Source organism: Acipenser ruthenus, chromosome 3 (assembly GCF_902713425.1).
Source record: "Acipenser ruthenus chromosome 3, fAciRut3.2 maternal haplotype, whole genome shotgun sequence".
NCBI classification, from domain to species: Eukaryota; Metazoa; Chordata; class Actinopteri; order Acipenseriformes; family Acipenseridae; genus Acipenser; species Acipenser ruthenus.
The window spans coordinates 16414829-16920837 of NC_081191.1; the positions used below are offsets into that span (position 1 = coordinate 16414829).

General features: G+C 37.8%; 7 protein-coding genes across 21 annotated transcripts in view; 4 read left to right on the plus strand and 3 right to left on the minus strand.

The window, feature by feature from the left end:
* The first annotated feature begins 6621 nt into the window (after positions 1-6621).
* Positions 6622-12938, plus strand: LOC117435232 (protein odd-skipped-related 2-like). Of its 3 annotated transcripts, none has more exons than XM_034058238.3 (4): positions 6622-6902; positions 10355-11067; positions 11920-12019; positions 12383-12938. In XM_034058238.3, exons 2-4 carry the CDS (start codon positions 10415-10417, stop codon positions 12563-12565), a joined length of 936 nt encoding a protein of 311 aa, XP_033914129.1. In that variant the 5' UTR covers positions 6622-6902; positions 10355-10414; the 3' UTR covers positions 12566-12938. The 3 variants fall into 3 exon arrangements, with proteins under 3 accessions (XP_033914129.1, XP_033914130.1, XP_058868598.1); XM_034058239.3 differs by having other exon boundaries at positions 12465-12938; XM_059012615.1 differs by lacking the exon at positions 6622-6902 and adding an exon at positions 6947-9775.
* A 12286-nt stretch (positions 12939-25224) lies between these two features.
* On the plus strand, positions 25225-395881 carry LOC117394303 (intermembrane lipid transfer protein VPS13B-like). Of its 5 annotated transcripts, none has more exons than XM_033992431.3 (62): positions 25236-25390; positions 26043-26206; positions 28576-28719; positions 58927-59047; positions 67323-67490; positions 67746-67927; positions 68695-68869; positions 72151-72428; positions 73949-74044; positions 74439-74561; positions 74976-75113; positions 76994-77081; positions 84546-84740; positions 85893-86062; positions 86496-86690; positions 94632-94756; positions 103530-103714; positions 127490-127624; positions 128714-128893; positions 181200-181306; positions 183522-183666; positions 196993-197120; positions 208327-208561; positions 209582-209802; positions 215563-215766; positions 222664-222835; positions 224632-224746; positions 227688-227754; positions 234766-235177; positions 236066-236177; positions 272183-272386; positions 275733-275859; positions 276698-276841; positions 291024-291726; positions 293915-294052; positions 309787-310185; positions 322720-322922; positions 323613-323820; positions 326057-326241; positions 335201-335397; positions 336106-336287; positions 336925-337274; positions 341066-341227; positions 361486-361641; positions 366625-366888; positions 367653-367736; positions 368667-368842; positions 369853-370023; positions 371858-372065; positions 379328-379516; positions 380402-380548; positions 381773-382065; positions 383091-383218; positions 384900-385099; positions 386208-386326; positions 387857-388662; positions 390401-390577; positions 391393-391563; positions 392598-392774; positions 393615-393717; positions 394651-394900; positions 395113-395881. In XM_033992431.3, exons 2-62 carry the CDS (start codon positions 26060-26062, stop codon positions 395359-395361), a joined length of 12033 nt encoding a protein of 4010 aa, XP_033848322.2. In that variant the 5' UTR covers positions 25236-25390; positions 26043-26059; the 3' UTR covers positions 395362-395881. The 5 variants fall into 5 exon arrangements, with proteins under 5 accessions (XP_058868600.1, XP_058868601.1, XP_058868602.1 ...); XM_033992429.3 differs by lacking the exon at positions 227688-227754 and adding an exon at positions 233408-233549; XM_059012617.1 differs by lacking the exons at positions 227688-227754; positions 275733-275859; positions 276698-276841; ... (27 more) ...; positions 394651-394900; positions 395113-395881 and adding an exon at positions 233408-233549 and having other exon boundaries at positions 25225-25390; positions 236066-236181; positions 272183-272305.
* Positions 395882-396754: 873 nt separating this feature from the next.
* LOC117435596 (regulator of G-protein signaling 22) lies at positions 396755-446852 on the minus strand. Of its 2 annotated transcripts, none has more exons than XM_034058911.3 (27): positions 446640-446852; positions 446326-446354; positions 445666-445728; positions 443855-444076; positions 436070-436155; positions 434789-434954; positions 434142-434304; positions 433058-433868; positions 432537-432698; positions 431740-431923; positions 429567-429733; positions 423051-423156; positions 422618-422743; positions 421980-422081; positions 416247-416441; positions 415802-415894; positions 415302-415477; positions 414483-414645; positions 413823-413981; positions 413321-413389; positions 410587-410748; positions 409185-409364; positions 408681-408839; positions 406829-406963; positions 406374-406485; positions 402855-402927; positions 396755-397124 (listed from the first exon to the last, which is right to left on the minus strand). In XM_034058911.3, the coding sequence occupies exons 1-27, from the start codon at positions 446701-446703 to the stop codon at positions 397118-397120; spliced, it is 4134 nt and encodes a 1377-aa protein (XP_033914802.3). In that variant the 5' UTR covers positions 446704-446852; the 3' UTR covers positions 396755-397117. The 2 variants fall into 2 exon arrangements, with proteins under 2 accessions (XP_033914802.3, XP_033914801.3); XM_034058910.3 differs by having other exon boundaries at positions 396755-397127.
* Positions 446853-449417: 2565 nt separating this feature from the next.
* On the minus strand, positions 449418-454937 carry fbxo43 (F-box protein 43). 3 transcript variants are annotated; one of them, XM_059012622.1, is made up of 6 exons: positions 454765-454937; positions 453641-453740; positions 451319-452847; positions 450835-450937; positions 450369-450560; positions 449418-449883 (listed from the first exon to the last, which is right to left on the minus strand). In XM_059012622.1, exons 3-6 carry the CDS (start codon positions 452779-452781, stop codon positions 449635-449637), a joined length of 2007 nt encoding a protein of 668 aa, XP_058868605.1. In that variant the 5' UTR covers positions 452782-452847; positions 453641-453740; positions 454765-454937; the 3' UTR covers positions 449418-449634. The 3 variants fall into 3 exon arrangements, with proteins under 3 accessions (XP_058868605.1, XP_058868604.1, XP_033848220.2); XM_059012621.1 differs by having other exon boundaries at positions 453641-453743; XM_033992329.2 differs by lacking the exon at positions 453641-453740.
* On the plus strand, positions 453774-458362 carry LOC117395034 (DNA-directed RNA polymerases I, II, and III subunit RPABC4). 2 transcript variants are annotated; one of them, XM_059012623.1, is made up of 4 exons: positions 453774-454055; positions 455931-456007; positions 456743-456835; positions 458178-458362. In XM_059012623.1, exons 1-4 carry the CDS (start codon positions 454033-454035, stop codon positions 458198-458200), a joined length of 216 nt encoding a protein of 71 aa, XP_058868606.1. In that variant the 5' UTR covers positions 453774-454032; the 3' UTR covers positions 458201-458362. The 2 variants fall into 2 exon arrangements, with proteins under 2 accessions (XP_058868606.1, XP_033849766.2); XM_033993875.2 differs by lacking the exon at positions 453774-454055 and adding an exon at positions 455588-455732.
* A 5754-nt stretch (positions 458363-464116) lies between these two features.
* On the plus strand, positions 464117-487087 carry spag1b (sperm associated antigen 1b). Of its 2 annotated transcripts, none has more exons than XM_059012624.1 (19): positions 464117-464249; positions 465989-466130; positions 466502-466661; positions 466944-467060; positions 467404-467471; positions 467957-468069; positions 468295-468400; positions 468923-469053; positions 469517-469623; positions 470342-470453; positions 472086-472499; positions 473708-473807; positions 476742-476894; positions 477768-477943; positions 479827-479968; positions 480409-480535; positions 481060-481221; positions 485364-485738; positions 486013-487087. In XM_059012624.1, exons 1-19 carry the CDS (start codon positions 464132-464134, stop codon positions 486142-486144), a joined length of 2955 nt encoding a protein of 984 aa, XP_058868607.1. In that variant the 5' UTR covers positions 464117-464131; the 3' UTR covers positions 486145-487087. The 2 variants fall into 2 exon arrangements, with proteins under 2 accessions (XP_058868607.1, XP_033849238.3); XM_033993347.3 differs by lacking the exon at positions 464117-464249 and adding an exon at positions 464946-465130.
* Positions 487088-488852: 1765 nt separating this feature from the next.
* Positions 488853-506009, minus strand: part of LOC117394728 (E3 ubiquitin-protein ligase RNF19A-like) — a 46985-nt gene continuing 29828 nt past the window's right edge. For 2 of the 4 annotated variants that reach the window (XM_059012625.1, XM_059012626.1), the window contains 10 exons: positions 502609-502682; positions 501840-502532; positions 495453-495661; positions 494472-494616; positions 493835-493997; positions 493352-493466; positions 492794-492955; positions 492241-492454; positions 491905-492048; positions 488853-491613 (listed from right to left, as the gene is read on the minus strand). In XM_059012625.1, the coding sequence (XP_058868608.1) occupies positions 490932-491613; positions 491905-492048; positions 492241-492454; positions 492794-492955; positions 493352-493466; positions 493835-493997; positions 494472-494616; positions 495453-495661; positions 501840-502532; positions 502609-502613 (2532 nt within the window). In that variant the 5' untranslated portion in view covers positions 502614-502682 and the 3' untranslated portion in view covers positions 488853-490931. The remainder of the gene's footprint in view (positions 491614-491904; positions 492049-492240; positions 492455-492793; positions 492956-493351; positions 493467-493834; positions 493998-494471; positions 494617-495452; positions 495662-501839; positions 502533-502608; positions 502683-506009) is intronic. The other 2 variants (XM_033993223.3, XM_033993224.3) reach the window with 1 other exon arrangement.

Below are 506009 nucleotides of genomic sequence, written 5' to 3' on the forward strand. Positions count from 1 at the left end.
TTTTTGATTGGTTGAAAAATTTCCAATGTGATACATTTTAAATGTTTAAACGCGTTTTAATTGTAAAGTTTAACTGTTTAGGAAATAAAACCTAATCTAACATCCCTAGTAGACATAATTCTAACAAACTGACAGACTGACACATCACATGGCTAATATGCATCCAAATACATTTGATTTATGTCTTCATGTTTGGGGCATGCTAACTTGTCTTCAATTTTAATGTTACTAAGAAAAATACTGCTTCCATTCAATATCCTCACATCTTCCTTGCCCTGCCATTAATTGTGCTTGGACGGTCTCAATTTAGCTGTTGATCTTCTGTATTTATATAAAAACTTTGTTCCAGTCTCAATGCACAGAGCTCTGTTCGGGTTATTGGTCACATTGACTGTTCACTGACTATTGATTATTCCGCTGAATATTCTCCTAGCCATATTACAGTGATTTTATTTTTATGCCAGTATGTTTCATCATATTGTTTGAAAACATGATGGATATAGTTTGGTTTGAATTTTGAGTCCTTAGATTTTTGGCTGCAACCGATTTCCATCCACTGTCCCTGGTTCTACAGCTTTCATTGCACCTCTACTCTTGGGCTAGGTACACTGATCTTCTGGAACATAAGGTTGTAACCCTTCCAAAACGACCCTCCTTGCTGTGGAATATGACATCCAAGAACTGGAGACAAACAAGCCTTTTCTAGACTTCTGCAATCTTAACACTAAATGAAGATCAATGTCATCCAGTCATTGCATGGACAGAAATTGTTCTGAGCCACATGGTAAAGTGTTCTTTGCAGACCCATCCCTGTTTGTACTCATCATTCATAATTCATTAGCATGTAATTTGCCTGAATTTCTGACTTTTAAGTTGAATTCAAAGCTGTCTTGATGGGCCCCCATCACATTTTTCTTTCCAAACAAATCTTTTGTGTTTTAAATTCAGGTACATGGGTTGAACAGGAGAAGTTGGAATATCGTCTTTCTTAAACCCACTATCCAACATTCAGTTTTCTCAGATTGTTCGATCAGTCAGTGTAAATACACCACACCACAATCAGAGTGTAAATTGAGTGCATTTTCACTAAACCCTTAAGCATGATCCATTTTCAAAATTCTACTAGTCACCATAATTGGGGACAGCAACTCATTATTTGTTACCCATAATAACATACTAATTTAGAGTCAGTCTCTAATAAATTATAAGTCTTTGCACAGAAGGATAGATAACCTGTGGAAGCAATAATAATGCCTAGGAATCACATTGCTGTACACTGAAGTATAGTTTAAATTCCTCAATACAATGTCACTGCAAAATAGAAAATGTACATTAAACTGTCACAGAATTATATTGGTAGAAAGAGAACTTGCATTGTGTTTTTATGTTCCAAAAAGATAGATATATGAGAAAATCAAGTGTGCAACAATAACTGTTTCATTCCTATGAAATCTGTGCAACTCCAGCACTCATACATGCCCTGAACCCCAAATCACCTTGTGCTGCTAAACCTGCCCACAACTTCACCATCCCCTGCACTTCAGCAGGAGTTCTCTATTTCAATTTGTGTTTATGCTCTCTCTCTCTCTCCCTCTCTCCCCCCTCTCTCTCTCTGGTCTTTGTATGTCAGCCAGCATTGAACGTGGTTTCTAATTCAATTCATCGTTGTTGCCTTGCTTCACTTGGTCCTTTCCTGTTCAAGTAGTCCATGGCAGGTTGGTCGGCCCCTTGCGTCCTCATCACATGTGGTTCATGTATCACCAGCCACAAACGAGAGTCCATTGAGTTGGAATGACCCACCTCTTCACTGGTAATGATAAGAGTTCCATCTCTGTTTCTTTCCATTGGTGCAGAGGCTGCGGTTCCAAGACACGGTCAAATCTGTACCAGTCCCTGTGTAACAAAATAGTTAGGTCAAAAAAGCTAAGTTCAGAATCTAAAGTTGCTGTATCTGTAGCTTTAAATAAACGGAAACTATCTGGCTGTAAAAAAAAGTGTTTGAATACATAATACAAGGTTGTAGAAATATACAAACTGAAATGTAATAATTGTATTACTATCAACTATTTTCCAGACTTTTTTTCAGGAAGTAAAACCCCCAAAATGCAACAAATTGGAAGTAATTATTGGTGGTCCAGGGTATGCTTAGATTATCAGAAGCACTAAATAGTTATTAAAACAGATTTTAAATATTTTTACATTAACTTGTTTTTGTTTAAGAGTGAAACCAAATAATTTTAAATAAGACTTTTTGCACAATAAATAGTGGTTCTCTTAATCATTGGCACACAAAAAAAAAATGTATTGATGATTTTTCAATTCTGCATCAGGCTTTTTAGACCATGTTCTGTATCTTAACAGTGAAATAAGTCTTGGGTCCACGTTCACCAACTACTTCCAGGCATCAGTTACAATGCTACAGTAAATTCACTTCAATTATATTATACTGAAAGAAAATACAACGTTTGGCTCATTTTAATTTCTGTCAACCCGTTCTGTCCTGAAATACACATATTATTATTATTATTATTATTATTTATCATACGTTTCGGTGTAAAAGAAATCATGATGAACACGCTGTAAGTTAAAGAATCCATTGGCTGCTGTAAAGTTGTAAAAATGTGTTTATCAAATAATTTTGAAAAAAATACACATTATTTTGGTTCGACCATAAATAAATAAATAAATAAACATACCCCGATTAAGGTCAAATCGTCTTGTAATAAAAAAGACTGTTAAATGCAAAAGACAGCAGCATTTTAGTATTTGTACGTTCTGCTTTTTGTCATTGTGTTCAAGATGTTAGTACACTTGAATATGATTTATTTTTCTTCTTTTAAATACATTTGTACATCGCTGGAATCGTGTGTGTGATCTTATTGTGTGGGGATAATGACTGTGCAGCTATTGCTATCATAGTGTAATATGCTACTAAATGAAAGGCAATAATGGAATGTTATTTATTTTTACAAGCGATTCTGCAACACCGCACAAACATAAAAAATGGACATTGTGCAAAGCAACCGGTACCGATATGTTTGTTATGTTTGATATAGTCTATAATACAAAAAGAAAGTCCATGTTTCTATTTTGACATCAAAATTAAAAAATAAAAACATTTTTACGAAAATACATAATCATATTTAATATAACGCCATATTTATAAGAACAATTACAAACATTATTGTTGCTATAGAACATATTAAAATAAATACAATCTAACCATTATTCCTGAAGGATTGGAAATACGTCTTCTGGTATATTTGTGTGTGTGTGTGTGTGTGTGTGTGTGTGTGTGTGTGTGTGTGTGTGTACAGTTGAGGTTTACATATCCTAATGTAAATTTGTAATTTCTCGAAAACAAATAATTATAGGAAAAATCTTTTGCAGCAAAAGTTTTGCTTTTGTAGATGAGGAAAAAAAGTTAAAAATAATAAATGTCTACAATTATTTATTTAGTAGGTATGGTGTTTTCTTTGCACGCCTCACCAGACTTTCTCCAAACGTAACGACCATCAGCGTGATCAAATAGCTCGATTTTTGTTTAATCACTCTACAAAACCTTTGGACATAACTCCTATCCATCATTCAAATGCCGTTTTGCAAAGTTTAAGTGATTGTCCTTGTGACGTTTTCCTTGGCCTGCGGCCATTGAGACCTTCACCATGCAATCCTCGAGCGGTTGGAATGGAAACCCCAGTCCCATTGGGGTATGTAAACTTTTGACTTCAATTGTGTGTGTGTGTAAAATAAAATTTAATTCAAGAGTGGGTTATATTTACAATTTGATTCGTACAACAATAACTGTTTTTTTCACTATAAAAGTGAAAGCCCATACTGTTTATAGCATCTCGCAGTATAATACCATTATTAATATTAAATACGGAAATTTCTTTAAACTGAAGTCTTAAAAAAAAAAAAACGTGCTCAACTACCACTTGTAAACGCCAAATGTGTATTTACCAAACATCATATTCTACTGAATTCTGAATGAACATATATTAAAACCAGTTGAGAAACATAATTACAGTACCAGTGGCAGCTCAGAGTACTGTGATGTTCTAAATAAACCACAAGGCGGCGCTGCAGACTTGATTTAACAGAATATCATTGAACTTGTACATAAAGTATGCCAATACAGCCAGCCTTTTGAGCTGTCTCGGTCCATTCCTTTCGGTTTTCAAATACATTCGATTAGTCGGTTTTTAGTGACAAATTACAATACGTAAGATATTTTCATTCGATTTAATTATTGTTTAAAACTGTACAAGGCGTTTTAAACGAAGACAACTAAAACAGTTCATTTAGCATTCGAATTTATTGCAACTATTAAGCTGTTAAATCGAATTTGTTTTTCCTTGGATTGATTTTTAGTCTTTTTTTATTTATTTATGCAATGCGGATAATCATGAGTTTGCTAGCCGGGCTGATTTTAATTTTATGATCTGTTTATTTAGCACGAATCTCTTTTTTATTATTATTATTTCACTTATTTTCACTCCTATGCAAGACCCATACAAACCACAAAACATACATTTTATTGTATTTTTAAAAAAAGCTTTTATTGAGTAATAACTTTCTCAAGTGCATAGTTTTATATGACAACCATACTAATAGTGTGATTACATATATTTAAAAGAAACAAAGTAGACGAATCTGGCGTAAATTAAGATTTAATAACTATGGTTTGGAAAAATAAATATATTTTAAAAAAATAGCAAATGTTGCACTAGAACAGACCATTTTAAACCCTTGATAACATCTCTCCAGTGCGTGGTAAAGTCGATAAAATGTTGTTTAATAAAACGGTAGAAATCACTCGCCGCCGCCTCAGCGAGGAATAGGGTAGTTCTTTATTTTCCAAGAAACGTTGGTTTTTAAATTGATGCTGTTAATATAACAAGTTATGTAGCCGTTTTTTTCTTTTTTCTGTATCCTATTTAATTGAACAATTTTTTTTTTTAAAGAACAATAATGATTAAACGCTATTTTACAAAAGTCGGTTTGCTACTAAATTATCAATAAAACGTGTTTAGTTAGCTTTTACAAAGTGTAGTGCGCCGTATTTGTTTAACAGGTCTATACTGAAAATGTTGATAAATAAATAGGCAAGCTAATAATAATACATAATATATGAATGAATATGAAGTTCTTGTCTAAGATTAGTCTGGAATATGTACACTTTACCCTGTTTTCCTTTAAGGAAGACGTCAAGTAATTTAGTTGTGAGTCGTTTATTCAGCACCTGTTGCATATTAACTTTTCCCAGTCAGTTTTAAACATGCAATGGAAAGTTTGTATTAATGTACGGTATTTCTCTGTGTTTTTTTTCCTGGAGCTAAATTATATATATATATATATATATATATATATATATATATATATATATATATATATATATATATATATATATATATTCTGACATATTGTCAAATATATTTTAGATTTCTAAGGTTATAGATAGGCAGTTCAAAGTAGGCTAATAGATTAAAAAAAAAAAAAAAAAACATAAAAAATGATGAAATATAACAACCATATTAACATTGTTTTAATTGTGTGTGGATTTTAGCCTATACTTTAAAATGTGTCGATAGACGACCGGTTCTTTATTAGCATATTAGCAGTCATTTCTTGTAACAAAACACTTAATTCTAAACAGTATCATCATCATCATCGTCGTCATCATCATTATTATTATTAATAATAATAATAATAATAATAATAATAATAATAATAATAATAATAATAATAATAATAATAATAATAACTTAACCACACTATTCACAAATAAACAAATAAATTCCTATGCGTCAAATAGTGCAGAAAATGTAATGATGTGTACTTGCATCTGACGTTATCTTGCAGACCACACTTTGTCGAAGCAGGCCAATTTTTCCAAATACTGTGAATTATTGTTACAAGTTAAATATTTACATAAAAAAGTTCGTAAAAATGTCCCATGTGATATGTAAAATCTAAATCTATAAACGCACAAAGTGAAGCCTATAGCCCATATGTAAAATAAAGCGTTTAAAACAGTGGTGCTGGAAGCGCTAAATCCCAGCTCCATCACTGAAAGCACTTTTCACTCCACTTTCCTTTAAAGGCTCTTTTTTTCCTCTCCTCGTGCAAATGGGCTTATATATATATTGGTATGACTGGATGTCATACAGTACGCTAAACCTTATTGTTTATTTTATTATTGCATTTTGTGGTGGTTTAAAAACGATGCCTTATAAAAAAAAATAATAATAATAACACACCCCAATACGTAACATAATTAAGCGTTAACATAATAGAAAATGACACACAATACATGCTATTGTTTTTCAGTTTGTTCATAGATGAGTCCGTCCTGTCTAAGTACATCGGAGTAGAAATGTATATCATTTTTATTGGAAGTGTAACTTTTAGAATAATATCACTTCCTTGACAAAACTTATAATTTGGGCTGCATGTAATGAAGGAGGGTGGGGGCGGGAATGCCTTTTAAAACCGTAGCTGTTATTCAAACACAAATAAACACATTAGAACATTGGAGTTAATAATACACAGAAGGCGTGTCTAAGGGCGGGGTCTGTTCCACTGCCCAAAGCACTGAAAAGTAGAGGACCTGACACACACAACTCAGACTCAAGTCTAACTTCAGCTCAGAGAGCACGGGACAAACTTCAGCGTTCGCATTCAGACACGAGCGAACTTAGGACTTCTTAAACTTCAACCAACCTAACTGTTTCATCTGCAAGAAATACTTTTTTTTTTAACGCAAAATCATGAATTATAAAAGAAAAACTTGGAAAAGTTTTGCTGACGTTTGACTGGAGTTCCCTGCTAACAGACACTGGATTAATGAAGTTCTGTAGAAATCACTGCTAGTGACCTTTGGCAGCCTGTATCTTGGGGTAAGGTTTTGTAGTCTGTGCAATAGTGCAGTGCTCTGAACAGAAATGTTTTCCGATACGTTAAAACATAGAACCTCGGGCGTTTTGAAAGCAGTAACATGTATGTAAATACAGCATATAACTCGTGTTTTTGAAATCATGGAGTGTATGTGTTAAGAGTTGAAATGTCTGCAAACGTGCAAAATCACTTTATGGCATATAGCCAACATGATATAACATGCTGCTATTATGGGACATTCGCATAGGCTATCGAAGTTATTTTCAAACTGCATTATGTAGCGGCATAACTTTCATGTAATGCATTGTCAATATTATTCTTATTTTTTTAAAAAGAACATAATACCTATTGACTCAATGTGAGAACAGCACTCCTGCCATGTTTGGATTCAGACGCGTCAATTGTTTATGAGTTGCTACCGTGCCCCGCATCCAAAGCTGTCAATCCAGCACTTTACTAAGAACGAAAGGGAGGATGTTAATTCCACTCAAGGGACCGTAACAATATCACTTTACTTAACTAACTGTTAAGTAATAGGAAAGACAAACTAACAACTAAACACGGGGAGAATGGGCCAAGGTTGTATTTTAAAGAAGGAAAAGGCTTTCCTGCAATTCAAACCACTTGTTTTAAAGAACACGTGCAAAACATTGATGCACATAGTCAGGACGTGTTCTTCAGCTTGAGGTCTTTGAGACATTTAGAAGTTTATAATTTACTGCAAGACGTATTTATTATAATAATACAAAAAAATAGTAATAATAACAATAATATAAAAACAAAAGCGTACCACAGGGAGTTTGCAAAAACAGAAAATTGTAGCCTATGTCTAAAAGAAAATGCAGCTGGTTAAAAAATAAAGAAAAAAAGAGCAGACATTTAGGAATTGTTGTTTATACGATTAATTAGGCCCACAACAGCAAAGACTGCAAAAATAAAATATGATATATAGAGATTTGAATTTAAGAACAGCATTTCTACCAAAGGTACTGCGGCTACTGGCCTTAAGCATTGTTTGAGAAAGAGTTGCAAATAGAGAATCTAATTCGCCTGAAACATCTGTCAGAACTTGTGCTTTTTAATGAATAGTTTTTAGTTTTTAAGTTTAGCTAGAATATTAAGTCACTAAAATGCGTTATATACCTGCATACCCCGTTTATAATCGCCATGTACGCCCGTTTCATGATATTTTTGTTATTTGTATTAGTTGGATATTTATATAAAAATGTTATGTGCAGTGAAATAGTTATTGAAATGTCATATTTACAGCACACGTGAATCAAATTATTATGTTTTATTGACATACATGAGATGGGAGCTGTCAACTAGCCTTCAACTTGAAAATACCAAAAATAAAAATACATTTTAAAAAGCTTTAGCCTAATATATGATTTAAAAAAGTTAATAAGCAAATTTAGGTATTTTTCGTATATTAAAACCAACTATTCTAAAAACGAATTCCATTCTGTTAGGGACATGTCGAATACAACATTACAAAGTTGTCACTGGAGTTAACCAGGCACTGAGCGTAATGGTGAGGACACATGAAGCGAGTTGGTGGGAAAGTTCCCTCCAGTTTTACGTTGTATTTTCGCTCCAGTTAACTTGAGCACAGTCCGCTGACAGTCACACAGTCCTCATTATCTCACTTCAGTGGAACTCGGGTAAATCCCAGTTTCACCATTGAGACAACACGAGAGAAATCCTGCAATTCCTTTCCGCTTTATGTGTTTCTTTACTATTCGTATATACAATCCTAACAATCTGCATTCACAAAATACAGAGTGGTAATGAACAAGCACAGATATACGGTAGATGTAATATAACATAACCTTATCACAATACAATTCAGCAGCAGTGTGCTCTTGTTAATATACTATAGAGAAATACTCGTTAAACTTAAATAACGTCCATAAATGTACTAAGCGATATTTTGAAATATTTTGTATTCGGCTTTTTATACGTAGGTCTGTTGTTGAAATGTTATATTGTAGAATTATATTATCAATATTTACTTCGGAATTCAACTCTGAGATATAGTCTAAAAGCACTTTCTTTTTTAGTTGAGTTATAATCCCTGACATTGAAATAAAAAAATGACCTGTTTCAAGTAGGCTATATTGTTTATAGGACTAAACAAATAAAATATAACAAATACACTACTTTTCAGTAGGCCCAATACAACTGTATTTGATTCATCAATTAGCTGTTTCTCTTATTAATTTATTTTCAGAAGCCCGAATATTCTCCTTTTATTATTTTTGGGATATGTAAGCGCATTGTCAATAAAACGTTATTCCAGTCAACAGTAATGTAATTTAAATAGTATAACTTTATAGGGATGTCATATGTATTTTACTACAATTTAAAGTTATAACATCGTAAATAAAATGCAAAAAAAAAAAAAAAAAAAAAAAAAGAGACGGATGCGAAGCGCAGAACAAAAATACATTTCCTCCTGGGAATCTATCGAGGCTTCACTGCGCTATTGTTTTTAGTTGAGCTATCTTTTTCGGGGGAAAGGTTATGCGTATCTTTAATTAACCCACCTGGAATGGGTCCGAAGGTGGGTGAATTTATTCAGAGCCTGTCGTGCTGGAAAGGTGTCGCGCTTAAATTATCTTGACGAATTAGATCATGTTGAAGAAAGAAAAATAAGCACCAAAGCGTCAGAATAAACTTCCCTGCTTAGACAACCCCTCCACCCTGTCTCCAAACACAATCTCCCTAATTAATTATACCTGCAGATCTTAACAACACCCCCTCCCGTTCTAAAAGAAATAATCAACAAACTCGTGTCATAAGGTGAAGATTCTCTCTCCATCAGCGGTCACTTCTGAAGTCCCCAAACAGACATAAAGAAATACGCATATAGGTGAGCACTGCAAATTAAAAAAGATAAAGATGGTCGATCTGCGGGTATATCAGAAAATAATTTAAACATCATTGTGCTCCGTTGTTTGCGTTCCTTGATTTAAAATGAAATTAGGGGCAGACATTATTTGTTTATGCGGTTTAACATTGGCTATTAGAGACACCTTGCTAAATTAGATTTGTGAGGCATTCATTTTGATTCAGAGTAGGGTTAGCTTGGTCATTTTAAGTTACCATTTATATTTGCTGCTTTATTTTGATCAGGCTGGCATTGATTTTGTCTCATGATCTAATCCTAGTTGGATTAATCTGAAGGATGAATGTGTCTATTCATTTCTTGGGGTTAGGTGGACATAATATTGTAAAATAGCATAGCTCAGGCTTTTACTTACGACAGATTCTTTTTTAGCCAATTAATTATTGGTATTTGTTATTGGTTTAATTTGTGTTTTCATTCTAAAGCCCACAAAAAAAAAAAAAACATAAGCGGTAAGGCATTCCAGAATTGTCACAGAAGACTTATTGCAAGTATTTAAATGTTGAAATAAATGAAAACTATTTTATGTCTCTCTTTTTTTAGGAACTAGTTGAGGAATCTATCGAGTTCTATTGAGGCCTTCCGTTAGCGTCCAAAGTGAAGATGGGAAGTAAAGCACTGCCCGCTCCAATCCCTCTGCATCCGTCCATTCAGCTGACCAACTACTCTTTCCTCCAAGCAGTCAACACCTTTCCGGCTGCAGTGGATCACCTGCAGGGCTTGTATGGACTGAGCGCAGTGCAGACCATGCACATGAACCACTGGACACTGGGCTACCCCAATGTGCAAGGCCTCAGGTCTACAATCACCGAAATGGCTGCTGCTCAGGGCTTGGCAGACACCAGGTTTTCTTTCCCCGCTTTACCCTTCGCAGCACACCTTTTCCATCCAAAGCAAGGCACCATATCTCATGTACTCCCAGCCCTACACAAAGACAGGCCAAGGTTTGACTTTGCCAACCTTGCAATTGCTGCCACACAGGAGGACCCGCCAAAGCCTAGAGACCTTTCAAAACTGAGCCCGGGGCTGGGGAGCCCCAGCTCGGAGATAAACAAACTTTCCCTGGATCGGAAACCCACTAGAGGGAGGCTGCCTTCCAAGACTAAGAAAGAATTTATCTGCAAGTTTTGTGGCAGACATTTTACCAAGTCATATAACCTGCTCATCCACGAAAGAACCCACACTGATGAACGGCCATACACCTGTGATATTTGCCACAAGGCCTTCAGAAGACAAGACCATCTTAGGGACCACAGGTAGGAACCCTAGGAATGCCTACATTTCTTTCCACGATATATTGTGAACAGTAGAGGGAAATGTATGTAGTTTTAGTTGAGGGAACATATAATCTGACAGAATAAACAACTAATATACTCTTTGCTTATTATTGAAACCCACATCAGGCCTCACTTAAAAAATGCACTGAATTTAATGTAGCAACATTAATAAAACTTCTACATCGTGTTATATGTACACAGATGTTTTGCATTTATTTTGTAATATAGTTACCATCAACCCATGATACAAATTAATTATATCCTTAGTGGCTAATGTTAGGGAACCATTTTTTTTAATTCACACCATTCCCATTTAGGGGTTCAGTATAATGTAGCATATCTTTGTATTTTTATTGTAATTTTTAATGATGCACCTGTTAAAATTCTTAGTTATTTATTTATGTGGTGTTGATTAAAGGAGAATTATCTCACTCTCGCCCTGTTTGCCAGTTTTAATGTGTAATTACTAGATATGACAGAAGAACATCTTGTACATCTTGTGAAGCACATCAAACAACATAAACTTGATGAGATGAAATGTATTAAACGCTTGAGAAATTTAAGCTCTCCTGTAGACAATGCATTTTTTTCTATTTGCAGTGCATTGAAATGTGTGTGCAGTATTGTGTCTTTTCCAAGAGGGCGCTGAAGGTTTTGTTAATGCCTATTGCAACACATAAGTTATTATAACAAAATAACAGTTATGTTCAACATTGTAAATGACTGTTTATTGTAAGTCATTAAAAGATTAGAGGATAAACTATAGTAAACATGGGCTTACAGTACGGTTAATGCACTTCCACTAAACCAAATCCATGTATTGATTTTCAGATATATCCATTCCAAAGAAAAACCATTCAAATGCCAGGAATGTGGGAAAGGATTTTGTCAATCGAGGACTTTAGCTGTGCACAAAACATTACACATGCAGGTAAGTTCTTAACAGGTTTAAAATTATCATAAGCAAACGATTGATTACAATTGATTATTGTACCGTAATTACATTTTTTTGACGTCCGTTTAATATAATGAGCATGATCGACTGTGTAATGCTGTGCAAAAGTACTATAGCCTGTAGTATTTTTTTAGTTCTGGCTGTAGTTAGTGTTGTTTATATGGAGAATGCAGAATTGTTTTGGCGTTTAAATAAACGGACATAGCCTGTGCAGTAATTGCAATATAATGAGAAACATTTATATTAAATGAAAAATAAATAAATACATTTAAATTAAAAACAAAAAATAGAATACGTTTTGTAAAGGATTAATCCTTTGCTTGCTTCAAATCTAAACAGGAATCACCTCACAAATGCCCAACATGCGGAAGAACCTTTAATCAAAGAAGTAACCTGAAAACTCACCTTCTTACCCATACAGACATCAAGCCCTTCAACTGTGAGCAGTGCGGGAAGGTGTTCCGGCGCAACTGTGACCTGCGGCGGCACAGCCTGACACATACGCCCCAACAGGGCTACTAGCCGCTAGCTACTTGGGCCTAAACTTTCCTAAAAACTTTATCTAACAACAGACTCTCGGAATTTATAGCAATAACGGACTTTCTGACTTGTAAAACACAAACTGCGGGAAAAAAAAACAAAAAAAAAAAAACGCCTTCTCATTAATTGTGTATATAGTGGCTCGTATGCTGAGCTTTTGTAAATACTGTTTTTGTACTGTCCTTTTTTGGATACAAATTGTAAAAGTTTTGTAATTTGAAAATATGTTTAAACAAATTGTATTTTAGAAATAAAATATGTTTACTATTCACATTTTATTACGTTGTTTTTCATTTTCTGTTTATGTTTTGAAAAGGAAGCTGGTAGTCAATAAAGAAGGCACGCTTAAAGTGGATATGGCTTGCATCGATACGTTGTTCTTGGAAAACAGAAACGGGGCACACACTACCCAGTCACACATACGGGTTTTGTACAAGAATACTGTCACAGTCGGAATTGTATGCAAATTACTTACTATAACCATTGAGCATACATATGGCCTATTAAAGAGAAATATATGCTTGGACATTGCGAAGAAAAGACAAATGACACATTTTCTGCATTTCTTAAAATCTTAGAAGAGTTATGTTTTACAATGCAAATTCATCAGTCGCATAGGGAATTACATCGCTTTGCTATACTATTTCTACTAGTTTAACCTCTAATTTAGTTATTTCACATATCTATGAAACACCCTGGACTGGTATGCAAAAATAAATAAATAAAAAAGGGGTGTTATAGGTACGTGTATTTCCAAAAACAAAACATTATGCATAAAAAAAGTATTTCAGTACAGATGTATGCTGTATTTACTTTAAAAACCTATGTGTTAATCATTATATGTTTTGTGAACAACAATAATTATTTAAAGCTGGGCAACACTGCCACACACAACCCTCCTGTAGGCCTACTGTAAGAAGTATAGCATAAAGTTGAAGAAAGTGAATCGTTTTGTTTTTATTTATAATAATTTGTCTTGTACCTTACACTGTACAGCACTGGGCAACTTAGAAGTTTGCGACAGCATTTCTTATTGAGTCAGAACTGCTCTGACAGGGATACATTTACGTGTGTTTGCAAGTTAATTTTTTAAAACAAATGAAATTTTAGGCATACCACGGTTTGGAGGCTTACAGTATATATGTATGTATTTTACAGTTTCCAAAACAACATCATTCAAGGGGCAGGTGATCGTATAGGCAAACGAAATCAAAGAAATTTGAGTAAAGAACGTTTACTAACATTGAAAGGTATCGTGCTGTTCCTTTCTGGGCTGGTTGAATTTGAACCTGCAAAGTATAAAAGGAATACTTCAATTGCAGTTGCTCTAACTACATTTACAAAAGACAAGGCACGTTAATAAACTCTTTACAAATATGCAAACATAGGTATTGGTGCTCTTAATAAAAACATATTTTCACATCAAATAACAAACAGTTGTCCCTTATTATATATGAAGGGTTTCGAGCTCCAGAGAATCATAGCACACAATGACATACAACTGGACATCTGGTAGAAGAGAGAAAAGCCAACGAAATCTGAAACACTCTGCTTTGATGGAAGGCCAAGCAGGCTTTGCACTGCAACTAAACGTCTAAGTGTCAGAACACAAGCCTATTTGTTTTTTGCACTGAAGACTAAAGACATTTGAAAACATTTTTCAGTGGTTATCAAATAAAGGAAACGCCCCTGCTGTTCCTGTGGCAAAGTCGACACACTTCATAAACGATCGTGATTGTTTACTGGATTTATATTATATACAATGATCGAGAACCCCTTCGTAATTACTAACGAGACAGATGTCAAATATGTGACTATGGAATACTGGCAGAATACCTTACACATTGGAAACACATTGGAAACACTGCCAACAATGATCGATCGATCGATCTATCTGTCTATCTATCTATCTGTCTGTCTATCTATTTATATAACTTGTTTTTTACTTTGGATTTTTTTGGGCGGAAGTAGAAATAAATTACGAATTTCGGTCTTACCTTTAATCCAAATTTGACTAAATTAAATGCATTATTATATGATATAATTTTAACACTGTCTGTCTATGCTAATGAAATGTCTACATGTATCGTCTATTATAATGACATTTTATATGTTATAATTACAATTTTAAATGAATCAATTTAGTAACATAATATTAAACCATTCGAATTAAATCCATTTTAATAGTAACACAGCATTTTAAATGGGTTGTAGAATGAAAATGTCACATATATTATTATTATTAGTACCAATCTAGTTTATCCATATTTGGGAAGCATATTTAGAACCAATTAAAGCCTCCATTTGTCAGAATATTTAAGTGAGTTCTTGCATGTTATCGCGTACTTGCCCCTGATACAAACATGTCTGTTTGTGACTGCTGCTGTCTATTGTGTTGTATTGTCATGTTTATAATGTCTAGCAAATTTGTGTTGCATTTGCAGATGGATGTGTACACCCTCTCCCCCTTTATGATACATTTGTATCTGTAAAGACAATGTATAAAAATACACGTTAAGCATAACAAACAATTTGAGCATTAATTATTTAATTAGAAATATTGAAACCAACCTAAATTATTATTATTATTATTATTATTATTATTATTATTATTATTATTATTATTATTTATGTTCCATAAATATTAATCTTCCTATGTGACCAAGCGCATCAAAAAGAAACGATACACTCCAAAAACATGTCTGATTATTCTAAGTGTTTCTTTTGCTACATTGTATGATTGACAGTTTTGACACATGTTGTTAATAATTATTAAATATCGTTTTTATATAAATATTGTTTTCATCAGCTTCTAAAATGATGACCAATGAGTTGTCTATTATTAAAATTAATAAATACACCAAGTTTAATACACATTAGCGCACTTATCTAACTCTTAATGCATATTCAACAGCGTTTCTTCCATACAGCAAACTCCACAACCAGCGCAAATTACGCAGTCATGTGCCAGGTCAATTCCGAACCAAACTTGGGTGAAATGACTCATCAGAAAGCTAAATCATCTGAGCCAGTGAAAGCGGCCAGATCTGAACAGGCATTGATGGAAGATGTGGATGATTAGCAATTGGAAAATAAGTCGATCACGATAGACTCCATATTAAATACAGTAATAACCATAACAGATAAAAGAAGAAATGTAATTGAAAACAATATTTTCGGCTAATTTGACATAGGGGTTTAACTTTACTTTTAGAACATATACATATACTTTTGAATTACTTAGTTGAATATAACACAAATAGTCAAACGAATTTAAGTAGTTTATTAGTATTATTATTATTATTATTATTATTATTATTATTATTATTATTATTATTATTATTATTAATAATAATAATAATAATAATAATAATAATAATAATAAACAGAATCATGAACAAATGTAATAAATGTACAGAAAGCACTTTAAAAAATATGAATAGCATATACATATATATATTATTTTTTTATAAAAAAACATCTTTTATATGCTAAATGAACAATGCAAAAAAAAGTTATGATATGAACAAAACATAAGACGTACATTATAACCCAATTCCCAGCATGTGACACGTGTTTACTTAACTGTATTAAAACTCAGAATCAGGATTTCTTTGTTCACATTCCCATTGACATTTCAAATAGAATTCCTGCCAGTCAGTCCGTTCATTTTCGCACAAACGATTCCTCATAACGAATGACATATTAAGTAGGTAAGCTACTCGTTGTTGTATTTTCTTCATATTATTTGATAGAAACATTCCAAATGAACCCGTTCTAATGAAGGACAATATCGTTCCTTGAAGATGCAAACTAAAAACAGTGATGTCACTATAAGACTTCGTTATGATCTGCCATATGTATTCATTTTTATTTATCTTTTTTTTCTTCTTTTTCTTTACCAGTCCCCAAGGCATATCTGATTGGCTAGCTGAGATTTATAAAAGTTCTGGCACCCGTCCATTAAGCAAACTGATGTAATTGTTACGCCACTAATGACTGGTGTATTCATTTAAAACATGACACAAGACCCTTTCATCCGTCTGATGTTTGTTCCCGGTGCCAAATTTCTTGCATTTCTAAACAACAAAACAATAATAAATAACTTGTTTAGGTGCTTGTCTAAACATCAAGGCCTACAAACACCGGATTCACACGATTTCAGCTACTGAATACCTTAAACTTAAATCCCGCCAGTTTAAGTAGATTTTGGAGACTTCTGGCACAACCAAGAGCCTCTGGAAACTTGTTTTCTTTTTTTTTTTTTTTTTGTACGGTAATTTGAGCCTAATACCACTGTTGGCTTTGGATAATGTTGCATTGATCATTGCAAACGGATTTCTCAACTGATTTTGTTTTAAAGTATTCAAAAATAAGCCAACTGTTCAAATGATTCTAGAATTGGCAAAATGCAGTGCGATTTTCGTTATTGTAAAAACAACTACAAAAAAAAAATGTTGACATATACAAAAATATGTACGTTTTATGCAAAATAACTCATTATGGAGAGAGCATGGTGCTGGTAAATTCAAGCATAATTAATAAATAGTTTTTCAGGGGCAGTTTAACATTTTTGAAGTCCAAATGTTACAGAGCCAATTACTATTATGTATAGATATAGCCTATCTTATTTGGAAACATAAATGTAACCACTGTAACAAACATACCACCGTATTATACGAATATGCCCCAAAGCAAACATAATCTGTTACAGTGCTTAGACCCCCCAGAACAACATTAAACCGAAATCAAGTTCCCATGTAAAGGAAGCAAGCATTTTTTCGTTCCTATATACAGTAACACTAAGCACGTGTGTGGCGAAAAATCCAATTGAGATGAACATCAATGTACCTTGATCCCGCTTTCCGTTTGATATATAATCTGTCTGCAAACTGAAGCCTTCTTTTTTACCCCACCCCCACTCCCAAAGGGTTTCACACATAAAAAAGTGAACACTACTTTTCCTTTGAGTTTGCACTATAGATTGAAGTTGAACTAGAGTACACCAGACAGTCCAGACCTGGAGTTTTGGGGAAATCAAAGAAAGTGAATTTAAAAAAAAAAAATTGCCAAGATGTCAATGTATTCCTTTACTGCTAATGGACCAGTTTCCCAAGCCTAAAATGTTTTGTGCCATGCAATCAAATTGAACGTTATACTAAAGAACCTTGCCTTTAATATGCACCCTTATGTTTTCTTCGGCTGCAAGGACACTATGTGGTATTATGAGATGTTCTTCAATAGAGATGGTACTGGAGTGAGTTCTGGTTCAGGTTCCTAATATTTGTCACTTTGCAAATGCAAAAATGCAAAAACACCCCGACCATCAGGGTAAAAGAAAAGCATGCACCGGATTGGCTGTAATGCTCAGATATGCATGAGCAATAAATCCAGAAGAATAACCTGTGCCAGGTAATGCAAACAAAAACATGAGCATACCATTGCTGGGCACCAGGAGCTTGGACAGGTGGCAAAGGGGTTCCTGTGGAACAAAACCAAAACAACTGAGGCACAGGTTCTTGAAGAGAACATTGCGTTTTTTTTTAACCACGTTAAAGATCTGTGGGATCAGCATTTAGAATTTGGTAATTGGGTTACCTGCCCTTTGTAAACTACACTGTACTGAGTCTAATAAAGGTCAGGAGAATTTGCTTAAAATTGCAGTTACATGGGGATTATTGAAGATTAGAAATTAATGAAAGCAGGGGCAAGAATGGAATTCTAATGCATGGGATTCTTTAAGTGCTTGTGATGGGTCCTGTAATAAATGTAATAACCAATAGAGCTGCAGCTTTATTTCACCTGGTGTCATCTTACCTTTGGAGGCATGGCTGAAATACTGTCTGAGAAAGAATGCTACAGCATTGGAGAGTGATACATAGAGAATATGAATATATATATATATATATATATATATATATATATATATATATATATATATATATATATATATATATATATATATATTAGCTCAAAGAGCCAGCTGCCCAATGTTTCGATATGTTGTACATATCTTTCTCAAGGGAGCCATATATATACTGTATGTAGATTTCCACATATTTCTTGGTCTCAAGAGGGAAAAAACAAACAACAATAAAAGACTGGACAGTCATGGACAGAAAATAAAATAGTTACCAAGGAATCCACTAGAAGAAGAAATCCAAATTATATTGGATATGTTGGATTGAATCTATTTCAAGATCAGCCCATTGACACTTGCAAATATGATTGTAAATACAATGTTTGTAAATCAATTAATAAAATATGTTCGGATATTAATGAATTCAGTGTAAACGATCAGGAGGGGCAAAGGTCAAAAGGGCATAACTCACTCAAAACAGCACTTTAAGGGAGGTATTTGAAACAGTAGGCCTAAAAATAAGTATTCATGGTTGTGGAGTACAGAGTATAAAATATAAAGAAAATAATCCAAAATACCAGTAATTATATATTGTTATTTTATAATGTTAAAGTTGTTATGGATACACAGTCCGGCAAGCTAGATTTGCTTTTTTGCTGGATTTGCCAAAGCACTTAGCAACAACAAGTGGTTGAATATTGTAATTGCAGTTTCAAGATTGTCTATATTTTCCTCATTTTGAATTTCTTCATTGTTTCATATGTTGTTATGTGTTGTTTTGTATGATCCTGTATTGTCGTTTCTCCTTTGCCACTCTTACTAACTATTCCAGCAAAGATTTTTTCTAAAAACCCTTGCTTCTGAAAGCTGCTTGTTGTGAAGTGGACCAGGGAAGCATGTGAGTGTTGTAATGTACACTATATACATACATACTAATGTAAGCATTGCATGTACAGACAGACAGGCACCTTTCCTACCCCCATCAACAGGGATAATACACAGCAGACCCCAATGCATGTCCCAGTCCTTGCTGAAGGGTAGTGTATGTGATGTTGCATTCAGTCAAACGATTTGCCATACTAGTCAAACAATAATTGATTGTTGCACACAATCAATTATTGTTTGACTAGTATGTCAAATCACATGCCATGGTTAAAATACATAATCCAACCAACCCTTTCTAAAAAATCCTGGCAGACACTGAATAAAGTGAACAAGCCACATAACGATAGGTTACGGATGTAACCCCGGTTACCTGAAAGAGAAGATGACCACCAAAACAATACTTTTGGGAAAGTATACCAAAGCCGAGAACGAGTGGGCAGCACATGAGAGACGTCTCGCTACCACCATCTAGTGTTGGTGGTGTGAGCGTGCAACCTCAAGGACCCACATTAAGTCGGTAGAATCTGATGAATGTATGCGGAGTAGCCCAGCTAGCCGCAGTACAAATATCAGTCAACGAGGCACCTCTAACACTTTGCGGTCCTATGTCGGACCAGGTCTTTCCCTTTCCGGTCCATCAAAAAGACATAAAGCACAGGTCTCTAGTCGTTTTTTTCTCCGGAAAAAGCAGAGAAAACCATTCAATGGCTGAGTGAGTCCGATAGGAGCCGAGAAAAGCAGAAAAAAAGGGGCAGATCTGAGCAATACACATAGCCCCGGCACCACAGAGATAACACGGACATAAACAAACAAGATAGCTGCTTCCGCATCTAGGGAGCAAAGAATATCACAGATATTTGCAGAGCTTTTTGAGATATAGTAATAAAATAATGACTTGGATCGCATTATTGAGGAGTTTGGTGATAAAACGAGTGATCAGGAGATGATTAATCAGTATGCACGACTAGGAAGAGGTATGTGAAAAATACAACGAACAAGGGGTGGGGCGGGGCTGGAGATGCAGTACTGAGTGTCCTGTTGATGTGCAGTGCCTTTGAAACCTGTTTTACTGTGAAAAATACTTTTAAACAGTGTGTGTAAAATAAACTGCGCGTGTGAAAATAAATTGGACCTGACGCGTCAGAGACGCGCTGAACAAATGGACCACAAAGGGCTAAAGAGGGCCCATGACGTAGCCACACCTAAGGCTGTCTTCATAGAGAGCTATTTCAGCTCTATGGAATGTACAGGCTCAAACGGGGCCTTAGTGAGAGCCTCCAATGCCACGTCTAGACTCCATTAGGGGAGGGCGTCCTTCCTAGAAGGACGGAATTGCTGAGCACCCTTTAGAAAATGGGTCACTAGTATATGAGCACCCAGGGATATTGAGTCAATGGGGACATGACATGCCGATATGGCTGCTAGGTACACTGTCAACGGGGGATTTACCTGCCTCTAACAGATCTTGCAGAACCTGTAAAATAATTGCTATAGGGCAATAGATGGGATCATGACCTCTGGTCATGCACCAATTTTGAAAATACTTCCACTTGTAGGCGTACAACGCTCTTGTGGAAGAAGCCCTAGCGTTCTGCAGTGTACTGACGACTACATCTGAGAACCCCAAGGCAGACAGACGGTCCCGTTCAGGGGCCAGACCCACAGCTGGAGTCTTGCCGGCTCTGGGTGCCAGAGGGTGCCTTTCGCCTGACTGAGATCCATGCTTAGTGGGATCTCCCAGGGCTGGCCCTGCAGCAGCTGGCAGAGGTTCAAGGACCAGATTCTCCTGGGCCATCTGGGGGCCACCGGGAGAACTGTCGACTTGTCTCTCCTGACCTTCTTGAGGAAGGCAGGGAGCAGAGGTATAGGCCGGAGAGCATACAAAAGCCATTCGTGCGCTAGGGTGTCTACGCCTAGTGGACCTCCGCAGCTGCGGAAGGAGAACCACAGGGGGCAATAGGTCATTTCTGCCATGGCAAACAGATAGACCTGGACTTCCCCGAAGCGTTCCCAAATGCGTTGCACCACGTGAGGGTGCAGTCGCCATTCTGACGGGTGAGGACCCTCCCTTGAGAGGACGTCCGCTGCCCAGTTCACCACTCCTGGGAGATGGACAGCCTGGAGGGACAGGAAGTGGCAAAGAGGCTATGTGGTGTAACCCCAGAGACCGAAGCCTTCCCTGGTGGTTCACGTATGCTACTGAAATGTTGTCCGTGCGGACAAGGACATGTTTGCCCTGGAGCACAAGGAGGAAATGTTGCAACGCGAGGTGAATCTCTTTCAGCTCTAGCGCATTTATGTGCAGGGATGTCCAGCGACCCGACCAGGGTCCGCGGACTACTCTGCCTTCCCAAACCGCCGTCACCACTTGACGGTTGTGTATCACTCCCATCATTATGCCTTTGATCAGGTGAGAGGCTTGCCTCCACCAGGGTAGTGCTTCCCAGCATAGACGAGACATGGTCAGCCAACGGTGTCTGTCGCGTTTGGGGAGTAGCCGAAAGGCACTGAGCCACGCTTGGAGCGGGCGCATGTGAAGTGACCATGTGTGTGACCATCCGGAACCTCCTCTACCTCAAGAACCCGTTGAGGTGTCAGGTCTAGGATGGGGCGAAGGCCGCTGTCCTTTTTTGACACCAAGAAGTATCTCGAGTATCTGAGAGGTGTGTTCTATGAGACGGATGGCTTGTTTGACAAGCAGTGTTTCTACTTCTTGTCTGAGAGCCAAGACCTGGAAAGGGTCACTGTGACCATGATCCCTTGAAAGGGAGGAGGTCCCGCGTGGAACTGCAGTGCATAACCGGTGTGTACGGTGGTGAGCACCCAGGAGCCTGAGGTGCAATTGAGCCAGTATTGCAGCTGGTGTTGTGCGAATGGGTGGGTCTGAGGCTGCAAGCCTTCAGGGCCCTTGCCGGGGCTGCTGAGGCTGGGGCGTAGACTGTCTTGGAGGCTGCCTGGGGCGGATCTTTTGGAACTGTCTCCCTGATTGCTGGTGCTCTGGGGCCCCACATCCAGTGTTTCCGTGTCCTTGCTGATGGTCCCATGTATTAGTTGCCGCAGAGGCCTGGAGGTGGTGCATCAGGTCGCCCTGTGGCACTGTGTGGATTGGAACAATCCAGGTTATCGTAGTGACTGCCGGGCACCATCACCTCCCCCTTCCCCGTGCTGGGGCTGGGAGGGGAGCATTACAGCCACCTGTTGAGACCCCTCTCGCTCTCTGTGAGAGCTTTGCAGCATCTTCTCTACCGCTGGTTCAAAAGTAGGGCCAGGGGAGATAGGTGCATCCAGTAAGGCGGACTTGTCCGCATCCAGGACCCTCGCCTGAGACAGCCACAGCTGTCTGCTTGCCACCACCAAGCCTGCCAGGCTTCTGCCCAGGGCTTGCCCTTGGAAGCCAGAGATCTGTAATAAAGTGCCCGAGACCGTGCGTAGCTCTGAAGCTAGCGGCTTGGGAAAGGTTGCAACATGCCATCCAGGTAGGCCGTCAAGAGGTCTCCTGTGTTGGCAAGGCGCGTTACCTGCGCTTCAGCTGCATAAGCCTTTTTTAGTTGGGCTTTCCTTGATCCGGCATTGGCCGTTAGGGCATACAGGATCCTTGGAAAGGCCTCCTACTGGGGGGGCTGCTATGGTGGAGTCCACCGGAGGGAACTATACTAGCCCTACAGCCTCTGCACCTTCCATGGAGGCAAGTGCAGCTGCGCTCTTGGACACACTGGGCGCCGAGGCCGGGCAGGCAGATTTGACCTCCTCCAGAAAGTCCAGGAACGCTGGAAAAGGCTGGGGGGTCAAATTCTGCGCCAGTCTGAATACAGACCTGCGCTGTTCAGACACTGCCTTCCAGAGAACCTGCGTCGGGTCCTCGAGGCACCGAGGGTGTCGAAGCACTGAGGTACCGAGGCTATGGGGCGGCGGAGCACCAAGGTCACCGATACGCAGGGTTTGAAAGCCTTGGGCGTTGAAGAGCTGAGGCGTATAGTCCTCGAGGCACTGAGGATGCCGAAGCACCGATACACCAAGGCTATGGAGCACTGGAGCACGAAGCCACTGATGTCGGGGATCACTTGAACACCGAGACCACCGAGGATCTAGTGCACCAAGGACACAGAGGCACCGAGGACCCAAGGGTACTGCGGGCGTCGAGGCCTAGACACTGGGGCGCCGGAGCACCAAGCATTGAGAGCCGAAGCACCAAGGCACTGAGCTGTGTGTCTTTGTCTGGGCTGCTTGCAGTCACACAACCAGGAACAGTGGGTAGCTTGCAACGGTGTGGAGCATATCCTTCAGACAGTTGCAGTCTTTTCTGCGTGCAGTCACACAACCGGTGCAGCGTGATGCTAACAGCGGAGTGGAGCAATCCTCAGATGGTCCCGTCTGGGTCGCGTGCGGTACACAACTGGTGCAGCGCGTAGCTTGCAGCGGGGTGGCACAGCCTACAGACGTGGAGAAAAAAGACAGAAGAGAGAGAGAGAGAGCCCAGAGTTCTTGAGTCAACAGCGGCTCGCAGCAGAGCTGGGTCTCGCTGGAGGATCACGTTCTCCCTTCTCTTAATTTTTACTTTCACAACAGCTGCTAATATATGTATATATATTTATATTTTAATTTTTAACATGAAACGCAGTTGAGTAATGTTAAGCTCAGTCTTCAGCTGCCGAGTTTCTGATTCCAGGGAAGTGGTGAGCCGACTTCCAGCAATGAAATTGCAAGGGAACTGCAGAAAAACTCGAGAGAGAGAGCTCTTAAGAGTCAATCACACAACTGGAAAGAGGTTAGCTTATCTACCTGTTCGAGAAAGGCAAAAGAGACTGAAGTCTCCATGCAGTGACTATTTATTACCTCAGGAGGCGGAACCGAGGAAATCACTCCACGGAGGGGCCTATTGGCAGCTTTGATATAAAATGCTCAGTAAATACCTAACAAGGAGGCATATCCCGAAAGTATTGTTTTGGTGGTCATCTTCAAATTGAAAGGGAACCAAGATTAACTAATCTTACCAGTGTTCTACATGAAAATGATCACCCCTTGCTCCTAAATTGTGTAAAACCGGTAATTATACAGATTACTGTGCTCTTGTCGTGATAGTTATATGTCCAAGCTCTTGGGAGTGGAACTGCCTTGTGGTAGTACCTTTGTAGAATTGTGAGTAGAACCAATATGCATGCTGAATAATGACACTACAATTACTCTGCAGTGGTATGATGTCTGAACAGTTTCCAGTAAAACCATGTAACTATTAAATAATAATAAAACATTTGGATAAAAAGGTCATTGGTTATTTATTTTTCCCCCCCCGATTCCAGTATTCTGACCTAGTATAACATAGCAAGAAGTGGTGTAGTGGCTGGAGCAAGCCTATGGACTAGGTGCTTGGATAATTACAGCTAAACCAGAAGTTATTATATATATATATATATATATATATATATATATATATATATATATATATATTTTTTTTTTTTTTAAAGAGTAGAATGCACTTAGTTATTGTAAAATTAACATTACTGTGGTGCACTATTTAACATGGTGCACCAATACTGCCGTAGAAAAGTACTAGCATTGCAGTGCTGCACAGTGCAGTATTCTGTCCCGCACCTAAACCACCCCTGTCTGCTTCCTGAAAATCAACTTAGAAATACAGAAAGCAGGCTGCTAGCCTGTTGTCTTCAACCGGTTTGACAAAACACTATTGCAAGAACGGCATCGTTTTATAAAAAGTTAGTCCACAGACATGTGCAGAATTCTCACACGCCACATCACAAGCAAGGCACCATTGCGCAGCTTTTACTCATAGACATTAGTCTTCCTAAAACAGCTTTGTCCATCAACGAGACACATGTTTTTGTCTCATTTTGCCAGACACTCATCCAAAAGCGAAACTGTCAGCATAACAGTCACGCAGCCAACTCGCTTACGTTCGGTAAGCTGCATCACGATAGGAAATGACCTATTAGTGGCGGAAGTGGTGCACTACGGAAGAGAGCGGTAGTGCTGTTGTTATTTTCCTGGTGCGGAATGAGTAACATCGTGGACAGGTGAATCTTCTAGAAACTGTCGCTCTAAATAAAGTAAGCATAAAAAACATTGTGTGAATAACTAGATTGTAGAGTTTTGGGTGTTTCGCTTGCTGCCGTTTGTTCCTGCTGTTCATACATTGTGGTATTGCAAATAAGTAAACAGTGACGTGTAATTGTTGGGAGGGGGTAAACAGCACGATGTAATTCTGCTGAGTATTTGTGGTGTACAACTGCTTGAAATATCTTTTTTTTATGTTTATGCCTTTAACCTTAGATTCTTCTCGGCAAATGAAAAGGCTAGTGTCTGTGTATATGCAACGTTTTATTTGAATAAAATACATGGAAAGACCACTCCCCTCCTGCCTCCACTACAAGTAATTTGAATCCGACTTATACTGACAAAAGAGTGAAAACTAAGAAACTGGATAAGATGTTTTGGTAAAACTTGGATCCACAGACTTGAACTTTATAAAAGCGATCCAGCTGCTCTGTGATAACAAGTTATTGAAGGTTTTTAGTTCGCACATACGTAGAATATCAAAACGGTACCCTCAAATGACCAGGGCATTTAATTAGAATTAGTTTAATTTATTATCGTACTGCTGTGATTGCTCGTTAATCAATTCAAAGTTAGTTATCACATGAAAGCAAATAGGTGTGAGCAGCTGTATGAATCTGATATTTTCTTTCTTTACATCACTAGCACCAAGGCTCTCCACAATGTTGGAGTCTTACGTTACTCCACTTTTGATGAGCTATGTCGATCGCTACATTAAAAACCTGAAGCCATCAGACCTGCAGTTGTCACTGTGGGGAGGAGATGTGGTTCTCAGCAAACTGGATCTAAAGCTGGATGTCCTAGAGCAGGTATGTCATACTGCCTTGAACTCAAGCAGCACAGTGCTGTGACTTCATCTGCAGGGGAGAATGACAGGGGTATATCAGTGTGTGTGTAGTTGTCCAGCAAGGCCTAGGTGTTTTTCCACTCAAACAATAGAGGAGTCTTTTTCTGCAGGACTAAGAACACATTGCACTCAGATTAAGTAGTGCCCCCACATATATTTCACAGCTTGGTTTTAGGATTACTTTATGACTAATACAGTGTTTATACCATAGCCAGCTTGGTTGCCAGACAAATCACCTTTCAAACACATTTGGACTCAACTTGAGCCGAAACTCCCCTCGTCCCCTAAACTAAAGTCTTCCACATTGTTACTTTCTGACACTAACACATCAGGCGATGTAGATTTTTTTTATTTTTTTAAATTATTATTTATTATTATTATTATTATTATTATTATTATTATTATTATTATTATTATTATATATTTTTTATAGTAAATGTTTTATCGTGACATAGAACAAATATGGACACTGAGGTGTTCAAGGAAGTTTTCTGGGACCAAATGGTTTAAAAAAAAAACCTGACTGCTCTGTGTTTTAAGAAGATTGAAAACATTTTATTCAGTTAGAAAAATCTTTGTTCAGTTTTTCCAGGATAATGTTACTATGAGGTAAAGCTCTCAACACACGATTTAGCTGTCGCTGACAATATTAACATTACACTTAGCCATGTGTTCAACACTTAGATATGGGTGCAAAGTTACAGATGCATGTAAATGTAAACCTGTTAGTAAGAATTAATACTTTGAAAAGCCTAGTTTTACACCTGTTAACATAATTTAAATACCCCAAATTAGTTCTTAGTAGTTTATTGTAGTTTAAGATGGAGCATTCCGTTTTTCACAAGAGTTTCCTGTGTAGCCATGGACTGAAAAGTCTTCAATATTGATTCTGACTTCTTTAAGGGAACATGTTTTTCTTCTTTTTGGTCTTTGAGTCAACAAGAAAAACAGGATACACAAAGGTGCCAGTGTACAATGTATGTATTGTGTTGTATAGTGCAGGGTTAGAAACGCCTGCTCACCTGAGGTGAATTAAATCTGATGAGGACTAGTTGATATCTGTGTCTTAGTAGTCCTCTGGGTGAGTACTTTTTTTTTTCTTTTTTAATTTAGTCATCGCCAATGTTTTTTTACTCCAAGTTTCTCCTCAATTTGGAATGCCCATTTATTATTTTTTTATCCTGGTTCACCGCTGCAACCCCCCGGCGACTCGGGAAATGGAAGCTGAAACACACGTCCTCCGAAATGTGTTCCCGCCAATCCATCAATCCACAGCGAAGCCACCAAACCTATAGTGCTGGAGGACAACACAGAACTGAATGGCTCCACTGCAGACCCACAGGCGCCCTATCAGCCACAGTGTAGTCGCTGGTGCACGGTCAACCGTGGATTGCCCTGCCGACCTGATTCCTGATTCCCCCCCCCCCCCCGGCAAATTGTGCGCCATCTGGACGGGTACTTAAAACAGTTATACAGTCACGTTCACTGTCTTGCGTTAAAAAAAAAAATGCAGGAAAAATGCAATTTTCTAACGGGGTGGTGAATAAGCATTCATTATGCTTACAAAATAGTCACTCGGAACTGGAACCTCCTTTCATCTCCCCTGCAATGCCAGTCCCACTTAATGACGTTACATTTGTGTTCTCCCTCTGCGTAGGATGGAAAGTTTTAAGCCGCCCCTCCCACCTGGCGGTGCTCGGCCAATTGTGCGCCGCCCCCTGGGAACACCCGTCCACAGTGGAATAGCCTGGACTCGAACCAGCGACTACCAGGCTATAGGGCGCATCCTACACTCCACACGGAGCGCCTTTACTGGATGCGCCACTCGGGAGCCCCCTGGATTCTTACAACTTGAAAGTTGCTTTAAAGCTTAACACTTACACTTGACCCACATGAATGATCTTTTATAGTTTCCTTTTCAAAAACACAATACAGATGAGACTCCGTTAAATGCTATAAAGTAGTGCACAAGTTTTTATGTTTTTTTTTTAAAATATTCAGCAGGGTAAAAAAAAATCACCATTCTGATGGATTTTAACACTATTTTGTCTGATAAGGCTGCTTTGGAATTTAAATTACTAGGGTTATTGAAATCTATTGCCTCCTTGGTATTTGGTAGGTCTTCAATTGAAAGTCAATTTTTCTTCAGAAGTAATAGTGATTTTAAACAATGCAATGTGTTGTACTGCTTGTTTTTAAGATTTTATTGAGCCCTGAATTTCATGGATGTTTTATTTTGCTGAATTTCAGAAGAAACCGTAAGAAATGCAACAAAAAACAAATCACAATTTTCAAGTTTTTTAAAAATGCTTTTTTGTTTTTGTTTTTTAGGAACTTAAACTGCCTTTTACGTTCCTGAGTGGACACATTCATGAGCTGCGGATCCATGTGCCATGGACAAAACTAGGTTCCGAACCAGTGGTCATTACCATCAACACCATGGAGTGCATTTTAAAACTTAAGGAAGGGGCCCAGGTTAGTAATGCTATTGATCATCCTTTTTTAATACACTCTCAATTAGGGATGCACCGAATCCAGGATTCGGTTTCAGATTCGGCCCGAATACCTACTTTTTGAGCAGGGTTCAAATTTGGCCGAATACTTAGGATTCGGTGAACCAAATCCGAATCCTGTATCCGCCCAGACGCACATCCATTTTAATACATCCCTCCAATGTGTTCAGTTCTTCTTTAAATAAGACACGATTCCGGTATTGAACGTAACTGTTGTATTAAATAACAAGATCACGTTTGATGAACTCTGTCGCAGCTCTCGACTCCATAAATTACTGGTGGCACACACACTACATGCAGCTGCTGAATGCAAACATACCCCTGTATGCAACAGCACATTCACATCACACTTTTCATGGAATAAAGTTATGCAGTAAACCTGTAATGTATAGTAACGGCAAACTTTTGTAAACTTTTGTGCTTTGTTGCTTTGTCCGAGACGTGTTCTAGAGATCATACTGAGAGAAAAAAAAATTAAAAAATCAGTGCACAGAAATATATATTTTTTGTAACTTTACAAGTGTCAGATGTGCAAGACGTTGTTGAACAATATGCTTTAGGAAATTACATTTTACGTTACTGTAATGTGCCAATACAAGTTAAACCATTTGGGATCTGCTGTGTTTTATTCAAATAATTTAAAAACTATTTCGTAGCATATTTGATATGTGTTACACACACGGTGCATTTAAATCAACGTGAGTTTTATTTCACAGGGAGATTCAGTTCACTTATCACTGATAGGGCCCTGCGTTTTACGCGACCTGCTTTCTTAGGCTGCACTGCTCCGCAAGGTGGTCATGTAGTCTGCTTAATTAAACCACTTAATGATTAATAATCTCCTGATTCCTTTAATCATCTCGATTAGTCATTCTATTAACGTGCATTGTTATAATATTAAAAAAAAATCACTGATTCCCAGAACAATTTATATAAAATACTGAAATCATAACATCAATGCTGTAACATATATATTACAAATATAACATAATAATAATAATAATAGTAATAATAATAATAATAATAATAATAATAATAATAATAATAATAGTAATAATGCTAGGTTGTTCGCAAGCAGCACATTAAGTGTCACTTACAGTTTCATGAAAGAAAATGTATCATGCATTAAATGGTGCTATTAAACTCAAGCATCGTCAGTTGGTTGACCCTGCCTTCTTTCATAGACTGATGTTCTGTAAAAACTTGGTCATAAGAAGAAACACTTCTTTCAGCATCTACATAATTGGTAACAACTGACAAATATATTTTAGCCTTTCATGTTAAATTAGGAAATAATTCTTCATCTTTAATCCAAACTTCATTCAAATTCATTCTACTGCCGTTTTCTTTTGAATATGGTAGGTATTTGTCCATTTGTGATTTACAGTCAACATCAAATCCTGGAATAGAATATAATGGGAGGGCTTCCAGATCCAAACTACATACTTGTTGTGGGTCAAATATCCTTACTGCCATCAAAAAGTTATGAGCTGGTTGAAAAAAATGTGGTTTCTTTTTGCATTGATCCGAGTTTTAGTAATTAGTCAGTTTTTCAGAAATGTCATGGAAGGTTTTTACACATAGTTTGTGTATTGTGGCGTCTGTGCTGTGTACCTCTTGTTCCATTGCTCGGTATGTATTTATTAATTCTGCAACTTTATTATATGTTTGATGGACTGTCACTTTACGGCTTTCAAAGCACTGAATCAGATCCAACAGTCCCTTGGCATGCGTTGCAATTAGGGAGAGTTGAGATTTTAAACTTTGCACATCTTTAAGCAATTTCTGGAGACCCTTTAACACTACGGTGTTTGGTGAAATGTGCATTTCCTTTTCCATGAAGCCTGCGTAAAAAGGGATGTATTTGGAATGATATTCAGCAGCAGAATACCAAGTGCCCCATCGTGTTATGCATGGCTCAGGTGGCAACGTTATGGGTAAAGTACAGCCTTCTTGTTGGATTGCTTCTGTCAGGTGGTCTTTAAAATGTAGTTTTCTGCGTGGGCAATGTTTAAACCAGATATTGCTGGCAAGGGCTATTATGTGGGCATTACAAATCAAATGTACTGTAACCTCGAAGAATGTTATTGTATGCCTTGATCATGTAACTGGCATTATCGGAGACAAATCCAGTCACATTATTCAAATTAACTGCAGATTAACTGTATCGGCTAATATTACTTTCAGTTCGAAGGTATTCGATAGTCCTTGGAGAACAAACAAAATGTGCAAAACATACTGATCTTTTGCATTTGTAGACTCGTCAGTAACTACAGATACACTGTCAGACATCTTTACCAGTTGTACAGTTTTCATCTTTCATACGTTTTTTACTGGAGGACGTCATCTCATAGCTGTGAATCTCAGCCTTTCCTTTTCTGTGTTTTTCTGATGATAAATGTCGGTCTGTTGTTGACTTTCGAGTGTGGTCCAAAGATAAATGGCAAGTTGTGCAAAATAAAATGATACCCATCGGTGTACAGAACACCAGGTGGATATTGTTGCGTGCGTTCACTCAATGAAATGCTTTTTGATTGCAGTGTCTTTGACTCCATGTTTAGGTCTCTCGATTTTTCTTTTAACGCATCAATTTATTCAATTACCATTTATACTCATCATAATTAGCTTTTATTTTTCTAATTAGTCAAAGCGTAATGTGTTGATTTCTTAATTGTGAATTCAATTACTATAACTGGAGTGGCTGCAGGGACTTCTAGGGGATAGCAGTTGAATTACATTTGGAAAAAAACAGGTTGCGTAAAACGCAGGACCCTACCACGGTAATTTTTTCCTCATAGCTCTCAGATAGGGTTGTCAACAGGCTCCAGAATCTCGGGACACTTAAGGCAGGTCAGGTTTTTTAACTCACCTCTCTAAACTGCAGTGTATTCGACATGTAAAGTGAGTGTGAATTGCTTCATCAGTTTAGTAAATGTACTTAGTTGTTTAATTGTGATGGTGATTTTATCCGGAGAGCCTCGTAACAACGATTAATCGTATTGCTTGATTTTTTTTATACAGTAAAACCAGTGCAACACCATTATTCTAGATAACTTTGCACTCACCTGCACTCTTTCATTTAACCTTGTGACAGCAGGTAAAGTTTCCATTTGTTTAATATTTCTTGCTTCACACAGTCCCGCCCAGTCAGAGACTCAGAAAGCCAATCAGCTGCTGGTTAGATTGATGGAAACAATCCTTGCAGGCAGGTGTGTGCTTTTGGTAACAATTAAGTAAAACAATTCAATTAACCTAGCGACAGTTCGCACAATTCACACCCTCTTTATTGAATACACAGAGTTGTAGTCAAAAGTTTACATGCCCCAACGGAAATTTATAATTTCTAGAATTTCTTAAAAACAAATATATAGTTTAGCTTTTGTGGATGAGGAAAAAAAAAAGTTACAAGAAATAACTCAAAAAATGCTAATTCAAAAGTATTCATACCCTAACAAAAAAAAAATGAAATTAATAGCTAATAGAGGCACCTTTAGCAATAATAACCTCTGTTTTAAGTGATTAGGCTATTTGCCAATGAGCTTTTGGCATGATTTTTGACCATTCTTCAACTCAAAATTGTTCCAGTTTATTCAAATTCCAAGGCTTCTCTTGTCCACAGCCTTTTTCATCTCATACCAAAGATCAGGAATTTGACTAGGCCATTCCAGAACCTTGATTTTATTCTTCTTTAACCATTCTGAATTAGATTTTGATATGTGCTTTGGATCGTTGTTGTGTTGGAACGTCCAGGTTTTGTAGCGGAGGGTTTTAGATGATTGGCCAATATCTTTTGATATGCTATGTAATCCATTTTACCATGTATTGGAACTACATTTCCTGTGCCATTACAGGAAAAAACAGCCCCACAGAAGGATATTACCACCTCCATAATTGACAGTAGCTGTAGTGTTCTTTCCTTTGTACACCTCACCAGACTTTCTCCAAACGTAATGACTATCAGCGTGACCAAGTAGCTTGATTTTTGTTTCTTCACACCACAAAACCTTTGACCAGAACTCATATCTATCATTCAAATGCTGTTTTGCAAACTTTAAGCGATTGTCCTTGTGATGTTTTCCTAAGAGACCTTTGCCATGCAATACTCCACCTATGGTTGAAATGGAAACCCCAGTCCCACTTGCAGTATCTATCACTTTGAATATCTTTGGCAGTCAATCTTAGATTGTTATTAACCTTCCTCACAATTCTTCTATTTGTTCATGTTTCTTCCAGACCGAGGGAGCGTTGTGCCAGTACCATGAGTCTTGTACTTCTTGATAATAGAAAATAGTTGAAATTGGGATACTCAAATGCTTGTAAATCTTCTTGTATCCTTCTCCAGCTTTATGACAATAAATAATTTTCTGCCTAAGGTCTTCAGATAGCTCTTTACTTATTCCCATATTGACTTATTGGTAATGACAGCAATCATCCTATGCCTATCCCTTTTATACTCTAAGAATGTTCACCTACAATCCATCATTTTCTAGACTTTTATAGAATTAGGTTCTGCATTATCATATTGAAATTTCTAGCACCTTGTACCCTCATAGCATCAAAGGGTATGAATACTTTTGAATTAGGATTTTTGGAGTTTTGCAAAAAAATTGCTGAAATAAATAATTGTAGACATCTATTTCCTGTAACTTTTTTTCCTCATCCACAAAAGCAAAACTTGTGCTCCAAAAGATTTTCCCTAAAATTATTTGTTTTTGAGAAATTTCTAGAAATTATACATCAAGGAGGCAGTGTGGTCCAGTGGTTTGTAACCAGAAGGTCACCTGTTCAAATCCCACCTCTGCCACTGACTGTCTCACTGTGTGATCCTGAACAAGCCACTTAACCTCCTTGTGCTCCGTCCTGCAGATGAGATGTTAAATCAATGTCCTATTGTAAGTAACTCTGCATATAATGCACAGTTCACAGCCTACCTCTGTAAAGCACTTTGGGATGGTGTTCCACTATGAAAGGTGCTATATAAAAATAAATATATCATATTATTATTATTTCCATTGGTGTATGTAAACTTTTGACTACAACTATATATATATATATAATTTGTAGCAAGGGGGGGGGGGTTAAAAATCTTCCCTGCCAAAAACATGCGAGTGTGTGGCTGTTCCCAAATGAGATAATTGGTGTCAATTGGGAACAGCCACAGACTATAAAAAGAGAGGAAAACGTAGCCTGTGAATGTGAACGTGTGGGTTGTAGTGCGTAGTGAATGGGTGATGCAGGTGCTCCAGACAAGGACAAACACAAAGTTCACGGTTCAAGTTCCTTTTTATTTCTTGAACAGGAATTAAATAATAAAGCTGGCTCTACCCAGCAATGGGTATTGCCAGCGCCAAAGACAAGGGTTTGCAGTCCCGAAATAATAATCCCAAAAGCATAACACAAACACAAACACATCTCCGGACAGTGCGTGCTCGAGTGCAGGTGCGGTGCTGGATACAATGATGCTGGTTAAGTGCAGGTGTGGTGAAGTCCGGGTGAGTCGCTGGCCTCAGGCTGCAGCTCCTAGATCCATGCTTAATCAGTCTGACAAAGACAAAACACATACGGTTGCAAAAACAAACAAAACACTTAACTATCCTTCCAAACAGTCCTTGTTTCCTTCCATCAACCACAACAAAGGAGCTGATTTATGGCGTCACGTCCCCCTAAAGTACCCTCAGCCCCGCCCCCTCCGATAGCTAGTTCAATCACGTCTCCGCCAATTCATGAATGAAACTTTGCTTACCGTACTAGGGCGGGGACTCCTGGTACCTTGACGCCATCCCTTTCCTGAATGGCCGGCTTCCGACTGCCCCCGGAATGAACTGCCGAAACATTCAGTACGGGGCACGCAATTCCTGCTGTACAGTGCTCTCACAGGTCGAGAGGGAGATTGTTGATTCAGATTCATTCGCTCTTTGTCACAGTGAATCATAGTGTTTTTGTTAAAATTGTGTGAAAGTTAGTCAGGGACCTGTTTATGTTTAGTAAGTGCGCCGAAGGAGAGAGGTGTTTATTTTTGTATTATTAAAAGTTTAAGGGGCAAACAAACCAAAGTGAGTGTAATTCTGTTAATTTATATATATATATATATATATATATATATATATATATATATATATATATATATTGTAACAAGACTTGCACCCACTCGGGTTCTTTGCCCCTTTAAAAACAGACCCAGGACACAGAAAATAGATTTTATTTAAGCGCAGACGTGCTATTTTCTTTAATAAAATAAACATTTTCTAAACAAAATAAACAAAACAAATACCTAGCTCTTTCTTGAGCACTAACTAAACACAACACTGGAACCTACATATAAAACAGGACAGCTAAGCTGTTTACCTGTGACACAAAACAAAACATTCAATCAAAAACAAAACAGGTTTACATTACCTTTTCTTTTGCTACGCTTGTGCACACAAACAAGCAGGCTCTCCACACAGCAGCCCTAAACAGACTGACTGCTTTCTTTAAATACCCTGCACCTGGCCCTAATTTACAGTGATAGCCAGGTGCAGGGGATCATTACTAATCAAACAATTAAACATAATTACGGCTTTTCAGCCTGTGTTCTTCTGGGAAGTGGTCTAGGCATTTTATATATATATATATATATATATATATATATATATATATATATATATATATATATATATATATACATAATGCAGGTCTCTAAAGGTAGGGATATGCATCCGCAGGGGGGGATAATAAAGCAAAGTGGATAGTGTATGCCATGGAAAATAGCTGACACTATACATCATCCAGAAATCCCTTTGTCCGCTAACACTACTGTAGACTGCTTTGAAATTGTTTCTGACATTCTCTGAATCCAATATCCAAATGTCTAATTAAAGCTAAATGAGGAATCTGCTTTGTTTAGTTTAGTGTAGCAACTCATTCGTTGCAGTGAGTCATTGTTCACTCATGAAGGACGCAGGCTATGCACTTAAGTCCCAGATGGATCTGCGTGTTTTGCTTTTGCCAAGATTCCTGGTTGTTGTTTCTCTCTCATCATTCCAGACATTTATTACACATACATGTATCCATCATATCTACTGCTTTTAAACAGATGTCAATTAATATTTTAAAAAATTGAAGAATGATGTAATGCATAAGTACAATGCCTTATATTTTGATCTTCATTTTCAGAGCAAATAACCATTGGAATTCAACATCAGTTTTCAATGACAAGCATATTTGGAATCTTAGTTATAAAAATGTCTGGCCATTCCTCTCCCCAGGGTTAGCAAATGCCCCTAATTTTGACAAGTAGTATTCTGTACAGGCTGTTTGCTCTGCGCCATTTTGTGCTAATGTGGTTAGAACAGCTCCAGAATCGCTTCCAAGCAATAGTTGACCATTTTCAGCTGACCAGTGCCTGTTTTCTTTCTTTCTCACACACAAGAATGAGACAAACAGTATTATCAGAAATGTCAGCAGGGGTAATTTTAATATTATATGTTGTTTTAGGTTTCAGAATACACCAGCTTATTATTATTATTTTTTTTTATCAGGGTCTGGTCAACTTAAAGATGCTTCCTTAAAAAGGAAATGTCTTATTTGCAGTGAAGGTTCCTAAAGTAACACTTTAGAGTATTACATATATCTATTGAAACACTTGTTTTCATATGACCCTTGCTTAGGACATACTTTAGTTATTGAGAGTATCTGAATCTGGAGCTATAAAGAGGCCACAGTCTGTCTGTCTACACCTAGGCATGTAATCCACACTTAAACTGTTATGTACATGTACTAAATAATCTGTATTTGGTAATGTAGATAATAGCCATTCTCTGTCTGTCCACTAATACACGTCACACTTGCATGTTTACATGTACGTAGAGGTTGATTATGTTCATATTTTCATGTTATTGACAGCTTTATATTTATACTGTATTTATAGTTGTGGCAGGGGATAATTGTCACTAGCATGTTTTTATTGACCAAATGAGTAGCCAGTTTATCTTAAGTGTGCTTATCTATTCCCGTGAAACTTTTTTTATAATGTATGTTCTGAAAGGGAGCACCGCTTACCCTTTTGGCAGTTCATAGTCAAAGCTAGCCATACAGTACACAGTAAAACAAATCAAACAATGTTTTTCCATATGTCTCAGCAGCCACTGTGGACTTTAGCACGCATCATAAACGAAGAGCAATGAATATATCATTGCCCAGAGAAGACGATTGAGTACATTTGGATTTCACAATACAAAGCTGAAGTTTTTTTCTGTGTGATACTAGAAAGTCATTTATTATTATTATTATTATTATTATTATTATTATTATTATTATTATTTATTTATTTCTTAGCAGACGCCCTTATCCAGGGCGACTTACAATTGTTACAAGATATCACATTATACATTATTTCACATTATACAGATATCACATTATTTTTTACATACAATTACCCATTTATACAGTTGGGTTTTTACTGGAGCAATCTAGGTAAAGTACCTTGCTCAAGGGTACAACAGCAGTGTCCCCCACTGGGGATTGAACCCACAACCCTCTGGTCAAGAGTCCAGAGCCCTAACCACTACTCCACACTGCTGCCCTACATCCCCTAAAGCGAGTTCTTTTAAGAGAAATGCTTCTGGCTTCCAACTTGTGGTTATTTTATAGAACCTCATTTCTCACAGGGGTTTGTTTCTCAAGCAACTGAGGCAACTTATCTAAAAGTTTAACTTCAGGAATTAAGTTTAGTTCCCTGTACACCAAACAGGACTAAACAAGAATGGTCCTACTCTGTAAACAGTTATGTTTTAATTATTCTTTGTGTTTTGCTTGAAAACCAGACCAGACCAGACCAGTTTAAACCTGGCCTGTTGTAGGATCAGAACATATTTGTTTGGAATGTGCACTAATTTGCAGATAATTTGATGGTAAAACCCACAAACATCCCATTCTGTTACTTTCACCCTTTTTGTGATCGACAGCAATGGCACATTCATGCTGTGAATGAGCGTTACTGCAAAGCTGGACCATTTGTTATGCAGACCCCCTTCCAAAGAAAAATCACTAATCAATTTGGATGGTTTATGTCTCAATGTCCTATGACCAAGTCTGTTACTAGAGCAATCAGTTACAGCTGACATTTGGATTAAACCTGTTTAATGTAATTATGTTAACTGCTCTCTAGATGCAGATAATTGCTTGTATATTTGGGGAAGTTTCTCTGGTCCTGACTTTAGAAACTTAAAAAGACTGAATGTTAAGAAGTGTAAATAATGATTAAGAAGAGGTGTGCGTTAGTCTGATAAAAATAAGTGTGCAACTTTACTTACATTGTTTTAGTACTAGGTGCTTGTAGATTAGTGAGATATGCAAAGGGTAGCTACAGTTATCTCATGCATGTCAACAAAGAGGAGTTAACCTGAGGTAGGTTACATTTTCAATCACAGACAGAGGGGAAGGTTGGTATACATCCTGCTAAAAGAGGTACTGGATAGATCAGCAGGAAAGTGAAAGAAAATAACATTTTGGATATGGAGATTTACACTATACTGTTACAGTAACTCATGTATTATTTAACCGACTAAATGCTTAGACAATGTTTGCTTAGCCCAGGATAAAATTAAGGCAAATCAACATCAAAGTCTTTGCAAATATATCTAGATGTCATCATAAAAGTTTTATTTTTATTTCTATGCAGTATACAATAGACTTTTATTTTCTAAAGGTGTTTTCATGTGGTGAACATTTTAAAATCTATTCAAGCTGTAAAAACATTGCAATATAACATTTAAAAATACAGTTCTGACCTTGTAAAAGTTTACCACAAGAAAATGCACCTTATTTTCCAGGCTTCATCATGTTACCTTGGGTTTTACAATGCCCTGTCATGCGTATCAGTGCTTTATTAAGAAGTGCTTCGTTGTGTTACTTTATTACTTTTACTACTGCTTTTCCATCCTTTTGTAAGGGTAGATTGAACAACTCTATTTACACAAAGTTCTTTTACTATAATACATGCGAGGACAAAGTATTTTAGTCTGTCCTTTTCAGGGCATCTGCAAGCGACTCAGTTTAGAGGTAGTTACTGCACTATCAACACAAAAATCTGAAAACAATTACGAAAAGAGAAATATTTATATTATTTTATTTATGTTAGATTTTAAATATTTTTATAATGGGAAATGAACAATGAATGATATTTTTTTGGATTTATTTTTGCAGAACAGTCTGGTTCTACCTATGCCACCCATGCAGTTCTTCAAATAGAAAGCAGAGTTAAGTGCAGTTCACCATGCGAAGGTGGATGTTTCAAGGCCAGATGTCCCATAAGAAACACATTTCTGGAGAAGTCAATTACAGCTAATTATACAGGCTGCAGCAGTAGATTTGTAACACATGAGCTTGAACGGTCCATAACTAATGGTAAATATCATACTATGCAGATGGCTACTGCTGGAACGATCATATTTCTGACTTTATGGAAATTTTTACTTGATTTTTGAGCTGCGTGCAGCTAGAGGTCAAAAACCACCAATGTAATGTACTCTCAAAACAAGTATTTGTTACAGATGTTTTATAAAATTCTTGGTCAAGAGAGGATTTTGGAAAATTGCAAATGACATTTGGACAAATTATTCAGTGGTATGTACACCACAAGGGACACAATTTGGAGCTACGCCAGGCTTGCAACAGAAGTTATAGCAGTAGGAATTCAAATGAGCTATACACATTTTCTGTTTGTTGTGTGTTACATTCATTGTCCTTTTAGGATCTCTTCAATTTATGAGCCAACATATGTGGCTTTTTGTCTAGTTATTTTAAACTTTCTTTATTTCCTTGCATTTTGTCACTGTATATCATGAACAGTCCTTTTAATAAGAAGCTGGGCTGAATTTTAGTTCAGAATCTTAAACAGTTCTATTTTGCTCTCTCTCTTTTTTTATTATTTCTTAATGTTGAAAAATTACATAAATGTATTTAATTGTTTTGTTACGAATTACACGAACCACTGGAATGGCAGGTGGGGTTAGGATTTAGAGTAAGATAACTAACAGTACTAAATGTGCAGTAGTTTAATGTTGGTGAATTTAAAACTGATATAATGATGTGATTTTTTGCTTTAGCTGCTATTTGTGTAATAGAATATACCTTGGAGAGGAAATTAGGCAGTGCAGTTGCATTTAGGAGGGGAAATGGAGTGATGTAACCTCTTATAATTCTGTAATTAGAGAGACTTAACCGTTTACCCTGTGGGTCTAGAGGTTGCTAATAGTTGTACATATTGAATTACACTTATTAGAATGATTTTTACATACAAATTGTGAAGTTCAAAATATCCTTTTTTTTTTTTTTTTACTGAGATGTGCTGGAGTGCAGCCAGCCTCTTGAAGAGCACATTACACATTTTGTGAGTGGCTTTATGTAATCATGATTTCTTCACTAATGGGGTCACGCCTCTTGACATGGTTTTAACTCTTGCCCATGCCTGTTCTCTAAATCAGCAAAGACAAAGGGGAGGAGCTCCTGCTGAATTCATATTTGGATTATTCCATATTACTCTAAAACAATACCTGACCTAAGATCTTTAATGAAATGACTGTCGTATTAGTTCTGGAGTTGATATACAGTGGTATATTATCATAGTACCAAAACTTTAGGCTACATTTGTTGGTCTGAACATGAATATGTCGGTTTTCTGGTAACAGCTATTATGTTCTTATTACTTCATTATGTGACATTGTTTCAGTGTAGATTATTCAACTAAATATTTGACCACATTTCCCAGAACATGGAGAAAATTATTCTGATAAATGTTGCATCTAAGACAAACACTTCTAGTGAATATTGTTCTGGGTGCAGTCCGTTTGTCCTGTATTTCAATATGAAAATACATTGCCCAAATCAGGAAGGAGAAAGAGATTCCTCTGTGTCTCACAGAACACTGTAAACCTGTAGTCGGGTCCTCACTCCCAACACAGATTAAAGAGTTAATCATTAACACTGATATAAGCTAGCAGGCTGAAGACACTTTTATTAACCATTTAAGCTGCACCAGATGTTAGACAGAGGTGTGATTAATTTACTCAATGTATACCGATACAAAATAATTGCATTCAAATGCAATATTTTGGGGCAGCAGTGTGGAGTAGTGGTTAGGGCTCTGGACTCTTGACCGGAGGGTTGTGGGTTCAATCCCAGCTGGGGGACACTGCTGCTGTACCCTTGAGCAAGGTACTTTACCTAGATTGCTCCAGTAAAAAACCCAACTGTATAAATGGGTAATTGTATGTAAAAATAATGTGATATCTTGTAACAATTGTAAGTTGCCCTGGATAAGGGCGTCTGCTAAGAAATAAATAAAAAAAAAAAATAGCACTTAACCACGGGACAGGTCATTTAAATGCATTTGTTCCACTGTCCATACCAGGCAAATCAGTATTTTAAACAAATACATTTGGAGTATCTGGAACCCGCTGTAAATTATTGTGTGTTGATTTACAAATGGCTTCTACTATGTGGTGAGTAAGACTGGGAATCTTTACACTTCGAAGTCTAGTTTGAGATTACAGATCCCGTCGACAATATAATAACCTAAAATGGAAGGTGATGAGTAGTTTTGCAGTGTAGAAATGGGATTTCTAGCTTAAGGCTATTGTTTTCAATAAATGTTGTCAGATGTTTTGAATTTATTTTGCTTACCAATAAACAGAGCTATACAGCTCTGCATTATGCTGTGTTTGCCATATGCAATATTACAGACAACAACATTTTTAAGTTGCATTAAACTAAATTAATATGCTATTTTTGAAAACGCTGTTTTAACCAGCACTGCTAGAAATATGTTTTATAAAACATTACAAGGACTATCCATTGTAAATTGTTTGTAATTTTTTTTGTGTGGAGTTCCGAATTCACCTGACCTCTGTTCCACGATTGGTCAGATTTCCGCCATGGTGTAACAAAGTTTATGCGGATTGGCTTCCTCAGCAAGGTTACATATAATACCGGCTTGCTGAATACATAACTTGCCCTAAGATTCATCAACACGTGGGTCAAATTATGCTTGCCCACACACACTGATGGCAGTATTACATGTTCCTTAATGTTTAGTCCTTACCCTTCATAAAATAGCTTTAAACGTTTAAAGATTAAAAGACAACAGTAAATCCTTGTATGTTTTATTAACTGTCATGAAAATATGTCTGAGCTTCTTTGATGTCCAAATTATTAACAGCCTTAATCAGACATCACTGATCTTTTAAATTTAAATAACTCCGATTTTTTGTTGGGCGGGAACGTGTGTTTTTTTTTATAGTTGGTCTAAAATAAATAACAAAAATCATGTGCCCACTGTTAACCCCTTTCTTTTCAAAATAATTATTACAAACTGTTGAATAGAGATTGTTTATAAAAGAAAGCCACAAATAAACCATGACTACATTTTTTTTTTTGGTCAAATTCTGCAGAGAAGAAAAAAAACCTGTAACAATACAAATGCAATTCCACACCCATGCTTACATGACCTTTTTTTATTCTCAAACAATTACACAGGGTTTAAGAAGTGGTAATGGCTGAAAAAGACTGTTTTTTAGCATTGCCTTGGATATTGCACAAGCAGTTGTTTAATATATCACTTCTTGAGCTCTATACAACTTAAGAACTGTCTAGTCCACAGCAGTGTACTGTCATCAAGTCAAACAGCTCCTGTAGTTAAAAAACAGAAATATTAGGCCTGAAAAATAGTTCTCGTCATCTGTTCTCTAGACTTGTGGTGTCTATGAAACTCCTCAGCTATGTTTAGGCAACTGTAGGATTGAAATACAACCAAAACCTTTTTGTCTGTTTAATTAAAGAGTTAATCATTAACACTGATATAAGCTAGCAGGCTGAAGATACTTTTAATAACCATTTAAGCTGCACCAGATGTTAGACAGAGGTGTGATTAATTTACTCAATGTATACCGATACAAAATAATTGCATTCAAATGCAATATTTTAATGAGACAAAGACAAGATTTACTGTTGAGGCATTTCAGTTTTTGGCAAACAGCAAAAAGTGATTTAGGGTTTTACTGCACTGCATGTATTTTGTCCTGGTGTTTTGTATCTGATTGATGCATTGCCATGGGATGCTTGTGGGAGGTTTCTTTTAATACTTGCTGGTTTGGCTTGAATTCATGGGCCCTTCTTTTATAGATTTCTTCCAAAATATTTTGGTGCACTTTTTGTACAACCCCCCCCCCCCTGCCCCCAAGAAATAAAACATTCTCTTGGTGAAATAGAATGCCCTTTAACTTTGAGACTGTTAAACATGCACATTTATAAATTCTGCTGACAGCAAACTTTTTATTTTTATTTTTTATGTTTGGCTTTAGTATCACTTGACTTTCCAAGTCCAGACACTTCTGACATGTGAATCCCTCTAATGCAGTGGTTCTCAAACTGGGTGGCGTTAGAAGGTTCAGGATTTTTTATTATTTTTTTTTAAATTACAGCACACATCTTAACCTAGGCTATACCGTATAACAGGTGGACAAAGTTTTGATTGGATCGCCAATAATACTTTGGCCAATCAGAGGATTGCATTCAGTACTCATAGCGATCCCGCCCTCTGACAGACTGGTCTACAGAACAGGCTAAAGAAGTGCTGGACAAGGGAAATAGTGTGTCAGATATCAAAGTGGATATGAGAATGGCAATGATGAAGCCAATTTGCTTGAAAACATTAAAAGTAGACCGGACATTTCCATCATTTAAAAAATCTGGAATTGATGATTTGATCAGAAACCCAGAGGAAGTGTAAACTGCGCCTGCTACTGTAGTAGGACTGTTTTTATGTTCTGCATTTTTGTGTTTTATTTATTTATTTATTTTTTTTGCAAGGGTTTATTTAAGTAACAACCAAATTGTTTGTTTCAGACTTGTTAAGCTACGACTATTAGTGCAGGCATCGTGCAGGTATTGCAAAACAAAATGTTAAAATGTCTTGAACCGTATAAAACATAGCTGAGTTTGTCAGTGCTTTCTAGTCTATTAACCAGTTTGAAATGATTTTGAAGCAAATAAAAGCATTTTCGTTCGGCTTTATTGTTAAAGTTTTCACATGTGGCAATACTGCCCTACAGTTACTGCATGGTAGTACTGTGATTGTTACAGTGTGTTATGTTGTGAACCATAGTTTTGAAACTGAGATAGCAAATGCTTATCGTAAAAATGTACCGTACCTTAAAATTAAGAGCCATATAAGAACGATAAATACTGTAACTGATTAGAAGGCCTTCTTTGTTGTTGTCCAAGTTGCTGCAGTAGATGCTATAACTAGTTACTGTAAATAAGATACTGTTTTAGCAGACATATTTAATTAAGTAAACATTTATCTAAATGTTTTTTAAATTAAAAGTATAAATGCAAAACTGTGACTTTTCTTGTGAACGTGCTGTGAAAAAATCCCCCAAGGTAGCAAATCCGCCAAATTTAATAGCAGCCAAAATGAAATCCTTTGTAATACAATTAAAGTAATACAATAAAATAAAAAAATATATATCATGAGTTTAGTAAGTCGTAATGTGTTCGGCAATCTGAAACAAAAACACATTGGAAATGTGAAAAAACTTCGAGTTATCAAAAGTGTTCAGCCATTTAAAGTGGAGATATCAAAAACACAAGCCAAGTTTCAAAAAACCATTGGGGCAACCTTGCCCAGCACAAACTAAATACACACAACTGTAAAAGCGGTGGGGGTCAAGGTTGCCCCAGTTGTTTCTATTAACTTGGCTTGTGTTTTTGATGCAAGTTCGATCCGCTATTATTGATTTTATTCTTAATATAAGGGCTGTAAAACACGACTGACGTGTATCTGGGTAACGGATATCCGAGTTTATTTGAAACTACACAGAATTCCTGTCAGGGGTCGGAATTCACGGCACCAAAATAATATCCCTACGTTTTAGTCTTGGCACTTTCACTGCATATTCTCTCCAGTCACAGCTCACACGCACGCTCAGTCGCACCCACAGTTTCTCATTTAAGTTCAGCGCAGGACTGTCTCCAGTCCCCAGGCTCATGCAGCCACTTATATAACCTCCCGTCGTTTCCCGTCGCTGTCCGGCTCATCAACCAGTCACATCCATGCTCTGCAACCCCTGAAAACAGCAACGCACATTCTCCCCACTCATTCACTCACTCCCCCTTCCCATGCTCAGTAAAGGCGTGACCCGTTCCCCTTACAATACAAGTTACATAAAAGACAGACGAGACAAACTGAACAGACAACAAATCCTGCAACAAAGCAATTGTCCGGGTCATTACAATATATATTTTTAATTTGAAAGTAAAAATATATGAAAGTATGATGACCTTTATGTACAAAAATCTTCACTAATATACAATTGAGCAAGAACAGTTGAGTTTTTATCGTTTCATACAGTATTAAATGGCAGTGTTTATAGCATCCTTGTAGCCTATCAGAAGCATTTGCTGCAGTCCCTCTCTTGAGAACCACTGACCCTCACCACAACAGCTGGATGAGCTGCACCTAGTTAACAAAAACCTGCTCCGTGTGTCCAAGCTCAACAGACAGCCTGTAGGTAGAAACCTGGCTGTGCTGGTAGCAGCAGGCATGCAGTTTTGGGTTTCCCAGGCATGTGTGGATGCCCCGATCACTCCAGGGCATATGTTTGGTCCCGCGGTTGACGAGATGCTGCAGCGCTGTCACTGTGCACGGGAATCCACTAAGGAGCTGCTTCACCTGCTTCCCAAGTGACCACCTTTAATAGGTTCCGCCATCCTGCCTTGAGACAGAAGCTGCAAGCCAAGCCACAAGCTAAGCAGCAGCCCTAGGAATTTGCTGCTACAGGCCCAAGGCCCCTTCGCAGGGAGCCATCTGGACTATTGGCATAAGTGCACCGCAGAAATCTGGGTGCTTACTACCGTTCAGACCGGCTACTCGCTGCAGTTCAAGCACGCCCCCCTCCCCATTACGGGACATGACTACAACGTCAGTCACGGACCCACAGGACACCGCTGTGGTGTCTCAGGAAGTAGCAGCTCTGCTGCAAAAATAGGCTATTCACATGATAAGACCCCCTTCAGTTGGAGGAAGGGCTCTACACCAGGTACTTCCTAGTGCCAAAGCGGGGTGGTGGCCTCAGACCGATCCTCGACCTCAGATAGGTCAACCTGTATCTGAGTCGAAGGAGGTTTAATATGTTGACAATGGAACAGCTGTTGCAGTCAATCAAGACAGGCGACTGGTTCACCACGCTGGACCTCAAAGATGCCTATTTCCACATCCCCATGAAACCAGCGCACAGGAAGTACCTGCAGTTTTCCTTTCAGGGAACAGCGTACAAGTTCTGTGTCTTGCAATTTGGCCAGTCCCTAGCTCCACATGCCTTCTAGAAGTGCATGGAAGTTATCTTGGTACCATTGAGACTCAAAGGCATCAGAGTACTATTATCTGGACGACTTGCTAATTTGTGCCCAGTCTCCAGCACAGGCAGAGGCCCACACGGAACCTGTCACTGGCCACCTTCAAAGGTTGGGCCGTACAATGAGTCATGCGAAGAGCCAGCTCTTACCTTTCCAGACTGCCTCCTATCTCAGAGTGTGCTTGGACTGCAGGTCCATGCAGGCCACTCTGTTGGACAGCAGAGTGCACAGAATAGCCACCTGTTTGGCGCACTTTCAGCTCAACAGACCGCTCAAGGTAGTAATGTTCCAGAAACTATTTCAGCTTGCCATGTCAAAATTGATTCGGTCTACCCAGGAACTCACTTCCTGGGGGGCAATTTTTGAAAGGTCTGTGGAATTGGAGGCTTTCCATCCACCTCCTTTCCAGTCTGACAGAGAGCAACAGCGCCATGTGCTCTGCCCAGTTCGGGCCCTGGCATACTATGTTGATAGGACAAAAAGTTGGCAGTCCGAACTATTTTTTGTCTGCTAAGTCCCATGGCCAAGCCCTGTCTAAGCAGTGGTTGTCCAAGTGGATAGCAGATACGGTCAGGACTGCCTATGAGGTGGCCAACTTTCTCCCTCCAGAAAAGCTCACTGCCCATTCCACCAGGGACATGTCAACTTCGTGGGCTTTATTCCAGGGTGCATCTGTCAAAGACATTTGCAGTGCAACGGTGTGGACTACTCCCTATACCTTCACTAGGTTCTAACGACTTATTGCCGTGGATCTGCAAAACCCTGGTTTTGGAACTAGAGTGTTATGGTCGGCTTCTCAGTCGACCCTTACAACACAGGCATAGAGGAGAAAATTTCTCTAAATTGTTTCACTCTAGCGAGCTCTAGAACTGGGGTTCTTAATGGTAATGCACAGGACAGTCTTCGGCTTAGCCTTGTAGTATTCCAGTCATCTGCAATCTGGCCCTTGCAATGGATTTGGTGTACTCACCCATTTGGTAATGGTTACGTTTCGTACTTGAAGGGGAACGTTGGGTTATTATCATAACCCTGGTTCCCTGAAATAGAAATGTAACCATTAACCTTCAAGGTCCATAATTGCAGCAGGCTTACATGATGCTGAGATCTGTGAGCTCAGTCTTTTTCATCCGTCAGGGGCGGGGTCACGACTGTGTCACAGGCTCAAAAAGCAGCTTTGGTATACAATATTCAGAATTCGGGTCTTTAGGAGGTAAATGCCCATTCGGTAATGGTTACATTTCTATTTCAGGGAATCAGGGCTATGATAATAACCTAACTATTTTAGGGAATGAAATAAAATGTATTACTAGACACAAGGTGAAGATAAAGGCTGCTACCTACAGTACTGAGAGATTTACAGTAAAGTGTTTCATCCTGGATTCTCTTGGCAATACTAAATGAACATACTGTCTTCAGAAGTAAAAGAAGAGAACTCGCTGGTTCAGCTACTCTGAGAGATAAAAAGCAGCCCTTTTAAATTTGTAACCTGATATATTTGTAAGCTGGATTATCCCTGTCCAGTAACCACCAGAAATATTCTCTTTCAGTCACAAGTTGAAAACAGAGTTTTGTCTGCAGTTTCTTGTATCTTTTTTTAATTTTTTTATTTAGTATCTCAAATTATTATTTTCCCCAAGTTTTTCTCCCAATTTGGAATGCCCAATCACTTTTCCCCTCACCACATCAATTCCCCACATGGCTCAGTGGGTGTCCTCTGATCCAACAACCAAGAAACTCGAGAGCAGATGTCAGCGAGCTACCGACCTTTGGAGGACAAAGGCTAGCCCTGCAGGTGTCCACTTTTGAGCTGACTGGGTGTCTGGCCAGCAGGGTTTGCTGTAGCGAGATTAGGAGAAATAGTCCTTGCCGGTTTTTCTCGCTAACCAACGGGAGCACCAGAGCCAATACAGCACTCCCTTCGGAGTCCCCAGCAAACCCTTCACACAGCAATGACGCGAACTTGTGCTGTATGACATCCTGCACACCACGTGGCTGCGCTTCTACAAGGTGAGCCACTCGGGGACCCCGTTTCTTGTTGTATGTTATTATTTTTAAGTAACCTTTCTTCAAAGCATTTGAAGTCAGCTATTGGGTTGCCTTTTCATATTGATTTTATTTTCAGTGCAAGGAATTTCCTAGGACTAAGATATTTAATACAAGGCTTCCCTTTTTCTGTGATACAGGAAGGCTAAGATGTTATTTCCTTCACCCTTCATCAGGCCTGCCCAAACAGATTACTTAAGCAATAGTTGGCATTCCTAACTGGTAGCTGACTATGTCTACTAAAGGTGAGGGCACTTACTGGAGGGACAAGGTCAACTACCAAGGTAATGACGGTAGTGTTTATTTTTAATTAGAATATGTTCAACCATTTTAACTATTTCCCTTTTCAAAAAGTGGCAGCAAGGTTACAGTTGTGCTTGGAAGTACAGGAGGAACAGAAGTATGTATGAGAGTTAGATTTGCAACAGGAAATACATTTAGGGTGGATTGCGCATATCGAGGTTCAGCCAGGACTGGACTGAATTTCGGATTGAATCCTGGATTGACATATTTTTTTCAGTTGCGCACATCGAGATTCATGTCCAATCCTGGTGTTAGGATGGATTGAGTCTGCATTGTTGTGAAGTTATGGCTGCCGGTTATTTGGAACTAGTTCGACAAATTCGGGACGTAAGATTGGTTAGATATCGTATTGTTCGCGATCGTAGCAGTCCGTTTGTTGAATGATGAAAGTTTTCTACAGAGATTCCATATGAGAAAAGAAAGCATAATCGGGCTGGCGGAGATGTTAAAACCATAAATCGTCAGATATAGAGACAAAAAAGACTCTCGTCCGCCTCTCATTCAAGTGCTACTAACACTTGAGATTTTGAAGCAGATGTACCTCCTGATGAAACCATCCCACTGTCTCCTGTACACAAAAGACATCAAGGTGGACAGGCGATGAGACAGAAGTTGGTTACGCATTTTTTCACAAATTAAAACAGGGTAAAATAACTATTTCACCAGTATGTAGTAGATTATTTTTTGGGGAAAAACAGATGACATACAGAAAATAGAATACGGTAGGTGTATTATTACAGTAGTCTCTGGTTAAGAGAACACCCATGGGAAAGCAAGTAAAGTGTTCTTATAGCCAAAGTGTTCTCCAAGACGGAGTTAGCCACCAGACATATGAATCAATCAATAAATAAATAAATATTATGCATGTGCATCAACATATGGAATTAACTGAATAAGTAAAAGAAAAGCAATAGGCAAATGTATGTTAACAAACTATAATAATAAAGTAACAGACAAACTAATGTTAATAAACTGTCAAACCAAATTAACACAGCACCTGTACACACAACCTGGACTCAGATGGTAAAGCACCCCTGTGGCCTTAATATAGCTCTAAATATATGTACATCTGGTACACCAAAGTGTAACCCTAAACCCACCTCCTGCAGCCCACTGACCCAAGTGAATGCAAGAAATACAACATTTGTTCTATGTGGTATTTGTTACCGATATATTTTTTACATCCACTGGAGGTAGAGTGTTGATCTTTAATGCTACCAGCTAAACATCAATGATGAACAGGAAGAGCAGACATAGCCAAGAGGATGGTGTTAGTACAGGGGGCGTTCAGAGAGGTCTCCTTTTGAACCATCTTGCGCTATGGTATAAAACCCTCACAATTAAAAACATGGCGAGAACAACACACTCTATTACTCTGTATAAAAAATAAGGGCTCATTTTTTTTTTTTTAAGCAATAATGGCATGTGTTTTTATTATATACAAACTAAGATCAAACAGTACTGAGGAATTATATTGGTCCAGGACCATATTCTGAATTAATGTTTATCATAATTATTATGCACAACTGACTTCTGGCTAACTTTCAGTGCATGACCCTCGGAAAATAGTTTATTTATATAAGTCAGTACTGTAGGTGTACTCACCACCCCTTGGGCTTTTTTTGTCAGTTCACATCTGTTAGTCTTTTCAGTGTAAATGTTGTAAACTGATTGATCTGTCATTCATTTTTATATTTAGGCAAAATCCACATGGTATCGTATCATTCATTAGCATCCATACTGAGTTATTGTGTATGTTCAGCTCTTGGTTCACTTTGTGTTGAATATGCATGCCAGTTTGTTGTACAACACCACACACATGTAAAATCTCTCATCTTGCAGATACTTTGTTATATATTTATCAGCCAGAGAAGGCCATGGTCTTCATTACTGTCCTTCCCTCTTCTATTCTGAGCACAACATAAAAAGATAAAGAACGTAATTAGAAAAAACAAAGTGTTATGCTTAATTTGCAATGCAGTTTCTCTTGAAACAGATGTGGTGGTTCTCTATATAGTACATGGAGCATGATGTAAATGTATAAGTATTTTGGACAATAATACCGAATTTTAAATAAACAAGACTATACAGATTTATCAGTTTAGGACCTGTGTGGTCAGTGTCTAATAGGGGCAGCAGTGTGGAGTAGTGGTTAGGGCTCTGGACTCTTGACCGGAGGGTCGTGGGTGGGAGACACTGCTGCTGTACCCTTGAGCAAGATACTTTACCTAGATTGCTCCAGTAAAAACCCAACTGTATAAATGGGTAATTGTATGTAAAAATAATGTGATATCTTGTAAGTCGCCCTGGATAAGGGCGTCTGCTAAGAAATACATAATAATAATAATAATAATAATAATTATAATAATAATAATAATGATTTACACATTGTGTGTGTGTGTATTTGTGGCTGACACAGCTAAAGATTTTTTGACACAAGTTATCTGTCAAAAGTATTTGTGTTTCAAAGGTATATTTCACTTTGCACAACAGATATTTCAGTCCATGTGCTGCAATAATGCGTTTACAAAAGGTTGTCTGCTTTTTATCTGAAGATACCATGGAAAACAAAGTGTAAAATTATAATTATAGATTTCAGTTAACCACTAATGACACCTTAAAACATTTTGAATATATTTTGAAAATCTGCTAATATTTAAGGCATCTGGGTTGAGATAAATATGATCTAAGTGTCCCATGTGATTTTGAACAAATCTTGCAAGAATGATCCATGGCAAGTGTTTTAAGAAATTATCTTCCATAAGTTTTCTGTTTGGTCTCTAAGGGGCAAAATCATGTTCTTAGCTCAAATTGTTATGAGCCATAAAGCAATATTGTACTGTACATACCAGATCTGTTTTTTTGGAGGAGGAACTGTGACATATATATATATTTTAAATGAAAATATGCATTCTTTCATTGTTACACATTAAATAATTCCCAAGTTTCTCAGTTTGGCATTCTAAATAAAAGCTGCAAAACACTTCATATTTTGCACATTTTCCCACACTAATATCAGGTCCCGAGTTGCTGTTAAATTGATTTTCTCCCACCCCACTGACTCATTTTAAACTTTATCCTCAAATAAATAAACTAACACGTCAAAAGCTGTACACTTGAACATAAGAAAGGGCTCCACCCTTTTTGTTTTTGACTGAAAAATGTGATCTGTGGGTAACTATGAAAAAATGCAGGTTTTAATAATTGCTTCACTCGTTACACTTCATGCAGAAAAAAGTATTTTTTAAAGCATATGGTTAGCTGAAAAGATAATAAACATTATATGCCTTAAACAATATATCATCCTATTGAAAAATACCACATTGCTTCTTAAAATGACCAACATAAGAATTTACATGTGTTATAATTATATTATAATCGCTTAAATCTTTTGCAAAACGTTGTGACAGTTATAGTTTCCAGCTGACTTGAGATGTGTGGAGTAGTGGTTAGGGCTCTGGACTCTTGACCGGAGGGTCGTGGGTTCAATCCCAGGTGGGGGACGCTACTGTTGTACCCTTGAGCAAGGTACTTTACCTAGATTGCTCCAGTAAAAACCCAACTGTATAAATGGGTAATTGTATGTATTTGTAATAAATAATGTGATATCTTGTAACAATTGTAAGTCTGCTAAGAAATAAATAATAATAATAATAATAATAATAATAATGTCCATTGTATTGAGCTTCATTTCAAGGACTACAGGGCAGCCTATTTTGGAGGGCAGAGAAATCTTGTCTTGGACTCAAATGTTGTGGCCTAGCTAAAACTATTTGTAAGGTATTATTGTTTAGCTTTGATTTCAGTAGGATGTCTACTCACCTAGTGGCCACATAGTGCAAATGCACTGCTAATTTAAAGATTATTTTGGTGTTTCTATTTCAAGGTAAATATAAATTGTCCGTAATGATATCTGTTTCAGGATCTAACCCCTCTTTATAACTGTGAGTAGCCTTGAAGGCAGTATCAGAATTAACCATTTTAGTTGCACATGAAAAGTATTTAGTCTTATTTTATACCATATTTGTCAGCAGCGACATATTCGATTGGTAAAAAAATGGTTGTGTGCTTTTATGTCATGGAACTTGTTTCAAAAACATATGTTTGCTTAAAAGGTTATTTTAAATCCCATCTTCGGAGACTTGAAAAGTACATCATGTCACCAACCAATTCAATAAAGTATTTAAATGTATCTTTAGGGAAACATTAACTGAGAAAGAAATGCAAGCTGGCATACCTATATAATTTTATTTTCTGAATTCTTACTGACGAAATATTAAAATTTAATGACCTAAAGCTAATAAAAGCTGTGGTTTGGATGGTGGGTTTTGATTTATTTTGGATCTCACGTAACCTAACAGAGCTGGTACTGTGCTGAGTGTTTTGGTACACACATTGCAGTTATTAGCATGGGACGTGTGAGTTTTTGCCAGGGCTTGTGGTTAGTTGATGGAGACATCTAAGGGACCATATTTCTTTAGATCTAAAACAGTAAGGTTTTTTTCAAAAAGAAACAGAAAGGATTTTTTTTTTTAAAAGAAAAATTAACCAGCTATCATTATTTTCTTTTTAAATGATTGCCAAACTAATACCTTTGTGCCAAGTGATGTGTTTATAAGGTATTTTAGTTCCCCCTTGTTATTGACATAAAAACAGCTCATATCTGTATTAAATTGCAACATTGCTTAAAGAAAACAATTTTTTTTTCTCTTCTGTGTTGTAATTTCATGAAAGAAAGTGACCTGTTTATCAGAAAGAAAGAATTTAGTTGCAGTAGTTAATCGTAGTGTCCACAGCCAGTGTGATGGTTTATTTTTCTATATGTCCTGTTAACACCACGTATCTCCACACAGTTTGGTCCCCAGGGATACAGGATCTGATCCTAAGTTACCTACCCTTCTAATGCAGGATCTCTAAGTATATTACTATGTTTACACCTATTACTATATACTATGTTTACAGCTTTGGGACTGCATGCTGTAATGATTCTTATCAGTTCAGCAGCTCTGCTTAGACTCGTCTCCATTTGGGCACATACCCCCGCAGCTAAGGGGTGTGCATAGTCGCTGTTTGAGGATTCTGTAAGGAAACTGAAGTTCAAACTGTCATTAAAATTATTTCCAAAAGACATTTAGAAACTCCCATGCAATTACTATTCAGATCTTCTTCTGCCAACTCAGCCTAAGCTACCATACCTTACTCACTGAAATTAGTGTTCTATTCTGCTTTATTCTATTAGTTTTTCTTTTTTAAAGCAATGAATGCAGTCTTTGTTATGAGAACTGTTGCATCTATAATAATAATCTTGTTTTTTTATCAGGATGTATGCGTATTCACCTCACCCTTTTTTGATGAGCATATTATCAGCGTGTGTAAATGCAATTATTAAATGTACAGTAACTAATTTCCAATTTCTCGTGTCAGTTAATTTTTTATATTTATTTGTTTTCTCTTAATTGTAGGACAAATCCTCCTGCTGAGATGCATATCTAGAGAAAAGCTTGACCTTTTTTAGCACTTAAGTTATTGTTTGTCCATTCATCCATATTTCACATTTTAACAGAGATCTAGAGAAGAGTTTCCCAGTATTCAGTTGTGAAGAAACATGTTTTGGATATTCTTTATCACAAGGCTGTCTGTCTGTATGTTAAAACATATATTTCTACATCTTTACACAATGTATGTAGGTAATGGTGGTCTACTTTTTCATGTTACTGATAGAAAGCAAACACTTATTACTTATATAAACACTTAAAACTGTCCATTTGAATTCTCTGCTTCTTCTGTGAATCCGGGTGTTTTTCAGTGTGGAGGTCAGGATTACAGTGAAATATTTGAAATACAGTGCTGCGGAATAAATCTGCAGATAATCTGACACTTGAGTTTTCCTGAAAGGAAATAAAATACTTCTTGTTTTATGTAACTCAGTTAGTACTTAATTTAAGGATTATGTCATCAGGTACCATGCCATGTTTTTTTTGTGGCAGTGGAAAAGCAAGAAATTGAGCAATGCATTTTATGTTTACTGCAGCTGTTTTTCTGTCCCCTCCAAATTATAAACCAAGTTTTCTTTCAGCATTGAACTTCATTGAACTTCATTGCAGCTAACTAGATGTTAAAATATAATTTTATAAGAACGGTATCAAATTATTGGTCTATAACATACACATCATAATTTAAACGTTTTGTGTAAAAGAGGTAGGCTGTGCATGTTTGCAGATCACTATGGGTAAGCAATCCATGTGACCTGAATAACAACTTGGTGTCTGTTTTGAGAACTGTGCCAGGATTTGTTGTACTGATAGCGGAATATACTCTATAATGAGAACACTGAACTGTTACCATACTTAAATTGTCTCCTGATACATACAGTATCCCCTCCACAGTAATGCAATTAATATATAGCCAAACCTCTCTTTTGGAATCCACTGTGACCATCTACTAATGTGTTTTCATCTGAAACTATTTAGATTTATTGAAACAGTGCTGAGCCATTAAGACACATCTGCAAGTGATTGCCACTCTTCCAGGTAGATTCTCAGTGCTCTATTGATTCTTATAAATGACAACAAACAACAAAAGAGTGATCCAGATCTCTGTGGTAACAGATGGAGCTGTGGTTAGGGTTATGTCAAAAACATCTGCAAAGCAACTGTGGACAGTTATACTTTTTCAGGTTAGTCAGAAAGAGCTTTTGCCCAAAAGCAAGTTTGAAAAAAAAAAAAAAAAAGTAAAGCTAGCGTGAAGTACAATCAGTCAATGGATTTGCTTTGCTTTTGTTTTGATTGTTTTCCAGGGCTAGTGAACGCCAGATATTATGCCTGTACTATACATTTGACTTCAACGGTACCCGTGAATACTTGGCAGCACCAGGTTATGACATCACTGTAATCTTTGTGATTCCAGTTGGTTCCAGTGCAAAATATTTTCATAATTATGCGGCCCTTTGGCAGTTTACTTGGAACTTTTTCACATCCCTTTAATGAACATGTTTTATTTCTGGGCTTCTGAAAGAGCCACATGTTTGGAAAATGAATGGTGTGCTTTCATTGTAAGGTTCTGCAGAGCAGAAAGCTTCGGAACACTTTTGGTATCACAGTAATTGTAAACAAGTAAAAGTAAAATCTTTAAATGGGTTTTCTTTATAGTGTTTAATTTAGCTTTTCTTCCTGTTTAATGCTTAGTTCTTACCTTTTGGAAATGACAAAAAAAAAACAGAGTGATTTAATTATCATAGTAAATTACCATCTTGGAAACTGGTAAAATTCTGAATTGCCCTAGCATTAATTCAGTGTAGTGTGTCCAGCAAACAGATGTAACCAAGTTTACATTTCCATCTCAATTAGCTTGAAAGGTTTCCACTCTAATCCGAGTGATTATTTATCGAATTAAAATGATGGCCATTTAATTGATCAAGTAAGTTAAGCGTTTACTAACTAAAGTGGTTCTGGCTTGCATAACCCCCCCCCCCCCCCCAAAAAAAATAAATAAATAAATAAATAAAACAAATAGAAAAAAAAAGCCCATTCCAGACTCTCTGGCTGCCTGACACACTCACAATAAAATCAATCAGATTAACCCTGTGTTTTCTTATTATGTTAGGGTGGTTTTGTGGCCTGTTCACACATTTGTTCTATGTGCTTAATGACTGGAGAGAGTATTTTCCAGGCCATTTACCTTGTTCCCTTGTCAATTGAGCTCCTTTGTGTCTTTTTTTAAACATTTTTATTGAGTTGGGTCTGGCACCCATCTCCTGCCCTCTGAGAGTGTGGCCTCTGGTGCGTTGGGCTATCCAGAGGATGAGCAGTCGCTCAGTCCGTGTTTATTTGTTTTGAGTTCTGTTTGCTGTTCCAGTGCTCCAAAAGAACGTTTCGCTTGGGGGACCAGCTTCAATTAGATAGAGAGGACAAGACTTTGACATGTTGGAGCTGTTGTGGATTGCTTTGTGTCAACGAGATAAGCGGGGATAGACATGCTTGTATTTATTTTCCTTGACTGAAGTCTTTACCCCCCAACCATTTCTTTTATTTACGTATTTATTTCTTTAAAAAAGAAATTATGAAAAAAAAAAGTCAGCATCTTTGCCTGTTTTTATTTAATATAATTAGTCTGTGAATGGGAGGACTGAGGTTAACAGTGGAAAAAGACAATTCAGAAACAACACACTTTTGTTAGTGTTCACTTATAGTAAGTGTGATAAGTTAATTGATGATTGTACTGAGAAAATACACTTAAGTTAACGTACATTTAAGTGTCTCTGAATATGGCCCAGAAGTTATCTCTTTTACCTGTAGGCCTATACTTTTAGTTACTGTCTCCTTATCTTTTTATGGTGTTTGCATTTATTCAGAGTGGTTCTTACTACAATTACTTACAGGCTTTACATTTTCTTGTATTAATTCTGTGCTATGGTGTTTTTAGGTTCAGTTGCCTGCCATAGAGATGCAATCTGTAGCATTAGCTAAATCATCCAAAGTGTCTCTGTAGGAGTACTGACCATCTATTGATCGTTTCCTTTTGTTGTGCTGGTAATACACCACTGTGCAACAAGATATTTTCACTGTTTTAGCCTATATTACATTGGTCTATGGCAGACGCCTAGAACTGAGTAGTGTCTCCTGCACTCCTAGTCAAACCACCTGAGCACAGACTTACCAAACATTTGAGTAATTTGATTAAGTAGAAAGAAATAAGAGAGTGCAATTTGCAGCTACTTTTTACTTAAGGTCACTTGCCTCCTGTGTATGTAGTGATTCATGCAGTGGCCAGGATTCAAACAGCCCCATTTATTTAAAATTAAAGATGCATGTTAGCTAAATACAAACTATCTTACAAATAGGGTCTTTTGTTACGAGGATACTATTTTCAACTTTTTGGATGCTTTCCAATGTGGCTTCATCCACCCCTTTCTGTATTATATTGCGGGAGGAAGGTGAGACTGTATTAAGCCGCAGGGTCTCTACCTCCCCTGTCAGTTGACTGTTAGAGGTGTGTTTTCAGCGGAAGGGATCACGTATCCTGGCCCTCAAAGGGTAACCATTTAGCCTCAGAGCAGGGGGTCTGTTTCCCTCTTTGCAAACAGTCTGGAGCATAATCTAAAACCTTTTTTTTGTTTTTAATAATATATGAACTCAGGCCCAGATATTGATTCTTAGAGACATCTTTTTAAAACAGCTCTGCCATCATAGCTTGTGCACTTCTAGAACGACTACGTTGGTGGAGCAACCAGTAGCGGATTATCTTAAATTTCAGTGGGTGGAAGGTTCTCTCCTTGTAAAGACTTTTAATGAAGTATTGGTGTTGAGCAGCTGTTTGCTTCTTTGTTACACAAGGGAATGTTAGGGTCCCCCTTCATTGAAGAGGTGAAACTTGTAAATAGTCATAGCCCTATTATACCTAGTGAAAAACAACTACACTTCTATGATTTGAGTATTATATAATACAGAAAATTTAAACATATATTAAACATTCTTCATCATTTCAGAAGTGTTAACTTGAAAAACTTGAATGAATTTGTTTATACACAGGTTTATAGTATTAAGAGCCTACATATGTATATTATTTGTTTCCCTTGATATGCTTTTCCTTGCAAGGCTTGGAAAAATATGAGTAGGTTTCATTGACATTTCACCAAATAATTATCTTGAATAAGTTACGAGAGAACTATCATCTGTAATCTCATGTTTCCACTATTAAAACCTTTATTTTTGTATGTATTTTTTTCATTCAGCTATTTGCTATATTGACATTTATAAAACAGTGTGTCTATTTCCATTTTAGAAATGAGGTATTGCATCTAATCTTTATTACAAAATTCACCAGTGATTACATAACATCAAATCGGGGCAACCAGATGTGATCCATTTTGACGCCTTCACTGTTTACATTACTCAGGATAACTGTGACTTTTGAAACCTGTGATTTTACCCAATGTTAAATGTTAAACAGATGTGATCTGTGTTTTGACTGCCTGCACATGTCGTCTTTCACATTGAAAAGGTTATGCTGTACTATAATCCATAATGAAAGCCATATAAAAGGTTAACTTCACTGTGTCATATGGTTCCTTTATTATAATTTTTTCTGTGCATCATTTCTTTAAAATTTTCCTTTTCTGTCACATGCAAAGGACAACTGTCTTCTTGGAAATCCAGCAAATCTCTCTGTTCTTTAAGCTGAATGCTTGTGTGGCCTTCCTTTTTAAACTCGTCACTATGTAAATGCTGATAATGGTAATAAATAGCTCCTCGGAGGAACATTTGCACTATGCAGTTTGTAATCAAAGTTTATTTATAAAGCTTCAGTAATAGCTGTAAACCACTAGTGTTCAACAATGCATGCTCTCTCTCTCTCTCTCTCGCGCTCTCTCTCTCTCTCTCTCACAATGCCTGAGTGACCCAGATGATTATTTGTTGATGTTGTTTCACAGGACGACCATGAAAGTTGTGGCTCCAGCTCAACCAACCGCAGCACCACAGAGAGTGTTAAATCATTAGCCAAACCACGGAGGATCCAACAGGCAGCCCCCACTGACCCAGACTTGCCACCGGGTGAGTGATGAGTGCAGAAGGGGCAGTAAAGCTAGACACTACTTTTCCTAAACTTTATTGTATGCTGGGTTTATGAAAAAGGTAAGGAGAGGAGAAGGAAGGGGTTAAGAAGGCAAGGTGATTAATCAATTACAGTTCATGATTCTTATCCTGACTGATTTCCCTTTAGCTGAAGGATAGGTAGGTGGATCATTTAAACCAGAGAATGTGAGCAGAGCGGAGGGGTGACAAAATTCTGCTCACCACTCATAATATCCTCTGCTTCGCTCTGCTCTATCTTCCATTCGTCTCCAATGCTTACGATTCCCGCTCCACTCTCCAGTGCCAGACAAAATAGGCATGCTCCTATATGTCATTTAAAAAAAATTGAAAATAAAAATAAACAAACTAGCTGTTTTTTTCCCCACTGTGTTGCTGATTGCAGATGAAAAGATGTAATGTACATTCAGAAAGGAATACTATTTAATCGTCCTTATTATAATCGCATAGCTTGACCCAAATCAAAATCCCCAGCTATAATCAACATAGAAAAAAGCCTACATAAAGTGCTCAAAGAAGTTATCTAATTCAATTCGAAGACGCTTGATTGGTACTGAAAAAATATGTAAATTGAAAACAAAGTCAAAGTTAGAAAATATCATCTTCCAATTAACAGGTTTTTAACAGGTTCCTACGATGTCATGTACGGTGTACTCACCTATTTCAAACTTTGCATATGATTCGTATCAAATTAGCTTTATACTGGGCTTGTTTGTATCTGAATATCTCATAGGGAGCTCAAAGCAAACCACAAACACATATGAGTGAGTCTCAACGGGGCTGACGGACCACCCTGTAGTGTATGAACTATCCTTAAGAGTGAAGAAAATATAAACCGTGTTCACAGCGCTGTATTGGGGCATAACTGTAGAAGAGCAATATAGGCTATGTAATAACCACAGACAGATGGACACACCAATGACGTTTTTATGTGGCACATGCAGCTCCACAATTGGGAGAATATATATTTTTCCCTCCATAACGAATTATAAAGTGCAACGCCAATCATATTGAATATAAAAGAAAAAAAAAACAGGTTTTTAAAAAAATGCAAAACATAAAAGTAAAATTTTGGTTTGAAAGTGGACAATGAGTGGCTACCATGCACAGACGTGATGGAAAATACTGTAAAGTGACTGCATCTGTATTTGTCACCTTTTTTTTAAATATAATTTTTGTGCACACTCCATGGCCGAACATGTATTTAAGAAAAACTTGCTTGTGTGTTTCGGATCATTGTCTTGCTGCATGACCCAGCTGCGCTTCAGCTTCAGCTCACGGACGGATGGCCTGACATTCTCCTGTAGAATTCTCTGATACAGAGCAGAATTCATGGTTCCTTCAATGATGGCAAGGAGTCCAGGTCCTGATGCAGCAAAGCAACCCCAAACCATGACACTACCACCACCATGCTTGACTGTTAGTATGAGGTTCTTACTGTGGAATGCAGCGTTTGGTTTTTGCCAGACATAACGGGGCCCAAGTCGGCCAAAAAGTTTAACTTTTGACTCATCTGTCCATAGAACATTGTTCCAGAACTCTTGAGGATCATCCAGGTGCTTTTTGGCAAACTTGAGACGAGCATTCATGTTTTTCATAGTGAGCAATGGTTTCCGCCTTGTATATATAAAGTTTGAGAAAAAGGAAAACTGCTGTGTACCAAAATGATCAATAAGAAAAAGGAAAAAAAGAGAAGGATATTTCAGGACCTTAAAAAGGTAGAATAATTGATTACAAATCTATTATAAGGACGTTTCGGACTACAAGTGCTTCATTGGCTGAATACAAAAGAACAGTGCTTTGTAATCAATTATTCTACCTTTTTAAGTACCTGAAATATCCTTTTCTCTTTTTTCTTTATATATCATCCATCAGAAATGAGACAGTTACTTCGTAAAGTAGACAACTTTGAGAATAAAACACTAGAACATTTGAACAACAAAAAGATAATGAAATTACGCATATTAAGAGGTCAACCGGGATTACAAAATAGAATAGGTCTAGAAACAATTAAAATTTCAAATCATAACAAATCAGAGAATAAGGAAAACACTTTTATGGATCAAGACGGTCAAGACAATTATTAAGAAGTGGAAGGTGAATGGCACCACCAAGACCCTGCCTAGATCAGGCCGTCCCTCCAAACTGGGTGATCGAGCAAGGAGACTGATCAGAGAGGCTACCAAGAGGCCAATGGCAACTTTGCAAGAGCTACAGGCTTTTATGGCCAAGACTGGTCAAAGTGTGCATGTGACAACAATATCCCAAGCACTCCACAAATCTGGCCTGTATGGTAGGGTGGCAAGAAGGAAGCCATTACTCAAGAAAGCCCACCTTGAATCCCGTTTTGAAGTATGCAAAAAAACACTCAGGAGATTCTGTAGCCATGTGACAAAAAGTTTTGTGGTCTGACGAAACTAAAACTTTTTGGCCTTAATGCAAAGCGTTATGTTTGGCTCAAACCCAACACAGCGCATCACCCAAAGAACACCATCCCTACTGTGAAGCATGGTGGTGGCAGCATCATGTTATGGGGATGTTTCTCATCGGCAGGGACTGGGGCACTTGTCAGGATAGAAAGGAAAATGAATGGAGCAATGTACAGAGAAGTCCTTGAGGAAAACCTGCTGCCCTCTGCAAGAAAGCTGAAACTGGGACGGAAGTTCACCTTTTAGCATGACAACGACCCAAAGCACACAGCCAAAGCTACAATGGAGTGGCTAAGGAACAAAAAGGTAAATGTCCTGGAACAGTTATGTGAAAAAGAATGTTCAAATATTGCCAAATCTAGGTGTGCAAAGTTGGTAGAGACCTATGCCAACAGACTCACAGCTGTAATTGCTGCCAAAGGTGCTTCCACCAAGTATTAACTCAGGGGGGTGGAGACTTATCCAATTATGATCTTTCAGTTTTGTATTTTTAATATATAGTTTTTTTCTCAATAAAAACTTGTTTTCCCCTTAACAGTGTGGAGTATGGTGTGTAGATAAGTGGGAAAAACCCTCATTTAAATGCACGAAAATCTGAGGCACTGACACAACAAAATGTGAAAAAAGTTCAAGGGGGTGTAGACTTTCTATAAGCACTGGCATATAATATATATATATATATATATATATATATATATATATATATATATATATATATATATATATATTATACATATATACATACACACTTTAAATCAATGGATGTGCCCTGATCCTTCCTTACTTCTGGATTCATACTGTGTAAGCCATAGGGGAATAATCTACAGCGCTGTGTTTTTTTTTTTTAGTGCATACTGCTTTTGTATTCTTTGTTCATGATCTTTAGAGATTGTAGATAGAACAATCTACATGTTCAGCATTTCCTCATAATTTGTTTTGACATATATGGATTGTTTTGATAAATTGCATCAATGTTATTGTACTGTAGTCCCAAATGACCTAAAGATTTTGGGAATCATTTATTAATTAAAAAAAATAATAATAATACAAAAATAAATAAAAAGTACAAGGAGAGGTCAGGTGATCAGCTGACAAAAATCAAAGAGAAAATAATGTATCTCTTGCCAGAGAGAAGAAAATGATAGCGGACTGACGGGGGAACAAAAACTCAGTGTTATGCAAAAGAGCGTAAACACATGACATATCACAAGTTAGTTACTGCATTTGTGTAGAAGCAAGTAGTGTTTTTCAACTAAAGTATTTTGTTTTAAGACATGCCATTGTATTTATTTATTTCCTCTTTCTTGATTGTAAACATCAATAAAAGGAAAGAGAAACATTATAGTGAAATGGAATTGCCCAAAATTTGACCTTTTCATAAAGATTTGATTTAGACTCACTGACTTCTTTAACAACAATTTAGAACAGTGTCATGCATATAGTGGTAAAGATAACAGACAACATTATTTTCCTGTTATATTCTAATTGTTCTGTAAGTTTCTTTTTGCATTCTGTGCTATGACAAAAATATTGAATCTGATCTGAGTTACTTGTGTAAGATTTCTAAATAAATTGAATAATTTCTCCTTCGGTGATCCAAAAACTGATTAAGTTGCCAATTGGCTGTGGTAAGAATGTTGGCCACCAGATTCTGTTAACAGTTGTGGTTTTTAAAGATGTGGACCGTTGTTGGATACGTATATAAAATGAAATGGATATACTTTTTTTTTTCCTGCTCTCTGTTGCAACAATTACCCTGCTTCAGCGAGCTGCCACATCTGTTTCCAATGGGCTCCTGTTTCTGCCCAGTTTGAGGCACCAGAAGGTCACATGTCAATCTTGTCACTAAGCTAGGATATTGACCACTCTTATGGCTCCTATCACTCTTGACCACCAAGTTTCAGTGCCTCCTTTCTAATATTGATATTTTGTTTTATTTTGTTTGTTTTTTTGCATATGGTGTGCATGTTTAAAAATACATTTTTGTTCCTTCTTTGATATAGTTTCTCTGAAAAATGACATATATTTTTTGCCACATCTTTTTGTCCGTTAAAGGAAATTATTGAAACTAAATTGCCTAAACTCATTGAATTTTCAAAACAATATATACAAGGTGCAATAGAAATGAGCAACACATAGCTGTGTTCCAAAATTTCTTCCCTGTGTGTCATTTAAATAGTAATCATTACACTAACATTAAAGTATTAAAAAAATGGAGCTCCACATATCAGATTGGAAGAGCTCCCAACTTCCTGTTCGGCTCATGTAGCACAACAGGGCGTTTAGTATACAGTGTCTGTGCTACACAGAGGCTGTTCCATAACCCAGTCAGTTACTGTTGAATAAACAAGGTTCTACCTGGTAGGTTGCGGCAGAGACTTCCATGAAGTTGAAAGCCTTTTACATGAGCAGCAATGAGTTAAGTACACACGTTCCTGATTCACCAAAAACAAAAAAAGTCATATGCAATTAAATACATTAGCACATTAAACCAGCATTTGGTCTGAATTTGTTTTGGTGCACTTAAAAACTTTGTTCGGCCATCTGGAAAGCCCCCATCTTGTTTTGTATTTTTTAAATTAATACCAGCTTTTGGATAACAAGTGAAAATGTCACCTGAAATGTAGTGGGTTTTTAAAGTACTGTGAATTATATTGCTTGTTCAACAGATGATGTCCCATTTAAACCAGGAGTGATTTTTTTCTTTTAAAGGTTATTTCTGAAACAACACAAACAACACTGAAAAAAAAAGCTTCTTGTATAAATATATATTTTCCTATATTACTGAAGGTTGATTGCTTCTGATTTGACTGTCTTTTCCAAACAGCGTAATAATTGGCACTGCTAATTCTTTCCGTATACAGGAAAACGTGGACATGGACAGTATAGTATTTCTTTCCTGTATTGCACTGATGAGAGTACTTGCCGTGTACTGGGAACACATAAAGGAGTTCGTTTTTCCAGTCGTTTTATGGTTGAACAGTTTTAAGTAGGTTTCTTCCCAGTGGGCTGCCATGCAGGTGCTGACTGTGTCAATTGTTGACAGAAGTTAAGACTGTTGTGCTTGCTAGAGAGCCGGGTTTCGAGCACTACATTGGCCTTGGCAAGTTAGATCCAGAAATCAAAATAGCAGGAGGTTAAACGCTGGTTTACTGTTCGTCTGCAGGTGTTGTACAAAAGGTTTTAGCTTGGGGTCTATTTCTTCATCAAAGTCTAAACCACTTATTTTGAATAGGTTCAGAAGTACAGTATCTGATTTTATTATTATTTATTATTATTATTATTATTATTATTATTATGGAACATAGACAGACATCTCCATACATTTACGTACACATTTTGGGGGAGAAAAATAAGGACAAATCATTAAACTTTTATAAGTTTAAAGCTCAGTGATTGAGTTTAACAGTACATGGGAGAAATGAATAATCGCGTTCTTGTGGTTTAGAGGATTTATTGCAGTATATTTTCCTATTTTATGGTTTAAACTCCCTTGCCTGTAATATTTTTAGTTATTTCTTACTAGTATTGACCTTACCATGTATGTTGTTTCTTGTAAGCTTCTGTTTCTCAGGAATGGTATACAGTTAGTAGTGGTGTCTAACCACTGGAAAGCTTCCCCTAGTCTGCTCCTAGATCGATGAATCAAATCTCAACAGCTGAAATTGTGTTGGTTGTTAGCCTTCTGCTAAATATAGACACAAAATACTAAAATAAAGATTTAATTGCTGCGATATAGTGGATAGGCCTACATACATTCCTATATAAATGATATAACTGTACAATAATAACCACTGGCTCTGTGCCGATCTGTTGGTAAGGTAGACTTGGAATACAAGTATTACAAAGAAAGTGTACTGTATTCCTCAAAAACAGAAACAATGACATGCAACATAATACTGTTATATGTTTAGTCTTAATGTCCTTGAAGCAGAGAAGAAAATGTTGCCTTTTTGTATTTGTTAAAGTAAAACCAATTGTAACCCCAGAGTTTGCAGAGATGCTACTTGACCCATATTTTAAGAAATATTAACACGTGGTCCTTCCTTAATGATACATTGTGAATTATCTGCAGAGAAACATGGAAAGGTAATTCTTCAGTTTACTCCTTTCTTTCAAATTGAACATATTAAAAAATAGGCATTTTTACCGTGCTTGTTTTTGCACTTGCTTGAAAATAGGGCCCAGTTTCTTCATAACAACACTAACACATCAATATGTGTTGGTTTCTGAAAGCTGTAATGCAGCATTTAAACTGAAGCAGTATTTAAAATTCTGATATTCAGGAAGACGTTGACTTTTATATAAGATTTAGATGTTGGATGTAGGGAACATACTGGAAACAGATTTAAGAGCAACTTGATGTGAGCATCATACATTACTGTAAAGGGGCATATGGAGATGATCTTGAAAGCTAAGCTTAATGTCTTGTGACATGGCACATGACTACTGGGCAAGTGTCTTACGTATAAGCCGTGGGCTCTCTTCTGCTTCAAGTTTGGCATGCCAACTGCAATTCTGTCCAGTTCAGTGTTCAGTACTTGCAAACGTTGTTTTGGAAGTCTTGCCATTTACCATTGCAGATTTTCACTCTATCCAAAGTATTTTAAATAGCTGATAAACAAAAAGATAGTTCTAAAAATGCAAATGCCGTATTGTGGTGATATAATATTAAATATAAATTAAGATTTTTTAATCACAATTTTCACATAAATCAGCTTGAGAATAAAACTTTGATAATTCACCAACTTTTACTTGGGAGAAAACAACGAGTGTTGTAAATACACCATGCATGTTCATGGAGTACCGTAGCTATTTCACGAATGAGGCGGGTTGTTTACAGCTATCCCCACTGTACGAGTGAAATAACCACAGCACCTCATGAATGTTCCTGGAGTATTATTTTAATATTAAATACAATATATGGAAAAGAAAATATGTTTGAAACTAAATTAAACAACTGAAGTTGTGGAATTACTTTGCTTAGATCAAGCTCTGCATCTGCTTAGCAATGCTGCTTAATTAGAAGCAGTGCCTGTTCATTCTGTCTTTTAGATTTGAATGAATGCAGATTAAAAGAAATATTCACTCAGCAGCATCAAACACGAAAAAGTGATTTGATGCTAGATCTCAAAGCTTGCATAAACAAGTGTCCTCTTGAAGGGAAATAATAAATGATCATAAGGGGTTAGGCTTCTGGCATCCACAGCGAAATGTTACTTGAAAAATGTGTTGCTTGAAGAGTGTCAAAAAGCATTAGAATCAAGAAAGTATTCTTTGGAAAACCGTAATCAACTCTGCAGAGCACCAGCCAAAGAAGGGTCTTCAAAATCAAAACACGTGTATAAACAAATAAACAACTTTTTTTTTGGTTTGGCTTACACAAGGCAGCGGTTATGTGTAAAAAGATGTGAAAAAAAGATAATTTTCTGAGAATCAAATATCATTTACTTTCGGGAAAAGGGGAAAAAATAACATATCAAAAGTTTGCAGTGACAGTGTTGTAGGAAGTAGATGCACATTTGAATTACAATGCCAAATGTTACCATGTGTTGCCTTTACATGATGAGAAGCATAATTTCTCAGATAAAAAAAAATAAATAAACTGAACAAATGTTTTGTAAATGACAATCCTTTCCCTACAGCATTGAGCTTAAATACTTGAAAAACCATTGTTGAAATAAAAGGAATACTGCTTATTCATTAAAAGGGTTTACAGTAACTGAAATACAATATAGATCCAAAGCACAATTGATTTACCATATCCATTCACTGATATTTCTTTTTTTCTTTTCTTTTTGTTTTAGGTTATGTGCAAAGCCTCATAAGACGAGTTGTGAACAATGTTAATATTGTAGTAAACAACCTGATCTTGAAGTATGTGGAAGACGACATAGTTCTGTCTGTAAACATCACCTCCGCTGAATGCTACACAGTTGACGAGTTCTGGGATCGGGCGTTCATGGATATCTCACGTGAGTAATCTGTAGAGGTACAGCCAAAAGCTAGGTCTAACAGTGGAAAAAAAGAAATCCTACAGTAAATTACTTTTAAAATAAGAGCTGGTGTGGCCAAAAAAATGTTTCCAAATTGGATGATGTTAAAGCTGGGGTCTGTAATGTTCAATTCTTTCCAGCTACATGATTAACAGAACTAAGATACTGGAGGAATTTGCAACAAATACCTGGCATTTCATTTTTCTATTGAGTAACTTTTTGTACTTTTTCCAGCCTCTGATCTGGTCCTAAGGAAGGTCATTAATTTTTCTGACTGCACCATTTGCCTTGATAAGAGGAATGCAAGTGGGAAAATTGAATTCTACCAGGATCCTCTGCTGTACAAGTGCTCCTTTCGAACACGCCTGCACTTTACTTACGATAACATCAACTCCAAGATACCCTCTGTCATAAAAGTATGCACTGAAAAGTGTTTCTTTTCTAATAAGTTAACAGCAGTACGATTGTTTAAGACAGTTGATTATTGTTTATTTGAAACGCATTAAACAGGAATGTGACTTTTTTTTAATTATGGCTTGTGCTATCTTAATATTTTGCACATGGTATTTTATATTTTTATATAAGGATTTTGATTTGTCTGATCTTTTTGTGAGTCAGTTAGCCTCAGGACGTGTATATATGGTTTTGGGGTCAAATGTGGATTATGGAAACATTTAAAATTGTATCTGACTAAGTGCTAACAGTAACAACTCAAATTAACACAGTTTCTGATTGAAATTTGGATTCATGTTTTATTGTTTAGTAATATCAAATATCAACAGATTGCTTGCCAAACTTTATAGGAACTGTTTTGTTTTTCATCTTCACTGTGCATTTGAGTTGGGGGGAAAAAAAGACAATGCAAACTATTGGTGCATTTTCAGTGACTTTTTGGGAGGCTTTTCAACTTTTTTTGGATAATGAATCTGTTTTTCCCTTCACATAAAAACTGATAACGCACACTAAATATATTCAGAATTCAACTAAGGCAAAAAAAATAAATAAATACAAAAATAAAAAATAAAAACTTTAATGGAAACCAAGTTCCAATTGCATTCTGATTACTTATGCACTAAAATTTTAACATTCTGAAAAACACCTTACAAAGTTTGAAGCTTTGTAACTTGTGTCTGACAAAATGTTGCCAGCATTTAAATTTGCTTTATTTTTTATTTTATTACAGATTCAAGCACTTGTAGAAACCTTGAAGCTATCTATTACAGACCAGCAGCTACCAATGTTTATTCACATTATGGAGCTCGGCATGGCTCTGTACTACGGTGAAATAGGCAATCAGAGAGGGGCAGAAATGGAAGAGCATGGTACACATGCCAAAGAAACAGTTGTTAACATGACAGGTGAGTACGTTTGCAGTCTCGTGAAATCAGGGTTAATTCGATTAAGACTAACTTAGGTGAAAAACATGCATGAGCTTATGTCCTGAAGAGTTTTTCTTTTTACTCCGTTGATTTCGGTTGAGTTTGCATTTTGAAGTAGATCATAAGCATCAAAGGATTATGCACTTTTGCTGTACCATTAACTTTGCCTGTCATAATACAGTTGTCTGGTACATCATTTCTCTCAGTTTAACAGTTGTGGAAGTTGTAACCCCCACCCCACTTTAAGGAACTAAAACTTTCTTATCTACAGTTTATAGCCTATGCTGATGACCTCAATAAATTAGATTAAGATGCAATGGCACTGTCTGCGCAGTCAGGTCTGTTGATGCAGAAGTTTAATTTATGGAGGGGAATGTGGGTAGTGAGAACTGATCTGCCAGAAATGTTGTGCGAGTTGGCACTGACAGCATTCCCAGTTTAATGCCAGATGTAGGATTCAGTGTCATGCTACTGCTATGTGGCTCAGAAAGTGAATTAGTATCCTATCACAAAAATATACAAGAGGGGATTAACTGTTGGAACAAAACTGTTCAAGATCTTATGTTACTTAAAAAAAAAAAAAAAAAAAGGGTCCACTTGTAAAACGGACATGAAATCAAGAAATCATTTCTGCTTGGAACTTGCTTTATAATTAAAAACCCCAAGACAGGTTACATAATTATGAACGATCAAACAGCAATGATACATTTTTTAAATGTATATTTTTATATTTGCTTTGGGGATTTGTAAGGGAGACATAATTATCAGCAGTTTTGTTGTGTTATTTTACATTTTAGAAAAGTTTAAGCTACAATAGCCCCTCACTTTGGGGATTCAATCAAAAAAGCACCTACATTATTTTTCTTTCCATGGTGACATTCATTAGCATTTTTCAGCTATGAGGTATATGTGTGCTTTAAATTAAGGGCTTATTGAATCATAACACAAGGTGTCATATTATTCCACATGTGTGTATTTTGGCCCTGTCCTCACATGTCTGAAAGTTTAATTAAGTAGCATCAAAGAACTGGGAAATAAAATAAAGCATTGCTGTATTTTCTGATTGAATCCACTCCTTCAGGCTTTTTTGCAGTCAATTACAGTAGTATTCTACATCTGGAGATGTAGAGTGTAACACTTCATTTACTATATGTACAGTATGTTAATTCTACAGTTTATAGATATTATTGTAGCATCCTTGGTTTTTATGCTTAGTTTAATTGCTCCCTAATTAATAAACTTGAAACAGTTCAGACAAAATCCCTAAAACTATTATTGTTTATTTAAAACACAGTAGATGCATGTGTGTCATTTATTAAAGCATTCAGTCAGAAATGTTTCGCCAAAGAAATGTATTGAAGTTTGTTTTAAAAATGCAGCGGTTGGAAATTTGGATGACTAATACTCATATATAAACTAACAATAAGAAAGCTTTCCATGCCCAGTCATGTACAGAATATAGTGTTTATTAAAAGAAGAAAGACGTTTAAAAAAGAAGACAGGTTGTGTATTAAAATAACGTCCAGCAGTGTGCCTGATATGCATTGTCAAAGCGTCTGCTTTGTGAGGGAGATCTTTCATAAAATTACAGTAACCTTCTTGAAATCTATTTTTTGACTTTATGCACATGCACCCAATGTGTAAAAATCTTAGCAACTATCCAGGAACTACATAGGGATTTGTTTACATTTTAAATATGGAAAGACATCTCCAGGGATTTAAAGGCTCTGTTTAATGCTGGGACAAAACAGGTAGGTGATATCCTTTAAGAAAATAAAGACATGCAGCACAGCATTCTCAGTACATTGTAAATGTCTGTGCATAGTTCCTTACTCCAGGATACAGTATTGTAACAGCAACTTGGGAAATAAGGTATCAGTCAAAATAAAGAGCGTTTACTTGAATATACTTTTTTTTTATAAAAAAAATGCTTTTTAAAACGATTAATTGTATAAATTCTTATCCTTAAAAAAATAAGTGTTATACATGTTTTAAATAAGAATTATATTAGTGGACTTTATTTTGTTTCAAACACATTTCGGAAAGTTCAAAGCATTTCAATCATGTACACTGTGTTGTAGACTTACAACTGCCAGAACCCAATGTGAAAATGTAATTAAAATATTTCACAATATTGCCGTTTTAAGCCTTTCAAATAGTTCTGAAATGACCTCACCGATGATATTGTTTTCTTGTGGAGATGTTAGCCTTTGTGGAATGGGATTACACATTCTTGCATATTGACATCAACTTCCCCTCACAGCATGCATGGAAATATACACTATGTGAATGGTTCAAAGGTCAAGGAGTACATTAAAAACAGTCATTGACCTTCAATACTTTATCACAAATTGTATCCCACTCCTCCTATTTCAGTAAGCAAGGCCTTTGACTGCATCCTGCTGCTTCAATTCTGCAGTATATTTTGGCAGCTGTGCAGCTGCAGCCATTCCTGTCAAGCTCTAAAGCAGCTAAAAGCTATGGCCTGTCAAAAGTGAGCTCAATTAGATCAGATTCTCAGACCTGTAGGAGATAATTACTACTTTATCCGTAAGGCTTTAGCCCCTCTTCCATTTTCAGAAGTTGTGTCAGTCAGGTTTACATAACTCACAGCACCTCCTCCCTCCTGCATGTGTTACTGGCTTACAATATGCTTGAAAACGATAAAACAACTGCAGTGTCCTTTTGTTAGACCACATCGCTGTGAAGTAATACAGTATAATAATTTACTTGGACAAATTGTATATTATTAAATGGTCTTGAGTTGTTATGTTTGAAACTTGTATCATCTTTTGTTTTCTGACTTTACCTACTAATTTGTATATATTGATATTAACTTGGTAAATGTATTTATGCTGGTTGTTTTATGGGACAGATGTTGCTTTGGGGCAATCTTTAATTAAGGCTAAATAATCAAGTATTTTCACAGAATACAGTCCTAATCAACTGATGCTGTTATTAAATTCCTAGAAATATATCAGACTAAAAACCTTACTATCATACTCTTGTAATTATGATTACTTAAAAGTACACCCTATCACTTAAAAACCACAGCACTGAAATAATTAGACTCTTGGGGAAGTTATGTGGTATTGCAATAAATAAGCTGAGTAGCACTTGTGGCAAAAAAGAACGGAGCTGTGGTTTGTAACTGGGATTAAACATTAATGATAGTGATGTTGCATAATGTGCAATGGTATAGGAAAAATGACCACATAAGTAACATGCACAGCAGCTGAACATCTGTGTTGTGATGACAGGTGCTGAAGATGAAACCGGACTTCAAGTGCAGCACACATCCCAGTACCCACACCCAGACATGTACCTGCAGCAAGGGAACGATGATGAGCAGGGCTGGGTTTCATGGGCCTGGTCGTATGTTCCAGCCATCGTGAGCACTGGTGATGAGTACGATGGAGAGGAATACTATGAAGAGACTGAGGATGGTGTACAGCAACGCAGACAGAAATCGCAGACACCCAAGGATCCCATCATTTCAATAGGGTTCTACTGCACCAAAGCATCTGTCACGTTTAAGGTAATTGTTTCCTTTTTGCTTGGGCTACATTGGATAGGATTGACAGTAATAAAGTTGAGTATAATGAATGCAAAAAAGGTGAAACAAAGGATTGTGTAAAATCATATCAAATTGAATATGTTATCCCTGAAGAGTAATTCAGTTTGGATACAAGAAAGAAATCCTAAGCATGTCAAACCAAACAAATTAATTCTGTCCAAAATATTATCCGATTTGAACAGTGACATGAGGTTGTAGCTTGTGATAAATTGGTGCTGTTTTACTGATGTGTGTCAGTGTATGTGTGTGCAATTGATTGTAATCCACAACACAAGCACTTTTACCTTTGTATTTATACATGAAAATCTCTTTAAAAAGATTTTATAAATCATGTTGTACAGTAAATGGTTTGCTAATCTGTAAGAATTAAATATGATTCTTCTTGTCTGCTTATGGAATTAATTTGTGGTTCACTTCTGGTTAAAACCCAAGGTCAAATTTCAACATTAGCATTTGGAAGGGTTGGTACTGTTCCAGCTTAAAATCATGCCAAATTAAACCTTGCATTTTTTTTTAATAATGTTTAATAATGTTCTTGTTGTGTTTTAGTTCTTTTAATCAATTAATTGGTTTTCCTCCAAAATAATTGCAGACAGCTGAAGGGTGATCAGTTTTTTTTTTTTAAGAAGGTTTTTCTCAAGAATTTAGTTTGCGGAATTTGTCTTTGAACAGTTACCATGTGTACTTAGCAGTGGGAATGGCTATGTAATAAGAGCTACAGGTATTTGAAAACCCTGATGCACAACTCCCTGATACATAAATACCAGTAAATTGAAATAATTGGAAAATTAGTTAATGGTAAATGCAAGAACATAGAAAGCATCTTAAAGTCCTGTGTATTAAGATTATATTTTTTAATCATGTAGATTATAGTCATAATTAAAGGCATACAAATTTGTATTGCCTAATAAAACATGCAGCTATTCACACTGTACAATCTAATTGTTCCTGGATTTAATGTTGCATGTTGGGTTCATGTAGAAGGAGCTTTGCTGGAATTAGTTTAGTTAAAATCTAGCCTTTTTGTGCATATGCAATTGTATATAAAAAAAAAACTATAAAAATAAGACTAAGTTGCATGTGAATATTTTAACTTAGCAAAGGTAACTTAAATGTACCCGAAGAAAAAAGTTCTGTCTCTGGATAATGCATTAGCAGCACATTGTTTCTGAATAGGCATTCTTCAAAGGCATCGTGTGATTGTGAAATGGATCATTCTGGTAGAACAAGGGGGGGTTCATCATGAACTTCAAACTGCTGGGAAATTTGTGGTGTTATCCACACGTGATTAAATCAACATACTCTGCAAGAAGGGATAATAAGTTACAGCTGTTTTGCTGCACCTGTTTCCTGCCAAAAGTAAAATTGGCTGATAACACATATTCATTTGTCTTCATCAATTCTTTACAGTACTGTCATATATCTGCTATTTAAATACAATATGTATCATATTTTAAGGTATTTATCTTATTGTTTCACAGCTCACTGAAATGCAAACTGAAAGTAGTTATTACAGCCCTCAGAAGGTAAAGTCCAAAGAAATTCTCTGTTTGGAACAAGAAGGAATGACAGTAGAGGTAATAGTTCACTTTCTACTCTTGCACTCTATATGAATCATGTCATATATATATACAGTACATATAATGTTGTATTATTAGTAAAAACACTTCTTAGATTTATTTATTTTTGGTAGATATGCATCAGTTCAGTTACTATACATTTTTTCTTTTTTTTTTTTTTAACAGGATTTATGTTTATTGCACACAATTGCATTACAGTAATTCACAAAGCTTTAGCTAAGTGCAAATGTGTGGCTCTTTATGAGGCTCTAATTTGAATTTTCCACCTGTTTACATATTAGCAAAAATGATTTGCTTCTATTTATCCCTTACACACTCCTTTCATTACATTAACCCAGACCCTATTTTCTTTTACACTAAATGTATTTTAATCCCAAATGGTTTATTGTAGGTCCTTATGATGGGAGAACCATTCTTTGACTGTCAGATTGGTATTGTGGGTTGTCGGGCTCTGTGCCTTAAGGGAATCATGGGTGTTAAAGACTTTGAAGAAAACACGAATAGATGTGAAGCAGTAAGTATTTTATGGTAAACTACCCACCGTACTTTTCTTGCTAAGCAGTTTAGCCAGTCTGCAACAGCACTTTCCATGCTGCAAGTTTACAGAGCTATTTTGTAACATATGTAACCCAATATCCAGTTGGCTTGCAGTGTCAATTGCTTTCTTCACAGCTGAGCAGATTTTTTTGCACATGTTTTCTACACGTTTTACTTTTTTTTTTTTCTTGTCAAAAACCACACAAGCACAGTTGGAAACCAAGTCCTTGCTCACAAAGACAATGGAAATTTGTATTAGTACTTATTTGGCTTGAAGTTGTTACAGATGTGTCTTGTTTGTGTTCCCGCAAATTATTGACGTTAAATCTTATGTAAAGAAGTTAACACAGACTTCATGATAATACAAATATATCTTTGTCTTCCTTTAAAGGATGCTGTTTTCTTCCAGTGTGGTGAGAGTCTGAGCAGTAAAGGAATGACCTACCTCACCAACTCCCTGTTCGATTACAGGAGCCCAGAAAACAACGGTGTCCAGGCAGAATTCATTCTGGAAGCTGCACTTCACAAGGTCTTTTTTAGTGTTTAATATTGAGTTAAAATGAGCCCCTCTGTTAGTATAGTAATACCTTCCCACTTTTATCAGTATTGTATCCTGTAGGAGATTGTTGCAGGCCATCCAGAAGGAAATAATCGGCTATTACTGTAGATGTCTACATTGGTTGGCTCTTAACTTCTGTTATTAAATATCCTTTAGACATCCGTTTTAGACACTGTCGGTATGTGCGGAATGCTGCTGTGGTTTAATAGAAAGGAAAGTGCGAAACAAGTGAATGGTTGCAAATATTGCTTAATATAGTCACTATAAAATGGTGACATTTGTTATAATCTCTTATCAGGTTAAGTGGATCATACATCAGGGCTGTTATAATCTCTTATCAGGTTAAGTGGCTCATACATCAGGGCATACACTGTGCCAGATAAGACAGGGTGACGCTCTCCATCTTGCAAAGCCAAATGTCACTTCCATTGAAATTCTGTCTAAAGTGGTTGATTTATATGTTTAGTGTGTAATGTCACTGTCATGTTATTAAAGTTTTAATTGAAATGATGCTGTCCGTACAAACCCCATTATATTATAGTATGATAGTGTGCCAGCAATGGCCATTTTAAAATTTTGGGTGGTATAGTCAATTGATCTAAGTGACGCTGTGTCTAAATACTGACACTGGGCCCAAGGATATTAATACCAAACATCCAGCAGCATGTGTGTCTATTTTAGTTTATTTCTGTCGTTAAAAATATGAAAAAACCCAGGAAGGTTAAACTTAATTACTCAAAAAGCCTTATCTTAAAGCATGTATGGAGTTTGCGGAAAAGCATGTAGATGATACTGCAGACACGTGGAAAAAGGTTTTGTGGTCGGACTAGACAAAAATTGAACTTTTCGGTCTAAATTCCAAGCGTTACGTCTGGCGCAAGCCCAACACTGCACATCACCCAGTCAACACCATCCCAACTGTCAAGCATGGTGATGGCAGCATCATGTTATGGGGATGCTTCTCTTCAGCAGGGACTGGGAAGCTTGTCAGGATAGAAGGGACAATGGATGGTTCAAAGTACAGGCGAGTCCTTGAGCTAAGACTAAGTCAGCTAAGACTCTGAAACTGGGGAGGAAATTCACATTTCAGCAGGACAATGACACAAACCACAAAGCCAAAGCCACACTGGAGTGGTTGAACAAGAAGAGAATTAATGTTCTTGAGTGGCCCAGTCAAAGTCCTGACGTGAATCCAACTGAAAATTTATGGCGAGACTTGAAGATTGCAGTCCATCGACGATCCCCAACAAACTTATCAGAACTGGAGCAATTTTCCCATGAAGAATGGGCAAAAATGTCACCATCCTACTGTGCAAAGCTAGTAGAGACCTATCCAAAAAGACTCATAGCAGTAATTGCTGCAAAAGGTGCTTCTACCAAGTACTGACTTAAGGGGCTGAATACTTATGCAACCAGTAAATTTAATTTTGTACATTTTCTTTGCAAGTTTTGCTGACATTTAACCTCCTCCTCATATAACAGTGTTCAGTTTAACCACTACAGCTTTGAATAAAAAAGTTTGTTTGAAAAACTGTGCATACATTATTTGTAATTCAACAAAATGTATATATAATGCCAGCAAAACAGTTCTCCTCTTCAAAAGAAAACTTATAATGGTAAGACCTGCTTTAGACTCATTCTAATGAACATTACTCATTGACTAACTAGTTGCCATTGATAAAACAATAGGGAGGTTAAGTAGTCTTCTGGATGTCCTTTTGTTTAATTTGCAATACAAGTGTCATTTTCTATCTTGCGAAGGATTGCTGATGTTCTTTTTAATGATAAGCCTTTCTGAGAGTGGGTATGCATTTACAAATAAGCACGTCTCCCTCTTTCTTTGTTGGTAGGAGACTTACACAGAGATAGCCGGTATACAGCGCTTTGGTGCTTTCTACATGGATTACCTGTACACAATGGAAAACACCAGTGGCAAAGGTATTTTCTCTTGCATTTACCCTCCTTTGAACAACAGAAAGAAAGACTTCTCCACAGCCACCCAGTCCTTGACCTGCTGTCCTCAGTTTTACCTCAAATGTACCTCCTGGGAGAGCTGTCAGGCTTTTTAAATCTACACTGACACATTTTTCTTTCTTTTTTTTTTTTATAAACACATTGTTACGCTTGTAAGAAGGTAGATGGTAAGAAACTAATAGGCAATTGTAAGTTATGTGTCATTATTTAGGATATCCCTACAACTTCTGATTTTAGCTTCAGTTCAAGAATGTTTGTTCATCCATATTTGATTAAGACTGAGATGGTGTTTTTTTTTTTGGATATATGATATCTACAGTGTGTAATTTTTTTGGGCGCTATCTTTTCCAAATTAGTTAACACTACGCCATATTTTGGGTAAAGCCTTCCAACATCAAAAATGCAACATGTCTAAGACTTTCGCACAGCAGTGTGTGTGTGTGTGTATATATTATATATATATATATATATATATATATATATATATATATATATATACATACATATACAGACGTGCTCAAATTTGTTGGTACCCCTCCACAAAAAACGAAGAATGCACATTTTTCTCTGAAATAACTTGAAACTGACAAAAGTAATTGGCATCCACCATTGTTTATTCCATATTTAATAGAAATCAGACTTTGCTTTTGATTTTTTATTCAACATAATATTGTAAATAAGAAAACAAATGAAAATGGCATGGACAAAAATGATGGGACCACTAACCTAATATTTTGTTGCACAACCTTTAGAGGCAATCACTGCAATCAAATGTTTTCTGGAGCTCTCAATGAGACTTCTGCACCTGTTAACAGGTAGTTTGGCCCACTCTTCCTGAGCAAACTGCTCCAGCTGTCTCAGGTTTGATGGGTGCCTTCTCCAGACTGCAAGTTTCAGCTCTTTCCATAGATGTTCGATAGGATTCAGATCAGGACTTATAGAAGGCCACTTCAGAATAGTCCAATGTTTTGTTCTTATCCATTCTTGGGTGCTTTTAGCTGTGTGTTTTGGGTCATTATCCTGTTGGAGGACCCATGACCTGCGACTGAGACGGAGCTTTCTGACACTGGGCAGTACGTTTCGCTCCAGAATGCCCTGCTAGTCTTGAGATTTCATTGTGCCCTGCACAGATTCAAGGCACCCTGTGCCAGGCGCAGCAAAGCAGCCCCAAAACATAACCGAGCCTCCTCCATGTTTCACTGTAGGTATGGTGTTCTTTTCTTTGAAAGCTTCATTTTTTCGTCTGTGAACATAGAGCTGATGTGACTTGCCAAAAAGCTCCAGTTTTGACTCATCTGTCCAAAGGACATTCTCCCAGAAGGATTGTGGCTTGTCAATATGCATTTTAGCAAATTCCAGTCTGGCTTTTTTATGTTTTTCTGTCAAAAGTGGAGTCCTCCTGGGTCTTCTTCCATGGAGCCCACTTTCGCTCAAAAAGCGACGGATGGTGCGATCAGAAACTGACGTACCTTCACCTTGGAGTTCAGCTTGTATCTCTTTGGCAGTTATCCTTGGTTGTTTTTCTACCATTCGCACTATCCTTCTGTTCACTCTGGGGTCGATTTTCCTCTTGCGGCTGCGCCCAGGGAGGTTGGCTACAGTTCCATGGACCTTAAACTTCCACTATGTAACACAATTTTTGTTCCTGGGTAGTAAGTGTTATTTCCTAATTGCTTATGCCTCAAAAGTATAGAAAATGGCTATTATTCCCCACAAACTTTGCTTTTGTGACCAGGACAGTGATATTTTGAAATTTACCTATTTCCAATGAGAAAACGGGCGAATTTGTGTCTTTTCGTTCACATAAAGTCAGAAAAAAACAACATATGAATCCAAATTAACATGTATTTATACTAACCCTTTGCGGTCCATTGTCGGACTGGGTCCGACATTGCAATTATTCCTCACAGGTCCTTTGTCGGACTGGGTCCGACATCATTATAGCAACGCAATAAACGGGTGTTTAGTCGTTTTTTCTCCGGAAAAAGCCGAGAAAACCATTCAATTGCCGAGTGGTAGCGACAGGAGCCGAGACAAGTCGGAAAAAAAAAAAAAAAAAAAAAAAAAGGCGTATTTCATGAATAGTCATACATGGTATCAGGTATCAGATAATGGGCGTCCATAATAAACAAGCTGGCTAAGTGCGTCAGCGCACTGAGACTATCATGGACATTTGCAGAGCTTTTTTCAGATGTTATAGTAATAAAATAATGACTTTGATCGCATTATTGAGGAGTTTGGTGATAAAACGAGTGATCTGGAGATGATCGATCGGTATGTACGACTATTATTATTATTATTATTTATTTCTTACACAGCTGAACGCTATAGCAAACAAAAGGCTGGGGAGGGGCTGGAGATGCCTAGTGTGTGCTTTGTTGATATGCAGGGCCATTTAAACCCGTTTGACTGTGAAAAAAAATACTTTTAAACAGCGCGTATAAAATTAACTGCGCGTGTGAAAATTAATTATTCCTGGCGTGCCTGACGCGCGATTAATAAATGGACCGCAAAGGGCTAAAGTAATACAAAAATGACTGCAAAAGATTTAGAAGTGAGTAGTTTTTCGAGATTTACGATTATACTGTAAATCACTTTCACGAATCAGCCCCCAAATGTAGTCTCCCATCACGTTCTCGTTATACTGTCCTTGGTAGCGGCGTTCAAAGTCCAGTATATCCTGGTGGAAGCGCTCGCCTTGCTCCTCAGAGTACGCTCCCATGTTCTCCTTGAATTTATCAAGATGAGCATCAAGGATATGGACTTTGAGGGACATCCTACAGCCCATTGTGCCGTAGTTCTTCACCAGAGTCTCAACCAGCTCCACATAGTTTTCGGCCTTGTGATTGCCCAGGAAGCCCCGAACCACTGCGACAAAGCTGTTCCAAGCCGCTTTCTCCTTACTAGTGAGCTTCTTGGGGAATTCATTGCACTCCAGGATCTTCTTTATCTGTGGTCCGACGAAGACACCGGCTTTGACCTTTGCCTCAGACAGCTTAGGGAAGAAGTCTTGAAGGTACTTGAAGGCTGTCGACTCCTTATCTAGAGCTCTGACAAATTGTTTCATAAGGCCCAATTTGATGTGCCGTGGTGGCATCAGCACCTTCCGGGGGTCCACCAGTGGCTCCCACTTGACGTTGTTCCTCCCCACAGAGAACTCGGTCCGCTGTGGCTAGTCCCGCCTGTGGTAGTGCGCCTTGGTGTCCCTGCTGTCCCAAAGGCAAAGATAGCAGGGAAACTTGGTAAAACCGCCTTGGAGACCCATCAGGAATGCCACCATTTTGAAGTCTCCTATGACCTTGATGCCATCTCAGAAAAATGCAGATATATATCCACTTAGGCAGCTGGAACTAAACTGAACTGGTGGGCTTAAGGCCCCTGTATTTATACTACTATTTATATTACTGGACAGTTCTAGAAAGTTCTAGAAGTTACTCCAAGTTTACTCAGCACTGAATCTATCTGGAATGTTCTGGAAAATAGGTACATTTCAAAATATCACTGTCCTGGTCACAAAAGCAAAGTTTGTGGGGAATAATAGCCATTTTCTATACTTTTGAGCAGAAATAACACTTACTACCCAGGAACCAAAAAAAAAAAAAAAATTGTTACACGATGTAATATTTGCAACTGTTGTCACAGGAACATCAAGCTGCTTGGAGATGGTCTTGTAGCCTTTACCTTTACCATGCTTGTCTATTACTTTCTTTCTGATCTCCTCAGGCAACTCTCTCCTTTGCTTTCTCTGGTCCATGTTCAGTGTGGTGCACACAATGATACCAAACAGCGCAGTGACTACTTTTCTCCATTTAAATAGGCCGAATGACTGATTACAAGATTGGAGACATGTGTGATACTAATTAAAGAAACTAATTAGTTTGAAATATCACTATAATCCAATTATTTATTATCTTTTCTAAGGGGTACCAACAAATGTGTCCAGGCCATTTTGGAATATCTTTGTAGAATAAGCAATAATTCATCTCTCTTCACAGCTTCTTTGCTTTATTCTATGACATACCAAAGGCATGCAAGTATACATGATAAAATAGCTTTTAATTTCATCACTTTTCAGGAGGAATGAAGCATTATTTCAATGAGCTGTAAGGGTACCAACAAATTTGAGCTTGGAAATTCTGGCCTGTAATTTGGTTAAAATCGCATCATAGGAGAAATAGAATGAACTATTGCCCTAACATCCTTACACCACCGAGCAATAGTCTCTCTCTGACATGTGATTGGTTCACATCACTGTCAGTCCTGCCCTTTTCAAAGAAAAGCCCTTGACCTCCACTCCAACAACAAGAGAAAATGGCTGAATGAAAAAACAGGAATTCTGTGACATAACAGAAAATGAAAAACAAAAATACTATAAAAGAAAGAAAAAAACATTGATAACTATGCGGTATGAACTTCAAAAACATTTTCTTATTTATGTTATTTAGTGATTTACATATGCTGTATCAGCTATATTTAAACAAAATACTGTAAAGCCATGAATATTTTGTTCCAGAAATGTTGGCGCTCTGTTGCACTGGTAGTAGTATATTACTTCAGTATATGTACAGCACTAAGATATTCATGCCAAGAATGTTTACGTCTTTTTTTCATACGTGAAAAATGCATAATAAAAGGCTTGCAAATATTTATGGTTTTACAGTATATAAAGTAATATTTACTATCCAACCTTGCCTCTCATATTATTTTGACTGATTCATATATTAAATATGTATTGCAGACTCAACCATAGTGGAAAATTAAATGCCCCACGGGAAAACTGTTGTTACATCCCTGTCAGTAACAATAGTCTTCCCTTGGGGCAATAATTTTCCACTATGGCCCTCCTCTCCAATCCATATATATATATATATATATATATATATATATATATATATATATATATATATATATATATATATATATATAGTGTGTGTGTGTGTTGTGACTGGCAGTGAATGTATATTATGTACACTTGTCAAAAATCGTCATGTCAGTATGAGGATGATACGAGTTTCCTGTGGAAGGGTTTGGTTTTTCACAATCATCTTTTGCTAATTATTTAGTTATCGTCTGCTAACATTGCTGGTACCTAAGGTCAGTTTTTTTTTTAAGAGCTAATATGTTTTAAGGTGATAAAATTGGAATTGCCAGTTCCCAACAGCTGCTGATTTGAGGTATAATGCTACCTTATAAAGCTCAACAGAAGTTCATTCTTTTTACCTGGTAGCGCTTACGAAAAAAAATGATACAGATTCAAATGGCCTGAAAAGTGAAATACTGTAGCTGATCTGCAATCTACAGTACTTCCTTTTCACATTCCTTCTACTCACTGCTTGTTCTGACAGGGAGATCACTTTTGCTATCACAGTGTGATAAGAATCTAAATTTAAAAAAATTCTCAAACAGATACTGTCAATCTCAGCTGTCAGGCTAATTTAGATTTTGAGATAGTGTACCAAGCACATCTCACCTCTTCAACAGCACTAATTTAAAGTTGTGATAGGAATGCCTTGCAGTCAGTACTATCCTTTATTGGTGAGACTATCGTATAACATCAAAACAAATTGGTTGACTTTGCCACTGGACTAACTTAAACTTTAGGTACTGTGTACGTAATTTGAACTTTTGAAGCTTTCTTTATTACTTATGGGTGTTGAGTTAGAATAATGGCCTTTTGTGTTGTGGGTGAATTCTAGATATGCATAATTCTTTAAATACTAGCTTATGTTGATTCTTGAAGTCTTTATTTCCCATTACCACTACCATATGTTTAATATTACCATTAATCTGTCCCAGTGAAATGCAGTAAAACTTGGAAAAGGAAGTGAAATTGACCAAAGGACTTTTAATTTTAAAAATCAAATAGTAATTTGAACCCCAAAAAGAAAGAAAAAGGAAAATACAAAATTTGGCACATAGAAAACCAGGCAAATGTTATGATATACCATAGAAGAGTAGAGGACAGTACTGTAGCTGGTTGGTGTTTTTTTTAATTTTATTAAATGATCGGTTATTTAAACAAATGAGAGAATTGTTTTTAAAGATATTCATCTGTTCTGTAATTTGGACACATTTAACAAGGTCTTAATACATAAATACAATTAGCACCATTTCTTTGTGAAAGAGACTGTTACTATTGAGCACTAAACATTTTAAAGTAATTCATACCATCATCGCAGGGGATGATCAAGTGTAGCTACTTTTAAGAACTTTAAATTGATTTAATAAAAACTCTCATGTTTCGTTTTTTAATTATCACACTAGAATAGGTTTTTATTCATTAACCTTTTTCTTGTATTCCTGCATAATACAAAAGTTGTGTTTGCGCTTGTCTTTTGTCTGAGGCTTGCTGTGGTTTTTATTTGTCTATTGACCCAGGGTAACAAAAAGAAAGTATTATCATTCACTGAATTTAACTTGATTTGTTTGGTAACTGCGAAGCAATTTCTGCTTTTTTGTATGACCACTTGAAAATTCAAATGGTTAATGTTTCACTTTTTTTGTGGACTCAGGTTTTGTCCAGTTTCAGACTCATTCAGTGCCTGCTGATGTCATGCATGTCCACAGGTTGTAACCCACAGACAATAAAGTGATGGAAAATGCTGAAGGTTTAAAAGATAACACAAGTCACCAGGGTGAATGTGAGAAGCCTTGAGAAGACATTTATGACTGAGACAGTGCAGGCAGAGCTGAGATAAATCCTCTTTTCGCTCCACAGCCATTTGCCACAGTTTGGACCACAGGGTGAAATGATTTGTCTTGCCCTGCATACAGATGTAAAACTATGCTTAAAGTGATAAACAAATATATTATCATTCCTGTGGAAAGGATGGCTGAAGGGCGATGTCAGACCAGGAAATACAGACACAGTACTGTGAGCTTAAACAAAACACGGAACGTTGGCCAAAATAAATAGACAAACAAAACAGTGGACAAACCCCAAACAAGTATCGTGCTGGTCCTTCCAGCACGAGTAGCAATTGTTGTTATTTTTCTTTCTTTCTCCCGTCTCTCTCCCGTTCTCCACTACGAACACACAAATCCCGAGTGAGAAATTTGTGCTCCTTTTATCAACAGCTGTGCCGGGACTCGATTTGCTTATTAATCATTGAATTGAGTCCAGGCACGGTCTGCATGTGAACTAATTTTTGCATTCCCCATGCCCAAATACCAATATACACTTTAACTCACCCCATGCTACATAACCCAAACTATACAAAATAAACCAAATACACCCAGGGGCGGGGGTACCCTGTCACAATTCCACATCATAAAACTGATTTGAAGCTCTGCTATTTTTTTTTCTTTTTAATAATCATTTGTTTTTACTAACATAAATAACACCAGGCTGTCTCTTTTTTGAGTGAGTTTGAATATTTCAGAATGTCATACTTATTCTGGAATCACAGCATGTATTATTATTATTAGTTTCAGGAAGTCAGCAAGAATACTCCTCCATAAGCAAAGAAGAAGAGCCGCCCATTGTCCAGGAGATGTCTGTGAAGCGTCTTGTTGTTGGTCCCCTGGATATTTGTTTTAATAGTAGTGCTGTCCACAGAATACTGAAAATTGTAGCATGTTCATTGGAACATGAATATGAATCTTACAGCAAACCAAATCCAGGTTTGTACCTTATGTTTGTTATTATACTGATTCAAAACACCTGAGCCTGCATCTGCAGCACCAGTCATCTTAACACATTTTAACCACGGGGCTGCATAGGTCGGGGGAATGAATACAACCCCAATTTTTGTTCAAGAGAAGAACCTTTGGTGCAAGTTTTCCAATGTGATGGAAGCATATAACCAAAAGCACATGAAAAGTTCTAAATGAACTGTCTCTCACCTGCCATGTGAATAGAATGTGCTCAACACATTTATATAAACAGGTGCATTTCATTGAAGTTCTCTAAAGATTTCAATCAATTGAAATGTGTTATTTTTTCACAACCCTTGGTGTGAGATGTCTGTTAAAATGCTTTAACAAAACTTGAAAAAAGTAGAACTATTTGATGTCTTTGAATGAATTATGAAGTGTAACAGAATATACTGTGCATGAGTTTTGGCTAGGCAGCTGAAGCTGCAAAGTCTGCTTTAATGGTATTATGCATAAAAACTTCTAATATTTACTTGAATGTGGTATTAGGGTTAAACAGTCGTATGAATAAAGTCATATAAATTTTGATTAAACCCAAACTTCCGCTGGCCACAATTATTTAAAACATCTGTAATGAATCCACATGAATACAAGTTTTAGAAGTTCTACAAAGCCCATCTATTGTTTCTTATATTCCCACAAGCACTTTTAATACCAATTTCTTTTGGATCAGAGGTACACACAGCAAACACTCTTACACAAACCGACTACTTAAAAATAACAATCTGGGAGACAGCTGGAATAATGTTCCAGGCAGTTGCTTAAAAAAGTAATTCTTCTGTAGCAGGAGTAAAGTATGGGTAATATTAACACACTTCTGCTGCTGTAAAGAGCTCTTAAGGACAGTTTACAAATAAAGTACAGTGTGGAGATGCATTCTGAGCGTTCCAAAATACAGCTTACTTTTACTTTTGTAAAAATGTGTTCCAGGAATGCACGTGACAGATCCTTTACTCTCTCATTGCAGGTGAACATCATTGAGTTTTGATTGTTTTTACTTTATTTGACCTTGTAAAAACTCCTTGAGGTTTGGTTTGAACTAACCACTATCTACATTTAACTGAACTATCGTTGGGTATATCTGTTGTTAAGCTTTTGTTTCAATTTGTATTTGTACAGATACCGTGGATGATAAAAGGATGTTACCAAGTCCGGAGGAGGTGGCTGCTTTAGAAGAGTTCATCCCAACTCGGCTCACTTGTGTTACTGTATTGAACATCACTATCACGATCCCCATGGCTGAATTCAACCTCCTGGACTGCCTGCTGCCAGTCATCTTAGGCCAAAAGGTCCACATTTAAGTAACAATAACTGCATGCTGCATTGAGGTGCATGCAAATACATGTTAACACAAGTAGAAGACATTAAGACATACTGTTGGGCATCCTTGGGAGTTAAGGAAGACCTAAATAATCTGAGCACACTTAATAACACTGAAAATGATAATTTAATATTTTGCTAGGTGTAAAATATGTTATAGTGCAATACAATGTATTTGATAAAAACATAAGGCCATGTGTTGTTAAACTGTTAAATGTTGCCAGAATATTACAACTATACCATGCTGGGAAGTTTTTTAGTGTCATGGTGCAACACCTTCCTTTCTTTCTTTGTCTTAGTAAATCTGATCCGCTAACATGTAGCACAGTCAATATGGTCATTCTGGCTTTCTATGATATAATAAAAATAACTAAGCATAACAACCTTTTTTCCATCTTCTAGAATTTCTCGTCCCCTGTGAACGCTCCTGCTTTTCAACCACTGCGACCCCTGCCTGCCCTCCGAATACAAGTTGACAAGGTCAACCTGGAGCACTCTGTGCCAATGTATGCTGATCAGCTCGTCAATACTGTCAGCAGCCTCAGCCAGCCATCTGATAACCTCCTTCATCACTGCTACGCACACTGCTACCTTAAGGTAAACAGTCCTAGTTTCTGAATGGCAACATCTTATCTGATGCATTTTCTGGTAACCCATTGTAACTGGCAGTGTTCTTTTAAAGGCAAATTGTACAAAAAGATTTTTTTTTTTAACTAACTTAATGTGTTTGTTTTAAACATTTGCATAAATTATTAGCCACACTTCTTACTAAGTAGCAGTAATTACGGTGTAAGTTGATTCAATTATAGTTAATGTTCTGATACTTTTTTAGTTAGTTAAAAAATAAATAATCTTTTTATCCCCTTTTCCATATTATGTTATGAGCCAATCTGGGTAGAAAGATATGGCATAAATAATAAATATGTCAAACCATCCACAATGTCAATTGCATGGACTGCAAATTTGAGTCCATCTTAACACTTTCAACACTGCAGACCTACGTTATTTTTATAACCGGATTCTGCCTAGTCAACAACCAACTTTTAGCTGAAAGTCAAATTTTCACCATTAATTTCCGGTTTTTAATAAACATGCGCAAATAATGCCTGAGGGGAACATTGTGACTCACGTGAATAAAATAAACTGCTAGAAGTAGTTGCTCTGTGTATGGAGTGATTCAGGGTTAGTGTTAGGGTTATCTTTGGTTCTGATAACAAAGAGGTGGAGTGCGGCTGTTCGAATCAGATGATACAAACTCTGCAGTCTGATTGATTACGCTTTCCTGTTACGCTACAGTCCATATTTTAGATTTTTTTTTTTTTAAAACACTGCAAGAGCTTGTAACTCAGGCACCATTTTTGTATTGAACATTTTAATACTATAGTGCTACTTTGGATGTTAATTTATTATTTTGTGTTGTGTTTTTCACACTGGACACTGCAATTTCTTACTTGCAGAGATTATATAAAGCCTTTTATTTTAGTGGACCGAAAAATTCACGTTTATATATTTTAGTGTTTTTCATGATGTGGTTTTGCACTGGACACTGGAGCTTTAAAGTTTAATGTTTGTTTTGAAAAAAGATTTGAAATGACAAACAGTGGACATATTGCAGCAGCTTTGAATTGTATTCCACCAGTCATTAAATATGTTAACTGCACTTCTTGACTTTTCATCATGACTGTGTGCTGTACTCTACTTTTGAATTTTAAGCATGCCTAATTGTAAACATAATCTACCTATGTAATGTTAAAAATGCTCCCTCGGCAATAATGCCTGTAATTTCGCCCCTGCCTGAATCAACGCCACCCCCCCACCCACACTTTTGCCTTAATGACAACTTTAAGCCTCCTGGGCTTTTACTCGGCAGAATCTGTAAACTCAAATAGTGAGCGAGTTATCCTTGGGTTCTTAATATGAAGTTATTTGGTCCTGAAAGAGTTATGTAGTGTTTGTTAAATATGTTGTACTAACATGCAAGTACAATGTAAGTACCTTTGTACATAAACCACACTTTGTAATGGAACTTATTATTATTATTATTTGTTTATTTAGCAGACGCCTTTATCCAAGGGGACTTACACTAGGGTGTGTGAACTATGCATCAGCTGCAGTGTCACTTACAATTACGTCTCGCCCGAAAGACGGAGCACAAGGAGGTTAAGTGACTTGCTCAGAGTCACACAATGAGTCAGTGGCTGAGGTGGGATATGAACCGGGGACCTCCTGGTTACAAGCCCTTTTCTTTAACCACTGGACCACACAGCCTCCTTAGTATTGACAAGAAGATTGTATGAATTATACATCACAAAACATTGAAATATAGCATCTAGCATTCTTCTACTGAAACACAAGGATGCTGTGGCTGTCTGTTTGAGCAAGTGTTGTTGTTTTTTTGTTGTTTGCCAAGCCTTTTGACTGTCTGTATCAGAAGGTCAATATGAGGCTAACTCTCGGCTCTTGCCTGTCAGACAGATCCATATCCAAGCTAACATGTGCCTGATTCACTGTAGGGGGGTCGCTTTCCTCTTTGAGGGTGATAGTGGCGGTTGGGGGGAAATAACAGATAATTGCTAGTGATCCCACAATCAGTAGCAAGACAACTACTTGTCACAGGAGGTGGCTGAGGTGGCTGGCACTACTATGGATGCCTATGCTAATTGTAATCTCTACGTTCTCAGCAGGGGCCACTGGCTGATCTGAAGCAGGGCACTGGAAATTTATAAACCTACATACCATCTTGATAACTAAAACAAATATTGGTATTTTCCCTTAAACATGTATATTAATACATACAGAAACAACATTTTTGTCATGTTAATAAACTAGGCGGCCTGCACAACCTTTGTTTAAACCAAGAAAAAAAAAACTGAAGAAGCCTTATGGTATAATAATGTGATACTCTATACGGTTAATCTGAGTAATTTCATTTAAGACCGATGTCTGCAGAATAAGCAATGATTTTGGTTTTAGTATGTATTCAGTAGTATTTTAAAATCCTTAGCATCCTGTGGATAAAGTGTAAGTAAATTAAATATTACACAAGAGCCATTTAATCCTCAGCAACATCTACCGCTGGCGTTTTTTTTTTAAAATTATTAAAATGAAGAGCAAACATGTTCACACTGTCTAAATATCCGACTTCATAGTCAGAATTATTGGAATCAATCTGCTTGCAATTCCGTCAAATAGCAGCTGTGGATACAGAGGTTGTTTTCACAGCTGGAGCGAGTCCTTGTTTAATAACACATATTAAAGCTTGCTTGTGCATACATGCAATTTATAAGTATAACAACATATATGTTTTAGAGGTCGGCACGGGTAGAAAATCCGGAATTGGGTACCCGCTGTGAAAAAATACCCAGGTACCCAGATTTTTTCCGGGTAATGATTTAAAAAAAAAAAAAAAAAAAAAAAATCACATATATTAAAGTTTTAAGTGCATGATACGTATTTAAATACTATATAGTACACATACATTTAGTCCCTTTAGATCTGTAGACTTTTTCAGTACTGGAAACATCTAAATAATAATAATAAGATTGTTATATCTGAATTTTGTTCAGTGCGGTTTTCTTTTGAAACTACAATCACATGAAAATAATTTGTTATTTTCCTTATCTTGGTTTGACAAGTTTTTAAACTGACTGTAAATGGGTATCCATCGCACTGATAAATCAGTGAAATTAGCGGGTATGGGATTTGTAGGTGTTTTTATTTATTTTAATGTAGTCGTCGCCAATTATTTTTTATTATTTTCTCCCAATTTAGAATGTCCAATTATTTTTAGGCTCAGCTCGCTACCACCCCTGTGCTGACTCACACGAACACACACACATATATATATATATATATATATATATATATATATATATATATATATATATATATATATATATGTATGAACATTTATTTTACAAATCAAAACAAGAAAATGTAAATAAATAAACATCTGAACAGACATCAGTTTATAACATACATATGTATAAAACTGAAATGATAGCAATACATTTATAACTTTTCAACAGCAATCGGTTTATTATCAGATGCACAAAAGCAACCGAACAACACAGATAAATAAACTTGGAAGAAAACTTTTTACAGAAGCGCAGCATCACAACAAGTTATAAAGAAAAGTCTGATTTTATTTTTTTTATTTATTTATTTTTTTCTACAAAATGGTATTCCTTTACCTTGAGTCTAAGGCTGTTCACAATCAACACAGATAATGCGCTTCTCCACGCCACCTTTCTGCACAGCTGTCTGAAGTTTTATTTTTATTGCACTTGCCAACCTGGCATTGGCGTCTCTTGCGGCTCTCAGCGGGGTTACCAGCTTCAGCTGTGGGTAAAAAAAAAAAAAAAACCCAAAACTAATTGAAACTGCCTGAAAATCATATATCTTTAGTAAACCATGACATGCCTGATATAAATGGGACTCCATAAGATTGACTGTAACGTTACCTTTTCATTTTGTGAGTGGGAAATGTGTTTGTTTTATTTTCTCGTCTGACAGAATAGGAATTGTTCTCACGAAAAAAGCAGCTGTTCTGCTTAAATAAAACATTATGTTCATCTAGGCTTTATTTATTTATTATTTTATTTATTTATTTATTTATTTTAAATTGTCTCAATCCAAAATAAAAAAAAAAGAAATTCTGCAAAAATTGTGGCCGTAGCTGTACCATCTCTCTCACAAAATTTCATCAACTTTCAATATTACTAACAGATGGTCAAAATTCAGTATTTAAAAAAAAAAATAAAAAATACATGCTTTTGGTATATTAATTTGTTAGATTGATGTTTTCGCTTATGAGTTGTAACGAATGCATTTGTACTGTGGGCTAGATTTTGACATGCACATGTGTTTTTGTTTTATAGAAACGTTTTCGTACTAACTTTTGTACTTGAAAACATTAATTTAAAAATCCAATTGATGCCTATGATAAATATGTTTTAATACATTTTGTGACTAATTTGAACCTATTAATATGTTTCAATATTAACTAAATCCAGTTATTAATCAAATTGATTCATCTTGCTACACGACTGATTTATTAAAATGTTTGGATATACTGTTACTTGATTGATTACTGTCTTGTTTACAGTCATCTTAAAATAACGTTAGAATATGTTTTGATGAAAAATAATAAGTTTTTGACCGATTTCAAATTTTGCTGCTGATGTATTCATTTTCAAAAGGTTTAGGTTGTGCTGCAGGTGCGTGCGTGTGTGCGTGCGTGCGTGTGTGTCTCTCTTTACAGTCTTGCACCAGGGCCCAGTAAATTGTAGCACTATCACGGGTGGAGGTGGGGCTAAGATCATGTGTATTATATATAAACTTGTGACAGTGTTTAAAATATGTACATCTGCAACATGTTTAATCAAGTTTACAAATATAGCCACTTTAACTTTTTGTGCTTATAATAGAATATACAGGCTTTCTAGCTATAAATATTTTCTTAAAAAGGAAGGAAATTCTTTGCAAAAAACTTTGTTAATACATCAGTTAGTGTTGATATTAAAACGACAAAAGTAGGGAAATGCGATGTTAGGGTATTTAACCCTAACTCTGCATTCCCTCCCACCCCCTTACAAGCAGTGGAAGAGGCAAGGCAACACAAGCAACCACAGACAGCCATCATCAGTTAAGACGAACAACATACAACTCTGCAGATAACACGAGACATCCATCATCATGGTCCACTAGGGGTATGAGGTCTACTGCCATGCCAATGTTTTGGGGGGTCATGTGTACCTGGGCACTGCATATGCAGGTCTAATAGGAGACAGATGCATAATAGTGGCACCAACATCACACTGTACCTTTATGAATTCCACTGCCATGATCAATGTCTAGTGTGGCATCCACATTTTTGATGTGCGTCTTTGTTGGTTGGGGGGGAGGGGGGTATATGTATGGTAAATCGTGAGACACCGAAGGACAACCAATAGTGCTGTAATATGAATCTATGTCCTACCATAGCTTTCTGTTGTATGGAATTGCAGATGTTCAATGGCATAATACAGTCTTTTGCAAGAGAGGAAGGGTGATGGGCTGGTATTAGCATTCATAGTAACATGGATAGGGGGAATGGGAGCACTTTAAGAGCAGGACACTCATGCAACAGATGTATGACAGTGATTTTGTCACCTGCAAAAATGTGAGTGTATGAGTGTGGCAAAGTGGCTGAGTGGGAACAGGAGCAGGAGTGATGCCATGCAGCAATTAAACAGACAGCGCCTTGTAATCCAGTTTAGAAAAGTGCGCTTTATTTTTATCCAGGTCTGGTGATCAATAATAACAATCCCCCGGCAATACACAACAATGCGTACTGCGCGGGGTAGACAATAATGGGCATTTTAAACCCTAAACAATAAACAATACGTATGCCCCACAGTAATACCGACACGGTCACCAGTCCTGGGTGAGTGCAGTAGTGCTCGTGGTGGGTGATACAGTTTATTTTGTGACAGTAGTGCAGTGTCGTTCCGGCTAGTGCTGGCCCTCGGCGACAGCTCCGGAATCGTGTTAGCCGTCTAGTGGTTCATAAACAAGACGAATTACACAAAGACAAACTAACAAAACACTCACAATACTGAAACAGTGGTTACGGGGTCTCTCACAGTCCTCGGTTCATACACACAAAACCAATGCGAAGGAGCAGATTACGATTCTCCGTCCCCTTTTATGCTGTCACCCATGACCCCTTGGTAAACGAGTGCAACCGCCTTTCCAATCTGCGGCTGCCACGTCGTTTTCCTTCCAGGTCAATGCGTTATTGCAACGAGTCTCGCCCCCTTCCTGGCTGGCCGACTTCCCTTGAACCCTGGGAAAGAACTATCAGGCCAGCCCGTCCAAGGAACTCTCTTCTCACGCTCACAGGTCGGGAGGGAGATTTACAACCAAGAATCATTGTATTTCTGTCACAATGAAGTACACTGTTATGAAACTGTGTTTACATGGGTGAGTGGAATGTGCTGTGTCATGTCAGTTTGAGAGGGCAGCACCAATAACATGGATCAACCAAGAGTTTTTCAGTGTCATACTGGATGAACAACAGAATACAGTTTAATGGGAGGGATGGCCTCACCATCACAGTTGGCCTGTATGCGTTTATGCTGTAATACCAGTATGTTCTGTATTCTCCAGTGCTTTAGGACTATGTTGGCAGATTGCACACACATGCATTCTGAAAATATATGTCCTTATGCAGTGCAGATGGATGTCTCTTGTGTTATCTGCAAAGAGTTGTATGTTGTTCGTCTTAACGGCTGTCTGTGGTTGCTTGTGTTGCCTTGCCTCTTCCACTGCTTGTAAGGGGGTGGGAGGGAATGCAGAGTTACGGTTAAAAACCCTAACATCGCATTTCCCTACTTTTTGTCATTTCAATATCAACCCTAACTGATGCATTAACAAAGTTTTTTGCAAACATACATATACACTGACAGTAATTGGATTGCAACAGAGGTATATGGTGTTAGCTGAAAAAGCTATTTTGATTATGTTTTGACCTGAAAAACCAAGATTAGTCTAAAAAAAACACCTGCATGCAATGTTATTTCACAGGTAATGCCAAAGTTTCTTGATTCAAGTATAATAGTAGTATACTCCTCTACATCTGACATTAGCAGGAATTATGGACTGGTTTTATTTTTAATCTAGACCCTCATTTTCTTCTTGGGGCCCATGAAGTAAGAAATCAGTCTGTATTAGTAAACTTTGCTAATACTGTCTAATATCCTAAATATCCTAAACGTTGCTAATATCCTAAATGTTTGGCCTCAGTTAACCCATACCTATTCAGGATATGTTTGCAATGGTTTGCTTGTGGGCTAAATAAAAACCCCATCTAGTGTTATCTTGTCAAAGCAATATAATTGTACGCAGTCCCCCATTATCGAACTGTAAATCATTCTGTCTCATATCTCTTCCTGTCACATGCTGCAATTATGTATTATTTAAGCTGTTTACCAATAATTATTGTTTAGCAAGGAACTAAAAACTTTTAAAAAACGTGTTTTTCAAATAAGGTAGAAGAATTTTATTCAAAGCTCTAGTGAACTTAAAAAATAAAATCACCCCAAAAATAAGATAAGTTATGTATATCAGAATATACTATAAAATAGAAATGACACTTTGTGAATTTACATTTATTAAGAATGTTTGAGTGATATGAATGCATTTTCTGAAAATGCAAATCAGTTACAGATAAAAAGACAACATTGATGTACCTAGTTTAATAGAGGCTAGATTGAAGGGCTACATATTGTTCATTGTATTGGTTTTAACAGCAGTTCTGCTGCCAAGCCTTTTGATAATCACAGTGGCAGTTTTGTAGATAAGCTGTGAGTGTGATGGGCTGTGGGAAGTGTCTGGCAGTATTGACAGACATTTGACAGTCTGGGTGGTGGGTTGAGGTACTGGCAACTGTTTAGTGTGCAGCCACTGTAAAGAAAATTGGAGCTGACATGTTTCATCCTGTGTTTATTAAAGCTGCCTTCCCACACACATTGTGATCGCCTTTTTTTGTTGCAGATATTTGGTTTCCAGGCAGGACTGACCTCCTTGGATAGTGAAGGATCATTCCTCCCCTTAACTCCACTAGTTCCTTCTTTCAGCACTGCCCTCTATGGAAAACTGCTCAGGCTACCTATATACTGGTAAGAAAAGTGCTCTGCTTCAGTACTGAATGTAAACAGATGTTAATATTGCATAATGCTTCTTGATTTGGCCCTTTATTTGAACCAATTAAGACACCATTAACTACGATGATGTTGTTGTAGATGGCTATATTATTTTGTCACCAAGAAATGTGGTAATAGTATGTCTGAATAAATCGATTGCTCCCTTATTCTGTTTGAAAAATGTTACACCCTCACATTTTTGTATTTATAACTGATTCTTACAGAAACTCCTGTATTTATTAGATAAAAAAAAAAAAAAAACAGGATAAATGTTTGAGGTGAAAGGTTCTTGTGTTCAAACTGAGTGTCCTAGAATCAACATCTGGTATGCCATTATATTCATTTATGCACATATACACCTCTTGAACATACAGTTCAAACCAGTACCTTATATCACTTAGAAAGCATATATGTAAAAGATTGAATGGACACATTAAAGATGCTCAATTAGTTTATATGTAACCCTTATCAAGCTATATAGTAAGGTTCTGTCTTTCAACATGCATGTTCCCTTGACTTGTACATAAGGTACATGATGACAAGCAGTTATCAGTGCTGATTTCCTCTACTACTAATCAGTATCTTCCTTTAAAACCTTGGTCTTAGAAACAAACAAGGTCACAGCAGCTGGTGTACTCCATTTGTAACAATACATCTTTATGCAATTCCATTTTTGACAGAAATCAGATTCTTTTGATTCTTTCTTTTTGTAAAGGCTGTGTCTCAAGCCTTACTGTTTCAAAATCATTTTCACTCTTGTTTTACACTCAGTTTGAAATGACAAATTTGAAGATTGGCTCACTGCTTAAACCAATCAGGACTAGAGATCAGGGGGGCAACCTCTGTTTCCATTGGCAAACCAATTGGATCTTTTCACTCGCTGAAGCTAAGAGAAATGTTACCAAGCTGCTGAACCCTGGAGACAAGGGCCTAGTCCGGAAAGTTTCTGCCTGGACTCACGGTGCTTGACCAGTGGAGGTTTCTGAAGTGCGATGAGGCAGGATAGACCCTCCATAATTCCACGGTAGCACTCCACGCTGTGGGTAGCCAATGCACTACACGCTGTGGGTACCCAGACAAGATCGCAAACTATTTGCAAACAGGATTTTAATTTTGGTTCCATTTTTATACATGTGTTGATCTTAGGGAAGAGCATTGTTAATATTTTCCAAATTCAATCCACTCGTGGAATGTTATTTCTGAAAAAGTCAGTACGTGGTACCAGACAGTGTGGTATTTGAAGAATGGTGAACTGGTTTGATGGAAATTTTTGTACAATTTTTTTCCTGAACCTAAAAGCATGTTTTGCTTGAAATGACAACTGCATATGGAATGAAATAGATACACCACCAGGTGGTAGCATTTAAATTTGTGTTGCTTTAGTAAACGTTTATAAATACTTTGTAAATATCAGTTCTAAAAATGTAGCAGCTGGAATGTGCTGTTTGTATGTTATATTACAGTCTACATAGAGAAGAATACACAGAATTGTAGGAAAGTGGAAAGAGTGTGTAAAGTAAAAAAAAAGGAATACAACACAGCTACTCACATAGAAATCACTCCCTCTGCCTTCAGTTTGCTCATATACAGTCGTTTTAGAATAAATACAATTAAAATGCTATGATTTAAAAATATACACAAAATATCGAAAACAACAGTGTGAACTTTAATGTGTGAACTGCAATTTCTTAACTTCATAGTTAAAGAGGAAATAACTTCACATGCAATTTTCTTCTTACTGTTCCCTTACTTTTTGTATTCTGTTTTTCAGTGATTATGAGTGGTTCTTATTGTAATTACTCAGATACTGTGTTCTTTTTCTTACTATTTTTTGGTAAGTCTGTGTTAAGGTGCTTTCACTTGAGTGCAGGAGCAGCTCTTCAGGTCTAGTTGCCCTCCACAGATATACATTATGTAATGTAGGCTAGAGTCAGCCAAAGTGTCTTCATAAAAGTAAGTCAGCGCCATGTAGTGATCTGTATCAGATTTCCTTATGTGTTTCTGGCAATACACTGCTGTGTACTAGAGGGCGCTGGCACACATACTGTATTGAACTGTAATGATGCAAAAACACACCGACTCATCTAGCCACCATTATATATGTCTATGGCAGGCAACTCATAGTCAAAGCACTATAACACAGAAAAAATACGAAAAATACAAAAAAAGAATATATATAATGTATTTGAGCAATTGCAATATAAACTTTGCAAACAACAAAAAAAAAAGAAGGCAATGTATTTTGAAGCTGCTTGCTCTTTAAGCTGTCCCAAGTTAAATATCCTGCAACCATGCCAATGCCCTGTCTTTTGCATCTGTACTTTACACTGCATCTACAGCTCACAGTATATATCTGTATAGCAGCATCGACTTATGTCAGGGGCTTTTTTTACTAATATATATTTTTTTTCTTTTTTTTAAATGGTCTCTGTCCTAAAATTCTTGTTAATGCAAAAATGTTGTCCATACATGCACAATGAGACTTACAAAATAACGCCAATCAGTCCTAATTTAATAGACTCTTATAAATGCACTACCTTAAATCCATTTGCTAGCATTAAGCTTGCCCTATTTTTACTAAATACTTATGTCAACAGAATAAAGTTTCTTCAGTTTCCAGATGTTGGATGCTTCAAAAACTTTAAACTTTAAACATGTTCTTATGCCACTCCATTCGAAAGCTAGACGACCATTTGCCATAAGCATTATCAGCTCTAAAAAATGCTTAACTTCAGCATGAAAACTTCAGCAAGTAAATTATCTAAGCTAACTAGAAACAACCCCCTCAATAACTAAGTGCTCAGCACATGAGAGGAGAAATCCTATTAAATGAACTTGGGGTTGAAGTGAATAAAACTACAGCTGAAATGCATCAAACACTACTTACATTTAATCAAAGTCAGCATATGAACCATGAACTTCATAGAAATCATGCAGCGAGTCTGTTCAAACCTGCTATTGCAGTTAAAATTAGCATCTTTAAAAATTAGCCACCTGCATTGTTCAGAGCCTTACATATTTAGTCAATGGTTCCCATGTGAAGCACCTGACAGTAACATATGCTATTATATTAACCCTACTAAAGAACGTTGTGTATAGCAGGCCATAATTTAACATAGTGGTCTTTTATGAATGTTTTTATGAACTTTAGCTAGCCAGTTAGTCTCTTGGGGCTTTTTGTTGGGTTAATATTTTTGTGTGAAGAAAAGTATAAGCCATCATGTATCCAGCTGGGAATGTTTTTTTCTGAAGTAGAGTTCCAGTTTTCTTCTGTGAAACATCAGTGACACTGTCTCTAAAACATCTATACTGTAGTTTGCAGAACGTTTTAACACAAAAAGGCTTATTGACGACTCTTACCTTTTATTAACTCTTAGCTGCCATGGGGTTATTATGTGAGTAAAGTTACATGTAGATTGTACTGAATTGGTTACATTTCTTGTACTTTAAAATATGATAATCTGGTGTGACAAAAAGAACAGCATTTGTTGTCTGTAGTAGATGATATAAATAGTTAATTAAGCCATTAATAATGTGTAGATAGACAAAAAACAAACGGTTATTTTATAGTATTCTTAAATGCCAACCAAGACATTTTTGTGAGATGCATCCTACTTAAAAATACTTTGGAATTAGCTTGAAATATGTTAGATATTAAAATTGGTGGTTTGAAGATTTTTTTCAAGCACGATTTCCATCTGCGTCTTTCTGCTATTATTCACTGTTTACACAGATGTGTGTGTTTCGTCTGAAACTTTCTTTATACCTGTTGGCACATATTATTGTCTAACTTAATGAGAGGTTCAAGATCCGTAGACAAACCTCAGAGGTTTTTGTTCTAGCATCAGAGAGCTAGGCCTGTGTTTTCTTTGGCAAGTCAGATTTGTTGTAAATATGTTGCTGGCACGCATATGGAACCAAACAGTCTTTAAAGTTTGGTTTTGCAGCTCAAAGAGTTAAACTGGGACTAAGGACTGGCAGTTTTATAAAGGACTAATCATGTAAAAGAGATGTAAATCATTTGAAATATTCTGGTGTGTCAGTTGAAACCTGTCCCAAATGTCCACTGCTGAAGCTGTTAAACTTCCATAATTCAATAGATTGTACTCATGTATTATTTTTCATTCTTGACAAAAAAATCTTTTTATCACGTAATTTTACAGTTTTCCTGTGGTTATACTATGCATTTACAATAGTTTACCATGCTTTGCCATGGTCTTTTAATGTCCTTTCTCATACCTCTCTGGCACTTATAATGCTTACCTATGCTTTACCATGCTTTCACTAGGCTTTATTTCACTTTGCTATGCTTTTACTACGAGAAACTTGCTTACATAGTGTAAATTACCCTTACATAGTGTAAATTACTGTTTCTGCTGTGTTGATTCTCCAACTCAAGATGTTTCTGTTGTATCCTTAAGCTCCTATAGACTTTTAAACTGCTGATGAGGGACACTGGGTTCTAAAGAGCAACAGATTTAAATATCGGCACTATAATAATTAAAATGTGTGTATTAAGGGTATAAAAACAAACATCTAACAGTCCAAGCAAATCCCGTTTGTAAATTTATATCTATAAAAAATCACCAGGGAAGGGTCTATTTTAGTAATTTTAAATGATGCCATCGTCTAGATCAATTGAATAGATCTCACTGGCTTTCAGCTAACGTGGTACATCAGCACTTGAGAAATGATAAACTTTCTAGAACTTCACCAGCCGTCACTCTCCTCCTGAGCTGTTTTGCTCGTTGCATCTTCTAAAGTGTTTTTTAAAATTAAAACCCATCTTTTTTTTTTAATGGATTGATGAAACAATTCCTGGCATGTAAGCAGGTGGAAGGGAATAAAGTGCTACTTTTAACCAGAGATTTCAAGTGTTAAGCAGATGTTTGGCGATTGTCTGTCACTCAGCCTTGAAATGACTGTCTGCCTTTGTTTTTGTCTTTCGCAACATGAAATATGAACACAATTCTTTAAGTACGATTTCACAGTTTTTAAGAAAGCCTGTCTTGTGCCAACATCTCCTGCAGCAGCTATGTTTTCATAAGGGTTTCCTGTAGCTCTAGTTCTGTGTTGAAATATAAGGAACAGTCTGTCTTTGGCAAATTAGTGTTAAGTGCTGAGGCAAATAAAAGTTGCTGTTAATAATATAGTGCATCAAAGCCGGGTTTGTCTAAAACATTTGTTAAGGTCAATGTTTTACTTGCTTCATTTATTCTATCGTTAAATATGTTGTTCTATTGTGACAGATGCAGCATTTTGGGAGATACACTGACATACAGTTTTCAACTGTTTCTGCAACTTTAAAAATTAATTGACATAAAAAAAAATTACAGTAAGTATTTGAAATGGTGTCAGAGAACATGGCCATGTTGAAGCCAAGAATCAGTGACATACTTCATAGTTTGAGGCTTCGGGATTATTTAGAGGGTTTTATGTTTTGTAATACCAAAACTGTAACAATTTAGTTTTTTAAATGAAACAGTACACAAGTAACAATTAGCTTTTGAAGGCTGAAAACTGTAAAGGGGTGAGAATTTACCTTAGCAGTTTGGATAAACCAAGATTGATTTTTGAATTTATTTGAAAGGGGTCATTTGCACCTGCAACCTTAATGTCAAGACAGACCTTAATAGATGCTATTGTGATTTAATTAGTACATACCAGTGTTATGTTTTATAAATGTAAAATGTATCCATGCTTGAAACTCTAATTGCTGCATAAATAGAAGTAGAAATTCTACTTTTTAAATGTACCATATTTTTGTTTTTGCTAAATACTGTTCCAGATTAGTTGATGAAATTAAACACAGGTTTTTTGGTAATAAACTGCAAATGTATCAAATTCTTTTTGTTGTTGTTATTAACGGTACTCAGCACTAAGTAACTTTGAAAACGGATAACCCTACTAATACTACATACTGCATAAATAATAATAGTTCCAGTGTCTTACTTTAGATGGAAAAAAATATTTAGGGACAAGACTGTAGTTAACAGGTCTGCTGTATTTTTCTTTGATCAATTTAGTGGTCTGTGGCGTTGAAAATAAATTCAAAGTTATTTTTCGTGGTTATAAACTAAATTAAATTTGATTTGATGTCAGGAGTTTTGTTGTTGTTTGTTTTTTTTTGCATGAACCTGGCATGAACCTGAAATTAGAGCCACTTTATGTTATTATATAATTATAATTTAACCTTGTAATGTCCAAATGTTTTTGTATTAATAACACTAACTTTAGACTAGACCTTGTTCCATTTACAAAAAAACAAACTGAATGATCAGTCTGGCAACACATATTGGACCAGATTTTATTGGCCTTACACTAAAATGCAATTTGCAAAAAAAAATTGTGGTAGAAAAATAACTGTTCAAATTACATAACGGCTAACAAACACCTTTTAGGACAACTTGTTTACTTTACTTAAACAAAAAATGGAGGGAATTGCATATTGGTGTAAAGACCATTGTAAATAGTCTTTTATAAAGGCCCAATGTATTCCATATAAAAATTGTGTTTTTTGAGGCTGAATTGTAAACATATTAATATATTGTGTGTATGTGTGTGTGTATATATATATATATATATATATATATATATATATATATATATATATATATATATATATATTATTATTATTATTATTATTATTATTATTATTATTATTATTATTATATAAGGGTAGTACATATACCGTAAGTATTTCATAAAATAATTAACTTGTAGGGACTGAGCTTATTCACAAAACTAGGAAAAGGAACTTGCCTTTGTGAAGTGTGTGAAACATGCATTAGTAATTGGCTTTAGTGTTTTATTGATGTTAAAAGAACACCTGTGATTTTCAACAGTCTGTAAAACAAACAGCAATCAAACACCTCAGCAGTGGGCCTAATGTGCTGTTGTAGCTGGTTATGACTTGGGATATTTTGGAAAAAATGAACAAATCATTTTGTACTGTACAGGGTATGAGTAATAATGAAAATGAACATTTTGGAAACAGTCTTTAGGTTCCAGCCTTGCATTCTGGGACACTGTGTAAACCATTACAGCCAGCTGCTCCCTGCTATATTCTTTCAATCATAGCAAGGTGTTGATTTTAAAAGAATGAGTGGCTGTTCATGAAGTCTGAACATGGCAAATCCTGAACACAGTTAACTGGATTTTGCATGCACTGTCAGCTTGTGTGTGTGTGTGTGTGTGTGTGTGTGTGTATTTGGTTTTAGGCATCATTTGAGCAAGACAAATTGATCTTTTTTTTTATTTGATTTGAAGAAATAGCTAGTCTCAGCCAACCCTAATGCCATTTATTTTATTTTTTTTATACCAGTTTTACACTTCAACCGGAGCGTAATATGTTTAAGCACCATTTAATTAAGACACATTTATTTTTGTCCACAGAAGTACAAAGCAGCAACCTGCCAGTTCTCCCTTTCCTGAATTTGCACTGGAACGTTTCCAAGTTTAGTTTTAATAAGCTGCTTGTTCTGCTAGTTATATTAGGAATTATTTTTCCCAGGAGAATAATGTATGACCTGCTAGTTTTCAGCCTTTTTTTGTGTGTCTTGCAGATGTTTAGCATGCTGGTTTTAGTAGCAGTAACTACTTCTTTCCTAATGGTTCTTAAGTTACAGGTGTTTAAAAAGTAGACAAAATTGCCATTCCTTGCGGCCATGACTGCCGCTTAAAGAAGCTAAGCTTGATTAGCTAGAAACAGTTACGTAAATTGTTTTCAATCTTTTTACTTTTGTAGTGCACCTGTGCAGGATTCCTAAATGAATAATAAAAAACCAGTACCTGTCTGTGCCAGATCCTTGGTCCCCAGACAGGCATTGAGACCATTACCAGGGGGACCTTTCACAATTAAGGTCTTAACTCCCACCATTTCACAGTTCCAAACTTCTACAACAGTTGTGGTGCCTACTCATGCCTATCCAACACAGGGTGGTCTGCATACCACAATTTGTTAAGTCAAAGCCTTGGCACAAACCAAAGCAATGCTTAGTTATATTATATTAAACTGGGGAATGTCAACACAATTAAAATACATGGCAGAGTTTAACCCACAGGAAAAATATTCTATTCTTTTTTGCAGTGACTGTTATTTTCCTTTTTTGGCCTAAATTTGGCAGCACATATATCCATAGGTATCTTATTTTTATATCTACCTTGGCATTTAGCATGACATTTTTTTTATTTTCTGGTTGGAATTAACTTGTTTGGACTTAAATGATTTAGAGTTAAATGAGGTACCTAGAAAATGCCATAAAGAAGAATATATTGCTTTGTGTTTAAAGATGAGCTGATTGAAAAACAAAGTCTAACTCTGACTAATGGCTGAGCTATTTACTTACCAGAAGATGTTTATATCCCAAAACACATAGGAAAGATTAAATCTACATTAAACAATGTCTGTTTCAGAACTGCAGTTCTCTTTGTTCCCAGAGGAATAAAATGGTAATGGATTGGATAGCTTTACAGACTGAAACCCATAGAACAAACTGCAGTGTGGATTTTACAAAGTGCATACTGTAGTTTCATAGCAGGTGTATTATGCAGTAGTAGCGATATACTCCTCTGGTTTCCATATAATCAGAAAAACATTAATCTTGAGTTTTGGTAGATTATAAGCAGTATTATTATTAATGACTTTAAATTTTAATATCAATGTTAATCTACATAGTACATGAATGTCAGACTGTTCTTGGTAACTTTAACTAAAGTCAACAATTCTCTCTCTCCTCTTTTATTTTAGGACCAAAAGGACTTTTGTTCCCATAACAGAATGTATTTTTGAACTTCCAAACTTCACAATACAGGCCACTCGGGCTCAGACACTTCTGCTGCAAGCGATTTGCCAGAGCTGGACTCATAACATGGGAAATGGAGCCTCTCCAGGGGTGAATGAAGCTTTACTAAATGAGGTCTACAAAGCATCAGGTAACGCTTGCTTTTGCTCCCTTCTTTTTTCCCCTAAATGTCTTTATTCATTTTATTTTTTAAATGATTTCCTGAACCTTTCCCACAGCCCGCAAGCACCAAAGAGTAATGATTGTCGTTAATGGGTGAGGCTGGGAAGATTTTTTTTTTTTTTACCAGCACAGCTAGTTGTGACTGCTTCCTAATTGGCACATCGCTTCATATAGCACACACAAATTAGGTCCTAGATAGCCCTTTTTGAAGATTAAAGTAAAATTAATATTAATAAAATTAATACCTATTTTTGATATGCTGCTGAAACACAAGCTTAAATTAAAAGAAAACAAATCGAAATGTCTGTCTGCAGTTTTAAGCCTACATACCCCCCACCCACTCCCCCCACCCCACAGGAAATCACAAACAATGTCATATACCTCCCCAGGAGTCTGCACCATTAGGCACCCTGCCTGCGGCAAAATTGCCATTCTGAGGCTTTCTGTTCTTGATACAGAGACCAAGCTGCCAGTCATGTGTCACAGAAATTGGTTGTGTTGTGGAAAATATTTCTCAGAATACTGCATACTACCCCCCCCCCCCTTTATATATGACCTCCTCTGTGTGTGTGTGTGTGTGTGTGTATAAATGTTTATATAGATATATAAATGATTATATAGATGCCTGCTCTACTGGCTTATTTTTATGTAAGGTTATTTATGGCTTGCTTCCTCTGCACTATATCTCATGCAAAGTGGTTTATGAAAACTATTTAGCTGTGAGGGTTGTGATCTTTCCTGACTTTTTTGCTGTTGAAACTCTCTGTACAACTGTCTTGCTGGCTATCAGTCAGCATTATTTTGAATTGTCAGTCCAATACTTGGTGGGGCTGCATTCCTTTGCCACTTGCATCACTGGCTATTTGACACTTTCTGTGTGTGGTAAAATATATCTACAGATGAGTATAGTCAGCTTTGGAAAATTGGTGTTTGCTACAGCTTTATTGTTTTCACTTGGCAGGTTGTGTATGGCTCCTGTAGTCATTTAACAATGTGTTAGGGGGAGAAAATTGGTTGCAGACTTAAATTAAAACTTAGCAGTCCAAAGAAGGCTCTCTAAATCTAGGTGCACAACTTGACTTCTTAAAGTTAGATCTGAGCACATTTCATGTTCCAGAAAGTGACTATAAAACTATTTAATGCAAGATTTCTTATGGGGTAAATTTTACCTCATAAAAATGAAATTCAATAAAACAGTAGCTTTCTCATGACGGTAGCATCTGGTGGATTCTGTCGCAAGCCAATATTTTCCAACTCATTAGGATCATGTTGTTATGTATGTCGTCAACGTTGAGTTAGCCAAGCTACCTTTACTTACACAACCGCCAAATTATTAAATAGGTCTCTTGTGGAATGAAGTCAAATATTTCTCTCATTTTGCCTTTTGCTTTGGAACAGACAAGAAAAGCAACCTACAGTAACATTTGCACATCTGGTCCTAACCACACTAGGTCAAAAAAGAAAAAAAACTGCATAATCTGAATCTGTATCTCTACCAGGTGTGCTTTTAAAAACAAAACAAAACAAAAACAACAACACTATTACCGTAGTACAGTATGTATTGTTCAGTGACCTAATTCATACTGCAGGAGTTTTACTTTTGCTTCTTAACACTAGAACGACCGGCGCTATACTCATACCTAGAAACCGCAGCAGTCTTTCTGACGGCTGTATTAAAAACACTGTAAATAGTATAACGAAAGGAGAAACAGTCAGATGTAATTAGTAATTTTTTTTATTGAGTACGTTACATAAACATCTGAACAACCGAAGCATATTATATATATATTATATATATATATATATATATATATATATATATATATATATATATTATTTATTATTATTTGTTCATTTAGCAGACGCCTTTATCCAAGGCGACTTACAGAGACTAGGGTGTGTGAACTATGCATCAGCTGCAGAGTCACTTACAATTACGTCTCACCCAAAAGACGGAGCACAAGGAGGATAAGTGACTTGCTCAGGGTCACACAATGAGTCAGTGGCTGAGGTGGGATTTGAACTGGGGACCTCCTGGTTACAAGCCCTTTTCTATAACCACTGGACCACACAGCCTCCTTGACAGACAGACAGACAGACAGACAGACAGACAGACAGACAGACAGACAGACAGACAGACAGACAGACAGACAGACAGACAGACAGACAGACAGACAGACAGACCGACCGACCGACCGACGCAAAAGTATACAGACCCGTGACCAATTCTCTCATATTACTGAATTACAAATGGTACATTGAAATTTCATTCTGTTTGATATTTTATTTTAAAACACTGAAACTCAAAATCAATTATTGTAAGGTGACATTGGTTTTATGTTGGGAAATATTTTTAAGAAAAATAAAAAACTGAAATGATAGCAATACATTTTTTAATTTTCAACAGCAATCGGTTTATTATCAGATGCGCAAAAGCAACTGAACAACACAGATAAATAAACTTAGCAGAAAACATTTTACAAAAGCGCACAGCACAAGAAGTTATAAAAAAAGTCTAATTTATTTATTTATTTATTTTTTTCCGACAAAATGGTATTCCTTTACCTTGAGTCTCAGGCTGTTCACAGTCAATACAGATAATGCGCCTCTCCACGCTTCTCCAGGGCACTGCTGCCCAAAGTTTTATTTTTATTGCACTTGCCAACCTGGCATTGGCGGCTCTTGCAGCTCTCAGCGGGGTTGCCAGCTTCAGCTGTGGGTACACACTTGGCAGTCTCCTCCTGTTCCAAATGCTTCTTGCGAAGTTCCTGTGCTAACTGTAAAATATATTCTCTCCTTGGTAAATTCTTCTCTGTGCATTCTTTGTGAAGTACCCAGGAGTTGGTGGCTGCTAGGTCCAATACATTGTAAAACACCTGAACAGGCCACCATCGGGAGCCAGCTTTCACAGACTAGTAAATAAAAGTAATAAAGTAGAATGCCGTTCTGTATAATCACAATACAATTATTTTCTGTGTGGTCATCAATGTGACTGCTCCCAGGGCTTTTAGGTATAATGTAATATATCCCCTTTATTTCTGCATTCCCGCATTTCATGCTTTGTGAGAATATTTAATACATACGGACAGAAAGGTACACGAACGCACAGCCCCATATGTGTTACATGACTGGAGAAAATTACATTTTAAAACCAAAAACCGCCAAAATGACAGCCACTGGGCTTCTAGTGTTAAGTCCTCTGTTATGACAAGCTATTGTTTCTCTAGTCTCAGCAGATTGCACTAAAAGCATTTAACATTTTAAATCTGCAGACATTTCTTGGTAACTGTGGTGCCATAGTCATGAGCACACATTCAAGTCATTCAAGACAGTACCTGGCACATTAATCTGGTTATAATCCAGTACTTATTACTGTAGACCGGGAGAAAACTCTAGTATGCATAAATCAAATGTGATGAACAAGTATGCATTAAGTATATTATGTGTACAGTATGTGTAGTACATCAGTCACATTAGACCCATATAGAATGCTTTATCCCTCAATGAAATACCTTGTTTGGACATCATGCAAGTCCAAGCAAGTGTCGTTAAACTACTGCAGTGTTAAACAGTAGTAACTTTAAATGACTTTGAATTACACTTTTATTTCTGCATGCATATCATTTTCAATGTATCATCAATTTCTAGATTTTAACTTCTGTATGAATGTGATTTTTAACATTGTGATAGTAACATACAGATTCCCAGCCCAGGGCCAACTTGAAATGACATACTTATGTCAAAGACTTGTATCTTAGTCATATAATTAAAAAAAAATTGAAGCTTGCATGTGTGCAGTGCTTCTTACTCTTGTAGGACATTATTACCCACCATCGAAATTTTCTAGATGTTACTTTTAGACTAGGTGTTTTTTTTTGTTTTTTTTTTACTTGCTCCCATGTCTTATCAATTCCGAAAGGCTTTAGGGATTGACTTTGGGGTCAGCTTTGAACCTTAGTCTATCTTCAGTTCTCAGTGTATTACCCATCCATCCATGGATAGTTGGTCATGGTTTGGTGTAGTTGTGTTGTTTTTATGCCATAGTAAGTGCATAGAAATTAGACTGACTCGGGTAAAGGGGATATTCCCAGACATTTTTTTTTCTTAAATCTTATTTGCTTGCTTTACACTGGTCGTAAATGCTGCATTATTTTATTTGATACCTTTCTGTATTGTGTTAGTATGTACATACATTTTTATAAAGAGGAAAGTAAGTTGCATAATGTTTACCATATGTTTTCATTTGTGGAAGAATGAGTTTATAGATCCAGTACAACTTACTCTAAACCTTATGTATTTCAAGCATTTTAAGTGATCATTGCATAGCCCTGTTCAAGCTTATAATAATACAACATTGTTAATGTTTATTCTGATGAAATAAACCATTTCCATATGTACAAATCCTTTGGAAGAAAATACAGCATAACATTTAGTCACAAACTAGTTTACTCAGTAGTTTATTACATTTCCCAGAATTATACCAACAAAAAAAAGTGCACTATTTGTAATTTATTCTATGATACAGCAAATTGCTGTGTGTTTTTGTTTTAATAGTAGATTGGTTACAAAAGGAGTAAGATTTCTGGTAGCTACCGCTCTCTATATTCATTTGTTCCATTTTATACTCGCATACTATGGCCTACCAAAAAATACAAACCTCAGCTGATTTATGTTGCTCGGTAGTGGGGCATGATATCCCCGAACAGATAATGGGCTACTCTTCAAAAATATCCAAATAATTTTAACAAGCATTTATATTGGCATCCCTGAATAATCCAAATGACCGTGCCGTTTTCAAAGATACCCAAAAGGTTTTAATAACGGACTGAAGCACACTAGGTTTGAAACAAACAGCTCAAATGAATGGATCCTCAGTTTATCTGTAGCTGACATTCCCACAACCCTTACTCTTGCACCCGAATGGCAGCCAGCAGTGGGGTTGGCAGCAAATAATCTGCACACCGCTGCCCACCACTGCTCCAAGCAACCACTAACCTCATCACAGAAAACAGTGACCCCCCCAGTGCACAATGGAGATCTAGGAACTTGACAGCCTAACAAGAAATTAGAATCCGTCGGCATGGAAAGCACAACTCTAAATACTGGACAAGACACACCTAGATCCACTTGAACAATGCACCGGTACCTATGCATTGTGGGCTTTGGTAGAAAGTCACTCTAAATATTAGGCCAGTCAGAATAGAACTGTGCTTTATTATTTATTTATTTAAAAAAAAATAAAAAAAAATGGTGCAGCTTTTTATTGCAGTGTTTGATTTCTTTTAGCTATGGTGTTGACTGCTAGAAAACTCATTCTTGTGTGACTTTTTGCATTGTGAGCATATTTTCTAAAATAACACATCCCGTTTAAGTGCCTTTGTTATTCTCTTGTAAATATGTTTTAATAGTTTGTTTTGAAGCCCATAGAGCACTTGAATCAGAGGCCTCATATTATGGTTTTGATTGGAAGTAACTGGTAAGGATTCTTTCTTTTATCTCTGTTAATATAATGTTAATGTTTAGAGTGTACAAAGATTGCCTAATACAAAGCTTTGCTGGCTGTGGCTCATTATAAAAGATATATGGGTTGGCTATTGTTCCATATAAATGCTTCCAGAGTGGAAATGCTTCACTGATTACATTTTGAATGCAGCTGCTGAGTGGCTTTGAAGGAGACACATGACAGTAGAGCACCTTTATCAGGAATGGGGTGTTTTGCACTTCATATTTCAACATTAATAGTAATCGTCTATAATTCACCTTCAATCGTAGTTTCTAAGGAAAAACAAAGTCAAGTAGACAAATGTCAATGTCAGGAATTTCAAAAAGTCACCAGGATGTGGTGACTGAAACATAATCTAAACAACGAGAAAAGTTCAGATGACACTTGGTTTATTAATTTCCATACCATCTTGCTATTTCACTTTAAAAGAGAAAATATAGAGGAAAGTTTACATTGCATGTAATCATCATGTTTATGTGAAATAGTAAACATTAAGCAAGGGGTATTGTTTTTGTAGTGATACAGAACTGTGTATGATTTTTGTTTGATCTACAATCTGTGACGTAGCTTCTTCATGATTAAGATGAAGACCGTAAGCAATTTAGGGTCCAGATGGAATCCCCTGGGATACTGCCAGCATGGGAATGCATTTGGTTTATGTTGTAAGAAATACTTCAATTTTTTTTTTTTTATGCATCTTCTATACCTACTGTAGTTGGATATCATTGGAAGTTAAGGCTGTGTGGACATAAAAGGTTTATGCTGTCCACCTTAATAACCATAAAGTAGTATTATCAAATTTGGTAAATATCGTTAATAAACAATTTGGAAATGCAATTTACCAGTGCGACATAAATCAGTGCCAATGAGCCAAATATCAAAAGGTTTAGAGAGATTTGTAAAGAAATGATTAAAAAAAAGTATGAACAACAAAACAAAAAAAAGTCCAGAGGAAAGCAAAGTGTTATTGGACGAATTAAACAGAAAGAGAAACGTCATGAATGTGTGTCTACTTCAGCTACAGGATATTTGTACATGGTTTCTTTGCCACTTTTGTATGAATATTTCTATAATGGAGCAGCAGTCTGGCTTTGGGGGTTTTTGTTTGTGTGTGGTGGGGAACCATATTAAAATAATGGTAATTGTTTGTTTACTGTATTGTGTGAGAGAAAATATTTTTTCTCTGTGTATTTTCTGTTTTTCCCACAGAAACACTAACGCGGCTACTGGGCTCCGCTGTCCTGCTTTAGATCTGGACGCGCTGGGTCAGGCTGCTTGCAGTTTTTCTCAGTGTCTCGTTGCCACATTAAGATCTGCTCGCAGAATTAGTGTGAAACTGTTAGCTAACAGTAGCCTTTCCTTATTTTCCAAACTATTGGTCAGCCAATAGGTCCCTATCTCGCTCCAGAGGTAACTAGGTCTCAGACCTGCTCCGTTCCCGCTGGTACTTTGTAAAACGAACAAGGTTACCTTTGCCGATTCACTAGCAGTCGCTGGGCTCAGCTCTGCTTCGGGTCTGACTGCCTGCAGTTTTTCCTGTAGTGTCTCGTTGCTGCTCTGGTTTCTACTTGCAGCACCATTGCGAAGGCTGTCACTGTCAGCAGACTTCCTCCTGTCTTAGGGCTATGTTTGCGTTAAGCCAAAACCTATACAGGTGTGCATTCCTGTATTTTGCTGCTTTGGTAACTGTAGGTCACTGATCTACCACCGTTCTTGGTGAATGAGGTTACCGTAACGGTAGTGTACCGTGCTCTGCACCGCACTGTGCACCGTCCCGTCCCATTTGCACCATACCGTTTGCACCGTACCTTGCACTGCACTGTGTGTGTGTGTGTGTGTGTGTGTGTGTGTGTGTAGTTCTGTACTAGTGCTTAGACAGGTACTTAAGAACAGCGAATCTGGGGGCTTGCCTGTAAGCTGCCTGAGAAGCTGTCGGCTGATGGACAGCATGTGTTCGTCTTCGCCCTCCAGAGACAGTGCAGGGGTGGTAGCGGTGAGCTGAGCCTAAAAATAATTGGCCATTCCAAATTGGGAGAACATAATAAAAATAATTGGCAAAGACTACATTAAAAAAAGGGCCACTGTTCTTGCAGGTGCCATGGTCTACAGAGGGTCTGCTCTGTTGCATTACTGTACAGTGGCGTTACTGCTTGGGCAGGCGCCCACTTGTGGTCAGCCACAGTACTGTACACTACTGTACCAACACGGTACTACAGGCACAAAACCGGTACCAAACCGACCCCATACCATTCCGGTACAGTCACGGTTCTGACCTGCTACCGACTGGGGTTTTATAATTCCCAATCTGGTACCAAGCAGACCTCTTTGACGGTCCAGTTGCTGTTTTTGGCAAGCTGAGTCTCTAACTGTACATTCTTATGGTACATTGCTTGCTATTTGCATAATGACTGGGTTTATCCCTGTGACATATGCAAGGCCAGCCTGCCTGTGGACAAGCAGATGCTCTTCCTGCCTGAGGCAGCAGCACGCAAAGGAGGCACTGGTAAACCACATTTCTGTGAGTTTTGTGTGCATTCTCCAAGTGTACGTTGGAGAAACGTTTCTCCTGCAGCTCTGCAGAACTCTCTGCATCCCTCACCTGTACAGTGCTCTTCCCCATCGCCCTCTCATAGAGGTGGCTGCGTCCTCACCCCATGGGTCTGTGCCAAGGGAGAGCCACGCTCCCGGTAATAGAGAAGCTCTGGGCAGCAGTTTCCCAGTGTCCTTGTTGACAGTCCTGTTACTATCTCTTAGCAGCTGAGGCAGCAACTATACATTCTAACTGTACATTGCTTGCTATTGCATTGCCAAGGTTTTGATCCCTGTATCGACAGCTTCAGGTACCAGCCAGCTGTGCCTGTGACCAGACCGCCTCCCGGCGCAGAGGCAAGAGCCTCTGGCCAAACCACAAGGTGAGTAGCGGCCCTAGGGGTTTGCTGCCACAGGTCCAGGGCCCCTTCTCAGGGAGCCATCTGGAGTTTTGCCGTCAGTGCACCACAGACATCTGGGTGTTTACTACTGTTCAGACTGGCTACTTGCTGCAGTTCAAGCACTGTCCCCCTCCCTTTCAGGGGTGACTGCAGCATCAGTCACAGGCCCACAGGACACTGCTGTGGTATCTCAGGAGGTAGCAAATCTGCTGCAAAAACGGGCTATTCATATGGTACACCCCCTCCAATTGGAGGACGGGTTCTACTCCATGCCCAAGCGGGATGGTGGCCTCAGACCAATATATGACCTCAGGCAGGTCAACAATGTTCTGAGCGAAGGAGGTTCAAATGTGACGATGCAACAGCTAGTTACAGTCATTCAGGCCAGGCAATTGGTTCACCAAGGTGGACCCCAAATATGCCTATTTTCATATCCCCATAAAAACCAGCACACTTAAGAACATAAGAAAGTTTACAAACGAGAGGAGGCCATTCGGCCCATCTTGCTTGTTCGGTTGTTAGTAGCTTATTGATCCCAGAATCTCATCAAGCAGCTTCTTGAAGGATCCCAGGGTGTCAGCTTCAACAACATTACTGGGGAGTTGGTACTTGAGTTCAAGTTTTGCTGTTTGGCCTCTCACTAGCTGTTTTTCAAGGCGCAGGGAAGCTATGCTGGCCCCAATTGAGACTCAAAGGTATCTGAGTACTGCCCAGTATGTTTTGCCCAGTATCTAGCTCAGACACTTTCAATGGATAGGGCTTACGATGAATCTGCATCCTTCTCGGACAGTTAGGAGTGTGCCTGGACTTTGGGCCCATGCTGTACACTCTTGTTGGACGGCAGAGTGTAGAGAATTGCTGCCTATTAGAGCTATTCAGCTTAATAGAGCGCTCATGGTAATGATGTTCCAGAACCTTTGGGCTTGAGGGCATCAGCTTCTCAGACCCTACCTCGCATGCGCCCTATGCAAGCCTGGTTCAATAGCAGGGTTTTTCAGTCTGCATTGAACCGCGGTAGCCTGGTGATGGTGTTCTTCACTGTCTAAGGGCACTCTCTTGGTGCAAACAGCCTGCCCATCTTCACCTTGGCTAGCGTTGGGCAGTGTCACCAAAAAGGGAGGCCATCTAGATTTTTTTTTGAAAGGCATTCGGCAGCGTCGGCGACCTATGAAGGACGTGAGATGCAAGCATATTCGATTGCGAAAGCCTGGTTAATTTTTGCAGAAGCCAGGACAAAGGTTACACTTCGTACCAATCCTGCTTTTTTTCCCGAACACTATCTCGGCATTCTATGTCAACCAGTCTGGATTTGGAGGCTTCTTCCACTTCCTTCCTGTCAGACAGGGAGCTGCAGCTCCATACGCTTTGCCCAGTGAGGGCCTTGGTGTGCTATGTTGACAGGATAAAAAGTTGGAGGCTACTACCCATACCTTACTAGATTCTATCGACTGAATGTCGTGGATCCACAAAACCCTGGTTTTGGAACAAGAGTATTAAGGGTGGCCTTGAGCTCGACCCTTACAGTGTAAACAAAGAGGTGAGTTTCTCCCTCCATTTTTTTGCCCTAGCAACTTGTACTGTGGTTCCTCATGGTAACGTGCAAGGTGGCCGTTGGCTTAGCTTTGTAGCATTCCAGTTGGTCTGCAATATTGCCTTGTGACAGCTTTGGTATTCATACCCATGAGGTTATGGTTGCATTTCGTACTTGATAGGGAACTGTGAACGAGTGGCTTGCAGTGCGCAGATGTAGTGATGATGCAGTGCTCCGGAACAGACAAACACAAGACAGTTCACAATTTAGTTCCTGCTGGGTTGCGTGTCAACAACACTTTAAATAATAAGCACGAGCTATACACAACAATGTGTACTGCGCCATGCACAAGGAGGGTTACAGTCCCGAGAGAATAAGACACTTAAATTACACACAACACAAACATATACACGTCTCCTGACAGTGGGTGCTGTAGTGGAGGTGCGCTGTGAAAAGACAAACACAGATGTAACAGTGGTGCAGTGTAGTCCGGGGTTTGGTGCTGGCATGTAGCGACAGCTCCCGGTTCGTGTTCGCCGTCTAGCGAAACAAACAGTGTCAATTAGCTGACAAACAAACAAAGCACAAAACACTCACTGTACTTTTAAATTCTCTCTCTCTCTGGTCCTTGTAGTTTAACCGTAAACCAAGGAACAGATCACTGGGGCCACTTTCCCTAAATACCCTCTGTCATGCCCTCTTTCGGTGGCGCAGCCAATCACGTCTCCTCCAATCCGTGACTGACACATCGCCTACCGCATTAAGGCGCTGACTTCTGGTATCGTGGCCCCGCCCCCTTCCTGAATGTCCAGCTTCCTACTGACCCTGGAATGAACTGCCAAACTATCCATTCCAGGGCACACTGTTCCTGTTATACAGTGCCCTCACAGGTCGGGAGGGAGATTGTTGACGAGGATTCATTCGTTCGCTGTCACAGGAACGTTAGGTTATTATCATAACCCTGGTTCTCTGTCCGACATCATCAGAAAGACGTAAAACACAGGTCTCTAGTCGTTTTTACTCTGGAAAAAGCCGAGAAAACCATTCAGTGGCCGAGTGAGACCGATAGGAGCCGAGAGAAGCCGGAAAAAAAAAAAAAAAAATGGGCGGATCTGAGCAATACACATAGCCCCGGCACCACAGAGATAACACGGCCATAAACAAACAAGATAGCTGCTTCTGCATCCAGCGCTCAAAGAATATCACAGACATTTGCAGAGCTTTTTGAGATGTTGTAGTAATAAAATAATGACTTGTGTCGCATTATTGAGGAGTTTGGTGATAAAAAGAGTGATCAGGAGATGATTCATCAGTATGCATGACTATGAAGAGGTATGTGAAAAATACAGTGAACAAGCGGTGGGGCAGGGCTGGCGATGCAATACTGAGTGTCCTGTTGATACGCAGTGCCTTTTAAACCTGTTTTACTGTGGGGAAAAAAAAAATACTTTTAAACAGTGCGTCTAAAATAAACTGCGCGTGTGAAAATAAATTGGACCTGATGCGCCTGAGACGTGCTGAATAAATGGACCGCAAAGGGTTAATGTCAGTATTACCACCACCACCACCATGTATTAACAATATTTTGCAGACCTCTTCCCTCTGTTCTGTATTTTAATGTGTTCAGTGATGTTAATAAGGTGGTCAGTTACCTGAGGGTGGGGACCATCAGAAAACATAGAGCAGTGTATTTACATACACTAGATAATTAAAATAGGCCCCGAGATGTCACTTAATACAGTGACGTAGGTATGATGTAGGTGTGCCAAACAGCAATCTGTGAAATAATCCACGTTTTGAAGAACAGTAGAATATAAGAACATAAGAAAGTTTACAAACGAGAGGAAACTATTCGGCCCATCTTGCTCGTTTGGTTGTTAGTAGCTTATTGATCCCAGAATCTCATCAAGCAGCTTCTTGAAGGATCCCAGGGTGTCCGCTTCAACAACATTACTGGGGAGTTGGTTCCAGACTCCCACAATGCTCTGTAAAAAAGTGCCTCCTATTTTCTGTTCTGAATGCCCCTTTATCTAATCTCAATTTGTGACCCCTGGTCCTTGTTTGTTTTTTCAGGTCGAAAAAGTCCCCTGGGTCGACAATGTCAATACCTTTTAGAATTTTGAATGCTTGAATCAAATCGCTGTGTAGTCTTCTTTGTTCAAGACTGAACAGATTCAATTCTTTTAAACTGTCTGCATATGACATGCCTTTTAAACCCGGAATAATTCCGGTTGCTCTTCTTTGCACTCTTTCTACAGCAGCAATATTCTGTTTGTAGTGAGGTGACCAGAACTGAACACAATATTCTAGATGGGGTCTTACTAATGCATTGTAAAGTTTTGACATTACTTCCCTTGATTTGAATTCAACACTTTTCACTATATATCCGAGCATTTTGTTGGCCTTTTTTATAGCTTATCCACATTGCCTAGATGAAGACATTTATTTCTGAGTCAACATAAACTCCTAGATATTTTTCATAGATTCCTTCTTCAATTTCAGTATCTCCCATATGGTATTTATAATGAACATTTTTATTGCCTGCGTGTAGTACCTTACACTTTTCTCTATTAAATGTCATTCGCCATGTGTCTGCCGAGTTCTGAATGCTGTCTAGATCATTTTGAATGACCTTTGCTGATGCAACGGTGTTTCCACACCTATTTTTGTGTCATCTGGAGGCTGTGTGGTCCAGTGGTTAAAGAAAAGGGCGGGTAACCAAATAATATACCAGAATCTAAGTCATTAATGTAGATGAAGGGCATAATACTGATCCCTGTGGTACTCCACTAGTTACCTCGCTCCATTTTGAGGTTTCTTCTCTAATCAGTACTTCCTGTTTTCTACATGTTAACCACTCCCTAATCCATATGCATCAATTTCCTTGAATCCCTACTGCGTTCAGTTTGAGAAATAATCATTTATGCGGGACTTTGTCAAAAGCTTTCTGGAAATCTAAATAAACCATGTTATATACTTTGCAATTATCCATTGTTGATGTTGCATCGTCACAAAAATCAAGCAAGTTAGTTAGACACGATCTCCCTTTCCTAAAACCATGCTGACTATCTCCCAGGATACTGTTCCCATATAGGTAATTTTCCATTTTGGATCTTATTATAGTTTCCATAAGTTTACATATAATAGAAGTCAGGCTTATTGGTCTGTAGTTACGTGGTTCAGTTTTGTCTCGCTTTTTGTGAATCAGTATTACGTTTGCAATTCTCCAGTCTGTCGGTACAACCCCTGTGTCAAGAGACTGTTGCATGATCTTGGTTAGCGGTTTGTAAATAATTTGTTTCATTTCTTTGACTAATATCGGCCCAGGGGATTTCTTTATTTTAAGAGCTCCTAGTCCCTTTAACACTTCTGCCTCTGTTATGCTAAAGTTATTTAAAACTGAATAGGAACAGGTCGGCATGTGGGGCATGTTGTCCATATATCCTCCTTTGTGGAAACTTGTGAAAAGTAATCATTTAATATATTTGCCATTTGTATCTCTGAGACATTTTACTTCCTCCTTGAATGTTCTTTTGCTGTTACATTATTGGAAAAACTTTTTGGAATTGGTTTTAACCCCCTTGGCAATGTTATTGTCTATCTCTCTCTTGACCGTTCTAACTTTATTCTTGGTCCCTTTTAAACAATCTTGCTCCTTTTTTTAGCATTGATTCCACACTCAGTTATTTAAGATGCTTAAAACATTTCTTAGCAAACTTTATAGGATAATTTATCCATTTACTGAAAATACAAAAAGTACCACAACCTTCTCTTTAGGTGGAGCTGGCTACTGTGGGTTTGCCTGCTGTGGTTTCTTTGATATTTCCACATCCAATTATTTGATTCCACAGTCTTCTAAAGGTCTTATAAAAAGAGCATCTCATTACAGTGGATATCCTAAAGGTCGATGCTGTCGATGCTTTTCTTTAATTCTAAACTTTTAGCCATAGCTGTATACACTCAGAATGTTGACTCATGTATGCTAACCTGTTTTCCATTCAGATGTTAAGTGTGAAATAAACCACCTTCCTTTTGCACACTGACACAACATCCTACAATAGGATAATATGGATTAAGTGTTTGGTATTACCCTAATATGCACTGTTTTGCATGCATTCAGTAACATACATGCCCTTGTCTGCTTTTGATTTAAAATTAGAGTAGAGTGCACAGTAGGTCTGAAATTAAGGTAGCAAATAAATACATTGGTAAAATCTGTGTTTTATGTGTTTTGTAGGCATTTTTCCCAGCTGCTACAACGGGCAAGGGTAACTTTAGAATTAAAATGCATTATGTATGTTTCATTGAAGTTGTTTCTTTTAAAAGCAGTTGGAATATATTACAAACAGATATGGTTGGGCAATGGATTCATTATTTAACATTGCATTCTATTAATATTAATACAAAAATAAGAAAAAACGCTATTTCACCATTTGTGTCGCTTCCAAATAAGTAATACAGGACACATTTCACAAACATAAGAACTGGTTTAATTTCATTAACTGTGGTCTGATGTGTTGTGCATCTCTTTCTTGGTAAACCACAGTGGCATTTACTGGTGATTTGCTTCAAAGCACTACTGTTTTTCATCTACTCTTGTTAGCCAAATGTGTCACATGAGCATTAACGAAAGCCTGGAAAACAGTTCCCATGGAGTGTGCTTTAATGCTGTATCATACCAGTGGCGGATCACATCTTTAGAAGTGGAGTCTTAGGAATTTCCAACATTCTGTAATCAAACCTTTTTAAAACCAGTAGTGTTGTTCAAATTTGTTTTGTTTTTCAAGCAACACTCACTAATAGAGCTGTAGTCAGTACTACACATGATATAATTTTACCCCCTCCCAAAACAAAAATGTACTAGGGGTGGAATTTCTTATAATAAGATATTCGAATATACCAAGAATAAAAGTTTCAACTACCCGAATATTCAACCTCTAATTACTCATAACAGTGACAGGTCTTTAGAACGTATTAGCAGCAACCACATATAGGGCTGCATAGATAAATACATCAACAGTAACAGCGAAGGAACAGATAAGGCATCTAATGTATTCAAAGTAAAAAATGATTTAAACTGTAAGAAAGAAATAAGAATAAACAGTATAGGGGTTTTAACTATAGAACGCAGAACTTTATAAAAAGGACCTTCATAACGTTCAACTGCATTTTTAACACCCTTTGACATATCAAAAATACAAAATGACTGCTTACTAACAAAGCACAGCAAAATGTTTGCTCAATAGCATCTATGCTATAATATGTAACATAAGAACGAGATGTACTGTACCCGTACTTGCTGATTTTATAATATAATAATCATTAAAAAAAAAAAAAAAACGTCTGATTCCAGAATTAAGTCGGTATCAGTAGGAGACTGTCAGGATGTAGTGGGTGGGGCAGTAGAAATGATGTCACAACAGCAGCTTTCCAATCAAGGGTGCTTTTATTGCACACAACAACAACAAAAAAAAAAACTGGACTAGCTAGTAATGATTAGATCTAGGTTAAAATATTTTGCAATGAATAAAAACACAAAGAAAACTCCTGAACAAAACCAGCAATGGTTAAGTTAAGGGAAAAATAAAAAATCAAGTAAACAAGTCCTGTACACTTTTACTCTACACAATATTCCTCCGTGCAGCTGGTGCCAGTGCCATGCAGCGTGGCGCAGGGGTCTGTGGCCAGTCAGTTTTTATGCAGAGAGGGTAGCTCTACACTGGTCATCCCTTTCAGTCTTCGCAGTCTGCAGAAAGGTAAGGCACAAAACAGGTAGTGCAACAACTAAGGCAATATGATGCGGCTCCAAAAACTCAAGAGCGAGCTTCCCAAACCTGCTCTCCTAAATACTGCCAGGCCCTACAATCAGCATTGCACCAAAATCTGCCCAATTGAAGCACACTGCAGCGCTGACCATGAGGAACACGCCCAGCAGTACAGCAGCTTTGGGACCTACCAAGATAGCACCCCTATATTTGAGCGCAGTGCCCTCACAGGTTGGGAGGATTTACAGCTCTGATCCATTCTCTCCTTGTCACAGAGACCAATAACAGCAGAACTCAAACAACAAAGGCTTAACATGGCCTGAGTAGTTTGCAGTCAAAATCCAAATGAAAGTTAATGTTCAACCAAAAAAAACAAACAAAAAAAAAACAAACACATCACGTCGCAAACCACTGTACACAGTAAAAGATGCAATGCTTATTTTTTTTTTGCCACATTCTGTGTTTTCTTTCTAAGTAGCAGATGGGTGCTTGCATTTTAGATGATTGAGCAATTAACTCGTTGATTTACAATACGACATACTTGTGTTGCAGAGATTACATTGCACGTGGTCTTGTTTAACTTTTTTCAAAATACTTCCACGCGTTACTTTTTTTTTTTTTTTTAAAGATGCTTAGCCAATAGCAGAGCTAGGTAATGAATGGCCCCTACCTCCCTGTCAGTTATCAGTGAGGTGACAATTGTAGTGGCTGATCATTTCTAACTTCCTCCGCTCTCAAAAATACTGTGCCAAGTTTTCTAGATGTAGTTAACGCATTTTTTCATTTGTTTTAGAAATGAACTTGATCAAAGTATTTGAGTAGTAATTTCATTTAGAATACTCAATTTACTTAAATATTCAGACTCACCCTTACTATCTACCCTTGTACATGTGTCACTATGGGTTGGAGAAGCAGTGTTGTCTTTCTCAAAAACTGTCACTGTTACATGATTTTGTTACAAATATAAATTGTGTGGCGTGCTGCCTCATGTACGAAACATGCATACAAGGGCATGCATACAGTATGTGTTTGAAGACATTGTGTTGATTTATATCATACTGCAAATATCAGTTTGTACTAAAGGTACAAATCAGCATTTAATAGCACATACTGGTGCTGTATCTGTATGTATTTTTTGTTTTAGCGCAGCAGATGTTCCATAAAAATGACACAATTCAGGAGTTATTTACTAAGCACATTTTAGAAATTAATTTAGCATTCACCCTTTCCACCCACAAAAATGCAAACCTGCATTGTTCTCCACGGACCTGTTGCTTGGATGACATGTCCAGCTGCTGAAGTCTCCCTTTGTGTGTGTGATGAAACACTTGGCCTGATACCCCACAGCTGTGTGTTTATGTATTTGTGTGCACCTGCAGGCCCCTGACAAATAGCAGGACTGTGCAGAGTATATAGAATGCCCTGGTATTGCTAAAAATAAGGAAGTTTGTGTTTTATGTCCATATGGATTTTGGATTGGAGAAGCAGCTGGCACAGAAATCTCGCTGTTTGCAGGTGTGATACAGCTGCCAACTTATGTTAAGAGAAAAAGAGATTTTTTAAAGATGTTGTTCTTTTTTTTTTTTTTTGGCAGCTTCTGTTGTTAAAATGAGTGTTTCTCAATTATTTAATAGCAGTGGGATAACCCTTTTGAACCTGAGCATTTCCAGAATGTATTGCAGTTTGTCTGTTCCAGGTAACACTTGAGGTTAGGTTTAAACGATTCAAGAAAAGAATGAAGGTGGTTAAAGGTGACGGGTAAATTTACTGGGACAGATGAAAACTTAATTTGAGCAATAAAAATGCCAAGTCACTTCTGTTCCATTTTCTGTTAAATTTTCATGGGAAAATGTGCCACCCAATTGAATCAATTCTATAAACTTGCTGCTTTCTTATTCAACAAATCAATACCAACCTCCTTGGCAAACGGATCTCATTCAAATATATAATTGGTCGGTAAACATTTTATGAATGCCTATAAAGGTATATCAAGTAGTCAAGATTTAGAAATGTTATATACCGGTAGTACTTCTATTTGTATTGTATTATTATTTTTAACAAATGTTTAAAGATTTCCTTTACAGGGCTGAAATAGCTAGGCTACTTCGTTTCTGCGCCATAATATGGTATTACAAAGCAAAGGTCCTTCTTTTGTAAGCAAATTATATCTTAGTGATGCTGCCCGTCAGTGAAGGCTCTACCGTGTGGTGGTAGTTGACCGCGAGGGAGCTAACAAAAGTTAAGGTCAGCTACCACAAGGTAGAGCCTTCATTGAGGGGGCACTATTTCTGTTAGAAAACAATTTTTGTCATTATTTCTTTTAAAAAAACACTTTCAAAACAGTATTTACCTGAACTTGTAATGATTTGTTGGGCAATTATTAAACAATCAACTTTTTACTTGTCAGAATTGCTTTAGTTTATCTGGGCAGTGCCAGATATCTGAGTGGAGCAATATTACTGAACTGTCCATGTCTCTGTTTGTTGTTGTTTGAGATGCTGAGCTCCAGTCTAGCTGACAGCTTGTGCTTGATGGACTCGGCAGTTGCGGGTACAGGACTAGTTGCTTCTATCGGTGCAAAGTATTGATTGGCTGGTTTTAGTGGATAATAATGATTTACATTACATGAGTGTAGATGTTAAAACTTCATGCTGATTTGAACTCGGCTCTCACCAAGATAAGCACCAACTAAAATATAGCTTTAAAGTAAACTAATGTGATCCATCTGCATCTCCATCCATTTGCGTTTCTGATGTTGTAGATATCCTTCTGCCTGGTGTTGATGGCTGAAGTGTAATGCTAGATCCAGGGATCAGCTTATTTTGTCTTCCCAACGCATCAGCACACACAACGGCTGCGATGCTGGCTCCGGGGATCAATCACAGTGTGGTCTCCCCAGCGCATCAGCATGATAACCGTCTGGATTGAGCTAAGTAGGGTACATCTCTGGGGTCTTCAAGTGGGCACCTTCCGTCCTCGGTGTTTTGTCGACTAGCCCACGACAGCTCAAGAGGGCTCGACGGTGATTCTGGCGTCCCAGCATCACCCCCCTCAGTCCCCTACTCAACTCAACCCAGCTTGCTTACCCGTACATCAGCATTTCTTTCTTTTTATTGTGCTTGAGATCCCCAACCAGAATCTTTCCGTCTCAACCACAGCCAGTTGCTGCTCCTCTCTGCTGCTTCAGATAAGTTCTTCACTGTGCGACGCAACTCTTGACGACTGAATCCAACGTTTCTGAGAAACCAGGTTGTGGAGTGTGCCACAAATCCTCGACAACCCACCTCCACTGGGTAAACATGGACTCTCCATCCTCACTGTTCCGCTTCAGCGGCTAATTGAGCATACCACAGTTTCTTCCTCACATACGTCTCATCTACAGCATCCTCCCATGGCACTGTTAACTCTACCAGATGAACAAGGCGTGCTGATCCAGACTACAAGACAATATCTGGTCAAAGGTTAGTGGTGGCAATCTCAGGTGGAAAAATAAGCCGTTGACCAACATCTGCCATCATTTTCCAGTAGCAGCTTCCAATTGTCCTGGGCGAGACTTGGTTTTAACACTTTTTCTTGGCGGTTGCTCTCCTGGGTGGAGGAATGTTGTCTTTTGTACGTAATGTTTTGATGGAACTGGTGACAACTTATTGGTCATGTTACGCTTGTCTTCCAATGCTAAGGCCAAACATCCATAAAATACATTTGGACCAGTTATGTCTTTGTTTAGTATTTACTGTCCAATAGATGTGAACTGAGCTTTCATTACAGCAAGTCAAAAGGAAAAAGCCGTTACTTGCACAGATTGATTTTAAATTTGATCCACAGTTGATGCTGTGATGTAGCAGCGGGCATCTACCATCTAATAGAGACCTGCTAGAGATGGAAGCTGATTGGCTGATGGTACTGAATCGTTTTCTAATTTAGGAGAGTAACACCCACTTTATTGTGTAATCTCATAATGTATAGGGGAATTTTTCTTAAATCCCAACTAATTTTAAAGCATCGGCTTTCTGATGAAAAGAGAGGGAAAGGACATCTAGCTGCGTCTGCCTGTTGAACATTTCCAGACTCCAAAGGCCTAGCTGGGTGAAGGGTATATCTTTCTGATGTGTGGGAAACAGGAAACCCTAGTGGGGTTGTGGTGGCCTGCTTTCTACCAAGTTATTTTAGAAGGATGGCCTAAACCTTGAATTTAAAGTCCTGCTCTTTAATATTGCAGATTTCTGGCACAGCATCTTTTATTACACAAACGGGATATTATGTTGCAAGGAAGGCTTTGCTACATGTAGTGCCAAAGTTGATCTTCCTACAGTCGGATATCACTTCAAACGCTTCTGCCGCTCCTGCAGGTTGCAAACATATGATTGAGGGGCTTCTAGTGCTCAGCTCACACACAGATGTCTTTCAGTAACTCTAGCCAGTAATTTCTTCAAACTGTTCTGTTTATCAGCAGCACATGTCATCAATCCTGAGTGGGCACTGCAGTCAAGCTCCAGAATCCGTCTTGGCTTACAGGCGTAGCTACAAACAGGTGAACAGGCGTAAAGCAATTTGTGAAGCTTTGGGGATGTCAGACAAAAGACAGGCAGAGTATGTGCATTATACAAATCACATACTTTGCCTGTTCCAGGCACAAACGATTTCTCCAACTGCGAAGACTTCCCGAAATTAACATTTCTCCACAGTGCCATTAGGCTATTTGTTCAAATTAAGAACAACAAACATGAGCATAAATTCCTGCAGGGACAAGATGAAAGCAGTGTGTAGGCCTCTTAACTGAGGTCAGTTTTTATGATAAAAGCAGCAATTATCTGGAAAACCTGCTTAAGAGTTTAGGCCACATTAACAGATTGTCTTTACTGAAAACCAAAATAACCATCAGTACAAAGGGAAGAATTTGGAAACAACCTGTAAAAATTGGTTCTTTCCTGTAACTGTTTAAAAATGATAATCAATTAACTGGAGCTGCTCCAAAGAAAGTGGTGTTTAAGCTGCTTTGGGAAAACTTGTGGCTACTTTATTAATTCTGTATTGATAGTTGTTATTATTTGTTTTACTGTAAATACTTTCCATGGGTTGCTCGGTACAATTACTTAGTGCTACTGAAGTTAAAAACTTGAAGTATAAAAATTATTTCAATATGGGCAGAGATTTTATTAAACTGTGCTTGGACAGTTAAGATGACAGAAAAGTTGTATTTTTTTCTTTTTAGTTATCCATTTTCTGTGCATGCCCGTAGCATTTTAAATCTATCATGATCATTTCTGTGAAATGCCTGTGAATGTAGTTTTCTGTGCTCATCAGACAAACATAAAACCCATAATAAAATTTTACTGGAAAAGTGAGATCACCTTTCGTACATGTGTTTTCTTAAGTAACCATGGTGCATCAGGAGGACAGTACACTTTGAAAAAGCATGTTATGCTGGGTCTTGTCCACCTTACAAACTGCTGATCTGAGACTTTTTATTCACATCAGCTCCCATGTGCTGTGCAATATAATCTGAAATATATTTCACTAGGGAGGAAAATGGAATAGGTTACACACGTTCTTTCTAAGTGAAGTGAATATAAAACTTCATTACTCAGCATGCACAGGTGCATTTTATAGAGGATCTTAAAGGAATGAAGGAATACTGTGATGGGGTGCTAGTGCACAGTGCCTTTAACCAGCTTTCTTTTGAGATGTCATACTAATAATGTCCTTTTCAATTGTTAAGATTAAAGGGTTATAATTTCCAATGCCTTTTGATCTTAACAGAAAACTGTTGCTGCTTCACTCTATTAAGTTGATATGTCTGTTAATAGGCAGAGAATTATGTTGAAATGCTAAATGAGTACAGAGTGGGAGCTGTACCGTTTCCTTTTGAGCACAAAGTACCAATCCTGTGATCCTCACAGCAAGAGACTGATCCCTTAGCCTTCAGTATTTATTTAGTTCATTCTTGATCACACCATTACTGTGCTCTTAGGTGACTGGTGCTTTCCTCTTGACAAGCACTCCTAAAATACACCTTCATCCATACCTTCATTCACTCAATGATACATCCTTCGGTAAAACTTAAGACGCTCATGATATTCAAAAAAAGGTGCAAAATGAAAACTAAAACCGTTTTTTATGACAACATTTTTTCTTGGTTACTACTTTTGACCCCTTTTTAAATATACCACACACAAAATCCTGTCAAAGCTTTTTTACTACAAATGGTTATTCATTATTTTTCTTTCAGCAATGAAAAACACACCCAATAAAGGTAACAAGCCAGAAACAGATAAGTCATACATTTAACTTAAGGTGCTGGAATGAATACACGGTTGGTGAGCTGGGGGTATGTAATCATGTTATTCTTTAGGTTTAACCACAAAGCCATTCTCTCCAAAAAGAACAACTTTATCTAAAACATTTAGAAACCTTCACATTCTGCTTTTAAATACACCCGGATGTGACTGCAGAACTTCTTTAATTAATACTGACGAGATACTGCTACTTCATGGAAAAATATTTCTGGTGTATTGAAGATTCTTAAAACCAATGGAAATATTGGTTTCATCTGCCAGCATCTTATGTTGTTGTAACTTACGCTCTAGTGTGTCTTATGTGGAAGTAAGACACTGTAAACCGATTTACTGCCTTTTTTTAACTTTAACAAAAGGGGTCATTTGCTTGCCTTCGTGGCGTACATTTATATTATTGTGAATAATGCAAATTTGTTTCTTTGTTTTTTGTCATTAAACACAATCTATGGTTTTTGTCATTAAACACAATCTCCAGCAATATTTTGCTGCAGTGACTGAGCACTTTAAGAGTTTTGGTAGTGTTCTGTACATCTTGGGAACTGAAAAAACTGTTAAATTAATTCAGTTAATTAATAAACAACACTTATTTACTTAAGTAGTATACTTTTTAGACTTTAAATAAAGAATAGTGTAAGCATTTCGAGATAGATTGAATTTGATTGTGTATTTTTCTGATGTGGTCACAAACACATTAACAGCTTGTAATTTAGAGCAAGGTTAAATACAGTCTTGAAACTTCTATAAATGTTGGACTGTATTTGTGATTCAAGTGAAACTTGCCACAAACAACTTTTTATGTTCTCATTCCAATATCTGGTAATTAAGTTGCTAGTTAAATCTGCTACATTCTTTGAAAACTTAAGATAATGTTTAAGAATGAAGTCATTTTAATGTCAAAATTAGCTTAACCAGTTATTTGGTTACATGGTGATGATTAAGACCCATACTGTATACATATTACTGTGGTATAACTTTCCTCTTTCAGCTAGAAGTTGACACACTTTTTTCCCCCTTTTAAAACCAAGTGTGAATAAAATGACTTTCTTTTTAATAAAGAAGGTACTGAATTGTGGCACTATTATTTTAATTTAATTCAGACAAGTCTGTATTTAAAAAATACAATTCTAACTTAGCATTATGATAGATTTGCTCTTGACTTACAACAACACTATTATAATTAGCACTACTCTTTGACTACCTTTCCTAGGGTAACATTAGGCAGTTCAGGGTAAGTGCTATTTGAGGTCTGTGAAACCAGCCATATATCTGATATCACTTCAATCGTTTATGTATTGTGTGTGTGTGTTACAATGCTTTATTTTCTGTTTGTTGACCTTCACATTAAGCTTTACTGAATTTGCCTCTATTTCATAACCTAATCACCATAACAAGAGTAAAAAAGGAAAGACAAGGGGGCAAACATTTATGTTGTGCATAGGGAATTGCACCAGTGGCTACTAGTTTGTAATTGGCTCTAAACAATCTGAGTACAATCTTTTAACATTTCCACACTTAACATTACAGCAGGTTCATTACCCAAATTTAGATTTTGTCAGTAGTCACTGGGGATACATTGACTTTCACGTCTAATGTAAATACACACAAAACGTCCATAAGAACACCTGGTGTGATAAGCAATTAAACTTCAACGATATTTAAAGGTGCATTAAATATTTACATACAGCAGACCAGTTAATTTTCAGTTTTTCATTTATTAGGTGTGAAATCTCAGAATCCACCGCCAACTCTCGAGGGCTCTATCCAGAATGTGGAATTGAAGTACTGCAGCAAATCATTGGTCAAATGTGCCTCTGGGACTGTGGGATCAATAAAAGTGTGTGCCAAAGCCCCAGGTATGTGCAGCTGGACCATGTAAAACTTTATTGCCTGTGTAGGAGAATTGGCCTAGCTTTTTACAAGGGTAGTTACTAAAAATGATTGTATTTTCTGTTGCTGTGAATCAGACTTTCTTGTTGTTGTTCTTGTTCTTGTTCTTGTTCTTGTTCTTCTTGTTCTTCTTGTTGTTGTTCTTCTTGTTCTTGTTCTTGTTGTTCTTGTTCTTGTTCTTGTTCTTCTTGTTCTTCTTCTTGTTGTTCTTGTTCTTGTTCTTGTTCTTGTTCTTGTTCTTGTTCTTGTTCTTGTTGTTCTTGTTGTTCTTGTTGTTCTTGTTGTTCTTGTTCTTGTTCTTGTTCTTGTTGTTCTTGTTCTTGTTCTTGTTGTTCTTGTTGTTGTTGTTCTTCTTCTTCTTCTTCTTCTTCTTCTTCTTCTTCTATCAAATGTGTTGACCTGATGCCAATTTGATTGCCTTTTCCCATAAACTGCACTGGACTTTTCCGATAGTTTTCTTATTAATAAAAAGTTTTTGAAAGGAAATATAAACCCACCCTGGGTGTCAGTCCTACCATGATAATTTCGAATGCTATGGTCATAATATCTTTTTTTTTTTGTAGTCCAGGGCAGTTTCTTTAAAGGTGCTTTATATCAGACCCAGGGTTGACTAAATTATATGAAACACGTTATCTGTTTCACTATCTACTACAGTTATTGGTATTTGAACTGTAGGAGAATTACTTTAAATTGATTGTCCTCTGTATTAACAGTTATCTAATAAGCAAGGCTTTTTTGCTTCAGGTTATTTACAGCACAATGGCTGCTCTAGATATTACCATGTATAACAGGGACTCTCTATGCTCTATATAAAACGATCACACTGAGGACTTTAATCCGACAAAAAAGTGCAGTGTTTTCTTAGACTATACATTGCAGGAGACGAAGAGTTCTGGCATATTTTGATGTACTTGTCTGAAATATGCAGTCTTTTAGTAAATTTCTTTATGATCTTGGAGGCAAGCGAGTTGTGATGTTAAGAGTGTAAGGGGTGTTAATTATTAAAGTCCACAACATCAAAGTCACCCTGGAGCTGTAACTGTTCCAATTCTTAGGATCAAGTGAAGCTGTGAAAGAGAAATTGGTTCCCCTGATCCAAGGTCCCTCAGACACTAAAGAACTCCACATGAGCAAGTGGCTGAATGAAAGCAGAAAGCCAGAGTCACTCCTCGCTCCAGACCTCCTTGCCTTCACTGTGCAGGTCCCTCAGCCAATGGAACACTGTAATAATTCTGGTAAGTACAGTACATACTGCCTGGCTTTACATCTATGTGCCTGAGAGTCGAGCCGGGAGAAGCGAGATATGGAGATAAGTATGATGTCCCAAGTGTGACTCTTTGGGATTTACAGTTTTTACCTTTTTGTTGTCTGTGTTTGTTTGCAGTTGCAGAACTAACTTCTGTACGTTCCAGGTTGTCACTGAGTTTAACTGATTTTAGAATTGTCAATTAACACTAGAAGGACCAGAGATATACTCATACCTACAATCCCCGCACAGTCTTTCTGGTGGCATGTATTCAAAACACTGTAAATAGTATAACAAACGGAGAAACAGTCGGATGTTTATATATATATATATATATATATATATATATATATATATATATATATATATATATATATATATATATATATATATAAACACACACACATATGAACATTTATTTTACAAATCAAAACAAGAAATATATAAGCATCTGAACAGACATCGGTTTACAACATACACATTTATAAAACTGAAACGATAGCAATACGTTTTTAACTTTTCAACAGCAATCGGTTTATTATCAGATGAGCAAAAACAACTGAACAACATAAATAAACAAACTTAGAAGAAAACTTTTTACAGAAGCGCAGCATCACAAGTTATAAAAAAAAGTCTAATTTTTTCTTTTTTTCTTTTTTTCTTTTTTTAGACAAAATAGTATTCTTTTACCTTGAGTCTAAGGCTGTTCACAATCAACACAGATAATGCGCATCTCCACGCCACCTTTCTGCACAGGGAACAGCTGTCCGAAGTTTTATTTTTATTGCACTTGCCAGCCTGGCATTAGCGGCTCTCAGTGGGGCTGCCAGCTTCAGCTGTGGGTACACACTTGGCAGTTTCTCTCTGTTCCAAATGCTTCTTGCAAATTTCCTGTGCTAACTGTAAAATATATTCTCTCCTTGGTAAATTCTCCATGCATTCTTTGTAAAGTACCCAGGAGTTGATGGCTGCTAGGTCCAATACATTGTAAAACACCTGAACAGGCCACTGTCGGGAGCCCACTTTCACAGAATATTTCCGTGCCATCTGATCCAAACATCAATTTCATATTTTGTTGTGTTATAAAACTCCACGGTCTCTGGTATTTATTTTCACTAGTCCTGATGCTAATTGACTGACCAAAGCAGCACAGCTGGCAAGCAGGCGCCAGCCTTTCAAAAGGCTGATTGAAAAACAATAGACTGTCAGTCATTCACTCAGGCAGAGAGTCGAGACTAATCTAATTACAGCTAAACACAGTGCGGACTGGTAAATAAATAATAAAGTAGAATACCGTTCTGTATAATGAAAATACAGTTGTTTTCTGTGTGGCCGTCAATGTGATTGCTCCCGGGGCTTTTATGTATAATGTAATATATCTGCTTTATTTCTGCACGCCTGTGTTTCATGCTTTGTGAGAATATTTAATACATACGGACAGAAAGGTACACGAACGCACAGCCCCATATGTGTTACACGACTGGAGAAAATTACATTTTAAAACCAAAAACCGCCAAAATGACCGCAGCGGGGCTTCTAGTGTTAATGAATCACAAACTTCTGCATGTAGCTGTTACTCTACAGATCATTATGAACCTCTTTGGAAACTGAGCTGGAAGCACTGGAAGTCAAAGAGGCGAGTCATATATTTTGCCTTTTTTGATAGATGCTTTTAGATCCAGAATTCCTTATGGCACAGGCATATATTTGATCCTTCTCTATTGACTCTGCTTGGAGAGTTAGGTCATGTTGACAGTAAATAGCACATGTAATATACTTTACTGTGTGAGGGCCCTTTCATTAATTGCTTGCCCTTAATATGTTCACTTTATGTGTACGTCAGATATAGAAACAACAAAGAAAGCACTGCATATTAACTGATGCACATGGTCTTATTGCCGAAAATTATTTTAGGACTCTCTGAAAGCTAAGTAAAAATCTTGTTCTGGGAAAATCCAAAGGAAAAGCAATTCCCGCGCTGGGTTATCTACAGAGTGCCGTTAATTTCAGGTTGCATTTTAGTGGTCTCTTTGAGCCTAGGAAGATGCCTTTCACATCTGCAGTGGGGCAAATACAAGACCTTAAAGGGAATTGTTGCTTTTCTAGGCATTATTTAAACTCAGCTTCACTTATTGCCAAATTGTAATATGTTTTATTTCAAACAGTAAAATGAAAAATGCTTTCTTTAGGAACCTTTGGATCCTATTCATAAAACTTTAAGGACTGTTTTAACAAATGTTATTTTTTTTTTGGTGAGTGTTTAGAAATATTATCTTAGACTAAAAAAGGCAATGGAGATTAGACTTGATTTCATTAATCAAATGGACTTTAACAAAGCATTCCTTAAAACAATCCATACAGTTTAGTAAAACGTGTGTGTATTCCAATATCTAGTCTTATTATGGAAAACTCAAAACAGGTACTGTAGTGCAGTTGCAGTTTTATTGAACAGTGAATTTACTGCATATAAAATACACCTCAGCCATGCCCTGAACAGGCCTATAGTTCTGTAACAGCCTTCTTAAACCTCCTCTATTATTTTTAAAACTGTATGTGATACTACATCTATAACTTCAGTCAGTTTAAAGCATTATTTAGCCACTGAAGTCCTGCAAGACTATATAGTTCAAATTCATGTAAATGATTTGAATAAATATCTTCACATTTTTTATCACCTGATGGTAAAAGCTATAACAACTTTATGTTGAGAAGATGTTATTCAGTAAACACGCTTCTGTTCTCCCCATTATTGATCTCCATGCCTGATATATGATGTATGCATGATTCTGCATAATGGCAGTGGAAACTTTGTCAAGATATCTGACTTTACCATTTGTTCTATGTCCAGGCTCCTGATGAAGTCACAAATAGTGTGCACCCATTGCTACTGCACCATTTAGTAAACTCCAGTGAATTCAGCTGCAAAGCTGTGGCTTGCACAGGTCTTCTTGGGTTTATTTTACATATTTGTGAATTCCCTCGAGAGTTGTAGAGTTTAGAATAAGATTGATGCAATTGGAATACTCCACAGATGTACTTCACGCCCACGTGGTAATATCACTCACTCAAATCTCTTTCCAAATATGAAGATGCATGGTATTGAATGCACTCTGGGACTGCTCTGAAACTGATCTTTCTGCTGGCAGTGATACTTTTCAGAGCTAGCGGAATTATTAACCCCAGACATAAACTGCATCCCAGAATGATTTTTTTGGAACTAACCTACATAACCGTTTTTTTTCTTTGCTGCTTGTTGCCAGAAGTATTTTTAAAAAGCAAGATATTTCTCCTAAAACATCACTGGAATATCTCTGCTCCAAATATCAAATCCAAGTAATGAAATATGAGTACTAAGCCCCTTAGTTTTTAGTTGGCATGAGAAAACGGTTACCATTCATGCTTAGTCTGATGCAAAGAGGCTGGAAAAGTAACAATGTCATACATGTCAGTACATGGAACTCTGAATCAAATACACTAAACTCAGGGTTTTTTTTCCCCCAGAAGTAGTTAGGATTTCCCCCCAACTTTTCAGTAAATAAATAAATCCCTGCCATTTCATGACTAAGATCCTGTGCATTGATTCAATCAGGTCCTACTGAGTTTGGATCTGAGGATAATGTCGGAGAACTTAAATCCCTGCTGCAATGTTGAAAACTGTTACAAAGATAGCCTTGCTGTTTGTTTGTAAATTATGAGAGGGTTAACTAATGCTGCCTCTTTGAAAGTTTAAGATCTGGCTGCTTAACTAGGTAATTGGGATATGTAAAAATGACAAACCAAGTTCAGCCTCTTGAGTCATTGTGCAGTGATACCCATTGCTGTGTGGCGATGCACTGTAGGGGAGTTGTTGGATGTTTCATATGTGTATGTCTTGTATTTGAGATCTGGTGCTGTCTGTGCTAAGGATTGTTGTTGAGGATTGTTAAGCTTATACTCAACAACTTCGACAGTGTTGAGAATCACCCCCAAAATACCCCAGGTAAATCTACTGCATATTGTTTCCAATGGGGCACTGCAGCTAGCCTATGTTACAGTTGATATGCTTGAAGTGCAAGGCCAGATGATCTGCCCCTTAAGGTCACACAGTGAGGCCGTGGCAGAGCTGGGATCAGAATCCAGGATCCTCTGACTTAGACCTTTATTTCACCCAATACACTAAAGTGCTTCCTATTAATCTTGTTTGTAGTAATGGTTTTATGTCTATGGTGAAGTTTTAGTACAGATATTATCAATGGCAGCTAATTCAAGCAATACAAATTCAGGCTACAAATTTAAACCCAGTGACCTGAAAATTATATGAAAAACATATACATATCATCCTTTTATATTCTTCAATATGCTGCACTCCCTGGGACTAAGTCATAGTTTAACATTTCAGATCATGACATAAAATTGTTGACGTTTTTGGCATGGAGATCAAACACTTTCTATTTTGAGCTCAGTTTTAACTTATGAGGCTAAGTTGACTTTTGTGTACCACATTTTACATTGCCTTTTATGTTTGATCTCAATAAACATTATCCCTTCATGTAGGATTTTTTTTTTTTTTTTTTTAATATATACATGTTCTCCAGCTTCATTGTTTTCTCATTTCTAAACTGGGTGTATGTGTTGCTGATCAAATTCTTAGTATGATTCTTTCAAGTCCCCTCGCGGCCGGGTCCTGGTGTGTGTGATTGCTGATTAAATAGCTGGTATAATTATTTCAAATCCAGTTTTGCAGCAGTTTTGATCAACATTAAGATATATAGCAGCCTGAAAAGTAAAACCACCCCATTTATTATATACAGATGCAAAAATTGGATTTCGTAAATCTGCACATAAACTGCAGCGTTCCACAATCCTGTTCAATTTTACGTTAAAATGCTAACTCATATATGTCTGTTTTCTGCATTTTTCCATAGTTTAGTGGTGAATACAGTATCATAAAGCAGACCTTGTTGACATTCTAGTTGTTTGTTTTACATTCCCAAATGTAGTTTTAGCAGAAGCAACGCATGTTTTCTCACTTCCAGACTTGCTAGAGGGTTGAGATTTTTATATTGGTTTTATTTTAGGCAAACAAGTGAAGTGTGGGATTAGAATTTTGAGTAAATGAATTAAATAGCATATAAGCTGTTTAATTAAACATTAGTAAGATATTTAAATAAAATGCAATAAATACATATACACAAATTGCTCCTTTCCAGCTGCCTCATCATTTTTGGATAAAAAAAAAAAAAAAAAGCTATCAGACATCTTTTAATTTTGGTTACAGAACGAATCCCTGAAAGTAACTTTAATGCTTTATAAATATGATTTTAATAGCACTACAATTGCCATTAATAATTTATCATGTGATCTTGTTTAAAATAACATTCGCACGTGCCCTCATTTTGGATCTTAGAAGTGAGTTATCTACATCTGTTTCGTGTATAATTGTTTACCAGTGGATTAAAAGAAATTCCAATTTACTTAGCAAATGGAAATATAGACTTTTAAATTCCTGTAGATCCTAACCAATCTGTTTCTGTTTAATGAAACTGAGGTTGGAACACACCAATACATTAAATGTAATTACATTCATACATTTATGGTAGTAAGTACTGAGTAACATAAAGTAGCAAGGACATTTAAGGACAGTGATTTGTAAACATTGAAGTGCCAGAATGTAAGTGCTTGAACAGTAGGGTAACAGATGTCAATGTATTGATTCTTACATACAGTAATACAGGTATATTATAGTACAAACAGGACAAAGGCCATCCATGTGATTTGATTTGTTTGCTGGGAATTAGCTTTTGGTTAAAAACTGAATAGTGACTATCGCCAGCTAACAAATATCAATTTCAACGTCAAAATCCTTACCAACCCAAATTAGAACAAAAGCTGATAAACTATTACAAAGCCATTACAAAGGTAGCAGTCTTATTCTATCAATGAGCCCTTCTTACAACCTCTGATATACAAAGTTGCTTTTTATAAATGTGTTTCCAGTATATCCATTCCTGAAAATTCTCAGTAAAATTAGCAAAACATGTTTGTGCTTTAAGTTCTTATAATAATAATTATTATTTATTTCTTAGCAGACTTACAAGATATCACATTATTTTTACATACAATTACCCATTTATACAGTTGGGTTTTTCCTAGTGCAATCTAGGTAAAGTACCTTGCTCAAGGGTACAGCAGCAGTGTCCCCCACCTGGGATTGAACCCACGACCCTACACTGCTGCCCATATATAATATATAACATACTGTCCGCAATGGAACTGGTAATACAGTCACCCTCTCTTTTCAGTGCAACAAAGGAAATGTACTGTAAATACTGTTGGATGATCACTGCCAGACAGCTGTCAATAGAAGAACCCCTTCCCTCAAACTAGGGAGAACAGTATATATTTTATAAAACATAACAAATGACAGGATATGTTTATCTCTCTGAAATCTGATCGCCCCTTTCACATTTTTTTCAAAGCTTTATACCACCTTTCATCTCTTATTCTTTCCTTGTCTGTATATAGACAGTATAATCTTATAATAACCTAAAAGGGTCCCTTTCCTTGAACTATGCAACTTTATTTGATTTATTCCTTTTCCATATCATGCACATACAAATTATAATGAAATGATGTTCAAAGAAAGAAAACAGTTCTGTTTTGTTTTCTACAGGCTTTATTTAATTGTAAGATTCCAGTTATCCATAATGATTAAACACTTAATAGACTTCTAGTCGAAATGTTTGTCGTTTTTTCTTTTACTATTTCTAAACTCAGTACTATTTAGTGTTTCATTGTTATGGATAACTAAAATTTTACAATTGAATGAAGCATATCCCATAGGAAAAAAAAAAAAAAGTTTGCCGTTGGGAAGAAAATGTATTTAAATTAGGGCTGTCAATTAACTTCTGCAATTAACGCATTCATTTATTTTTTTTTAGATGCATTTTTTTTAACATGTGTTAGTCACCCTCTGTCTTGACCTTCTCAACATACTGTAATGTATTCCCTGTGGCACGATTTTAATATACTCGAGTGCAGGGTTAGAATCCTAATGAAAATAGTGAGTGGACTCTATAAGGTTACGCAGTGGGGTTTTGGGGCCCATCAGGCCTCCAGTGGGGGAATTCTTTTTCACATTTACAGTGCCAGTGCAGTTAATTTTACACTTAAAAAGATGAAGTTGATCTGTAGATATTATTTGGGGAGGCTGGGTCCATGAAAAATTATACAGTTTGTTGGGAAAATGTTTATTTGCATTCAAATCCTTATTATGTGAAAATTGGAACAAAGTTTTAGGCTACCAATAATAAGTATACTAATTAGAATGAGCTGGAAAATGCTGCCAATGTTACTGCTAGTGAAGGTTCTCAGCCCAGAATAAAGAAAAGGACTCTCACTCTCTAAACTAGGAGGGCTATCCTTGCCTGTTCTTGATAGATATAATTTGATATGCAGACCATACAGACATCACATAAATAAGCAACAAGCAAATAGAATGCATACAGTTAAAAAAAAAAAAAAAGGATTAAAACAGCAGGTCACAAATAAAAAAATAAACACGACAAAATGTATTCAATAAAATGAATAAACGGAAGGCTTTATGTAATTTATAGCCTAGTAAAAATAGGTGTGTGAAGTTTTTGTAAACACTGATGTGATATTAAATAACTTTTGCTTTGTATTATATAAGCTTTCACAATTATTTTCAGCAAATCGAGAGATCTTGCTCGGAACGCAGGATCGATGAGGGAGGCCGTGCCTGTTTTTCATCAAGTCTGTCGGATCATGTTAAGTTTGTCAGTTTTGGAAGGAAAAAAAAAACAAGGTCAACTATTATACTCATGTTCACTTAGTTTATTTTAGAAATGTCTTTAACTGAATCAACACATGTTATTATGTGACAACATTCTTTTAAAAAACAAAAATGCAATCAGCCTCTAAAAAACAGTTGTCACGTCAATTTCAGTTCCCCCGATGCCACTTGTCAATTTCAGTACAAGACTCGAGTTGCTGTTTAGCCATAGAGCACACACAGATGCACCAAAACGGATGAAGTATTGGGGAGAAATAAAATAGGCTAATATTCAAGATAATTAACAATGAAGATGGAGTTTGAAAAATAGTGTTTCACCAAAAATAGTGGGTGGACAGGGTCCACCCTTCCAAAAAAGTGAGTGGACTGCGTCCACCCGCATCCACACCCCAGTCTAACACTGCTTGAGTGCATGCAACGCAATAAGTGCAGTCGTCTTTTGAATAGAAAGTTAGTCACGGAACTGCATTATGGAGCAAAGCACTAAAAGTGAAGGACTTATGAATGGGAAGTTTATTTAAAAAAAACAAACAAAAAAAACACCTTTCTGACAGTTAACTGGATAGAAAGACGTTACTTGTATCAGTTAGTTCCAGTACCATAGAATGCATCTAGTCTGCTGTACCACCTCTGCTGTAAACATGGCTCCACTTCTCAAAATACACTTTCTAATAGTTGTTCTGCTACAGGCAGCAACAGAACAACAAATGAAACCCGTCAGTTTCGACAGAGTACTTTAAGTATTTCAGTTTGATGTAGGCATTCAGTCCGTGCTCACGTTGAGAGTGACATTTATAAACCTAGTTTGTAATAACAAGGATTCCTTTACCTGTCTGTGCCTGCTCCATTATTTATTTATTTATTTATTTATTTATTTATTTATTTATATGTTGTAATGCTTTGTGGGACAGCAGGTGCTCTGCCTTTAAATAAGTGTAGTCCTGGGAGCTGCCCAGGATCAAAAATTACATTTCACAGCAGGCTGCATTCCGCTTAGCTGGCTAGCAATTAGCTGGTATTTAGTTCACCTGATGCTAATCAGGCCAGGTATTTAAGGGCACTGCAAAGGTGTCTCTTTGTCTGTGCTCAGGCTAAGGCCTGTATGTGTGTGGAGACCCGACTACTATTGTTGAAGAAGGTATGATATTGTGTTTTGTGGTACCGGTAAGCAGCTCATCTGCCAGGTTATATTTAGGAACCTTTTTTTTATTAAGTTTAGTTAGTGTTCTTTGACAGAGCTAGTCTTATGTTTTGTGTTTTGTTTTGTTACTTTGTTAATAAAAGTGTGCATTAGCGCTTAAACCTGCCATCTCTACCTCTGAGTCTCTGCATTGCTGCCTAAAAGCCTCTGCACTTGCACTATCCTGTCACATGCTTGTACTACTTACGGGGGCTACTTTCAGTGGAACACCCTGTATAAACAATGCTGTTGCAAAGTGGATAGCAACCGACTTTTAATTTTATTTCAATTACCACATTTATTTTAAAGGATATTGTTTACAATTAAGGAACATATAACTGTTACTGAGTGACGGCTGTGTTTTATTTATATATTTTCAAGTTATAAAAAAAACAAATGAATTCCTTTTTAAAGGAAACTGATATACAGTTTAATTTGACATGCAGTAAGGTGAATAATAAACTGTGATTTGAGCAGTTGGTTCAAACAATTTAACAACAAATGCATTCCTTTTTTTCTGTGCAATTCTGTGTAAATAAATATAAAACCATTAAGAGGGGCCAACAAAATGAATCCGGAAATAAGAAAACAGATTTTTTTGGGGTGGGTGGGGTGAAGAAAGCAAATGCTGCTGAATGACCGGGTCTTGCAAACTGGAGCTTGCATCAGAAATTCAGACTGGATGCAGATTTGCAGGTGTTGTCTATGTCCCTTGGGATGTTATGATGGTAGATCTTAAAAAGAAAAGTGCATGTGTTTTGCCAGTCAAACAGCAGCTGCAAGACCATGATTTATGCTTTTCTCAGAACTTGGGGATTTCAAAATGTTACATTTAATCAAACACACAGAAAGCAGAGCAAATGTTAAAGATGTTACATATAAAAGTGAAGTCTGATCTCTGCCATACTAGCGAGTTGTGGGAATACAGGAACAAAGTGATCTTTAATCTTAATTTAAACATTGAAAAGGATTATGAAAGCAGCAAGGAATCAATCCTTTGAGAACATTGAGTACTGTAATACTGAACATATTTAGCCCCCTAATTACTTTAAAACCTGTTTTTCTCATATTATTGGCCTTTTATGAGGCAGATGGGAACTAAATATCCCACAGACTATACTATGTTTATTAACAAATATAAAAAATATGAATCTGTGCACGTTCACTGAATGGCATACATTTTGATTTTAAAAGGTTTATGGAAGTACTTTTTTTTATTACATTTAAAAAGGTATATTACAATGTTTTGCTCAGAGCCAACTTCCCAACATTTTGGTATGTTTAACATACATTTGTCAAGGGAAAGTGTGTTTGAAAACAAACATGGGAGGTATTTATAGGCTTTTGATGCCATGGTAACCACACATTTATTTCTTCATTCGGCCGGTAACTTACAAAACCCTATTTAACTTAATAAGAATAAACATGACATCTAATCTTTAATGTGACATAATTTCCATCTAATACAAGCCAATTAGATAGTTTAAAAGAAAATTGTAATTTAACTTTTAATAGTAAGTGCACAGATCCCTGTTTTGGATATGTAACTGTAATTTCAAAAAGTCTAGTGAACTTGTAAAATAGTTGTGCATGTTGCTTTAAATACAGTACAAGATTAATTGTTATTTGAAATGAAGATACTTGCATAGTGGCAGTGGTGAAATGTTATTGACAAAATGGTGGATGACCTGTACAGATTATTCTACAATTATTATTAATTTTGTATTATTTATTTATTTGGCAGACACCTTTATTCATATATGCTAATAAGTACACACTGTAAATGCAGAGGGTAAAGCATTTATTTTTACAAGCTTCATTCTGTCAAGTCACAAATGGCAAAATGGAAGATTCGTGAAAGTATAAAAATATAAAAATAAAGTTTACAATCCTGCTGTCACACTTTTGATTAAATGCTTCTATAAAACATTTTCAGTTAAATTAAAAGCCAGTGGTTTCCTGGTGAGATATCCATTTATATTACTAAAACAGCAACCTACATGTGGCTTTGGAAACCATGGGAAAATGAAGTTCTTTCATAGTAGCTTCACAATGTATCCTTGGCTTCTGAACAGCTGGATAATGTTGGTCTTCATTGTCAGCTACTGGGTGTAATTGAAGTCTCGGGAGACTGGTATTCATTTTCCACAGAGGTACAATTCATGTGTTATTTTTGTCAGATGCATATGACTGTGTTACAACAGTCCACTAAAAAGTTGATATTGGCACCTCATGGACTTAGCTGCTACATTTGATGGTCTTTTTCAGTATACTGTGCATTAATGTGTTTTGAATTGAATTTTGAATAACATTTATGCATCTCTTTTCCATCTTCATTTAGAGAGAATCATCATAAAGTATCTTATGGGACCTTGAATGAATGTATGCATGCTTGCTGGTTATTCAAGTGTATATAGGTAATCCTTAGCCTGCTATGTGGCTTAAGTCTGTTTACACTTTATCTAAGGAAGACTGAGTAGCAGAAGAAGGTCGATTTTGTTAACCTTATCCAATTGAATGTTGTCATTGGATCAAAGTTCACCACATTCCAGACAGGCAGATCAAACATTGTGCTGCACAATCAAAACAATTGGTTCCTCAGGATGACTTCCTCTTAATGTTTTCTTTTGTTTTGTTTGTTTCTCTCTCTCTCTCTCTCTCTCTCTCTCTCTCTCTCTCTCTCTCTCTCTCTCTCTCTCTCTCTCTCTCTCTCTCTCTCTCTCTCTCTCTCTCTCTCTCTCTCTCTCTCTCTCTCTCTCTCTCTCTCTATATATATATATATATATATATATATATATATATATATATATATATATAATTATCATTCAAGTAAATAGAATACGGTCAGGTTTTTTTTCTTTCTTTACTTTGATCCTTTCTTGAAATGTGCATGTTAATAATTGTTTTTGTTGTTTAGTAGTAGTCCTAGTCGCAGTAGTAGTGGTTACTTCAATGCATTGTTTCCTCACCAAGTGGCATTTTCTATATAATGTTACTGATTTGCAACCATTGTTGTTCCACTTATGATCAAAAGATGCATTGTTTAAGTTTCATATTACAAGTTAATAATCTAGTTAATATTTTTAAGATAGCAAAAACTAAAATTAGGACCTGACCAAAGTTCAGATTTATTCAGTGAATAAATCAGCAGTTTTCTGTGCCGTTAGCGGAACAAATTGGAGTGTCCCTGGTTGAGTGCAGATACCTCAACAGTACAAAGTGTGGGAGGATTATTATCTCATTAGTGTGTTTGCAACCAAGCAGCATTTTCCCAGGCAGGGGCACTTCTCTGAAAACGCTGGCGGTGCTGCAGTGACATTCATGAAGTGACGTAGTTGTAAATTATTAAGAAACCATCAAAAAGGTTATTTACTGTCAATTTCTTGACTTATCCTAAAAACAAAAGAAAAGTTTATATGGATTTTTCTTTGAAGGTAGTGTGGTGGTCATTATTTAAAATGACCTCCACACTATTAAGCTGTAATTAATTAACCTGATAAAACAAATATTAAAAAAGGGGGTAACATGAGAATTAGATCCCACAGTCCTGAAGAGCTAAAAAGCATGTCATTAAGATAACCGGCCAATAGGAAGCGACTGTCTGTGGCTGGTTTAGATGGAATGTGGCATTGTAGCACAATGGAATTTTTTGGCTCTTAATAGAGAAAATTCTACATAAAATGAATAACAAATTCTCAATCTGGAAAGTACAAAAAACAAGCTCTCAAGAGCCTTAAAAAAAGTTACATTAATATAGAGGCTTCTGTTGGCATAGCATGTTTTGGCAAGAAGCAAGAAAGACCGCATCATTCCCTGAAGTGCAGGTCATAAATGGTTGAATGGTTATATTTACTGTATATATGATCTTATTACATGATTGCAGTATATTTGTTTGTGTTTACCAGTGTATCCAACACAAGTATTTGTGAATGGCATAAGATGGTTTATTGTCTTCGGATAACATGTATTACAATTTCAAAAGCAGAATCTTTGAGGTTTGGGAAAATGTGAACCCACTGTGGAGAACTCTGTAAGTTAAAACCGCCGTTTTAATGTTTTTTGTTCTCTAGCAAACACTCAGATGCCAAAGGACAAATGAGAAAAGGGTTCCCGAATCTGAGGGTGACTTTTCAGGATCTAAAAGTGCTGGTTTCTGTGCAAAGTTTAAAACTGATAAGTTAGCCATTTTGCAAAGTATTTTGAAAGTGCAGTAGAGTGGGTACTCTTCAGTAGGAATACATTGTTACTTAGAGAACACTACCCATTTATCAGGCAAATTCAAATGTATTGTTAACCAGATGCCACTGCTTTAAACTTATTTGAAGAAAATTAAGCACAAATTTTTTTTTTTTTTATTATGCAAAACAAATAATGTACCTACCGAAAATTAGTTTGTTACTTTTTTTGACATATTGTAAATGTGCATTTGATAATTTTCTACATTATGTAGATTTTTAAACAGTAATATATATATATATATATATATATATATATATATATATATAAAGTAATAGACAGCAACATAATACACTGATTTGAATAGCAAATGTTATTTGCATTTTTATTACTAGTTTATTACTTTGTCAGAAAGCAGATTTATATATTTTATTTGTGTGTGCATGCGTGTGTTTGCGTGTGTGTGTGTGTGGCGCATGTTGTCAAATGATTGGAAGAAGGAAGTGTAACCTTCTCCAAGACCAAGATGTAATATTTAATAGGTGTCTAATCTTTAGTATGCATCTTATTTTATGCAGTGTCCATTCGTTTTCCTGTCTCAAATTCTCGGTTTATATTGAAGCCAGATCCTCTCAACATACATTCTTATCTTAAATGTTCTCCTTGAGGTCACAAAGTGCTGCTTCTTTCTTTCATTGCCTGTTCTTGACCTTTCAGAAACCCCAACTGGCAGTCTGCCTTTGAGCCAGCCAAGCACGACAACGGTTCAAGATAAAACAAACTCCTAATGCACTTTTAGAGACATTCAAGGATCATAATTTGTAAGATGCCGGTATCTGCATGTCCTTGTCCTGAATGTTAAAACAGTACAAAACAAACATAACTTTTGTGGTGGCCATCTTTTTATATGAAGGAAGTACAAAAAGAAAGAAAGATGTATAGTTTATTTCTAGCTGTGTTTTTTTTTTGTCAAAAGGACAATGTGTAGCATATTAACCCACAGCAGTTGTATAGTTTGAATTAATGCAGTACATCATCCTTTTTATGTTCCCCCGTCATTCACGATATTATACACCAAAAAGGAAAACCGTATCGAGAACTTAAAATATGAGTGCAACAGTGATTCATGGTTCTTAATTTTGAGAAAACCCATCGTAATTTTCACGTTTAATTTAAAAGTAAGCCAGAAAATGCAGAATCACTTGTTACTGGACAGTCATTAATATTATAGACAGATGTAGATTTCTCTTTGGACATGCTGTGAATGGATTTTAAAACTTTGTTACATCTGTGAGGGTAGTCTTGCAGCTACGGTGGCTAATTTATTGTTTTGTGAAAGATTTTCCGTACACTTCTGTTTGATTTGTTCTTCCTTTTTATTTAGAAATAGTTTTTAACGTGTAAGTTAACATTATTATTCCCAGGACAATTTAGAAAATAACAATTGCGTTCAACATAAATTTGCCTACTCTGCTTTTAAGTTACTCAGCATACAGTAGCCCTTAAAGGTGATCAGTTTTTGCACTTTCTCTTGCTTTTAAACATCAGATACAAGAAAACTATTTCTGCAGTCTCAATTTAACTTTGCTCGACTTGGTTTTTATTGTAATTGGGAGTTAAATGACCAGAATACCAATGTTGTCAGTGGGGTTCTGTAGAGGATTCATAATTAAATGTGGGCAGCTTCACATTTCAAATTTGAAATGCGTATTGAGAGCCCTGCTTGTTTAAACTGGTGGTTAAAGTGAAAACTAGCATTGTCAGTCCTGGTACGATTATCTTTGCCAATCTAATCAATCAATCGACTCATCCATCCGTCACTCAATCAGGAAGTCAGTCAAATCTTTATTTAACTAGTTTTAATACCATTGAGGAAAGTTTCTATTTACAGTAGTGACCTGGTGCTCTTTGTGCAACAGCTCTTGCTCCTTACCATTTACATGGTTTATAAAAGCAGTTAAAAAATATAATAAAATAAAAAATGTTCCAATGTAAACGTCTGCAAAAAGCACACAAAGATAAATATCTGAATGTCTGTTATTTTTTTTATTTTTGAATGAAAAGTCAGAGACCCAATTGTACTTTGCTTTATAGAGTTAAGGAACTTACTGTATTTTGTGACATTGCTTCTGAAAAGAGCGATCTGGGGAAGCATATTAGCATTGCAAAGTGCATGGAAGCCCACAGATAAACCTTTGTACTTCCCTACAGTCATATATACATACACAGTATATCATTTTTTTCTGGAATAGTTAGTTAGCATGACTGATAATGATCTAGGCAGAAAGAAAGTAATTGTGGCACAGACCTACACCTTTGCACTGATTTTGTAATTGCCAACTAGTGGTGCTAAAACACCACTATACGTAGAAATAAAATTAATTGGGACTTAAGAAAATTATCTTAAATAATAACGCTGCATGCATACAGTACATGCATATTTTGTTAAATGCACCAACAGTTTATCAGAATTTTCTTTTTTTAATGTTATGTCATTATTATTATTATTATTATTTATTTTTTAGCAGACGCCCTTATCCAGGGCGACTTGCAATCGTAAGCAAATACATTTCAAGTATCACAGTACAAGTAATAATACAATTAAGAGCAAGATACATACATGTCATCTTTCTGAATGTCCATACTTAAATAATAGTAAGAGCTGCTTATGTTTGAGTTTTATTTATTTTTTACACTGGGTTATGGCATTTAAATAATACATAAAAAAATGAACATTTCTTTAGCTTTTTCCACATTTTTTATGATTAATTCTATACTGTCACTGTGTAGCTAAAGTAAGCTGAAATTAATTTCTGTGTGCCACCTTACTTTTTATGGTTCAGTGTAACTGTAGATCATACATTTGAATAAAATATAATTTTACTCTTTTATTATTTTTTAAATTAATTGTAAAAATAGGGTTGAGCGTTATCTTTCTTTTTTGTTTTAAAAAAGTATGAGTCTACCTTCTTATAAGGTAAAACTTAGAAGTAAACAGCATTCATCAGTGTTGTGTCTAAGTTTGACCTTGCCTTCTTATTTGCATACAATGTATTGTCTTGGATACTGGTTTGATGGGAAACATAAGGTGAATCTGAAGAAAACCAGAGCACAGTACAGTTTTAAAATGTTTCATGTACTGCCCTACATTAAAAAAATGCAAAGTCACAGTCCTTTGTTCTTTCAAATCCTGCTGAGAATCAGTAGCAATAATATCAGTGGTTCCTAAATGAAATACACCTGGCTATCTGTCGGCACACTATCTGAAGCTGTTGACAACAGAAACACGTCATATTGTATTTATAGGAATGACAGAGTGCAGCTGTAAGGTTTAATATTGAAATGATACAATACATAGTTTTAATTCATTGCATATGCTTGTTTTTTGTGAAAAAAATATTCTTTGTTTTTGTACATAACTACATATACTTAATAAATAATGCGATAAGATGTACGCTAATTATAAGAAACCAATGGGAGGAAATAATTGTGTTTTTGTAATTGAAGTGTAGACCATATAGTTAAATATGTTAAACCTGAACAGAAAGTAATTGAAAATACCTGTACTGTATATAGTACTGTAGTCTGGGCATTTTAGGTTTCTTTAATGTTGGGAATTAAAACAATTCCAGTCAACTAAAAATTCAAAGTTGATATTACATTTTAAAACTATTGAATGAATGAATGAATGAATGAAGAGGTTTGATTTTTTTTGTTTTGTTCTTATACTTTACATTTTACAAAAAGCATGCCTCACGATCATTAAGTCTGAAGAAGTACTTATTTTTCACACAGTAATTCAAGTAAAGCAGTTTAGTCTAATGGTTTGGTCAAAAGACTGTGTGATCCAGACTTTGAAATACCAGCTGAGGCATGGACTGACTTTGTGACCTGTGACCAAGTCACTTGACCTGCTTGACCGTTACTCCTGCCATATGTACTGTATAAAAGCAGAACCCCACTCAGTTGGTTTATACTAAATCAGTAATTTCGTAAAGAAAATAAAGTAATACCAGCGTAGACTACTACAAGAAGTATGTAATGAATATGTAGCCTGCTTATAAGGTAAAGATAATGGAAATGCAAGTTTTCTTTCTTTTTTAATATAAACTGAAGCTATATCTCTACAGAACAAGCTGGCAGTGTTTTGGACCTCCTGTAGTACTTGATTTAGTGTGCCCAGTCTTTTACTGCAGGTCTCTGTAAACAGATAACTGTGCAGGCAGACCATTAAGGCAGATAAATTGTGGGTCCGATGTACTGGTGACCTGGTAGTCTGTTATTTCTCCTCATAAAATTGGCAAATCCCTCTCGGGCTGGAATGTTAACGGAGTGGAGTAATGGATACAGACTGTAGATGTGACAAACCAGACTGAAGTGTGCAGCCAGAGCTTGAGGATTCATGGAGGTAGGTCCTTATGGACAGTAGCATTGCTGATAGATAAAAGCAGCAGGGAGTCTGTCAAACCCTGTGGTTGAGCTTGTTCTTTTACTACACTGGGGGAAATCGGACCCCACTTGTATCATAACACATGTTTTGCTAGGAATTCAGTTTCCAAACATTGCTGTTTTGTTTCGGTTTCATTTGCAATTTATGGAGAGGCTACATCAAGGGTCCTCACAGAAAGTGGCAAACAGTTTATACGTCTGGGTTTTTTGTCAGGTACTTTGCTATGTAAACAAATATCTTCTATCTTTCCGTGAAAGAATTGTGTTTGCAGTGTGTCTGCATATTACCTGACATGGAAAGCCCGGGTTCTGTAAATAATACAAATGTGTAACAATTTGTTAAAATAAAATGTATGGTTTTAAATGATGGGCAACATTTTTTTTGGCTATCAGGCCATGAGATCTTGCAAAATTTCTGGTTAACATCATTCATCAGATAAGATCTGGTAAATGGTATAATATACAACATAAGAATGAATGTGTGTATTAGAAACAAATAACCAATTAACAAAAACAAATGGATAGATAACCAATACTTTAGTCTTGATGAAAAAGAGTAATATTATAAAAGAAAAATGTTGTGTTTCATGTTTTAATTTTTAAACAAATTGATTGTTTAAAGTGGGAAGCTTGGCAAATGCAATCAGGACATAAATTATTGATTTGTATCAACATGCAGTTTAAAATGCATGCTGTATGACAGGCAATATAGAATGGAAAACAACATTGATAGCATGCAGTTAACATGTTTTTATTCACATGGAATATCATTTTTAACAAACAAATAAACATTAAGTTTATCTTTGCCTGCGAATCTTGGATAAAGTCAGCCTAGAGGTGTCAAGATAGATGTTGGAAGGGGGAAAGGGCAGATGTGTTAATGACATGCTGCCCACCTAAGGTGAGAAAAAACACAGGTTTATCAAAGGTCTTTCTTGCCGTGCACATGGTTGACAGCTAAGCTGAGCAGGGCAAGCAATTTTATGTTTTAGTTGGTTTGCAGCAAGCAGACTGCTTCTCCACATGACGGTGCTGTGGAGCTGGTCATTTGTTTGTTTGTTAGTTTATTTATGTAGTTTAAATATTTTACCAGGATACACGTTGAGATGTAACATTTGTTTACGTGGACATCCTAGGACGCAATCGTACATTACAAATCAACATTCACACTATTAGTTTCTTGTTATTTTTCAATAAAACCTTAAAATAGAGAGAATACTTTACTTTTCTAACAAGGCCAGGAGAAAGCTGTACAATCAGTAAAAGTGAATCTGACAAAATTTACCACAAGATGCAGTGGTCCTTGATTTCCTGATTGCATTCGGGGATACAGACTATCATGCCACTTTCAAGGTCAAATACAGTGGAACTCTGTTTGTCCGCGCGCTAGAGGGGACATAAATGAGATATCATTGTGTGTGACTAGAATATGTATGAATAAAATACAGACACTAGTAATGTAAGCCAAATTAGCGTTTACTGGAGATGTATGCAATACCATATATTACAAAGACAGAAAATTAGTTTACTTTCACAGTGATACTCCTAACAAAATCTTTATAAAATGTGATACACCTCCAAACCTGTTTCCCTAGCTTTTTCTGTTACCAAAAAAAACCCAAAATAGTAATAAAAAATAAATATATTACAAAGCTACAAGGTCATAAGACATTTTATGACAGGAATAATCTATTCAGCCAATCAGAGCTCACAATTTTCCTGTAAACTAAATCGTGTGATATATATATATATTTTTTTTAACTTTAAAACTATATAAACAAGCCTGCTATGTAATTTAAACTTGTCTTACATTTCAACACAATACGTACCGACAGAAGTGTTTTTCGTAACAGCTTTTTTAAACAATTCCCTGCTGCAAGTCGTTCTTTTGAACCTTGACAGAGTCCATCATAGTCTTTTGTTTTAGTGAGGAAAAATATGTTTGCTGGGCTTCACTAAGTAACTGCCTCAGGAGAACTAATTTTACAGGATCCTTCTGCTGTTCATACCAAGACATGAATCCTTGCATCTGTAGCGCTGCTGTCTTGGCGTCGACTCCACAGGTTAGACTGATGCATACATCTTTATGTGTGTTTTTGTGTGCACCGCGGGGCAATAAGTCTACATTGGCAATAATGTTGCAGAGATAAAACTCGTTGGGGAGCGGCAGATAATTGAAGTCACAGATGACCAGGTTCCGGATAAATGAGGTTCTACTGTACATCTTTGCTTCTAAAACTTTTACGGCAAACTAACTAACTACTCTAGGCCTTATATTCTGCACAGTCGATCACCTGGTTCTCTCGGTTAATCTCCTTTGTGTAACATTGTCTTATGATGTACTTTACTTAAACAGGTTATAAAGGGACCATACACTATACCCCATATATTAACATTTTAAATGCAAAGTTAAACTTAGAGTCTCAGTTCCCTTGTGTTGGACAGCTATTCCCATGATTGCCAATCCCTTGATTATCAACCCCCAGTTTTACAAATTCAGCTGACCACTGCACTGTGCAGGATATCCTATCACCTGTCCTTCAGGGGTTATTGCTAATCTGCCTATAAATGGATAAACTAAGGTGGCGAATTGGATACATGAATTTTGGAGGGTACAATGAGAAAAGGAATAAAGGCAGTTTTTTTTTTTTTTTTTTTTTTTTTTTTTTAAACTGAATAAAATGCTTTTGACTATGACACTTGGTGAAATAGAGACACCCTGTCCAAATGCTTTTTGAGGGCCTCTTGGCAGATATTTATGTTCACCTATGCCTAGTTACACCCCTGCATGACAGCACAATTAAATACGGTTTGGGGTGTTGTGAGAGATAGGCAGACTTAAAAAGGTTTGAGAGGGTTGAACACATAATTCCCTTGAATGCTCTGCAAACATTTAAACCCTTGGAGTGTAAATAATCTGAAAGAGCTGTAGGGCCATGGGGTGGCCATGGGGTCTGGTGTCAAGATGGGTTGATAAGGCCAGCAAATTCTTGAGGGAGCAAAAGCCAGAAATTAAAAGTTGTTTTTTAAGAGACTAGCTGCCAGCTAATTCACCTTTTATCTGATTGAACCCAAGATGAAAGTGAGGATATTTAGCACTACAAGCATTTTAAATAGGTCTTAAGAGATTTGAAGGAAGTTCGAGCAGATGGGAACCACTAGGCAGGCACAGTTGGCCAGTAGCATGAAATACACATGGGTGAACAGGCATTATTAATACATGCCCAGGCTGCGAATGATAAATTGCCCTCGGAGAAGACGTTAGCCGTGCACACGTTCTGGAAGCTGCAGTACAAAGATTACGCAGATGACAAGATCTTTCCATGGTCGGCCCTTATGGCTAGGGAAGTTGTTATTGATCATTAATTTAAGACACTAATCTATCACAAATTCTTTCAAACATTACCATCGTGCTTAGTCTGTGCTTACAGAGGCAGATGTCACATGTATGGCGGCTGGAGCAAGTTCGTTTCAAGCCAGGTGCAAGCTCTAAATCCAGCACTAGCCTTCAAAAGAAATCAATTACCTTAGAAAAAAAGGAAAGAAAGAATCTGCAGAGCCAGGTTGACCATTCTTTATTTGTTGGTATAACTGCTTCTCACTTAGGCTGGTTCTCATTATTATTGTTTGGATATCAATACATCACTATTGTCATGATTAATTTCTACTGAAGTGTGTGGCTAGGCTGGAGTACTTGATAATTTCCACGTTTCAGTTTACATCTTCCTAATTCCTGGAGCTTCCTATGATGAACTTTCAGTAACCCACTTGAGAATGAGACATCCTGATCTTGATGCTGTGTTTACCAAATGGCCCCAAGATAGGCAAGGCCTTGGGGAAGTTTTAAAAACCTTCCTTGACATTCTGCTACCTTGAAATATGAATGGACAAGACCGTATTAGAGTTACAATAAAAACATTGCAATGAACATTACTTTAAATAAAAAAATAAAAATAATAATCTAGCATAAAAGAAACAAACAAAAGTAAAAAAAAGAACTTTGAAGACTTCAAAACAACAACAAAAAAATCACTAGATAAATGTGCAGATCTAGTTAAAGAAACAGTTAGCATAATGCTTAACCATGTACATCTTGTATTGTATACAGAATTTTACATTAATTGTATTTATTATATTAAAGTACATAGAGCAAACAAAATAATTCCAGTAAATCATTACTAATGTGTTTTCTTTTTTTTTTTTTTTTATAAGTTTAGTCGTCGCCAATTATTTTACCCCGGTTTTCACCCCAGTTTAGCATGCCCAATTAGTATCTGTATCCCCGGCTCACCGCTCGCAACCCCCCCGCCGACTCGGGAAACGGAGGCTGGAACACACGTCCTCCGAAACGTGCTCCTTCCAAGCCGTCATTTTTCGCACTGCAGATCCACAGCAATGCTACCAGACCTATAGTGCCGGAGGACAACACAGATCTGGCGGCTCCGCTGCAGAGCCACAGGCGCCCTATCGGCCACAGGGGTCGCAGATGCGCGGTGAGCCGTGGATTCCCCTGCCGACCTAAGCCCTCCCTACCCGGGCAGCGCTCAGCCAATTGTGCGCCGCCCCCTAGGAACTCTCGGTCACGGTCAGCTGTGACATAGCCTGGACTCGAACCTGCGATCTCCAGGCTATAGGGCACATCCTGCGAGGAGCACCTTTTACTGGATGCGCCACTCGGGAGCCCCCATTACTAATGTATTAATATCACTTTGTACAGCTTGCATTTTACTATACGAAAAAAAGCTTGAATTTGATTTTTAATGTAATTTATTTTAATTGCTATTGATTAACAAAAAAAATGTGTGAACACCTTTCTACATATTTCAGTGCTGCACTTACAAACAATAACAACTTCAGTGTTAAAAAAATGACCCTTATGCACTGATCCAACTACATGTCTGTCACATTCTACATGGTGATCACGACAACAACCTTGATGTTGCACTAATTTTCACAAAAGTTTTATCACACACTCCAAGCCTCCTGTCGACTTTTCTGATTGTTATATTTGCACCTACATTCAAACCGCTGTTGTGCTGTTTCAATCCTACACAAAGTCTGCCTTACTTTGGGGTTAGATACTCCCTTTTAGGCACTGTGTGAGTATTAGGACACTCTGTGTTAGACTGCAAGCTAGTTGTTAGACTTTTCAGACCTGCTGGGCTGTAATTTAACAGAATTATTGTGATTTTGCACTAAACACAATTATTGTGACTTTGCAGTTAACATAAATGTGAAAATAGGAATGCAATAAAACTAAGGATTTTTAATATTATAAAAAAAAAAGAGTATTGTTTTTTATCTTGACTATTCTATTGGATGTTACTGAATTCAAATGCTAGGGTTTATTATTTGCATGTACAGTAGAAGCAAGATCATATCCATACAAAACTGGCTAGATAATTAGAAACACTTATTTAAGCAATACAACATATTGTTGTTGAAGTCACAGACTTATGCAGGTTTTAGCTTTACATTTCTTTGTTCTTGCTGTTAGATGATCCTGATTTTACACGATAGAATTATATCTTTGCAAAAACGTGACACGTGTGCCGTTATTTGGCTCTTGGGGGAAGAGACAAACAAGTATTCTATTTTGTGTTTCCAGTCACAGCTGAAACAAACGAACTGAGCACAGCCTCATCTGTATCTGTCTAAAAACTTTGGCTTGATAAAGTGAACCAGCTTTAATTCCAGTTCATTATAGTGTCAAAGGTCTGAACCTGTCACCTGCTTGATAAAGAACAGACTTGAAGGGGCTCAGAGCTGTCACTAGCCAAATGATTGCATTATTCTGCTGATTTATTGAGCTGACTGGTGATGAACTCAATAGTGACAAGCAGCTCCACTGTTAACACCTCTCTTATCGCATTTTGTTTCTTATTTCATCTCTTACTTATTTCTCATGTTTCCTTCCCGACGAGGCCTGGTATGGAAGGGGAAAAAAGGGCCTGGGGCTACAGAACCCCAGCAGTAAGCCACCCACCCAGTTAGTGCCTGTGATAGCAGGGTGTGAATATTTGGAAGAGGTATGAAAGTCGTGGCAGATAGTAAAGCCCGGGTCCGGTGTTATCATGCTGGGTAAGATGGGAGGATTGACACGCTGCTCGGCCTGGAATGGAAAGTGATCTCAGTACCCCCTGTAGCCTCGGAGTCTATCAGCTTGGCTGCTTTCCCCAAGAGTCTAGCGGACACTACTCAGCATTTGTTATCGTTAATTTATTTATGTTTGTTCTCGGGGAATTTAAGGTGGGAGGACAAGCCATGTTTGTGTTAATGAATGTTACAGTTAAACAATGTGTCAGAGTAAGATTTAATCTTTTTAAAGGAACACACACAAAAAAATATGCAACTTTCTTTTGTAATCAACTCGGCTATTGCAGTGGAAACTGCTGCAATTTCTGTGTATCTACCAGTTTTCCTAAGTACTACGATTATTTTACACCATTAGGCTTTGTTCACACCAACATCTTAACTGAATCTTAACATTAATCATCAAACATTATCAAAATAAATACTGGTATTAAAATTTGTTAAGTGTGAAAGATGATCTGTAAACATATTATTCTACCCAAATATGCTTGAATATTAAAACATATTGAAATGGCTTTTAGTGTGGCTACATAATCAGACAGTATGTTTCTGTATCTCTGTACAAACATATACAGCACAATATCTCAAGAAACAGAATCATATATTCTTTAGTTTGTTAGTTTCAAATAGGTTCTTTAACAGTCTTCAAACTAAAATGCTTTTCAGATCACAAAAAACTTTTAGCTACTTTTAGTATTTTCTGAATTGAAACTAAGAGATTAATTTAAATTGTCCCATAACACAAATAGTGACAGAAACCTAATTGTAAAAACTCAATAGCAATTAATTTAGCACACAGCAAGAGGTTTGCTACAACCAACGTGCTAAGAAATGGAGGTCATCAGCTGGCTGTCATCAGCACCTAACTGGTAACTTGCTTTTATCTGATGTTGTTGTCTCCGGCTAAGAGATCACCCCTGGGAAGCAAGCGAAGTGTCCTCTCAGCTGAAGTGTTCTTTAAGACAGAGTTGACCACCAGACACAATATTAATTACTTGTCATAATGCACGTGCATCAACATATGAAATGAACAGAATAAGTAAGTGAAAAGTAATAGGCAAGTGTATGTTAATAAACTAGAATAATAAAGTAACTGTCAAATTAACAGAGCACCCCTACACACATTAAAAAATGCTGCAGCAGCTCTAGATTAATTATGAATACCTGTACAGGAGCAATATTCAACAGAATGGTGAGGTAACTCGGAGTGCTCAGCGACTTGTGTTCGATTCATGTTTTTTTCAGGAGCTCAAACAATTTCCAACTTTTTGTAACAAGAGAAACAGCGGCACATTTCACAGTTTGTTTACATGCCATTTTGTAGTGATGAGGTGCACTCGTGGAAATCAGAATACAAAACGAGGTAATGTTTTGACGGCGGTTCTGGAAAGATTTAATAAACCAATCGGTGTGACTCAAGACACTCTCACGATGACAAGTCACATTTGAAAAGATTGAATAAACTATTTGTATTTAAATGTGATGATGATTAGTTATCAGGTTACAAAACGGTACTGTATCAGTTGTGAACAAATCGCTAGCGGTGCCAAAAAGGTGTTTTTTTTATTTATTTATTTTTTTTAAGAGAAGTTCCTGTTCTTTAGGCGCAGCATTTACAATGGGAAAAATCAGTTTCACCGCAAGGGTGTTCTCTTAGGCGAAATGTTCTCTTAGGTGTTCCTATATGCGGAGACTGCTGTAATAGCTTATTTGAAAGTCTTGCTCTAGTAGATCGCTTTCTGGCAAAATCAGGTTTTGGACTGTTGTCTTAATTTTTTTTTTTTTTTCAAATTGATTTTAGACAGACAAAGATATATTAATGTTTGTTTCCAATTTTAATTACATACCCTGCTACTTTATCTTATTAAAATAAATCCCATCAGCTGCTTCCTTGATATACTGTATGTATTTATTTTTTTACAGTATAATGTGGTTGAATTGTGGAAGCTGAACTGTTGAAACCTCCATTTGAGAAAGAGAAGACCCCGGCATGGGGGTGGGCCAGAGAAAGAGGAACATTAAACCTCCCGCATCTGCTGCTGGCTTCAAATGTGCTTTTAAAGAGCTTCAGACTCTTAAGCTGTAGGCGCTTAACACAGAAATAAATGTATTTTACACACTGATGCATATTAATAATAATAAACATGACAATTATTTGATAAAACAATTGAATTAGTAGCAGGGTAGTACCTGGAGAAAGAATGAACCTGTTTAAATACAATAGTGCCATCCAGTAAAAACAATTGCTTAAAAAAATGAAAGCAATTTAAAAATGACAGTAAATGATGAAATTGCATTATTCTTATTTTAACTTTTCTTTTTGTATTTAGTTAATATTATTGTTATTATTTTGAGCTATTTTAACTACAATTAAGTTTAGAGTAGATCAGAGAATTTGCTTTTAACTCATTGTAAATAGTCTTTTAAAACAAATAAAACAACAGCTTTATTTTTTACTTTTTTTATGTATTGTGCAGATGTTTATCTATAGATATTTGAAAAATGTATAGTGGATTTTTGTTTTTTTGTTAACCATACACCCAAGAATTTGCTTGCAATGTATAATATTCTTGATGACAAACATTTAGATGACATCTCCTATTCAGTTCAGTTCATAGTTTTTCACTCTTTTCTGAGATGGCAGCAGAGCATTTATTTAGCTGAGCTGTTGAAACTAGCATCCTTTAGCCCAACATTCCCTTCAATAGCGGCAGAAGAGCAGCAGTTAACACCTTGTGGTTTTTGCTCTTAAAAGGCTGTCCGTGTTGTTTGTGAAGAACGTGTTGTTCAGAGTACTGCCGTGTAGATCTTGTCATTAACAGTGTTTTTTTTTAACTTTTGATAGTTTATGTACAATCAGTCCTAATGCACTTTTCAATCATTATGTTATTTTCCTTAATTTTTTCTATAGAAACAATTGAGTTGGCAAAAAAGGAAAACGTTTTTTAAATTACATTTATTAATTAGAGGTTATTTATAAATACATTAATGCATGCTTTTAGAAAATGGTTGTAATACCTGGACATTTAAAAAACTACAATTCTACTTCCAACAACATAATATGGTTGGTTTTATTAAAATAATTTTAAATATATATATATATATATATATATATATATATATATATATATATATATATATATATATATATATATATATATATAATTAATAATTTCTTTTTAAGTAATAATTTGACGTTTTTAGTGCAGTCTAATATTTTTTTCATACAAATGTGTAACTGTTTGAAAGCAATATTTTTGATGTTACTAGCATTGATGAAATGAGTTAAAACAAACAAGCATATTTCTTTTTAGCATTTCTTTTGAAAGCAGGGTTGTTGTAATTTGGTGTGCATTTAATTTGGGTTGCATCAATTCAGTTAAAAGGTGAATGACGTTATATTAAGTGTACTTTCAGTGTATTTGTTCTTCTGGTTTTTTCCTAATAGGTGTATGGTTTACACAACTGCTGTTTTATTTGCATTTTAATAAATAGAGAATATAGACATAAATAATGTGCACTAATTGAATGCTGTTTAAAATACAAGAAGCTTCATTGAAATACATATCTTGAACTTTGAGGGCAGAGGTTAGCGTTGGGTGGTCTAGGTGGTTCTCTTGTGGCAATTATTTTAAACCAGTTTGTTTGACAGGCTGCAGCCTTAATCTTTTGTGTTATTTCCTGCGCTACTTACAGTTGTATATGTTTGAATTGCTATCAAGGATTGTGTTCAAAGAACTTGCTTTTAAAACAAGGTAATCAAGATGCAGGCTGACCCTGGCTAATTTCTTTTGACATTACTGCCCCCGTGTGGACTAAATTAACACAGCTGTTAGCGCTTTCATCATCAATTATTTTGCCGGTCGTTTGAAAAACAGGGAAACAGGATGCATTTTGAAAATATATACATAAATGTGTTACAATATGTATAGGTTAAACTTTTTCAGTAGTAAAAAGAGATATCATCCGTCTATTCTCTCTGCTGTAGAACTAAAAATAGAATATTAAACGATGATTGTGTTTGTTGGAAGATAAATGATTTGTATTCACTGTTTTTTGTTGTTTTGTTTTGTGTTTAAAATTCATACAGTTATCTTGCCAATAACCTATTCAAAATAAGGAGGCATGCTCAGCCTTTTCAAGCCATTAAACCGCGCAGTCAAGTGTTCTTTATTTATTCAGAGAAGCTCATTCAGTAAATTCCATAAACATCCCTTAGGACAGTGTGGAAAGGGTGTTTACAAGTACAAAGTCAGTGTTGTACTAAAATGCGTATGGCTGCTTAACTCCAGTTTGTTTGGTTTATGTGCATCAGTAGTTATCATTATTTCCAGCAGGAGATGAGTCATGTGGCACATAGGAATGAGGATAATACAAACAGTGAAGTTACTTTTATCCCATGGTTTATCAGCGGAAGAAATAATATAGATGTGATTGTTTTGTTATTTGAGCTATCTAAATCTTTTAGTATTGCATTGTCAAATTAGTTAAGAAGCTGTGGTTCTAGACTATAAAATATTGCCATTTATTGTTAGAGGTAGAAAATGGGAACTATGTAATTTATTGCACATCAAAGTTAGGGCATGCATTTTTTTAGGTTTTATTTTTTTCTCAAATTCAGTTTTAATCAGGGAGTCTATAGTTTCTTATCATTTTACATTTAAATAAATAAATAAATAAATAAAATCCACAAATTCCAAACCCTAAAATGTAAAGCTTCAGTATTCAACCCTATCATTGGGTGTGTTCACTGGATGCTAGATAGGAAAAAGCTCAGTGAAAAAAACTTTTGACTTTTGATGACAGGGATATTCAGATTAACCCTAAAAAAATCATAATTGTTTTTCTTAATAGCAACAATGCATATATTATCCAATCTAAATACATATACAGTATGTGCAGTGATTTAGGGTACTAATTCCAGTAAGCATGACACTCCAAGAAGGGGTAGTATGTGTTCATTTTGACCTGTATTTTCTGTCTCCATGTTTGGTTCTGCTGGAGAAATCCTATTCTTGATGTGGTGACTAGTAACACATATGAACAGCGAGTGATCGATTTACAGTAAGCAGCTCATGCTCTAAACCACATAAACAAAGCGGTGAATGTGTGTGAGATGTGAAGAACAGTAAAGGGGATTAACAGAAAGTATTGCATTTTAATATTCCACAGAGGACAGAGAGCAACGAGAGCTGCTTGCAGAAACATTTTGGGGTTTGTGGAGTAGAATTACTTTTGTCTGGCCCTAATTCTTCATGTTTAATGACTCTGTAACACATTTGTAATCGTTTAAGTACTCTGGTGGGGGAAGAGCAATGCTAGTGAATTACCGGTCTTGCTCTTCTAGAGAGCCGTACTGTGAGTTGGTTTTTTAAAATGCGTGCACAGAAACTGAATATGTAGACAGCTTTTCCTGGTTTTAAATGGAAAGAATCCTGGTTAGATTTTCCTGCCTAAACTGAATACTGTAGATAGTATTAAGTCTTCTGGATATTCCCAAGAATATAGTACCCCCCCCCCCCAAAAAAAGAAAATATTTTAAAGAGAACAATTCCTTAAGAGAAATACAGGTTTTCAGTTAATTTGGTAGAAAGGACAGACTACAGAAAGAATGTTGGTCATTTATAAGTCATCTGTTCTCAAAATAAATATTTGGCGATGACAATGTTGGAGAAATGTTAAACACACTGAGCGTAATTTGCAACTCAAATAAACCTTTCTTTAATCCTGCTGCAGATGTTCCTCCACAATTCATTTTTCCTTACAGTGTGCATAGAGCTGCTTTTAAAGTTTAAACCATGTCAGAATCTTTAGACAGTGCTAAAGTATTTTAATGTCATGCAGTTAGTTATGCTGTTGCTATGCTTCAAGGCTGTGTAAAATGCAGACTTGCAAAGTTGGAAGTTACACAAAATTAAATGGACTTATGCTGAATATTATCATTGGGTTTTACATACCCAAATTTGAACTAATCTCGGATTGCCTTAAACAAGGTTACAATGGCCCCTGTTTAATTGAACAAAGGCAAATCTAAATACTGCTACTGTTTAAATTAAACAAATGGGCCGATCTGTAATATATGCAATAGGTTTACTGAAAAAATTCCAATAAAAGACTTGAATGCACTCAGATGTTGTTTTTTTATACGCTTGTTTAAAAAAAAAAAAAAAAAAAAACCCCTACGTTAATATTTTAAATGCTATTTGAGAAACGCTTGATTCTTAAAGTATTTGAGCAGCAAAAGTGTCTTGGTAGTTTTTGTAAGTAAACACACATTCATCAAACACATTTATGTTTTTAAGCAAAGCTTTAATTTCAAGCAGTGAATTCAATTCGGCCCAAGCTCTCCTTCAGAAGACATGCTTTCTAGACTACATTAACCCTTAAATCTACACAAGTGTTATTTATATAACAGAGCAGAGAGAATTTCCTGCCCTAACGCTTGCAACACCATTAACTCATTTGGTTGATTCCAGGGTCAGTGCACTGACCTTATTCAGTGGTGGTCTCAAAGGACTTTAGAAACTAAATGTTTACTTGAGTTTTGAAGAAACCAAATGATCTTTCATTAAAGTAATACGCCTAAATATAATCTCCTGCTACTGTTAAGAGTTTAAAAAAGAACTTTTGCTGAACCAGAAAATTCTGCTTAATCTAAAACAAAACCTACCCTTTCCTGTCTAAAAACAAAAATAACTTTTACATAAAAAAGCACATTCATTTATAATTGTTTCACATAAACATGCATTGCAACTCCAATATAACAAGATTTGTAGTAAGTTTAAACTGGAATATTTGTATAATTGTTTTTCCCTTTTATTGTGCTGATGTAATACCACTAACGGTGCATATAAGATTGTTAGATTGAATCAACTTCATCACTATTAATCAGTTTACACATGCCTGTTTTGAGACGCTATATTTAACTAGTATTAACGTAACTGTCCAACTCTGTCTACTTAAAGTTGGCCTGCCCTAGGAGAGTGCTCAGAGGCAGCTCCGAGCTCTACTGTAAACTTAAACTCAGCCCGAAGTCTGCTCCAGTAGAAGCACGCATTGGGAACTACCCTACAGTATTGATTTCAGAATCACAATTAATTGTAAACCAATACCAGTACTGACATTGCAGTAAAACATTTTGAGTAAAGTTCTAAGAAATGGTATGTTATTAGTACAGTAGTAAGTTTGTGATAGTCTGCGACAAGGTGGCCATTAATAAAAAATGCTTTAAGTAATACTTAATAAAACAATACTTTACTTATAATATTTTAAAATAATGTATTAGCTTAATCTTTTGAGCAATCTCGTTCAAGTAATTTTCAAAATAGAAGTCTGTTAGCAGGCCATTAATCGCCAAAACAATTTCTTGAGTGAGTGATTACATCTCCAAACCCTCACTGTGCTAACAATTACTTTATGTGTTAAAATTGTTAGCCATTTGCTGAAAGAAGGACAAAGATCTACCAGTACACCTAAAACATGACCTGAACCAGCATCTTTGTCACAAAGTCCTTGGGCAGGATTTTCAAAAGGTCATAAATGATAGCTCCAGTGTTAATCAAGAAATCAGCATGTAGCATTGATTTTGGCATTTTCAAGCAGTCGTTATGCCTATTTCGTTATTAAATAGTCCTAATGGGATTTCCAAAATGATGTTGATTTCTGAATTAATGTTAATATCTTAACAAGCAGTGCTTCTTGCGATTATTTTGCTTGCGTGGGAATTTAAAAGCAAATCCATGTTAATTGTCATTTTTATTATTATTATTATTTGTTTATTTAGCAGACGCCTTTATCCAAGGCGACTTACAGAGACTAGGGTGTGTTAACTATGCATCAGCTGCAGAGTCACTTACAACTACGTCTCACTCGAAAGACGGAGCAATTGTCATAATTTATCAGGAGTTAATATGCACTTGAAAAAGGAGGGTTTTAGTTAATGAAACAGTATCTATCTCGCCTTGAAACAGAAATTTAACAGACCGCAGCTGACGATACAGAGAGAGAGAGAGAGTGTACAGGACCAGAGCTAATTTCTTTCTTTTATTTTTTTAAATTGATTTTTACTTTCTGTTTTCTACTTGTTAACCACTCCCTAATCCATGTGCATGCATTTCCTTGAATCCCTACTGCGCTCAGTTTGAGAATTAATCTTTTATTCGGGACTTTGTCAAAAGCTTTCTGGAAATTTAAATAAACCATGTTATATACTTTGCAATTATCCATTGTCGATGTTGCATCCTCTGAATATTTTTTTTAATTGATCTATTAAACCATTTTGGCCATTTTGTTTTAGATTTTGATGTGTCTAGTTTTGGGATGTAATTGTTTTGCGCCTCTAGTACTACATTTTTTAAAAATTGATATTTTCTCTATTTTACTCCAATCTATTTCTGTTAGTCCCTGTTTCATTCCTTCATAGTTCTTTTTTTAATTTTTATAAGTGTAAACCTTAGCTTTAGTTGTTACTTTTGTGGTTTTAACTATCACTTCAAATAAGACCATGTTGTGATCTGAGTTTGCCAATGGTTCTCTAACCTCTGTTTTAGTTATTCTGTCTTTGTTATTTGAAAAGACTAAATCAAGGCATGCCTCCCCTCTAGTCGGTGCAATGAGAAATGCGTTCCTTAATGACCTCATCGACTCAATTTCAAAGCAGTAACGGATTCATTTAATTAACGCATTTCATTTGAAAATCACTTGCTACTAAAGCTCTCGTTACTATACCACAAGTTCGATACAATAACACTGTTTTTTGAAAATCCTGCCCCTGGTGTCTTGTGGAATATACAAACTGAATGTCATACTGTAAGCAACTTTATATAAAATAATCATGCAGCAGTGTCATTGTTAAAATTATGCTTTGGCCTGTAGAAGTGAAATTCCACACATTCACATCTTTGCAGCGTGAAAATCGGCAGACTCACCAGAGAAGCGTCAGGCATGTGAAGTGAAATGATAGCTTTGTTATACATACATGACCTCTAATTTTATATGCATAGCATTTCAGAAGCAGTGTATTTAGGCATTCCTACACGAGGAGCTTGGATGAAGCTACTACTAACCCCTAACCATTTCAACTAGTAACTTCATTTTTTCAACATTATGGAAACTCCATGGCTGCTATGTTGAGGTCATGTGATATTTGGATGGTAAAGACGTAACGCTAAAAGATATTGGCTTTAAACTATAGCTGTACTGTTGCTTGAAAACATTGGTTTGTAAAGGTGTCTGGTTATAGTCCTAACTCGGACTGGTTTGGTCTTCACTACATGCTTAGTTTGGGGAATAAAAACCTCATGACATCTGTGACACGGATGGCTGTGTGGTGACGTCAGACCAGATGCAGGAACATAAACAGACAAGACAGTACTGCGGTGCAAAGGCGTGGCAGTGCTGCTGTGTTTATTTAAACACAAAAATAAAAGGTTTGAACAAAAACAATGCTCACAGAGCAAAATAAAATAATAAACAAAAACAAGTCACCAACTCAAAATAACACAGAAAGCTTCAGGCTTTTATACAGGTGACCATCTCCCAATTAGCAAAAATTAATCGGTTAATCAAACGAGGTTTGTGTGTGGATGGGGCTTACTAAAATGGAGTGCTGTCATTTGTTAAAGGCAAGCATGCTGATGTCATGGGGCTATGCTGCTGACATTCTCTGTCTCTGGTGTGAAGACTTGCCCATACATTGAGACTGCACGTTCTGCATCCACTGGATTGATTGGAAGTGTACGGCAACACTTTGCCAAGTTATACAGGTGGAAATCGATTAGAAATAGTCCCAAAACTCAGTACCCTCAAGGGCATCTGGAATTGTTTAATAAAGACCATATATGCTGCACATTTGTTGTTTGTCCCATCCAGGAATTTATTTTATTAGTACTGAGTCAAAAGAAAGAAAACATGCCTATTCTGGTCTAAAATTCTAACTGTGTTTAAAAAGTAAGCAGCAGGTTGTTTGAAGCGAGGTGGCTGCGCTAGATCGTACCTGTAGTACTCATTTAACTTGGCTACAAACTGACAGGAATATTATTTGTCTGCGCTGACTTTCAAATTTTTTTTCTGAAAGCTGTTATTTGTTTTACATTCTGTTTAGCAGCCTCTGTAGTAGCCTTTCGTTTAATGTGTGATTCTGAAGCTAAATAGCGATCTATCGTATTTTCTCCAAAGTCACCAATACAAGATGTGCAAAACAATTGACCTCCATCTGCATGTAAAGTTTCTTTGGGAAATTTATTGGCACGATCCTCAGCCGAAATATACTTTGCTTTTTTTGCTTTGTCGTCCATTTTTGGTATTTTACCTCCAATGCTGAAAACTATGAAAAATAACAATGCAACACTGACTTTGTCCCAGCTCCTACTGTACAGTACAGGTCACAGAAAAGCCAGTACAGACGCACTGATAGGCTGATTAAAACATAGTTGTCATGTGAACAGTAAACAAGAAAGTTAACCGCTTTGGAGTATTTTTTTAAAATGGTATTTGTCTAAGGGTGTTTTTTTTTAGTTTTTTGTTTGTTTGTTGCCTAAGTGCAATGCACACAGGATGGCGCAGGAATAATAATAAAAAAAACTATCTACAGAATTAAGATACGTAGTAATCTTAAAAAAAAATAATAATAATTAAGGCATATGTTTGATTTCAAAATCTTATCTATGAGAAGTCATACAAGTAATTAATATATTCTCTGAAGTTGTTTCAGAATGGTTGGGCTGACTGGAAGCATATCCTGTTGCCAGTTACTAGAATAATCCTGACTCTTCCTCTGCTATGTATCTTTGGATGAGGGGGCAGTGTGCAAAAATGTTGACGGTCTAAGAAAGACAAGCCTCACTAGACAGGCTCAAGCCACAGCAAAGGAGTTAATGCAATGTTAAATTCACAGCCAGAGATTTAATCAGAAATATAAAAGCATTATACATAGTTCATAGCTGGGTGAGCCAGAAGCTTCACTTTATCTTCATTATTGCTTTGTTCTGTTTTCTCTGCAATTTTGTACTTCGGATACCTCTTTTTTTGTCAAGTCTTTTACAGTTAGTGCTTATTTTAGAGTACCGTTGACGTTATGAACCATTTTTTATACTTGCCTGTAGTCAATTTTGTATCTCTGTTTTAAATATAACAATATTTTTAAGGTATTTAAAATGGCAGTAGAATCACTATATATAGACGTTGCTTGTTCTTTGACTTTTAAGTTATTACCAGTAGCAAATCTGGACAAAGTATATTCAGATCAAATTCCTTGTGCTAATTCTCAAAATTAGATTAGTATTAAACACTTAAAGAAGGAAAATTCTCTTCAGTGCATAAACGTAATCTACTTCATGTGACATTTACGTACTACTCTGGAGCAAGTTTACAACAGACATCCAACAGTTTCAGCCAAGAGTATTGTTTAACATTAAATTGCGTGACTTGATTCTGTGTATTCCCATAACATTTGCTCAAAAAAGCAGAGGTTTATTTTTACAGCAATACTTGCTGACTTTTATTTAAAGTGTTAACAGCATTTAGCTATTAGTTTTAAGTCAAATTTGAATTTCATGACTGTCTCCTAACTTCCAAAGAAAATAAATCAGCACCTGAACAAGGTTTATAGATTATTTTACGTAAGATCTGTTATCCAACATGCTGCAGACTTTTTTCCATTCCTCAAGCATTCCGCATAGGAAGAGATTTTCAACAATTATGTCTTTAGAGCTGACAGTCAGCTGCAGTGTTTTTTTTTATTGCAAACAACATGAATGATATCAAAAATTGGCTATGTGTACAACAAAAATATATAGTAGCATGATATGATTGTAGCGCTGCTATTCCTGAAATAAATCCACTTGACCCTGTCCTGTTTTATTATGGGTTTGCTACAAACTTCTAAGTGGCGCATCAGTGGGTGTCATTTTGTGGTTTAAAAAGGGGTTATGCTAATATTTCTGATGTCACTCATCATAAGAACCATACCATTAATGTGAGGTGCAAATCTATGTTGTGCCAACAGGCTATTGCTACGAATTCCATTAAAGTTTTTTTTTTTAAACTACGTTCTATTAATTTGTGATTAATGTTAATACCCTTACTAAGCAATCATAAAAATCAATAGCTTGACTGGAATATGAATTTCAAGTTAAACAAAGTATGTCTGATAAAAGATGTGTGTTTCTGTGACAGGGGAGACCTGTGCTGGCTATTGGGCACTTGCGTGATCCTGCAGGGGGGGATCGGTAGCCCTGTTTGATCCGCCTGCCAATCATGGCGATGACACACAGAGGTAACTCAGAGAGGATCTGGGCAAACTCATTGTCCGTGGTGAGGAATAGGGGAGCGTCATTCACAAATTGCAGCGGTAACGAGATCCTGCGTAAAAAAGTATTTGTTTTGTAGTTTGGTTTACAGTGTTTTGTTTTCCTTTTTACTTTCATCATTGGGTTTTCTCACTGCTGTTTATTGAACTGGCACTTGCATGTGCTGAAAGTACTATGAGAAAAGCACAAGAAAAAGCAGAAATAAAATACCATTGTTGGTAACCATAATAAAAGCGTGCGTCTGTGGGACATCTCAAATATACATCTCTGGCTCCGTGTGCATCAGTGACTCACCCACACTGTTACAGTTTCTTAACTCCAAATCAATTACATTTATAACAATTATTATGTATTGAATTTGTAATTTATATTAATAAAAACACTGGGATTCACTGGCTCTGCCAAACCACAGCATTGCAAAGCAAGTGGACTTAAATAGACTCCACACAGTTTGCTGTGATGATGGACTTCCTTCACCAAACACTGATGCCAGCGGTGCAGAGGGGACAGGAAGGTGCGGGGGTCGATGCCCCTGATCGGAGAATGCAGAGGCCAACTAAGATGACGGCAGAGGACTGTCCAGAAGCCCACCTGGACATGTTCGAGGGCCAGTGGCCCCAGGCAAGATGGGCTAGCTACCTCCTGCCGCAGTTAACAGGAGAGGCACAGGTGACAGCAAGAACCCTGTCCCCTGCAAGGCGGCCATCCTAAATCGAGTGGGGGCTATACTGGAGGGCTACAGGAAGAAATTCCGGGAGGATGTCATCGCCGTTGATGAACATCCCTGGGTGATTTCCCATTGACTCGGGGATTATGCGGTGGTCTGGCTGAACCCGGATGCAACTACCAAGGATAGGATGGTGGAGGTCATCGTGGTGGAGCATTTTCTGGAATGCCTGGCTCCGGGACCTTGTCTGTGGGTTCCGCGCCAGGAATCCGAAACCCGAAACTCTGGACGGAGCAGGTCCAATTGGCAGAATACAGAGCAGAGCACAATACAGAGCAACATAATCAACGCCCACCAAGCCGCCTGGAAACCCTGGTACTCCAGCCTCATGCCCGCAAGTTGCCCAAAGGAGGGCGAAGGGACAGGGGGGGTGTGGCAATGTGCCCCGCCCCTGTGTGCATATTATGTGTTGTATGTTGCGTGCGTGTGTTAATGTTGGTGTATAGATTGGTACACGGGATATAAACGGGTCTGTGTTTCACGTGTGATTTAAAAAGGTAGATTTATATTTAGGCACGAGGAGGGCACAAGTCACTTCACGTGCTGGTTAAATGTAATATGTGAGCACGGGGTTGCACAGAATTAATTCACGTGCTGGGATTCAAGTGAATAATTAATTAGTAATTGAATCCCAGCACAACAGTATATATAGATGCACATTTCATTCAGTCGGGGTTGGGTGTTCGGTGAGTGGAGAACGAGTGTGGAGAAGGAGATAAAAAGAATAATAATAAGAAGAAGAATGAGAAGTGTCTCACTCACCGTGTTTCGTTTGTCTGTCCGCCTGTTTACTGTTTAGTACGTTTTGTTTGTCTATTTTATTTTGGCGTAGAGTGCCGTGTCCTGTTTTTGTGTGTCTGTTCTGTTTGTTAAATGCTGAGTGAAAGCATTCGCTCAGCTTCACCAAACCACACCTCTCTGTCTGTTTATTTCCTGCATCTGGTCTGACGCCACCCACTCCGGCCGTCTTTGTGACAGGGGGACACAGGTATTTGCATGGTGTGGCGCTGGGAACTCCCGGCCCAAGAACTTGGGGCTGGTTGGGCCTACCCACTGGCTTCGGCGGTGTCGGACCGGGGTCTCGCGCGGCCACCCTACCGTCGAGCTCCATTGATGGCCTCGATGTTCAGACCTCCACTGGAAGCTTCATGGCTAGAAACAGGTCCACTGATGTGTTGGACATGCCAAGGGTCCCTGGCCCACATTGATCGGTATTGCCCCGCCATGGAATATGACCTCATCCATCCAGGTAAGAATGTTCAATTACCTCAGTCACTCCAGCAGACGGGTTTTGGATGGTACACAAACCCAGGCTGTCTTGGATTCAGGGTGTGGTCAGTCTCTAATATAAGAAGGGTTAATCTCACTGGGGCATAAACAAGTAATGGGACAGGTTAATATTAAATATGTTTGTTTATGGGGATGCATACCTATCCTAAGGTCTCAGTGAATTTTAAAATTGGGCCGACGGTGACGTGAGTACAAGTGGTGTTTTAATAAAACCTTAAAAAGCATATCGCGCAAATTCATTGGCGGTCTGATGACGTCACAGATTTGGGACCTGATCTTTTTGTTTTGGAGACAATCTGACACCAAAACAGAAACATCGGGCTCAAGATCTGGTGGCAGCTTTTCTGGATGTGTTCTCTCCAGTCCCAGGGCAGACTCGAGTAGCCCACCATCACATTGACATTGAGCCGGGTGATTGAGTTCACCAGAGGGCATACTGTATACCCGAATGTAAAAGATAGGTAGTGAAAGTGGAGAGTGACAAAATGCTTGAGCTGGGAGCAATAGGAGAGTCCCAGAGTGACTGGAATAGTCCAATTGTTTTAGTGGATAAACCAGATGGATCGACTCGGTTTTGTATTGACTTTAGGCGAGGTAATGAAAAATCGAAGTTCAATGCTTATCCCATACCCCAGGTAGGTGAATTGCTGGAGCGTTTAGGCACAGCTCACTTTATGACAACGCTGGACTTAACGAAGGGGTACTGGCAGATACCCCGGAGTTACTGGAGAGAACAGTGTTTTTGACTCCCTTCGGGTTATACCAATTTGTTACCATGCCCAGCAGTATAGTACAGCAGTACTGAGTAATGGATATCCGAGTGCTGACTGTATTATTGTAAGTTCATCCCAAACTTTTCCATGCTTGCTGCTCCCTTGACGGACCTCATCCGGAAGGCTGCCCCAAATACACTCTGGTGGATGGAGCCGTGTCTGAGGGTCTTTCTTACTCTGAAGAGGAGACTGTGTAGCAAGCCAGTGCTGTGCAGTCCGGATTCCAGTAGGAGGTTCACCCACCATCAGAGACAGGTCTTGGGGCAATGCTGTCTTAGGAGGTGCAGGGAAGCGAGCACCTGGTCCTGTATATCACCAGGAAGCTCCTTCCCTATGAGAAAAAGTATAGTACCATCAAGAAAGAGTGCCTGGCATTAAAGTGGGCAGTTGTGGCACTTATAACACTTCGGTACTACCTCCTGGGGCGACACTTCACCCTCGTCATAGATCGTGCCCCCTTAGCATGGCTTCACTGCATGAAAGACAACAACGCCAGGCTCACACGGTGGTACTTGGCACTGCAGCCCTATGTCTTCAGGGTAGTCCACCGAGCAGGAAAATTGTATCAAAATGCAGATTTTTTATCCTGGGAAGGCATGGGATTGTAGGATTTGCGAATGGACTGGTCATGCCATTCTGCGGGGGAGGGTATGTGACATGAGACCTGTGCTGGCTATCAGGCGCATGCGTGATTCTTCAGGGTGGGATCGGTATCTCTGTTTGCCCCGCATGCCAATCATGGCGATGACACAAAGAGGTTGAACAGGGGTGTGTTGCTTGGACCTCTTTGATTGGTTGGGGGCGGGTCTTGTGGGGGAGGGTCGATCCCATAATAGTGACGCTCTTATATTCCTGTGGTAGCCCTGACAGGATACAATCCGGCAGAAGCTTTGGCCAGAGAATCGGAATAGAACAGTGAATGAGAATATACAGAAGGAGTACAAATAAAGAGTGCCTGTGCTCGGGACAGCAACAGGCGGAATTTGAAGGCAGCAGAGGCGGCTGTAGAAGACAGCTGCTGAAGTTCCTTTGGTTACATACCCATACTGGGAAGTTGTGTAAGTTAGCTCAGAGGGGTTCTGGGCAAACCCATAGTCCGTAGTGAGGAGTAACCTCGCAGAGTAGCGGAGGTAGCGAGACCCTGGTAAAGCAGTATTTGTTTTGTAGTTTGGTTTACAGTGTTTTGTTTTCCTTTTTACTTTCATCATTTGGTTTTCTCAATTTTATGTTTATTTAACTGACACTTGCATGTGCTGAAAGGACTGTGGCAAAAGCACAACAAACACAGAAATAAAATACCATTGTTGGTAACCAAAATAAAACTGTACGCCTGTGGGGCATCTCAAATAAACTCCTCTGGGTCCGTGTGCATCGGGGTGACTCACCCACGCTCCCCCTGTTACAGTTTCCTAACTCCAAATCAATTACATTTTCAAAGATAGGTTAAACAATTATTATGTATTGAATTTGTAATTTTATATTTATAAAAACATTTAAAGTACAAACAGATTAATCTGTTTGAGATTATTCAGAGAAGTCTGTTGTGAAATTCCTAAATGTGCTTTTGACAATTTTGGGGAAGCACTGATGTAGCTCTTTTTTTGATTCCGAATTTCATTGGCCCTTGCATTATCCCATAAATTATGGGATAAGCATTTCTTATCACAAGAATTGCAATGGGATTACAGGAGATAAGGAAGTGTATAATCTCACCAAATTGACACTTGCCTACCTCCTCCAGGTGTTAGACATGTGGAACGTGAATTTCCAAAATCTAGAAAACTATAGTACTTTCAGTTCTGGGCGCCAAATGTCGTTGTAAACTTAGCCATTGACACATCCTGTTTTCCCATGGCCTGGTAGACAGTTAATTACCATTCCGCATGTGTAGGTTTATATGAAAAGCACATGCAATTCTGTAGTAATTAAACAGTATTTAAGTTTTTATCCCCCTTGATATTCCCTCCGTTTCGACCTAGCATATACAAATCAAATACAGTAGATTGCTTAGTATTTTGGTTTGCTTGTTCTGCTATTTTCCATCAGGGGACCCATATACATAATACATATTGATGTACTGGAGGCACTAATACATTATGTATTGTACCTCCCTACATTGTGTACACTTGCAGCTGAGAACCACTCATCAGATTGATACTTGTTATGGATATTCTTTAGCAAAAGTCATTGAGAGTTCTGCATCTGACATCGCCACTGATTAGCTGGGCTAATGAGCTGTTTTCCTGCTTCCTCGAAATAGATGATACTTGAATGGACGTTTTGTTACAAAAATATGTTATACTAAACAGAATTATCCTTTATGTTATATCTGCTATGTATGTCTGTGACGGGGTATATATTTTAACTAAAGTAATTTCACAAAACAAAGAATGAGATTTATGTTATAGCTTGGAAAAACATACTGGTCTTGTATTAAAAAAAAAAAGAGAGAGAAAAAACAAGTAACATTTAGTAATAATTGTAGTTATTTTCTTTCTTTCATAGTTTGAGAATATCTGATAATATTGTTAACCAACCTATGCCGTTCAACCAATATAATCTGATAATCTATGTATCTTTTTTAATTATTATTGAAACAAGATCTTTTCTAGCATACAACCCCCCTGGTCTCAGTTTCAGTACATTTATCTAGATTACTAGTAGAGTTTTGCATGATGAAGCAGCTGTACACTAGGACGCCTTCCGCTGAAGTGTGTCCAAATGTTAATAAATTAGGTGTTGCAGAAGGCAGGTCTGGAAGGTTCACCCCTGATGTTTTGCACCCGCAGCTATCAGAGTATTAGGTGAGGTGTTAATCTCTTCATGCTCCTAGTTGTAAATGCTTTCTTTAATTATTAGAGCAGTGTTGTCATTGTTGAAAGTAATGAATATGTTTTAGAATAGAGTGATGTATGATGTACACAGGATAAATGGCCATTTTTGCCCTGCTGCCTTTTAAGTCTGCAATGCTTTATAGTAAAGTAAAACATCTTTCAGCACTGAGCCTAATAGTTAAAGTTTCAGGCTCTGCATCTGGTTTGTAGTAGATAGGGTTTAGAGTTTAAAGTTAGATAACGTAACATCAATAAAACAGGTAGTGCTTTCAGCCACAGTCAGACACTTATTACACTGTCTGATAAATTGCAGTAGGATTAAGCATGCAGTGGACAAGTGAACTGTATAACAGAAATAAGGCAACCATAGCCTGTAGTGTATATGTTGCAGTAAAAGTAAGAATATTGGCAAATCTTAAGATTTCTTGGTAAATGTCCAAAATAAACATGATAACGCTTTACTTCGGAAATTTACTGGTAAATCTCAAGAATAGCCTAACCATGTGCCTTTGGCTAATGACTGAATGTCTTTATAATCGCTTTCGTGCATTGTAAGGCTTCAGGAGTCCTGTGTAACTCCAAGTGCAACAAGAGTCTACCATGCTGCAATAAGTAAATATATCAATTCACCACCTGTCTTTGTGACATTTGGTGTCACAACCAAAGTGTGATTTTCTGTTTCTGTTGAAAAAACAAAGTTAAATGCAGTTTAATTTGCATTTAACAGAATGTTATTTTTCATCAAACTACTACGTATTTGGAGTACAATATTCTTCATCACCATTGTGAATTGTTTTATACGCACATTTACCAGAATGTTGGTGGTTCTACATAAGTGGATCACAATATTGTTCAGTACCAGGTTGAACTAGTTTAAATTGCTTAATTGTGCATTACTGTAAGCTCATTAATGATGATTTTGTTAATGAAAAATGTGTATGCAGAAATACATATATTCTTCAACATTGATGTTTTTCATTAATGGAAAATATGTATGCAGAAATAAATAAATTATTTTTACATGAATGATTGTTTTGTTAAATGACCATTTATATGCAGGATTAAATAGATTATTCAATGATATACCTGCATTTACCAGTAAGCTTCGGTAAACCGGTAGCCTGAATGTCTCAAAAGCAATCTATTTCTTCATAATTTCAGACATTTACCCCCTTATTTGGTAAATGTTGACATTTACCGGTAAAACTTAAGATTGACCAGATTCTGACTTTTACCGTAACATCTTAGTCCTTTAAACTGCCTGAGGGCTCCCAAAGGAAATGTTGCCAGTCTTGATAACTGCAGTGGCTAGGGGCATGCCCTGTCATAGGCTGATTTTTTGTTTATTTATTGAGACCCTTTGCATGCTACAAGCTGGAGCGCCATATTTGTTGAGTGAAGAGAAAAATAAAAATAAACATACTCGTCTGTTGCACTAAAGACATTATGGCTGGGTATTGTATTCGTTTGCTACTTTTAGATCCTTCTAACCTTTCCATATGTTCTTTGTGTGAAAGACAGAAGGCTGTATGCAGGTCTGCCTGTAACAAGGTGTACCCTCTCTCCTCCCTGCTAAGAGCTTATAAAAGAAACTGTGCCACATATTGATAGCTACATTATCTAAACTAGTTGTAAAAGGAGGACAGGATCACGTTGCTTTGAACTACTCCACAAATCAGCCACAGGCCAGTTTATTTCAACACAGTAGTAACCCTCATTACTCTTATGGTACATTTGTGTAACCCAGGGGATTGATGTCTTGGAACGTTAGTCAAACTGTGTGTGTGGCATGACCTGGGACTTACCTACTGGGTTTAATTCTTCAGCTCAGAAATAGACATCAACTCGTACTTGTTAATATTAATAGCTCCTAAATATACATATATAGCCATATGTATATGGACACAATCAACACTATTCCTATATAGATACACGTACAAGGATGAGTTAGAAGTCCAAATAATCATTGTAAATTACCCTTTTAAATAGCAAGGACATATTTTAGGTTGGCTAGCCAGGTGTGTTTGTTTGGATTTTCTTCTGATGATCGGTATGTTCAGTGCATTGTATTGATCGACATCTAAGGTTGTGATAGTAATTTAAACACAATTTCAGGAAATAAAGCTCTCTGTGAGGGAATATCAACATGATTGGAAATGACCGAATGAGGCATCACTGTGCGGCATGTGCCTGTTATATAAGGCTTTAGGTAAAATGGAAGTTGAGTTAGTGGGAATGCTTATAATATATTTTAGGCTATTGGTATACAACTCTATGATTAAAAGTGTAAGTTATATTCTATATATATATATATATATATATATATATATATATATATATATATATATATATATATATATATATATATATATATATATATATATATATTGTTACAATAAGCAGTTATATTATGCAGACTAGTTATCCCCCTTCAGTCATTCAGTTTTGTTTTGTTTAAAGAAAGTTGTGTTTGTTAGTTTAGGCAAAAGTGAGTAAAACTGTTTCTTTCTGTAGGTGTGTTTTAATTGCCCACTTGTCTGTTTTTTTGTCATGTCTTGTACCCAATATCTAGTTTGGTTTGCAAATTGTTCTGCATGTTCAGTGTTTGTTTTGAAGAAAATTCTATTAAAGTGAATTCTTTGACATGGCTGGAATAGAAGGTGCATCATCATTTGTTAACCAGACAAATCTTGAAAATAATGTAAAATGAATGTGATTAGTAGTATGTGTGTGTGTGTGTCTATATATATATAATATATATTATGTATATATATATATATATATATATATATATAAAAAATAAGCTTTTAATGATTCAAGTACCAAGCACCCCATCGATTCTGGTCCCATAAAGTTTGGAACTTGTCAAGAATTGATGATTACATGCAATTGAATTCAATAGGAAATACTTTATTATAGAACATTTTAATTACCATCACTTGTTGTAAAGTTTAAGCAAATATACTTGTATTGAACTTTTAGGACTTATGTGGCCTTGTTAAAAGCTCATTCTGTGTAATATGAACTTCTTTCAATTGTAGGCAAGGCTAATCTTTCCCCACATTAGAAAAAAAGTTACATTCCAGGTCCTTTTGGATGCAAATACTCCACACAGGTTACATATGTTAAGAGGAACAGTGCAGCCAGTGTTGTATCATTTACAAAGAAGATGGAATTAAACATTTAACCAGCAAAACATTTGAGACCAAAAAAAAAACATTCCTGTATATACAGTAGGCCATGAAAGCGCAAGATTCCAGTATTAAATATACAGAAACAGAACGTGAAACTCAACAAAAGCACAGGGGACATTATCAAAAGTGAAATACCAAATCTCTCATGAGTCTAAACCTCTCATACATGCGCACCCCAGTAGAAAAATAATATTATATTTTGAGTGCATTTGAATTTCCCTTACACAGTGTCTTGATGGAAAACGTTGTTTTATGGAACTGGGATGTTTGCACCCCTTGGTATATGGTACCAGTATTTACCAGAGGTGCTTGCATAAATCAAGTACCATTTCTTGACCTTGATTCTCCTTATTCCCTCTAGGCTGAAAATTAGTTTGAAACAGAAACGTGAACGCCAATGTAATAGCTTCCTGAATGAAGAGTGGCCTGTGTAATTGGGTCTGTTTAAAATGTTTGATATTATTGAAATTGCTTTAGACTGTGACTAGGGCTGAGTATGGTTAAACATTCTGATGCTTAATTTGTTTTCCCACAGCCGAACAATAGGCCTTCCCATGGAGTCATGCTTTGTTTAAATTTGAAAAACAACTTAATAAATGTAATGACAAATGTTTCAACTGGAAGCCTTTGATTAATTGTAAGACATTGTTAAAGACTTCCAGTTGAAACATTTATCATTTAATTTATTACATTTCATTTAGTATTTTGAAACATCTCCCAAAGGCTCTTCTTTATGTAAAACCGTCATAACAAATTGACAACATAGTCCTTCAGTGGATTGGAAGCGTTACCATCTTGAGGAGAGTTAAGAGGTTTGGAGACCTTTTAATTCATTTCATTTATTTTATCTTATGGACAGAACTCTACTGCACGCCAGACCCATATTATCACACTAAAATGGCTTCAACCTTCCATTTGTGTTGTATTGAAATTCTCTGTGGATTGTGCAAGTCTAGACAGAAAACACTTTACCAGAAGTCAAATTTGAAGGGAGCAGTGCATTTACTATTTGGATCACTCCCATGGCCAACTATGTGTCTCTTTAGCTCTCAATTATTAGTAACACCTATCTCAGAACAAGTGTTTTTTAAATGATTTATTGTCATATCTGCATCGAGAGTGTTCTTTTCCTCCAGTTTTTTTTTTTTTTTAAAGAAACTTGTCATTGTTTTTTTCAGCCCTGATATGCAACAAGTACTCTTATTGTGTCTTGCTGACATATTCTGCTGTTTACTTTTCAAGAGTTGGTCTTTGTACATGTAGGGGGTTCCATAAATTATTTTTCTGTATAGAAGGCCTGTAATTATATCCCCTAAACTAAGCCTCTTCCAGAAAAATGCATTAGGTCTTTCTTTCTGGTTATTAAAGATCAAAGTCAACAAAGGAAAAAAAATATACTTTAATTGTATTCTGAAGTTACGGGTACAGTTTAAATGTCTAAGAAGAATTTTTTTTCTAAAAAGTTTTGAAGTTCTATATATATATACTGAGCTGAATCATCATTCTGGGTTCGTGCCATGACCCATTAATACGTGTCAGCTCACATCATCATTTAGATTATTATGTTCCAAGGAGGTCAAAGAACTTTTAATAGGAAGCAAAAGAGGAAGAAATTATGATTTTCTGCGGTACTGAGGTTTATCATTATCTAGTCAACCCCAAACATCCCCTCTCGAGTGGAAATGTGGGCTGCCATTACTTTTGAACAGAAAGGTTTAATTAATTAATTGAAAATACTTTAAATATGTGGCTTGTATTCCTGCAAACCTAAAAACTATTAGTTTAATATACTGTACATTGAGACATTTCTGAGGTAATTTCAGACCACTGCTTGCCTTGCCCTTGCTATAAAACTGTTTCCTAACAGCTAATATACACTATGACCTTGTCGTGAAAGGATTTTGTTTGTTTTTTTTCTGGCCAGATGTGAAGGCTGATTAATGCAGTGCAATGCAATGCAACTGTAATGTATTTTTCTAAAAGATTTGTGTTTTTCTAAATTAATTGATTGTGGAAAGCAGTAGTTGGATAATGAAAATATGACATCAGTGATGCATATGAAGCAAAATAATAAAGGAAAGCTCCTTCAGTCTGAAATTAGTTTTAGTTGTGATTTTTAATTGTTTTAATAAGTTGAGGTTTACTGTACTGGTAATGCTATGTTAATAATATTACACACCCTTCCTATTGGTATTAAATATGATTGCAAATATAATAATTTGATCACATTTTGGTCTTTTTTTCCATTGAGTTTGCCAGTTGGAAAAATGTATGTGCTTCGATTAAAGCTCTACTAAGTGGATCTGTACTAAATCCCATCAGCCTGGACCCATTAAGTCCAAATTGCTAAATGGTTAAAATGTGTAATCGCTTAAAGGTAGTTATTCATCTTCACTCTATTACAATATTGTGTTCCCATGTACATCATGCTCTTATATTCCCCACCCCCATTTATTTTGCCTTTGCAAATTTTATTATGCATATTCAGGAATTTCGATTTTTTTCATGTACTAGTTCTTTTTAATGATGACACATTTTAATAGTGTTTCTTATTTTATTTTTTTTTGCGAAATTGCTTTTTACATTTACATATTTTGTTGCTACATGATATTTTCAACTTAAATGTCTGCAAGTTCTCATTAAAGGGGATCAACAGCAACACTGGCTACAGCCAGATAACATACCAATAAAATCTGCTTTTTAAAGCTTTTCAATGCTACTCAGTCCTTTGCTGAACAGTCTTTGCCATTCAGTCCTGGGTGTCTCCCATGTAAATACTGAAAATTGTGCTGTATTTTATGGTGGGTTTGTGATGTGGAATAATGTCTGCAAAAGGTGAAAGGCATCAAAAGCTACGAAATTAACCTGTTGGATCTATTTTTTAAATACAAAATTAAGACTGTTATGCAATTTAAACATATTTTCCAATTGTTTAAATTAACACAGTACTGTAGATATCTCTACAAAAGAAACATCACCTCATTTTTTTATTTAAGTAACTGGTAGCTGCTCTAATTCTACCCAATTGCATTGTTCTGCTGTATATCTTCTTCTGCATACACAGGTTGTAATAGTCAGATACATTTTCTAATGTATTAAAGTACAGCATTTAAAAAATGCTAACCCTGTAAGTTCTTAGCTTCTTTTAAGTCACTGAAAAATGCCAACCAAAATGTTAATATCCAATTAAGTCTTCAAGGGTCTTGGTCCTGCAAGGCAAAGGTAAGTATCATCATTTGAATGTAGACCCTTTTACTTTTTACTTTCAGTGTTTCTACCTAAAATGTGATGCACTGTTTTAGCACGTAAGTTCATCAGTGATGGAGAGTTTAGAACACATACCAGGTATTGAAAGGATAGGGTTGACACAACAGGACCTCTCCAACCTAGACATTTACCTTTAACTCTGCTTTGAGCCAAGATTGATTAAGAACCAATTGCTGACAACTGTGGTTGGGAATTTAATGCTTTAAACCCCTCACATTGCATCACAAGAACTAATTTTACTCAGGCCTTTAATGGACAACGAGTGGCTTTCAATTGCTCTGACCTCGACCTTCTTTGAACCTGGGTTTCCAGATGTGAATATGGAGTGCTCCATTAGGGAAAGAACATTGTGCCACCCACTTCCCGTAATGTTACATTTACAGTAATCAGCTGGTATAGAGTCCATAATGTACTGGTACATAAGAAGCTTGAAATAATTCATTTAACAAAAACACATCCCAAACGTCACGTTGACTTGATGTATGGAGTGAAAATTGCAAATTAAATCACAGGCAAAGTGCGTCCTGTTTTATAATTGTGTTTACACAGGGCTGTTAAAGTATCATGGCCACTTTGAACTGATTCTGTGGAATGTACTGTATATTTATTGTTGTTAGCATCTAACAATACCCAATGATACCCAGCAGCAGATACTGTATTATTATAATCAAATCCTAGTCTTCTTTCCCTGTGTAATAATACAACATCCAGTCTTGTGCTGTACCTGTGATGTCCACGGTATATTTTGTTAAAAATACATATTTGTACATTATTGTGAAAATGCCACTCAAGGATTATAAATGTAGTTATCTAATAGCACCTCAGCAATGTGGATATGAAGATTTTTATTAATCATGGAATAGATATGAGGTTCTGTATATTCATAGGATTTAGAGAATGTAAGTGATGAATAGTTTGGAACTACTATTAAGGGTTAATAATGGTTAAGGCAGTTATTCTTAAAATAATAAAAGTATGATTTATGTCATGCACTGAAAACCTATCAATAAATATGAAAGATGCACATTTTTTGGAATTAGTTGCTAGCTTTAAAGGGTTTGTGAGCAACCGTACAGAAATCCTTACCGAAAAAGGAAGGAGTAGCTATACTACCAGTATCTCTATTACAACATTTTAATCATTTGTTTTAGTTAAATTTTGATATAGATATATATGTCTGCTTCCCTTGTCTGGTTCACTGGTTCAAGTGAAAATTACGTTCACTCCAACCCCATAATAAACAGATTCTTTACAAGGCAATCTGATTGGCTTGTCAGAATCGATAAAAAACTGACAAGTATAGCCGGCATGTTTAATTTGTTACCCTGCAAACTTCAGCCTGTAACCTCTGCTTCAGATTCCTTTCTTCAGCTAGGGATATAACTGAAAATGATTGGAGTGCCCTAGGATAGCTAATTGGTAAAGCCTGTTAGGAATGTGGATATGTGAACTCTTTTGGCAAAGAGTAAAAGTAACACAAGCACACTTTTTTTTACCGTTTTGATTGTTTCCTAACCTAAATTTAAGCAGAATGTAATATATTTCCACATTCTGTGATTTACACTGGATCTGTTTTAAGTCAAACAAACCAGAATCCAGGGCTGATTGCCGGCATCCTTTATGCTCTGTGGCCAAGTGTATTTATGTGCTTCTCACACAGTGACATGCCTCAGATCTCAAGTTCCATAACACAGTAAATCAGCTTTTATTAAATTACGATTGAGATATTACACTTGTGTCAACAGGTTGCTAATGCAAAATACATTTTTGACCGTTCTTTGAAACTGACCAAACACCTGTTGAACATATATGGACTTTGAGACACCTTTCAGTCATGAGGTCATTGCGACTATAATTAACTGCATAGCACATGTTGGTGTAATGTTTTGTTTAGCTACTTGGCTTAAATATTAACCAAACCTGTCAAAATTCATTTCCATGGCAAACCCTTTTTAAGCACACAGTCACAGCTATTACATTTATTTTTCCTGGTCTATTTAGTTCAGTTGTATTTTATTTTTTTTTAGCAGTGTTTTATTATTTTAAGAGGTGCGAGTCGGGCAGCATTTCCCTCTATGGAGCACATGCAGAACAATCTGGTGTTTTGTAAGACTTCCCTTAGTGCTCCAGCCCTGTGATTTAGTCATGCCGTGCAGGGACCGACAATTCAGTGTCAATGCTTGTTTAAATTGTTAGTTGGGCCAAATGATATGAATGTTTTTCGTATGATCTCAGCTGAGCATGACTTGACCCGTTCACTTTTTTTTTTTTTGGGAGGGGGGTAGGTTGGTAGGTGAGGGGTGTCTGGGCTCTGGCTAGAAATCTGACACACTTGGAATCACTCTGTATAGGCAAACAAACAAGTTCGATGAAGAGGCACACACTCGCTCCATCTGCTTATCATAGTGCAAACTCAATAACCACCTGCTACACCACATCTAAGTGGCAGACTCTCTGTTTCAACAAGTTCACTTTTTAAGGCATACATCTTGAATTTTCCTGGCGTAATTATGCATGGCCTCTGTATTTTTATAAATGTTGTCTGGCTGTATCAAAATGTATTACATGTGTCTGTACTGTTTGAAAATGGGTTACAAAATACAAGTTGTGTATAGATCCAATGCATTTAGCACTTAATAATAACAAGTTATCTTTCAGTTTAGGCCTTATCTGAGAAAAAAAAAAATAATAATTCAGTGGTGAGCTAAATATACGATAGCAACATTTTCCACCAGAGTAGAAAAAGTTTCTCTGCATGGGTTGGCTTAGCACCAGCATCTTGCTGGATTTGTTTAAACTCCATGGTGTGGAGCAATTTAGAAACTGACCCCTAACTATTACAATAGTGCTCTATTAGTTTACAATAAAAGTTTGGGATATAACTGTGAAGTTCTTTAAACTTTATAGTTTGTCAAAGAAATGAAATGTTCTCTTATCACAGGATTGAAACATTCCATAGTGCACTAGAGAGTTTCATGTAATCCCCAAGGCATGATACTAATTATTGAGAGAATCCTATTGCATTACCTCAGGCTGATATTGTTGGTAAAGATTAATTTTTAAGAATAAACTAAATCCAGGGAAAGTCTCAAGTTTCGTACAGATTTATCAAAAGAAAATGTTATTTTTGGCTTTACATTTAAACACTTTGAACACAATTGAAACAAACTACTTTGCTGCTTAAATTGAATAAGTTTATTATGTGCTGCCAAATCATTAAATATGGTGTAAATGTTTTGTAATTCGATGCACTGCACTAAAGTCAAATAACTGGGCTCAATAAATTATATTGCTTAGATTTAAGCATTCTGAAATTTAAAATATAACCACTTGTTTGGTCTAAGCATAAAAGAACCACATTTGAATTACAGTATCTGTTTTTACAGTACATAAAAGCATATTATAACATGAAATATTCATTGGAATATTTTCTTTAAATGTCAGTAAATTATCTCATCTGTATTCGTAGCCAAATTAGTAAAACATGGTATCCGCATTTTCAAAACATGTAAGCTTAGTGACAGCAGCTATATGCTTTTTGCTTTGATTTCTATTTATTATTAAGTAATGAAAACAGTTGAGGTAATACTTTTTGACTAATGAATCCTTAAATGCACAACATTTTATTAAAACAAAGGATCAGTGTATTGTTTTAGCTGTCTTTTCCTGTCTGTTTCCACTGATACTGCTGTTTATGAATTTGTATACAGTGCATACATTTTAAAGTATCTTCAAATTTGAAAGGTTTGCTGGTTTTACTCTTGGAAGGTGAGCCACTGACATACTCGCTAATACTAATATGGATTTAATAATTTGAAATATAGGATTTTTTCTCTGTTTTTAACTTTTATATGTCTGTTTCTATAATATTGCTTGGGGGTCTTTTTTTTAAGTTCTGGAGGATTGAAACAGACACCATCCCACGTCTTAATAAATGCATTGTTTATATATTAAAATTTAAGACAAAAGAAAATGTAAAAACTTACTGTATTTTCATACGTGTACTGTACTTAAAAAGTTGGACAGTGTCTACTTTGGAGGCTTTCCATCCCCTGAAGTGAATTTTGGAAATAATAAACAAAAATAAATAAATGAATACAATGGTCTGCTTCATACTAATTTGAAGTACAAAATAACGAGAAACCATACACATTTTTAGCTAAAAGTCAAATAGAGATGTAAACTCCTTGTATCTTTTCCATACTATAGGTGCTGTGTTGCTGGCCAGTGTTCAGGGAATTTCAGTCAATGTGGACCCCATCTTCTACACTTGGCTCCTCCACCAACCTCAAAAGGGAAGCAGCCGGCATTCACAGGTATTGAGATCAGAACTAACTAACTATCATTCATCAGCTTTGCAGCAATGGGGATCTTGTTCTCTCGTTTTAAACTACTGTATATTTCTGACAGCTGCCATAGTTGTGATTATTGTATTGCAATTGTATTGGACAACCAAAAAGGGATTTATGGAACTGTTACATTTTACTTTAATGCAACAGACATGCTGTCATCTGCAAAATAAATATATAACAACAATCCATGTAGTTTTGGCTTTTTTTCTAATTTGCTTTGATATGAAAAGGCACACCTACTGCTTTAACCCAATTCAAACAAATATTTAAAAATATAACTTACAGAAATAAAAATGCTTTTAATGAAATGTTCTCATGTTTTTAAGTTTGTTTATGGAAAAAAAAAAAACACTTTGTTGACTGAACATTATAAATAAATATTATTTTTTGTGGTTCAAGAAAGTTATTTGTATTTTGGATTCATGCATTCTATTCTATTTTTAAATTCTATAATATATATCTTAATGTATAATATTAAAAAGTAATGCAACGATAACATATACTCCGTGAAATGATTCTGTTTAGAAAGAAATTACAGGGCAAAGCAGGACGGAAATGAAAATATAATATGCTGAAATTCCTATCATTTTAACACTTTTTTGGTATGCATACCATAACAGAATCCCAATCTGGTTCAATAGATGAACAAAAGAAAAAAAAAATCCTAATTTAAAATAACTATACAGCTTGACCAAAAAAAGCCACATTCAGTAAGTTTTTTTTAAAACTTCAAAGTGCATGTGTGTATTAATTTACTTTTGCTTTCATAACCTTTACCCTGTATTGCTTGAGTCTATTTCTGTAGGCTTATGCTTGCTATTATATTCTTAAATGACATACCGTTACACCACATACATGAAACACATTTATTATTATACTTAAGTTTACTACTTTGTTTTGCAGATGACAATTAAAGCCTTCTTAATCTAAGATATGTTTCATTTTAAAAGTAAAGGATAGCATTTGCTTAATCCAGTATCCATATTTATACCACTTTCAAGGATCCAAAGGCTTAGATAAGATAATGTTGTTTGAGCCAAGGATTTGTCCTAGACTCTGTTATTGTTGCACTAATAGATCATTTTAGTTTTCATATTAGGTCTGGGCAGTGTAAATGCGCCAGAAATACTGGATCATCCATAATTTACCATTTATAACTTTATATATTTTCTTACAAATCAGTTATTGTGTCTTTTATGTTTACATTTTATTTAATATTTTACTAATATTCAAGATAAAAAAAAAATGTTTTATTGGAATTCAGTGTTTGTTTTCAGTCTTCAAGTAGTGTGCTTTGTGATTAAAATAAAATGTATGTTCATTTTTTGAATAACCATTATTTTGTTCTTTACAGTTGTCTGTGCTGTTGCAGTTTACTGCCTTTTAGATTTGTCTACAGTATATTTTTTAGTAACTTTTTTTTTTTTTTTACCAAAGATATGATTTATGAAAGTCTTTACACTAAAGTGCAGTTTTCTTCAAAACATGCTTTGGTGTTTGTTACTAGTTTTGTATCACTAACAGTTTTATTGTCATGTCATAAATGTTGTAAAACAGTACACTGATAAATCTCTCAAAAGTAGCTACCTCAAAACAATGCAATATGTGGTACTCTGGAAATTGTGTCTTTCAGGTATTCTGGCTTAAATAATAAATAAATAGCCAATGATCTATTACTAAAGAAACATTTAAAACAATTGCACTATTCCATGAGTTTAAAGTGGTTGTAGCTAAGAAAAGAAGTCTGCAAATCTGTCAGTGCAAAGGTCTCAAATGTGTAGTTTGGTGCGACTCTCAGTTTCCATGCCTTAGACCCAGCAATGAGTTACTGTTTTACTTAGTCATGTCACCTCAGCAGAGCATGTCAGGTAATTGGGGAAGCAGCTGGTTGGTTAATGACAGGAAAGAAGGCTTTCAAGGGATGAAATGACCAAACAAGTGCAACACTACCTGAGTACATGACTTGCAAACATATATTTCTTAACCAGATATTGTTTTTTAAAATTAAACAAAACTGGACATTTCAGACCAATATAGCAAATGGAAGTGGATGCCATTATGATGTTATTGTAGCTACCAACCCTAAGGTTGTGTGTGTTTTATTACATTTAAGAGCTCAGTTAATTGGTTTGTAATTAAAATAGTTAATATACTGATTTATTGTGTTCTATTGCTGCAGACTGCAGGAGTCATTCCTGTAACCTTGCCTGTGACCAAAAAGAAGGAGGAAGAGTTGTCAGTTGGCAGTGCGCCTTTGGCAAAACAGCTGTCAAACCAGGCCTCTGAGTATGCTAGCAGCCCTGTCAAAACCAAAACGGTAACAGGTAGGCAACTTTTCCCTTAATTGAACTTGTAAATCACAGTTCAGTAAAATCAGCTGTAAAAACATTATGACATATAGTATCTGTCAACCTAAAACATATATATATATATATATATATATATATATATATATATATATATATATATATATATATATATACACTTAATTCTGGTTATATATATATATATATATATATATATATATATATATATATATATATATATATATATATATATATAACCAGAATTAAGTCAATTAATTAATGTATTTATTTTAAACATTTTAGTGGTTTTAAAAAAATATAACTTTTTTGTTTTTTCTCAACGATTGCCCCATTCTCTGGACATGACATAAACATTACTATAGGCCCTGTAATGGAAACCATTTGCCAGTTTTCTAACTACTGTACAGGAACAATAACCTGTTTTATAACTGAGCAGGTGTTCCTCAGCAGTTTCATCGTCACTAGCTCAATAACTGAAAAAATTGGTAGCATTTTTAATTTGCTGTTACCCCAAAAAAGACTGCTGTAAATGCCCAGGCTTACAAAGTCATTAAATTTAGTATGGCCCCATGCTTCACAGTGGATGAAACTCGAGTGGTGAAGTTGCTCAATGCATTCCTTTCAACAAGGATAGGTTTAACACCCTTAGGCCATGTCCCTTGTTTCATTTGTGCAGTTGATAACCTGAGCTACCATAATTTTTTTAGTATAATGTGCATTCATTTACACGTTTCAGTAACATTTCTATGTGTTATATAACACCATTTCTGAACTCCCCGTTTTTTTTTTTTTTTTTTAAACCAGGACCTAAGTCTTTTTTTAAGTACTAACAATAAGTCCTGTATTCACAGACTGTTTTCCCAAGGAACTGGAGGTGAGAACAAGCGTAATATTAGAGTTGGGCGATAATGACCTGTTCCAGTTGGCTATTGTCAACTACAAATTGGCACAATAATCAAGATTATTGTAATTTATTTTGTGACTTTCTCCCTAGTTAAGCCCGAGACAGACAGATAGGCGTGGCGTGACACCACTGGCCATTTTCACAGTGCGATACCGCTGTTATGCACCCGGACACACATGAGCGGTATGCACTATGCGTATGCACTAACAGTAGTTGTCAGTACCACAACGTAGGCTATGTACTCAAATATAAATTTACATATATGGCCAAAAGTTTTGCATCATCTAGTAGAAATAATAGGTTGCAGACATAATTAAAAAAAAAAAAAAAAAAAAAAAAAAATTCGATATTTGATTTACCGTCATGCTATCTAAGAAACTACAAAATGGTTTCTCAAAGGTCGTCCGGAAACAACAATAATAGTACAGTATTTCATGTTAGATTTCAAAATGTCACATTTTTTACTTTTTGGAAAACTCCATAAGTGATATGTAATTTCAATATGTCAACGTAACATTATTAATTCTATAGGGTGCGATGCAAAACTTTTGGCCATAGCTGTAATGCCCCCCATATAATCTACTAAATAAAAACACTGGTTTGTTTTTCAACGCTGTATTTCTGTCATCTGTATGCAGATGTATGAAATGAGCAATCTAAGCTTAACAAAGAAACATATCATACGTTGCTGACAGCGACTACTAAGGTGTTAGAAGATATATCCTTTTTTAGCCAGTTATTTAGTAAAAATAGTAGTGAACTACAGAAATAATAAAAAAAAAGTCAGGAAGGATGCTTATCAGGGGCGATGTATAAAATACTGACTTGCCTGTCCTTGTATGAAATATGGGAGGGATCAAACACTTCAGGGTGTTTGGACACCTCCATAGACAACAGTTTCATTCTTGATTTTTCCTGGCAAGCACGTGTTGTCAGCACTTGGCTGTGATTGGTTAATCCACCGACAGTACCATGTGGCAGGCAGAAAAAAATCACTCTGGATTTGATTTGAACGGTACCGCTCAGCGGCACCGTGGACTAGCGGTATCATCCCGCGCTGATCTGTCCAACACCATATGAAAACAATGGCAGCGATACAGGCGGCAAAATGCCTTGCGTGCCACACCGCGCCTGTCTGTCCCGGGCTTTAGTAGTTTTGCACACTTTAAGTAAGCCATATCACTGGATCATCACTCAGTAGAGGGGAAGATTGAATTAAAATCATTTCTTGCCCAGTTAAATTACATGGAACTTATTTAATATTCTTCATAATCTTGGCATGAACACGTATGTGGAAGGAGGAAGAAAACACCTTGGTAGCACTGGTGCTTATCTTTAGAAGCAATAATATAAAACTATAAATAATTGAGATACAAATTATTAACTAAAATATTGTGATAAACCATGTTAGTTTAATGTTATTCTATATGGGATATTATAGTGCTTTGACTGGGTAGCATAGTAGAGACGCACACTATACAAGTAATGTAAACTAATGCGCGTTGTACAAACCTTAATTCCACATTATATCCTGAACATTTTGGATGCTGCTTGTGCTGTTGTGTCTCCAACGACCTAAATGTGCTTCTCGTCTATTTTTTTTTTTTATTTAAATAAATGCACTGTTATTTTATGTGCTGATGTTTAAATTAAAGCATAAACATTTGAAATAATTCCACTTCATTTTCTTTCTGCACCACTCATCTAAGAACAAGAGAACCATTAGCAACTTCATGATTTACTTTAGCTTTTAAAAGCCAAGTTGAAATAGGCTCCTGTGAAAGGTCTTGTTGTATTGCTTGGTATCCATCCTTGCCTAATCAGTTCTCTAAAATGAAGGCATGTTGGCTTACTTATATTTATACAGTCTTTAATACAAAACTATACTTGTTGCTATTGTATACACATGGAGCCAAACAAGCTGCAATACGTCAGCCTCACTTTAAGTGGAGAGTGCTTTTGTTTTGCCAGTTGACCATCTGCAGCCAACCGAAAATAAACCGTGATCCAAATATAACTGATCCACCCCTAATCCCTGACAGTCAAGTGTGATTTTTGAAATGTTTCACAATCCAAAGTCCAAATACCATATTTATGAAATATGTGTAATAAATTATCTACCAAGAGAAACAAGCAAGTGAAAAGTCCTGTCCTCATTCTGTTGAAGGAATTGCTGCATTGTGCAATGTAAAGCACTCTGTTCTGTAAGTTATTACTTATTTCTCTTAACAAAACAAAATTAAATAAAATGAAATACAGAAAAGGAGTTTAGGCCATGTAAATAGGTATATAGAAAATGTATATTCCACTTTTACAGTGTTGTCAGTTACAGCAATTGTTCACTGGATGTATGGTATGCAACAACAAAAAAATGAAGGAAAAAATGATTAAACGGCAAGTCATTTAATTTACTGTATAGTGGGGGATTGTTAGTGCTGTCATCTTTTAATTATTTATATATTTGTTAAACTATGTATAAATTAACATATAAGGTACTCAACTAAGCATTTCAATGCCTGATATATTTTAATTTATAGCTTTGGGTATTATTAATGCATATTAATATTGCACCACCACCCCAAAAAAAACTTGATTACAAGAAATAAGTAGCAGAAAGGTCACTTTGTGCTTAGTATTTTATAAATTAATAAAAACAAAAACAAAAGAAAACATAATATGCTTAGAATGCATACTATATGTAAAGAGGGTCCACGTTAATTGACTGCCAACATGAAGACTAGTAGTAGAAAAAGATGAATATTTTTGCAGACTAAACTGTCCACTAAAATCTTCAGTTTTTCTAGCAATTATAAAAATGGTTACTGAGCTATGAGAATGTTTAGCCCATACAGTCCAGTATATCGGGAGGATTTTCTGATTTTACAGCTTTCTACAGTTTTCTATTTAGATCATTGCAACATGTGGATTCCTAATGAAGTTGCTCATGCATTAGGTGTTGGTATGTCAACCTCTCTGGAGGTCTAATAACAAATTAAGAAAAATAATTAAACTCGTAATTGGAAATAACTGTGGAATTGCAAAGCAGATGTAAAATTACAAATTGTTTCCTAGTCTAATCAAATTGTGAAGAGGGTAAAGTGCTTATAACGCGTGGTTTTAATTATCTGAAACAATAAGCTGCTCATATTCAGACAATCAGGGAAATGGCAACTGCTTTAAGTTATTTAGGGGGGAACGACAACTCGGTTTCATCATTTAACTAACTTCCTTCTCTGTCATAAAATCCCATTCCCTTTGTGATTAATTAGGTATTTAATTTCTGTGTGAAATTACTTTATGGCTCTAAGTTCAATAGTAATGAACAAAATGTGTAAGCTTTAACTCTCCTAGGATCTTGTGTTTTTTCTTACCAAATATTATTTTCTGTGTTGTAAGTAAGGGGTGTGTGAGGATTGTACAGAAAATCTGCTTATGTTGAACTACTTAGAACAAGCCCTAGAGTTATATTTAAGAGAACTGTTGACATTTTACATGTAATGATTGGAATTGGTTTTAATTAATAATAGGTTTATTTATTGCTTTTCCACATGTGCCAGTGATGGTAAGAACACGGGTAGAACACTTCTTCAGTGCTTTATTGTGAAATCTACAAACATGGCATACTAAAGAGAAAGCAAGCAAGATTATCTTTTGTTAGGAGAAATTCTGTGCTTTAAACTTTTTTTAAGCCAAACTTTGTAGTCGTTCGTGTAGTCAGTCCTTGTGTAGATCTTATATATGGCATGTCAAAGATCTCATTATTTGATGATTAACGTTTTTTATTTTGATATTAATATATTACAGTTTAAATACTACATTGTGATGGACCAATGTGGTTTTCTTTTATTATTAAGTTAGATAACACCTAATTTGTTAATAATCTACATAAATGTATTTTGTTAATTTTTATTTAATTTCTAATTACCTTTTAAATAAATTACCTGTGGATATTTATGTTAGATATTCCTCAGTATTTAGTCTTAGACTTGGATGAAGCAAAAGTTACATCTTTCCCCATTATATAAATTGCATACATTTCTTAAACATGGAAATTTTGTACAGTATATACAGTGTCTACTTTAATCATCATCATCATGTTGTCCTCTACTCAAATCATCTGAATTTGTGTTTTCAGTTTGTTTCATAACAAAATATTGATAGGATCCAAAAGCGACTGAAGTCACAAAGTTGGATTTCTTTTATTCCATCAAAAAGAAATATATGACTTAACAGATCATAATCAAGACCTTTTGAGTCACCATTCAAGTTTTGAAAGCAAACATTATGTCAGATTTTAGATATTTACTGAAATGTAATTATACAGTGAAGGGCATTATGTAAGTAAAAATAGTACAATGTTGTGGTTAGAGCTGTCCTGAACATTCCTGTGGCTGATCCTGCAGTAATAAAGTTAGATGTAATGTTTTGCAAAGATTTACAAATACATGCACATATGCATTTGCAGTGTGCTTTATATATGAAACATATGGGACATGTACAAAATGTTCCTTTCCCAAAACATTTTTCTGTTTAAATATTTTGTTGGTATTGCTGAAAGCATTTTTAGGGGTTAGTCATTGAAACTTACACAGCTATTCCTTGCTCTCTTAACTTTAGCAATCAAGGGTCTGAGCTGGTTCTTTCTTTGAACTGAACCAGTGAAAATTTCAAATTTTTGGGGGGCGCTATTTAGCATGCCAGCAGAGTAGCTCCTCTACATCCATTTATTTAAATTGATTAAACTGCAATTATTTATTTTTTGTTCATAGAAATTTTTCTTTATAACAGTACCCAATAGTATTCCTGTGTCTAAACCAAAAAACAAACGGACACAACCGACAGACTCTTCCCAACTCGAATCAACCTTCTCTGGAGAAGACAGTGCAGCGGCTGCAGGTAATGGCCTCCCTTGTAACAGCAGTCAGCAAGATACATTCCACGATCATCATTCAGGTCATTCAGAACTGAAACTTGGTCATCAATATGGACACTGCAATCTACTCTTGAGACATATAACAACCGGTTGCAGGAGGTGGAAACGTCTGTAAATGATATACATTCCAGGGTCATGACGCTGGAATCTTTTTGCAAAAATGTATCTACCGAAAATAATGCACTGAAACACAAAGTTGACAATTTAGAATGCATAAGTCAGAGACAAAACCTCTGTGTAATTGGAATTACAGAAGGGGCTGAGGCTCAAAAACCCACAGCCTTTTTGTCAGATTTCTTTATGGAGGTTCTTGGAGAAGAAAAGTTCGCTTCTCCCCCTGTTATTGACAGAGCACCCCCTGTTATTGACAGAGCGCATCGCTCTCTAGCTCCCAGACCTCAAGCCAGAGAAAGGCCACGGCCCATGATCATCAGGCTGCATCACTACCAAGCAGTGTTTCCAGAGAGAAATGGCCTCTTATATTTCGGGAGAAGCGAGTATATATTTTCCCCGACTTCAGCATAGGGCTATCGAGACGTTGATAGTTCTATAGCTTTGGACCACTGTGGTGTTATCTGCACCGAAGATTAACAAAGTGTATGTCTCTTAGCCTCTGTAGATGGCAATATATTTGTCCAGTTGGGTGCTTTTCCTGGGTGGAGCAAATTCTTTGAATTTTTGTCAGCATATGAATTGTGTTTTTCATAAACATGATTAATTAAGACCCCTGTAAGCCAACCAGATATCATCTAACGTGTTTTTATGGTTACAAACATACTTGTTTCTGCAGCTGAGAGACAAGCGAGTGATTAATGTGAATAAATCCCTTGGCTGAGGAAAAATAAAAAACAGGCTGTTCTGAAAACAAACAAACCCATCAAAAAGAACACTTTTCTATAAAAAAAAAAAAAAAGTACAAAAATGACAGAAGCTAATTTTAAGAAAAAAAATTCTGTTTGAAATGTACTCTTGCAAGTGTTGGCTACTCAGGCTGTGCAAAATGACATCTGGAACTTCTTATACATGATTCTTCATACACCAACAGTGCAAAATGCAACCAATGTCTGTTTTAAAGACTGTTTTTAAAGTACCATTTTTTGAAGAGGGTTAAACATCCTCTTAGGTTAAACAATTATCTCTAAAACTGTTGGAAATGTTTTCCTGAACTGCAAACTTGGTTTCATTTCTCAAAATTAACCTAAAGTTTTGCGATATGGATGACCATTTTTATACTATATAGACATGTTTTAACAACAGTGTTTTTAAACATTTTGTAGTTATGGCTTGAAAACAAATTGGTGTTTCCTATCCAAGAGGTTCTTGTATGCGATAGTGGAAACACTGTCAAATCTTCCAGCAGGGTTTCTCTCTTGTTGCTTCTGCCATCTATATAGCCAAACCTAACAGATTTTTTGTTGTTGTTCTTGTGAAACCTTACAGTTGGTCATGTTGATATCGTGAGCCTCTGGAGCTTCTAGTAAAACAAGAGTCTATTTTAATAATAATCTCACTCACATCATCAGAGCCTAATATTAGCTATTGGCACTGGGGAAAGATTATAACATTTTTAGTAAACATACCCTAATCTCCCTCCAGCGAGAAGTTCAGAATGAAATATTAGCAATAGCCATTTTAAAAATTAATGGATTGTTTTCGCTGAAAATGTGTCCTGGGTTGTGATGTCATCATTCAGTACTTTGAGTTATTTTGAAAATCTCATATTTCAGAGGAGACGTCCTAACATATATTGTATTAATGGTTTAACATTGAACCCTATACCCCCTCTAATATATTTTTAAATAGAGCAGTATAATTTTGACAGAAGTAGCTTGATGAAATGTGTGTGATTTTCATTGGCTAACAAACAAACAATAAAAAATGAGCAATCCGAAGGGTAATAAAACATTTTTGTAACACACACAAAAAAAACTCAGAATGTAAACTAATACACCAGTGCTGTACGTGTTTCCCAATTGCGTTCAGCCAATACAAATACATTAAAGAGTTAGGTAATAATAGTGATCAATCATGCCTGGTACAGCACTGCAAAGTGTTTTTTGTTTGCTCTCCCTTTTTCCAGTTTTGTGTACAGTCAAAGTTAATTTCACTTGGGTTTATTTTTGTGATAAAGCCTGCAGGAGTGCAATAATAAGGGTTTTGAGAATTCCACTGAATCTTGACAAATGCGTATGATTTCTCTGTGGTGTGCAACTTTTCCTCTGGTTTCTTGGAGAGATAGTTGTGGGGGTGTTGGCACACACTTCCATTTCCATAGGTCAACACTTTGGTTCCAGGCTTTTAGTTAAGGCTTCTGCCTGGTCCCTGTTTCAAACCCACAGATTGGAGGTTTGTAGTCACAGTTCTGAAAGAAAAAAAAAAATACTGTTGTCATACATAATAACATTTTATGCAATCCTGGTTTCCCTGGAGGTTTTAAATATTAACAAATGATGTTGAATAAATATTTAAATAAACAGAGCCCTCGTCCAAAACTAATAGTACATTTGTCTGATGTAGCCTTTTCTGCAGCTGTAATACAATATACAATGCTTCACATGATTATAAACTTGAAATAATAAAGAACATACCAGGAAAGAAAGAAACAAAAAAAAAAGTTTTAAAGCTCACAACCGCTGAAACTTATTAAAATAATTTCTTTTATTCTATATTTTCTGCTTTAAAGTAAATATTTGTTGGTGTGGAAGTTTAATAAAACTGAGCTTACCTTTGTTTTGTTTAACTTCCTATTACTTTTGAATAATGTATTTAGGCTAATATATATGCAATTTTAGCATGAAAATAAATACAAATTGTAAACAAAATATCCCCATCGGACATGACTGTGCAATGTTTCTTATTCTAATGTAATGTGTTCTTGACCCCAAGCAGAGCTACAGTGGTCACTTGTAAATTGACCCCTTAGCGATAAGGTGGGCGTGTCCACAACTCAGGTCCCATAGAGTTTATTGACAGACAGATAAGCTGAACATCCCTTCAGCCATGTAAAAACCTTTTACAGCGCCTGTGTCTAAAATAGCAGTTTTTTAAATACTAAACCTGCATATTATTGTGAAAGGGTAGTGTCGTGGCAAGGCTGGTTACCACCAGGAAGGAGACTCTGAAAAAAAAAGAAAAGAAAAAAAAAAGAAAACGGGAACAAGTAAAAGGTTTCAACAAAATAATTTATACAAAACACTCCTTATTAAGCAGGCTGGGCATCCACCTCCAATGTACCCTCTCTCCAAACCAAATACTTAGTTCCCTTTTTATACCACGTGGCTAGAACTTGATTGACGATCTATTATTTAATCAAGACCCATCCACATTCCACATGTGTATCTGGCAGGGATGGGGTTAATTAACCCCATCCCTATTAAAACTGAAATTCAAAATAATCATAATCTGCCCTGCCACAATTATATCGATGTGTTTTAACTTTTAATGTTTTAAGATTTGGCAAGCAATATATTTTAATAAATGTTAACATTAAGCAACTTGCCTGTATAGTGCGCCCACCTGATCTCTAAGGGGTCAATTTGGCACGTGACCACTGTGGCTTTGCTTGGGGTCAGGAAAATATTACGGCAGAATAAGAAACATGGCACAGCTATGTCTGATGGGGATATTTTGTTTACAATTTCTGAAAATAATTTTCATGTAAAAATTGCTAATACAGTGGTTTGCAGAAGTATTCACCCCCCTGCAAAGTTTTCACCTTTTGTTGGCACCTGAGCATACTCCACGACGCTTTCAAATTACACTTTACATGTAGAATCTACACAAACTACTCCACATTGATACAGTTAAAAAATGCATATAGAATATAAATAAGTAGGATTTACATAGAAAAACAGATTAATCTCAGTTGCATAGGTATTCAACCCCTTTGCTACTGCAGCCCTAAATCAGCTCAGGTGCAAATGTTTGAAAGGTCACAAAATTAGTGAAATGGTTTCAGCCTGTGTGTACTCAAAGTGGTTTAACGTGTAGATAATTTCCCTCAGGTAGACTTTCAAGCTGCAACTCACATAGTGAGCCAACAAAGCAACCATGAAGACCAAGGAGCTTTGTGGAAAAAGGTTTTGTGTTCAGACGAGACAAAAATTGAACTTTTCGGTCTAAATTCGAAGCGTTACATCTGGCGCAAGCCCAACACTGCACATCACCCAGTCAACACCATCCCAACTGTCAAGCATGGTGGTGGCAGCATCATGTTATGGGGATGCTTCTCTTCAGCAGAGACTGGGAAGCTTGTCAGGATAGAGGGGAGAATGGATGGTGCAAAGTACAGGCGAATCCTTGAGGAAAACTTGTTTGAGTCAGCCAAGACTGAAACTGGGGAGGAAATTCACATTTCAGCAGGACAATGACCCGAAGCACAAAACCAAAGCCACACTGGAGCGGTTGAACAAGAAGAGAATTAATGTTCTTGAGTGGCCCAGTCAAAGTCCTGACTTGAATCCAATTGAAAATTTATGGCGGGACTTAAAGATTGCAGTCCATCGACGATCCCCAACAAACTTATCAGAACTGGAGCAATTTTCCCATGAAGAATGGTAAAAAATGTCACCATCCTACTGTGCAAAGCTAGTAGAGACCTACCCAAAAAGACTCATAGCAGTAATTGCTGCAAAAGGTGCTTTTACCAAGTACTGACTTAAGGGGCTGAATACTTCTGCAACCAGTAAATTTCATTTTGTACATTTTCTTTGCAAGTTTTGTTGACATTTAACCTCCTCCTAATATAACAGTGTTCAGTTTAACCACTACAGCTTTGAATAAAAAAAGTTTGTTTGAAAAACCGTGCATACATTATTTGTAATTCAACAAAATATGAAAACTTTGCAGGGGGGTGAATACTTCTGCAAACCACTGTATAAGCCTAAAGAAATTATTCAAAGTAATGGGAAAATATTAAACATAATGAAGGTACTCTGTTTTTATTAAACTTACACATAAAGAAATATTAACTTTAAGTTGAAGTGTCAACCAAAATAATGGTATTTAATTAATTGTATTTTGTAGTTCAATGACCTACAATGATCTTTTGTTGTTATGGTATGTGGTGAAGTGTCCCGCCCCTTTGTTTGTTATTTGTTTATATTATGATTTATGTTTATATTACGGCGAAGAGCAGATTATTTGTTATTGTTTTATTATTTTAAAAACATCGTGAGGATGCGTGACTGATCAGCTACTGATTATTTAACTAGCTGACAGTCACGCATCCTTACTAAACTTGTGCAGACTTTGGCTGAGGGGTAATAAGATAATTAACAACTAGTTAACTCCTCGACCAGAATATAAAAGCCTCCAGCTGTCCGCGCTAAGGCGGAGTCAGGGGCGAGACGGGTTTTGTGGAGCGATAGAGAAAAAGGAAGAACAACAACTGCTAAGCGTGCTGGGTTTTACACCAACACAATACTTATTTGTTTATTTGTTTGGCCAACGCGCCTTTTGGTTTTGTTGTTTGTTTAAATCTTTTGTTTGTTTTATTATTTAATAAAATAGCTGAGCGCCGTAGCACTCAGTTTCACCACTGTCATTCCTTGCGTGTTTTGGTTTCTGTTTCCCGTCCGTGACGTCACCATTCACATGCCACTCAACAACAGCTCGGCCACATGGTGTTATTTTTGGAATGCATTACTTTAAAACTGGACACTGTTCTAGTAAAACATTTTGTAAAATAAATCCCTTCGGTGATTTAGGTTCTTATGCACAGTGTTTTTGACAGTAAGGTCAAGAGCATGGTTTTTCCAATATAATGCCTTTTGTGGATAGCATGTGGAGAAGGGGAAATGATTGATCTCCGTTTCTAAAAACACAAAAGGAGTGTTTTTGGTGTTTGTATTAATAGGGAAGATTTGCCCTCTGTTGGGATTAGTACAATTCCTCATCAATGACAATCAGTCAATGTAATGAAATGGTACACCTAACCCACCACAGGGGGAAGCATTTGTTTTCCATTGTGAAGTACCATCAGTCTAGACACAAGGGTCGCATAAGATACTTCCAAAGCCACAAAATACAGTAATGTCTCTATGTGCTGCACATAAAAATTTACCATCTGGATATATTTCACATTTCTCCCTACATTTCATCTGCTTGGGAAGATTACCCACTTTTAATGATGACCTCTATCATTTGTGACAGGCTGTATATCCAGCTGCAATCCCCAAGTCCTTATGAACCAGCCTTAATATAAACAGAAGGCAAAGCTGCACACCTGCAGCTCGCCTACTTACAGGAGCAGTGGTCCCTGATTACAGAGTTTTATAAACTTTCCCATTTTAAATACGTCTGTGATTTCGCACGTCCGTGATTATATGCTGGTATCTAAGGCAACATCTTCAGCTGTTATTTTGGATCAGAGGTCTGAAAACGTTTTTAAGATCGGTGACATCACCCTTTGGGATGGCTAGAGAGCAGTCAGCCTTAAAATTACGGAAGATGCTTCCTTTATTCTTTGCACAAAAAAGAGCCCGTAATTTTATGACACGTAAATTCAAACATTTATAGTGGAGTAAATCTCCACTTAACATCTATAGGGTGATTCTTTGCTGAAATCAGTTACACTACATTTTTACTGGTTGAGTAAAAAAACAGTTCAAATGAGTGGTAAAACAGCTTCAGTCGCCATCCTGAACTGAGAGGGGTTTAAGTGCTAGCATACTACAGTACTAGCAACATTATGGATTCCAAATGTGAGGATGGAAGAAGGATGTTTTGAGGACTAAATGTTAAGCTTTTATGCTTTATTTGCGTGGTCCAAACTGGCTAAGCCATTAACTTGTAAACTAAAATGATTGCTATAAGAAAAGAAAATACCAGTGACAATATCGTTTGTCACAAAATTGCTGTTGTGTGTTCTTGAAATATAGTACACTTGCCAGCAGAGCCAGAATGAATCTCCATCCCCAGAATCTGTAATTCCTGCCTTATGAGTCAGGATGCAGTCTAAGTCTTTGCATCTCTGTATTTTTTATTTATCAGTGGTTCTTAATAATTTAATGGTAAATATATTTATTTTTGTGGTAAGTTATGTTGAAAATGTCCCTTCATTTAAGTTAAATATCCCAGGAAATGCAATAAGAAAATACAGTAAATTTCAGAGTAAACGGAAAATATGAACTTGATATAATTACAGTGTAATTATAACATCATCTCTTGCCTTTTTTCGATTTCTAGCCATTTCCAATTTATGCAGCATCATTCTATACCAAATAGAAGACGGGTTAATTAAAGTTTGCCATTTTACAATTGCTTTTTTGACACATTTTTACAAGGACCACAAAACACTTTATAAAATTGTACCGCAATGTAAAATAACTAAAATCATGACTAAATGAGTATTTTACTGTAATTTAGGGATTTATTTTGTTTTGTTATTATTTACTTAGATTTTAAATATGAATATATTTGGAACAAATAATAAAGCTGTAAGGCAACAAACATTAGGTGATCGGTGTTCATTTGTGTGTTGCAGAATCCCGTCCATTGTCATTACCAATGAAAGTCATGAACAGTGCATCGGAAAGCTGTGTCAGCCCAGAGGAGAAAATGAAAGAATTCATTGCACTTGTGTGGAATGCTGTCAAACGTCTCACATTGCAGGTAAGATCATGAATTTAATGGAACAACCAGTGTTTTTGAATGAAGTGGTCTTTTCTAATAAGATTGAAACATATTTTAACTATGAGAAGTCATTTTAAAGAAATGCATATATAAAAGCTTAAACTTTTGATGTTATATATTGATCTTTTAGGCATTGTTTTTTTTCATACATATGCAGTGCTCCCTACTGTACAAATGACCACAACACAAGTCACTGAATTCTGTGGATTTTTGTGCTGTTGATAAAAATAGAAAGTTCCTATAGGTTGATTTAAAGGAAAGCATGGTTCTAAGGCACCATCTTAGACACTCAGTATATCGTATATAGAGAATGTAATGTAAAATCTGGTGAAATAAGTCTATCTCAGGATTCAGTAGTTCTTCACTAAAAGTAAGTTACTGTATGGTCATAGGTGAAGTTGACTCCAGTAACTTCTTAACCAGTTGGCCATGCGAAAAATTCTCCAGAGCGACCATTCATCGGGCAACAGATGTCGCACCCCCACTCACCACAACAAAGCAGGGATGGTTGAATCAATTTTTGCGTCACTGTAGTGCAGTGCTCCCTGTAGTGTATCATATCCTTCCTGATTGGGATAGGTTCCACCAATAACACACAGGTCCTGTCCATTGATGAGTATCCAACGATTAGTTTGAAGAGCACAGACTAAACTACACACATCTTCTTTGACCTTCCCAATGCTCTAATGAAACCCGCGACAGCTGCATTTTAGAAAAGGTTCTGATTTAGAGGAATAACAGAATATATAAATGCCTGTTGGTAACATGAATTATTCCACTTATGAAAAGAACCATACTTGATAGATCATCGTCTGCTATAATGTGTGAGGTGTGCTTCATAAGTAGGATGAATCTGGAACCTGCTTAAAAATCTCTTTTTTTACACCAGACCAGGGATGCAGAATATTCCAGTAGTTGGGAGAAACCATCCTGATGACATTTCAGTGGATTAAAAACAAAAGAGCAGCTGTTATAAAATGATTGGAGATTTCAAACAAAGTTAGACTGTTTAGTTTTGTGTGGGGTAAACACAATTTGATGTATGACTTATTTTGCCGTTTGGAAATTAGCTGGACAGGTTTTTACACATGTTGAATTAACGCAGACAGAGGGGGACAGCAGGAAGTTTAAGCTGTCTGGGCGAATGGTACTGTATGAGATCTAGCTACTAAGGACATCTTTTATATTATTGTATGTATTCGATTGTATTTAAATGTAATGCAGTAACTTTTGAATTAAAAAGGAGTTTGTTCTAGTTCAGTCTTCAAGATATTTTTAGTTTATTGTTTTCTGACACAGAAGACATTAAAAAAAAAAAAAGTATTGTTTTAATAATCATAAACCCAATTTATTTGAGGCACACAGAAAGAAAATGCAATTTCTTAATTAAAAACGTAATCGTCAACATGTACTTTGTTAAACTCACCATGCGTGTGAACCTATTAATCAATCCTGTTTGTACTTTCTTATATTGAAAGTACAGTAGTACTGATAGTTCAAAGTCTGCATGTCAAACATTCTGCTATGAAAACAGCATGAAAACCTTTGCAGAATTATTATTATTATTATTTGTTTATTTAGCAGACGCCTTTATCCAAGGCAACTTACAGAGACTAGGGTGTGTGAACTATGCATCAGCTGCAGAGTTACTTACAATTACTTCTCACCCAAAAGATAGAGCACAAGGAGGTGAAGTGACTTGCTCAGGGTCACACAATGAGTCAGTGGCTGAGGTGGGATTTGAACCGGGGTCCTCCTGGTTACAAGCCCTTTTCTTTAACCACTCGACCACACAGCCTCCTATAATGTGTTTTTAGCAAACCAATTTCTAGTTTGCAAGCTGAAATAAATATATGTTTATATTTAACAGCAATGTTCAATGTCTGCCCTCAGTTTTAACATGGTCTTGCTTACGTACAGCAACATGCTAAGAAACAAAATTACAAGAACTGCTCCAAAGCAATACATTATATTTAAAAATTGAGATTAGAATCAGGTGTATATTTAGATTAAACATTACTGCCTACTGGTTATTATTATACCAATATGCTTGCTCCCTTGCTAGAGGGATGTGTCATCTTAAGTTGCAGCTAGTTTTGTTTCAGTACCTAACCTTTCAAAATATTTCTAGCATGTAAGATTTCTATCCAGTTTCATAATCACAGATGGCTATTGTTTTGGCTTATGTCGTGCTACAGGACTGTACTTAAAAATATACGAATATGCAATAAAGTAACATGGACATACGGTCAACAATGATGTTATTCTGCACAAATTCCCATGACTTTTAAGTAACAAAAAATAGTTTGTTTTTCATATTGTAACATTAAAGTAATTTTCTCAACCCCATAAGCCAGTTACTGCAGAGACGTATGGACTTCAGTTGATAAGTGCAGTTTACCAGATAAAAAAACGTGAGTTCTATTTGTTGCTAAGACTAACAATAAACGTGAAAGTAATTGCCGCCTACCAGTGTATTTTATGTATTGTTATTGTTGTCACTGCTAGTTTTCCCTGGCATTAAGATAAATGACACAGCCACCAAAACAAAAGACAGTAGCTTTCACCTCATCAGCTCACTGTTTGAACACGATACTTTGCATATGCAAGCCTTGACATAATAAGAATTAAATAGGAGGTGATTCTGTTTCAGGAATTTGCAATAATTCCTTTTATTTAACACATGAATGTGTTCAGCACTGGCGGAGGGACACGTTGCTACCAAAACTGAAATCAGATCCTTGAAACAGAAAGGATGTTGCCATGGAAAAATGAAGTAACACTTGGTGCAGCTGTCATGCATTAATGAAGAGGATATTTTTTTAAAAGATCATTTGTGTTTGGTGTGGCTCGGAGGGACCCAACCAGATGGTTTCCATGAACAGAATCTGACCCCCAGCTTGAGGAGTTCTTACAGTCAGATTACTTCATTTTCTTTCCCTGCAATTGTCAGATCTCTGAATTGTCACAAGATTTACAATTACAATTTTTATTTTAGCCACATAAATCACAGCCTTTTTAAAACAATTGTTAAGACATAAATGATTGTTCTTATTTTTAAATGAATATTGGAATGCATGTTGGGTTTTACTGTATGTCGTTGTGGGTGGGTATAGTGCAAACAATAGCTGCCTTATAAGCATGTATCCCTTATAAGTAAGTAACACACAATGGATTTTCCTCTGTTATATGTATTGCATTTAAATTGCTTTGTTTAGCTCTTACTGCATATATCCTGCTTTGTTGTCTAACATTTGGTTGGCAGCTCACCTTGTTTGGAATAAATCCAACATTCTGAGGTACAGCTGCCAAAGAAAAGAACAAATGTAATCAGAAGGTTGTGACATTCTGAATAGCTTAGTCAGCTTTTTAGCACCACAATAACATAAACATGACTGTAAAAGTGATGAGGCCGAAGATAAGCATCTCTGAAAAGGGGACATTTCTGATCTTGTGTTATATTCTGTAACATAACCAGATGAGTTTTTGAAATACGTCCCAATAGACCACACAAAAGGGTTAACTTTGTGAACGCTGTTAATTAATTTAATGCAGCTTCTTAAAAGGATTTTCTTTTTTTTTTTTTTATCCAAGATTTGTTGGAAAGCATTCCCTCATGATTACGACTCATGCTTTCTGGCTACATTTGATGTTAATCAGTACATAGAAATTTAACGGCTGATTTGTTATAAACTGTTTACTTAATGAGCACATTGTGTAGGTGAGAGTTATGCAGATCAGAGCTACTCCACCCTTAACCACAATGTACGGCTGACTTCTAAAAGCATGACATTTGACCTGTTGGCAATGAGCTGGAAAAAGCTTATATGCGATTCTCTTATAAGTATAACAAATTAATACAGTGTCTAACCGCACTGAACTCCCAGAATTGCAAAACCTCTAACATCTGTAACAGTACAAGGTCGCTTTCAAGACCATCAGAAATAAAATATCTCGCTTGACCTTGGATCAATAAACTACTGATCAAAGGCATAATTAACCCACCGTTGTAACACAAATAGCACCGCAAACAGAAACAAACAGAAATTTCACATAGCAAAGTATTTATTTTCTCAAATTCAGCTTTTGCTTTTCCACAATGAATTATTGTCAGTTTGTATAATCCTGCAGGCGCAGGAATGTTGAATTAAAGATGGATATAGATGTTCTGTTTGCCAGGCTTTTTAAGTTATGTGTGGTATGAATGTATTCCAGCTTTATTACACTTTGACATCACACTAAAACATGGAACATTTGATAGTTAAAGGGGATACAGTGACTATTTACCTGTCGATAAACACATTCAGCTGTTTTAATTGACAGGACATTAAGATTTTTGGACTTGGGAATCTTTTTTAACACATAAATAGCATGTTTTGCTGCAAGAGTTCTTAATTGAAGCATAATATTTGTCACTTTGACACAATTTCCTAAAGTTTAAGGATGCCTCTTCTCAGTGAATTGTCCAGGTCCTTGTAAGCCTCACCTCCCACATGTCTGTCAGCAGAGCTATTTAAACATGTTTGTAGGTAAGCTGTAGAGTACAAAGTCATAAAGTAAGAGAAGACAGATAAATTGCACAGCCAAAATACCTCTGCATTGAAGTGAGACGAGTCAAATAGTACTCAAACCAGCCCACATTTGCAGTGGTTATATTGTTTTTGCTAGTGCATAATGATTGTAATACTGTAGTTATATTCCTCTGTAACTTTAGAACATTAAATAATGTATATAGGGACCTTATGATGATGGTGGTGGGGAGTCGAAGTTCAGTCAGTTAACAAAATCATGAAGTCTTTATTTGTGAGGTAGTTCATTTATCCCTGTCCAGAAAATGAGCTTTCGACCTTTAATCCAGTACCCTGTTAGAGGACACTGTGCTGTTGCAGGTGCCATCCTTACATTTATAAAGAGCTTCTATTCTGATTTATGCTGGGAAGAAAGTTGTAACTGTTTTTTTAACTGGTTTCAGACTATTTTTCTGGTTTTAACTGGTTTCAGACTTTTTCCTGCCCTAGCATACAGTACTTCAGCTATGGTACAAAACACAAGAGTATACATTGTTCATTCAGATTCAGTAGTGTTGGGAACCTGTGTACCTCAGACTCTCGACATCTCTTAAAATATACAGGTCTTATTGAGGTTTTACTTTAGTAAGAGTATAATTTACAGCCAGGTGTTCCCTTTCAAGTACGAAATGTAACCATTACCGAATGGGTATTTACCTCCTAAAGATCCCAAATCCTGAATGCTTTATACCAAACCTGCTCTTTGAGCCTGTGATGCAGTCGTGACCCCGCCCCCGAGGTATCACAAGCACTGCAATCACAGATCTCAGACCCATTTTTCCTTTCAAGACCGACCTGCACGGAGAGCCTTGTTCAGATAATTACATTGTTGCTATATCTGTATATATTTAGCATTTTATGTGTTTTTACACATTTTGTATGTGATATTTAAGCGAATTGCTGAAATAGTTTTTCTATTTACAAGTATTTCAGTAACTGCTGGCTTCAGCAGCATTGCGCAGGACCGAGATACTCGCTTCGGCACTGTTGTTGGTTTGCATCACAACCACAGTATCTCAATGCCGTTTTGGTGACAGCTTTTTTAGCATCACTATTGCAAAGGCTGTTAGTCCATTCTAACAAGCAGGCTTCCCTCAGTCTCGTGTTGATACTGACTGAGTGGTTTTGCCAGTGGCTTTTACAGGTGGGCATCCCTGTACATTGCCACCCGCGGTGACTGCGAACCCGGGGGACTTGTATCGAACCAGTACCGAGGTCACTGACCCGAACCGGTACTGAACTGGGGACAAGGCTACCGTACCGACCCGGTGCCAAAGCCACTGAACTGGTACCAAACCCGTACCGAAGAGGTACCGAAGTCACTGAACCGGTGCCGAACCGACCCAGTTCCAAATCGACCCGGTGCCGAGGTCACCGTACCAGTCCCGAACCGGTCCCACTCGGTCTTGACCCACCCGGTGGATATATAAGCAGATTGAGGCAACAGCTGCACAACCCTATACTGTACATTGCATTGCTTGCTCCTTGCATCATGCCCGGGTTCTCTCCCAGTGAGACATAGAAGGTCAGTCTGCCTATGGAGGACAAGCACGGCAGGTGTTATTCCTGCCTGGGGCCATCTATTCTACGCTCTCCTGCCACAAACCCTGACCACCTTGATTCTCCTCCGGTTGCCACTCCTGCCCTCTCCTCTTTCTCCATTGCTGATGTCTCCTGCTTACTGTTGAAATCAATTACTGCCACATGCCCCCTGGACCCCTGGCCGACTAACCTTGTCCGTCTCTGTGCTTCTGATCTTGCTCCTTCCATTAGGCACACTCTCAACCTGCCCCTGGACTCTTGCTCGGTTCCTGCTGCCCTTAAGCTTGCCCGAGTTACACCGGTACTCAAAAAACCCTCCCTCAACCCGGCTGACTTATCCAATTTCCGTCCCATCTCCAGTCTCCCTTTTCTCTCCAAAACTCTCGAAAGGGCTGTAGCCAGTCAGCTGATGAAACATCTCCAGATAACAATCTGCTTGAATCTCTACAGTCTGGCTTCCGGTCGCATCACAGTACTGAAACTGCTCTGCTCCAGATTGTGAATGATCTCCTGCTTAATGCTGATGCTGGTGCTCCCTCTGTGCTTGACCTAACAGCCGCTTTTGACACCATAGATCATGGCATTCTTCTTGACTGCCTTCAGAAGTATGCTGGGATCTCTGGAACCTGTCTCTCCTGGATGTCCTCTTACCTATCCAGATGCATGCAGTCTGTTTTCTATGCTGGATACAGTCACTTGCGGTGTCCCACAAAGATCTGTTCTTGGGCCTCTTCTCTTCAATATCTACATGCTTCCATTGGGTCACCTAATCCACCAACACAGCCTCATGTTTCACTCCTATGCTGTCGACACCCAGCTCTACTTAAAACTCGACCCTGGAAGTCCCACTGCCATGGTCCGGCTATCGGCTTGCATTCAAGACATAGAGGCCTGGATGTCTACCAATTTTCTTCAGCTGAACACTAGCAAATCTGAACTCCTCCTAGTAGGATCCAAAACTCAAGTTAAGAATCTCAATATAGCTGCCCTGAACCTCGGAAACTGTCTGCTGCTGCCTTCCCCCACAGTATGAAGCCTTGGTGTACTTCTTGACAGCAACCTTTCCTTTGATGCCCACATCTCCTCCATGGTCAAATCTTCCTTCTACCATCTTCGAAACATATCCAAAGCCCGTCCCTACCTTTCCCTCCCTTTCCTTCGACTTGACTACTGTAACTCTCTATGATGGTCTCCCGGCATGCACTGTTAACCAACTGCAGCTAGTTCAGAATGCGCTGCCAGGATCCTTACCAGATGTCTACCTGTAGAGTTCAGGATTACTTTCAAAACTCTCCTGCTCACCTACTATGCCCTTCATCACACAGGTCCTGAATACCTCCTCAACCTGCTGACCCGCTATGTCCCTGCCTGCAAGCTGAGGTCCTCTGACTCTGGCCGGCTTGTTAGCCCCAAGCAAAAGTGCACCACACTTGGAGAACGCTCATTTAGCTTGATGGCTCCGACTCTTTGGAACTCTCTCCAAGCTTTGGTGTGTGATGCTCCCACCGTTGCTCGCTTTAAATCAACTCTCAAGACCCACCTGTTCTCTCTTGCTTTCCATGTTCTTTAAGCCTGATATCTGCTATTAGCTGCTGTGTTGATGCTACTATTTAATGTATTATGGTACTATATCATGTATTATGCATTTTCACTGTATTTAATGTATTATGCATTGTTTTTTTACTGCATTTCTCTGTATTTGAAGTAGTATGGATTTTCTTGTTGTTACTGCATCTTGTAAAGCGCTTTGTGATGGTGGTCCACTATGAAAGGCGCTAAATAAAATAAATATTGATTGATTGATTGATTGATTGTTTGATTGATAGCATGCCAAGGAGGCACTGATTAATTGCAGCTTCTGCGAATTTTGTGCCCCTTTCTCCAAACACATGCTTGAGAAGAGGTTATCCCGCAGCTCTAAGGAACGTTCTGAGTACCTTACTCCTGCTCTCACCCATCACCCTTAGAGAGGTTGCTGCATCCTCACCCCATGGCTATGCGCCTAGGAAGAGTGGACGATGCACCTGGGAAAGTAGCAAAGGCAGGAAACCATGTTCACGGTCTTCCTCATCTTCCTCGAGCTCTGCCTCTCATTCTCCTCCCACTCCCCTGTGGAAGAGGAAGAAGAATCGTCGTTCCAGGCGATCGGCAGACTCTGAGCAGATGGAGAAAATCTGGGCAGCTGTTTTCCACTAGGGAACTATTCTCGCTGAATTGCTGGGGGAACACTCGCCCCCACCTGCCCCCTTGGGGCCCCACAAAGGTGCGAACAGGAGGACAAGTGCCCTGTCCTACAGCAGGGGAAACAAGGCAATCCATTTTTGATAACGAGCCTACCCTCTCTCCCATATCACTCCTAGTTCACCCAGATTTTTTTAGATGAAATCCAGTCTCCCTGGGACCATCTAGCAACAGCCCCTGCTGTTTCCCTTACGTTGGACGCTCTATATAGGGTGCATGATGCGGAAAAGCTGGGCCTAGCCCATTTTCCTCCGGTTGAGGCTTCCATTGCTGCCTTGGTCCAGGCACCTAATTTGGAGTTGCTATCCAAGGACGCTGCCTGCCTTAACAAGCAGTGCCGGGTTTCTGAGGTTATCCTCAAAAGAGCCTATTCAGCCGGGGCCTTCGCCACACGGGTAGGGAACTACAATAGCATCCTGGTAGCCTACTAGTCTCATTTGTTGCGGTCCATCTCCACAAACCACAGGCCCTCACCACAACAGCTGGATGAGCTGCACCAGGTGAACAAAACCCTGCTCTGTGTGTCCAAACTCAACGGACAGGCTGTAGGGAGAAACCTGGCTGTGCCGGTAGCTGCCCGTGGACAGCTTTGGCTCTCCCAGGCACGGGTGCCTGACGGGGACAAAGCATTGCTGTTGGATGCCCCCCCCCCAGGTCACTCCAGGGCATACGTTTGGTCCCGCAGTGGACGAGATGCTACAACGCTCTCACCGTGTGCGGGAATCCACTAAGGAACTGATTCGCCTGTTCCCAAGCGACCACCTCTGGCACGTAAACCAGCGACAAACTGGCGTCCCAGGGGCCAGCAGCCCCAAAAAACGGCACAGCCAGCTGCCAGAGGCAATACTCGGCACCGGCACCGGCCCACGGCTTCCCATTACTGTATGTGTGTGCAAATGGGTTTTGAGGTTTAACTTGCTTTAAATGATTAATTAATGAATCAATTATTGGATACTACACATCATTTTGTGTTTTGATAATTGCAGAGTAGTAAAAATGTAAATAAAAAACATTACGTTAAATCTTTCTTGAGGTGTTTGTTATTTTGATAGTTAGTTATTCTTATAAAGTTTTGAGGTTTGATATTTCAGTCCAGGTTTGATAGCACGAAATCCTAAAACACTCTTCATTACTAATATTTAAATCCAGAATAAATTGAATTCCAATTTTTTTAAAAAAAATCTAAGATTAAGTGTTGAAGTATTTTTATTTTGGTTATTTTTTTATTTCTGATGCTATGTGTTTACAATTACTTCTTTACAGTTATAGATTGAACAGCAGAAAATGAGGTCATTGGCTTGCCAGAGCCTAAGAACCTTTTAATTTTTAGCAGCTAGCAGCTACTGGCCTAAAAAATATCCCTGCTACTATATGCTACTGTATTTCCGCTACTATGCCACTATTTTCTACTTTCATAAGTTGGCATCTCTGGGAATGGCCGGGGTGTGCAAGGTGTGTGGGGAACGCCCTCATGGAAGAGTCTCCACGTGAATGGTTTAGAGCTGCAGGCAGTTTATACGCACAGACAAGACAACAGTGGTGGCCTACATCAACCACCAGGATAGCCTGTGGTCGGCCAGTCTCGATCGTGTGGCCCGTGAGCTATTGCTGTGGGTGAACGAGAACCTCCTCTCACAGCGGGCAGTACATCTGCCCGGCGTGACAAACTGGGCAGCGGACCTCCTCTCAAGGAGAGTCCCCAGCGCCTCAGAGTGGAGGCTTCACCCCGAGGTGGTGAGCCTCATTTGGGAGAGCATAGATAGACCTCTTTGCCTCCACGTTATCTATCTGGCAGCTATTTCAGCTTGTCATGTCAAGATTGACTCACTTCCTGGTGGGGCAATTTTTGAAAGGGCTCGGCGGCTTTCGCCACCTATGAAGGACAGTGTCCCTCAGTGGAGGCTAAATGTGGTGCGTAATGCGCAGTTGAACCCCAGCATTCAGATGAGCTGAAATTGCAATCGTTTAAAGTGGCTTTCTTGCTTGCTATCACCTCCGCAAAGCTGGTGAGTGAGATGCAGACATTCTCTATTGCGAAAGTCTGTTTATTTTTTACAGAGGCCAGGACAAAGGCCCCACTCCGCACCAATCCTGCCTTGCCGAAGACTATCTCGGCTTTCCATATCAACCAGTCTGTGGAATGGGAGGCTTTCCATCCACCTACTATCCAGTCTGACAGGGAGTGACAGCTCCATACACTCTACCCAGTTCGGGCCCTGGCATATTATGTTGACAGGATAAAAAGTTGGCGGCAGTCTGAACAATCTTCTGTCTTCTATGGGGCAAAGTTCCGTGGTCAAGCCCTGTCTAAGCAGCGGCTGTCCAAGTGGATTACTTGGGTGCCGAATGGTAATGCACAGGGTAGCCTCTTGGCTTAGCCTTGTAGCATTCCGGTCATTCTGCGGTTATGTTCTTGTGATGGCTTGTATATACTCACCCATTCGGTAATGCTTATATGTTGTACTTGAAAGGGATCGTTCCCTGAAATAGAACTGTAACCATTGACCTTCCAGGTTGCTGCGTCCATTATTCACAGCATGCTTGAAGGAAAAATGACGCTGAGATCTGTGACTGCAGTGCTTTTTATCCCTCAGGGGCGGGGTCACGACTGCATTACAGGTTCAAAAAGCAGCTTTGGTATGAAGTGTTCAGGATTCAGGTCTTTAGGAGGTAAATACCCATTCATTAATGGTTACATTTCTATTTCAGGGAGCCAGGGCTATGATAATAACCTAACGTTTTCATTTATTTTGTAAACCAGTGGCATTTCAATTAATACCAATTGCATCCCATGTGCTGAAATTAAAATGTTTTACTGTTTATTTTTTTTCTAGTTGGAGCTGCAGTCCTGCTGTATATTTTTTCCAAATGACAGCCTGCCGTCACCAAGCACTATTGTATCGGGTGACATTCCTGGTACTGTGAGGAGCTGCTATCATAATCAGACCCGAATGCCCGGCACTCTAGTTGTATGCCTGCCCCAAATAAAGGTTATGAGTGCTGGGCATAAGTACATGGAACCCCTACAAGAGATTCCATTTACAATATCGAAGCCTGTTCTTGATGAAGGTATTGCTCTAGTTTTAATTTTCTTGTCGCAAACAAGGTAGACATTTTATTAGATATAATCTAGACTGTGATACATCTGCAGTGAGATTTTTTGGTATGAAGTCAGCAAGTTTGAAAGGGGCAAAGGTTGTAGAAGAGTATTTTACTGACCTATTTAAGCACATGAATGCAGTCCCTTTCCTTATTGTTTCAGATCATGCTTCTGTTTAATTGCCAGTGGTCTTAGAAAAGTTATTGTCTTAAGAGTTAACATGTTTTACTTCTATCTTTAAGACCCACCGTCCATACCAATATAATTGAAATGAATTCAAATGTATTTTGTTTTGTAGAGTGAAGATAAAGGCTGGAATACTAACCGTTACTGTTATTATTTTTGGAATACAGTATTTAAGCCACTGTAGGATATTAAGTATTATTTTCATGTTCTAGGTTTCAGCAAAAGTACATTAATTTAACTTAATCAGACCAAAACCTTCAGGGATATTTATTATTTTTGCATTTACACTTATCTTATAATTGATTGTCCTTGTATTTCTTGGCTGAATAAAAGGCCAAGAGAAAAACTTAAAACAGCTCCTGCCAATCCCATCTTTTTGCTTTATTTTGAAAATTCTGAACTCATGTCCATCCATTTGCTATAAGCCAAATTGCTGTATCATATATTGTTTTATTTTGTAAATGCATTTCCATCATATTGCATTACAGAAAGCAAGGTGGGTAATTCAGTGTCATTCAATAGGTAACCAGTGCTTGGTATGTTAGAGTTATGAAACAATACCTGTTACCGCTACATTCACATTCGTGTGCTGGTCATAGCAAATGTTGACAAATAAATGTTAGTTTGCATGATTTAGGTGGTCCTGGAAATATCACATAAATATTAACTTGTTGTTTAGAAACAACTCTTATTTCACACCCATACTAAGCTGTTTAAAATGACATCTAATTGTAGTCAGCTTTACATTGTTAAGGTAAGTCATACTTTTTTCATCATGTGGTAATTATTACACCCCCCTCTAGGTGATGCTTTTCCTTGGACAATCAGTCTGAGCCAGTTCAGCGTGTACACACTACTTGGGCAGCAGAAGTCCTTCAGCCTGGTGGAGCCCATGAGCTGCACTTCAACTCTGGCCGTCACCTCACATAAGCTGCAGGCCTTGGGGCATGAATCCAGACACTCATTTGTTGTCTGTCTCCATGTGGACCTGGAATCACTCGAGATAAAATGCTCTAACCCTCAGGTTGGTACATTACGTGATTTATAAACTGAAATAAGAAAAATAATACAAAATAACTTATAAAACAAATTACCGTTAAGCATATGATTTTTTTATTTCTTTTTTTTTGGTATTCCCCCCACATCGTGGTCTTTAAGGCTATGGAATGGGTCTTGGCTTTGCTTTGATGTGCTCTCAAATGTTCTCTTCTTAAGTATAGTAACTCTAGCTTAAAATGCATATTTGGCTAATGTGACTAAATGAGTTGCAGGTGTGCAGTTTGTTTAAGCATTTAGGTTGTAATGGATTGCATTTCCTCCAGGGGGAAAGCTGCTTGTTGAATAGGTCATTGTTCACTGACCCTGTTTACAGGAGCACCACGTACAGTACAAGAGCAGTCTAATGAGGGGGGGCATTTTTTCCTAACCCCTATTTTCCCATTAACCTTGTACTCGATTATTCTTTGCCATTTTTGCTGTTATTTGATGTTACAAAGATACAAACCGACACAGAAATTGTGGACAGCCTGCCAATCAAGCAAAAATGAAGACATATATAGATATAGATAGATATATCTGGCAAGCAAGATCGCATGTCTTGTCTAAGGGGAGAAGCTGGGGTCAGTCTCACAGAAGCTGTAATACTGCACACATAGTGTTGGTGCATATGAATAAGGGATGTCATAGATTGAAATTTATGAAGAAGTGATTTAAAAAAAAAAAACTGAAATGTGTATTTCTTTTGAACATATTGTTCTGATAAAATTCACTGCAGGTTCAGAGTGAAAGACAGTGGGAGAGGGGCTGGGGGCTGTGTGTGGAGTCAGAAGAAAATGGAAAATATAAATTATGGACTGCTTTGGATAATTACATTCAGAGCTGTTTAAAATACATTCATATACTCTATTGTCAGAATTATGCTTTTTGTAGTTTATTTTAATGGATTCTTTGAAAAACTATTTATGTTTCCAATTTTCCAACTTCCTTTTTTATCCCTTAAATATAAGAGTGTTCTTAGTTTTCTTTCTTGTTATGTTTTACTGTTTGGAAAATACTGGCAGTTTGGAGTGTTCACAATGCTCATTCTTTTATTGTTTTTCCACAATTGTTAAAAAAAACATGTTTTTCTTTCTAGGAGAGCCTTTAGTTTTACGATACAAAATGGTTACATTTGGTTATCTTCCTACCAAAGATTTTAGTAATTTTTCGCTTTGGACAAAACCATGAATTAAATAGTTGCCCAATGATTCAGAGTCTCTAAGAGACAAAAAGCCATTAAAGAACGTTGATTCCTGATTCAGTTGGGTGTCATTAGACAGCTACACATTAAGTTCACAAAATAGCAAAATATTGTGAAACTGTAACAAACAGAAGAAAGAGCTGAAAGGAAGCATACACAGGTGTATAATGACAACTCGGTTGACCATGCGGTCATTATATACAGTCATATAACATGGTAATACCTGTATTCAGGGTGCTTTTTATAGACATACAGAATGCAATCAGTTTGATCTATTGTAAATTAAGTGAAGAACAACATTGATTTTAATGTACAGTATTAAATAACACCTTGCTGGTTTAGTTAGTGCTGATATTTTCACTGCTAACTATTGCTGCCTGTTGTGTAGTATGTATTGTATTGTTTCAAAATATTGGTTACAGAATTAACCAAGGTGTTGCTAAGGTTAGGAGTTCTGTTATTGGCATTTTGTTATCATTTTTCGCAATCAAACTGTCTGCCATTCTGCTGCAAACATACATTGTTTTGACAGGTGTGATATTGTGACCTGTTATCTATTCTGCTTTTATAATACCATATACACCATTAAGCATGTGAAGCCAACATAGGTTAAAAAATGGAAAGAGAGGGGTAAGATACATTTTAATAATAAAAGACATGTGTAGCTAAATGGGTCGTTTCATCTGAAGTAGACCAAGGGGGTTGGTCATCCCTTATGTCAATGACTTACAACAAAGCTTTTGAAACAAGCTAAAATAAATTAAAAAAAAACATTATTTGTGAAGGTTATTCCTGACATTGAGAAACATTGGGTAGAATTAGCATTGTTCTACCTTCAGATAGATTGTGACGATGTGGGGTTGCATAGCTCTTGTTTTGCATGGACACAACACCTCCCCTTAAACCCTTTTCTTCATTACATGTGATTCATGTATCATCAACCACAAACAGAGGGAACACCTCACCAGAATGTGGTCCAGCGAGCTGGAATAACCCTAAGGCTTTTAAGCTGTTTTAAGTTGTTTAGGTTGTGGGAAATTGAGGAAAAAAACAAGAGGGCTGTCTCCATTAATCTTATTTACATTGGTGGAAAAGCAGGAAACGCAGGGACTCATCTGCTCAGCTCTGACGGGCAGTGTGTCTATTGTTAATAAAGGGCACTCAGTTACTGTACATAAAGTTTATGAGTTCTGTTTGACCTTCTATCTTTAATTATTGTAAAAAACATCAAATGGAGAGCAGAAGAAAACCAATTATTATTATTGAAAACATTAAGCATTTTAAAAGTTCTCTTTCATTATTCTAAGCTTTAAAACAATGCTGTCATGTACTGAGGAATTCAATTTTGTAAACGAAAAAATATTGGAACAACAACTGTGAGCAAAACCATACTTTTAATCATAGATTTGCAGCTAATTTTGAACAGAAGTTGGTTAAACTAATAACAATTAAGACTGCACCACAGAGTTTAAGAAGTGTTGCCAGGGCCCTGAACAAAAGAGACCTCACACTATTCCTAGCCCTTATTTTAATTATCAAACTATTTGTGGCAATGTATGTGGGAATGTAAGAGAAGTACAATTGCAAAAAGTGCCACCAGCACTGCAAAAAGGGGACTTTATGATCATTGTCAGTGGAGCATCATCACTTAGTGCACTCCAAAGTTCAGAAGGTCTGTGTCTTTTGATCACATACAGAGTAGAGTTGGGACCACCAGTCCTTTAATCTGTTCCTGGCAACTCAGAACACCCAAGTAGGTGAACTGCCAAAGTGTATAAGACACTGACTAAAGTGCCAAAATATATATATATATATATCCAGTGGCAGTCAGTACAGTCAAGTGTTTCCAATGTTCAAATGTGTACAGCCTATAAAGAAATATTGAGATTATGAGTTCTTGCTGCCTTGCTATACAAATTAAAATCAACTCTGAGTTAAAGACCTCCCATTACTGACTGCAAACAGCGGTTGCTATTACGAATTTAATAAAGGCTGTCTTGACCCGGATTGATTTTTAGTGTTGAATTAAAAATAAAAATAAATAGGTACTGCAGCTTGCCTTTACAGAACCAGAATCACCTTGTTAATAACAGTTAAAATAAAAAAGTTATCTTTTATGAAAATCAGCTCTGAATCAATGTGTAGTAATATGTGTTGTGAATATGTAATGCTTTGAGATTAGGGATAGCTGGCCTGGTGTTCAAAGAGATGCATGCAAACAAGTCCTTTTGAGATATTTTTTTTTTATTATTTCTATTATAATATTTGGATATACCACCTTGGAGGACTGTAACCATACCAACTTGAACTTGGACTGGTCTTTTCAGATCAAAGTGCCGGTACTAAGTACTTCAATGGGATACATCCAAGCAGGATTCTGCAGTAATCTGCATTGTTGGGCCGGTAGGAGTACTCTCCTCAGTGCCACAGTATATCAAAGGGTGCTGTTTTGTTGGAGTTTTGTTTTTTTGTTTTGTTGTTGATTTAAAGCTAGTAAGGCAACATTTTAAAGAAAATCAAACATGTTATCCAAGGTTTTAAATTGCAATTAATCCTACCCTGTGTAATAATGTGATAACATATAATAATGTGATAACTTGTAACAATTGTAAGTCGCCCTAGATAAGGGCGTCTGCTAAGAAATCAATAATAATAATAATAGGTCGATTTTCCCATAAGCGGGTCATCCCTATCAATTAGGCATTTCAGAACTTTTATACTACACTAAATATCTTCAGATATTGTATAGAATAATATGTAGCGAGCTTTAAATGGTGACTTTCAAGTTTACATTTTAATAAATATATTATTCTATGGGTCAATGTTTATATTGTTTTCCTTCTTCCAACCACAGTTTAATTCATAAAAAAGTTGCTCTTTTTAATCGTGTGACATTTCCTTTCCTATAATGGGCAGGCAGTCCCTTTGTAAACCAAGGTGCTGATTCCAGCTGAACCCCCAATGCTTTGAACGTGTAGCCTGTTACTGCTGTGTACTGCAGTACACACTGTTTAGGACAAACAGTAAGCACACCTGCTACCAGCAATTATAAAACAGTCACAGCCTTTACAGGGTTTATAATCCAGACAGCAGAGTGATTTCCTCATCCGTGCTGCCCACGTAAAAAACAAACTTCATATGCCCGACGTATCCCGATGCTTAAACATTTCTAAATATCAGTTTTTTATTTGTTGTAATGGCAGGTATGGTATGGCATCCAGCTGTGTGTCTGCTCTGGTGTATGTGTGCTAGCATTTATTCTTGGACATGTATAAAACAGTATACGGTAATGTATTGTCATACATTTGCTTTGATTTATGCTTATTTATGCAACATTTGTATATATTCTGAACAAATGAATCCAGTATTGTAAGCGATACAACATTACCTCTGAAATGGGCTGTCCCAAGAGACAAAACAGTTGGCTTGAGCGCACACTTTTAAATCCAGCACTTGGATCATTTCAAAGAAAAGATTAGCATAAACATTGAGAGAACCTGATTTACAACTGAGGTCATTGTATTTATTGGTTTAATATTTGTATTTTTTAAGGTTCTGCACACTTTAATTAAAAAGTCCTAATATACCGTACAGTAAGTTGTCACAACTACTAGTAGCTATTTTCTTTCGCACTTTTTTTTTACTTTTTTACTTTAAAATAGTGTTACAATGACAATTATTTTGAAGTCATTTGTTTTGCATTGCCATTGCATCATTATGTAAGCAGTTTTTTTTCTGTTTCTTTTGTAAAACGGTGAGAAATTAATCTGTTATCCAAAGTTACTGTGGCAATGTGCCCCGGCCCTGTGTGTATTTTTGTGTTTTATGTTGTATGTTGCGTGTGTTAATGTTGGTGTATAGATGTGACTGCACGGGATATAAATGGGTGTGTGCAGCACAAGTTATTTAAAATGTATAATTGTATTTAGGCACGATTTTATTGCATTTCACTTCACGTGCATTTAAGGTATTTAATATGTGAGCACGGGGTTGCACATAATTAATTCACGTGCTGGGATTCAAGTGAATAATTAATTAGTAATTGAATCCCGGCACAACAATATATATAGATGCACGTTTCACTCGCTCGGGGTTGGATGTTCGGTGAGTAGAGAACGGGAGAGAGAGGAGGAAAGTAAAGTGAAATATTAACAATTGCTATTGCGTGCAAGAGGCACAATACTTGTTTGTTTATTCCTACTCACCGTGTTTGTGTGTCTGTCCGTGCACCGTTTGTTAAGTGTTAGTCCGTTTTGTTTGTCAATTTATTTTGGCCTCAAGTGCCATGTCCTGTTTTCTGTTTAAAACCTTTTGTTTGTTTATTAAAATACTGAGCGCTGCCATTTGCGTTTTCAGTTTTCAACTCCACTACTGTCTCTGTGTATTCCTTTCTGGTCCGAAGTCATCCACTACAGCCTGCTTGTCACATTACATACAAATTCTGAATAGTTTTTGCAGGTTTTGTATTAGCTTAAGAAAGCAGGCAATAATGGGGGGAAAGGGATACATTTTTCTGAGAGCAGCATTTTGCTTGTCATCTTGCAGGTCCAGTTGCTGTATGAGCTGTCTCACAGCATCAATACAACATGGAGTAAGATCCAGAAGAGAGGTATTTTGCGGCAGCCTTCCAGCTACCCTGAGCCCACAATGGGAGCTGTTCCTACTTCGCCAGTTAGAAGCAGCGTTGACACAGCACCGCCAGGCACCAGCACATGCAGCCCGTCGGCTGATTTCGGCACCCCCACTGAGGTACCAGTAATTGTTTGGAAATGTTGTTCCCAGAATATATCATTCTTATATTATGGTCGCAATAAAACAAAAAGCAACAATTTATTTGGAAAGAGCCCCTGAGACTAAGACAACAATAGTTTTAAAACTTTAACTATGACCAAAAAAAAGACAAAATCTGTCCGCTATTTGTATGACAGTTCCTTTAAGTGTGAATGTAGAAGTGAAAAACTACCCTGTTTTTGCCTAAAATTTAAGTGTTATTCTCATTTTCTTGCTTCATACATTCTGTTTAGTTAGAATGTCCTTTTAATGTTAATGATTTGGTATGCACCCCCAGTGCAGTAAAACATTTGGCTCAATGCCATATACCTGTACTGTAGATATACAGTAGTCTACTTCTCATTGAGTGCTGTCAGTCACTGTAACAAGCCTCAATTCATGTATTTATCTAACTGATTTCACGTTTGTGATTTTTTTTTTTAGAGCCCAATTAAAAATGTTTTATGTATGTTTATTTCAGTTTGATTCTGCCATTTTAAATGATTTATCCATAGGCCATTCTACAGCACTGCAGACAAATCCAGCACTATCACTGGATCATTGCCTCCTATATGTTGATTAAATTAGACCCTCACAAACACTGTATTTAACACACAAAGAGCACATGCACTAATGTATAGTACTTTTATAATAACTTCCACCTTTTTTTGAGACAATCATAGTTTTGAGATATTCAGAATGCTCTATCATTTGTAAAACTCCATGTTGCTTTCTGAGGTTAATTTAAGATATACTACCACTGTTACCTGCTACCAAGTGTGAAGGTGTATATAACAACATTACAGCTCTAATGCTTAGAAGGATGAAACATACTAATTAAAAGTAAAAAATTATACGGTTTATCAGTAAATGAGTGAAATATGTAAATGTTGAACTACGTATGTACTGTATTTGGTTAAAATATATATGTTATCCTCTATTTCTTTCTATGTATATATGTATGTTTGTATGTTCTGTTTTGTATGTTTATGCAAGTAGACAAGTTTAAAGGTAGCAGCAATTACTTTGTATGTGGAGGTAAAATTATCTGACCCCAGACAAACAGCAAGTGTCACGGGCCCATGACACCAACAAGCAAGAAAACGTAATAATTGTTGCCACCCTTGAGTTCTAGTAGTTAGAGTTGTTGGTAGAATAGACTATGACAGCCCACTTGTCAGTGTTTACTTAAGTGCAAACAGTGGTAGAAGTGTTTAGTCCACAGGGAAGCTCGGTGATTGAACAAGAATGCAGGAGTTGTTTTGATAAGGCTTTGCAGCAGTATGGCCAAAACACGATCATCTTGGGGCTCTCTCTGTGTTTGGTCCTCTTTGATGAGAGAAGACAAATTCTGCAAGGAAAATAAACCTAGCTTTTCGGTCAGTTTGCAGTGATTGGTGAATGAATTAAACTGTAGACTTTCAGATCTGGCATGAAGAGATGTGGCTGTTGGCGTAACATTTCATACGCTTTAGGACATGGTAAAGCACACTGATCACATCCCCATGTTTGCAAATACATCAGGATAAGGAGATACAACATTATGATCCAAACCATAAATTAAGTTTGTATGTCGTTAATATTTCTGCTTGTCCTATTTACTACATGCAAGGCTCTACTATTCAAACATTTTCAGTATTTTTAGTGAAAATGTCAAATATGTGAATTAGATTTCTATAAACAGAATATAGTTTTACACACAGATTTTGGATGCCTGTTGCACATTACCATTATAGGAGTTTAATGATTTGGCTTGTCATGATCTCTGGACATCATACACTGTAATATCTTCCCTATATCATTATGTACAATGTGTACGTTTGTATGCAATGCAGGTTTGTTATAGAAGTGCATTTATCAGTAGTGTTTCATAAATTCGGTAAGTACACAGTATTATATTATCAACCTGATACTGTACCGTACTGACCCGATGCTAAAGTCACCGCTGGTACCAAACCGACCAGGTGCTGTCCTGGTTTCAACCCGGTACTGTAACCCGAGTCTTACTCGGCCTGCTACCAACTGGTGCTCACAGTCTGGTACCAAACCTGTCTGTTTGGGTCTTGACCCGCCTGGTTGCTGTCTATAAACAGATTGAGGCAGCACCTGTACTTCTGTATACTGTACACTGCATTGCTTGCTTCTTGCATCATGCCTGGGTTTTATCCCTGCGACATATGCAAGGCCAGTCTGCCTGTTGAGGGCAAGCACAGCAGATGCTCTTCCTGCCTAGGACCAGAGCACTGCGCCCCTTATTATTGCACAGGGCTCTTCCCCATCACCATCTGTTAGAGAGTTGGTTGCATCCTCACTCCGTGGCTCTGTGTCAAGGGAGACTGGATGATGTGCCCGAGAAAGTAGCCTACACAGGGAACCATCTTCACGGTCTTCCTCTGCTTCTCCTTCTTCTCTCCCGAGGCTTGCCATGTTTTGCAAATGCCCTGGCATACAGAAGGAGAAACAAGGCAGTCATTATTTGATGATGTGCCTACCATCTCTCCCGTGTTCCCCCGTGCCCCCAGAATTTCTTTTTGAAATCCAGTCTTCCTGGGATCACTCGTCAACAGCTGCTGCTGTTTTCCAGTCGATGTACGCCCTATATAGGGTACATGATGTAGAGAAGCTGGGCCAGGCACAATTTCTGCTGGTGGAAGCTTCTATTGCCTCCTTGGTCCAGGTGACTAATTTAGCGCTCCTGTCCCCAACAAGCAGTGCCGGTTATCTGAGGTGATCCTCAAGCGTGCCTATTCAGCCAGTGCGTTAGCGGCAAGGCTGGGCAATTATAATAGCATCCTAGTAGCCTACCCAGTACCATTTGCTGAGGTCCCTTTCTGAGAACCACAGGCCCTCACCACAGTTGGATGAGCTACGCCTGGTTAACAACACGCTTTTTCAGGCATGCGTGCATAACGGGGACAAGGCACCGCTGTTAGATGCCCCAATTACACCAGGACATATGTTTGGTCCCGTGGTGGACGAAATGCTGCAGCGCTCTCACCACGTGCGGGAATCCACGAAGGAGCTGACTCCCAAGCAACCATCTCCAGTTTTTAACCAGCGGCAAACTGGCGCCTTAGGTCCCAGCACCCTCAAAGACCAGCACAGCCAGCTACTCCCAATGCCAGAGGTGATGTTTAGAACTGGGCCGCAACTCCTCGCCGCAGGCTTTAATGGTTTCTGCCACCCTGTTCTCAGGGAGCCATCTGGACTTTTGGCGTCAGTGCACCACAGACATCAGGGTGCTTACTACCATTCAGACCGGTTACTTGCTGCAGTTCAAGCACGGTCCCCCTCCCTTTCAGGATGTGACTACAACATCATTCACAGACCCACAGGACACTGCTGTGGTGTCTCAGGAGGCAGCAGCTCTGCTGCAAAAATGGGCTAATCGCATTATAGACCCCCTCCAGTTGGAAGAAGAGTTCTACTCCAGGTACTTAGTCTCTAGTCCTTTTTTCTCCGGAAAAAGCCAAGAAAACCTTTCAATTGCGGAGTGAGACCAATAGAAGCCAAGAGAAACCGAAAAAAAAGCGGCAGATCTGAGCAATACATATAGCCCCTGCACCACAGAGATAACATGGACATAAACAAACAAGATAGCTGCTTCCGCATCCAGCGCTCAAAGAATATCACATACATTTGCAGAGCTTTTTGAGTTATAGTAATAAAATAATGACTTGGATTGAGGAGTTTGGTGATAAAACGAGTTATCAGGATGTGATTACAGTGAAAAATACAGCAAACAAGGGGTGGGGCGGGGCTGGAGATGCAGTACTGAGTGTCCTGTTGATATGCAGTGCCTTTTAAATCTGTTTTACTGTGAAAAAAATACTTTTAAACAGCGCGTGCAAAATAAACAGCACGTGTGAAAATAAATTTGACTGAATAAATGGACCGCAAAGGGTTAATCCCATCCATGCTGCCAAACAACAATAAAGCATTACTTTAAACCCCAAAACAGTCCATTTAAATCATAATAATACACACATAATACATAGGGGCAGACGTACCTCGTCACAGACGCCTATTTCCACATCCCTATAAAACCAGCACACAGGAAGCGCCTGTGTCTCGCTTTTCAGGGAACAGTGTACGAGTTACGCATCTTGCCATTTGGCCTCTCCCTAGCTCTTCTTGCCTTCTCGCGCTCCTTTGAGAGTCAAAGGCATCAGAGTGCTCAATTTTCTAGACGACTGCATTTTCAACCCTGATGCAGCTCTTGAGCAGTCAGCCGTGGAGACTCCCCAAGCGCCACAACCTGCTCAGTCAGGCACGGGGGACTTTATGGCATTCCGACCCAATCGAGCCTGCAGTTGCATTTGAGCCGTCTGGGGCTTTGTAATAGGGTCATTGACACCCTGCAGCATGCCAGAGCACCATCCACACATTCCCAGTATGGGTACAAGTGGGGTGTTTTTCAGACGTGGTGTCTGCCTCATGGGTTTGACCCCACAGCCTCGTTAAAGGTCTATCTGGTAGCCATTTCGGCTTGCCATATCAAAATTGAATCGGCCTCCCCAGGAGCTCACTTCCTGGCGAGGCAATTTTTGAAAGGGGCTTGGCGCACTCATGAAGCCTCCATTTGAGCCCGTGCATTCAGCTGAGCTGAAATATTTATTGCTCAAAGTGGCTAAGTGCAAAGTGAGTGAGATGTAGGCATTCTCCATTGCAAAATCCTGCTTAATTTTTACCAAGACAGGACAAATGCCAGGACATGTTATGCTCCATGCCAATTCTGCCATGTCAACCAGTATGTGGTATTGGAGGCTTTCCATCCGCCTCCTTTCCAGTCTGACACAGAGTGTCAGCTCCATACGTTCTGCCCAGTTCGGGCCCTGACGTACTATGTTGACAGCACGAAAAGTTGGAGGCAGTCCAAACAACTTTTTGTCTGCTATGGAGCGAAGCCCCATGGTCAAGCCCTGTCTAAGCAGAGGCTGTCCAAATGGATAGCAGACACGGTCATGGCTGCCTATGAGCTGGCCAACTTGCCCCCTCCAGAAAAGCTTACTGCCCATTCCACCAGGGGTATGGCAACTTTGTGGGCTTTATTCCAGGGTGCATTTGTCAAGGACATATGCAATGCAATGGTGTGGGCTACTCCCTAGATCTTTACTAGGTTCTACAGACTTAATGACCCTGATTTTGGAACTAGAGTGTCAAGGGCAGCTTCTCAGTCGACCCTTAAAACACAGGCATAGAGGTGAATTTCTCCCTCAATTTTCTAGCCCTAGCTACTTGCTACTAGGGTTCCGTATGGTAACTTACAATGCAGCCTCTTGGGTTAGCCTTGTAGCATTTGCGACAGCTTTGGTACACTTACCCATACGGTAATGGTTACATTTCGTATTTGAAAGGGAATGTTAGGTTATTATCGTAACCCTGGTTTTGTGAAATAGAAATGTAGCCATTAACCTTCAAGTTCGCTGCATCCATGATTGCAGCAGGCTTGAAGGAAAAATGGCGTTGAGATCTGTGACCGCAGTGCTTTTGTGCCCTCTGAGGTGGGCCATGACTGCGTCACAGGCTCCTCGAGCAGCTTGGATATGTCTTATTCAGGTTTCGGGTCTTTAGGAGGTAAATACCCATACAGTAATGGTTATATTTCAATTTCAGGGAACCAGGGTTATGATAATAACCTAACGTTGATAACCGTGTTAACACTTTCATGCACATGAACTAATGAGGTTTCCTTGGTTAGGGCTGCAACACACTGTACGATTACCAGTGTGGTTTCTAACAGCCTATGGAAAAATACCATAAGCTGTTATATATGAATTTGTTTGTTTGTAAGTTTTGTACTTTATTGGGCAATTTGATTTATGTTTGGAAAACAGATCCTTAAAAAAATGCTCACAAATGCTGTCATAAGAGAACTTCTGCCAAACCCATTAATGAGCTAACGGTTTTCTAAGCAGGATCCTTCACTTAACTTTCCTAGGAAAAATCTGTGGGAAAATGTTTTGTTCAGATTTATACACTCAAGGCTGTCATTTATGCAGTCAAAACCTCTAAATAAAAACAGCTTATTTGGAGAAGATACTGAACTTTTAAGGTTAAAGCTATTAACATCCATCTGTTTTTCTGTATCGTTTTACAAATACAGACCCTTGTATTCAAGTGTGAGGAAACTGTGTTAGTAAATTCTTTATCTTGAGTTATATAGAGTGGGGATATAATACACTACATATATCACAACTGCATTGTACTTGTATCTCTAGAATGGCTTATACAATTGTGATAAAACTTGGTCACAGTCTTGGTTACAGCATTATTTTGTTGTTGACAATATCAGAATCCAGGAATACATGGAGGAATATGTCTTGTCTATTCATCCGTCCATCTGTAATTACATATGGTGAATTATATATATATATATATATATATATTATATATTATAACGTGCCTCGTTATAGTGTGGAATCAGTTATAACACGGTAGGGTCGTGGCCCCCATTTGCTCCACAATGTCATTACAGTAGCCCTTTTATACTCGTTATAAGGTGAACACAAATAGCATGGTCTTGTAACTATAGCTACCCACTATAACGTTATAAAGAAAAAATAAGATTCAAATGAAAAAAAATAACAATTTACAGTGTTACAGGTTTCAAAAATAATTAATTTGTCATTTTTCTTAAGTGCTAATAGTGGGCCGCAGCTCCCAGTACAGGTGAACAGGTGGGCCTCAGGTAAAAAAAAAAAAAAAAAGTTTGGCAACCCCTGATATACGCCATGACCATCCATTTTTTCATGATCCTGTAACAGTACTGTGGTTTGTTCTCTACAGCCATGGCAGGGCATACAGTGTGTTACCTGCATGCCAGTGTATGTGAATGGGTTAAAAAACAAATCTTAATTTCTTTTCATTTTCCAGGGCGATTCATTGCAAACTGGGGATGACTCTCCATTCTCAGATTCTGCAACCTTAGAGCAAAAAACCACCAATATTGGTGGAGCAAGCGGTCGTGTCAGTCTGTGGATGCAGTGGATGTTGCCAAAAGTCACAATAAAGCTATTTTCACCAGAACAAGGAACAAAGGGAACAGGTGATGTCACTTGCAAATAACCCATGGCTTCTGTATAATGTTATAATTAACTTTCTTTTGCAAAAGGATTATGTCTGCCTTCTTTGGATAATAATAATAATAATAATAATAATAATAATAATAATAATAATAATAATAATAATAATAATAATAATAATAATGTGAGAATTAATCCATATAATGCTAAATGATTTATGTCAGTTTTTATTGTCTAGCTTTTGTGAAACAGGAAATTCAGCTTTTATTTAACTTGCAGACATGTTGCAATTTAGGAGCATCTTAGAAGGGAATTATTTGGGATTTATCTATTTGTCATGTGAGTTACTAGGTAGAGGAATTATAAGACATTTATGGATATATAAATAATTTTAATTGATGTCTAAACTGGAACAAGGTTTACAAGAAGTATGTAACAGACAATGTAGTAGATTTATGACCATTAATGTCTATGATTTGTGAATGTGTGGTGGGAATAGGGGAATCTCGAAAAGCTACCAGTTTACAAAGATTCTCTTTTGAGAATAAGGTTTAATGCTTATTGAAAAGAAGTAAACTCTGTGCATCCACACTATTTCACTGTTCAATTATTCATGATTTTGGTTGATTCACATTTAAGTCCCGTTGACAATAAATTCTATACTTTACTGTGTAACAGCCCATCACTACCCTCAGTATTTTACGATTTCTAAGTCAGATAGCAAAATAACGAGGAAGCACTAGATTAGGATCCCAGAAGGAATCTGTTCTGCGTACATTTGTGTTTTTTTAATTAAGTTTGATATTGTACAGACGGATATGCTAACAAACTGAATGAAAACAACTGTTTTAAACACAGATGTTCATTTAGTCAGGGCTAGTGCTGAAACAGCAGATTCAAGTTGCAGCTCAGTGTTGTGACCAAAAGTAAAAACAAGTAGAAAAGATCTGCTTTAAGAAAATCAGTTGAATAATTGTAAAGCATGTTCACTAAACCTTAAATATTGTGTTATTTGCAAATGTCAAAAAAGTACTTGGAGGTGAAATGTCCTTCTTGTTTCAATAAAAATGTCCTTCAGGCATGTTGAATTAAGCTTGTGAAAATTACCATAATTGGAGCTAATTAACTTACACACTTGGTGACATTGTTGTACTGTATATGGTTGTAGCAACATTTACTTTTATATATTTTTTGGTTTGTAAAGTGTTTTGTGGTTCGTTTAGCTTTATTGAGTGCTAAGGTCAGTAGTTATCCAATACTGTTATCACTAAGAAGTAGGGGCTAGTTACATAATTTACTAAACAGAAAAAAGTTTATTCTCTGACAGGACATCTGCAGGCTGCCCATGGCACTTAGCAACAAGGCTTTTGTAATAATATTTTATATGACGTCACTATTGTTTTAAACCAATTTTATTTTAGCTTGGAAGCTGATATTCATTATGACTAAAGATCTGAACCTACAGTACCATGTGGGATATTACAAAAAAAAAAAAAACAACTAACATTGGTGCAATATTATTATGAACATGTGTTGTTACTAGGTGACTTGAGCAGTGCAGAGTGGGAACGAAGTTCAACATCTGAATCTTCAAAGGAGTGTAGAAGAAAAGCATACACATCACATCACTCTGGCCGTGACCTTTGCAGAATTAGTGTTAAGCACAGTATTTATCTGCCTGATTTTTTCAAGCACTGCCTGCTTTATGTAACCGGCTTTGATTTAATAAAGTTGGGTTAATTGAATGTTTGCAGCTCTCCTGGCACAGGATAGGTCACATGGAATGTAACTGATGGTAACACTTTATCTTTGGTTACAGAGATCTGCGTAGTCAGTGAGCTGGAAGACCTGAGTGCATCTGTGGATGTCCAGGACGTTTACACAAAGGTCAAATGTAAAGTAGGCAGCTTCAACGTTGATCACTACAAGAGAAGGTACATTTGGGCAAAGTCTTTTCTTTTCTAGTGAAATTGCCAGGTTTATATTTTTACATTATTTATCTTTGTTATGAAGCACGTTTTTATAAAATCTTATTTCACAGATTCATTAATTGTCCTGGAAAAAACTTGATAACCCACAATTCGGTTTTCTTTGGATAACTTATTCTTGCTGCAGTACCATTTGAATTCAATTATAAAATGGGTATTTTAAATACTCTATCCTGATTGGTCAGAAAGGTCACATGGGGGTGTTGATTTTACAGCACATCACCATTGGTCAGCACTTCTTTTCAAAAGGGGGCAAATCACTGGTAGATATCCATACACCACTAGAATTTTGGGAAAGAAAACGGCAGACATATGGGAATTTATCACAATAAACATGACTGATGAGATTTATGTAGATGTTGACCTTTTGGGAAACCGAAGTGTACATGAGATATTGAATGAGTCTGAATCGGACACCAATGATTAATTAAAGTAGTGAAAAAAGGCAAAAGTATTCAAATCAATTAAAAACTCACCGTTCTGGTCGCTCTGCTGCTTCTCCCTGAACTTCGGGGCAGCAGTGTGGAGTAGTGGTTAGGGCTATGGACTCTTGACCGGAGGGTCATGGGTTCAATCCCCGGTGAGGACACTGCTGCTGTACCCTTGAGCAAGGTACTTTACCTAGATTACTCCAGTAAAAACCCAGCTGTATAAATGGGTAATTGTATGTAAAATAATGTGATATCTTGTAACAATTGTAAGTCGCCCTGGATAAGGGCGTCAGCTAAGAAATAAATAATAATAATAATAACTTCAGCGTTTCCCTATCCCATTCTGAAAATAAGTAGTTTAAAAAATATATCTTAAACTTTCAGCTTTTAAAAAAATATTTGGATCGCTCTTAAAAGAGACTTTGGTGGTTAAATGGACGTTTTGCCGCTGCCCCTGTCTCTGTGCGTTGTTCTCTGGTCGGCCACAGGTCACACCCCCTGCGCAACTGTGTGGTCTTATGCAGAGTATTTATAAATTCATCTCGACAATTCCGGCAGTACTTTTCTCTCCACATAAACGTGTCCAAGTTCGATGGTATCATCTCTTCTGCTGTGCCCTGCATTGTTTTAAATTGTTTCTTAACACAGACCCAGTAATTCTCCACGTTGTCCAGCTGTAAACTGCAGTCAGTTTGATAAGTAACCGGGTATTCCATAATAAAAACAACGTGTTTCTCGCCACAGATCTGGTATGGATACCCCCTGTTACTACCCTGGATAACAAAGGACTATTTAAAAAAATAAAAAAAAAACACAGCACTCTCATCTGATACTGTTGAAGGTCTTGTGAGGAAGTGCGTGATTTAAACTCGTTTGTGCTGTGTCATGATGAATATGGGCAGTAATATTTTACTTTAAAATGTAATGAACAAAACAAGAATTACAAGAAGTATACGAATCAAGTACAGAAAAACTGGACTTTCAATAGCGAATGATCAGTTCATCTATAAATCGCTTTTTTTTTTATAAATGCATGTATGTTTGTTTTTTTTAAATAAAAATAAATTTTTTGTTACTTTTTCAATTTAGTTTGTTAACCCATTTTATAAGCGCAATAAGGCACACCCTGTCGTGCCTTATTACTTACTAATTTTTCCACAACATTTTTTAAATTTTCCAGAAAATAGTTTTGGATTGTAAATATCAATAAACTAGGTGAATCTGAAATTGTGGGATATTAAGTTTTTCTAGGACTTCCCAAAACCTACAAATAGAGTAATGCACTTTACAGGTATGGAATCTGATTCTACCCCTAGCTGTTAAAGAGAATCTTAACAAGTGTACTGTACTCTTGTTGTTAAGATTACTTTTGTCTAACCTCCAAGCACACCTGGTATACCCGTGTAACCTGTCCCCTTGCACCAGTAGATATCAATGCCACATAGAAAAAATCAGACTGAAATAGAAACATATAAAGTGAATCTAAACAAGAGGAATACAGTAGTTAAGATAACTGTGATATTTCATACCCATACCAAGTTTCTCTTTAACACTAATTAATTGGACTCATACCATGTTAGGCAGGGATGGAAATAAGACTCTCATTGTAGAGCAGTTTGATCTATTCCTTGTTTTACGATGCGTTTAACAAGACACACTTGAGCTATATGCTGTAGCTTGTCAACCTTGTAGTAAAACCTGGAATGGATGAAACTGTTATGAAAATGTTATTTCCATCCATGTTTGTTAGAATCTTTAGTTGACAGAGCTCCACTAGCGCTGAGAAGTTATTGCAAAGTATCCTTTAATGAACTGATTGGATTTAGATCAGGAGTCCAGGAAAGGTGCTATCGAGATCACGTTCATCCCCTAAGGAGCTATTACTATCTTACAAATGCCATAATCAATGAGCTATTTTTGTCTCCAATGCAAAGTGTCACTCTTTCCACGTGTGTGGTTGATACGGAAATGTAGACTTATTTGGTAAAGATGTCTCCTATTATACCACAAAAAAATGTTGAAACCTCTTGAAAGTTGAATTCATAATCTGATATATTCCAAAATTGCATAGTTTCTTGAGTGGACAATACATCCTTCTGATGTGTATGTGTGATATGCCAGGCATAGACTAAGTTATATGCAACTCATAGACCAAGTGGTAATAAACTGTGATTTTGTTTGATGTTTTTATACATATTATAGAAGGTTAGCACTTTCGACTGAACCCAACCACCTGGTTTATATTGCTACGGTTCAGTTTTATTGGTATTACCCTTTTTTGAGTAAGTAATCAAAGCAACCTAACATATTTCAATCATTTGATCATTTCTGCCCAACAGTAATTATTCATACTCTTTTGTGTTAATGATTTCAAACCCTATTGCTGTGTAGAATTGCAGGTTTAGAATATACATTTATCATTAGACAATAGACAAGGCAGGCATTGTGTTTTCCAGGCCAGGTGAAGGCTGGCAGACAGGACAGTTTGAAGGAGTGATTCTACAGTGCAAGGAAAAATCTGTGGTGAGACTTTATCTAGTAACACGTGTTGTTTCAAAACCTTCTATTCCAAACCTGGGGCATATGTTAATCTTCTTGTTCAGTAGGACATGGGAAATATGCTTGCAGGTGCTAATGCAGAAAGCTTTACAAATCCCCCTTTTCGGTTCTTAAATCATGTTTGAAACATACAATCATTAGTCAAATAAATTGTGTCCTGATTCTGCAAGCAATGCTTAGTCCCTGTAACCAATTTCCTAAGCTCTGACAGTGCTAATTGCTGGGTTCATCAAATTCATTTATGTTAAGCTTTCTTTACCAGTTGGAGAAACTTTCAGAATTGCAGAGCCTCTGGACCTCTTCTAGCTCTGTACCATGGCCTTATTCTATCTTCTTCTGTTCAGTATGAAAAGCCTAGATCTTTAAAAATAGAGAATAGGGTCATTCCATACCAACTCAGCCAGAGCCGTTGCCTGACAGTCTCTGATTTTTCTAGAAAAGTTCACCTGGGGGTTTTTGGACCCGCTTAGTTGAGAAATGCTAATCATTTTTATTTTTATTTTTTTGTAATATTTCCCCTTCGAGCTGTGACCTGGCAAAGGTCAACCTAAAGTGAAAAAGTGACCCTGACCAGAAAAATCACCCTGGGCTCAAATTAGACGCTACCATCATGTGTAACACCTCGTTCGACTCGTAATGAAAAGGTTTTTTGAGAAAAAAATACCAGGAGCACCTAACTCACTTTTGGCAAGTTGCCAGACGAGGGGTAAGTGACGAGTTTTATTCGAACTTCAGCCCAACCCTTTACCCTGTAGGGGATGCTGGTCCTAAAATGTTAGTATTGCTGTAAGCACCTTAGGGACCACCTTAGGGACAAATTTTGTGAAACACTTTTGGTTTCAAGTTCCTCCACTGGTCATTAACCCCCTCTGTAATTTGAATTTTTGGTATTTCTACCAAGTTTAGGCTGAAATAACTCGGATAGATGATGAGAGCTACAAGAAGCAAGCAAAACATTTTGGTATCTGCGGATTTTGGATTTTTGGCAGATTTTTGAAGTTGCATTTGTCATGCATTCGAGCATTGCTTATGGCCACTTTGGTGAGGCTAAAGTACAACATAGTGCTAATTGAACTGGTGTTATTCTTCAATTTTGCATTGTCTGGGGTTAGATCTAGAGTAAAAAGTGACAGGGTGTGCTTCCAGTGGCACTAGCTTGGAGCTGAGGGGTTATGAACTTGCATGTGGAACTTAGATTTCTTTGTTACAGTGACACATTTGAAACTACCAAAACCTCACTTAGGTGCGTTTTAAAAACTATTTGATAGAAAACAAAAAATAGATTACCGTGGTAAACTTAAGGAACTTGAGGGGTTAACATTGTCACCACATGGAATTCCGTACTTTGACTGGTAAATTAGACCTTTATCTTGCCTGGGGTATCGGGTACAAAGTGGTGTGCTTCCCTGGAGCCAGTGATGGCTAAGGTGTCGTCATACCTGGCATTAAGGTGAGTGTGGTTCTCTACAACCTGTTCTTGAGGACGAACATGACCTGCACACCGGTTACGTGTCCTTTCGCCCATTCATACAGCTGGTAAGCGTTAAAAATGATGTTGCCTGGAAGACTAGCTCATGCTGTTCTTGCCTTAATAGTACCTCCCACACCATCACACAGACATTTTACGTGTGATGTGACAAAGTAATGCCATTCTGCGGTGGTACCAAAGTCTTGCTGATGAAAGCTAAGGTTGGCGAAGTTTTTGCGATTCTTGTACTGCCTAGCAGCTCCGTCACTGAAGCAATGTATGTGTTTCAAGTCAGGGACCTCCCTCTTGATCAAAGGAATTACCTCCTGAAATGCATACACTGCCGACGTGGAGTGTTGCATTTCATTACTCATCACTGCAACACTCATGTGCTTAAGTTCACCATCCCGATGGAAATAGAACACAAACGGATGGAGAATTGTCTCAGTGAAATCCTTGGGCAGTGTCTTGGATCACAAAACTATAATTTTCTGCAAAATCGAGCAGACAGATGGCATGGTCCTCTTTTAGATCTTCTTTCAGGCACCTCAGGAAGTTGCTTTGACTCATGGCAATGAAGCGATGCTTCCGCAGGCTGAGAAGTTTCTGAACCAGGATTATTTTGAAATCCTCGACCTTCTCTGTCAAAGTCAGCAGGTTGGAGTGATCAATGTACACCCACTGATGGAATACAACATTGTCAACTGTATCCAGACTTTCCGGACCATCAATGTATTCCTCTAGGTGCTGACGACCAGGACATGCTTCATAAGCACCTGTCATACAAGCTTCCTCAAGGGAGCACACGGTCTTACCAAGCAAGCTTTTGTAGTCCTCCTGAGCACCACACACCTTTATCATCAACTTTACGTTCTGATGGTACATACAGACGCACACAGAGTCCCAGAAGCGCCAGGCAATATGCAACACTTAGGTCGCTGAGCTGCAAATGACGAGAAACCTTGTCGGTGTATCACTTTTGGAAGGTACAGTGTGCCTTGCGAAGGACAACAAGCATTAAGTGCTTCTGCTTCTTCACTTTCTCTATTGGCACGCATGGTTACCACACGTTTTGTCCCTGGACATATGCAACTCACTTCTTGCTCTTTGTAGAAGATTCGTATGCAGTCTTTCAAGTCTTTCGTCAAAGTCCAACCACGTTTAGGGTTAGGCTTCGCCATCAAAACCTTTTTCTTTTTTAGCTTACATGCTAGCTTGACTTCATGAACTGACGTAGAAAAAAAAGACTCAAAGAATTTTTTTTTTTTCTGGGACCATGACTTGGGAGCCAGAGTCAAAGTCTGGACCTGTAGTTCCTTCAAAGTAGTCGAAGAAAAGGTGTCTTTGAGGTTCTGAAGCACATAATCACTGTCTGGGACACTTGGAACATACGCTGGGTTGGATATACTAGGTGAGGGGATTTCTCCAACACCCAAAACTTTTGAAACCTTCGCTGCTATTGTAGAAGAAATCTTCTTTAATTTACGTTGACCGTAAGCCTCAAGGCGTTCAACAGGAACTTTCCACTTCATTGGAGACTGTCCGATGCTGTCAAGAGACTCATTCAGAACTGGTTTTGTACTTTTGGATCGTTTATCCAGATGACATATCGAGGACAGAGCTTGAGTCCCGGAACTTTGGGATGTCTTCTGCCTGTTTCAGAGTAATAACTTGTGGCTTTTAGTGGGATCATCACACCACTTTGGAACTATGAGATGCTTGTACTTATCAAGAAAAAGTTGAGGATGGTACAGGCATATATTCACTGGATCACCTTCTCATGGCAACCATGCTGCATTGTCAAGATGGCAGAAGGCATGCGTATGTAAACGGGGATGGTTGTTTTTTTTTGTGTGAACAACACTGAATTTTCCAAAACCTCACAGCCAAAGGAAATTTTGAGATTGGAAACCGCATACAGTATAGTAAGCATGTCGTAAAGATTATGAAATGGTTATTATTATTTATTTCTTTGAAGACGCCCTTACCCAGGGCAACTTATAGTTGTATACAAAAAATACATATCAAGAATTACACTACAATTAAGAGCAAGATACAAAATACAATGACTTCAGTCCTAATAAGAGCGAATACAAAACATAGTACGATTTGATATCGGGGCAGTTCAAGAGCAGATAACAGTGTTGATAGTTACATCAGGGTAAGCTACGAGTGCAAGTGAAATACTACAGATTGAGTTAAGTGCCGGATTAAATACAGTAAAATAGTGAGCAGATAAGTGCAAGTTAAAGTGCAAGGGTGCTGGCCAGGAGGGAGTTGCAGAAGAAACGGCAGGTGTGTGCGAGAGTGGAGATGTGCTGGGAGTAGAAGAGGCAAGGGTCCAGGGTTACTCCGAGGTTCTTGGCTGAGGAGGAGGGAGAGAGTGTGGTAGATTCCAGAGGAATGGAGATAGAGAGATCAGGGGGAGGGGAAGAAAAGGAGGTCAGATTTAGAGAGGTTGAGTTTGAGGTGATGCGAGTGCATCCAGGAGGAGATAGCAGACAGACAGGTAGAAATACGGGAGGGGATGGTGGGGTCAGAGAGGGGGAAGGAGAGGATCCAAGCATCATCAGCATAGAAATGGTGTGAGAAACCATAGGATGCAATGAGGGGGCCTAGGGAGCTGGTGTAGAGAGAGAACAGGAGAGGACCCAAGACTGATCCTTGGGGATCAAGGATCCTGATCCTGTTGAGAGAGGGCGTGGTGTGGAGGTTGCTGCACGCCAGGTTACCTGGTAGGTGCGTCAGAGAAGTAGGAGGAGAACCAGGCCAGAGCAGTGCCGGAGATTCCCAGGTCAGCAAGACAGGATAGTAGAATAGAGTGATCGACAGTGTCAAAGGCGGCGAGGTAGAGAGGTCGAGGAGAATTAGGACAGAGGAGAGAGAGGCAATACGGGCAGAATTTAGCGAGTTAGTGACAGACAGGAGAGCAGTTTCAGTGGAGTGAGCAGAGCGGAAACCAGATTGGAGAAGGTTGAGCAGAGAGTGGTTAGAGTTTAGGGTCGAGCAGACAGTGGTTAGACAGAGAGGGGTTACCCCCTCAAGCACCTAAAGTTTGCCAAGATTATCTATTTTTTGTGTTTTCTATCAGTTTGTAGTTTCTAAAACACACCTAAGTGAGGTTTTGGTAGTTTCAAATGTGCCACTGTAACAAAGAAATCTTAAGTTCCGCATACAAGTTCATAACCCCTCAGCTCCAAGCTAGTGTCACTGGAAGCACACTCTGTCACTTCTTACTCTAGATCTAACCCCATACAATGCAATATCAAAGAATAACACCAGTTTGACTACGTTGTACTTTAGCCTCACCAAAGTGGCCATAAGCAATGCTCGAATGCATGACAAATGCAACTTCAAAAATTTGTCAAAAATCCAAAATCCACGATTACCAAAATGCTTTGCTTGATTCTTGTAGATCTCATTAATATATATCCAAAAATATGGGTGATTTTTTGGAGCGCCCCCACATGAGCTATTTTGGCTTAAACTTGGTAGAAATACCAAGAATTCAAATTACAGAGAGGGTTAATGACCAGTGCGGGACTTGAAACCAAAAGTGTTTCACAAAATTTGGAAGAGTGGTCCCTAAGGTTCTTACAGCAATACTAACATTTTAGGACCCACATCCCCTACAGGGTAAAGGGTTGGCCTGAAGTTTGAATAAAACTTGTCACTTACCCCTCGTCTGGCAACTTGCCAAAAGTGAGTTAGGTGCGCCTGGTTTTTTTTTCTCGAAAGTTGAGCCCAGGGTGGTTTTTCTGGTCAGGGTCACTTTTTTCACTTTAGGTTGACCTTTGCCAGGTCACAGCTCGAAGGGGAAAAAAAAAAAAAAAAGATTAGCATTTCTGAATAGCAGGCCCGAAACCCCCAAAGTGAATTTTTCTAGCAAATCCAAGACGGCCTGCCCTTTTCTGGTTGAGTTGGCATGGAATGACCCAATAATGCTATACGTCATCTAATTATGGTCCAAACAAATAATCGCTGTATTGATTGCTGCTAAAGAAAATCACAGGATAAGGCCATGTATAGGTTGTTTATTGCAGCTGTTCCAGCCTTTTGCAAAAATCATCAGATCTCTATCAATTTTCAGCTTATGGCTTTTTATTGCTTTTTTTTCCTAAATCTCCCTGCCCCTATTCATCACCTCAGCCTTGAGGAAGGCCATCGGTCTCCGGGGCATTTTGGAGGTGTCCTTCTTTCTTGTACTGACAAGCTGAACAGACGCACCTTGTTGGTTCGACCCATCAGCAAGCAAGATCCTTTCAGTCATTTCTCTGGCTTTTTTCCTCCTGTAAGAATCCAGCTTTTATTAATTTTACAACAGAGCTTCCATTACCGTTGCATATTAAAAGCATGCTCACAACTATTAATTAGGGGTGTGCAAAAAAAAACAAAAAAAAAAACACCTGTAAGATCCCAGGTCCTCTTGTTCAAGATGCCTTAGGGAAACATGCTTGAAGGTGCTATTACAACTTTACAAACACCCATTGTGATTCATTAGGAACTACAAGATTTGATCCCCTGATGGCACTCTGCCATTAAAAAAGCCCCATAAGGGTGATTGTAAATGTAAACTATGAATACATATCAGTATAATGTTTTTTTGCACCCCCCCTTTACCTGCATTGTGTGATGGCCATTTCTATTCATTTAGTTTTTCTTTTTGGTCTAATGCTAAAAAGCTGCTCTAAAACATCAACAACACAGAAGCAGACTGTTTATCCACCCTTTTGCAAAGCTAATGAAAGCTCTTACTGATGTGATCTATTTGCATTTGTCATCCAAGAAAATGAAATGCATGTATCTCTGAAAGTCTTTTTAAGTTTTCTGTCCAAATCCTGATTTCCAGGAAGGGGATACAGTATAATACTATAGTATAGTATAGACGATGCACAAGAGCAGCATATATTTTCTGTCTTTCTTTCAATTTGTACTAAAGCTATGCAGAAAATAATTACTGTAGTAGTAATTTTATCAAACAAACAGTTCACTCTCACAGTTTACACTTTTTATGTTTTTGGTAACTTAGCTAATTGAAAGCAGCAAAATATAGCAATGAGCAATTTTAAAATGATTTTACTTGCATTATGTTTGAGATATTAGTTGGAAATGAGGACTTAAAGTAGTTACTGGAAGACTAAAAATATGCAATGTCACAAAACTATTTTAAATTAAATAAAAAATGTTTCACGTCCAGATTTCTGAATTTTTTACAGCAAATTGCAATTTTTACTATTTTTGTGAGAAGAAAATCAAGTCATTTAAGTCCTATATAAGAGTATAACCCAACCTTCTGAGTTGGTGTAAATTGCACAGATACATCTGGGCATGCCTATAGAAATGTATTATTAACTGTTGTCTGACTTTTAAATATGTGACAGAAAAAAAACGTTTTGTTAGATAATATAAAAGAGTGTAGCGGCTGCTAATCTAATTGAGTTAAAGACTGCCATTCAAAAGCTACTCATTCTCCCGTTCAACAGTATTTTTTTCATTCTTGTAAGCAGACTGCCGCAAAAGTTTTAGAAGTCTCACACCAGCAGCATGGATTCCTTTCAGTGACATATACGAAAGCAGTAACAAAGAATGTCAGGCACAAATTGACATCCAAGCACGAGAGGGGTTCACAGAGTCTGCAGAAGCTTTCTGAAGGTTTAGTGGATAGCTCTCCTCAGTTCCTGCATGAGATCTTGTTGACGGCCCAGCCCTTTGACGTGGTGCTGTCCTGCCCGCTGCTGGCCACAGTGGGGAATATATTCCAAGCCAAGCTACCCAAGAGGCACAAGGATAAAGGGAAATCAGTCGGGCAGCCAATGAGGACACACAGCCTGACATCACGCAGCCTCCCTCTAATCTACATCAACACCAACGTCATACGGGTCTTCTTCCCCAATGTGGAGGAGAGACAGCACCACACAGGTAGAATTTTTTTTTTTTGGCCTATAAAATATGTATATACAAGATAGGCCAACGAAGAAGTATGTTATTAGGGAGACTTAAGCAATCCTATAACATGCACTGCCCTGTGATTTTATTAGAATACTCCCCAGTTGCCAGCATGATGGTTTACACTCACTTCTCCCCATTGAGATGGATTGGTCTGACACATTTGTACAGTAGAACCGTTAAGGATGTGGAATGCATGTCATTTGAGGAAAAACACCCAATTCTAAGTGTGCAAGCTGATGCCAGCACTGTCTATATAATAATGCTTACTTAGCATCGCTTAGTATTGGGTATTTATAGCTTACTTAAAGAAATATAAAGGGAATCTGGGACATATGTTCTATCAAAAATGTAAACACAGTTTACCTTTTAGCACTAGGATTATAACCACTGTCCCTCTTTTGTTGTTTTGCTTATACAGTATATTCTACAGTACTTCAATTTGAAATGTATAGGCATTTTAAAGACAATGCTATAGAAGTAAAAGTTGCAATCACTTTCTGTGCTGTATTTAATTTTCACTCCAATGGCCATGTGACTTACCACACAGGAAGTGATTTCATTTCATCTATTGCATTGTATTTCAGAAACCTGTATATCCCAAACTATCTTTCAACAAAAGAAAAGTGGGACAAGGGATCATGCTGCTAATATTAATACGTCTTAATAATAGTATTCCTCATTTAAAGGATTTTGCAGATTAAACATAAGTATGTCTTTGATAACATGGAAGTTTCAGTTGAAAAGTGAAATCTTTGGAGGTTCAAGACATATTACATGTATATCTACATTCTACAGTACAAATGAGGATTTTTGTAGATATCTAAAAAATGCCTCAAACATGTTTTATATTTCAAACAGAAAGCCCCCTGAAAAAGGAAGATACTTTGGTCCTTAAACTTGGCTCTGTCAGCATGGCTCCACAAGCTGATAACCCCTTAAGCAGAACTGCCCTTCGAAAAGACATATATCAGTAAGTGAGTCATTATTTTATCATTTTATTGCTTTGACTTTACTTGCTGCATATCTTGACATTCTTGACCTGCATGTATGTGATTTTATTATTGTACTAAAAGTAAGTCACACTTCATAAAAATAGACATGAAGTTATTGCTTCTTGCATAGTTCCGTTTTTCAGAGCTTCTTTTGTTCACAGAAAATTTAAATCAGATGATGGAAGGTCCTTTTTTAAGCCTACAGAATCCAGTGGTAGGTCTTCAATGTGGTTTGACTCCCCAGGAGTGACAGATTTTTTATAAATGAAATGTAAGCAGGCATCTGAAACGCAAGACTGTTGATACAAGTCTTAGTGCCATGTGGATCAAAGCTGTGAAGAAAAGCAAACTTCTGAGGAAATACTCAGTATAAGCACATTTTCTGTGTATGTTCATGATCTGGATTGTGTCATGGGTATTTGCAAACCACACCAATCGTTTATGGGCAGCAGACTGGCAAACATATGTAATGAGCAAGATAAAAGTAATGCATGATACTTTGTACAGCTGGCACTGCTGCCAAACATAAGAGGCAGATTGACAGTTAATATTAGATAGAAAAGGTGCATAAAAGAGATCTATTCAATTATCTATTTTTTTTTTTAAGTGGCTTGTCTTACAATATAGACACGTTTTCTATTAGGAGTGGTGGTAATATCTGGTGTAAGTCTGCTTGACAGTTGTAAGTTAAGGCCTCTACACATCAGACGCGATGCGACAAGCGAGTGTGTAGTACAACACACTGCACCACGACAAAATTAATAAAACATGTATTTTTGATACGAGCCATTCACACTGCCTGCGATGTGACGGGGCAACAGTGAAGCGATGTAAAAAACAGGATTGGTCTGTATTTTTGTCGTGCGGCAGCTATGGAACTGATTTAATGAGGAACAGCTTCCTGTGTGTGCCTTTTTCAGTAAACAATGAAGAAAGGATCATTCTTGCAGTATGAAAATACCCAGCACTGTACAATAAAGGACTCAAAAATTATAAAGACACAGCAATGAGGGCTAACGTTTGTCAGTCCATTTCCAGGGAACTGGATATAGTTGTTGTGTATAATTAGTTTACCTTTACTGAATATTCTGAAAAGCTATTCTGTATTTTACATTTTTATTAGCTGTATAACAGGACTATCATACATGTGATGCGTGCCTGTTGCCACTGGTGTGAAAGGTAGTGGCGCAACAAAAGTACCATTTTATCATAGGACAAATCGCATCGTGTCTGGTGTGTAGAGACCTTTAGAGTTAAAACAGTAGTGCGTCAGAAACAAGACAGTGAATCATGTTTCATTGTCTCATAGTATAGAATAGCACAGGAATGGTCGCCCAATACATGAATGCACTACATATTATGATACATCATCTGTTAAGCCATAAATTCCTTTAAAAAAAAACAAACAAAGAAAACGAAGAAAGAAACCCTGTCTTCGCGGCATTCCATAATTTGATTGTGTTTGTTTTTTTTCTTTTCTGGTGTCCGCCTGTTGGCTTGTGTTTTGCAGTTTTATTGAACTGTTTATCACCCATGTGCTACAGATATAAACATTCCACAAAACAAACTAGTAATTATTGTGCCATTTAATGTGTTTTCCATTACAAAGCTGCAGAGCACTACAAAGGTGTTAGCTGAGTTGGCAGAAGAGAAAGTTGCACTTTTAAGCCAGCATTGACTTAATGACAGGTTGTGGTTGAACCCACAGTTGCACAGGTCTTGTCTCCACCAGCAGAGGTCACTGTCATAGATGTGTTTGAGGAGTCTTTGGGGGGGGGGGGGGGGGAGTGAATGAAGAGGGAGACTGAGACTATCTTTTGACTTGATTAACCTTTCATTTTCTTCAACGGTCAGGGTCATTATTATGCCTGTCGACGTGGGTGTAATAATAATAATAATCTTTATATTTAATATAGTGCCTTTCACAATACAAATTGCAGCAAAGTGCTTCACATAAATAAAAAACATTTAATAAGAGAAAGCCATAAAAACACATAGAACAGTAAAACAAGGCAAAGAATAATAGGAACATTATTTTAGCATAAAAACGCCACACTATAAAAGTGTGTTTTTAGTCTTGTTTTAAAAACAACAGTGTGTGGCAAAGTGGTTTGCAGTGTGCAGGTGTAGTGGTGATGTGATTACGAAACAGAAGACAGACAACAAAGTTCACAGTCCAAACAACACGTTTATTTATAACGTGCACTCGTGCACAGTTGTGAAGTGTTGTCTGGGTTTAGTGCTGGCCTTAGCGACAGCTTCGGATCATGTTAGCCGTTATCCTGTTTCATAAATATAGCTGTGTATGATCAGCTTAACAATGAAAATTAACCTCATTGCTACGAATAATATTGCCCATAGGCAGCATATACAAAGAAAACAGAGTTGGGCCAAGAATTGAGCCCTGTGGGACACCACATGTAACCTTCGACAAAAAAGAGGTCTCCTCCTCTATTTTAACAAATTACGACCTGTTCGAGAGATAGGATCGAAACCAATACAGAACACAACCTGACAATCGTAATAGATTTTCAAGGCGATCAATTAAAACAGAATGATCAATAGTGTCAAAGAACCAAAGGTGTGCCTGTGTCAGAGGATATCAACACCATTCACCATTCAACCAACTTTGTTTCAATGTGATTTGAATAATATGCTGATCTTATCTTTCCAAATAAAATAATGGACCATGAAGTCTAGTAGCTCTCCATCTTATGTTCTAATTTGCAACACATGCCTTTGTTCATACGTGTTGTGTCATTAAACCATGGGGAGAATCTTTTTATACCCACTGACTCGGGAAATGGAGGCTGAAACACGTGTCCTCCAAAATGTCTTGTCAGCCACAGGGGTCGCTGGTGTGCGGTGAATCGTGCCCTGCTGACCTAAGCCCTCCCTACCTGGGCGGCACTCAGCCAATTGTGCGCCGCCTCCCTGGGAACCGCCGTCACGGTCGGCAATGACATAGACTGGATTCGAACCTGCAATCTCCAGTATACCCACTTTCTTAATTTTATAAGGTGCAATAGTATCTAAGGTGTTTGTTAGACTATTGATATAATTTTCCACTAGCTCTTCAACCGATCCTGACTGAGTAAAAGATGAAGCGGACAATGATTCCAAGAACTTGTCAGTAGTTTGATGAATTGATAGATCGAGTTTTAATGCATCGAGCAGGGAGTTTTATAGAACCAGGTATTAAAACTTCAAAAATAATAGCCGAGTGATCTGAAACCATAAGATCAATGATGGACAAGTTCTGAATGTTTGGCCACAGGAGAAAACTAAATCTAGAGTATGGCCACTCAAGCAATATCATAAAATCTCTTTCAAGGGGATCTCGTTCTACATCAACATGTACATTAAAATCACCTAGTGAATGTTTATATAGGCAGCCCTGGTGCACTATTAGACAGGTTGGAAAGCCTATTTTAAAAAAGAATGTAGCCAGAAATTCATCTATTAAAAGTAAGAAGAAAAAGGCGATATGTATAGACAGTGTAGTGCGGGGTACTCAAGAAAATTTTTTGTGAGGGCCGAATTTTCCAAAAAGAATCCCCAAATGAAAATTCTCAAGGGCCGGACATACCCAAACATATTTCTCCAATTTGACAATGGCCCTTTACAAATGCCAAATACATTCAAATAACTATGTACAAATGCTTCCCTGTTTAATGGGATAGCTGAGTTTTCTTTTTCTCCTTCACAACATTTGTGGACTGCGGCAATGTATCACGTTCTGCAAGTCTTAATAACGGACGTAGGTGTGAACCAGTCAAAGTACTGCGATGCACGGATTTCACTTGCTTCACAGCAATATGTGGATCGAAATAATGAAAAGACCTTCAAAGCAGCATCCTTTATTGTTGGGTATTTCTGGTCAGGAAACCAGTAAGGTAGTTTTGGTAGTTTCAAATGTGTCATCAAATTAAGTCCCAAGTCCTATATGCAAGTTCATAACCCCTCAGCTCCAAGCTAGTGCCATTGGAAGCCCACAGTGTTACCTTTTCCTGTAGGTCAATCCTCAGACAATGCACAACTGAAGAAATAGCCAGTTTGGATAGAACTATGTGGTACTTTAACCTCACCAAACTGGCCATAAGCAGTGCTCGAATACATGACAAATGCAACTTAAAAAATCCAAAATCCCCGGATACCAATATATTTTGCTTGATGCTTGTAGATCTCATTAACATCTATCCAAACACATCTTTGGGTGATTTTTTTTTTGGGTGAGTCCCCCCCCATGCAAGGTATTACAGCCTAAACTTGGTACAAATAGCAAAAATTCAAATTTCAAGGGGGTTTATGACCAGTGGTGGGACTTGAAACCAAAAGTTTTTCACAGAATTTGGAAGACTGGTACCTGAGGATCTTACAGCAATACTTAGATTTTAGGACCCACATCCCCTACAGGGTAACGGGTTAGGCTGAAGTTTGAATAAAACTCATCAGTTACCCCTCGTCTGGCAAGTTGCCAGAAGTGAGTAGGGTGCTCCTAGTATTTTTTTCTGAAAAGCCCTCTTCAGTACGAGTAGAACAAGGTGCTACACATGATGATAGCATCTAAATTGCACCCAGGGTGATTTTTCTGGTCAAGGTCCCTTTCTCACTTTAGGCTATCATTTCTGAACTCGTGTCTGAAAACCCCCAGGTGAATTTTTCTAGGAAAATCTGAGACAGACGGGCAACGGCACTGGTTGAGTTGGCATGGAATGACCCTGCATCTATTTATAACCATGTAGTTTCCCATGTTTACCAATTTCTGCCGACAAGAACAGTGCTACTTCAAGTATGTCTAAATTTAATATAGCTAAATCTGGGTGCAGTACATCTTATGTCATAAATGTTAAAAACTGTACTTTGTCCCCGTTAAAGAAATAAATACATTTCCGACGGTACAAGTTATTTGATTAAGACCCTTCATAAAGTTCTCATACAAAGCACAACTACATTTAAATGACTCAAACATTTCAATATTTCTATATGAATAAGGACAGATCTGCCATTCCTGTTTAGCTGACTGTCCAGCTGTAACCGGTACACAATGATTTCACTGGGTAATTACGAAAAGTTACTATTAAAATTATTTTTATGTCACAGCACTTTTTGTTTTAGATTTTTCTTTTTGTGACAGCACTTTTTGTAATAACGAAAAAAACAGTTTTTACTTAGGTGACAGCAGTACACTTCCGTAGCTACGCTGTTCTTGCATCAGTACTGAGAAAAATACCAGCTTGTTCTAAGAGTACTTGAGAAAAGCATAACCCACAACTTGAATATTTTGTTCTGACATAAAATAACTTGGCTCTCATCCCTTTAGACATACTTCCAACCTCGGGCCACTGTAAATCATCAAAAGGTCCTTATGTTGAATACCGTGGGTGTAGTGTGTTTAGTTGTGTTTTTAAAAAACAAAACAAAAAACATAACACTTAAAGGGAGAAAACAAACAATTTGCAAAATGTGGAGCTTATAAAGACTAATTTGAAATCAATAAATACTTTTGCATTTGATCATAATAAAACAATATCACTCCATAACATACTGTGTACCATGAGTTTAGAATATAAATGATGACACAGTGCTCCGTATTCTCTATCATTCAGCTCTTACAAGGCCACTATCAGTTTACACAGCTAAAATCATTTTTCTAACTTTAAAAAGGTGGATTTTTCCAAATATGTGAATTTCCTGCATGTCTTCAATACTAACTTTCTTGTGGTTATGTTTTCTGTAAAATGGGACAGTTAATTGACAGCTTCTTGTAAGTAAAATATTCATTTCTTTGTCTTCCCCCGAATGAATCGAAACATGCAGGGTACAACATGAATATGCAGTAAGGGGGACAAAAATAAAATTAAATATTAATTAAATATTTTAAATAAAATAAAACATTATTTATGTACTGTAAACAGTTTATAGTCTTATTCCTGAAGTCTGAAGAACTTTAACCTTGTTCCAATGCTCTGGTTAAAATAAAAATAAAAAGAAGACTTGACTATTAAAATGATCTATAGATAAATAGACAGATACAGGCTGCATGGTATTTTTTGAGATGAATAAACAACTTTTAGATTATCAATCTTTCAGGAGTCCCATTGGTGAAATACTGAACTCAGCGCAGACCACTTTGGCCAAAATTCACGGTTCTCTATGTTTGGAAGGCTTCATGTGGGATGGGTTCAGAAAGTAGAAGCCTCACATGCAGCCCTCTCTAAAGCAGATAAATATACTTTGGAAACCACCCTCACTTGTCTCAGATTTGAGCTTGAACTAAAGCCCATTTACTGTGTACTGTAAGTGTGGGAAAAGCAGTACTTTGGCCCGTGGAGTTTCCATTGCTGTCAGTTGCATGATTTTAACCTGCACTAAATTATCCCCCACCCAGCCCTAAAAGTACAGTAATTAACACCAGCCTAGTGGGAAGCAGTCAGCAGTCTCTTGAACCCTAAGTTAGGACTTCAAACACATTAAAAGAACCGCTTTAAAACATCTCTGCTGAAGGTTTTGATTAAGTTTATAATACTCTTTTAAAGGCGAAAAGGAATTGCTCACTGTGCAGTCCTTCATAATCTGCTTTTTATTTTATGTATAGAGTATACGTATTTATGTGTATGTGTGTGTGTGTGTAGATATATATATATATATATATATATATATATATATATATATATATATATATATATATATATATATATATCTACACAAAATAAGAAATTCACTTAACTGTAAATTTAACCAATTATTTAACAAGGTGGAGGAGATAAGAATTATATTCCTATAAACCCTTATGGTGTAAATCTGTTTACAGATTATTTAAGATGTTGTACATATGAACTATTGCAACCACATGTTGTGGCTACAGCCACCTTCTTGTGCATTTCGGAGAGTTTTGTGGTTGAATGAGGCGATTGCTTTATTTGTGTGAAATGCGCAATTGTCCTTGGTTATACAGCTTCATATGCTCCATTGCTAAGTTGTGCCAGGTTTTATAATGTTGTCATGCTAGTATTATCTTCTTTACACCTGAAATACAGACAACACTTACCTGTGCTTTGATCATATAATAACGCATAGTCAAAGCATAGGTAAGCATTGTTAAGAATAGCGAGGTGTGGTGCTGCCTGCCCAAGAGCCAGAGGAAGAGGGCAGCTGGGACACCTACCTCCGCGCTCTCAAGGCCTCAAGCTAGAGCCTCATCTGCAGGGAGTGGGGGCACTTAGTGCTCAACTGCCCCCTCCCAGAGGAGGAGGAGGAACAGCTGCCGGCCCGAGTGCTGAAGAAAGGGAGGGGTAGTCGTTCCCAAAGGCTAAGAAGGATGAGCCGTCTCCACCACCCAAGAAGGGGGAGCTGTCTCCAGTTGCACGTCCTGAGGGGCCAGCGTTGAGGCCACTGATGGAGTGCCCCGCACCACTGGCAGTGTGGCCATGGCTAGAGTGCTCCGCACTGCTGTCAGCATTGCTGCTGCCAGCATTGCCATCGAGGGAATGCTCCGTACCACTGCCAGCATTTCCGCTGTCAGCACTGCTACTGCCAGCAATGCCACTGCCAGCGTTGCTGGAGTGCCCCGCACCACTGTCAGCATTGCCGCTGCCAGCATTGCCAGTGGTAGTCCTGACAGTAAAATACTGTACTGTAATGTCATTTTAATTCAAAGGCCATTACACGTAGCACCGCACGGCAGTTAAACTAGGCACCCTCACGAGACGATCGCTTCTCAAGTATACTGTAGTTAAATAGGATTCTGCAGCCTTGAGTAAACATAATAGTGATCATATAACAAGTTACTTACCCACAAGGACTTGTTTTGATTTTTTTGATGTATTGTCCGCAATGATTGAGCACCATTGAGACTTATATACTTAATTTAAACTGCTGATGTGCAGAGGCACACTTTTGCTAATTATAATCATATTGGTCCACTTTTAAGAATCAACCGCTTATAAGAATTAGATCATCCGGGGCGGATGTGATTCTTATAAACGGAGTGCACTGTATATGAATTCAATATTTTAAGCTTGAAGAAGTTTGTTTTACAGCTGAAGGTCACATGTTTAAATTGGTCTGAAGAGCCATCACAAAATAATTGGCTTTATGTTTCTTTTTTTATTCCAAAAGCATCCTCATGAATATCGTGTAACCTACTGGTTTTACACACTGTGTTTTTGTACATTTTCTCTGAGCATTTTTTTTTTTTTAATAGATTACCATGTAGTTCAAATTGAGATGATTTTACATATGTTTTGTTTTGTTTTAAATGTTCAACAACCAAGTATGATTAGAATGATAGGACACCATATGCTATTAGAACAATAACACTTTTAAATCCACAATATCTAATCTTTTACACATCTTTAAATTTACCACAGTGCTATCACTTAAATGCACTTACACTTGTACCAGTACAAACCCTTTCCAGATTCCAATTCATGTTTCTACTGACCCATTTTATTTTAAATTAGTTTACACCAGGCTTAACAGATGTAAATGTTTTTCCTATAGTATAAAATCTTGGTTTTAATTAACAGCATTATTCTTAACATAATTTTATTTGTAACACATAATGTTAGTTGGCATGCCAGTTCTATTTACTGTACACTATTGGGAAGTGTTTTATTATCACGTGAGAGTAAAGGGTGGAGGAGCACTTTTGAGACTCTGTATACGAATCCCACTTATTTGTGACAAAGTGAGGAAATATTTTCATTGTTGCAGGTTGCAGTCTCCACTAGAGGAGTGGGTTTAAGCATTGCTTTTTTATTTAACATTTTAAAACATACAAAACAACATAAGTTTTTCTAACATAGCTCTTTTGGTCAGATTTAAAACAACCAAAAAAATTAAAATTGTTTTTTAAATGTAAAAAAAAAAAAAAAAGATTAAAAAAAATGCTGGCAGTGGAAAATATTTGTTAATTTTCCACTTCATAGATATGTTGTACACCTGTGGTGAATTTATACTTGTACATGTGGTACAGTTGACCGGAGGTAGGATTTTGGAAACCATCAGTGTACATTTCCAAGCCGCATGCCAGTTCTAAGTGATGGTTTTAACATCTACCAGTGAGTGCAGCAGTTTAACATCTATCAGCGAGTGCTGCAGTTAGGGTTTGTGTTTTGTAGTAAGCGTGAAACTGTCTTTCAGACAAGTTTCTGTAAGCATTTATCACTGATACAACTGTAGAAGCCAAGAATACTGTAGAGTTTAGGTGCTGTCAGCATACACTCTAAAATACTTTTTTAAACCAATGTAGGTAGGATTAAATTAAATATGCACAAAATATTTTTTTATGTTTTGGTTTTTAATTGCAAAAGAGTGAAGTAATTAAGTTGTGTAATGTAATAATGGGTATAATGTTCATCTAGAGAAATTAGCGCATTGCAATACTACTGTTACTTTTACAAGTTAGTATGGCAATTTGAAGCAACAACATTTTGCAGTCTTGTAAAAATATAACTCATCACAAGACTATAGTCCACTGCAACTGACTCAATCAATGAAACAGAAAAGGTGTTTAGAAAGAGCACAATGTCTTCCAGTCTCATTGTGCACTGGCACTTAATTACATTAGGATAATACTGTAACTTTGTGCGTCTATTACAGTATCAGTGATACTACACAGAAATATAATGTTCCAGAAATATCATGTATGTACTTGAGTATGATGATTTGTTTGAGGAATAATAATAATAAACAATTGAGAAGCCATTAAGACTTTGGAAGATTGATCATTTTATTCATTATTGATTATTTTGTTAATATCCAGTTATTTTAAAAGATTATTTCTAAAGTTATTTATTGCTTTATACTTGCTGTGTATACAGCAGTTTCCAGAACCAGACAGCTAATTTATTGACATTCTTTAGTTTATAAAGCCATCTGACTAGTATTTCATTTCTAATTAAATTATAAAGACTCTTGTTTTTCATAAAGCTCCTAGCTGAGAAGCATATGTTATCTGTAATGCACCGTGAATCAAAGCTCTAGTTTATCAGACACGGGGGGCCTCCACTCATTCATTCCTGTGACTGCATCTCCCTCTCCAATGCCTCATGCCAAACCAGGGCTGCTTTCAAATCCAAGCATTTTTGATAAACAGTTATTTAATCTGACATGTGTGGTCCAAACTGGCATGATTTTAATCAAATAGCATTTCAAAGATAGATAAGGGAAGAAACAATAGTTTTTATTATTTTAAAAAAATAGATGCTTAGAGTTAAAATGTAATAAACTTTGACTGATGGCCCGAGAAAAGATCAGTTTAGCACTAGTAAACAGACACGTCAAAATAAATTAAATAAGTTAGGCAAGACACTGCCCACCCTCTACCCCTACCAATCTCTCTCCCTCTCACACACACCCACACGCACGCACACACACACACTCTCCTCTCTCCTCTAAGCATAGATGCATTGACAGACTTTGATCACAACTCATAGTAAATAAAGAGGCAATATTGGTAATCAACAAACTATGAAATAAAGATACATTCATCTTTAAGAAAGACTTTGAAGTGTAACAAATCCTAAACCTTCCCATCACTTTACTTTTTTTTTTTTTAAAGGGAAAGTGTTTTTGCCATTATGAAACATAAACAAAAGCATGATGTACTATAGAACTCACACTTGGAATTTCTAGTGGGTTACTGCAAACAGCATGGTTCCATACATATATGAGACGTATTGTATATCATCCTTAACTCAAGCATAAGTTTGAACAGACACAGCCAGAGTTCCAGATAAGGTTTTGGGTCTGGGAGTAACTTCCCCTCTAATTTTAACACAGAGAGTAAAATGTATTTTCATGAGGTAAAATGCAACATTACCTTGAAGTCATGAGTAATCTCGATAAAGATCTGTGAATTAAATACGTTACTTATATTTTAACATTAAATTATTAAACTCAGTGAACATGTTAAAAAGCCACACAAATGATAGCATAAGGAAATGCATTGATAAGTTATAAAACATCACCTCTGACGACGGTTCCAGTTGGATTTGTAGCTAACCTGTGTAGCTTCGAATGTTTTTCTTATTCTTACTGTGATTGGCTGCAAAGACAACAGAGCTAGCCAGAGATTGGATAATGTTTGCTGGGTTGGTTTTGTTTTTCTTGTGGACAGTTTCCTAGTAACTGAAGACATTGTATTGTGGAAGATGTAGTTGTTAGTGGAAGTTTTAGGGGATGAGGGAGGGGAGGCAGACAAGCTGTGCAGCAAAATTGCTATGTAGATTTTTACGCATTATATTTAAATTAAGTGCGCATTTTGGATTTTTTAATGCATAAAAACGGCAGGTGCTCAGCTTATCTGGACCCCTGGACACAACAGTGAGAAAAGCACCTGACTCGTTTTAGCTTATCAAGCACACTGTGAACATAAACCATGGCTGACCCCTGCTCAGTGTTGCCAGGCCCAACTCAGCTCTGTACAAAAGGCATGCAGCTAATGTTAAGTAGACTTAAACCTCAGTGTTGCCAGGCGATTGTATTTGAACACCTGATAAGACTGAGGTATAACTCCACTGAAACATGCTTGATCTATCACAGCACATATCACTGAAAGCTTTGTGTTAAACAGTCTGTTGTAAAAGAACAAGCTGAAAAGAAAGAAGTTAGATTATATCAAGCAAAGAGAATTTGCTATATGCGTATCACCTTCTGTATTTTCTTACAGACAACGAATGTTCCTCACTGCTGAGTTAGGACTACTTGCATGTTGGTTAAGATTTAAAGCTTACAGTATTAATTATAAAAACAAACCAAGCTTTGAATTGTATCTCATGCTTGGTTTTACAGTTTAATATGCTGATCGGTAATGAAAAATTAGATTGTAGAAATTTTAGAATATTATATTTTGGTATCATAAAAGTAACACTGGCATAATTGCATTCAATAAAATCTAAATATTTTCATTGAATTATATCCTTGGATTAAAACTTTAGTGAAGAGGAATATTGTAGGAGGCAGTGTGGTCCAGTGGTTGCAGTCCAGGGCTTGTAACCAGAAGGTCACCGGTTCAAATCCCACCTCTGCCACTGACTGACTCACGCTGTGACCCTGAGCAAGTCACTGAACCTCCTTCTGCTCCATCCTGTGGATGAGATGTTAAATCAATGTCCTGTTGTAAGTGACTCTGCATATAATGCACAGTTCACAGCCTACCTCTGTAAAAGCTCTTTGTTATGGTAGTCCACTATGAAAGGCGCTATATAAAAAATAAATATTATTATTATTATTACCTGAATGTGACGACAATGTGACTGCTCCACTGCCTCTCTTGTGCTTCTTCACTGCTGCAGTGTGGCTCTGCTGTTCAACAACTTCACACAAGCTTTTTATGGCTTCACTTGAGGAAGTACAGCTTATTAAGGCTTCCAGAAAGAAAGTACTTTTTTAAATGTATGGTCACCTCACAGGATATGTATATCATTTCCTGCAAGTAGGATTGGAGGAAGGAAGCATAATGTTGGTATTTGATGTGTGATCTTAATTGTCGTGTGTGGCTTTTGAATGAGTCAACACTACTGATTTCTGACCTTGTCATGTCGTCTTCAGCTCCTTTCATTTTAAGAGAGATGGCTCCTGGTTTGACTGACCTGTTCTGTTTTGATTTTCTGAAAATGGTTTCAGTTGGTGAATCCTCTGAAATAGCATTGTTTGCCTATGTTTTGACCAAGGTGGTTTAGCTATTAAGTTGCTCACACACAACTCTAAATTGCAGTTGAATTTTTATAGGTTCAGGATTTTAGAACTGGTTCAGTTTTTTGTTTTTTTGTTAATACGTTTTGTGGCCTTTTGTATATTCTTCTTCTGCAAGACCTAAGACTGTCCAGATTGTACTAATTATTTCACTCTATTTCATTGTTAGCAGAGAAATACAGTACTGTTAGGATGTGGTTTATTTTACTGAGGGCTCAGAAGGGACCTTCCTCTTCAACTAGAGGCTACTGTGTCTTGTTGTGTTTAGAATATAATGTATTCATTATAATAATTATAACCTACTAGTATTATAGTCAGTTGAAGCTAGCATGCTTTGGTCCTTTTCAAACCCTTTGTTACATAAACCAATCCCATATGTGTTTAAAAGAAACTCTGCCTGGTTTCAGGTGAATGTAAAAAAATAACTGAAACATACCTGAAAATCTTAATTGTAGGTCACAGCTGTAATTAATTGGATGCTTGGATTCTTGTAACAAAAACAGTGCTATTCATCAAATAAAACAAGAACAAATAGTTTAAGTAGTCCCTATTCTTCAAATAACATAAGAAGAGTTCCCTTTCAAGTATGAAATGTAACCATTACCGTATGAGTATTTACCTCCTAAAGACCCTGAAACCTTACTAAGATATATCAAAGCTGCTCGCAGAGCCTGTGAAGCAGTCATGGCCCGCCCCCAAGGGTATAAAAGTACTGCGGTCACAGTCGTTCTGGGGTCATCCAGCTACAGCTCCTGTTGTTTCCCGGTTGATGAACACCCTAGACAGGGTACATGATGCGGAGAAGCATTTTCCACCGGTGGAAGGTTTATTTGCCGGCTTGGTACAGACACCTAATTTAGTGCCCCTGTCCATGAACGTAATATCAGTCATGAATGTAATATCAGTCACGGACCCACAGGACGCCGCAGTGGTTCTATTCCAGGTACTTCCTAGTGCTTAAGCAGGATGGTGGCCTGTGACAGAGAAAGAATGAATCTTGGTTATAAGTGCCCTGGACTGGATGGTCAGACAATTCATTCCAAGGGTTAGGTGGAAGTCGGCCATCTAGAAATGGGGCGGAGCTACGGTACACAAAGTCATCACTCAAGAGGGAAAGCGATGTGGCAACTGCGGATTGGAGGATAAGCGGTTGCACTCGCTAACCGAGGGGGGTGACTGGTGGTACAAAAGGGGGCGTGGCTAGGTGATCTGTTCTTTTGTTTATGGTTAAGAGAAACAGTGAATGAACACATATAAAATAACCGTGAGTGTTTAGTGTTTGTTTGTTTTGTCAAGTCTAATTGTACCGTGTGTTATTTATTAGATGGCTAACACGATCCAGGGCTGTACATTGCTGTATATTGCCTGGGATTATTATTTGTGGTCACAAACAACCAGGATTACAAACCCTCCCCCAAATAAAACATTGTTTGGATAGTGAAATCACATGTTTGTCTTGTTTGTCTTTACTTCTCCACCGCATCACTTCAACACCTGCTCACTGCAACCCGCTTGGTCACATGGCCTCACACCAATCCTTGACCTCAGACAGGTCAACCTGTATCCGAGTCAAAGGAGGTTCAAAATGTTGATGATGCAACAGCTGATGCAGTCAATCAGGCCAGGTGACTGGTTCACCACGCTGGACCTCAAAGATGCCTATTTCTACATCCCCATAAAACCAGCGCACAGCAAGTACCTGTGGTTTGCTTTTCTGGGAACATCATACAAGTTCTGTGTCATGCTATTTGGCCTCTCCCTAGCTCCCCATGCCTTCTCGAAGTGCATGGAAGCTATCTTGGCTCCTTTGAGAGTCAAAGGCATCAGAGTGCTCAATTATCTGGACGACTGGCTCATTTGCGCCCAGTCTCCAGCACAGGCAGAGGCCCACACAGAACTTGTCACTGGCCACCTTCAACAGTTGGGCCTTAGAGGGAATCATGCGACGAGCCAGCTCACGCCTTCTCAGACAGCCTCCTTTCTAGGAGTGTGCTTGGACTCCAGGTCCATGCTGTTCACTCTTTCGGACGACAGTGCAGAGAATAGCTGCATGTTTAGAGCTCTTTCAGCTCAACAGAGCGCTCACAGTAATAGTTCCAAAGACTTCTGGGCTTGATGGCAGCAGCTTCCCAGATCCTTCCATTGGGTCTCCTGCACATGCGCCCTATGCAGGCTTAGTTCAATAGCAGGGTTTTTCAGCCCACATTGAAACGCCACTGCCTATTGACAGTGTCTCGTCACTGTCTAAAGGTTCTCTCTTTGTGTAAACAGCCTGTCCATCTATGCCTCAGCGTAGCACTGGGCAGTGTCACCAGAAGGGAGGTCATCACCATGGATGCGTCCAGCCTGGGTTGGGACGCTGTGTGGAATGGCAGGGGGGCATAAGGTGTGTGGAACCCCCTTGGCAGCGTCGCCACAAAAAATATTTTGAAGCTCCAGGCAGTTTACCTGGCCTTGCAGAATTTTTTGCAGGAGGATCGAGGGAGACAAATGCTTGTCCGTACAGACAACACCACAGTGGAGGCTTACATCGATCACCAGTCTCCATCATGTGGCCCGCAAGCTTTTGCTCTGGGCACACGAGAACCTCCTCTAAAATAAAAAAAATGAGCATATTACCCCTGTCTTAGCTTTTTTTCACTAGCTCCCTGTGCATTTTAGAATTGATTATAAGATTTTGCTTTTAACTTATAAAGCCCTAAATAGATTTGCACCAAGTTATTTACAGGAATTGTTGACCCCTTACAATCCAAGTCGTACTCTAAGATCACATCATGTGGGGCTGTTGGTTATTCCGAGAGTGAATAAAGATGGTGCGGGAGGGAGGGCCTTCTCTTGTAAAGCCCCAATGTTGTGGAATGCTCTACAATCTTCAGTCAAAAAAGCAGGGAATCTTTCTCCTTTTAAAACAGCATTGAAAACCCATTTTTATAAAAATGGCTTTTTTACCATGACTGTATCGTTTTTAGTTGTTTTATTGGAATTATCTTTGCCTTTTAAATTTTGTATAATACTGTACAATGTTGTAAAGCACCTTGAGGTCCTTGTGATGAAAGGTACTATATAAATAAAATAAATAAATAAATAAATGTAATGTCTACCTGGCAGCCATTTTGTCTTGTCTCCCCAGGAGCGCACTTCCTGGCGGGGCAATTTTTGAAAGGGGCTTGGTGACTTCGGCTGCCTATGTAGGAAATTGTTCTTCACTGGAGGTTAAACGTGGTGCTTAATGCACTCACGTCTCCATTTGAGCCCATGCATTCAGTTGAGCTGAAATATTTATCACTTAAATTGGCTTTCTTGCTTGCCATCACCTCCACAAAGTGGGTGAGTTAAATGCAAGCATTCTCCATTGCAAAAGCCTGCTTAATTTTTACAGAGGCCAGGACAAAGGCATTCTATGTCAACCATTCTATGGAATTGGAGACTTTCCTTCCACCTCCTTTCCAGTCTGACGGAGTGATAGCTCCACACGCTTTGGTGTATTACATTGACAGGACGAAAAGTTGGAGGGAGTCTGAACAATTTTTGGTCTATTATGGGGCTAAGCCCAGACATGGTCAGGACTGCCTATGAGCTGGCCAACTTGCCCCCTCCAGAAAAGCTCACTATCCATTCCACCAGTGGCATGGCAACTTTGTGGGCTTTATTCCAAGGTGCATCTGTCAAATACATTTGCAATGCAGCGGTGTGGGCTAATCCCCATACCTTTACTAGGTTCTACAGACTTTGTCATGTATCCTTAAAACCCTGGTTTTGGAACTAGAGTGTTAAGGGCGGCTTCCCAGTTGACCGTTACAACACAGGTCTAGAGTTTCTCCCTCAATATTCTAGCCCTAGCTACTTGTTACTGGGGTTCTGTGTGGTAACGCACAATGTAGCCTCTCGGCTTAGCCTTGTAGCATTCCAGTCGTTCTGCAATATTGCCCTTGCGATGGCTTTGGTACACTCAACCATACGGTAATGGTTACATTTCGTACTTCAAAGAGAGCATTAGGTTATTATCATAACCCTGGTTCCCTGAAATAGAAGTGTAACCATTAACCATCAAGATCGCTGCGTCCATGATTGCAGCTGTGAGCAGCTTTGATATGTCTTGGTCAGGTTTCGGGTCTTTAGGAGGTCAGTACCCATACAGCAATGGTTACATTTCTATTTCAGGGAACCAGGGTTATGATAGTAACCTAACATTTCTGTTTGTATACCTGACAGTGATAGAATGCCATTGAAATAGTTTCAGTTTAGACCTAAAGAACTACATTATTGAGGTAATCGTTTACTAGAGTAGAGGCTCTGCTTTATAAAATTGAAGTTTAACGCATAGACTTGAGCGTGCCCTGGCTAAGTTTACTGTATTCTAACTTTGTTTCTATACTTACTGTATACAGAAATAAAAGCATAACTTAAAAAATGTTGGCTCTTTGTTTCTTTTTAAAATTTAGAAGAATATTGTATCTTAAAAAAACGCAGCTATAATATTACTTTTATTTTAGTTTTTTAAAGTGATTTTTAAAAAAAACCTCAATTAAATAGCATCAGTTTTAGCTTTGAAAGACAATAGAACTACTATAATGTAAAGTACTATAAGCATAACTTTAAACTCTCAACCATAAGATATGCAGCAAATTAAATACTTTTATAAAACAAGACATATGTTTCGATGATAAGTCTTTGTCAGTGTCTTTTGTTATGTTATATAAGCATTTCATAACTTTGAGGCTTTTTGGATTGGCAATGGATCTGTTATTAATAATAGATCTATTGCCAGTCTTCTTATGCATATTCTTGCAGTAAAATCATAACTTCCTGTGGGCATTGTGATTTGGCAGCACTATTGTGAGAAAAAAACAAAACATGTCCAGTTTAAACTCTTTTTCAATAACAGTAGTGCGACGTGTCCAACAAGTTTTAATGAGCTTGTTCAAGTTTCACTCTCCATTATAGCAGCTTGATTTCAGCTTCGTTTCCATGTTAAACTCCGATTTTCAACCATTAATATCTCAGAAATGGTTGGTGGTAGAGTGATGTTCTTTGGAACATAAATACCTTGTTACATTGTCTCTTTAAATCGTTAAACAATCTTTCAATAGGATCAGTATTTTAAAAAGATAAAAAAAGAGGTGGTCAAAACGTTACAATCTCCCCTGTGTACAGTACTAATTAGAATGTAATTTTTCAGCAGACTTAATTTCCTACGGCGGTTAGAATTGAATTTGATTTGTAGTTTTAAAGTTATTTTTTTTTACGTGTAAATTCGAGTGTTTGAGAGGTGGCGGTTTTCACACATACAGTAACACAATGCTCTGTGTGAGAATGCTGTCCGCTTGGCGAGTGATATCGGCTCTCTGTGGATGGCCTCATGGAACAAATTTCAGGCCGCAGGCTTCCCTATGTGGACTTCCGTCACTATTCAGTGAAGCAGCTTGGTGCCTGTCTCTCTCTCTCTGCATGCCATGCCCAGCAGCCTGTTATTTTTACACAGACACTCACTGCAGCTTGCACCTCAGAAATCTTTGAAGAAAGCCACAGAAACACAGACGGGCCATAAATACAAAATGAATTAACAACATTTAAAGATGATCTTCATTTAATTTAAACTGAATTAACAACATTGTAAACACTATCTCCACTTGTTTCTTTTAAACTATTAGTTAAAACTTAACAGTGATTTAAAATGAAATATTTAGGCCCTAATGGATGTGTGACACAGATAGCTTTGTGGTGACGTCAGACCTGGAAGAAACACACAGTCTGGTGAGTCAAGGCACTGCTGCACAGATTTATTGTAAAATAAATGATTTGAACAGACAAAACACTTTCCAAAAGAAAACTGCATGGTGGCCAAAACAGACACAGAACACACAAGTATCGTGCTGGTGTAAAACCAGCACAAATAGCAGTTGTAATTATTAGTTATATTTTCTCTCTACCTCCTGACTCTCGTTCCGCCTCTGAACACACCAACCCTGAGTGAGTGATTTGTGCCTCTATGTATACAGCTGCGCCAGGACTCAATTGCTAATTAATCATTCACGTGAATCCCGGCACGTGAACTAATTTGTGAAACAGAACAGATACAGATACAGATGTGAAATACAAATACACACTTTACTCTGCATGTGAAGTGATTGTGCAATCCCCGTGCCTAAATACAAATAAAGATTTTAAATCACCTGTGCTGCATACCCCAATTTATACCCTGTGCACCAATACATACACACCACATAAAACATAAAACACAAAATACGCACAGGAGCGGGGCACCCATGTATCTTTCCCCTTGTGTGCAGCACTCATAGCCTTAAAGGCCACCTCCCACCTTAAAATCCCAAGTCTTGAGCATCTTCCTGGGCCGAGAACAGAGGTATTAGGGACTCACGGGAGGCAATGTTGTCAGTGTCAAGGCTGACAGCGGCAATGTTGACCTTGGTGAGACTGACTCCTCCAGCCAGGTCCTTCTCTAGTGGCACCGCTGGCAGTGGAAAGGCTGACAGTGGGGTGGCACACTCTGGCAGCGGAAATGCTACTTGGGGCAATGCTGGCAGCGGCAATTCTGACAGCACCATGACTGGCTCGCTGTACAGGCCTCCCCAGGCCGTGCGGGCTCGGCACGCCCCAGGCGTTTCAAACCCAGGCGATGCAGACTTGGCAGGCCTAGGCGATGCAGGCTTTGCAGGCCCAGGCAGGAATTGATCCTTTGGAGGTGATGACGGGAGCTGATCCTTCAGCTCCTTTGGTGGTGGTGGTGGGAGCTGATCCTTCAGCTCCTTTGGTGGTGGTGGTGATGAGAACAACTGATAGTCTCCCTCTGGTGGTGGAGGTGGGAGCAGCAGGTAGTCTCCCCCTGGCAGCGGAGCTGGGAGCAGCGTGTAGTCTCCCCCTGGCGGCGAAGGCAGGAGCAGTGGGTAGTCTACCTCTGGCGATGGAGGCAGGAGCAGCGGGTAGTCTCCCCCTGGCGGCGAAGGCAAGAGCAGCGGGTAGTCTCCCCCTGGCGGCGAAGGCAGGAGCAGTGGGTAGTCTACCCCTGGCGATAGAGGCAGGAACAGTGGGTAGTCTCCCCCTGGCGGCGAAGGCAGGAGCAGCGGGTAGTTTACCCCATGGCGATGGAGGCAGGAGCAGTGGGTAGTCTCCCCCTGGCGGCGAAGGCAGGAGCAGTGGGTAGTCTCCCCCTGGCGGCGAAGGCAGGAGCAGTGAGTAGTCTCCCCCTGGCAGCGAAGGCAGGAGCAGTGAGTAGTCTCCCCCTGGCAGCGAAGGCAGGAGCAGTGGGTAGTCTACCCCTGGCGATGGAGGCAGGAGCTTTAGGTAGTCTCCCCCTGACGGCGAAGGTAGGAGCAGTGGTTAGTCTACCCCTGGCGATGGAGGCAGGAGCAGGGTGTAGTCTACCCCTGGCGGCGAAGGCAGGAGCAGCGGATAGCCTCCCTGTAGCATGCGGTTCCCTTCTTTTGGGCTCTGGCCCCAGAATTTCTGGCAGCGCAACTGCTGCGGGTGGAGGTGGTCTCCTCACCTCCCTGGGTGATGGCGAGCAGGCCTCCCTTGGCGATTTTATGGTTTTAACTTTGTTTTTATGTTAAACTCTCATTTTCAACCATTAATATCTCGGTCAAAACCCATTTAAGAAAAAGGTTTTGATTAAGTTGATACTTGTCACAAGTGCAGTCTTTCAGTGCATTGAGAATAATGAAACTGACATCTCTTGTACAGTAAGAGACGCCCAATGCACTACAACTCAACTTACTATAAATCACACAAATGAAAGTATTACTCAGGAATAGCGTTAAATGGCCACAGACTGTAATATTTGTTGAGGCCTACAGGTGATGTGGCGTTGAGTTTTTAAAAGTTTATGGCAATTTCGGTAACTTAGTTTAGTGGAACTTTACCTTGTTAAAGCTGTTGTTGCTAAGGTTTTAAAATGAATTTCCTTACCTCTGCCATTTTATACTGCTCCCCTTGTCATTGAATGCTACCCATCACATCTCAGTATTTATGCTAAAGGCCTAACCTGGATGCAGTTATGGGTGGTGTGGCATATCTTCACCTTTTGTGGCTTCAAGTTGCACCATTGAAGTTAATTTAATTGTCATTTTTTTAAAGGAATTTCCTGACTCAACCATAACTATTTTTGTAATGAATTGATCAAATGGCCAACTGCAGGTCCATAACTGGTGGATAAGAACCTCAAATTACGTGAAAGTGCAGTTCTTTTATGAACTTATTTTTTGTAAGGTCCATTATGACACACAGGTTGAATCACTGCAAACACCTTGATTCTCTCAAGAAAGTAAAGGAAATATGAAAATAAGCAATACATACACATCTTGTATTGTATACTAATCTCCAACAAGTAATGGTAAACTTTCTTTTTTTGTTTTTAACTAGGAATGAGAATGTTCTGTTTTGGATTTGGTAATTTAATAGGTCTTCTAAATAACCAAATCACACTCACAGGATTAACACGGCACACAGCATTTGCAAATTGGATAGGTATGTGGCTGAATTATAAATACAGTTCCAAAACATAGTTTGGGAGGAAGAATTAACTTATGTCGGAAGCATCTGTGCTGCAGATTATTTTAATTATTTAATTCTGTTTTTGTTACTAACATAAATTTATTTGGACATTATCTCGTGAGAAAGTGGCAGCTTCAAGGCTTAAAAACTCATATTCTTGGATTTTAAATAAAAATCTCTTGATTGAAACAGAAGTTTTTGATTGTGTTATGATTTACTTCCAGTACCAATTCATTGTACTTGCAAAGTAGAATGTTTATTGTATGGAAATTTGTATTAGAATAAGGAACTGTTGAGGTTCAAGGATTACTGCTAATTATCGAATTACATTTCTGTGCAGCACGTGCCCCTTAACACTACAACCTCCAGGTTTATGCTGCTACCTAGAACCGCCAGCAGTAGTCATTTTGATGGGTACACTTTAAACAGCTTCGATATGAAAATGAAACACAAACTATCAGATACAACTCAAAAGTTTGATTTATGAACATCATATCTAACATTGCATAGCAAAATGAAAAGCTATAATAAAATAAACATTTCAAAAAAAGATATTGTGTAAACAGGTGTAAACTGCTGTATGTACATACGAAATTGTAAAAACAAAGTAATTATTTACAAAAATAACATAAGGCTTTATTTTAGAAATTAGCGCATATAATGCATGACGTAAAAAAATGAAAAACTATATTAAAATAAACATTTCAAAAGAAGATATTGTGTAAACTGCTATATGTACATACAAAATTATGAAAACAAAGTAATTATTGACAAAAATAACATAAAAGGCTTTTTTTCACATTAGCCTACTGCATAGCACGACTTCAAAAAATGAAAAACTATAATAAAATTAACATTTCAAAAGAAAATAGTGTAACCAGCTGTAAGCTGGGTATGTGTAGGCCTACGTACACAATTGTAAAATCAAAATAATTATTTATAAAAAATAACATAAAGAAAATAACTCAGTAACGGGAATGCGCATTCAGGGAAACATACTTCAAAGTAGCCCCCTGTCACACGGCTGGCTGAGTGGTGCCGTCAGATCCAGGAAATGAGTAACACACAGGACAGATGAAATGAAATGATGAAGACGCTTGCTTCCGCCAGTTTATTATAAATAAAAAGGTTTTAACAAAACACAGGACACGGCACTTTAGCCAAAATAAACAGACAAACAAAACGAACAGACACTGACGCACAACCCCAAGTGAATGAAATGTGCATCTATATATACTGTTGTGCCGGGATTCAATTACTAATTAATTTTTCACTTGAATCCCAGCACGTGAATTAATTATGTGCAACCTCGTGCTCACATATTATATACTTTAAATGCACGTGCCTAAATACAATTATACATTTTAAATACTCGTGCTGCACACACCCATTTATATCCCGTGCAGCCACATCTATACACCAACATTAACACACCACACGCAACATATAACACAGAAATGCACACAGGGGCGGGGCACAATCCACACAGATGTAACGCTTATCAACTTGTGTGCATTTACCACATACTGCTCTTTCACACTGGGCACAGATATCAGAAGTTTTATTTTTACTGCATGTAGTTACCTGGCAGTGTTTTCTGATGCGTGTGTCACTTGATTGCGGCACACTGTATCCAGGTTGAGCTGCGTTTCCCTGAGGCTTTGCAGTTTTCTCATCTAAATAAGAGATATTTTCTTCGGTGCATTCATTGTACAAAATGAAGGAATTGATGGCTGCCATGTCCAGTACATTGTAAAATACAACGACTGGACACCGGTGATTGCTTTCAGGCAACGCTGTTTTCAATGAAGTCGTTCCAAATTTCTGATGCCAAGGCAAATGTAGTTGCTCTCAAATTAAAATGCAAAAATATCAAGATTTCTCAAAAAATTCTTGCAATAGTAATATTATAATACAGCAGACTATATATGCTCACATAGACAGCCAGACGGCAAGGAATTGATAGGATTACAATAGATATTTGGATAACACATATCTAGACGTCAAGAGCAATATTCTATTCAAATACATACTGCTGTAAACTCAGCGGAGGTACAGATAACAAACTGGCTTGTATACATATTAAAAATACCATATTGTAGGTTATACTAACAATAAAGCATGTATTGTAACAAGCCGTCAAAATGACAGCCTTTGGCGGTTGTAGGTAGAAGTGCTCATAACTTTTTTTTTATTTTTGCGATTCTGACTTTCAAACGTCATCAGTATATTTAATACATGTATTTAGGAAAAGTCAAGAACAGACAACCGCCAGTCTTTAACACACGCAGAGTAATTTAAATTTTAAAAGTGAAAACCGTCAAAATGACGACCGTGTTAAACTTGTAACACTATTGAATGTGAATTATGATGGGGATTGTATGCATTGGCTAGCAAAAGTGGCATTGCAAGCTGCTAACTGACAGAGTAAAAGTAGTGAAATAAAAGTTGCTGCTACTTCCTGATACAAAATCACTTTCCGTCTTGTAGCTCAGTTTCACGCAAGTGTTTGAGCTGCAGTCAGGCTCTGTGACCTACAGCAAAGGAAGATACACGAGGATCTAACAGTTTCCTTATCTTTAAGCACTAAAACTGTACTGATTTAAAGGATAAAGAGCTATTGAAAACCAAAACACATTCCACACAAAGAAAGGGGTACCAGTGATAATTTTGCTAGTACTAATTATATATGTAGATTAGTACAGCCTGTAACATTGGTATATTGGTACTGTAGATGTCAGGTTAACTAAGGTTGATAATAATAAGTTGTAATTTTGCAATTGTAGTTTGTTATTGCTTTAACAAACTCATTCCAAACAGCATCAATCAAAATGTGTGTATTAGTGTTGGAAATGGAAGATCATTTGACTTTAATTAGTGCGGAAGTAGCACTGAGGTATGTGTCTTTTCCATTTTAAGTTGATCTAAATGAATGTTCTGAGTACATTCCAGCCTGGTTCTATGCCATGTTTCCTATTAAATGCAGTTATGAATAATCTATCCCATGCTTCAGTGTAGTGTTTAATTAAAGATACACCCTTTTTAATTCAAATTGTGGTGAGGTTACATAATTTAAGAATCCTCTGTGTAACAGAATCTGTTTTAGATTTTAGTAGTAAGTAAGGTATTGCTTTCACACAGCAGTAAAATATGCATTTCAGGTAGAAATACTGTATGGCAAGACATGGTTTCTGAAAGCAGGAGAGTCATGCCTTAGATGTTCCTGGTTTTCAAACATATCTCTTTAAGAAGTACAAAAAAAAACTAACGTCATTGACACATTTTTTATGAAGAGAGAACTTACAGGTTCTACATGGGCAATGTAAGGTTACAGTGCACTGAGAGGATTGGTGGTTTTCCGCTTTTACTAAGTTCCCCGGGGCTATTGATGTGATCAATGCAGATCTGGGGGGGGGTTTGGTCGCAGACATTGTTGACCAAACCTGTAGACATCCACTCGCCTGGAATAATCCATAAACTAGACATGCACAGCTCACCTTCAAACCATGAGCACCGTCTCTGCCTTTATTATAAATGCTTTCCTGTTAAAAATATACTGACGGTACGCTTGCGTCTTATACAGCAGTAACTATGTCTGCATTTTTTTATTGGTCCGCATGCGTACCTGCGCACCTGTTATGTGAACCCCTGATTATGGATCAAGAGGGTACAAGGCGTTGGAAAGCCATATTCTCTGCAGAAAACATGTAGATATAATAAATACTTGTCATAGTAACTACAGCCTGTCATCTGCATTTTCTTTGTGACCTGATGTTTATGGAGACAAACATGGTGATCCAGGGAATTATAAAATACACTGCATGTTTAAACAAGCATCTTTTGAAACTTTTTTATTAACAGAACGTTACGATTTTTTAAGTTTAAACTTTTTTTTTTTATTAAACTTACATGACATAAGCAATTAGCATTATATTTTCTTACATTTTTTCCATGGTAACGTAAAATGAAGCAGAAAATGTCAACTTTGTGCTTAAAATAAAGATTTACAATATGAAATGCTTAGTACTGCAAATAAGCCCAAACGAGTGGATGATTAGCTCAAATTCAAGAGCTCTTGCCTTGTGTGTGCCTGCACTGAACGTATTTTGGGTGGCTTCTTTTGTGGGTTCAATGTTTAGGCTTATTATTATTATTATTATTATTATTATTATTATTATTATTATTATTAGGCTTGGGAAGCCTGTTGTTATTGTAAAGATTTATTTATTTATTTATTTTTATTATTGTCATTTTTCCTCCCAAAACTTTAAACTGCTCCTGTTCTCACGCAGTGTAATCAATCAACATGAAACTTGGCAGGTATCATCCCGTGCAGATTACAGTTCAGATGCAAAAATAATTGTGCTTCTGCATCAACCAAGATGGCGGCCTGACGCATTTTTTGGAAAAACAAAATCTTCTTGCTGGGCACCGATTGATCTGAAACTCTGCATATCTCATCAGCAAATTTTACTATCAAAATGGCTGCCACCAAATTCGCCAAAATGCGACCAAACATCAAACTGCTTTTGTTTGCAAACCATTTAACCAACCAACCCCTAAGTTGGTAGGCGTCATCCTGGGGACAATGGAATTCAAATATGGCAAAATGGTGTTCTTTCATAAAACAAGATGGGTGGCCAGACCTATGTTTCATTCATAAATTTCTTAAAAAAGTTCTTAAAAAACCGCTTCAGTTGAAAACGGTTTAGTTGATTAACTCCAAAGTTGACAAGCACCATCCCTGTATCAATACCATTGCCTTTTTCAGATTTGGTATTTATGCGTAAAGCAAGATGGCCGCCTGACACATTTCTTTAAAAGTCTTCAAAATCTTCTTCTTGGGGAGCGGTGAACCGATTGATCTGAAACTTCGCATACGTCATCAGCAACCAAACCCTCTTCAAGTTTGCGAAGAAGTTGCTGTGATAAATTTTACTATCAAAATGGCTGCCACCAAATTTGCCAAAACATGCCCCAAACATCAAACTGCTTCTGTTTGCAAACCGTTTAACCAACTAACTCTTACCTTGGTAGGCATCATCCTTGGGACAGTGGAATTCAAATATGGCAAAATGGTGTTCTTTTGTCAAACAAAATGGCGGCCAGACCTATGTTTCATTCTTAAATTTAAAACCGCTTCATTTGAAAAAGTGTTTATTTGATTAACTCCAAAGTTGACAAGCATCATCCCTGTGTCAATACAATTGACTTTTTCAAAAATGCTGTTTGTTTGTAAACCAATATGGTCAAATGTGAAACTAGCTTATAACTCCTTACAAAGTGCAGATAGGTTACTGGTTACTATGGAACACATATAGCAAACCATATGTGCTCTATCCAAAAGTAATCTTACCAGTGACCTTTGACATCTAAGATCAAATGTAAAACTAGCTTATAACTCCTTACAGTGCACATAGGGTTATGGTTAGGCTTGCTACTTTGATATGAATCGGTAAAGCGTGTTAAACGTTGAATTCCCCAAAAATATGAGTTTGACTGAAATAAATTTATATAGGATAAACATTGGTAAAACCACTCGTTATTCTTACCAAAAATAATCATTTAGAAATAATCTCTAGTTTGTGTAGTTTTTATACTTGCTGTCTGTCCCGTCTCCATTCCGCTCTGAATGGCTAGGGATCGCTGTTAATTATCTCAGTGGTCCGTTACTACTGTAGTTTCACTGTCTCTGTACTTTCACCCTGTTCTGACAGATCTCATTGACTGAAGCAGTGCTACAATGCTCTCATTCGCTTAAATGACTGTCAGTCATCATGACCTGCACCGACTGTGCACTTTCATTTGCCAGCTACAGACCTTGTCATTCAAAGCGCCTACTTTGAAATTAGCAGGTTAAGGTGTAGGTAAGCTTTTGCTATAGGTATACGGTGACAGTTACTAGTTTGATTTGAAAATGGGGCGCAAGAGGAAAACACTTAATGAATATTATGCACAATACTCTGGTGTCTGAAGTCTCCATGGCAGGACGAAGCGGGCCTGTCTGCCTTACCTTCCAGTGACTCTGAGTCCAGCTGTGCTGAGCCTGAAGCAGGAGAGAGGGAGCTCAGACTCCAAATAATAAGTGCAAGTTAGTTCTGTTCAACTATCTAATGTTTTGTTCTGTGCATATTATTTTTACTTGTAAATTATGCTATAAAAGTCTGTGTAATACACTATATGTTGCATTTTTTACGGTTTATTTTTTCATTTGTGTAGGATCTATATCTATACAAAGGTATAGCTCTGCTGTGACCAAACGTTATTTCAATTAGAATGTTGGTAACCATGGTTTTGTTGCATGTTGAATATGATAAAGGGGTTTCGCTAAATAAGACGTTTCTCAATGGCATTAAAAGTCTGTGTTATTTTTAAAGCGTAACGGTTGATTTCACTCATTCTCGGCTTGAATGGAAAAATAAAGATTGAAAAAAACGGTAAATTCTTTCTAAAATGAATGTCGATATTAATTGTCGATTTGGCAAAAAAATAAAAATCGAATAGTAGCAAGCCTAGTTATGGGTACTTAACAACACATTTAGGAACCCATATATGCTCTATTAAAAAATTACCTTGATAGTGACCTTTGACCTCTTCTTAAGGTTAAATGAGCTTATAACGCCTTACAGTGTGTAGATAAGGTCATGGTTACTATGGTGTTTAAAGTTATAAAGCATTGTGAGATAATGAACTAATGCAGTAGTTTGACTTGAAACTCAGGGCTCTCCCCAGGCCTTTTCAGCCAGGCGGGCTGCCCAGTGAAGTGCCTGTCGCCGCCCGGCTGAAAAAACCCAATCCGCCCGTCTTGCAGATGCTGCTGTGCCTTTAGCAATAAGGATTGATTGCGCCTCTAGCTAACCACTTGCACATTTGCTGGGTGAAAAAAAAACCACATGACAGCTGTGTTATGCCTTGACACAACATTTAACTGATTATTTTCAAAGCAAAAATAGTGACATTGAATGCAGGGTTTTCAAAATAAGCTGATGATCGGCGCAATCCACCACCTAATACTATATTTGCGCCGGCTACTTTATTAAAAATATTACGATTATTTTCGGGTATTATCATTCAGTCCATTTTTTGTTGTATTATTGTACTGTAAGGTGATGTAGTACATAATAGCTATACATATGCACAAAAAAAAAGCTTATTCCTTTTGTTGTGATATTGTAAAAATATGTACCCAGCTGCTTGTGAGAGATATTGGGGGTTCATGTATAGAGGTTGTATGCCTTTAAGAAGAAAGGCGTGATGGGATATCAGCTGAACACTTAAGTGCAGAGGTGCTGGATTATTACACTCCAGTTTCATGCAACAGTTATGATGGTGACCAAACGTGTGTGAGTAGTGTTGTGTAAAACAAACAAAAAAAGGTTAAAATGAACAGTTGCAAACAAAAAATGTAGAACAGTGAAAAACAAAAAATACACAGCAGTGGATCCCTGATTCCTACCACTTTACAGCTTTTTTTGTACTTCTCGCTTTGAGTGCAAAAACAATATTTATATACAGTGTAGTTTACAGTAAATTCAAATACTACTAGAACACAGTGAGATAAGAAGTAACGAGTTAGGATTAAGATCATTTGTATCTACAATTAAATAATATGGTGCATCATAATAATAATAATAATAATAATAATAACAATAATTTGAGCAGATTTTAAAGTCTGGGGGGTATATTCTGTTGATCTAAACTGTGGAATGTCAAAATACCATCATAGCTGAAATATGTTTACCATATTTTTTACAGGCAGAAGTTACAGTACAGTACATCTAATAGTCTTTTTACACTAGTGTCTTTCTAGAATTTAAGTCTGCATTTACATTTGAACTATTTTGAAAATAGTGCTGAATTAAATTGGTTTCCATCGAGTTTGGATTGAGCTGTATGCAGCGTTAAACTTTGATATTAAAACTGTTTAAGAATGTGTTAGAGCGCCTGTAAATGATATTAAGATTCTGATATTTTACAGTTGGGAAATACCACATGTTCGCATCTTTAGAACTATACAGTCAATATGCCATGTTTATAACGAACTTATTCTGACATGTAAACTAAGCTGGAGATAAATGGCTCTTGCAATTAAGATGTTGAAATCATAGTGCAAACAGTAATTTTTTAGTATACACCATTTAAGTATAAACAAAATCCATCCCGATTGTTCTGTGCTGCCTTGTTTGACCACTGTCAGGAACTGAGGATTTTACTTTTAATCGGGAACTGTTGAATTAAGTACTTTGTGTGTGTGTGTATGTGTGTGTGTGTGTGTGTGTATATATATATATATATATATATATATATATATATATATATATATAGTTCTTGATTTAAATATCTTGTATAAATATGATTTAATTGATGACCCGGAATGTCTTTAAACTCTAATCAATCTAATTAATAACAGGCTTCTGTACATAATCGGTGAAGGAGGTATGTGGACCCTTTTTATACCAATAAATGTAGCCTAAATAATTAAAATTGTGTATAGTTTAACATAAAAAGAATATCCGATATATAATTATTTTAACATATGCTGTAAAGTTTAATGTATTATGTTTTCCTACTGTTGTTCTTAAAATATGATTCTGAGTGCACTAAGCTGACTTGTTGAGTGAAGTGCATTGTAATCATATGCCGGTGAAATTAAAACTATGTGGTCCAGTGGTTAAAGACAAGGGCTTGTAACCAGGAGGTACCCAGTTCAAATCCTGGCTCAGCCACTGACTCATTGTGTGACCCTGGGCAAATCACTTATCCTCATTGTGCTCCGTCTTTTGGTGAGACATTGTTGTAAGTGACTCTGCATCTGATGCATAGTTCACACACCCTAGTCTCTGTAAGTTGCTTTGGATAAAGGCGTTTACTAAATAAACAAATAATAACTTAAGTATTGTGCAATAAGAAGGAGGCTTGAATAGTCTAAAGGAGCCAATTGGGGATAATCGATTAATTTAAATGGTGGAAGATCCACCCTGGTGTTTTAAATATTGTTAAAGAATTGCACTAAAGATACTCACATGCACTGTTAGATGTTGCATTTTCATACCCTTCATACATGAAGATGCTTGTTTGTGGTACTGTATATAGATTCTTCACTGTTAGTACAATTTAATACAGTAAATGCTAATGTATTTTAAAAAGGGGAGGGAGTATCCTCAATGTTAGTATTCTGAGTGCTGGGACAAAATGCAATTTCTAAGCATTCACATTGCATTTAATGCATTGCAGTCCTATGCATCAGATAGTGTTATTTTGCTTTAAGAATACTGCCATTGATATCTTAATCTATTCTGATATTATTGTGTATTTCTTTGTCAAAAGCGATCATGGCTTTATCCTATGTAACCGAGTAAAATAGAATAATAAAAAAAAATAATGAAAATCCATGATATCCATTATTATTTTGACTAATTATTTGCCTGTTAATTTTGAAGGACTAGAGTTCTAATTAAAAGCCCTGATTGCAGTGTTTTATATGCAAATTAGGGGCAGTTGGAGTTGACTTCGAAGCCACAAAATACCCAGTCAGTTAAAAATGGACCACCTACAGTCCGGGTTTCTTTGCTAGCTAAGTAATTGCAAGACCCTTGAATAATATTTTAATGAGTTGCCCCTTGAATGGATGTGTGCAAGCATGATCTAACCCCAACTATTCTCTGGAGGAATAATGTGCCATGAGAGATGAAAGCCTTGGTCCTACAGAGCAGGAGAGTGAGTCTTGGTTTATGAGGTTTGCATGTTAATAGTGCAGTCCCTTGTATAAGCAGACTTGATTTTTCAAGCAACAGCATATTGACTGATGTTCCTCTGAAGTGTTTCTGCCAGCTGCGTTATTTCTCACAAATTCAATAACCTTGAGGCTTCTAGTTTGGTTTTTACTCTTATTTGTATTATTTTCTTGCAAAGTAATGACTAATTTTATGATACAAACCAGATATTTTTTTAGTGACAGTAAATTCAAAAAATGTTTTTAAAAATAAATAAATGCTGTTGCCTCTGTTTCAAATTCTCCTAATTACAGTCACAAAAAATATTGTGCCAATGCCATATGGTACAAAACATGCAGAAGTGCTTGGCACTAATGTTGCCCGAATATTTAAAGTCACCACCTTGAGGGCCTCTTTCTTGCTGTTGTGGATTGCAATTCCTTACACTGAGAAACAGACAGCATTGAAAAAACCTTCTGCAGGTTTTGAGTGCTTAAACGCAGATTTTACACTGCTTTATTTTATTACCTTGAACTGCATTTAACCTTTTCACCCTTAGAAACTGCTATAACAAAAAGAGGGGCCCCCACTTAGAAACAGCAGCTGTTCACAGTCGGATCAGGGTAAAGAGAAGTCAGGACACATCTTTTTGGGTTTGCTATACAGTGCTGTCGGAAGTACTGGCTTTTTACTTTATTCATAGTTTGTCAGCCTGAATCATTATGGGTTGCTAACAGGTAAAGTCAAAGGGGTTAAAACATTTTAACTCCTGTAATCTCCTCCGAGAATCACTAAACAGGCTGAAAGAAATACAACTTACATCAGTACATCACCACATCAGAATGCACCTTCAGCAGTCAGTGGGTTTCTGTTACTCGCTAACTAACCCTCAGTGGCCAGTTTGCGACCACCACTCATAAACTGTACCTCTGTTTGTTTAATGGATATAGTTTGACCAACACTGGATTTAATAGCATTCAGCTTTATTAAGCCATAAACCTTTTTTTTATTTGCTAGCCTTTACTCTAACCCCACCCACTTTAAAATAATATAGTAATCAGCAGAAAGCATGTATAGTTGGCAAGGATCTTTGTCAGTACAGGTGTTAAAAAACAGCAGAAAATGGCATCTGTCTAAAGGCAGAAAGGTTGGCACAGACCCTATTCATTTTAAGGGAGCTGTAGTGCCATGTTTCCTGTCATTATACAACCCCCTGTGGTGTGTCATGAATCCACTGTTATTTACCAACTGTTATGGGTTTTCCTCCTACAGGACTTGGAGCTTGGAGGTTGCTAACCTACTAAATTATTTTTGCAGAGCTTTTTTTTCCAAAGATTTCTTAACTCTACAAATGTATGTCTAGCGCTCTTAATTTACTGTGATGTACATGAGATTATTTTGTTTGTTTTGGAAGCCACCATGCTACTTGCAGCTAAACAAGAAGCTCCTCATTTTAAAAAAAATGTTTATCCAATAAATTCCAAAGTTATTATCCATTAATAATTCATTCCACTGTTGTGTTTCATGTAATCAAAATCAGCATCCTGCTTAGGAGTATACTGTTGAAATGAATAAAGGATGTCAATAGTATGGACACCACTGCATGTATACATGAATGGATAGAGTAGAGAGACATACAGTACAGGAATGATTACCAGTAACAGGCTTCCACATTTTCTGAACTCTAAAACACATAAGGTGTTATCTGTTACACTGTACACTGTTACATATATGCCCTGCCATACTAAAATAAGCAGCCCCAAACATAGTGGTATCATCTGAAATGCCCACAATACCTCCACATCCATGGTATAAATATCAGCTGTCTGCAATGTGGAGCTCAGGAGTAGACAATATGATGCAGAGAATAGATGTACTTGATATTTCACCTTTTACACAAGGTTGCATAATTGGGCATTCTGACATTTGACAAAGTGACAGGCAGATTGCCAGAGATCATGGTCTTTCGAATGGGTGCATAACATTATTGTGACATATTGTCAGGAGAGTCTGACCGCCGCACAACGTTGGCCTGGCCACCCATCGACAGTCACAAACCAAGTCCATTCCAACCCACGACAAAGCCTTGTAGGCCTCACCAGCTCCATGAACACGAGCCAGTGTACAGAAAAACAGGTTCTGCACAGGCTGGGCTACAATGGTCAAGTGTCCTGATGGAACCCCCTGCTTATCCATGCAAATGTACCCAGCAGATGTTAGACAGACCTCTACAGTTCTGGAGGTCCATTCTGATCTCTGGTGAGTCCCCCTTCCAACAACTCAATTCGAATAGGTGCATTTAGTATGGAGGAGGGCTAAAGATGAATTGAAGAACAATTGCTTAAAGGCTGCAGCATCATGATCTGGGGTGTGATTTGGTTCAGTGGAAAGAGCGAGTTGGTGTTCATCGCGGGACCTCTCAATTTGGCACATTACATTGCTATCCTTCAGAACCATCTCTACCATTGTTCAGCCTAGGGGTTTTACAGTTTACATCGCACCATCTGCAGGAGGAAAGCACCACATGCCTTACGTCCAGAATCACCACTACCTGGAAGAGACAAGAGGGACTGGAGCTTCTTTCCTGAATTCCTCAGAGTCCTGACATGAACCCAATCAAACATTTCTGGGAACACCTTGATAAACAATTGCGGAAAACTCAACCACTACTTGCCAATGTGAATGAACTGCAGACAAAAATCATCAGACTATGGCACTATCTCACTAGTTCCATGCCTGCACGGGATCAGGCCCTGTATGATGCAAAAGGCCTAGCTACCAGATACTGATGTGTTTGTTTCTGATCAGTTTTGTCCTTAGGTTGTGTCGCAGTATATTAAATGTCACCTCTGTTTCAAGACTGTTCATTTTAATGTGGCAGGGCACTGTATAACATAACAATACAAATATAAAAGAAACTTGTCGATCTGGCCACTTATGAAGTTAAAATTGGTTTAGAATGTGTGTAAAAAAAATGGAATGTTTAAGAAAATAGTAGCAGTACCATGAAAGAGAACTTTTGTCTTGTAGCACTTTTGATCTAGTTTTAAAAATAGCAGAGTTGTCATAAAACAATGTTTTTGTGGTATTTCCTCCAATTAAAAAAAAAAAAAAAAGTCTGCCTTGGCTCGGAAACCCACCAGAACTACATGTTGAAACACCAGTTGCCTCAGTCATCTGTGTACATATTTAATGTATTGTTTGTAGATAGAAGTTATTTTTCCAATTAGATTTCTAACAAGTACATACATTACCAGTGGCCACACAAAAGCACTGGAGTGGTAACTGTATCCCTTTGTTTAACCTGTTATTCTTATATTTCATGCTTAAAAACCACAATAGTGAAATGTTGCTACTAGATACGTTTGCCCAATTGGCCAAAAAAGCATTAAGTATTTTTTTTTTCCACAACCCATGTCATATAGATGAAGCATTTATAATGGAGAGCATTAAAAAACACGTACTAGAACCTTTTTTTCCCCTATTTTGCAAGGAATAATGTAAATCAACAGCGTTTTAGAAATCCTGTAATGCACCCCTAATCTTCTCATGTTCTTTGTTTTAATATTTATAGAATTTGTCATAACATTTCTGTGTGATTGGTAATGTGTTACTTTGTGTTAGAAAAATGAAGAAATATTATATGAAAATTGCCATCGATAATTGCTGAAACAAATATAACTACTAATGCTGTCATAACATCTGTTGCAGTTTTCAGCCCATATTTACAATATTTAAACTCATATTTAAATTCACCAGGATAAATAAACAGTTCCTAGCTGTGAGCCCTGATGTCATCTGCAGATGTAAATTCTGTTTCTTATGTTAGTAAATTCTGCAAAATCGTGTCTTTCAAAGCAAAATAAATGACATCATTGTTAAATGGATTTAATCTCCTGGGGAGGAAGGTTGCGAAGAGCGCACTTAGCTTTCAGAGAAAAGACGAATTCTGATACATTACAGACTTTCATGGATGTGGAGTTTGTATACAAAATGCTTTCATTTAAGTACTTTAAGAAGGTTTGGGACTACTGCAAAGTCCAGAAAAGTTAAACAGATTTTGAAACACATCACCCCTAATTGTAAACAGGGCATAAATCAGAGCCTTTAAAGGACAAATCCTTTTAGTGGAGGGGCATTGTATTTATCTACATCTTTTTCTGGTACCATTTTAACTAAGAGATGATACAGGCTTGAGACATGTTTGGAGCATAACACACAATGTTAAGTTATTGAAGTTGACTTACCACAGAAGAGTTTTTTGTGATAGCAGTGATGTGCTGTAGCAACCCTAATGTATTTATCTTGTGTTGAACTAAAATATAATAAAATGAGACGGTCAGATCCCCACATGCATTTTGAAAAGGCTCTAACCCCTGCAATGAGATTTTTTTTCACAGTTTGAGAGCTTGTCATTACTGTTATTTTTCCTACACAAGTAGTGAATGTTGGACCACAGTTATTAGAAATGTACTGCTCTTTAGCCTATGATAGCAGCAGTAGCTACCCATTATGATATGATCTAAAAACTACAAAAATGCAACCTCTGAGCTAAGTGGAGGTTCTGTTATTCAATGACAAACTTGACTTTCTTCAACACCATGGCTAAGATGGGGATCTCAATAAACAACAGTCATTTGACAATGTCCTTAGTTAACAAGGCTAAATAAGCCACCGGAGGGTTGATTGCACATGGGTGGCATGCAACCAAAATGACACCTATGGTGTCAGAACACTAGGCATATAGTGTTGCATGGGGAGATTTTGAGTATTACAGCATGTTCAACAAGGAAGTTGCACCACTGGAATTCTGTAGCAGTGCAAAATGTTGTTTTCTTAAAATTGTTTTGATTAAATGTTATGAAAACAACATTAAACGCTGTCCACCTACAGCCCTTTCCGCAAACTGCCTTCCACAAAAAAAGTCATAAATCAGTAGATGACCGACAGCTTCTAACAGCAGGTTCTTTTTCTATCTATTGTATTTTAGGGAGAATGTGTTCACTCAGAATGTTAAACCCCAGACTTTTTACTTTGCATTTATTTTTTATATACAGGAGGGCTTTGAATCTGGGAATACTGAGCGACCCAGGGTCAGAGGTAGAAGACAGACAGTACCAAATAGACCTCCAGTCCATCAATATCGGCACAGCGCAGTGGGATCAGCTGAAGCCAGAGAAGGAAGGACTCAAGGGAGGCGTGCTTGTTGAAAGTGAGCGGAATTCACAGAATCCCGCCCTGGAGTGGAACATGGCCAGCAGGTAAGCTGCTTCGATTTTTACAAACATTTTACAAAAATTTCGACTAGAGGTCTTAATCAGTTTTAGAGGTTAGTGTTGGCTCCACACCCAGGTGATGAAGTGAAATAACTTTTAATTCTGTAGTCCTGTTAAGAGAAAATGAACATACAGGTACTGTAGTGCAGGTGGGCATGTAGAGTTAATTGACCCGTACAGAGGTGAATAGGTAATTTAAAACTTTCCTTCACCCACATACACTCCTCCTATATAATTCAATTTTGCACTTAATTCCACTTGCAGTTATCTTCTCTGTTTACCTGAACTTGACTAAATTCCCATCATTCCCTCCCCGCTGCCTATGTGCCTGGAGGGGCAGTAAGACCTGAATGGTTCAATTGTCACAACGGTACGTTCACACCATCACTATTTACACATGCTTTTTCTGTTAAGGAAAACAGCTCTACCTAGATATAAATAAATGCCATGTTTAGTGAATCATCACACCATGAGCCAACACACAGACCTCTTTCCTCCAAAACCACTTGTGTCTTTGTTTTGTTCATACAACTTTTAATACAACTATGTTTTACTTACCTCCAAGCTGCATAGCAGCCACACTTTAACCCTTAAACCCTAATTGTGTTTGCTTTATAAATGGTAGTTGACGGGGTGTACATAAAATGTTACATTTAATGATGTTAGATCGCAACTGAACTGCAAAGGTCAGAGCGAAATTACTGAAATCCTGGGTTTAAATCCCAGCTGAGCTACAGACATTAAGTCCCAGTAATGCTGGCGCAAGACCATTATGTGGTGTTGGTGTTGATTGGCATTACTAGGATTAAAGTAGAGCCTTGTAAGTCTTTCAGTAAGTTACTTGACCTCCTGAAGTTACAACCACTTCAGCTACAACACTGATTAGTTGCAGGATCCCACTAAAAATGACTTGCATAAGAGTTATTTTTATACTGTAACTCTGTCTCTCACTACTTAATGTGTGTAATCTGTATTTTTGCTCATTTCATTTTTAATTCAGTAGCATCCTTTAACACACTATTAAACTTAAGGGGGTGACCTTTACTGTTAATGGAATTACTTCAAAACACACAAGGTACTGCCAGGTACTGTAGTGGATGGATGTTGTAATGTGATCTTGCTGTTCTTTAATTACTAAACATAACTACATTTATTTTGTAATAACTGGTAATAAAATTACCTTTTGTTAAAAGTTTAAAAAATACCTGTACATTTGGTCATTAAAACAAGCAGATAACAAACTGTTCTCATTTTATTCATTTACTTTTGTTTTGAAAGAGAAGAGACCGAAAAATAAAAAAAGAAAGGAATTTGTGGTTTGTTCACTGTTGACAGGGCTTCGCTCAAGTAACACAAGCATAATTTAGACAAAGTGTTGTAAAGACAAATGAGTTTTCATTAAATCAGAGGGAACATCATATATCATTCAACTGTTAATCCTGAGTTTTCTCCTACCTGTTCTGAGAAGGAGTGGGTAAATAAAACCTTCCAGACTGCAATCAAATACACTTTGAGTGCAGTGTGAAAATGTCTTGAGTTTTCAACTCTGTGTCATCACTGGAAATCAGACTTCCTGGACTCAACTGTTTTCTTAGTAGACTTGGCTAGCCATCTTATACTTGTTTATGGCCACCACATTCATTTTTTCTGTCATGTCATATCTGTTAGTACTAGACAATCTGGAAAAATGTAGGACTTATTTTCTACAAGCAAACATCTCAGTGTACTGTAATATACAGTATGGACTAAGGACTTGGTATGCATGACTGACTGATGCATTTAGTCATTTAGGTGATTGTCTAGTTTAGATGTGACTTTTCTGACATATAACAATTTCTATGGTATGCAAGACTGATGTCATGCACTTTAGGTGTTTCCAGAGTCTTTAAAATCCAACCGTTACATGGTCTATATGCTCAAACCAGAGCTTATTTTGTTTTTTAAATGAATAGAAGTTTGCAAATTACCCCAAACAACCTAATTGTGTTCTAGAAACAGTTATCTGCAGTTTATTCTAATATATTGTGTACACCAATTTCCTACTGTAGGTACAATTGCAGTGTTGGAACGGTACTTCAGTTCCAAAGTTCACGCCTTTTTCTCTATGCTCTACCAAAACACTGCTTTACATTCCACTAATTTAAATTCCAGGAGTTACACCAAACTCAACTTGATTTTTGTAAGAAATTCCATCCGCAACAATATGCTGACAGGACCTGTCTGTACGATAGTGTACAGTTCCACAAAAGATGTTGAGTTTTTACTCATGAACTTTCCACCTTCCTACATTGAGTCATTTGGTGTCATGTAATTCCTCAGTTGTATTCACACCAGTTATCTCAGTATGATTCATAATTCCTTGAGTAGCTTTGTTAGTGCTATTCTTCCTCTACTGGAAATTGGAGAGCAGACCTTTTAAAAAACGAGAGCAACTGTAAAGCATTACAGCTACCATTTTCAGCTCCTGGCAAAACGTTTAGAAATACTGTGCTATATTGTATTGAAGTAATTTGCCATTTTTGATAAATAATACAATTATGTTGCATGGCTTGACCTAAATGCACCTTGCACATAACTTTCCACCATAACAGGCATCCTGCATGATTTTTTTTTTTTTTCAGGGGAAAAAAAATGTGGTTGGCATGCATCCCTTGAGGATGGTGTTTAGTATACAGTTCGGCATAGGAATATGATATAATATTGGCAGTGGTTAAAAAAAAAAAAATCCCTAGCCCACCTACAAACCCAGCTTTTTCTAATACTGTGCTGACTATAAATATTGGAAGCTATACTGTTTGATTGTTTTAATAGTAGCAGATGTGGCAATTAACACCACCTTATAAAGCCGAGTTGTATATTTGTTTTACTGCTAACAAATGTTCCCACAAATATAATTTGATTGTGGGAATGAACATTAACCAAAGGGGAAAGTTTATATTTAAGGCTTTAGTTAGGGTTTGTGTATACAACTAGGGTGTGTTTGCAATAGAGAATTGTCAAATAATGGATCACGTTAGTTTGTAAATTATTGATGATTAAAAGTTAAAGTGTCATGCTGAGAAGCTGAAATGCCCAGTATATAGGTCAACTTCCAAGAATAAATGTGTTTTGAAGGTTTTATTTTGAAGTTATTCTACTGTTTGAAAACTGAACAACATGGCCTGTATAGTCAAGTCTAAAATGTGTGATAGCCAAACAAACAAACAGCAAAACCATCACAGCACTGAGTTTTATGTTTAGATGCCCTATACCACAGATATGCGTCCGTATAACATTCCATAAGCAAATCATGAATTGCTGCAAACTGAATATACTTTGTTTTCCTTTACAGTATTAGGCGCCACCAGGAAAGAAGAGCGATTCTAACTCCAATTCTGACTGATTTCTCTGTGCGTCTAACTGCAGCTCCTGCAATTATCTTTACAAAGCAGGTGTCCCCGGAAAATGCACAGATTGAGGTTGGTAGCACACTGTTATTCTGGTACAGCTTAAAGCTGTAGTACATGTACTTTGACAAACTTGTTTTAAAAGTGACAGTAATGAAAGGAAAGTTTTATTCATTTGCAAAAATGAACATGTGATTCTGTTTGGTGCAAGCTGTACTTCAACAACTAAATGTTGTAGTGTAGTAAATTCAACACAGAAAGTTTTATTACCGTGTATGTTATCATACCATGGGTATGACAGACATGACTATTGTCTATGCAGTAGAGAATACACATTAGAAGAAAACTGAGACAGTGCTTACTGTAACTTCTGTTCCTATACAGGCACTATAAGTACTGCTCTGTGTTTTTACTCAAACTCAGTCAATGGGTGTGATGATCAGAGATTTGCTCCACAGTGTTAGACATATCTTTTGGGATTGTGCTATTTAGGACTAATTGCTTCTCTCAGGAATTGTCAAATTGTTCTGCTTAGAGAAGAACAAAAATCATCTTTGCTTGATTATTATTTAAATAACAACAAAGTACTCTTATTGAGAACACTGCACAGTAACGTTTTTTAAAATGCCAGAAGAGCTCAATGCTAAATGAATAGTCCCTATTCAATACATTGAAAGTTGATTTATGTTCAGTGGTCTGTAGTCCTTTAAGAAGCACTCATTGGTGCATGTCTTGTGCTCCCAATGGACACAATAAAAAATGTCATTCAATATAAATTGTGTGCAATTTCAAACTCAGAAATAATTTCCTCCCCCACGCTCAACACACAGATCTTGCTGTATTGTAAGCCATTCTCTGGTGGAGGAAGAGAAAACGCTGATAATGTTTAATACTGTTTAATTCTCTGCAGGAGATTGTAGTGTGTGGCCATTCCTTGGAAGTGAACATGACCACAAGCCTGGACTTCTTCCTCAGTGTGGCTCAAGTACAACTCCTCCAACAGCTCGTCAAGGCTAATCTGCTGAGTCTGGAACCCCCTGACAGGGCCACCGAGGTAAACGCTTTGGGATCTCTGATTTACAGCCTCTTTCCACCACTTTGTTTTCAATAAAACTCAGTAAAAGCCATGCCAGTGCACCACTAATCTTCCTCCGTTAAGTACATTTCAGATAACCGAGCAAGTTCACTTACTACAAATGCTTTCAAAAAAAAATATTATTTTGTCATTGTCCTTTACTTTGAGTTACAAAAAGAATTGAATTGTTGTTGATTAAACTAAGCTGGATTCAGCTTTTGTTTATGAAATAAGAAACTGGCAGTAATTTGCTATCTGTCTGTTTGTATATCTATTTACGGTAATAATAAGACATAATATTTACCAGCTGTTTTGCGCGTCTTTAAAAATGTAAACAGAACAACAAAGCCAGTTGAACTGCTGTACAAGGCCTCAATTGGTGCAGGGTATGGATGGGTATCAATCAAGGGTGTTCAGTTCAGATATCATTGGGTTGGACACACAAAAAATACAATATAACTACAGAGCACCTCTGAAGAGGGAGGTTTACTAAACAACACTGAAAAGAAGGGGAGTGGGAGATTGTCTAGCTTCAAAGAGGGGACTTTGAAGCTAGACAATTTTACTTTGCTGGAGAAGAGGAATGTCAGTCAAGAATAATGTTTTGTAGCTTCTGAACTGAAGCTCTCTTTAAATAACCCTAGGATTCAATTTTATAAAACGTACTCAATAAATTGTTTACTGCCAGCACTACGTATAAATCTAGAAACCTATTAGTTATTTTCATCACGGCTGATATTTGTTTTGTTATTTGGTACTTTTTAAAAGTCTCTAAGGACCATAATTAAAATGTAATCCTAGGATAAGTATAAAATAATTTTGTATGAAAAAAGTCCAAAATGTACATGATAACAAAAGCTGATTGCAGCAAGTAACAGACATCTGTTTCTTATTTGACTTTCTTGCAATGATTCAGAGTTTGCATTTATTGTTGGATTCAGTTTAGGTTACTAGCCTTCAGTACATGATATTTAGCTGTTCTTCTATAGTGTTGCTATCATTAATCTGGTATACAGCAAGGCTGATAAGGCAAAGGCGCTAGGTCTGTGTTTCTTTTACACTCCGGATCTTGTTGCTTCCAGTTAGGCATGCTGTAGTGCACTCTAGTGGCAAATTAGTAAAATTAAGATACTGTTTGTGGGGTTACAGTTAGATCCTGATACAACAAAATGCAAAATACACAACATTTAAAAAAAATTCAGACCAATATGAAATAAAAAATAATTTATTTTATAAAAAAATGTGAGGTGTAAAAATTGTTTAAAGATATGGCACTTTGTAAGATCAGTTTGCTGGTTATTGATGCAGATTGGCTTTCGTTCTCGGAAAACATTGTACATAACAAAAGGAACCTAACAGCTGTATTGTTTTATACTCATTAATTTGTTTTGCAAGGGGTAGAGCTTGGTAGTGACAAAATGAATGCTGCATTAATCCCTAAATGTGAACTAAAAATACGAAAGCAGTGAGCCATATCCATGTATCTTCAGAATGGCAGGTGGCACCGCACGCGCACACACACACACACACACAACATAATTGATGTTTCTAAGTTGTTTCAACTCTGCACCTTTTAAGATGTATTTAACTTAGAAATGTGCTAGAACCTCAAAACTGACATGGCATGATATTGCAATTGCAATTCTGTGTGCATTTGTAAAAGATGAAAATGCAGGCAAATTAATTGTATTCCATGGCACATATAGCCTTCCCAAGTATTGTGTTTACTATGTCCCTACCATCCGCTTTGCAGTAACTTTGTAGTGGAAAGTATGGCTTGGCTCAGGCAGGAGGCTGTCCGCCAGTAGTCACCACAAGTTTCTTTCCAAAATATTTAAAAAATGGCAAACAGAAAAAACAATTAGCTGAACTTCTAGCATCCTCAGCTGTTAAAGAAAATTGTAAATACGAAACTATATCTTCTGTTTATTGTCTCCAGCAAATGATTACATTAAAAATTGTGTGAAGAAAAAAAAAAAATCAAATAAAACTTGGCCAAACCCCACCATACTAATATCCTGAGAAAAAAGCTAACCCTTCCTCTTTTGGATGTGGGTTAGGGTTAGTACCAAGCTTCACTGGGAATTGAATCACTGGCATTGCCTATTTGGCAGGCTTGTGTCTGAATGGAACAGTAATGGGAGTAAACAAATGGATTAAAGGTGCATTGACAGCATGTACAGTAGAGATGTGTTTCATATTTCAGTATCCATGTACTGTATTTTTTGGTATGGTGATTCCTGTGAAAGAATGCAGTCATCCCACCCCCTTGTTCTATTACATATCTATTTCAGTTGTTTCTAAAAAAAAAAAAATATATATATATATATATATATATATATATATATATATATATATATATAATATATATATTATTTATTTCTTAGCAGATGCCCTTATCCAGGGCGACCTTACAATTGTTACAAGTTATCACATTATTTCACATTATACAGATATCACATTATTTTTTACATACAATTACCCATTTATACAGTTGGGTTTTTACTGGAGCTATCTAGGTAAAGTACCTCGCTCAAGGGTACAGCAGCAGTGTCCCCCATCTGGGATTGAACCCACAACCCTCCGGTCAAGAGTCCAGAGCCCTAACTGCTGCCCTTATATATTTATTTCAAATGTTTACAGTATGCCACCGATGCAAATCTTTCAAATTGTGGCTCTAAAATTGCAGAGAAAGTTTACCAACATGAAGAGGAGCTGTTTATTAAGTGGTGCTGTATGTTGGTATGAATGGGTAGGGTAAAGGTGTAGAGCTAGTGCAGTTTGCCAGTAAGAAGGGTATTATTGGTATAATGACATTTGGAGTTCTTTTAAATGGTACCAACTGCAATGTCCCTGTTATATGTTCTATAGTTCTACCACAGATTATTGTGTTTGGTTCTGGTTACCTAGTTTCAAAAAGGATATTGCTGCTCTAGAAAGAGTGCAAAGAAGAGCTACCAGAATTATTCCTGGATTTAAAAGGCATGTCCTATGCAGACAGACTAAATAATTTAATCTATTCATTCTTGAACAAAGAAGACTACGCTGTGAACTGATTCAAGCATTCGAAATTCTAAAAGGTATTGACATTGTCGACTCAGGGGACTTTTTTGACCTGAAAAAAGAAACAAGGACCAGGGGTCACAAATGGAGATTAGATAAAGGGGCATTCAGAACAGAAAATAGGAGGCACTTCTTTACACAGGAAATTGTGAGGGTCTGGAACCAACTCCCCAGTAATGTTGTTGAAGCTGACACCCTGGGATCCTTCAAGAAGCTGCTTGATGAGATTCTAGGATCAATAAGCTACTAACAACCAAACGAGCAAGATGGGCCGAATGGCCTCCTCTCATTTGTAAACTTTCTTATGTTCTTATTAAAATCTTCTCAGTAATTGGTCTGAAGAATGTTCTCTGTCCATGTCATGTCTTGATACATAGAGACTTTACATAAAAAAGAGAATAACCAGCACTGCACATTTAGCAAGTGCAGTATTATAATCCAGCTGTGCTTGAGTCACTTTAAAGAAATGTAGTTGTGCTTGCACTAGCCAGAGGAAAGCAGAGTTGCATGATGCATTGTCCATTGCTTAGATATAAGATTGGGTTGAGCCTCATAAAAAGCAAGGTACTTCAGCTCTTCCAAGAGGATTCAGTGAATGCGAGTCAAGTACTGTACCAGCAGTGAGAATACTGCAAATGCTATTTGTTAGAAACAAATGCAAAACTTAGCGCTAGATAGTGAAATTGAGCTGTCACTTTTTTATCACTTGTTAACCCTGTTTAACCCTCTTTAAGAGGCATATCGGTTTCAGAAACTGAAAAAAAGAAAGAAATATAGCTTGAGACTGCTTTAGTGTGCAATAATAAATATCTAGCCCTCCCTGTGGTGCTGTCTTTACATTTTCTTGTTAAACATCTGTTAAGTAAGCAGATTGGTTTAAGTTATCTTGAATACACATGTTTTTATAGTGACAGTTCGTCTTGCTCTCTTCAATGTTATGAAACTATATCTTTTCTTAGGAGTTTTAGGGATCCTTAATATGTGAAAAAGCTGTTAATTGACAACCAGTCAAAACATTTCACTGACTTCCATTTATACAGTAAAACTATAATTTGTTTTTTAGATCTCTTTTCTTAAACAAACAATTGATTAAATAATATATTTTAATGAAAATCAAATTATGACTAGTAGCCACAGAACTACCTTTCTTTTCATATTGGCTCATTAAAATAGGCGTAAAGGTAGATACAAGCAGACAAAAAAAATAATAAAGACAACTACAGTATTTTAGAGTGACATTAGTCGCCTGGTGATGACCCTGGTTTCGTTTTTTAAATCACTGAGACTTGCATTGTGGGCAAGCCCACCCAGAGGAAGTCCTGGTCCAGCGCAGTTTCAACAAAAAACAGTCATTTCTTTCAATTGTATTGGACATTGGCCATGTGGTGGATCCCTGTAGGGACTTGGATAAGCCTTGCAACTCTGATACATGATAACCTCCTCATTAATAAACACTGCTCATTTCTGCGGTGTCTTATCTTCGAAGTCACTGCCTTTTATTGATATCTTTGCTCTGTATCATTGAACCAATCACACTTGTTTGACAACTTGTATCTGACACTATATAATTCTTAATTTTCATAATAAACAACAATTTGATGTGGAGAATCTAAAAAAGTTGCTGATAGAGGCCCAGTATAATTAAAAAGGATCTTATTCTTAAAGGGAGAATTCTATCAGTTCTGTCTTCAACATTTTGCACTTGAGTTTCTTACTATTGTAGCACAACGTATATGGGAATGATTCTATTTTTTTCACATTTGACAGTTATTTTATCACTCATTTAAAAAAGCACAAGAGTTGTAAGAACACAGAGTTCCTGAATCAACCTGTTGTTTTTATCAGAAGACGGGGCACACCCAGGCTAAATAATCAGTTGGTTGACTCAATAACTTTGCCTCCACTGTGTTATTTCTCATTTTCCTCGCAGCATCTTTTAACTTTAGTCATGTTGGCTTTTCTACATTCTTGACTGTTTTGTACATTTGTATTTTATAATCGTGCTATTACTTTTATTGATTTCAGTGCACCAGAAATGTGTGTGTGTGTGTGTGTGTGTGTGTGACTAAAGCATAGCAGGAATACTGTTTTCATAACCCTTTAGGCCTGATACCACTTCAGAGCTTGAATGTTCCATCATTACTGGGATGATTTATTCTTTCATTCCTGACCACAATAATATGTCTGCCAGTGCTCTTCCTCACATAGCCCCAGTGTCTAGCCAGTATATTGAGAAACATTGCTGCATCACTAAACTACTAACAAGCAGTGCCCTCTCAACAGTTATTCTGTCAACTTAATTATCCCATTCAAATGTACTCTTTTGTTTATTTGCTGTTACTACAGCAAACCCATCAAAGTAACCCAAAGGATGCTTATTTACAAATATTTATATTTTGCGAACATTCAGCTTATTTGCAGTGCTAACTTTGGAAATTGATAATACCTAAAATTGCAGAACAATCTGTCATTTATTTAAGTGTTATTCTTAAGTTAAGAACCACCAACAGAGCAGCAGCTTTGAACATGCCCAAGACAAAATCTTTCTGCCACTGAAATAAATGTGACCACCACAGTACAAAACAGGCAGCCTTGACACTGAATTGACCATGTTGCTTTTATACCTCCCTTACCATTTATAATGTTATTCTTTTTGTCAGTCTCACTGTTTGTATTTTCAGTATTTCAGCCCAAATGAATCCACATAGTCCCTGAAGCTTATGCTTAACCATTTAAAAAATCCAGTACTTAATCAGAAAGATACAGGACGACTTTGTCACAAGTCCTTGACCTCTGAGCTAGATTACCAGCTAAGCCCACCTAACACTTGGGACTTAGGCATTCATACATACTATATTTGAAATAGTAGATTAGAAAATGATTGCAACATGAAATCAAACCTAAATATAAATTACCCAAGATAATGAGACACAGTTGTTCTCTCTGTTATGATAAGAATCTGCGTTGACGCCCACAGCACTGTGCAAGTTTTACAGGCTCCTTGACACTTACAAACATTTAAGCAACATCTGGGTCTCTTGTCTACAAAGGGTGGATCAGTAAAACTGTATTTATGAACGTCTGTTATAGCCAATAATTTAAATACACAATAAGGTTGCTCATTTTCCTCTGACCTTTGTTTCACTAAGGGTCTGAATCAAGATGCCTGTAATCTTAATAATTCCAGATCTTATTACATCCTGTGAGTGTGGGATTCAGATGCTCATGACTGAAAGACTAGAATGTCAAAATGTTCAAATTATATTGTCACCAATATTCAGTATTTTAGATCCAAAATGTGACATCATTGGACGAATAGCTGTTTTACATGTCAGGAAAATATTAGAAAGTCTTTATTAGTACCATTCCAGCTCTTTATTGTGGTTGCATTGTAATAAAGTAAACTTTTCCTTCGTCATTTAAACAAAGTGTATCTGATTTTAAAGTATTTTTATTTAATGACTGTTTAGTTTGAAATATTTGTATATATTTCTTACCACTCTCTAATAATATATATATATATATATATATATATATATATATATATATATATATATATATATATATATACAGCTCTGGAAAAAATTAAGAGACCACTGCAAAATTATCAGTTTCTCTGGTTTTACTATTTATAGGTATGTGTTTGGGTAAAATGAACATTTTTGTTTTTGTTATTCTATAAACTACTGACAACATTTCTCCCAAATTCCAAATAAAAATATTGTCATTTAGAGCATTTATTTGCAGAAAATGACAACTGGTCAAAATAACAAAAAAGATGCAGTGTTGGCAGACCTCGAATAATGCAAAGAAAATAAGTTCATATTCATTTTTAAACAACACAATACTAATGTTTTAACTTAGGAAGAGTTCAGAAATCAATATTTGGTGGAATAACCCTGATTTTCAAGCACAGCTTTCATGCGTCTTGGCATGCTCTCCACCAGTCTTTCACATTGATGTTGGGTGACTTTATGCCACTCCTGGCGCAAAAATTCAAGCAGCTCGGCTTTGTTTGATGGCTTGTGACCATCCATCTTCCTCTTGATCACATTCCAGAGGTTTTCAACAGTCGTGTATGGAACACCTCCACAGAAGTGGTCTCCTCAAAAAGCAAGGAAATTAATTGCAAAAAACTACGTTAATGCAGCAGTTAGGGTTGAACTCATCGCCACAAAAGCAAGAAAACATGGTGTTAGGGTTTTTAACGCTAACTCACTATTCCGACCCCCACACAAGCAGCCAAAGGAACCAAACAACACAAGCAACCGGAGACTGCTGTCATCAGGTAAGACATAGAACATGCAACTCTTTCCAGATGACAGGAGACGTCCATTATCATGGTCCACTGGTGCTGTAGCAGTGGATATACGCACCCACTGCAGGCTGCAGAACCGTATAAACATGTTTTGCATGCACTTTTGATCTCAATGCAAGTATAAAAATAATTGACATGTCTCAATGCACTATTACCGTTTTCTAGCATTTCAAAACATTCAAATAACTATATAGGCTGGCTGGTAGGGAGCCTGGTACGGGGCTCATTTCACCAGATATACTGTTTCCTCAATGGATGCTTCCAGGGACATTCCTGTCCAGAAATCTGCAGGGCTGCTCCCTGGAAGTCAGCACACATCTGTACCTCCCATTACCATATCAACCTTGAGTTATGCTGGGATGCTTGTCTTGCAGCATTGGTTCTGCAGTTTCTTTTTCCTAAACAGGGGGTGTGTGCCTTTACCCCTCCTCCCAGAGAACTGCTAGGTGTCTGCCATAAGTGTGGATAGTGTACCTTATCCACATCCCTAGAAATGAGGGTTACTCGCATGTAACCGTAGTTCTAGGAGTGGTATATGATGCACATCAAACAACCCACCGACCTCCCCTGGCATATGGCACACACCGAATCTTGCTTCCAGTGTGTAAGATATGATGTCACAGGCCTGTGCCGAGGAGGATACCACCCGGGTAGGTAGAAAGAGAAAGCTTAAAGACCTTCCGGTTAGAATAAAGGGGAAAAAGAATATTATCTGCATGTCGTTCAGGCCTCTCCGAAGCAGTCGACCCACCAGTGCTACGCCTTCAAATTGAAGAGATTTTTCATTTGGTGTCAGGGCATGGAGCTAGACCCCCGGTCCTGTCCAGTGGCGAGCATCCTGGATTACCTCTGGTCCCTCCCAGTCGGGTCTACTGTTGACAACACATTTTTTCAATGAATATAGATAATCTATATGAATATAGATAGATAGATAGATAGATAATTTAAGCAGTTTCTGGTTTGGTTTGATGAACATTAGCGAGTGGTCAGAAATGAGGGGATACTAGTACTCCACTGGGACATTATCACAGTATCTGGATCATGGTGCTATTCACTGAGCAGTCAGGAGAATATGTCACATTCAGTAGTAAAAGTCTATAAAATATTTACCCAAATATAATTTAAAAGTTTGAATGGGGTCGATTTTGGAAATTGTCAATACGTTAATTTAACAGCAGTGCTGCTGCTTTTAGTTAGTTCTAAAAAGTAGTGTCATACAGATGCACCAAATGTGATTGGCACTATGACTCTGTGGTTTCACACTTCTGAGATGTTCCACAATTTATGTCGTGAAGGATGAGCTCATGATTGGCTGAAGGAGGTTTGATCACTGTTAGGGAATGATTGTGTTTGGAGCTGGAAATAATGCTTCACCATTGCCGTTATATAATAGCAGTAATGACTGGAAAATAGGATTTAAACTGGAAATGTATACACATGTATTTTTTTCTTCGTTTATGGATAAATTGGTGGATGTTGAGAGTGCATATACCTGGTAACCTCCTGGCTTAAATATTGTATAAATACCATGTTGGCTGTCCCCTCTTGATTGAAAAGCATGGGAGAAGAGCAAGCCAGCATTTGCAGGAGTTTTATTTTAGGTGTATCAAAGGGTGATGTTATCGTTCATTAGCTCTAAAAATGCTGAATGTCAGGAATATTGCATTTCTGAAGACTCGCTAAAGACTTTGCAATGTGCTGCGCCTGTTGATGTGAACAAAAAAGAGATGTATTCAAGTTGGAAGCTAACAAAGCAATTCCATACATTCCCATGCCTTGCACATCCATTCACTTTATTGGTATGAAATGGGTGGTTTTGAAAGAAATCTATGTTTTAGCATGCATTTTTGTTTTAAAAAGAAATCTCTGTTGCAGGCCTTGCTTTCATAAAGTATTGCACTCTTATGGTCATTTCACCTGGAGAGTGATTGTCTCCACCCCTTTAGAGCCTTTTTCCTGTCATTTAGCCTTATTTATTTATTTATTTATTTCCAAAACTGCAGATCTACAGCTATGACCAAAGGTTTTGCATCGCACTATAGAATGAACTATTTTTGCTTCATAAAGTCGAATTAAATCTGCTAAATAATGTTACATTAACATATAGAATTACATACCGCTTTCTAGTTTTCCATAAACTTAAAGAAAATCTAACAAACATTAAAAAATGTGACATTTCAAAATCCAAAATGAAATACTGTACTACTATTATGGCTTCTTTGATTAAACAAAAGATCTAAATTATGTTCATATCGTTTATTTTTATTATGTTTCAATCCTAAAATTCTAGGTGATGCAAAACTTTTGGCCCGAGCTCTATATAGTGAATAGGAGTGCAAAACAGGTACGATTTATGAAATTATTTTGTTTGTTTTAACCAACTTAATGATTTATTTATTTTTTTAAAAACCAAATGTAAAAAAAACACAATTGCAGTGAATCATAAACAAAATAATGAAAACTTACACAGGTAACCTTTGCATATCGTTCACAAAGCCATCTTTGCAGTACAAAACAAAACTGAAAACAAGAACTTCCATTCTCCTGTTCAGCTTGCACGTTTTGAGTATGACAAGTGCCTACACTGTTACGGTAGGGGATTATTTTATGGCTTCTGTGTGGTAAAAGGCCCCATATTTGTCACAAGAGAATATACCACGTAATGTAAATGTAGTTCACAATTTTACTGGGGGGAAAAATGACAGGCTTGGGAGGAGGAGGTATTGAGAGGAAGGTATACAATGTCGGTTGCAAGGCTGTGTTTTGTTCAAATTCACTCTTTTTTTCTTGCTATTGATACCCTTATAAAAGTTTACCATGGTCATGGTTTTCACATGCTTTTCCATGCTTATACTATCATGTGTTTTTACCTTGGTTTGCCAAACTGTAGTTTGTTCCATACTTCACTATGCATCTCTCTGCTTTACCAAGGGCAAGGAAGCTTGCTGGTTGAATATCAAATTGTACGGTAAAAAAATGTCAGACTGCTGAGGTGCTCTTAGTCAATTAGTGTTCCAGTTTGGTCCAGTAACGAGGAGGGCTTGTAACCAGGAGGTTCCCGGTTCAAATCCCACCTCAGCCACTGACTCATTATGTGACCCTGAGCAAGTCACATAACCTCCTTGTGCTCCGTCTTTCGGGTGAGACGTAGTTGTAAGTGACTCTGCAGCTGATGCATAGTTCACACACCCTAGTCTCTGTAAGTCGCCTTGGATAAAGGCGTCTGCTAAATAAACAAATAATAATAATAATAATAATAATAATAATAATAATAATAATAATAATAATAATAATAATAATAATAATAATTCAGTTTTACTGTATTGAATTCCAACTGTACATTATTCTCAATATTGATAGAGCTGACAACACCTGCTTAATTTTTTTTTTTTTTTTTTAAATCATACTTAATTCTTTTTAACAACAAAGACAATTCAAAACAGTGATAGATACATTGGTCCAGTACACCAGTCACTAGATTTGACCTCATACATATTGCTGCCCTATAACCCTGTATTTTAACATGTGACAGGAGAAGCAGTGATAAAATATCATACTGTATGACAGCAAGAGTAGAGAAAGAGAGCATTCATTTGCAGTTTCCCATATAACTATTACAGGGTAAATGTATGCGGCCTTGTTGTATATGCTACAAGTCCTAAAGAGAACTTGTTAAATGTTATAAATATTTACGCAAATGTGTATTTTTTTTTTTTTTTATTTGCAGTTGCTTTGCTAAATCCTTTTTGCTGCATCCATTACATAGATTTGAAATTGAGGTACTGGTAGTTAATTTGCCAGATACCTTTAAGCTATTTCTTTACCAATACAATTTAATTTAATACAAACCATATGTAACAAATATCCTTGTTTCCTAATGTAAATGCTCGGAAAATCTTACATTCGAATATAAAGAGTACACATCCTTTTCTCATTAGTTGGAAAGGACAGGGATTTTGGCACAACTCTTTGTGGAAGCTCTGCATTGCTTTTTATATGGATTTCAGTTTTAGCCTTTGATGACACTGTTTAAAATAGGAAATATCTAATAAGTCAAGCATTTTGTTTAATGTGCTGCCAGTGCATTTAATATATGCCTGAAGTTCTGCAATACTATGTAACATACAGTGTGTATATATATATATATATATGTGTGTGTATATACACACACACATTTGATTCTCTCTAAGAGAAGGTTGGATCTTGAAAAGTAGCAGAGAGAGCACACTCAGAGCTGCTGTAATGCAACACATATGGGCAGAGGACACTGAAATGCAATGTACAGTAGATTTTTATTGCTTAATCATAATCATGTTAATGCACACCAGTAGCTAATTAAAGAAAACTTTTATCATTCACATCAAATGGATTGTGTAAAGAGCCAGGGGGCTTTCTTCAACAGCACTAGCCTTTAATGGATGTCACTGTTGAATTTACACAGTATGGATTTCGGTGCATGGCAGCCCAGTGCGGCCTTTTGTGCCAAAAAGACAGCAGAATTTCTTTCCTAATGTCACTCGTCTTCCATTCCTGTCAGAAATCTGTTCCCAATTATAATATTTTTTGTGTTTGCTAAACATTTAACTTCCCAGGTTTTCTTAAAGGTGAAACCTTTGTATATTAAACTTTGGATTCCTAAGGTATAGGTAAAACATTTATCAGCATTTTATGACTTAATAAACAGTTTTCTTTTTTTTTTGTATACTATCATTTTATTTTAGTTTTATTACGGGGCTTTATATATGTCATGTGGTTTGGTGTCCTGGAGACTTACTTCTGCCTAACATTTCTGTAATTGATTTACAGTCACAACAGTGCCATATGTGTCAGTCATTTTGTTAAAAAAGATAGTGTCAATGCATTCCTTGTAAAATCAGTCATAACAGTAAGCATGTGTGAAATATTAAAGGGTACATAAGGGCCTTTTTTATTTTATTGTTACATGTTCCCATGTGTTGCTACAACTGTTTACGTAAGGTGTGTGTATTGTTTAATTTTATTTATTTTTTTAACATTTTGACCACTTTTTTAAACTTTTAAATTGCATTCCCTGCCTCAAGGTGGCTTCCCATGTAGCCGCGTGGATCTCTCAGTACGTACATTTCCCATCATCCTCCTGCTCACTGGTAAATCCATCTCAGTTACATATGTCAGCAGGAGGATGATGGGAAATGTACTTCTGAGAGGTCCATGCAGGTACATGGGAAGCCATCTTGAGGCAGAGAATGCAATTTAAAAATTTAAAAAAGTGGTAAAAATTAAAAAAAAGAAATTAAAACAATACACACACCTTACGTAAACAGTTGTAGCAACACATGGGAACACGTAACACAATAAAATAAAAAGGTCCATATGTACCCTTTAAATTGAAGTGTTTTTTTTTTTTTTTAAATGAATCCCTTTTACTTAATTATTGTGTCTAGCACAAATTTTCCCTAAAAGAGAAACATAACACTGCATTTTAACTTAATGAAGCGGATGAGATTACAAAAGTTCCATTGTATTACAATGATAGGAGAACTAGGATTACACAAGAAATAAAAGATAACGTTTTTTAAATTGATTTAAAAGTATCACATTTAGCTGTTATAACAAGGAAACAAGAACGATCCAGACAGATGGTAAGAATTATGTTGATATTTATTAGTGTTTCTGATTAAACTCATGCGATTCTAAAGTGCTAGCTCAGTATGTATGTATGTATGTATGTATATATGTATGTATGTATGTATATATGTATGTATGTATGTATGACAGCCAAGCATGAAACAAGTTAATTTATGAGACCATCAGAAAAGTGATGTAATATGTTAGGGTCACTTCTCTGAAGCATTGCAAGAGATCTGCCAAGGACATTTTAAACAGATGAAGCACTCCTTGTGTAATGTTAAACATAAAATATGAAGTAAGAGATGAAGAAAACACTGTTCAGGACCCAGATAGCTACTTGCCAGCAGGTTGACTGGTTGCCATGTATTGTAGATAACAGTGGAGATTTCCAAAAGCAATTATAGAGGCGATTCTGATTTTTAGCACTTCAACAAGTGGGAGTTGCACAAACATTCTCTATGATAAAAAAAAAAAAAGAAAAGCATTATTTGTTGAAATATGACTGATGTCTGCTGAAAGGGACTGTTCTTTGTTAAACAGTGTTGACTGAATTCTTCTTCATAGTACTAGTAGTTTTAGTAGCTATCCTGGATACCCTAAGACAATAATTTTGATAATAGATTATAATAGATTTGATAATAAATTTGTACAAACTTCCTGTTTATAGCAGAACTGTTACATGTCTGATGTAAATATAAATGTTTAATAGTATTTCTATTAGAGCTGTATTGCTTTCTTGCTTTAGCTGTGTCAAGATAATAATATGAGCTGTGTCATACAGTTCTCTGTCTCGCAGGGTATTCCATTTAGACATAGCATAATTGAAGGGAGTGTTATGTGTAATTTTTCCTTGTGCAATGCAGTGACCAGAAATACTACTTTAGTCATGTTCTCTGAATGGTGTCATTGTGAGTTTTAAAACAAACAAAAAATGTATGGTAAATCTGAAGCCAGGAAACCGCAGCTTTATTCAAACGTTACAGCAATTGTAGTTTGTACTTTGATTTTAATTTGAATGCCATAATAAAATAGCTACAGATCCAGTCTTTTTATTAAAAATGCTTTGATTAAATACCAGAGCACTGTGAGGGAAACAATGAAATGTCTCTAGAAATCACATTTTCCTCATTATTCTTTTGGTAGTTTACTACTGTTTCTGTTTATCCACAGGTCTCTAAACACGAGCAGAAAAAAAACGCCTCAAACAGGGGAGGAGGTGTGGACACTTCCTCCCGGCACAGCAGGGCCCAGGACAGCGGCTTCGGCAGCGATAGTGCTCGGATTCGAATTGTTCAGATCGAGCAGCTGAGCGGGGCCAGCCACCATCGCATCGCACGGCCCTTGCGCAAATCTTCCATTGTGAAAAACCTCAACTTCATTCCTTTTGACATATTTGTCACAGCCAGTCGTGTCTCCCTCATGACCTACTGTTGCACGACCGCATCCAAACCTAGCGCTGCTTCACAAGAACAGAAAGAGTGCGAGAAAGTAGGCAAGAGTGCATTGAATATGTCAGATAATGAGTCAGATGTAACCCTAGAAAACCCATCCAGCCAGCTGGGAATTTCTGTACTGACTGCTGATGATCTCCTAAACAGTAACACATCTTCGCTCAGCGGCAAGGCAGCTGGTAACCTGTCCCTGGAAAGCCTGCACACACCTATCAGGTCTTCAGCCAGGCATGCCCTAGGAGTGACCATTGTGAGGCAACCAGGGCGCAGAGGCACCAGTGACCTGATGCTGGAGCCACTCCTCTACCTGGTGGTTTCCCAGCCTTCCCTGCTGTTGAGCTGTCACCACAGAAAACAGAAACTGGCTCTCTCAGTGTTTGACACTGTGTTAAAAGGTGTAGCCATGGACTACAAATGTTCAGGTGAGATATTGGGCTAAATTCTCAAAGCGATTTGAAATGAACTCTGTTGTATTAAATGCTTTTGAGATATAATGGACTAGATTCTGAAAGTTATTTACTCTAAATCGCCATTAGCACATTTTTTTTTCAGACAGGAGAAACACAATAAACATAAAGATACCAAACCAGATGTAAAGAACTAAGATTTTTAACTTAGGTACTCGTAAGTATTCTTCAGTTGTTTCTTTTATTCTTTTTAGAATTTTATTTGGTGTTTTTTTTCTTTCAGATAGAAATTGCGCTAATGACGATTTTGTGTAATTAACTTTGAGAATGTAGTCCATTGTATCTAAAAAGCATTTAACACAACAGAGTTAATTTCACTATTGCATTATTTCAGAGAGATACACTCAAGTTACAGTACATATTCGGGCTCCTGAGTGGCGCATCCATTAAAAGCACTCGCGTAGAGTGCAGGATGTGCCCTATAGTCTGGACGTCGCCGGTTTGAGTCCAGGCTATTCCTTTGCCGACCGAGGACGGGCGCTCCCAGGGGGTGGCGCACAATTGGCCAAGCGCCGCCCGGGGGGAGGGAGGGTTAGGTCGGCCAGGGTGTTCTCAGCTCACCTCGCACCAGCGACCCCTGTAGTCAGGCCGGGCGCCTGAGGGCTTGTCTGTAAGCTGCCCAGATCTTCGTTTTCCTCTGGCGCTGTAGCTCTGGGTGTCTGCATGGTGAGTCTGCAGTGTGAAACAAAAGCTGTCGGCTGACGGCACACGCTTCGGAGGTCTTCACCGCTCCCGCTCGTCGCGCTGGGGTGGTAGCGGTGAGCTGAGCTAAACAAAAATAATTGGACACATTGGGGAGAAAACTACAAAAAAAAACCCTAATTGCCGACTACTAAATAAAAAAAAAGAAAAAGGTACAGTTTGACTCAAACCCAAAGACAGGTCTATTATGTCAGTATTTATATTTCAAATAGTATTGACAGTCTTGGGTTAGTAGACTTAAATATTCATGACCTAAAAATTACTTGGCAGAATTTCTTCCTTGGGTTGCATGGTATGGTTGAGTTTGTTAACTTTTTTCAATCTTTGTAAGATAAAATGTTAAAATATGTAAACTGGTTTGCCTAATACAAGCTGTTCAAGGTTAAGCCAGGATTGCACAGAGGTGTCATTTCCTAACAGGACCTTCACAACAGCTTCCTCGGTTAAGAAACTCATCTTGGAATAATTTGTCATATTATCAATTGTGCTCATTCCATTATGATATGTTGTTATAAATTTCAGCTAGCGTCATTCAGTATGTATTTTTATCATGTCTCACAACCCTTTTAGGCAAGAATTTGAGTGAAAAATACCAAACACCAAAAAACATATGCTTAATCATCTGTACTCTGGACACAAATCACCATCTTTTCTTATTCATAACATGTTACCCGCATCGGTGAATACAGATAAAGTACTGTAATTGAAATTAAACTTTTAATATCAGCTTACATTTCACACAGAGACCAGGATAGCCGCTGTTTGTGTTACAAACAATCAGAAAATATAACAAACTCTGTGTATAACCTGCTTGCTTGAGCAAGCTGGGGTTACATTTGTTTGAATAATGTGCACTTCTTTCATAGTACTCAAAACACCATCGTATATTATATAAAATACCATAATCCAATCTCTATCAGGAGCGCTGGAACTAGGGGTGCTGGGGGTGCAGCAGCCCTGGCTTTGCATGGCTTCCATCATAAACAGGGATCACAGTTTTGTTCAATGGCTTTCAGCACCCCCACTTTAAAAATTGTTCCAGTGCCACTGAGCTCTATATAATAAGTAGAAAACGTTAAAACTTTTAAGTATTCTAGAATGCATTGCAAATGTATGCAAGCATAATGTTAGTAAACTATTGTTAGAACAAACAGTATTTCAGTCCACTAGATTAAATAGTGTTTTCAGCACAAATATTTTAATTATTATTTAAATATTTGTGCTGAAAACACTATGTAATCAAAGTTTCAGAATATTTTATGCATTACAATAATGGCAGAACAGCCTTAGATATACTGTACCTACACATGGTGCTAAAATAAAAGCCTTCATTTATTGGTACTCCTTACCTGATTGCATATCTCCTGACTGCTCTTGATAGAGACCCCCTTCATGTCATGACAGCTCTGGTACTTATTTGTTTGTTACTTTTTTGCTGCAGATCCAGGGAAGATGCTGCCGGAAGCTTTGGATTACAACGTGTTTTGGTTGCAGACAGTAGCAGGCGAGGCTGATGCAAAAACTGGCATCCCACCTCCTCTCCTCTCCCTTCAGATCAAAGACTTCCTGAACGGGCCAGGTGAGAACAGCGCTTTGTTGATATCTTCATCACTCACTGCGTGTAAATAAAGGGACATGTTACCACAAGATTCACATGGAGGTATCACCTGTATGACAAAAAATGAAACTTCAGGGAAAAGAAACTAGATTCCCTAAGGTATAGGTCACCAAAAAGGTGAAAAAATTTGCAAAAGTACAACGACTTCTGAAACAAGTGACAGTGTTAATAATGATCTCGTACAACACGTACAGTACACATTTTTATTTATATTTATACACAGTGAGGCTACTGCCTGTGTTATAATCAGTTGTGTGCCATTTTTAAGTACATGTTGTAAACTCATACTATGAGAGTCCCAGTTCAAATCTTCTAGAGGAAGGCCGCTACCACCTAACCTACAACTGATAACATCTCATAAACTATTTGATCTAATTACAGTCATTTATATTTTCAAGGATATGGAAACTCTTTGGGCAAAACCTAACAGCACCCTTCACTTTGACCTGTGACCTAAAAGCCATCTGTTATGAAATGAATTGTTTAACACTAAGACAAACAGTATTATGCAGGACCCTACCTGGATAGTTTTTTGTTGCGCAGGATTTTTACAGCCTTCAGTGATGTGCATCGAAACAGTAATTAAAGAGTAAAACAATATGTTCTTGTAAAAGGCAGATTTTAAGATAGCGTTTGTTTTCATGGAATCAAACCACATCACCTCTTAAACATGTTACAAATGATGCTTGCCATACCACTTGTGTGCATGGACACTCTATGAAGTCTTTTTTTGCAACTTGGCACTAGGAGGGTTGCATGAGTATTAATCCACTTTCCATCATTTTAAATTCATTAAACAATTCCAGCTCTGTTATGGAACTGTACAGGCGTATAGGCAAAGGTCTTCATGCCCTATTATTTCAAAGGGTTCTTCACCAGTGAATATAATGGCAGGTTATAATGACTGGAATAACTAGAATTGTAGTAAGTCTATTGCCTAGTGGTTCCCATAAGCATGATTGATTTCAAAGCTCTACTTTTGTGTTATATTGTGGGGGGTGTCACAGAATACTTAACAATATTGTCCTAAAGCTGTTTGATGCAGAAATAGCTGTGATGCAGTGGATCTACTGCACTGTAACAGAAGCAGACTGCTATGTATTCCAACATGTCCTCTCACCATGTTAATTTAGTTTGTTTCTTCATGAAGAATGCCATTAAAAAGGACTTTTGTGATTGTTCTGCATTCCGCTTTGATGCTGGCTTTCAGAAATTAGAAACAGGGATCTTGAGTATTGCAAGGCACAGACAGTATTAGGGAATGCCACCACCATCTTTAAAACATTCATATGTCAACTTCTAAGGCCTTAAACTTCTGATTCTAACTGAAAGAGACTATAACAATTTAAAATAATGAGGGAAAAAAACCTATTGATATTTGAATGATTACAGAAAGATTACAGCAAGTTGGTGGATCTGTTTCACTTTATTCATTCCACTAGTGTTTACCCCCAGAGGTGATTTATTTAACTTCATAAATAGAATAAAATACAATGAAAAGATGTTTTAAGTCACCTTTTCAAGTGCATAACAGAGACCAGTTGGATATTGACTTGGAACAGAGGGTAGGAGACGTACTATAGGAAGCGTACACACATTGATGGGACAAATGGCCTCCTCTGGTTCACAACGTTGCATATGTACTAATATCTGCACTTGAACACACGAACAATAGAAAAGTTACAAGCAAGAGTAGGCAATTCGACCCACCAATGCTTGCCCAGTGCCTAGTAGCTGACTGATGCCAGAACTTGATGTTTTCAGTGCCTAAAGGAACCCGATGATTCATCAGCGACAACGTGGCTGATAACCCATTCCTACACTTACAACTCTCCATGTGAAAAACTTTCCTACCCTCTACCCTAAGTCTGTCTCCACACAATTTCCAACGGTGTCCTCTGATCCTGGTGTCTGAGCAGAATTTTGCAAGACTTGAACTGCAATCAAGTCTTCCCTCACCCAGAACTAATAACTCAACTCCCCCAGCCCTTCCACCCATCTGAATACATGGCCCCAACTAGAACTACTCTCAACTTTCTCTGTTTTAACTAGCTATATATCCAAGTGCATGTACTGTTGTATCTTGGATCCCCACCGGTTTATAAGGATTAGTCTTTCCTACAATTGGCTGGAGATAATTTTGCTTGTTTCTTTACTCTTGGTAGGTGCTATCCAGTCCATGGGATTTGTTGGTCTTGAGAGCCCCCAGTAGTCTTAGTACTATTGTTTGATTTGTACTAAATGCATGTAGTGTAGCATGTGTACTGTCTGTAGCCAGAGGCATGTTCTTGACATCCTCACTAGTGAAAAAGCTGTATAAATTATTCATTCAATACATTTGTCATTGCTTTATCATCCTGTACTATGGTTACCCTGTTCTCCCATAGACTCTTGACTTCTTCCTTTACTGTTCTGTTGCAGCTGTGATATTGGAAGAACTCTTGACAATTTGATTTAATGTCCGTAGCAATGTGGAATTCATATCTCTTTTTCCTTTTGTAATTCATTTTTGTACATATCATTTTTTTTGTGTAAGCACTTCCCTACATATTTAAGTTTTTTTTTTAAGTTGCGTTTATTTGTATGCACCATAAAGCTCCCTCTTTTGACACTAGTGCAGGTTTCAAGCCGGCATTATTTAAATTAATTATAATAGACCCCATAATCTTAGTGATAGGTTCTGATGTTTCTCAAATAGGAATATGCTTCCCAGATAAAAGATCTGCACAGATTTGGACTCCTCTTTCTTTACTCAGTGCAAATGTGTGGAGACCTACCCATCTATTGGAGGCCTACATTTCCTCCCTGCTTTATTCTGTCCTTCCTCTATATAACCTCTGTCATGATCATCATCGTCTCGTTAAATAGAAAGACTACCAAACCTGACCAGTTGAAATGACAGGAACAACAGTTTGATAAAATATATTTAAAAAGTAATTATTTTGAAATATATTCTTCTTTTTTATGTCTCATTATCTGTTTTTAAACCATAAAATATTTCTGTAACCAACAATTCTCCTAGCTGAAGCTACTTTGTAGACTTCCACCTACATGTGCTGCCTTCAGCTGCTCTGCTCAGAAGTAATTTCATGTACTTCTAATACAGAATATTTTGTAGCGTACAAAAGCTGATTTATTGCTGACAAAAATGAGTACTACGTTGTTTTTAAGACCCCTCAAATACTTTTCTGGCATTTCTGCAGTATTCCTAGCAATTGCCAGCTAGAATCACTTTGTTTTCAACTCTGGAGCAGTGTTTCTCACAATGCAGATTCCTTGCTTTCATTTTTTTTTTTTTTTTATTTGCCACCCCCTAAATTTGCAGCTCTCTGGTTTGCCTAGAACTTCCTCCGGCCTGCACACTTGGGTACAATGGAAATTGTGTTTTTAATGGAAAACTGTTAGACGGAGGCATCTATGTAAGATACCAAAATGAATATTATAATCAAGCAATAATTAGATTTTAAGTGAATTGTACGAGAAGGTAAACATTCTGAATTCTTTACATTAGCAAAAAATACCTCAGGTGTGTTCTCTTTCTTTTGATTTTTATTCTCGGATACTTGAATACATCAAGGCATTTTTGCTTTTTACTATTGTCTCATCTAGTCCACTATAGTGATGGAATGTATTTCTGCTTAAACTAGTTCTATTTCAGACACTACAGAAATTAAAAGCTGCAGTGTATCGAGACATATCCTACGGTAATGAAGCGATCTGATTGTAAAGGTTGTGGTGGAGTAAAAACTTGCATAAAGTACACTTTGTCTGAAACAACTTTTGCATACCATCATTACCATCTGATACAATGTCCAGTGTTCTGGAGGCAGTGTTGCGTAGGGTTAAGACATTGTAACAGAGTACACATTCATGATACATTTTAGTCTGCAGGATCCTGCCTCCCTGTCTCCTGTCCCCAGCCAAAAGGCTGATTTGGGTTTCTTCTTTTTTTATCCTGCTCTGTACCTTTTTTCTTTCTTTCTTTCTGAAGTAATTTGCAAATCTAAAAATAAAAACATATGTTTGGCCTAACTGTATAAAGCGAACATTGTACACATTGTGGGGAGGGGGATTGTCAGTTTAGAGATAAGCTGATGTTCTTCCACTGGAAAACACAATAATTGATTCCACCTCACAGGAAGCCAAATTGTCACTTTATATTAACTTCCCTAAGATCAAAAAAAAAAACCTTCCCATCTTCTGTTGCAAAGTTAAGTAGCTAGACCTGGAAACCACTAATTAAATGAAAATAACAGGATACGTTAATGCACTTCTTGCCACATGAATGAACTATTTTCGGTGTAGAGTATGTGGCAGACTTAGAAAAACGTATATATCTTCCAGATTTAGGTAATAGGACACTAGTGAAAATAGGCATCCGTTACTGGACCTGTGAGAATAGGGTTTAGAAAAGATGAGGAAGTACAGGCTTCTCAAGTAAATATTTGTTGTTTAAATGTTAGTTTTGATGTTTCCATTGTAAAAAATTATAACTAAAGTATCACTCGTTTGGCTAATATTTGAAACCATCTTGCAATTCCTGTACATGCCCTCTCAAGTTACCAAAGTATTGTACTGTAAGTGACTTAAAATATGTGCTTAGAACTGAAGTTTCATGTGTCAATGAGACTTTTCTTTGCAGTACAGTAGACTTCTGCTAATTCAAACCTATATTTCTAGTTCCTAGAGCAAGAAACTGTAAACTTTTATTAAAACGGCATCCTTTCAGAAACTTTAAATGTATTTTTCTCGGTTTTAAAAAGTGGGACTTAGCGTTAAACACAAATACAAAATACAAGAAGCATCTCTTCTGTTAGTATGATAAGATAACACATCTGCATTTGGGCCAAAAGGTTGCTGGTTTGATTCCTGTGTTGGGAAAACCTGGATATACTCCATCCACCAACACTCCAGTGTGGTGTGTGTGTGTGCAGCTGGAGACACCGTCCATGGGGTGAGGTGTGAAACTGAGGTTCTTTCTCCTTTGCAGATGTTGGAGATCCCCTGACACTCTAAAGATGAGCTGTGGGTGTTGATGACCCCAGCATTCAGGCTAAATGTAACTCTAGTTAGCTTTACTTCCATATGTCAGCACAACTCAGGAAGAGCCAAAGCATGCATGCTGTTAGGGCTGTACTAGACATACATCTTGTCAATCACTACATTACACACAGATGCTATGATTTCTGTTCTGAATTGAAATTCTGTAACTTCTTTTGCTGTGTTCTGGGTACCAGAATTCTGAATAAAATATGTAGAATACCATTACTACTGGAAATATATGAATTATAAAATAGCATAAATAGGATGGTGCACATTTGTATATTCTTCTTCAGTGTCATATTTAGCCATTATTGTGAACAGAAAGGTTAAAAGAATGGCAATTTTAGTTGGAATATTAAATATTTATAATACTTAGGTACATGAAACAACAATGAATATGGATATTTATTAAACTATTCTTATAATAAAACATTTTGGCAGATAAAAAAGTTAAATTTATCATTGATTATGTCAGACCCCCAGATCCAGACAGCTCCTCCACACATAACATTTAAGTAAAATATCTGCATCTCTGTATGTGAGAACAGCATTTATTTATTTATTTATTTATTTAGCGCCAAGATTTTCAGCAATATTGGATTGATTATTTATTTATTTATTTATTTATTTAAGAGTTTATACTTTAGGTCCCAGGCAGTCTTGACCTTAGAATGTATATCTGGAGTTCTCTCAAAACCACTATGTTCTACATGTACCCTGTATATCATAGCTAAAGAGAAATAAGCTGGGAATTGAAGTAGCAATGTCTCTATCCAGAGGGATATCAAGGTCCTGTTCACCTGCTTTCTCTCTATTGCCTCACCTTTCAGTGTGAGGTTTTGATTGGTATACTTCTGCAAAAATAGCAAACCACCTGAGATCTGAAACGACAGAACTCTGCCCCATTTGCAAGGGGTCAGCTATCTTAAAAAACCCAGAAAAAGACCAGCTACCAACAAAAAAAAAAAAAAATACACCAGAGCAATAACTCCAACAGGTGATAGATTAGTTGGAACAAATTGAAACCATTATGCTTCTGCAAGTTGTTTAAAAATGTCGTAATTTCAGTACACAAGCCGTTGGCCCACAGAACCGTTTATAACAGGCTACCTACCAAGAGGAGTCAAGCATGAGAACAGATACATATTATTAGTATAATAAAAATTATAAACCCAAATAAATGAAATAGCATTTCTTTTAGGTTCAGCAGCGGGCCGCTATGTATGACATCATATCGAAACGTAGGGAATGTGCCCACTTGATCCAAGCTTTTACAGTTTTGTTAACCATAGTGTCAGACATTGATCTCTGAATATTTAGATTTAATGAGGGCTGACACATGAGAAGGGGAACTGAGCAGAGTGCAGACTTTTTAAATTAACTATGGATTATTTGCTTAAACCATTTTAAATCTATTCTACCTCTTTTTTTAAGGGGGAGGGGCATGACAGTGCGTGTGCTATACTGTATTTATGCATTAGCAGAAAAATAATTATTGGAAAAACAGTATTCTTATGAAAATATATATGTGTGGGTGTAGTGTAGTTAGAACAGAAACAGTATATAAAACATGAAGTTTTTTTTTTTTTTTTTTTTTTTACAAAAGTGTATTTTGTAATTGTTTTAAATTCGGTGAAGCAGTTCATAGTATATGAAATATGTTTTTGTAACAAATATTATCCATAACTACACAGTTTAATTAAATTAATTGTTCAGAAAGGCTAACTGAAGGGATGAGACAGGAACTGAGAGAAATAGACTGGGCAGGGAAATTGGAGGGTATGACCGTTGAATTTCAATGGAACAGATTTAAAGTTCTAATGTAAGACATGCAGGACAAGTATATGCCTACAATGAAAAATACCAGGTTTAACAAGCAGTTACCAAAAAACAGATGTATATGACTTGCATGAACATAATCCTAAAAAAATCTTCCAATATTTTAAAAGTAAAAATATAGCATTTCACGTCCCCATGTTTTAAGAATATAAGAAATTCTAGAACGAGAAAAGGCCATTCGGTCCACCTGTGCTCGCTTGATTTGATGCCAGCGTGGTCTGTTAGCACTCAAGAGACGAAAAACAAAAAAACCCTAACCAGGTTAGTAGGGGAAATTAAACCCCTGGGAATCCGTGGCTAAATGGACCACCCTTCCTCCAAGTGACTAGCTAAAGATCCTATTATGGTCACAGAGAGGATTATACAGTATTGTTCATGACAGCATCCAGTCTATTCTTGAAGGATCCGGTAGTCTCTCAACAACTCTGTCCGGCAGCCTGTTCCAATGGTTCACCACCATTTCCGTGAAAAAGCTCCTTGTCCCCTCAGTTCTGAATGTGACCCCTGGTTCTGTTCTCTGTGACCTGTGAAAAATAATTCTCAGCAGTTACTTTGTTAAACCCCTTGACAATTATATAGCTCTATTATTATGTCTCTGTTAAGTTGCCTCTGACTCCTTCTTTCTAGGCTGCACAGATTCAGCTCTTTTAGTCTATCTTCATATGACATACCCTTCAATCCTGGAATTATTCGTGTTGCTCTCTTCTGTACTCTCTCCAATGCCTCAATGTATTTCTTATGATATGGGGACCAGAACTGGACACAGTATTTTTGGTGTGGTCGTACCAGTGCATTGTATAATTTTAATATTACTTTTCTAAATCTCAATTCAGCTGTCTCGGCTATATAACCTAACATTCTATTTGCCTTTTTATAGCTTCTCTGCACTGTCTAGTTGGCTTAAGAGATTCATCCACTTTTCGTACATAGCTTCCTCTATTTCATTACTATTCATTTTGTACTTGCCTCAAAAGCCATGTTGGCTGGCTCCTATAATGTTGTTACTATATTGTTTAAATAATGTACCTGTAATTTTTCTTTTTTGTCAGTAGGTTTACATGACAGTGTTTTCCGAAAACTAATGTTTTCTTTAACACTGTACACGCTTTAATAGTCAAGTCAACCCGCTTGTCGGGTTGCTGCAAGGTCTGTTGCTAGGAGACGGTTGTTGTTAGTATTAGTAAGTTTATACTTACTGCAGTGAAATTGGGAAAAGAAGGTTTCAGTTAGCGATAGTAACACTGATACATGTGTGACAACAGTAGGTGGAAAGGGTATCAGAGAGTCGAACACACCTGCTGCTTCAAAAAGTGGATAGGGCAGTGGATTAAATAAGCGAAAAATTTGTAACAGACTGACTGATAGAAATCTCTCGGCTGAGCCCCGATGTGCCTGGATCAGCCTTGCTTACGCCTGGCTTCAAAAACCTGGTGTAAACTATGGTCTTCCAAAGGTCACAACTGAACAAATATTACAATTCATTATTTTTGTTATTCATTTGAAATGGTAACATTGCTTATATTTTAGTCAGTGAATGTATCTAGTGACCCTCAAGGCTGTTTAGGGCCACACATGCGGCCCTTCCATTCATTTCAGTTGTCCACTACTATATTAAGGGATGAATATGATAACGCGGTTTATGAGGACTGCAAAATATCTGATGTATTAAACAAATATTTTTGTAATGTTTTATCCAGAGATGGTACAAATGATATGCCGCAAATGCGCACATACAGGTCATGAGCAGTATTAAATAAGCTAAAGGAGTTACAAAGTAACAAATCACCGGGCCCAGATAAGATTTATCAAGGGTGCTTCAGGAAACAAGGGTAGAAATAAGTAGACCACTGGCTTCTATCATGAATAGTTTTATAGAAACAGGTGAAGTCCCTAAAGACTGGAAGCTTGCAAATGTTGTGCTATTATTTAAAAAGAGGACAGACACAGGTAATTATAGACCTATTGGTTTAACTTCCGTAACAAGCAAAATGATGGAAGCAAGATTAAGAAGTAACCTTGAAGACTATTTATACAGCATTATAGGGGATAAGCCAGCATTGGTTCAGAAGACGGGGGGGTCTTGCTTAACTAACCTACTTGACCTTTTTGAGGATGTTACAGCTAATGTAGATGATGGCAACGCTTATGATATAATTTATCTTGATTTTCAAAAAGCCTTTCACAAAGTCCCACATCAAAGACTTGTAAGTAAAATAAAAAACAGCAGGAATACAGGGGAGGACATGTAATTGGATACAGAACTGGTTAAAAAACAGAAAGCACAGAGAGGTGTAACATCAGATTGGGGGGATGTATTTGGACCCTTACTGTTCCTCATTATGTGAATGACTCTGAATCCACAGCCCAGCTAATTCAAAGGGATTTGGATCTTCTCTGTAACTGGGCAAACTTGTGTCATTTTAATGTTAAGAAATGTGAAGTATTACATATGGGGCATAACAATCCACATTATAAGTGTAAAATGAACGGGATGGATATAGGAGACGAGGACTTTGAGTCATCATTAAAAGTATCTCCCCAATGTGGTGAGGCAATTTAAAAGAAAAATACAGTGAGTTTACATGAGCATAAGAATTCCCATATCAAAAGTTATGTAAACATAGTTTTTGGAAAATGTATCGGAATATTCCAAAAGTCAGTTTTCCGAAACCAGGCTATTCCACAGCCGACCGTGGACGGGAGCTCCCAGGGGGCGGCGCTCAATTGTCCGAGCGTCGTCCGGGGGGAGGGAGGGTTAGGTCGGCCAGGGTGTCCTCGGCTCACCGCGCACCAGCGACCCCTGTAGTCTGGCCGTATGTATTTGTTAATAGCCCATACTGAAGCAGCAGATGTTTTCCAGCTTTAAAATGACGTGGTAATTTAAAATAATGTCTGCAAAAGAAACTGGTAATATAGAACAGGGTGAGTTGTTGCAAAGGCTGATTGCACATTGTGGGGAATCTGAATAGAGGTATAGGATAGAAATCTTTGAATTTAAGACCTGACACTTCGATAAAGCACTATATGGGATTGGTCTCCGTTCTATCGCAGAAATGTCCGGTCTTCAAATCGTACTTAGGCTACAACAGTACTTTGCATGCGAAAATATCCTGTGTTTTCCAAAAAATTCAATCCATGTATACAGTTGAATTCTAATTAGATTTTCTATCGTTAATCATAGAAAACACAGAAAAGTGACGTTTTTAAGAAAATCAGTTTTCTGATTCAGTTTTTAGAAAACGCTTTGTCATGTAAACGTACCGATAGAATGTTAGACTATATTTAGGGCTTCTGATTTGCAGTTTTAACCAATAAAAACCCCCGATAAAAAATAAATTAAATCAGTGTATTGCCAATAAACACCGGAAAAACACTGGATATGGTACTCGATTCACATTGACTTCACCCCTTGCCCATTTAAAAAAATTAAAAATACTACAAACCTCCATGATACGAGACATTTGCACAGTTTGCATTCAATAGCAGACAGCAGAGGGGTTTCGAGACATTTCTTTCAATACAGCTTACGCTATACAACGCTTTGCTGTTGAGATGGCGAATTAAGAAATTAAAGGTTTGCTTCTGGATAACCCGAGCTGGAGGGCGGGAGGGATGGACGATGCTCAGTTTTCTCATTAGTGTTAGCGTATATTTTGTATGTTGCAAACATATTCTACCATAGCACGTCTCTTACACTGTCTTGTACACCAGGTATTCAGTACATATTTTACTGAAGCACTATAAACGCTATAGGTACCGCCCCAGTTCTTTGGATACTATACCCTGCTCCATACACGGCAGCGGCATCATGTAGAGTTGCTACGTATAAAGATTTTGTAGTGGATTTTAATACAACTTTTGTTTACGTAATATACATTATACAAATCAGAAGATCACATTTTGCATGTGAGTGACATTTAATGTGTGATTTATAGTATTCACACAGTGTCAAACAGTTTTTGTTAACAGGGAAAACAAAACAAAAAAAAACACAGTGAATCCCTGTCTAGCGAACAAACCTTCTAACCTTTGAATACAGCCCTACAAAAAAGACAACATTGCACTCGAAGGTACAGAGAAGGGCAACTAGACTGATCCCAGGATTTAGACATGCGCTATGAGAACAGGTTAAAATAATTAAATATCTTCAGCCTAGAAAAAAGAAGGGAGGAATTTTTTAAAGAAGTCTTTAAAATCGTAAATGGTATAGATAAAGTTAACCCAAGAGACACTACTTCAAATTTAGCAGAGAGAGAAAAAACAAGAGGTCACAAGTGGAAGCTGAGTAAAAGTAAGTTTAGAACAGAAGGTAGGAAGCACTTTTTTACACAGAGAATAGCCTACCAGGTGAAGTAGTAGGATCTAAAACACTGGGAACGTTTAAAAAAAGACTAGATTCTGTGCTTTTTAAATTAGTTCCCCCCAGTATGGAAAAGTGGTGTGCTAACAAGGGATGAGCTTTGATGGGCTGAATGGCCTTTTCTCGTTCTCAAACTTTTCTTATGTTCTTATGTTTCTTTTAGTATTGCTAAATTTGTACCATATACCCACAGAAAGTGGCAATACATTTGTAGGGGCAGATAGTAAGATTGAATTGGTCATCCAGTTGGGTGTACCCTCTTGTGGTTTTTTCAACCAATTCCAGTCCATGTTTTTCAATTAAGTAATTAGGTACAGTACATATATGAAGAAGGAAATGCTGTACCTGAGTCCCCCCTCCATATATTTCTTTTTAATAATTTATCATACACTCTGAATATTAAAAACACCTAACACAACTTTAAATTCCCAATATAATAGGGTTAGACAGCCATTGCAGCTGCATCAGTTCAAAGCTAAGTAAAAGACACCGAGGAAATTATATCAGGTGATATCAAAGGACGGAGAGGTCTGCACCCTATGATATCACCTCCTTTAAGTATTTATTCAACCATTTGAGAATGAGCTTTTAAATGAAGCAGGATTTGTAACTGAGACAGGAGACTTTTTTTTGTACAAGTCACACCTTGTTAATAAAGCCTCATAAAAGCTGCCTTCTGTAGCTCCAGTTACACGGATGCTTTCCTGTTCTGATTTATATATACTGGTCAATCCTATATATAAATAAAAACAGGAAAGGGTGTTTTATAGCAAGATAACTGTTTGCTTGTTACAATGCAAAATTGAACATTTAATGAAAATTTGAATAAACATGGCGGAATGCTGCCTGTGGCAATAAAAGAAGGCTTACCTATTTGGAAGTGATTCTGACCTTTTGAAACACATGCTAATTTTGCACTTATTATGTATTCTAATAAGGGCTTTAAAAAAAGATTAGTTTACAATTTTGATTTATTGATTAATAGAAGATTTGTGAGTTAAATGTCATTAAGTAAACACAGATCACAAAAGACAAATGCGTTTACTGAAACAGCGGTCTTTGTTCTGGTATTTAAGTAAAATGTATTTACTTTACTAAAGTGTTTATTTTACTGAGTGCTAGGGCAATTACTTCAATACCTTATCACAGAGGTTTTCAACTAGGCGTACACATACCACTAAGGATACTTCGAAGAGTCATAGGTGGTACGCAGGACGCTTCAGAAATCCTAAAATAGAAATGAAAGTTAAAAAATATAATTGTGGATTTCCCTTTAAGATGTATTTTATTAGTTTTAGAGTAGTAATTGCTTTGATAATGTTGCCCATCTTCTCTTCCAAATGGTGGCCTGTAGCACAGATTTTACACATACATCCATGGCATGGGTTATAGCACTTTGTGAAACTTACTGCTTTTTTTTTTTTTTTTGACAGTGTGAAATATCCAGCCATTTAATGGAAAATACTAAAAAAAAAATAATACCAGTACTAGTAAAACCAGGATTACTGCACTAAAGCACAGCATATGGTTCTGGCTACATATGTCTATTAGTATTGGCTCCTAGAATGTGTGACTGCAATCAATTTCTGTTTAATGACAGAAGTGTTAGTGGAACTTTATGTGACCAGGCCATTACTATATAATGCCATAAATGTTCAGGGTCCATTCTTTGGTCCAAACTAGCAGATTGCCGCCTTCTCCTCTTTATTGTAATGCCCAACTGCAGCTGCAGCAAAACTTGATACCTTTTAAATCAGCCATTTAATCCTAAAATGTGTCATGTTCATAAATATTATATATGTTGTACTTGAGCTTTGTTTGTTTAATCGTTGTCAAATGTGTCCTTTTATACCTAGAAGTATCACTGATGAAGGGGGCTCTGTGTAAGCTATCTGAATTGCCTGTTGCATTCCTAATGGAAAGAGGCTGTTGTAAATCCAACTCTGTATTCTGATTCTATGTTGTTTCTGATTGTGATTGAGACTGATCAAAACCTGTTTTGCAGCTTTGACAAGGAATTTCACTCATATGCAAAGTGGTAACAAGCCTCAAACAGCATGGTCAGCTGTGCTATATACAGGAGTACAACAATCAAACAGATAACAAAGATAACATCACAACGTGCTGTTACATCTCATGGTAGCCTGGTAAATGTACAACACATAGGACTTCTGCAACAACCGTAACCCGCAGTAGATGTTTCAAGTCATTCTTATTAGGGATCAAACTTAAAACATTCAGATCACTGCAGAAAGAAAAAAAAAAAACAACCACGCTAAAATGTATATGGGCTGTTCATTTTGATGTTGGAGCTCTTTCTTGTGGTTTAACTGAACTGAAAATGATATGCCACCCGCATTTTCTTTGTATCTAAAATAGTTTGAACCTAGAAGCCTTTTGACAAAATACATTCGTAGCTGCCTTTCAGTTGGCGAACCAAAAAAATAAATGAAAAAATAGGTTAAAAGTTTTATAATCATTACACTTGAGAGGAAGGTCTATGTGGCCCTAATGCACATCAGTTTATAGTAATTGCCTCTTTTGGCAGCTGGAGTACATAAAATGTACAAAGCTATAAATGCACAGGGAGAACCCTTGCACAACCTTCTGTCTTGAAACTTTACCACTAGCCCATACTCTTATTGGTACTCTTATGTATTCTTAGACAGCCAGATTAGACTGTCAGGAGCAATAATCAATCACAAAAGGTTATTTTTAACAGAGGCTATATTAAACGGACTGGCAAGAATTATTTAAAAAAATATTTTGTTCTTTGTAATCTATAGCATAGGAAGTCAGACGTTAAACATGAGTAAACGGTCTTCAGATGTAGTCATGTCACTCTGCATGGGTTTAATTTGTATTCTTCTGTTTATTTTTTTCAAGTATTGGAGGGATATATTTTAACAAGCTAATCAGTGGATCTTAATTGATTTACTCATTTCACTGTATGTTTTATTGTAGGTAGCAATGTTAATAAGCGGGTCAATGATCACCCTGGCTGAATTAACATTAAGAGCAGTAGTATTTAGACACTGTGTAGATCATTGGAGTCTATTTTAATAATCTAAACCATGGCAGATCATAGTATTGGCCCCCTAAAATGTACAAACCTGACTTTTCACAAAACTCATTTCACTTTAGTTTTATTCTATTTAGTAATGTTAATATGTAGGTTTGTGAACCACACACATAATTTGGTATCTTCCCCTGACATACTTGTATCGCTGTGTTTTTTGTTCCACCCAGCATTGTAAACTGTGCAGCTTACTTGACTATAAAGTTGTATAGGTGAAAATATGTAGTATGTTCTGCCGCCATAAGACAGTAAACAGTATGATGTGATATTAGAGGAAAATCAATGCTGTATATTCATTGAGGGTTTTATAGCATTTAAAATCACAAGTAGTTTTTATTGATCTGTAGAATGCTTTCTAGATAAGCACAGCCAGTTGCCTCCAATGTCCATATTGACCAAGAAGAGGGGGTTACAAGGTCAGAAAACAGTGGGCTTCCAATTACAAATAGTATGTGAGGCTGTAGCAGTTGGAGCCAGAGCAGCGGCTACTATTGTGGTAATCTGGAGAGTGAATCTGCTAAAATCTTGGCGATAAGAGGCCACAGAACAAATTAACCAAATTAACCAAAAAATAAAAAAATAAATAAAAAGAAAAGAAAAAAGGTTAAAGCAGGAATTACTGAATTGAAAAGATGGCAGTGCTACCAAAATAGGGAATCTTGGATCGGTACTGAATTTTACACTGAAAACATTGTTACTGTATTTTAATGATACTGTAAGTTGTGTTTGCAACTGGACTCTCTTCACTTAATAACACTAGCTAACACTGGCTAGCTAGTGTTAGAACTAGAAAATGTTCAAAAGATTAATCTTTTGGCCATTAATCTGTAGTGTACTATGAAGCAGGCAACTTAAAATGTAAACAATTGACTTAAACTATATATATATATATATATATGGGATATGAAGTTTTCATGTAACTACAGTATAATAAACTATATTGTTATTACTGACTGTAACTAGCAGAATTCATTATATTCTAACAAGCAGCCAGCATCATTATTAGTAAGAACTTGTTTTGTGTCTTCATCTCTTCTTCTATAGTATTTCAGGTTTCACATCATAAATATAAGTTATATCATGTACAAATGAAAGTTTCTCATTACAGCACTGTTGGAAACGTTTTCCAGAAAACAATTTCAGTTGAGATTGATTCCCCACAAGGTGTGCATTAGCATACCCACTAAAAGACTCCTGTGAGTTAAATTCACAATATGATTTAATTATAGCCAAGCCTTTTAAAGTGTCTGCTCCTAGTCACCATCTTGCATGTCTGCATAAAATAAATGATGAACAGAATTGGGAAAGGTTTCCAAACAATAACAGATTGTGGCTAAATACATTTTTTTTTTCTTTTCCTTTTTATTTATACAGCTGAATTAAATGTAGAACTAGCAAGACCACTAAAAATGAACCCAACCCTGGTCAAACTGGAACAGATGAAAGACTTCCTGAAGAAGATTATACCCGACTGTGACTCTGGTCTTAGCAAACATTCACCCACCGACTCTATTCCCTGTCAGGAGACAAGTACAACAGAGTTATCTTCTGAAGTACAAGGCAGTAACCAGGATCAGGCTATTGTCGTCCAGGAGATTCCAGGCCAAGACGATGTTTGGAGAGCAATGTCTTTTTTCCAGAACATTTTTGTCCACACATCCCAGATCATGGTTGTCATGGAAACCAAGCCCCATCCTTCAAGGCCTTGCCTAGTGATGTCTGTTTCAAGTCTAACAAGCAGCCTGAATATAAACACGGGACCGAAAGGGACAGGTAAGCAGCATTAAAAACAGTCATGTTTGAAATTTGGAACGCAGTGCTTCCTTTTAAGAACATGTGTGACTATACAGTCAAACGCATGCCTTTCAAGTGATAATACGTGCTTGCTTTTTAGAAGCAAATACTTGTCAGCAGTGACCTTTCATAAGCAGTAACCTGTAAACATGTTTGTTTTATGCATCAAAATGTAGGCAATCCAAAATGTTCTCATTTCGTCTTTGCTTTGAAGAGTGTTCCTTTGTGGTAAACCACCAGAAAGTATCCAGGATAAAATTCAGGAAATGGCGCAAAACATTTTGCGTCATTGTCAAATGTTTGGCCTATGACCACTGCATAACTACTGAAAATGAATGATGAGCATTGGACATAAGTGTGAGATCTAGTTTATGGGTCTATAAAATAGAAACAAAAATTATACTAAGAAAAGCACTTCCATCTGTAACAATCCATAAAATAGAACATGGATCTATGTTTCTCCTGATGTTTTCTACCCAGTAGTGATTGATAACTCTTCATAGTATGTGTTGTTCTCCAGTGGAGATACATGTGATGGCCACAGTTATTGTCCTCTGCCCAGTTAAGTTTGCTGTAAAACGCTTTATCTTTAGAAGCTTGCTAACTTAGGGCAGTGGTGAGCAACCTGAACTAACCCAAGGGCCACATCTGCCACATAGCCAGCTTACAACACAGCTTGGTTTATGGTAGATTATGTTGTTTTTCTGTTTATTTTGAATCTTTCAAGCCCAAAATATGATTAATCATCTTAATGTTGTTTATTACAGGTTGTTATTTGTCTACTAAAAAAAAAAAAACAATTAGTAAACTTTACTTCCTTGTATTACCTAATTAAGCATCCCTGTTGGCTGGATTTATATGTAGGGATTTATATGTTGAGTACCCATCATCCTAGAAAGAAATACAACTAAACCTGGTGCTCCCACAGTCATTGTCAAACAATCCTTTTTCCTGCAGGCACAGTTAGTGGCAGTCACATTACAAGAAGCTATTGGCTTCTACAATCCAGTCGTGTAAAATGTAGGAAAGTAACCTCTTCTTGAAAACCAATAATAGCATCTGTTATACAGATGGTATTATATTGAGTTACTTCAGATAAAATGATTGTAGACATTTTTTCATTAAAACCTCAACAATTTGCACTTGTTTACTTGAATCTGCATAACTCCCCAATGAGACAATACAACACTCTTTGGGCTGCGTTGACTCTCACCAGTTGTTCCCTTTGATCCTTTTTGATGTGTTGACTTTCATATATACAGTTGAAAGCACTGGCCGAAAAACAATGGAAAAACTGCACAGAGAGACAATTGTAGCTGTCTGAAAATGAATCCCTTACTTTAGTTGACTATTTTTAGCTGTACACTTTTCACATTAACAGTGTCATATTGAGATTTATCACTAGGTTCTGTCCCATTGTTTACTATAAACAGAAGGTTAAATTAATTCCATTTTAAAATCACATTGCAAGATTTCTTTAGTGTAAGCAAGCCATCATTCTTTTCTTATTGGAAAATACTTCTATTAAAAGTGAGTTATGCTTTGTAAATTACAGAGGTTTTGGCACTGCATAACTTGTCATGTGGCTCCACAATTCATTTCTGATTTTGCAGCTTTTCAATGTCACAGAGCTGCACTCTTGTGATTCAAATCCTGACCCAGATTGATCCAAAGCTGAAAAAATAAATGTAATTACATTGAATGCTCAGTGTTCTTGTTTCAAACAATTGGTTTTGACGAAATGTGCATTTCATTGGAAATTAAAAAAAAAAAAATCATGTAATATTTGGTTTAGCAATTTATAGTACCAAACATGTTTAAAAAATTAATTGCTGGAATAATTAGGAATTCATGTAATCCCTTGCTTATTAATTACAAAACCTCTGTATCCCAACAGTTTGGTATTTCCTTCCATTTACTGTGTCTCCAACGAGTCACATGATTACATGACTGCATTGCATTCAATGTGCAGTTTACTAAATTAATGTACTGTTATCTTTTCATCTATTACAACAACAGTGGATTTTTAAGGTCATATCAGATATCTCACAAAATCCCACCATTGTGATAAGCTATAACACCTTAAGTACCAGAATTCATTGATAAAACTTATTTTTTAATCTTAATTTGACAACATTTTAGTTAGGGAATTAAACTAGTTAAACAAAATTAAAAATAACATCCATATGAGCAGAACATGTGTATTCTCCTGAATATTGATAGTGACAGTATTAATTAGTTTTAAACCAGAGCAGCTACAATTACAGTATGGATTACAATAATTACAGTATTTTCTCAGCTCCTTTGTGTTTATTTATTTTTGCTCAGGTTGTTTTGATTGATTTCTTTGTGATTTATGGCGATGAGGCTCTGGGTGGTTTATTGATTAAATAAATGCACTGGTTACTGTAGGGGTCTGGGACTCCCTGGTAAGATATATTGTAGCTATGGTAAGGTTATTCTGTAGAGTGTCTGATTCTAATATTTTCAGCTATACTGTGTGATCAGTAGTTTACAGCTATGGCCAAAAGTTTGGCATCACCCTATAGAATTAACACATTTTGCTTCATAAAGTTGAGTGAAACCTACTGAATAATGTTACGTTAACATATTGAATTACATACCGCTTTGTAGTTTTCCATATACTTAACAAACAACTGACAACAAATGTAAAATGTGACATTTCGAAATCTAACATGAAATATTGTCCTACTAGTGTGGCTTCCGGTAGACTTTTGCGATATCATCTTGTAGTTTCTTTGATTACATGATGATCAATAAAATATATACATTATGCTCATCACCAAGTGATACACCCCCAATTCAGTGCAAAATTTCAGTTTTAAATTGTTTTTGTGATGCTTTTTAATTTTTATCTCCAAACCAAGAGGACACACTGCCTCCTACTGTTCCATCAGCAGACAGCCTACAGTAATGCTTGTGAGTCAGAGTATCCCACTGGAAACTTCAGTTCAATTTGTATCAAATGGGAATCCACTTATAAGGTTTTCACAACTTTAAAGGGCATATGTTAGGTTACCGCAACGGGTTGACATTACACTACACCATCTATTTATGGGTAATCCCACCCTGCTAAAACATGCTTCTGACTCTTGAAAAACAGAGGTGAGGCAGAGACTTGCTGATCATAAAACATTTTAACTCCATACATGTACCTATAATAAAATTCTTTCATAACAAGTCAGTGAGAATAATACTCAAGGGCTGGGTTGTTAGCTTTAGCACGGAGATAAAAATCCTTCCCACTGCTTTACAATGGAGGAAATGCATTCTTTATCAGAGTAAGCCAGTGGACATATGAAACGTTTAAGATGCCATGGGGGATTGAGAGGGAAGCGCAGTGCATGGATAGTGCTACAAATCAGTAATAAACTATCCTGCATGGTGAGTGTAGGCTTCTTGGTTCTGTCAGCTTTGACACCCTGTCACAAGTAGCTTAAGCCCAGCATTGAGGGAAAGGTGAAGACCCCATCAGCTCTCTAACATGTGGGATTTTATATGTAGTTACGACATACCACTGTGAGTGAAAATAAAGAGTAAAGGGGGATTATGTTGACAATGAACTGTGTTACTGGATCTTGTGATAATGAAAAGCAGTAGAACCTAAATTCCTCTCGATAGTCCCCAAGGTGAAGGAGCGTTTATAGTTCAATGAAAGTAAAACGTAGGAGGAAAGAGCAGATGGCCTAGAATCCCTGAAACAAGAAACCCCCTAATCCCAGAACTTGGGATCACTATTAATTGCAGGCTGCCTCTCTGCTGTTCCTTTATTGAAGAAGCACACTCTGCTGCTAGTGATTTACTAATATGTACTCGTAAAAACCTGACTGTTATAGAACAAATACATGCAACCATTATTTGTTGTTTTGGTTATTGAAAGCACCATGGGTTTAATTACTGGTGTGTTTAGCATTACTGTCAGTCAGTTTACCCCACATTAAATAAATAGGCTTTTTATTAATCAAATAAACTTTTCAAGTGCCTAGGCAAACAAATTGAACGTACTCCAAAAAATAAAACAAAATACCATGACATGGTCATTCCAACCTAAACCACTTTTCTTTTTTTTAAATTGAATTTGTTTACCAGGACATGTCTATGAAGGCATTGTCCCATTTTTTAAGAACATCCCAAGGCAAGTATCTTGGGTTACATAGTAAACATTGATATCTCACATCCATTAGTGCATACTAAAGGCCACAAACATGCTGATACTATATATATATATATATATATATATATATATATATATATATATATATATATATATATATATATATATATATACAGTATGGATTTATATATCTCAAATATGTCATCTGCCTGAGGATATCAGGCAATTTCATTCTCATAAACTAGCTACCAACTTATAAGATTTGCAGAAATAAGAACAGCTGGCACTTCAGAAAATATTGTTATAGAAAAATTTCAGTTTGAATATTATGCTGGAATGTTTAAATTGGAGCTACATCCAGCTCTGCAGAAGGAAAGTGGCATTGGAAGCAAGGGCTAGTCTTAGATTTCAGCTCCTCTGAGTGATTTAACAACATGTCTACAGACTATGGAGAAAAAGCCAAATTGAAAGAAGTACACAATAACTATACACTTTGGATGTTATTGTAGTTGATTTAAAGGGAGAATATGGTAATTGTTGAAGCCCTGACCACATGCTTATGAATTGTACTGCCCCCACTGTAAACAAATGGCCTAAACACAAATAAGGGTACTGGATTCTTCAGAGAGAGGCTATTCTCGTTATACTGGTTGCGACTTTGAATCAAGGAGTAATGTTCCAAAATATGTCGAAAGCCACCTGAATCAGAGCAAAAGATGTGGTCAGCTTTCAAATATAATACCTGCGTAGGATGAAAGAAATCATAAAGCAAATTAGGAGATGAGGAAGAGCTGAACAGCCAGTACTGGCGCATTGTGATGTCTCTAGTGCATTGTCCCCAGATCAGAATAAAGTATATTAAAGGGATGGCCCCTTTTTGTTGGGCAGTCGTCAAGGAATAATAAAGAATAGACTAAACAAGAAAGGAAGTTCCCTGTCAAGTACGAAATGTAACCATTACCATATGGGTGTTTACCTGCTAAAGTCCCTGAACCCGATATAACTAAGCTGCATGCAGTGCCTGTGACGCAGTCATGCCCGCCCCCGAGGGCATATAAGGACTGCTCACACAGATCACAGCATCATTTTTCCTTTCAGTGGACTGAAACCAGATGAGTACTTGTTACTTTTATCTGCATATTACTCGCTACTTGTGTATTACACTAATTAATGAGATCATTATTAATATTGTATTAGTTTACTAATTGCACACAGCTTGTTGTTTGTTACGTCCCACAGCGGCATTGTGCCCCAGTCGTGAAACCGGTGGCTCGTGTCGCCCCTTCACAGGGACCAAGCAACTTCAGTAGACTGACCTCCTCACAGGCTGCTTAGCTCCGGCTGTGTAAAAATTTAAATTTTGTTTTTATAAACTGTAATTGTTTTATTACTGTTTTCTGTGAGAGAACATTTTTCTCATGTGTTTTTCTGTCTTTTTTTTTTTTTTTTTTTTTTTTTTACAGAAACACAAGCACAGCTGCTGGGCTGCATTGACTGAGATACACGCTTCTGGTCAGACTGCTTGCAGTCTCTCCCACAGTGTCTCGTTGATGTCTTGGTGAATGCTTACGAAGTTTATATACTGCTTCCTGCAGTAATGCGAACTGATTAGACCTGTAGGTCACCGACCCGCTCCGTACCCGACCCGGTACCCGTACCGAACAGAGAACGAGGTTACCACACCGGTACCATACCGTACCGAGGGTACAGTACCAACCCGGTGTAGGCACCGTACTGGTACTGAGCCAACCGGTACTCACCCGGCGCTAAGGCACTGAACCGGTACTGAACCTACCCGGTATCAACCGGTACCGTACCGTACCAACTCGGTGCAAGAGTCACCAAGCCGGTTCACAACGTGGTACCATCCCTGGTTCAGGCAGCAGTTATACAGTACTGTACACTGCATTGCTGCTTGCATCATGGCTGGCTTTTATCCCTGCGATTTATGCAAGGCCAGTCTGCCAGTTGTGGATAAACACGGCAGGTGTTTTTTCTGCCTGGGGCCGGAGCACGCCAAAGAGGCACTCACTGACTGCAGTTAATGTGAATTTTGTGCCAGTTTCTCTAAGCGCACGCTGGAGAAATGTGTGTCTCGCAGCTCTACAGAGCGTTTGGTCCATTACACCAGGGCAGCTTCCCCATCACCCTCTGTTAAAGAGGTGGCAGCGGCTTCTCCACAGCTCTGAGCCAAGGGAGAGTAGGCTCGGGGAAGAAGCCCACGTAGGAAGCCATCTTCACGGTGTTCCTCATCCTCCTTTGTCTCTCCTTCTCCTTCTCCAAGGAAAAGGAAGAGAAAGAGTCAACAATCCAAGAGATCAGCAGACACTGAACAGCTGGAGAAACTCTGGGCAGCTGTTTTTCATCAGGGAACGGTTCATGCAGAGCTGCTGCGTGAGCGCACGGCTCCGCCTGCCCCCTCTGTCCATTTGGGGAAAAAAGGGGCTACAAGCACAGACTGGCAGCAGGATGATGTGCTGGAAATCACCACCTCTGAGGAGGTGGGGGAACAAGAGCTGGTGTTCCCCTCTGAGGTGGTCAGACAGCACATCCACTGCAGTTAAGCTCTCCCTGTCAGCAGAGCTTCTGCCACTGATAAAAAGGACCACTGCGGTTTTGCAACTGCCCTGGCCTGTAGATGTGTCGAGACAGCCTATCTTTGATGATGAGATTGCTGTCTCTTCCATGCCCCCCCCAGTGCACCTGTACAGCCTGCATGACGCGGAGAAGCTGGGTTTGGCCAAATTTCCACCGGTAGAGGCTTCAATCACCGCTCTGGTACAAGCGCTAAACTACCGCTCCTGACCAAGGACACTAGCTGCTCTAACAAACAGTGTCGGGTCTCCAAAATAATTCTAAAGCAAGCTTACTCAGCAGGGGCATTCGCCGCGCGGCTGGGAATCTACAACAGCATACTGGTAGCCTACCAGGCCTGGTTGTTAAAGTTGCTTTTGGAGAATCATAGACCCGCACCACAGGTGCTTTAGGAGCTGCGTTTGGTGAAGAAAAACCTGCTCCATGTCCTCAAATTGAACGGGCTGGCTGCTTTAATAGCCTCAAGAAGGCAGCTCTGGCTTTCCCAGGCACACATGCTTGATGTGTATAATGCATTGCTGTTAGATGCCCCCATTAAACAGGAACATACCTTTGGTCCTGCAGTGAATGAGATGCCACGACGCTCTCACCGAGCACGGGCGTCCACACAGGAGTTGGTGCGTCTGCTTCCCAAGTGACCACCACGAGTGCGCAAACCAGCGGCAGACTGGCGCCCAAGGCCCCAGCAGCCTCATAGACCAGCACAGCACAGCCAGATAGTTTTCATAACAGCTTAAACAACTTCCACCACCAGGCACAGGCAAAAATCTGAGGCCAAGCCACTAGGCCAGCAGCAGCCCTAGGAGCTTGCTGCCACAAGCCCAGCGGCCCTTTTCAGGGAGCCACCTGGAGTATTGGCATCAGTGTACCATGGACATGTGGGTGCTTACTACTGTTCAAACTGTACAATGTTAATCCCGTGAAACGCTGCGGTATTGTCTCAGGAGGTGACAGCTCTGCTGCAAAAACTGACTATTTGCACAGTACACCCTCTCCACTTAAGAGAAGGGTTCTACTCCAGGTACGTCGATTTAGATACAGGTCAACCTCGACGGAGGTTCAAAATGTTGACAATGCAACAGCTGTTGCAGTCAATCAGGCCAGGTGACTGGTTCACCACGGTGGACCTCAAGGGCGCGGATTTCACATCCCCATAAGACCAGGGCACAGGAGGTACCTGCGGTTCACTTTGCAAGGAACAGCGTATGAGTTCCATGTACTGCCATTTGGCCTCTTTCAAACTCCCTGTGTCTTTTCAAAGTGCATGGAAGCTATCCTGGCCCCATTGAGACTCAGAGGCATCAGAGTGCTCAATTACCTGGACGATTTAGCTCATTTGTACCCAGTCTCCAGCACAGGCAAAGTCACACAGAGCTCTTCACCGGCCACCTTCATCAGTTGGGCCTTACTCGGTCTCCCCAGTAGCTCACTTCCTGGCGGGGCAATTTTTAAAAGGAGCTCGGCGACTTCGGCCACCTAATGAAGGATATTGTTCCTCACCGGAGGCTTGACGTGGTGCTTGATGTACTTCTGAAGCCTCCATTTGAGCCCTTGCATTCAGCTGAGCTGAAATTTTGTATCGCTCAAAGCAGCTTTCTTGCTTGCAATCACCTCCCCAAAGCGGGTGAGTGAGATGCAGGCATTTTCAATTGCGAAAGCCTGCTTAATTTTTACAGAAGTCAGGACAAGGGTTACGCTTCGTACCAATCCGGCTGTTTTGCCAAAAACTATCTCTGCATTTCATGTCAACCAGTCTGTGGAATTGGAGGCTTTCCAACCACATCCTTTCCAGTCTGGGAAACAGCAGGAAACAGCAGCTCCATATGCTCTGCCCTGTGTGGGCACTAGCTTATTATGTTGACAGGATGAAAAGTTGGAGGCAGTCTGAACAGTTTTTTGTCTCTTATGGGGTGAAATCCCATGGTCAAGCCCTGTCTAAACAGGCTTTCCAAATGGATAGCAGATACAGTCAGGACTGCCTATGAGCGAGCCAACTTGACCCCTACAGAAAAGCTCACTGCCAATTCCACCAGGGGCATGGCAACTTCGTGGGCTTTATTCCAGGGTGCATCTGTCACAGACGTTTGTAATGCAGCGGTGTGGGCTACTCCTCACACCTTTATGAGGTTCTACAGACTGAATGTCTTGGATCCGCAAAACCCTGGCTTTGGAACTAGAGTATTAAGGGCAGCTTCAGGGTCAACCCATACAACATAAACATAGAGGTGAGTTTCTCACTCAGTTATTTAGCCCTAGCTACTGGTTGCTGGGCTTCTGTATGGTAAAGCACAGGGCAGCCTCTCGGCTTAGCCTTGTAGCATTCCAGTCGTTCTGTAATATTGCCCTTGCGACGGCTCTGGTACACTCACCCATACGGTAATTGTTACATTTCGTACTTGAAAGGGAGCATAACCAAACGTAACCATTAACCTTCGAGGTCTCTGCGTCCATGATTGCAGCAGGTTTGAAGGAAAAATTATGCTGTGATCTGTGCGGGCAGTCCTCATATATCGGGGGCGGGCATGCATGCAGCTTTGTTCTTTCTATTCAGGTTCAGGGTCTTTAGGAGGTAAACATATATATGATAATGGTTACATTTCTATTTCAGGGAACCAGTGTTATGATAAAAAAAACTAACATTCTGAGGTTAAAATATTGTTACATTTTCTCCATTATTGGAAGTTTTAATTTGCACCATTTATCCAAATGGTGCTTCTTTGTTGTTGAATGCATTTGTATGGTATCATCTGTTATTAGGTAGTGTGGGATGTTTTAGAAATTAGCATTTTCAAGAAATGTACTTCATTATTGTGAATTGTGGCCTGTTCACCTGGAATTTAACTTGCGCTTTTCAAGAACACATGTTTTTTTTTTTATAAATGACAATCCGATAAGAAACACAACCAACAATGGTAAGCCTGTGAATATGGATTGCACTAAAGGCCCTATTCACAAAGCTTTAGTGTTTTATATTCATAAAAACAGTTTTAACTGTTGTTTGGATTCTTTGATAACATCCCAGAATAGGTTGTGCATATGAAACGTTAAAATATCCATCAAAACAGACAAAAAAAAAAAAAAAAAACACCAAAAATCCCCAAAAAACATAATGACTTGTGAGTAAAAGCTTTATGAATACGGCCTTGAGTCTATCAGTAATGGCTGGTTTCCTAGATACAATTCAACCACTGTGATTTAAACATATCAGCCCACAAAGTTGTTTTTACTGACCGTGTTCTGTTATACACCTGGTCAGTTCTTATGCTTGCCTAATGGTGCCCTGGGCGTATTTAATCAGCCAGCTTCCTGCCAATGAAATGATTGAGTTGATCAGCCTTCCAATTTTGCGTTGCCCTTGAGATGTTCAAACTGAAACCAATACTGCAGCTGTGATTGACTGCCCTACCCAGGGGTACCTTTGGAAAGTCTGGAGTTGAAGCATTGTTATTATTATTATTATTATTATTATTATTATTATTATTATTATTATTATTATTATTTATTTCTTAGCAGACGCCCTTATCCAGGGCGACTTACAATTGTTACAAGATATCACATTATACATTATTTCACATATCACATTATTTTTACATACAATTATCCATTTAAACAGTTGGATTTTTACTGGAGCAATCTAGGTAAAGTACCTTGCTCAAGGGTACAACAGCAGTGTCCCCCACTGGGGATTGAACCCACAACCCTCTGGTCAAGAGTCCAGAGCCCTAACCACTACTCCACACTGCTGCCCCATTGTTAACCCATGTGTACCTGTAGTCCACGGTAATAGTGTTTTGAGAGAATTTTAACAATATTTTTCTTAAAAACATAACATTGCGCTTATGAACTTGCCTCCGTCTCTGTCTTGTTAGCCTCCTTTAGAAATAAACCAATCAGTGTGTCATCCCCTAAGTAGTTAATATGACAGTAGACAAATCCATTTAATCCTTTACAATTCTACCCATGATCACTATACAGTATGTCAGTTGGAGTGTTTTCTCAACTTATTGGTTATTGAAAACAACTGTATTTGGAGCTTGAGTTTTGCCAAAGTCCATACACTTCCACTGTTCAAAAAGCAGAGCAGTTACAGCTCGGCAAGCATGATTATATTAGCTGGTGAAGGATTTTAAATGAGCACAGCTGCTGGCTGTATGTATACAGCACCCCAGTACTGAACATGGTAATCTGTGTACCTGTCAGCCCAACCCTCTCCTATAGGGAGATGAGATCATAACAAAGTGATTGCTGCGTTTTCATCTGATTCATCACTGACCTGAACTCCACTTGAACCTGCTTGGATGAAAACAACCAGGATTCCTGGACGTAGCCATAAAATTTGATTAAGTCCTCCAGAAATGATGTGTAAAAGTACACATCAGTGCACTACCCCCAATAAAGTGAAAATAAGTAGTGTCTGTAGCAAATTAAAATAATAAATGTGTTTTATGTTTGAAGTGCTCCCAGCAGCCAGGATAGTGGGATGCAGTAAGGAAGGTTATTAGTGACATGTTCAAGGATTCAGCCTGTTCAAGATTAAGCGTCCATATTTACTAAATGGTATTCAGGCTCAGGGTCTGTTTCCAGCATCATAAATGCACAAATACAGAATGGTCTTTGCCAGAGGATTTTAATTTAAACTCTATGGACAAGATATGCTCTGTGGGGTTGAAAGATGGTTTAGAATATGAAATTCAGGAAATATGTCTTCCTGTCTGTTTGGCAGACAACTAGAAAATAACCCTAGCACTCCAACCAGCGAGTCAGACTATAATTGCTGACCTTTCATCTTTAGGAAACTGCTAAAAATTTATTGTCAGAACCAACATGAAAACACCATTAATTCCAAACCTCAATCCATCGTTGTTATTCCCAAATTACATTATCTTCTCTGTCCTAAATCACTAGATACAGACATTATGTTATTTTGTGGAAGGCTCTAAGAGAATGTACTTTGAGCAGGTGGACTTTTCTTGGTGTAGTCATTTCTTAGAAATGTAATTTTCAGCACAAATGGCTCCCTGTCCAAAAGTGCTAACGCCCGTGTGTATCTGTACTTTGAATCCAAGCAATTGAATGCAAGATTAAAATGCAGCAAGTTTGTGATTAGTGTCAGCCTCTTTTCTTCCTTTGAATGTGCTGAACTACAATCCACATCATGTGTGGTTCTGGCTTTTATTCACCCTTTATTGAAACTTAGGGTTGTCTTACTTCAAAAAGAGTAAGCACTCTTCTTGATAACCTTTGCTTGAATAATATTTGTGAGTGAGAGTCAATTTTAAAATGGCAACTTCTCTATACAGTAACCTAAAGAAGGGATGTTCAATAGTTACTGCAAAAGTGTGAAATGCTTTTTATTCATCTTTGTTTCTCAATGACTCTTTAAACCCCATTAAACTGTTCAGAAAACATATTACTCATGCAGGAAATATCCAAATAAACTGCTGACCAAAAAAAGAACATCCTTCTTCAGTGTGAACAAGTCCTGAGAATCATTTATGAAGATTTATAGGACCTTATAATGATGCAGAGTGTAAACCAATTTGATTCTAGCTCTACTTCTTTTGCTGCCATAGAGTCAAGAGTTACACGAAACAGATAACATGATAAAGTCTTTGACTTGTTTCCCAGTATGTTGTTCAGGCTGATTTTAATTTACACTTTTGCTTGTAATCAACTTTTACAAGTATCAAATGTGATTTCCTGCATAACAGCTTTGTGATATGTTGGATACTATTATATGTGTTTGCATTGAAATACTAAATGTTTTGCCTCTCGTTCTGCAGAAACGATTCAAGCAGCTTCATTTACCCTCGAAATGAACGACCTGCTTGTTAAGACGAGCCTGAAAGACCGAAGCAGAGCCCTGATCGGCCCGTTTTGCTGCGTGGTGGACCTGGAAGCGAAGTGGAGCAGACACAGTGGGAGCCCTGGCCCAGAGAAGTGCCTTCCCAAGCTTCTGATCAACCTGAAAGGCGGACTGATCCAGGTCTGTCTGTCTGTTTGCCTGCATCTGCCAGGGTGCGGGCCACAGTCTAGAGAAGGGCTAATACCTCAAATACTCTACTACTACTAGTAGTAGTAGTAGTAGTAGTAGTAGTAGTCGTAGTAGTAGTCTTTTACAACCCAAATGCCTTTTTTCATTTAAGCACTTTAAATCATGATCTCAGTGCTACATGATCCCTGCAATCTGGTTATCCTCAAGAATGATACATAGATGCCATATTTTAAAGCTGTTGTAGGGAATTTGGCAACCCGTTTAAATGGTCATACATTTGAGGTGACAAATATTTCGATTCAAACAATGTAAATCTATTAACGTAAATGATGATTAAACAATGCCAATTTCATTTTGGAAGTTGTAGAATTTTAAATGAGATCGGATTGATTAAATACCGTATGTGTGAGCTTCCAATCTCTAATTAATCTTATTTAATATATTTAATCTTATGTCCACTATCAAAATAATAAAATGTGATTAGACTTTACAACCCCTCGAAAAAATATGAACAGCTAGTTCCTGTATCTTCACCCTAATGCAAACATTCCATTCGTGCTATAGAAATCCGTTATTTGCCTACTTATTTTAAAAATGACTGTCTTTGTGCAAGTTGTATGGTGCAAGTCTGGTGTTCCGATTGCTATTGTTGAATCACTTTTTTTTTTCTTTTTTTGTCAGGTCTTTTGGGGACAAGAACATTTGAACTGCTTGATGCTTCTGAAAGGTCTTGTTCAAGATTATTTCCAGGAAAAAAGCGGGTTCCCCCCCGAGTCTGCAGGCCAGTGCCCACAACCACAATCTCCCACTGCAAGGTACCAGGCACCGAAAACAGAGCACACTTCGGATGATCTGAGGACGGGCTTGTTCCAATACATTCAGGATTCAGGTATTAAATAGTGAAGTGCTTTATATGTGTATCAGCAAATTTATGCACCTCTTTTTGATAAGGTTTTTGTTCAGAGAAGCCTTGGTCAGGTCCAGAATGTCTCATTGTCCGCTCTCTCAAAGTCCTTAGGACCAGACCAGTTTGTACATTGTACATTATCCTAATCTGTGTATCATATTGTAACTGTGATTCAGAAAAATAAATACAGTAGGTGGCACATACTTGTAAACCTAAGTTGTGTATTTATTTATGAATGCAAAATACTGTTGCAGATGCTATTGGGAATCGTGGATTATTTCTGCATCTATTCAACACTTTTTGAGTTGTTTCTCCCTCTTAAAACAGTTCACTTGTATTGCATTGAAACTTATTGGGTGTGCATACCCTTCCTGAAAAAAAGTTACAGCTTTCCTATTGAAAAACTCTATGTAACACAATTTTTGTTCCTGGGTAGTAAGTGTTATTTCCTAATTGCTTATGCCTCAAAAGTATAGAAAATGGCTATTATTCCCCACAAACTTTGCTTTTGTGACCAGGACAGTGATATTTTGAAATGTACCTATTTCCAATGAGAAAACGGGCAAATTTGTGTCTTTTCGTTCACATAAAGTCAGAAAAAAACAACATATGAATCCAAATTAACATGTATTTATACTAAAGTAATACAAAAATGACTACAAAAGATTTAGAAGTGAGTGATTTACGATTATACTGTAAATCACTTTCACGAATCAGCCCCCAAATGTAGTCTCCCATCATGTTCTCGTTATACTGTCCTTGGTAGCTGCGTTCAAAGTCCAGTATATCCTGGTGGAAGCGCTCGCCTTGCTCCTCCGAGTACGCTCCCATGTTCTTCTTGAATTTATCAAGATGAGCATCAAGGATATGGACTTTGAGGGACATCCTACAGCCCATTGTGCCGTAATTCTTCACCAGAGTCTCAACCAGCTCCACATAGTTTTCGGCCTTGTGATTGCCCAGGAAGCCCTGAACCACTGCGACAAAGCTGTTCCAAGCCGCTTTCTCCTTACTAGTGAGCTTCTTGGGGAATTCATTGCACTCCAGGATCTTCTTTATCTGTGGTCCGACGAAGACACCGGCTTTCACCTTTGCCTCAGACAGCTTAGGGAAGAAGTCTTGGAGGTACTTGAAGGCTGCCAACTCCTTATCTAGAGCTCTGACAAATTGTTTCATAAGGCCCAATTTGATGTGCAGTGGTGGCATCAGCACCTTCCAGGGGTCCACCAGTGGCTCCCACTTGACGTTGTTCCTCCCCACAGAGAACTCGGTCCGCTTGGAAGGGTCCACCATGCAGAAGTAGCAGTTGCTTGAGTGGTCAGTGGGTTCCCGCCAAATTCTTGGGATAGCGAACTTCATGGCTCTCTTTTCCCCTCTGTACCATCCTACAAAAATACATTTATTTCACCCATGACTAATGTGTAAGAGATTCTCGCAACATTTTTCATATATGATATATTTTTTCAATAACATTGAAAATTGTAAAACATTTTAAAATTAAAAACTTTTACAATTTACAAAATTTTAACAAATTTTATAACATAAAATTCCAAGCAACAATTGTACATCTTACCTTCCAGAGTTTTTTTGCAGTGCTCGCAGGTGAAATGAGGTGCCCAGGGTTTGTCTTGATCCCCGACAGGCATGCCGAAATATGCCTTGTAGGCCTCGCACATCTTAGCAGATGCTTCCAGGGAGTACTTCTTCGCTCTTGTCTTGATAAATTGGCCGCAGACATAGCAAAATGCGTCTGCCGGATGCTTGCAGCCTCTTGATGCCATCTCAGAAAAATGCAGATATGTATCCACTTAGGCAGCTGGAACTAAACTGAACTGGTGGGCTTAAGGCCCCTGTATTTATACTACTATTTATATTACTGGAAAGTTCTAGAAAGTTCTAGAAGTTACTCCAAGTTTACTCAGCACTGAATCTATCTGGAATGTTCTGGAAAATAGGTAAATTTCAAAATATCACTGCCCTGGTCACAAAAGCAAAGTTTGTGGGGAATAATAGCCATTTTCTATACTTTTGAGGCATAAGCAATTAGGAAATAACACTTACTACCCAGGAACCAAAAAAAAAACAAAAATTTGTTACACAGTTTCATGACTACAAATGAATCAGCTCCCAGTTAAAGTTTTGTCTGACATCTTTTTTTTCACAACTAGATGAATAAAAGTGCTTCATCACATTGCTTTGTGTTTTTTTTTCCCTACAGAATCCCAAAAACTGCCTGGTACATATGAAGTGGTGTTTTACAATGAAACTGAGGACAGCCCAGGGGTGATGCTGTGGAGATACCCTGAACCCAGAGTTCTGACCTTTGTTCGGATCACTCCTGTGCCTTTCAACACCACAGAGGATCCTGACATCAGTACAGCTGACCTTGGAGATGTCATTCAGGTTTGTGCCTCTCAAGCTGTTTCAAACATACAGTACCATTGGTATTATCAGTGCACAACACATTTAGCAGCTTTTTAAATGCAGCAGTACCCTTTTTTTGCAAATACGTATCATCACCAATAGCAGCAATACCCTCTTGCTTTCCATAGACAAACATTTTCCAAAAGGAAAAGTGTTTATAAAGGAGATCACCTTCCTGACTGAACTTTTTCTTTTTAAATATCCAATATCAAAATAACAAGACTGATATAAATTAGAGTTCAACAGTAAAATACAATACTGTACTGTTGCACACAATAATGAACAAAATAGGTCATGATGCATTACCTTATATGTGCCATAATCTCTTATATGTGCAAACTGTGTATCTCACTTCTGGAGACCAGACAAATAACCTTTACAAAAAAATACTCCAAAGCGGTCAACATTCTTGTTTACTGTTCAAATGACAACAATGTTATAATCAGCCTATCAGTGTGTCTGTACTGGCTGTGGAATATCTGTTCCATTAGGGTCAAGTTACTCTTACTCTTAAACAGCTTTCAGCTCCGCACCTTCATGAATATTACACCGGCAACAACAGCAATGCACTACTGGAGTATTTCACTCATTTGAAAGATTTTCTTAACTTACCGGGGACTCTGACACTCATGAGTTATAGGGTGTTGCAGATGTTTGAACTCTCCCTGGTAGCAGCTGCTGATAACCAGTATTTCTTATGAAGCTATACGTTTTCTGAAGTATAGTTTTAGTCTGCTGTAATGGATGATGTTTGCAAGCATGTAAGGTGATATACTAAGTCGTTTTTTACAAGCAGGGTTTTAGTTCTTTAAGAAACAGAACTTTGTCTCAGGACTACCGCTGGACACTTGATATATGAAGCTGTAACACATACTATTGGATAACTGTGTAGTTGCATTGTTCACCTGTACAATATCAATGTATTTGACATTTGCTAGTTTGTACGATTAAAAAACAATATGTATACGTACAAGTTCATTTTACATGATCCTTTTGGCAGCTTTTCCACTTTTGATCATCATTTGCTTATTTGTGTGTTTCAGACATTAAATGTTGTACGGTTTGGAACAATAAGGCATGGAGAACTATTTCTACATTTTAAAAAAAATGAAGGCACACTTAAAACGTACAACAGAAATCCAGAATAAACCATTGCTATGTTCTGTCACATTTTTGATGTACTGTAACAGATTTTTCTCGACAGTGCTGCATAGTCCCACACCATGGGCCAGATTTGTCAAGTAATTTGAGTTCCTTTAAAGTTTCAATGCTCAGTTCTGCTCATTTGCAATTGAACAACACCTGTCAATTGTGTTTCAGGTGCAGTTTAATGAATAATATAATTGTTACCACATGTTGCATTAATAATGACATGGGATACAAATGTATCAGTCATGTTTGAAGATACTGAACATTAAACCCAGTCTGGCAGTTAGACAGGAGATAGACAGTAGCACATGGTTATTAACAAGAAGCAGCCATTTGGTTTTTTTTTTAACCTAATGGAACATTCAAAACCTGTTGGTTTATTGACAAATTACACTTGAGTGCAACACTACTGCAGACCCAAGCAGTTGTTTTTTTAGCATAAATTCAGACCTCTTTAATCCGTGATTGATTGAACCGTGCACTTTTAAATCAAACATATTTTTCTTATCTCAAAAATGTAAATTTTGCATCTGACAAGAGACCAAGCCTATAAAGATATCACAGCACAGTCCATGTGCAGTGACATCTGGAGCGACCGCGAGAAGTAAATTTATGGTATTTCACCAAAAATATGAATTTATTGTGTTGTCTATTCTTCTGTGCAGTACACATTGTAAATTGGCTATATGTCTGATTCTGCAACACATTGAACGTCTGATTTCATAATCATTCATTTAAAACTGGTTGTTATGAGTTCTTCAGTGCATCTGCAAACCGTATGTGTGCTTTTAAGTGTGATATTTGAAAGAAAAAATATTTATGAATTATACTGTAAATACAAGGATTGTGAATTGCCTTTATGAAGCCAAAGGCATAATTTTTTTTCTTTTTTTTTTAAATTTGCGGTTAGATGATTATTTATACATAAAATGTAACCTCTTGTGGTTCTTAAACTTGTGAAAAATGTCTACAGAACTGTTGTATTTAAATCACACTTATGTACAATTTATTAATTGCATTATATAGCGCTTTTTATACAAAAGCAGCTCAAAGCACTGTACAGCTTCCCTGAGAAACGAAGGCAGAGCATTCCATAATTTTGGAGCTCTACAAGAAAAAGCCCCACTTCCCGTGGTGCTTTTGTTGACCCTAGGAATAACCAGCAGCCCCACATCCTGTGATCTCAAAGAGTGCGGTTTGGAAGGTACGGGGTCAGTAAAAAATCAATTCTATACTGCATAGGGAGCCAGTGTAAATAGGCCAAAACAGGGGTAATATGTTCACTTTTTCTTGATTCCTAGTTCCAATGTGTCTGAAAATAATACATCTTACTGTACCAGCACTATATGATGAAAAAAGCAAATAGTCCTGCTTTATTTTTCCAAAACTAAAGGCAAAATAAGAGCTAAAAGGTTAGGCATATTACAGTATTTTTTTAAAACAATGTGCACCCTTTGTATAACACACATTTGCTGCAAACTACCCTATGAAAATAGTGTTTAGACTACTGTACTATTACTTGACAATGTTGTGTACCTAGAATGTAGCATGTAGAAAATCACCCAATATTTGTAAAAGCATGTGCATTATATTCCTAAAATGGCAGTAATGAAATTGCATTCTTAGGGCTCTATGTATCATTGATTTTTCTTTTGTATCTTGACTTTTTGTAGGTTTTTGTGACCTACCTACCTGCGATGTATTAAAGTCATTTTCACTCCCGTATCTTAGTTTCATCCCTGCTACGGTAGTTTAGTTACGACTGTTCGTTTCAAACTACTTTTCTATGCAAATGTACGAATCTCATTATAATATTGAAGTTTCGCGCTTACCCTTGATGTATTATCATTTTTTCCTGATTTACGACTTCGGTTTATGCCTGTTATTTTATGCATGTCTCTCACTGGGGTAGATTCAACTATCTGTTCGTATGTGAAACTTCCTGTTTAAACATTTCCAGGCTTTTAGTTACTTTAAAATAAAGAACCTTAAAATATAAAATTTAAAAAACAAAACAAAAACAAAACTATATATATATATATATATATATATATATATATATATATATATATATATATATATATATATATATTGTAACATAGCAGGGAGGGGGGTTAAAATCCTCCCTGCGTAAGACATGTGTGCAGGCACATTATTGTTAGTTTTGTTAATTGTTAATTTGTTGATTAATTATACCCTGCACCTGGTCCTAATTTACAATTACTACCCAGGTGCAGGGGATAATTAAACAATAAAACAATTACCAAATTAAACCAAACAATACAGCAAAACAATTAACAAAACTAACAATAATGTGCCTGCACACATGTCTTACGCAGGGAGGATTTTAACCCCCCTCCCTGCTATGTTACTATATATATATATATATATATATATATATATATATATATATATATATATATATATATATGTTAAGGTGCTTTATTAATGAAGGGAAGCACAGAAACAAATCATTGCAGAATTCTTTAATTAAACACAAACTGAAATACGCTGAAAAGTATTTACTTGTGTAGCCTACTGTATGTACTGAACTTTTTTCCTTTACACAGCTAAGATATATTCTTAAGATATTCTTAAGAATGCTTTTGGGATATTCATTTGTTAAGTGTGTTCTGGAATTATGTTTTCGCTTATGAGTTACTAACTTACTAACTTTTGTACTTGATAACATTAATTTATCGGCGTTGCAAATCTATTTATAATAATATGCAAATTCCGGGGTCTCCTGTATAATGAGTAGTAATTTATGCTGTTCGTAAACTTGCGGTGATATTATGGTAGTTGTTCACGAAAAACAGCTGTTTAGTACATTGCACTCAAAAATTCTACGAAGGATGGAGGCTACGAATTTGCAGTATTTACAAACACGTAAGTAATATTAGTACATAGAGCCCATACTGTTTCGACTGATATTTGATAAATACACTGAAGAGACATGTGCAATCCTGAATGTAAATTAGCTTAAGCAGACAGCAAGAACCTTTAAGTCTTGAGAGATCAGGCCCTATGTACTGTTTATGTCAGTGGAAGCGGATTTCTATTTTAAATCCCTGTGTATCAGATTAAATAGAAACGCATGTGTCATTAATAGCTCTATTGTATTCTCTGCATAATTGTTTTCAGACTCTGGAATCTTAGTATTTTTTTTCTCCTAGTTGCTTCCCAAGTACAACATGTGACTTGATAATAAAACAAAGGTTGAAATGTCAGTATAACACTAAAGAAATAGAAATAGCAAAACCTATTAGAAAATAATTTCATTTATTTCCTATAAAAAGAGTAATAATTTCCCAGGGCTCTACAATTACTCTATACCAATACCAGGGGAGCATGAAAAGCATGGTTGAGAGCAGTGTTTGTTCTTCCTCATGCTTTCCGGACAGGAAAAGTCTTGATTCAGTACAGTAAGCCACAATACCTGAGGGAGATTACAGGTGAAAAGCCTGCAGCTGAGTTCTTGTCACCACAATGCAGTACAAATGGGGAAAGATTTCCTGTAGTGAACTAGGCTTTTGGTTAGATTAGTTTCCCCAAGAGCAGATCGCATTTAACATTTTATAAAATCAAAATGTCCTGCATTTAAATACTTGTGGTTTCTCAACTAGTTCTAGTATCACAAGTGGGAGTTTTAATTGCTTTCTTTAATGGAAGCTGAGCTTTGCAATATTGTTTCAGGTACAGTATGGAACACGAGGGGAAAGTGCTCCATGCATTGTTCAAGTGTAGCCTCCTGTAGTGTAATTCTGAATCTATCATTAACATCCTGGCTCTGCAGTGCGGTCTTGTGGTTGGAACAAGAATTAAGAATATCCTGGGTTTGAATCCCACTACTCAGCCACTTATTGTTCACTGTGTTCATAGTCTATTTGATCCCTTGTGCTTTAGTCACTCTATAACATTAGAAATATGCATCTCAGATAGGATAATAGCTTATTGAAATCTCTAGAGTTGTGTATACTTCTTGACTGCTTTTTTCATAAGAAAAAAGAAGGGAGCCACGGTAATCGTGGTTGTGTTGACAAAAAGGTAATCTACAGGTATTTGCTTGTATTGTACGTTTTTTACTTTGCACTCAGCGACATCCGGTCCCCAATAGTGTAATTGTACTATTGGTATAATTGATAATATTAATGTGAAAGTGAAATCTTGATTTCTTAAACACCATTAATAAGTGCTCCCCCTTTATTATTATTTCTTTATTTAGCAGACACCTTTATTCAAAGCGACTTACAGAGACTAGGGTGTGTGAACTATGCATCAGCTGCAGAGTCACTTACAACTACGTCTCACCTGAAAGACGGAGCACAAGGAGGTTAAGTGACTTGCTCAGGGTCACACAATGAGTCAGTGGCTGAGCTGGGATTTGAACCAGGGACCTCCTGGTTACAAGCCCTTTTCTTTAACCACTGGACCACACAGCCTCTTTATAAGGCATCGCTTTTATAACCAGTTGTAAGGTGGCTCCCATTTGCTCCATAGCCATTCCACTAGAACATTTATTCTCGTTATAAGGCAGAACACAAATAGCACAGTCTCTTAAGTATGACTCCCAACTATAGCATTCTAAAATGGGGAACACTGTAATAACATCTAAAAAATGGTAGCTACATAGCTGTGGTGCAATTTAGTTATTTGCTTCAAAGCTCTTTGCAATTTAGTTATCTGCTTCAAAGCTCTTTATAAATTGACCAGTGGTCAATTACTTTTTGTCACATGAACATAATTAGCAAGAAGCCTATCACTGACAGTCATCCCCAGCCCCTGAAAATACAATATTAGAGATATCAGTAAAATGAAAAAGTAGATTACCATGACCTACTATACATCCACTGTATGCATATGTCAAACTGTAAGCTTGACATGCAGACAGACGGACAGATGCCTTCGTATGCCCCAGTCAGGCAGACATGCATATGCATCCCCAGCAGAATATAGAAATGACTTGCTACATGCTGGACTAGTGTTTGCATCACTTCCCTGGGTCAGACAGTGTGGTAAAAAACATCCAACTTCTCAAACCACTGTGCTCAACAGTGTATGGAATGAATCGGGACTTTTCCAAAAAAATAAAATACCTAAATTAAATACATTTATTAATAACAAAAACAAACAACTGATGCAAGTGTGAAGGATGGCCTTGAGATGTGGTCTGTTAATAAATCATACTTGAAATGCAAAAGTACAAATGTGGACACATGTTAGAAGATGGTGCCAACAACTAAAATATGATTGTTTAGTTTAGTTCTAATGATATTATTATCCCTCATCGGGAATGCATATTGGAGGCGGACGTGCATGCTGCGCCTCTCATCCACATTGCTCCAACGTCATTTTGCCATCTTCCTGGAGGTATTCTTCTTGGTCGCTTTGGGATCCAGTCTAGTATCTCCTTGGTCCAGCGATGGTCTGTTCTTCTTGCTACATGTGAACAGACATTGCCACTTGCCACTTCCATTTCAGTTTTTTCGTTCTTATAAGAACATAAGAAAGTTTACAAACGAGAGGAGGCCATTCGGCCCATCTTTTAGCCTGTCTGCATACGACATGCCTTTAAAACCTGGGATAATTCTGCGTGCTCTTCTTTGCACTCTTTCTAGAGCAGCAATATCCTTTTTGTAACGAGGTGACCAGAACTGAACACAGTATTCTAGGTGAGGTCTTACTAATGCATTATAAAGTTTTAACATTACTTCCCTTGATTTAAATTCAACACTTCTCACAATATATCCGAGCATCTTGTTGGCCTTTAGTATAGCTTCCCCACATTCTCTAGATGAAGACATAAACTCCTAGGTCTTTTTCATAGATTCCTTCTTCAATTTCAGTATCTCCCATATGATATTTATAATGCACATTTTTATTGCCTGCATGCAGTACGTTACACTTTTCTCTATTAAATGTCATTTGCCATGTGTCTGCCCAGTTATGAATGCTGTCTAGATCATTTTGAATGACCTTTGCTGCTGCAACAGTGTTTGCCACTCCTCCTATTTTTTGTCTTGTCTGCAAATTTAACAAGTTTGCTTACTATACCAGAATCCAAATCATTAATGTAGATTAGGAATAGCAGAGGACCTAATACTGATCCCTGTGGTACACCACTGGTTAACTCACTCCATTTTGAGGTTTGTCCTCTAATCAGTACTTTCTGTTTTCTACATGTTAATCACTCCCTAATCCATGTGCATGCATTTCCTTGAATCCCTACTGCATTCAGTTTGAGAATTAATCTTTTATGCGGGACTTTGTCAAAAGCTTTCTGGAAATCTAAATAAACCATGTCGTATACTTTGCAATTATCCATCGTCGATGTTGCATCCTCAAGAAAATCAAGCAGGTTAGTTAGACATGATCTCCCTTTCCTAAAACCATGCTGACTCCCAGGATATTGTTACCATATAGGTAATTTTCCATTTTGGATCTTATTGTAGTTTCCATAAGTTTATATATAATAGAAGTCAGGCTTATTGGTCTGTAGTTACCTGGTTCGGTTTTGTCTCCCTTTTTGTGGATTGGTATTACGTTTGCAATTTTCCAGTCTGTTCGTACAACCCCGGTTTGTAAGTAACTTGTTTCATTTCTTTGACTACTATCGGGAGGATCTCATCCGGCCCAGGGGATTTGTTTATTTTAAGAACTCCTAGTCCCTTTAACACTTCTGCCTCTGTTATGCTAAATTTATTTAAAACTGGACAGGAACAGGTCAACATGTGGGGCATGTTGTCCGTGTCCTCCTTTGTAAAAACCTGTAAAAAGTAATCATTTAATATATTTGCTATTTTTTTCTTCATCTATGATTTTGCCATTTGTGTCTCTTAGACATTTAACCTCCTCTTTGAATGTTCTCTTGCTGTTATAATATTGGAAAAACATTTTGGAATTGGTTTTAGCCCCCTTAGCAATGTTGATTTCTGTCTCTCTCTTGGCATTTCTAACTACCTTTTTGACTTGTGTTTGCAGTTCCAAGTACTCTTTCTGTGTACTATGTTTTTGTTCCCTTTTAAACGCCTGTAAAGTGCCTTTTTTCGCTGAATATTTTTTTAATTGATCTATTAAACCATTTTAGCCATTTTGTTTTAGATTTAGATTTGTCTACTTTTGGGATGTAATTGTTGTGCCTCTAGTTGTTTTGCGCCTGTATCACAGCTGATAGTTAAGAAAGGGGAACAAGACTAAAAAGCTAAAATATGCACAAGAACACAGAAATTGGGCTATGAAACAATGGTCAATGGTGCTTTGGACTGTTGATGGATGTTTTTTGCCTTTCTTGCATTTATTTTCCTGGGAAAACCTGGACATTCACAATTGGGTTTGATTTGGATAAATGTATCCTTGGAAAGGTTTTATGACCAAACCTCTTTGGGATAGAGTTTTTCCTGTTGCCCTGGTATATTTGCAATATGGGTAGCAATGCATTGCTGGCTATAAAAATGTTGTCCTTCAAAACAGAAGATACAATACATGTGTCCTGACTTAAAAATAACCATTGACATGCTGTACTTACAATTGGCCTATTCTACCTTTTGAATGCCTGTAATGACCATTGCTTTCATTGTGACTAAATGGTCACCTTCCATAACCACCACCTTGACATAATGGACACTTGTTGCACAATACAGAGTGTCTTATTTAATTAAATCTAGTTAATATAGTTATATACGATTTACAAGGCTTTCATTCAAACGATTAACTACCAGCTGTTAGATATACAGTTTAATCAATTGCAAAAGAGTGAATAATGAAAGCAAAATCTACTTGTTTCTTACAGGTGCCTTGCAGCTTGGAGTACTGGGATGAGCTCCAGCGGTCCTTTGTCCCTTACCGGGAGTTCAGCCTGTCTGAGAGCAAATCCTGCGAGCTGCAGCTACCAAGCATCAGCCTGGCCGGTGAGCAGAAGGAGCTTGTGGCCTCTGACCTGTGGAGGATAGTCTTGAACAATAGCCAGGACACAGCTGATGAACAAAGGTGAGGTGGTCACAATAGTACACCAGTTCTGTCCAGTTATTTGTGGGGTGCGCAATCAGATTTGTTATCTCTCATGCAACAGCAGAGCAAAATTGTGCTGTGTCTGGATTGCAGCAGTTCTACGTTATTTTAAAAATGGTCCAAATCAGTGTAATAAGACTTCCCAGCAGACCGCATGCTACTTGTTGTTCATCAGAATTACCTTTGGGTGTATTGGGATGGGAAGTTCGAGTCAGCTTGTTGGTAGGTCATTTGTTCCTGCTTTCAATTATCTCGCCAAACACCCCTCTGCAACACTCCCACACTCATTTTTTGGTTTGTATATCTTGCCAAGCCCAGTTTCTGTGTGGGTGTAAGGACTCAAGAGGGACAAAAAGGGAGGAATTGGAAAACATTAAAAATCCACTGAAATTTCAAATATGCATCTGCATTTCATTAATGTAAAAATACTGAACGCAGTGTATTTCAGTAATATTTAAACATGTGAGTATGAAATTAACCAATTTGTATCATAACTTCAGCAAAATAATAATAATTACAATGGGATGCTTATACACACCAATAAAGAATCATGTTGAATGTGTTTGCATTCAATGGAGATATCCAATATATACATACTGTATATACAACTCTGAATAGAGAGGTTGTGAGAGATTTTACCTTTGCTTCATTTCCTCTGTCTCTTTTCCTTTTGCTGCATGGTCTCAGCTCTGACAGCGAGTCTGGTTCTCAGATCCCATGTGACCAGCTGGTGTCTCCAACAGCTTTAGCAGCCTGTACCAGGGTGGACTCTTGTTTTGCTCCCTGGTTCGTGCCTTCGGCTGGTGTGTCTCTACAGCTGGCCCGTGTAGAACTCCACCTTTGTCATCACCTAGATCAACTAGGTGCAGGTAACAAAGCAACTTGACCATTCACTGCAGTAATCATCCACTAAATGGACATTGCAAGATTAGCTTAAAGTAATAACATGCAAATAAAAGGGAGTTATATGATACAATGTTACAGAAAGGCCCGTACTGTACTTGCCATGTTTGGTTGCCGGTTTAAAATAAATATATATTACTTTTGAATATTTTGAAAGCATGTTTATCTGGCATAGTTGCTGCCTGTTCTAGTGGTTCTTAACCCATCAAATCCAGGCTCTTGTACTCTTTACATACTATGCTTGTGTGACAATACTTTGTATGGGACAGAGGGCCTTAAGCTTTACATTGAAGCAAAATTATTTTTAAAAGTCTTTTGACTGTTTTGATTGTGTTTTTCATTCATATTTCTTTGTTGTTTCCATTTATATGAGCTTTTTTTTAGCTTTATTTCTAAACAAACTTTATATAAGCAAACGTACTGTAGCTTAGTGGCCTTAACAGTTAAGTTATTCAACAGCAATGGGTGGGGAACCCGAATCTCTGAAGGAGACAACAAATAATAGGAAACAACAAATAATAATGGCTGTCGAATCTAGCAATTACCTGTGCCATTACCCCAGAGTTACTGTAAGTTAACCATTTTAATTCTTCTTATCTGCAGTTCCTTCCAAGCGTCTCCGGCCATTTATTTCAGACAAGAAGCTGCCAACAGAACAGGAGTACTTGGTCCTGTCTCTGAAAGAGCCCAGAGTTTATCTCCGACAATGGAGCCCCGGCTCTGTGTGCAGAGAGCTTCAGTTCTCTGCTGAGCTGGACTGCAAGCTGCTTGAGTATCGCAACCTGACCATGCAGAGTTTAGTCAAGCCATTCATTCTCCAGGGACAGGTGGCTGCTTCCAGCAGCACATCAGAGCAGCTGATTGACGGCAATGTGTTTGTGGATCCCATGTTTGTGAATGTTGGGCAGTACACCGTTCATTCCCTGGACACTGCATTGCAGGCTTGGCAACAGGTGAGAGAAAAGCAACAGTAGTTCTGTATTTTCTTTATGATTAACATTTATTTTGCTTATGGAGGTGGATTAAAGCAAGGGTATAATGCTGCCACGTAACTTTATAAATACAATATTTTATAAATCCCAAGGCTTTTCTTTTCCTGAGTTCAAATATGTGTTCAACATTACATCGTTCCAGCTATCTTTCTGAGTTTCAGAAGGGCTGTGATTTACAGGAACAACTGCATCCTTTTCTTACTAAGAAGTGTCAAACTGTTGAAATGAAGCTGTTATTAATACAGATGTATATCTATTCTCCTATCAGGTTTTACTCCCTTTAATTTATTCTATTTTCATTAGGCTTGTGATGAGTTTCTCCAAACTTGTGTAAACTGGGCAACTTTCAAGAATGTGTTTTAGCTCAACTCTCATGCAGTCCAGCCTGTTGTGGAACAGGTAGCAGTTAGAATTGGTACAGCCATACATGTTCACCCGTGAACATGGCCCCTGTGTTAAGGTTGTTGCAGCACTCTTTTTCATTGATGCATTTGGATTTTGCAACAATATAGTGTACAGAGGATACTTCCACAAAGACAGATGTAGTGTGCATGCAATGGGGGCTGGCGTAGCCTGCCGTACATGTCTGGCTATTGTCTAATATCAGCTGTTAACAGAATTGTTTGATAGGAGGTGGCAGCTCCATATAATAGTTGTACGCTGATGTATAGTATCTGTGGTTTTTAGGGATCTCATGAAAAGCAATTATCTAGCTCAGAGGTTTTCCTCTCAAGTATGAAATTCTTTTCAGCAGCACATGTGTCAATAAGGCGGCTAACTTTTTATTTGTTTATTTATTATTATTATTTTGTTGTGAGTGCTAGTGATTAGTAGAGGACAGTGTTGCATAATAGTACTGAATTAGTTATTAATAACATTAGTTGTTAATTACCAATTACATGTTTCTGTTATCTGTCAGATTGCATACTTTTTTATTATTATGAAAATTTCTGAAGATGGAAGTCATTTCCAAGCAGCTTTCATTGTTCTTATGAAAGACTACACTATAGAAGAGCATGTGCCCTACTTTCTCACAATGGCCCTGTTTAGAAAGGCTGAAAAACCACTAGCGGCAGTATAAATAGAGTTATAGATATTGAAATGTTTACACCACCTCAGAGTGGGGCCGACTTGCTAATAATCTGCCTTGAAGAAAAATTCTGTGTTTTAGTTTTTTTAAGTTGTTGTATATTTGATTTAGCAGAGCCATATGCATTTCAAAATATAGCTGACAGGTACATTCTGTGAATAGTTGGTTCTTATTTAAACAGGGATTTGGCAGTGTTAACATGAACCACAGAAGGATATACTTTTGTAGTTGTTACTGTAATTTTCTAGTTTCCTCTCATGTCAAGGCTGTTGTGATGTGGTGGGGTACTCCGCTTATATCCTCGACATTAAGGAGCTAAAGAATCTTAAAGTTGGAGGCGGCCTTACCACAGAAGCTGATTTCTAACTGCTTATAAAAGTCAGGAGTACTAGAAGAATTTTTCTTTCTATCAGAGTGGAAATGAGAATTACCACACTAAAGAACAGTAGTATTCATTGTGATTTCACTCATACCAGAAATATGGAATTAATGTTTAGGAAGGGATACATGATATCAAACCACATTCCAGGGAGGATTTTCAGTACAGGATCTGATTCCTCATCAACGTTTCCAGCATTTATTTATTTATTTATTTATTTATTTATTTTTAAAGAAATGAGTCCATATTAAGAACATAAGAAAGTTTACAAACGAGAGGAGGCCATTCAGCCCATCTTGCTCGTTTGGTTGTTAGTAGCTTGTTGATCCCAGCATCTCATCCAGCAGCTTCTTGAAGGATCCCAGGGTGTCAGCTTCAACAACATTACTGGGGAGTTGGTTCCAGACTCCCACGATTCTCTGTGTAAAAAAGTGCCTCTTTTCTGTTCTGAATGCTCCTTTATCTAATCTCCATTTGTGACCCTTGGTCCTTGATTCTTTTTTCAGGTCGAAAAAGTCCCTCGGGTCGACATTGTCAATGCCTTTTAGAATTTTGAATGCTTGAATCAGATTGCGTAGTCCTCTTTGTTCAAGACTGAATAGATTACATTATTTTAGCCTGTCTGCATATGGTATGCCTTTTAAACCCAGAATAATTCTGGTCGCTCTTCTTTGCACTCTTTCTAGAGCAGCAATATCCTTTTTATAGTGAGGTGACCAGAACTGAACACAATATTCTAGTTATGGTTATTGTACTGTTAAAACATAGGTGCTTTTCAATACACCTGCAGTCTTTTACTGATAAACCTTTGAAATCACTTCATTTTTTTAAACATATTTTTGTAATGTTCAACAACTGTAGGGATATCCAAGAAACAAATGACTTCTGAATCAGCAATTCTGTTATTGTAAGTTAAGTTTGCGCTTTCTAAAAAGCAATATACAACATTGCATATTTAGAGACTGTAAAGTGGTTTTATGATATAAAATCTGATTTTATAACATGTATTTGATGCAGGAAATAGTTCAAATAAGGGACATCACTTTTGATATCTTAATTTTTTTTTTTTTTTTTAAACAAATACTCTGATACCTAAAGAAGGGTTTCATAATGTTCTATACAGTTCTAAGCCAATTTGCCTGTACACATCACAGCTTTAGCAAACACACCCCTTCGCACACCACAGGGGACATGGGCGTGTGGCTATTCCATCCTTCATGGAAATGTGCTCAAATTCCACCAGGGCCTACAAATATTGAAAGAAATACAACCCTGGTGCTGAAATTAAAAAGATTGTCAGGATTTTGTTTGAAATTCAACAGCTGAGAATTTTTGCATTAGCAATATTTGGAGGCTTCAGTGTCTGTTGTAGTGTTTTCTGAAGCTGAACTGACCTTTGTTTCCGCGCCTCACCTGAAGAGATCTTTGAGGTCTTGAAAGCTGGTGTATTCTATATACAGAACATATTCCATTGATCTTGTGAAAAAAATTAATGAAAATCAGTGCAATTTTTGCATTACATAAAATACATAATAGATTCTAAATCCAGCAATAAACCCAGCAGCAGGTCTGGCATCTACTTCAAGTATTTAGAGTGGTCACTGTGGTTGCAGAGCTTGTAACCCGGTGATGCTAGACCAAGGCGTTCTCCATTATTGCTTTGAAAACAGGCTAAACCAAATTATTTTTCATTGTTGTTGTTTCTTTTTTTGTACATGTTTGATGATTTGGAACAGGTGGATTTCATTGACTGATGCATACTATAAACCCCTGATAAAACTGTTGTATTGCATACCGGTAGTATACAGTACATTGCGCAGTTGGCAGTCATTGAGATTCGAGATCAACAAAATCCAAATTAGTTCAAATTAATGGCATGCAGATAAAAGGCTTACAATATATTGAACTTATTATGTATTGTTCAAATTAGTAACAGTTCAAAGTCACAGTGTCCGCTTTCAAGTAGATCCAGTTTAAATCTGGGATCCATCCTGAATCTAAAGCTTTTATGTTTTGAAAGCATAAACAAGGGTTTAGAGGTACTGTAAGGGTATCTGTCCTAATAGCAGATTTATAATTAGTTGGGTATATTAAAGGCTTTGACATATTTAAAAAAAATGTCAAAAAGGGCCAAATATTCTAATTCCCATGGATGATGTCAGCTGGACTGTACACAAGCATTTTGTTGTGATAACTGCCATTGGGCACACACAGCTGCTTAATATCTTGTTTTTGTTTACAGTGATCTTATCCACATTGGCTCACTTTCTTTTTTCCTTCCAGAACCATCATCCAGAGGCAGAGGAGTTGGTCTTCAGCCACTTTGTGATCTGTAACGACACACATGAGACCCTGCGGTTTGGCCAGGTGGATACTGATGAAAATGTGCTCTTGGCAAGTCTTCACAGTCACCAGTACAGCTGGCGCTCACACAAGTCCCCACAGGTATTACAAAACACAATCTGATGAAAAAGGGGGCTCGCTGGAGTTCAGCTTATAGAGAAGATTTACATTCGTTTTTAATTACTGTGTTTTACATTTCCTTAAACCATCAAACATGATTCTTCCAGGATAGGAATGCAGACAAGTTGTTTGATGGGTTGCAGTTATTAAGACATATTAACTAACTGATTACCCTTTTTCCAACAAAGAACATACTTTGAAAGATCCATGATTTGTTTATACAGTATAAAGTAATTTCTCTTTCTATGTTTGCACAAAAAAAAAAAAAAAAATCTCATGAAAATGTGATGGACTGGATGAGTCAAAATCAAGCATATTGCTGGTCAAAGAAGCTCACTTCTGACTGAGATATTTTGAAATATAAATATATAAAAAAAGGTACAAGGGTCATTCGTGTTCAAGTGGACCAAATTTCTGGGAAGGAGTTTCCTCCAGTTGTGGTTGATGAATCATAAACCATGTGTGATCTCCTGTCCCACATGGTATGACAGTGTTGATGACCTTGATTTTTCTCCATGTATAGGATATCATAGTCATGTCACGATTGTGTAATTTTAAACCCTGTTTCAAAAGCCTTCAAACAACAACAAAATAAGTAAATGGCAGAACTCTTTGGTATAAGGGGCCTCTTGGTCCAATTGAGTTGGATTAATCCATGGGCAAAACCAAGTGCTTATTTGTGACTGCTCGTCAGTGCAGTATCAATGCAAATAGAAAATATGCAGCAGAGCCAATACTTGCACTATATTTTTACACTTGCAGTATATTAGTGAAGGTTCATTTCAGGCTACTAAGTAGATGTACAAATTGACAAAACAATAAATTGTTGTTCAAGGTGGGTTAACAAAGAAGTTCTTTTAGCAGGTCACGTCACCTTTTTTTTTTTTTAAGTAAACTAGAGATTATAGCATAGGGACCACGTTTGTAATATAAATTATTGCAATTTTGTTGAGTCTTCACATCATTTTATTTCTTAAGAAGTATGCATTTGGAATACAAGTTGCTTTAAAATAAATAAGTGGGTGGATAAGTAGGTAGATTGAAAGATGGATTCAATTTGGAGGCTGTTAAAGTTTTCCTATTACTGTTTTTTCTTTCCTCTCCTACATTACTCTGTATCAAGTGATTTTTAATCATAAGCCCCTGTGTGCCTGCATACGTTTAAAACAACAAATGTATTAATTAAGAAGGGGTCCTATTGACATAGAGCTGGGGCATTTTCTTAATTGTTTCCAGGCTGAATCAACCATTGAAATGCATATTGTCGAAAGGTCAGAATAATGCCACAAGTATGGGCTAGCCCTCAAAGTTGTCAGATCAAGAAAACGCCGGATGACTTCATAGTTGTGAAATTATTTCATTTCTCTTGATCATTCTTTGCTTGCCAAGTCAGTGAATTTTAAGAACTCTGAGAGCAGATTGAAAGATAAATGTGAAATAATCCATACCTTTTTCAGTCATAGAATACCTCCTGGGCATGATTTCATACTTAATCCACTCTTGGGAATGAAATGAACCGGGACAAGGTTTCTCGAAGCACACACACGTACCAGGAAAGAAAAACGAACTTGCACAACAGCAGCTGTCTTATGTTACTTTAAGAAACTGAGAGGCAGTTGCCTGCCCAGGGTATTCTTTTCCAGTATCATACTGGTGTCTGTAGACCTGTTTAAAAAGACAAAAATCAAGATCTATTGGAAATAAACTATGCAAAGCTGTTGAACAAAAAAAAAAAAACATTATAAATTAACTGATGGTCTGCCTAAATATATTTAAGCAATAGTGTCCGTCTATGAAGGCTCTACACTGTGTCCCAAGTCGAAAACGCGGAGCCTATCGCTATTAGAAATGTTTTTATTTTATTTGTCAGAGTTACTTTAGTTTTTCTGGCCAGTGCCAGATATCTGAATGGGTCAATATTACTGAAGTGTCTGTGTCTCTTTTTGTTGTTGTTGAAAGATGCTGAGCTCCAGTCGAGCTAGGCTGTGATTGGCTGACTCGGCTGATTGGCAGTTGCGGGTAGAGAACTGGTTGTTTCCGTCGGTGCAAAGTATTGATTGGCTGGTTTTGGTGAATAATGAAATAAATTTGGACCAATTGTGTCTTTGTTTAGTATTTGCTGTCCAATGGATGTGAACTGCGCTTTTAAATACAGCAAGTCATATTGAAAAAGCCGGTACTTGCGCAAATTGATTTTCAATTTTAAATATAACGAGTGGGTGGTCTCGTACTTGAGCCTTGCTCTCCTGGCTCTTAGTTCTCTGCACTGCCTCATATCACTCCCTGGCATCATCTGTTCACAATACGGAAAGAGATGGGGGAAGTTAATTTTGTAGCCATATGGCCTCCAGTATTGATTTTATGGGACAGGCTGTACTCAAAAGCATGTTTGGCTTCACTTTTCAGGATATACATGTGGCGTCCCTCTACCTTGCACAGCACAGAATAGGACAAATGTGGATAAACAGCTGTTTACCTTCTATATCACAAGATGAGCCCTGAGTTCTTGATCCAAAGGGATGAATATAACTTCAGGCCTCGTCTTCTAAACTACCAGGGGTTAAATAACCATTTAAATTGTGCAATGCCTCCACCTAGCTGATGTGGGGTAGCTGAATACTGAATCTCAACAGCTAGGAAAAAGTAAATATGTACCAATCTATCCTGTCTTCAGCAACTAGTTCACTTAAGCACTGTATTGAATCAAATACATTTACAGAGCTTTACAATAGAAAAATTATTATTGCAGGATGAATAAGTAAAATCAGACCTTTAAAAGGAAACTTATAAATAAAACAACCCCTCCTTTACATTCTTTTTGTTGTTTTTAAACAAACAATATATAATATAGGCAACTAAATGCCCAAATTAATGTGGTATAATTACACAAACAAAATACTAAACCAGATCAACACTCTTTCATACTTCACAGATCAATTACAGTGTGCCATCAAAATATGTGCTATTTGCTAAGCAAGACGCTACTGTACTGGCGAGTAGGCCTAATATACATAAACAAAAAAAATTAAAAACGTCGCGGGCCCGAGCAAAGCTGGGGTGCGGAGTGGCTACAAAAGCTCCTTCAGGCATGTATCAGTGGAATTCCCACACCCTGAGTCAGCGAATTAATTATGTATAGTTGTGTGTCCTATTTAGAACTCCAAGAGTTGTGTACTTACAGCACTGCAGTCCTGTCACGTCTTTTTTAGAGTTCAGGTCCACGAGCAGCGAAATGCTGGGGAATAAAGGGCTCTCAGCAGCCTGTATGCTTCCTTTCAGAGGAACTTGGAACTTGCCGGTCACTCTAAGTGCTGTCCAAAGCTGGCAGAAGACACACTTGTGGCGCAGTTTTTTTTTTTTTTTTTTTCTATTCGGACACACAGCATACAAACTTGCTGGCTACAGAGAGGAGTCCCCTGCGTCTTTTTTCTCGTTTAGAGAAACACACATCTACAGATGAGTTAGGATTGTTTTGTCTATTAACCGTGGAGGTTATATTTATATTTTAGGTTGTATCACCTGCATACCATCTGCCATTAGCTTCTCTCTCTCCTTTTCCCTGCCTCCCCCAGCTTATATCACTCTCCTCATTTGCTGGCTAATTAACTGTTTGACCTCTGCACCTCTTTCCTAACAGGCTGTCTAAAGTGGCAGTTTAACTTTACTGTAAATATTGTGTAGAAAGCCCCTTTTAAAATCCACGGGGCTACAACCTCCCCCTCTTAAACGCCTAGATGCCCTCATCAGGCGATAACTATATACACAATTCGGCTATTGAAGATTTACTGGTAGCCCAACCCTAAAGCTACCTATTACAATTTTGGCATGTGGCTAAGGGGTTGCACCACACTGTGTTACAAGCAACACTGCTATCTTATGAAAATGCCATGCTAGTGCCAATCGGTACTATTACTCCTTTATGAGAAATGGTAATAGGCAGATCAGCAGAGACTCCAGGCTCATCGTACGTAAACCTAATTACGGGCTTGACCTCACGTAAGGACCTTCTTGGAGCAATGAGATCCTCCTCAGATGCTGCTTCTGGGACGTCGCCCTCCACAGGCTCTGCGTTCAGCACAGGGTGTTCAATAGGAGTCTCTGAATCCACCGGTGCTAGGGGTTCCACGTTGGGTTCACTTGGCTCAGCTACTTCACTGCCCACAACTGGTGAAATAGACAAGTTGTCTCCGGTCTCCATCTAACCATCGGTGACTGATGGAGCAGGACTAAGGCACCTAGGGGCATCTATCATCTTGTGCCTTGAGTCTGGTCTCTCCACCTCTAAGGTATTTGGTCTGCTAAAGCGCAGAGGTACTGGACAGCAGTCCTCCTCTGATTTGTCTTCAGACTCATGAGATTCCAACGCAGGGGTCAGTACTCCTCTCTCATGATCTTCAAAGGGTTTCGGTCGAACATCCCCAGCTCTTTTTCGAGAACAGATGCTAGCTCGAGTGACTGGGGTTCTCTGCCGAGTCAAAGTGGCTTGGTTTTCAGGCATACGGACCAAGTGACCAATAGGCAGAAGATGTTTTCTGTGCATTGTCTTCACAGGACCTGTCCCTCTCTCAGGTCTCAGTCTATATACTGGTAATTGTGTAACCTTGCCACAACAGTGTATGGTTCATGGTTCGATCGGTCAAGCAGTTTGTGCTTAACAGGCTCTCCTAGATTTCGTAGCAGCACCCAATCACCGGGGGCCAAGTTCTGTTCCCGCACATGCTTGTCATATCTCCTCTTGTTCCCCTAGTAATTTTTTCAGGCAGATTTGGTGGCTAGCTGGTAGACGTGCTGTAACTCTTCTCGCAATCAAGCAACATACTTGCATTGATTTTTCTCATGAATTCCATCTGGCGTCATGCCAAAAGACAAATCAACGGGCAACCTGGCCTCTTTCCCGAACATAAGGAAATACAGGGAGAATCCAATGGCATCGTTCTGTTGTACAGTTGTAAGCGTGCTCTAGTTGAGTTACATGCTGACTCCAATTAGCTTTCTGGGCAATGTCCAGCGTTCCTAAGATATCCAGAAGCGTACAGTTAAATTGTTCAGGCTGGGGATCTCATTGTGGGTGGTAGGGAGTAGTGTGAGACTTATGAATCCCCAACAGCCGCAAGAGCTCTTTGATGAGATGACTCTCAAAATCACGCCCCTGGTCAGAATGAATCCTGGCCGGGAGACCATAATAGACAAAATATTTATCCAATAGCACTTTCACGACCGTCTGCACTCTTTGATCCTTCATGGGAAAAGCCTGGCCATAGAGAGTGTAATGGTCAGTAACCACCAAGATGTTGGCAGCACCCTTTCTGGTTCTAAAGACAGATAATCAATGCACACTAGGTCCATTGGTCCTTTACTCGTGATCTGCATCATCTGCGAGGACCTTTTAGGAAGTGTCTTCCGTTGAATACATTGTCCACAGAGAATACTATGGAGATTAAAATGGCCAAGTACATCATTAGTAGTAGTAGTAGTGCCTGTTCTATAAAAAAAAAAAAATTGAGGGGTATTTTAGCCCCTATTGTGCGTTGTTTGACGTAGACCTTTTTGTATCATTTTTTTTTATACCATTTTTTATAACATCTTCCCTTTTTAGGATATCTTGAAGCAAAACCCTCTCTACAACAGTTACTGCATAGTGTAATATTTCTTAATGCTTGTCATTTAAGGTTTAACTTAAGTGTTATATTACAGTACATGACTGAGTGACATGACTGAGTGATATACAAAACTTTAAGTATTTTCAGCTTCCTTGTTTATGGTGCATTGGTTATAACTGATCAGTTATTTAAGGCTTATTTTGTGTTTATAGATGTATTGTGTACCGATATGTATACATTTTAAAAGTATTTATTCATTGGCACTCAAACTGTCTCAAATTTTTAATGTTTACACCCAGCTCTGAATATGAGTACCTGCACTTTTTTGTTGAGAATTTCACCCATCTTTTCGGAACCTGCTATTTACTCTTTAAGATGAATCATTTGGCTAATTTTGACCATTTTGCTCATGCCAGGCAACATACTTTAGGGTAGATCTGAATTTCACATCAAACTGGAACTGTGCCTCTTGAGAAGACATTTTGACAAACCTGTAGTACATTTAACATTTTGATTATGGCTTTATGATAGTGTTCCGTATAGGAAATCATGACTGGAATGTAACAAATAATGTGTTTCTTGATTCCTTTCCCAGTGCTTTTATATTTGATTTATGCCAAACCATTTTATCTATATTAAAATATTACATTTGGTTACAGTATATATGTCATGAATTGGTTATGTCCCAATATACCTTTGATTTATCACACAGAGAATAATTATTTTCATGAAGTGTAAAGTGATATATTTTTCTCCCTGGGTCCCGCGTTGTAAAAAGTAACGAACACCAGCAGTTATAAATTGGAAAATGTCCTGCTCAAACGTTGAGGGATTGAATAAAGCAATGCTTGCTATCACACACACCCTGGATGGTTGCTTAGCATTATAGGTCCCTTCAGTTTATTATTTCAAGTCAATCAGGTGTGTGCTTTCATTTCAGCTATTCCTCACATTCCAAAAAGTGTTTTAATTATTCTCCATTTGGTTTGGTTTCAAAATAGTATTCCTGATATGTAACCACAGATAAAGAACACATCTGCTTTCTTCATCCAACAGGAGGGTATGTTTTTCATGTCACTTTTTAAAGTTTATTTTATTTGCTAATTAAACAAGGGTTGAATTGGGTTTTACATGAGGCATTTTGTTCTTCATGAGACTATAAACATATCAGTACCATAAGCATTTGAGCCTGTGTCTCTTGTCTGACGCTGATAATGTTTTGGTTTTGTTTTCCGAAACTTAGACTAGCCGTTCTGCAAATTGCTTGAAAATGATTCCACTTTTTAAGTGACTTGATATACCGTATGATGTGTGTGTGTGTGTGTGTGTGTGTGAGAGAGAGAGAGAGATATTTTAAAAATAGGAAATTATAATATCCACCAGGTTGTCAGCCAATCTAGCGCATACTTTTCCTCATACATATACAGCCTTCTGAAGCCAAACCTTTCACAGTTAGCATTTTGCGTAAGTGCTGGCAAGGGGCAACACAAGGATTTTTTTTTTTGTTACCTTGTAAATATAAGAAATGATGAAGCATGCTTCTATTTTTAAAAACTATTTCCCCACTATATTTCTGTTAACAGCTTTCATTTTATTGGCTCTTCGTAATAAATGCTTCAACACCAGGTGCAATATTCAACTCAATTCACTACCTTCGTAAGAAGTGAATAATGACTGAAATACAAGGTAGTAACTGAATCAAAGAGGTTATGCTGAACAGAACCTGTTGTGTGAACTGCTTACTTGACTTGCACCACCATCACTTGTGATGATTTCTAGTCTTTCTTGTTGGGTGACACAGGGGCATAATTTTTTTTTTACTCAACTGTAAGGAAAAAAAACTGTTAGTGTTACAGAACTGAAAAATAACAACTTAATCCCATGTTCAATCTGCCCTTCACTTAAGGTGACCAGATTTTTAAGTCCTTAAACTGGGACAGTATGGTAATATTGTGAATAACTTCCAACATCAAAGCTACGGGGAAGATCTCTGGTTTTTATTTTCACTTTGGCAATGTTTGATCTACTATCATATTGAAAGTGAATGCAGAGACTCATGGTGATATCCAGAGTGAAACTTGTTTTGTGAATAAATTATCTTATTGTCTTTGTAATGTAATTTCTACACAACAGGTAGTCATTACATTACACAGTAGCAATTCAATAATATCAAATTCTCAGATTCTATTTTATTGCAGATTACTGCTGCAAATCAAGTCCCTTTTCTGCCTAAGAAACTGCATCTTCTCTCTTTGATTTCCACTTTCCATCTCGCTCTATCGCTAGCTGTATGCTATCCTCGGTCCAGTGGTTAAAGAAAAGGGCTTGTAACCAGGAGGTCCCCGGTTCAAATCCCAGCTCAGCCACTGACTCACTGTGTGACCCTGAGCAAGTCACTTAACCTCCGTGTGCTCTGTTTTTCAGGTGATATGTAGTTGTAAGTGACTCTGCAGCTGATGCATAGTTCACACACCCTAGACTCTGTAAGTCACCTTGGATAAAGGCGTCTGCTAAATAAACAATCCTCCAGTGTCCAATCTGCAAACCAGTGCCTTCCTGCATGAAAACATTACATATCTCAATATTTCTATTTATTAAATGGTTACTTCATAGAATCTATTTTTTTCAAGATATTGAATTTCTTACCTTTTAATATGACATGGTATCTGTTTGGTATATTTTTTCTATTGTAGTTTCTGATTGGATCATTGTTTTTCTTCTATTAAACTAAAAGCTGTGATAAAGTAAAATACTTTATAGAGCTATCACACCTATGCAACAGATAGCATTAATCTTAAATATGAGTACTCCATTGTCTCCATTTTCTTTGCAGGATAAAATATACATTTAACACAGAAATAAAAATAAGGGGTCACCAAATTAAAAAGATGCCTCTAGGCAGCTTATTTACATATTTTTTTTAAAGAAAGGTAAAATGAAACGAGGCTGTGGTTCTTTTTTTATAATTGTTTTAAACTATTTGTATCATATACAGTACTCAACTATCAATGTAAATATTGTTTTAAAGAAATTAAATTGGCAACAGGAGACTTGAAACTATTGTATTTCAGTCTTGCTAAAAACAACATAACATGCATACTTAAAGAAATAAAAAAAAATGTTCTGAAACATGTCAAATATTTTTACAATATGAATTTCACAAATGTGAAAATAGTTCATAAATTATTTTGTATTATTCACAAACATATGTTTCTTAGAGGGCACCTGTGGTGAACTGACAGTGAATATAGACTTATTTCAATAGAAAATATGTTTACAAATACTTTTGCCACATTGTACAGCCCGTCCTATTGTTGTGATGGGCTATTTTGAAGCACAAAGTGTTCAAACCACGACAAGCTTCAGTGCAGTGCGTTGTAAACATGGAACTGTGATGTGACATGACAGCACTTATTTCCGCATTTGTCGCCTATAGTTACACACGAAGCAAAGTCGTCTGCATGCAGATATACAAATATCATGGATGAGAATGATTCCAGCACAATACAATAGTACCTGTATGAGCCGTTATTGTTAGAATACAGTAGTCTAACCTCTTCAGGCAGTGAGAGTGATGATTCAGACGAGGATAGCCACCAGTTTGTTTTGGCAGCAGTCAGTGGATAAACCCGCCCGCAATTCTTTGTGATTGGTTGCAAATATGAACGTTGACTGTTCCGTAATTCTCCAGATTTGCACATGCTGTACAGCCGCTTTTTAATGCTACTGGTCATTGAACCTTCTTTATTCACATCAAGTGTTGTACTATAATAAGTTAGATATGGTAGAAACACAGCAGCCTGCATGAAAATACAATATTCTGTAATTTCTGTTACCAGCGTGACGATGCTCTTGGGGGGGGAAAAAAGTGGACAAAATGAGCATCCCAAGAAAGGTTCTGGGGACACAGACCAGTGTTCCAAAAGTGGGACTGTCCCGTTCAAAACGGGACATCTGGTCACCTTTACTGTTCTACTTACAAAACACAGTTTTTATATTAAGACTTCAGAAAACATAATCACTAGCCAATTTTGTGAATTGTTATTCGTTGCATCAGGATTGACTTAAATACACTGGAAAAAACCACCATAGCACTAATGTATGTTTATAAAGTTTTATTGTGTTGCAGTAAATACATTTTACAGTGCACTTGCAGCGCCATCCAATAGAATTGTACTTGCCACAAACAGCATCGAGATTTTAATAATAATTGAGGGTTGTTCGAGCCTGAATAACTATTGTTTCCTTGCCGTAGCTTAGCTGGTAACACAACAGCAGGAAACAACAAGCTACTTGTACAAACCACCAAACTGCCATCATAGTGGTGCTGTTGAGTGCAGTATTTATTAATATTGATGTTTTTTTTTGTTGTATATTTTAGTTGATTCATGTGAGCATTTGAACCTTTAATCCACTCATTCATTTTTTAAATCTCAAATTGTAGGGATTATAGTAATAATCTACCCAAAAGTAAAATAAAAAGAAAGCTTTTATTTAACACCAGTCCAAAGGGATCTGAAATACACTGTTTAAAGAAAAACAGCAGCAAGGTAAATCTAGATCCAGTAGGATGTAAACCATTCACAGAAAAACGCTATGCACTAAATATTTCAAAATAGTTTTGTAACGTGCTGTTTTTTTTCTGTTTTATTACTTACTTTTAATTTTAAATACACCTTTAGAAGAAATAAACTTTACAGTAAAGCATTTTAAATGTGATGTAAATAAACCAATAGGTTAAAGTGAAAGTCAGACACTTCTCAACATCTTTACATTCATTACAAAACGCATTTTTTGCAAGTATAGATGGATTCAGTTGTGTTTCAGTTTACTATATGTTGCTAATATTTCATTTCTGGCAAAAGTCATCTTATAAGAGCATAAAAACATAAGAAAGTTTACAAACGAGAGGAGGCCATTCGGCCCATCTTGCTCGTTTGGTTTTCAGTAGCTTATTGATCCCAGAATCTCATCAAGCAGCTTCTTGAAGGATCCCAGGGTGTCAGCTTCAGCAACATTACTGGGGAGTTGGTTCCAGACCCTCACAATTCTCTGTGTAAAAAAAGTGCCTCCTATTTTCTGTTCTGAATGCCCCTTTATCTAATCTCCATTTGTGAGCCCTGGTCCTTGTTTCTTTTTTCAGGTCGAAAAAGTCCCCTGGGCCGGAATTGTCAATACCTTTTAGAATGTTGAATGCTTGAATCAGATCACCACGTAGTCTTCTTTGTTCAAGACTAAATAGATTCAATTATTTTAGCCTGTCTGCATACGACATGCCTTTTAAATCTGGGATAATTCTGGTCGCTCTTCTTTGCACTCTTTCTAGAGCTTATCACTGATAGACTATACTCATTGGCTCAAGCACTTGCCTTTGGCATTTTTGTAAAAGCTTTTTGTTTTCTGGTGTGCAAGTGTCTTTGTTTTAAAATTAATTTAAAATGTTATTGATGCCTTCATTATAAGAATTTAAAGGAACATCGCTGTATAATTTATGTTTATTTAAATGTGTTCTTGGTATAAATGTTTTGTCTAGCGGTCCACCGTTGTAAATGTTAAATCCATTGTTCTTTTTTGGCTCTAAAGCAATATGTATTGTTGTCTGTCATAAAAGATGGTTTCTATTAAAATCCAGTCTGCACCAAAGCCCCTTCTTCTGAGGTGAGTGCTGGAGTACAATACTCAAAGCACTGCATTGTCGGGCACTTTTAATTTAGCAATAAAATCCAATACCAAGGCGCTACAATTTTGGTACAGATCACACTGGGTACGAAGGTGGTAGTTGCTATAAAAACATGTGTAACATTATACAACAGAATAAAGTTATTAGAAAATAAAATGAAATCCCAGTACATATAGGGACACATTCAGTAAACAACAGTAACATGTTTTGCACACAGTAAGCCCCTTTGCTGCGTGCTGTGTACACCTGCTGTATTCACTAACCAGTGGCAGGCAACCTAACGCGTGTGGGGAAAAAGTGCCGTGTTTGAGTCATTTAAATATAATGAATAATGTTAATGGGAGGAAATGTATGCAAATTACATCACCAAATACCGTGAGGGAGGTATTTGATATGCAAATATTCACTTAAGGATGCTAACTTTACTAGGTGCCTCGGCGTGTGTTAAAAGTACTGCTTATTGAAACCAGGCGGTGTCACAGAACCAGGAGAAGAGCTACACAGGTGAGCGAGAAGAAGGGTCGGACAGAGTATTTTGGACCAGGCAGACGTTACTAGGGCTGTGTGAGGAGGTAATAACTAGATACAGATTGAGCACAGAGATCATACTAGCCTTACATGAGGAGATCAAATCTGATCTAGAGAAACTTACAGGTAGGAGTCATGCAGCGCCTGGTCTAGTGAAATTGCTGGGCAGACTACATTATTAAGCATCTGGGTCGTTTCAGACACTGTCAGCAATTGGTAGGATACCCCAACCCACGTTTTCCCGGTGTTCACAGCAGGTACTGAATGCCCTGTTGAAACGCACCAGGAATTATATCTATTATCCCAGAGAGACCGATGCTCTCCATGGATATAAAAGCGGCCTTTTACAAAGTGTCTGGCTTTCCAAATGTATTGGGGGCTATTGATTGGACTGATGTAGCACTGTCACTGATTCTTGATTTGGTCGCCAGCTATCATGGCTCAGCACACGACTCATACATCCTCAGACAGTTACCGGGATATATGAAGATTACGAGGCGGTTGTATATGGAGCTGGTTGGCTTCTTGTCATATGCAACAATTTCGGCTATGTTAATATATTTATATAGTCACCATGTACGTGTGATAGACTATGCTTAAAATAACTTTAAAATATACAAAAGAAAATTATGGAAACTGTAAAGGTCCAATAAATAAATGTTCACGGAGTGAGAGTTGAGGTGCAGTCATAAATACAAGCAATCAAACGACATCACATTTTTAATATTTAAAAAGTGTTTGACGTTTCATCAAACACTTTGAAATGTAAATAGTGAACTTTTAATTGACTCAGTGAGTGCTTCGCTGTCTTTTGATTAATATTACAAAATAAATCGGAGGGAGATCAATTTGAACAAACTCAAGGGAGAAACTGAAGAATCATCATCATCTTACTGAGACAGAAATACACTTCCTTAGCTCCTGTAATCCCGTTGAAAATCTCATGTTAAGAAATTTGGCCCAGGCTTTTACCGGCAGGAATTAGAGACTCAGAGTAAAGAAGCTGCCGTTTAGCGCTGTTGTGCACATTTATTAACAAAGCAAACACAGAAACAAAGAAAAAGGCACAAGAACATAGAACATAAGCACATAAGAAAGTTTGCAAACGAGAGGAGGCCATTCGGCCCATCTTGCTCGTTTGGTTGTTAGTAGCTTATTGATCCCAGAACCTCATCATTACTTACTTTTAATTTTAAATACACCTTTAGAAGAAATAAACTTTACAGTAAAGCATTTTAAATGTGATGTAAATAAACCAATAGGTTAAAGTGAAAGTCAGACACTTCTCAACATCTTTACATTCATTACAAAACGCATTTTTTGCAAGTATAGATGGATTCAGTTGTGTTTCAGTTTACTATATGTTGCTAATATTTCATTTCTGGCAAAAGTCATCTTATAAGAGCATAAAAACATAAGAAAGTTTACAAACGAGAGGAGGCCATTCGGCCCATCTTGCTCGTTTGGTTTTCAGTAGCTTATTGATCCCAGAATCTCATCAAGCAGCTTCTTGAAGGATCCCAGGGTGTCAGCTTCAACAACATTACTGGGGAGTTGGTTCCAGACCCTCACAATTCTCTGTGTAAAAAAGTGCCTCCTATTTTCTGTTCTGAATACCCCTTTATTTAATCTCCATTTGTGACCCCTGGTACTTGTTTCTTTTTTCAGGTCGAAAAAGTCCCCTGGGTCGACATTGTCAATACCTTTTAGAAATTTGAATGCTTGAATCAGATCACCGCGTAGTCTTTTTTGTTCACGACTGAATAGATTCAATTCTTTTAGCCTGTCTACATACGACATGCCTTTTAAACCTGGGATAATTCTGGTTGCTCTTCTTTGCACTCTTTCTAGAGCAGCAATATCCTTTTGTAACGAGGTGACCAGAACTGAACACAATATTATAGATGAGGTCTTACTAATGCATTGTAAAGTTTTAACATTACTTCCCTTGATTTAAGTTCAACATCTTGTTGGCCTTTTTTATAGCTTCCCCACATTGTCTAGATGAAGACATTTCTGAGTCAACATAAACTCCTAGGTCTTTATCATAGATTCCTTCTTCAATTTCAGTATCTCCCGTATGATATTTATAATGCACATTATAAGTACAACCCCTGTGTCAAGAGACTGTTGCGTGATCTTGGTTAGCGGTTTGTAAATAACTTATTTCATTTCTTTGAGTGCTATTGGGAGGATCTCATCCGGTCCAGGGGATTTGTTTATTTTAAGAGCTCCTAGTCCCTTTAACACTTCTGCCTCTGTTATTTAAAACTGGATAGGAACAAGTCGAAATGTTGTGAAAAGTAATCTTTTAATATATTTGCTATTTTTTTTCTTCGTCTATGATTTTGCTATTTGTGTCTCTTAGACATTTAACCTCCTCTTTGAATGTTCTCTTGCTGTTATAATATTGGGAAAACATTTTGGAATTGGTTTTAGCCCCCTTAGCAATGTTGATTTCTATCTCTCTCTTGGCCTTTCTAACTTCCTTTTTGACTTGTGTTTGCAGTTCCAAGTACTCTCTTTGTGTACTTTGTTTTTGGTCCCTTTTTAAACGCTCTGTAAAGTGCCTTTTTTCGCTGAATATTTTTTTTAATTGATCTATTAAACCATTTTGGCCATTTTGTTTTAGATTTAGAGTTTTGGGATGTAATTGTTTTGTGCCTCTAGTACTACATTTTTAAAAAACAGCCATCCTTTTTCTGTGGATGTTTTCTCTATTTTACTCCAGTCTACTTCTGTTAGTCTCTGTTTAATACCTTCATAGTTTGCTTTTCTAAAATTGTAAACCTTAGCTTTAGTCATTACTTTTTGGGTTTTAAAAATCACTTAAAATGAGACCATGTTGTGGTCTGAGTTTGCCAATGGTTCTCTGACCTCTGTTTTAGTTATTCTGTCTTTTGTTATTTGAAAAGACTAAGTCAAGGCATGCCTCCACTCTAGTCTGTGCCTTGACAGATTGCATTAGGAAGCAGTCATTTGTCACTTCCACCATTTCAATTTAATCCGTCATGCTCCCCATCGGGTTTTCCCATTTTATATGGGGGAAGTTGAAATTCCCCATTAGTATGGCTTCTCCTTTGCTACACGCATTTCTAATGTCATTGTATAACAGATTATTTTGCTCATGCCAAAACAAAAGGTTTAAATAAAATACACAAAAGTGCATAAAAACTGCTGTCATGTTGGCCATTCGCCTTTGCTGAACAGATATAAACACACATACATATGAACATTTATTTTACAAATCAAAACAAGAAAATGTAAGTAAATAAACATCTAAACAGACATCGGTTTGCAACATACATATTTATAAAACTGAAACGATAACAATACATTTTTAACTTTTCAACAGCAATCAGTTTATTATCAGATGAGCAAAAGCAACCGAACAACGTAGATAAACTTAGAAGAAAACGTTTTACAGAAGCGCACAGCGCAAGAAGTTATAAAATAAAGTCAAATTTTTTTTCTTTTTTTCTTGTTTTTTGACAAAATGGTATTCCTTTACCTTGAGTAAGATAATGCGCTTCTCCACGCCGCCTTTCGGCACAAGGCACAGCTGTCTGAAGTTTTATTTTTATTGCACTTACCAACCTGCATTGGCGGCTTTCGGCAGGGTTGCCAGCTTCAGCTGTGGGTACACACTGTTTCTCTCTGTTTCTCTCTGTTTCAAATGCTTCTTGCGAAGTTCCTGTGCTAACTGTAAAATATATTCTCTCCTTGGTAAATTCTGCTCTGTGCATTCCTTGTAAAGTACCCAATACACTGTAAAACACCTGAACAGGCTACCGTCGGGAGCCAGCTTTCACGGAAGACTTCCGTGCCATCTGATCCAAACATCAGTTTCATATTTTGTTGCGTTGTAAAACGCCACAATCTCTAGTATTTATTTTTACTAGTCCCGATGCTAATTGACTGACCAAAGCAGCGCAGCTGGCAAGCAGGCGCCAGCCTTTCAAAAGGCTGATTGAAAAACAATAGACTGTCAGTCATTCACTCAGGCAGAGAGTAGAGACTAATCTAATTACAGCTAAACACATTGCGGACTGGTAAATAAAAATAATAAAGTAGAATACCATTGTGTATAATCACAATACAACTGTTTTCTATGTGGCCGTCAATGTGACTGCTCCCGGGGCTTTTAGGTATAATGAAATATATCGCCTTTATTTCTGCACTCCCACATTTCATGCTTTGTGAGAATATTTAATACATACGGACAGAAAGGTGCATGAACGCACAGCCCCATATGTGTTACACGACTGGAGAAAATTACATTTTAAAACCAAAAACCGCCAAAATGACCTCAGCGGGGCTTCTAGTGTTAATTTAATTATTGGTACGTTTTTATGGTGCGTGTTATATGAAATATTAGCGTAGCCCTTTCTTAATTAACATAAAATGACACCCAGTGGCACGGCACTTAGAAGTTTGTTGTAAACCCAGGAAAAATAGCAAAACAATAATAGCGCAACACTCATAGCTTTACATTTGGTTACAGTATATATGTCATGAATGTTGTAAACATAGCCAATGTAGAGAAAACTATTAATGTAACTTAAATGTATTTATTATTTATTTAAATTTAATAAAATTGTCAATTGTATGATAAAAAGGTTATCCTTTTTTTGTTAAATAGTTAAATGTACTTTGTAATGTGTAAATTAACAATATAGCATGTCACTGCAATATACAGCATATCCGATACAACACACACATGTGCTTCACAGATTTACAGTACAGCGTCTGTATTGTACCCTTCAGAATTACACATTTCAATTTGTAGATTGTGAAAATTGCGTGCAAGCATAAATAGATCAAATAAAGTGATCTATGATCTATCTTTACTCGCCTATTTGTGGCATTAAAATTATGACACACATGTCCCCCGCTGTTTATTTTGAAAAGTTGCTGCTAGGTTAGCTTATTGAATACTGCAGTACTTTATTAAATAGAAAAAAGATACCCTCTCTGTTTAGATCATGTTTGTAGTTTTTACATACATTTAACCAGCATTGACCATATTGTAACTGGCATCAGATTACAGTAGGCTTGTGTTTATAGCATTTAATTATCATGTTTGATGTGCTGTCACCCTTTACTGTACATAAGTTCTCCAGTCTCTAATTTGTATGTTATACTTTACAAAAGAAAATGTGCTGGCCATAAGTCAGGAGAGTTGAAAATTGTTAAAATACTGTAAATAAAAATTTTAAAAAAAAAACACTTCTGCAGGCTTCTATGTACATACAAGGCTCTCTGTGTGACAACCTAGCTTGAAAACTTAGTGCTGCTCTGCAAATTAGAGCTTTCAACCAAACCAAAACAATGATGATACAAAGCTCATACATCATGCGCAGTAAGACGTAGTCCACGTTAAAGGGGAAGTCTGCTTCTCTTTTCTGGCTCCCACTTTCCATGGATTGGCCGGCGCTAACCAAATCAGCGTCAACATGTTCTAAAAGTACACAGACCTTTTAATCCACCTATTGAATTAATCTAACTTTTCACCTTTTGGAGATAGACATAAGGATAACTTTAATATAATAGTCATTTTAAACAAAAAGCAATAGAGAAAGAACAAGGATGGGAAATTCAGTTGCTTAATGGACTGGATAATTAGTAGCATCAGTGTTGGAGGGAGATGACTGCTGCAATAAATGTGTTTGCATTCACTGGCCCTGCTGTTGCTATGAGACAATGAAACTGGGGTTTCAGGATTATAAAAACAGGAACTAGTGGCTCTGAACTCTAATAACTATTTGGTTTATTTTTTAGATTATTATTTTTTTTTTATTATTAAGTTTTTATTGCATGAAATGTACATTTGTCTCAGCTTGAATTTGTACTTTGTTATATAAACACTATCAGTTTCTTAAAGTAATTATGACAATTTTATCAGTTACGAATGGAAGAGCACATTTTGGATTTCCCTGTCTGTGTGAGACTTTGGTTTAATGTTTTTAAAACGCCAGTCATTTTACATTTTGCTGGTTATTGAAGAAAAAACTCAGGCAAAGAACTTGAAAGAGGATATGAGGTTTATGTTTAATGTTTTTACTATCTCTGTAATTCATCACATTGCCCGTTATTAAACCAAAAAAAAGCAATAAACTAACATGAAAATGGGAACAGTTTATTTTTCCTCTTGTTCTTTCTGAGTTTCTGTTACAGTTTCAACAATTTTCACAGCCCTTGAAACTTAATTGAGTTGTCTTGACTGCCTTCAAACGTAGGGAAGCCATAGAGGGTGACCCTGAACGAGACACATCACACCTCAGGGGGCTTGTTCTGTCTAAATATTTTAGCAAAATATAAGGGATTTGTTCATTTAAAATGTGGTTGGGGCTTTCACTGGAGATTTTAATATGGTTGCCAATTTCCTATTGATGGTATGGGTCAGAAAAATAACTGTTATCATAACTTATGTATTCCTATGTATTCCTGTTTAGGTGCACTTTGTACTCCATTAAGCATTAACCTGACCCCCTGCAACATTCTGCCCCTAGTGGAAGTAAGCAGTACATCAGTAAAAAATATCACATACAGAAGAAGAGATTTAAAAAGTTTCCAGGATGCATTGACTGAAACAGAAAATTATATGCAAAGTGAATCTAAACCAGGGAGAATAGTTATATAATTATAATATGTATATATTATGTTTCATAATCTTACAAAACTGCTCTTTAAGCTAGTTTTAATACAGACCAGTTCCCAACTGACATGCAGGCACCCCCTTTTTACGTTTTCTTTGTGAAAATCTCCATGACAAATGTGAATTTTGATTTTTAACAGGGCAGTGTAATAATAATTCTTTCAGAGCACAGCACCAAATGTTCAGTCTCTGTGGCCAGATATAGAATGACTGGAAGATAAACCACAGTTGGGTTAAGGAATCTCCATTGGCACTCACCTCGGTGCTGGGTAATTAATGCAGGCCTCACAATTTTCTAAAAAGATGTTCCTTATATTATGAAAATTACGTGAATCTGGTTTGCATTACATATTATAATAACCACAGCCAATGAGTGTTTTAAATCTTATAGAAATGGGCAGATTATACTCCCCTGTGACAAGAGAGAATAATGCATTCTGTTTTCAGGCTGTCTTATTTGCTCATAATCCATTAAAAAATAATTGCTGGTAAGCTGTCCAATATTGTGCTCTGAAACATCGTTACAGTTTAGGATTTGAAACATAAGTTTGAAAATAAATCTATGAATATGCAAATCGTAAATAGCCACGTCCTTAGTTTTTGTGTTCTTTTGCTGTGGCTTCAAAGAACTGAGAGGGTGCCAAGTTAAGTCTTACCATTACTATTTTTCTTTCTTTCTTTTACACATTGGACATATTAATGGCTTTACAGATGGTATGTGTAGGAACATGTTTATTTTTAGCAAACACATTTGATTTCGCAGAATTATTTGCTTACATTATGGTGGCAGTGTTTTTCTTTTTTGTTTACTTATTTTTTCTGTGGTCAGTACAATCTCCGTTTTGCTGCTCGGATCTGTACTAAAAAGAAGGAGGGAAAAAAAAACAGACCACAGCAGCTTTTTGAAGTATTAAGGAAGTCTTTATTATGGCATATTCATAAAGGTCAATTTTAGCCTCAACTTGGTAAACTGGAAAAAGAGGATAGTTAGAAAAACAGAACTTACTCAACACATGAAACAGAGGTGTATAACCTTTGCCTTTGGTGTCATGTACACCACCCTCATGCTTCCTGGTGAGTAATTTAGAGTAATGAACCGAAAACTGATGTAATTTCCAGTAAAATCTCCAATCATTGATTACATGTGTTAAAGTAATAAAATAAGTCTTCAGGGTCTAGTAGAAAAGTTAAAACAGTGAACGACAAAACCTTGACAACCAGACCACCACATGTTGTATGAGCTGTGTGACCTGACCATGGCTTCTTTAACACAAACATCTCAACTTCTGTTTATAATGGAAGTGGTTCTTTCTAGCTTGCTTTCAAATTTTACTTCCGTCTCTTCATCTCACATATTTTGCCAAACAAAAAAAATATTGAGGTCTATTCAGGTACCCACAACATTGTTTGCATGAGGGGTTACAATGGAACATTATATTTTGGACAATTAGAAATAAAAAATAAAAAAAAAATAAAAAAAAATGCATATAAACATGGTGTCTTACAAATTGTTTGTTTTTCATTAACTTTAATCCACATGGAGTGATATTCATGGTAGCTTTTAAATTGTGGCGAACTTTATGGTAATGTGCTTAGAAATAAACAATATTCTTAAAGTATTTTAGACTGTGACCAATTCACTGAGATCTTGTAAACAGGAAGATTATTATTAAAAAAAAACTGTGAACAAAAGGTCTTTAAACAAAACCCTTTCTGTTTACTTGCCATTTGAATAAGCAGAAATGTAAAAAAGGTTGTCTTTGCTTCCGTACAGCTGCTTCACATCTGCATCGAAGGCTGGGGAAATTGGCGATGGTCCGAGCCTTTCAATGTGGACAATGTGGGGACATTCATCAGAACTATCCAGTACAAGGGCAGGACAGCATCACTCATCATCAAGGTCCAGCCGCTTAATGGAGTGCAGAAGCAAGTACGTTTCATGAACTCTGTGACTGTAAACTAAAAGGTTTTCAAAAACTGCTAATTATTCACCGTTGACTAGATTGAAGCACAGATCAAAGTAAGAAGCCAAGTGATGATCAGGAATTTTATTTATTTATTTATTTATTTATTTATTTATTTATTTATTTTTTAATCTAAAGCTACCTTTTACTGAAAACTGATAGAATACCAGGGATGGAAATAAGACTCCTATTGCATAGCAGTTTCACCCAGATTTTACTACAAGCTTGATTAGCCACAATGTATAGGAACAAGCTCAGCTGTGTCTTACTAAACTCATAGTTAAAATAGGAGTCTTATATCCATCCGTAAATAGTACCCACCCAATTCTGCACTTTCATAAAACAGCGATATTACATGCTCTACGAAACAGGATGGCCCTTTCTCAAGATAAACAATAAGAAATCAGTGTGAATCCTGCATTCAAGATACATTTTTAGATAGTGACACTTTGTTATGTAAGTATTGTCAAGTGGGCTATATGTCTTACTTGCGCCTAGACAAAATAACACATATTGCATTCCAAACTGTTTCTTATAAAGTGTGCATCTTGTCCTCATTCAGTCAACTGACAAGGCATGGGCGATGAGTCTTGTTCGATTAATAAACATACCATTTTTTTTTCATTCTTATATATTATTATTTATTTATTTATTTGTTTATTTATTTCTTAGCACACGCCCTTATCCAGGGAGACTTACAATTGTTACAAGATATCACATTATTTTTACATACAATTACATTATTTGTAATTATTATATACAGTGCCTTGCAAAAGTATTCAGACCCCTGACCAATTCTCTCATATTACTGAATTACAAATGGTACATTGAAATTTCGTTCTGTTTGATATTTTATTTTAAAACACTGAAACTCAAAATCAATTATTGTAAGGTGACATTGGTTTTATGTTGGGAAATATTTTTAAGAAAAATAAAAAACTGAAATATCTTGCTTGCATAAGTATTCAACCCCCACACATTAATATTTGGTAGAGCCACCTTTCGCTGCAATAACAGCTTTTAGTCTTTTGGGGTAAGTATGTACCAGCTTTGCACACAGTGTCGGAGTGATTTTGGCCCATTCTTCTTGGCAGATTTGCTCCAGGTTGTTCAGGTTGGTTGGACGACGCTTGTGGACCACAATTTTCAAATAGTGCCACAGATTCTCAATGGGATTGAGATCAGGACTTTGACTGGGCCACTGTAGGACATTCACCTTTTTGTTCTTGAGCCACTCCAATGTTGCTTTGGCCTTGTGCTTGGAATCATTGTCCTGCTGAAAGGTGAATTTCCTCCCAAGCTTCAGTTTTTTAGCGGACTGAAGCAGGTTCTCTTGCAGTATTTCCCTGGTTTTTGCTCCATCCATTCTTCCTTCAATTTTAACAAAATGCCCAGTCCCTGCTGATGAGAAGCATCCCCACAGCATGATGCTGCCACCACCATACTTCACTGTAGGGATGGTGTTTCTTGAGGCATGGGCAGTGTTAGGTTTGCGCCACACATAGTGCTTTGAGTTTTGGCCAAAAAGCTCTATCTTGGTCTCATCTGACCACAAAACCTTTTCCCACATCGCAGCTGGGTCACTCTCATGCTTTCTGGCAAACTCCAGATGTGCTTTCAGATGGTCCTTTTTGAGTAACGGCTTCTTTCTTGCCACCCTCCCATACAGGCCAGTGTTATGCAGAGCTCTTGATATGGTTGACTGGTGCACCATTACTCCACTCCCAGCCACTGAACTCTGTAGCTCCTTCAAAGTGATTGTTGGCCTCTCTGTGGCTTCTCTCACAAGTCTCCTTCTTGTTTGAGCGTTGAGTTTTGAGGGATGGCCTTTTCTTGGCAGTGCCTGGGTGGTGTGATGCAGCTTCCACTTCCTGATTATTGATCCAACTGTGCTCACTGGGATATCCAAACACTTGGATATTATTTTGTACCCTTTCCCTAATCTATGCATTTGTATTACTTTATCTCTAACTTCTGTAGAATGCTCTTGGTCTTCATTTTCCTTCAGATTCACAGCCTGACCAATGATCCTTCAACAGTGGGGTTTTTATCCAGAAAATGTGACAGCAACTTTAATGTTTCACAGGTGGAGGCCAATGGTAAGGTAATTGTGTCCTCATTAGGGCAATTTCTTTCATCGGTGTAAACTGGGAGCTTCCACAGCACAGGGGTTGAAGCGAAAGGTGGCTCTACCAAATATTAATGTGTGGGGGTTGAATACTTATGCAAGCAAGATATTTCAGTTTTTTTATTTTTCTTAAAAATATTTCCTAACATAAAACCAATGTCACCTTACAATAATTGATTTTGAGTTTCAGTGTTTTAAAATAAAATATCAAACAGAATGAAATTTCAATGTACCATTTGTAATTCAGTAATATGAGAGAATTGGTCAGGGGTCTGAATACTTTTGCAAGGCACTGTATGTTTGGTTTATCATATAAACAGCAGTATAGAGAATATAAAGTTAAAGCAAATAATTTTCAGTGTGACATAAAGCTACATGCGTACTAAAAATGCATCTGACGGGCTCCCGAGTGACGCATCCAGTAAAGGCGCTCCGCATGGAGTGCAGGATGCACTCTATAGCCTGAAGATCGCAGGTTCGAATCCAGGCTATGTCACTGCCGACCGTGACTGGGGGTTCCTAGGGGGTAGGGAGGGCTTAGGTCGGCAGGGCAATCCATGGTTCACCACGCACCAGCGACCCCTGTGGTTGATAGGGCGCCTGTGGGTCTGCAGTGGAGCCATTCAGATCTGTGTTGTCCTCCGGCACTATAGGTCTGGTGGCTTCGCTGTGGATCCGCAGTGCGAAAAATTACGGATTGGCAGGAACGTGTTTCAGAGGACGCGTGTTTCAGCCTCCGTTCCCCGAGTCGCCCGGGGAATTGCAGCGGTGAACCGGGATAAAAATAATATAATTGGGCATTCCAAATTGGGGAGAAAACCAGTGTAAAAACCATTGGTGACGACTAAATTAAAAAAAAAAAAAAATGCAACTGACAATGCCAAAATCTGTAGGGAAATTGCTGGCAAGTAGAAAGACTGTCCATCAAGATTTCAGGATTGAAGCCAACAGCAGCACCCCTGCCCCAAAACCTGTATCTCGGAAAACAAAAGAAGAGCTATATTGCAGTTAACTAGACTAGTCATCTTACAGTATGACTGCAGCTAATATGACAGAGCTGGAAAATATGAGGGGGGGTTCTCAAATTTGATTTTATTAACTGATCTAAGAACCCTTTCTCCATGTCAATCTACATTCATTGGAGAGTTTGGGCTGTCTGTGCCAAAATGTTCCAGGAGACAGAAATTCTGACTTCATTTCATTGTGTGGCAGAAAACGAGAGAAGAGATACATAAGTCTAGTGAAGATGGTGTCAAGTTCAATAAAGAGATGATTTTGCAATACCAAGATACAGCTATTATGTACAAGTATACATCTTGAAACATGGGAAAGGAGTCGATTGTTCTTAAACCTATCCCAGCAGTGTACATTACATAGCCTCGCCAATTATTAGTTTAGTCGGCTAATGATTAATAGTCTTGGCTGAGCCTTATACAAATAGGATTACCCAGTCCCAATCCCTCTTGTCAGTACTCATTGATGAGTCTTCAGCTTGAGTACCAGTAAGTATGTATTTTGGGAAGCTTGGAACTATCACTGCCAGCTCTGTACCTGGGCTGTAAGTTCAGAGTCCATTCCCTGGCCTGTCGATCCATCTGCTTTGCTAATTACATTGTTGCATAGAGTTTGTTTGTTTCTTTTGATTGCATTTGGTTTTAATTAAAAAGTTGGCAAATTAAGGCATTAACCAGTTATCTCTAAACTCTAACACTGCTGTGTTAAGATGCTCTATTTCTAGCACCTGTTTTTCATAAATACTTTGGATTTAGAGCCAGAAAAATAATTATTGGGGATGCAGTTTCACCTTTTACATTCCAGCTGTTCACGTTAAAAACAAAACAGGAAAGCGAGGGATTCATATAATTGCTGTACTGTTAAAAAGCTGAAACAATATACATCACTGACCATCAAAAGCAGTTTGTGTTTTTGTTGTAATTATTTTTATTTTATCTGTCTCGCGTTAACACGCACTTTCGGTTGAAAAAAAAAAAAAACTGTCAGATTACTTTGGCATGGACTGCTGTTTTGTTAATTGCCCAATACTGTATTACACTGCTTTGTTTTGCAACCATTTTCACGGTTTTTCTTTCTATAGTATATGTATAGTTGCATACAATGATGTACCTGAATTTGTTAATTTGTAATGCCCTGACATCAATAAAGTAACTACAATGTAGTATAACTACACCCTCTGAGATACCATATTTTTACATATCTGATGGACCCCTGGAATCAATTACATCAGATATGTCAGGTTCTAGTGTACTACAAAAATGTAATTGCTATGGGGTCCCCAGGTGGCTACCGCTGGGAGCACAGGATGAGTGATACAGCTTGAACGGCGCCAGTTCGTGTCCAGGCTGTGCAGAGAGGCTGAATTTTGCTGGGGACCCCCGAGGGAGCGTCACATTGGCTCTGACACTCCCGGGGTGGGGGATGGGAAACCGGAAGGGATTGCTTCTCCTCATTGCGCAACAGCGAACCCTACTGGCCAGACACCGAGCACATTCAGTGGATAAGAGGCAGGACTGATTTCTGTTCTCCAGGATCGGTAGACCGCCCACCTCTGCTCTGGATTGCTCGGCGTAAAAGCTATTCTCGCTTTAGGCTTGTGAGATTGGAGGACGCTCACACGCCCTCAGAACATCTGTGCTGTGTGGGGACTCGCTGCGGTGAGGAGAAAAATTAGGGAAAAATAAATAAAAATAATAATTGGTCACTCTAAATTAAAAAAAAAAAAAATGTAATTACTATATGCAATACTGATTGAGCGGATGATTTTCAAAATGTTATCTACCATTTTTTTTTTTTTTTTTTGTAGATCATTATTTGTGGCCGGCAAATCATGTGTAGCTACCTGAGCCGGGACATTGAGTTAAGAGTCGTGCAGCACTACGTTGGGCCGGATGGGCAGACTGTGGTGAAGGAGCATGTCGACTGCCTGGCTGTCAGATTGAAGACGCCCTCCTATGTTTTGGAAAACACAGAATTGACAGAGCTTTGTGTTAGAGCGAGAGGGGATGATGAGTGGTCAAGGGATGTACATCTGGAGTCCTGTGAACATGACAGCAGCACCATAGTCCAGGTGAGAGATGCTGTCCTCTAGCTGATGATTTTAGCATTCCAGAGTAGCCAGGTGCACTGTACAGTCACAGACAGATTGTCATTAAAGTATAAGACAAAAGTAAATACAGTGCAGCCTTATAAAATACTCAGCCTTTTTAAGACCACTTAGTCCTGGAGCAGCTGATGTTTTTGTTTTAATCCAAGGTCAAGCTAACCCAGACAGAAACTACAGGGATGTTCTGTTGGCTGATTCAGTAAACTAGTAGTCTAATTGAATTTGTTATTTGAATAAAGTCAGGAGCCAGATGTTCATTTACAACTTGAAATGTAAAGTTTGAAGCCAACACAAAGTTCATAGCATGTCAGTCACTAATAGACAAAGTAAATTGTCACATTTAAGAGGAGGCATGCATGACAATGGCGTCTTGATTTTTCTACATATGCAGAGAAGTGCAAAATATCATGCAGTTCCTTGAGGTTTCTCATAGTACTATGCTTCAGCAAGAGATCTCAAGCCATTCATGAGTCATGCTGCTGTACATGCCCTGGTGGCTCTGCCTCATTCAAATATAACTTTAAACTTTACTTCCCATAAGCCTTATAAATGCACAGATAAAGAAGTGTAAGCTGTTTGGTGTATTATGCACCTGCTTCGGACTAAACAGCTTTTGTTAATGTAATGAAGAATGTGTGCTAATCTGTGGATGCTGTTCAGAATCTTCATGTATTACCCTCTCTTCATTTATAGCCTTGTCTTACATTTTGTTATGTTTCTTTTCACAGGTGCCATGTTCCAATGGCATGCTTCTTTATGTGTGGTGTACAGTCATGACCCTAGAGCCAGATTCTCAAGTACAACAAAGAATGGTGGGCGGTTTTCTTTTTTTGTTAAATCACAGAACCAAAAATAGCATGTGGTTTAATGATTAAACCTCCAGCATTTATTAAACATCTAGGACAACCCCCACAGTTAATAACATGAACTGGTATGACATCTGACTTAACATTCTCCTCTCTACTGTACTTATGTGTAGAGCTCTTCGTTTTCGTTTTTTATTTTTGGTGACGTAATGTCCCTTTAAGTTTGTTTTGAGCCAACATTGTTTCTTAATTAAACTCTTGTAGAAGTGTTGATTGTAAAACAAGATCGCTTTTGTTGTGGGCTTCTTTTTTCTTCCTAATATTTGAATGACACGCTCTGTTTGATTCACTGATAATCAGAGATTCACAATTAAGAGAATACATAACAGGTGAAATCAATTTTGCAACGAGTCACTAGGATTTCAAAATGGGGATTAAAGCAATTTAACTTTGCTCGCGTTTTTGGTTTCAGTTTGATTTAAAAAAATTATTTTAAAAAAAGCATTGTTAGCAGTGAAACGAATGAGAGTCAAACAGGGTGGGAGAAACACAACAAAAGCGATCTTGTCTTACAATAATCACTTCTACAACATTTTAATTAAGAAATGAGGTTGGCTCAAAACAAACTTAAAGGGACATTATGTCATCAAAAACTAAAACCGAAAACAAAGAGCCCTACTTATGTGTTAATGTGGAAATAATAAAGTTCAATGACAAACATGTACACTTGATGTCTTTCTCAATGTCTTCAATATCACAACATACTCTATCTGTGATTTCAAAGCAACGATTCGATTGAACATGCTGAGACTTGTCGAATTGCTTGTCATGGAGTTTATTTTGTTGCTATCTTTTAGTATTTGTAAATGTATCACTATTATGTGTTTAATAACTGTAGATGTTGGCATAACTGTGTTGGCTGTTTTCATGTTGTAGGTTGTTTTTAGTCCGCTCTTCATCATGAGGAGTCATCTCCCTGACCCTGTTATTATTCACATTGAGAAGAGGAGTCTGGGGCAGAAAGAGTCACAGCTAATCCCTGGCCAAGGACAAGAGGAGACACTTCTCAATGTAGAATCAGATCTGATGCACCACTTGACTTTCCAAGCAAGGTACAGTATAGTGGACGGCATGCAACGGGTGTCTCAATTAAAAGCAAATATAGAAAAGAAAAAGCACTAAAACTTGTTATACAGCTGCTTCTAATTGTTTCCTTTCCGACTTGGAGGCTGTAAAATCTCTTCTTCACTCTTAGTGGTTAGCTGGCCACAAGGTCAGGATATTCATTGGCCAAAGCCAGTGGGACGGTGTTTTTTATATGTAACGGGTAGAGATTAGCCACGTAGTTGTTATCAAGTGGTGGCATAACCGATTTTCTGAGACAGAGGAACTTATGACTTAGAAGGATGGACAATGTATTTTCTACTGAAGCATGCAAATGATATGTAACATCGTGTAACGAATGCACAGAGATGCATCAGTCCATGCCATATTTGTCTTCCCACTTATTCTTTTCTGTGTTTTCAAAGAACCAACCCAACCCCCCCCCCCCCCCCGTATGTTTCAAATGTTCACTGGTCACCTTTTTTTTCCCTTCCTACAGTTATAAATAGTTGTGGCCTTCTTGGGGTTAAACATTTAAAATGTGGTTACCAATGCGAGACAGAATGAAAAGTTTCCTTACCAAAGCTGTTGTGTCCTCCGTTTGTATCTTTGCACTCTGTAAAAACCACAGACAAGGCTCAGGCGAGAATCAGACTTCTACAAAGCCCTTTTACAATTTCAGAAAAAAAACTACTTTTATGTCATTCAACTGAACTCCACATGCCCATTTGGAAGACATTTTTTGACCTTAATATCAATAAGGAAGAAAATAATGTAATATCAGTTATTTACATATCTGAGGTTGTGGCTTATTATTTTCTATGGCAAAAGGCCATATATATATATATAAAGGAAGAATTTTTTTTTTTTGCATAATACTTTTGCTCTATAACAATCCTTTTTTACATTTATAAGATATGACATCAATAAAAATATATACTCATATGATCTTGCTCAGGCAGTATTCTGTCACTGGAACAGCTCTGTCAATTTTTCTCATCCCTGTTTCTGATAACAGGGAGGAAGACGATGCCTCTCAGTGTGCTGTCCCCATCTCCACTGCTCTTATAAAGCAAATTGTTACCAAGACGCAAGGCACTGGGACTCAGGCTCAGATTCTCTCAGACTTCTACACAGCAGACTCCTCTTCCCACCTTCCATGGCCTTACATCAAGAAGGACTCATACAGGTAACACATCGATTCTGAGATCTTAGATCAGTGTCTGCCGACAGCTACTGATATCTGCCCTGTCTCTTTAATGCCATCGATACCAACACTTCTTAACTTTGATACATTGTAGGATGAGGTGCCAACAAAACGTATAGCTAGATATAATTTGAACTCCCTATTTTTATTCCTGTTTAGATTTAACATTTTCAATGGAAGTTCACTGCTTACTGCTGATATTGATACTTTTAAAAAGAGGGGCGGTGGGATAGGGGGATATTGTTCGGTACCCCTTTCCCTGAAACCTGACATTGTAGATTATTTTTTTATTTTTATTTCCCTCAAGGCTTTTTTCACAGTGTACTGCAGAAATTACTAAATAGAAAAGGTGAACATCACTTTGCAAACAATTGTTCATCTTTTCAGGTTGCAGTAGCAGGATTCTGAAAAATATAGCGTTATACATCCCCCTGTGTGTTAAACAGTTGTAGCAACACGTGGAGAGTATAACGCTATATTTTACGGTGGTACCAATTTCATATTAAAAGATTATTCTGTACTGCTTTAGTTAACACCAAACAAGTCACATTGTAAACATCAAATACCTCTCTATAAATAGAGCATATGAGACAATGGTTTATGTTTTTTCCCTCTGGTGTTTTTGGTTTTCATATCTGTGATCCTCCTTTGTATTGCTTTGAGACCCAAAGATAAACAAATACATAGTTATTACTAAGATTAGCATCTGCTGATCAGCTGTTTATTTCTTTAATAAAGCAGCACAGCACGTGGCTTATGTCATTGATTAATAATTTGTATAATTAATTTTATAAACGTATTCAACTTAAACAAAGCAAAAAATCACAGGAATTGGTTTGCAAGATGTTTCTACATTATGTTTGTATTAAAATGTAAAGATGCTGTGATAATACAGAGAATCAAAAAAGAGTTGCCATTGGGTACATGCCAAGTACGCTGTACCAACAGCTTATGTTTAGGCATTTATTATTTATTTTAAACCAAGTTTATACTTATAACTGTCAGTGCTCCTCAAACCCGTAGATGTTTATCATTTAATCAAAGACAGAGGGGCCTCATACTGTATGTATGAAGCAAGCTGCTTGTTGTAACTGATATAAGCCCTAATGTGCCTTGGTCCCCAGATGCTGGAAACTGTCCTCGTTAGAAAAAGCACATCTTGATAAAATGCACAAACACAAAACGAAAAAAGTTGGCTTGCACTCGCACTGTTAAAGTGCAGAGTGTAGGCATGTTAACCATATGCATTTTTGTGGTTCTGTAACTGTACTATATGGTACAGTGTACTTCTGGAGTTAGTATCTCGTGGTTTGGTGTTGAATTACTCTCGTCAGTCATTACTTTCCCTCTTGTGATCCGTAGTTTATAACAAAGTGCAAGGCCAAGTCAATTTTCCCATATATGTGGGCAAGCCATATGAAACCAAAAAAACTGCTGGCGGGCTCCAAAATATGCAAGATCCAGTGATTATTAACACTCATTTGTATCTTCAAAGGCGGGGTGGTATCCTTAAGAGCTGCTGAGTGATTCAGCTTTTGAATGCTGTTTATTTGTTCTTGCATATAAGATGTGTGCAGTTTATGTCATTTTGAAAAAAAAGTTATATATCTTTATCATACACACTTACTTGGCTGTCAGAATTAAAATATTGTGTCTACCGAACATAGGAATACATTTTATTTGTTCTGTGTCTGAAAGGCCTGTAATAAGAGTGAACCATTTCAGTTATCATTAAACAAACACCTTCACCAGTACTGTTATACTTGGTGGGTACACTGAAGGCCTGACCCTGAAAGCTGTTTTTCTATACCGTTAGGAGCACTGTGGAGCAGCTGGCTCAGTGGGACAGCCCAATGCAGGTGAAACTCTCAGCCTGGAAGCCCTGTCTGAACACACTCCTCATTGAGCTGCTGCCCTGGGCTCTCCTTGTCAACCAGTCCAAGTGGGACCTGTGGCTCTTCGAAGGAGAGAAGATAGTCTTGCAGATCCCAGCTGGCAAAGTTATCATACCTCCCAATTTCAAGGTCAGCAAACCCCATGCTTGTACTATTACAAAGTACCTTTTGATTACATCATGTATCATTACCTAAATATCAAAACCTGCTTTCTCAATTCCAAATATCAACATAGCAGGTTCCCTTTTAAAGATAAATGTTCACTTGCCCAATGTGGATGTGACACCTGTTTCTTTTAAAGAACCAACAATATGGTAAGTATTCCTCCAATTTGTAGGTATTAAAAAAAAAAAAAAAGAAAATTACAGTGATATTTATTATATGACCATAACTCCAGTGGGCCATACTTGTAAAATTATGTGTTATCATATTGATAAGTGCATAGCAATCTTATTAATCTACCAATGGGTTCTGTTGCTCAAATATTGAGGTATGATCCTTTTTCTTCAGATCCTTTTTCTTCATACTCTTGAAAGATAACATTGTCACATGATTTGAATGGACTGAGGAAGTCAGTTCTGTCACAGTACTTATGATTCTCATGCAAGCACAAAAACAGGTAAAGAAAGAGAGAGAACAACAGTTAATGTTTGAGCAACAGAATTACATGAACCATAAACAACAACAACATGCAATCGGCAGAAGGTGCTTTAACATGAGAGCAGAGCTTTGCTGTGGTTACTTTTCATGACACATCAACCAGTATATCCAGACATGTTAACAATACTTGTCTAATATCAGCGTGGTTCTGTAAAATCTCTATAAAGCCCTCCACCAGACTGGAGTTCTAAATACACAGTGGAACATTGGGGTGACACACTTCACCTTGAGAGTTCTATATAGCTGGAAGAAAAGTGGCTGCAGTTCACAGAACAATCTGTTTGTTGTAAAAGATTATATTGATTAAAACATTCTAAAACTCCTGTCTGTTTCTGATTTGCAGCATAGAAAAATATAAACCCACAGTCCAAGCACATAAACACAATACAGAGAGAGAAGCAACCTTCTGTACAAAGCAGTGTTTTGACAGAGGCTGCTAGGCACTTGTGTAAGCCACAAGTGTGAAATTATTGCCTCCAGTATGTGCATGTACACGATTAAAACAAATGGTCAGTGAAACATAAACAAAAAACAAAGTATTGTTACCATAGTAGTTGTAATTATTAGGTAACGTCAGGGAACAGACTTTTCTTTAAAAAGCACTTTGTTTTAGCAACTATATTTTATTTTTTAAAACACAATTCCCAAGGATTTTCTCAACACTTTGAAATTGAGATCCCGGTTAAGTCCCACATGGCTCTTGATCAGTACACAAATCGGAATCATGCCACTTTTATAAGGCTTCCCTTGGCAGAATTTGAGCTTGTTTGGTGTTAACTACCAATTTTCTTGCGTGACTGAAAAAGGATAGAAATATTTTGGTCAATATAAACTATTTGTATCACATGTATTAGCTTTTTAAGTAAAAACCCACAGACAACTTATCATCCATTTGTATAAATTGTACAGAATTTATTAACAGGGTTGTAACAATACACTAAGGTCTTTATATGATATTACGATATGCAGGTCATATTACATGTGATGGGCTACTTTGGGAGAGCATACAGTAGATTCAAAATACATTTTCTTAATTATTGCAGTCCCCTCTTAAAATAATAATATTTGAGTAATTGCAATAAGGACCACTTCTAATAAATGCAAGCATTAGAAAAAAGGTAAGGGGATAGTTTAGGGTACACTGTATCTTACAAAAAGGTAAGGGGATTGTGACAAGGATGACCAAGGTTTGAGACTCAGAGACAGTTTGAAAGTTCAAAATAAAGTTTTTAATAAACAAAAATACCAAACAAAAGGGGGCCAAACAAAAAGGTTTCAAACACAAAATAAACACAAAACAAAACTTACAAATAAAGTTTCCAGGCTGGGCGCTGCCTTCACTGGTCAAAAAACACAGCACACACAAAAACACTACTTCTCTTCTAGAACTCTCTCTCTAACTGGGAGGCTGAGGCCTCCTTTTATGCCAGGTGGCTAAGTCCATAATTTAATAATTAATTGACTGATTGCTCCCACCTGAAGCAATCAATCTGGGCAGGGAGGAGAATTTAACTCCTTCCCTGCCAGTATTTCTAAAGGGCAGAGCCCTGCTCTGCCACACACCTCCCTCCACGCAATCGGCCAAACTCCCCCTCCCCCCTTTGAACCCAAGCTCTCCCCCCAAGAGTCCCCTTATGTCCCTTGGGTGGGCTATTTCAACGGGCGGTGGTGGGCGGGGTTGATGCCGGATCCCCCAAGCTTCCTTCAATAGTGGGGGCCCCGGACCTTCAAAGCCCATGAACGCTGGTAGGGAACCTAGAACGACTCCCTCTGGTGGCGGAGGCGGGAACGGCGGCCCGACTCCCTCTGGTGGCGGAGGCGGGAACGGCGGCCCGACTCCCTCTGGTGGCGGAGGCGGGAACGGCGGCCCGACTCCCTCTGGTGGCGGAGGCGGGAACGGCGGCCGGACTCCCTCTGCTGGCGGAGGCGGGAACAACAGCTCGTCTCCCTCGGGTGGCGGAGGCGGGAACGGCAACCCGTCTCCCTCGGGTGGCGGAGGCGGGAACGGCGGCCCAGCTCCCTCTCGTGGCGGAGGCGAGAACGGCGACGCTGGTCCTTCTGGCGATGTGGGACCCCGTGGCGACGCTGGACCCTCTGGCGGCGCGGACAGGCAGGCAACCGCAGGCGATGCGGACAGGCAGGCAACCGCAGGCGATGCGGACAGGCAGGCAACCGCAGGCGATGCGGACAGGCAGGCAACCGCAGGCGATGCGGACAGGCAGGCAACCGCAGGTGATGCGGACAGGCAGGCAACCGCAGGCGATGCGGACAGGCAGGCAACCCCAGGCGATGCGGACAGGCAGGCAACCCCAGGCGATGGAGGGAGAGACAGCTCCGGCTGTTCCCCCTCTTGGCGGTGGAGGGAGAGACAGCTCCGGCTGTTCCCCCTCTGCTGGCGGTGGAGGGAGAGACGGCTCCGGCTGTTCCCCCTCTGCTGGCGGTGGAGGGAGAGACAGCTCCGGCTGTTCCCCCTCTGCTGGCGGTGGAGGTGGGAACAGCCTGTATTTTTTCCCTGCGGATCCCTTCAGCCCTGGGCCTGTGGGCTTCCCCTTCTCGGGCCGTGGATGCACCGACTCCTCCCGCTCGGGCCGTGGACGCACCGACTCCTCCCGCTCGGGCTCCTCCCCCTCGGGCTGTGGACGTTCGGGCTCCTCCCCCTCGGGCTGTGGACGTTCGGGCTCCTCCCTCTCTGGGCGACGGCAGCGGCTCCCCCTCTCTGGGCGACGGCAGCGGCTCCCCCTCTCTGGGCGACGGCAGCGGCTCCCCCTCTCTGGGCGACGGCAGCGGCTCCCCCTCTCTGGGCGACGGCAGCGGCTCCCCCTCTCTGGGCGACGGCAGCGGCTCCCCCTCTCTGGGCGACGGCAGCGGCGGCTCCTCCCCTTCTGGCTCTCGGGACGGCGGCTCCTCCCCTTCTGGCTCTCGGGACGGCGGCTCCTCCCCTTCTGGCTCTCGGGACGGCGGCTCCTCCCCATTCTGGCTCTCGGGACGGCGGCTCCTCCCCATTCTGGCTCTCGGGACGGCGGCTCCTCCCCTTCTGGCTCTCGGGACGGCGGCTCCTCCCCTTCTGGCTCTCGGGACGGCGGCTCCTCCCCATTCTGGCTCTCGGGACGGCGGCTCCTCCCCATTCTGGCTCTCGGGACGGCGGCTCCTCCCCTTCTGGCTCTCGGGACGGCGGCTCCTCCCCTTCTGGCTCTCGGGACGGCGGCTCCACCTTCTTTGTTTGAATGACTGGGGCCTCGCCCATATCTACCGCCAGGTAGTTAATGACCATCAGGGCAAGCTCTGCGAAGGACGCCAGGTGATGCTGTTCCTCCCACTTTTCCCACCTCCCCCCATCTCGACACCACAGCGTGTTGATAACTATGGGGAGGTCGTGGAAGAGGTCCGCCTCAGGGTGCATCAACCAGTCCCATATTTCCTGGGATGGTGGTGAAGGCGGTGATGTTGGAAGTGGTGGGGTGGCTGCCGAGGACGGGGTTTGCAGCTGCTCCTGGTCCAGATTGTGGGGGCATCCTGCCCAGCTGTGGCCATCCGCCTCACAGCGCCCACACCAGTCAGCTGGTGGCCCATCTGGACAGGACCTCCACCGATGATCCACCTTCCCGCACTAAGAGCACCAGGGAAAAAGGCTGGCTGGGTCCTCCAGCTGGGGTGGCTGTTGTTGCAGCAGCTTACATTTCTTCGGCTGCTGCATCTCTTGCCTTTGCCGCTGTCTGCTCTTCCCCATTTTTTTTTTTTTTTCAAAAAAAAAACCTCCTCAAAATTAAAAAAAAAACAAAAACAAACAAAAAAAACATACTGCCCTGAGCCTCCAGGTGGTGTTATCCCACTCTGACACCAAATGTGACAAGGATGACCAAGGTTTGAGACTCAGAGACAGTTTGAAAGTTCAAAATAAAGTTTTTAATAAACAAAAATACAAAATAAACAGGCACGAGGGCCAAACAAAAAGGTTTCAAAAACAAAATAAACACAAAACAAAACTTACAAATAAAGTTTCCAGGCTGGGCGTTGCCTTCACTGGTCAAAAAACACAGCACACACAAAAACACTTCTTCTCTTCTAGAACTCTCTCTCTAATTGGGAGGCTGAGGCCTCCTTTTATGCCAGGTGGCTAAGTCCATAATTGAATAATTAATTGACTGATTGCTCCCACCTGAAGCAATCAATCTGGGCAGGGAGGAGAATTTAACTCCTTCCCTGCCAGTATTTCTAAGGGCAGAGCCCTGCTCTGCCACAGGGATAGTTTAGGGTATACTGTATCTTACAAAAAGGTAAGGGGATAGTTTAAGGTACACTGTATCTTATAAAAAGGTAAGGGGATAGTTTAGGGCAGTAGTTTTCAACCAGTGGTCCGCGTATCAGTACTGGTACGTGACATGCTTGCCACTGGTATGGAGAGGATTATTCATTGTTTTATTAACAATAATATGATAGCCAATCAGAGTGCAGTGTCCTGACAGGAGAATTTCGTGTTACCTTTGTAAGGGCAGCCTCAGTCGCACCATCGTAATGTATCAATCTCTTTGTACCACTGAATCACAGAGAAATGAGAAATTATGATGCAGGGCTCCCAACTGCCACTAAAATGGTTACAAATGCTACAACGAAAAAAACATTTTGACAACTGTTTTTTAGGGGCTAGGCACAAAAATGCTGTATCGCCCTTTAAAAGCAAGTGTCAATATTTACGAATGCGACATGACATCGGTCTGTATGAAAAAAAACGCGTATCACATGTTTAATAAACTGATGTGTGCGAGAAGGACAGTAACAATTTGATCAAATGAAAATGCTTGTAAAAGTGTGTTAACACAAGCAGATTTTTTTTGTCTGTTTCATCTTGCATCCCAGATATAATAGATTATGTTACATTTTTTACTGTCAGGAGTTTAAGTATGATTTAATTGCACAAGATTCCATAGTTAGATTTTGAGCTGATAATACCTCTTCAGCCAAAGAAGCAGGCACAGTTACCATTATGTAAAACAGTATGTAGCGTGACTTTTGTACTAAAGCAGACTCAGCTGTTGCAGAACACACAGAAATACTTGGGACTGTGTACTATGTACTGCAGCTTACTTGATTGCAGTAAACAAAACAAACAAACAAAAAAACGCCATTTACTAAATTTAGCTCTCAGATTGTGCTAATGAAAATATATGACAATGTGCTTGCTGTGGTGTATTTAATATTGTAAATATAGCAGAACAAACTCACTGCAATTTTTGAACTTGTTTTTACTGAAGAATAAACGGTATGTAAATCACATAAGAGCTGTCTGTGCTAGATGCTGTCAGATCAGGACTTCACTAGCGCTGAGCATGGGAGCGCCAGCATGCTGTCTCCATATTACAACTGGACACAATTAAAGGTGCGGTCACCAATTCCATACACAACACTTGCAAAATATTAAAAATATAAACATGCTGAGTTCATTGCAGTCATCAGCTGCATAGATTAACCATTCAGCAGAATTAGGCAACAAACAAGTTGAGTACAGATGCAAAAAACCTGGTTGTAATGGGGTGGGTCTTGGCTTTACAACAGCCTTATCTTCTAAAAAGGTAAGGGGATTGTTTATGGTATACCGTATCTTCGAATTTAAGACCCAGACCAAATTTCTCACCCTCAATTTGAGAAAAAAAAAAGTCATCAAATAAAGCTGCATTTACAAAGATACAACCTCAATTACTCGTATAAGAAAGCGACGTATGGAGGCAGTTTGCGGCCGTCTGCTGTCACACAGAGCATTACAGTTATGTGCTGCTTCTCATTTCCAGCCATGATTACTCACACCTGTTTTTCTCCCTTTTTGTTGACTGTGGTATTGCTTGGCATGTCGAAGAATACGGGAGTCTGGTCAGCATATCCGATCTGTCCAAGCTGGTACTGTTTGATAGAACTAAGCCTAATAACAAAATGCTGAAATTGTAAAAAATGATCTTCGAATACCTCAGGAAACTATTGCTGCTTCTTTGAAAATGGCTGCCTGTATGATATATTGCTACAAATAGTGTATAAAGGCATATTCACACCAGATGCGGTGTGACAAGCGAACGTGGAGAACGACACACCGTGCCACGACAAAAAAAAAGATTTTGGTGCACAGCAGCTAGGGAACTGACCATCGACCAGTCAGAGGAGTAAATAGGCCTTAATGGCTAAAACACATCCCAGTGAGCTGTTTACCACCTATGTCCCTGCTCTCACACTCTGGTCATCTAATGCTAATATCTTGGATGTCACACCTTTCAGATTGTGATCATTGGATGCAAGAACCTGTCTATGAGTGTGGACTCTTTTCTAAATTTTATGGGGTTTTTTGCCAGCATCTTGAAATGCTCGTCTCTATTAAATTATTGCTGAATAGCAATCCACAAAATGTACATCATGTAACAATTGAAACAAAACAGGACATTCAAGCATTTGTTTTAGGTCATTTCATCATTTTTTTTCCCCCTATGTTTAACAAAATCTATCAAGTTGTTTCCATTATTATTAATTTTTGTAAGTGTATTATGTTCAAAACATTTATTTTATTTTCAGATGGATTTGATTAAAATGTGATTCATTCAACACCCCCTAAAGTGTTTTATAAGAAATTAGACTAGAAAAGAGGGGGTCTGGAACTCTTTTGAGGAATGCATTTTCAACACAACCACCAGTGTAGAATTCCAAATCATGAGTAGAACATTTCAGAAATCAGAATTCCTTTTTTCTTCTTCCAGGAGCCCTTTCAAATTGGAATCTATTGGGCAAACACCAACACAGTGCATAAGTCCACTGCAATTAAACTGGCGCATGACTTCACCTCCCCAAAGTGGAAGGATGACACTGGAGCGGAGTTGCTCTCGCTGGATGAGGAGGGATTTGTTGATGCTGAAATCAAACTGGGGGCCTTCCCAGGACATCAGAAAGTAGGGTTTGAAATCCAGCTTGCCATTAAAATCTGAAGGGAGGGAGCAAGGAATGTTTGTGTTACTATGCCTTTTGGTGTCTTGCACATAGGCCTTGCAGCTTCTGTTGTTCCTATGGAAAACAGTTAGAGGGAAGGTAGTACTCTTCTTCAGAACTGCTATTATACTCTGCTTAGCATAGCAAAGGATGATGGATTAGTATATATAGCTGCAGCTATGGCCAAAATGTTTGCATCACCTAGAATTTTAGGATTGAGACGTAATAAAAAATGTTTTAAAAACTATAGGAAATTAATTGTGATCTTTTATTCAACATCATGTAATCAAAGAAACTACAAAATAATATTGCAAAAGTCTACCGGAAGCCATAATAGTACAGTAGTACAATATTTGATATTAGATTTCGAAATGTAATTTAATATGTTAATGTAACATTATTCATCAGGTTTCATTCGACTTTATGACGCTAAATTAGTTAAGTCTATAGGGTGATGCAAAACCTTTGGCCATAGCTGTATATGCCCATAAACTGATGAGTATCCCTTTTTATATTACAGAGGTTTTTTTAAAAACATTTAGTTTTATATATTGCATTATTACAGACTTAATGATATATAATGGAACTTTAGGCACACAATCAGCCGCGTAATGGGTTATAGTAACACTCACATCACGTAAACAATTCTTGCCATGTTCATTTCTACTCATGCCAGCATTCCCCCATGCACTGACATTCACCATCCTATAACTCTGTAATGCACCTGTTAGTAATGTTTGAACTGTATTATTTATTGAGATGGAATGTGAAGGTATAATAATGACTGATGAATTCCAGAGCCAGTTATTAATGATCACGGTCCTATATCTTTTGTTTTTTTATTGCAGTTGTGCCAGTTCTGCATTTCTTCAGTGGTGAGGCACGGGATTCAGATCCTGCAGATTGAAGACAGGACCATTTTAGTCAACAACACTCCATACCAGATCTATTGCAGACCCATCTTGTCTGCTGTAGAACTAAGCACAAGAGATGAGGTATGGTGTTCTTGACTGATAAAAGTAAAAGGAAATTATTATTTATTTCTTAGCAGAAATGGAGAATAAAGATTGATGAAAGGATTGCTCCTGATAAAGAAATAGTGCCTGGCCCCTTTACAGCCCTTTAATCCATGAGAAAGTGAAGTGGCTTGTCCAAGGTTGCACAGCAAGTCAGTGGGTGACCTAAGAGGGTCGTAGACCTCAACTCTGCAACGATGCACGGCAAACACAAATGGGTATTCATCAGGTCCTGTCTTGTGCCAAATTCAGATTTTGTTTCCCCCACTGGCTTTAATTACTTAGAATGCCTGGGTTTATAGAGTACAGTGTAACCATTAATACTTGATAGGTCACTTTTGCAGTGATTTATGCATGTTAAACAGATATCAATGGCAACCGACTGCTTACTCCCTAATCTCTGTCTATTGATACGTGGGGACTTTAAGACACGTTCAATTTAAGATACTGTTGTATTGATTAGATTAGTGTGTCAGCTATCTTAATTTGAAAGGGTAAATAATTAATACAAGTAATAAAAGTAATACAGAAGAACAGTGTTGGTTAGACTATAAAAAATTCTATGAAGTTAGCTATGTGCTAGCACTGAAGCCCGTAGGTGAAGCTTTGCACACTGAAGGATTGTAACATTAACATGCCTCCCTGCAATCACCCTTAAGGACTCTTTACAAAACAGTCAGTAAGTTAATAAGCATGGCAAACAGTGATCTAGTCAGAAAACGATAATACAGATTATATTAATCAGGTAAGAAACTTCAGAAAAAATTTAAATATAAGTGATTCTGTTAACAGGCACACATGCCATTGTGCTCCAAAATACATTATAGTGCTTTGCCAGAAACATGAGGACAGGGTTCCTTTGGAATAAGCATGCAAACATTGTATTATTGTTTGGCTCATTCCATAAATAGCCTTTGCAGCAATAAAAAAGATGCTAGGATGCTCCAGCTTAATCATGTTGCACTGTCCTTCCAACAGCAATTGTTTAACAATATCTGTTATATCACAGTGACAGGGCAAGCAATTATTTATGAGATGATTTTGATTGCAGCTAGTGCGTTTCTCTATATACTTAGATATTTCGAGATGTTATGTTGTTTCTGCTTCTAATTTTGTCTTAAAGTTTTCAAGTCAGTAAATGGACAGTTCAGTGCAAAGTGAGAGAAGTGATGTGGTCACGCAGCTGTGTTTTTTCCTCTCCAGCCTGTGAACATGCCAGACAGCGCTATGTTCAGCCTCAGCCCAGCTGGGAGCCAAACCTCTTCACAGCCCAGTTCTGTTCCATGTTGGGACCTGCTCACTGACACCCGATGCTCAGATGTCGAAGCCCCACTTCCCAGCAAACAAATGCTGCTGAGCTTCTCTCCTGGAGCTGGGGCGGACAGTGCGAGCGGCCAGAGCTGCTGGAGCCTGCCAGCTGGGATTAGGCAAGATTTTCCAAGGCAAAGCGTTGCCGTGCCTATCCAACCCTGCAGCGAGAGCGGATTCTGTACCAGGTGTGTTGCACTTGTGTGCAAAGGCGTTCATTTGCTGCCTTTAAGTTTATATTCTATTATTGTTTTTTTAAGAGGAAAAAACTTTTAGTGGACATGCCCTGTCAAGCTTAAATGTTTCAGTTTCATGCCCTCATCATTTCCATAGGAAGTTCGCTCTCATTATATATGAACTTGCTTCAGTGAAAAAATACATTGTCTAATGGAACTTTGAACAGCATCTTCTCATAAAAATAGTTGGTTTTGCCTCATTTAGCTCCATGTAATAGCACATCATCCTATTTATTAAGTGCCACTTTTATTAACTACAACAGCATGAAATAATTGAGCTCAAATGATAATATATTCCTAAATGGAAAGTATGAATTTGGGCTGGATATGATTTTCCTGGTGCGGGTATGGGTGTGACTTAACAACTTCAGTGGACAGAAGTTGGTATCCTGAAAACAACACAATTTGACATACTTGTCAGCCAAGGATTGAGCAGCAGATGTGGCTGCTTTGTTTAAGTCAGGAGTGAAGTGTATTTAGGTAGCCTTCCCAGCTCTGTGCCTGACTGTATTTAGGACAGTAACCGACTTCTCAGAAAGCTCTGCCCCACTCAAACACCCTGCCGTGCCAGTTTGTCAAACCACCTTCTGCTCTGTACACTCCCTGATGTTGAGAGATTTCACACCCTTTTAAATACTGCATGAAGCGACTATTAAAATCAGCGGGGTTACGACTTGAGTGAGTGCGATCATCCCGTTCAAATATTTGGCAGAGCAGGCTGAACAGTGTGATCCATTAACATGGAGCTATAATATGCTGCCCTTGCCACCTTTGGGGAGCGAAACACAACCCACAATCCATGCAGGCCTGACAGCTGCACAAGATTGGATTTGACATGTTTTCAGTTCAGTGGCGTACAAAGGTTGTACTAATTAGATCGAGAGAGCACAGCTTGTTGGAATTCAGGTCATGTTGCAAGAGACTCCTGTTGCAGTTATGATTCCCTGCTTTGTTTTTGATAGTAATTTTTGTTTCAGAGCCATTGTCCTGACATACCAAGAACACCTGGGGGTGACCTACATGACTCTGACCGAAGACCCCTGTCCTCGCATGATAATCAACAGCAAGTGCCCAGTCCCACTCGTGATGAAAGAGAATATAAAAGGTAAAAGAACACAATTTGACATTGTCAGCCAAGGATTGAGCAGCAGGGGTGGCTGTTTTGTTGAAGTCAGAAGTGAGGTGTATTTCAGTGTGGGATTTAGAATTCAAGCTGATTGTATTATTCTTGTGTAATTCTCACTTCACTCTGGGGGTTTGAAAGCTGCAGGCTGCCCTGTTGCTGGTATGAGCCACTGCTTGCTCCGTGATCATCAGGAAGTTGTGTATTTGGCAGCAGTTGATTGACCCGGAATCCTGTTTTTCCTCGTGCTGGAGGGCGGGCAGCCACTGGCCTCATTACAATAGAGGTGAACCAGCCAGCCAGCACCAGCTCCCGAGTGGGCCAGGTTAGGTCCCATTGAGAGTGGTAGCGCTGGGTTACAAATTGCAAGCAGACCAACACACTCAAACATGCACTCCATCAGTTTTTGTGACAAGTATACACCTTTACACACCACTGAAAGGCCACAATTGTTTATGCACAACCCTGTATAAAATGGTGGGTGTCCATTGAAAAAAAAAAAATATATATGCTTCTGTGGTGTGGCAGATTTTTTTCCATTTCATTTAAAGGCCTTTAATACAACACTAGCATCTGCAGTATCAAGATCATTCAGACACATATTGAATTCAGTGTTTGCTTTTGTGTTTTTATGACAATGTGCCCCGTGAAATTCTTTTTTATTTTTTATAATTTTTCACAAATTTAATTTAATTTTGTTTTATTACAGATGCACATTAATAAAACAACACAAATAGATGTATATCAATAATAGTATAGTAATCATCATGTTTTAACTACATACATAGTTTTTATTAAACATTATCTGCTTTTTTTTATTTTATTTTTTATTTTTTTACATTTTGACATAAACAGACCTAGCACAGAAAAATAATTTAGTTACCATTTAAATGCACTGAAGCAGGGCTCCAGTATACAAGCTTGGCGTTTCTCAGTATTTAAACACTAAGCAAAGCAGATTCATTCAAATTCATGCAAAACCAAAACAGCATTTGCTCCAGTGCAAAGTTTGCACCACTTGAAATAAAACAAAGAATTAGCATACTAATACAAAATACAAGCAAACAAGCCATATTTTTCCCAAAAGGAAAATGAATAAAAAGCTACTGCTTAACGACGGTATCTTTCCAAACGACCTGCTCCAAATTATACACCTGCGCAAGTGCTAGTCAGAGCTTCCGTTTCCCTTCAGACCGTGTCTATGGTAACGGCTGCGTCTTGACAACTACAATTGCAAGTATTTATTTAAAGTATTGTTTGTATAAACCTCCCAATTTAAAAATGTCATTCTATGTTTGCTTTATAATGATGTTTTGTTGTATTTCGTTTTATATTTTCATTTTGTTTTATATGTTGCATTTCATTTTATTCCGTGCTATTTCGTATTTGCGAAAAACACGGGGCTCTAGTTATTTGGAAGTATTGCAAAACCGTGCATTATCATTGCACTATTATTATACAACCAATATAGGTATACACTACTGTAAGTTACTTACCAGCTGTTCTGTAGAGACATTGTTCTGTTGAGACATTAAAAAATAATGTAATTGTATGTAAAAATAATGTGATATCTTGTAACAATTGTAAGTCTCCCTGGATAAGGGCGTCTGCTAAGAAATAAATAATAATAATAATAATAATTGTGATGTGCTGTGATTCTCAGATATTCCCAAGACCAAGGTGTACTGCAGACCCATCCCTGCAGAGTCCTCCCTGCACCACGAACTGTACCACCACCTCTCCAGCTTTCCAGACTGCAAGAATAAAGACACTTTACCCAGCATTCTCTTGAAATTGGAGTCCTCAGAGGAAACTGGAGAGGAGTGGAGCGATGCCATTGACATCAACAGCCCTGGAACCCAGGTACAATTCTATAGACTGTCTGCTAGTCACTCATATGGTGTAATGTGCATTTTCTTAGAGATAACTTTGTCATGAATGGTCTGTGAATGCTAAAATCCAGTAATGACATGACATGTCAGAACAGAGACTGCTACATGCTGTCTTTAATTGCTAGTTTAGTCACCATTTTACTATATGACTTGAGCTTGTGACCTACAGTATGTACACTCACTTTACCCCCTTCAGTGTAAAATCTGATTAAAATAGGAACCTATTGGAAATATATACATATATATATATATATATATATATATACAGGTAGTGAACAAAAAAATGAAAACACCAATGTAAAGTCACTTAATAGGGTGCTGGGCCACTATGGTATCCTGCTCTGTGGAGTTCTCGGCAGACCTTTTTTGTTGAAACTGGCTGCTCGCGCCCCAGGTTGAAATTTGCAGTCAATTGATCTGCAGTTGCTCGCCTGTTTTGCCTTGCACTTGGAATTAATGCACGGATATCACGATCCTGGAGTATGCGCTTCCGCCTACTGTTGCCCTTTGCTGATGATGTCTTTCCTTCGGAGTTCCATGCCGACATCACCTTAGACACCGTTGCTCGTGAAACATCAGCAAGTTGAGCTGTCTTGGTCACTGAAGCTCCTGCCAAACGCGCCCCAACAATCACCCCTCTTTCAAAGTCACTGAGGTCTCCTCTTGCAGCCATGCTAGCCATAATTATAGTCAACCAGGCCTGTCCAGCATTTTTATACATGACCCTAAGCATGCTGGGATGTTATTTGCTTAATTAACGCATGAGCCACACCTGTGTGGAAGCCCTTGCTTTCAGTATACTTGGTGTCCCTCATTTATCCAGGTGTTTCCATTTTGTTGTTCACTACCTGTGTGTGTGTGTGTGTGTATATATATAAATATATATAAAAATCTGGATTTATCGACTATAATTTAGTGTACTAAATAGAATCTGTTCCTGCCATAACTGTCTATTTAGCATTCCTAGTATGTAAAACGCTATTTTAGCTAAATTAATTGAATAGGTACCAGTGAATGTTCTGGTTTTACAGTACGCTTGTTGTTTGTTTAAAAGCTTGTCTTTGTTTTTTGTGTTGAAGGTTGTGTTTGTGCCCGGCTATGGGTGTGTGTACATAGATACCATCCACCTCTGCGGTACAGTAACTATCACCCTGGCCCCTGAGGGAAAAGCAGGGGTGACCCTCACCAGCCTCCACAGGTAAACCATCAGACCAGCACATGGCAGTCAGCCCGATTCAGAGTAATTTCTACTGGAATTACTTTTGTACTTTGTACCAATGTACTTTATTAGAGAAGTGTTTCTCAAACTTTTTTTGTGAGTGGATTACCTGAATTTTGTTTTGATCTCAGCAGACCAAACAATAAACATTAAAGCTGACTGAAAAATAAGCACATAAAAAAAACACTATAATAATAACCGATGACTTCGCTTTCTTTGTTGTAATGCGATGGATGGGCCTGTTTCTGTGAGCAAAGTTATTTTAAACTGCCAATATAATGTATTTTTGTATTGACTTCTCCAGGTCAGCTGCAGTAATGCGTGAATAGTGAACTTCGTTTTTGCCTCCATTTCTGTATCTTTTCATTATCAACAAAAAAACATGATTGGCGTTTTTAAATACTTGGTCACTAACAAGGCAAACATGGTGGGTTATGTCAGCTCTGTTTTATGGAACGATTGAGACCAGCAGAGGCTTCATTCATTTTAATTAACTACAATAAATGGAAACATCGAAAGCCTCCAGTTTAATGTTTACAACAAATAGAACCTTGTTTGAGGGACTGTTTTTTTCTCCAAAGCAGAATGATATATAAATAAAATTGTTTAAAAAAAAAACATACTTTTTTATTGTATCCGTTTCATAAGCGGGAAAACGCTCCAGGGCTTGTCCATTGTGTTGCATTAACATACGGCCTTGTTGGTTGAACCCAACTACAGCTGTATGTTAATGCAGCACAACGCACGCCCTGTCGTGTGTTATTCCCTTACTTTACAAGCTATTGTGTTGAGTGCACATGAGCGCAATACACAAAAACGTAATACAGACACTCCAAAGCATATATGACGGAGAGTTTAGACCTTTTTTTTCAACTTGGAGATATTCTCCATGTATGCATTTTCTTCCTGTTTCTGTAGCAGAGTTTTTAAGGTCTCAGATTTTGTGTTTGCAATGGGATCTATAAACTATGCTGTCGCAGAAGTATGAAGTTCTCAAATTACCGAAGCAGGTGTCCTGTATTACAGAATTACCCCTCAAAATGGCAGCAACAATTAATTTCAAGATGGAATTTGCTGTATTCTTCTGATACTTTGCTGGTTGTTTGTGCTCTGACACATACAGTGACACGGTACACCTAAATGTTCTTAATTTGAACTTGATTATTAAATAATTCATTAAAAAATCACATATTAATCTTGCTGTATAGAGAGTCTGACAGTGAAATTGTCATGATGAATCAGTTAGGAAATTTCCTTCATGTGTGATTTGGTTTTCTGATAATTTTTAGGTATTACACACTAATTAGGCCTCCTTTCTCTGTTTTTCATCATATATTTTTATCATCCGTCCTTCGTATGAGATGTAAAACTGATGTCCTATTGTAAGTGATTCTGCAGCAGCAGTTGTTGATGCATAGTTCACCCCAAAGTCTCTGTAAATTGTTTTAGATATAAGCATCTGCTAAATGACTAATTAAAAATAATATTAATCTAATTTTTTTGTTACAGAACAGTGAAACAGACCATTGCATTCAGGGTACTCTTATGTGAGGCCAGCCTCGTAGTGCACGATGACATCACAAACCACAAGGCCTCTACGGAACTGCTGCGACTGACCCTGTCCAAGATCCTGCTGAACATGGCTCCAGCTCAGGGGCTGGGGGCAGAGGCCAGGGAGGGGCTGCCTGAGCTCTACACTGTGGAGGTGTACTGCGCCAGTCTGCAGGGGGACAATCAGCTCTACAACAGATCAAGCTTTCACTTCCCAGTCTTGCTCTGCCAGGAGCAGAAAGCAGACACTCTGCAGTGGTCCCGGGATTCCAACCCAACAGTGTCTGTCAGGGATCTAGAGGAATATAAACACAGCTGCTTTTTGCAACTTTGCCTCTCCTTGTCTGAAACACGGGACAGTGGCTTGGGTGTCGACCAAGTGACTTTTGAGATAAAGCCAGCAAGGCTGTATGTGGAAGATACATTTTTCTATTACATAAAGACTTTGTTTTACACATATATCCCTGACAGGGCACTGAGCAAAAAGCCAGTGAAGACACTTAGCTCTTTAGGTGCCCTGGTGCTGCCTGAGCAGGTAGAACAGTCCATTCAAGCCCTGGTAAACCCAGTAAAGCTGCAGAAGTTGACAATCCAGCCGGTCAACCTATTAGTCAGTATCCACGCCTCCCTAAAGCTTTACATTGCCTCTGACCATACACCTTTGTCCTTTTCCTTGTTTGAAAGAGGACTCATCTACACTACTGCCAGACAACTTATCCATGCATTGGCAATGCATTATGCTGCTGGGGCCCTTTTCCGTGCAGGTAAGCGTTACTGTTTTGTTGTTAGACACAGTTGTCTCTTTCACACCAGGTCTTTGTTCCAACCATGATCTAAATGCTTTAATTGAACCACTTAAATCTCTATCCGGGTCCTAATGTAGTCACTTATTTTAATAAACCCTATTAAACTTGAATTTCAATATCCCCACCCCACCCAGATCATGGCATGTTTTGTCAAACTTATAGGATTAGAGCAGAAAGTTTTTTTTTTAAGTACACAAAGCTTTTACAACAATCTAAATGTTTTTGCTTGCAAAAACTATTTGGAATACATACACGTTAATAACTTAATAAATGGCCCTAAGTTATTATAAACAAGCCAAATACAATTGTCTTAACTGTGGATAAAGTGGCTGTCCCTGTGGGTCCACAATCCTTCTGTAGCAAGTCATGAGACTGAATTACAGCTGCCTGTCAAACTAGGAGCGCACCATTACCAAATGATGAGGGGAGTTTCCTCGTCTCTGTTACACGCTAGCGAGGGGCGAGGGGCAGTGTTCTCAAGGATGGGGTTACTGATTAGACAGGAAAATGATGGCGGGTCATTCCCTCTGCTGTGCCAAGCTGGCTTTGTATTGAGGAAACCTTAGCATACACTGGTCTTAGGGGAATCAATGAAAAAATTGATTCCCAACATGGAACAGAGCCAAGACCCCTTCTGAAGAACAGGGGGCATGTGAAAATAATCATTAAGAAAAGATCCTAAAGTACTTGGATGATTGCAGACAACAATGTAGAATTAAATGCTGTGCTCTCAAGGAAATTGACATTGAATGGAAAGATATTATAAACACAATATTAACTGTTATATGCACTCTGTGCCAGCTCTATCCCATAGCAAAGAAAACATTACTGAGGTTTTTGTTTTTTGTCCTTCCAGCTTTTATTGGACTCCATAAGCATTTTAAATTAAGTAATGTTCTTTTTAGTCATTTCTAGGAAATATTGATTAGTTGAAATAGGTATGAAATGCATGTGGGATTGTTTTTCAGTGAGGCACAGTGTCTTGATAACTTACAAACATATGGGAACATTTAACCCACTAATTTCCACCTCAGAAATCATTCTAATTGCTTGTTGGACTTTAGTGTCTCTAGTTATAGTGTGTATATTTTGAAAAATGTTCCCTCTAAACTGATTCATCCGGACATGTATTTGCATCACATACCTATATTTCTTTTCACTGACGTAGCATTCTTGGACTTTGGTCATAATCTGAATAAGGGTAATAAAAACATCTTTGAAAAGGGGTTCACAGCAAAAAAGCTGGAGTCGGAGGTAATTTAAGAATGCTCTGTAAACGTGTAAGAATACAGGCTTAGGATACTAAAAACAATGTACAGTTTCTTATCTCATCAAAGAGAATAAAAACAAAACCAAAGTGTACATTAATTAAAATAAGGTTTCATGTCTGAAATCAAAAATTGTGTGTAAATAATGATATCATTGTGATGTGCATATCAAGAAATCAAGGGGTTCAGTGATTGTGTTCCCATCTTCCAAAGCATCAAGGAACTTTCTGCATCCTTTTTGTTATCTGTTTAAAGACATTGATGATGCAATAAAATCACCTCCATGTTAAAAAGGCAGAGCTGTGGGTTTATAGTGCCCTACTTTGAAGAAAAGGCAAAGGCACAAGAAGGTGGTTTCGTTATTATTATTATTATTAGTATCATTATTATTATTATTTGCTAAAGCCTTTCCCCCCTTGTCCCCACAGGCTGGGTTGTTGGGTCTCTGGAAATCCTGGGCAGCCCCGCGAGTCTGGTGAGGAGTATAGGTAACGGCATTGCTGACTTCTTCAGGCTCCCCTACGAGGGGCTGACCCGTGGCCCTGGAGCCTTTGTCAGTGGAGTCTCCCGAGGGACAACTTCCTTTGTTAAACACATATCCAAAGGTATCTTACTGTTTCCTGCCCTTTCTGCCTTGGAAATGCTACTGGCTTTTCATAAGGGGGCTGAATAATGTGTCTGCAAACCGTGCACTGCCCTTCAGCACCATGCAGAGACTATCAAACCTGCACATGTAATCTTGACTGAATCACTAAGAGATAGTCATGCAGTTAAGCATGGTCAGTGTGCCCCCTGTGCTCCACGTGAAAGCTTATTTAATTATTTTTCGCCTACTTTGTTTTTGGAAAATAACAAGCCACTCAGTTGTCAATTTTCTAATTAGCTGTGCTTTATAACCTATGGGAGGTGCATAATGTAGCTAAAGTAACTGATTAAGTAAATGAGTTGTTTTGTGAACAATAGAGGGATTGTAACAAACAGCTGTTTGCAGTTTCAGGGCTGTCCATTGCCACCAACAGTTTTACCACAATAACTTGAGTGCATTTTCACAAAACAACCTGAAACCTGATAGAAAGTCAGGTAGAACCTAGGTCCAGAACCCTGTTGAAAAGCAGATGGATCAAATTTATGGCCAGCTAGCTTTAGTTAAAATATACATTCTGTGGAAAAGAAAAGTGCATTGTATTCACCTTGATGTCCTCGACACAGTTATGTAAATAAACTACCATGTACTGCAGTTGCTTATTGAAGTTATTTTGAGATGCTGCTGGGCTGCATGTTTTAGTACATTACAGAAAAGTTCAGTGTTAAATATTATTGTGAAGTGCTGCATTATTGCGTCTTCTTTAGACAAAGAGGACAATCTGTCAAAGAGGTGTGTTTGTGTTGATGGCAAGTCCACCGTCTCGATTGTGTTCAGGCACTCTGACGTCGATCACGAACCTGGCCACCAGCCTGGCAAGGAATATGGACCGCCTGTCTCTGGATGAGGAGCATTACCACCGGCAGGAGGAGTGGAGGAGGCAGCTCCCTGAGAGCCTGGGGGACGGCCTGCGTCAGGGACTCTCCCGCCTCGGCATCAGCCTGCTCGGTCAGTACTCACAGGCTAGCTCTCCAGTGAAGGGCATCAGCCTGCTCGCTCAGTACTCACAGGCTAGCTCTCCAGTGAAGGGCATCAGCCTGCTTGCTCAGTACTCACAGGCTAGCTCTCCAGTGAAGGGCATCGGCCTGCTCGCTCAGTACTCACAGGCTAGCTCTCCAGTGAAGGGCATCAGCCTGCTCGCTCAGTACTCACAGGCTAGCTCTCCAGTGAAGGGCATCAGCCTGCTCGCTCAGTACTCACAGGCTAGCTCTCCAGTGAAGGGCATCAGCCTGCTCGCTCAGTACTCACAGGCTAGCTCTCCAGTGAAGGGCATCAGCCTGCTCGCTCAGTACTCACAGGCTAGCTCTCCAGTGAAGGGCATCAGCCTGCTCGCTCAGTACTCACAGGCTAGCTCTCCAGTGAAGGGCATCAGCCTGCTCGCTCAGTACTCACAGGCTAGCTCTCCAGTGAAGGGCATCAGCCTGCTCGCTCAGTACTTACAGGCTAGCTCTCCAGTGAAGGGCATCAGCCTGCTCGCTCAGTATTCACAGGCTAGCTCTCCAGTGAAGGGCATCAGCCTGCTCGCTCAGTACTCACAGGCTAGCTCTCCAGTGAAGGACATCCGTTTTGAAAGTGCTGCCGATTTCATGACACGACTGTGTAAGTTGCACTGTGTCCACATACACCTGTTGTCCCTGCTGTGGATTACTGTCTAAACTCCTAATAACAAAAGAGAGAATAAGTGCGTGTGTGGTACCAAATAGCACCGGGTAATGGAAGGTATTCTATTGCTGGCCCATACAAGTGAACTATTCTGTTGTAAGGCTTTACAGAAAAAGTGAGTAAGTTTTGAATATATTCACATGGGTGATTTGTGTGTAATTTAATACACAAAAATAGAATGATCCAGAAAATACTAGTTAAAATATATATATAAGCACATACATAAAAGCAATCATTTAACGTCTTGCTGAAAAAGAAGAGCTTCTAGACCTTACCTACTGTAACACTGTTTTGGCCTACTGTGTAATTATCTGCTTTAGGGGCCATTGCTGGTATTGTGGACCAGCCGATGCAAAACTTTCAGAAAACTTCAGAGACACACGGATCTGCTGGAAGCAAAGCCAAAGGAGTGATCTCGGGTGTGGGGAAAGGAATCGTGGGAGTGTTTACTAAACCTATCGGAGGAGCAGCTGAGCTGGTCTCACAGACAGGATTCGGTGAGTGAAGACACTGCTCTTTACTACAGTCTTCACAGTACAGACTATAGACTTACAAGTTGGAAGATAGTATTGCTTTCTTCAACCAGAGAATCCAGCAGTATCACCTTAAATCACCTACATACAGTACAGTATGTCTTACATCCAGACAAACATAAAAAAGAAGTCATTTCAGATTTACATTTTAAGTTTTAGGTCAGCGCTCCCAATACTAAGGAAACTTTAAGCACCACAACCAATCTGGTTTGCACTTGTCACTTATGAAAATTAAAATGCAGATAAATCATCTGCAAAATGATAGAAATAAATAAAGTTACATTTTGTTTGGCCTGAGGTAATTATTTATTAGTTGTTTTCTGTGGTATAAGGTACTTTTGACAGTTATGATGAAAAGTTAACTGACATATTAAAGCCAATTTGGTCTTGTTCATGTTTTCTAAAAAATGTGTTATTGTCGAGCCCTGTGCACTGAAGTTAACTGCATTGCTAACAGCTCAGTATTACAGTACATCAATTGTAAATGAAGTGTGTGATTCCATTTAGGAACGATGGCTCTCCAGGGTGTAGTGCTTAATCTCCCAGCTATTTTCTTGTTGGCTTTGGAGTGTTCATTTTTTTCTTCCTATCTAATGTAAGGTCTTTGAGGTTAAGTGCGTCGTTGTTGCATGGTAGCAATTGAAATGAATTATTTGCCTCCTGCATGTTCCAGAGAAATGACATAATTTGGGGATCTGGGCTTGTTTTATGAACTGTTCTAAATAAATGACATCAGTGAAGCACTCAACTGCAGGGAAACGAATAGTAAAATTTAAATCTTTGCTCCTTTTATTTTTAATTCAGGTATTTTACATGGGGCTGGACTTTGTCAGCTTCCCAAACAGCTCTATCTTCCCAACGAACTACAGGCTGCTGAGGCTCCAAACAGCCACATCAAATACATCTGGTAACGTTATTAAACCACTTCTTTTTGACAGCATAGTTCCTCAGGCCCTGACTTATTGTTCAGCTAGCAGGTCATTTTTCACTTGTATAAAAAGTTATGTTTTTTGGGGTTTTTTTGCCTGCTTTTACTATGACATTATCCACAGACATGTCTCCGTCATCCAGATTGTGCATCACTGAGCTAGTTAGTGAGCCTCAATTAAATGCATTTGTATTAGGCTAGTTGATGTCATCCGCAATCTCAAATCCCCGTTGTACTTATGTGTTCCAAGTTCTTGTACTGAAAAACCCTAGAGGTATAAATATCAAAATAATACAAAAAAGAAATGCAGTAAAATATGATTAAAATGTATTTTGTTTATTAAGATCTATGTTGTGGGAGAAAAAGATGAATACGCACTCATTCAGTTCCTAAGTGATACAAACTACTGAGACAAAAAATACAAATAAAACAAGGCTCCCACTGAGACAGAGCAGTCTGATCAGTGAGTAATGTTGTGGCAGTTTGGCTTTCAAATTGTCAGGCCTTCAAGCACATGTATTGTGCATGGTTTGAATCAGTTTTTAAGTTTTTAAAATACGGCCACCTGGGTGATTTTGTTCAGGCCCTCCCAGTGTTCTCCATTAGATCAACAACCCCAGTCTTATTCAGCCTTATAATGGTATTGATAGTGATAGCTGCTGTGCAGTTTTTATTCAGCCCATTTCATTGCTGTTGTCCTGGTTTGGGTGTCAAGGTTGCATATATCCCTTCTGTATTGTTACCTTTAATTTGTTTTGTGTATGTAACAGTCTCTGAAAACAAGTTATTTAGTGTTTGGTACTTGCTTGATAGGAATATTATGTTGTATGTAATACAAATCAGGAGATTTACTTAAATATAATGCAGTACCAGAAAAGGCTGTTGACAGCAAATGTACTTTGTGTGGAACAGGAAAATGCTGCAGTCGCTGGGGAGGCCAGAGATGTGCATGGCTCTGGATGTCACCATTGTGAGTGGCTCGGGGCAGGAGCACGAGGGCTGCCTGCTGCTCACCTCCGAGGTGCTGTTTGTGGTCAGCCTCAGTGAAGACACGCAGCAGCAGGCGTTTCCTGTCACCGAAATCGAGTGTTCTCAAGACACTGCCCAGGACAACCTGCTCAAAGTCATACTGAAGCAACAGAGAGTGCCGTGTGAATTAGAGGTAAGGATCAGTGTTGTACTCCAGGTGTGCCCCAGGTGTTCTGTCATCGGAGCAGGGAAAGGGTTACCTCCCACTAGAGATGTAATGCATGTCTTTTATTGAAGCTTTGCTGTGATTATGTTTTGTTATGTGTAGTTTTGAAAAGTAGATTTTTAATTAAAATCAGTTCCTCGATTCTGAGGTAGTATGTTCTGTCCCCTTTATTTTTTCAGGCTGAGGGCGTAAGAGAAAGACTGTCGGAGCAGCAGTACAACAGGATTGTGGACTATGTCACAAAAATATCTCACCACGTTTTACACAGCAGCTCTTCTGTGCAATTACAATCTCCAGTAGTGGCTGCTGAACCCCCACCTACTACCGTCAAGACTTACAAATATCTTGTGGACTCGCATTTTGCTCGTGTGTTTGTGAGCAAGTTTGTTATGGTGAAAAACAAAGCACTAAGAAAAGGTTTTCACTAAAACACACCCATAGTTTCCAGTACAATTTCCAGTAAAGTTAAGAATTTCTTGTTTTTCTAGTTTAAACCAGTTTTTTTATTTTGTTAAAAATGTGTATGCAATCACAAATGTTACTACATAGCCAAATACAACATTCTAATTCAGTATTGGTGTTTTTCGGTTTAAGTATGATGTAGTAATTTATGTTAAAAATTGTATTTACGCATACAGTATATGCAAGTTACTGGAAGTCAAGCACATATTGTGTCAGTATAATTCATTTATCCAACCTGTCAATAATAATAGTAATAGTTAGCACAGTCATTTTACTAAATAAAAGTACAAATAACTATTTAGACTTATTAGATTTAAATTCATATTTTATATTCAGCTCAGCCTTGTACTGACAAATATGTAAAAATAAGCAGTGCTTCCAGTTTTATGTAAGCTTTATAAACTCATGATTTTATTTGCATTTGATCTGAAAAGGGGATTAAAGAGCAAAATATTTAACGCTAATAAAATATAACAATTAAAAATCTGTGGGATATTTTTTGTGTCTGTCAAACATGACATACAGGTACAAATAATTAGTGAAAGGGTGTGTTGTATAAATATATGATGGTGTGTGTGTGTATATATATGTATACAGAGAGTAAAAACAGCAAACATCACAATATCTAAAGAGAATCTGGATATGCATCAATCACTAGAAATACTGAAGCTAAAAGAGTAATGGATAAACTAGTAACTCTTAATAATTAGCTACAAGGTCTCGAATTCCTCCTTCAGAGATCATAGCTAGTTAGACCAATGTTATTGTTGAAGTTTGAAAGTTGCACATTCACTTATGTACTTAAGATTGTTCTAAGAGCACTGTGATGTTGTGACTTTGGCAATACTTGAAATATATATATAAAATACTTTGTTCTATGGAGGTACCTGTGCATCTGTCCATATCTCACACTTACACACAGTATTCCTATTGCATATATATATATATATATATATATATATATATATATATATATATATATATACATACACACACACACACACACATATATATATATATATGTAGATTTTTTTCCCCACTTCGACATTATGGACTATTTTGTGTAGATCAGTGACAAAAAATCCTAATTAAATCCATTTTAATTCCAGGTTGTAACACTACAAAATGTGGAAAAGTCCAAGGAGGGTGAATACTTATGCAAGGCACTGTATGTGTGTATGTGTGTGTGTATATATATATATATATATATATATATATATATATATATATATATATATATATATATATATATATATATATATATATATATATAAACCAACATGTTTGCAAAAGAAGAAACAAAATATAAACAGTTAGGAGAAAAAGACTGTATAGAAAGAGAATGGACAACAAGGCGGGTGATTTTAAAAAAAATTAAACATTTTATTATGACAGGTAACAAGAATAAGAATTATATAAGAAAAGGCTACAGAAGTTTAAATATAGGTAGCCATTATAGTTAAATCACAATTATGTTTTAAAAAAAGGAGCAAAGTAATAACAAAAATAAATAAATCACAACCAGCATGGAAATACTGAATCAATTCATGAAGAACACAATTTTCTTAAAAGATTTATGATTCCACAAATCACATAAATAACAAAGGGACAGGAGTTTGTTATTACAAATACATCGGCAATTGTTTATTTTTTCTTCCTGGAACAATGAAGAAATCACTTTGAAAAGTTGTTCTCATTAGATGCTACGTCCATCACTCGTTTTCAGGAACTGCTGGTACAAAACAAAACACTGTCAGTGTCAAACAGATGTGCTGGTATGTGATATCCTGTGAATGTACAACTCTGACCGAAGGCTTTGCATCACCCTATAGAATTAACAATATTTCCTGTCAATGTATCTATGCAAGATCATATTTTAAATAGACTTAAAATGTACTTTCTGTCCCTTGTACAATATACTGTATTTTAAAAACAGATATGTACAGTACATTTGAAATGTATTTTATATATATTATAGCCTGAAGAGTCAAGTAGTTTATTGTACAGCAAAACCACAAGATGGCAGTATAATCTTAAATATTACTTGCACTTTCCAATACACAAAGAATACTTGTCTCCCAAGGAAGGTTTCCTTACAGCATGTTTTGGCAATATCGGGCTAATGCTATTTATTACAGAACTAAGTATACTACACAAACTTCTTGTATTACAATAACCTATAAATAAACTTTGTTTAATTACAATATTTAACCTTGTCTGAGAACGTTTCAGATAAAAAGGGTACATACATGTCTCCTCAGTGAAACATGTTTTACAACTTTGATGGATTTAGTCCCTAAACAGCACTTGTTTCTGCAGCAGCACATGAAGCTTCTATAGTGTTTTTCCAGCAACAAAATGATTTGTTCCTGAACGAGGCAGATCATGTGACTTCTGAGGGAATCTAACATCTGAACTGCTTGCAGGCCTTACCATGGCAACATAGAGGCAGAGTGGTTTGGTTTTGCTATTACGGGTTTTGTATCTCTGAAAAGTATCCCTTTTCAAACAGGGCTTCACAGTTTGTTTTATCACAAACAAAGCACAAACGACTCATTGTCTCCCTGTATGTCACAGCAAATGGTATTGAGTTCATTACATTGCAATGTGACTGTGTCATTGCATTCCAGTCAACCCCCTTCTGTGTCACCTGAGTCGTCAGCTCCCCAAGAAAGAATGCAAGGACTGTCACAAAGATTCCCATAGGCAATCAAAAAGAAAAAAGGGAATTCACACAAGCATTCTACCGGAACCTGAAAACATGTACCGTATGTCCAATAACAAAGCCAGAATTTTGTTTAAAAGGCAAAAAGCAGGGAGGGGCATCAATATCGATATTTAGATATCACATCTATAGCGTTCGATATTGATAATTTCCATATTGCAATATCGTGGGATTAAAAAAATTAATTCATGTATACTCGCAGAGACATACTTAATACAAACACAGTATAAATCAAGTTTATTTTATATTAATATACAACAAACCCTATACATACCAATCATGGTATAATTCACATGGTATAATTCATGGTATAATTCACATAGTATAATTCACATTTCAGGATACCGGTATGTATATGTATATATACACACACACAATTTCAAACAGTTCTGACCATGATTTTTTTTATGAAACAAATCGTCAAACAGAAATAATTCATTTGCGTATACAAAATTGTGCTTAAACAGTTTTGTGAACAAAATTGTTTATTATTGTGTATTAGTAGACGCGTTAGCCCAGGGGTTCCAAACTGTGGTCCGCGGCCCACCTTCCAGTGACATTTCTATGTATTTTTTTTTTTTTAACGAAAGGCATGCGCCGGCGGCAGCTGTACCTAGAAAAATAAGCTGTAGCAAGGCAGTATTGGTGGACTGGCGGATACTGGCAGGTTGAGCTGGTCCGAGGCACAGCCAAAAGCTGCTTTCTCCATTGGCCAGGGTCTATGACAGTTTTCAGCGATTCCCTTTGGACTGTGCAATGCCCCAGCAATGTTCGAGTGCCTGATGGAGCGGGTGCTCGCCGGATTTCCACGGTCTCACTGTGTCGTGTACCTGGACAACCTCTTGGTGCACGCCGCTACCTTCCCGGAAGCGCTGCAGAACTTGAGGACTGTGCTTGAGCGCATCCGGGGAGCGGGCTTGAAACGGGGAAGTGCAACCTGCTGAGAAGAGAAATGCTCTTCCTCTGCCACGTTGTTGGGGGAGACAGCATTGCCACAGACCCTGCTAAAGTGACGGAGGTGCATAGCTTTCTGGGCCTGGCGTCTTATTACCGTAGCTTTGTGGGGGACTTTTCTCAGATCGCTGGCCCCTGCACCGCCGGACCGAAAAAGGGGTCTGGTTCACCTGGGACACCTACTGCACAGGCGCCTTTGGGGAATTGCGAGAGGACCTCGTGAAGGCCCCGGTCTTGACCCGGACGCGGAACAAGTAGTCGCATCCTCCAGCCAAGCTCGTAGCAAAACAGAGCGGAACTATTGGCTGTAGTACGGGCCGTGCACCACTTCCGCACCTCGGACCATGCCTCCCTGCGGTGGCTGCTCAACTTCCGCGAGGCTGAAGGACAGGTGGCTCACTGGATAGAAGCACTGCAGGGATACGAGTACTCCATCCAGCACGGGCCGGCCGCCTGCACCTCCAAGGACTGTAAGCACAGCCATCGGATGGAGGAGCGGGAGGCACAGTGGTGCAGGTAAGTGATGTCGCTGTATCCGTGGAAACCCCGCTCAAGTTGCCAGAGGAGGAGCTCCAGCGTCAACAGGGTCTGAATGCTGAGCTGGTACCCTATGATTATCGGCGGGTCAGCGTCCAGCCAGAGACGCAGCAGTGGTGGCGCAGTGGGAATGTTTGAGCCCCTGGGGAAGTGAGCTGTACTGTTACTGGACACACTCTACGACAGGACATAAGTGGTTACAAGCGGTGGTTCCCCAAGATGTCCGAGAAACCGTCCTGCAAACACTTCGGCATCGCCAAGACCCTGGGCCGGTTCCGTGAGCAGTTCTACTGGGGCCGTGCCACCTCGACGTGGAGACCTATGTGCGTCGCTGTGACCGGTGCACTGCCCAGAAGGGCCCCTTGAACCACTCTCACGCTCTGCTCCAGCAATACCAAGTGGGGGCACCATTGGAGAGCGTCGCCGTGGATATCTTAGGGCCTTTCCCACGGACGGAGGGGGGCAACCGGTACGTCCTCATGGCCATGGATTACTTCACTAAATGGCCCAAGGTGTACGCTGTCCCCGACCAGAGCGCAATTACCTGCACGGAGGCACTGCTGGAAGGTATATTCTGCTGGTTTGGGGCTCCTCAGGAGCTACATATAGTGACCAGGGGCATAACTTTGAAGCGCAAGTGTTTGGGGAGGTGGCTGGGCATAAAAAAAAAACAGGACAACACTGCTCCACCCACAGAGTGACTGATTAGTGGAGCAGTTTAACCGCACCCTTGCTACCCAGTCTGCCATGTGGACCTCCCAGCACCAGCGTGACTGGGACCAATACTTGCCCTTGGTCCTAATGGCCTACCAGACTGCAGTTCAGGATTCCACGGGGTACACACCACCGGCTCATGTTTGGGAGGGAGCTCTGAATCCTGCTGGACCTTGTGTTCAGAAGGCCACCCCAGTTCCACACTACAGACCTCAGCTGGTCAGCGCCACAAGCGGGCGTACAATACCCGCTGCAAGGGCCTGGGATTTCATGCTGGGGAGCAGATCTGGGTTTACTGCCCCCGACGAAGAAAAAGACTCTGCCACAAACTGGACAGTTACTGGGAGGGCTCCTGTGTTGTTCTCGAGAGGCTCTCTGAGGTAACTTGCCGAGTGCGGCTGCAGACCCGTGGTCGAGCGGTCGTATTCCACCAAGGCCGCTTGGCCCTATAGTGCCCTGGAACAAACTTGGTTGCTCCTCTAATAATTCCCATGCTTGCTACAGTACTTATGGTAATGAAACAAACAATAACAAAAACAGAACTGTAACTCTGAACTTTACACCGTACTCTTAAACTATGCAGCTTGTCATTCTTCAAGGATCTAAAACAGCGGGCCCTTATGCTGATTTCTGCTGTCACCTTGTCTTTCTTAACACTACAAACACGATGAGTTTGGAGAGTACTTTTATAAACTGACTATGAGCTAATGTAAGTATAATGGCACACTAACAGTATATGCTAACTGAAACAGTTTAGTAGAGCAATGCTGAAACGAATTACACGTTTTTAAAAAGTACAATTTAATTAAATAGATTTTAAACGTAATAACTCCCCTTCATAGTCACAGAGGTAGTTATGTTAAGCCGTATCCACAAGGTTTATTAATAAGCAAAACTAAACCGGAGCATACATGCAGTCTATATATCCAGCACTTAAATGAAAAATGTGCACTTTTGCTGGCTTTTAAAAAATGACACAAAAAAGGTCCTGCATTCACACAACTTGAACATGTGACCTAATTTTAAGCTATGGATTTTTTTGGTTTGTTTGTTTTTATGATAAATAACATTTTGTTCACTAAATTGTTCTCTGGCACAAATCCGTGACAAAAAGGTCTTTACATACAGCGACGTTTTGTGGAGATTCACCAAACAAACAAATATTATCGAGGTCCTACTATTCTATACGTTGTAAAACAAAGCCAGCAACACGTTTGTATTCTATGTGACACATCCCAACATTACCAAGCTCATACATAGTTTTGAAGATTATGAGCCATATTTATAAAGCATTTTCTGTCAAGGTCACTGGACTATTTTAAAAGGAAAAAACAAAATACAAAAGTAAATAATAATATAAGTGGTGACCTGCGCATAACACAGATTCTGATAATAATAACAATAATAATGAAGATGGTGATTATGTCGTGTGTAACCGCAAGTAATAATAATAATAATAATAATAATAATTTAAAATATTAAAAAGTTAATAAACAAACAGGATCAAAGAAGGAATTCGTAAAGAAAGACAATTGAGATTGCAGTAAGTTGTATATATAAATGTATAACAATAAAATAATTTTGTTGAAAATATAATTTCAGCTATACTACTATGGTCCAGCTGTCTTCTCAGCTGATGTTGCTGCTGCTACTACTTCTAATAACAATAAAACTGTTGGATAGTCCATCCTTTATTTTTCAGCAGAGTTGCCGGAGGTTAGGATGGTAACCTTTTATCAGAACAATCATAACAAGCTCGTCCAATAGGAATGCATGGGCGGGGTCATGCATTTATTTCCAGTCTTTTGGATCGTTTCCAGGTCGTGTCTGGTGTGGATTGACATTCGGTGACTTCGCTCGCGTTGCTCTGTCCAGTGTGGATGAAGCCTTATTTGCATGCTGCAGAAGCACCACTGGCCATCCGTTTTGCATTATTTTGAGATATACTCATGCTTCAGCGGTTCATTACACTATTAATGTCTTTTTAAAATGTGAACTTTCTGTATTATAAATGAGATGTACTTTAACAACATCAAAACATATCTCAAAATAATGCAAAATTTGGCATGACACCATGCTTAATCATTTTAGACGTTTTGTGAGTTAGCATGCACACACACAGAGCAGCTGACAATTTAATTACTTCCGGATTGGTTAAAGTCTGTGCGCAGTGAAGTATAGAAATATTTTGGTTTTGAGGTGGCTGATGATGGAATAGTAAAACAATATAACAAGATGTTGTTTTTCTCCATGCATATTGTGAAGCAAAGCACCACTAGTTTATTGCTGTTCACATGTAAATATCTGTTAACGTCTATATATGTTTGATATTGATATTGTGTTATTATATTTCTGTGTTTTGGAAGCCTTCCGTATCGATATCGAAATACGTGCATGATATCGATATACAATTTTCATATTGTTTCCCACCCCTAGTAAAAAGTCAATTTTTTAAAATCAGTGATATATTTTTGTAGCTCCTGTCAGCCCCACACAAGGAAATTGACCCAAGAAACAAATTTTACTTACATTTTCTGTGAGAAAATAGAGTGCGATGTCCTTTTTGTGCCGGCCGACTTAGTGCTGCGAATGGAGGAGGTCTCTGAATTAAAAGGTAAAATACAAACATTACGATGACTTCTCACATCTGCCACTCAGATTTGTTGGGATTCCAAATCATGCTATCCTCAGATAACAAGACATATCACAAATGGCCCATTGACAGCATAAAACAGCAGCCTATCGCAGAGTGGAATGACATAATTGAGCTTATTAAAATGAAGAGCCTTAAAAAAGGAACAAAATACCTGTCATATAATAGCTAGAGGATGCATTAGGTGTAAGGGTATATGGAAACTACTGTCTTCCTCACTAGTATAAAGATCTCTTGGATTTTATCCATCCAGAACACTGCTATCCCCTTATATGCCCAATACGCCCTGCTGCATGTAATTCCATCAGGATGAACTGATCCCATAATTCTTTTACAGTATGACATGTTATTAGATACATATTAAGGGGGTGATGTAATTATAGGAACAGTGCAAATAATTGTGGATGCAAAATTCAAATTGCATTGCAGCCAGGCAGTTATTTTGCACTGCGCCCAATGTAAGCTTAAATTACTCAACACGCACTTGCAAAGTTAGGAGTACAGAAAGCAATAGTCACTGTATGACATTTGTGGAGCATGAAAATACAAAGCAAAATAAAAGAAATAATGTCAGAGGAAGGGTATGGGGGGAAAAAAAGTTGTTTGGAAAAGTCTCTTCCAACATCAGGTATGCGAGTATCCTTAGGAAAATATGTACTGACCTGCCCTTTTCAGCATGACATCCAGAAATGTGCCTAGCACTCTGGAAAAGGTGGATTGGGCTATCCCTCCAGACATTCTAACTGTGGTCTGAAAGGAACCAGAGGCTAAGTAGTGCAGAGAACACAGCACTTTCACATGTGCAGGGATAGCGCTCCCTAGATTGACGCTGAGGTCTAGCTCATCCCTCAATTCAATTAGGTCTAGGATGACCTGCGGAGTGAGACGATAACGCTTTAGCACTGCATCCTCCAGCATCCCAAACAAAGTGACCCTGGGATCGAATATGCAGGGTCTTCTTCATCTTGCCCTTCTCCGAATGTGTTCCTGCCTCTCCTGAACAAGAGCCAAGTGTCGCCACATCAGGAAGTGTACCACAGCAGCCATCCTGAGGCCAATGACAGGTCTCTGCAGGTGTGTGCTTTTATACAGCTCTTAGTTACTCGCTTCTACAATGGTTTGCACCTTGTAACAAGAGGTGTACAATCTCTGGAGGGTCAGCAATTGCCTAAGTGCAAGGCAAAATCCTTACATCACATTATAATGTTTGCATCTGCTTAGTATCCAGATCCCACCCAATTCCATGCTAGTTTCTTAATTTTAATGCATTTCAATACAGCCAGTAAAATCAGACTTTACGGCTGCTAAACACAATTTAAGGCAGCATTACGGGGGTTTTGCACCCACAAATCACTTTGCACGTATCCTTACATCAGCCCCTAAGTGCTTCCATTAGTGTAACTGTTTAGAACAACTGTCAGACAATGAGAGCGCTATCTGTGACTTAGAACTTGTATAATACATGATAAAATAGAGTCAAGGTTTTCAGCAAATACAATGTAAAGCTAACTCATATCACATCAGTTTGTTAAATACTATTTATAAGTGTTGTTTAAAAAATAAACAGCAACAGTGCATGGTAAAGAGGAGTGTCATGATGATGACCTTCTGCACTTTGGAGGGAGAAAAAAGTTCCAATAAAAAGACATTTAATGTTAATTTTATTGAGAGTAAAATATAAAATGACAGTTAATTTATAGCACCACATTCAGACTAATGGAAGCTACTATTCATGGTCTGGCGCAAAATCCTGGTTTTTGGAACAAGAGGTTTGGTAAATGTGTTAGTTTTACACAGCAACCCCGTCCCAAGGGAAAACGAATGTATTGCTATAAAGCGATCAGTATTAAGTGGGTACGATGAAGCCAAAAATCAAAATTACATAGTTCTCATTTCTAAAAAAAACAACTGCAGTGCACACATGCATTGTCCAGTGCCAGCTCAACAAGGACAAAGCTGCTGCTGCTGTTTCACACCCTGCTCATTGTGTTCTTTTCATTGGAATTGTTGCCTGTTCTGTACCCCGCTGTTAAATCAAAGGATTGACAGCATTACTGTTTGGTCTGTCTGGAAAGCCAGCACTTTGTAGGACTGACACTTTTATAGCCCTGCTGCCTTAATGTTTCTTCTGATAAAACAGCGCCAGCACACAGACAGGGCCCCTAGAGCTCCAGTTTGAACCAACTTGCTTAGGTTGTTCTTGGTTACTCAAATGCAATTTTATATGTGTATATATATATTAGAGATGGGATGAATACTGAGGTTCCAAATAATTTTCCTTTAAGGTCTCACTGAACCGACACATTTCAATTGAAAGTCTGTTAAACATTTAAATCACACAATTAGGTTGTGCTGTGTGTATAATCTCCAAAGTGCTTTCAATTAAAAACAAATTGTCGCCTTTTAATCTGTAAACAGGTGAGTTTCACGTGGCTGATGCAGATCCACATTATAAACACATAAGCATAACAATAGTGTGTAACGTCTTCAGGTAGGGTTTTTTTTGTTACAATTCTTCGATCTATTGATGTTGAGGTTTAAAAGTTTTAAATTGAGATGAGGCAAAACATACATGATGATAATTTGCCAGTTAAAAGCGGACATTTCCCTTTGAATTGAAAGCACTCTGCAGAACCTAATGACACCTTTTAAGAGTGTCATCATGTTCAAATGAAATGTCGGTTCCGGTTTTTCTTTTTTAAACCCTACCTGAAGACGTTACACACTACTGTTATGCTTATGTGTTTATAATGTGGATCTGCATCAGCCACATGAAACTCACCTGTCAACAGATTAAAAGGCGACAATTTGTTTTTAATTGAAAGCACATTGGAGATTATACACACACAACACAACCTAATTGTGTGATTTAAAAGTTTAACCGGCTTTCAATTGAAATGTGTCGGTTCAGTGAGACCTTAAAGGAAAACCAAAAAGAAAGTTTAAAACCGAAAAAACTGAACTGCATTTTGCACCCAAGGGAACGGGGCACACCATTATTACACACATATGTTTTGTTTTTTTAACTGAAAAATAAGCTCAGTATAGTGTCATTGCATCACTCGACACAATGTAGAAAGAATTGAGACATTAAACTTGTTTTATTTATTGGTACCCCCCATGTCGCTGCAGGCAGCTGTAAGTAGCAAATCACGTCTCAGTAGAACTAGAGTCACAGTTAGGGGAGAGCAGGCCGAGGCTAACTCATAAAATAAATTCAATCTTTCCAGTTGTGGCATGCAAAATATATATATATATATATATATATATATATATATATATATATATATATATATATATAGCTGAGTTGAAATGCTCAGTAATACAAAACTAAAATTAACTTCTTTGATACAATAATGCAATGGGCAGTGGGATATAATGCAACACATCTGTACCTGGATCTGACAGAGAGGACATCAGGGTTCTTCCCTCAAGGCCATTTTGCATCTGCAGCAGCGCTCTCTCCTGCTCCAGAGCTTCCATGTATTTGGAATAGGACCAGGAGACCTGTGGAGCAAAAGAGGACAAGAACCACCTCACTGCAATGTGCCTTTACGTGAAGGAGAGGGGAAGGGCTAGGTGTATTATACACAGCGCTTATTCAATTATTATATTACAGATTATAAAAGTTTTCTTAGGGGGTTGATTTCCAGTTTTTGTTTATTTTTTTATTGTCTTCAAGGTTGACTGTTAGGCCTGCTAGACCTAGTCAGAATTTTAGGTAAAGGGTAATGAAGAAATCAAATCAAATCACCACAATTCCAGCTAAAAACTCCAACAGTACTGTACATGATTATCATATTGTGACTGTTTCAGAAGTATCCGGTTTCATGGCTGCGCTGTTGCTTACTTGCTGGCTGCGACTGTGTGGACCCCTGGCCTCCCTCGTGGAGGAGACGCCAGCTTGGCTGCCGCTGTAGACACTCTCATTGTCTCCAAAGAAATTATCGGAAAAACTCATCTTTCTCTTGGCTTCTTCCTGCTCCTGGATATCATGCAAAACTGTTAATCACTTTTAACTACGTACAGCTATGGACACAGGTTTTACATCACCCTATAGAATTAACACATTTTGCTTCATAAAGCCGAATGAAACATGCTGAATAATGTTACGTGAACATATTGAATTACATACCGCTTTGTAGTTTTATATATATATATATATATATATATATATACCCTTCAAAAAAAGAAATGCATAGCAGATATTTTTTCTTCCATTTCTTAAAAATTGCAACAAAACTTGATCTAAATAATTCTATTTTATTTAAACACGTTTTATTGACAGTGTTACATTGTCAGGATCGAAAACGCATGACGTACGCCAAAACGCCAAAACACGTGCAACGTGCCGAGATGTGGCTATAAAAGTGGAGGGTTCTCAGCTTGCATGTCTTATTGGTATTCGCTGTAGACACATTTAAAGTTATGCGTAGACTTACCAAGGCTCAACAGAATAATGCTATTGGACATTTGGAAGCTGGCGAATTTATACGCCTACGTCATTTACATGACAGGTTCACCACTGCAACCTCTACAACATCTGCAGTACCAGGAATGCGTAGAATTTCCAACCAGACTGTCAGAAACCAGAAACCGCTTACGGGAGGCAGGTATCCGAGCAAGGACAGTTAGAGGAGTGATTCTTACGCTGCAACATCATCGATTACAACTATAGCAGTGTCATAATCACAGAGAATGGCCCATACAAAGATGGAGAAATGTGGTGTTCAGTGATGAATCCAGATTTCTGCTTCGACGTGCAGATGGAAGAGCCCAGCTATACAGGCAACGTCATGAATGTTCTGCGCCCAACTGTGTGCGACAGGGTGACAGATTTGGTGGTGGGAGTGTCATGGTGTGGGCGGCAATCTCAGACAGTTGCAGAACCAACCTTGTTCATGTTCAAGGCAACCTGACAGCTCAGCACTATTGTCATGAGATCATACAGCCTCATGTGATCCCATTCATGAACCATTGTAACGTCATTTTCCAGCATGACAATGCACGGCCGCACCCAGCCCAGGCCACCATAGCTTTCCTCACTCAGAACAATGTTCAAGTGCTGCCCTGGCCATCTCGATCACCAGATGTAAACCCCATTTTTTCCCGCATTTGTGGGACGAGCTTGATCGCCTTGTGCGACGACGTCACCCCGAGCCACAGACGTTCCAAGGCACTTGAGCTAGAGTGGGTTGCTATTCCCCGGCATGTTATCCAGGCTCTGATTCAATGCCAATGGTGGGCATACCCGTTACTGATTTCTGTTGACCTTGAACTTTATTTGATCTTTGAAAGTGACTTTATTGAATGTCTTAATGATTTCTTTACAGGTTAAGGTTCTTTGGAATTGTCTATTTTACTATGCAAACTGCCATACTAATGCTATAAAAAGTACATTCAAAACACATATGTGTTTCTTTTTTTGAAGAGTATATCTTCAATATCATTTTGTAGTTTCTTTGATTACATGATGTTAAATAAAATATCTAAATTATGTTCATATATACTGTATATATATATATTATATTTTTTAATTATATCTGAATCCTACAATTCGATGATGCTAAACTTTTGGCCATAGCTGTATTTTGCTAAAATAATTTGTTAGTAAAACATAGAACACACAATGCAGTACATTTACTATAAATACCAGAATTTATAACTAAGATCTACTGGAAAATGTGGGCTGGGCTTCTCACTTTTGCTCGTCTCTCCTCTTCTTTTATCTTCCTCTTCAGTTTTTCCAGTTGTTTTTCCTTCTTTCTCTCTAAAGCAGGCAACACCTTAGTCTCTTCCAGATTGCTTCGGAAGGCACAGAAGTCCGGCCACAGTTTGAACAGGATTCCAAAGACAGTCATCTACAAAAGAGAATTAGACTCCGACCTCAGTAAAAACAAGACCCCATAGCCATGATGTGCACAAAATACAAATATGGCGTAAAATTTTTTTTAAAAGTAAGGCTTCAGTGATACTAGCAACACAATAATATACACTTATCAGTCTGTAAACATTCAATCGAAATTCTAAGATAAAACATAAAGATGACAGAAATTTTGGCTAGTGCCACCTTCATTGTAAATGTTTCTGTATTGGAAAGTAGATTACAGCAGAGGAGATAGCCTAGTATATTTAGACAGATAATCTATATATCAACGACATATCAAAGATGAAGGGGTTGACAGGATCTGCTATGACCCACCTACCTGTGCTTCTCGGAAGACATAGGGGCCCAGCTCCCTCCTCTTCTCAATGATTTCCTCAGCCTGCTCTGGAGGAATGTCGATCTGCAGGACTGGAGGTATGCTGGAGTTAATGAAGCAGTTTATAATTGTGGAGACCTTGCTTTGAATGGTGGAATCATCTGAGTGGGAATGGCACAGGTCCTGGAGATTGAAACAGAATGACAGCCAGTGTTTAAACAGAACATTACTAGAATTAGTAATAGTAAAAGTAATCCTATTTAAATTGAGGATTTGTATGAGGGACTACACCAGCTGTCAACCCACAGCTGGAAAAAAAAAATATTTAACACTATCAAAAAGAGGGTGGTAACAAGAACAGACATTTAACTAATGTTAAATTTAAAAAAAGAAAACAGTTGAAAAAGTCTGTCAATTAAATATTATTAGTAGTAATTCCTTAACAAATAATTGCCATACAATTTACTTGCCTGTCCTTGTACATGTAACATATCAAGAATACAGATATCCTATAAAACACCAATGGAGCAAACAACTTTCATCCAACATGAATTATTTCGTCTTCCAGAATTCCTGATAGTGGTCTTACATTTCTACAAACAATGGCAACAAGGCAATATAATATGGATTTAAAACAGTTATTTAAAAGCATCAATCTGTCCTTTTGTTAGGGTAGATGTCTTTGACTCAAGCAGCAAGCCAAGCTTGAGAACAAAAATGTTCTGCCAAATTCAGAACAGACTGGCAACAGCGGCTCTTGTTTGGAGTTTGTTGGCAATTATCCAGTCAGTAATATGGCACATTTTCTCTCGTCTGAGTCAAACACATATAATAGATTATAAGCTTTTAACTACAGGGCCTGTTATTGAGGAAAATAGGTGATTGTGCCAGACAGTTGAATTGTAGTTAGTGGGTAAATGTAAAAAAATAAAAACACAACATTGCTTGTGCAGTAGTGCCACTTAAGTTGTTAAAACTTTTGCTCTGGAAGACAAAGAATGTTTTATATTACAATGCAATACAACAAAAATGTTCAAAAAATGGTGGCCAGTGCCACGTCTTTATCTGAACTGCTCACATATTCAAACTAGAAGAGTGTCCCTCAGAATGTTCCAACAGAATCAAACCTGTTGGGAATAAACTCCCAGTCATCTGAACCCCTCTTTCTCCAGGACCCTGGAGCACTTCTTATATGTGAAGGAATACAGTATACGATATCTCTTTCATGAGGCCTTTATGCTTACTGTATTCAACCTACTTTGAGAACTCTGCTGAGACCAACATGTATCTGCTCGCAGAAGAATAGGAAAACAACAAGTTTCCTTTAACCAAATCTGTATTAGTCAACACCAATGAATCCCAAACTCCTGTTTCATCAGAAATCAGCTTCAAGAGTGTTACTTACCTTGTATTTCTGGACCTCTAGCCAGAAGAGTACGCCATTCTCCAGACAGTCCCCCTTCAGAGAAACAAAGCGCTGGAACTGACGACAGGTTACTGGATTCAAAAGTGCTTTCCGGAAGGCAATGATTTCTTTGGATGAGGAAACCCATTTGCTGTCAATGTACTGCAAAAAGATGTGTTATTTCAGCAGGTGTAAATTTGACCCATTTTGGAAACTTGCTTCCCAATAGGGGTCTGGACCTTGGTTCTATCTGACTTTCTACCAAATTTCAGGCTTGTGAAAATGTACTCAAGTTATTGTGCCAAGTTTGTTGTTGGCTGTGGATTTGAACCATTCAAAACTTGGGATCCATCTGATTTTAAAGATGGTTCTGGACCAGGTTCTTTCTTCCAAGTTTCAGGATGTTTTTTGAAAATGTATTCAAGTTATTGCAGTAACATTGTCATTGGTATGGTAAATTTAAACAACTTAATTCTGTAAATGGTTGGTAATAAATAAATAAAATACAACTATGTATAATAAGAAGTTGCAGTGAATCACTCAGATAGTCTATACAGTATAGCAGTATCATTTTTTTTTTGTTACGTGCAGAAACAGCCACAAGTAAGAATAACATGATTAGTTGTATAAAGATGTGATATCTTCAAAATGGTTCACATTTAAAGGGTTTCCTTTCAAGTACACAATGTAACCATTACCTAATGGAATATATCTCTTATAGCCGAATTACCTGAGCACTCACGAGTGACGCATAAGACTCAGCACTATTTTTCTTTCAGCCTTGAGTGAACTCTGACTTTTAAGTCCTAACTACGGAGATAAGTTGATATGTTCCCTTTTTCTTTCATTTCATATTTTGAAAAAACTTCCTTAGTATAATTCTTCTTAGCCTTAGGTTCTGATTAAGTCCCCTCCACAGCCTTTGCGCCATGCGAAGCTGGTGGCTCTCCACCACCCCATCCCTGGGCTTGGCTCTTCGTGTGTCGATATAAATTCTTGCTAGCGCCTTTTCACATATATTGTGTGTGTAATTACACACACACACAATTATATATATATATATATACATATATATATATATATATATATATATATATATATATATATATATATATATATATATATATATACACACACACACACACACACACACATTTTATGTAATTGTTTCCTGTTTTTCTTTCAGAAACCCAGCGCGTGCGTAAGCCATCTCCATGTACTGAGTGCGCCTCTGTACACAAATAGCATATTGCGCTAGTTGTCTTTTTCCAGTCAGCTTTTTGCGCTACGCTGTTGATTTGGTAGGAGCTTTTTCGACTGGAGAATATTCAGTGTCTCATTGTCGTTGTTGTGTCTGCTTTATGCTTCACTGACAACAAAGGCTACTAGATTTGTTCTAGTTAGCAGGCAATTGCAGCACCTGTCTGTTAAACAGTGCATGCTTGCAGTTGTCAGTGGCTTTTTCATGTCTTCACCTGTACGCCACTTGTGCTGGTACCAGAGATAGTACGAGTGACTCCCACTGCCAGCGCTCCTGGTACCGGTGACCAGTTTTTGGGACCGCGATTGGTACCAGTGACCAGTTTGGTACTGAGAGCACTCCTGCCGTCGGCACCAGGGCACTCCTGTCGGTACCAGTCAGTACTAGAGCCTGTAGCAGTGACCTGGTTGGTACCAGAGCCAGTACCAGTCGCCTGGTCGGTACCAGTCACCTTTATTGGTACCAAGCAGTGGCGGCTCGTCGTAAGAGGCTACGGAGGCTAAGCCTACGTGTAATTTTGGAAAAGTGAAAAAAAAGCTTACTTTACGTCATGCTTTCCAAGGTCTACTGTATTGCTATTGGCTAACATGTAGCTTCAAAATGGGTGGGATTATGTGTGTATTCCACCTGCAATCACCCTCTGTCAAGTTTTAAAGTATTTGTATTGGCTACACAATGCAAGCTTGGGGCTAGCCTCTACCATTCATAACTAGTCTTAATCTTGACATATCTGTTGCCAGGCAGGTTATGGGACATGTGTGGCTACTCACTTAAGTTTCAATTTCCATACAGTATGTTATAGATTTTTTTTTTTAATTCATATGCCATTTCTCGCTTTCAATTGAGGAAAAAAATAATAAAATATAATAAAAGGTCGTCCAAAGCCTAAACTGGACCTTCTTCAACAGGGAGGACCTGAAGAGAATATGGTGCTGAGCCTTATGGGTCACTCATATTTATACAGGGCTCTTAAAGGAGCAGCTTTGATAAAAGTGCTCAGATAATTCGGGCTATAAGAGATATATCCCATTAGGTAATGCTTGCATTTCTATTTCAGGGAACCAGGGTTATGAGAATGTTTTCTTAAAATAGATGCAATATAAAAATGGCCATATTAAACAAGACACGGTTGGGACTAAGTTGGCCTGCAATGCTCACCCACAAGTTTCCAATAGGGAAGCCAGATTAGTCCCAATTGTGTCTTGTTTAACAAGAGCATTTTTACATCAAATCTTTACAGAAACAACCTGTTTGTAATCTGACCCTTTATATAGCCAATTATATTATTGCAAACATATTAAAAACAAATATATGACAGATTTAAAGCCAACAAACAACAAGACAATGCAAGGTTCATCTGTCAAATGTATTTTAACTGGCAAATCAAAGTGTATGCCAATACATACACTACTTCTGACTACTTCTACACTAACTCACTACTTCAAACCCTTGAATGTTACTGCAAGTACTCACCTTCCAAACCTCACGTTTCTTTCTGTTTGTGTGGAATATCTGATCCTCTGCAACGTTCTTCATCTTCAACTAAAAAACCAACACAATCAGCCAGCTGGATGCTCTGATCACTAAATCATTTAAACAAAGAGTGATTCTTTCAATCCACTTCCCTATTCTTTTACCATGGTATACCACAGTACATTTGTATAAGCTATTATGCTATATAAAACTTAATAGGGTGTAGTGAGAGGGACTGCCGAGCTACCTTAACTGCATATGCACAATTCATACATCATTTTCTGTCTCAGCTGCATCTGAAGAGTTATGTTAACTAGATTGGGGGTGGGCAAAGTTGGTCAGTTCAATCCAAATGATTTATTCAGCCATGTTCCAAATCCATACAGTTTGTTGGTGTTAATTATTTAATTGTATCTATTAACATGGAATGGAATGGAATGGCCCTCCAGCACTGGAATTGGACATCTCTGAACTAGGCAATACTCTACATCACATGTTGTACCTGCATCTTCTGCCTTTCAGCAAACTCTGGGGTGGAGAGGAACAGCGGCAGCCACTTCCTTTCTATCCGGTTCCTCACGTACTTCTGCAGCTCCACCAGCACCGGGGCCGAGAGGCGATCGTGGAGAATCTTCCCCCACCCGCCGCCTAACTGCATCACCTTAGAACAGACAGAGGGGAAGATTCAAGCATGAATGATACGGCACAACCACGACAATGTGAAACCTACCACATAAAAAAGGAAACAACTATTGTGGGCACATGCTGATGCATGTCATCTTGCGAGGACACACTTGTAAAAGAGGCCTCAGTCTCAATGGTGTTTTTCCTGGTTAAAGAATGAATAAATGAAATAAATAAATAAATAAATTATTATTCATTTTGAGTAGCAAAAAAAGAAAGATGCATATCACTAAGTAAAATGGTGGGTTGCAAACATGCTATCTTTCTGTTACAAAATGGCAGTACATTAGGGACACTCACAAAGGAAATCAATCGGACACAATGGTGTGTGAACCAAATTTAATACATGATGTTCGGTGCTGAAGGGGAAAACAAGGGAATTAAAGATCCTGTTAAACTGCCAACAAAAATAGATGAATAATGAATTGATGTGTTTTTATTGGCGTATATTAATATACAAGATAGTGCAATGAGTTACCTGTTCCTGCTGATCTCTGGTTGCAGGACTGTTTGGCCCGAAGAAGTATTTCTTATTCAAATATTTGCTCTTGATGTCTCTAGACTTCTCCTCTCTCTTGTCTTTCTCTTTGTGAGGCGTTCGCCGGAACTGCTCAATATCCAACCAGCACATCAGGTCCATGCTGAAAAGACAGAAACAATGTAACTACTGCACAATTATATCATGGTCATTCTGCATGGTAACTGTCCATGCTTTGCCATGTATTTATTCTGCTTTACCAAGGTTAACCATGTTTTTTACAACACTTTACCATCAGTGATTTTCCATGCTTGTCAATGCTTTATAATGTGTTCAATATGCTTTTACTTTAACTTTTTTACTGTGGTATAACACTGTAAACTTGTATAAGGGTAATGGCAGTATGCATTAGTTACAGTGGCTTTGAAGGTGTTGTACTAGGAATATGCTATTGGCTGCACAATGCACATACTGTAGCTTGTGGCAGTAATTCTGTACATTAACTTTCCTGACATTACAGTCACAGGCCACATCAGTTAAACCAAACCAGGAGCTGTTAGTCACTTGCAGGTACGGTTCCACCATGAGGATCTTCAGTCCTGCATTTCGCCAGCAGCTTTCTCTATTGGGTAGATTAATATAATCTAATTTATTACTGTTGTTTCCAACTAACTGAATGACTTCTGACCCACTTCCTGTGTATGCCTGGATCAACAGTAGTACATGCAGTAGGCTCAAAAGCCCTGCTCTCTGATGAGAAGCACAGCATACTGTAGGTTCCCTAAACTAAAAGAGCCCAGGAATGGAGCGACTCTTTACCTGGCAAAGTGCTCCTCCAGGAAGTTGCGGAAGTGCTCCAGCTCAAGGCGATGGCGGAGCAGGTTGCTCAGGTTGTAGCTGCGGTACTCCTCTGGGACTTGCTCCCACAGGTTGGGCTCTCTAGGGACCTCTGGTGGTGGGGGTGGGGATGGAGCACTAGGTTGAAGTTCACCTCTCTAAACAGAGGAATTCTGAATGTTAAACTTAGATATGCAAACAATAAAACACTCCACAGCAAGAAAGCAAGATCTACTGCTTCACAACATTGAACAGGCAAATCATTTTGCTTGCTTCATATATAAACCTATAGGACTCCAAAACACTTCCATATTGTCTACCGCTATTTTGTAGTTTGATTTGGATCATCTAATACAAATTACTTTCTCTCATGCTATCTTTATTTCTTCCTTCGTTTCTTTCTAAAGTTTTTCTATAGATTAAATAGTAATGCAAGCAGAGTAACCTATTTTTATTCACATTAAAAAGCACATGTTATTTACCTCCTGTTGTTTCCTAAGAGTCTTTTTATGCAGGGCCTGTAGTTTCCTATAGTGCACAGTGACCAGTAGACGGGTCTCCTCCACTAACTCCACCTATGAAAACATTTACAATAATTAAACCCCGGGGGGGGGGGGGTATTATGTGTAGATTTATTGTTAAAGCATGAAGAAATCAGATTCCCACTAAACCTCCATTACACAACTAATTCTTCACACAATACTAATCATTTATGATTTTATCAAAATAAAGTGGCACAGTGATACATTTATAAGTGATATTCATTGAATAAAAAAAAATGCCTTTTACTTGAAATTATGCCCATACTGTAAATAAATAAATATATATATATATATATATATATATATATATATATATATATATATATATTTATCATTTTCATAAAAAAACAGTACCGCTTCCGTATTCAATATGACATTTTCTTACCCTTTTGTATGCGGTCCTGTCAGAGCTTGTCATCTGCATCCATGGAACCAGTAGCAGGGTCAGGATGTATTCCTCTGCAGGGTCAAATAGGTCTTCAAAGGGGGGATCCAGTTTCTGATAGATCTGTTTTCTTATGTCTAGATCAGCAGCAATGTCCATTGGTGCTCCAAAACGTACATATGCGGAATACAGGAACTGAGACAGATTCAAAAAGTAATGTTTGACTACATAAACTTGGGGTGCATTTTCCTACTTCCATCCAATGAAGTTGAACAGTTATATAGCCCTATTTCGGAGACAAGCAATGAAATATCTAAGAGTAAAGAAAACAGCATAATCTCTAGCAAATGTAATACTTAAATAACTAAAGCGGACTGCTGTATGTCCTAGACATGTATACAAGTCTGCCTTGTTGAAAGAGTTAAATAAGTTTTGGCTTATTGCAGCACAGTGGTAAATGAAACCCATTTTTGATTGACGGTTTTTAAGTAATTGATAACAAAAGCAGTAAAGCTGTTCTTTCTTTATTCTTTGGCTACATTTTTGCTGCACAAGGGGAGACTGTAGCAGCTGGCGAGATCACAGTTTTGATTGAAGCAGCTGTCAGGATCCTGGCAAAAACTGCTTTGCTAATGTGCGCTGGAGAACCCAGGGACACTTAAGATGCTTAGTACAGAATTGAATCAATGTGCACTTGAAGGTCACCATCTTTGCTACACACAGGTGATCCTTATGTTGTAAGTGATGCTTTTACCATGGTATACAACAATAACTTATTACAAGAGACAAGACAATCAAAGACAGATAAACCAGTGTCACATAGATGGCTTGGTGGGGACATCAGACCAGGAAGAGAATGGACACACAGGCAAGTACTGTGGGACGAGACGCAAATGCGCTTGTTTCTTTATTAAATAAAACAAAACACTGAATACAAAATAAACGGCACCATGGCCAAAACAAAACAGACAATACACAAAACACAGCGAACACTAAACAAAACAAGCAATTGTTATATTTTTCTATTTCTCAGTTCTTAGTTTCTCGCTCTCTCGTTCCACCTCTGAACACCCAACCTAGACAGAGACGTTTCTGCCTCTTATGCAGCCGTACCTGGACTTGATTGCTTGATAATCATTCAATCGGGACCAGGCAGCGTACTGTGGCTCGTCGTCTTGGGTGCTCACAGCCAGCAATTTCAAACCGGGCGAGACGGTATAACCACACTCTGTCAATGACAGGCCACAAACTGGGAGATGTGTGGTTTCCAGGGCTCGGAGACCACTGAACAGGCAGATGCTTATCCAGGCACTACAAGAGGAATGGGCCAGGATTCCACAAGACAACATCCGAAACCTGGTGTAAAGCATGCGTCGCAGATGTACTGCTTGTATTGCTTCCAACGGTGCCACACATGCTACTAGCCTGTGACTTTCACAGTATCCCCCGTCCCTCCATAACTTTAGACCGTAAAATGTCAATTGTTAAATCAGCACAATAAAAAGTCACTGCACCTGTTCTAAAACAGAGTTTGTCCTTTATCGATCACATTTAGTGAATTTGATCCAACTATAAGTGTTACGTTTCTTTTGATGTTCAGTATACACAAATACAAAATAATACATATAAAAACACAGGGGAGGGGTGTACCCCCCTTTGTGCGCAGCACACATGGCCTCAAAGGCCACCTCCCCCTTAAAAAGGCACAAAAGTCTTGGTCCGAGTCCTGGCCCCTGACAGGAGCTACTAATGGGCCCACAGGTGGCCACGGTGTGAGGCCTTCCTCCATTAACAAGGTTGTCAGTGGCAATGGTGACGTTGGCAAGGCTGGCTCTTCCAGCAAAGGCAAACTTGGAAGCGGAAATGCTGCCAGTGGCAACGCTGGCAGCGGCAATGCTGACAGTGGTGCGGTGCACTCCGGACATTGCGCTGGCAGCGGTAATGCTGCTCTCAGTGCAGGACACTCCGGCAGTAGTGGTGCCGCTGCGTACTCCGGCAGTGATGGCGCTGGAAGCAGAAATGCGGACAGCAGCACGGGACACTACGGTATTGGCAGCGACCACAGCACTGAAAGTCCCCGGGTGGTGACGAACAGGCATCCCAGGAAGGTGACAAGCAGGCATCCCCGGGCGATGCGGGCTTGGCAGCTTGGCAGCCTCAGACCTTGCAGGCTTGGCATCCCCAGGCCTGTATGCTTGGCATCCCCGGGCGTTGCAAGCTTGGCATCCCCAGGTGTTGCAGGCGTGGCAGCCTTAGCGTTGCACGTGTGGCAGTCCTAGGTATTGCAGGCATAGCAGCCCTAGGCGGTGCAAGAAAGGGCAGGAGTGGTCCCTCGGGAGCTGACAGCAGGAGCTGACCCTCGGGAGATAGTTTCAGCTCCTCTGGTGGTGGAGGCAGGAGTAACAGGTGGTCTCCGTCTCGCGGTGGAGGTGGGAGCAGCAGGTAGTCTCCCTGGTGGTGGAGGTGGGAGCAGCAGGTAGTCTTCCCCCTGGCGGCAGAGGCACGAGCAGTGGATAGTCTCCCTCTGGCGGCGGAGACAGGAGCAGCGGGTAGCTGTCCTGTCCACCTTTTAACACCCAACCTAGACAGAGAGGTTTCTGCCTCTTATGCAGCCGTGCCTGGACTTGATTGCTTGATAATCATTCAATCGGGACCAGGCACAGTCTGCACGTGAAGTACTTTGGCAGGGAAGGCAATTAACCCTTAAACACCCGTGCACACCAATACAACATGCCACAAATACAAAATAATACATAAACACAGGGGTGGGGTGTACCCCATTACAACCAGGTTTAGTTTTGAAACCAAGTCCATCGATGATTAATATCAATGTTTATTTTAGAAAGAATTTACTTTTTTCAGTCTATTTTTCAATTCAAGCAGAGATTGGGTGAAATTGACTTTTATGCTTTAAAGAAAGTCTTATTTAGCGAAACCCCTTTATCATATTCAACATGAAACAAAACCATGATTACCAACATTCTAACTGGAATAACGTTTGGTCACAGCAGAGCTATAGCTTGTAAAGGTAAAGATCCTACGCAAATTAAATTGTCTCATATAAACCGTAGAAAAAGCATTATATAAATGTATAGCATAAATTTAAGAGTAAAAATAAAATGCACAGAACAAACAAAGATAGTTTAACAGAAGTAACGTGCACTTATTAGTCTGTCTGAGCTCCGCCTCTCTCCTGCTTCAGCACAGAGGGACTCTAGTCACTGGAAGACAAGGCAGACGGGCCCGCTTCATCCTGCTGCAGAGACTTCAGCCGTCAGTCAGGGTATTGTGCACAATATTCATTAAGTGTTTTCCTCTTGCGCCACATTTTCAAATCAAACTAGTAACTGGATCAGTCTGCTGGTAGCATTCAATTAGATTTACAAGAAGCATGGGTTGTTCCACTTAAGTTGTTAAACATGTTGCCTGCACCAATAAATACAGACGTGCTCAAATTTGTTGGTACCCCTCCACAAAAAACGAAGAATGCACAATTTTCTCTGAAATAACTTGAAACTGACAAAAGTAATTGGCATCCACCATTGTTTATTCCATATTTAATAGAAATCAGACTTTGCTTTTGATTTTTTATTCAACATAATATTGTAAATAAGAAAACAAATGAAAATGGCATGGACAAAAATGATGGGACCGCTAACCTAATATTTTGTTGCACAACCTTTAGAGGCAATCACTGCAATCAAACGTTTTCTGTAGCTCTCAATGAGACTTCTGCACCTGTTAACAGGTAGTTTGGCCCACTCTTCCTGAGCAAACTGCTCCAGCTGTCTCAGGTTTGATGGGTGCCTTCTCCAGACTGCAAGTTTCAGCTCTTTCCATAGATGTTCGATAGGATTCAGATCAGGACTCATAGAAGGCCACTTCAGAATAGTCCAATGTTTTGTTCTTATCCATTCTTGGGTACTTTTAGCTGTGTGTTTTGGGTCATTATCCTGTTGGAGGACCCATGACCTGCGACTGAGACAGAGCTTTCTGACACTGGGCAGTACGTTTCGCTCCAGAATGCCTTGATAGTCTTGAGATTTCATTGTGCCCTGCACAGATTCAAGGCACCCTGTGTCAGGCGCAGCAAAGCAGCCCCAAAACATAACCGAGCCTCCTCCATATTTCACTGTAGGTATGGTGTTCTTTTCTTTGAAAGCTTCATTTTTTCATCTGTGAACATAGAGCTGATGTGACTTGCCAAAAGCTCCAGTTTTGACTCATCTGTCCAAAGGACATTCTCCCAGAAGGATTGTGGCTTGTCAATATGCATTTTAGCAAATTCCAGTCTGGCTTTTTTATGTTTTTCTGTCAAAAGTGGAGTCCTCCTGGGTCTTCTTCCATGGAGCCCACTTTCGCTCAAAAAGCGACGGATGGTGCGATCAGAAACTGACGTACCTTCACCTTGGAGTTCAGCTTGTATCTCTTTGGCAGTTATCCTTGGTTCTTTTTCTACCATTCGCACTATCCTTCTGTTCACTCTGGGGTCGATTTTCCTCTTGCGGCCGCGCCCAGGGAGGTTGGCTACAGTTCCATGGACCTTCTTAATAATATTTGCAACTGTTGTCACAGGAACATCAAGCTGCTTGGAGATGGTCTTGTAGCCTTTACCTTTACCATGCTTGTCTATTATTTTCTTTCTGATCTCCTCAGACAACTCTCTCCTTTGCTTTCTCTGGTCCATGTTCAGTGTGGTGCACACAATGATGCCAAACAGCACAGTGACTGCTGTTCTCCATTTAAATAGGCTGAATGACTGATTACAAGATTGGAGACATGTGTGATACTAACTAAAGAAACTAATTAGTTTGAAATATCACTATAATCCAATTATTTATGATCTTTTCTAAGGGGTACCAACAAATGTGTCCAGGCCATTTTAGAATATCTTTGTAGAATAAGCAATAATTCATCTCTTTTCACAGCTTCTTTGCTTTATTCTATGACATACCAAAGGCATGCAAGTATACATGATAAAATAGCTTTTAATTTCATCACTTTTCAGGAGGAATGAAGCATTATTTCAATGAGCTGTAACCTGTAAGGGTACCAACAAATTTGAGCACGTCTGTATACAAAACCCTGCAGTTTGGCAGAATTATTTTGCGTTCAAATTACCATCCTTCCCATATAGAACTCTTTTGTAAACAAAGTAATGAGGACCCCCAGACACCTCTGTGAAATCTGATATATACTGCATGACATGATTCAGTCAGAACTCCAGTTCCATGGATATGACAGCTCTATTAGCTACAATGAGCCCAGGTGACACAGTGGGAATGTTGTTGGATAGAACACTGGCTATCACCTCGCCTTGGACCACCGTAGTTTACCGGATTATCTGTGTCGCTGGACTGGCGTGTTTTCCTACTGGGGGATTAAATGTAGACTCCCATTGCATAGCAGTTTGCGCTTTTCCCTGTTGTATCATGACGTTAATAAGTCACATCTGAACATATGTCCTCCATGGTTTATCTGTGTTAAGCAAGGTGCGATTAATCTAGTCACAATGGATCAAACTCTGTACTTTTTTTTTTTTTTTAATCTTTGGTACTGCTGTCACAGAACTTTGTTTTGTCACATTCACCTAGCCAGAAAAGGCTTAAATGTATGTAAAGATTAATATTATAATTAATTCATAGTACTATTTTGTATTTATCCAATTATTAATGTATCCCCCACACAACTTACAGGATCATGCTAATCGCTAGTTAAAGACTTACTACTCACTTGAGCTAGTCTCTGCAGTCTGAAAGGATTCAGGTTTTCTTGATAAAACTGTCTGTGATAATCCTGTAGGTCAAACCAGAACTGCACTCCATTCTTCCACAACTGCAAGAAAAACAAATCTAGTTAGAGAAGGATCAAGAATAATGGCATTGGAATCTTGGTACTCAGATTTTTATTTGTCCTCTGTAGACTTGAGCTTGAGCTTCAAAAGAACAGTTCCACCCTTCACTGATTCTGTACATCACCTGTTTGTAGTTACAGTGCACTGCAGAAATCATCCTGTGTGCTGTTGATATGGTCAAAGTGTGATGAAGCAATATTTGGGATTCACAATAAGATTGGGGTGTTGTATAAATAACAGAAGATGGTAGTTTCAAATCTTTTTGGTGGTTCCCCAAGCATATCACAGTACCATAAAATAAAGCATTTGTACAACTGAATAACATTTTTGTGGAATATATACAGTGAAATGGTTTACGCATCACGGAAATAGAGGGAATGAATGACTGAGCAGGGACTCTAACCTCTCCCAGTCAAACCCCTAAGCTACACCAGTTCACCCAGTATGGGAACTGAAAACCAGGTTGATAATCAAAAAAGACTGACAGGTGTTTTTTTTCTATTAATTGCTCTTTTACCTTGTTTCCTGATAACTCACAGAACTGGGTAAAGCAGTATCCAGCTCTTTGGTCATGATGCAGTGCTTGTAGCATCCTTTCCATCCTAGCACCTCCCAGAACTGGACTGCACCTGCTGCTGTGGGTCTAAAACCAAGAGCAAAGAACAGAGGAGAAAGAGAACTGTAGTTAGGCTGCACCATTTAATATCCATTTGAGATGTGCTGTGTCTGGAGCAAACCGTTTAAAAAAAAAAAAAAAGAACAAATCTCATATAATCATTCATTTAAACATATTATAAAAAAACTGAACAGTAATTATTTTTTTGCAATAGAAGTGAATGACAGAGAAACCTTGAAAGAGCAGCCACAAAATGTCCAGTCTTTGGTGAGACTTTCCTTGTATAAATCAGAAATAAGAAAAGGGCAACAAAAAGGGCCTTGTGTGCAGATACCTTGTTGGAAAGGTTGTGTTTATTTTCCTGAATGGATTCTGAGACTGAGCTGTCTGTGGAATCAGAGGACCATGAGGCCGTGCTTCTGGCAGAGACGGCTCTTTGCCTGTGGACACAGAAGACCAGCACAGAAATGTATTTAAAAATATGCTGACAGCCAGCAACAATACTGCTCTGGTCAGTCCCCACCCTATACTTCTGAACTCTAAATCACTGAACAAATGGCAAACGTATAGAATGTATATAACCTGATGTACAGCGATGGCCAAAAGTGTAGCATCACCCTATAGAATTAATGAATGAAACCTGCTGTGGCAGCTCGTCATAAGAGGCTACGGAGGCTAAGCCTACGTGTCATTTTGTAAAAGTAAAAAAAGCTTACTTGCGTCATGCTTTCCAAGGTCTTCTGTATTGCTATTGGCTAACATGTAGTCTCAAAATGGGTGGGATTCTGTGTGTATTCCACCTGCAATCACACTCTGTCAAGTTTTACTGTATTTGTATTGGCTACACAATGCAAGCTTGCGGCTAGCCTCTACCACTCATAATTAGACTTAATCTTGACGTGGCTGATGACAGGCAGTTTATGGGACACGTGTGGATACTCCCTTAAGTTTCAATTTCCATACAGTATGTTGTAGACTTTTTTTAGTTAATAAGCCATTTTCCTCGCTTTCAATTGAGGAAAAAATAAGAATAAAAAAATAAAGGTCACCCAAAGCCAAAAAATTCTTCTACAGGGAGGATCAAAACAAAATTGCCTTTGTAATTGCTCATGGTACAAAAAAAACAAAATGGTTGACTATTCGCAGGATTCAAGTAAGTCCACAAATTGTTGTTATATTCAGTTGCTTGCCTTATGTGCTGCGTATACTATATTACTGTATTACATTTCTTATTAAATTACATAAGTACCTTTTGAAACATGCAACGTTTTATTGCGTATGATAAAAAGTATATATTGGGTTGGTAAAACTGGCCACCTAAACACTACAGACAAGTGTCCACTTCATCACTATATATATATATATATATATATATATATATATATATATATATATATATATAAAGTCTGTAGTGCTTAGGTGGTCAATTTTACCAGCCTCGTCTTTTGTGAGAAATAAAGTACTCCAACAACTCTAAAAATAATGTGTTTCTTCACAAACAAGTAATAAACAAAATAAAACTTCTAACTCCTCCTTGGAGCTCTAACTAAACTTTTCCACAGGTCTAACTATAACCGGACGGCTATCCGTTTACCGGTAATCCCCCCAAAAAAACAACACTTTATTCTTTTTCTTGTTTCAAGTCAATATATTTGTTCACTCTCTCCATGCCAACTCTCTCTCTCTCCAACTCCAAACCTCGACTAACCCAACTGAGGTTCATTTATTACCCGTCAGATCAGTCGCAGTTGATCAGCATTTTTCCATTATCGTTAATTAACCAGTACATTATTCAATTTAGGAGGCCTTTAGCACGATGGCCTTCTGTTACCTTCTGTCACAGTAAGATGGAGTGTCCTATCCCAACCCCAGGTTCCTAAAGTCTCCAAATTTGTTAGGATGGTACACTCCCTTACTATATATTAGGGCTGTCACTCTAATAAAATTTTTGATCGGTTAATTTTTGGGCATTAGTTGATTAATCGGTAGATTCATCCCTGCACATTTTTAATAAAGGTAACGATCTTATAGTGGGTGTCCTGCATAGTAATACATAAAAAAAATCAGTAGAATGTAAAACAACATAAGCCCAATGGTAATTTGGTCGTTTTAAAAGAGGTAATTTGGTCGTTTTTTATTTCAGTAAATGTAACACATTTTCACAGAACAATGTCAATCCATGAAAGAGTTTAATAGCACAATATAATGCATAAGAACTGAGAATGGATTTTTTTTTTTGTCTTTGATGCAAGCATACCGTATATAACACTTATGGCTCCTTGTGAACAACCTTTATTTTATTTATTTTTTACATTATATTTATATAACAAACAAAAGGCTTGGACCCCAATAGGTTTGTTATAGCGAGGGTGAACTGTAAATGCAGATGTATTTTTCCAAGCTGGCAGCAGACATTGAGAATCGTTCTGGACGTTGTAGAAAATGTAAGAAGTGTGTGTGCAACGACAACAAACCAGATACGAACTGACGCGAGAAGCCTTCTCGCGAGCATTCTTTCTCAGCAGGGGATGTTGGGAAATGGAGTTCAAAATGCCCAGCCAAAAAAAAAAAGCCCAATTAAATTATAAAAAAATGAATCTGCAATCAACTATTTAGTTGATTAATCGGTCCAATATATATATATATATATATATATATATATATATATATATATATATCCTCCCCACTTATTAAAGTCAGGAGCCGCTACTGGTTAACATATTGACTTAACAAAAAACTGACCTTTCAAAATCTAACATGAAATACTCTACTAAGCTCTCACAAATCCGACCCTATAAAATGTTGACTTCAGTGACGGTTAAAAGAGTGTGATGCATATCTGATTATTTCATTTTGGCCCGTTCCAACCTTGTTCGTTTTTCAGGGAACACAAAAGATACAATATCAAAAATGCATAGCTGAAAGGACTGTGTTTTAAAATAAGTAGGCTTCCATTTAGATGTACTGTAGTTGGTTTTGTTTGTACAGTACTATATTTTAAACAGAAGTAGTATTTTAATTCACAATGACATGATTCTGAAAATAGCACTTGCCAAAAGAGACGACTGTGGACACATGCTGTAATACATTACATACTTTTAAATCCGGTACGTATTGTAGCAATATGTAAAATTCCCCATTAATGACCCACAACAAAATGAAATCAAAATGTTTCTGTGACAGGACGGCTGTGTGATGACATCCCCAGACCAGAAAGCTGATAGAGGCAGACAGGTACTTGTGGGTGAAAAGTGCTGGTGCGCATATTTATTAAACAAAAATAAAATAAAAAGGTTGTACAAAAAAAAAAAACACTGCTCACTGAGCAAAATAAAGGTTAGCACAAAAACGAAAATCACAAACACCAAATAAACAAGTACTGTAGGCCAGGCCAGGCCAGGCCTCATGTACCTCCTTCCAAACACCCGTGCCTAACAAAACGATTTCTCTCCCTTATGTCCCATGTGGCTGGAGCCTAATTAATCGTCAATTATTCAATAAAGGCTCCAGTCACATTCTCACATGTTTTAGGCAGGGATAGGAATTAACCCCATCCCTGCCAACCACCACCAACACACAAACCAAACATATACATATAAATACAACAAATCATATTAAACACCCCGAAATAATTCATTTAACAGCAGGGCTTTTCTGCCCTGCCACAGTTACCCATGAACAGAAATGTATACAACATAAAATGCAATGTAATTTAGCAAAAGATTTAAAAAAAAAACAAAAAAAAAAAAAACACAGTTTCCAGAATTAAAACAGTATCCGAAGTCAGTATTTAAAATTGCAGAATATAGTGCTCGATAAGGCCCTAATGTCACACTTCACTTGCAAATGAAAATACACAAAAGCAACTAAAGACCACAGATTTTTTTTTTAAATACATCATTGTATCTAATGCACAATAAAGATTTCCGCATACAAGAAAAAAAAAACGTGGGCTGTGACGGATAATCAAATCAATTGTAATATTGAAGAGATGGGCTTTGTATCAGAAAACTGGTGACGGAGTCAGAAATCACGTGTGACAGGTAAGTGCATTAATTTGTTACATATATATAATGGGGATTGATTTGTTTCTTAATACAAGGACAGTAAAACGCGACTGGCGTGTATCTGAGTGTTGTATATCTGAGTGCTGACTGTACTATTATGGCTTCTGGTAGACTTTTGCGATATCATTTTGTAGTTTATTTTTATTACATGATGTTAAATAAAAGATCTACAGTATATTCACATATATATTTTTTTAAATGATGTCTCAACCCTAAAATTTTAGGTGATGCAAAACCTTTGGCTATAGTTGTACATCAGCCAGCTTTATTCATTTATATAGAGAAATACGAAAAAGTTTGTATGCTGTTTTTAAGTCTTAAAGGAATGCTAACCTCTGCTTACGGAGGAAGCTGGTAGTCAACGAGGTGCAAAAGCAGGAGGAGAGGATGAGGTGCGTAAAGGCCCATTTCCCAGGCCAAGCAGGGAGAATGGATGAGATGGGAGAGTGTGGAACAACGCAAGATTGGCTGGCAAGACCTATGGTCAATGGAACAGAGCAGGATCAGTTTCCTCATCAGGTCAACATATGATGTTCTCCCATCACTACAGAACCTAAACCTCTGTGTAGGAGAGGATCCCTCATGTCCTTTGTGTTAATCACCTGCAACATTAAGGCACATTTTGACAGGATGTAAGGTGGCTCTTAGCCAAGGACGGTTTACTTGGCGCCATGACCAGGTGGTGCGATGTTTGGCCTTAGCATTGGAAGACAAGCATAACATGACCAATAAGTTGCCACCAGGTCCATCAAAACATTACACACAAAAGACAACATTCCTCCGCCCAGGAGAGCAACCACCAAGAAAAGGTGTTAAAACCAATCCTCGCCCAGGACAACTGGAAGCTGCTAGAGACTGGAAAATGCTGGCAGATGTTGGTCAACGGCTTATTTTTCCACCTGAGATTGCCACCACTAACCTTCGACCAGATATTGTCTTGTGGTCTGGATCAGCACGCCTTGTTCACCTGGTAGAGTTAACAGTGCCATGGGAGGATGCTGTAGATGAGGCGTATGAGAGGAAGAAACTGCGGTATGCTCAACTAGCCTCTGAAGCGGAACAGAGAGGATGGAGAGTCCGGGTTTACCCAGTGGAGGTGGGTTGTCGAGGATTTGTGGCACACTGTACAACCCAGTTTCTCAGAGCTGTTGGACTCAGTGGCCAAGAGTTGCGTCGCACAGTGAAGAACTTATCTGAAGCAGCAGAGAGGAGCAGCAACTGGCTGTGGTTGAGACGGAAAGATTCTGACTGGGGATCTCAAGCACAATAGAAAGAAAGAAACGCTGATGTACGGGTAAGTAAGCTGGGCTGAGTTGAGTGGGGGACGAGGGGGGTGATGCTGGGACGCCAGAATCACCGTTGAGCCCTCTTGAGGTGTCGTGGGCTAGTCGACGAAACACCGAGGATGGAATGTGCCCACTTGAAGACCCCAGAGATGTACCCTACTTCGCTCAATCCAGACGGTTGTCATGCTGATGCGCTGGGGAGACCGCACTGTGGTTGATCCCCGGAGCAAGAATCGCAGCAGTTGTGTGTGCTGATGCGCCAGGGAGGCAAATAAGCTGATCCCTGGAGCCAGCATTACACTTCAGCCATCAACACCAGACAGAAGGAGATCTACATCATCACATGGAAGGAAACGCAAATGGATGGAGACACAGATGGATCACATTAGTTTACTGTAAAGCTACGTCTTAGTTGGTGCATATCTTGGAGAGAGCCGAGTTCAAATCAGCATGAAGTTTTAACATCTACTCTCATGTAATGGAAATCATTTTTTTACCTTTATTAACATTATTTCTGGCCTTCTTTTTATTGATTCTTCTGGTATTTTTTTTTATAGTACGTTCAGGATATGCGATTTTTAAAACAAAAAACCATCTATAACCATTTAAAAATATCTACATATTGGAAAATGAAAATAAAAAAATAAAGAACTAAAGAAGAAAGCGGGAACAGTGATGATATTGTTAGTGCTAGGAAAATTGATTTTTTGAACTGTGGTTAACACTCTGTAAGATTTATAAATATGGGGTCTTGAGATCTGAAGAAGAGCAAAAATCAAGTCCTTGGTGCATTGCTGATATTGTGATCGTGCTACAGGTGCATTTCATTGTACTGGAGAGCACACTGGCATGTACTATTGGCAGCCAGAATTTGCATGACAAAAAACCATAACGTAACAATGATGTAACTTGGAATCTTAGCATGATAAAAAAAAAGACCCAAATCACTTTGTGTCCTGCAGGTGGAAAACAGATTTCAACCAAAAGCCATAAATAAATAAAGATTTTTCAGATTTAAAATCCAACATTTTACATTGAGGACTAGTCTCTGCAGTTCTACCTTCACACAATTGAATACTCTTCCTAATGCACTAATCCCAAATCCTCTTTATGCACTTCAATGGGTGCATGTACAAGATATGTGGAATTATTTGTGTTGAAACATTCTTGTTAGAAGCCTTTGAATCACCATTGCACTCCATAGCTCCTTACTACATCACTGTTCACGCCCAAAGCGGTCTGCTTTACCACCCAAACCTCTCTATGCACTGGTTTGAAGGACTTTTCTACATCAGATCCAACAACTTAAAAATGAGGAATCATACTCACATCAATTGCAGTAAACTTCCCTAGATGTCAATGACCCTTCTTTAATCTAGTTTCTTTCTACAGCTGAGATACAGTATCAAATATAAAACAAACATAAAGATGGATTTGCCTGAAGTTCCAAAAAGCTTTTCATTCACATGCATTTATTTTCCATTTTCATCTTATTACCATTTCTTGGTGACTCCAGGCTTGTCAATGGATTTGCTGAGAATGGGACTCAAGCTGCTTTTAGCTGGATCCAGTTTTGCTGTTACCAGTCTCCGGGGCTTTTTAACAAAGGTCCCTGGACCATTCTCTGACTTTGCAGAAGTCTTCCTTTGGACAATTACAAGTTTCTAATAAAAAATATGACAAGGGGGTTAATAAAATAGTTTGCAACTTCTAGAAAACAAATAATTATAGGAAAAATCTTTTGTAGCAAAAGTTTTGCTTTGATGAGGAAAAAAAGTTGCAAGAAATAGATTTTTTGTCTACAAGGTGCTAGAAATTTCAATATGATAATGCAGAACCTAATTCTAGAAAAGTCTAGAAAATGCTGGATTGTAGGTGAACATTCTTAGAAAGTATAAAAAGGGTTATGCATAGGATGATTGCTGTCAATATGGGAAAAAGTAAAGTGCTATCTAAAGACCTTAGGCAGAAATCTATTTATTGTCATAAAGCTGGAGAAGGATACAAGAAGATTTACAAGCATTTGAGTATCCCAATGTGACAGAGAGCAAATGAATCCAAGTCAACAATCTCCCTCCCGAGCTGTGAGGGCGCTGTGTAACAGGAACAGTGTGCCCCGGACTGGATGGTTTGACAGTTCATTCCAGTGTGTATAGTCAGTGTTATTATTTAAAAGCACTTAATAAAGCTTCGTTGTTTACCACTGATCTGTTGCTGGACTGTTGTTTCTAAGCACTGCATCACCTCTATACCTGTGCACTACAAACCACTTTGCCACACCCAATTTCAACTATTGTTTCTATTATCAAGAAGTACAAGACTCATGGTACTGTCACAAAGCTCGGCCTGGAAGAAAGAAGGTTCTTTTACCAAGAACAAGTAAAAGAATTGTGAGGAAGGTTAATAATAATCAGAGATTGACTGCCAAAGATATTCAAAGTGAATTGGCTGCAAGTGGGACTGGGGTTTCCATATCAACCATAGGTTGAGTATTGCATGGTGAAGGACTCAATGGTCACAGGCCAAGGAAAAAGCCACTCTTAGGAAAACGTCACAAGGACATTGCTTAAAGTTTGCAAAATGGTATTTGAATGATGGATATGAGTTCTGGTCAAAGGTTTTGTGGAGTGATGAAACAAAAAACGAGCTATTTGGTCACGCTGATAGTCATTACGTTTGAAGAAAGTCTGGTAAGGCATACAAAGAAAAGAACACCATACCTACTGTCAAGCATAGAGGTAGTAATATCCTTCTATGAGGCTGTTTTTCCTCTAATGGCACATGAAACTTAGCTCTTATACATGGTAAAATGGATTCTATAACATACCAAAAGATACTGTCAAATCATCTGAAACACTCCGCTACAAAACTTGGTTTAAAGCACAACTGGACGTTCCAACACAACAACGATCCAAAGCACAAATCAAAATCCACTTCAGAATGGTTAAAGAAGAATAAAATAAAGGTTCTGGAATAGCCTAGTCAAAGTCCCAATCTAAATCTGTTTGAGAATCGTTGGTATGAGTTGAAGAAGGCTGTACACAAGAGAAGTCCTCGGAATTTGAATGAACTGGAACAATTTTGCGTTAAAGAATGGTCAAAAATCACTAAAGAATCATGCCAAAAGCTCATTGACAAATATCCTAATCGTTTAAAAGAGGTTATTATTGCTAAAGGTGCCTTAACTAGATATTAATTTAATTTTCCTTGTCAGGGTATGAATACTTTTGAATTAGCAGTTTTGGAGTTTTGCAAAAAAATTGCTGAAATAAATAATTGTAACTTTTTTTCCTCATCCACGAATGCAAAACTTTTGCTACAAAAGATTTTTCCTATAATTATTTGTTTTCGAGAAATTTCTAGAAATTATAAATTTCCATTACGGTATGTAAACTTATATATATATATATATATATATATATATATATATATATATATATATATATATATATATATATATATATGCGCAGTTACTGTACTCTGACTTTTAAAACATTGGCTCTTGTTGCATGTCCTGACTACCCATAATTGTATGGCAACAAATAAATTGTAAAGGACATACCATATTCTAGTAAAATACATGGTCACATAGAAACAAGGGGTTTTGCTAAGCATTTACTCCAGTGCTGCTTTTGCCCCAGAACCAAAGAAAGAACCATATGATAAAAACCTGTGGTGAAGGTGGCTTTGCAGTCTTGGGCACACAGGACTTTGCCCTGAGGGGCAGCAGCTTGATGATGTTCGGACTGGGATCAATATTAACTCTCGGTCTCAGCTGTCGCTCTTGCCACATCTTAAGCTCAGCACAGGCCTTTTGATTGACAACAGCTTGATTCATACACATCCTAGGGCCCCTAGAAAATAAAAAAAACCTCTAAGGTTATATATTTATACTTTGTTTTTGCAGATTAAACTACACAGACAGCATAACATGTAAAAACACGATGTTTAATCAATCGTTTAACACAATCGGTTTTCAGGCATTGAATAATTTATACTGTTACAATTATTATTATTATTATTATTTGTTTATTTAGCAGACGCCTTTATCCAAGGCGACTTACAGAGACTAGGGTGTGTGAACTATGCATCAGCTGCAGAGTCACTTACAATTACGTCTCACCCGAAAGACGCAGCACAAGGAGGTTAAGTGACTTGCTCAGGGTCACACAATGAGTCAGTGGCTGAGGTGGGATTTGAACCGGTCATACATCCTTAATATTATTATTATTATTATTATTATTATTATTATTATTATTATTATTATTATTATTACTACTACTAAATGGAAATGAGTGTCCAGTCCAATTTGTCCTTGATACATTTAATACAATATACATGCTAAATCCTATACAATGCGATTTCTAGATTGATAACCTTTTGTGAACAGAGCTAAAGTGTTGCTGGATCAGATGGTAATTCTTACCAGTACAATAAGGTGTTGCTGGATCAGACGGTAATTCTTACCAGTACAAAAGCAGAGGTTCAGTCACCTTCGGCTGAATGTGACACAGGTGTTCTTCAGTCCAGCAGGAGGCGTGCAAAATGAACAGTCTGGAGAGGACTCCTGTGTTCAGGAAATACTCCCCTCCACTCATTAGATACTGTTTTTTCATCTTCTGCAGGTGGCTTAAATGGCAAAATACACAAGAAAATGTTAACATTTGTAACGAGAACACTTTACATTGGTGGTCTTTTAAGATGGTACAGATTTTAAGATGTTACATTTTAATGTTTCACTATTTACTGTAAAATGTTACCAAGGTTCTAAATATATGCAAATGGTGGATTGAAACAAACAAGAAATTCCAAATACAGTAATCAATAAATATAGCACCCCCCAACGGACTGATGCATACTGTATATAATATTGTGCACCCCCTTATGTGTGGAGCGGCAGTCTACCTTTGATAGTGTGCTGTTGTAAACATATGTTCTTAATAATGATGCTTTAAAAGGAAAAGCAATGTAAACATCCCTTTGAATACCTGATTTTCCTTCTTGTATCCTTCGTGACCTTTAGTCTTTCAATATCCATCCACAGATGCAAGTATTTTTCGCCTGGGGTTCCGTGCAGAAACATCTTAAATCTCTCCAATCCCTTTCTACTGCCAAAGTCGTAACTTCTGTAGCCAGCTCCCCCATCTTCATCATCATCATCGTCGCTCTCTTCATTCTCAGACTCAGAAATGGAACTCTCCTCCTCTTGGCTGACTTTCCTTGATCCTTTGGAATCTTCTGTTAGAAGTGCTCTTTGAGGCTCTGGCAGGTGCTCTTGTGCCTCAGAGAGTTCTAGGCCAGCGTGATAATGGACAGTAATAACTCTCTGAGGGTGGCTATGGTCCAGGTTGGCCATCTTATTAATGCTTTCTGGTTCCCCAGACAGCTGCAAGACACAGTTCCTTAGGACTTTGTTAACCAAGGAGGTGGCCAAGTCTTCTAAGGTGCTGAAAGCTGGGATAGTGGGTTCTGTGGCCTCCTCATGCAACTGAGCAGATGTTTCTTCTGTAATATTGACCTCCTTCTCCTCTCTTCCTCTTCTGTTCTCTTCATCCTCCTCCTCCTCCTCATCCTGATCCTCCCCGTCACTTTCAATTCCACTCTCAGATTTGAAATCCAGGTGCATTGTAGAGGGTGTTTGTGAAGGTGAATAGGGAACAGAGACGAAGCAGTTGTCATCCATGCCAGCCCCATGTCCCCGTGTCTCACCAGCCCCATGGTGGGCACTGGCTCTTCTCCTGCTTGGGCTGCTGTGTTCTCCATCAAGACTGTTAGAAAGGTATCCTGCTGATTGAATACCTGAAACAACAATCACGCTTTAGAGAGAATTTGTATTGGCAGTGGGTTAATAACCATTCAAAATCATGTAAAGGATTTTACTAAACCCCAGATAATTCAACGTGGTAAAATACCATATTTACACTTTCAGAGACAGAACTGCTCATGGAATTGCCCTCTAGTCAGTACTGGGACTACAAAGAATTGTCTGAGTGATTCTGGATTTACAAGTGTAAATGTGGTATTGTTTTTATGTTGAAATACAGTGTTTTTGATGTGCTTAGAGTAGCTTACCAAGACTGCTACTGCCATTGGTGTGGTTTGCTTGCTCTTGGTGGGAGAGGAGGTGTCCATAAGTCTGTGTGGCAGACAGAGGCCCCTCTGAAGACTGTGTAGTGACCAAGTCCTGACTTTGCTTGGCTAAGGTGAACCACTCCTTAGTCTGAGTAACTGAGGACTAAAAACAAAAGATGCATCTGAATAAGTTAAACCACACAAACTTTACTGCTTGTGCACTTTCACAAAGCATGTAGCCAACTAAGTTTACAAAAAAGACAGCAGTAATATGTTGATGTTACAAAGCTTCAGTTAATTAAATCAGAATGACAAATATACTGTTTGTTTCTTGCTAGTTGTGTAATATTAAGTTATTTTTTTTATTTCCTTTTACAAAAAAATAACTGAGGTAAATGCTTTGGAAAGAGGACCAGACTGTCAAAAGGTGTTGTATTTATTTATTTATTTATATATATATATATATATATATATATATATATATATATATATATATATATATATATATAAAATGTAAGTTCTGAGCAAGCAGAAGTCCATTCAGTTAAGAGCAGTATAATAATGTAATTTTTGTGGTGAGAAGCTTTTATACAAGCTTCAGACTTCAATGAAAGTATGCATTTTAATTGTCAAAAACATAACATTACCTGTCCAAGTGAGACATAGAACTTCCTTATGATTGCCTCATGCTCGTCGTCACCTGTAGGGGGGGCACTTGTTTCTGTGCTGACAGACCAAGGTCGATAGGATGGGTCTATCTGTAACTTTTTGCCTTTGCTGCTACATTCTACCTGAGACAGCAACTTGGCAAATCTATAGTTAAAAAAGAAAACAGAAAGGCATTTATCAACAAAATAAATTCAAACAATTGGCCCTATTGTATTAAAGCATTAAACTGTTCTATGTTTTGTTAAAGAAAACAACAAGAGTTTTATGATCAAACTTTATTTAGTCCAAAACAGACTTTTAATAACTCATGAGCTAAAGCTTTGTGAATAGGGCCCAACAATCACAAAATAACCATCAAATAATACTAGACACCTCATCTGAGTTTTAGCAATTACTAACTACTTTTGTTGCAATAAATGTATTGTTAAGATTGTCCTGTTCCGTTGTCAATAATGTTTGGCACATTTTTATAATGTAATAGTATTTTTTCTTAATTTTCAATTTAATTTATGAAGTGAACATAAATTCTCAATTAACAAAAGGAAAACAGCTGTAAAATGTATTTTAATTTGTTTCAGTTTTAGTTTAGAGTTGTCCATTGGTTGTTACCAGGTAACAACTAATCCTTATCATAAGAAGGAAGCAACTGTGAGATTTAATCATATTGTGTCAAATATAAAAGGGGTGGTTACAATTGCAACAAAAGCCTGATTTTACACAGACTTTTATAACAAAGTGAAACTAGAAGAATGAACTTACATGGGGACTCGATAATGAGGTTATAGCTTCACAGGCACTGAAGTGAAATTAATTTAATTTTGCAATTCAGGAAGCAAATCAGAAGAATAATACAGTAACATTGAAGGCAAGTCTTTCCTTTTTTTGCATCATGATAAAGGTAAAGTCCAACTGCAAATAGTTACACAGCAAACAAATGCAGCACAAGCCAGGACCTGTTTGTTAAAAGTCCTTGTCTTACACAAGACTCCAAGGACAAGTATTTCCAAGTCTACTTAACCCTGGATGAGCATTATGATGATAGACATGCAAAGGCTGAAAGCTTGAAGACCAAGATGCATAACCCCATTTTTAACAATTAAAACCAACAACCAGCAATGTTTAGAAATACTAACGAGTACTGCATTGAACGTGTTTACCATTCATCACATCAATTAAAGAAATATCAAAGACAGTGCTGAAATGAAATTAAAAGAGTTTCACAAGTCATAACTGACCAGTGCAATACATTTGATTATTACCTGTATTCAAAGTAGCAGTCGCTTTGCAGGAATAATGGAAGCCTCTCCTTTCTTATCCACTGAACACCCTGTTCCCTGTCCAGACACTGAAAACATGTGATTATTTAGCCGTGGTTTAAAAAGAAAATATTAGTTAAAGATGGAAGTGAACTACCCTTAGTGTGCCAATGTAGCTCACAAATTATTTATCATTTATTATCATTCCCCCATCATTATGAATTTTGAACTCAATCTCACAAGTCATTCAAAGTTACAAACATCACAAGATTTTATAGAAACAATCAAACATCAATTCACAAAATATATAATCATGAATATATCATGATTATAAACAAAATATAATCATGATATATTCTATTAGTGTATTAAAAAAGGTTTATACAAATCCTAAGAAAATGGACAAAGATCTGCAGAAGTTGACTTGTGACCCCAAACCCCAGTGCCAGTACAGTCTGTATAATCCTTGAAGCATTTCCTCTCAAAGATACTTTGTATCAACTGATTAAAACATGACATTTTCAGGAACACTCAACACAGCTGAAGCAATCCTAGAACTGCCATGAAAGTGGGATGTCACATGCATGTGTTTTAACAAAGTGAAATGAACAAGGAAACAAAAACAATGTAAGCTTGTCATAGCTTTTAAAGGCCAGATTCACATCCCAAACTCTTTAATAAATTAATAAAATGGTCTAGAAGTCTAAACGTGACTGATAAATCAACACACTAGAAAGAGAAAGAGCTGAAACAGTAATGCAACCAGACAGTCCATTGAAAGTTTCTGAGTCAGTGAGATAACAAATGCTGTGTGACTTGATGATTCAGTAACACATGCTGATATGGACACTCGGCAACTAGTCCAGGTGACAATCGACTAACAGCTGAACTTTAAACATCTAGACTGGTGTATTACAGGTTATTTATTATGTTTACACACTGGTACAAACATGTGTACACTGGAGATATTGAAATTAAAATAGCCCCAAATCCAAGAACACCGTTTTGAAGACTGCACTTAAATAGGTCAGGACAAGTATATTAGCTGCTAATATTGAAAATCATTTAGTAAATTATTTAAACTAATAACTGGGGAGGGGAGGTTGTTTACGGAGGGCTGCTATGAATCAAAACAGAAAAGAATCAAAGTTATAATATCTAACCAGGTTTATTACCCACTGCTGTTACCACTCAGAGGAGTGTGTTCTAGTAATTTGTTACACATCTCTGTCACCTCTGTTAAACCACATGCTCCTGAAAATACTATTTTACGTCTGGCTTTATTTAATGGTAGATCTCTGTCAAATAAAGCACCCCTGATCAGTGAATTCATCACGGATTATAACCTTGATATTTTATCTTTAACTGAAACTTGGCACGGAGTTGATGACAATGTTTCTTTGATCGAGGCTTCTCCTCTAAATTACTCTTTTCTTCAGAGTGCTCGTCTTACTGGTCGGGGAGGTGGACTTGCCACTTTCTTCTTAAAATTCTTAAAATCAAACAAGAAATCTTGAAGGGATATTCATCCTTTCAATTACTAATGCTAATTACTGATAACAAATTACCTGTTCTTATTGCAATTGTATATCGTCCACCCAAGTCTAATTTACTTTTTTTGACTGAATTTGGTGATTTTTTATCTACACTGTCTGTTAAATATGATAGGGTTCTTTTATTGGGTGACTTTAATATCCATGTGGACATTGATACTGATTCTAATGGTTCCGAATTTTTGAAGCTATTGGATTCTCTAAATTATGTACAGAATGTTAGGGGTGCTACTCATAATCGTGTGCATACTTTAGATCTAGTGATTTCTCGTGGTTTGGAAGTATCAAAATATAGTAACTTCTGAGATTAAACTACCCTTAATTGTAGAGAGCCAGACTCGTATAATTAAAACTCGGGTAATTAACTCATTAACAGCTACAAAGTTTTGTGAGGCTTTTAATTTATTACCAGCTGCTCAGGCTGTATCAATAAATGAGTTAGTTGACACCTATAACACCTCCGTGACTAACATTTTTGATACTATAGCTCCAGTTAAAACACGGAGGGTGTTTTCCAAAAGAAGCACTTCCATCTTTAAATAGGAACGCAGATGGAAGAAATCCAAACTGCATGTTCATGATCTTGCGTGGAAAAGCCACCAAGTTAAATATAAGAAGGCTAGATCTTTATACTATTCTAACCTAATTGAAAAAAATAAAAATAATCCTAGATTTCTTTTTGCATCTAAATGAGTAAATCCACCTTCTATTAAGTCTACCTCTAATATTGATTCAATTTTTAGTTGCACTGAGTTTTTAAAATTCTTTCAAAATAAAATTCTTTACATTAGAGATCAGATCTTACAGAATCCTTCTATTATGGACCTTTCCTCCTACTTTGAATTAACTAGACCTGATAAAGTTATGATGGAGGCTTTCTCGTTGGTTACTTTGCAAAAGCTGACAGCGTTAGTTAGGCATATGAGACCAACCACTTGTGCCCTTTGTCATGAACAAATCTAAAACCTGTCTTTCCTTGTACAAGATGCGATCACCTTTTTTGAGTGAAAGGTGTATGCGGCAGAGATAGATGTCTCTTTAATAGAAACAGTTTAATTTATTTGAAGTCTTCCCACTGATGATGGGAATGGGAATGTAGAGATGGGAGCGCAGCTAACAAGATTTAAGTTTTTGCAGGTATCAGGCTTTTAAAGACACACCTGTGGTGGCTTTGACAAACTCACTGAGAGCAGAAACTGATTATACTGTAAGATGGGCACATTTGGGTAAACTGGAATGCGAAGAAGGTATTCCTGCTAGACGTATCCAGATATTTTGCAGGTATCAAGTGGAGGCTAATGTCCCTCATACCTGTGATGTGAAAAGATGGCTACCTTATCCTGTCTTGGCCTTCACAGAACCACTCAGAGCTGAACCAGAGAGAGAAGTTGAATCCTGCTGGAGCAGGGCTGACTTGCTTGACATCAATAGGAAATCTAAGACGTTGAAGTACCCTACTTATAAATGTGTTATGCTATATTGTTTGTGTTAGTTCACAATAATATACTATGATGTACCTTGTTATTAATCTACTGTATTATTGTTTAAAATATTCTTTGTAACCAGTAACAATGTTATTAGTGGAATTTGATGGAATCTGTGTAGAAGGAAATTACTGGAAAATCATGCTAGCATGCTGAAAGCTTGGAGCCTGTCTCTTATCAAGAGGTAGGATCTCTAAAATAAACATAAAGCCTCTTTGGCATTGCGAACCAGTGGAGCAAAGGAGAGCAAACTCTATAAAAATAGCAAAAAGTGTAGGGACAGATAGAATTGAATTAAAGGAAATAGTGGTTTGTGATTTTTTAAGTGCATCAGCAGAAGGTTTAAGAAATTGGAACTAAGAGAATATAGTGCAAAAATGAACTTAAAGAAAAAACTTTAGTCAAGGCAGAATGGTACCAGTCTGTGTCAAGCATATAGTAGGCTTGCCAAAAAGAAGGTAATTAATCTTGGTAACCTTTGCTTGTTTGCAGTACCAGACGGAGGGTTATGTTTGGGGTTTGAAATCCAAGGTTGCTATAATGAGTGATCTTTTACATATAAGAAAATACCTCCTGGTACCAAGAGAGAATAACATCAGTTCAAAAGTTCACCTTACATATTTTGGAGATGTAGGAGAGATGGACTAGGGGATGATGGCTAATTAATTTTATGGAGGGAGTTGCCGGGTGTTTTGAGAATGTTGTTGACTTGAGGGACAGGAGCTGTTAAGGCTGATTATTGTTTAAGGCTTAATTGAAACTTGACGTAAGAAGCGAGGCACAAAACTATAAAAAACGAGGTAAAATCCTAGTCAAGAGTCACCAACTTGCTAACTACAAGTTGTGTGATACATGCTCTGAAGATCTCTGATCAAGCTGATTGCTGTTGGTGTCGTGTTCAGAGGTCTTTGCCTTTGAAGACAGTTCCTGTCCTTACCTTATACTCTACACTTCCATATATAATTTGGGAGGTAAGAACTATTTGGAATTGATATCTCTCCTATATTGATGCATTGCTATAAGGTATATGACTTATGTTTTAGTCTATGAGAATGACATATTGGATGTTTTAGGACTTAGCGGTGAGCGTCTTTAGTTTTATGCATGCGTAGCCTTAGAGCAAAACATGTTGTAACCATAAAATGTATTTGAAGTATTAATGCTAACAACTGTTAAGGCACTGGACCACCCAGATCGCCTGTCAGCTGGGATTCGACGTAGTCTGTAACTACTCAATCCATTTTTTAGCAGTTAATAAACCGAATGAGGTACTAATACTACTCTGATTCGTTAAAACTTCAAATCAAATGAGTCTGTGTGAATTTCTTGATTATTAAAAGTCATCTGGATACGTAGCAAGCCCAGTGCACGAACAACCCACTTACAGGAGTCCGAAACACCTTAATGTCCTCCTGAATGTCTCCCGAGTTTAAGAATGTGCTTAGAGTATATATATAAATAAAAAGAGTACGTGCAAACCTGACACCTTGATCCTATTTCTACTAAACTATTAAAAGATGTATTTAGCATTTTAACAATTATAAATGAATCACTTTCATCTGGTATAGTTCCCTCTGCACTTAAGGTTGCAGTGGTTAAACCCCTGCTTAAAAAAGTAATTTGGAGGGGCTCCCGAGTGGCGCATCCAGTAAAGGCGCTCCACGTGGAGTGCAGGATGCACTCTATAGTCTGGATGTCGCAAGTTCGAGTCCAGGCTATTCTTTTGCTGACCAGGGGGCGGCGCTCAATTGACCAAGCACCGCCCGGGGGGAGGGAGGGTTAGGTCGGCCAAGGTGTCCTCGGCTCACTGCGCACCAGCGACCCCTGTAGTCTGGCCGGGCGCCTGCGGGGCTTGCCTGTAAGCTGTCCGAGAGCTGCGTTGTCCTCCGACACTGTAGCTCTTGGGTGGCTGCATGGTGAGTCCTCAGTGTGAAAAAAAGCGGTCGGCTGACGGCACACGCTTCGGAGGACAGCGTGTGTTCGTCTTCGCCCTCCCGAGTCAGCACAGGGGTGGTAGTGGTGAGCTGTGCCTAAAATAATTGGCCATTTCCAAATTGGGGAGAAAATAATAAAAATAATTGGCAACGACTAAATGGATTTCGATCTGCACATAGCACTGAGATGGCTCTTGTTAGGGTAGTAAATGATCTTTTGATAAGCTCTGACTCTGGCTTTCCTTCAATTTCAGTTCCTCTTGATCTTAGCGCTGCCTTTGACACCATGAACCATTCCATTCTATTAAACTGGCTTGGGAGTTTAGTGGGTTTGGCAGGCGCTGTCCATTCTTGGTTCAGGTCTTATCTTTCCGATAGGTTTCAGTACGTTTCTGTCGGGGAGATGAAGTCTGATTTGTCAGAGGTTGTCTGTGGTGTTCCTCAGGGTTGTATTTTAGGTCCCCTTTTGTTTTCATTATATATGTTGCCTTTGGGTGATATTATCTGCAGGCATGGAGTGAATTTCCATTGTTATTATTATTATTATTATTATTATTATTATTATTATTATTATTATTATTATTATTATTATTATTATTATTATTATTTATTTCTTAGCTGACGCCCTTATCCAGGGCGACTTACAATTGTTACAAGATATCACATTATTTTTACATACAATTACCCATTTATACAGTTGGGTTTTTACTGGAGCAATCTAGGTAAGGTACCTTGCTCAAGGGTACAGCAGCAGTGTCCCCACCGGGATTTGAACCCACGACCCTCCGGTCAAGAGTCCAGAGCTCCACACTGCTGCCCTGCATTGTTACGCAGATGATACTCAGCTGTACTTGTCTTTCAATCCAGACAATCCCTCTACTGGGGCGCTATTAGCTGCTTGCTTTGCGGACATAAAGTGTAGGATGTCACAGAATTTTCTGATGTTGAATTCTGATAAAACGGAGGTCATGCTTGTGGGTTCACAGCACCAATTAAAAAACGTTGATTTATATAAAATAGATCTTAGCAGCCTTTCCTCAGAACTAAAACTTGAAGCAAGAAATTTGGGGGTCATTTTTGATCCTGTTCTATCATTTGAGTCCCATATTAGGAAAATTACTAAAGCATCTTTTCATCATTTGTGAAATATAGCTAACTAAAACCAGAAAAGGTGAACATATTACTCCTGTCTTGGCCTCCTTACACTGGCTTCCTGTGCAGTTTCGAATTGCTTTTAAGATTTTATTTTTAACTTATAAAGCCCTTAATGGATTAGCACCCAGTTATTTACAAGAGTGTTGATCCCATACATTCCTAAACAGAATCTTAGATCTCAGGATGCAGGGCTCTTGGTTATTCCAAGAGTAAATACAAACAGTATGGGAGGAAGGGACTTTTCTTATAGGGCTCCTACATTATGGAACGCTCTGCCTTTTTTGTCAGAGAAACTAGGAGTCTTGCTGTTTTTAAGTCAAGAGTGAAGACTTATTTATATACACAGGCCTTTTTATTATAGTCTTTTTATTATTACTGTTTTTTGGGGTTTTTTATAAATATGATTGGAAATGTATTTACTTTTATTTAAAATAGTCTTGTTATTGTCTTTTTTATGCTATTTTAATGTTTTATTATGCTGTGTGTATTATGTTTTTTGTAAAGCACCTTGGGGTCTATGACGTAAGGTGCTATATAAATGAAAATAAATAAATAAATAAATAAATAAAATTTAGATAATGCCATAAAACTGACAAAGGAAGACAGAACCAAGACAGTAGAAATGACCAAATGATGAAATATTGAAAATATACTTTGCAAATCTTCATGTTAATTGCTTTCTGTTATTTAATTTCCATATTAAAGGTTGTGTCTTTTGCTCTCTCCCTCAACCCCAGCATAACAAGCTCTCATTACCATGTGTCACTGGAATTTAAAACAGGAATTTAAAAAAAAAAACGTTATCAGCTATTGAATAAAGTCGATTAACCCTTTTTCCAATTTGATTTTAAAAACAGTATATATTATAAACAATGCCAGGTGACTTGTGCTATCTATTATTATGATTATTCAAAATATAAATCTCTGATAGCAAAACAAGCTGAGGGTTCAGAGATGTCATGAACCACAAGACCACAAGACTTTTTTCTTATTATTATTTTCGTCATATGTTATAATATACCAATACTGATTGAATGAGAGAGTCAGAACACATGCTATTGATAATAACTAAACATGATCAAATAGTAACAATACTAATAATAATCATATTAGGAGCCCGCGCCTTCTTCACCCTCGCCCCGCAGTGGTGGAATGACATTCCTACAGACGTCAGGACTGCCCAGTCCCTGACCACCTTCCAGCACCTCCTCAAGACTCACCTCTTCAGACAGCACCTGTAGAACTCCTCTTTTCCCTCTGGACACTTTACCACTCTTCCTTAATGCGCTTTACTTGCACTTATCTGCTCCCTATTTTACTGCATTTAATCCTGTACTTTAGAGTACTGTAATCTGTCACAAGTGTTATTTAAACTGTAGTATTTTGTATTTAATTATATCCTGATGTAACTATCACTGACACTGTTATCTGCTCCGTTATTGAATCGTATTTTGTCATATACTTGTACTTGCTAGAACCAAACTCATTGTATTTGATCTTGCTCTTAATTGTATTATTACTTGTACTGTGATTCTTGAAATGTATTTTTGTTTACGACTGTACGTCACCCTGGGTAAGGGCGTCTGCTAAGAAATAAATAATAATAATAATAATAATAATAATAATAATAATAATAATAATAATAATAATATATCATCTTACCATCACACTGTAGCTGTTGTCAATATTAAGATCTTTGGGGGGTTGGGGTGGTTTGAATGGAGAAAAATGATCAGCAGTCCTTCTTGTGACATCACAGACAGGGTTCTTTGGTTTATACATACATAGCAAATCATGTATCTGGTTGTTCAGAGATTCCACAGCATCACTGACTACTTCAAAGGCACCACTGTCTTTATTAAATCTTACAGGTTCTGGAAAGGTCTGTGGAAAGATTTCAACAAACAAGTAATACAGTTTTTGCAATGCCCCAAACCCTGATACCATGCTGCATCATTTTAAACTAATATGTATCACTCTAATGCACCAGATACTCATTCTTCTCATTAATGTTTCTATTGAACTCAAGGTAAACAGTAAACATGGTTTCAAACTAACACTAGCCCTGTACTTGGTCCTGGGATTCAGAACTTTCTTCAATAAACTTTTGTACTTGATTTTAGGTATAGGTATCCGTATTCACGTTTTTTGCAATTGTTCTTATTTGAAATCGTTCTTATCCATTTATTGTACTTACTACATGCTCTTAATGGACTTTACTCATATAAGCAAATATTTTTACTATACGTTTAACTACTCTTAGTCGAACATACTCTTAAATGTAATTATTTACTATATTCTTTATTTTGCTCTTATTTGAATTTAATCTGATTTTCTACTGATTTTACTGGTCTTATCTGTAATGTGATATTCTATAATGTGATATTTTGTAATGTGATACTTTGTACTGTGATATTTTGTAAAACTGTAAGTCACTCTGGATAAGGGCATCCGCTAAGAAATAAATATATAAATAAATTATTATTATTATTATTATTATTATTATTATTATTATTATTATTATTATTATTAATAATAATAATAATAATAATAATAATAATAATAATAATAATAATAATAATAATAAAGTATAATTTCTCTTCCCTAAAAGCTCATTAATAACTCTTATGAATAAGCCTACAGACTCAGGAGTAATCTATTCATACTGCGATAAGAGCTGTAAGTTCAGAGCAGATTTACCAAAAGCCTGATTGTTCAAACTCCTGGCACCTAGTAGTTTTAATAATATACCTCAAGAGTTCTGAAACCCAGGACTTGGTACAGGGCAAGTGTGAGTTTCGAGCTCTAAGTAATGAATGCAAACCCTGAACAGTTTAGGAGCTTTCGTTGAATTATGACCCAGAGGGGAAATCCAATCTACACTTCAATCCAAGTATTGACCAGGCCTAGCCTTACTTGACTTCTGTGCTCTAGTGAGTTGCAAATCCAAAGTGGTATTGCTTTGGTATTGGAGGACCAACCCTTTCAACAAACCACGTCAGGATGGAAATAGTCATTCGTCTAGTCATGAATGCATTCAATATCATACAACAGGAATTGGTACTGTTTGTATGTCTAAAAGACTCCCTTGATGCGATAACAGTATTACAATAATAATGACAGCTGTAACATGACATATTTGCATGAAGTCATGAAGCCATAAACCACTTCGAGCAAGTGATACTACCTTTATAAATGTTTATCACGATAAATGTGCATGGTATTTTTACAATTTTGCCATGGCCATGTTTATAGTATGCATTTACCACATTTCAATAGTTTGCCAGACAGTTATCTGCTTGTGCATGTGTTCTTGAGGTGGATATGATTTAGAAAAATATAATTCCATTTATAACTATAAACATTTTCATATAGTTAGGGTATTGTTAGGGTTATGTTAACGCTGACACGTTTGTAAACATCACTTTTCAAAAAACCCACTGTAGTTGTGATGGTATTACTACTGTACTTACCGGGAGACTCATGAACTCATTGAAATAGTCCACAAGCAGGTCATCTGTAGCTAAGTAGTCCTCCTGTATAATATGCATTGAAAGAACCACACAGTAAATTGTGAGAATTGTGGGGGGAAAAAAGACACCTTGAAAATTAGAACACATATTGTACATGCAAATCTTGTTCTAAGCAGGGAATACAACTGATTTGATGTTGTCATGTGAAATACCTATTCACGAAGCATTTAATCCTATCCCTATTGAAACACGTTGTATGGCGAAGACTCAGCACGTCACTGAAGACCCATTCAAGCACATTTTTTATTTTTCTACTTTTGGAATTTACTGTTATGCCCTCATTCTCAGTGGCCTTTTTACTAGTAAATATTACATGTAGATATTTGCATTATTTATATACAAACATCATAACAATCTGCGGCGCGCATTCTGTATGTGACCATCACAGTCTGAACATACCGGAGCAAGTTGTGTACTGTCTGCAAAGTCAACGCTTTTTGTATGCTTTTCGGTTATTTTGTAGCTATTCGACTTGGTGCGCTCTATCCTTTTCATGGTTTCAACCCGCAAAACATCGATTTTGCTATTTTGGTGGTGGAGAATATAAAAATAAGCATTTAAGACAATAAATAAACAATCCCTCCATCATGTCTTACTTACAAAATTGTTGTCTGTGATATCTGGAGGCTCTAAAAAACATTAAAATGTGTTATTATGACAAATAGTGTAACATAATATACATTACTTATAACAAACCTAGCTCATAAAATCCATATATATATATATATATATATATATATATATATATATATATATATATATATATATATATATATATATATATATATATAATACTTTCACATTTTGTAAATATCTTTTGCAATTCTGAAACATAGCGTGATAATTTTAAAAGGTGCACAATATAATTCAAATAACTTAAAAGAAGTTGCTTAACTTAATAATTGATTTCTCACCGGTCGTAAGTAGCTTCCCCAACATTGCCTGTGGCATAATGGCTTCGTTTTCACACGGGTACATGCATAAAACCGATTTTAAAACTGTACAGATGAGCTGGTGGTTTGCAGATGGTACTTGTCTGAGAAATCATATACGTGTTTTTTTCTTATTAAAAAAAAAATTGATAAGACACTGTTCAACCTTGCCCAGAATACACAATCTCAGTCTGAGCGCTGAACACACTGTGTGTAATTACAAAGACACTTCTGGGTTGCTATGGAGCTGCACACAATGCTGTAAAAGAAAAAGTATTTGACACAGAAGCTGTGTGTAAAAAGTAAACTCAGCACAGGAGTATAGCAGTCTATCAGGGTCAGTTCTCATACCGTTTGACCATGTTTTTCCATTAGAGGTGAGCTAATTATTAATCTGTTGTAACCATTAAACTAGTATGCCGAAGACTCTAGACGCGTTTTATTTATCCTTATCATAATTATTATTATAAAATGATTTTCAGTTGAATGCAGGGATACTAATAATATCTTCCTTGGTATGGCTATAATTTCATCAAATTTCTGCGAGCTTTTGTTTATTATAAAAAACAGTATTTCTCTTTCTGACATTTTCTGTTATATTTAGCATGGGTGTGACCTGTGTTGGTATAAAGAGAAGACAGGGTTAAAAAATGTGCCACGGAACTTTCTACAGAATAAGCATTGACTTCATTTATCCATGGTCAGAAAGAAAGCACATGCAACGCCTGTACACTGTTTGGGAGCTTTGGCTGAATTATGGCTTTCCCAGAGGGGATATCCACATACACTTCAGTCCAAGTACTGACCCAGGCCTAACCTTGCTGGACTTCCGTGCACAAAGCGGTATTGTTTGGTATTAAGCCTTTTAGTTAGAAGGGGGTTTTAAAGCACAATCCCAAAGTAATGAAACCATGTAGATTCTTCAACTAGAGGGTAATTAAAAAGTAAGTAAGGCACTTCAGCAAACTACAGTATCCAATGTACCCATGACAGGACAATGCAAATTGGTGGGTATCATGCCAGGCACTATGGAAAAAACATCAGTAGTTACCATACGGTGAATACAGGGGTTGCAACTGTGTCTTACTTCCTACTAAATGTAATCTTACAGGGCTATCCATTTGCAATGTGTTTATATCATATTTACAATTGATTAATATTGAAGGAATAAGCAAATGTAAAACTTGTAAAACTGACACATGCATTAATGGTGATTGTAATTACTCTTACTGGATGCTTTTATTGTGGAGTTCATAAAATGGCACTATAAAATAGATTACAGTGACATGTCAAAATAATCCAAGGTGGGGAGCATAAAAAGCATGTTAAAGCATGTTTTACCCTGATCCCAAGACACACAGAACACTAGGGGGGGGGGGGGGGGGGTTACAACCCGTCCTAGGTTACAGTATGTTGTGGACTTATCAGATGTATCTAACCTTGCCCATAACAAACACTCAGTACATTTCAACAGTGAGTGTGAACTGAGTACAGGTCAAAACTAAAAATAAACAAACTTTCAAGGCCTTTCTTCCTTTGAAGTGACATTAGAACATTGTGGTACCAGGTGTATTGTAAGACATGTTCTATAAAGATAAGAACATAAGAACCAAAGAAAGGTTACAAACGAGAGGAGGCCATTCGGCCCATCTTGCTCGTTTGGTTGTTATTAGCTTATTTATCCCAGAATCGCATCAAGCAGCTTCTTGAAGGATCCCAGGGTGTCAACTTCAACAACATTACTGGGGAGTTGGTTCCAGACTCCCACAATTCTGTGTAAAAAAAGTGCCTATATTCTGTTCTGAATGCCCCTTTATCTAATCTCCATTTGCGACCCCTGGTCCTTGTTTATTTTTTCAAATCGAAAAAGTCCCCTGGGTCAATACCTTTTAGAATTTTGAATGCTTAAATGAGATCACTGCGTAGTGTTCTTTGTTCAAGACTGAATAGATTCAATTATTTTAGCCTGTCTGCATATGACATGCCTTTTAAACCAGGAATAATTCTGGTCGCTCTTCCTTGCACTCTTTCTAGAGCAGCAATATCCTTTTTATAGCGACATGACCAGAACTGAACACAGTATTGTAGATGAGGTCTTACTAAAGCACTGTAAAGTTTTAGCATTACTTCCCTTGATTTAAATTCATCAGTTTTCACAATATATCCAAGCATCCTGTATAAACCCTGTTTGGATTTCCAAGACAAAAATCGGTGTGTCTCTTATAAAAGATGTATGGAGACACAAGACTAAAAGCAAGTCAGTACATTTTAGAAGTAAAAGAGGAATTGGATTTAAAACAAAAAACTATATATTTTAAATACACAATTACTCAAATAAAAGTGTTTATTTTGGCGTCCTGGTTTGAAGCTTCAGCTCCAGTTTTACACCCAAGATCTTTGATTGTTAAGTCAATCAATGCTTTAAGCTGCACAGCTGGGCGTTACCAGGAAAAAGCAGAAAGGAGAAATTCCAGAAATAGTGCTTTAAACTCTGACAGTAATACGCCATCTAGTGGCACAAAACTAAACATATTTTACATCGTGCCTGGAAGCAAAGCATATACTGTAAGTGGAAAAGTACAGACATATTGTCACCGCTAATAGAACCCACAAATGCCATTGCAGACTCAATAGGTGAAGTAACATTAAGCTCAAAGAGGAAACTGGTTGTTATAAGTGCTACTCTACCCTCATTTAATGTTTACCAAATAGGTTTTCAATCAAATGTATTGCAGTCTTGTACACAAATGAAATTCACTATTTATTAAATTGGAAACTTTATTTCAAAAATACAGTTTAACAAAACCATCACTATACAAGAACAAAGTTAAAATTATATACAAAAGGAAGTATTTAAGAGCAGCAAAGTTGAGATCACTGATTGGGAGGTTCTATTGCAAATTTACAGATGCATAATTAGAATAAAACATTTAAAAACTTAAATATTTCAATACATACAGGTACTATATACAAAGAATCACAGTCTTTTTAAGTTGCGCTTGCTCTTGGCGCTTCCCGGAAGCATCTCATTTTCGGTTCGACGTTTTGTAGACGGGCTGCGACATTCCTTGGATCCATGGAATGCACAGAAGCAATACGTGCAAAAATCAAATGCACACTCTTCACGACTGCATATGCCTTGCTTCTTAACTGGATGACACCTGGCAGGGCACTGGCATCTAGGACAAGGCCATAATGACTCATCATTGAAGAGAGTTCTGGCGACCTAAGAAATTAATTTGAAGCACTTTGTAAATAGAAATGAGAACAGTGTAAATACTTTGCATATCAGTAAAGGAAATACTATGTATGAGCCCTTTAACAGCAAAAACAGACTTTCATTCAAATGCACTGCAGTCACCTTTTGTCAAGTTCCTAACGTTGACAGTTTAAGAGAATTGCTCATTTATGTTTTATTAACTAAAATATTTCATGTTAACTTTTGAGGGTACTCAACCAGTATTTGCCCTCCATCTGCCATGCCAGCTTCTGCAATAATTTTACTTATCAATCAAGCATCATTCATTCAAATCCTGAGCTAATTTCACCTATTGAAATATTTCACTAGAAATGCACTCTAGCTTTCTCTTGCTTTTCAATCACCCAATGATCATGTTCTTGCAAAACAGTGACAGCAAGAACTCTCTCCACAAATTAGTACAACATCCCCAATTTAGTCCCAGCATTGTCTATATATAACACTTTGCTCACCTTTAAATATGCATCATGTTTACTTGCTAACTGCTTTCCATTGCTGCCACCAGTAGGTGTAAAAGGCAGTCCATTAGGGCCTGAAATGGGAGTACCCAAGACTGTTGCCTGAGACTGGACAGACCTCAGAGCAGATCGGCTTAGGAGATTTAGTCTGGTTTCTACATCTGGAACATGAGTCTGGCTCTCTTGCTGTAACAGCAGATATTAAACAAAATTAATTAACTATCACCATAATTATATTCCACAATGACAAGTTCTACAGAGGAGAAATTAAAAGTACGGCAAAAACTTCAAACCCACAATCACATTCTGAGATAGCTACACATTAAAAAGGTATCTACTCAGTGGTAGCGGCAGGCTGAGCCTAAAAATAATTGGACATTACTAAACTGGGGAGAAAACATAAAAATAAATTGCTGACCACTAAATTTATGTAAAGAAAAATAAGGTTTTACTGCTTTACCTCAGCAACTGCCTTTAACTGTTTCATGTAGGATCTTCTAATTCGATTCTTCATCTTATCTTGCAAAACTATTTCATTCCATACTTCAGATACCTGTCCAAATCTGTTAGAGAAAAAGATGTACATTGAAAATGAAATGCTGTATGTATCTTAATCCATTAAGTACCAAATACATTTATTTGAAAAAAATAATAAAATCAGAACACAAACTATTTATGTAATTTGATACATTACACTTAGACTTAATGTTTGCATTTTGACATTAAAAGTTAAAACAATATAGTTAGAGAAACAAAATAAAAAAAAGGTACAGTAGATGACAGTTAAATGCTAAAAAAAAGTACAAAAGTAGCCTGTCCTCAAATGAAGACAATGGCTCTTAAAAGGTTAAAATGGAATACTGTTCAGTATTGATCAGTTACATTTCAAAATGTGAATTTAAATTTGACAATACATAAATATATTTTAAAACCACTATATATACCTGTAAATGTCCTCAGGAGAAAGACAATTTAAGATCAAAGACAGCACATGTCTTAAGTTCCTGCGTTTTAGTTCTGCTAGGAAGTCAAGTTCTCTCAGCCCCATATTTCTGCCAATAAGCCCCGCCAGAGGCATTGTAGTTTCAAATGGCTTGGACCCCTCAGACAGGCCGAGCAAGTCCTCCACAGCGGTGTGCCGAGGCGCTTTCCTGGCACTTCTAAGGCACATTGCATGCACCGCCTGTAAAGCAGGTGTTCTTGTTAGGTCCTCAAGTCTTAAAACACTCCCATTGCGAGGGGTTGTTTCATTAAACAATTCATAATCTTCCTCAGCAACGGGTTCCTTTTTCACCTTGCCCAGGGATTGCAAGTCTTTTGTAACAGATGTATTGGAATCCACCCGTTCCTCTGACTGAGAGCCCCTTTCCTTAAGTGTGGACAGTCTCCGGAGCCGTTCTAGCCAGGACCTTCTTTTAGCTTTCAACACTTTGGGGGTTTCCTTACATTTGTGTGGCAGCAGTTCCTCGAAAGAACCATAATGGTCAAGAATGGAATCCTCTGATTTATCCAAACCAAGAGAATTGAAGCCACTGTCTTCTGGTATGGCGGCGTCCAACTTAACAATTGGTGTCACTGGTGGTGTACTTAAAACCGACAAGTTCAATTGAAACTTTGCTGCAAGGTTGCTGACTGGAGTTATAAATTTGTCTTGAATGGGCTTGGAAAACTTGTTGGACTGAGGGGTCATCAGCAACTCTTGGCTACGGTGTCCATGAGTAAAACAAGAAATAATGCTTTCATCAAGTTCATTCTGTGTTCCAAACTGCACAGGTGTAAGCCATTCTGGTACCGGTGGTTGTCTGTTTGCACTTTTTGGCTCTTCAACAGTAGATGTTCTCATCTGGGAGAATAAGAACCTTTTTTTTCTGCATGAAGAAACAGGTTCTTCTGTTTTTAATGTACTAGTGGCTAAAGCTTCAAAATGTTCATTTTCTGGAAATTCTATAACTTCATTTGAACCACTCTCCTCAAAACTAGAAATGTTGAAAGACAACCGGCTATCAACAGATGTTGTAAGGTTATCTTTACTCCCCCCTGTGGCAGCTTTTGACATAAGCAGACGCCTTCGCAATGAGGCATCTTTTTTGGATGGTCTAGGAGTTTCATAGAAACCAGAAGAAACATTTTTTCCTTTTTTGTCTTGTTCTGAGCAGCAGAGCGGGGAGCGCTGAAATTCATTCTTTGTCCTGGAAGAGTAAACAGGAGAACATTTCGCCAGGTTTTCAGTTGACTGCTCTAGAAAAGTTTGGTGTTCTGCAACAGGTTTTTGTTTGTCCTCTTTGGATTTGTCTGCCTCGTATGTTGAGGTCTGAAATGAGTCACTGCAGCCACTGTCTAGAGAAGACGTGGAATATCTTTCTTTGAAGCCTGGAAATGAGATCTCAGACCTGAAACATGTTTCCATGCTTGCTCAAACCCAGCTGCAATACAACAAGTCAATAGGACTTCAGGCACCTTCTGTCAAGATCCACTGAAAAAACAAAATAATTCAATCTGAAATTGTGGTCAAGAACAATACTTAAATCATCACTAAATACATTAAAATGAGTGCCGTTTAGCATGATCACCTTTTTAATAGACAATTCACCTGCAAAGCCAAAAAACTGACATTCATATCCTACACCCCAAATGGTTAGTTATAGCTGATGGGCAGTATATCTACTAATTAAAAGTGAATTATTTGGCTCAGAATTGTTATTTGTTAATATCCCTTCCAATTCATATTTTTATATCTCTATTATATAGATAGATTTAAAACACCCCACATATGTGCACAGGATCAAACTGTAATATGTCTTCCCTTCTGTAGACCAATGGATTACTCATCAATTACTGTTTGCACAACTGATACTTGACAGTCCTGGTTCATGTTATAGGCGTACAGTAGTCTTTAGCAATTTGTGAAAAGTACTTAACATACATTGATTTTCAAATTATATATATTTGAAAAGCAATGTATGTTCAGTACTTTTATATTTAATTAATGCATTTACAGAAACAGCACAATTCTCAAATTCAACTTATTTGTAAATGTACCACCCCCGCATTTTTATTCTCTGAATATAGCTTTTGTATCCAAAATAAAAAATGTAGGATTGGTTCGCATCAGTTGCCGCCTCTTACTTACCCTGCGCCATATATTTAATACATATGAGAAGACAACAAACTTAAAACTCAACTGACTATGTAATGAAGTGGCAGTTTTAAAAGTAAACAATAAAAACACAACCGGGTTATATCCAAGCTATTTAAAAATGACCTACCTAACCCAGTATTCAACGAAGCCAACCATCAGTTTTCTTATTTCATCCAGTTTAAATGAAGTAAAGCTATCAAGATGAATGTCCCTTCACTCCTGAATGTCTACTTAAAATATTAGACCAGAAGACAAGTCAGATAAACGGGACTTGGACTCAGGGATGCTGGTTTCAACTGGGCTATGGCAACGTCCAATCGGGTTGCCATTGCTATGGTTTTGTTGATGAGGGGACGCGTGCTGCGTTTTCAGTTGATTCCTTCCCTCGTATACTTTTGAAATTTGCGCCTTGAGAAATCTGTGCTATTTTCATTCGCCGCTCAAAATCGTCAGAATGACCGCCAGGGACTTCACTGCACTTTCTAGTACTGCTTACATTCATAGCGGGGCGTGAGAAGCATGGCTACAACATGGAAACCAATGTAAGGGGTTACAATCCTTGTTTGTTTGTTTGTTTAATAATCAAAAACGTGTTTTTTAATGAACAAAATGTAAATAGTGGCGATTCTGGTGCAACTTGAGTGTACTATACGTACCGTGTAAGAGTCTAGTAAATAAATGGAAAGGAGTTATATATTATAATAATTATAATAATAATAATAATTACAAAAAAATACATTTGCAACACATTAACACGGTTATGTGTTTTAATATTTTAGAGCATTTTAAAATGGCCTGTTTGGAATTTAATTTATCACATGGTTTATACATTTAATTTTTTTTAACTTAACCTGCATTTCCCCTAATTTTATTGAAACAAGATAAATTCTTTATCATTCTTGATGTAAATCCAAACAAACCTGACTAAATTTGCAATAACATTTAACCTGAAAACAGCCGCAGACGGTAAAAATAAAAACCTAATACACATGGAAGTGAATTAGGCTATATACTGCTTTATATATATATATATATATATATATATATATATATATATATATATATATATATATATATATATATATATATAAAATATATAAATTGTAATTTCGTGACTTGATTTAGAAAGCAAAATTGCCATATAATGTGTAAACTGTTATCTGCGACACTTAAAAATGTTTTTAAAAAAAATACCTGTGTGTTTTAATTCTAAGGTAAACATACTGTATTTATAGTTAATGTTTTACTTACGCGACTTTGCTATACAAATCTGGAAGATAAAAAAATAAATAGACTTATTCAAACTTTGTTACTGCAGTTAAAATGGGTAAACGTACACGGCAATAGAATCTCCTTGTCTAAATTTTACCACGAGTACTTTCAAATATCGTGACCGGTCTCTCGATTGGCTGGAAGTGTTTGCGACATTTACCTTTTACCGTACCATCACGGAAACAGGCGCACTAGAAATGCTTAACGCAAGATAAGCCTAATGTGCTTATCTCCCGGATGTATGTGTGATAACCAATATTTTTTAAAAAAAAAAGATTTGCAGAGAAAGATAGTCGTTGACAGATGAAATGGTAGCCGCATCAGTCCAGAGACGATAGACACAGAGAAGATGTGATACTTATTGGACTAACTAAACAATAATTAATCACAAGCTTTCAAGACCTCAAAGGCCTCTTCTTCAGGTGAAAGTAGGAAAAAAAGAGAAAGATACTAATTGTTAGTAATCCATCATAGGCTTTAATACGGGATTGCAGATTCTGTGCAATCTACTCTATCAGAAGGCAGATGGTCTGTCCAGTTTGTTTACATTCCTTTCGTGTCGTTTTGGCTTGTTGGCTGTTGAGGCAGAAGCTAAACCTGCTTGCTGACTTTCTTAGTGGGCTTACCCCAGTTACTTACAACCACAAGAGGCATGAAGTAAAAACAAACATACCACATCGACTGACACCACTATAGTTATTTATTTATTTATTATTTTGTGGTAGACCAGTAGAGCCCCAGAAGACACTATTGGCTTTGGCAGTGTGTAAAATGACATTAGTTGTTAGTATGCCTATCCAGTAGGTGGCAGTAAAAAATATACTAGATTAAATACTGCGCAAGATCACTGTGAACCATGAGTACATGTGTTGCACTGGGACGCTTAACAACAGAGCTGCAGTCTTTTAATCACTGAATATAAGTGATTTTACCTCGTTGGTTACTGCGTGAGTATAAATAAGTGGTTTATGTGATAATATGGGTTTGAAATTCCTTTCGTAAAAGAAAGTTGGTAATATGATAGCCCCATCACTGCTGTTTGGTCACTCGACCTCTTGTTTTACAACGAAAATATATTGCATTGTCACCACTAGGGATTTCGTAATATTGCATCTTATACAATATCAGAGTGTTTAATGTTTCAGTTTTAGGACTGTCAAGATGGATCCACAGAAGGACGTGCAGCCACCCAAACAGCAGCCTATGATCTACATTTGTGGAGGTTTATTCATTTCTTTAATAATTACAGAAATGCACACGACATGTTATGCGAAATGCATGTGCCTTTTTGTGTTACAGAACTATAAGATATATAAAAAGCTTGTTTCAAATATTTAATATCAAAGATATGTAAAATAGAATGAATTTGTACTAATGATTATGCAACGTGACCACGTCAAAATCAGATGCCTCAAACGCGCCCATAATAGTTAGTTCCTATTAATTAATTTTAAAAAACGGTACGTTTTTTGCACATTTGGAGTGAATACAAACTACCCCTATGGCACAGTTCGTGGGGGAGGAGCAGGAATGTTAATTAATAGAAATGCCGAGGGGTGAATTGCTAGCTTATGTATGTTGTCTGATTGGTGCAAATGTAATTATGTTTGTAGGGGTCTGTCCTTTCTCCTGAACCAAAGTTTCAAAGTGTAATTTGTGTTTAAGACTGTATCTGTATTTTAAGTGTACATATTGCAATTTCTAAATCATGTATTCCCTCCCCTGTTGCTAATTGAGACAATAATTATTGTAAATTAAATTCATGTTCCCCTTGTCATTGGAGTTTTTTTCTTTCTTCAATGTAATTAATGCACATTAACTGGATAGTAAACAATGTCTGTATAAAACACAACATTATTTTAATGTTAAATTGAAGATGATTATGGGGCACTGAAGCTTCAATGGCATTGTAGCAGTTCAGACTTTCTTTGCAATTTTTGTTTTTTTGTTTTTACAGAATGTCACACTGAAAATGAAATTAAAGCCAGAGATCCAATCCGATGCAGAGAATGTGGTTACAGAATAATGTACAAGAAGAGAACAAAAAGATGTATCCTTTGCACCACATGCTATATCATTAATACTTTCTTATGACACATTAGCTCTTAAATCAGTATTATTAGCTCTTTTGGGGGGGATTCTAAACATGAAGAATTCAGCACATAATTGGTTATGTTGCACAGAATTTAAGATGCGACAATTACTTGTATATATCTTTGAGGTACTAGAATTTATTTTATCTATCAATATTTTTTCATGAAAAGTACATTATTTCTGTCTTTTTATATTTGAAAGAATTTTTCAGCAGCTTTGAAGAGATTGAGGAAGACATCTAGTTGAAATGCTGCTCATGGAAATTTTTTTTTTTTTAGTACAAAGTTTTCTTTACTGTAGCTATATTTGTTTCCATTATCTTTAAGGAAACTTTTAATTTCAGCAATATCTACTGTTTTAAATCGCTCATTTTCATTTGGCCGATCTCTGTTTGTGTTAATGAAATACAGTAGGGGCTACCTGTTGATGTTTGTTGTCATGCCGACGAGAGCTGGAGTGTGATTGGTTAGAGAGACAAATTTACGCCTGACGCACACAGAAAAATAGGACAAGGTCTGTTTTTGACGCCGTCGTTTTTACGCGACACATCCAGTGTGAATGCCTCCATAGGATGTATAGTATTCTAAAAAATGAAGTTTATTTTGGACTTTGACTCGACAAGCTCATTGTGAAAAGACTTTTAGGAGGCACTTTAGGGTGGTATTTAATGAGAGATTGTATTGGTCGTTCAGACTTCATTGTACACGGACTGTTCAGTAATTGCTCCGTTCATTCCTCAGGCAGTGTCCATGATTATAATAATAGGTGTTTAAAACCCTAACAAGTTAATACAAAATAAAAATCAATGTACTAAATAAAAACTCATTGTTTCTTATTGTATATGTATGTCATCCTTGTTCTTTATTTAAAAAAATGTTTGGGACTATTTTCTTCAGAATGTCTTTACTCAGCGGAAAGTTACCTGATGAATCAGTACAAGGTAAATCTAGGTTTTCTAATAGCGGTAGAGCCCTCGATGATGGCACTACCGTGTGATAGTTGACCTTGACTTTCGTTAGCGCTCTCGCCTTCAGCTCGGGACGCATAACTCCCATCGTGGTCAACTATCACACTGTAGAGCCATCATCGACGGACACTATCGCTTAATTAGAGCCTGCTAGAGCTGGAAGCTGATGCTACTGAATCGGTTTCTAATGTAATGGGCAGTTACTGCCCTGCACGGATGTCACAAAGGCTCCCATGTACAGCATAGCACAGCAGCCTGTTCCTAAATGACTATATATTAAAATATGAAAAAAATGTTTAACATATTAATTCCTTAACTCGCAGTATTTCAGTGGTTGTGTTTGATGCACGCTGAAGTCTGATGGTTCGTTCTAATAGAAGATTAATCTATTTTCACCGTTTCCTCTTTAATTCAATTTTAGTTTGAACATAGTTCTATTGCATTGTTGCTTTTCAAAAGAAAAATGTAAATTATTGCTGAAGTTTGTAATAAAAAAAACAACACAAGTGGTATAAAGTGTGTTTTGTGCTGGAATGATTGTATATCACCTTTAAATCAATGGAAGAGGTTGGTGGAACAAAGTGCTTCACTTTTATATGAACATAATTCAAACCCATTTGACTACCTACACCCTGAATTGACCATTACTGTCTTGAACTCTGCATAAACAACTATAGAGCTGCTTCAACTTGAAATCTAGTTGAGGGTCAGCACATCTAATAGGTACAAAATAAACACTTGAATATGGGCTACATGCCTCTGTTGTATAATATTATTATTATTTGTTTATTTAGCAGGCGCCTTTATCCAAGGTGACTTACAGAGACTAGGGTGTGTGAACTATGCATCGGCTGCAGAGTCACTTACAGCAACGTCTCACCAGAAAGACGGAGCACAAGGTGGTTAAGTGACTTGCGAAGGGTCACACAATGAATGAGTCAGTGACTCAGTGAGTGAGCCGGGATTTGAACCGGGGACCTGGTTACAAGCCCTTTTCTTTAACCACTGGACCACACAGCCTCCTCTAATAGGTAACTCAAAATAATGAATATACAGCTGTTTATATTTAGCATATGGACAGTCAAGGACATAGAGTTACATAATGTACAACATGCACTATATAGCTAGCTTGTTGGTTCTGGTGTGTCAAATTCTTTTTCTTGCTGCCTTTTCCAAGACGTGACAGGGCTGCATCATTAAAATGTATACCTATTCATTACACTGCGTACCTAAGCAGATGCAGAGCTTGATCTAAGAAAAACAATTATCTGAATTCAGTTGTTAAATGTAATAATTTTAAGCATCTTTACTTTTTCATGGTGTATCCTGTCTCTTTGTATTAATATGTTGTAGCATAAAAAAGTTGTATTCTTAATTCAGAGTAAATCTGGAATTATTTAATTAAGTTTTATTAAAATCAATAAGATCTGTTGTGAGTTTACTGCAGTGACAGTGTGGGTGACTGCAATGGTACCTAAAGAAAGAATTGTAATTTATTTGAAGATATCAGTTAGTATGTTTTGTGTTTTAAAACCAGTGTGCACTTACTACAGATCTATAGGTTAAAAATACAGCTTGAATAACCCTAAACAGACTATTTTAGAATTGTTAAAAAAAACATAAACAAAAAAAAGCATTTTTAAAAAGTTTTACACTGACCATATACTCTTTGTTTGCACATCAATGCAGTGCTTTTTGCTTCAGGAACATGGATAGAATAGAATAATGTTTACGTGAGTGCTCACTGTTTGCTTAGAGCCTTAGAAATGGCTTTGTAACCCTTTCCAGACTGATAGGCATCAACACCTTTTTTTTCCGGAGGTCTTCAGGAATTTCTTTTGTTCATGGCATGATGTGCCTCTAGAACAGGGGTGGGCAATTCCGGTCCTGGAGGGCCGGTGTCCCTCCTGGCTTTTGTTCCAACTGTGCTCTAAATTACTTAATTAGACCAATAATTGGTAATAATTGGTCCAATTAAGTAATTTAAAGTTGGAACAAAAGCCAGGAGGGACACCGGCCCCCCAGGACCGGAATTGCCCACCCCTGCTCTAGAACCTGTGTGCTGATAACTTCACTCTGATGGTAAGGGGCAAAGTTAGTCAGATTTATATTGGGCAGGGCCGGCCCAAATCAGGCCTGGTTGTTAATCAAAGTACTCAAACAGCTGACCCTAATTATCCCTTTAATTGGGTTGAGTTAACTAGTGGGGGGCAATAACTTTTTCACACCTGAAGATTGCATGTTTTATTACCTTGCACACCAAACAAATGAAAGAAGCACCAAACTTTGGTGTCATTTTTTCTCTCAGACTCCCTCTATATACTACTACAACCCACAAAAAAAATCTGACCAAATACAGTGTGAAAAATGTGCAAAAATGCAGAAAATCAGACGGGGCAAATACCTTTTCACAGCACTGTATATATATATATATATATATATATATATATATATATATATATATATATATATATATATATATATATATATATATATACAGTACTGTGCAAAAGTTTTAGGCAGGTGTGAAAAAATGCTGTAAAGTAAGAATGCTTTCAAAAATAGACATGTTAATAGATTATATTTATCAATTAACTAAATGCAAAGTGAGTGAACAGAAGAAAAATCTAAATCAAATCCATATTTGGTGTGACCACCCTTTGCCTTCAAAACAGCATCAATTCTTCTAGGTACACTTGCACAAAGTCAGGGATTTTGTAGGCATATAGTCAGGTGTATGATTAAACAATTATACCAAACAGGTGCTAATGATCATCAATTCAATATGTAGGTTGAAACACAATCATTAACTGAAACAGAAACAGCTGTGTAGGAGGAATAAGACTGGGTGAGGAACAGCCAAACTCAGCTAACAAGGTGAGGTTGCTGAAGACAGTTTACTGTCAAAAGTCATATACCATGGCAAGACTGAGCACAGCAACAAGACACAAGGTAGCTATCCTACATCAGCAAGGTCTCCCCCAGGCAGAAATTTCAAGGCAGACAGGGGTTTCCAGATGTGCTGTCCAAGCTCTTTTGAAGAAGCACAAAGAAACGGGCAACGTTGAGGACCGTAGACGCAGTGGTCGGCCAAGGAAACTTACTGCAGCAGATGAAAGACACATCATGCTTACTTCCCTTCGCAATCGGAAGATGTCCAGCAGTGCCATCAGCTCAGAATTGGCAGAAAACAGTGGGACCCTGGTACACCCATCTACTGTCCGGAGAAGTCTGGTCAGAAGTGGCCTTCATGGAAGACTTGCAGCCAAAAAGCCATACCTCCGACGTGGAAACAAGGCCAAGCGACTCAACTATGCACGAAAACACAGGAACTGGGGTGCAGAAAAATGGCAGCAGGTGCTCTGGACTGATGAGTCAAAATTTTAAATATTTGGCTGTAGCAGAAGGCAGTTTGTTCGCCGAAGGGCTGGAGAGCGGTACACGAATGAGTGTCTGCAGGCAACAGTGAAGCATGGTGGAGGTTCCTTGCAAGTTTGGGGCAGCATTTCTGCAAATGGAGTTGTGGATTTGGTCAGAATTAATGGGCTCCTCAATGCTGAGAAGTACAGGCAGATACTTATCCATCATGCAATACCATCAGGGAGGCATCTGATTGGCCCCAAATTTATTCTGCAGCATGACAACGACCCCAAACATACAGCGAAAGTCATTAAGAACTATCTTCAGCGTAAAGAAGAACAAGGAGTCCTGGAAGCGATGGTATGGCCCCCACAGAGCCCTGATCTCAACATCATCGAGTCTGTCTGGGATTACATGAAGAGAGAGAAGCAACTGAGGCTGCCTAAATCCACAAAAGAACTGTGGTTAGTTCTCCAAGATGTTTGGGCCAACCTACCTGCCGAGTTCCTTCAAAAACTGTGTGCAAGTGTACCTAGAAGAATTGATGCTGTTTTGGAGGCAAAGGGTGGTCACACCAAATATTGATTTGATGTAGATTTTTCTTCTGTTCACTCACTTTGCATTTTGTTAATTGATAAATATAAACTATTAACATGTCTATTTTTGAAAGCATTCTTACTTTACAGCATTTTTTCACACCTGCCTAAAACTTTTGCACAGTACTGTGTATGTGTGTATATATATATATATATATATATATATATATATATATATATACACTGCTGTGCAATAGTCTTAGACATGTTGCATTGTTCTACTCTGATGCATTATGAGCATCAACAATTTACTCAAAGCCTCCATTATTGTTTTCTACTATAGTAACAAGCTTGAGTTGCATAAAGAAGGAAAAACATTGAGTGAAATAGCTTGCATCACTCGATTTTCAAGGTGTGGTATCTGAAGCATAATCAACAAGTACAGAGAAACATCATCTGTAATTGACAAAACCAGGACTGGAAGACCCAAAAAGCTGTCTAACAAGGATGAGCAATACTTGAAGATAATATCCTTAAGGAATAGAAAGAAGACAAGCATTGAATTGACAACAGAACTGGCGGTAAGCACAGGTGTCGTCCATCCATCAACAGTCCAAAGCACCTTTTACCGTTGTTCCATTGTCCCATTTCTGTTTTCTTGTGCATATTTTAGCCTTTTAGTCTTGTTCCCCTTTCTTAACAGAGGTATTCTTTCTACAACACATCCTTTAAGTCCTGATTTCAAGAGTGACCTTCATACTGTTGATTTGATGGACAACGACACCTGTACCTTCTGCCAGTTCTGTTGTCAATTCAACGCTTGTCTTCTTTCTATTCCTTAAGGATATTATCTTCACGTATTGATCATCCTTGTTAGACAGCTTTTTGGGTCTTCCATTTCTGGGTTTGTCAATTACAGATGATGTTTCTCTGTACTTGTTGATTATGCTTCGGATACCACACCTTGAAAATCGAGGGATGCAAGCTATTTCACTCAATGTTTTTCCTTCTTTATGCAACTCAAGGTTGTTACAATAGTAGAAAACACTAGTGGAGGCTTTGAGTAAATTGTTGATGCTCATAATGCATCAAAGTAGAAAAATGCAACATGTCTAAGACTTTTGCACAGCAGTGTGTGTATATATATATATATATATATATATATATATAGTGCCTTGTAAAAGTATTCAGACCCCTGACCAATTCTCTCATATTACTGAATTACAAATGGTACATTAGAATTTCGTTCTGTTTGATATTTTATTTTAAAACACTGAAACTCAAAATCAATTATTGTAAGGTGACATTGGTTTTATGTTGGGAAATATTTTTAAGAAAAATAAAAAACTGAAATATCTTGCTTGCATAAGTATTCAACCCCCACACATTAATATTTGGTAGAGCCACCTTTCGCTGCAATAACAGCTTTTAGTCTTTTGGGGTAAGTATGTACCAGCTTTGCACACAGTGTCAGAGTGATTTTGGCCCATTCTTCTTGGCAGATTTGCTCCAGGTTGTTCAGGTTGGTTGGACGACGCTTGTGGACCACAATTTTCAAATAGTGCCACAGATTCTCAATGGGATTGAGATCAGGACTTTGACTGGGCCACTGTAGGACATTCACCTTTTTGTTCTTGAGCCACTCCAATGTTGCTTTGGCCTTGTGCTTGGGATCATTGTCCTGCTGAAAGGTGAATTTCCTCCCAAGCTTCAGTTTTTTAGCGGACTGAAGCAGGTTCTCTTGCAGTATTTCCCTGTATTTTGCTCCATCCATTCTTCCTTCAATTTTAACAAAATGCCCAGTCCCTGCTGATGAGAAGCATCCCCACAGCATGATGCTGCCACCACCATACTTCACTGTAGGGATGGTGTTTCTTGAGGCATGGGCTGTCTTAGGTTTGCGCCACACATAGTGCTTTGAGTTTTGGCCAAAAAGCTCTATCTTGGTCTCATCTGACCACAAAACCTTTTCCCACATCGCAGCTGGGTCACTCTCATGCTTTCTGGCAAACTCCAGATGTGCTTTCAGATGGTCCTTTTTGAGTAATGGCTTCTTTCTTGCCACCCTCCCATACAGGCCAGTGTTATGCAGAGCTCTTGATATGGTTGACTGGTGCACCATTACTCCACTCCCAGCCACTGAACTGTGTAGCTCCTTCAAAGTGATTGTTGGCCTCTCTGTGGCTTCTCTCACAAGTCTCCTTCTTGTTTGAGCGTTGAGTTTTGAGGGATGGCCTTTTCTTGGCAGTGCCTGGGTGGTGTGATGCAGCTTCCACTTCCTGATTATTGATCCAACTGTGCTCACTGGGATATCCAAACACTTGGATATTATTTTGTACCCTTTCCCTAATCTATGCATTTGTATTACTTTATCTCTAACTTCTGTAGAATGTTCTTGGTCTTCATTTTCCTTCAGATTCACAGCCTGACCAATGATCCTTCAACAGTGGGGTTTTTATCCAGAAAATGTGACAGCGACTTTAATGGTTCACAGGTGGAGGCCAATGGTAAGGTAATTGTGTCCTCATTAGGGCAATTTCTTTCATCGGTGTAAACTGGGAGCTTCCACAGCACAGGGGTTAAATACTTTTTCAGTTTTTTATTTTTCTTAAAAATATTTACCAACATAAAACCAATGTCACCTTACAATAATTGATTTTGAGTTTCAGTGTTTTAAATGGTTTTAAAAATAAAATATCAAACAGAACGAAATTTCAATGTACCATTTGTAATTCAGTAATATGAGAGAATTGGCCAGGGGTCTGAATACTTTTGCAAGGCACTGTACATATATAATTTGTTTTTCAATTTATACAAAATATTCTTTTACTATTGTATTGTGCATCAATGTTCCCTTGGTCCCCATGCACCCACATTTGTACACTGTATTCTGAAACAATCATACTTTATTTATTGGTATTGCTTTTAAGTTTTCAGAATTACATGTTCCAACATGCCACGTGTGTTGTTTGTTTGGGGAACGCATGTACAGCGGTGTCTTTGTCTTTGTGTTAATGTAATTAATTGTATGCAGACTGATATTAGATTAGATTCTAAAGGGTTGGTTTTTAAAACATTATTTATAATAACAAAACTAATTTTGACAGGACAGTAGATGTATACTGCAAGACTGTAAACAAAACTTTCCATGGAAAGTGCTGGAGATAACTGCAACATTGCTCGTCCCCATGGAAACGTAACGCTTCACTAGTTCTGCCTCAGCGACACGAGAGGAGTGTCTTGTGTCGTTTGTTCACTCACTACCAACGTTAAACGAGTTCTGTTAGAAAGTAATTACTATACTTTAATGAATATAGCATTTATTCCGTGTTTGTATGTTAAGCAGTCTAATCCTTTATATTAGTACCTTACTTGACAAAAGAATTCGGTAAGTAACTATTTTGTTTTCTGAATCAAGACAGAACCCAGCAAAATGGCTTTTTTTTCCAGAAATGAACGATTGTTTATCCTATATAAACACCTAACTACTCTCAAATATATAGACAGTCTCCGAGTTCACTTTTGTATTTATTTATTTTTAAACTATTTGAAATGTATTTGAAATGTGCTTGTTTTTTATACTCACCTCTTTTTTATACTCTCACACTTTTTCATCATGTTGCTGCAGATTAAAAGTTGAAGTAATATTGAATTGTTTTATCCGTTTTTAGTTTAATAAAATCGGCTTCAAATTTATTTTTTCAATGAATATGACAACTTGACACTGTGCCTTGTTGTTTTATGAGTTATTTATTTTAATTAATTATTCTCATTTCGGACTATTCAACGATGTTCCCTGACTGCTTCTTAGCAAACCATTTGATAATGCGCACTACATGTTTTTAGAGTTAGTTATCACCAGTTACCTAAACTGTTGACAAAATATCAAAGCCTGCAATAATGTAAGTCATAATTTTAGAAGCTAAAGAAAGCAAGTGTACTATATGTACTAAATATTTTTTTAGGTATACTAGTATGTTGTAGCCAGGCAATAATTACAAAAATGACAATGGACGTACATTCCTCATTGTATGCATATGTATTTTCCTAAACCCTTGCTCACAGCAAACAGTTAATTTAATTGACCCCTATGTAGTATTTTGGCAAATACTGTGTGTTCCATATTGGTAAGTTAGCATGTTGTGATTCTTGTTCAGCAGTTATTTTCCTTTGACAGTCTTTTACTCTCTTAATCTTTCTTGCATCATGACACTAAACATTTTATTTTTCTTTGTGTTTGTGCCAGGTATGGAAACTGAGCAGATTTCTTCCATGTTGGATCTTGGAACAACCAAAAGTTACAAAATTCCTGTTGAACATCTGGACTACAGTTTTATTGAGAAGTGCACAGATGTCCGCCATTTGGAAAAGATACTAGTGGTATTAAGGTAAATTAAATACTTGATTGATGGTTCCTATAGATGGTCCATAGGTGGTTTACTGATTTTAAATGCACGGTCCAAACTGAAACAAGTAAATACTGTATTAAGGGTGGCCACATGTTGGTAACATGTAAAAAAAAAAAGAAGAAAAAAAAGGATATTTTAACTGGTAAATTGAGAGAGATTTTTGTATGATCTGGAAAAGTTAAGTGATGCACATTGATACAATTTGAATATTGCCATCAGCCTTTGGTTGGCTTATCCAAAAAATAGAGATATTTATGTATTTATAAATCACGCTAAGTGTCTGATACAACTGTATTTTATGTTTTAAAAGAAGTCTTAAGTTTGACGTTAACTTTATTTTTTTTTTGCAGGTCTGGTGAAGAGGGGATTTATCCTGCCCTGACTGAGTTTTGTGAAAAGAAAATAGAAAGCTTGGATCCAAGAAGCCGAGCTCTTCGAAAGGAAAAGCCTCCAGCAACTGCTGCTAGTTTTAGTTCGGATGAGTGGAGAGAAATTATGTGCGATTTAAAGGTATACAGTGACAGGAGTAAGAAAATGGTGGTATGGATGCACGAAATAAGATAACCTGATTATTTTATCTGCAGGAATGTTAGTAGATATTATGCTCATTGTGTTAGAGTATTATATACATGCCTTTGTGCGAAATATATTAAAATGATTAGGTTAATACATTTAAATTAAAATGGATTTTCCTTTAAATTTTAGCCAAAAAACAAGTAGTCTGCAACAGTCATGTCATGTAATTCAGTGTATGTAATCTCTGATCATTTGTGTTTTAATCATCCCTGACAGAGTTGGTCAAAAGAAATTAATCAAAGAGAAACTGAACTTAAACACCAATCAGTCCTGGATAACTCTGAAAATGTGCCACCTGTGCGTGGATCAAACGTCTTTGTTCCCTCCAAGCAAGTAAGATGCTGACTGAATTTATACTTTGCAGGATAAAACATGAACTGGTTCTACTATGGATACTATGAAAATGTAACGAAATGTTGTGCATCTTGGATGTTTACACAAATATTGTTACTTTAGTAGCTCAGTAGCATGTATCCTTCAACAGTCAACAGCTGAAAGAATACATATTGTTGTTTATCAATTTATACACATATGATAAACGTATGTTCATTGTAATTTTAAAATAAACAAATTGAACTGCAAAAACAGCCGCAGTAAAGATGTTTATTAGTATTTTGTTTAACCTAGTATTTCTGATTGACCTGTTATTGTGTCTTGATTACAATTTTCTTCACAGAATAAAATCAACAAGGGAAAAACTTCAAAAAACAAAGTTGTTCCTAGGGAATACAGTGAGTGGGATAAGTAAGTTTTACCAGCTGCTGAATTGTATAGGGTTTAAAACAGTTAAGGTTCCAATATACAGTATTTAAAAAATATTTACACATAATAGTTTCTGCAATTATCTGACACCATATCACTTCTCAGTTGTTTACTTGGCAAAAATTACAAGAAGAAACATTTCTACAATATACACTGTGCATAGAAAATAGTAGGTATACCATATTGTATTTCCATTTAGGATATCAGTAGGAGAAATACAAAAATTAAGTGAATTTAGAGAGCTAATGGCAATACTATCAATGCAACAATTAAGTGCCGTAGTCGAGAGCATACAGTGATATAAGGCTTCGATATATATTTTAAAACTAAAACGAAAGTACAACACATTGTTTCCCTGTCCTTTATATTCCAAAATACATTATTTTGTCATACTGTTGAGGTCAGCAATTGTACAGTAAGCATTTTATCGGATGGAGGTTTATTGATTTTTTTTGTTTGTTTTGGAGATTTGATGTTGAAAAGGAATGTGCTAAAGTTGAAGGATGCAACAAGGAAAAAAGCTCTCCAGGACTAATCAATCATGGATTGCCTAAAATTAAAAGAAAAATAGATACAACAGGTAAAAAAAATAAAATAAAATGGCTTCATATACGTAATGTAAAACACACCAGATATTACAGAACAGTGAGTGAGTTTCAGTTTATATTTAAATCTACAAGTAAGTATCTTTAGTGACCAGTGCTTGGGGATAATTTTCAGATATTAATATTTTGCATGTTTTGTGAACAAGTGATGTATTTCTATGCATATAAAGTAGATTGATATATAAATGACTTCTTCCCAGGTTTGACTGACAAAGAAAAAAACATAATTGCAAATCGAGAAAAAGATAAAGGAAATGAGTTTTTCAATGCTAAGGATTATGAAGATGCTGTGGTATATTATACAAGGTCAGTTTGCAATTTACATAATTTTTATTTTTACCAGTATTATTATTTTTTAATGCAACATAATTGTGGGATGCCAAGTAGCCTTATGTAAATATTTGTAGTCCAACTGTATCTTGTCTAATCAAGTTTATTCATGATGATTGGCTTACTGTCCATGGCCATGTGCTCTCAACAATTGCTGAGCTGACTTGAACATGTTGGTCCCATTCTGCTGTAATGAAATGTTTAAACAATGGAAATAAACATGAACACACTCATTGGTAAGTGTTGGTCCTCACTTAATTACATGTTCACTTGAGAAACCTATTCAGAAAGTGGAACACTCTTAACAAATAGTATGTGCAGAGTCACATTTGTAAAAGTGTATTTGGGAGTTGATATGTAGGCTAGGGGTAATTACAATATCAAAACAATACAATGTGATCAATTAACACACTGTAATGTTTTAATGGCAGTGCATTACTTTGTGAATGTATGATTAAATTAATCTGCTTGTCCTTGGATATACATTTACTATTATAGGAGTATTTCAGTGATTCCTTCAGTGGCTGCCTACAACAATAGGGCTCAAGCAGAAATCAAACTTCAGCGCTGGAACAATGCCTTCAATGACTGTGAGAAAGTACTGGAACTGGAACCAAATAATATGAAAGGTATCTGACAGCTACTATATGGGTATATAGTGCATACACCTACATTATGTGTTAATTAAGTGAAAGTCTGCATAAATTAGTTATTATTATTTGTTTATTTAGCAGACGCCTTTATCCAAGGCGACGTACAGAGACTAGGGTGTGTGAACTATGCATCGGCTGCAGACTCACTTACAACTACATCTCACCCAAAAGACGGAGCACAAGGAGGTTAAGTGACTTGCTCAGGGTCACACAATGAGTCAGTGGCAGAGGTGGGATTTGAACCGGGGACCTCCTGGTTACAAGCCCTTTTCTTTAACCACTGGACCACACAGCCTCCCTAAGGTTGTAAGGTATACCCAGGGCTGGATGCTATGAATATGCTGAGACCGTTATTAAAAGTATTTAAATGTGTGAATTTGCTTGTTTAGTAAGTATGTTTTATAATAGTAAAGCCTTTTTTATTTGTTTTATTTTGCAGCCCTGTTGAGACGTGCCACTGTATATAAACATCTGGGTAAGGTTAAGGAAGCTGCTGATGACTTGAAGAAAGTTCTGCAAGCTGAGCCAGAAAATGTCATGGCAAAGGTAGATTCGTTTTAATGTTCAGCATATTAGTATTATGTTTTAAGCATCAAGTGTGCAGCATATGACATAGTACAAACACCCACGCTAAAACACAGAGAATTAATATGGGCTGTTAAAAAATAAGCTCAAAGGAATTATAGCAAATGACATTACATTAGTATCAAAAGAAGAATGACATTAGGTTGGAGTTTTTTAGTTTTTTTAATGGATTGCCCCTTCCCCCTGTGTGTTGTTAATTAGTTTGAGCTGACTGACCCAGAGTTCTGTGCAACTCTTTAACAAAGCTCTCCTCTTCTGCAATACTTCCTGTTCTCCAGCAGATGGCTCTGACACAAATCTCCACTACAACTAACATATCTCCAAATCAATGCCTAGTATCTTCATCTGTTAAGCTTTTGATTCAGGATACAGTTTGAAAAGTTTGCTTTTTTTATATATATAACCAAAAAAATGTTTATGTAACAACATTCTTTAAAAAAAAAAAAAAAAACAGCAACCAAGGTTCACCCAATGGTCATGTCATTGCATTGCATTTAGGTCATGTTTGAATGCAAAAGCGTTGTAATATTCCTCTTGTTTGGTTGGTTAGTTGACTTGCCTAATGAAATTTTAAAGGTGTATAGGTAGTAGAATTACCCGGTTTCAAGAAAATTACTTTTTGATGATACAATGGCTATATATTTTAGATGTATTCATCCCTTGTTTGGTTTTGCTTTAGAAACTGCTGCATGAAACCGAAGGGAACAAAGATATGCAATCAAAAAAACAACCTAAAGGAAAAAGAATCCTTATACAAGAGGTAGAGGACTTGGATGACGAAACAGAGACAGGTGACTTGTTGTTTTTAGGTTGGCAGTAGGTGAGTGGAAAGTTGCAAACAGTAGATGCTCCTTGTATGCTGATAATTATTAGGTTCTAAAGTGACTGAATGGAAGGTTGAAGGCTGTATCTTGGATGGTGCTTATCTGGATAGTGGATCTTGGCACATTAAAGATATGTTGAAAAAAAGATTCAGGGAAGTACGGTAGTTGGAGCCATCACAAAGAATTTGAAAAGAAAATTCATATTAAAAAATTGGTATAATTAAGTGAAGGTTTTTACTTTGTTAATTTACTGCTATTTTCATATGGACAATACATTCTCATAAGAGGTGACATAAACCAATTACCAAACAGCTTGCAAGCCAATGCGTATAACAGCCACTTCACATTTTAAAAGGATGTATTACAGTTCCCTTCTGCACTTCCTTAAAACGAGTTGCAGTTAATTCAGTACCCTAACTGGATAGCTAAGTCAACCGAGTTCAAAGGTTCTACCTTCCTTCCCCTCACCAATGAACAGAAAAAAAGACATTGTGCAGCCAGATAAATAGGATAAGCACTACTTAAATACTTAAACAAAAAAAACTACTTCATTATATCCCTTATGGTTAAAAATAGAATCTGTTAAAGCTGCAGAGAACCTTTGGAAAACTACAAGGCATTTTTTTGTGAGGATTCCCAACAAAAACCCTTGTGTTCTGTGAATTGATTCAGTAAAATTCCGTTTGACTGCATACATAATTAATCAAAACCACTTTGGGGTCGAATACAGATTTTACTACTGCTTTTTTGAATTGAGTCAATAGCACTGTATTATCTTTTTAGTGGGCATAACATTCTTAAATATAAATCCCTTTAATGTATCTGTGAGATCGTATTTTATGTATACAGATGTACAAAATTATATTATGAAACACACTAGCTTTGCAAAACTCACATTAAAATAAATTAGTGGAATTATTTGGGACTGTAATGCATGGGTTCTATATTGTTAGGTCTTCTAAAACATTACCTACCCTAGAGTCACTCATTTTCAATAATTTTCATATAACCTCTACATAGAGACATTTTATGCATGCTTACAAATATAAACATAATATTAACCACATGTAATATTTAAAATTAGAATGGTCAACTAGATTGACAATACCTCTCTAGTAACAGAATGCTATTTTCCAGGAACCTATGTTATGAGTTGTTTTGTAATTTTCTGTACTGACCTATAAGAGGAACCAGTTTCCACTACTCAGACAATCATATTAAAAAAAGTTGTACATCTCCAATGTGGACCATAAAACAAGAAGGAACACGCATGATACAGCACTGAAAGGGTTACTCAGGCTTATTGCTGCAGCAAGTCTGTTAATCTGCCATGAAAAGGGAGCTGTGTATTGTTGGGATCAAACAATCCATGTAGCTCAAATAGAGCAGTCTCTTAATTTGAGTACACAAATGTAGTTTCAATTGATTACTTGGTTAATAATAAAAAAATGTAACCAAAGGACCACTGTTTGACGTTTTATTGTTTAGGTACCACTTCCTCACACCCCTGTCTGTAGTGTTGCAGTAGGCTGTCCCACCGGCTGATGTAATCACTGACTGCGCCTGTTGTGGGTGTGTTCTTGGGCTGTTTCCTTGCAGAATCTTGCCTGCTTGTGGGTGGGGAGAGTGCTGCTGAGAAGGGTGAAATGGGGAATGCACAGAGAAAGTTTACTGGCAGAGGAGATGGTGGACCACAAACTGAAGAGAAATCTCCATCCACCGCCAAGAAGGCCCAGACGAAGAGAAGGAGCTCGGAAAAAGGCAGTTATCAGGGGGCTAAAGAACAAGGGCAGGTCAATGAATTCCAGAGGAATGAGAGCTTTGCAGGTGATCAGACAAGTCCCAGTTCATCAGGTACTGACAGCAGCAGGCCCGATGTGCCGGTAGACTCAGGGGCTCTGCCTCCTGATATTGCCAGGCTGAAAAGTCAAGGCAATGAGCTTTTCAAGAGCGGACAATTTTCTGAAGCACTGCTTAAGTACACACAAGCCATCAGTGACTTCACAGAGGCCGGTAAGATGTAAATTCTGTTTATGTGTATTGAGTTTTTTAAATGTGATTTCTGTAACAGGCTACGTTAAAATTTTGTGTCTGCTTAAAAAATGATATCGGTGGCAAGCTATTATTTTAAGCTGGTGAGCGGGGATTGTGTATTTTTTCAGGAGATTATAATACTGGCTCAAGAGCTAGTTTATTTTCTCATCTGATTCAATAGATTATAATAAAGCTAGTTATGCAGGTTTGAGGGAGAAAAGACTGAGTTTTGTGTACTCTATTTTCTAAAATTCTGCAATCAGTTGTGTGTTGCTTAAAATAAAATGTTAACCTGTGAACCTTTGCTGGGTTCCAATTCCCAAATTGTGCACGTCACCCACAAACCAGCTTAACTGGAATTCTCCAATGAGGTATATGGTAAATTGTCTGTGTATTTTATCAGTAGAAACCCCTCTTGTCCTTCTGGTCTTTCAGTTAATTGGGGTGAAAGTGTAAAGTGACAGCTTCCTATGTCACCATACTATACGTTGTTATAATCCCATCCAATAGAAAGATGATAAATAGCAATCGAGTAGGGAATAATATTGATAGCAAAAGTGTAGATATTCTTGCAGATTAAATTCCCTATTCTGGTAATAGTACTGTAACTAATAGGAGCAGGATACATTCTTTCAGAGGCATGATTAGAAGCACACTAATCAGTCAGTCATTTAGATGTGATAATCAACAAAGACAAATTATGTTGTTAATGTTGCTTACCTTAGCAGAATAATCATATTACAACCCTGTTCCTATTAAAAATGATTTAATGAAAAAGAAAGGAATTAATTTCTTCACATCATACCTAGAAGGAATAATAAAATCAGCAGTGCTGTACCTGGATACTTCAAGAATGCTTTTCTTTTGTAATTAGGAAATTAGCAAATGAGCAGCGATTTAAGATGTATTTCCTCCAAACAAACTTGATTCAGTTACATAACAATTGCAGTGAATGGCTAAACTGGCTATCCGGACCACCACTGCTTTCTTTTAAATATCTTTAAAACCAAAGCTTTGAAAACCTCAAGAAGTATCAACAAGAATAAAAAGAGGGAGCATTGTTTATATATACTGTGAGCTGATCACATTTATGCATCAGGAGAGAATAAACGCATAATTTCTACCTAAACCTCAAAATACTATGTTTCTGCGTAATTTATAATCAACAATGACTTTTTATTTTCCAGAGATAGACAGTCCTGGAGATCTGAGCATTTTGTATTCAAACCGAGCAGCATGCTTCCTAAAGGATGGGAATTGTAGTGATTGTATTCAGGACTCTACCAGGTGAGGCACTTGCAGTTTGATATTGTTTTATTTTATGAACACTGAATGAAAGTTCTTCTATTCGCTGTGATTTTTGATGTCCATATGACATACTTCAAAAAAGGGAAGGGCGGTGTTAATATAAGAGACTACAATTCATAAAGCTTGAGCAGCCAGAACTGGTCGACTTTGCCATGCATGAGATGACATGTTTTATACAATAAGAGACACCCGAACACAAGGTATAGAGCAAGTCATATTGGGTAGAACTAGAGTGTTGAATCTAGATTGGCCAATCATAGTTTAATTATATTTGAATATAAAGAAACAAGTTAACATTTTGTTCAAATAACGTAGAATAACGAAGATTTAAGTGGCACCCCAAGGTAGGAATACTAATTTATTTAACCAACTGTACCTCTATTAAGACCCTAAAAACAACATAATTGAACTATTTGCATTTATATTTAACCATTGTTCCTCAGAATATGAAAGAATTTCTGATCTAGATTCAAGATGTTACGTTAATGAACTGTCCTCTATAATTTAATTTGCAGTCTATCCCTAAAATTAATTATATGATTTATTTGTAATTTGTAGCATACTTTTATTAAGCATTTTTGTTAAGGGAGCATAATTATAAATTTGCAGCCAACGCCAGAACTCATTGGGCAAACTCTGTGAGATGGCTGCCTTATTGTGCCCATGTGACTTTTTGGTTTCTGAATGATTAAGACTTAGGGGTAGATGTAAGGATACGCGCAAAGTGATTTGTGGGTGCAAAACCCCCATAATGCTGCCGTAAATCGTATTTAGCTGACAAAGTCTGATTTTACACACCGCTAAAAATGCGGCGTATGTAAAGAATGGTGTTCACCTGGCGTTCTGCACCCACTATTACATTTGCTCTCTGCCATCATTAATCCCTTACCATTATATTGAAATGCATTCAAATTAAGAAAAGAGCATGGAATTAGGTGGGATCTGGATACTAAGCGGGCGCAAACATTATAATGTGATGTAAGGATTTTTACCTTAGGCAATTGCTGACCCTCCAAAAACTTTACACCTCTTCTTACAAGGTGCAAACCTTTGTAGACGCGAGTAATTAAGAGCTGTATAAAAGCACATACCTGCAGAGACCTGTCATTGGCTTCAGGATGGCTGTTGTTGAGGAGAGGCAGGAACACGTTCGAAGGCGAAAGGCAAGACGAAGAAGACCCTGCATATTCGATCCCAGGGTCACTTTGTTTGGGATGCTGGAGGATGCAGTGCTAAAGCGTTATCGTCTCACTCCGCAGGTCATCATAGACCTAATTGAATTGAGGGATGAGCTAGACCTCAGCGTCAATCTAGGAACCACTATCCCTGCACATGTGAAAGTGCTGTGTTCTCTGCACTACTTAGCCTCTGGTTCCTTTCAGACCACAGTTGGAATGTCTGGAGGGATAGCCCAATCCACCTATTCCAGAGTGCTAGGCAAATTTCTGGATGTCACGCTAAAAAGGGCTGGCAGATACATATAATTTCCTAAAGATACTAGCATAACTGATGTTGAACAACTCAGTTTCATGCTGAGTGACCTCAGCCATAAGGACTCTCAGCTGCTTCTCTTCTTTTCTGTGCGTCAAGAGGACTTGCTTCCCTTTCTCTGACATAGACCGATGCACTCATTGAGACCCTTATTATAATAATTGCAGATCACTATTTGTGCGTGTTGAGTAATTTGCATTGCTCTTAAGCTTTCATAGGGCACAGTGCAAATAATAGCCTGGCCGCAATGCAATTTGAATTTGGCATCCGCAATTATTTGCACTGCGCCTATACTTACATCTACCCCTTAATGTTTATAAGCTTCATACTTGGTTAAACAAACACTGCATCCTTAATGTCTTGGTGACCATGACTTTGACTTCTGACCTGTTATGGCTGCCATATTAGGACTAACATTTTCTGGGAATACATATTGAGTATATTGTTTAAATATTTGGCACACAGTTACTGTTTCACTGCAACATTGTTTTAATCTCTCACCATTTCAGTGATGCAGGTCACAACACTCTTTGAGATACTGTCTTTGCAGTTAATACAGAACTATTTTCTATAATTCTTCTAACCACTGCTGTCCAGTAAAAAATAGCAGTTTGGCTGCCATATGTTCATGTTTACAAAATATTCTGAGAAAAAACTTCCCTCGTTATCACAGCTGCTGTATTTCTGTATCCATATGTAATCTATCCCAATACAGTAAAACACAATGTACAGAAATGTACAGGATGACAGTGAACCAGTTCATTATCTTTATGGATGTTACAATTTTCCAATACCTTTGACATTGCTATTTCTCCTGAATAGTTTCAGTTTCTCCTGAATAGTTTCAGTTTTGGAGATGATGTTTAGTTCTTTTTGTTTGTACAAGTTACCTCTTCTAATGCGGCAGACGAATCACAGGAACAGAACCTGCTGACTACAATGTAAAAGTTTATTTTGTAATGTAAATGTGTAGTGGTAAATTACATTCCTGTGTTTCTGGTTCCTGTATATAGGAATCAAGTGTGTGTTTCTACTCTTATTGGTAGAACGTTAAAGACAGATGGTTGTTTGTCATTTTAGTTTGTGTGATGATGACCTCTATGATGAGTGTGACTGACAGAAAGCTTATTTTTATTATACAGTAATGTGCCTCGTTTTGTTTAAGTGCAGATACATACTTTACTAATTTGAATGGGACATGAAAATGAGCAAAGCAAGCAGGAACTTCCTGTCATGCCTCTGGTGCAGTAAAAACCCAATTGGTTTTGACAGTCTGTAACTATTTTGAATTTATTTTAAAATATTAGCAGTGTAATATTAACTTATATTAATACAGAGCAATTGACTGTTCCTAGCACTGCATAAATCCAGTCCTCCTGTTAACTTTTTTGCCTGATCCCTGAATTCATCTATTTTTAACAGAGCCTTGGAGCTTCAGCCTTTCTCTGTCAAGCCTCTTCTTCGGAGAGCAATGGCTTATGAGTCACTAGAGCGTTACCGGCAAGCCTATGTGGATTATAAGACTGTTCTCCAGATTGACAGTGGGGTACAGTCTGCCAATGACAGCGTCAACAGGTAAACGTATGGCCTTTGGCTGCTTCTCAATGAACTACATTGCCAATTTGAAACTGGAGTAACAAAAACCTGCCCGTAGCAATGTCTACCTATAGTAAATATCACTGGTTCCCTCAATATTGTGCAGCATATCTTTTTGTTCTTTGCTGGTTTCTTAATTTAATTGAGGGTATGCAGATCACCCCCTGTGTCAGACTAACTCCATGGGAATGAGACCAGACTGTGCAGCTGACCGTCAGCAATGGAAGGTACAGGGAAGCAACAATTTAACATTTCTAAAGGTACATGAAGAGCGAAAAGATATTCAACATAACAAAGGGCCAGTGACAATGTTGCTTATGTTTATTAGCAATAAAGCCTTTGTGATCACTCATTTAAGGCACATAGAATTCACATTTTACTTTTCTTTGTTTTAATATGTCATTTTGAATAGTAGTCATTTAGGTTTTGAAATGTTGGTTGTATAAGTAAGTGAAATCTAGTTCCACCAAGTCATTTATTGTAAGACTATTTACTCGAGATGTGAATGACTGCTACCAAATTAAATCATGCGACAGCTTTTTAAATTAGCTTATTTCCCTTTGATTATACTGTGCACTTACATTTCTTAACTTAATTATATGACATATAGCAGATAATGCAATAGGGTATTTAAAACAAATAAAAAAAATGAAAAAAGTAGGAGGACAATTTTCTTTTGCTCACACGTAATAAAAAATACTTTTAAATGAATCCCCCCAAAAAGCCTTGCCTTGTAATCTACAGTACTGTCGGGCAAGCAAAAGAATTCTGATTGTGGCATCCTTTAACTGTTTGTCTAAGAGTACGATGAACTGCTTTATTTATGCTAAAAAAATATATTTTTTAATTTAGGATTACAAGACTGTTGATAGACCAAGATGGCCATAACTGGCGAGAGAAACTTCCTGATATCCCAGCAGTCCCACTGTCTGCTCAGCAGAACAGATGGGAAGGCACCTCGGCAAACTATGAACAAACACAGCAAAAAACTAAAGGATCTGGTGGCTCTAAACCTGTGCAGGACACAGGTAGCAAACATATTATGTAGTACAGTATATTTATTCACAGTGTATCTTTTTAGTTTTTAAATATGTATGACTGAATATGTGTGTGAGGTTACGGTGGTAGGGTTGGGACCAAGACAAGTCTGTCCATCAAGTATTCAATCTGGGGATTTAGTGGGCAACTAAAATCTAGTATCATATTTCTACGAGTGAGCTGCTTGTGTACAGTTTACCACCAGGATGAGGTCTTTTGCACAGTACGTTTTGAATGACCTTCCATAGGCCACACTGTGAATGTGAAAATCCTATCTCCACTAATCTGCACCGATGTATTTATTAGATGTTAATCACAGTGAAACAGAATAGCTGGAAACAGAGCTATTATCATGATGGATACACTAATATGTAAGCAGCATCTGTACCATTTCTGAAACAGCAGTGTTTTTGACCGAATGTTTTTTTTTTTTTCTGGTGAGTAAGACATGCAACGGTTATTTTTAACTTGGTGATTTGTAAAAACACTGTGCTGGTGGTTCTTATTGAACACACACTAGCAATTCAATTGATTATATCTTCAAGAGAAACTACAGTAAATAACTTTAGTAATACTGGCTGGACTGCTGTCATTTTTTTCCCTAGCCTGATGCTATATAAAGGTAATTTTCTGTTAACAGATGAATACTCTGAATTTTAAAGTAAAACAGAATATTTGGTCTTTTTTTCTGATACTCGCATTACTCTTACTTCTCTCAACAATCTTAAAACTGTGTTTGGTGGATGTTTATATTACTTGGTACTGCAGCAATGTGTTAGGTGGATACTTATCTGTCTTGTGCCTAGTTAATACTGTGCTTTGAAACTATTTTTAACAGTGAAATTATGTTATTTTAAAGGTCTGAGGATTAAAAGGGTTATAGTACTTTTCTGTGCGGCCCACAATTCTGTATATGTGGCCCCCCATAATGTTTTTGTGTGTATCACTGGTGTATATTAACCACATGAATTTAAACATAGGTATTTGTGGTTATGTGACACTAATGCAGTTTAATTAACCATTAAGTTGTTGGTTCTTTTAACTGTGCAGACGCAATTAATTAAGTAATATTATTTACATTACTCATGTTTCTCTATCTGCACAGTTTTATATCATCTCTGATTTCCCCATCTGCACTTCCCCTTTAAATCGCTATTAGTTCATATTTTGATGCACCTGTAAAGTTGGAGATATCCAAACAAAAGAAAAGCTGAGACTTGTAATATTATATAAAAAGTCAACCATCTGTGAAATGGTCTTTCAGCAACCTTGTGCTTATCAAGTGGGAACACACTCTGTACTATAGCTCTCCTTGGAAAGACAGAAGACTTGAGTCATAAAATCTTTTAACTAATTTAAAGTTGGAGGTGGGAATAAACATAAATACATTAATAAACCAAACAAATGCATGCTCTAAATAGTTATGTTTATTAAGAAACTGCTGTAATAGCTGTCTCGAGTATCAGACATGCTTTATCATTCGTAAAGGCTAAGGTCATTCAAACTTTCAATATGATCTTATTAGACAAGTGTCTTATAATTGGTTATTTTTAAAATTCTTCTTTTGTAAAAAAAAAAAAAATAGTTCATGGTTCACTTCAGATTACTTTCTCCAATCTTGACTCCTCCTTGGGTCTGCAGCCCCTCCCCCCACCCCAAAGCCTTTCTATGATCCCCCAGGAGGTCCGAACCCCAGTTTGAGAACTGCTTTAGGTAAATAATTTAAAGTGTGTCCATTTTGAATCTAAACTGAAGCTGCTTGTGTAGGCTGCTAGTGGATATTTAAACGGCTAACAACTAACTCTGCGATGGATCAATGTAGTAGTTTGAGAGTTAAAGATGAATGCATCATTTTTTCCCGGTTTTATTAAAGGTAAAAAAACAGAAGCTCTTTTCCTGTCACATAAACAAGAAGGAAATGATTTTGTGAAGAAGGGCCAGTATAAAGATGCCCTTGGAAAGTACACTGAGTGCTTGAAGTTAAAATCAAGTGAATGTGCAATTTACACAAACAGGTTAGTATATGCAAGAGTTTTTGTTTTTTGTTTTGTACTGCAAGAAAAATTAAACATTTAAGGTGCAGACTGAACAGGGTCTATTTAACAAGCAGTACTGTCAGTCATTTGTAGAATGAATACATGGGCTGCTATTTTCCTGAAAGTTTTGACGTTCTGACTTACTAACAGGCACCAACAGTTATGTTCTTCACAATTTCTTTTTGTTCAGATATCTCTATACTGTATTTGTGTGAGTATATATTACATTTGTAATGTCTTAAAAAACACATATTCAATATTTTTTTGAAAGCTGCCTTAGTGTGTTGAGTAAATATGTATATACCGAGTCATCATTAGCATTAAAGTTATCATTTTACAAACTGAAAAACAAAGAACAAACTGTCACCAAAATGGCTAAACAAGAATGGAAGGTTGTGATCTGTTTATTCTATTTTTAGAGCCCTATGTAACTTAAAACTAAATCAATATGAAGAGGCCAAACAGGACTGCGATTCTGCACTGCAGTTAGAACCTTCCAATATGAAAGCATTTTACAGAAGAGCCATGGCTCACAAAGGGTTGCAGGTAATTATCCTGATATTCATTATTACTATTTATACAATTTATGTTAGAAAGACCACATTACAATCTAGATTTCTTTAAGAAACCACACCTAATAAATACTGTATACAATAAATCAGCTAAGGGATAGGCCTAATCAACCATTCATTCTAGTCTTAATGAAAGTTGCATTCAAGAAATATCATAAACTACGTATACTGTGTCATGTTTCTCTCTTCAGTCAACCCAGGTTCCCTTCCGTTAAGAGAGTAGACATATTTCTGATCTGTAAAATAGAAAAAGTAACCATCAGTTTCAATAGCAACTGTACAGCAACCTATTTACCCAACTTCCCAAAACTGAAAATACAAAAGAACAAAAACAACTGTTTTGTTGACACAACAAGCATGATTATTTCTTATCTTATTTAAATTGTTTTTACCCTGCATGTTTTGACAGTTTTCTTTTTGTTTTAAGTGTGAATATGTATACTGCATGTGCAGGACCTTTGGTTCATAATTTGTTTTTCATGATATTTTTTATTCTAGAACTATGCTTACTGCATGGATGACTTGAAAGAAGTCCTAAGATTGGACCCGAAGGTTGCCGAGGCAGAGAAGGAACTGCAGGAGGCAGCTGAACTATTTAGCAAGCAGAGTGTTGCTCCCGATAGCCAGGAGAAGCAGAGGAAGAAAATCCAGATACAAGAGGTATAATCTTTATCCAAACAATCATCATAACGATAAAGGAAAACCGCTAGTTTCATTATGCGAATCCATCTCCGGATACCATTCACAATGTATTATTAATTTAACAGGCTGATTATAAATATATGTCTGTATCTTAGGATTAAAAAAGAAAAAGCAGTTTGAAACACATTATCTGCCACATCAAGGCTTTACCTACTTATCACACGTTTAAATTTGTTTTAATTCCTCAGTGTAGAATGCATTTTAATGAGGTGCATGAGTTAAGCTTAGTTTTTCATAAAGGACTTTATGATTCGTCACTCTACCAATAGACATAGGCATGGCACTAGTTTTATGAATCGACACTTCCAACATCATTACAGGGATCTTGGTTTGTTTATATAGTAACTGAGAGCAACATATAGTGAATCAAATAAGACAAGGAACATGTACATAAATATGTAAATCATTTGTGTTTTTGTAACACATTATAAAGGACGCAGCATAATTATGAATACAACATTATGTTTAAAGTACACTAAGGCAGCATTGATTCTTATGTCACATGACCGGATGTATTTTTGGATGTCAGGCCATGATGCTAAGCATCTGTTCCCTTGCTGCACAGTAATCTTGTTTCATGTAATGTAATTGTTTTGGGAAAAAACAAACAAAAAAAAAAACAGAGCCACCTAGTGAGCACATTTTACTTTGCAAGAAAGCACTGTGTCCATTTCTGAAATAAAATTCTGTTCAAATTTATTGTAGTTCAGTATGTCAAAAATGCTCCATATATTGTCTAAGATATTTTCTTTTCCAGTGAAAACTGCAGACCTCTATTGTATTAGCGAAATAAACTCAATACTATGGACCAGTAGGCTAATCTTGGTATAAGACCATTTTTTTATATCTTGTTATAGTTCTATAGGGCCTGATGTTACGTATATCATTTTAAATGGCTTGGTCTTTCTCGCTGTGTATAACTTGATCTCTCGCTCTGCATAAATTGATCTCTCTCACTGTGCAGCTGTGCATACTTGGTCTCTCTCTCTGCCTTGATACACTTTTGTCTGAAACAGCTCCTCATTGACAAGGGTTATTTGCAGAGCGGTAATGTATCATTACAATACAATCCTATTGTGACCAAAAAGAGTGATTTAAACAGGGATTAGTAGGGACTGCTAACAATTTACTGATGTCGGACTGATGCCAGTGGCAATGAAAAAATAAAGTACCGTAGCTGAAATACCGTATTCCTTTGAATTTAAGACTCCCTCGAATTTAAGACGCAGCCAATATTTACCACCGTTAATTTGAGGAAAAAATAAAACATCAAATAAGTGTGCATTTACAAAGATGCAACCTCAATGACGCTGTTATAATGTACAAAACTGACACGAAACAGTGTTGTTGTAGGTTAACCACAGAGCTTGTTAGTTGTGCTGCGCACTGTATAATGCTTAAGACAGCATCACACATCCTGGCAACAGCAAGCATGACACAACACTCCATGGCATCAGGCAACATGTAACCCAGCAACCACAATAGCATTAAACATTGCTGGGCATGTCGAAAAATACAGGGGTCTGATCAGCATTTCCGATCTGTCCAATCTGGTACTGTTTGTTAGAAATTATGAAATTATAAACATTTCTCTTGGAATTCCTCAGGAAGCTTGGTTTTGTCTTTTCTCAGAACTGTCACGTTGCTGCTTGTGTATTTGGGGAGACGCCTTTGTTGTCTTTTCTCGGCAGTCAGTCACGTTGCTGTTTGTGTACACGGGTAGTCACTGTTGGTGATTTTAATGCAGGCATCATTATACTGTACTCAAATTTAAAACACAGGCTATTTTTGAGAAGCAAAAAATGGTTAAAGCGTGTCTTAAATTCGAAGGAATATGGTAGCTGCCAGATAGACCTTTAATGTAGAGGGTGATTTCCCCTCGTCAAACAGGTCCTGCAAAAATTGCAGTATAACTCCCATGGGACAGGTAGTGGGGTTGAACCCCCAAGGCAGGCACCATGTCTGAAAGATGCCCCACTTGTACCTGTACTGGGAACGCATGGACGCTGTTCTGGCATTTTGCAGCGTGTCAATAACCCTATTGGACAGACACAGATGGCTCAAATGCGTCGGAATGCCACAAGGTTACCCGCACCTGACTGAGCAGGTCACAGCGCTTGCGCACCCCTGCCATTCCACACAGCGCCCCAGCCCAGGCTGGACGTGTCCGTGGTGATGACTCCCCTTTTGGTGACACTGCCCAGCACTACCATAAGACCCAACCGTGAAGGTGGCCGGTGACAAGTTACGTGTGGAGTCTGGTCACAAATGTGCCAGACAGCCAAATAATTGAGTACTCTGATGCCTTTGCGTCTCAATGGCTAAGATAGCTTCAAAAAGGCATGGGGAGGTAGGGAGAGAGCAAATGGCAAGACCCGGAACTCGTATGCTGTTCCCTAAAAGTCGGACAGCAGGTACTTCCTGTGCGATGGTTTTATGGGGATGTGGAAATAGGCATCCCACTTGGGCACTAGGAAGTACCTGGAGTAGAACCCTTCCTCCAACTGGAGGGGGTCTGTCATGCGACTAGCCCGTTTTTGCAGCAGAGCTGCTACCTCCTGAGCCACCACCGCGGCATCCTGTGGGACCATGACTGAAGTTACAGTTCGCCCCAGAAGGGACTGCACTGAGTAGCCGGTCTGAATGGTAATAAGCACCCAGATGTCCATGGTGCACTGACGCCAATAATCCAGATGGCTCCCTGGGAAGGGGCCCTGGGCCTGTAGCAGCTAACAGCCGCGGGCCAGTTCTGAAAACCACCTCTGGCAGCAGGTGCAGCTGGCTGTGACGCTTTGAGGCTGCTGGGGCCTAGGGCACCAGTTTGCTGCTGGTTTGCACACTGGGGGTGGTCGCTTAGGAAGACACAGGAGAGATGGTAAGCTCATCATCAAAGATGGACTGCCTTATCTCGCCTTATGTAGGCCAGGGCACTTGCAAGACTGCAGTGGCCGTCTTGATCAGTGGTAGAAGCTCTGCGCTCGTAGCCCCCTGGGATCCTAAGGAGACAGGTGGGGCAGGCGGCGCAGAATGTTAACGCAGGAACTCTGTGAGCACCGTTCCTTGGTGGGGAAACTGCTGACCAGAGCTTCTCCATCTGCTCTGAGTCCGTCGATTGCTTGGAACGAAACGACTACGACTCTTTTTTTTTCTCGGGGGAGGAGAAGGCGGCAAGGCAGAGGAGGATGACGACGCCCGTGAAGACGGCTTCCTGCGTGGGCTACTGTAAGCACCAGTCGGTAGCGGGTAGGATCCGGGGTGGTACTCGTTCGCAGTTACCGTGGGTAGCACTGTACAGTGATGCCCACCTGTGCAACCTACTGGCAAACTCACTCAGTCAGTACTCACATGAGATTGAGGGAAGCCTGCTTGTTAAATGAACTAACCACCCTCGTAATGGTGATGCAAAAGCTGTGATCAAATCGCCATCAAGATGTTGTGGTAGAGATTGCAAGCAACCACAACCGAAGCAGCCTCTTGGTCCAGCACATGCTGCAGACACACTGATGTCATTCTGAAAACAGAAAAAGAAAAGAAGAATATTTTTCTCAACAAAATACAGTAATAACAATTACTTTAATTATACAAACCATTTAGTAATTTTGGCCCAAGCCAAAACGAGTATAAAGTAACTCCAGCCGGAGCTATTGCAGCCTGGGGGGGAGAGCACATACTCATCCGACTTACGTTGCTTGATCCCTGGGAAGGAGAGACTCCAGCCGCTGGCTTGACCCAGGGCACAAGACTGCAGCGGGACATAACAAACAACAGGCTGTAGTGCACAAATGCACGTAATTAGTACAATTTTTAATATCACGTATAATTTATGTAAAAACACAATAAATACAAAAATATATAGCAGAAAAAGTAACAAGTACTTCTCTGAATAGGCTCTCCTGTCAGGTAAGTTCTTGAAAGGAAAAATGACGCTGAGATGGAGAGCGCAGTTCTTTATACCCTCGGGGGCGGGCATCACTGTGTCACAGGCTCGGCTGAGCAGCTTTGTTATATCTTATTCAGGTTTCGGGACTTTAGGAGTTAAATACCCATTCGATAATGGTTACATTTCATACTTGAAATGACACCCTTTCCTTTCTTTGAAGGTCAATGACAGTGATGAAGAGGAAACAGAAAATACACGAGACAAAAGTGATGGAAAAGAGGTCAACCGTCATGTTGGCACAGGAGATAATCAAATCAACCACTGTGGTTCTGAAAACATGTTCCCCTTACAGCCCACAAATGCCTATGAGTTCGGACAAGCCTTAAATGCGGTGAAATCTAAGGAGGACATTGCTGCCTGCGCAAAACTTCTCTGCAGTGTGGAACCAGAGAACCTACCATCACTGATGAGCAATAAATTAGAGGTAGACAGCTTTACCATAATCATTCAGGCACTGGACAACCATCTCCTTCAGAAGGACCCTACTCTGGTGTATCGTCATCTAGTCCATCTGCATGAAGCAGAAAGGTTTAAGGTAGGCATTTTTTTTTCAATACAGCCATAATTCTTGATGTGATTTAAGTTTGTATTGGTACAAAGTCTTTTGTCATCTCTACTGGCAGGGTTTGAAATGTTGCCAGCTGAGATCCCTTCTGGAGTTTTGTGCTAATATGGGCTCTAATTGGAATCTTTACTTGTAGAATTTGGAATCTTACTGTATTGAAATATCTACCTAATCTCTACATTTTTAAATACATGTTAACTATGTATACATTTCTAAACTTAACTGTTATACTTTGTATTTGTAGATGGTGTCATTGCTCTTGGGGAAAACTGAAAAGGAACAAGTAAAGCAACTGTTTGATCATCTCTCAACAGTGGAAAGTGTACAATTTACATCAGACGACATTCAGAATCTTGCAAAACATTATTTATTTTAATAAAAAAGTACCAATCTGCATGCATTAACTAGACTTGGATCTATGCAAACAGTATGGCTTATATCCTGCTACAGCTCCCTTAACTGTACAGCAAATAAAAAAGACTTAAAATTGCACCTCAATATTTATTGTTTCATGTTAAAAAATATATAACTCCTTTATATAGAAAGGGGTCTTATTTAATTTTGCGATGCACATATTATTTTTCCATTTAGGAGATTTTTACATTATAGCTTATGTATTTTCATGTTTTCGTGGGACTTTGTATTGGTCTGGGTAGTTTTGCTTCAGTTTACAGTTTGTCCTGTTCATTAATACAGTACCTGATTGCTTTCTATATATCAGATCACCTTTTCTGTTGTAAAAACAAAGGGCTGGTAAAATGTGTGTTTTTGGAATGTTTTAGTCATTAATGGGAAGTCTGGAGCTTGCTGTCAAAGTTAAGTGCAGATTCTCACATGTTTAAGGGTTATTAAATCTACCTGTTTCTTTAAGCTGTTTTAAAAAAACAAACAGAATGCAATAATAAATGGTCTACAATGTCTATTTTTTTCTCAAATACATATTACTGAATTACAGTGATTGTAAAGAGAAATGCTGCCAAATCAGCATAATTAACCACAAAGCAGTACATATGTGTGCATTTACACTATTAAAGCTTTTGATGGAACATGTATTCAAAATATATTGGAGTTATTTCACTCTGAAACTTCACATTGTATATGTAGGTCTTCCACTCAGGTTTCTTCTCAGCTGCAAAATGTAATTTATTTTATCAAGTGGATGAATACAATATTAACATATTAAATATCTGTTATGCAGGTGACTGTATTTTCCATTTTTTTCCACTTGGAATGAAAATCTAATGAATGTACTAAATTCAGGGAGATGAGCTTGATGCAGCAATTGCATTGGAGCAATAAACTGCATGTTTTAAACAGTATTTTGTATTTATTTTTTTTGTTCTTCCTTAAATCACCTTTTGATAAGTCTTAACCGTACATTCATATTGCTACACTATCTTTATGAAAATGTGTTAATGTTTGTCAATCATATTAATTTAAATGCATTAAAACAAGACAAAATGTAAAAAATAAAAATACATCTGGATTTTCAGCTAAATTCATTAAGACATCTAAAAGTCCACTTAATTTAATAAGTCATTCGCTTCTTTTTTAATAATTAGGAGAGGAACACATGGCCAGTTTTGACCTTCAAAAAATGTGAAAAACCATACCATATATACAGTATGTACCATTCCTAAACAAGCATTTCATACAGCTTTTGCGCATATTTTTTACACTCCGCCACCAAAAGAAAATTATATATATATATAGTGGAAATCAGCAATTTTTTTTTACATGTGTTAAATCGTAACAAGATTAACTTAATGAGGAAATTAAAGTTGCTTAAAGAATCCTCAGTGTCACACACACACACACGCCCTAATTGTGGGCTGCTGTGCCCAGTGTCAGTCACACTAAAATAGTTTCTCAGACATCATCACCAATTCCCAAACCCACATGATGACTTACACACTTCTGAAAAACTCCAATGAGAGTTTGGATGTTGATGATAAATATAAAATATTTGTCAGATCAGTGAGCTTTAGAATGTTAAATAAACATGACATTGAACATCATTTTTTGTCCTTTCTGATTAGGTTATGGCTGTATTACTATATGGAAACTGGAGCAATATTAACTAGTAGGCCAAAATCAGCCTGTATGTTTCCCTTGCTTTGGTTAACATCATAAAATGTAATCGTGATGAGTGCTGGGATTAAGGTCATATATAAAGACAGACATCACACTGGCCGAGGGGGAAATGTACCTGGTAACTCATAGAAACCCAGGTTTAGATCACTATGTGCAACTGAAATAGACCTGCTGTGTATATTGACATGTATTATGGGCTAAATTCTGTGTAGTGCAAGAATGACCTTTTCCAGTTTCATCATAACCTTGTATGCAGTTCTTGTGTAGAAATATGTAAAAATGGAATTCTCTGGATAAAAAAAAACACAAAAAACACACCACACAATATGTAAACACATTTACTGTATTATACCCCACTGGTGGATAAATGGAGATTATTGTATGAACGTCTGAGTGTCACTGATAAAGAACCTATTGTATTGAAACTTGGTCCTCTGGGTATATGCAGTCTGTCTGCCTGTTGTATATATTTATTTTTTTATATAAAATGTAGATCTAAAGAATTGCTAATCCAAAGTGTAAACATGCAACTACTGACTTGAGTTCCCTCAATGGAGTAGTTCAATTTACATTCTCTGACATTTCCATCAGCACCAAAAGCAAAAATATTCTTATGCAAAGAGATGCAGGCATTGTTAGTTTATTCTCTCTGTAAATAGCATTCTGCAGAGAGGAATTCCCCATGTAATTAATTTAGAACAATTTGTAGATTTTATTTTTCACTTTGACATTATGGACTTTTTTGTGTTGATCAGTGGCAAAAACTCCTAATTAAATCCATTTTGATTCCATGTTGTAACACAATAAAATGTGGAAAAGTCCAACGGGGGTGAAAACTTTTGAGAGCCACTGTAGCTTCAGAATAATTCTCATTTCTGTTAAACCTGCATCATTACAAACTGTTTAGTCGTAGATCAAGAGCACATTCAATTGGTGATGTTCCTTTCACATCAATAAACCCATTCAATAAAATATCAAGACAATAAAAAGTAGCCATCTTTAGATTTTTAATTTTCAGATATGCATTTTACACGCATATTATAAAGCAAAATTAGCAAACACATTTACAAATACACCTTAAGCCTTTCTGCAACAAATCTGAAATATAACCTGGCATTAGTTTTCAAATCATAGTAAAGAAATGGGAGACACAAAGTCTGCAGCTGTGGCATTTATCAGTCAAGAATTAACTTTCAGCAGCACTAACTTTGATGTTGCCATTAACAAGAAACAAAACTAGAACAAAACCCAGTTTTGGCATTCAAATTTATTCCCAATATCAGGTTCGCGTCCTGGGTGTGCGCATTCACCAATCTTTGCTGGGGATTCCAAAGGGAGCGTCGCATTGGCTCTGGTGGTCCAGTGGGTTAGGGAGGAAAAAACAGCAAGGATTGCTTCTCAATGGCGTAACAGCGAACCCTGCTGGTCAGGCGCCCAGGTAGCTCACAGCAGACACCTGGCCTTTGTCCTCCAGAGGCCAGTAGCTCATTGACATCTGCATCCCAGGTCCTGGGTGTAAAAAAGTGAAAGCTGGCTTGGTCGTGGAGGATGCCCACTGAACCTTTGGATCTCCCGAGCTGTGTGGGGAATTGTTGCGGTAAGGGGAAGAAAAAAAAAAACTGGACATTCCAAATTGGGTAGAGAAAAACATTTTGGGGGGTAAAATAATTGAGCACACTAATTTATATATATATATATATATATATATATATATTATATATATATATAAAAATTTAAATAAAATACAATGTATTCCCAATATGATTTTGCAATGCAGTACATTAATGTAGTGAAATTAACAGTGAAGGTGCCTAGGCCATCTCTGGCTTGTATTATTTGCGTTCGTATCATTAAGCATATACAAAACAGCTATTTATATACTCCTCATTCTTCTCATGTGATCCCCAAGTAAGGTTTGTGCATTTAGTCTACAATATACCACAGTTGGGCATGTGTTACAAAATAGACCTCTTACAGTAAGTGTTATGTTAATAAGGGTCATCTAAAGCCTGAGTGCTGTCTTTGGTAGGCAATTAAAAGTAATTTACGCATTAGGTCTATCACGGTACAGGACTAACTATAGCATCTTTCTTACCATGGCCAGAAAGACATTCTGCTAAACATTTAACTTTTGAAGACATGAAGAAATAGGGGGAAAAAAAAGGTTGTTTCAAAAGGCACCATGAGTCAAAGATAAAGTCAATTTTAAATCTGTGAGGTGGATTTATCTGCTGAAAAAACAACAAAAAAAAAACACACCTTTGAAATCAATTAATAGTACACAGTTCCATTGCAATTAAAGGGAGTTTAACAGAGTCCTATTACTCTACAAAGTGAGTAGCACCAATCCCGTCACTGCAGGCTCCCTCCCAGTTACAACTTGTAGTACACACCCCTTTCACAGACAATGTACACATTTTAGCCACAGTTTCAGAAATATGAGATGTGAATCCAGATCCTTTACAACTGCCTGGTCCCTATCAAGTTAAACCTAGACCTATTTTGGCTTCTGCAGGGTTTTAACTCCGACTGTCTGTGGTGCTATCCCACCCATGAGTTTGATTGGACATATATAAAAGAGTGGCACAGTGGTTGTCTTCTCAAACCACAAAACAGAATGCTAAACCACATTAACAACGCTAGGGTCTATAGACCAACAACTAAACAAGACGAGAAAAGGAGGAGGACAGGTAACCAGGTCGGTCACTCCTCAGAGTGGCAGTCGTTACTTTACTGTTCCTGGGATGCAATGTTTTAATGCTGTGTGAAGAAACACATTTCCAGCAACATTTGGGTAGTTTAAAAAACAAACAAGAATCAGTATACATCTGAACTATTTTTCCAATCCTGCATCACTTTTGCTTTCATTAGAAATTTGCCATTAGAACCTTGATCTATATTAGTATGCTACCCCTTTACCTAGACATTTAGATTGAATCTAGCTTTCAAAAATGATCCCAAGGCTGGTCAAAAATAAACACCAGCTCCTATCATGTGAATAACCTCTTTTGTTAGCTGGGGAAGTGAATGACAAGTTCAAATAGAACAGTATTTGTAGCACTTAAGGTATTAGATTTCAGTCTGAATACATGTGTTCTTCACTACACTGGGTGGCTGGTGATGGTTGTTATTGGTTTCCTTTAAAGATTCCCCCGATTTAAAGTTCACATCGGTCGAGTTCACAATGCTGACGTTCTCCTCCGCTATATAGCCTAACTGTGTGACCTCTGAACTCTGTAGGGGCGCAGTGGATACAGGAATAGGGCAGTTTTCCAAGCGATCATTCTCCACCTCAGGAAGGGGACTGACTGTGGCAAAGCGGGTGTGGTAGTCACTGGAACCATGGCTACAGGAAGTTTTCATACTCTCCATATCAGAGCAGCTGAACTCTGAGAAGTGGCTTGAATGTGAATCTGCTACGGAGGGGATGCTGTCGCTCAGGGAAGGAGAGTCAAATTCACTCGAGTTGGTGCTCCGCTGTTCGAGAAGCTGAGCATCCATGTCTTCTCTGGTCTCATTTATCTTTGTACTACCCTTTTTTCGTAGCTTGCCTTTGCATTTCTTCCCCGCAGTTGTATCCTTGGACCACTTGGTGGCACTGCACTTGTTTTCCGGTAGGCATGAGGATGTGCAAACAGCATTGCTACGGCCCAGATTGCTGCCATCATCCACACTGCTGCTCCCACTGTGGTGTCGGAATTTAACAGGCTTTGATTCAATGTCCACTTGCACTTCCATACTGTTTCCATCTCTGAAACATTCATTTAAAAAAAAAAAAATATATATATATTTTCTTAAACTGAAATTTTAGTAATTTGACATCTGTCCTACATGAGCAGCAACAGTTTCATATGGTGTGCATAAAGCCTTTTTGAAGTTTTGGAACAAACCTATGACTGTACAGTATATTTACTCCTTAACTGGTCAGTGTTAATTATTTATTATTAGTATTTTTTTTAAATGCATTAAAAAACACTTTTTTCACCACCACATCTCATAAGAGTTTATCATGCACTTATTCATCTTTTGAATCTTCTCTTACCTGTCCACAGGATTGTAGGAGTTGAGAATGGATCCAGCCATTGCCTTGGTACTTGCATTGTCACTGATTGTCCCCAGACTAACTGTGCCCGATTCACCACTCAGACTGTAGCGTTCTTTCTGTACATCCGCCTGCACCTCCAACCTGAAAAAAACAAGCAAATAAACTCTGCCATCAAATTACATGAGCAACATCAATTTGGAACAGGAAAAAAATGCAAACATAAGATTAAATTGTCAAGTAAGATGACAGTGATGAAAATGTCATCTTGCTCAAACATTGAACTTTTATAACAAAGAACCAGTTATGGTCCTGTTTAAAAATGCCTAACCATACCTGTTAAAGCAGTTGACCATGGCACTTCCAGAAAGGCTGCCTGTGATGCTGGCCCCAGCCAGTGCCATAGTGCTGGCAGTTTCACTCAGGTTATCCCGTATTGCTCCAATCCGGTCCAAGTGGCTGCCGCTGGCACTCAGGCTCCCAGTCATCCCTCCCACACTGCCTTCGCCAATACTGGGGTTGTTACGGGCTTCTGCTACAGACGTAGTATCTGGTCAATTTAAAAAAAAAAAAAATCTGAAGAATCGACTAAACTGCTTCAATAGTTATATAGCTTGTGTATAAGTGAAACAATAAACATAAAAACTTAGGAACAATTTAAATCAAGACTGTATCTGGAGGTAAAACAGCAGCAGCTAACAGTTTGGAAGTGTTGCAATTTTTGTTACATTCAATCCAGTTGGAAGGAACACTCTTCTTGTATCTAGTTGATAATAAACCAGCTTCTGCTATATCCCAAACAAAGCAAGGGCAGCAGAACTTGGGTTCAGCCTTGAAAACAACACAGGGTTATGGATGGATCCTATTCCTCCAGTGAAATAAGCCTCACCAGTGGCAGCATTTCCACCTCCCACATTGACATCATTTTCTTCGTCGAATTCTATCCGCACTCCTTTCCCGTTGCCTGCTGAAACCCCGCAGCCTCCACTGCGGCACAGGGAAATGGGAACAACTCCATAGACATAGGCCAGCATGATGGGAACTCCAATTCCTACAATGTCAAATCACTGAAAATTTGCATGTGCAACAAAGCAATTTACTGTAGTAAAGAATGCATTTTTTGGTACTCTTGTCTTTTCATTTAACACAGCTATCATTAATTATTTTTTAGAGGGAAAAAAAGGGCAAAAAGTACATTTCAGGGACTTGATTCCATCTGGCTGGCACACTCCACTTTAAGTCAGGCCAGGTGTAAGATTATGTGACTTACAGAAGCACATAGACCAGAAAATCACCATGACTGGGATGGAAAGCCAGACTATTCTTTTAGACTGCACTCCTACTAAAGGGACAAATATTTTTTTTACTTTGTTAAAACAAACTCCAAACCATCACCAGAGCTCCTGCTAGGACTAAGTTAGTTTACAAGTTTTGTTTCAGTGCTTACCTACAGTTACTGCCGCAACCACTGGAGAAACTATTACAGACAAAGTGACGCCACCAGCAATTGCCAGATTCCTCTTGTGTTTTGAAATATCCTTTCCTTCATAGCGGTTGTGAATCTTGAACAAAGAAAAACAGCTTTAATACGCAACTTCTGAATACCAAAAACAACATTGGCACTGGTATGCAAGTTTACTCATGTAAAGGACAGTATTAATTTGTATAGCAAACAACTTTGATTTCTAGCCTTATTTTAATGTAAAACTATGGAGTATATAAAAAACAGTGCATTTAAAATCATCTCAGTAAAAAGAAGCTAGTTTCACAAATATGCATCTATGATGCGACATCAGACACAGACCCCATAAAAAAAGAGTTTGTCACTGTTGAACATATTTTATTGGCAGCTGTTTAAATCTGCCATTACAAAATTGATGATTTATAAAAATGGAATAGAATTGTTGCCTCTTTTAAAAACAATGCCTACCTTTCTTCCCACATATACAGGGATGCCAATGATCATGGCTGGAATAGCTATCCCTGCGATCAATGCAATCCCAACAGGGGCCCCCACCAGAGTACCCAGTTGCCACAGAATCTTCTTTTTCCTACTCCAAGGCTTCTTGCCCCAAAATGTACATCCTGAAGGGCTGTTGGGAGATGAGATTTAGAGTAATTCATTACTCTGCATACACCAAATACAACTACCTTCAAGGTTTCCAAAGCACTACATACTTGTCTCGTACCGATATCACCGATCAATTGGCAGCAAAAGTATGGTGTGGTATTTATTGTCCAAAACAGACAGGATCTCAGTTTAATGTGCAATTCGAAGGGAGGCACCTCCATCAACACACCACCACCCCCCAAACACTGGCAGGGTGTTTGAAGAGTACACAGGTGGTTCCCACTACTGGACAGTCAGGGCGCCAAGCCAAGTACTGACTGCACATCTACATCTGTTCACTTCTAAATGAATCCTGATGAGATCAGAAACCAAGGTGCAATAGGCTAGAAATGTGTTTTTGCTAGAACTGAATACAACTGACCAAATTTAAATCAGAAACAAGTGGGAGAATTAAAGTTTAGATGTGGCTCTGCATTCTCACATAATGTTCAATTACCTTAAATAGTGCAAGTCAGAGATCTCTTTCATACAGAGCCAGCAGAACTCACAGCCACACACCGCGCATGTCATATGATTGCAGCTTCCATCATTCATCTTGATTATGTAAGCAGCGCATCTTGGACAGGGCTTAATATCATCAGCTGGAAAGGAAGACGAAATCACACTATTAACAGACAGCAATACTGCAGTAGGCATTTAAAATGGATAAGAATTATCCACAATACAAGATGTGAAAAGACACGAAGATTCAATTTCAAACACTGTTCCTGTACACGGGTTGAGCTGGGATTGGAACCTTTCTACTAATCTATCCTGTATATAAATATGCATTTCAAGCACCAAACAGAGCTAAACAGAGGCTGTGTGGTCCAGTGGTTAAAGAAATGGGCTTGTAACCAGGAGGTCCCCGGTTCAAATCCCACCTCAGCCACTGACTCATTGTGTGACCCTGAGCAAGTCACTTAACCTCCTTGTGTTCCGTCTTTCGGATGAGACGTAGTTGTAAGTGACTCTGCAGCTGATGCATAGTTCACACACCCTAGTCTCTGTAAGTCGCCTTGGATAAAGGTGTCTGCTAAATAAACAAATAATAAACAAATAAATACTAGGGGGTACAACACAATATAGGAAATTCTGCTAAATATGAGGTCACAATACAAATAGTTTAACATCCTTGCCCTATATTTCTTCATACTCAATACAAAAAGAATATTTAAACCTAGGTCAAAATAAGTTATTCCGTAAAAGCAAAGTCATTTCAACAAACAAAGTTAACCAAGGTGTTATTATTCAATTTATTAGCTAACCATATATCAGGTCTGATCTCAGGTCTGATCTCTAATTGGCTATCTTTGCAAATCAACACTGGTCATTTTTGTTTAAAAGCACGTATGTAGAATGTGAGATATTTACTCATTGATGATGTACACAGGCGGACATGTCTGGCACAAAGACAGAGGGAAAACCACAACAATACCTGCTGCACCAGACTCCTGGCTGTAACTGAGAGATGAAGAACGGATTGTCCTCAAACGTAGGCTCTGTGCCCTCTGCTGACGAGCAGCATCACAAGTCTGATTAGGATGCCAGATCTGTTTACAGTGGTAGCAGAACTCTGTACCACACCCTTCACGGCCACAAGTAATTTTTGGACAGCTGGCACAGCCGAATGCTATCACTGCATACCTGTAAAGCAAATAAATAAATAAATAAATAAATAAATAAATAAATAAATAAATAAAATATAAAAATAAAACTTGCATTTGTACACTTTGATTAAGTAGCTTTGACCTGAAGCATCCGGTCATCTATCTCCCATGTTAAAATAAATAAGAATAAGGGGAAATAAAACAATTTAAAAATAGATAAAATACGAGGTTGGGTACCATTAGTGGGCAGTGTGCACAATACAGACCAGACTTTCCAGTTTTTTTTTTACAGATTCTAAGCAGCTATTTAAATAATGTATTAGAATTATTATGAACAGTAGAGAACGTTGCCCTTTAAAATGTAGTCTTGGTACTGCAAGTAAGATCCACAACCGGATACTACAGGGTACAAGGTGCAAAGCAGAATGCCAAGCACCAACAATAATTTGGGATAAAACTAAGAAAGTCATGCAGACAGTACCTTCTTCATTGTACATTAAGTTTTACATTATATTTTCAATAAATGTTTTAAAATTAAAAGAATCCCCCATCCCTAAGGGGCTCCCGAGTGGCGCATCCAGTAAAGGCACTCCGCTCCCGAGCGCGGGGGTTGCAGTGGTGAGCCGGGTTGAATAATTGGGCATTCCAAAATTGGGGGGAAAAAAGGGGTAAAATAATTGCCAGTACTAGGATTTATAACGGATGGGGAAAGTGGCTACCCGAGTGCAGCAGCCAGGTTCCTGGGTTTTTCCTGTTTGTTTCATCTTTGGGTGCTAGATCAAAAAGCATTTACAATTCCAGGATCTGGGCCCAACATGCAGCTGCTCAGTCAAAATGTTCCACAGATGTGTTCTCACACATTCAGAGAACTCAAAGTTTCCACTTAATGGTATGCTCAATACAAGATTATGCCAGAAAAAACACACAGTAGGCACCACTACTGAAACAAATCAGGGTAAAATTTTGATTTCCTTTAGACTAAGTCTAAGTTCTATAACTAAAACGTATTGTGAATGAATCTAGGTTGCAAACTCCAGGCTGGTATTCATGTTTGAAATCTCAATATGCATGAAATGCAACAGAAGGGGTAGGGGGCTATGACAGTTTAGAAAAATAACGGATCCCTTTTTACAAAGCTGTAACTTAATCATTTAAAAAGAAAGGTTTTCATATATAGGGACTGCTGTTAATGAAGCCAATCCAGTCAAACTGTATTTGAATCTAAACTCTTATAAAATGATTACATGTGTATTTAAATAAAAACATGCAGCTTTTTGTTGTTGAACTTTTACAGTTGCCTAGTTAAAATTTCTGGGCCTCCTACAGAGGAAGCATGCTTATTTCATTACACTCTGAGTCACACTGCCTCCTTCACATTTTAGCTCCTGCTGCTACCACACACGCTCAAAAGTATTTTGCTCTCAGTATGTTCTGAGGAAATGGCGCGGCTCTGGTGAGTAATCTAAACCAGACATCTGCATGTTGGCTTCACCAATACAGAATTTATAATAAAGAAAATCAGCCAAAGTATGAAAACCAGACAAACTTAACAGCTGTGGGAAGGGTAGTGGTATGCACCACTGCATTATACAAAAGAACAAAAGTGAGGAATACTAACAGAGTAAAATCAGAAGCCTTTCATAAGAAAATGGATGCTGTTTTAATCTTCTAGAAGGATCACCGATTGTGGTGGACTGCAGCCCAGCAACTAAACTGCTGATGTTTGCAAGTGCCCCCCAAAGGCATGTTGAACAGAAAGGATCGAAATGGGGCTCATTTTATCCCAACTTCTCTGCCATGTGGTTCATAAGGGTCTAGCTTTGAGCAGTTGCCACTAATTGAGGACAAGCTAATGTTCAGCATTTTAGCGTGGCAACTACTCATTCCCAGTTTTCATGGTTAGAATTGCAATGGTTTTAGAGGCTGTAAAACAGATAGGTGACTGAATCAAATTGCCTTTTGGTATCCCCTTGCTTCTGGTCTTAAATAATATAGCTGAGGCATGTAATGTTTTACAGGCATGGTTACGATGCTTCTTGTAGCTAAAACAATTCAGAAACCGACAGGGAAGAAAAAAAAAAAAAAAAACACGACAAGACAGTATGTTTATGCTGGACTACTGGGCACTCCAGAAAACAGTGGCGTATGCTACTAAAAGTACACTTCCAGCTACAGTAGGTGCAGCCGAGGTAGACATACTTTACATCCAAAATTACAGGAAATAAATCTAGAAATTCTTCTAAGCCAGTATGTTTAAGCCCATCAAGACGCACAGCTTGGGAGACTCAAACATAACCCAATTTGCACTTATCCTGCCTCAGTCAAAGATCAGTTAAATTCATAACCATAGCAACCTTGCTGTTGATACACCATAGGGACCTTTTGCCAGCGAGAGCCAATATAAGAATTACCGCAATGAAGAGAGTAAATGAAAGCAACAGCAGATATTAAAAGCTAATGACAGACTCGAAGGAAATAAAACTTGTATGAATGCATAGCATTTAAATCCAATGTTTTTCATTGTTTTAAAAGTTAGGTTTGTCACTCATTTATTTATTGAAAAGTACCGCCCCAATACAAAATATAAATACATGAATTTATTCACACACCTGCCTACCAAGAGTCTGCAACAGTGAGAAAGTCAATCTTTCCCCCATTATGACTGAAAACATCCTGAAACATGGATAAGGATTAGCTTATATTTTACAGAACATTCTCTATGTCAGCAATTCCATAACATAGAAAGTTTTTTTTTTTTTTTTTTTTTTTTTTTTTTTGTTTTTTTTAAGAAAAAAGTAATGTTCATCCCATGTATATCCACTATGGGCAACATGTTGAATATCTAGATGTTATTAACCTGCAAGCCAAGCTTTCATTAACAACAGACCACAGGAGCCATTCAAACTAGGTTTTCCTTTTGCGTCAAAAAGGAAGACCCAACAGGAGTGCCTGTTCAATGGCAACGATCTTGACGAGTCTTAATCCAGCCAACCATTTGAATTAAAACATTACACTTGGCTATAACTATTGTAAGTAGTTTTTAGGAGTATTTAAATTACTAAATGTGTATGAAGGTGTTGAATAAACATGAAAATTAGCTTTAGACTGCAACACACAGCGAACAAATTATATGCAACATGCATATCTGACAACTTACTGTAAACTAAAATCCAACGTGTTCACAGGAGCATTGCCAGTTGTTACCAGTAAAATAACTGTAGTCTCAAGTTCTGATACAACTAACAATTTCCATTTGTCTGTCTGAAATTTTAAAATAAAACACTGAATCGGTTACTTTGGCAGGGGTAAGGCCTGCCCCTGTAAAGAATATGTTTGACTGTAAATACCATTTGTTTGATTCATACGTTTAATTTTCTAAATTAAAGTATGTGTTGAACGGCAGGGCTTGGAGGTGAGACTTCACGCCCTGCCTAATTGAAAACGAATGTGCAGCAGGTGGCCAGATGTCAGTTGAATAATTGATCATCAATGAACCCTGGTCATCTGCCTTTAAAAACAGTCTGGAAAGCCAGTCCTTTGTTCTGTGCTGTACCAAGCTGTGTGTTTACAAACTGAAAACCTTATGATTTGTGTTGAACCAGGGTGGGTGAATCAAGACCGAGCACCACCCATCTTTGGTAAATAAGAAAGGGATTACATTTAATCCCACACAGGTTTATTTAAATTTGTGTTGGGAGAAGGTTCCTGAAGCAGGATCTCCCTTTTAGTGGGAGCAGCACTTGACCCCAGCTTGGCCACCTTTTGTTTTGTTAGCCGTTTCCTCAGGGTTTTGCTTTGGCCTTTTGTTATTATGTACAGTATTGTATGTATACTTCCGCACTAGGGCTACCATTGTTGGTACCCTAGTGGCAGCCACATACTACATCCGACTCCCTGTAAATAATAAAACCTTGATGCCTGAGCAGTGTTTTCGCAAACCCTCCGCCTCTCTTGTTTCTCAGCGGAGACCCACACAGTAACAGAACACATCTGTTACAGTTACCATTTACAAATAGGCAGGCCTTATAAAGGCGTAATGACTGGTCTGAAAGAAAATGTGCATTGCATCACAAGGAACACAAGGGGCCAGTGTGCTTTACCTACTAAGAGATGGGTCATTCCATGGTGATGGGGTACAAAAAGTGGGACAAGACCAACAAAAAAAAATTCAAAAACAGGCAAAATAAAATGAACTCGAGCAATCTATATAGTGTCTATTTTCTGATAGTTTCCTTCTGCATTTCATCTTCAAAAGCTGGTTGAACACCATGATCATGTGATAATAAAACATAACATGGACAAACAAAATCCCACATTTGAAATAGATAGATAGATAGATAGATATATAGATAGATTTCTATCTATATATATATTTATGTTTCTAAATGTTTTAGAATATGGGTTAAAACTAATTTTGATGAAGGGCAGGAAAATAAGAAATGTATCAGTTTTGTTAATTACATATTTATTCTACACAATATTTGTTATTGTGTATGTAAGCAGTAAGACCCAACAGAGGGGGCATTACACAACCGTTTGGGAGACATTATTACAACCAAATGGTCGTATAATGCCTGGTAATGCCCGATGTGGAGGGTCTTATTGCTTCTATACTTCAATGTTACAGCACAATTAACTATAATCTTTATTGACTAACTGAATTTATTTAGGTTCTTTTTTGTGACGTATCCTTCCACATGCTTGTCCGACAGTACTTCTCTCTGTATTACTTACAGCGACTGTAGACATCTGAGGCGCTCCTATTTTCTGGGATGTTTTGAGGTTGAAATTTACTTTAAAATGCCATTTTGTTAATAGCTGATGGCGTGATCTTGAAAATGTATATGCATAATTATTTTTAGATTATATTTTTCTATAATATGAAGTTTAGTAAATCTGTAAGGTTTAACAATAATATGTATACATTTATTTATACAGGGACATCTATATATTTAAATATATTTGACCAGTTGTATCAATACGGCAGAATGTACCCCATTAGTATGGAATGACCCAGATACCGTAAGAAGTTGGCGCAAAAATGGTGGCATGAATGTGAAGATCACCGGTGTCATGAACTGCAGAAAAGGCTTTTCTCTTACACAGCAAGTTACCTTGTGAGCCTCTGTGCTTTCATCAGCTTTGTGCTTTGATGCAGCAGTGCAAAAAACCACGCAGTCATAGCAACAGAAGATCCACTGAGAGGCACTTGAGGGGACATGACACAAGGCTCTGGATATGAGCCACACCCCAAGAGAATTCTTTAGAAGCAGGAGACTGAAACATGACAGGAATGTGACACCACTGCTGCGGGTGGCATAGATGGAACATATGATGACACACCAACTCTTTAAAATGGCATTAACACGTTTGAAGAATGAGTTCCATCAACAGTGGTTGGTAATGTACAGCCTTCTTAAACAGGTCTTACTGTAGTTCATGACCAGTTGCCTATTTTAAAAGTAATCCCCCCCCCCCCCCCCCAATTTAAAAAGCTTTTATACCGGACCATAAAATTGTATTAAACTTTGCAGAGTGCCGCTTATATATTAGTTGTACAAATTACAAAATCCCACCTGGAGGGCAGCATTACTGCAGGCAGCACACCCCACCAGGTCGTACAACACAATTAGTTCAAAAACAAATGACCCTCATTTCAGCTCATATATAAAAGTGATATTAATATTTGCTGTGTGCAAGATACAATAAATCCAATAACCTTATTTGTATATTCTAGTATTAAATACCTGCTGTTACAGAGCTGTCCATGTTTGAATTGTACTGTGTTCACTAGGTAAATGTAAGACACCGATAACAATTTTTCAAAGGATGCACCATACATGCCTCTGGATTGAAATAAAAACATCCTTTAGCATAAAGAGGTTTCACAAAGTTAAGCTCCAAAAGGAGACATTCCAAGTGTTTTTTTCTTAATTATTGACATACATTGACAAGATATATATTTTAGCAGTGTCTGAATTAAAAGCAAAACTGCCTGAACTGTGTGCTTATTATAACATTAGTGACATTTTTAAATGGTGATGAAACTGGCCTTTGGTTTCGATTTGTTTACAATTATACACAGCATGAGACAGCGCACCTACCAGTGCAGTAATTTCACAACAACTCACACCTTGGTGTGTCTCATTCCTTAAAAGCAAAATACTGCTGCACAAACGTCAAGCGGCAGAAAAGTACTACAAGCATGTCCTTACCCGCAATCCGGCGCAGGACACCATCTGCAGTCTGGGTCGGCCACCAGCCACCGACGCAGCATGAACTCCTCGTACTTCTCCATGAGCTGGTCGTCATTAAGGATCAAGTGGATATCGTGGGGGTTGAAGCGCTCCGAGCACTCCGGGCAGCTGATGTTCACCCTGCTCTCTGAGATCTCGATGCGCAGGTACTGCCTCAGGCAGTCGGCACACGACCGGTGGTGGCAGGTCATTATCTCAGGGAAACGGTCTCGTGCGTGTCTCAAAAGGCACAGTGGGCACTCCAGGAAGTCCCCGCTCAGCTTGCTGTGGGAGGAGGAAGATGTGGAGGAGGTGGCGACACCTGCCAGGGCGATGCCGGCTCCGCTCACGGAAGCGGCTCCAGCCGTGGAGAAGGCAGAGTTCTTCTCATTGCACATTTCCGAGTGGATGCTCTCAATGCTGGCAATGCCGTCCACTCCCACGTTCAGGTCCCGTGACTTCCTCTTGGTGTCCTTTTTCCGGCGGAACAGGGAGCCCAGTGAAAGGCGTCGTTTCTTTGGTGCCTTCTTGACTGAAGGCAGGCTGATTGATGAGGCGGCAGATTGCAGGTCTCTGTCGGAGCCCATCTGCTGGTGCTTCTGTAAACTCATGTCTTGCGTGTTGCCAACTTGCCGGAACGTCCTTCTACTAGGTGTCCTCTGTGGGTCACATCTGAATGTGAACAGGATGGAGCGTCAGGAGGAATCACAGGTTAAGACATTTTGTTTTCCTTTCTTTAAGTAGTCACCTCATTCAGCTGTTTCAGCACTTAAGGCCTGGCTTACCTCTGGGTTTACAGTTACTGGAAAGCTCTGATGTTATCTGTAAAATAAAAGAAAGTGATTAGCAAACTTGATCATCAAGGCACCGCAAGGCCAAAATGATTTCACATATTACATCTTACAGTAACTTGCAACAATTTTTTTTTTTTATATAATCAGATCAGCATGCATCATATATTTCTTCTCAAGATGAAACACATACTGTCCAAAAGATTAAGGGTAATACAGAAATGCACAGCATAGGTCTTTGGACATCTTTTTAGTACAAAATGCAGATATTCGATGCAAAGCTGTCTTAATGCAGACAACCTGTGGTGGATCAAGGCTAATTTCAGCCATCCTAGCTCTACTGTACACACAAAACCAGCTCTCAGTTGGTTGAGGGTCAAGGTAAACTGTGAGAAATGCCCCCAGTCAGCATCACAAAGCGGTCTTGGGAACAGGGCGTTTTAACACCCTAGACATGTGATCTTAGGAGATCAGAGGCCCTGTGGATCTTGGTAACTGCTGACAAGTACACTTGTCTGACTGGACATGAAGGCGGAGAAAGTAAAAAAGCCATTTTCACTCTATAATAGGCCAACACATTTATGTTTAGCTGATGCTCTGTACAACAAGAGAAATGCACAGAAATACATACATGCATTTAAAATTGCATTTCTTAATTCTACCTACTAGATAGAAAATCCCATGCAGATAGAAAAGTGTACTCCTGCATGCTTTCTCTGTGTAATAATATTATATATATATATATATATATATATATATATATATATATATATATATATATATTACACACACACAGTCAAAAGTTTACACACCCCAATGGAAATGTGTAATTCCTAGACATTTCAAAAACAAACTATAGGATCAATATTTTGGAGCAAGACCTTTGCTTTTGTGGATGAGGGAAAAAAAAAAAGTTGCAAGAAATAGATGTCTACAATTATCTTTCAGCAATTTTTTTTTGTCAAAACTCCAAAAATACCCTTTGATGCTATGATAGCATTGTCTACAAGGTGCTAGAAATTTCAATAGGATAATGCAGAACCTAATTCTAGAAAAGTCTAGAATATGTTGGATTGTAGGTGAACATTCGTAAGAGTATAAAAGGGTTAGGCTTAGGATGATTGCCGTCATAACCAATAAGTCAATATGGGAAAAAGGAAAGAGCTGTCTGACGACCTTAAGCAGAACAATATTTATTGACAAAGCTGGCGAAGGATACAAGAAGATTTACAAGCATTTGAGTATCCCAATTTCAAATATTGCTTCTATTATCAAGTAGTACAAGACTCATGGTACTGTCACAACACTCCCTCGGCCTGGAAGAAAGAAGGTTCTTTCACCAAGAACAAGCAGAAGAATTGTGAGGTAGGTTAATAACAATCTGAGATTGACTGCCAAAGATATTCAAAGTGAATTGGCTGCAAGTGGAACTGGGGTTTCCATTTCAACTATCGGTCGAGTATTGCATGTCAGGCCAAGGAAAAAGTCACTCTTAGGAAAACATCACAAGTACAAATGATTTAAAGTTTGCAAGACCGCATTTGAATGATGGATACGAGTTCTGGTCAAAGGTTTTGTGGAGCAATGGAACAAAAAAACAATTTGGTAACGCTGATAGTCGTTACGTTTGGAGAAGGTCGGTGAGGCGTACAAACAAACACCGTACCTAATGTCAAGCATGGAGGTGGTAATATTATTATCATTATTATTATTATTTATTTCTTAGCAGACGCCCTTATCCAGGGCGACTTACAATCGTAAGCAAATACATTTCAAGTGTTACAATGCAAGTAATACAATAAGAGCAAGAAATACAATAACTTTTGTTCAAGTGTGACAAACCACAATTCAATAATACAGCAGATAATAGTGATAGTTACATCAGGATATGATTAAATAGTGATAGTTACATCAGGATATGATTAAATACAAAATACTACAGGTTAAACACTTGGCAGATTACAGTATTCTGAAGTACAGGATTAAATGCAGTAAAATAGGGGGCAGATAAGAGCAAAATAAAGCACATTTACATGAAGGGTGATAGTGTCCCAGGATACAAACAGAGGAGTTCTACAGGTGCTGTTTGAAGAGGTGAGTCTTAAGGAGGCGCCGGAATGTGGTCAGGGACTGGGCAGTCCTGACATCTGTAGGAAGGTCATTCCACCACTGTGGAGCAAGGGTGGAGAAGGAGCGGGCTCTGGAGGCAGGGGAGCGTAGCGGAGGCAGTCTTCTAGTGCAGGCGGAGCGGAGGGGTCGAGTGGGGGTGTAGGGAGAGATGAGGGTCGCTGGGTGCAGTCTGGTCAAGGCATCTGTAGGCTAGTACAACAGTCTTGAACTGGATGCGAGCAGTGATCGGGAGCCAGTGGAGCGAGCGGAGTAGTGGAGTAGCGTGGGCGAAGCGAGGCAGAGAGAACACCAGGCGGGCAGCAGAGTTCTGGATGAGCTGGAGCGGACAGGTGGCGGACGCAGGGAGGCCAGCCAGGAGGGAGTTGCAGTAGTCTAGGCGGGAGAGTACCAGGGCCTGGACCAGGAGCTGGGTAGCATAGTTGGTGAGGAAGGGTCGGATTCTTCGGATGTTGCTCAGGAAGAAATCGGCAAGTGCGTGCCAGAGTGGAGATGTGTTGGGAATAAGAGAGGCAGGGGTCCAGGGTGACTCCAAGGTTCTTAGCGGAGGAAGAGGGAGAGAGTGTGGTAGATTCCAGAGGAACAGAGAGAGAGAGAGATCAGAGGAGGGGGAGGAGGAGGAAAAGAAAAGGAGGTCAGATTTAGAGAGGTTGAGTTTGAGGTGATGCGAGTGCATCCAGGAGTTAATAGCAGACAGACAGGTAGAGATACGGGAGAAGATTGTGGAGTCAGAGGTGGGGAAGGAGAGGAAAATCTGAGCATCATCAGCATAGAAATGGTATGAGAAACCATAGGATGCTATGAGGGGGCCCAGGGAGCGGGTGTAGAGAGAGAACAGGAGAGGACCCAAGACTGACCCTTGGGGGACTCCAGTTAAGAGAGGGTGAGGTGTGGAGGTTGCTCCACGCCAGGTTACCTGGTAAGTGCGGTTGGAGAGGTAGGAGGAGAACCAGGCCAGAGCAGTGCCAGAGATTCCCAGGTCAGCAAGAGATGATAGTAGAATAGAGTGATCAACAGTGTCAAAGGCAGCAGAGAGGTCGAGGAGAATTAGGACAGAGGAGAGAGAGGCAGCTCGGGCACACTTAAGTGAGTTGGTGACAGACAGGAGGGCGGTTTCAGTGGAGTGAGCAGAGCGGAAGACAGATTGGAGAGGGTCAAGCAGAGAGTGGTTGGACAGGAAAGCAGAGAGCTGGCGGTGTACAGTCCGCTCGAGGGTTTTGGAGAGGAATGG

What these genes read in the sequence shown, in the direction of transcription:
- LOC117435232 (XM_034058238.3), top strand. Translation starts at nt 10,415, where the DNA reads ATGGGAAGTAAAGCACTGCCCGCTCCAATCCCTCTGCATCCGTCCATT. An exon ending in GACCATCTTAGGGACCACAG is followed by an intron (nt 11,068 to 11,919) that starts GTAGGAACCCTA and finishes ATTGATTTTCAG; the next exon opens with ATATATCCATTCCAAAGAAA. An exon ending in ACAAAACATTACACATGCAG is followed by an intron (nt 12,020 to 12,382) that starts GTAAGTTCTTAA and finishes AAATCTAAACAG; the next exon opens with GAATCACCTCACAAATGCCC.
- LOC117394303 (XM_033992429.3), top strand. Translation starts at nt 26,060, where the DNA reads ATGTTGGAGTCTTACGTTACTCCACTTTTGATGAGCTATGTCGATCGC. An exon ending in GACACAGCTGATGAACAAAG is followed by an intron (nt 335,398 to 336,105) that starts GTGAGGTGGTCA and finishes GCATGGTCTCAG; the next exon opens with CTCTGACAGCGAGTCTGGTT. An exon ending in CCTTCCCAGGACATCAGAAA is followed by an intron (nt 379,517 to 380,401) that starts GTAGGGTTTGAA and finishes TTTTTATTGCAG; the next exon opens with TTGTGCCAGTTCTGCATTTC.
- LOC117435596 (XM_034058910.3), bottom strand. Translation starts at nt 446,703, where the DNA reads ATGTACCCGTGTGAAAACGAAGCCATTATGCCACAGGCAATGTTGGGG. An exon ending in GATACAAGAAGGAAAATCAG is followed by an intron (nt 432,699 to 433,057) that starts GTATTCAAAGGG and finishes TTGCCATTTAAG; the next exon opens with CCACCTGCAGAAGATGAAAA. An exon ending in ACAGGACCGCATACAAAAGG is followed by an intron (nt 415,895 to 416,246) that starts GTAAGAAAATGT and finishes ATGTTTTCATAG; the next exon opens with GTGGAGTTAGTGGAGGAGAC.
- fbxo43 (XM_033992329.2), bottom strand. Translation starts at nt 452,781, where the DNA reads ATGGAAACATGTTTCAGGTCTGAGATCTCATTTCCAGGCTTCAAAGAA. An exon ending in TCTCCTGAGGACATTTACAG is followed by an intron (nt 450,938 to 451,318) that starts GTATATATAGTG and finishes TTTCTCTAACAG; the next exon opens with ATTTGGACAGGTATCTGAAG. An exon ending in AACATGATGCATATTTAAAG is followed by an intron (nt 449,884 to 450,368) that starts GTGAGCAAAGTG and finishes TTAATTTCTTAG; the next exon opens with GTCGCCAGAACTCTCTTCAA.
- LOC117395034 (XM_059012623.1), top strand. Translation starts at nt 454,033, where the DNA reads ATGGCTACAACATGGAAACCAAT. An exon ending in TATGATCTACATTTGTGGAG is followed by an intron (nt 456,008 to 456,742) that starts GTTTATTCATTT and finishes TTGTTTTTACAG; the next exon opens with AATGTCACACTGAAAATGAA. An exon ending in CAAGAAGAGAACAAAAAGAT is followed by an intron (nt 456,836 to 458,177) that starts GTATCCTTTGCA and finishes GCAGTATTTCAG; the next exon opens with TGGTTGTGTTTGATGCACGC.
- spag1b (XM_059012624.1), top strand. Translation starts at nt 464,132, where the DNA reads ATGTTCTTGGTCTTCATTTTCCTTCAGATTCACAGCCTGACCAATGAT. An exon ending in TTCACAGGTGGAGGCCAATG is followed by an intron (nt 464,250 to 465,988) that starts GTAAGGTAATTG and finishes TGTTTGTGCCAG; the next exon opens with GTATGGAAACTGAGCAGATT. An exon ending in AGAAAATCCAGATACAAGAG is followed by an intron (nt 481,222 to 485,363) that starts GTATAATCTTTA and finishes CTTTCTTTGAAG; the next exon opens with GTCAATGACAGTGATGAAGA.